Genomic DNA, 507,290 nt, shown 5'->3' with positions numbered 1-507,290 from the left:
CCTGGAGCTTCCATAAAGTGCTGAACGGGGACCTGCAGTTGTCATTTTGTCAGGAAATCTCATCACAACAACAAAAGAAGAAATCTTAAGAGTGACCGTCTCCTGGACATTTCACTCAAACAGACCCATTCCCTTTCACTTTGTTGTTGTTAATTCTGGAGAGTGAGTTTATCTCTAAATGACATTTTTATCCCACACAACTGTTGCCTTTGATTGTTGATGTTAATTAGTAATCTATGTTTGAAAATAACACCGATTTAATTTCTTTATTCCCTTCTGATCTCATCCTGCTGAAGAGATTTAAACTGTCTTGCCAAATCAATTTTTTTTTTCCTTTTTGGTTTTGGTTTTTGGAGACAGGGTTTCTCTGTGTAGCTCTGGCTGTCCTGGAACGCTCTCTGTAGACGAGGCTGGACTCGAACTCACAAAACACTACAGCTTGGATGGAAAGGTATCCTGGCACTCAGGAGCCAAGGAGTACCACAAAGCCATTGTAAGCTTAGCAGCAGCTTACAGGCCTGTTCTAGGGAAAGGTTTCCCCAGCATAACAACTCTACGCTACAGGAGAGTTCCCCAGTGCCGTTGTTACAGCTCTGCTCTGGAAGTGTTACGGGAAGGTTTCCCCAGCAAGGGTTAAGTCCGGCACTGCTTCATTCTGCTCTGCTCCAAAAGTTGTTGCAGCTTGGCTCCCCTCCTACAAAAGTGTCACACCACACAACAAACCTCACTCGTGAGATTTACTAGGAAGGAAAAATCCAGGAGGGCGGCTGCCTCTAGGATAAGAAGCAGCAAATTGAACAGGGTGCGAGAGCTTAGATGGGGTTTCTGTGGTGAGGGTGCTTCCCAGGGTGGTTTGGGATTGGTAGGTTTTTGTAGCCTGATTGTGGGCCAAGCTTAAGGCTCAGTGGGATTTCATGCCCTGTTCCTAGGGTCATGTCAGGGTGTTTTTCCTTGCCCCCCCCCTTTTTTTTTTTACCATACATAAAGACCTGACTACTTCTGCCTCTCAAGTGCTAAGATTAAAGTCTTGGGCCACCATGCCTGGCTTGATGGCTCAGTAATTAAAAGCATTTGCTGCTGTCCCAGAGGACCTGCTTCAGTTCCCAGTTCCCACACGGCAACTCACAACCATCTGTAACTCTAGTTCCACAGGATCAGATGCCCTCTTCTGACCGCCAAAGTCATCAATGCATGAAAATTGTGCACATGCACATTCAGGCAAGACAGTCCATAGACTCATAAAAATCTTAAAGTTTCCCCACAAAACCAATGATGTTTGAGTAAACAGTTAAGGCAAGAATTCCCTAATAGTTGTTAATTGCTTATGATGAGTTAGTCACATGCAGAAAAGCTGTTTTTACTGTAGACTTTTTCTCCCTATTTACTGAAACTATTTTTACACAAGACATCTTGTGTTGGGAGGCCCCACGTTATCTGTGGGCTTTTCCTTAGGGAGAATCCCAAGCTCAGAGGTGTTCCAGTTTCTCTGATGCATTTTTTGTTTTCATAGGTGCTTGTTATAGTGTGAGGGCAGAGATACTGTGTCAGTGTGTAGCACCCACCAGGACAACATGGCCTTCATGCCCTTTTCCACCCAACAGATAGCTCTCTTCCCTCTGTCACATATTGCACACATGGTATATATGAGAAAGCACAATAGACGGACATTAAGAGCACATATATCAGCTGGTGTGGTGGTGCACACCTTTAATCACGGCACTGGGGAGGCAGAGGCAGGTAGATCTCACTATGTAGAGCAATGATACATTTATCTAATTATTCCTTACAATAAAAAAAATCGGGCATTAGATATCAAGGTAAGACCCTGAATGATAGAGGAGTGGCAGAGAAGCGACCAGTGACCTCAAACAGACTGAGATCCTCTGTTGTGGGATGGTCTGTATGTCAAATTGCTCTGATTGGTCAATAAATAAAACACTGATTGGCCAGTGGCTAGGCAGGAAATATAGGCAGGATTAACAGAGAGGATAAAAGAAAACAGGAAGGCAGAAGGAGTCACTGCCAGCTGCCACCATGACAAGCAGTATGTGAAGACGCCAGTAAGCCACGAGCCACGCACGTGGCAAGGTATAGATTTATGGAAATGGATTAATTTAAGCTATAAGAACAGTTAGCAAGAAGCCTGCCACGGCCATACAGTTTGTAAGCAATATAAGTCTCTGTGTTTACTTGGTTGGGTCTGAGTGGCTGTGGGACTGGCGGGTGACAGAGATTTGTCCTGACTGTGGGCCAGGCAGGAAAACTCTAGCTACAAGCCTCTCTAAGCCCTGCCCTACTACTTCCAGTTTCTATCTGTCCTCAGTTCTCCAAAACCTCCCTCTGAGATTAATTTTGGTCAGCTAGTGGCTAGCTCCACCCTCTGATTCAAAACAAACTTTATTAATAATCAGAATGTGATCAAAATATCACTATATATACAATAAGAATAATTGCTGGGCGGTGGTGGCACACGCCTTTAATCCCAGCACTTGGGAGGCAGAGGCAGGCTGAACTCTGTGAGTTCTAGGCCAGCCTGAACTACAGAGAGAGTTCCAGGAAAGGTGCAGAACTACACAGAGAAACCCTGTCTCGAAAAAACAAAAAATAAAAAATAAAAAATAAATAAAAATAAAACTAAAGAATAATTATCAGGTAAGAATTACATTCACAATGCCCAGTCCATTTACATTTGGCAGACAAAATATTCCTTTATTTATCCTATCTTGGTGAGACCAACGTTTTGTACCTAATTTTCATTCTAACCTAACTTGTATTACCAACCCAAAACTATCCTTTTATGTATCTTTAAACCTTATATACTTTATACTTCTTTTGTGAGTTTCTTTTCTGAATTTGGTAACAAGGAAAACTATAACTGTCTAGTCTTCAACTCCATCAGAAACCCAAGAAGGAAATAATATTACCTGAATAAGAAGTGCAGAGCAAACAACTTCCAAAACTAAGAAATCACAGAAACAGCTGGCTGCCTGGACAGTCAACCAAGGTTCCTCTGTAACATTAGGGCATCGATCTTCAGCCTACAGGCTTAGAATATCTGACACATTTTTGTGAAGCAAAATGTGAAGGACTGTCCCACCTTGTCTTGGCAAAGTTCAGCAGTCACTTTTGGGTGCTGCTTGTCCAATTTGGACAGCATACTGTCAGCAGTTGAAGAAAGGGCAGTTTATTGCCCAGTGGCTAACTTTTGCCACAAAGAAAGCAAACTCCATATGGAATTTCTTCAATGCCCATCATATTCTCTGAAGTAGATTGGTGCTGCCAGGAGCAGACATGTCTCATTGTCATAAAAAGCCTTGTATTATTAAAACATCTTAAATGCCATTTTCTGTAGATCTCTGAAGTGTTTGAAGACCACTTATCTTTTTGACATTGAAAACATACCTAACATGACTAGAAGTTTGTAATAGGTGGCTAACTACTAATGTGCATTTTTTATTATCTTGAATAGTTCGTAATAATAACTTTCAAGGACTAGAAATTTTCATTGCATTGTTAAATGAGCTGCTTAGGTACAGTATCTTAAAGAAGAGTAGAAACATTCTAACAAAAATAACCAAGTTTGTATCAGTATACAGAAATACTTTAAGAATAGAAACATATACAGTATAACAAAAATAACCTTAAATTTGAATCAATATACAAAAATCCATACCAAAGTAAAATATTTAAGATTAGTAGTTGCTCTATAGTTTAAAAGTAGATTCAGTAATCTACCCTTTTATCTTACTATTTCTATATCCCCCTTTTTCTTTTCAGAAAGGATCCCTGAATCTAATCTTTGTTCAGCTTTTTTCCTAACAATGACCAATAACAACTTGTAATGGACCAACCCCCCCTAAACGATGACAAATATCCATAACCCACTGAACGACCAAAAACCACCCACACTACCTCTTGGGAATGTGGGCTTCGTGTTCTTAAAATTACTTCCTGCTGTCTTGGGGTGACGGCATCTTTAGAGGAGCCTGAGAAAATTGGGGTAATGGTCAAGTCCTGGGAGAGCTAGTACTTGAACTCACAGATCCAAGAAGCATACCAATCTTTTGAGACTTTTTTTTCTTTTTTCCCCACAAATGAGTATCATGGTATAGCTGCCTCTGTTAGGAAAAGTATGAGTATGCACACTTAGGAGACATGTAGATGTATAAAGTGCATCAAAGTGTTTAACTCCATGTTCAAACACACACACACACACACACACACACACACACTTTTTAATGTGTATGTGTGAGTGCCTACATGTATGAATGTGCACCATGTGCATTCTGGGTTCCAATGGTGGAGGCCAAAAGAGCGTTGGATCCTCTGGGAGTACAGTTATAGGCAGTTGTGAGCTGCCCGACTCAGGTGCTGGGAATTGAACTCATCCTCCGTAAGAGAGGCCAGTGCTGTTGACCACTGAGCCATTTCTCCAGTCCTCTATGTTCAATTTTACATATTTTAAAAATTCTTTTCTTTGTGTATAGGTGTTTTGCCTGCATGCGTCTGTGCACCCCTTGTGTGCCTGGTGCCTTTGGAGGCTAGAAGAGGAGCTGGAGTTACAGACAGTTGTGAACAGCCATGTGCATGCGAGACCAGCCAGTGCTTTTAACCACTGAGCCATTTCTCCGGCCCTGATTTCTTTTTAATGTTTATGTATGTGGATATGTGTTTATGGAGGCCACAGGTCAACCTCAAGCATCATTCCCCTAGGAGCCATCCACCTTGTTTTTAAAGACAGGGTCTCTTCTTGAGCTCACCAAGTAGACTAAATTGGCTGTCTGGCAAGCCCCAGGGATCCCTGTGTAGCTGCCTTCTCAACACAAAGATTGCATGCACCTGCCACTACACCCTGCTCTTCTGCATGGGTTCTGGGGATAGAGTTCAAGTTCTCATGCGAGTGCTTTACCAACTGAGCTACCTCCTAGAATTCATCTCGTAACATTTGGTGGCATTTTATGGTTAACCTTTAAGAGTAAAACTAGGAAAAAGATTGGGTAGAGCATTTGACTGGCATGCAGGAGGCCCTAGGTTCTACCCAGCCCTGGAAGAAAGGAGAGAAAAGACAATTCAAGCAACCATAAAAGTACCCTTGTAAGAAGTCTAAACTGGGCTGGAGCGATGGCTCGGTGGCTAAGAGCGCTGCTGCTGTCCCAGAGGACCCAGGTTTGATTCCCGGCACCCACCTGGCGGCCCACAACATCTGTAACTCTAGTCCCAAGGGATCCTCGGCCCTCTTCTGGGTTGCACAGGCACCATACACACAGGTCATGAACAAAGCACACGCAGATGAAACACTGGCTGTGATCAATCAATATCGCCAGCTTCCAGATAACCGCATGGACACTTAATTATGAATGATCAGCCTTAGCTTAGGCTTATTTTCTACTAGCTCCTATAATTTAAATTAACCCATTTATATTCATCTGTGTCTTGCCACATACTGCCCATCCTGCTTCCTCCTGGCATCTCTTCTGTGTGCCTAGATTCATCCCCAGTTCCTCTCTCTGCCTGGAAGTCCTGCCGATTTTCCCTGCCTAGCTATTGACCACTTAGCTTCTTTTTTTTTTTTTTTTTTTTTTTTTTTTTTTTAATTTGGTTTTTTTGAGACAGGGTTTCTCTGTGTAGCTTTGCGCCTTTCCTGGAGCTCACTTGGTAGCCCAGGCTGGCCTCGAACTCACAAAGATCCGCCTGGCTCTGCCTCCCGAGTGCTGGGATTAAAGGCGTGTGCCACCACGCCCGGCAACCACTTAGCTTCTTACTACAGCAGTCACCGCAGGACCTTCACGCAGAGTACAAATATCTCACAACTGACACACAAACTTTCTGTGCATGTCATTGAAAAGAGCACTGGTTGCTCTTGCAGAGGATCCAGGTTTGGTTTCCACCACCTACATTGTAGCTCACAACCTGCTAACTTCAATTCTAGCTGATGCCCTGTTTTGTTTTTTGAGGACACCAAGCACACACGGGTACACATATATACATACATGCCAGCAAAAACACTCATACATTTAAAAATATGTGTTTTTTAAGTCTAAATAATGGGAATAAGCAAGAGTTGGAAATCACAGCACTTACATCCGAACTGTCAAAAGCTGTAAGTTATAATGTGTATAATTACTTGTATTTTAAACCTGTAATAGCAGCACTTAGTAGGCAGAGGCAGAAGAATAGTGAGTTTGAGGCTAGCCTGGGCTGCATAGTGAGACATTGTCTCAAAAGGGAAGGAAGGGCTGGGGAGATGTCTTAGCAAGTAAGTGCTTACTGAGCAAACTGATTGTACAATCATCTGTAACCACAGAGCCAGGAGGTAGAGACAGGGAAACTGGGATTAGCAACATCGAGGAAGAGAGCTACAACAGCTTGCAGCTGGATATGAGACAGCCAAGCTGACTAGATAACCAGGAAAATCAGGAACTCTGGTGTAAGCATTGCAGCTCGGATGGAAAGGGATCCTGGCAGTTGGGAGCCAAGGAATACCACAAAGCCACCGGAAGCATAGCGGCTTACAGCCCTGCTCCAGGGAAAGGTTTCCCAGTACAAGTGTAACAGCTCCGCTCTTGCAGGGGAGGGTTTCCCCAGTGAAGATGTTACAGCTCTGCTCTGCTACAGTCAAGTTTCCCCAGTGACATTACAGCTCTGCTCTGGCAGGCGAGGGTTCCCCCAGTGAAGAGGTTACAGCTCTGCTCTGATCTGCTCAGGCGAAGTTGTTACTTCTGGGCTCTGCTCCCACAAAAATGTCACACCACACAACTTACTCAGAGTTACTGGGAAGGAAGAATCCAGGAGGGTGGCTGCCTTGGGTATTAAACAGCAGCAAACTAAACACCATACAGACCTTATATAGGATTTCTTGGGGTCAGCGCTTTCCAGGGTGGCTTGGGATTGGTGGAGTTTTGTAGCCTGATTCCGGGGCAAGCTCAGGGATTGGTGGGATTGTGTGCTCAGGAATTGGTGGGATTGGTGCTCAGGGATTGGTGGGATTGGTACTCAGGGATTGGTGGGATTGTGTGCTCAGGGACCTCAGGGATGGGGGGGATTGTGTGCTCAGAGATTGGTGAGATTGTGTGCTCAGGGATTAGTGGGATTGTGTGCTCAGGGATTGGGGGGATTGTGTGCTCAGGGACCTCAGAGATTTGGGGGATTGTGTGCTCAGGGATTGGTGAAATTCTGAAGCCTGACTCGGGCAAGCTCAGGGATTGGTAGTGTTTCAAACCCCGGTCCTGGGGTCAAGTCCAGGTCAGAGTGTTTTTCCTTGGCCTCTTTTACCCTGGGAAGCAAGTTGATGTTTGCAAGTTGGCTGGCCAGCTCCATGAAGCCCTGGAAGACACACACAAGGCACGGTGCTTTCAAACTTTTACTTTCTAATGTGGCTAAATGTAACAGACTGAACTTTAGATGAGGACAGCTTCTAACAATAAACCTCCAGAGGACACCACCCATAGACAAGGAGCTAGTGTGGGGTCACCAAAAAGGACTGCAGCTATCTATGTCTTGGTAACAGTGATAGGCATTATTCCCTACTATGCTAAACCACATGAGAGCCAAGAGAACTGGTGAGGGCTTACACACCCCACGCAGGTCAGATCGGCAATACCTGCAAGACTGGCAGAGCTGGCAACGCTGGGCCAGGCTGACAGCCAACGAACTAGCCAGGTTCAACAAAGCAAGTCAGAGATGAGCAGAGGGCTTCAGAGGGTGACCACTCTCCTGAGTGGGCCAGAAGAACATGCACAGGGTGTGTCAACCTCTAATTGGCCCAGTCCCTGATACGTGCAGAGAATCAACCAATCGCAAGAGGGTTCTTTGTTTCTTTGTTTCCTTTTGAGACAGGGTTCTCTGTAGCAGCTCTGGCTGTCCCTTGCTCTGTAGACCAGGCTGGCCTCGAACTCAAGAGATCCGTCTGCCTCTGCCTCTCAAGTGCTGGGATCAAAAAAGTGTGTGCTGCCAGGCCCGGATAGGATTCTCAGTCCTTGTCCAGTATCTGCTCTAAATCATATATATGTATGTATGTATGTATGTATGTATGTATGTATGTGTATGTGTGTATATATGTATATGTGTGTATATATGTATATATGTGTGTGTATATATATACATATATGTGTATGTATGTATATACACACATATATGTGTGTATGTGTGTATATATATATGTATATAATATTATTTTATATTATATATATATAGCCCTAGACAACCAACCAACTCGATGTTTATTCCTCTCTTGGGAACCCTTCCACTCACTCTTCCCTAGGATCTCACTTTTCTTTGATTTCTCCCAAGAAAGATTGCTTCCCTTTGCTTGTTTATTCTGTCACTGTGAGGGAATTCGAGCGCCTTGCGTTAACTTTCACTGTTGAGTTTCTGGAGCCCCAAGTTCCTGTATCACATCTACACATCTAACTAAGCAGAGAAAGGCCCCACTGATCTCAAAAATCACATCACACTGAAAATTAAGTATGGGTAAACCTCGCTCTCCTAAATTGCACACTGTGGGCTCTTACTAGAGATCATTTCTCCTTGATCCTTGTTTCTTGAATAATTCAGCTGTGACACAGACAGTTCAAATATAAATTTAGCACCCCAGAAAGAATGGGGTGCATGGGCTAAGCAGGGAGGGGTCAGCCCATCGGATTATGTGCTGGAGGTTTTTACAAGGTTCTATCAATATTTGTGGAATGGATTTCGTATTCATAGGGGTGACGTGGCCCACTTACCTCCAAAGTCAGGCACCTGATCTTTCCTTTTACTATACAATTTCCCTGTGATATTCTAGAAAAGTCTACAAGAGGAGTGCTGTCAAAACCACAATGAAAAGAAAGGACTGCATGAAGTCGGGATTGGGACAAGGTCTTGTTTGCAGGTCCTTTGTAACTGTACCAGAGTGACCATTTGAAAATGCCTGGCGCTTTAATTCCTGGTCTATCAGAAGGAACCAAAGGTGCAGCATCGAGGGTTTTAACTACACAGGAGCGTTCTCACTGACAGAGACAGCTACCAGACAGCGGGTTCTTTGTGACATCCCATTGAACTCCTTCCCTCCCAGCCTCACCGGGAGATGCTAAGTAGATTAATATAAATGTTCACACAAATCTGTTATCAGCCAGAGCTTAAAAATAATAGAGTCACCCCTGCTACTCAATTTTAGTCATAAATATATCAAAAGGACATAGACTACACTTTCATATTGTCAAAATATTTAAAGTACATGGAAGTAGATTTTGAAAATACTGCACAACTTTCAGTAACTAGAAAAAAAGAAAGAAATCTAAGAGCAGCAGATTAAAAGAAACCATCAAAAAGAGAAGGAAAAATTAAGAGGCAACCCTCTCTTCTTGTAACTTAGTGTGAGCCATATGAGGTGAGGGCATGCTGTGGGGCTGTGCCATGGTGTGCAGCTGAGGCATGGGTGTCCCATGCCAGGAAGTGGGCAGGTGAGTCTCATGAAATAAGGGGAGAGCGAAAATCAATCTGGAAAGGTTTGCAGTTGGGATTATGGGTGTGAATTCTGAGTCTCAGCACACACACACACACACACACACACACACACACACACACACACACACCACGGAGGGGCATCATTATGGATAGAATATTTCTTAGCTTTTGTGCGGGGGTGGGGTATGCTTTGGTATAATCTGTGTGTGGTGCAATGTGTGGCTTGTAATTAAAAAACCGAGAAGGGTCGCTCTCCAGCCCATGAATGTCTGTAGGCTGTGTGTGTGTCCCAGAGTCCAGCTCCCACAAGCTGTCACTCATACTTGGGTGGGTCTTTAGTGACACAGCCGGCTGAGTCGTATGTGCTTCTACGACCCTCGTCCACACTCGCTGAAAGTGACCCCAGGAAAGCTCATTGGTTCCCCAAGCTGGGTTTTGATGGTACCCTTACTTTGGCCTGTGTGCGATAGAGAAGCCAAGTGATTGGTCCTGAGGGCTTTTTGTCTGCTTTCCGCTGTTGCTCTGCTGCCTCAGTAGATCTGCTCAGGGAAGAGCAGGCCAGCAGCAGCAAGGGACCCAGCCACGAGCTTTCTCTAGTTAGAGGGAGGATGCCATCCTCTTCCCCAGTCTGAAGCACATGTCTGAGCTCAGAGAATCATGCGTGCCTGTGAGGTCATAGCTTGTCAGTCTTATAATAAGCCTGTGTGCCACAGGTCATGTGGCCATGTCCCACTGTGTCTCCTTCCTTCCCAAGAGGGAGTACTGGTGAGCGCACTGCAGTGTGCACTGGAATCAGAAAGGCCGTCTTCCTCCATAGAGTGAGAGATGTTCTGCTAGGGATCGTGGGAGCAGGGTTGCCACAGTGCCAACTAATCCCGGGGACGAACATCTGTGTGTGTGTGCTTGTGTGTGGCATACATGTACCTGAGCAGTGGAGGGAGAGCCCTGATGTGGACAGTTGGTTCTCAGAAAGTTGACCTTTCAAAAACACCTCAGACACACAAACGCCGGTCTCCCCTGACAACACACTGGAACCTTGGGGTGAACGCAGACAATTATGATGCAAGGAAAGGACCAAGGTGGCCCAGGCCTCAGTCAGATGAACTCAAGTCTGCAGCAACCACGAGGGGGAAGAGCATTCACATTGTTTAAAACCAAACAAACAGAAACAAAGCCAGGGAAACAGTCTTGGAGAAATGAAGTTTAAAGGATCAAACTTAGCTCCTGAGTAGAAGCGAACACCCACCGTCTCCCATTAAAATGACTTCGCAGCGGCCATTCCCGGCAGATGACTTCCGGGTCTACTGTGTCCTGTGAGCCTCTGTGTCCTGTGCCTTCGTAGATAGCATAGGAATGGGGGAGGAGCCTTACCCAGAGGAGTTGGGGCACAGGTTGCATTTGGGAGGGCTCTGCCGGCTTTGACCTGTGCAGGACCCCGAAAAGGTAACATACATGTACTTCCTAAGCAGTCAGTCCAGGGCCTCTGTGACGTCAGTGAGGGAAAGTGCAAAGGACCCTCCGTGGGTCAGGGAGCACTTTTCAGACGGGTGTGCCTGTGAACACAAGGACTCAGTGAGGCCTGCCGGATCATGGGATACCAGTTTTAGATTCAGGACATGGAACGAAAAATCATAAAGAACAAAGGTGTTGAGGGGCCCTGCTGGACTAGGTCACATACAAAGAGAAAGCTGCCTAGGGAAAGGAGGCCTCCTGGAGCCTGCTGCTCGGCTCTGCAAGTCAGGCAGATGTTCGAATCCCGCCTCTTACCTGAAGCGAGCCTAAATAAGTAAATAAGTCAGTGATATATTTTTTTTGAGGTTTATTTTTATTTTATGTGTGTGAATGTTTTGCCAGCATGTAAGTGCACCAAAGGTCAGAAGAGGGCATTAGATTCCCTGCAACTGGAGTGTTAGACATTTGTGACCTGCCATGTGGGTGCTGGGAAGGGAGCCAGGGACCTCCGAAAGAGCATTGAGTGCTCTTAACTGCTGAGCCATCTCTCCAGCACCCACTGCATTTTTTAAAGATATATTTATTTATTTATTTATTTAGTATGTATACAGTGCACTACCTGCATATATGCCTGCAGGCCAGAAGAGGGCGCCAGATCTCATTACAGATGGTTGTGAGCCACCATGTGGGTGCTGGGAATTGAACTCAGGACCTCTGGAAGAGTAGTCAGTGTTCTTAACCTCTGAGCCGTCTCTCCAGCCCCACTGCATTCTTTTAAAAGCTATCATTCACTATGTAATCTAGTACCTAGCGTGGCACCTGCATTATCCTTACGACCACCCTACAAGGGAGGTACAGCATTCCTTGTGTGGCAGACACTAGGTTAAAATCCTTCAGTCCTTGATAGAGAGTGGTGTAAGAGAAAATTCATTAAGAATCCTTCCCACCAGGGTGATGGTGGTGCATGCCTTTAATCCCAGCATTCAGAAGGCAGAGCCAGGCAAGTTCGAGTTCTGTGAGTTCGAGGCCAGCCTGGTCTACAGAGCGAGATCCAGGACAGGGACCAAAACTACACAGAGAAACTCTGTCTCAAAAACAAAAAACAAAAAGAATCCTCCACAGCAGTGTCATAGCCATGTACACACTTAATCCCAGCACTCAGGAGGCAGAGGCAGGGGGATCTCTGTGAGTTCGAGGCCAGTCTGGTCTTCATAGCCAATAGTGGGCCAGCCAGGGATACATAGGGAGACCCTATCTCAAAACAAAACGAGTAAAACCCCCTTCTTGCCAAGCTGGTGGCAGGTAACAGCTGACTTTGAGACGTGAAGCAAGAGAGCTGTCAGTTCGGAGGCTGCCTGGGTTCCAGGAGCTTGCCTCCCAGCCACACAAGCACTTACTTCCTAAGCCGAGGGGCCTCGCTGTCACCCCCACTCACTCTCTTCCCCGGAAACCCTTTCCTTCCATATGGCCACACAGCGCGGAGTGTGCAGATTATGACTCCCTGCCCGAGTCTGAGACCCAGCCACACTTCCAGGGTGTGACAGGACTGCGGAACCTGGGCAACACGTGCTACATGAACGCCATCCTGCAGTGTCTGTGCAGCATCTCCCCGCTCGTGGAGTACTTCCTCTCCGGAAAGTACATCACCGCTCTTCAGAAGTAAGAGGCTTCTTCACTGAGCTCTGCCCCACCCCAAGTCCCCGAGGAAGGACCTGCTGGAGTCCTTGTGAAGGGCGGTACCAGCCCAGGCACTGAAGGTCCCTCGATAGCACATCAGGGGTGAGCCCAGCAGGGAGGGCACACAGAACTGATGCAGGGGCATGGACTGACCCTGGGCTTCCATAACCAGGCCTTCGATTTTCATTAAACCAGCAGGGAATATTTGCCCTTTGACCCCCTCTTCTTCCCAGGGACTGCAGTGACGTCACCACCGCCTTTGCCTACCTGATGACAGATATGTGGCTTGGGGACTCAGAGTGTGTCTCACCAGAGATATTTCTGTCGGCTCTTGGCAGTCTTTACCCAGCTTTTCTGAAAAAGACACAGCAAGATGCACAGGAGTTCCTGATTTACGTCCTCAATGAGCTTCATGAAGCTTTGAAAAAGGTAAGAACTAACTGCCTGGAGCTAGGAGATGTGCACCTTTATCAGAAAATCTGTGTGTGTGTGTGTGTGTGTGTGTGTGTGTGTGTGTGTGTGTGTGTGTGTGTGTGTGTCTCCTGCCTTGCACTGAGTAGGGCAGGGCTCTGGGTGCTGAGGGTCCTGACAAAAATGTCCAGGTTAGGATATTTGTTGTTTATTGGTTGATTTGCTTTTTTTCACTTAAAAATATTTTTTTAATTTTTATTTTATGTGCATGTATGTCTGTGTACTACTTGCTTGCCAGGTTCTCATGGAGGCCAGAAGGGGCATCAGAGCCCCTGTAACTGGAGTTAACAGGCAGTTAAGAGCCGCCATGTGGGTGCTGGGAATTGAACCCAGATTCTCTGGAAGAGCAGCCAGTGCTCTTAACCATTGAACCATCTCTCCAGCTCCTGAAATTTTTTTTTAAATATCTATTTTCATTTTATTTTTTTCTGAGACAGTCTTAACTGTGTCGGGCAGGTATCTGACTCAACAATCTTCCTGCCTCAGCCCCCTTTTCCAAGTGCAGGTAATACGGGAGAGATCTGAAATACTCACATTCCAGCTTTCCTTGGAATATAACAGATGGCCAATAGCCCAACAGTACTCCAAATTTGCTTAGGCATTCAAGGGATATTAGCTCAAATGGTTCAGCAGAAATCAAGTAGCTCAAAAAAGCCTCCAACCCAACAAGAAGGCAAAGCCCTGGGCAAACTGACCAGGAGAGATTTACCTGAGTTCAAAACAATGTGTCTAACCAGTCGTCTCACTTTGCTGAATTCAGGTCCAAAGCAGCTCACACTGGCTGAAACCAAAAATCAGAAGTCTCCCAGAAAAGCATTCTAGGGGGACATATGGGGCCTGTTGAATCTTCCCTCTCCACTCAGGGCCAACTTGCTTGCAAGTGCCCGCCTAGCTTGCCAAATTGTTACCAACGCTCTTACAGGGTCAAAGCCTTAGCACGCTCGGTTCAGCCTCCACCTGCTTCAGTAGGACAGAGACAGTAACACTGGGAAGATCCAAGAGATCCATCCTGTGGGGCTAGACTGGGAAGAGAAACCAATAAAGAGGTTCGGTGGTCCCCATGTCAACTTTGGGGTATGACAGGGGGTTTACGTTTAAACAGGTGGCTAGAAGTATACATAACTAAGAGTCTGTTCAAAGCCAGTCCCGCCGGTCACCGACCCATCATTATTTCCGTGCCTATCTTTCTTACAAGTCGGTAAGATAAGTTGTTGCAAATGTGCTTAATCTCTTCCTGGGAGACCAGCTCTTCCTCCATCCACACCAGGCTTCATTCAGCCTTGAGAGCCACAATCCAGTATCTCAAGGACCATTGTTTTTAGTATTCTGATAGCCAAAGGGAGGACACAAATGCCTCTCCTTGAAGTATCTCCTCTCCTGCCAGGGCAATTCTTACCATCTTTTAGTTTCATCTAGAAAGGGAAATAGCAGAGCTATCAAATATCACACATGGCATATGCTGCCAAGGTCTAAGTGTTCTGGCTGAATCCAAACTGTTTTCTGGTCCAAATGTATCATTCTGATTGAAAAACCAGCCTTTCCATTTTGCGTGGTTCTTATAACCACTAGATGACCAAGAGGAATTTGTCCCTCTCCACAGCACTGCCAGAGAAGAGCACATGAGAAAAGATCTGCCCAACGATGCTGCAGGAAGGTGATGGCCAGCGAGACGTCCATCATCACCCGGCTGTTTGAAGGACAGCTCAGTTACAGCATCACATGTTTGAAGTGTGAGAACTGCACCTACAGGAATGAAGTCTTCACCGTCCTCTCCCTCCCCATCCCATCCGAGTGTGAATGCTCCCTTCAGGTAGGAGCCCCAGCTCCTGAATACATGTTCTGGTTTTTGAGACTGGGTTTTCTTGTGTCATCCAGGCTAGCCTGGGACATTGGACTCAGGTAACCCTGCCTGAGTCTCCCAGATAGTGCGATTACAGTCATGGCCGTGATTTCCTACAATTTTAGTAGGAGACGGCTGTTGTGTGCCTTAAAGATATAATAAAGTCCACGAATGAACAGCATTTTTTTTTTTTTTGGAAAAGCAACCTATGGTTAATAATTACTGTAAATTTAGTTGTATTTCTAGAGGTACTCAAGACAAAGCCTCACTTAAAATTATAAATATGGGTGAGGTTTATTCAGTCTTTTGAGATGGGGAGTTTGTGACCTTATGACTCACTCCCACCTCCATACTCTATACTTTAAGGCTAGGACTAGCTATAATGGACTCTTTTATAAAGATTTATTTTTATTACATAGTGTATGCATGTTTGCCTGAATGCATTTATGTGCACCATGTGCATGCTTGGTGCCCAAGAAGGCCAGAAGAGGGCATCACATCCCCTGGAACTGCAGTTAAAAACAGTTGTGAGCCACCCCATGGGTGCTGACCCTGGATCCTCTGCAGGAGCAGCCTGTGTCTTACCGTTCAGCCTCTCCCCAGCCCCCAAGACTTTCAGTCTTACACTTCGGATGGAAGCTGCGGGCTCTGTTGGGAAGAGGGAGGATTCTGGTGACTTGGTTTGCCTCTCTGATTCCTTCACCACAGCGCTCAGAACTAACCTCTAAGTGGGGAGGTGGGGTGATGTGGATACTGCAGAGGAAGGAAGTGGCTGGTTAGGAGCCGTCAGGAACCAGGGAACCAGGGAACGCTTTTCTTGCAGAGTTTCCCACAAATTTTTCTTTTGAGATTGAGAAAACATCTGCTGGCAGCAGGTTTCGTATGTATGGTTGGGGAACAGAACCCTATTACTTTTTATTTTGTTTTCCCTTAGATCAAAAGGCTCAAGATTACTGGAAAGAACTCCAGATTCTTGAAGGAAGCACTGGCGGGTCTAAGGAAACAGTCTGTACTGCCCCCCTCCCCTCTAAACCAAGAACTTGCAGAAACAGGGCCTGGCTAGAGAAGTCTTCTCTGGGGTGTGCGCTCTGACTCATCTACTGTAGATTTGTCATCCCAAACCATGAGATATGATCAATTTTCAAACGGCTCTCCCCTCTGTTGAGTCAGCAGATTTATAATAGAAAACAGATGTCCGACTTGTTATTAGGAATTTCAAAGTCTGTATTATTCTGAAATAAACCAGAAAATTAAAGTGATAATTCATAGATTATTAGTGGGAAAAGAACCTAAGCCCATCTCAGCAGCTCGGTGAAAAAGCATCACTTGTTGCTAGGTAGATTTTTATTTATTATTCTTAAGACAGGGTCTCACTGTGTAGCCCTGGCTGACCTGGAACTTGGTAAGCAGATCAAGCTAGCTTTGACTTGAAGGGCACCTCCTGTGTCTGGATTAAAGGTGTGAGCCACCAGCCCCAGCTCAAAAAACAAAACAAAAAAAAAGTGCTAGGTAGATTTTACAGGACTCTGGTGGTAGAGCGTCGTAACTCCTGGGTCTGTTCCTTAGAAAAACTCCCAGAAGCACATTTATACAGCTCTTCAAAGTTGTTGTTTGGGGTGAGGGAGGATTCTGGTTTTTTGTCTTTTTTCGAGACAGAGTTTCTCTGTGTAGCTTTGGTGCCTGTCCTGGATCTCCCTCTGTGGACCAGGCTGGCCTCGAACTCACAGAGATCCACCTGCCTCTGCCTCCTGAGTGCTGGGATTAAAGGTGTGTGCCACCACTGCCTGGCTCCAAAGTTTTATGGTTTTGTTTGTGTGTTTGTTTGAGAGATAAGGTCTCCTTGTATTAGGATCCTCCTGCCTCCACCTCCAATGGGCTGTGATTCTGGACGAACACAACCAACTCCTGCTTTCCTCTAATGTCAGCAGGGATCCCTGGTCATCAAATGCTCTTTCTCCCCCAACAGGACTGTCTCCAGTGTTTTTTCCAACAAGACACATTGACCTGGAACAACCAAATCCATTGTTCTTTTTGTGAAATCAAGCAAGAAACAGCTGTGAGGTCCACTATTTCCAAAGCACCAAAAATAATTGTTTTTCACTTAAAAAGGTATGTGGATTTTGACATCTTGTGGGCAGATGGTTTTCAACAATTTTACTGAGATGTCATTCACATACTAATAGTTTATCCATTTAATATGTAGCTTGTTCTAAAATCGGGGCAAAGTGGGTACTTAGCTGCAAAGTGTCCCAGGTTTAGTCCTCAGTGTCAGAGAAGTGAAGAGTGAAGAGTCCAATCCATGTGCTGGACTGGATTTCAGTTTAATATGAAATTTCTTTTAAAGTTTTGTAATACTATCATTTTGATCATTTCAAGTGTGTAATCCATTTGCGTTAATTACCCTTACAATGTTAAATGTCAACAGCCACAATTTCCAGAACTTTTTAATACCCCAGACAGAAGCCCTGTTCCCATTAAGCAATACCTCCACATTTCCCCTCTCCCTCCTCCTACTAGTGCATCTTCCATGTAGATTTACCTGCTCATTCACTAGAGTGATTGTGCCGGCTAGTGTTATGAGTCAGCTTGAAACAAGTTAGTCATCTGAGGAGGGAGCCTCAATTGAGAAAATGCCTCCATAAAATCAGGCTCTAGGCAAGCCTGTAGGACAGTTTTCTTAATTAGTGATTGATAGGGGAGGCCCAGCCCATGGTGGGTGGTGCTGCTTCTGAGCTGCTGGTCCTGGGTTCTGTATGAAAGCAGGCTGAGCAAGCCATGATGAGCAAGCCAGCAAGCAGCTCTCCTCCGTGGCCTCTGCATCAGTTCCTGCCTCCAGATTCCTGCCCTGACTTCCCTCAATGATGAACCGAGATGTAGAATGGTGAGCTAAGTCAACCCTTTCCTCCCCAAGTTTCTTTGGTCATGATGTTTCCTCAGAGCCATAGTAACCCTAAGACAGAGCTTGGTACCAGGGTAATGGGCTATTGCTGTGACAGACTTGATGGTGTTATGTTGGGGAGAATTGTAGGACTCTGGAACTTGGGGCTAGAAAAGCCAATGAGTGTGGAGAGCTCAGTGGGCTGTTTTGTAGGACCTTAGAAGATAAGGGTGTTGAGAGCGCTGGAGACCACAGAGGCCTGGCTTATGAAGGTCCAGAGGGAAGTTGAGAGCTATTTAAACTAAGCTGGGCAGTGGTGGCACACACCTTGATTTCCAGCACTCGGGAGGCAGAGCCAGGAGGATGTCCGTGAGTTTGAGGCCAGCCTGGGCTACAGAGAGAGATCCAGGACAGGCACCAAAACTATGCAGAGAAACCCTGTCTCGAAAAACCAAAAAAAAGATTGTCAGGGCTGCTGCCTATTTGCTATTTTGAATTAGCTCTGTGGTTCTGGTCAGCTGGGCCTGAAAACTGGAAACTCAGCTGTGATTATCAAGACCCAGGGCCACTGCTGTGAAACCTCTGCTTGCTGTGACTACTGATGATGGCTGGCCGTGAGAAGTTAACAGTGATTAAAGAGTCCAGTGTCCCTGGGGTGACACTGAGAAGTTTCCTCAGAGTCAGTCAGCCCGCGGAAGCCGTGTTCCATAGGAGGCCAAGGCTGTACCGTGTGCTACCATCTGAACTTGGTTATCTGTAAGAGTCACCCATGTGGTACTGGTTTTGAAGCCACGATGGGGTCATGGAGAGCAGCTGAGGCTTGGTGCGGCAAGAGGCCATTGGTGAAGGAACAGCCTCGGCAGCAACGGAAGCCCAAGGATTGAAGGGGTCAGGGTGAGAAGTCTGCTTCACATTGTACTTTTAATATGAGATATTGGAAACAACAAGAAAGGGAAGGTTATGTTTAACAAATGATGTGTTTGTGTGTCGGCAAGGGATCACTTGTGCTAGTTAGTTTTTATATCATCTTGCCACAAGCTAGAGTCATCTGAGAGGGGGGAACCTCTATTGAGAAAATACCTCTATAAGATCAGGCTGTAGGCAAACCTGTAGGGTGTTTTCTTAATCAGTGATTGACTGGGGAGGCCCCAGCCCACTGTGAGTGGGGTCACCCCTAGGCTGGTGGTCCTGGACTCTGTAAGAAAGCAGGCGGAGCAAGCCAGTCAGCAGCATCTTCCATGGCCTCTGTGTCAGCTCCTGCCTCCATGTCCCTGTCCTTGTTTGGGTTCCTGCCCTGACTTCTTTCCTTGATGAACTGTAATGTGGAAGGAGGAGCCAAGTTAAACCCTGTCCTCCCCAAGTCGCTTTGGTCATGGTGTTTCCTCACAGCAATAGTAACTCTATCCAAATCAGTGATGTTGGATAGCGGCGGCATTAAAGGCGTACGCCACTGCCACCAGGTCCTGTTGGTTTTTGATAATGAACTTAAACAGGGCAGGATCCTGGAGGCAGGAGCTGATGACACAGAGGCCATGGAGGGGTGCTGCTTACTGGCTTGCTCCTCATGGCTTGCTCAGCCTGCTTTCTTATAGAGCCCAGGACCACCAGCCCAGGGGTGGCCCCACCCACCATGGGCTGGATTCTTCCCCATCAACCACTAATACAAATGAGATAGCATTTAACTCCCTCATGCTATGGTAATTTGTTGGTAGAATATATTTCTTAGAAGTGAAGTTGAAGGCCAGACAGCTAGCTCAGGGGGTATCCTGCCCCCATGACCTAGGTTTGACCTTTGGGAGCCATGTGATGGGAGGAGAGAAGCAGCCTTCTCTAAGTTCCCTCCACATGTGCACTTGGTACACAATCCCTTCCCACCAAGTTCTATGGCCCACTAAGAGCTCTGGCTTTGAGTTTATTAATATTAAGATAGATTTACACACGGGCTGGAGAGATGGCCCAGGGCTAAGAGCACCTGCTGCTCTTGCAGAGGGCCAGGGTTTGGTTCCATCGTGGCCCACCACTTCGAACTCCAGGTCGAGGAGATCCAAAGCCCTATGCTGACCTCCACAAGCAACGCATGTGGTATACACGCACACACAAGGGCAAAACACTTATGTACATGAAACTTCAAAATAAGCGAATCTCTTAAAAATACATATTTACACATATAAAATGTATTTGGTGTATGAAATTGTATAAATGCACACAGTCAAATCTGTGGCAACCCATGTATCAACATCTGTCACTCCAGAAAATTCTGATGGTTCTTTACCACCATTGCCATAAACCCAGGGAATTACTTCAAGTATGTGGATGCCTCTGGGAGCTGTGTGTGTGTGCACGCCCATGTGGGCCGAAGGGTGGCATCTGGTGTCTTCCTCAGTCACTTTCAGGTATCAAGGCAGTGTCTCTGGCTTGAACCCAGGGCTCACCGATTTGGATAATCCAGTTAGCCAGCTTGTGCTAGGGTCTCTGCCTCCTGAGTGCCGAGGTTACAGGTGGGCCACATGCTCCCTGGCATTGACATAGGTGCCGGATATCTAAACTAGCTCCTTATGTTTGCATGGCAACCCCCCCCCATCCCCACAGCCCACCCCAGGGAATGACTAATCTGTTTTCTGTCCCCACGGTTTTGCCTCTTAGAACACCCACCATCATGATGCTGTGAAGGGTCACCATGACCACAGCAACTCTTATAAAGGACAACATGTAATTGGGCTGGCTTAGAGTTCAGAGGTTTAGTCCATCATCATCATGGCAGACATGGTGCTGGAGAGGTAGCTGAGAGTTCTACATCTGGATCCCCAGGCAGCGGAGGGACGGCGACACTGGGCCTGGCTTTAGCTGCTGAAACCTCGAAGCCCACCCCCAGTGACACACTTCCTCCAACAAGGCCACGCCTCCTAACAGTGCCCCTCCCTATGGGCCTATGGGGGGCGCATTTTCATTCAAACCACCACACAGGGCATCCCCCTAGTTTTGGAGAATAGGGTTTCCTGCTTTATGGTCAAGGCTACATAGTGAGACTGGGGGAGAGGAAGGATGGAGAGGTGGAGGGAGGTCCGGAGAGCAGAAAGAAATGGGAGGTGGTTTGACCTTTTTGGCACGCCAGGCAAGGTTTGCTGAGGTCTACACTGTCTCTCGTTGACTCATTTTGGTGAGGCCGATGGGTCTGCCATTTATAAATATATTTCAATAAGGAAGTAATTTATATACCAGATAATCATCTCAAAAGTTACTCTAACTGTACTTGGAATGTATCTACACATGTGGACCTCATTCATTAAGTAGCTTACAAACTTATTTTGAATGTCATGCATTTGTTATTTCTTCAGGTTTGACATCCAGGGTACAGTAAAGAGGAAGCTGAGGACAGACGTCCGTTACCCACTCACGAACTTGGACCTCACGCCTTACATCTGTCCAATTTTCCGGAAACATCCTAAGTACAACCTCTGTGCAGTGGTGGTGAGTTTAATACTAAAACTCCTAAAGGAGTAGAACATCCCGTCTTCTGCCTCCTCCCTCCTCCCACTTGGTGGCCACTGCAGAGCTATGAGCCTTGGCCACGTGCACCCCTAGAGGTCAGGTCCATGTTAATAGTGTGCCTTGTGTAATCATGAAGCACTCTGTAGCCAGCACCCACACACCAGGAACAGTCCCAGGACTCGGTGCTTGGCTGAAGCCTGGCCCAGGGGCTCCCTGTGGCTCTAAGTCGCTATGATTGGTGCTGGGTATGCTGTCCCCCACAGTCCAGAATCTCCCGCATGAAACAGCCTGAGCAGAGGCGTTCTCTGAGCTGTTGTGTCAGAGGGTGGGGGTCCTTCCAGAGTGCAAGCCTGTCACAGGACCCTCTGACATGCTGAAATTGAATCTGCCAGTCCATCTTATTGCTCAGTAGTATATTGAAAAATGAAGTCAGATGTGGTGTTGTACACCACCAGCATTCAGGAGGCAGAGCAGATCTCTTGAGTTCAAGGTCAGCCTGGTCTCCATAGTGTGTTCTAGGACAGCCAGGACTTGTGAGACCTTGTCTCAGAAATATTGAACAGATAAAGAGGGAGGGACTGTGGCTAGTCTTCCACATCCCAAGGTTCAGAGCCGCCCTCAGACTTGCACAACGCTCACTTCTTATTCTCCTGTAGGCCATCTGTCTCCTTTACAGCATTTACCCTTCCTCTCCACACAGCTATTTCCCCACACTCTGGGGTCTACAGTGGCTTCTTCCTCTCTCCCATCAGATGTAGATGCTAATTATTGTGAGTTCCAAAGGTGCTGTGTCCTGAGATCTGTTTCTGATTCAGGAAAACTGGTTTTTGTTTGTTTTGTTTTGTTTTTTTAAATGTTCTTTGGGGTTTCGCCTGCATGTTTGGCTGTGTGAGGATGCTACAGCCCCTAGAACTGGAGTTACAGACAGTTGTGAATTGCCACGATGGGTGTTTGAATCCTGGGCAAGCACTCTACCAACACCCCAGCCTCCCCCCCCCCTGCCACCCAGCTTTTTATTTGTACAAAAACAAGATTTTCTACAGGTGGTTTAACACCAGCATTCCCCTGTACCGCCACAAAGAGCCAAGCTTGTCCAGGACCCACAGAACGTTAGTTGATTTCAATGTACAACACCATAAACTGTCACTGGTGGTGCATACCTATAATCTAAGCACTCAGCAGGACCAGAAGGTCAAGGTTATCCTCACCTGTATAAGCTTGAGGCTAGACTGGGCCACATTAGACTCTGTCTTGAAAAACGGTTTTTTGAAGGAAAACACATAGAATCTGAGTATACAATTTGGCAAGTTGTCCAGTGAGCACATCCATGCAATAAGAACAGGGCTCATGCTGGGCAGTAAGTAACGCATGCCTTTAATCCCAGCACTTAGGAAGCAGAAGCAGGTGGATCTCTTGAGTATGAGGCCAGCTTGGTCTACAGTTAGTTCCAGGACAGCCAGGGCTACACAGAGAAACCCTTTCTGTGGGGGCAGGGGATGCTCAGCCATTACCATCAGTGTGTAATGGTCCTTATTCCTCTTCAGGTGTGGAAACCAGACCTCTAACACAGTAACTCTGCTTTCATGCTTTATGCAAATTCACCCTGCAGTAGGTCCTCATGGGATCTGGTCCTTTGCTCAAAATTCTGTTAATTTCAGTTATAGTTCTATAGTTATACTACAGTTCATTCTCACCACTGGATAGGCTTCCATTGCGTGAGTGTTACTGCGCTTGCTCTTGCACGTTTTGGTGAACAGATGTACATGGACTTTTGGAGTCTATTGTTGGGAGTCGGTACTGGCGGGTGAGTATGCATATGCCAGCATTAGTAAACAGACTAGTGGCATTCCAAAGCAGTTGCTCACGTTCACCTCAGTAGTAGCAATGGGAAGTGTGGTCGCCTTAAGTCCCTGTTGAACTTGGGAGCTTTCTGTTGGACCATCTAGCTGCTCGCACGTTGGGACAGCACTTGAACTTGCTTCCTGGGTGCTGGGATTTCAGGTGTGTCCTAGCCTGTCCTACTGAGCTGTGTTTTCTGTGTGTCTTTGCCTGTTTTTCTAACCTGTTGCCTGTGTTCTCTTACTGTGTCACAGGTCTGAGTACAGACTGCTTGCCTGGCTGTCTGCATCTCTAGGTTCACATCTGGGAAAAAACAGATCTTTCCAAACTGCAGCTCTTTATCACCTAACACGCCTCAGCAGGGGCATGTCAGGGCAGTGACTCACTGAGGGGGACACATGCCCACGGACCTAAGGCCCTCTCAGAAGTCCCCATCTATGAAGGTTCTACCATCTCACACTTTGGGGGCAAGGTCTGCATATGTGGATCTATGGGTGGCACCGTTCCAGACCACAGTGTGTGTGTGGTGTGTGTCTGTGCTCAACAAATACAGTCAGTATTTGCCTGGCTGTAAACTTTTTGTCTTTCAGACTTAAAAATACGTATTTGGATAACTGTGAACTTCTCTTAGTGTGTACAGTTCAGTGGGATTTGGTGTCTGTTTACACAGTTGTCTATTATCATCACAATTACATTCTAGAACAGTTTCAGCATTCCTAAGAGTCTTCTCTACTCATTTCTTCTCCCCACCAGCCCCTGGCGGTCAGCAGGGGCTTCCTGTTTCTCTTGGTGTGTCATCTTAGACACCTCACACAATGGAATCACACAACTGCCTCATCTTGGGTTTTTGTTTGAGACAGAATGTCGATATGTGGCCCTGGTTAGCCTGAAACTCATTCTGTAGACCAGGCTGGCCTTAAGTCCTTCTGCCTCTAAAGTAGGTTAAAGGCACGAGTGTTGTTTCTCAGCATACTTTTACGGTTTCCCTGTGTTGTAGCATGTACTTTTGTTTGTTTTTGTTACATTCTACTGTGTGAACATACCACATTTCATTTATTCATTGGGAATACTTGGGATGACTCCACTTTATAACTGGTACCATTAATGCCATACACAGGGTTTTGTGTGGACAGTTTCTCTTGAGGATATACCCGAGGGAATTGCTAGACATATGCTAACTGTACACTTAACCCTTGAAGAGTTATCAACTTGATTCCCCCCCCCCCCCAGCTGAGGACCGAACCCAGGGCCTGGCGCTTGCTAGGCAAGTGCTCTACCACTGAGCTAAATCCCCAACCCCTCAACTTGATTTCTAATGTGACAGTGCCATTTGCACCACTACATCATGTTCCAGCTCATTCGTTCTCCTTGCTTGTTATTACCCAGCTCTCAAAATAGTTAAGCAAAAGCCAGGTGGTGGTGGCACACACATGTAATCCCAGTACTTGGGAGGCTGAGGCAGGTGGATCTCTGAGTGCAAGGCCAGCCTGGTCTACAGAGTGAGTTCTAGATACAGTCATGGATACACCGAGAAGCTGTCTCGGGAAAAAAAATCTCTCTGTAATCTATCTACCTACCTACCCATCCATCCATCCATCCATCCATCCACCTACCTCTATCTACCTATCTGTCTGTCTTGTCTATCTATCTATCACCTACCTATCTCTACCTACCTACCTACCGAGGCTCTTGTAGCCCAGGCAGTTCTTGAACCACATCCCAAGTACTGGGATTACAAGACATTCACCATACTGGATAGCTTGTGGTTTTAAGTAGCATTTTCTTAATTACCTATGATGTTGAGCATCCTTCATATGCTTTGTCCCTGGTTGGTATTTTGTTTTTGGTTTTCTTTTTCAGGTAGTTTTCCCTGCTAGCTCAATCTGGCTTCCAACTCATGATCTCCTGCCTCAGCTTCCTATGCTAGGATTTCAGCCACCACGCCTAGTGTTAATGGTTTTACATTTAAAAGATTATTTATGCAAGGGTGGAGGCACATACATGGAGTGCGCATGTGGAGGTCAGAGAACAGCCTGTAAGGATCAGTCCTCCCACCACGTGGGTTCTACTCAGTTCAGATCATCAGGCTTGGTGGCAAGTGCCTTAGCCTGTCCTTCCATTGACGTGTGGAGACCTCAGTTCAGCTTCTTGTTTTCTGGAACCTAAGCCTTGCTCTCCAGGGCTCCTATGTGGCCTCACAGTTCGAGTGCTCTGGTTACCACCCACCTCCTTGTGCTTGGCAATCTGCTTCTTGCATTTTTATGATATGAAGAGACAAGACAGGGATTAAGGCAACATAAATGGGTATCTGCCTCCTTTGTGCTGGTTCTGTAGTGCACAAGGTATCTCCTAAAGGCTGAAAGGGGCTGGATCAATGGCTCAGTGGCTAAGAGCACTGGCTGCTCTTGCAGAGGACCTGGGTCTGGTTCCCAGCACCCACACTGTGGCTCACAACCATCTGTGACTCAAGTTCCAGGGGACCCAAAACTCTCCTCTGGCTTCTGCATGCACCAGCACACACATGGTGCTCAGACATACATGCAGGGAAACACATATATTAAGTAAAAAAAGCTAGACATTTTCTTTTTGAGACAGGATCTCACTACATGATTCAAGCTTTCAACTTCCGCAGTCATCCTGCCTCAACCTTCAAGGGCCTCAGCCTCCTGTGTTGGGATTTCAGCCACCATGCCTAGTGTTAATGGGTTTTATAGGATTTGAGGATTATAGGTATGAGCTACATCTGGCTTAGGATGTGTTAAGTCTTCCTTCATGCTGTTCAGATGCAGGGTTAGGGCTTGCAAGGCAGAAGCTTTTCTAAGGTTATCACTTGATGTTATTTTCTTTCCTTCATATGATAAGTGTTAAGCAAACTTTGTAAAAAGCCAGCTAGAATATATTTTAGGCCTCGACGGTGTTTTGTTTGTTTTGTTTTAGCCAGCTACTCAGTTTTACTGTTGCAGCGTTGAGTCACTGAGGCCAGGCTTCAGTTCCCAGCATACACAACCATTGGTATCTCCAGTTCTAGGGGATCCAATGCTCTCTTCAGGCCTCCATGGACACTGGGCGTTATGTGGTGCACATATGCAGACTGAACACTCATACACATAAATTACCTCAGAATTTTAAAAGCTTATACAGGTTGTCTGACTTCCTTTATAATTCTATTAAAGAGTTAATGAGTACAGGATATAAGCAGTTCAAAGTCAGACTTGGTCTCTTGTACTAGGGAAATAGTTTTGTCAAGTCTTAGACAATTTAAAAAGCTTTTTTGCCTTGTCATTTTTATTCTGTCAGAGCGTTTGTTTGCATGTGGAAACCTTGTCTTACACCCTTTCTTCCCTAGAACCACTTTGGTGATCTGGATGGTGGCCATTACACCGCCTTCTGCAAGAATGCAGTAACTCAGGCCTGGTACAGCTTTGATGATACCCGAGTCAGTGAGATTCCAGACACTTCAGTTCAAACGGCCACAGCCTATCTTCTGTTCTACAGCTGCCAGCCCTTTTCTATCCCGATACAGACTCGCAAGAGCTAGGACAGCGCTCCCGACCACTGCAAACAAGCCATCAGAAAATGCAGGGAATGTGCTTTGTCATTAAATCTTTACCACCTACTTCCACCGTTAAGGTCTGTAAGTCTCACAGACAGCCTCTACAAGACAAGTCTGCAGCATAAGGAGATAGGTCCCTGCTCGCTAAGGGCGGCATGCAAGCCATGCACTGCCATCACAGGGGCACATGCAAGCCATGCACTGCCATCACAGGGGCACATGCAAGCCATGCACTGCCATCACAGGGGCACATGCAAGCCATGCAAGCCATGCACTGCCATCACAGGGGCACATGCAAGCCATGCAAGCCATGCACTGCCATCACAGGGGCCCAGGAACTGCAGGTTTCAAAGGTCAATGTTTCATGCGGTGGGTTTCTATCATATTTCATAATTATAAGTACCAAGTTATTTTCCAAAAAAATTATACTTATTTTGTCCTGTGTGGATGTGGAAGTCAGAGGGTAACCTGTGGAAGTTCATTCTCTTTTCCACTGTGTGGGTCCTGGGGATTGAACTTGGGTCCTCACTGAGCCATCTAACCAGCCCAACACAAATAATTTTTGTTTACACAGGGGAGCTCAGGGGTAGGATGTTTTCTCAGCATCACTAGCACAGGGAAAAGTTAAGTGCAAAAGTGACCCGAAGGGTCGGAGATGGCCCAGTGGCTCCTAATAGCCCTTGCTGCTAGCAGAGGACCTGGGTTTGGTTGTTAGCACCCATAAGGTACACCCCCACACCCCCACACACCACTAATACATATAAATCTTAAGGACTTGAAACCCATGCTCTAACCTTCCCCCGTAAGGTAAATAACCACTCTCAGAATCTTTGTGTAGAAGAGACTCCGACAATATGGACTACTGCACTGCCCTTGGCTGCCTTCCAGAACTTGAAGGTTAAGATCCTATTCCACCACATACTTCAGATACAGGACTTGAAGGAATCAAGCTGGAACCGACCTGGAAGCCTGCCCTTGAGGACTAGCTCTCGTAGTATCCCGGCATGCTATGTATGCTGCCAAGGGAGGAAAGCAATCAGTAGTCAGAGTCAGCTAGGACACCCATAAACCACAATGGCCGAGGAGGCAAGAAACCCAGCAGCTGGATGGTGGCACCTGTGTCATGTGGACAGCCAACAGCTGTCTAATTGGACTAACCGGATCTAAACCGTTCAAGAGGAGGGATCCTTGCCTGGTAAACTGAGTCAACTATCCATAACTGGTGAAGTGATGGGCCCTAAGGAAGAACCTCCTCCTGCCAGCGTAACTGCCAACTTCATCCTGAGTCCTACTATCCGCAGGAAGTGCAGCTCCCAACTTCATCCTGAGTCCTACTATCCGCAGGAAGTGCAGCTCCCAACTTCATCCTGAGTCCTACTATCCGCAGGAAGTGCAGCTCCCAACTTCATCCTGAGTCCTACTATCTGCAGGAAGTGCAGCTCTCCACCCCCATCAAAGAAGCATTTTGCGGCAGATGGAGACCATCACAGAGGTCACTACTAATCACAATGAGAACAACTGACCAAGTGGTGCTTGGCCCCAGAAGACACACCTACCATACAACCTCTACATCTGCGACTCAGGGAACATCTGGGGGGGGGGGGCAGGACATCTGCTATGAGGCAGCACCTTTGTATACGACCCATAAAATCTCACAAGGAGACTTGCACAGAGACACTACCAGCTGACGTGCCAGCATAGACGGGGATAATCTTACAAGGTCCCGTCCCTAGATGAAGAGCTACAGGCAATTAAAGCTACTTAATGGAAAAATTGCCAGGCGGTGGTGGCGCATGCTTTTAATCCCAGCACTCGGGAGGCAGAGCCAGGCTGATCTCTGAGTTCGAGGCCAGCTTGGTCTACAGAGTGAGATCCAGGACAAGTGCCAAGACTACATGGAGAAACCCTGTCTTGAAAAAACATAAAAAAAAAAAAAAAAGTCAATCTTCTCCAGGATGAGAACCCTGACATTTTATACAATCTCAAGCCGTTAGCTCTAAAAACATATGAGCAACATTTCTGGACTGAGCAAGGTATGTGTGTGAGAGAGAAACATAAGAAGTAATGAATTTGAACGAGTTGGGGAACACAAGAGGAATTAAGGTGAGGTGGAAATGATGTAAACACAGTCCTGTATGAAATCCTCAACAAAACAAACACCCAAACGTGGTGTAGTGTCCACCGATGTCCTGAGGAAGGTCAGGACTCCTCCTCATCCGCTGCTCCGAAGGACGGCCTGCTTCTCACTGCAGTAGCTCACTTTACAAGCACACCGACTCCACACTCTAGCTCAACTCTTGAGAATTGGGACAGGAGTCTGGGGAGTATTTGAACTGACTTCCAGCTCTTAAACCTGAGTGCCACTTGTGGGGAGAGGGGAACTGAGTCCTCCCTCTACAGAAGAACTAAAGCAGACATCAGGGTGGTGACTGAAGTCTGTGTAAAAGCACTTAGGCTGGTTGGTGAGTTCTACACAGCAAGACCCTGCCTCAAAACTAGGCGGGAGGGGAGAGGAGGGGAGACAGAACACTTACAAGATTTCAAATGATTCTTTTTCATTAAGATTTTAATGTAGATGTAAATGAATTCTTTTTAAAAAATTAAAGTTTCCATTTTTTTTCTTTTTTAGAATAAAGATTTAGTGCACAAATACAGCCCGAAGCCAACAGAAAAATAGTTTTGCCTTGTCATTTCCCCAGGGAAGCCCTGCAGCTACCTAGAAAAGGCCAAAAGAAACCAACAAACACTCCTTTCTTGGCTTTTCACAGGAGGACATGTTCAACTATATACAGCGATCTGATGTGCAAGAGTGCAATAAATATGTACATATACATTCCTATCTGCGTTAGGTCATTCTAGAATATTCAGAGTGGATCAAGCTGGGACTAGAAATGAGAAAAGGCTATAGCAGTGAATAGGAAAATGAGGGTTACAATGGTTTGATACCAACAGAATAATAAATGTCTGGCTAATGAATTATTTTTAACTTTGGGGCAGACTAAAAAAGTTGTTTTGAAATGATACCTGTAAGGGATGCTTACTATGATACTTGTTAAATGTCAGTTTGTTTTTGTTGTTTGATAAACAGCACTGACCTGATTATATGGTGCTAGTAACACAGCCCCCAGTATTCTGGAATTCCTCTACATAGCCAGTTGCAGTGATCCGTTATCTCTGTAAGCATTAGAGATGTGCCTCTGTGGTTTGAAAACATCAACGCGCTCCTAACCTACACCTCTTTATGTGGCTACATCAGTTATGCGTGGTCCCAGTGAAGTATAAAAGAGGATATAGGCCGCTGAGGACTTCACAGAAGACACAGAGATGTCGGAAACTTCATGATCATCAAATTTAAACCAGCGCTGCCTGGCTGCGTTTTTACAGTAGGCAGTGTAGTGGCCTCCATCCAGCCCGCCGTAGTGGTTCTGTATAGCAAGACAAAACAGAAACTGAATCATTACTTAGCACGAGTCAGTCCGTTCCAAGTCTTGGCTGTTGTCACTCTCCTATGAGGTAAGAAAGTACTGGAGCCTCCTGTTTTGTTAGTTTGTTTTAAAAATGTCTTCAGTTCAACAAGATACTTACTGAAACAGAAAACAAGTTATATTTCTTCAAACTGTTCTTTGGACCAATAACATACTGTGACAAGTCAAGATTTTCTAGTGGGAAGTCCACGGATGTTTGCAGCTTCTGCTTCCACCTGCCATCATAGGAGAATCTGCAGAACAGACGCCACAGGAAAGACAAGAGTGGGTTGTCACTAGTAGGTGTGGATTTCAAGACAAGCTCCTAACTCTCCCATCAGCTGGGAAGTCTTGGGGCCAGTAAGCTGCTCAGTGGGGAAGGGTTTGCCATGCAAACCTCATGACAGCCTGGGCTCGATGCCCAGAACCCATGGAACGGGGGAAGGAGAGAAGTGACTCCACAAAGTTGTCCTCTGACCTCCATGTGTGGATGACAGGTATCTGCCTGCACTCACAATGCACAGAAAAAAAAAAATCACTTGAATAAGGCCTCTGTTTCAGTAATGGAAAGCTGATGCAGAGGCGGTTCATTTCTATTTTTCAAAGGAGATGGGGGCTGCAGATAGTAAATGATGTACCCAAGATGGAAAGCAAGAATGGCAGAGGCAGCTCCGCATTCGGGTCTCCTATTCCTGGACCAGCTGCAGCACTAACCACAAAGGTACAGAAGAGGAGCTGAGGGAGAGCAACTCTGGAATTATTCCTGTACTTGGGGAAACCAGAACTAAAATGAACTGCAGGGAGACCTGTGTTTGGCTCCTTTCAACATTCTGTGTAATGACCTCATAGTTGTTATTCACAATGTCAAGGGTCAAATCCACAGCCTCCTATATACAAAAAACAATGAACTGCTTCTCAACAACTCTATTCTACACAGTTGCTTTAGAACCTTTAATACTACAACTGTTTTTTGTTTTGTTTTTCGAAACAGGGTTTCTCTGTGTAGTTTTGGTGCCTGTGCTGGATCTCGCTCTGTAGACCAGGCTGGCCTCGAACTCAGAGATCCGCCTGCCTCCCGAGTGCTGGGATTAAAAATGTGTCACCACTGCCTGGCTCTAGTACTACAACTTTTAACAGAAACAATCTATGCTCACATTTCTATTGCCATAATGCTCCAAGTGACAGCTGACACCCTTGTCCAAACTAAGTATAAACTACAGAAAACCAAACAGTTCAGTGCTGAAACTGACAAACAACTGGCTATAAATTTCCTGTAACCCAATATAAATGCATGCTTCAAAACAAAATATACTTCACACAAAGATGAGACTTTGGGGTTTTTTTATAAAGCCAATTCAGGCTGGGTGCAGTGGTGTGCACATTAAGGGAAGAAGACAGTCATGGCTGGCCTGAGGGATGTGGGCAAGAGCCTGTCTCCGAAGAGAAAGCCTACCTTCCTCTGTGGACTGGAGCGGAAGGAGGGCATGGTGCTCAGCTCTCCTGCAATGCTCTCCGGGGTGTGGGGGTGTGGACCCTGTCCTTCCACATGTTTAGACTGGAGACGAGAGTGCTTGCACTTAGTGCCTTCGGGAGGCCAGCCTGGTCTACAGTGCAAGTTCCAGGACATACAGAGAAACTATGTCTCAGGGAAAACAAATCATGGCTTCCCCCCACTTAAAAACGTATTTTGGGCTGGTGAGATGGCTCAGCAAACTAAAGCAGTCATGTGCAGCCCTGATGAGCAGAGTTTGGTCTCTAGATCCCAGAATGCAGCCGGAGTAAGCTGACTTTTGATAGTTATCCTCTTACCTCCATACATGAGCTAAGGGACCCATGCCCTGCACTCATACACTTTTTTTTAAAGCATGATTTTACATTTTAATTTTATTTTTTGGACACAAGGTCTCGTGAAGCCCAGGCTGGCCTTGAACCCATGGTCATTGTGTTTCCATTTCTCAAATGCTGAAATTACAAGTATCTGCCACCACATTACACACGATTAAATTAATTTTGTTAGAGTTTATAATTTGAATGTTATTAAAAATATTTTATCATTTTATGTGTATGGATGCTTTGCTGCATGTGTATCTATACACCACACGTGTGCTTGGTGCTCATAGAGGCCAGAAGAGGGCATTTGATCCCCGGAACCAGAGTTTCAGGCAGTTGTGAGCTGCCATGTGGGTGTTGGGAATTGAATCCAGGTCCTCTGCAAGAGCACCCAATGACTGAACTACTGAACCATCCCTCCAGCACCTAAATGTTAATTTTCATCTGCTAATCTGTTTTGGAATTACACTGTGTAACATTTCACTTGACTTAAAATTTCGTTATCTGAAATGCAATTATTTAGTTCCATTAGTTTTTTTAAGAAACGAAATCCCGTAGTAAGTACTGTTACTCTGCTGACATGTCTGCCAATAACTGTCGCTACAGAACCTCCATTAGGTTTCCTTAAAAGATAATACAGAACTGCAAATTACATAGACATGACAGTTCCTCCATCAAGTGCTAGTGCACAGGCAGAGGCCTTACCGCTTTAGGTGTACCAGCAGCACAGGTGGCAATTTCCAGATCTCTATCTTCTTTAGAGAGTCCCGCCGAGCTCGGCAATGGCTGCAGTAAAATCTATTGTTATCCGTGAGCTTTTCTTCTTTGGAAAATAATCTAAGGCAGTCCTAGTGGGAAAAGACACACAGTGAATACTCAGTGACTCACTTCCTCATGGAGTGCCGGGATGCTCTCTTCAGTAAGAGTGCAGCAGACATAGGGACACCTCAATAATAGAGTTAAGTGTCTGTGAGGGATAAGGAGGGATGCAACCAGTGTAGAGTCAGCACAGCACACACAAGGACCTCTACCCTGGGCCTGGTGGATCATGGTGGACTTATTGGAGGAAGTGAAGGCTGGAAGTATCGACACAAGCTATTCTATTAGTTCCACTGCTATCGTGTAGAAACCAGTATGTCCGATCACCAAGTAAAGTACATGGAAAGAGTTAATGTCAAATACAACTTCCTAAGTTAGCTTTCTGGATGGGGTTTAGCTGAGTGATGAAGAGCCTCTCTACGTTCACTACTGCCAACCAACTTCTGGCTGCACCTGGAGACACTGCCTACATTCCCAGCACTGTAGAGTCAGAGACAGAACAGCTTGAGTTCAAGGCCAGTCTAAGCGACATAGCAAGACCCATTTCAAAAAGTCAAGGGCTATAGGCTGGAGAAATGGCTCAGCAGTTAAGGCAACTTGATCTTACTGAGGACCTGGGTTCGATTCCCAGCACCCACATGGCAGGTCATACCCGCCAACTCCAGGGAATCTAATGTCCTCTTCTGACCTCTGTAGGCAATGCATGCAGTTGGTGCCCAGACATGTATTGGCAAATCACTCAAACACATAAAACAGAGATAATCATAAACAAAATTCCCAAGGGCTAGGATGTAGCTCACCTATTCTCCTGTCAGGATGAGGCACACTTCTATGCACACACACAACATTTTTATCAACACATTTCCCTCCAACTTAAACTTACCTGTAATGTGCATTTACTTGTGGACGCTAGCGGCAGAGACAAATACATGAAGGCCTCAAATGTGCGCGACTTCTTGTGACAAGTGAGGCACTGCACCGTGGACTTGAACTGGCCCTGGAAAAGTGCGACGATAATGGACTCATTGAGCTGCTTGTGCTTCTGCCAAGCATGCTCGGCCGCTCTCAGGTCATCCAGGTGGTCGTTGTTCTCTTCCTTATGCCGCTTCCGGTTGTCAGCCTGGGAAGGAGAACAACTCAGTGCTGTAGCAGCTGTCGTTGACTGCTAAGTCCGAGAGTCAAGGAAGAACACTCAAAACATTTACACAGTTAGCGACACTAACCGAGGAGTTCTGACCTGAGTAACTACTACCAAAAAAGTAATTCTACCAACCAAAACCCACTCTACTGAAAGGATGTGACTTGAACTTCTTTTTGTTTTGTTTTGAGACAGGGTCTCACAATGTAGCTCTGGCTGTCCTAGAACTCTTATGTAGACCTGGCTGGCTTTGAACTCACAGATCTGCCTGCCTCTGCCTCCCAAGTGTTAGGATTAAAGGTGTGCTCCACCATGCCTGGCCTTTATCACACCTCTGGATGTAATTTTTTTGAAGTGTGTAAGAGGCCGGAACTGTAGACTACGCCCCGAGTTAAAGCTTCTCAACTCTGCTGCAAGCGCAGAAGCAAGCTACTCTTGCAGGGTCAGCGGGGACTGGTGATGTATTGAGAATAAACGACTACTAAATGCCCAGCCGTAATCAGATCACACACATCACCCACACTAAGGTTCATGGAGGAACAGTGGAAGGAAGGGACGGCAGAGAGGTGTGCATGACCCAACCGTTTACACTCTTTAAGTCACAGCAGCCGTGACTGCCCATATCAGAGCTGAGCAGGACTGGCCAGTACCAAGAAAGGGAAGGTGTTCATGTGTCCCCTCGACTCCCCTGAGGATTTATAGTCAATGGTTGATTGGTGGAGGAAGGAGAGATGTTTTCTTCAGTGATATATCACTGACAAGGTACACAAACAAACTTCCAGGAAACAAACTTTGTTTCTGCCTCTGTGATTCTCAGTAATGAAACTCACTGAGTTACAAGAAAACGTATGGGGACTGGAGAGATGGCTCAGCGGTTAAGAACACTGACTGCTCTTCTAGAGGTCATGAGTTCAATTCCCAGCACCCACATGGCAGATAACAACCGTCTGTAACTACAAGATCTGCATTCGGGCAGAACACCAATGCACATAAAGTAAAAATAAATAAATTAAAAAAAAAAAAAGAAAAAAAAAAACAGTATGAGAGGAGGAAGGGAATTAGAGCAGGAAGGGGGTAGAAATGCTTGAAAGACTTTCTGAACATGTATGAACACGTCATAACGAATCCCATTATTATCCATACTCTATACTGGTGACGGTTTAAGTCAACGCCATTTTAAAGCGATTTCACTGTTACTATTGAGGGTGTGTGTGTGTGGGGGGGTATGTGTGCAGGCACATGTGTCAAGGTACATGAGGGTCAGAGGGCATTCTGTGAAGCTGGTCTCTTGCCTCCTTTACTTTTGTCTCGAGGATCAAACTGAGGTCACCAGACTTGGCTTTACCAGTGCTGCTTTCTACACCAGGTGAGCCATCTTGCCAGCCCCACAAAAGCACGGTTTGAAGAGACGACACCTCATTAACCAGGCTTAGGGTTACAATTCAACAGATGCAGGTTCATGATGACAGGCTCAAGAATTTACATAGACCTGACCACTTGCGACAGTCTCCCTATGTAGCCCAGGCTGTCCCTGAGGCAACAATCTTCCTGCCTCAGTCTCCTGAGTACTGGACTTAGATGTGAGCCACCACAACAGTGAACTTTCATGTTTATGTTCAGTTGAGAACCATGACCGTCAAGGCTTTCTGAAGAAGCAGGTCACAGCTTGGTGCTAAGAGACGCTGTGAGCAGATGGTGTGACATTTCTTTAATAAAAGCTATTCCAGGCACCACCTGGTTTCATGGAGCAATTATTTAGGAAGAAAGTCTCAGAACATCAGAGTATCACAAACACAATACATAAATATGCAATAATATATAAAGAACAAAGATGTGCAGGCTACACTTGTCTAATATAACCAGGACTTTGCTTTCATAAGCATGAGGATCACAATAACACCTCCAACAGCTACTTTACCATTTGTAAATTGTTCAACATTTCCTATTAGTACTTGAGGAAATAACTATATACTACTTTTCAAATCCGGGTTGCACATTCCTAATTTAAGAATCCAAAACATGGCATGTTATCATAAGTGTTAAATTATACTCCATGAGAAAAAAAATCATTAAAAAAAATAATTATTCAAAAATATTGTAAAGGCAAGGAGATGGTAGCACTTGCCTTTAATTCCCAACACTCGGGAGGCAGAGGCAGAGGCAGGTGGGTCTCTGTGAGTTCGAGGCCAGCCTGGTCTACAGAGCAAGATCCAGGACAGGCACCAAAACTACACAGAGAAACCCTATCTTAAAAAAAATAGATGTTTAAAAAAAAAAAAAAAAAAAAAAATCACCTCAGGAAATGGGTATATGGAAAATAAAAATAAATTTTATGTTGAGACCAGGGATCCAGTCCTAACATGTTTCATTCTATAAGTGCAAACATTCTGGTTTGTTCTGGGGAGCTCAGCAGACGCACACTTAGTACAGTCATAGTCTCTGAAGAAGGACCGATGGTGAATGGGCTTTAAACTCCTACGAAGAGGAAGCAAGGGGAGCTTAGGAGAGGCCATTCTTACCTTATTTAGATCCTCGTGGAGGCCATCCATGAGGAACAGAAGCAGTTCCTGTGAATCTTGCTGGCTGGATCCTGCAAACTGGTCGTTTATCTTCCCAATGGTGACTTTAAAGTCTTTTGGACTGATGTATCTATACTGTCCTGTCCACAGCGCTTTCATGATTATACCAAATTCTTCTGCCACTTCACCTTTATGCCCCAACAATTTGACCTGTGCAAATAAAATTACCAAAAATAATAAAGGAAAAAGATTTTAAAGTTATAGTGGGTTCTTGGTATCAGCACAAAACTACACGCATAACACACAAAGGAATCACTCACCTGCAGGCCTGGGTCAAACATGTCTGAACCTGACTTTGCTGTGGTCATCCAACTTGTTTCCTTATCCTGGCTGCAAGCCCTGCTCCTCACACTCATCAACAGGCTGCAGTCAAAGATGGAAGGTGTAACCCTGACGGTGTCTGCCATCTTGTTCGTCCTTTATGACCAGAGCTGAGATAACTATCCGGTATTCTTGCAGATAAAGATAATTTTCTTTTACTAACTTGACTCTTCTGAAGCTGAGTGGCAAGTCTGAGTATGTCCCTCTAAAATTTAGGTATTGCACACAGACTAGGAACAGACCCTTATGGGGCCATAGAGATGGCTCAGTGTTAGCAAGAGGAATTGCTGTTCTCGCCTAAGACCCAGGTTTGATTCCTAGCACTCAGATGGTGGCTCAAAATTATCCATAACTCTAGTTCCAGGGGATCTGGAGTTCTCTTCTGGACTCCTTGGATACCTACACTCACATGTGCACTCTAAGACACATGCATAAATACACAATTAAAAAAAAAAAAAATGGCCCTGAGAGGAGACAGGCAAGGGTATGACCTGGTAACTGGGATTGGGTTTGCTGAAAAAGGGCATAATGAAGGGGCTCACCCTGTGCCCTTCCACCTCCCGCTACACTGGGACAGCACAGAGGAGAGATACTGACATGCTCACCTTGGACTCTCAATCTCTAAACTATGAGAAAATAAGCTCAGCAGGTAAAGGTTCCCACCACGTGAGCTGGCAACCTGACTTGATCCTGGAGCCTACACTAGAGGGAGCCAATTCCTGAAGTTGTCCTCTGACCTCCACATGGATGCCCTGGTTTGTACAAAAAACCAGGTATGGTTAGAATACCTTTGCACCAGTGTACTGCAGAAGCGAAATGTTCCTTTACCTGTTGATATCATCTTGGTAGCAGTTTCGGTTGAAATAATCAGCCAAGTGTGGAGCGTTACACAGGCACTGCAATATTGAGTTCATGTAACAAGTATTTCCCAAATTACGAAGTCCAGTAAGAGCTGGTCCAGATCCTCCAAACACAGGATTGAGGTTCCGAATCTGAGAAGCAGAAAGCCTCGAGATCTCAGCTTTGGGCCTAAGGAAGAAAGAACAAGATGCTTTATGCAGAGCATCTCCACTTGAGTCCACGCTGCAGATGGCAGACTGCTGGAGCAGCGGTGCCATGATAAGCTTGTTCACAATCCACACGCTAACCTCTGTGTTCTCTGAGACCTTTAGCAATTAGGTCACCTCTGTGTTCCAGGATCCTCCCGTGAAATGAAACATGCCTACAACCTCTGTCAATTCCTGGTTCTAGAGGTGGCCTGAGAGAGGTTCTCTAGCTTCCACGGACTGAGCTACTGCCCAATGGGAGAAAAATCTTTCAAACCTCTCCAAGTAGCCCAGAGAGGTTAGCGTTATGAAACACTCCCAACTCAACCAGAACATTAGAGAATAAAATAAAATCACGTGTACTTATAAACTATACATTAATTACAGAGGACATATATATAGTGTTAGTGTGTTCTCTTATATGTAGATCGCAGCTGCTAAACATTAAATAGTATATTTAAGTGGCCGTAAAAGTGAGTAGAAAGAAACCCACTAGATAAGAAAAAAGAAACTTTAAGGAAATGAGGTTGGGGAGAGCAACAGACGCATGAGATAGAAAAGGATGACTGGAGACAGAAGGAAGCAGTGAGGAGACGGGAGTTTGGGGTGGGGAGAGGAGGAGGGTAGTGTGGGGAGAGGAGGGTAGTGTCGGGAGAGGAGGGTAGTGTCGGGAGAAGAGGGTAGGGTCTGAATTGAGTGTGGCAGGCATTTTTCTTGTCACTATTTCCTCACTACTGTATTTGCACCACATTTAGACTGTAGTAGATATTATATGTTTAAGAATTAAAGCGGGAAGATGGCTGGCCTGCTGCTCTTCCAGCAGATCTGGGTTGGATTCCATGGTACATAGACATACATGACACAAAACACTCCCACACATAAAATAATAACTATTTAAAAAATAAAGAGGCAGATATTTACACTCTTGCAAATAAAATAAATTATACATAAATAAGATGAAAGTATATACTAATCATAAAACAGGCCTCAAATGAGACAGAGCTCATCGGGGTACTATTACCTAACTACGACTGCAGTCACTAAGTTACACATGGATGGTCACACTTCATTAAAAGTGAAGGCCATTCTGGACAGAAAGAGGCATCTGCTGGGCTCTGCTGGGTACTACTGGGCTGGAGGTGCCCCTGACTCCTGTGCATGTGTCCAGAGCGCTGCAGTGAAGGGGACCTGACTAGTGGATGGTTCCTTGTCTTGCTGAGTCCCACTTAGTATTCCCTACCCATGAGGGGAATAGGGAAAACATACCAAACTATCCCAATTTTCTCTACATGCTCTTTCTCTGTTCATGTGTCTTTTTATTATTTATATATATATATATGAACTGTATATAAGATAGCTTCAAAACACTGCCAAATTAATGAACTTTAATAACATTATGATGTGAAGATTTCTAACATCTGAATTGTACTAACTCTAAAAGCTCTTTCAAATAGGTCTCTTCCTAGCAGGGTGAGGTCTCAGGAACGTGACCAATTGCTTCCTTGGGATGTGTCAGAAAAATAGAAAATTCTTAATAATTAACAAATAGTATATAATACATGAAAAAAAAAAAAAAACCTGTCACTTATTTATACATACACCAAACAAGTATTCAAGACCTCTACAGTAACGGTATGCGAGGATATTCCATGCCTGAGACAAGTGTTGTGGTGTCTGCATTGACCTGTGCACACCTTCCTGTTTCCTTTAAACCACTTTTAACTATTCGTAATACCTGATACAACATAAATAGCTGGTATTCATACTTCTACAGCCCTCACCTCCAATTATTCTTGATCCCGTATTGGTTAAGTCCCTAGATGCAGAAACCACTCAATATGTTCTTGCCTTTGTTTTTTAAGGCATGTCTCATGCAGTCCAGGCTAGCCTCAAACTTGTTATATGGCTGAGGATGACCTTGAACTTCTACCCCTCCTGTCTCCATTTCCAGAGTGCTGTTCTTATAGGTATCCCTCACCATGGCTGGCTTATATGCAGTGCTGGGGATCAAACCCCAGGATTCGGGCACATTAAGCAGGCACACCCAGAAACTGTGGACATGAAAGCCAGCTGCATTTCCACCCCCCACCCCCAAGTGACCAGTCCCTATCAGTCATGGAGAGAAACACAAAAAATGTGCTACTTTGAGAAACTGAAACCTGCTGATAACCCTGTGAGCAGGGATGAGAACAGGAAAGGAGACATTATGGTACCTGCATTTTTATAGACAAGAGACTGTATTCCTCTGTGACTGTTGAGAGAAACAAAGGCTGGAAATTGAGTACTGCCAACTCAGCAATCCTATAAATTACCTTCTTGGGTGGTGAGAGAGCTCAGTGGATAAAGGCTCTTGCTTACCAAGCCTGATGACCTGACTTCAATCCTCAGGACCCACATGATGGATGAGAGAACTGAAATCTCTCTCTCTCACACATAGAAACACACACATACTTTTCTTTCATTAATAAAATTAAAAATTAATTATGATCTATGAAAGATGAGTGGATGCCTGGGGCATGACGCTGCCTAAATGCTGTAACAATACATGTAACTCTTTCATGTCTGCATCAATACAAAATTCATTAACCCTCTGACATACTAAGTTAGCACTTGAGGGGAAAGACAAGGACATCTCATTTGTTTCTTATTTTTCCTTCCACCATAACAACAGAATCCTCTGAGACTGTAACTCTTATGTGGTGACACTTAGACAGGTTTCAACCCTGACACCGTCTTAGCTCTAGAATGGGGAGAGCTTACTTGTTTTCCCGGTTGACTGTCGGGGTCACTGCTGGCCTCCTCTTTTCCTCCTCCTGCAGGGCCTGAGTGATGTCTGGGGAGGAGTAGGAGCGCTTCAGTTTAGATGGCTCCCTGTCGCGCTCGGCCGGGATCTGGGGCTTGACTTTGTGAGTGGGAGGGGTGGAAGGAGGTACAGACGAAGGAGCCATCTCAGGTGGGTACATATGAACCGTGTTGGTGGGTGAATGATAGTAACGGAAGGTCCCAGTGATTGGATCAAGAAACTTGGAAAAGAAAAACAAACAAAAGGTAAACCATCAGAGAAGCACTGAAGTCATTACGGCGCCACCCCCACTGCAACATTTACTTGTGGGTTAGAACACGTGTGTGCGCTCAGGGTTGAAGCTGGGGCCTTGAATTTGCTAAGCACAATCTCTGTATCAATTATTTGGTCCTTAAAATAATTTGAATGAAAGTAGTAATCACTTTGCAAACTTTCAAAAAAATTTAGGCTTGCTTTTACGGAATATTAAATTTCAAAATTCTACTGCCAGGGTGCTCATATGTGACAACCAGCACCTGAGGTTGGGTATTAGGAGATTTCTGCACTAATCAGGGGGAAGAGTTCATGTTCTCTATAACAAAGCAGAACTGACAACTAGAGAAGAGTACCTTTGAAAACAAAGTGTCTCGTACTTCAATTGAGAACTCTGACTTTACCTTAGCCCAGCCTGAAGGCAGTCCTGGTACAATTCTCCCCATTTCTTCACTTCGAGCTCTTGTCAAAGGTTCTCGCTGAGCCTAGTTTGAAAAACAATAATCTGAGACTAGCGAACAATCCAGTCAGGATGGCTAAAAGTGACCAAAGAAACCAAAGGGCAAGATGTCTGCTTATGCCTTCTTCATGCAGACATGCAGGGGAGAACATAAGAAGAAAAACCCAGAGGTCCCAGTCAATTTTGCAGAGTTTGCCAAGAAGTGCTCTGAGAGGTAGAAGACAATGTCCGGCAAAGAAAAATCAAAGTTTGATGAAATGGCAAAGGCGGATAAAGTATGCTATGATCGGGAAACAAAGATTATGGACCAGCTAAAGGAGGCAAGAAGAAGGACCCCAATGCCCCCAAAAGACCACCGTCTGGATTTTTCTTTCTTTTTTTTATAAATATATATTTTTTTAAGATTTATTTATTTATTGTCTCTCCAGCCTTGGATTTTTCTTATTCTGCTCTGAATTCCACCCCAAGATCAAATCTACAAATCCTGGCATCTCCACTGGGGATGTGGCAAAAAAGCTCGGTGAGATGTGGAATAACCTAAGTGACAGTGAAAAGCAGCCTTACATTACCAAGGCCGCAAAACTGAAGAAGTATGAGAAGGATGTTGCTGACTGCAAGTCTAAAGGGAAATTCGATGGCGCCAAGGGTCCTGCGAAAGTTGCCCAGAAAAAGGTGGAAGAGGAAGAGGAGAAAGATGAATAAAAACTCTTGTCTCTTTGTGAATACCTTAGAGTAGGAGAGCGCCGTGATTGACACATCTCTTATATGAGCTGTGTTTATTGCCCTTGTTAGGTTTAATTACAAAATTTGATTGTAGTTTCTCAAAGTGTCAGTGGTTTACACGAAGTGGCCGTGGGTGTCTGGAGCGCCCTGAAACTGTATCAATGTTGTACATAGCTCCAAACATTTTTAAAATGAAAAGGCACTCTGGTGTTCTCCTCACTCTGCACTTTGCTGTTGGTGTGACAAGGCATTTGAAGATGTTTCTGATAACTCGTAAGGTAGTGTTAACTATAGGGTTGGTTACTGGCTAGAAAGCCTGAGTTGTCACTGTACGTATCTATAGTTTGTAAAGAGAACACAACAACTCAGACAGACTCCTGATGCTCCTTGCTGGCGTGAAGGCTGTGAGTCCAGCTGCTAGCCAGGCGGGAGAAGAGTAATCACTCCATACACCGAGAGGCTGGAGAACATGGAAAAGCTACGGCCTCTTGGGAAAACTAGTGCACTGAGAACTGTGTGACTCTTCTCTGTCACACAGCAATTCCTAAAACTACCAGCACTGTTACTTTGCAGTGAGTGTGCACACAAGCCTGGTGGTGAGTGCATGAGTGTGGGGAGGTGGCTCTCTCCATGGTGGTTAGTGAGGAGAAAGAGCAATGGAGACAAGTAAGGAAACCTATCTCATGGGCTAGTCTAAACCATCTTGCCTCCTAACATAGCTCCTTCTATTTCCATTTTACAGAAATAACCAAGTATTCTATGTAAGTAATACAGGTCAGTGCTCTGGAGCATCAACCTCTATATTGACTACAGAGGCTGCTATCTTTAGAACCATTTGTTTGTAAGATTTCCTTAGTAAATGAAAGACAATCCTCAAAGTAGAGAAAATATTTACAAATCTTATTTCAGAATGCTATAAATTCATATAGCTCAGTAAAAACTGGCAATCTAATTTAAAAGTTGGCTATGATTTGAATATACATTTTGTCAAAGATAGATAACCTGGGTGTGATAGTGCATGCTTATAATCTCACCTCTTGGAATGTAGAGGCAATAAGGTCACCAGTTCAAGGTTGGCCTAGGCTCTATGAGACTGTCTCAGAAAACCCAAAGCAAAGATAAACATTAAGTCCTACACCACGGATATGGAAGAAAGTAATGAGATATCACTGTCATTAGGAAAATGTACATTAAAACCACAGTAAGCTACAACTTAGCATCTTTGTAATGTTTTGCTAGGATGCAAATATGTATTGACAGGTGGAAAATGAGCAGATGCATTGGAAAACATTTTGGCAAGCCTTTTTGTTGTTTTTTGTTTTTAAGTTTCTCGTTTTGTTTGTTTTGTTTGTTTTTCAAGACAGGGTTTCTCTGTGTAGCACTGGCTGTCCCGGAACTTGCTTTGTACACCAGGCTGGCCTCAACTCAGAGATCGGCCTGTCTCTGCCTCCTGAGTGCTGGTATTAAAGGTGCAAGCCATCGCCTGGCGTTGTCAAGTTTCTTAAAACACAAGCAGAAAAGAATTCCACTCCTAAGCATTCACTCAGAAGTAACAAATACAGTGACACAAATGTCCACAGGAGCATTATTCAAAACAACTCCAAAGAAACAATGCAAACATCTAGGTAATCCAAACTCATGAGCAGTATGTGCTGAGCCTGTAACACTCAACTACACGAAGGGACAAACTACCAATAGACGCTACACCATGAATTAATATAGAGAACTGTGCTAGGTGAGGGGTTGGAGACATGGCTTATGATTAAGAGCATGGCTGCTCTTCCAGAGGAAGATTCCCAGCACCCACAAGGTGGCTTAGAACTGTCTATGACTCCAGTCCCAAGAGATGCGCTCTTCCGCTCTCCTTAAGGGCAGTATGTATGTGGGGGGGCATAGATATACATGCAAAAGGCATGCAGGGAAAAGACACACACATTTTGTCTGTATATATGTCTAAGTGTTAGATTAGTAGTTCTTGACTTGTGAGTAACAATCCCTTTGGGGATTGCATATCAGATATCCTGCACATCAGATATTACATTATAATTCATAACAGTAGCAAAATTACAGTATAAAGTAGCAACAAAAAAATTTTATGGTGGGGGGTCCCCACAACATGAGGAACTGTATTAAAGGGTGACAGCATTAGAAAGATTGAGAACCACTGCTCTAGATGAATGAGGTCAGCTGCTAAAGACTATCTCAGAAAGGGCAGATCAATGGAGGCAGCAGATTCAGGTTATCTGGGGCTTTAGGGTAGTACAGGACATGGACACAGTCATCTTTTTGGTGTAGTGGAAATGTTCTAAGACTGGATAGTGTTAATAATTTCTTGTACTCTTATTTTTTTTCCTTGTGGTTTTTTTGAGACAGGGTCTCTGTGTGTAGTCCTTGCTGTTCTGGAGCTCTTTATATAGACTAGGCTGATCTTAAATTCAGAGATTGCCTGCCTCTGCCTCCTCATACTAGGATTAAAGGTGTTCCCAATCATACCAGCTAGTCTATAAATTCTTAAGTCACCAACTATGCTACGAACAGGTAAATTTGTAATATGCAAATTATACTTCAATTAAGATATTATCAAATCCATCAGACTGAAAATAAAAACAGAGAAAAAGAAAAACTTGAGGTCTCTCTGGAAATTGTATTCTGGGAGGAAGGGACTGGACCTGCCTGGACTGAGTCTACCAGGTTGATCGCAGTCCTCGGGGAAGGATTTGCCCTGGAGGAGGTGGGAATGGGGGTGGCTGGGGGTAAGGGGAGGGGGTAGGAGAGGGGAGAATAGGGGAACCCGTGGCTGATATGTAGAACTGAATGGTATTGTAAAATAAAATAAATAAAATTAAATTAAAAAAAAAAAGAAATGTTGGGGAATATTCGGCATACCTTGAGTGTTTTGAAGCATTTAAATTGTATCTTAAGTAAGAACTTCATTTCTTTAATTGTAGGTGTTTAGAAAATTTTCGCACAGGGGCTGTATTCTGGTTAGCTTTCCTCTCAGAGTGACTCATGGGTATTGTGGAAACGGACCAGGCAGCCAGCTGTTTCTGTCATTCCTTGCATGTTTCAGAACTTGCTAGCTTGTACTTCCTGCTTACTCAGGTAATATTACTTTCCTTCTCAGGTCTTTCATGGGATGGGGTTGAAGACTAGACAGTTACAGTTAACAATTCTCTCGTATCTTAGCTAGGAGCATATCAGGTACAAGATTTAGACTCCTCAGGATAGGACAGCTATTGGAGTACTCTCTGTAACTTGCCAATTAACTTTGGCCTGGACATTTAGGATGTGTTTCTTGATGCTGTTCTTGTTGGTTGTAGTTCCATTTTTGTTTATGTTATTACCTTTTCTTTCTTCTAGACAATACCTGATAATTGTTCTTATTGTGTATTAACTTTGTATTAGGTTTACAACCTTCTTATTTAGACAAAAAGGGAAGTACTGTGGGAACTCATTCCATTTAATCAATGGCTTTTGGGGTATCTGACTCTATGTGCATTGTCTTGCCTGCTATGTGATTGCTTAAGAGGAGAGAGAGAGAGGCTGGGCTCTTTCTTGGGGTGAGGAGACCAGGTCAGGTTGCGGAAAGTGGCTTGCAGTTGGTCCCCTTCGGCCTTGAGGAGAACAGAAGCTGGATCAGCAGAGGATCAGCAGCGTGTCTACCTTGCTTTTTATTAATGGTTCTGTTTCCCCACCACACTGTTGATATATATAAACCTCTGTGGGCTTAAGTGACACTATCTGAGTGAGCTGAGGCTACAAGGCATGCGCAGTACACTCAGCTAGTAGGATCTTCTGTTCCTCTATAGTGAGGTCCCCACATGTTCCCTAAGCACAGTATTAACATGGATGTTAATTTGGAAAATGTGCCTAGAGCACTGTTGGAATGGAATAAAATCTGACCTTCTGTAAGGTAGGACTTTGCTTCCACAGAAGTCGTTTCTGTACTAGCAAAACTGTTCTCTATTTACTTGTATGAGCTGTTAGTATTCCTGATCTTTGTTACACAGTGTTCCAAAGGAAAGGAACTGTTAACCGCACAGTGAAGACAAATTAAAAGTGTATCATTTCAGGAACATATCCTCCAAAATTAAGGCAATCACTTTTTGAATATGCAGTCAATGAAAGGAAAAAATGACATTGATTTAAAATGTACTACAAGAGACAAAATCACATAGACCTGACCAAAAATACGATTATATGCAAAGATAAATGTCAGGTATAGATGTTACTGACTACGCATTCTAAGTAGACAAAAACTAACTTAACCTATTGGTACCTTCTCTATCATGAAATTGTATTTTGTTCTAGTCTTTTGATGGTTACACACCAACACACAAATGAATATAGCTCTATCTAGCAATAACTAAATAGGTATGGCACTTTACAGACAAAAATTCTATCGCCAGCCAATCATGTAATGTACATGGTCACAGGCCCCAAAGGAGAGCAGGGAAGCAAATACCAATGGATCGGGACAATGGATCACCCTCCAGAGCACTGTGCAGAGGGCCTGCCCTGTTGTGTTGAACACATTTGCCATGGGTTTTACGCACCTTGCTTGCACTCAGCTCTCCCGACACAGACGCAGGGGACACATCCGCCGGCCTCTTCTGCACTCCTGACGTGGGGCACCTTTTACCCTCCACAGACATCTTGGCATCCGAAGCCTCGTGCTCACTCTTACTTTGTCTTTTCGTTCCCGTGGCTTCCTGGGCCCTGTCTGCTGAGGGCTCCTTTTCTTCTGTCTTGGTCTGTCTGCTGTCTCTCTTCTCCAGGCCGTCCTGTGGCTGATCCTCACTGACATCATGTTCTTCCGAGTCCTGTATCTTTCCAGCTGTGCACTCCTGTTCCTCCCTCCTCAGCTTCTCTTTCTGTTCCTTCTGCTGCTTTTCCCAAAGCTCCTTCTCCTGCTTGTTTTTCTCCAGGAGAAGGGCGGTTTCTTCATGAATACGGGCCTTTTCTTCATCTGTTAACATGGCAGTCGGGGGAAATACTGGCTTGGTGGAACGATCAGGAAGAACTTTTCCACTCTGATCTGTATTTTCAGATTTTATTCTATGATCTTCAGGCAACTTCATTACTGGTTTTTTCGTACGATCAACCTAGAGAAACACAAAAGGAACAAAACATGCTTTTTGTTTTGTTTTTGAGCCAAGGTCTTGCACGTAGGCCATAATCTTCCTGCCTCAGCAAAATGTGGGAGTATTACTTCAGTTTTAGTTTGTAATGAGGTGTTCTGTGCTCAGAAGAATTAACGTGTCTTAATGCTCACTCACAGCACCTAGACCTGGCAGGGGACTGAAGCTTCATTCCTACACACCCAAATACTCCCTGCCCATCTCCACATAGTCCATAATATGAATGTCTGACGCCCACAAACACGGCTCCCTTTCGCTCTCCAAGCAGCTGTAAAAGCAGCCAGCTGACAGTTTTAGGCCGTGGTCTTCCCACCAATGTCTACTGCCTGGCAAAATTGCACACAGCTTTACCTCCATCTCTGAGGCTACCAGGAAGCCTATACCTGATATCATTCTTTCTTCCAGAACGCCAGCAAAGCCTCCCACTGCCTGCTCACCTCTTTTGTTCCGTTTCTAGTTACTTCCTCACTGTGCTGAGAGTGAGCATTTAACATTTTCCTCATTTGTAAAAGTATGTGTGTGTATACCGTGAGGCATGTGGGCAGATCACATGCCTAGCACATGTGTGAGAGTTAAAGGAAACTTTGTGGGGTTGGTTCTTATGGAACCCTTTCCAGGGATCAAACTCAAGTTGCCAGGTATATTTGGCCAGTGCCTTTACCTGCCCAGCCATTCACCCACCCAAGTAACCATTTTTCAAACAGCTCTGACCATGTTTCTCCCGTTTAATAAAACCCTATTTTACATTATTACTCATTATGCTCAGGTTGTAGTGCACATACATACACTCACACAAACATCAACACACAAAATGAATAAATAAAAATAAACACTTTACCATGTCCTGCCTACTTTTCATTCTTTAATACGAAAACATTTTTATTTATTTAGTGTGTATGCATGCTGCACTTGACTGTGACTATGGAGTCAAGTGTGGAGGTCACAGGGCAACTCTGAGAAGCTGGGTCTCTTCTGCCATCTTGCAGGATCCAGAGACTGAACTCACAGCAGCAGGTCTGTGCATAATGCCTCCATCTCAGTAGCCCTCCTTCACCTTACTATTCTATTTTCTAAACGATATTATTTTATTTACTTCTATTGGGGGAGGGCTCAGAGGACGACCAGCAGGACTTGGTTCTCTCCTCCTGCCACAGGGTCCTAGGGATCAAACCCAGGCATCTTTAGTTGCTGAGCCATCTTGTTGGCCCTCCATCTTCCTTTTTGAGACAGGGCCTTTCACTGAACCTGGAGCTCACTGATCACGGTAGGCGGGCTGGCCAGCAAGCCCCCAGACTCCCTCTCTCTGGCCCCCGGAGTCCTGGGATCCCAGGTGCGTGGTGCTGCACATGGCTTTGTTTGGGTGCTGGGACTCTGAACTCAGTCTCATGCTTGCACAGGAGGAACTTGACCAACTGAGGTCTCCTTAGCCCCACCCCAACTGATTGGCTGCTCTACCAACCTTTAGGAGATTCTCATCAGCTGCCTTCCTTACCTAATGAGCCGACTGTTTACCACCTCCATTGAACAGCATATTAATGCTACAGTGGGAAGTAAGCATTTCTTGAAAACACAGAGTACAGAAACAGCAAGGAGAACCTAGCACCTGCCAGCAACGAACTATACAGCACGATTAGAAAACGAACTTTAGGCGCACACCTTTAATCCCAGCACTCGGGAGGCAGAGGCAGGTGGATCTCTGTGAGTTCGAGGCCAGCCTGGTCTACAGAGAGAGATCGAGGACAGGCTCCAAAGGTACACAGAGAAACCCTGTCTAGAAGAAAAAAACAAAACAAAACAAAACAAAAAACCCCGAACTTTATATTTCCATTAGTACAAAGTTAGTGAAGGAAAAAAAATCTGCTTTCGTTTCACTTTTATTTTTGTCTTTTCACTTTTTCAAATAAGCAAACAAATAAACATATTCCCTTATTCTTTCTACAACTGAGAATGAAGTAGGCAGAACCACCATGAGATGAAATCAACTAAAAGTAGAGCAATCTAAAGCCGAAGCCCAGAAAGTTGCTGCTTCCCCATGGCAGAGAAACTCGGGTCTCCTGCCCTGCTCTCCAGTGGCTAGCAGAGCAATGGATGGCTGGGCTCTACACTGGTCTTAGTCATCACAGGGAGTCCATCTTACTCATTTTTATGAACTTGCATTTCATACAGAAATTTCCTTTATCACTGCTTAGATTTCTAAGTGCAAAGGACCTCAAAATACATTGGAAAAACTGTACACTTCTCAGTCATCTTGGGATATAAAAGGTTTAGAATTCAATTTATGTAGATTAACTTGAAGATGTGTACTATAATACCTTCTCTTTATAATTCTTTTTTTTTTTTTTTTTCTTTTTGGTTTTTCGAGACAGGGTTTCTCCGTGTAGTTTTGGTGCCTGTCCTGGATCTCACTCTATAGACCAGGCTGGCCTCGAACTCACAGAGATCCACCTGCCTCTGCCTCCTGAGTGCTAGGATTAAAGGCGTGCACCACCACCACCCGGCTTTAAATAACTATTGTTAACATTTCAAACCCCAATGAAATGGAACTAAGATGATGTTTTAAAACCAAAATACTGACATTTCACATCTCTCATGTGCAAAAGCAGGCAAACCGCCCTCCACAATGACAGGTTGATACTCCAGAGTGACCCCGGGGTTCACACTGAAATGGTTTGTTTGTAAACATCTACTCCTGTCCTGAGCATGTACGAGAATTCTTCTCATCATGACTCTCAACAGTACCCACGGCAGCCATCAGCAGTAATGCAGAGATGACTTAAACTCTGAGTGCTGGTGGGTGATGTGTGGACCCCAGACATTGGAAGAGGGACCGACCATTTGCTAGCTTCCTCAGGACACTTGTGCCGGTCAAATCACAGCACAGTGTCACCAGCCGGGCTCTTCCAGTCACTTCAGAACACAAGCTTTTGCTACAGGCTGTGGGAAATGGCGACCAGCTAGGTCTGATGTCTTGTAAGTGATCTAATAAAACTGTGGCAGCAGGAGTGAATTATAAAATTTTTTTTGTAGAAATAAAGGTGACGAGATGTACAGATCCTTCCGATGTTTCCTAAGGTGTCACAGGTTACAGGTAACTCTGTATATTCTGTGTCAACATTGTATCAAAACAAAAGATAATAAAGTTAGTAAAAAAAATAAAAAAATTAAAAAAAAAAAAAAAGACAATACCTGTGGAACATTCTTTGTAGCAGGCACTGGCTGAATTATGGGTGAAGCTTCATCTCTGGGGACAGCACTCGGTCCTGCTAGAGCTGACAGGCTCAGTGGTCTTGGCTTTTCATCTTGACCAGTTACCAACTCTGCATTTTCATCTACTTCTGTAGGTGGAGTAGGCATCTGGGCAGGGAGTTTGGGAGGAACTGGTTCTTCCAGTGAGGGATAAGTAAAATCCACTAAAATCCCCAAAAGAACAATGCATGTTTTTTAAGAACAGCAAATGCCACATACAATTTTTATATGTTAAGCATGCTCTTTATGATAGCTAAATGGGAATGAAATGGCAATCACTACAGTCTTAAAGAAAACATGAACCCTTAGTCTGTAGTATTTTGCCTGAAAACAAACTGCACTGACTAGGACAAAGGCATATACAATCAAAGCTACCCTGAATATAGAAATGTTTTATTCTATACTGAAGCAAGTTTAAACAAATTTTTCACATACATACATGAGACAGACACCTCTTCAGTTTTGTTTCGAGGGGGTGGAGTGACCTTAGCATTTGTTGTATACTGCGGATAGCAAAGAAGCCAGTTTTCATAGCCTCCCTCCAATACCAAAGGCTCATGGCGCAGGATAGTTTTACTTTCCCACTACAAAATAAAGACAGGCTATTTTTAAGATGGAAGCAGTCTCTTGACAGCAAAAACCATAAAGCACAGTAAAAACCAAATGTAGAACTATTCACTGTCAAGTAAAATGAAAGCAAAGGAATTGAATTGAAAATCCAACTTTAAATGAAGTATTAGATATAAATCAATGTAAGTTTTAAGTCAAGAAACAATCCACGATCTTAGAAGGAAAGTTATAAAATAAATACTAGACAAAAACTAATGAAAACCTGACCACCCAAAGATATTCCTTAGTGTTTTGGAGCTAATTCTTAATGTCCCACATATATACACACTTTTCAAAATGTATTTTTATAAAACAATGAAACTCTTAATTTGCAGCTTTTTCTTTTACATGAATCTCATTAACAGTTGTATCATTTATAATGGCTACACTACTGTGTGTGTGTGTGTGTGTGTACACTGATAACCCCAATGCTGGAATAAATACCAAAGATAAGCACACATCCCATCCCCCTTAATAAAATTTCCAAAATCGGAGTAGCTGAGTCCAGGCTCAAAAACACCTTATGACTTTCAACAGCCAATGTTCACCTCTAAGGTGGTTACTGAATACAAATTCCTAGGCACACAAAGCTGGTTTAAAAGTCTAGCAGAGCCAGTCAAAACCAGTCTCCACAATTTCCCAACAATCAGACAGAACTTGTCCAAGTAGCAAGGGGAGCTGCCAACCTTGAAAAGGGCGTCTTTCAGACTCCGTAGAGTGGTCCCAAGCAGCAAGTCTTTCGCTGAACTGAACCAGTCGAGGAGCACCACATAGTCCACACTCCCCCTCTTTTTCCAAGTGTCTTTGGAGTCGTCTGAGAGTTTTGCTTCAATCCAACTAGCCGTGACTCTGAAATGAATGAGCATTTGAGACAAATATTAAGATGAAGTGGAGAAACGATCCTCGTACTCTGCCACACCAGAACAAGCTTTACTCTACCCCTTCATTGGTGCTTTTAATAATTATTAGGGAAGGAAAGAAACAGACTTAATTCTGACCCTTTTAAAAAAAGATGAGGGGGGGCACAAAACTGAAAACAGGAGATCTGGACAACTTCCTCAGCCAAATCTAAACTGGAGGAGACCTAATGACTAACTTCCTAACTAAACTAGTTCCTAACTAGAACTAGCTAACTTCCTAAGCAACATTACTCATATTTAAACTTACTTCTGTCTATACATATAATAACTAAACAGTAAGATTTAATTTAATTGGCAAGCACACACACAGCCCTAAGTGTGGCAGGTACTATTCTGTATGCTTTGGATCTTATTGAATCCTTACAACAGTACAATCAGGAGACATTACTCTCACCTTATAGCTGAGAAATCATGGCATACAGAGGTCTTGCAACCTGTCCAAGGTTACAGCATAGGTCTGCACTTACATCCTTTCTTCAACATGTTCTCAACTACGCAGGAGACACAGTGTTCAGCTCCTCTTTTGCTCACAGGGAAGCCCACACATCCTTACCTCGGCCTGTTACACACACCGTGATGCTCTTACCACTTCTTCCTCTTAACTGTCTGTTGCCTTTGCTCACTCACACCAGCCACTGACCTTTGACTCTTGATTTATTCAGATGTGCTCCTGCCTAAGGGCCTCTACTCTTGCTGTATTCTCTGTCTGCTCCCCATTCCTGACCACAGAACGTGCACCACCCATCTCCCCTACATATTCAACACTTGCTAAGAACTTTTCTGTGAGTCTTCTTGAACTAAACTTTAGGATCTACTCCAAGACAAACAGACATACCCACACATCCCAATACATACGCATCCACCCACCACACCTTACTTATTAACATAAAGAACATTATATTTTTAATTTTTATTTTCTTATCTGTCTTATCTATTTAATTAAATCTTTATAAAGGCAACAACTTTCTGTTCACTGGTTTAGCCTCATCACTTAGAACCCTAGTAACCCAGCCTACCTCTCAGTAAATATTTACTGAATGAAAGAATAAATAACAGATCCATCCCTTTGGTAAAGAGGTACCACTGCTTAGAAACCATTCAGCATTTAGTAGGCATTTCAGTATTTAACTGACAATACCAGCAAGCTGTGTGGAACTAGTGAAACTTTTCCCTACAAAGAAAACAAAAAGGCTCTGGATTAAAAATAAAACAATGTTTCTAAGTAATAACATTAGTTACTCTATCTACTAGGAAGTGAAGAGGAGTGAATATAAAATACTATCTCCTAGCTGTCCTTATAGAGACATAACAAGATGCACGACCTACAGAAAATGGAAGCAAATGGAATGTGAGGTTCTTAAGGGGCACTTATTTGCCCACACATTCCTTTACGGTTGGTAGTCTAGTGAACATATGTTGGGAAATAACAGAATCAAGAAGTGTCTCCTAAATTTAAGTTTCTCATGTATTATCTTCATAATCTGTTCTATAATTTAATTTAAAATGTAACTTAATAATTATTACAATTTAATTATACTGTTTATTTTAATAAATTTGTATGTCCCTGTATAAATGGAAAAAGCACCATCATATCCAAATAAACTATATTGTCGTCACACCGGGGAACACACAGAGCAACGGTGATGAACATAGGCACTTACACACAGTAATGGAGGTGACTATCAAGCCATAGGATGAATGGAAGAACACAGTCACTCACACACCAGGGAGGCCAAACGAGACAATCACAAATTCAAGGCCAGCCTGTTAGCACAGAACCCTGACTCTCTCCTTTATTTATTTAATTTTTTTTGTTTTTTTCTTTTTTTAAAAAAATTATTTATGTATGCATTTTTTCAGGTATAAGTGCTCTGTCTGCATGTATGCCTGCAGGCCAGAAGGGGGCATCAGACCCCATTATAGATGGCTGTGAGCCACCATGTGGTAGCTGGGAATTGAACTCAGGACCTTTGAAAAAGCAGCCAGTGCTCTTAACCACTGGGCCATCTCTCCAGCACCTCTTTTAGGCTTTTCCAGACAGGATATTTTTGTGTAGCCCTGGCTGTCCTGGAACTCCATCTGCAGACCAGGCTGTCCTTGAACTCAGAAATCCATCTGCCTCTGCCTCTGCCTGCTTCAAGTGCTGGAATTAAAGGTGTGCACCACCACTGCCCAGCCATATTTTTTTTTAAATCTATTGTTTTTTAAATTTATTTTTAATGATATATTACATCCCCACTGTAGTTCCCCCTCCCTCCTCTCCTCTCAGTCCTACCTCCCACATTCCCTCTCCCCCAGATCCACTCCTCCTCCATTTCTATCTAAACACACAGCGACCTACCCTGGACTGATAGCTTCTTCAGGAACACTGAGAGAATCTGAGATACAGGAATGCTGATAATCCTGTATTTTTCGAGCATCCATTATAATCAAGCTGATGTTTTTATCCATCATCATTGTATATAGTTCCTTTGCTGTGATCGCTCCTTGGAATTGAGAGACACAGGAGTAAACAACAAGAAACGCCCAGTTCTATGTATGTGCTGGCACGTCAGCAAACATGGAAGAGCAAAGTATAGTTGGCATCAGACTTGCCATCCCACTGCATCATTTTTATCTTTTATATGAACATTAGGTATACTTCATGTTAACATTTACTAAGAGACAAATTCATGTCTTATTTAGATATAGGCTGGGCACACAGCTTGATGGAATAGTGTCTGCCTAGCTGTGCTCGGCTCTGGGTTTGGTTCCATTTCACTTCCCATCACCCAATAAAAACTTCATATCAAGGTCACCACTGTATCTGGTGTTCGTTCTACTACTAATGTTAAAGAAAGAAAATTAAATATGCATTTTATTAATACAGAAAACAATTTCACATGCAAAATCCATGGTTAATAGAATCACAAGGGGTAGTGATGTGGCTCAGCTGGTACTATCCAGCACACTGAGGCCCTGGGTTCAGTCCCTAGCAACTGCACAAACTGGGCATGATAGAGTACTTGCATTAACATTCAAGGTCATCCCGTACTACATACAAAATTCAAGGCCAGTCTAGGGTAGATAAATTGCTGTTAAAACAAACAGTCTCAAAAGGTTCTAGCTTATCTTTTCTAATTCTTTTTCAAGTCTCTGGAGAGGTGCTATGAGGATATCTGAATGTTCAGATTTCCAATTATTTATTTAATTGGGATGGGGTGTGCAACTTGGCAAAAATAAACCAAAACAAAACTCTCTATGTTGCTATTTTTTGCCAGCTTTACCACCTGAACTGAAAAAGATCAAACACCATCACATGGAACTTTCGATCCAAAAGCTGTTTCTGCAGCTGTGAGAAACACAGGTAATCTTAGGCACAGCTGCTACAACCTCTCCAACGTCAGGGTCATTTCGACAATGAACAGACTAAACAAGCAGAGAACAGCAGCCACCCAGGACAATAACTAAGCATGATGAGCTACAAAGGAATAAATGATGAGAATCCATCTTAGGATAATCAACAACAGCTTCTAGGAAGGTACCTTACTCAGTGTATTTTTAAAATTACCATAGGATAATATGCTAGTACATGAGTGCTTTGGATTACATATAATTACGTTTAATTTAAATCTTGTCTGAAAGAGAAAAAATTTTCTCTACTAGATGAAGTCAACTTCCTAACTCTTGTTGGTAGGTCATGTATTTGTCTCTAGAACCATCACCTATGGATACATACAAATTACTAATTCAGACTTTTTTTTCCCCAGATGGTGAGGGTACCTGTTAAATTCTTACAACTTTACAGTCACAAATAATAATAGCTAATAACCCTTAAATTTACTACAGATTCTGAAAGTTCAATATGTATTAGCTGAAATTAACTATGAACTGCTTTCCTTATCAACTCCTTTGACAGTTAATATTAACTATGGGCGACACAGTTCCATGGTCTGAGGTCCTGTTTGGGTGGAAAGGAGAAAGGAGCTGAGAGCTAGCAGTCACCTCCCTCTGCTTCCTGACATGACCAGCTGCCTCAGCTCCCAACACCATGACTTTCCCACAGTGATCAACTGTACCCTGGAACCGTGAGCCACAAACCAACTTTCCTTCCATAAGTTGCTTTTGTCAGAGTATCTGCTTTTCTTTCCTTTCTTTCCCTCCCTCCCTTCCTTCCTTTCTTAGATTTACTTATTATACATACAGTGTTCTGTCTGCATGTATGTCTGCAGGCCAGAAGAGGGCACCAATCTCATTACAGATGGTTGTAAGCCACCATGTGGTTGCTGGGAATTGAGCTCAGGACCTCTGGAAGAGGAGTCAGTGCTCCTAACCTCTGAGCCATCTCTCCAGCCCCAGAGTATTTTATTTTTGAGACAGGGTTTCTCTGTGTAGCACTGGCTGTCCTGGAGCAACTCACTCTGTAGACCAGGCTGGCCTCAAACTCAGAGATCCACTTGCCTCTGCCTCCAGAGTGCTGGGATTAAAGGTGTGTGCCCCACCACCCAGATTGTCTGAGTATTTTATCATAGCAACAGGAAAAGAAAATAATAACCCCAACTTTACAGATGGCTAAACTGAGATAGAATGGTAAATATCATATTCAAGATATTGAGGAGCAGCTTCTAAGAGTCCATCCTCTTAAACACTATGCTACATTTAACCATTGCATCTAGATAGAAAAAACGATAAGTAAACTGCACATTACCACATCTTATGCCAGGCTAAAATAATCATAAAATATCCCAAGTAAATCCATGCAGAACTTACGGCATTTCCATCCACTTGTGGAGTGAGGAAAACACAAGTCTACACAGAGCTCAGACACAGCACTGAGACCCTCACTGTAACAGTGAGGGCTCCTGAGAACCAGAAAGGGCGTCCTTTCTCACATACCTCTCTCTGCGGCTCCGCCCTTCTCACTCTTCTCACCACTGATCTAGTTCACAGAGGAAAAGAGTTTCAATGTCACAGCAAAAAGGCTCAAGTTTAACACTTCATTGCAATTAGAACTAAGAAATGCAGTGTGCCAAGTACTTGCATTCTATGAAAATGCACATCAAAAGCTCAGGAGGGGAGCACGTGCCTCCAGGGCATGAAGCACCGGGTCCAATACCCAGTGATGCCCTCCACCCTCAAGTATTCCGATACATGACGGCTTTGCTGCGTTCTTCTAACAGGCAACAGCTAAAATAACCAGCAGCAGATAGAACCACTGTTCATTCTCAAATTTTCTTAAGCGTCACATATAATTTAAAATTAGTACTTAATTAGAAAGTGCTTCTTACAATGAAACAGCAATTCTAGCTACTCTAGTCAGTGTCTTCCACTATAAAATGAAAGGAAAATCAAGTAATACAACATACTACTTAGTTTACATCTTCTAACTGAGAACATGAGATAACACTCTAAGATGCTAGCTCATTTTACAGATGGGAAAACTGACGACCCACCTGGACCTACGGATCAAGCTAGTAGCACACATGTACATGCACATTTGCACAAGTTATGTGTATCAGCTGCCTCCTAGTGTGATACATTATGAAACACAGGGCACCATCTACAGAGAATTCTTATCATGAAACAAAACTTGCACATGCCAACAATGCAGGAAATAAAAAACCCTACAGGTTGGGGCAAACAACACAAAATGTGGTTCACTTTCTCTATTCAGTCAAGTACATGGTATGAAAATTCAGAGGAAGAGACTCTCAAATGGAGATTATTTAGAGCCTTAAGAGATATAACAAGGGAAAGACAGTTAATGGTTTTGTATCATGATTCGACAAATCAACTTTAACGATCACGTTAAGACAGATAGGAAAGTCTGCTGTATAGGCTGAGCACCAGGTATCACTAAGGAGTTACTGTTGAATTCAGGGTGGGATATAGGACTGTAGTATGTGAGGTGGATAGCAAAGTGTTCAGCATTAAAGCAGCAAAGCAGCTAGAGACTGCTGTCCAGTACTCAAGCAAAGGAAAGCTTGAGTAGGAGACAGAGAAAGCAGGGCAAATGGTGAAGTAAAGGACCAGTGATGTAGCTCAGCTGGTCATGTGCTTGCCCTGGCATCCCCGTAACTGGGTGTGATTACACAGGCCTATAATCCTAGAAATTGGAAGGTGGAGGCAGGAGGAGCAGGAATTCAAGGCCAGCCTTGTCTACATAGTGAGTCTGGGCTAGCCTGGGCTACAAGAGATCTGTCAACAACAACAACAACAAAGTGACTGACCACTTTGGAAATGGCAACAAAATGAAAAAGTTCCCTTCATATCATTCTTTTAAGTCCTGTTATTTGGTTATAATAACAGGACAAACATCTCCCAAGTTAGTGGTTTCGTCCTACATCATGAATTCCAAATGACAACAGTAACCCACACACAAGTGACAGAGTGCTACAAATGTTTACAAATGCACAGGCCATCACAGGAAGCAAAACAGAAGTTTCCACGGATTTCAACAATTGAGAAGAAATGTATACTTAGACTAATTTCTGAGAAAGGAAAGAGGCATGGTGACAGCTGGCAGAGACCGAGTCACTAGTGGATTTGATAAGGAGATCTTGTCCATGTGCTAGGAACACTGAATGAAATGCAGAGCGACAGACAGACAAAGGGAAAACAAAGAGAAAAAGGGAGGGAGGGAAGGAAGGAGGGAGGGAAGGACGGAGGGAGGGAAGGAGACTCCAGAAACAAAGACTGTCTGGGACCAAAGAAAGCAGCAAGCGAGGCCTTCTCTCTTTTTCAATTTATTTTTTGGTTTTTCAGGATATGGTTTCTCTGCATAGCCCTGGCTGTACTGGAACTCACTCTGTAGACCAGGCTACCTACCTCTGCCTCCCACATGCTGGGATTAAAGGCATGCGCCACCACGCCTGGCCTGCCCTTGGCCCAAGTCCTCTTAATGTAGATTTCATTATGAGGCAAAAGGTATCTCAGACCCTGTTTCAAGACCTTCGTTTGGCAAATAAGGAAACTGAGTCCAAGAGTTGCCTGCAGGACACAGCTGGACCGCATCACAATCAATCGCTTCCTCTCTTCCAGTTTACAGTCACTGCTCTAACGAGGCACAACAACGTTCCTGTGCAAGCTTACCGGAAAACCCAGAACCACCTGCAGCTGGGACACTGGATTCAATTTCTGATCCAACACATGAAATATTATCCCTGTTGCCTCAAAGAATTTCACAGTGGTCCCTCAACTCCTTACAGGCGGTCACCGGGCAAACAGAACCAGTGTTTCACAATAAAGTTGAAGTACCCTTTGAGTTTTGTTTTTGGAATCCGACACATTCTCCGAGGAGCGTGTGGCCACCACGCCACTGTCCTCTCTCCCGGCCTCCTGCTTTTTCTGCTGCTGCAGCTGCTCTTCCTCCCGTCTGTCCTTTTCTTCCAGTTTTTTCCGAACTTCAGCCTCTTCGTATCTAGTTGAAAGAAGAATTCTGTTATAAGATGACCAAGTACAGTTAAGGGAGTTCATGTTCCACTACTTAGCATCCTGCCTCAGGCACACTTTATGGCTTTTAACTCACCCCTTCCAAATGAAATTGAATTCTGGTAGACTTCCCATACAAACACACACACATCTGCTCTCAGAGGCTGGCTACATGTTTATTTTAAACTGCACAAAAGCCTTGAAAACAAATGTTATGTTCTTTATTAATGTTCCTTCTGCTTTTATACTAATTTCAAATTTTTAATGATCGAATCTGCTACAATTTCCTTTTTAAAATACAAAAATTCTTTATTTTGTATTTTCTCTGTAAGAGAAATTATCCCAATATCACAACTGTGTTGATTTAAATCAAAATGTTAAGTATTCAAGAACAATATTTCCCACACTGTGGGGGACCAGCTCCCACCTTTTGAAAGGGTTCCTAGGAGGAGCAGAGAGGAATAAGGAATTTTTAGATTTGAAAGATAGCGGAGATGAGACAGACAGAAACACAGGATAGCTTCAGGAGAACCTGGATCAATACCCAACAGCCTCTTCTGTCTCTTCAAAAGGGCTTTTTATAACAATGCCAAAGGGTGGGGCCAAAGACCTCCCCCTTGCTAGATCAAAGCACACTGCACAGCTAAGTGCAGACCCTTCCAAACACCTGGCAACCATGCATGTGGTAAAGTCATCCCTTATGCAGCCCTGCTGCGTAAAGTAAGCTCAGAACTCACCAGGAAACCTTTGTGGATTCCCACACCACACCAAGTGGAGAGTCATTATCAAAGTTAAGAACTGACTGTCTTAAAAAGGATGGCTTTACTGAAATGTCTAGTGAGCCCTGAAGTTAACCCAGCTATGGTGACTACAATTTGCAAAAATACAAGGTATTTGGCATATTCTCCACAGAATTAGAAGCAGTATTTTTGGGAATGTATGCTAACAAAGAGCTGTGACCTTGCTTACCCTGTCATTAGTAATGATGGCAATGCCTGCTAGTTCTGAATTTAAGAGGATGGGGGAAGGAGGAGACAGGTGCGGGGCAAGGAGAGGGCGAGAGAAGAATACAGAATGGAGGGAGAAAGGGGTAATAATTCCTCAGGTCGGTTAGTAAAGAACAAATCAAACTTTGACTTTATTATTCTGTCTCCTCCATACACGGCATAGTATATGGAGGGCAGATGCCCCACAGACAGACAGATACAGTCTGGACAGCCACAGAGACAAGGAGCAGGCAGGACAGTCAGTACCTAAGGAGCACTAGAAATTTCCGAATGTAAGAAGAGAGAGAATGAGAGAACAGTTTAGAAGGTAATGAGCACAACCTCAGATGGAGTTCCTGGACAAAACCAAAGGCCTGTCACATGTATAGCTGGAGTGCCAGCAAGAGAATGAAACAGAATAAGAATATTTGAAGAAATAATAGCCCAAACTCCCCAAATTTAATAAAAGACATAGATTTACAGATGCACAGAGCTCAGAAGCCCAAATAGGAAAAATACCAAGAAAAACAATTACATCATAGTCAGACTAAGACTAAAGAGAAAATCTCAAGTCAGAGACTGTCATACATGGCATCGATAGATTAGTGACAGGATCAACGGCTATGCACTTCTACATCAGAAACAATGAGGACAGCTGGACATGGTGGCACACACCTTCAATCCCAGCACTCCAAGGGCAGAGGCAGGTAGAGCTCTGTGTTCGAGGCTAGCCTGGGCTACCAAGGGGGACAAAAGACAAAAAACGAGTACAAGCACAGAACCCTGTCAACCTGGAATCCTAAATCTTATGAAAACATTCTTTAAAAATAAATCAGGTGATAAAGGAACTTGCCAGAAAGCCCTGATCCCCAGTCTTCTTCACATGGTGGATGGAGAGAATGACTACCACAAGCTGTCCTCTGACCACTCCACACACAAACTGTGGCATAAGGGCACCCGCTCAGAGCCAAAACAAACAAGCAAATGAAAAACAGGAGTAGAAATAAAGTATGTCTAGATGAAAGGAGAAAAGTTGTTCCTAACAGATGGGGACTACTAGAAAAGCTGGAGAAATTCTCAGAGCACAGGAAGGAGTCAGGCAGAAACGTGCATCTTGAAGCAATGGAGAGCGCCAGAAACGAAAGGAAAGGAAAGGCAGGTAGAGAAGAGTACTTTCCTCTCTTACTTCCTTTAAAGCTTACGTGCTACAATTAGACTAGGCATGAACAGAGGAAATGTACCACTGAGACAGAGATTGTCAGGATGAATGAAAAAGTAGGATCTAATTATACTGGATGGGCTAAAAGTAATGAAGGAGAGAAGCAAGATTAATCTCAAAGGACAGAGATTATTTCCAGATTAAAGAGACACATAATGATAAAATTCATCAGGAATTTATGATAATCATAAATGTGTAAATGCCTAAAAACAGAACTTCGAAATACACAAAAGCTCAATGAATTACAAAGAGAAATAAACAAATATTTTAGAGATTTTAGCACCTTGTTACAATTACAACTTCCAAAATCAACACCCTGAAACAAAACAAGAACCCAAAGCAAACCACCACTACCTGCACTAACAAGAAGCTCAGCTAAGCCAGGCCTGTAAACGCAGGTCTCCGCCTTGAGCTATTGGAGCAGCTGAAGCAGGAGGGCCACAAACAAGGCCAGCCTGGACGACTCGGTGAGACTATCTCAAAATAAAAAGGAAATAGCACAACCAATGACTATGTCCAAGTGTGTATGTGTTGGGATGTATACGTTAGAGCATTTGCCTAGCACAAGGTCCTATGTGCAAAATCCTTAAGGGGGGCCGGGGGGAGTGGGCATAGTTAAGTAAGATCTGAATAGCTTTCAACAATGCATGGGTCCCAGGCAGCCTGATTTCCACAGCAAATTCCAGGCCAGCTAGGGTTACAGAGAGACCTCTGTCTTTAACAACAACAACCACCTACAAAAGTAAGTGTATCCTCAAATCTCTGGGAGAACCATGCTTCCTGGTATATTCACTTCCATTATTTGTCAACCACACTGTTGGGAACTTGCTGATAGAAGAGCAAGCATCATCCCTATCTCATGTGCCAGCATCTATCTCTACTATCATCAAACAGAAATGAAAGGCTTGGAACTGTAACTGTTTTACCCAGCCGGTCCCTTCAATGTAAACCATCAGAGGACCATAAAGGAAGGCGTCACAGACCAAGACTGCTTCTATTGTTAATGACAACAGTGATAGGGAACACTTACTCAGAATCTACTGCAGGCACCAGTCTATCAGAACAAGTCTTACATTTGCTTACCACATTAAGAAGCCCTGTAAGGTAGTGTCTTGTTTTTTCTTCTATTGCTGTGCTCAAATACTCTGAACTACAGAGATTTAAGAGAGAAAGCGCTTGCTTACTCTGGCTCATAGCTCCATCAGTAAGGAGGTCAGAGTGGCAGGAGCCTGAAGCAGCTGATGACACTGCATTCACAATGAGCAGCAGAGAGATGAGGCAAACTGCTTTTCCACTTACACAGCCAGAATCCCAGCCAGAGAACCGTTCCACCTGCCCTACAGTGTCGAATCTTCTAACCTCAATTCAATCAAGATTCTCCCACAGATGTGCCCAGAGGCCTATAATCCAGGTAATTCTGGATTCTGTAAATTGAGAATGAACAGTAACCACCATAGGTGGTTATTCTTATCCCAATTATAGATGAGGAAAAAACAAGCTGACCAAGTAACTTGCCTAATAGCACACAACATGCCTAATAGCACACAACAGTGAGAGGAAGAACTGAGACTCAAACCCAGGGAGTCTGGCTCCGCAGGTACTCAAGCTACAGACCTCCTCTCTAGTACCAATCTACACTGTAACAGTAAGGGAACTGTCTGCCCTGAGAAGTACAGTCAAGGGCTGGGGTGCACCTGAGTGGTAGAGCGCTTGCCTGGTATGCACAGAGCCCTAGCTAGGTTCATTCCCCAGCACTGCCAAAACAAAAGGGAACAAAAAAAGACCGCCAGGCTGAATTTGATTTGAAGGTAGAAGTGAAGAAATTTCAAGATTCACTTCTTGACATCTCTGTCATCTGCACCTTACCTTATCTGCTATTTGTTCTTTAACTACAGTGACAGTGGAGCTCTGTAACATACTTACACAGATCTCATGCTCTTTCTACTCTGGATAACCTGAAATGAGATCAAAGTTTGCCCTCCATCTAGCACTGGCCTCTGGTTCCATTACCTGCCTGTCTAAGCCCTTCCTTTTGCTGGGATTCTAATACCTTCTGACTTGATCAAATTAAACCCAAGATCCCCCATAACATGGATAAAAAGGAAAGGTGTAGGGGAACATGTGTTTGACAAGTCTCACCTAACACAAGGTAACATTAAAACTTGTTTTCTAGGCACTAACTAGGTGTTTTTCTAGTATTTTATGGAATTGGGAACTTGGTCTGCCCTAGCAGCACTGGCTGCTCTTCCAAAGGACTTGGGTTCAATTCCCAGCACCCACATGGCAGTTCACACCTATCTGTAATTCCAGTTCCAGGGCTTCTGACACCCTCACACAGACATACATGCAGGCAAAACACCAAGGACCATAAAATAAAAATAAATTATATATTTAAAAAACAAACAAACAAACAAACAGAACTCTAGCCAGAACCCTTCTCAGACTGCTAGTCTGACAAGAGGGAAATCCTAACATCAGATTTCTGACTCTCAAAAGGGAAGAACTGACATGACTAGAGAATCGCTAAGGGCAGACTTAGAGCATGTTAATCAGAGCTGTTCTAAGCATCAATGAGAGAAACCAAACATGTGGGCAGCGGGAGAAGACAAACGGAAAAGCTTCTCCTCAGTCAGTTGCACAGTAACCTATACCATAAGAAAACCCCAAAACACACTCAAGGCCCCAGAGGGAAGTCCATACCAGGAACCCTATTTTACCACCGTGTAAAAGTAAACATTCTTATCAATGAATTGGTGGAGAGTTATTTCCTCAAAGAAAGGTGATAGATAAGAAAAAGAGATTGCCAGCAGTGGTGGTGATCGTCTTTAGTCCCAGCATTCAAGAGGCAGAGGCAGGATCTTTGAGTTCAAAGCTAGCCTGGTCTACAGAGGGAGTTCCGGGACAGCCAGGGCTACATAGAGAAAGCCTGTCTCAAAAAACAAAATAACAACAACAAAAATCTTCTTTCACCTGGATATCGTATATGTGAATCATCACATATTAATTTGCTTTCTGAAAAATTCAGCAACCACAAGATTTTCCTCTTTTTACTACAAAAGCAATAGGATATACAAAGTAAATAAATATTGGAAGTAGAAAATTTATCAATATTACAACAACCTGGGCTCTATTATTTTTTATTGTCTTTTAAAAATATGTTTCAGGGGCTGAGGGATGCAGCCCAGTGGTGAAGGACGAGCATGGCATACAGGAGACCCTGTGCCTGATCCCCAGGCCCAAACAACAACAAATGCACTCTTCAAGTCTTCCTTTAAAAAGAGATTTTGGGGTTGGGGATTTAGCTCAGTGGTAGAGGGCTTGCCTAGCAAGCGCAAGGCCCTGGGTTCGGTCCTCAGCTCTGGGGTGAAAAAAAAAAGAGAGATTTTTTTTTTTTTGGCTGGGTGGTGGTAGCACACACCTTTAATCCCAGCAGTGAGGCAGAGATGGGAGGATCCCTGTGAGTTTGAGGCCAACCTGGTCTACAAAGCAAGTTTCAAGACAGTCAGGATGGTTACACAGATAATCCCTGACTTGAGAAACAGAAACAAAACCCCCAAACAAACAAAAAAGTATTTTCAGCTGTGGGTAGTGGGTGACACATGCCTATGGTGCTTGCACTCATGAGCCTCAGGCAGGAGGATCACAAATTTGTGGCTAATGTGAAACTAACTCAGAGACAAACAAAAACCACTCTTTTAAAGCTCCTTGTAATGACATTCTCAGCGAAGAAGCCTTCACACCGTGCAGGAATAAATACATCAGCCTGCCAGTCTTCTATCTTCCTTCCTGTGCATCATGTGCCTCATAATCTGTCCTTTTCCACCACCAAGGTTTGGGTGGTCTCTGTCACTTCATAGAATTAGAATTGTTAGTCATTAACGACTTCTAAGCTCTACATATGGGCAAAAATGTTACTAGGATCTGTGTTACAGCAGCATATTGTTCACAGGGGCAAAAGCTACATTTAATGAATGACTAAAAAGTAAAGCAGTCTGTCTTTGTAAAAGATATTGGATGTGAAAGAGGAGGGGGAGAGAGAGGGAGAGGGGGAGGGAGAGAGGGAGAGGGGGAGGGGGAGAGGGAGAGGGGGAGAGAGAGACAGAGAGGGAGAGACAGAGAGGGAGAGAGGGAGAGAGGGAGAGAGGGAGAGCGAGAGCGAGAGGAGAGCGAGAGCGAGAGCGAGAGCGAGAGCGAGAGAGCGAGAGAGAGCGAGAGCTCAAGCGAGAGAGAGAGAGAGAGAGAGAGAGAGAGAGAGAGAGAGAGAGAGAGAGAGCGCGCACCAGCATGTTCGTGAGTGCACATATACGGGAATCAAAGCGAGGGACGGCTGGCTGCTCTTGTTTATGACCAGGTTCTGTTCCCAGCACCCATAGGGCAGCTTACAAAAGCTTTAACCCCAGTTCCTGGGGATCTGCCTTTGCAGGAATTGCAGGCACGTGGCACACAAATGCAGGTAAGACATTCACACACATAAAATAAAAAGAAAATACATCTTTTAAAAAGGGTGTGTGACCCTTCAGAGACGGAGTTTAGGCATTTGCAGGATGCTTGGCATGTTATGAGGATGCTGGAATCCTGATGCAGGTCCTCAAGACAGTGCGACAAGAACTCATACTGCTGAGTCATCTTTCCAGGTCAGCATACTGATTTTAATTCTAATTTAAAACTGTATTTCTGTATATGCATGTCTGTCACATGTATGCAAGTACCTGTGCAGGCCAAAGAGGACATCGGATCCCCTGGAGCTGGAGTTAACTTGCTGGTTGCAAGTTATCCGATGTGGGTACTGGAAACCAAACTCAAGTTCTCTAAAAGAGCAGAAAGTGCTCTAACTGCTGAGCTATCTCTATAGCCCTAATTCTTTTTAAGAATATTTTATTTGCATTGGTGTGAGGGTGTGAGATCCCCTGAAACTGGAGTTACAGACAGTTGTGAGCTGCCATGTGGGTGCTAAGAATTGAACCTGGGTCCTCTAGAAGAGCAGTCAGTGCTCTTAGCCCTACAGTCTTAATTTGTAATCATTTCATAAACTGGTAAGGCAGTCATGGTAAATACTGGAATTATATTGTTTTCAAGCATATGTAACATTTGCAACTATGGGGAGATTAAAACTAAGAGTAAATACTTCATTTCTATATGATTATATCTAATAACAGTTTCTAGTACATCATGTAGTATATGAAGAATTAAAATTCCCCTTTTATTGTCAAAAAATTTACAAATACCATAACATATGAAAAAATGGACATGATTTCTAATGTAAAACATCAGTGCTATCTTAATAACCTAAAATTTTCATGAAGAATATTAATAGTAGCACATCAATATGGACAATACAGCAAATGATTTTCAGTTCATATATTTCTAGGAAATTGGGTATTATAGGTATGGTTAGATATAAATGAACAAACCTAAATAGTATTATCTTCTAATATGCATTCTTTCACAGAATTTATAGTAATATCTGTACCTCAGTTTAAGGCTCTCGGAGAGTCTTTCAGCTTCTTCAACAGCTTTTTTGATGTTTGCAGGTCCAAGTATTGAATGATAGTAATCCTAAAAGTATATGAAAACCATCCCACACTGTTAGTACGGGGCATGGCTACAGCACTGTTATTATATAAAACACTAAAATCATGGTGCCATAGAAAAGGAAGTTTACATGAAAACGGAAGTATTTGTTTTAAACTTCTAACCTATTTAAATGTACAATTATTGACCAACTGTCTCAAAAGTATCCCTGTATATCATCAGTATGCAAAAAACCCACTATGTAATACATTTAAGTTATTTATAAGAAGCCATTAAGTGTAAACACTATTCTTATTGCTTATAAATAAATGCTGAGGAGTTTGTGAGGACAAAGCAGGCTTTCTTCTTACTGATCTGCAACACACTAAGTTCCTTTTCTCCAGTCTCAAAGGAGTAAAGCAGATTCTGCAAAGATGCAAAGAGTGGAATTTATTTATTTATTATTTGCCAGAACAGGGGCTCAGTATGTATTCTAGGCTGACTTAGAATTTAGGGTCCTCATCCTCAACTCCAAATAGATAAGAGTATGGGGGTGTTCCTCTCTGAGAGGCCATGTTTCCTTGTATTAAACAAAGATATTTTTGCTTCTATCTGTATTTGTAATAGTTACATGCAACTAGAATCAGGTTACTTGACACCTAAAACAAGTTTTATACTTGAGGGAATTATTAATTTCTAAAATCAAGTAATAGAAAATAATAGTATAATCTAACTCAAAAAAATAAAGGTTTGATGTGGAAGTTACTAACAAGCATAATGAAGTTTGTTTGTTTTTATAAATAACTACTTCAAAAGGTTACTCACTGTGGTCAGTGAAATTATCCAACCAAGGTTTTTTGGATCTAATTCACTACTGCCACGGTGACCTTGTAAACAGAACCTATTACAATAATAAAAACGTGGCGTGTGTGTGTGTGTGTGTGTGTGTGTGTGTGTGTGTGTGTGTGTGTGTATAAGGTAGTAAGAAGGACTATAAAGATAAAAGGACTCATCTTCAGCAATGAGAAGAGGTCAAGAGTGGCAATGGCAAAGAAAATCCATTGTAACAGTTATCACATATCTATGCATCTATTTAAAACAAAAGAAATCATACTTCGATTGTTTACTTTCTAATGCCTAACTATGTCAGAAAAGCCCTTTACCAAGTAATACCAATAAAAGTGTAGTTTATTCAAAATTGCACCAACTGAACTACAAGTACAATGTTTTTTTAAAAGTATAATGCAATCATCACTGCAAAGTTCTTACAAAAGTAAAACACAAAGTAAAAACAAAAATGGTCTCATTAGTTTTAATTTCATGAACTCAATTAGAAAGCTAGTCTGACAGCCTGCTTTATCTTACTTAAATGCTTTTTAAAAAATGCTGTGTTTAGGCATGTCTATCACAAACTATGAGGCAACAGTCCTCTACTATTAGTGGGGTTCCCAAGAGGCACAGTTATCAGCATAGATATTGTTGATAACATGACAAGTGGCAGTATGGGGAGCTAACACCTGATTTCTATCAACTAAAGACTCTTCACAGGTTCATCAGTACAACTTTCCTATTCCTCTCAGATTTCCTACATCAAAAGGTTAGCCAGTGGAGACCTGACAGTGCACACCTTTAACCCCAGCACTCCCGAGGCAGAAGCCAGTCAATCTGAGTTTGGGCTATATAGTGAGACCCTGTCAAAAAAAAGGGGGGAGGGGGAGGGTACAACCACTGTGGAAATCAGTATGGCGGTTTCTCAGAAAATTAGGAATCGAACTACCTCAAGACCCAGCTATCCCACTCTTGGGCATATACCCAAGGAATGCTGATTTATACCATAAATATACATGCTCAGCTATGTTCATAGCAGCACTATTTGTAATAGCCAGAACCTGGAAACAACCTAGATGCCCATCAACAGAAGAATGGATGAAAAAAATGTGGTACATATACACAATGGAGTACTACTCAGCAGAGAAAAACAATGAAAGCATGAAATTTGCAGGCAAATGGATGGAACTAGAAAAAATCATCCTGAGTGAGGTAACCCAAACCCAGAAAGACAGTTATGGTATGTACTCACTAATAGGTGGATTCTAGATAAAAAATAAAGAACAATCAGACCACAACCCATAGAACCATAGAGGCTATATATATAGCATGGAGGTCCCTAGGACGACTGTGGCATATAATAAATTTCAGTTTTACTCAATTGAAAAAAATAGCCAAATGAATGGAAACACATGAACTATGAACCAAAGGCTGAGGGGCCCCCAGCTGGATCAGGCCCTCTGAATAGGTGAGACAGTTGATTGGCTTGATCAGTTTGGGAGGCAACTAGGCAGTGGGACCAAGTCCTGTGCTCATTGCATGAGTTGGCTGTTTGAAACCTGGAACTTATGCAGGGACACTTGGCTCAGTCTGGGAGGAAGGGACTGGACCTCCCTGGACTGAGTCTACCAGGTTGATTGCAGTCCTCGGGGGAGGACTTGTCCTGGAGGAGGTGGGAATGGAGGGTAGGCTGGGGGTAAGGGGAGGGGGTGAGAGGGGGGAGAATAGGGGAACCCATGGCTGATATGTAGAACTGAATGTTATTGTAAAATAATATATATATATATATATGAAAAATTAAAAAAAAATAATAAAAAAAGCGGGGAGGGGGAGGGTAGTGTGGTGCTGACCAATAATTGTTAGAGGTTTATCAGCAACGCTGATAATTTTTAAATGTAACTGAAGATTTTTAAAACAACTCTAGTTTCTTGAGAATTTACTATGCCAGTATTTACTCCTCTTCCTTCTCAGATGACCCTGAAAGCAATGTCCAGAATTAAGCACATTTCAGTTATATCACTGTGCCCTCTCTACTACATTAACAACTTTTATTTACAACTTAAACACTTTGCAATATAAAATAAGAAGGAAAACACGTAATTCTGAAGGTTCAGTTACATATTCTGTCCCTACCCAATTTAAGTAATTGTAACTATAAAATATCTAGGTACTTCACATACTTGAAGTACACTAGGAAGGTTAGAGTCAGTGAACTAGAACAAAAACAGTTCTAAGACAGGGAAGACGAGCAAGCAAACAAGGAACCAAGCAACTGTAATATCCCAACTAACAGCCTGGGTTAGTCGACCCTTCACAGTAGCTTCCTAACCTGACCTTCACAAACTCAGTGACACTGGAAACAGAAAGAGCTCTTGTCAATCAAAATTACTTCAAACCTATTCAAAGAGGAGGAGCAGACAGTCAAAAAAGGTAATTGCAACCTTGCCAGAGGGAAAAGCACTACTAAGTTTTAAGAGTAAAACAAAAATCAAACATACACAAAATCAGTTCAAAAACAGACAAACATCAGACAGTGGCCCCCAAAGCTAAGCAATCCTCCAGCTTTCCAAGCATTTACTTTAGGAAGCAGATGGGAGGGTGGGAGCAGGGGTTTTACACATCACTGCAGACAGAAGTGGAAGGCAGAACAACTTGTGGGAATCAATTCTCTTCCACCCTGTGGGTCCAAGGAATTGAATCAGGTCCTGGGGCTTTTCAGCAAGCCATCTCACCAGCCAGCCCACTTTAAAGGCAATTTCACATGAACAATTTTAAGAGTGTTTGAATTCAGACATGCTTCTGGCTTCTTAATCTGCAGATAAGTAAGCCTATAAATATTAAAAGATGTTTTCTACCATGGCAGGACTAATTTGGCCATTTATGGACAGACAGATGAGTCCCTAAGTGCAAGGGGACACTGCTCTAAAAGCCAGTAACATTAGCATAACTTTGCTGATCGAGGACATGTCCTACTATCATTAGCTTAACCATTAAAGGCCTCCCTCTTTACTAAGAAAAGAAATGTTATCAGTCACAGTACTCTGGGGAGAAAGAAAGGACTTCAAATAAAATTTGTTCCTTTTGTAAGTCAACTTCTCCACTACAGAACAAAGTAAAATACTATAAAGTATCAAGTGCTAACAGAGTGTGCCACTGTAACCTCTAAAATAAAGTATTAATTTTGAAATGGTTGGACATGATGGTGCACCATTGAAATTGCAGTGCCTTGGAGATGAGGCAGGGGATTGTAAGCTCTAGGCCAGCATGGCTACGAGACCCTGTCTCAGGCAGAGGACGTTCCTCTGTGGGTGAGAATTCTCTAGGCAGGACTTTGCTATTTCTATGTGATAACAAGGTCGTTTCTATGGTGGGAGCACTACTACAACATTCTCCCTCCCCTGTAACACCACCTATCTATTATTTTGCCTGTTTCTAGGACAACTGAAATGCAACCATCTCTTCTCTGCACACAAATCCTAGTTGTCAGTTTCTCTGTCTGTACCATGACTGCCCTCCCTTTCTACTCATGACTTCAGCCAAGTGAAAGACTAGTACCTGCTAAACAGATAAAGAACTAAAAAAGAAAAGAAAGCACGAACATAAGGAGACACTGAAGTCTTGCTCTTAATTCTAAAGCCATATCTAATACGGCCCCAGTGTCAGTCAAATAAAAAGACTGGTATAAAATAAATAATTAAACATTTGACCTGAAAGCACTACTGAAAACATATTCTTACTTATTTTTATTTTCATTTATGTGTGTGTTATATGAGTGTATGCTATATATGTGCAGGTGCCCAAGAGGACAGAACAGGGCACTGGATATCCCAGAGCTCAAGTTAGCAGCATTTGGAAGTCATCTGAAATGCGGAACCAAACCAGTCTTCTGTACAACGCACTCTTTTTTTTTTTTGGCCTCGAACTCACAGAGATCCGCCTGTCTCTGCCTCCCGAGTGCTGGGATTAAAGACGTGCGCCACCACCGCCCGGCTTGTACAACACACTCTTAATCGCTGAGCCATGTCTCCAGTCCCCGTTTTATTTACTGATATAGGATCTCACTATGTTGTCCAAGCTGGCCTGGAACTCTTGGGCTCACATGAGACCACAGGCCTGAGCCACTGCACTCAGTTACTATTTTTCTTATTCAGTGCATGAATTAAACTCAATCCTTCCATTTGATCTAGCAATAATTTATTACAATAAAAAGCAGACAATCAGCTTATATACTGCTATGTACACATATTGATTCAAGCCAAATGTATGCATGCACATACTTGCAAATAATGAAACTATGTTTTTGCTTTGCTTTTCCCAGCCACACGGGGGTTTAAAATTGTCAAGGTATCATGTGATCTAAATCCACTGTTATGTTGGAGATAGAGCTGCTGCTTAGCATTGCCAGGCCCAGAGTTTGATTGCCAGCACCAGGAGAGAGGTGAGGGGGAACAAAAGTGGATTTCATAGTTAGTTAAAACTTTTAGAGGATATCAGTAGTTCTATAATGCAAAAATAACAAACAAAAATACAAAAAAAGGTACCTGCTGTTGCTTGAAGTCAGGTCTTTTTTTGATAAGATTATAAACGGCCACATATTTCATATAAAGCACATAGGCCCTTTCCTCATCACGATCTAGTCTGCACTCTTCTGCTGCCTTGAAGATCTTCTGAGCACTGTGTACATAACTTTAAAATTGAAAGAAAAGGTAAAATACTTGCTACTGGGGGGAAATACACATCATATACAAACTCTGCAGATGACCACAATAAGATCAATTTCACGATTTAGGTTGTATTACTTCATACAATTACAATGTATACCTTCGCTCTGGAATGAGGCTAGTCTTAAGAGATAAACCATAGACAGCTAGACAGGAATGACCAACTTAGGTCTAACCTTTATGACGTTCCTGCCCTTAGTAGTTGAAAAAGTTTAAAGGTGGATTGTAAAAAGAGTTAAACAAAACTACTTTCCTTATTACATTTACCAATTTAGCTCAAAAAGTAAGACAATCTTTCTCCATGTCCCTTCTAAAAGGTATTTTTTAAAAGCTATTCTGTTACTGGTAATATTAGGAAATAATGGTGTACTCTCGGATTTTCTCTTTACTTTTAATTACGTTTTCACCACTCAACTGTCAGCACTGATGTTTTGTTTTCCTCCCATTTTTCATTTATTTCCTTGATAAAATGACTCATTAAAATGCTTCTGTGCCCAGAGACCAGGGGCCTTGAACTAGACGAATGATTCTTTTCGATAAATGCCTGCATGTAAAGATATATGAATAAAGGGGTTTACTGTGTGACTCACTATGTCACACTGCAGCTTCCATAGATTTTCCCCTTCTTCCTTTTCTCCCCCTCTTTTTCTCTTAATTTTTACTTTGTCTTATTTTAGGGTGGGGCAGGAGATGGGTGGGATTAGGAGGCATGATGTGAAGGACACAAATAAATAAAATGCCCCTGTGCCTACACAGATCTTTTTAGCTTTGTTCATTTGGGATCATGTGTCCTATTTATTCCCAATCAGAGAATACCTATTGCTACCCCGTGATCTCTAAGATCTACTTTTCCTAAGTCTGGGGAATGTGGTAGCTACACCTACCTTTCTTTCTTTTTTTTATAATTTTTTTATTTTATTTGCATTAGTGCTTTTGCCTGCATGTATGTCTATGTGAAGGTGTCAGATTTTGGAGTTACAGACAGTTGTCAGCTGCCATTGCTGGGAATTGAACCCAGGTCCTCTGGAAGAGCAGTCAGTGCTCTTAACCATTGAGCCATCTCTCCAGCCCCCTACCTTTCTTTCTAAAACTTTATTTCCATCTAAATAATAATATAATTGCTTATTAATCTCTAAATCACTTTTGCTGGACAAAATAAATTTGAACAAAAAGTTCTCTTACTGTTCTCTGTTCCTTAACTACTAGGGTTAACAATTTTAAGGACAACCTATTTTTACCAAATTTATATTTTCAGCAAGTACCAGAATCAGTTGATCACTTGACCATGAAAGTTTGGACACTCTCTTGGAAAGGCACATTTTCTACCTGTGCCTTAGATGGCAAGTATACCCAGAGAAATAAAATCACATAAAATAAATCAAGTTAAAGATTGTATCAAATTGACACAAACTTACAGAATACTAATGTTTCTATCTTAGGAATTTTGTTATTGTGATGAAACACCATGACCAAACAATTCAAGAAGGAAAGAGTTTGTCTGGCTTACACATTCCTAGTCAGAGTCCATGGAGGGAAGCCAAGGCAGGAACTCAAACCCGTGGAGAACCTGGAGGAGGGGCTGGTGCAGGGACATGGAGGGGTGCTGCTCACAGACTTGGCTCGCTCAGCCTGCTTTCTTATAGAACCCAGGACACCAGCTCAGGGGTGTCCTACCTTCAGTACACTGGGCCTCTCCCATAAATTAGTAATTAAGAAAATGGCCTACAGGCATGCCTTCCTACAGCCTAATCTTGTGTAGGCTTTTTTTTCCCCCACTTAGGGCCCGTCCTCTTCAGATGACCTTAGCTTGTCTCAAGCTGCCACAAAACCAGCCAGGACAACTAGACAAAAAAGCAGTTACAGCCCCTCTTTTAATCAGAGAAAGACTATACCAGCATCTTAACTTACACGTGTCCTACACAAGAGTAAAGGTAATCTTTAATTAAAAGTTAGACTATTTTATGAGAAGAAAATGGTTTGTGGTAAAATGGCTTTAACAGAACTCTCATATACTTTAAACTTATCATCTAGTATCCATACTGGCCAGGAAGCAGGTAATTTACATTTGAGCAATCAGACATTTACTCTGCTAAGACAAAGTTAAGAACATCTCTGGGGCTATTTTACTCTTGTGATCACATTATGTTTCCAATCAGCTCTAAGTTGGTTATACATTAAATCCAAATAATAAAGAAATGAAGTAAAAGGAATGATTTAATCAAACTAGCAAAGAGCACACACTTCTTGGTGCTGGTTTTCTCAGGTTTAACTTCTGTCTTCTTATTGAGGTCTTTTAGTGAAGAACTGAGGTAGAGTTCTTTAGGAACTGAAGCTACAGCAGGCATGATGACTGATGCTTGATTTCGTACTTCAACAATGGATGGTCTGGTTCATGAAAAGTACTTCTTTCCTAAAACAAAACCAACAATTCCACTAATTATCCTCATTAGCAAAAAAAAAAAAAAAAAAGTGTTAAAAAATGAAACTCCTTGATGAGGGATGTAGTTCAGTGGCCAAGTGACTGCCTGGCATGCATAAACACACACACACACACACACACACACACACACACACACACACACACACGCGCCTTTAATCCCAGCTCTCAGGAGGCAGAGCCAGGCGGATCTCTGTGAGTTGAGGCCAGCCTGGCCTACAGAATGAGATCCAGGACAGGCACCAAAACAACACAGAGAAACCCTGTCTCAAAAAAAAGAAAGAAAGAAAAGTTGTAGGTAGAGCCAGGTTTATATGGAGCTGAGAATAAAAAATAACACATTTCTGCTAAAAAATACTCCTACACTTGGGTTTCCTCTGAAAGAGTTTTTGATGTTGTGTGACATTCTTTGATTCCTGGTATGCTCTGTCAAATTCTGACCAGAAGAAAAAAAAATTGAATGAAAGCATGAACAATGGCAGGGTATGTACAATTAAATTGTGTGCCTGACTATTCGCAGATACCTAGAGACGGAGCAGATCGAAGCACCCAGGCAGAGGGTCTCGGTAAGATCCCAAGTGTCACATGAAAACATTGGTGACCCAAATAACTTTCTATGTGGTCTTCTGTCATGCACAACTAACTACAATTTGAATTAAAAGCAACTTTAATTTTTTCCATCACTTCTCTCTGCTCTCTAAATGATTCTATCAATTCAATACATGAATGGGGGCAGGGCAGCAGCTAGAGAGCCGGCTCGGAAGCTAGGACCGCTCTTCTAGAAGACCAGCATTCAATTCCAGCACCCACATGGTGGCTCACAACCATCTGTAACTCCAATTCCAGGGTTTCCAACACCCAAGTGGTGTATGGCTATCCAAGCAGGCAAAATAGCCATACACATAAAATTTAAATTTTCTTTTTTTCTTTTTCTTCAAGACGGGACTTCTTTGTGTAACCTTGGCTATCCTGGAACTTTGTGGATTAGGCTGGCCTTGAACTCAGAGGTCTGCCTGCCTCTGCCTCCCGAGTGCTGGGATTAAAGGATTAAAGGTGTGCCCTACCACTGCCTGGCTAAAGAAAAAAAAAATTATAGGGTTAAGTTATAACTTAAGAGAATGGCCTTAGTTCACTTACATGAAACTCCAAGCATTCCAATTTTTCTTTGACTCTAGTCATTCCTGTATTCAACACTAATTCTTTAGGCTTACCCCTTCCAATTCTGTGTTAGTACTACATTCCTAGTCACCAAACCATTTCTCTAAAAAATCACCTTTTTACCATTTTCAGTTTTCTCTATCTATACTTGTCCATGCATCCATAAAGACATGTTGAACTAAACAGTAATCGGTAACTTGAGATGTATGCAATAGAAACAATGATCTTGCATTTAAACACTTTGTACATTTTACCTCCTATTTTGAAGCCTGCGTATAAAGATATAATAATGAGAAGTCTCTGGCCATGTCATCACTTCTAAATAGGTCAACTAACATTGGATGTGTCCTTCTACTGAGGTGTCAATTCATTAACAATTCACCATCAAACCAACTAAGAACATCCATTACATAAAGGATATGACAGGAATCTCTTGGATTTCCTCACTCTCCCAGACAGCATCACTATTCTAGTATCGACGTAAATCACAGGCAGATTTACCTTGCAAATGCAGGCTCTGTACTGAAAGATAAGTGTTAAAGGCGACATAAGACCTAGTAACTGCTCCCTAACGATAAACACTTTAGTTCAAAAACAGAAGGTGTCAGATCCCTTGGAAGTGGAGTTACAGATACTGTGACCTGCCATGTGGGTGCTGAGAATCAAACCTGGGTCATCTGGAAAAGCAGCCAGTACTCTTAATTACTGACCTGTCTCTTCAGCCCCTAAAACTTGGATCTTTAAAAGAATGTGCAAATCATATCAGATTATAGATAATTTAAAACAGTAAGTCACTGGCCATTTTAAAGTTAAATTTAAACACTCATAGATATCCTACTGTATAAATGTCATGCTTTTAGAAGCTGAAGGATTAAAATAGGATATTTCCACACAAGGCTTAAAAGACTAAATATGAAACAAAACTGTAAATAGTGGGAAAAAATAGTAGATGGAGTTACAAATAAAAAACTTTAAGGAGGAAAGGAAAGCTATCAGCACACCTCTAGGAATGAGCTGCCAGAGAGAACGTACAAGGAACCACGGGCCAGTGAAGTCACAAAAACAGTCTCACACTGATCACAAAAGGCCATGAAAGGCACATAAGTATTTACCTTGTTTTCTAAAGGTAATGACAGAGTCACAGCAGGGTTCTGAAGGAAGTTGTGTAGTCCCAACAAACAAGAGCACAAAGATGGGCTTTAAGACCCAAGAGAGAAGGATGACGTTAGAACTGGGGCAACAGAAATGGACTAGAAGTATACACAAGCAACATGGCAAAGACAATGACAAGACTTGACAAATGGTCAGACACAGCATGGGATGAGGTCACTAAAGTCCTCAGCAATGGCCTTGTGGACAAATGAGAATATACATACACTTATATGTTACCCCCTCCTCACTTGAGACAGATTCTTGCTATGAAGCCAAGGCTGGCAGTGAACATACAACCCAGTAAAATTATGCCATAATTAAAAAAAAAAAAAAAGGATTGTAAACAAAGTAGCCGATGTGGTGCTTACCTGAAATCCCAGCATCTCTGAAGCTGAGACAGGAAAACTGAGAATTCAAGCCAGCCTAAGCTAGAGAGCAAGGCAATGTCTCAAAACAAAACAAGAACTTGATGGCTCACATGACAGAAGTACTTCCCCAAATGCAGTTCAAAACCAGTACCGGTTGGGAACTACTTCTCTCTAGCCTGTAACAAAATAAGCTTGTGAAGAATGTAAACCAATTAATCATACTGACTTTTATAGTAATCAGACTTCCACTCTAAGGCAAGCTTTTACATCCTAAGGAAAACAGAAGACTAGGCAGGGCCACATAATGCAGCCATGTCTCACAACTGAAGATAAGGTGGAACCTTCAATGATTCAGACTCTGAACAGCACTGTTCTACAGGACATAGAGAACAGGGATCTAGTCTAACATCAATATGTCTAATAATGTGTCTAATATCAATTGTTCCACTATATAGAAAAGACTGGTCATTAGCAAGACTCAAGGAAAGGAAAATCCAGTTCAGCTAGAAAGAGAAAAAGCTTTGGCCAGCCCACAGTGTCTTTTTCAATGTTGGGCCCCTTCCTCTTTCAGGGGCCAACTTAAGTTTCCCTGATGGTTCCAGTTCTTAGAGTTTATTTCTTAGTCTGAGTCCTACAATGCTTGTTATTTATACTGCTCATTCAGTACAGTTTTTGGCCCAAATAACAATTTGGTTGAAATGATGAGAGCTGAGGTGAGAAAGGAAACATTCAGAAGAGAAGCACTATAGAGACATAAAGTGAGAAATTACCATGGGAAAACAATGAAAAATAGTAAGGCAAACTATAGAATCCCTAAACAACAATCTCTGGAACAAGAGTCCACTGATAATATGTTGTATCCTAATATCGACCTTAATAACCCTCAGTCAACACTTAATAGCTGCAAGTTAACGGTACGCTAGTTAAGGAAATATAGTTACAGAATGGAGGATCTGTGAAGCCATCCAGAAGTGTTTACATTTGACTTAGCAATCAGCAAAGTCAATATTACCCCAGAATGGCCAAAACTGGTATATACTAGATGGATTTGAAAGAGACAGGAATAAAGGAATAATATTATGGGAAAGAATGATTAGGAAGCGACCACAGGGAAGAACAAATTAGGCACACTGCTTCGGTGAGTCAATGATTAAAACTGAGTATTTTCACTTGTTTACATTACCTCATTTTCCTTCTGTAAAATGGGAAGAACACTAAGGTTATTAACTAAATAACAATAAAAAGCATTCAAAATGAACATTGCACTGTGGTGCATGCCTACTTAGGAGGCTTAAGCTAGAGGGTGGTTGAGTTCAAGGCTACGTCAGGCTCATAAAAAGATCACGTCTCAAAAACAACCCAACAAGCAAACCAACAACAAAAATGTAGGGAAAAAAACAAAAACCAAACAAACTGTAGTTTAAAAACTGATCATTATGAAAAGCACTTTTCAACCTTTGCATACTCACATTTTAGACCAGACTAAACTTTGTTGTGGGAGGCTGCTCTACACAGTGTAGGACAGACATTTGGCAGCATCTCTAGGCCCTGCCCACAAGTTGCTAATAACATTCATCTTTCTTTCTCTAGCCCTGCTAAACAAAATGCTCTAGACATTGCTCAGTGTTCTAGTAAGGAAACTGCTTCCAAATAAGAACTGCCAACTTTCAGGAAAGTGAGCAGCTCAGCAGGAACATTTTGAATATACAGTAAGTATCTAAACTATGGAGTCTAAACAGAAATAAGTTAATTTAAAAATCCCAATTTCATGGCTGGAGAGGTGGCTCACTGGTTAAGAGCACTGGCTGCTTTTGCTGAGAACCCAGGTTCAGTTCCCAGCAACTACATGACAGGTCACTCAAGTTCCAGGGAATCCAAAACTCTTCTGGCCTCCCTGGGCACCAGGCATACACACAGTGCAGACATACATGCAGGCAAAACACCCGTACAAATAAAAAATAAATCTTTCTATAAAACCCCTATTGTTGGGAAGATTACAACATATTGTCACTGAAAATGATACTGTATCACTTTTATTATGTGACAAAATACCTGAAATAACTCAAAGGTGTGTGTGTGTGTGTGTGTGTGTTAATTTGGTTCACTATTTCGGAAGAATTTCAGTCCATCACAGCAGGGAAAGTCATGACAGTGTTTACAGCAGCAGGAGTGTGCTGAGGTGGCTCCTTTAATCTGGCAGACTAGAAGCAGAGAGCTCTGGGGGAACCACGGGCCAGAACAACCTTCAACAGGCTACCCCCAGCAACAAACTTCCACCAGTCAGCCCACCTCCTAAAGGCTCCATACACTTCAAAACTGGGTTTGAAGCTGGGGTCTGGGGCCCAAGCACCCAAAATCTGAGCCTGGGAAAGGCATTTTACAATAATCCTATCTTCCTTGTTTTTATGTAGTGTTTTAAAACCTATATAATACTCCTTAATACACAGACATCAGCCTTTGCGGCATGCATCTGTAATTCCAGCTACCTAGAGAGGCTAAGGAAGGAGGATCTCTTAAGCTTAGGAGACACAGTAAGACACTTTCAAAAATATATATAAATAAATACACACAATAAAAATCCATAGACATTATATACTAATAATTAACATCAAGAAAATAAATCACCAAGGAATTGAACCCTTGTTTTTCTACAGCTGGTATTTTACTTAAGGTTCCAATCTGGGCATTCTAAAGGAAGAAAGATTCAGAAAAAGAACAGACATCACTTCAGTGAAGGAAAGTATAATGCTAAACAAGGAAAAGAAGAATTCTAAGGAACCTGAATAAGAATATTAGAATGCTAAGGAAAAAGAAAGAGAGAAGGAAGGAAATATCCCTAGTTTTTAATCTAAGAGAAATTACATATATTTAGATTATATTTGGTAAGTATTTAGAATATATATATATATATATATATATATATATATATATATATATATATATATTACAGTTTGGTGTGTTGTATATCTGCTTCTTGACTGCCGTGAGGTGAACAATTTCTATGACACACTCTTACCACCAAGACTCTGCTTCACCACTGACACAAAACAATGGAGCCAACCAACCTTGGGCAGAAGCCTCTGAAACTATGGGCCAAAATCAATCTTCTTCTCTTTAGAAAATTAGGATAAGCATTTTATGAATAAAATCTGATGTGTTGGCTTTATTTTACAACTGTCTTATTTACAAAGTTATCTGGATTCTGTCCCATTTATAGTATCAACAAAAGATCATGATTAATAAACTTCAAGTAAATAAATCAACAAGTTAAATAAAAAAAATCTTTAAATATTTTTGTTGGTTTCCTTATTCACTGTTATTTCAAAAAAATATGTCTACGAGCAATTATTCATTACTGACAGGTTTATATTACTACTGCAAGATCCTTGCAATTCAATTTTAAAGATGCACCTAATACACAGTCAAAAGAACAGGAATGCACATTTTAAGTATCTATAGTTATGGCATAATTAAGATATATCCTGATTATTAGTTATAACTAAGTGTAATTAAAGAAGCATGAATACAGGCAATATCACCACATTGGCACAGCACTCTACAAAGAGAAACCACCTAAATCCAACATGACACATTCCACAGGGAGTTTTACATAGAACGAGTTGAAATGGAGCAAAATCTGTTCACAAATCTAAGCGGAAGAGAGCTTGAAAAAATAACACAGGGATCCGAGCGAGGTGGCACACACCTTTAAGCCGGGCACTTGGGAGACAGAGGCAGGAGGGTCTCTGTGAGTTCGAGACCAGTCTGGTTTACAAAGTAAGCTCCTATCTAAAAAACAATAATAACAATAATTATGCTGGGTGGTGGTGGTACATGCCTTTAATGCCAACACTCTGGAGGTAGAGGCAGGTGGATCTCTATGAGTTCAAGGTCTACAAAGTGAGTTCAGGACAGCTAGGGCTGTTACACAGAGAAATCCTGCCTTGGGGGAAAAACAAACCAACAAATCAAAACAAACACCCCCAAAACTGACAAATAAGAATTACATCCACCAGTTAGGCAGGCATCGTTTCGAAAGCCTGGAGCTTTTTAATAAATATTAAACTCCTTGGACTCTGCAACACCTCTATGAGTCAAGTAAATACTTCTTGAGTGGCTGACTTGGTCAAGGTCACAGAGTAAACTGAAAGCAAGACCCAAAACACTGGCACGGGGTCTGCAGCTTGGCGAGTAGGTGAACATCACTGCAATGTGGAGTTCTGACAATGCCCTCGGTATATCCGAGTTGAAGTTAACTTGTCGGTGCCACACGTCTACAATCGAAGGCACATTTTTCGGGAGAGAAAACATCCTCTTTGTTTGAATAAGTTTTTTTTTTTTTTTTTTAAGTGTGAGGAGTTTGGTTAATTCACTTCTTGTACTTCACTAAAAACATAGGTGACTAGGGCAACCATGACAAATGGTTATAATAAGGCCTGGGGATGTGGGTAGCACACCAGAAAACAGAAGCCAAAGGAAGGAGATCAAAGTCGGGTCTAGTGTCTCAAGAGAAAGGGGAACTGGTCAAGGCCACCCTCTGGGACCGGCAAACCACAGCAAACTCTGGGCAACCGTAGGAGGGCAACGCGAGAGACCAGGAGTCCGGGCCCTTGCTGGACCAGCCAGTTGTCTGGGGTTGTCCCACCCCTCCGCGGACAGGGCTCGTCTCCCGGATGACCAGCAGCGGGCGGACGCCTTCCCGGGGAACCGGGGCCGGAGCCAGGCCGCACTCACCGCAGCGCCCGCACTCCGCTAACGCCAGCCTTCTCGCCTGACGCCCATCGCCCACCACCCGAGGGAGAACGAGCCTCCGCTCTCGGACGCAGGGCAGCGCAGCTCATCCCCTCTTCCCGATTTGCATTGCGTGGCGACGCGTCGCGTCTCCAGACGTCACGGAAGAGGAGGGGCTTCCAGTGAGCCCCGTAACTCCTCCCTCTGTCCCGCAGGGGAGGGACACCGGGAAGGTCTGCTCCGGAAGGGCGCGCGCCGAGGCGTCTGCGCATGCGCCAGGGAGGCGGTGTGCGCCGGTGCGTGACGGAAGCGCGCGTCTGGTACTTCCGGGGTCCTCGCGCTTCTCGTTTCCGGGTGGCAGCAAGTTCGACCTGTGTCTTGGACGTTTCCGGGGAGTAAGCGAGGGTGTTCTGACGCCTGTCGCCTGTATTTTTCTTCTCAGATCGGAAATTAGGGGGGGGAAAACGTGAAGGGGATTGATACCCTCTAAAACTTGGGAATAGGCATTCTCCAAAGCCAAGCCTCTGGTTAAAGAACAGACAAGTTAGGAAAACGGTACAGTCAACATCTCCTAAAGGCCCAGTCTTACAAAGCGGGGTCTGAACTTTTTGCAGAGTCTAGTTATGCACTCTTGTGGAGAAATGAGTTACTTCGATTATCTGTGTACATAAAAGCTGCTTAGGGTAGAGTTGTTGGCCCTAGTCACTAAATCCCTAGGGGCAGGCCAAATGTCTACTAAGTGTATAAAATGAAAGTGCTTACTAGATAGGCAACCATTAACCATAAAGAGTAGTAAGTGCCCAGTACACCAACGGTGCTTCACATACAGCCTTTAAAATAAACGTTAATTTCCTTTCCATTACAATTAGGTACATGCAAATAATAATAATAATAATAATCTTGTGGGGCTGGAGAGATGGCTCAGGGGTTAAGAGCACTGATTGCTATTCCAGAGGACCTGAGTTCAATTCCCAGCACCTACATGGCAGCTCACAGCTGTCTGTGAGTCCAGTTCCATAGCAAAACACCAATTCATGTAAAATAAAAAGTAAGTTTAAAAAAAATCTTGTATTTATACTTAAAAATCAACACTAACGTACTATTTGTTTTCCCAACTTGTAAAGACTGATATAGTAAGATACATTGTAATGCTTGGAACTATTGAGTAAAGAGTGTTAATAGCTTTTTCCATGGGGCTGGGGAGATGGCCCAGTGGTTAAAAGCACTAGCTGCTATTCTAGAGGACCCAGGCTCAATTCCCAGCACCTACCGGGCAGCTCACAACTGTCGATAATTTCAGTTTTAGGGGATCCAACACCCTCATACGGACATACATGCAGGCAAAACCACCAATGTACATGAAATAGAGATAAGTAGGTTTTTTGTACTTAAGAAATTGTTTTTTTGAACATAGATTTTAGGAAAATTTTTTCTCTGCTGAGCATCTGAGGATTGAGTAAGTAAAGAAAACTCTAGAGCTGAATTTGAGAGCATGGAGAAGAATTTGGGATGTTCTGACAGTTTAAAGGAGCTAGTAATGTAAATTGAAAGAGGAAGAGAGACATTATTGGAGTGAATCAATGAAAAATTTCTCTGGGCCCAACAAGATAAGTGAAAGCCTTACCAAGCATGTAAAGACCCACAGAGGTTTCCTAGTGAGAACTTACTCAGGGTTCGAGAATCTGAGCTTGCTTTACCAGCAGGGCTGCATAAGGGGATGACTGGACCATGGGTGTGGTTACCAGGTATTTGGAAGGGGCTGCACTTAGCTTTGCGGTGTGCTTTGATGGCAAAGGGGAAGGTTTTGCCCCACCCCTTGGCATTGCTATAAGAAGCCCTTTTGAAGAACTAGAAGGGGCCAGTGGATTGTGATCCAGGTCCTCCTGAAGCTATCCTGTGTTTCTATCTCCTCTTTGCTATCTTTATATCTGATACTAGAAAAAATAAATTCAAAAAACCAAAAAAGACTGTTAAAAATGTGATATATATATTTGTAATAAAGGCAGTTATTACATCTTTTTAAAAAAGTTTCTTATTCCTCTCTCCTCATCATAAGAACCTTTTAAAAGGCAGGAGCTGGCTTCCCACAGATGGTGCCCTGAACAGGGACTTAGGTTAAGGTGAAAGGATGACACATGGTGCTGGTTGGGGTGCATGGTGCTGGTTACCTCGTAGAAAGGTCACGGTCACAACAGAACCCAGTGTTAGTTCTCAGAGCTTTATTAGGAGAGAAAAGGGGGAGGAGGGGAAAGAGGAGAGCCAGGCTGGAGAGAGAGAAAGATGGTGGGTGGGGGAAGAGAGCAGAGCAGAGAGAGAGGGTGGGGTCTGCGTCCGTATTTTAAGGTGCGTATGTAGTCGCCAACACACACTGATGATGTAAGACGCAAGACCCAGAACTGTGCGTGTGCAGTTGTGTAGCTGGAGTGGCACAGAATCCTAACGTAAGGGACCCACACACAAGCAAATTTGACAATCTAAGTTTGATCCCTGAAAGCACACACACACACACACACACACACACACACACACACACCTGGTATTCCGAAAGTTGTCCTCTGATCTCCATGTGCTTCCCCTCCCGAAGAACCATAATTTTTTTTTAAATCTCTGAAGATGAGGTACCAGAAAGGTTTTTAACAAATACTGTTTTTAATATTTACCTATAGTTATTATTTTTATTTTTTATGTATGTATGCATATGGGTGCCTTCCGAGACCAAAAGAGGGTGTCCTACCCTCTAGAGCTAGAGTCACAGGTTGTTGTGAGCCACCCAATGAGTTCTGGGAACCAAAATCTCCTGGAAGAGCATCAAGAGCTCTTAACAATTGAGTCATCTCTCTAGCCCTCACCTACAGTTATTTTAGTTGCACTGATGAAACTCTGCTTCCATCTCCTTCCAGCAAACAGAATTCTTCTTACTTACTTTTTACCTGGAAACTTGCAGTGGCCACACCTATCAGGATCCCAGAAGAATTTCCTACCAGGCAAAACACAGCAACCATACTCTCCTAAGAACCAGAGAGAGGAACAGAAACCACAACAAATCACCCACTCAACAAAGGCAAGACCAGATATCAACACGTAGAATTACAATCTTTCCAAACCCAGATGCCTAGGCACCAGGTAAAAACAAAATAATAGCCAGGACAATATGTCTCCACCAGAGCCTAGCTACCCTACCATAGTAGGCCCAGAGAGTTGCAACTTAGCTGAAGCAAAGACAAAGACCCTAAAATAGCCTTTCTTTATAAATATGATAGAAGTCCTTAAAGAGGAAATTAATGAATCCCTTGAAGAAATCTATGAAAGCGCAAATGGTGGAAGGAAGTGAATAAAATAGTTCAGTACCTAAAAGTGAAAATAGAATCAATAAAGAAAACCCAAACTGAGGGAAATCTGAAAGTGAAATATTTAGGAAATCAAACAGGAACCTTATAAGCAAACCTCACCACCAGAATACAAGAAGAGATGGAAGAGAAAATCTCATGCACTGAAGAAATGGCACACACAACAGTAACAACAGAATAACAGGAATCAACAAGCACTGCTCATTGATGTCTCTCAACATCAGTGTTCTCAATGCCACAGTAAAAACAGTAAAAAACACAAACTAACAGAATGAATGCACACATAGGATCCATACTTCTGCATCCAAGAAACAGACCTTCACATCAAGGATAAACACAATCTTAGCTTAAGAGGATGGAAAAGGATTCCAAGCAAATGGATCTAAGAGGCAAGCTGGTATAGCCATTTAATATCTAACAAAATAGACTTCAAATCAAAACTAATCAGAAGAGATAGAGAAGGACACTACATACTCATCAGAGAAAAAATCCACAAAGAGGACATTCCAATTCTTTTTGTTTGTTTGTTTTTTGTTTATTTATTTTATTTTATTTTTTGAGTAAATCCAAAACTTATTCTAAGCCACAGTCATCCTAGGGTCCCCCCTGCCATATAGCCTCCCTGGTTCTGTGGATTACAGTCTGATTGTTCTTTGCTTTATATCTAGAATCCACTTATGAGTGAGTACATACCATGTTTGTCCTTCTGGGTTTGGGTTACCTCACTCAGGATGATATTTTCTAGTTCCATCCATTTGCCTGCAAATTTCATGTTGTCATTGTTTTTCTCTGCTGAGTAGTACTCCATTGTGTATATGTACCATATTTTTTAATCCATTCTTCGGTTGACGGGCATCTAGGTTGTTTCCAGGTTCTAGCTATTACAAAGAGTACTGCTATGAACATAGTTGAGCATGTTTCTTTGTGGTATGATTGAGCATTCCTTGGGTATATGCCCAAGAGTGGTATGGCTGGGTCTTGAGGTAGATCAATTCCCAATTTTCTGAGAAACCACCATACTGATTTCCACAGTGGTTGTACAAGTTTGCATTCCCACCAACAGTGGAGGAGTGTTCCCTTTGCTCCACATCCTCTCCAACATTGGTTGTCATTAGTGTTTTTGATCATTGCCATTCTGTCAGGTGTAAGGTGGTATCTCAGAGTTATTTTGATTTGCATTTCTCTGATGATTAAGGATGTTGAGCATTTCTTTAAATGTCTTTCAGCCATTTGTAATTCTTCTTTTGAGAATTCTCTGTTTAGCTCTTTAGCCCATTTTTTAAATTGGATTGTTCAGTATTTTGATGTCTAGTTTCTTGAGTTCTTTATATACTTTGAAGTTCAGGCCTCTGTCAGATGTGGGGTTGGTAAAGGTCTTTTCCCATTCTGTATGCTGTCTTTTGGACTTATTGACCATGTCTTTAACCCTACAAAAGTGTCTCAGTTTCAAGAGGTCCCATTTATTAATTGTTGTGCTCAGTGTTTGTGCTGCTGGTATTATATTTAGGAAGTGAAAAGTTCAAGTTCAAGTGTACTTCCTACTTTCTTTTCTATTAAGTTTAGTGTAACTGCATTTATGTTGAGGTCTTTGATCCACTTGGACTTGAGTTTTGTGCATGGTGACAGATATGAATCTATTTGTAATCTTTTACATATGACATCCAGTTATGCCAGCACCATTTGTTGAAGATATTTTCTTTTTTTCATTGTATAGTTTTGACTTCTTTGTCAAATATCAGGTGTTCATATGTGCGTAGATTAATGTCAGGGTCTTCAATTCAATTCCATTGGTCTGTATGTCAGTTTTTTTTTTTTTTTGGTTTTTCGAGACAGTTTCTCTGTGTGCTTTGCGCTTTCTGGATCACTTGTAGCCAGGTGGCTCGAACTCACAGAGATCGCTGGCTCTGCTCCGAGTGCTGGGATTAAAGGCGTGCGCCACCACCACCCGGCTGTATGTCAGTTTTTATACCAGTACCAAGCTGTTTTTATTACTATAGCTTTATAGTAGAGCTTTAGGTCAGTGATGGTGATGCCTCCGGAGGTTGCTTTATTATACAGGGAACTCCTACAGCTGATAAACTCCTTCAGTAAAGTGACAGGATACAAGATCAACTCAAAAAAATCAGTAGCCCTCTTATACATAAATGATAAAAGGGCTGAGAAAGGAGTCAGAGAAACATCACCCTTTACAATAGCCACAAATAATATAAAATACCTTGGGATAACACTAACAAGTGAAGGACCTTTTTGATAAGAACTTTAAATCTCTAAAGAAAGAAATTGAAGAAGATATCAGAAAATGGAAGGATATCCCATGCTCATGGATAGGTAGGATTAACATAGTAAAAATAGCAATCTTACCAAAAGCAATCTACAGATTCAATGCAATCCCCATCAATATCCCACAGACTTGGAAAGAAAAATACTCAACTTCATATGAAAAAACGAAAGACCCAGGATAGTTAAAAGACATTCCAATTCTTAACAAAGGACACCCAATGAAGAGTGATCCTTATTAGTCATAACAATTAAAACCATGAGTCAGATATCGAGGGTGAAAGCTGAAAGACCAGAGAAGCAGAGCAGCAGCCACTGGAAACTTCTTACCTCTATGAAACCTCAGCCCTAATTGGGCATCCTGTCTCTACAAAACCTCAGACTGAATGGGCCAGAGATCCTGTCTCCACTTGCCTTATATTCCTGTCTCCACCTCCCTAGTGCTGAGATTAAAGGTGTGTGCCACCACCGCCCAGCTCTGTTTCTCTTTTAAACTGGTTCAATGGTTGCCTTGAACTCCTGATCTTCATGCTTCCTCCTCCCAAGTGCTGGGATTAAAAGTGTGTGCCATCACTGCCTGGCCTCTATGGTTAACTAGTGGCTAGTTCTGCCCTCTGATCTCCAGGCAAGCTTTCTTTTTGTCAGAACACAAACAAAATATCATACAATAACCCAAGTTCATAAAAACTGCATAATTCATATATTGACCCTCACAAACTGACAGTGGGAGACGTCAATACCCAACTCTTGCCAATAGACAAGTCATCCAGACAAAAACTAAACAGAAATGCTGCAACTAACTGACATTATAAATCAAATGGACCTAATAGATATTTACAGAACATTTCACTCAAACACAAAGGAATGTACCTTCTTCTTATCAACTCATAGAAAGTTCTCCAAAATTGACCACATACTTGGACACAAAGCAAATCTCAATAGATACAAGAAAATTGAAACAACACCCCACATCCTATCTGACAACAACAGATTAAAACTGGATATCAACAACAGAAAGCTTACAAACTCTTAGAAACTGGACAACTCACTATGAATTTTAAAAAATGATCAAGACAGAAATTAAGAATGAAATTAAAGACTTTCTAGAATTGAATGAAAATGAATACACAACATACCCAAAGTTATGGGACACAATAAAGGGATTCCAAGAGGCAAATTCAAAACACTAAGTGCCTTCATAAAAGAAAATTAGAGAGATTCCCACACTAGCAACTTCACAGCTCACCTGAAATCTCTAGAACAAAAAGAAGTACAAAATAAACAAACTCTTATCCAAAATACCTAAAAGATGGAAAGAGACTCCAAATGAACCAAATCAAAAACAAACGGGGGCATTATAACAGACACTGAGGGTATCCAGAGAATCATAAAGACATACTTTAAAAACCTGTACGGCCGGGCAGTGGTGGTACATGCCTTTAATTCCAGCACTTGGGAAGCAGAGGCAGGTGGATCTCTGTGAGTTCAAGGTCAGCCTGATCTACAGAGCGAGTTCCAGGACAGCCAAGGCTACACAAAGAAGCCCTGTCCTCAAAAAACTAAACAAACAAACAACAACAACAACAAAAAAGCCGTACAATACCAAATTGGAAAATGGAAAAGAAATGGATGATTTTCTTGATACATACCACTTAGCAAAGTTAAGTCAAGATCAAATAAGCAATTTAAACAGAACTATAGCCCCTAGTAAAATAGAAGCAGTAATTAAAAGTCTCTCGAACAAAACACAACAAACAATAACAACACAAAACAAAAAAACAGGGCCGGATAGTTTTAGCACAGAATTCCACCAGACTTCTAATGAAGAGTTAGTGTCAGTAATCCTCAAATTATTCTACAAAATAGAAACAGAAGGGACATTGCCCAATTCATTTCATGAGGCTATAGTTACTGTGATACTCAAAGCATATAAAGATCCAACAAAGAAAGAGAATTGTAGACCAATTTCCCTAATGAACATAGATGCAAAAACATTCAATAAGGAGCTGAAGAGATGGCTCAGTGGTTAAGGGCACTGGCTGCTCTTCCAGAGGTCCTGAGTTCAATTCCCAGCAACCACATGGTGGCTCATAACCATCCATAATGAGATCTGGTGCCCTCTTCTGACATGCAGGCATACATGCAGGCAGAACATTGTATATATAATAAATAAATATTTATAAAAAAACATTCAATAAAATACTTGAAAGCCAATTCCAAGAACACATAAAAAAGAATCATGATCAAGTAGACTTCATCTCAGAGTTGCAGGGAAGGTTCAGCATACATAAATTAATAAATGTGGTCCACCACAAAACAAACTGAGAGTAACAAAAAACCACATGATCATCTCATTAGATGTAGAAAATGTTTTTGACAAAATCCAATACTCCTTCATGATAAAAGTACTAAAGAGATTAGGAATACAAGGGACATACCTCAACATAATAAAGGCAGTTGTACAGCAAGCCCATAGACAACATCGACTTAAATAGAGAGAGACTCAAAGCAATTCAACTAGGAAAAGGAAATACAAAAGATAGTATGGATGGTCAGGGGAGACTGGAATGGGAGCTTCAAGTTGGAGGGAGGGAAGAGGGAAGAAATATGGGGAGAGACAGCGAAAATTAAGGACCATTTGAGGGGTAGTATGAAAATCTAATACAGTAGAAGCTTCCTAAAATATATACATATACGACAGTGATCTAAAACGAAATTGCCGAATAATGGGAAGACAGAGCCCCAACTGGACATCTCTTGTCACCAAATGAAGCTTCTAGTGCTGGGACTGAGTTACATCTAATTGTGTTGTTGGCCAAAGTTGTTGGGAATCCCCAAACAACTCAAGCTGTTGCCAAGACTACAGGTTGCTCTCCGAAAACTGATGGCAAGGCCCCATTGCTGAAGACAACACCTATACAACTCATTGAACATGGAGAAGTCAATCTAGTGCCTACATAGAGCCATTACCCTCACATGCTAGTATCTTTGGTACAAGAAGTTACTCTGCATGCTATCTAGGGAGAAATGTAAACACCAACCTGGCCACAAACCCTTTGATCTACAATGGTATCCTGCCTGCAAGATATGGTAGGCTTGACTTAGGGCCCATTCCCATAAAATGGACCCTATACCCAACACTGCTCGAGTGACCAAGAACTCGAGACTAGATAGCACAGGGACCTAGGGTAAAACCAAATATTACTATTCTTTATGTTTTTAAAGGTAGCCATAACATGACTCCTAATGACATTCAGCTATACTCATAGATCGGTGCCCTGCTCAGATATCATCAGAGTAGCTTCCTCCTGTAGAAGATGCAAACAAATACAAAGACCCACAGCCAGACAATATGCAGAGAGTAATTTATCCATTTTAGGGCTCAGGGAACCCCATGGAAGAGGTGGAAAGAGTGTAAGAGGCAGAGGGCATGAAGGACACCAAGAAAACAGGCCCTCGAAATCACCAAGATCCATGCACCTGTGAACTCATAGAGAGTGAAGCCGCATACACAGGATCTGCAGGGGTCTGCACCAGATGGGGTCCCAGAGCTGAAAGGAGAAGTGGACACGTGCTCCCATCCCTAACCCAGAAGCTATATCCTATTGATAACCATTTGCAAATGAAAAGTTAGTTTTCGTAGAGTCTCATTGAGGAAACAAACTACTCTTAAGGGTAGGCTCCATGCCCAGCAGTAGATGGCCAACAGAAAATGAACTCAAGGGCATCTTTGGAGGTTCCATGTCTCATAATGTCCTGTCAGGGATTTTCTTTTTTAAAAATACTCCACCTAATTTAGAAAATTTTCTTCTTTTCTCTTTTTACCCTACATGTTATTTGTGTATATATTATGGCACCCAGTTTAGTGTTTTTATGGGATTCCTGAGTGTGCAAACGAGTGGGTTGCTGTTTCTTGTGCCTTCTCTTAGGCTCTTTTCTTTCTGTTCTGTTTTATCCTATTCCAAAGTGTTAGTTTTTGTTTTATCTTATCTTATTTTATTTTGTTATTATCCCTTAGAAGCTTTTTTTGTTTTCTAATGAGAGATAGAAAGGGGTGGGATGGATGGGAGGGGATGTGGGAGGAACTGGGAGAAGTAGAGAAAGAGGAAACCATAGTTAGGATATATTATGTGAGAAAAAAAAATCTACTTTAGGTGAAAGGAGGAAGAAAGGGAGTGGGTAGATAAATTGTAATTAGGCTCTGGACCTGCAACATTCCAAGCTGTCCACAGTCATTGAGGTTTTAATCATCAGTCAGCCCTTGCAGACACCACTTCTTTCCAGGAATTCTCGTTCACTGCAATCATTACTTTGGTCTGTTTGGGGATAAGTAGGTGTGTGTGTGTGTGTGTGTGTGTGTGTGTGTGTGTGTGTGTGTGTACACAAAACAGGTCCATATACACACAGAGAGAAAAATTAGAACATGAGTATATGTCCTCTCAGTGTGTCGCTTAACACAGCAACACAGTGTGCATCTTAACACAGCAACGCTTAGCTATTTCAGAATGTAATAGAGTGCTTCTGTTTGTGTGACCATGAAAAGATAAGATGACTGGATGGGTCTGCTTACACTTGCTTGTAGAAGTAGGATAGTGATTTAGGATATAAGAGAAATTCCTAAGTAGATTTGTTTACTGCTTTGTAATTGGACTATATGGAGAAGATCGAGTGATGTTTACTCTCTCGGCTGTGACTGCGTATGGCCTGCATGAGTCTGTCCTGCTTGTGTGTTGGAAGCTTGGTTCTCAGTGTGGCAGTGTTGAGCGGTGGTGTGGATCCTTTGTGAGGCAGGAGCTAATGAGAACACTACTCACAGAGGGGACTGACGTCTTACTGGTGGGACTATAGCCCTTGAGAGACCATTGTTAGCAAAGTGAGTGAGCCAGACCGATGACCCTTTCCTTCACTTCTTAAATTGCCACAAGACCCTCTTTTTCTGTTGTTAGGGGATAGGTGAGTCCTCTTTCGAGCTTTCCTACAGCCTTCTGATACCTGGCAGACTTAAACCTCAAGAGCAAAATAGTGGCAGAGAGTGGGCTGCGGACAGGGGGCAATGCATCTACTGCCAAACAAAAACAAAAACAAAAACCCAAAAAACAAAACAAACAAACAAAAACTACAAAAATTCCAACAGAATCAGCTGCCCCGGCAGAAGGAAGCAGGGAAGCAGCAGCCTGCAAAGGCCGCTGTAGCAACCAAAGCAGAAAGGAAAACTTTTACAGTTTTCCTCCCTCCTCAGAGAGAGAGAGACTTGATTATGAACTTTTAGTAACTTTCCGTGGGCTGGGGCTTCTTCTTCTCCTCTACAGGTTTGGCAGCTCTTCCCTGAGGGAGCCTAGCTCTTGACTTTGTTTGCATAGCTACATTCACCCCACCAGGGACAACTAGGCATAAGAGGGACCTGATACATGTGGACTCCAGCATGCAAAAGGTGGCGGAACTGCTACAGGAGGCAGAGGAAGAGGAGAAAGAAGACTTCTGAATCCATCTCCTGACTCTGACTGTGTGCGCAATCAACCCCGATGCTCCTGCTCAATTAGAGGAAGATGCCTGAATAGAGACTTTGGAGCTCAGCTCCCAGTTGACTCGTTCGCTGGAGAGGAAGATACCTTCATCACTCCCTGGAGAAACACTCACTGAGATCCCTGTGCCTGAGGCTTCTGCACTGGACAGGGAGCTCACTTGAAGCAGCCTCCAGGACTCCACAACTCCTGCCTCAGCCTCTGAGACTGCATGTCAGCTGCAGCTAGGAATTCATTCCCGCAGTTAACCTGAGTTCTCTGCAAGAGCAGCAAGTGCCCTTAACCACTGAGCAAGCCACCTCTCCAGCCCCCTGTCAGCTCTTACCTGAATTTCCAGCATGCTGGCTTATTCTATGTGATTTGAACTTGCCAGCTCTAATTATTGCATAGTCCAATTTAAAAAATCTCTTCCCTCTTCCAAATAGAAGTTTGTATATACTATACCCTTTATATTTACTATATGTATGGTATATAATTTGATATGTATTTTGTATATAAATGAAATTTATATTTAATATATCCAAAATTGGATATTATATATTTATGTGTTTGTACCACTGGGTAATCAAACCCAGGTCCTTGTGCATAGGGAATCAATCTGCCATTGAACTACATCCATCTCTGAAAGAGATTCTCTCTCTCCTTTGAACTCCATTTCTTATCCTTGTTGTCTTCTCTATGTCCCCTGAGTATTGTGTACTTAATCGTTTATTCACTGCAGAGTGTAAATCAATCTATCTCCCCCTCCTATTCCGAAGCTCTGGGCAACCCCACTTCTGCCAGTGGATTCTGAGTGTGTGAATGGAACTGGGGATATGAGGTCAGCAAGAGCGGAAGGAGGAATCACACTGGAAGGTTGTGCTGAAGATAAATCAGTTTGCCCAACTACAGCCTTGTGGGCCAGCACTCTACAGAGGAGAGGCGTGGCTTAAGAAGTGCTCAGAAAATGCTGTTTCCCAACAGCGCTAATTATCTCACAGTGATCCGGCAAGCTTCTGTAAGCCTCAGGATTGTGAAATCATTCTGTGCTGCAATCCAAGTAATAACAGATGGAAAGATCTTTAGAGTCCTGAGATGTAAGCAGGGCGTGGTGACACATGCCTTCAATCCCTTAAACTTGGAAACAGAAGCAGGCAGGTCTCTGTGAATTTGAAACCAGCCTGGTCTTCATAATGAGTTTCATGCCATCCAGGGTTATGTAGAGAGACCCTGCCTCAAAAATAAGTTGTCTTTAAGAAACTTGTGATTCCAAAGTTGAGCTTAGAAGTAATGAAGGAACTAAAGTTATCCCCTTTTAATTGTGTGTCCTTTCTGCAGTTCCCACCTCTCAACAAGCTTGTTTTCAGACCATCACCCTGTCATTCATGGCCGCCCAACTAGGGCACCAACCCCTACTTTCAAGACTGTGATACTTCCCCTTCAAAGACCTGTCTATCAGAATGATTTCTGTGTCTCTCTCTATTACCAGATAACCTGGCTAATACCAGTCTGCTAGCCAGGTTATCTCTGCTGATCATTTATAAATGGCCTTCCAAGAATCTTCATAAACATCACCCCTGAACCTGGGCCAGCTAGATGGCTCAGCTGGTATAGGTATGTGCCGCTAAGCCTGAAGACTTGATGTTGATCCTTGGGACCCACGGATTGGAAGTAGAGAAATGACTTCTCCAAATTATTTTCTGACCTCCACACATATGCTGTGTCATGTGTGTGCTCCCCTATACCCTAGAATAAAAACCACTGTCTTTCACCAGACTCTTCTGTTGCCAGTTTGCCTCTGTTGTTGGGACACAAAAATGAGGCAGATACTCAGCTGAAGTCTCACACTGACTGAACTTGTCTTCACAGTTTGCACATACTGCCACTAACCTCATACTTTTGGTGCTTCTTGCATTGTCTGTTTTTGAAAGCTTTTTTTGGATCTACATATTTGTTTTGTTTTATGTGTATGAATATGTTTATGAATATGAATATGTTTTGTTTGATCTATATATTTGTTTTGTTTTATGTGTATGAATATGCAAATGCACCACCCACGTGACTGGTGCCTGCAGTGTTGGACTCTGGACATAGAGCAACTGATGATTCTGAGTCACCACGTGGGTGCTGGGGACCAAACCCTGGGTCCTCTGCAAGAGCAATAAGTGCTCTTAACCTCTTGAGACCTCTGAGCCATCTCTTCATCCCCTTGTTTTGCCTGATTGAAAGGCCTATTAAGAAACAGTTTTCCTGTACAAATGATGTCAGAGTGAAGACCAATTATGAGACAACAAAGCCTCAAATTAAGATCAGGATTTGACACATACAGTCTGAGAATCCTTTTGACATTACTCTTTCTTCTTTTTTGTTTCTTCTATCTGCTTAACAAATACCTTTTGAGTTTGTAGTGCAGAGGAAATGGCGAGGCGGCAGAGTGTAATACTAAAGAGCACAAATGCAGGATTTTTTGCCCATGTACATGGTGTGTGTGTGTGTGTGTGTGTGTGTGTGTGTGTGTGTGTGTGTATGTGTGTGCAGTTGATATTGGGTGTCTTCCTCAATGACTCTCCACCTTACTTTTTGAGATAAGTTCTTCCATCTAACCCATAGCTCATTGTTTTGGCTAGGATGGCTAGCCACTGAATTCACGGAGTCCCCCACTGACTGGACCTGACTATAATATACCTGTGTGCTTTCTAATGGATTTTCGGTAGGTGCTGGGATTGGCTCGGGTCCTTACGCTTTGCTGCAAACATTTTACTAACTGATCCATCTCTCCAGCCATGGATGTGTGTGTGTGGCGTTAACAGCCATGTCATCCTAACCAAATGTTCTTGCACTTCAGTTTTGTCAAGTAGAGATGATAATAAGAGGATCTATTTTATAGGGTGGAGTGAGGATTAAAATATTTAGGACATAAGAAGTCTTGGCATATACTTGGTCCTCTACAATATTAGCTAATTTGAGGCTTAATTTTTTTGATGTCTAATGGGAGTTAAGTAGGAGGGAAGTGGGTTGTGGGAAGAAAGAACTTTCTAGATAAAGGAGCATCTTATTTGAAGTGCCCACAGCAAGAAAAAGGGGCATTAAGAGAAGCAGATGGAAACTGACTGTGACTAGTGAGATTGGCAGGGACCAAATTATTTGGGGCCTTATAGACCATATACTGTAGAGAGTTTTTATTTTAATTGTGAAAACTAGGAAAATCATGTGAAGGGTTTTAAACAAAGTTGGGGGCACAATCTAATTTTCTTTTCTAAAGAAAATCTCTGTTGCTATGGGCTAGAACAGCTTGAAGGTAGAGAACGGTTGGGAAAGCGAACGGGCCAGTAAGTGCACTTGACGGGGTGGGGGGGGTGGGGGGTGTAATTTACAGTCTTGGATCAGGCTGGCAGTAGAAGAAAGTGAAATGTACAAGGTCAAAGGCTCTGAGTGTTTGTTGGGAGGGAGTGTGAAATATAAGTGGAGGGAAAATGCCTGGCGGCGTTGGTTCTGCTCTAACCTTTGATCACTGGTGGGGTCATTCATTAGGCAGGACAGCAGAAGAGGAAGACATGGGTGAGAAAAAGAGAGGACTCGGTGCTGGGCTGTTCAGATGTGGGCTGTGGAGGTGGCCCTCAAACAGATCTCAGTGTGGGGAAACTGGATACTCAGGCCTTGAGTTGAAGGTAAACTCTGTCTCATCTGCTCTTCATTGCACAGTCAAGATGGAAAGGGAAGTCCCTTTCCAGTTAGCCAAGACAAATTTATCGCGTGATGGAAAGGGAATCACTATGTGTCTACATTTCCACATCTTCCTCTTAGGAATTTTTAGAGGTAAGTAGTGACTCAATTCAGGCTGTCCCTGTACTATTTTGAATTAAGAATATGTAGTTTACAGTCAGCTGGGGATAACGAGTCAGTTGTGATGAACAAGAGATCAGCAGCACTGAAGAGACCCTTGCTTTATTGGGACAGAAGATGTTTATTATCTAAGGCTGAAAAATCAACTGTGGTTAAGAAGAGTACCAGTACCACTTAGGTATTTCCTCCAGGGTCAGCACGAAGAAATTGTGGACCAGAGGGCCACCAGAGCTGCATCTCAAGATGGCAACCAAACTTGGAAACACGTGAGCCTTCCATATGGTGCTGGTTTTAAGGGCAAGAAGGGCTCAGAGAGAGCAGATGAAGCTTGGAGCTCTGTGGCAGGGTTTGAGTCCCTAAAGAGAGGACAGGAGAGGCCATTGACAAAGGTGCAGCCTCAGTTGCAGTGGAGACCTGGCACACTGGAAATGCCAGGACTGTGGGATGACAGACAAGAACAATGACAGGTGTAGAGTGACGCCATCCTGAGCTTATAAAACAAGCTGTGTGTGCTTCAAACCTCAGACCCAGAGAGGTGGGGCTACCAGCAGATCACGATTGAGTCCCACATGTTGACCGCTGGACTATTTATACTGCTGGAGTTTGGTTTTGCTTTGCTTTGGTTGTGACTGTGCCATGGATCTTTCCTGTTTGTCTTTCCAGATAGAGTTTCACTGTGTGGCCCTGGCTGTCCTGGAACTCACTCTGTAGACCAGGCTGGCCTCAAACTCACAGAGATCCACCTGCTTCTGCCTCCCGAGTGCTGGGATTAAAGGTGTAGTCACCTTGCCTGGCTGGGTCTTCCTTTTTGAAATAAAACGTATGTAGGTTTTTTTTTCTTTTCTTTTACAGGAGCCTCTAGTTGAGAGACTTTGAACTTTAAAAGAGATATTGGATATTTTAAAGAGATTGAACTTTTAAAGTTTGACTTTTTTAAAGACTGTGGAACCTTTAAAGTTGAACAGTATTTTATGTTATATTAACATGAGCTCTTGAGGAAAAAGGAAAGGTCATACTTTTTTTGTCTTATTTTTGTTGTTTTGATACAGTGTCTCACTATGCCTGTTCGGCTGGCCTGGAACTCACAGAGATCTCCTTGGCTGCCTTCCTGAGTCCCGGGATTAAAGGTGTGCACCACCAAGCCTGACTAAAAAGGTCATGGTTTAATAGTAATATATTTGTGTGTTAAGATAACAAGGAGTCAGCTGGGCGGTTGTGGCTCACGCCTTTAATCCCAGCACTCGGGAGGCAGAGGCAGGCGGATCTCTATGAGTTTGAGGCCAGCCTGGTCTACAGATCGAGATCCAGGACAGGCAATAAAACTACACAGAGAAACCCTGTCTCGAAAAAACAAAAATAAATAAACAAACAAATAAATAAATAACAAGGAGTCAACTGTGCTGGTTAGTTTTTTACCAACTTGACACAAACTAAAGTCATCTCTGAAGAGGGAACCTCAATTAAGATAATTTCTCTGTCATACTGGCCTGTAGGCAAGACTGTGGGGGACATTTTCTTGATTAATGATTGATGTGGGAGGGTCCAGCACACTCTGGGCAATGCCAACCCTGGGCAGATGGTCCTGGGGTATATAAGAAAGCAAGCTGATGACTAGGCTTGGTGGCATACACCTTTAGTCCCAGCACTTGGGAGGTAGAGGCAAGAGGATTTCTGGGAGTTTAAGGACAGACTTACATAGAAAGTTACAGGCCAGCTGTGACTACACAGTGAGACTCTGTGGTAAACAACAACAATAAGAAACAAGAAACAACAACAATAACGACAAGGAACCTCCACAACCCCCATCCCTCACCCCCAAAAGAAAGAAAGCTGAGCAAGGCTTGGAAAACAAGCCAGTAAGCAGTGTTCCTCCATGCTCTTTGCTTCGGTTCCTGCCTTGAATTCTTCTGCCTTGAATTTTTCAGGTAACTTCCTTTCATGATGGACTGTAGCTGTAAGATAAAATTAACCTTTTCCTCCCTAAGCTGCTTTTGGTCATAGTCTTAACCACAGAAGACAAGCTAGGATATTAGCTTCAAGGATAGAATCAATGGCTTCAGGAATAAAACTGGTGGTGTGTATAAGAATGGATTTCAGAGTGACTGGTTATCAGAGAAAGCATAGTCACAGAATGGCAGTCTGCTGGCTAGAGGACCTGTCAGAACCAGTAGCTCCTCAGTCCAAGAATCTAGGTGCCTCAAAAATAAAAGGGATGGATTACAAAGTCCTGGTCCAAGCGTGAAGCCCTAGAAAGTACAAGTCTGCATTCAAAGGCTGAAGAATGTGGCATCTAATATCCATGGACAACCGCAGCAACAAACAACGGACCTGCCCAAGTATCGTCAAGCGTGAGCACAGCTGTCAGCCTCTCCTAGTCTTCCATCGTATGCAAGTCTCAGCCTGCCAGGCATGCTGTTCACTTAGAGGATGACTTTCTTACTCACCTCATGGACCCACATACCAAACATTTATGGAAGAAATAGTCTCAGGGACACACCCAGAAATGTGCTTCCACCAATTTTATAGTCTCTCACCTCAGTCAAGTTGACAACCAAGTTCAACCATCACAACATATGATGTGGGACATCTTTTACATGTTTATTTGCTGGTCATATGTCTTCCTTAGAGGGTATCCCAGCTTACTTTTTATTGCTATGCTAGCTCGCTGACCAAAAACAACTTGGGGAGGATAGACTTACAAGTCCTGATCACAGTCCGTCACAGAGGGAAACCAGGGCAGGAACCCAAGACAGGAACCGAAGCAAGAGCCTCTGGGGAGTGCTGCTTATTGGCTTGATCTCCAGCTTGCTTTCTTATATGACCCATCACCTCCTGCCCAGGGTTGGCACTGCCCATAGTGGGCTGGGCTCTCCCATATCAATCATTAATCAAGACAATGCCCCACAGACTGCTTAGAGACCAATCAGCTAGAGGCATTTTCTCAACCGAGGCTCCCACTTTTCATATTACTTTAGTTTGTGTCAAGTTGACAAAATTCTAATCAGCACGATGAGTTATCTGTTAGGGTCTTTGGTTAACTATCTTTAATTTGTCCTACTTACAGTACTGAGGATTGAACCCAGGGCCTTGTGCATGTAAGGTGAGTCTTCTACCACTAAGCTATATCCCTAGCCTTCTTATGTTTTATCTGAGACCCTGACACTGCTGAGCTCATTCTATAACTCTGGCATGCAGGCAGGCAGGCCTTGAACTTGTGACCTTTCTGCCTGGGCTTCCTGAGTAGCTGGGACTATAGAGCTGTTCAACTAGGCCTCGCTAGGTTTTAAAATCAGGTTTTGGAAATTGGAAAGTTCTTTGTGTATTTTGGATACTGCCCTTTAATACACATGCCTTTTGTGTTTTTTCCTGGCCTGCGACCGCTTTCCTTCTTCTATTGTGTACTCTCAGTTTTGAAGAGTATAAGAGTCTTAAGTTGAGAAGTTTAAGCATCTTTGCTTTGAGTCATTTGAAGTGAGTTTTTTGTTTCAAGACAGATGAAGAGATGTGGAGCTAGAAGGACTTCCTGGGAGCTGAACGTACTTAATTATAGGAGTGGTTGTTTAAATTTTCACTAGGTCCTGAGTGTCAGAAGCACTCTTGTGTTAAGAATGTTATACACTAGGCATGCTGGTGCCTCAGCACTTGAAAGGGTGAGGCAGAAAAATTGTGAGTTCAAGGCCATTCTAGGTTATTTATGTAGTGAGACGCTTGTACCTACCCCCAGTATTTTAAGGCCAAGTAGGCACATGCTATATGGCCTAAGCTGCCTGGAACTCACTAGTGTAGCTCAAGCAGGCTTCAAACTCTTGCCTCAGTTTCCCTAGTGTTAGGATTATAGGATGAATGACCACACATTTAAAAGAGGTGTGTGTGTGTGTGTGTGTGTGTGTGTGTGTGTGTGTGTGTGTTATAACACAGGGCCCTCTACAGCATAGTATTTGGTGTGGAGACCTTCTTTCCCAGGCATTATGACAATACTATAGCAGACCAAAGCTAATGAGAAAATTAGCTGGTTATTCATATATATTAAGGTTTTTACTTTAAACTGAGTGGTGGGAGTACACACCTTTAATCCCAGCACTCAGGAGGCAGAGACAGGTGGATCTCTGTGAGTTTGTGGCCTCACTCTGTGAGGCCAGCCTGGTCTACAGAGTGAGTTCCAGGACAGGCACCAAAGCTACACAGAGAAACCCTGTCTCAAAAAACAAAACAAAACAGATTTTTTTACTGTAGTCAGAAAAGAGTGAAACTCAACCTTGTGATCCTCATCTTTTCTTTGCCCCATTTTAAAAAAAGTAATTTAGCTCAGCAGTGGTGGTGCACGCCTTTAATCCTAGCCCTTGGGAGGTAGAGGCAGGTGGATCTTTGTGAGTTTTCGGCCAGCCCGGTGTACAAAATGAGTTCCAGGACAGCCAGAAAAACCCTGCCTTGAAACACCAAAAAGAAAGAGGGAGAGAGAGAGAGAGAGAGAGAGAGAGAGAGAGAGAGAGAGAGAGAGAGAGAGAGAGAGAGAGAGAGAGAGATTGACTTGAGGTAGCAGGAATTGGAAGAGTTTGTTCTTGAGTTATTTTGGGAAATGCATACTTGAATTGTACTGGGAAATTCACACTTGAATTTTACTAGGAAGCGCATACTGAAAAAGGAAAAGGATCTATTTTCTTCCTGTTTGCGCTCCTTTAGGAGGGCTGAGTCCTAGGAAGGCCTGTAAATAATAGTGACGCCTAAAGGGAGACTCATCAAAACCTTATAGGAATGAGAGGGCAGCAGAGGACTCAGTGGTCAAGAGCACTGGCTGCCCTTCCAGAGGACCCAGATGCAGTTCCCAGACCCCACATGGCAGCTCACAACTGTCTCTAACTCCAGTTCTGGGGGAACTGTGTCCTCTTCTGAACTTTGTGGTCCCCTTCACACACAGGGTGCACACACATCCACTCAGGCACACACATACATATAAATATATCTTATTTAAAAAACAGGAATAGGAGGAAAGATACACTGTGTTCTTGGGTTAGAAGTGCAATGTTATTTGGAATGTCATTTTTCTCCAAATCTCATTTTCAGTGAAAGGGAATTCCCATCAAATTGTACATTCTCTGAGACAATAATACATTATTTTTAAAATCAAGAATGTAAAATACCCAGACATAGTGATTGCCCCTATTCCCAACAATTGGGTTCCTGAGGTATAAAGACCACAAGCTCAACGCCAGCCTGGGCTATATGATATGATGCTGTCTCAAAACAGATCAAACAAACAAAACAAAATGAATCTTTAATATGAAGCATACTTTTACTTTTTAAAAATGAGCTTATCAGGGCTTCCCCCATCTATCACTCCCATGTCTGTGTTAAAGTTGGTGGGGTTTTGTTGTTGTTGTTGTTGTTGTTTTGGTTTAACTATTTCTTCCAAATGGTGAGTGATTTATGAGTAAGGAGTTCACTTCTACTACCACACCCCGCCCAACACACACATAATTCTTGATCTTCACCCTTCTCCATCTCATCATTATTTTCTCTTAAGCTTCATGAAATACCTACAACAGCCTCAAGGAGACCAGAAAAGGCTCTCTTTATGTAACCTAGGCTGGTCTCTAATTCTCTATCTTCCTGGCTCACACTCTCCAGTACTGGGATTGCAGGAATAGGCCAGAATGCCTAACCAAGTGTGGTGGTAATCTAATTGTACTGAAATGTGATTTTGATTGTATGTTAATAAATAAAGTTGCCCGGGGGTCAGAGCTATTAGAGCCATAGCAAGAGTGTGGCGGTGGTGGCACACGCCTTTAATCCCATAGATCTCTATGTGTTCAGGGATACAGCCAGCATTGGAGACATATGCCTTTAAGACCTAGGGGGCTGTACATTCAGACAGTGACGAGGCAGTCACATGTTTGGGTTTACAACCAATGAGAAGGCAGAACAAAATACTATAAATAGACGAACAGACAGGAAATAGGCCTCTTTCGGGAAGCTGGGACACTGCAGGCGGAAGGGTGAGATTTTAGCTCTGAGCTCTGACCTCTCGGCTTTCTCCTTTCCATTGTTTCTGTGTTTCTTATTTCATAAGACGGTTAGTTACATCTATAACCAAGTTTTCTTTTTTTTTTTTTAATTTTTTTTAAAGTTCATTTATTTATTTTATGTATGAATGCTCTGTCTGCATGTACGCCTTTATTCCAGAAGAAGGCATCTGATTCCACTAGAGATGCTTGTGAGCCAGCACCATGTGGTTGCTGGGAATTGAACTCAGGACCTCCGAAGGAGCAGTCAGTGCTCTTAACTGCTGAGCCATCTCTCCAGCCCCCAAGCTTTCTTTTACTTAGTAACTTGTAGAAATACTTATTCTGGGCATGAGCCTTTTTTTTTTTTTAAATTTATATATTAACATATCTTTCATCCCATAGCTTGCCTTCTAATATTTTTATTGGTGCCTATTGTCGTTCCAATGGAAAACATCCCCACAAGGCTCAGGTATTTGAATGCCGCCAGATGGTGGTGCTGTCTGGGGAGGTCATGGAACTGTGAGGAGGTGAGACATTCCTGGAGGAAGTGTGCCAAATGAAGGTGGCCTTACAGCATGGTCCCACTCTGTTCTCTCTCTGCTTCTGTGAGGCTGCCTCCTGCTCCTGCTGCAGTGGCTTCCTCATCATGATGGACGCCATCACTCTGGAACTATGAGCCAAAAAAATAAAAACAAAACAAAAAACCAGTTTTCTTCCCCCAGTTGCTTTTATTGAGGCATTTTATCACAGCAACAGAAAAGTAACTAATACGGTGTCTCTAGATGATTGAAAAAAAATTTATGAACAAAAATTTAATTATTTAATAATTTTAACTGTCACATATCTTTTCCCCTTTTTATGTTTGTGCATGTGTCTCCTATTTAAGAAATCTTTGCCCATTTCAAGTCACGAAGAAATACCTTTACACTTTTTTCTAAGGACTTTATTGTTTTACTTGTGACTTTTCAAATGCCCAAGTTAGAAGTTGTAAAAGTCATTTTCTATCCAGATTAGAAACTTACCATTTTTTTTTTTAAGACAGGGTCTCTCTATGTGGTCTAGGCTGTCCTGAAACTTGCTCTGTAGACCAGGCTGGCCTCGAAGTCACAGAGATCCACCTGCCTGTGCCCTCCACACACCCCCCCCCACTTAATTGTTTAAGAAGGGGAATACTGTAATCTGTGATATGAATTCTGAACGAGTCAAACCAGCAGCTTTCTATGCAGGAATACCAGGGAAAGTGATTACACAGCTCTGCTTCCGTGAAGTGTTCCCTACTAAGAAGGCCATGTAGCAAGCTATTCGGCTCAATAACTAAGAAATCTTATAAAAGTAAAACGCAGGGCTAGGGATGTAGCTCAGGTGGCAGAGTGCCTGTCTAGCATGCCCAAAGCCTCGGGCTCATCCTCAACACTGCATAAAACAGATAATGCTTCACATCTGTAATCCTAGCACTTGGGAGGTTCATAGTGAGTTGGAGGCCAGCCTAGGATGCATGTGACTGTAAATAAATATCTTGCGGGGAAACACTGAGACCATCTGAATTAGAATGTGAGATTCATTCTCTCCTGTCACAGAAACATTTCGTCTTTCTGAGGCTAATCTCTTCTTGTGGTTTAGATGTGAAATGTCGCCTATGGGCCCCTGTGTTTGAACTAATCCTCAGCTGGCGACAGTGGTTTAGTATGTTGTAGAACCTTTAGGAGGTGGGGGGCCATGCTGGAGGAAGTGGGTCACTTGGGGCAGGGTGTGGAGTATTATAGCTGCCCCCACTTCCTGTCTGCTGCTTCCTGACTGAGATCTTGACGTGGCCATCCACCTTAGGCTACTGCAACCATGCTCTACCTGCCATAATGTATCCAGGACATAAGTGAAAACAAATCTTTGCTCTCTTAATTTGTTTCCTGTCAGGTACATGGTCACATCAACAAGGGAAATTCCTAACAACATTCCTACTGTTGTACCCAGAGTCCCCCAAAGACCACCAAGAGACCAAAGCTGATGCAAAAGCAGAGTCTTTTTACTATTACGAGTTAACTTGGGACTCCGTCTGATGCAGCAGCTGAGCAGGAGAGGCCCTGAGTAGCAATGGGGCAGGGTTTTTATAGCAAAGGTGCTTGGGGTCTACAGACTACACAGGAACAGACTCAGGACTGGTTTGTTTGAGTGGCAATCATGTTAGTAACTTTTAATTGGCTAGGGTTAGTTGGGGATTACAGTTACCATTTTTAGGCAGGCCTGGCAAGTCCCAGGCTCTGTCCTTGAGCTGCCATGGAGGCTGGCTGGCCTAGCAGGTACTGACTGTGGGGGCTGACTCCGTGGCCCAGGCTCTATCCTTGACTCTTGCACATAGCTCTAAGTTGGTAAGGGGTCTCAGACAGTAAACAACTGGCTGAACCTTGAGCAGTCAGAGGACATGCAGAAAAGGAGCTATTGTAAGAACTATGTCTTGCCGGGCGATGGTGGCGCACGCCTTTAATCCCAGCACTCGGGAGGCAGAGCCAGGTGGATCTCTGTGAGTTCGAGGCCAGCCTGGACTACCAAGTGAGTCCCAGGAAAGGCGCAAAGCTACACAGAGAAACCCTGTCTCGAAAAACCAAAAAAAAAAAAAAAAAAAAAAAAAAAAGAACTATGTCTTTTGTTTATGGCCCTTTCAGAAACTGCTTGCTCAAGTCTCAGGAAACTGAAATTTAGGCCTGATCTCTGAGAGAAGACTGAGCAGCCTGTTATGGCGTCTGCTTGGTCCTTTTACCTACCTTAATACTTCTGATACTGTGAGCTTTCCCTGCTGCTTATGTCCTCCTCTTCTTCTTCTTTTTTTTTTTTTTTTTTTTTTTTTTTTTTTTGGTGTTTTGGAGACAGGGTTTCTCTGTGTGGCTTTGTGCCTTTCCTGGAACTCATTTGGTAGCCCAGGCTGGCCTCAAACTCACAGAGATCTACCTGGCTCTGCCTCCCGAGTGCTGGGATTAAAGGCGTGCTCCACCACCGCCCGGCTTGTCCTCCTCTTCTCCTACAGCTCTTGAATCTACTCGACAGCTTCCCTTCCAACCCATAAGCAAGTCTCTCCAATTCATTCTACTACGGAAAGCCGAACTACTGTCCTCACGGACTCTTCCCTGACTGCCAAAGTCCATAAAAAACAATCACATCTGGTGCCTGTGCTTTCTCATTTTTTCTCATTTCTACTTAATTAGCTGGCCCGGTTCTTTATTGTACATTTGCTCTTAGAAAACTGGCCAAAAAGCCAACACGTGATCTTATTTGTCTCTTGTCTCTACCAGTGTATAAAAACTATGCTTTTAATGCTTCCCAGAACCAGAATGTCCAAACTGATTTTTCCCATTCCTCCTAAGACTTTTCTTTTATTTCTTATTTCTGTTGAGATACTCAGGTTGTACTGAATATATCATTATAACCCAATCATTCCCCATAATAAACAAACTGTCTTCCCTATTACATTTTTAGTCTCAAAAACAAGCATAAAATAATTTAAATTCTTGCAACTCTACCTTATCATAATACCTTGCACAGAGATAGCTGTAATCTGTTGAGTGCAGGTAGCCCCAGGCTAGCCCCCAAACCACTGTGAAGCAGAGAATGACCTGAATTCCTCTTGCTCTCACCTCCCAAATGCTGGAATTACAAGCATGTACCAACATGTACAGTTTAAAGAAATACTTTACATTGTTATTGGTCAGTGTATTCATCCATTTTCTTTCTTTCTTTTTTCTTTTCTTTTTCTTTTTTTTTTTTTTTTTTTTTTTTTTTTTTTTGGTTTTTCAAGACAGGGTTTCTCTGTGTAGTTTTGCGACGTTCCTGGAACTCGCTTTGGAGACCAGGCTGGTCCCGAACTCACAGAGATCCGCCTGGCTCTGCCTCCCGAGTGCTGGGACTAAAGGCGTGTGCCACCACCGCCCGGCTTATTCATCCATTTTCTATCGATAACAAAATATCTGAAGTTGAGTAGTTTATAAAGAAAAGATGTTTATTCATTTTGCAGTTTCGGAGCCTGAAAGCCCCAAATCAGGAAACCTAGGTCTGGCCTCCAGTGAGAGCTTTCTCGTGTGGCAACATGGCAGGGCAAGGGCAAGACAAGCAGCCTCATATAGGAAGGGGCACGTGTGACGGCAGCCTCAATCCCTAATTACCTTCTCTCTCGGGATCTACTCAGGGGCCTTGAAGAACTACATTATTTCCTTCTGCGGACAGCGCTCCTTACCTCGTCACCTTCTAATGGGCCCTACCTCTTCAAAGTACCTCTCAACATTGCTACACTGGCTTCTAAGGTCCAGATAGGAACTCTGGGAAGACACACTCAAATTGTAACAGATGGCAATCATTGAAAAGCTAGAGATATTGGCCTTGTCATCACCGGCCTTGTGTAGGCTAGTAGGAAGGTCCTTCCACGGGCTCCCTACATGACTGGCACACTCGACATGGCTTTTCATCAGGTCAAACTGCTACACCTCAAGAGCACAATGTTCCGAAGCTAGAGTGTTAGAGACAGGCCCAAGAAAACAGCTCTAATATCTTCTTTGCACCCGTCTTCAGAAACTGGTAGTTTAGGTTTCTGTTAATAAGTGCTGCTGCTTGGGAAAGCTGTTCACTTATTTCTTCACCGTTTTGTGAATCACTTTGTAGGAAAGGAGGATGTTAATTATTCAGTAACAGGGGTGGAACTGTAACAGAACCAAGGCTTGAAAGGAGTCTGTATGACTCTTAAGCACGCGCTCTTTCTGCTTCATCTTTAACACGCTCATGTTTCTGCAGAAACAGCCGAGAACGTCTTGAGACTTATAGAGAGCGTAACACTCCAGGACCAAACATCAAATTTACATAAAATACGTCTTTGAGGAAATCCTTGGGAAACTTCCAGAAACAAAGACCCTCGATTCATAATAAGAGCACTGGAGACACACAGCAGTGAAAGTGAGGCAGATTATTTTGCCACCTTGCAAAGCCAGGCATCAACCTCGAATGGTAGACATACTGATGTAGCCAGCCACCATGCCCGGCTACAAGGGGACAGTTTTTAAACCCTAAAGCAAGTCCCTTCCTCCTTTCCCCCACTTGCTGAGTAATCAGAAGGGAATGATCTTACATGTTATCTAGGTCTTACTGTTCCCTTTATTGCAATACTTGTCTTTTTCTCACCGAAAACTGGGAGTCATTTCTGCATTTTATATCCTGTTTATTTTCAAGCTTATCATGTACACGATCTTGTCACCATTCTGGCGGAAGGTTTAGCCCCGTTTTAGTTCGGGTTCTAGCGATGTGCTGGAACACGATGACCAAAAGCAAGTTGGAGAGGGAAGGGTTTATTTCACTCAGGCTTCAGTAGAATAGCTCCTCATCGAAAGCAGTCATGGCAGGAACTCCAGGAACCAAGAAAGCAGTCAGGGCAGGCATCTGGAAGCAGGAGCTGATGCAAAGGCCATGGGGGAGTGCTGCTTATTTTCTCTCCAAGTCTTGATCAATCAACTTTCTTATAGCACCTGAGACTGCCAGCCAGGGGTAGCACTACCCACGGTGGGCTGGATCTCTTCCCATCAATCATGAATTAAGAAAATGACCTACAGGCTTGCCTACAGCTGGATTTTTATGGAGGTATTTTCTCAGTTGATGTTCCCTTCTCTCAGGTGATTTTGGCTTGTGTCAAGTCGACATAAAAGTAGCCAGCACCCCCAACCCCAACCCCAGTTAATCTTTCCAGGAAATACCCTTATAGACTTACTCAAGCCTGTCTCTTAGTTGATTCCAATGCCAATGCAGCTGATACTGAAGATTAACCATCACAGTGATTTCATGATTAAATCAGTGCTTACTATTTTGAAAATCCTAGGTATGATGGTTTGAATGAAAATGTCCCCCATGGGCTCAGATAGTTGAATACTTAGTCCCCAGTTGGTGGCACTGTTTGGAGTAGGTTTAAGAGGTGTGGTCTTGCTGGAGGAGGTATCTCACTGGGGTTGAAGATTTGCTGCTCCAGTCACTGAGCCTGCCTGAAGCTATGCTTCCCACAGTGATGGTCATGGACCATTATCCCATTGCCCACAGTGATGGTCATGGACCATTATCCCATTGCCCACAGTGATGGTCATGGACCATTCATTATCCCTCTGGAACCTAAGCCTAAATAAACCCTTCTTTCTAGAAGTTGCCTTCATCATGGTGTTTTATTACAATAAGAAAGCAACTAATACAGTGAGCCTTGGAGAAATTTACTTGCTCCATGTTTTAAAAAATGAAACAATGATGAGCAGAATTAAAGGTACTTAAATAAAAAAACCAGATTATTGGTCAATGCTGTAAATCAAGAGACAGAACAGCACAGCTATCTCACCTACGGATCTCAGCTGTCTTGTTTCCTCAGACTGGAGCTTCTGGTCCTCATCCAATGGCTTTCAGCTGACTGCTGCTCAAAGCTTGAATGCTTAACCAGCCAAATCTTAACCAGCCAAAGCTTCTAGTTTCTGGTCTCACTTATTATCTTTCTGCTTTCTACACACTCCTGGATTAAAGGCTGCTTTCTGGATTAAGGTGTGTGTCACAGCTGGCTGTTTCAGTGTGCCTTGAATCACAGAGATCCAGAGATTTCTATTCTGGAATGCTAGGATTAAGTGTGAGTGCCACCATTTTCTAGCTTTGTATCTAGTGCTGTCTGTTCTCTGACAGATAAATTTATTGAGTACACAATATTTTGGGGAACACAATACCACCACAATGAAGTGTAAATAATAGCACATTTGTTTATAACATAGTTTACTAAAAAGTTTAAGCTGACAACTTTGGTTGGGACCACTTAAAACAAAAAGATTCATTTCAAAATAAAATATCAGTGCAGAGAACATGGCTGGGGCACTGCCACACCCACCCCCAGCAAAACAACAACAACAACAACAAAAGCCAAACACCCCTCCCAGAAAACAAAACAAACACAGATCTTGCCTCAAATAAACAGTTTATTCTGGAACCACATAGGCATGATCATGCCTGGGAACACTGACTCAAATTACCCAAAATTCCATATTTCAACATGGTATCAGTTTCATAAAGTTTTTATAGTAATAGAACAAAGACAGTCATAAATCCAAGCTCCCACCCCTTTTTTTTCTAGACAAGGTCTCATGGTGTGGTTCTGGCTGGCTTGTAACTCATAGAGATCTACCTGCTTCTGCCTCCTGAATGCTGGAATTAAAGGCTTGAGCCAGAATTCATTTCCCCGCCCCCCACAGCAGTCATAAACTGGGGGTGGTGGCAAATGTCTTTAAGCCCAGCACATAGGAGGCAGAGGCAGCAAGACCTTTGTGAGTTTGAGGTCAGCCAGGGCCACATTAGTGAGTTTTTTCGAGACAGTGTTGTTCTTTGTTGCCCTGTCTGTCCAGGACTCAGGCTGGGATCTGCCTCCTATGTGCTGTGATCACACCATGTGCACACACCACCAAAACTGGCTTACACACAGTAGTCTTTAATGTTATTTTATGTATGTTTTCCTAAGTGCATGTATGTGTATTACACGTGCTCAGGTAGCCACAGAAGCCAAATCTCCATAGAAATGGATTTACAGATGGTTGTGACATATCCAATATGGATTGTGAGAACCAAACACAGGTCCTCTACAAGAGGAGAAATGGTCATAACTGCTGAACCACCTTTCCAGTCACTCAAGGCATTTTTAAAATACACCGGGACAAACGTTTGCTTGCTGGATGGTGGTAATGAATATCTTTAATCTCGGTGCTTGGGAGGCAGAGGCTGGAGGATCTTTGTGAGTTTGAGACCAGCCTGGTCTATAGAGCAAGTTCCAGACAGACAGGACTACACAGAGAAATCCTGTCTCAAAAACCAACCCAACCCAGTCATCTGCTTCACAGCTTAAAGGAGAGCAGGTAAAGTCTGCTACGGGTCTCAGGGTTACCTGCGAAGTCCAGTCTGGAGCAGTAGAAGCTAAGGATCTGTTTGTACAGCTCCAAAGGATTTACATTAGGTTACACACAGTAATGAGATAGGCAATAAATTGTTGTGTAGGGGGTAAGATAGTAAGGACATTTGGCTCAGGGCCTGTTTATTTCTACTTTCCACAGTTGAAATTCTGGTCAGTCAGTCCATCTTATAGAATGTTTAATGCAGGTGTGGCTCTTTTTTTCTTCTTCTGGGGACTTCAGTTAACATTGTACAAGATCTCCAATGGAGATGGGTGATCAGATATTGCTTTTGCTGACCCAGTATTCATTCTGCAGTCCCCGATCAAGGAGTAATTTCCACTTGTGTTAGTTAATATTTTATTTATTATATAATATTGTGGTGCACACCTTTAATCCCAGCACTTGGGAGGCAGAGGCAGGAAGATCTCTGTATGAGGCCTGTGGTGGTATTCTAATTGTACTGAAATGTGATTTTGATTGTATGTTAATAAATAAAGTTGCCTGGGGGTCAGAGCTATTAGAGCCATAGCAAGAGTGTGGCGGTGGTGGCACACACCTTTAATCCTAGCACTTAGTAGAATTGCTAGGTAGATCACTGTGTGTTCAGCGATACAGCCAGCATTGGAGACATATGCCTTTAAGACCTGGGGGCTGTACATACAGACAGTGACGAGGCAGTCACGTGTTTGGGTTTACAACCAATGAGAAGGCAGAACAAAAAGACTATGAAAAGACATACACACAGGAAGTAGGTCTCTTTTCAGAAAGCTAGGACCACCGCAGGAGGAAGGGTGAGATTTTAGCTCTGAGCTCTGACCTCTTGGCTTTCTCTTTTACATTGCTTCTGTGTTTCTTATTTAATAAGACGGTTGGTTACATCTACAGAGGCCAGCTTCTGTGAGTTCAAGAAAACCTTGTCTTGAAGCTCCCTAAACCCCACTCCAATTTTTTTTTTTACTATTATTTTTATATGACTTAAGCTGATGTGGTGAGTCCTTTGATTGGTGTAGACAAAGTAACTGAAAATCTTCTGGAAGCAGTGCACCACTTTGTTGTGGAATATTACTTTAACTACATAAAGGAGTTATGTTTGCTTATGCTGCATTTGATTCTGTAAAGATGTGTTGCTGTTTCACTTGCTTGCCTAAGGTATCTGATTGGTCTAATAAAAACCTGAACGGCCAATAGCTAGGAAGGAGATGGATGGATAGTCGGGGCTAGCAGGCAGAAAGACTATATAGGAGGGAAATCTAGGCTCCAGAGAGAAGAGAATGAGGGAGAGAGGGGCACATCTGGGGCCAGAAGCCAGGCAGCTGCCAGCCAGCCATGGAATAGAACACACAGGAAGAAAGGTAAAAAAGGCCCCAAGACCAAATGTAGATGAAAAGAAACAGGACAGCCTAAGTTAAAAGAGCTAGTGAGCAAGCCTAAGATAAGGCCAAACATTCATAAGTAATATCAAGTCTCCTTGTTATGATTTGGGAGCTAGTTGGTGGACTAAAAGAAAGCCTGCTACACTACTTTAGATGCCATTAAGAAATTTTGGGATTCTTGGGAGGAGCTAAAACTATTATTATGAGAATTTGGAAGATTAAATCTAGTCTTCATGTGTCAAATTTGAGGGTTTCAAAATTTCAATGTAGTCAGTAAATGCTGATGTGGTCAAGTAGCAGGGGAGCTAGCAGTGGAGTCTGAGGATTGGACAGAATTTCTACTAATAGATTAGCAAAGAAAGGGATCTCTTTCTTTAAAATTAATTTATACTTATTGCCTCCCATAAGCGCATAGGGAGTGGCACTATTAGTAAGTGTGGCATTGTTGGAGGAAGTGTGCCACTGTCGGGGTGGACTTTGAGGTCTCATATATGTTCAAGATATGGCCAGTGTCTCAGACCACTTCCTGCTGCTTGTGGGACAAGATGGAGGAGACTCAGCTCCTTCTCCAGCACCATCTCTGCCTGCTCAGCCACCATGTTGCACCATGATGATAATGGACTAAACTTGAGAACGTAAGGCACCCCAATCGAATGTTTTTCCTTTGTAAGAGTTGTCATGGTGTCTCTTTACAACAATAGAAACCCTAACTAAGACATTATGATCATAAAGGTGGGTTTCTCAGGTCAAGGTTCATCCATTGTAGTCTGGATGTGCCGAACCCTACGATTTCTCCCAATGTGGAAAATTTGACTATATAAGTTGTGGCAGTGGGGACTGCATTTGTACTGTCCCTTACAAAAAATAAAATACTTTTAAAATTACATTTACGCATTTTTTTTGGGGGGGGGGACGGGCGCATCCACATGCCATGGCACACATGTGGCAGTCAGAGGACAACTCACAGGTATCCGTCCTCTTCTACATGGGGATCAAAGTCAGGCCATCAGGCTTGGTGGCATGAGCCTTTACCTGCTGAACCATCTCACTATATGTTGTTTAGCAGTTTCTTCCATGATTTGATTTCAAATGGGGCAGTTCATTCAGACACAGGATGTTTACAGGGAGCTGAAACAATAAGATGGAGGTGAAACTCCATCCTGCAGGGAAGTTTATTAATCTCAGGAAAGAAACAACTCAAATAGCCTCAGGAAGTCCCTGAAACCAGTAAGATTCACTAGGCTCCTCCCTTCCCAAATGTGTAGATAAGCAGTAGAGACTACTGAGAGACATTCTTAGACAAGACAAGCTGCCTAGAACAGTGGTTCTTAACTTGTGGGTTGAGACCATCTGAGACACCTCTCAGTAGCAAAATTAAGTTATAAAGTAGCAACAAAAATAAGTGATTGGTTTGGGATTCCTTCTTCCTTTTATTTTTTTAATTTTTAGCCTGGTGTGATTGGACACGGGACAGTCTGGGAATTGAATCCAGGTCCTCTGGAACATTAATCAGTGCTCTTAACCACTGAGCCATTTCTCTCCTCTCATGGTTGGGGATTTCTAAGACCATTATTGGAAATATGTATTTTCTGAGGGTCACAACCCACAGGTTGAGAACTGCTGGCCTAGAAGAATCCCAGACAAGGAACATTGCTTAGAAGAAGCAGAGACTGGCCAAGCTACCTGGAAGACATTTAGAACAACTGAACTACCTGGAAAGGACATTCTCCAAGCTGTTGAGTGGCCTACAGTCTCTGCAGTGTGCCCCAGGCTTCCAGCTTTTGTGAACTGTCTTCCATGCTGGGGTGGGATTTTGGTAATATAGCTGTCTTTGAGTTATTTCTGGTCCTGCAAATAACCCTAATTAAATTCTGGTGTTCACCAACTTGGACTTTGGTGGTATCTTTATTTTGTTCTGCCATGTTCCCCATCTGGTGAGTAGACATTTGTTCATGTCTCTCCCCAGGAATAGGCACACAACATCATTCCAGAAAGTAGTTTCTTAAAATGGAATCTGTTTCTGGTGAAGATGCTACAAACACTACCAAAATGACAATGAAGGATTCAGAATATTAGATAATCTGTTGTCATTGCTTTTCTTCGTTATTGTGATCAAATATAGGACAAGGCAAATTAATGGAGGTAAGGTTTATTTTGGGTACATCTTGGCACGCAAGGCATGGTAGTGGGAGCCACTCTTGGCTGCAGCAGAAATATGAGGCTACTGGCTCATGTCTAAGCAGATCAGGAAGCAGACAGGACAGGAAGCAGGGTTGGGCTATAAATATGAAGGCTTGCTCCACCCCCTCAACCAGCACTTCCTCTAGGTAAGCCCTGCCTTCTAAATGTTCCATAACATCTCAAAACAGCATACTAGCTGGGGACCAAGTGTTCAAACATCTGAACTTGTGGGGAGCATTTTACTTCCAAAACTCAACACTTGCTAAAGCAGCAGCAAGGTTCTACTGTGAGCAAAACGATATCAGAGAGCATGGCATGTTACAGGGTGGGGGAGGTGGCTCAGCAGGTAAAGTGCTGGCCGGGAAAACACGAGGACCTGGGTTTGGAAACCCACATAGAACACTGAGTCCAACCGGAATTCCAGGTAAGGACTTCCAGACCCATTCTGCCTACTCACCTGCCTAACAGCCACCCCAAGCACTGTGCTGCCCAGTGTGTATAGAGTTTAACACAGATCTCCATTCCACCCATGTGCCTAACCATGATGCTCCATTACTGTATGAAAGATGACCTGCTGCTCCAGGTGTAGATCCCCAGAGCCAGTTTGCTACCATACCTACATCAAGATACCTTGGGACCATGTGACATGCTGTGTGTCTGACCCAAGATAAAGACTCCAGTGTGGTCTCTACTCAACCCACCCCCGTTGGAGGAAGTTGTGGCATCTTATGCCTCACAACCAAAGAGCACTGTCCACTTCAAATGTGACCCCACCCCCTGCCACCCAAAGACCACCTGCAGAAGCCAGCAAGTCCTCTACAGACTTGATGATCAGCAGCAAGATCCTTATAAGCCTACAGAAGGGGGCTGGAGAGATGGCTCAGCAGTTAAGAGCATGGGCTGTTCTTCCAGAGGACCAAGGTTCAAGTTCCAGCACTCCCATAGTGGCTCACAACCATCTATAACTCCAGTTCCAGGGGATCTGACACCCTCTTCTGGCCTTCTCTGGTCTTTCCAGGCACTAGGCATGCACACAGACTTACATGCATTCAAAACACACACACACACACACACACACACACACACAAGAACATGAGATATTCTTTTACTAATAACAGTTCTCACTATAAAGTACAAAAAAAAATTAGATTTGGCATCTTCTGAAAACTTGATCCTTGACTCTCTTCATGCCTCTAGAGTAGCATTACAAAAATGATCTGAAAGGCTGGGATGTAGCTTGGCTAACAGAGACCCAGTCCTGGATTTGAACCACAGCACCACCACATGTAGTGGTGTACCTGTTATCTGCTTGGGAGGTGGGGACTAGAAGACCAGGAACTGAAGGCCATTCTTAGTTCCATAGAGGCCAGTCTTGGCTACACAATACCCTTCCTTAAAAAAACAAACAAATGCAGGGCAGTGGTGGCGCGTGCCTTTAATCTCATCACTCAGGAGGCAGAGGCAGGCGGATCTCTGAGTTTGAGGCCATCCGGGTCTACACAGTGAATTCCAGGAAAGCCAAGGTTGTTACTAGAGAAACCCTGTCTCAAATACAAAACAAAACAAAACAAAACAACAACAAAGAAAACAAAACCCCAAACCAAAACAAAAAACCAAACAAATAAAGAGATACATTTATAAAACAAAAATAACTGGAAAGGGGGAATTAAAAAACATCCAAGAGTCAGGCACGGTTGTGTACTCCTTTAATCCCAGCACTGGGGAGGCAGGTGGATCGCTGTTTGAGGCCAGCTCAGTCTACAGAGTCCAGGACAGCCAAAGAAACTGTCTAGGGAAACCAAAAAAAACCATGCAACAATACAGCTCTGAACGGTACATTTACAGATATTAATCTGCACTCCATGCTTCTAAATGCTTACTCTTTTAAATGTCTTGGCTGGTAACCAAGCGAAGGGTCTGCAGAGTGACACTGACTAATGGATTAGACTTTTGGTGGCATTGTTCTAGAATAATCAAAGCTAAACTGAACCTCATAAAGTCAAAACAATGGCAGGAAGCATTGGTTTTAGTCAGTAGTCACCAGATGGCCACCTAGTGGCCTCTTTCTAGCCTTAAACATAATGCTGGCCCCCAAACCACGCAGTGTTTCTAGGGTCAAATCCACAATCCTTTAGCTTAGCATTCAAGGCTTTCTGGCCTAGTCTCAAACTTTTTTTGGTACTCAGGGCTTTGCTAACAGCAGGCAGGCACTCTACTGCCGAGCTATACTCTCGGCCTTCAGAACAACTTTTCTTCCTTTTTTTTTTTTTTTTAAGATAGAGCCTATCTACATAGTCCTGGCTGTCCTGGAATTCACTATGTAGACTAGGCTGTCCTGAAACTTGAAGAGATTCGCCTGCCTCTGCCTCTCAAGTGCTAGGATTATCCAAGTGAATCTGCTTAACGGAGAAATTTATTTTTAAGACTTTTCTTCAGCGTACAGTTAAAAGAAGCATGGCTTAATGTCTAGACTAAGTGGATAGTTAAATCAACTTTTCAACAGTATATCTGATGAAATTAGGTATTGAGATACGCTTTAAATATAACTCACACACTAGATTTCAAATAGTGAGAAAAAGAATGTAAAACACTAAATTAGCTGAGTGTTGGTGGCCCACGCCTTTAATCATATTGCTCGGGAGGCAGAGGCAGGCGGATCTCTGTGAGTTCGAGGTCAGCCTGGTCTACAGAGCAGATCCAGGACAGGCACCAAAACTACACAGAGAAATTATCTCGAAAAACAAACAAAAAAAATAAACTCTATTTTATATCACATATATTATTGGCACATCTTTAAATAAGACATTAATTTCACATTTTTAATGCAACTACTACAAAATTATACGTAGCTTATATTTCTACCTGATGTTGGTAGCTTAGGCAACCATACTCAAAGCTTAGATACTGCTATTGATTCTTCTTCCCCTCACTCCACACTTAATGACTTAATGTCTATTAGCGGCTGTTTTTGGATCCATCTACTTTCTCCATCTCTACTGCCATGGCCACGCCACTCTTCAGCTATCAATGACCTCATCTTCCCAAAGCGGCAGTTATTTCCCACCACCATCCTTTGCTCCCGTCTACTTCAGCCACCTTGACCTCCTTTCTGACCTCCCATCCCACCCATTTCACAAACTGCCCTAACTTCTTCCCAGTCAGGGCCTAGCTCAGACCAAACCACAGGTGAGGCCACCTCTGACCAAGTGCCAGTATTTAGTCTGCTTTCTCACTTGGAGAACTACTTTATCCAGGTACTCCCCCCCCTTTTCTTTGTGAAACTATTATGGGACATTATCTCTCTTTGTTTTAAATCTTTAGTCTTTCTTCCCTTCATGCTCTTTGTTGCTACTTTTATCTTTTCTAGCACACAGAACAGTCTCAGGCAGAGTGGGCGCTCCAACAACTTGCCGAACGATTAGACAGGCTCAGCTTTACGTGGTCAGCACACAATCCTCTCTGCTTCTACTCCCAGTGAACACATTACCATCCTTCAGGCACTCCTCTGACACACTTGACAGTCACACAGACATCTCTTTCAGACAGTCTCTCTCTCATCCAGTCGAGCAAATTCTCCAAATCTCAACAAGCAGTTGTGATTTTCTTCATTTCTACTTGTGACTACCTCAACCCAAGTCATTATGGCCTTCCAAATTACTATTTCTCATGCCTTGGACTTTTTTTTGCTGAACAGTTACACAAGCAGTCAAAAACATCAATTCATTCATTCATTCATTCATTCATTCATTCATTCACAGGACACTTGAGGCTGTCACTAAACCTCTACAGGTCCATCTCTGGGAATGCTAGAATGATGTCCTTTTTACTTTGCTTGTCTCTTAAACCTTTGCATTATTGTCCCTTTGGCTGGAGGGCCTTTACCAAGTCCCTTACTAATGTGAATTTGATTCTTTCTTCCCACGTTAGTGTGTGTGAGTGATCTCCCTCCGAAAATCACACTAAATTCGGCAGCTTTTCTGCGATTGCAATCACTGATGATATATACTTGTTTATAACCTATAGCACAACGAAGGCAAGAATTCTGCGGCAATCATTAAATATTTACTCAAAATGTTACGGGAAGGTGTGACAATTTAAAAAACCATAACAGCTGGATATACTGGCCAAATCTTTAATCCCAGCAACTAGGAGGCAGAGGCAGGTGGATCTTTGTTGAGTTTGAGCTCAGCCAGGTCAACATTTTGAGTTCTAGGACAGCCAGAGCTTTTACATAGTGAGGCTTTATCTCAAAAGAAAAACTACAAAATACCCAAAACAATGAAGTATTAAATCAAAAGAAAAAAAAAACTATTGCCCCCCCCCATAGTGTTTACTTTGCTATGCTTTATTAGTTAAGTCACACTGACTACAAACTTTCACCATGTTAGTAAAAAGGGCAAGTGGAGACACAATGATTACGTATTTGAGGGCACGGACGGACACACACACGGACACACACACACACAGAACAATATGGATCTCATTTAAGCCTTTTTGCTCTTAGGATAAACTGACGGAAGTGTTTTAGATATTCCCATTCCTAGATGCCGGATGCCTAAAGTTCCATGGGTAGTGAACTTCCCTGTTGAACATACCAAAGCGTAACTTTGAAAATCTCGTGTAAGTTAAAATTTATGAGGCTTTTTCTTCACAAATCAACACCGCCCAATAAATTTTTGGTACATTCAAAATGAAACTCGCCGGGTGGTGGTGGCGCACGCCTTTAGTCCCAGCACTCGGGAGGCAGAGGCAGGCGGATCTCTGTGAGTTTGAGGACGGCCTGGTCTCCAAAGCGAGTTCCAGGAAAGGCGCAAAGCTACACAGAGAAACCCTATCTCGAAAAACAAAAAACAAAAACAAAAAACCCCCAAAAACAAAACAAAAAACCAAAAACAAAATGAAACTCAACGCCAGGCGAAGTAGCGCACGACTTTAATGTCAGCAATTCGGAGGCAGAGGCAGGGGGATCTCTGTTGAGTTCGAGGCCCGGCCTGGTCTACAAATTGAGTTCTAGGACAGCCAAGGCTGTTACAGAGAAACTCTGTCTCGAGGAAAAAAAATCTTGACATTGCAGGCACAGAGAAAAGTGTCACTATTACAGCATTAAAACAAAACAAAACAAAAAACAGCCGGGCGGTGGTGCACGCCTTTAATCCCAGCACTCGGGAGGCAGAGCCAGGCGGATCTCTGTGAGTTCGAAGCCAGCCTGGTCTACAGAGCGAGATCCAGGGACAGGCGCCAAATCTACACAGGAAAACCCTGTCTCGAAAAACCAAAAAAAAAAACCAACAAAAACCGCAGAAACATCCTCATCACACACGACCAGTTTACGCCAGGCGAATTGGACACATCTTTTGTTCCTGCACTGACATCTCACACAGTGTCCGGGTCTACCTTCCACTTAAAGGTAAATCCTAGGTTCCTAGTGGCCCTTCCGCCTGCCAGGAATCTGCTACAACACCCCTCGGGCAAGCGGAAGCTCCAACTGTCCCGCAGCCCCCGCGTTTCACGTGCCACGCCGGGGAGAGAGGACGCTTAGCACACGCACCCGGGTTCCCACACATCCCGCCCCACGGCGCGGCGCGGACACCCGGCCGCGCACATGGCCACCGCAGCGTTCACCCCGCTGCCGCGCAGGCGCCGGGCGAGCCGGGACTTGCGGTCGCCCAGTGGATCATTCCGCCGCAGCCTTTGTGTGGCCGAACGCTAGAAATGGCTTATTTCCTTTCTCCCCGTTTAAAGTCAAACCCAGACCCCTTCGTCCCTTTCTCCCGCCGGAACGGGGCCGGGGAGGGTAGCGGCAGGCCTGCTCCCGGGGGCAGTGGGGCGGAAACCGGCGCGGGCTGGCGAGGCCGCCGCAGGCATGCTGGGAGCTCGCCCGCCGTGTCCCTCCGCGCCGACGGGGACTTTTCGGTGGGGATTTTGGGCGCCGACCAGACGCGGCATTTTCGGAAAATAGCGCCCTGTGCAGCGAAGCGCTCTGTGTGTGGCGGGGCCGCGTCAGCCCTGCCGGCTCCGAGGCGCCGCGGTCCCCGCACCTCCTCCCGCTGCTCCCCCGCCGCCGCTCCCGAAGCTTTTCCAGGTCAGTGCGGGTCTGTGTAGGGCCCTGTTACCACCGGATGTGGAAGTTGATCTCTTCGCTGGTAAAAAATAATTCCACTTCCCCCGGAACCCAGATCATCCCCGCGATTTCCTGTTTATTGCATTAAGGCGCCGGGTTTCCGGGGCTCCCGGCCCCGCTCGTTTGGCGGGGGTCGGCGGGGTCGGCCTGGGTGTCCGCGCCGCCGCCGCCGCGCTTTGTCCGCCCGGCGCTTGGCTTCTGGGAGGGGCGGCAGACATGGTGGCGGCCGCCGCCCCCTCCTCGGTCAGGCGCCGCGGCCTCCTGCGCTCCCCACAGGCCGGGGCTGCGGTGGGGTCGCAATGGCCGTGGGGGTCCGGGCCCGTGGGGCGGGCGGCTGGAGGGGCGGCCCAGCCCCCGCCCGCTCCTTTGTCTCGGCGGCCTGAACGCCGGGTCGGGCCGGGCCGGGCGGACGACAAGCGGGAAGGCCGAGCCGGGCCGCGCCGCCGCGCTGGGGCCCACGGGGCCCGGAGCGCTCGGGTCTCGGCGGGAGCAGCCGGCCCGGGGCAGGGTAGACGGGAGAGCCCTGAAGGGACGGAGCCTGCCCGTCTCCGTGGTGGAGACTTTTGCCCCGGAGACTTCGCCTGCGGGACCCACGCGAGCGCGGGTGCGGGGAAAAGCAGCCGCGAGTTTCGTCGGGCCAGCTCTTGTCTGGGCACAGATCGGTGTTGAGGGTGCTGTTGTGAACCTCTCTCCCACCGGGTTGCAGCCGCGTGCCTCGATTGAAGTGTGCATCTCCAAAATGAAAGCTAAGGGAAGGAATGGCCCGGGCCTAATTGCTGTGTCTTCCCTTGAAGCTTTTGCTTTGGAGCCCGCTTGGACCGTGTCTGAGCAGATACATCTGTTTAAAGCAGGGGCAAGACCACAGAACTTCCGAAAGGGAGCTTCATAACGTGGAAATAATTTTAAGTTCCTTCTCCAGACACTGGTTTGCTGTTTATTCAGGCAAGTTACTTTCTGAAGTGTTAAAACGTTGGGGTACTTGGCCTTGTGAAATAGTTGCCATTCCAGATTTTAAAACGCACCGAATTTATTATGCGGAAGATAGTTTTAGCTCACAGAGATTCGTCCAAGTTAATTTGATCTAACTGATAGATTTTTAACTTAGGCCTTCAGACTCTGACTTTGAATTTTAAGGAAACCGATAACTATTATCCCTTTATTTTTCCTATTTTGTGAAAAGTCGAATTTATATGTAACTCATGATTTAGGCAAGAGTCACGTTCTTTTGCATTTTTGCAAATCGTTTTAGAGCCTAAACAGAAAACAGATTCTTGAATCTATTTTTTGCATGCAGTCTTGTGATATCACACCACATAACCACTGGAAAGCACTGTACACATTGTGCTTTTATTTTTACAAAATATGACATCCTACCCTGTTTCTCACCATGTAAGTACAATCAGGATATTGTACAAGACAAACTTGAAAAAATATATGAATGAGAAGAATGATTCCTGTATTTTGGGAAAGAGGGCTCTAACTTTTTAAAAGATGGGAATTTTAGATACCTAAGCATTACAGATTATAATTTGCCAATGGTCTTGAAGTCTCAGGAACATTTGGAATTAGGCAAAGTGTCAAGACATTTTAAAGTTCCAGTTCGTGTTTAATGGTGTACACAGATAATAAAGCAGATTTATGAACACAGTAGATATGCTTGTAAAGACCTGGGTATAAATGTCTTTTTCAAGAGGACACTTTGAAAGCACGGTAGAGTTCCATGCTTGAGTTGAAAGTTAGGCCTTTGCTTAAACAAAGCATAAGTAATATGCATTTATACTATACATATATAAGCTCTTAGCTCCCTCTGAGTCAGTCTGGGTTTCCTAGGTGTGGGTGATTAATGTGTAAAATTTCAAGATGAGTTTGGGCTTACTGGTTTTGAACGGAAGCTGAGTTTCCAGTGGTTTCTTGTGACCTCTAGTCTGAATCTGTCAGTTGGCCTTTCTCTGCTGTTCCATCAACAGGAAGCATCTGGCCATTCTTCATGTAATTGTCAGAAAGTGCCAGGTACATTTTTAATCTGTGCTATTCATATAAAAAAAAGATTGGATCTTAGTTAAGTTTATTTGATTTTGGTTGTTTTTCCCCCTCCTCCCTCTGGCATTTAAAAAACCTTTAAGTATCTCTTCAGGTAACAGTTAAGGCAAACATTACATACTCAAAATATATATGTCACATGAAATTTTAAGTCAGAAGTTCATTTTTGAGGGAGCTAGAGTTTCTTTTAAATTGCCTAGTGCCTGTAAATGCACTAATGGGGTCCAACCCTCATTTCACTGGGAGACATTAGAGACTCTCATCATGTTCTTGGACATCTAGGAACTTGTTTATAGATCAACAAATAAGACAGTTTGACACCTGTAAAGCTGGGCGGTGGTGGCGCACTCCTTTAATCCCAGCACTCGGCGGGGAGGCAGTGCTAGGCGGATCTCTGTGAGTTCGAGGCTAGCCTGGTCTACAGAGTGAGTTTGAGGACAGGCACCAAAACTACACAGAGAAACCCTGTCTCAAAAAACAAAAAAGATATTTTGACATCTGTATACGATATGTAATGATCTAGCATTTCTGTCTCCTAAACTTTGTGTGTGTGTGTGTGTGTGTGTGTGTGTGTGTGTGTGTATTGGGACCCTTTCAGTTCCTCTGCTTAGTTTATAAAATAATAATTGTAAACTCTCTTCACTTGAAGTCAGGTAGTGTTCCATTGACCCCAACCATGGCTTTACAACTAATAATTATGTTTCTATAGCATTAATGTCTCAACTTTGGGCCAGGGGTAATTAGCAGTTTACTTTTCTGAAGATACGTGTTCCTTTATCCCTATAAAAGATACATTTAGTGTCAGAAGAAATTAGAGTTAAGACCTGTTTCCTCAGAACTCAGCACTCTAGTGTTATTCAGAAAGGTTAGTGCATCTGTTTTTGCTTTGCTTATGTTTATGACATTGAAGTAGAGAAAGTAATTTCTCCAAAGATAAATCTTGATTTATCTTGATGTAATAAAGCTGTGAAGAGTTCCAGTTGAAGCATTGTTGATAACAAGAGATGTTCCTGACTTCCTGTGTGCCTTAGTTGTCTTCTTTGTACAGTGGGAATCATTCTAGCACCTGTCATGGTGATAGGAATGTTAAATGAGTTAGTACATATATAAAGTGGTGGAATGAGGCCTTAGGTCAGTGGTTCTCAACCTTTCTAACGCTCTGACCCTTTGATACAGTTCCTCATGTGGTGACCCCCAATCATAAGATTATTTTTATTATTACTTCAAAAACAGTAACTTTGTTACTGTAATTGTAATGTAAATATCTGTTTTCTGATGGTCTTAGGTGACCCTGCCAAAGGGTCAGTTGACCCCAAAGGGGTCGTGACCCCAGGTTGAGAACCATAGCCTTAGTTACTAGATCGGTAAGTTTTACTAGGTGTTTTTGTTTTTGTTTTTTTTACAGTCTCAGTTTAACCTCAGTTTGCCCCAAACTTACTATGTAGTCCAGCTGGCCTTCAACTTGGCGTAAGCACTTGCTTCATCCTCTCAGATGCTGGGATTACAGGGATGAGCCACCATGCCCAACCTAGTGTACATAGTTATCGTGGGGTCTCAGCCCCACTATTCAGAACCCTTGCAATCAATAATCTTGAAGAGTGTGTGGGTGTGGGTGTGGGTGTGGTAAGATTGCTTTGTATTTTATTCATTCATTCATTCATTCATTCATTCATTCATTCATTCACTTATTTGCTTTTGTATGGGTGCAAGAGGGCCATGGCACTTGGAGATTACATTTTGGGAGCCATTTCACTCCTTTTACCACATGGGGCCTCGGATTAAGTTTAGGACTAGCTTGGTGGCAGAGGTCTTTGCCCTGGGGCTGGAGAGATGTCTGCGAGCGCTCACTGCTCATTCAGAACATTCAGGTTCAGTTCCCAGCACCCTTGTCAGGGAGCTCACAACTGCTTGTAATTCCAGTTTTGGGGACCGGACCCCACTCTTCCAAACACCTGTGGGGTACAGAACATCTTGTTCCTGTGCATCACACACATTAGAAAAGACCCTTTAGCTACTGAGCCAACTCACTAGCCACTGTGATTCTTTTTTAAATTAGGCTAAACACACTGATACTAATTTTATTATACAATGCAGTATCTTTTTCTAGAAGAATCTCGACTGTTTATTAAAGTTAGTTGTTTCAATCTCATTACACTAGAGAGGTAGGCTACTGCTGATCTGGTAGTATATTACACTAGTGATTCTTTAAAAGAAGTGAGGGGGGGGCGTACCATGATACTGCTTCTAACATAGCCCCCACCCATTTGGTAGGTGTAGAGAAGTGGTTATCAAAACCATAAAATTACACTAGACTTCTTTCATGATGAAAAACTACCTGCTGGCACATGGTGGCACACGCCTTCAATCCTAAAAGGCAGAGATCTCTTGAGTTCAAGAACAGCCTGGTCTACAAAGTGAGTTCCAGGACAGTCAGGGCTACACAGAAAAACCTTATCTCAGTGTCCCTTTTCCTCAAAACAAAACAAGACTATTGGAACATAGCTACTTTGCTGTATCTCCCCTGTGTCTATAACACTTATATCCAAACAGAAGACATTGGTGTGTAAATGATATAAAAGTTTTCCTTTATATTCAAAATGGTTTATGTGAAATCTTTGACCTTTTCCCATGTGACTGATCACTCTCTATTTCATCCTTTTTGTTTTTTGTTTTCTTTCGAGACAGGGTTTCTCTGTGTAGCTTTGCACCTTTCCTGGATCTCGAGCTGTAGACAAGGCTGGCCTCGAACTCACAAAGATCCACCTGGCTCTGCCTCCCGAGTGCTGGGATTAAAGGTGTGCGCTACCACCGCCCGCCTTATTTCATACTTTCTATTCATAGGGACCCCCACCGTCTTTCCCTTAATATTGTGGTCTGAATGTGTCCTGAAATTCTTGTTGAGGATACTAGATGATGAATGTAAATCCCTTATGCATGAGATTAGTGCCCTTAAGAAGAGAACTGCAGGCAGCCAGTTTGCCCTTTCTGGGTGGTGGCGCACACCTTAAATCCTAGCGCTCAGGAGGCAGAGGCAGGTGAATCTCCGTGAGTTTGAGGCCAGCCTGGTCTACATAGAGAGTTCCAGGACAGCCAATGCTACGCAGAGAAATCCTGTCTGGAAAAACAAAAAAACAACAAAAGAATGCTGTTGACCCATACTACTGTCAACTTGGACTTTGTCCTCTGGTACTATGAGAGATAGAGTTCTCTTGTTTGCAAACCACCCAGTTGGGAGTAGTTTGTTTGTGTCACTCAGACTGAGACACCTTTGTCCAGTGCATTTTGACATTAGTCACTTTCATATTTACTGTGCTCCTTTTATCAGAACTTCCCAGCATTGATTGCTTTAGTTTGACCTCAAGTCTTAGCACATGTGAGGTCTAATGGTTAGGATCTTGACCACTTTAAATTGATGGTGAACAATTTCAGTAGTCACATGCTAACTACTTGGGAATAATTTTGTTAACCTCATGTTTTTTTTTTTGGTTTTTCGAGACAGGGTTTCTCTATGTAGCTTTGCGCCTTTCCTGGAACTCACTTGGTAGCCCAGGCTGGCCTCGAACTCACAGAGATCCGCCTGGCTCTGCCTCCCGAGTGCTGGGACTAAAGGCGTGCGCCACCACTGCCCGGCCAAACCTCATGTTTTTGTTTTCTTCTGATTTCTTCTATTCCTCTTTAACTCCCAGTTGATACAGTTGACTTCTACTTACTGGAAAAATACAGAGTTTAAGCTTGTACATTGTTTATTGTCACTATGGTGAATTTCAGTTCTGCCATTTTGTAGACTATATGAAAGAGGAATCTTGTATTTTCAGGAACTAGCTGCCATGTGTGACTTTATCTTTCTGGTTACACCATTATCTGTAAAGGTTTATTCCCCCTGCTTTCAAATATACAAACATAAAATGGGAGAAGAAAATAAATTTCAGAATTTATTCCAGTGTCTGCCTCATTCCTTTATTTCATTACTGTTAAGAGCCCAGGTACAATTTTTGCTCAAGGTTCTTTAATTTACTTCCCTAACTTACTGTAACACTGGATATCATATTCAGACTGCTTAAGTGAACTTCTTTTTGTCAGTAATAATGGACTTTATCTTGATTATATGGAGCTAATACAGATAAATTGCTTGACATTATTTAGGAACATTTTAGATTTATATTATGTGTATGAGTGTTTTGTTTTCATGTATGTATGTGCATCACTTGCATGCCTGGTTCCTGCAGAAATCAGAAGAGGGCTTCACATCCCTGGAATTGGAGTTATGGATGGCTGTGTACCATCATGAAGGTGCTAGTAATTGAACTCCTGCCTCCTGCAAGAGCAAGTGCTCGTGACTGCTGAGCCATTACTGCAGCTTCCTGTTGCTTGATTTCATAAAGGCACTTGTTTACTTCTCTTTATTTAATATTCTGTTCTTAAGCCCTTATGATTATTGTCTTTGTGTTTTGTGATTCTCTTACCAATGTCATCATTCCTGCCAATGTTAAGATCCTCTCCTCCCCCCCTTTTTTTCCCTTTTCAGATGGCTGTTTTATATGCTGCTGGTGTCTGAGAGTGCTCATGGTTTAGTGGAAAAGGAAAGAATTTTCATCACCTGTAGATTTATTACTTCCTAGCCTCCTATCAGTCCCCAGTTTTTCTCTTCCTATCTTGAAGTTGTCTATGATATGTGCTTTTCCTTTATTATATCCACCATGCAGTAGTTTTCTTAGATTCTCCTTCCTTGAATTCATCCTGTATAGAGGTGCCGGAATAATATCCTCGGAACTTCCAGATCCCATGCTCCTAATCTAAAAGCTTAAGGACAGAACCTGACTCCGTCCTTTGTCCTCTCCACTGTGCTGTTGACCTTTGCATTCACCACTGTGCCAAGCAGCATGACTTGAATCTGTGCTGAATAAATGTTTGAGTAGATCAATCCTTTGAATAACCCCCAAGTCTTAAGTAGTTTACAGGCTAAAGTCAACTTTCTGATGCTCAGACTTTTTCATACTACATACTGCTTCTTTGACCTTATTCATGAAACTTCTCTTTCTTTGTTGATAATGTTCTTCCCCTTTCTTCCCTTTTAAAACTTAGATGCTTATCCCATACCAGGCTCTCTTCAGCTCTCACAGTAATGAGTAAAACAAAACAAAACTAGCAGCTGCCTTTTGAGTGAAGGATGTAGTAAACAGTTGCTGGTGTTGGGTGGTAGGTAATGAGTGAAATAGAAAGGAATAAAGCTAGGCAAGGGGAGAGATGGTGTGCTGTGGCTGCCACTTGAAGTGGTCAGAGGAACTCAATACCTGGGTGTCAGAGTGAGGGAACGTTCTGGATTGAGCAACCCAAGATCCTAATGAGGGAGGGAGCATGCTTGGCTTGTTAGAAGATGCACTGAGACCTCTTTGAACCTATATCACAACAATCAAAGTAGTTTTTTAAAAACTTTGATGGGCCTCATATATCAAAGCAGGTACTATTGAGCTACATTTTCAGTCCCCAGATACCTTAATAGTAGCCCACAGTAGGAAGTATATATATTACACACAGTGGTCATATATACTTATTTGTTTTTGTGCACATGTGCACATGTAACTTAGATGCTCAGATTTTAAAAGAATAGTGGTTCTAACTCATAGAATGATGTGTCATGGATCATGTCTTGAAAGTAATTGAAATCTGGTAGTACCTACTTCTCTTAGTTATGGTTTCTGTTGCTGTGAAGAAACACCATGACCATAACAATTCTTATATGGGTCGGCTTACAGAGGTTTAGTCCATTATCGTCATGGCGGGAATCTTGGCAGCATGCTGGCAGACATGTTGGAGAGGTAGCTGAGAGTTCTGCATCTGGATCTGCAAGCAGCAGGAAGAGATGGTGAGCCACTGGGCCTAACTTGAGCTTCTGAAACCTCAAAGCCTACCCTAGTGACACATTTCCTCCCACAAGGCCACACCTCCAACAAAGTGACATGTCCTAATCCTTTCAGATAATGCTACTCCCTATGAGCCCGTGGGGACCATTTTCATACAGACCACCACACTAAAGTTTTTTTTTTAAGTCTGAACTATATAAGCTGTTTTTCATTATAATCCATATATTCTTTTCATTGCTAGCAACACATTTTTAAGATTAACACACTGCACATACAGAGTACAGAGGTATGACAGTCACTGCATTGACACATGACATTTTACATACATTTCTTTGTCTTGGGAATATCCAAGATCAGCCCTGCTAGCTGCTTTTAAATATTCATTTAATTGTTATAAATCAGTTCTGTGCTAGAGAACATGAGAATTCATTCCTTCTCTCCATTGGAACTTTACCCCCAACCATCCTCTCTATTGCTTCCTGCAACCTTCCCAGGCTTTTGTTACCACTATCTCATTCTTAGAGATCATACTGAACTTCACGTAAATAACAGTGTCTTTCTGTGCTTGAGGTCTTAACATAGGTAATCATGTTAATGCACATGACAGTTTCATTATTTTTCATGATGAAATACTCCATTTATAGACCACCTTTCTTTATTTATCCTTGGTGGGCATCTAAGTTGATTCCATATCTTGGCTGTCCTGAATAAATAATACAATAGACTGAGTGCAGGTATCTCTTTGGCATGCTGATAAGATTTCTTTTAGGATGTCAATCCAGTAGTTGGATTGATTGATCACATGACAGTTCTCTTTAGTTTTTGAGGAATTTCCCATTATTACTATTTATAATCCTGCCAGCAGGGAGTGTTTCTCTTTATTCTTGTTAGAACTTATTTATTTATTTACTGAAATAGCTTTTTTAATTAGGTTGAAATGGTCTTTCATTTTGATTCTGGTCTTTGGTTTTTGTTTTATTTTGAGACAAGGTCTCACTTTATCTCTGACTGGTCTGGAACTTGCTTCTTAGAATAGGCTATCCTTGAACTCTGAGATCCACCTGTCTGTGCCTTGTGAGTACTCAAATTAAAGGTGTATGCCACCATGCCCAGTCTTCATTGTTTTTGATTAGCAATTTCTTTAAAGGTTAGTGGTGCTGAAAAAAAATATATATATATATATATTTTTTTTTTGGGGTGTGTGTGGCAGAGTCATGCTGAATTTTATTTTATAACATAGATGTGTACATTGGTGAGGTGGGTTTGACTGAATGCTTTTCTAAGTGGTACTTTACTTAGTCTCGTACCAATGTCTACCCAGATCTGCCTGGCTCTGCCTCCCGAGTGCTGGGATTAAAGGTGTGCACCATCACCAACTGGCTTATTTTTTGTTTTTTTGAGACAGGATCTCTCTATAGAGCCCTGGCTGTCCTGGAACTCCCTGTGTAGACCAGACTGGTCTTGAACTCACAGAGATCCACCTGCCTCTGCCTCCCAAGTGCTGGGATTAAAGGCGTGCGCCACCATGTCTGCCTCTGAGCAGAAAATTCGTTAGGCCTTTTTTGCCAGAGTTGGAAGCTTAGTTGGGTGGGGTCTTGGCCTGAGGTCACCACTCCTTTTGTTCAGACCAGGCTCGTCTTAATCTCCTATTTTGGTCAGCACAAGCACCTTGAATTTTCTGATGCTCTTTGTCTTTTCAAACTGTACATTTTTGTGTTTCTTTTTGTTCTTATTGCTCCTTTTCATTGTGAACCTGAATAAGAGTGATTACCAATAACCATGCCACATAGCCAACAATAGGTTGTTTTGAAATCTCCACAACGGCTGAACAGTGGTGGCGCACACCTTTAATCCCAGTGTTTGAGAGGCAGAGGCAGGCAGATCTCTGAGTTTGTCAAGGCCAATTTGATCTACAGAGAGAGTTCCAGGACAACCAGGACTACATTGAGAAACCCTATCTTTAAAAACAAACAAACAAAAAAGGAAATCTCCACCAAAAGTATATTTTTAATAGCAGCCAAATTTACAGCATCATTCACATAGTCTGAGTTTAGAGTCATAAAGAATACATGAGGAAAGGGGTTGTGGAATCTACCTCTTGAGTCTCTGCATGGAGGCCCTCAGGCTATTTGTATGATACCTGGGTTGCGTTGCTGCGGTCCCCAAGATGCTAGAGGCATGAAATATCTGCTAAAGAGAACTGCATACACAGTGTGGAACCAGCCCAAGACAGAGAAGTGTTTTTTTTTTTTTTTTTTTTTTTTTTTTTTTTGTTTGTTTGTTTGTTTTTAAAGACCAGGTGAAGGGTTCACAACACGGTCACATTTACCAGGCGGACACTTCCGCCTAGCCAATTCCGGTCAGGCTGGACACCTCCGCCTAGCAAGTTCCGGCCAAGGCATCTCGCGTGACCGGAATCCATGACGCTACATGGCTATGTAGGCGCGCAACGTGACCATGTGGTCTACGCACACGCGTAGAGTAGTGATGTGACCTGGCCACGCCCCCAGCCGGTTTTAAAGTGGAGCGCCATGCTTCCCAGTTTCTCTTCTCCACGCATGTGTCTCTCCCACAGGCCTGCGCACTCTATCCCTTTATCTCTAATAAACTCTTATAAGCGGATTCTGTCGTGTTTCGTGACACTTCCTTGCAGGGTAAGAACACAACGCAGCTAAATAACTAACACCAGGCTGGCCTCGAACTCACAGAGATCTGCCTGGCTTTAATCCCCCGAGTGCTGGGATTAAAGGCGTGCGCCACTACTGCCCAGAGGGAAAGAAACTTCTTAGACTGTATAGATGTACTATATGATATTGTATGCATGTGTATACTGTAGCATCATGGAATGCTGGTAAGTATTGGTGGGCCAGGTAAAGTGCACGCTTTAGGCAGGGTTTGCAGGCTCTAGAGAAGAGAGGGTCACTGAGCAGGGACCTGCACTCTAGAGCACAAACGGTTTTGAGCAGGTTGGCATTGCTGAAGTGGGTAAAAGAATGCCACGGAAGAAGAGAGACGAACGTTCCCCAGGTTCTCAGGGACAAGGTGCACCCTTCTTAAAAAGCTTTAAGGAGTTAAGAAGGGGCACTGAAGCTGAAATTCCTGTAAGAGGGTTGGTTATCCTGAGAAAAAGTTTCTCTGCTTTGTTGTAGAATATTATTTTAAGGTGTGTTACCTTTGTTTATGTTGCATTTGTTTAACGCTGTGAAGCTGTGTTACTTTGCTTATTTAAAACACCTGATGGTCTAATAAAGAACTGAACAGCCAATAGCAAGGCAAGAGAAAGGATAGGTGGGGCTGGCAGGCAGGAGAAATAAATAGGAGGAGAAAACTGGGAGGAGAAGAGCAGCCAGAGAAGGAGGAGGATTCCAGAGGCCAGCCACCCAACTACACAGCAAGCCACAGAGTAAGAAACAATGAAAGGAGCCGGGCGGTGGTGGCGCACGCCTTTAATCCCAGCATTCGGGAGGCAGAGGCAGGCGGATCTCTGTGAGTTCGAGGCCAGCCTGGGCTACCAAGTGAGTTCCAGGAAAGGTGCAAAGTTACACAGAGAAACTCTGTCTCGAAAAACCAAAAAGAAAAAAGAAAGAAAGAAAGAAAGAAAAAAAAAGAAACAAAGGTATACAGAAGTAAGAAAAGGAAAAAGCCCAGAGGCAAAAGGTAGACAGGATAATTTAAAGTTAAGAAAAGTTGGCAAGAAACAAGCCAAGGTAAGGCCAGGCATTTGTAATTCAGAATAAGCCTCCATGTGTGACTTATTTAGGAGCTGGGTGGTGGGGCTCCCCAAAAGACAAAGAATAAGAAAACAGCTAACAACACTGCTTTCTATGATTTCACAGGATGTTTGGCATGGAGTTTTGAGTTCTGAGATCAAGATTATGGTTGTAGGGAGTGGGGACCTTGTGGATTAATATTCTTGTACATTGGTAGTATTGATATAGTAATACACTTTTTGCTATTTTCTTTGTCAAGACAGGGTTTCTCTATGTAGCCCTGGCTGTCCTGGAACTCACTCTGTAGTCCAGGCTGGCCTCAAACTTGCAGAGATTCTCCTGCCTCTGCTTGCTTCTGAGCCTGAGATTAAAGGCATGCTCCACCACCGCCCATCTTTTGATTTTTTTTTGGGGGGGGTTATTTTATTTTCTTTGAGATGGCCCTTTGGCTGGCTTTGAACTCCGTTATCTTGCTGCATTCTCTCCATTGCTGGGATTACAGAGGTCTGTCACTATGTTCAGCTATTTCTTGAATGGTGACCCTTTCAGTGTCTTTAAATTAATGTCAATTTCAACCTCTCCCTCTCTACCCCCCCTATACTCTTATGTTCCATCTCACCTCATCTGCCCCCCAACCCCACATGCACATACATATATATACACACCCAAACACCTCTGTCTACTGTCAATATCATATTTTTATCACCTACTTCTTAGCCCCTCCTTCCTCTTTTGCATTGGGCTCACCTGGGTAATCATCTACAAAATCTTTCATGTAAGTCAATACAAGTTCTTGGTATAGACATCTTTGGGGACTATTATTCAGCCTATATTCTGTAATATATGCATATATACAGTATGACTGAAAAACTTTTTTCTGAGAAACAGCCTCTTTTAATATTTTGCTTATCCTTTTTATATCCACCGTCACACTTCCCAGACTCTGACTGGAAGTTTCAGTCCCTTCTCAGGAGGCTTACTGGCCTGTGTTGGAGGACTCCTTCCTGGACCCTCTGCCTTATTGCTCCGTTCTGGATTTGCTTTCCTTGTCTGGCACAGCTATTTCCTTGAGGTCATCAACCTTTTGAATCATTTCCATTGCATTTATTTTGGGTCCTTATTTCCTAAGCCATCTATTCTTTTTGGTTTACTCTGCTTTGGTTAGAACAGATATTTTAATGAAAAAGGAAACCATTGGCCTTGCTTTTTGGATTTTTGAGACAAGGTCTTGCTGTGTAGCCCTGAATGACTTCAAGTTTGCTATGTAGTCCAGACAGGCTGTGAACTCTTGGTGATTTTTTTTTTACCCGTTCCTCAGCCCACTACTGTGTCTACCTCAAAATGGCTACCTGGGGTTGGGGGTAAAGATGGATGGTAAGAATGATACTGCACTCAGAGGTCTCTATCTCTGAGATCTATCTTGACTTCAAAATTGAAGTCAAAAGTTATGTTACTTTGGAAGAGGTTCTCCTTTTATTTCCACAGAAAATGAGAGGCTCTGGATTCATTCTGGGTTAAGAAAGTCAGGTTTGATCAAGGAAGACCCCCTGAAAGATCTCCAGTGGGAATGGTTGACCCAGATGATCCAATGTTTCAGAGCTCCTCTGTTGCAGTTTCCTCTGAGTTCTGCATCCAGAACAGGCTGCTGGCTGAGATGAGCCCCTCACAGAATACTCCAGTCAGGACATGACCATATCCTAAATTTTCTCAGGGTCCCCCAAAGATTACAAGCAACCCCAATTAGCAGGAAGTAGTCTAGAGAACTACACGTAAAATTCCCAAAATAAATTATGAATGTTTGTCCTTAAGGGGTTGGTTATAAGTTGTTATTGCTTATGTAAGGAAAAAAGCTAAACAAAGAAGTTAAATTCAAAGATCTCTTTCTAAAGGAAAAAGGGGATATAATATAGAAATGATGAGATGAAAGGATAGCTTATTGAATGTACTTGAATCCAAAAATATAAGCATTAATCTTAAATATTTTATATTAGTATGGATTTTGGGTTATTGATATAGATTTAAAGTTAATTTTGCTATACTGTATGTATATTTCAACTCTTTAGGGTATTATGTTTATACAGGTCATTTAAAATATAATACATAATTAAGAAATAGATTAATAGTCATCTGTAATAGCAAACTTATAGTCATGTTAGTTAGGATTTCAAGATCATGCAGAGTTATATTTCAGATAGATAGGCAATCTTCAAACACTTTAAAGACCTATAGAATATGGCATTTAAAATGTTTTAAGAACTTAGACTTTTCTTGACAGTGAGACATGTCTGCTCCTTACAGCACCAATTACTTCAAAGAGGATGATAAACATCAAAGAAACTACATATGGAGTTTGTTTTCTTTATGGCAAAAGCTAGTCTTGTGGGCAAAGAAACTGCCTTTGCCTCAGTTGCTGACAATTATTGTCCAATCTGGACCAGCAGGATATAAGAAAGATGACTGCCAAACTTTGCCAAGAAAAGATAGGACAGTCCTTCAAAATTCCCTGCTTCACAGGAAAGTCTGGCAGATATGCTAGGCTTCTTGGCCAAAGATGGATTCCCCAGTGTTGGAGAGGAACTTTGATTGACTGTCCAGACAGCCTGAGGTCCCTGTCATTAGGTAACATTTCATTCTTCTGGGGTCTTTGATGGAGTTGATCATCATAGTTTTCCTTAATTATGATAAAAAGGCAAATTAGATGTAAAACTTTAGAGTCACAAAGATAAAATAGAGAATAGATTTTTTTCTCTAATTTTGCCAAATACAAATAGACTAGATATTGTAACTATAATTCTTACTTGATAACTGTTTTATTGTATATAATCTTACTATGTTAAAGTTAAAAGCTTGCTTTTTTATTTAGACAAAAAGGAAGTGCTGTGGAATATTCCTTTACACTGTGTGAATGAATATATGTTGCTGTGATTGGTTTAATAAACAAGCTGCCTGGCCAATAGCTGAACAGCATAAAGTTAGGCAGGAAAGCCAAACATATTGATGGAATGAGGAAGGGGCGGAGTCATGGGGAATGCCAGCAAGCTGCCCAGGAAGCAAGACATGCTAGAGGACAAGTAAAGTGATGAGCCATGTGGCAATACATAGATGAATAGAAATGGGTTAATTTAAATGTAAGAGTTAGCTAGTCACAAGCCTGAGCTGTCGTCTGAGCAGCATTTATAATTCATATTCAGCTTCTGAGTTGGTTATTTGGGACTGGGTGGTCAGGACAGTAAACATCCCTTTACAGAAATTCCTTTCTATTTATTTATTTTTATTTTATATGTAGGAGTGTTTGCCTGCACCAAGTGTGTAGAGTACCCATTGAGGCCAGGGAAAGGTGCTAGGTCCTCCAGAATTGGAGTTACAGGTGGTTGTGAGTTCCTGTGTGAGTGCTGGGTACTGAACTCAAGTCTTCTGCAAGAGCAACAAGTGCTTTTAACTGTTCAACCAACTCTTCAGCCCCTGAGTTCCTTTCTCATGAGAGTATTGACAATTAGTGATTGCCAAGAATATTTCTTATATACTGATAATAGTTTTACATCTTTTTACTATATAAAAAACTTTTTAATATCTAATCTTATATATTAAAGATTTTTAAGCTTACATTTAACCTAGTTTTGATGTAAAGATTTTTAATGAAAGTTTGTTTTTAATTTCATGAGTAATATGTGTTCATTGTACAAAGCAACAAAATAAATGGGAAATAGCTTTATTGTTTTTAGTTCTTTTTGTGCGTTTTTTACACAGTTCAGTATGTTGTATATAAAGTTTAGGGTCTTGATTCTTAAAGCCGTTACATACTATTTGTAAATTTTTTTTTTTGTTTTTTTTTGTTTTCCGAGACAGGGTTTCTCTGTGTAGCTTTGCGCCTTTTCCTGGAACTCACTTGGTAGCCCAGGCTGGCCTCGAACTCACAGAGATCTGGAGATCCGCCTGGCTCTGCCTCTCGAGTGCTGGGATTAAAGGCATGCGCCACCACCGTCCGGCTATTTGTAAATATTTTTAAGTAAAAGTATTAGTGTTATTTTAGTATGTATGCTTGTATAAGCTGTTCTTGCAGCCACTAGGTGGCACTTAGCATGTATAATTCTTAGGAGCTGAAGTAGCAGATGTTGAAGTTTCTAGGTGGGTCTAATATGTTACAATTTAAGTAAAACAATGATTTATGTTAGACTGTGAGAAGCATTTCATAAACAGTAAATAAGTTCAATGTGAAACATTGTAATGAACATTTCTATATTCTCAAGGAGAAAGGAAGTATTAAATTAAGTGGTGTAATATGCCACATACAGTAGATTCTGGATATATTAGCAGTCATTACAATTTATTGAATAATTTTTTTGATCGGAGAAAATCAAATGATGAGCCATATATTTTAATTGATAACCCTCAATTTTCTTTTTTATATTAAGGTTTTTTTCCCCCCTGAGGATTTAACATGTAGATAATTAGTCTGAATGAACTGAGGATTTAACCCAGCATATGTGTGTGTGTGTGTGTGTGTGTGTGTGTGTGGTGTACATGTGTGTATGTGCATTTACATGTGTATGGGTGTGTGCACATTCATGCATTTATGTGAGGTTGAAATTGAGTGTCTTCAATTGCTCTCTACTGTATTTATTGGAGGCAGGGTCTCTCACTGGACTTGGAGCACTCTGAATTTGGCCAGCCTTATCTCCCAGGTGCTAGGTGCTGGGCTACCACAACCACCTGGTGTTCATGTGGGTTCCTGGAATCTGAACTCTGGTCTTCATGCTTCACAGCAATCCCATTACCCGCTGAACACCTCCCACCCCCCCAGCCTCTTGGTCGTTTTCATTGTCTGGATGTAACTGGGTTTCTTTAAGAGTCAGAACTATTGCATTGTGTTTTCAAGTGATCATAGCATTTTGGTATTTTTTATTATTTAAAGTTTTATTTTTTATTTTTATCTGGGCAAGAAAATGAGAGCATCCTTGATTTTGGTGTTGCTTGATCTCATACATTTTTTTCCCCATTAGATCCATTTCTAACTTTAAAAATAATTTAATTCCATCTGCTAAGTTGAAATGAAAATTATAGTTTTGGGGCTGGAGAGATGGCTCAGTGGTTAAGAGTGTATACTGTTCCAGCAGAGGACCCAGAACATGGGACAGTTCTTGTGAGACTTAGAGTATTCTTGAGAGGACCATGAAATGCTAGAACCTTCTCTGCCTTTAATCTCTCAAACGCTTCCCCTACATATACAAAGGGCCTCTAGGGGACAGTGTTGCTACTTTTGAGACCACTGATTCCTTAGTTTAGTGACATGAATCTGTTACATTGTTTATGGTTAAAAAAATCACAACAGCTTCAGTACCCAGGTTCTAAATATGGTAGGTTCTGAATAACTGAAACATGGGGAGGATATGGAAGGATGTTCATTCAAATGCTCAACTGTAGTGTAGTGTAGATCATCAACTCTGCTCTTCGATATCCTTCATTTTCCTCCAGCTGTTTAGTAAGGCAGGCACGTCAGACTTTCTTCAGTGTGACGTTTACTTAGTGGACAGCTGCACAATGTAATTCGTTCCTTTATAATTTTTGTTTTTAAATTAGGTAAGCAGAACTAGGAAGTAACATTATAGAAACTGTAAAATGGGAAATTTCCCCATAATCATACTATTGGATGACTTGCTAATATATACATATATGTACTTATAGATACTATATACTATATATTATGTATTATATATAGTACTAAAAGATATCAACAAGTGATCTAATGGTATGATACATATATATCCCAAGGCAGGTCTGGAATTTATGATTCTTTTATCTACTTCAGTCTCACAGTTGCTGAGATTACATCTGTGTGTCACCACACCTTATTATATTTTGTGCTTTTTGCACATGTTTTGATATTCAAACTTCATTGGCTTAGCATCACATAAATCTGTTATGTAGCTTCAAACTAATTAAACGGTTGCCTCCTGTGATTAGTTTCTCTAATTGAATTACTTTTCAGCCTTTAGATTGTTTCAAATATAACTTAACTGTATTTTTCCTTTAGAATAGGTTCATAGAGAGGTAATAATTTAATCAGTGGGTTTTTGACATTCTTAAAACTTTTAATAAATTTGCTAGATTAAGTTGAAGCTGATCCACTTTTACTGCTACTGGCATCCATTATAGAGCAGTATGTGAAAGTGTAAGTTTCAATCACCTTTGACTTCTGTAGGAATTACTTTAGAACTGTTTTAGTTCTGGCAGTGACAGTCAACAGTGCTTTCTTTTTTGCAGAATACGTGGTTGTCAGTTTTTTTTTTTTTTTTTTTTTTTTTTTACTACTATGTTGGATTCTTGTTTATGCTTCCTCCCCGTCTTTATTTTGAGTCATGCCTTTTTTTTCCCCATTGTGTAGCTCTCTATTGGCAACTGAAATAGAAGGTATCTGTTGTGCGACAGTGGTAGTAATTGAACTAACAACTGCAGATTTCTTATGTTCTAATACAGATCATTTATAAATGCAATTTCTTTTATTAAAAAGTTCCCACCCTTTTTTGTCTCTGTACAATTCACAAAAACTATTCTGAAAGTAGAATATATGTGCAAGCACCTGTAAAGACTACAGTTTCAGATATACTAAATGTTTTACAAGTCACTTTCAAACACTGTATGCCAATTCAGCCTTTACATTGCCATCTTTTTTGGTTTTTCGAGACAGGGTTTCTCTGTGTAGCTTTGTGCCTTTCCTGGAACTCGCTTTGGAGACTAGGCTGGCCTCGAACTCACAGAGATCCGCCTGCCTCTGCCTCCCGAGTGCTGGGACTAAAGGCGTGCGCCACCACCACCCGGCCACATTGCCATCTTTTTAAAATCAGAGGATTTGATTCTAGCCTTCCTTTCATTCCTCCAAACTAGAAAGCATTTAAAAATTTTTATTTTTTTATTTGGAGATGGAGTTTCGCTGTGGAGCTCTGGCTCCCCTGGAACTCCCTCTGTAGACCAGGTTGGCCTTGAACTCAGAGATCTGCCTGCCTCCTCTGCCCCGAGTGCTAGGATTTAAGGTGTGCGCCACCATCTCCTGGCTCTAAAACATTGTTTAAATGAGTTGAAATTAAGGACGGCTACACCTACTAGAAAAGAAGAGAATTCTGTTAGTCTGAGGTTTCAGAATCCTGACACCAGAATCAGCATCTTGGTAAAGGGTAGGCTGGACCTTGGACAGGGTACAAGTCTGCAGGTGGCATCCCTGAGGATCTGAGCTTCAGTGGACCATGAGTGCTCCAGCTGCATAACTCACTGAACTGTCTGCCAGCTTCTACCCTGGCTTGTCGAGTCAGACCTCTTAAATAATTAAAAGGTTAACATTTGCTAGTCATTTGTGGTGCTAAGCACACATCTTCTGTCCTTGATTTTATTTTCTTTGCTTGAGCGTTTTTGCTTGTTGAGGTCTTGCCATGTAACATATAAGCATATAAATAAATATCTTCAAACTCAAGAGTCTCCTGTCTCCACATCATTAAGGGCTAGGATATAGACAGGGATATGTGTCACCAAGACTGGCTTTTATTTTTGAATACATAGAAGTTTCACATTTTTTGTAAAACTTAAAGCTACCTATGCATAGAAGATAGTATCTGATATCAAAGAAAATGGGATAGAGAGTCAGATCAGAATTTGAAAAGGAGTTATTGATAATTTTGTATTTGACAAAGGACCTACTATCCAGAATGTATACAAATCAAGATGAGAAAGGCAAACAGACTAATTTCAGAATGAGAAAAATCCAGTCTGGCACTTTGTAGATCACTCCAGATGTCTTGTCTGGCACTGTGTATGCCAAATGGATTCACCTGGCTGTATAAACACTGTAAAGTGTTTACTTTGTCTATAACATTTAAAATGTTTATTTGAAAGATAAATTTCATTTTAGAGACAGATTTAAGTGAAATTGGCTCATCAACAGTGTAGATACTGTGTTAGATAGCTTGGATTTTGCTGTACTTCTATAGGAGAGGGACCAGCTTTTCCTTTCTTAAAGACTATGGTGTCTTTAATAGGAATTACTGCTTAAGATTCCAATGCCTTCTGAGTGTGATGGTGATGTTTACTGTGGAGCTTCAGCATGGTCTCTAGGAAAGACTTCATCAGAGATCAGAAGTTCAGTTTGTTTGCAGGATTAAAGACCTTGGGTTACAGAGAAAAGTGAAAGGGGGAAAAGAGAAAGAAAACTAGAAGGTCAAAGGTAAAAGAAATGTTGCAAGTGTCCCATGCAAACAAACTAAACACACACACAGGAAAACCCATATAAACTCTACAACTGCATATGTTAGTTTTCTCATTCTTCACTACAGGGTATAGTATGAATTCCTTTATTGTTGCACACAGAATAACTCCTAAGAAATCTCATCTGTGTACACCACCTAGTGTTTATGGCTTTCTGTGGTTATTCCTGTGTTTGCAATGGATGCTCTCATATTACAGAATCTACTAAAACATAAGATATTTTGGCATAGTTCTTTCCAGAAGTTAGATTTTCTTGTAGTTCTCTCTGGTGCCTCCTAACATTTCTTCTAAGTATGTAGTATCTTTTATCCCTTCCTGGAAGAAATAACCTTTCCAAGATCTGCCAGTTTCTTGAGTGCTCTTGAGTGACAGCTGTTCACATAAGTCACTCTTGCCCTGTGGTTCATTTCTTCTTTATGACTTTTTACCTTGTGTGTGTTCCTTTTTAGACATGTTTGAATCCCAGCCACATCTCTTTCTTATTACGTCTCAAAAGATTTCCCCACAGAACTGGTTGTCCCTGTTCTTTCTGTAGTATATTCTACAGTACCACAGAGGAAGCTTTTGGATTGGAAACATTCTCACTCCCCAGAATGACCAGCTCCTTTGACCAGTTCAAGTCCTTGTTCACCTGTGGATTCCTGTCTGTCTTCCCCGCCTCCCTCTGCCTCCTCCCTCCCTTGATGGCGACATTAGCCTTTAGAGAATTCTTGAATTCAAGATAAAATCTCTTTGTAGATTCTTAGTGAGACACATGTCCTGCTCATAAGACCATTCAACTCTTTTTTGTACTTCCATGGAGTGTGAATTGTGCCCCCTTCTGGAAGACTGAAGTGTACAGTATATGCACCAGACAGAGCACGAGACATTTGTTTAGAATTGAGCACACTTACTGGTCTGGAAGAGGTTGGGTAGATTAGTGGACATCAGGAACAGGGCACTCTCTTGTACTTTAGCTCATAATTTTATAAGAATGTCACCAGGCTCTAATACGAACAGATGCCACTTTTAATTCTTAGGCTCACTGTGCCTGCTGCTTTACATCTTCTGTCATTTACTGGCCGTATGTGAAGAATTTTAACCAGTTTTACTCAGATAAAAACTTAGAAAAGAAATATATTTCAAGAGTCGAAATATAAATTAGTTCGTGTGATCATTAGTTTTAGATTAACCATAGCACATTTGAAGGGATAATGAGAATGGACTTAGGAATGAGGGGGAAGTCATGTCACGGTATGTAATGGAGATTCTCATATCAGTTCATGTGTTTCATTCAGATGTCCCTGGTAGACTTGGGGAAGAAGCTTTTAGAAGCGGCACGAGCAGGTCAAGATGACGAAGTTCGTATTTTGATGGCAAATGGAGCTCCTTTTACTACAGACTGGGTAAAGAGTGATTTTAATGTTGTAGTTGTTATATTTCTTTCTCCTCTTCTGCTCTTCCTCCCTTCTTCCCAGGTGAAAATTTAGCTAGTATTTATGTTTACAAATGATATAATGTATACACACTCACTTTTGGGGGTTACTTGTTCAGAGTTTATAATTACAGCTGTCTTTTTTTTTTTTTTTTTTTTTTTTTTTGGTTTTTCGAGACAGGGTTTCTCTGTGTAGCTTTGCGCCTTTCCTGGAGCTCACTTGGTAGCCCAGGCTGGCCTCGAACTCACAGAGATCCGCCTGGCTCTGCCTCCCGAGTGCTGGGATTAAAGGCATGCGCCACCACCGCCCGGCCAATTACAGCTGTCTTTAAAAAAGATTTATTTTTATAATTTTTAATTTGTTTATGTGTATGGGAATGTTCATGTGTGCGCAGATGCCCGTGAAGTCAGAGGTGTTGGATCCCCTGGAGCTGAGTTACAGGCAGTTGTTAGTTAGCTGATGTGGGTGCTGGGAACTGAAGGTGGATCCTCTGCAAGAGAAGTCTATTCTCTTAATGGCTAAGCCGTTTTCTCCAGCTCATAATTAAACTGTCTTTTAAAGGAATGCATTGCTCATGTTATTTCCTTAACAATAGACAATCTTATCCAATCAACATCTATGAATAAAGTTGTGTGTTTTAAAGACTTTAGACTATACTAGTTTGGTATGACTAACTATATAAGTGCTTGGATTCAGTTTAAAGACACTATAATAGGGAGAGGATCGATAATTCACAAAGTAATGAAGACAGGAGTTTTAACTGTTCCTGAAAAGAAAAAAGTTTGCATTTCCATTGCTGCTTGTGAAATTGTAAGAAACATGACCAGGGAGGCAGAGGCACGAGGATCTGCGTAGTGAGTTCCAGGACAGCCAAAGCTTCCTAGTGAGACCCTGTCTTTAAAATAAAAAGGAAGGGAGGAAGGAAGGAAGGAAGGAAAGAGAGAAAGAAGGAAAGAGAGAAATGTGACCAAATGGGAAGAAAGGAAAGGAAGCAGTTCCTTGCAGTCTAGAAGGCAGTGTGGGGAAGGCAGCAGACATGCCTCTTCATTTCTGGGGTAAGGCAGAAGGGATGGTCTTAGGAGCATGGAGGGTTAGGAATCTGCAGTAACTTTATCACTGATAACAATACAAAATTCTGATTTTTAATTTTTTTGTCCTTATTCCTTGTTCTTTTTAAAATTTTCATGTAAAATAAATTTTTTTGTTTGCTTTGGAAAATTTTATACAAACATCAACTCCTGCATACCTCTCATCCAGCTTCAAAACCAGCAAACCATGGTAAATCTTGTTCCTCCATGAACTGTCTTTGTATTGTTTTAAAGCAAATCTCAGGAATTCGTCTATACGTATGTCAGCGTTTGTCTTTGTCAGTTAAGACTTTCTCACTAGATATTTTCAAGGAAATCTTGAGTGCTTTGCTAAGAATGAAGAGTGAATCCAAAACATTGAATGTAAGCTGGGATCCGGAGACTCCATTCTCTAGGAACCTTTGCTGCATTTAGATATCCTTATTGGTCTCCCCAGCTCACCAGCATGGGGTACTGAAGACAAAGATTGGGAGTGCTGCAGGGCTAACTCTGGTGGGACAGTTCCAGGAACTGCACTTGCAGCACTTAGCCTATCTCAGAGTACCCTCATCTCTCTCCGCCTCTTCTCCCTGCTCTTGTGGGGGGCACTGCAAATAAATGACCTGGTGTGAACCAGCACTGAGGGAGAGCAGGAAACATAGATGGAAAGAATTTGGATCACAAGCCATGCCTTGTACAAACACCCCTGTATCTGAGGAACTACAGGTCGCGGAGAGGATGTGAAGTTTCTCTGCACTAGGGTTCTTTTACCCGTGTCCCTGGCAGAAGCAATGCATATCCCCCAGAGAAACCTACCTTTTTAAGTCCCAGCTTTGTATCTACTAATGAAATTGCAAGGAAAGTGAGCAGTCGAGTTTTAACACCCAAAGACAAAGCAGCTCGAATGTCTTACTGAAACAGCCCGACAGCAGGAGCAGACCTGCTGAGGACAGTAGATGGAGTTCAGTCCCAAGTTAGAGACAACTGCAGACGACTTAGAACCAATGGCAGGAAACCTGGGTGTAACGTAGATGCACAGTAGAAAGTGTGACTTGTGAGAGGTACTATGACCCAAAAACGAGTGCGGGTGAACATTACTCATAGGAACAAAGCTGGAAACAGCCCAGTGCTCATAGTATTAGCAGACCCACAAAATGAGTATGGATCAGGGTGAAGTAGTTTGAAGTGCAGTTGCCTAGAATTTCCAGAATTGGTAAGTGCCCACAGATGCAAGTAGCCCAACAAATTTATAGCACAGTCAGCTTGTTGAGAATGCTTATGAGGCTGGAAGTTGTCTCTGGTTAAAAGCACTTGCCCTCGAGGAGGACCTGGGTTCATTGCTCAGCACTTAACATGGCAGCTCACAGCTGCCTGAAACTCCAGTTCTAGAGGATTCTTCTGGACTCCACAGGCATTGCATATATATGGTGCACAGACATACATGTAGATACTCACACATAAGATAAATACTTTTAAAGAAAATGCATACTAGGTATGTCACCATGATACTGTAGTACATCAAGACAGAAGGGTTATGAATTAGGATTAGTGTCCACAGTATGTATACAAGGAATCCCTGTGAGTCAGAATAGACAGATGACTCAGAGTAGTACTTCACCAAGAGAAAGTTAGAATGGCCAGTAAACATACAACAGTGTTCAACTCTACCACTGAATGAAAAGTAAAGCCAGAAGCTATTGGACACATCTACTTGGTTAGCAAAGTGATGTTTGTAGTGCCAGCCTTGGTGAGGAGATGGTACAAAGGTGAATTGTTGTAGCCATTTTGGAGGGCAGTTTGACAGTGCTTAGTAAATTTTAATATGTATATGCCATTTGTATCAGTTGAGCTAGAATATAGAAAAAAACTTGTTTATGTACTTGAGTTGCTAGAAGACCCCTGTAGCAGAATTGTTTATAATAACAAAGCTGGAAACAAAAGAGGGTTCATTAGTTGGTTAGTCAAATTAGTTACAGCTTTTTACGGAATGGAGTATTGTAGAGAAAGTTAATGTACTACATATGCCCATTAACATGAATGCATCTTGTAGACATAATATTAAGCAGTTCACAAATCAGAAGTAAATGTGGTAGGATTCTAGTAAAGTTCAAAACAGGAAGAACCAAACTATACCATTTAAGGATTTGTAATCGATAGAAATTAAAGTAATGCTTGTCAGAAAATCCTGAGTAGGGACTGGGGAGGTGGCTTAGTGAGTAAAGGCATGCCATGTAAGCTTGAGGACCTTTTTTTTGGGTGCCCAGAACTCAAACCACACACACACACACACACACACACACACACACACACACACACATACCAAAACCAATTCTTTTTTTGAGTAGCATTTACCTGAGGGACTAAGGGAAGGACTTGTGATCAGGGAACAACATGTAAGAGGACTTAAAGTTACTGGAAAGGTTTTCCTTCCAGACTGGTGTTGACTTTACAGACATTTACCTATTCTTGACACTACATGTAAGTATGCCGTGTTGCATGCATTTTTTTCCTTGCATGTGACCCTAAAAGGAAGTCTTAAGAATAACAACAGAAATACACAGTAGAGCTCAGTATGTCACTGAGGAAGTCTTAGTGGTTGTTCAGTGCACTGTTAAGAGTAAAGGCCAACTATATGAAAATACAACACAGCATGAAGCAAGGATTATCCAACAATCTCCCCTTTGATCTCTGAGGGTCTGTTAACACCTCAATAATGACTTTTGTTGTAATGAAATAATGACTTCTAAGGTTGCTTTGTTGTGTTGGGTCACTTGTGTGACGTTAGGCAGATTGGTGACCTCTCTGTACTTCCGCTTCTTTCCTGCCATACCAAGGTAGGAATCGTACTCGTGCTATGACGCCAACACATGGAGGTCTTAGAACAAGGCGGTCCATAGAAAGTGATTTAAAAACTAAGGGGATGGGCCGGAGAGATGGCTCAGTGGTGAAGTACACTTGTTGCTTCTGCAGAGGACCTGGGTTCAGTTCCTCGGACCCATTTGGTGGCTCATCTATAGCTTTAGTTCTAGGGGTTTTGACACATTTGTGCATTTAGGCAAAACATTCATACACATAAAGTAAAATTAATAAAACAAACTTAAAAAAAAACAGTTGCTGTCTAACAGTGGCAGCCTGGCAAATTCCATGTTCTGGTGAAATATCTTTTTTTTTTTTTTTTTTTTTTTTTTTTGTGATATATATTTTTTATTTTACAATACCATTCAGTTCTACATATCAGCCATGGGTTCCCCTATTCTCCCCCTCCCACGCCCTCCCTTACCCCCAGCCCACCCTCCATTCCCACCTCCTCCAGGACAAGTCCTCCCCCGAGGACTGTGATCAACTTGGTAGACTCAGTCCAGGCAGGTCCAGTCCCTTCCTCCCTGACTAAGCCAAGTGTCCCTGCATAAGTTCCTGGTTTCAAACAGCCAATTCATGCAATGAGCACAGGACTTGGTCCACTGCCTAGATGCCTCCCAAACTGATCAAGCCAATCAACTGTCTCACCTATTCAGAAGGCCTGATCCAGCTGGGAGCCCCTCAGCCTTTGGTTCATAGTTCATGTGTTTCCATTCATTTGGCTATTTTTTTTTCAATAATTGAGTAAAACTGAAATTTATTATATGCCACAGTCGTCCTAGGGACCTCCATGCTATATATGTATAGCCTTTATGGTTCTATGGGTTGTGGTCTGATTGTTCATTTTATATCTAGAATCCACCAATGAGTGAGTACATACCATAACTGTCTTTCTGGGTTTGGGTTACCTCACTCAGGATGATTTTTTCTAGTTCCATCCATTTGCCTGCAAATTTCATGCTTTCATTGTTTTTCTCTGCTGAGTAGAACTCCATTGTGTATATGTACCACATTTTTTTCATCCATTCTTCCGTTGATGGGCATCTAGGTTGTTTCCAGGTTCTGGCTATTACAAATAGTGCTGCTATGAACATAGCTGAGCATGTATCTTTATGGTATGTATCAGCATTCTTTGGGTATATGCCCAAGAGTGGTATGGCTGGGTCTTGAGGTAGTTCGATTCCTAATTTTCTGAGAAACCGCCATACTGATTTCCACAGTGGTTGTACAAGTTTACATTCCCACCAACAGTGGAGGAGTGTTCCCTTTGCTCCACATCCTCTCCAACATTGGTTGTCATTGGTGTTTTTGATCTTAGCCATTCTAACGGGTGTAAGGTGGTATCTCAGAGTCGTTTTGATTTGCATTTCTCTGATGATTAAGGATGTTGAGCATTTCTTTAAATGTCTTTCAGCCATTTGTAGTTCTTGTTTTGTGAATTCTCTGTTTAGCTCTTTAGCCCATTTTTTAATTGGATTGTTCAGTGCTTTGATGTCTAGTTTCTTGAGTTCTTTATATATTGTGGAGATCAATCCTCTGTCAGATGTGGGGTTGGTGAAGATCTTTTCCCAATCTGTTGGCTGTCTTTTTGTCTTATTGACTGTGTCTTTTGCCCTGCAAAAGCTTCTCAATTTTGAGAGGTCCCATTTATTAATGGTTGTGCTCAGGGTCTGTGCTGTTGGTGTTTTATTTAGGAAATGGTCTCCAGTGCCAATGCGTTCAAGAGTGCTTCCTATTTTCTTTTCTATTAAGTTTAGTGTAACTGGATTTATGTTTAGGTCTTTGATCCACTTGGACTTGAGTTTTGTGCATGGTGACAGATATGGATCTATTTGTAATCTTTTACATATTGACATCCAGTTATGCCAGCACCATTTGTTGAAGATACTTTCTTTGTTCCATTGTATAGTTTTGGCTCCTTTGTCAAAAACCAGGTGTTCATATGTGCATGGATTAATGTCAGGGTCTTCAATTCGATTCCATTGGTCCGTATGTCGGTTTTTGTACCAGTACCAAGCTGTTTTTATTACTATAGCTCTATAGTAGAGTTTGAGGTCCGGGATGGTGATGCCTCCAAGGGTTGCTTTATCGTATAGGATTCTTTAGCTATCCTGGGTCTTTTGTTTTTCCATATAAAGTTGAGTATTTTTCTTTCCAAGTCTGTGAAGAATTGTGTTGGGATTTTGATGGGGATTGCATTGAATCTGTAGATTGCTTTTGGTAAGATTGCCATTTTTACTATGTTAATCCTACCTACCCATGAGCATGGGAGATCCTTCCATTTTCTGATATCTTCTTCAATTTCTTTCTTTAGAGATTTAAAGTTCTTATCAAAAAGGTCTTTCACTTGTTTAGTTAGTGTTATCCCAAGGTATTTTATATTATTTGTGGCTATTGTAAAGGGTGATGTTTCTCTGACTTCTTTCTCAGCCCTTTTATCATTTGTGTATAGGAGGGCTACTGATTTTTTTGAGTTGATCTTGTATCCTGCCACTTTACTGAAGGAGTTTATCAGCTGTAGAAGTTCCCTGGTAGAGTTTTTGGGGTCACTTATGTATACTATCATATCATCTGCAAATAGTGAAAGTTTGACTTCTTCCTTGCCAATTTGTATCCCTTTGATCTCCTTTTGTTGTCTTATTGCTCTAGCTAGAACTTCTAGCACTATATTGAATAAATATGGGGAGAGTGGACAGCCTTGTCTTGTTCCTGAATTTAGTGGTATCGCTTTGAGTTTCTCTCCATTTAATTTGATGTTTGCTGTTGGCTTGCTATAAATTGCTTTTATTATGTTTAGAAATGTTCCTTGTATTCCTATTCTTTCTAAGACCTTTATCATGAAGGGGTGTTGGATTTTGTCAAAGGCTTTTTCAGCATCTAGGGAGATGATCATGTGGTTTTTTTTCTTTCAGTTTGTTTATATGGTGTATTACATTGACTGATTTCCGTATGTTGAACCATCCTTGCATCCCTGGGATGAATCCTACTTGGTCGTGATGGATGATTGTTTTGATGTATTCTTGGATTCGGTTTGCCAATATTTTGTTGAGTATTTTTGCATCAATGTTCATTAGGGAGATTGGTCTGTAGTTCTCTTTCTTTGTTGCATCTTTGTGTGGTTTGGGTATCAGGGTAATTGTAGCCTCATAAAAAGAGTTTGGTAGTGTTCCTTCTGTTTCTATTGTGTGGAACACTTTGAAGAGGATTGGTATTAGTTCTACTTTGAAAGTCTGGTAAAATTCTGCACTGAAACCATCTGGTCCTGGGCTTTTTTTAGTTGGGAGACTTTTGATGACTGTTTCTATTTCTTTAGGGGTTATTGGTCTATTTAAATGGTTTATCTGGTCTTGATTTAATTTTGGTATTTGGTATTTATCCAGAAAATTGTCCATTTCTTCCTGGTTTTCCATTTTTGTGGAGTACAGGTTTTTGAAGTATGATCTGATGATTCTCTGGATTTCCTCATTGTCTGTTGTTATGTCTCCCTTTTCATTTCTGATTTTGTGAATTTGGGTGCTCTCTCTTTGCCTTTTGGTTAATTTGGCTAGTGGTTTGTCTATCTTGTTGATTTTTTCAAAGAACCAACTCTTTGTTTCATTGATTTTTTGTATTGTTCTCTTGTTTTCTATTTCGTTGATTTCAGCCCTCAATTTGATTATTTCCTGGCGTCTATTTCTCCTGGGGAAATATCTTTTTTAACATCATTGACTGGCAATTGGAGTTAGTGGGCTTTTTGTGCTTCTTAATGCATGTAGTATAATGTAACCTAAACTTCACCTATTTGGATATACGGCTCTGCTACAATACTCTTCTTCATTCTCAGGTCATAATTACCTTTAATTTTTAGTAAAATTAATTCAGGTTGTTTTTCTGTTAGTAACAAAGAGCTAGGCATGATATAATCCCAGCATTTAGAAGGCTGAGGCAGGATCTCATGTTTGAGACCTTGTTTAAAAGTAGAGAAAGGGAGAGGAGGAACAAGAAGAGAGTTTTAATTAGAGGAATCACTGACTTTTCCACACCTATGCATGGACCTCTTGAGGGCTTCTGTGAAGATAAGCCTGAGTTGAGTAATTTGTTTTGATGTTTTGAATTACTATGTACACAATGTAATATGCATCATTGTTTAAAAATATATTTTGTAGTAGAAGTATATTAAAAGAACTGAAAACTGGAATTTCTTTTTGTGTGTGCATGTGTATGTGTGTGTTGCTGTGTTACAGCTGGGAACTTCTCCACTTCATCTGGCCGCACAGTATGGGCATTACTCTACCACAGAGGTACTTCTCCGAGCCGGCGTAAGTAGGGATGCCAGGACCAAAGTGGACCGGACGCCACTGCACATGGCGGCCTCTGAGGGCCATGCCAGCATAGTAGAGGTTTTGCTGAAGGTATGTCTTTTCTCTTTGGACTTAGATTTTGAATCCAAACCCCATACAAACTTTGTAAGATGAAAAAGGGGAAGGGTTTTATTAAGTGTGTACTTTTTATCTTTGATAGAGCATTTGTTATAGATGTGTATAAGCCTGTCAAATGAATATTGCCTTGAAGTTTTCTTTGGAGGGAAAAACCTTCCTGTAGGTGAATTCTCAGTTAATCGTCAACCATTGAAAGTCTGTCCTTTGGGTGAAGAACCTCTTACTACAGTCAGAATCCTATGTAGGGAAGATTAGTCTTGGATAGCAAGCAAGCAAATTAATAAGTAATTAAATTATCATCAGTCATCTAAATGTCAAAAGGTCACACAGAAGATTCTGAGGCAGAGTGACAGCCTTTATTCTTGACCCTTTTCATCCTAGCCTGTAGATGAACCCATCGGGAAGAATGCAAAGTCTAGAGTACAAATTACATGTAATCCTAGGTATTCTTTAAAGCCACATTAAAAAGCAAACACTCATTTTAATATTTAATTAGCTGCTTTTAAAACACTATCGTTTCAACATGAGAGCAGACTAGGAATCCTTGCAGAGATGGTTCATCCTCTGTTTGTTACTGAACTCCAGTGCTTATGTACACAGCACTTCTACACCTGACTAGTGGAAGTGTGCTGAATAGCCAGCCACACTTGCCTGGCATATCAGACATTGCCTTAGACAGCTTTCTTCCACTTCCTTAGCTTGTGCTTGTTTTGAAAGCAAAGGGTATATTTAATTTTGAGGGATGAGAGGATCACCCACCATAAACCATTTAAGAGCTCTGAAGAACTCAGCACTGCCCTTCACCTGTAAGGCCACTTACTCCAGCCCTTTGTGTCCCTAACCGAGTAACTAAAACCATAATTGTTTTATTTCAAGAAATTAGAAGGACAGTAGTTAGGAAAACCAGCAATGGTAGAAAATTGATTAAGTCACGGATAACTGATGATTACTAACATATATTTAACACTCCCCCCCCCCAAAAAAAAAAAAACAACAAAATTAATGGTGCTTTTTCTTGTGTAGAAGCATTATGGCTGATATTTTCATATCAGGGATTCTTGATACTTCATATCTTGAAATATTACTGATTTTGAAATATTTTTTAGCATGGTGCTGACGTCAATGCAAAGGATATGTTAAAGATGACAGCTCTGCATTGGGCAACAGAACACAATCATCAAGAGGTGGTGGAACTTTTAATCAAATATGGTGCTGATGTCCACACGCAGAGTAAATTTTGTAAAACTGCATTTGATATTTCAATAGACAATGGAAATGAAGATTTAGCAGAGATATTACAGGTAACTTGGCTTTGAGTTTAAGAAAACATGGAAGGCACTTGCAGACGGATGCTCGTTGTCTTGTAGCTTCTCCTGTTGGATTCAGTTCTTGTGAATGGCCTTGTTCTCTCCACTTCCTCTCTGTTCATTACTATTCCTACTCTAGAAGGTTAGATGAGGTGCTGTCTGTCTGTGCTTTCAGTTTCTGAATTCTCTTTCTAGACATTTACATTATTGTGTTGCACATTTGGATATCACATTTTATCAAAACAATTGTAAGCTACTTTATAAAGATTTAGTAGCTGATATCCCTTGGTTAAGTGATATAGCCTTTTCGTTTTTAAATCTTTTTTTGCTTGTCTAAAAAAGTTAAAACTTATTGTGTGTGTGTGTGTGTGTGATGTGTGGGGTGGGGGTGGGGGGGGCAGCTAGAGAATACTGTGGCTTCTCCATCTTCACGTGGGTTCTGGGGACTGAACTAAGGTCTTCAAGCTTCTGTTGCAAGCTCCCTTATCCACTGAACCACCCTGACTCCCTCCTTATTTTAAGTCTACTTTGTCTGACACTGATATGTCTAAATTTTTAAAAATGTAAATTGGGATCTAGCAAGAGGGTATGTTTCACTATGCAGGGTTTTCATTTGTTTGGGCTCAGATGCCCAGGAGTGCAAATGAAAAGGTTTACTTTAGTTTAAGGGCTGAGGTGATTGATAGTTTGATTTTGATTCCTGTCAAGATGACCCCTTTCTCTTTCATCCCTTTTCTAATGGTGCAGTTTTGGGGAATTTCCCTAGGCAGCCCCCTCCTCCTGAACCTGTCTCTTCCCTCAGTACCTCAAATATGGCTGAAGCCTTCAGTGGCAAAGCCAGTAGAAACCAAGGCAGACACGTCTGACTGAAAGTGACCAAACTTTGCCAAGGTTTTGTGATGTAGTCTATTATTCTGGTTTCTTTCTTTCTTTTTTTTCACCCTCTACAAAACAACTATTTGTAGACATAGTTATGTTTGGTTTTTCTGGTAACCAGAATTACTTCTCACTTGTCCTGTTCTCAGTAAAACTCTCTAAGATTACATGACTTCATTGAACTTCCACAATTTACTTAGAAGTTGTTTTGTGCTCTGGGAAATAATGAGTTTTACGTTGACTCTTCGTTTTTCATGTCTAGGAATACAATTTAAGGGTTGAGATTTAAAGATTGAGAACAATTCAATGGGAAGGTCATACTTGAATATGTCATGTTATATATTACCTAATGTGGTAGAAATAATTGAAATAATTCTGCAGAACAGTAAACTGTCTTTGCTTGACTATCTTTCCTGTGTTCTGTAAGCACCTGTCAGATACTAATTTCCCCTCCAATGAGGTTTGCTGTCACTCAACAGAAGGCTGTAGGATACACAGTCACACCTGCCCTTAGAGCTGTACCCTCAGTGCTTCATTAATCAAGTCTCCCATTGTAGTGTGTGGCTCTCCTGAGAGACTGTGTCTTCACATGTGTGTTTATATTCTGCATTGAGAGCCTACCAGATGTGCTGCCTGTAATTCTGAAAATGTTGTGATAATTTGTTCCCTAGATTGCTATGCAGAACCAAATCAACACCAACCCGGAGAGTCCTGACACTGTGACAATACACACTGCCACACCACAGTTCATCATTGGACCTGGAGGGGTGGTGAACCTAACAGGTCTGGTATCTTCAGAAAATTCATCCAAGGTAACAGGTATTGAGATGCATGTAGGACAGCTGTTAGGATGTTGAACATTAGTAGGTATGCATCAGTGTAAGGAAGGACGGCTGGAGAAGGAGGGTAAGAATAACATCCGCTCTCCCGGTCTCCTTTTTTCTGAGGTAAAGGAATCTAAAGAAAGGCAGTCTTACACAGTGCATGACAATACCACCTTTTCAAAACTGATGCTATCCAGTGTCAGTAAGACTGGAGTAAGAAGTAGAAGATGAGCAGGATGCATTGAGTTAGGCCACCTGAAATTTCAACTCTGTTCTTCTTTCCTAGATGAAACAGGAGTATCTGCTGTCCAGTTTGGGAACTCCTCGACATCAGTATTAGCTACATTAGCTGCCTTAGCTGAAGCATCTGCTCCATTGTCCAACTCTTCAGAAACTCCAGGTTAGAGAGCAAGTCAGCTCTTTACGTGGAGCGATTCTTTCATAGTTCACTTTGTCAGGGTTTTCCTCTGTGTTAGTATTGTGTGAATCCTGTTTAGAAACCCTTTCTCTTCCCCCTCCCCACCCCCAAAGAACCCTCTATAGTTTGTTTAGAATTGATTGGCTATATTTCTTGTTACTTGCTTATTTATTATTAATTAAAGTTGCTATTTCTGATTTTTATTTTTGTATCAGCCCCCAGTGTGACTCAGTATTCTGTTCCCATCTTTATAAAAATAAATAAATAAGGAAAGGTACAGGTCCAAGTGCTTGCAGAGGCTAAGAAGCTAACCTAGAGGACTAAGGTGGGATAAATTGATTTCAGCTAATGTGAAGTAGGATGAGAGCATCTACTGCTTGGCTCTCCCTAAGTGTAGTGTCCCATCTTGCCAGATCCTGTGTTTACATGGAAAACTGGGGGAAAAAAAAAATCTAGATTTTTTTAACCATTTTGCAATTTGTTTAAATAGAGTAGATCAGTATGCATTTGCATTCTTATAAATTTGATTTTTGATTTTGGCAGTCTTAGATAAGATTAGAAAAGTCTTAATGACTGAAATAATGTATAAAAACCCTGTTAAAAGGGTTAGCTGTGTCTTGTGTGCTGCAGGGTGGTACTGACTTGAGTCGGAGCACTGGGGAGGCAGAGGCAGGCGGGTTTCTGAGTTCCAGGCCATGCGGGGCTGCATGGGAGACCTGTCTAAAGGGTGGGCTGAGACATTGGTTTACCTGTGTTCGATGATGACACGCAGTATTGACATAGTTCCAACATGATTTGCTTTTATACTCGCCTCAGGTTGTCTTTTACTATAGTTATTGTATAAATAAATTATTTTTCTTTAGTTGGAAATTTTAGGAGAGTCTTGAAGTAGTCAGGTACCATGGTGCTTGCCAGTAATCTCAGTTACTCAAGAACTAAGACAGAATGGCTAGTTCAAAGCCAGCCTGGATGATTCAGTGTCTTTATAAAAAAACAAAACAAAACAAAAAACCATACACATTATCCTCCTCCCCAAAACCTTAAGAAATGTTATTTTAACTGTAGTTTAAGTGATCATATTTGCTTGTAAGAGTAAAGAATATTAAAAAAAGAGTAAAGAATAACCTTTAATTCATTTTTTTCCAATTTTTAATTAATAATAATAGTTCACTGACTATATTCTATGGGTAAGTTGCTGTGATAAATGTTTTTACTTAGGGTGTCATTGAGTCATAACCAAAAAGCTTTAAGGTAGACATAAATGAATTTCTTTTCTCTTGGAAAAGAGAAAAATCTTACCCTTTTTTTTGACTAATTAGTAGTGATAAACATATATGTGTTATCCTGCTTCTTAGTAGGTCCTGAGATTTTTTTTTTTTTTTTTTTAAGATTTGTTTATTATATATAGTGTTTTCTGTCTACATGTATCCCTGCTCACCAGAAGAGGGCACCAGATCTCATTACAGATGGTTGTGAGCCACATGTGGTTGCTGGGGATTGAACTCAGGACCTCTGGAAGAGCAGCCAATGCTCTTAACCTCTGAGCCATTTCTCCAGCCCTAGTCTTAAGATTTTTGTGAATTACTTTTGGCCATTGGCACCTACAAGCACCACCATTTTGATATGCTGCTCTTTTAGCTTGTGCTTAGATTTGCAGAAGCTATCAAAGACAACTGGTTTCAGGGCTATGGTAGCAGCTTAGTGGGAGAACATGTGTTCACTGTGCACGAGGCACTGGGTTTGATTTTCATCACCAATGAAAAGAAGGGGAGGAACTGGGCGGTGGTGGCGCACGCCTTTAATCCCAGCACTCGGGGAGGCAGAGCCAGGTGGATCTCTGTGAGTTTAAGGCCAGCCTGGTCTACAGAGCGAGATCCAGCACAGGCACCAAAACTACCAGAGAAACCCTGTCTCCAAAAACAAACAAACAAACAAACAAGCAAACAAAAAAACAAAAAAGAAGGGGAGGAAAAAACTAGAAAACTTTATTTGACTGGTGGTTTAAATTTGGATACTTCCTTTCAGTGCTATATCATCATAAAGATTTGGGAGAGTTGGGGGTAGGGAGATATTAAGAGTGTGAATGCAGCAAAAGTTCAGGTGGACATGTCACTGAGATGCATACCAATTAAAGAAATACAGTCTCATGATTCAGTTGGCACATGCTCAGTTTTTTGAGGTGGAGGGTTTAATGTAAAAATAGCTTTTCATGGTCTACCACCTTGGATAAGAGCGCTTGCTGGGCAAACATGAGGGGACCTGAGTTTGAAGCCTCAGCACCCAGATGAGAAGCCAGGTATAGTTGCATGCACCTGTAATCCCAGCATTGGTGGGACGGAGATGGGTAGATCCTAAGAGCTGGCTTGCCAGCCAAGCTAGTCAAAATTGTGAACTTCTGTTCAGTGGGACACCCTGTTTTTCGCCAATAAGGTGGACAGCTGTAGAAGAAGACATCTGACAACCTGCCTAGACTCTTCCTTGGGTTGCAGACCCATGGGTGTACCTGCACATGCACATGTACCACACATACCACCCCATTAGCTTTCCATAAAGCCTTTATTTGTAGCCCTGCCTGTAGTCCTACAACTTTTCTTTGCTTAGTTGCATTCTGCTCTGTGGCCCAATTATATAATACCTTGATTAAATAGAAATCTATGATTTCCCTTTTTGTATTTAAAAATTTGTAATTGCTAGCTGTATTTGAAAGATATAAAGTGTCTAGTGGCAATGGAAAATCCTTTCTCAAAGTGAAGTTTGTACCAGGAAACTTCTATACATTATGTTTTTGTCTGTTCCAAAGTAGGATAATGAAACTTATTTAGTCTTAGGGGATAAGTTACTGAATCATGTGAGTCTTTGTGGTTTTACTTTTCTTTGTTCTTAATTTCAGGCTAGATTATAGGATTCTACCTTCAAAATTCTATATTTTTCTGATGTAGTTTCTGTTTCATGTAAATATTTCTACATAAAAGTGTTCAGTCTTGGTTGTTTTCAAGAAACGTTTTCTTACCAACCTTAATTCAGCTTATGGCATGGGTAATTTAACCTCAAAGGCATGGGCATTGTTTGGCTCTCCTCATTACAGCCCGACTTTTATATTAGATCAATAAATATTTATGAGACTACAGTTACTTTTTATTAAGCCAATTAGTACACACGCACACACTTTTTCTACCTTCTTCTAAAGTTTTAAGGTTGTTTGTTTTTTTCTTACATGTTCCAACATTTGACTGTTAGATTGTTCTCTAGGTTTGGGATGTGTACTTTGTCTTCTATAATTGTTTTCCTTTTAATTTTTTCATAACTTTACCATCACAACTTGAAAGTGCTTTTTAGATGAAAGATAGGAACTATCATTTTGATGGCAGTCATTGCTAACAGTGCGAAGATGAAAGTTCTTGAGTGGAGGCCTGGCTGTGTGTGATCTTAGAAGTGCCTTACATATGCTGAAGCTTTTAAATAGTAGTAGTTAGTGGTCAACCAGTGAGCCTTTCTTTTTCATATGGATATTTAAAAAAACATCAAAAGCAATAGTTAGTGAATTGAAACTTGAATAGCTATTCTATTGAATATATTGCTATTGTGTGCTCTCTATTTTGTTTTGTGACTATTTTCCTGAAATTGTCATAAGTGCATGGAAAAAAGCATAATTATTGCTTAGGGCAAACAAAATAATGAGAACACTCAAAACAAAAGTTCATTTGCAATTTTGGGTATTCTGGGTTTGTTTTGTGACCCTTGGGCCAAGTAACACTGTCAAAGGCCTGAAGCCAGACCTTTTGTCAGGTCTGCCTTGAAAACTAGACATCTCTCACTTCATGCTAGTAGTCTTTGATGTGACACTGTGGGAACATTTCCATACCCAGTAACCAAAACATTTCATCAGTGCATTTGGTACCTACTAGAGATGCTTGCTTGAGTCAACTGTTACCAGAACGATTTCTCAGTCCTTCCTTTGTGTGTTCATTGTCGCTCTTCTGTCAAAAACTTTCCCTTTTCACTCCCTTTTAAAGTGTTATTACAGAGAAGTTCAGTCCAGTAAAATCATTGTTCAGTTCCTAAGAGAAAGAAAGGCAGATAGTACATGTGTTTTTTATTGCTTACAACTGTTTTTATTCATGTTTTACACGTAGTCATTTTAGTGACTCTGTTGTATTCCATTGTATGATGACCACAGTTTATTTACTGCCAACAAATATTTGATTATTTCTAGTTTTACTTTATAGTTACCACTGTAAAGCTGCTAGGAATGCCAGTGAGCATGCCTTTATGCACAATTTTTTGGGGGATTGGTGTAGGAATGCCTGTGGGAAAGGATTTTTGGCAGTTAGTTTTTTTTTTTTTTTTAAACCTAGACAAGGCCAAAGACAAAGTTTTTAACTGTCAGAACTCTCTGTGCACCTCTTATAAATTATTGAGAGCATATTTTGGGGCTTAGTTATGCAAAAGTTGAATTATACATTGCCATATAATCCCAGCTCTGTTTTTTGCAAGTGACCTTGCTCACTTGGTCCAACAGGGACTCCTGTTCATTCTGTGTATCCCTTGATACATATGATACATGTGTCTAGAGTAGAATCATAAAGTTCTCATTGGAATTGAGTCATTTTATTAAGTAGCTATAACCTCTGTTATTACTGTCAGTGATCTTATATTGTACTCCATGTAAAGAAGATACAGGGGAGTGAAGAAGATTATTAAAATGCAGCCATAAAAAGGTAGTTGGAATTCAATTATAAATTGTGAGACTTGTAGTCAACTACTTACATAGATGTCTATATCACCATTGGCAGTGATATTTAAAACTATGTAAACTTGTCTGAAAAACACAGACAAAAAATGAAATTCTATTCACATTCAATGACTTTTACTTTCTTTTTCCCCTCTAGTAGTGGCCACAGAGGAAGTGGTTACCGCAGAATCTGTGGATGGTGCAATTCAGCAAGTAGTTAGCTCAGGGGGTCAGCAAGTCATCACGATAGTTACAGATGGAATCCAGCTGGGAAACTTGCACTCCATTCCAACCAGTGGGATGGGCCAGCCCATCATTGTGACCATGCCTGACGGACAGCAAGGTTAGTACTGGATGTCTGTGTGAAGTCTGTCTGTATTCAGCATTCAGGACACTGCTTTATCTATGCACTGAAGTTTACTCATGTAGCCTTTTACAATGGATACAATTCCCTGATTTTATTTACTTAGGTTAGTGTCAAAATTGCCTTACTTTGAGCACTTAGTAGGTGGAATTAACCTCAAAACATTCTGTTTGGAAAATAAACTTAATATATTGCCACAAACAATACACAAATAATTCAGAATTAGCGTTGGACAATATTTTAGATCATTTTATGCAATTAAATGTCATGAGCACTTTTTAAAAATGCCACGTAAGAAAAAACTACTCAAAGTACAAATTGAGGGTGCGGCCCAGATCACACTGGTGGCTGTAGAGCTTGAGAAGTGTGGGCAGCTGGGAAGCAGAGCTCTGGAAGTGTGGAGACAAACGCAAGAGGATGTTCATGTTGGCAAGATGGCAGGGTCTTGTCTGTAAGACAGAAGCCTGTATTACACACATGTTCAAGCCACAGAATGTTGAGTAGAACTGGAGAGAATTGTGCTCAGTATGTGCATTTGAGCTATATTCTCTTTCCAGTGCTTCTTAAGATTAACCATACTTCTAGAAACAGCCTAAAAGATGGAACTGTTGTTTTAAAGAGTGTTTGGGTGCACAAATGTGCATCTTAGTCTGAGATGCTCACATAGAAACAGCCAAGATACGCTTGGTCACTGGTAGGTAAGCAGGAAACTTGTCTTTGATTTAAGTGAATTTCAAAAAAAAAAAAAAAAAAAAAAAACAGGAAGGAAATGCTGATTGTATCCCTAGTTGAGTTTGGAAGAGAAAACATATTAAAAATGAGCCTGAGGACTTGAGGCATTGGGCATTTGCAAGCTTGGAAAACACCAGGCTGCTGATAACAAGAGTGACTGTGGGACACTGTTGTCTTGGTACAGCAGCACACTGTACAGCCGTGGAACCATGACCCACTGTCTCCTACTCATCAGCACAGAACCCCAGGAAGAATGTTTCAAAGCCAGAGGCCACCAAAGCAATATGTACATGCTTCATGACAAAGTTAGTATGAACATGGACAGAGTGGTGCAAGTTGTCTCATTATACACATGAAGTAAATGCACCCCATCAGAGAAGGCTACAGGAGGGCAGACGAGACTCACAGCATCCTGTTCCTGTGTGTGTGCATGCTGTTCCTTTGTGTGTGTGTGCTTCTGAAGGGGCTTCCTGCCTTCGTGGCTCTAGAACAACTTCCCAGAGATTTCTTCTACCTTCTTCTAATTATCCTAGGACAGGGTGAGAATCTGCCATTGCATGTGAATCCTAGGGATGTGCCCAGAAGACATACCTGTATTGGCATCTTTTGGGTCTCATTGGGCCTTGGTAGTGTGTTCTCTCAAGCAGTAGTGGACTAATGGGGTGAATATTTGAAGGTTTGAATTAGATGCTGTGATCCAGCATAATAAGGTCATGAGGAAGGCTGAAATCAGAAGTATGACAGCACATTTTCTGCCCCCCCCCCCCCTAATCTCAAGGCAGTGTGTCGGTACTAGCTGTTACAGGGGGAGGAAGGGACATGTGGGCACCAGCTGTTTGATATGGTGGATGAACAGACATGACTTTGAGGTGTTCAGGAACAGGGGCAATATAGTTTTAAATGTGGCAAATTTATCACTTGATACTTCAGCTCTGTGGGAAGTTCTCCCCCAAATTAATTGACTTGACAATGATACGGAAAAAAATCAAATTATATCTCCTTTTAATAGCAAGAAGACTTCAAAGCTGTTTGCCTGCAAACTCTCCTAACATGGTGTGGTTGCACTGTGGTTAGACTGTCTATATGAGTAAGAGGATCACATGCCTGGACCCCAGCTACTTAATTCCTCAGCCAGACACTGAAGACCAGCATCTCAGAGAGCAGGCTGCACTTTGGAGTGTAGTGCCATCAGGAGCTTTCTCCTCAGGGACCCCCACTGAAGAGTTTTATAGCTTTTACCTCATTGCAAAAGAAAACACAAAACAACCTGCAGCCTCATGGCTGAACTGATTGCCCTTGCCTTTCAGTTCACACTCTTTGTAGGTAGTGTTGGTTTTAACTTGCTTGAGTTCTTGATTTCTACTCCTGGCATAGCTATTCCAGGCAGTGTGGAACCAATAATATCCATAGTCTAAACTCACTGCTTGTACTATCAGAGTTAAGTACTTTTAGATGTTTCCTAGCTTGACTCTGAACAGTGACAGCTTTCAGAGGTAGTTACTTGTTGGGAAGTCTAGGTGACCTTCATTAGTGTCCCAGTTGGCATCATGGTCACTGGCCATCTAAACAGAGAGGAGATGTAGAATGAGGACAGTGCTTGAACATGGTGTAAATGCTTCAGTTATAGGAAGCACCTGACTGTGAACAAGGCCATCCCAATCAGCTAGTGCAGAACTTCCTGAATACTGTATGGATGCTCTGCCAGCAGGTCCACTAGGCATCAAAAGAGTGTCGAAATGAGAAATGAGAGTGGTTACGGGTGTTCATTGAAAGAACTGTGACTAGTAAGCAACTATACCGTCTGTTCCACACTCCGAGACCCTTTGATCTAGTGTGCTGGGAGGTGAGCACTCGGTCTGCATTGAGCTAGGTTATGTGACCATGATCCACATCCTCATCCAGAAAGTTGGGATTCTCTTTGGAGAGGGATGGTTGATATCAGTACTATGCTGAAGTTACCCAAGGAAGCTGTGGCAGTCTGTCTGTTCACCGCCTTCCATGAGCCCAGGCAGCCTTTGCCACACACACTGCTGGACTCTTGTTACAGAGGACCCTTGCTACAGAGGCTTCCTATTTACCAAGGAGGAATCAGAGCATTACCTGCAAAACTTCCTCCAGAAGCTAGAATTCAAGTAGGGAATTGTAGTTGTAAGTTTTCCCTGGTCCCGCAGCCGCTTTTAAAATAATCACTCAGAGACTTACATTATTTTCAAATTATGTGGCCTAATGGCTCAGGCTTCTCGATAGCTAGCTCTTACATCTTAAATTAACCCATTTCTATAAATCTATACTTTGCCATGTGCTTGTGGCTTACCAGTACTTTACGTCTTGCCTCTTCTGGCAGTAGCTAGCAGCCTCTCCTCTGTCGTCTTTCTCTTTCCTCTCTCTCTAATTTGAATGTCCCACCTAACCTTATTCTGCCTCACCATTGGCTAAACAGCTTTATTTATCAACCAATCAGAGCAACACATATTCACAGCATACAGAATGATATCACCCATTGGGGGATAGGAATTATTTTCTACTAGATTAAAGAGAAGGTATGAACAGTTCTGTTCTGTAGGCTTTTTATTCAATTATATAAGAACCACAAAGCAAATCCTGCTAACATTGCTTTAAGTGAAACAAAATTGCCTTTGTGGCTGTTGGACAAAAATCTATAAATAAGAAAAAATGGAGACTGGACTGCATAAAGTGAGGTTTTAATTGTAGGTTCCAAAGTGTGTCAATGAGTAGAGAGAGTATTCTGGAATTTGAAAGCAAAACTGAACTTAGGTATCTATGGAGTGTTAATTATGTGGTTAATTGGTCATGAGAAAGTTCCCATTTCAGGTTTTACACGGTCAGTTAATTCAACAATATCTCAGCTCAGTACTGTGAGTGCTTTAAAATGCATGTCTGTGCATTACCCAGTGCCATGTTTGCAGCAGTCCGCTGGTGAGTCTCTGGTGGTCTGCGGAAGCTGTGCACCGCTGCCGCCTCCCTCCATTGATCAGATGGGCTGAGATAGATACTAAAGGAGATGGATTAGGGGTCTGTCGGTTGTTTGTGTGCGTTCTTCTTGTTGAGGCAGGGTCTCATATAGCTGAGTCTGCCCTCAAACTTAGTGTGTAGCTGAGGCTGACCTTGAATTCCTGATCTTCCTGCATCCATGTATCGTTGTTCAGTTTTATGCTAGGACTTCCACACCCAGCTGCATCCTCCCCCATGATAGGAAAGATTGAGCCAACATGGCTATTTTTGATCCCCAAAGACATCATCATGAAAAAGAAGTTGCCAGATTTCTTTTGCTTTAATTTTTAAAAAATGGTATTTCATTTTTTCATTTAAAATCAGTTAAATATTATGGATAGGTTAGATCTTTCATTTATCTATATAGCCTTGTAGAAAAGTTGTTGCTTTGGTAAAGTATGCTCAGTTTAAGATTCCAAGGACTATGTTTTAGTGTGTTTTTAAATTTACAGTAAGCTTGATTTCTAAAATTAACCTTTTTGGTTTTTTTTATTTTTTAAAAATTATTTATTTTTATTTTATTTTCATTGGTGCTTTTGCCTTCATGTATGTCTATGTCAGATCTTGGAGTTACATACAATTATGAGCTGCCATGTGGTTGCTGGGAATTGAACCCGTCCTCTGGAAGAGCAGTCAGTGCTCTTAACCGCTGAGCCATCTCTCCAGCCCCCCTTTTTTTTTTTTTTTTTAAAGCAAAATACCTAAATATTGAATTGGGTCTTATAGTGGGAATATGGTGGCAACATTTATGAGCTTCACTGTGACATTTCCTTCACCTATTTTTTTTTTCTTTCTCCATTTTTCCTTTTGGAAACCAAAGAGATTTACAAGGTAGGGAAGCAACAGCTACATTTTTAGTGAAACCAAAAGGCTGAAAACAAAAGTTCCACGTTTAAAATACTGACGGGTCAGGTGTGGTGGCACACGCCTTTAATAATCCCAGCACTCAGGCAGAGGTAGGCAGATCTCTGTGAGCTCAAGGCTAGCCTAGTCTACACAGCAAGTTTCAAGCTGGCTGGTACTACACAATGAAACCCTGTGTTGTCAACTCAAAAGGGCTTGGGGGGCTGGCCCTGGTGGCATGCATCTGTGACCCTAGTGTTGAGATGAGGGTGAGGAAACAGATGGGCAGATGATCCCTGAAGCTCGCTGAGCAGCCGTCTTAGCTGGGTCACTAAAGCTCTACAAAGTCTGGCCTTGACACACACGATAATTAATTAATTAATTATTTTTGAGACAGGGTCACTCTATGTAGCTCTGGCTGTCCTGGAACTCACTCTGTAGCCCAGACTGGCCTCATGGAGATCCACCTGCCTCTGCCTCCCAGGTGTTGGGACCAAAGGCACGTGGCACCACACCTGGCTGACACTAACAATTTTTCTTTGTAAGTTTAAGGTGGAGAATGAACAAAGAAGACAAATGGTGTCCGTCAGAAATTGAGTAACTTAAATACTAGACATTAGTTCCTCATGGTTCTGAAGTTGAGGCCCAACAGTATCAGCTGGTTTCCTTTTTTTCTCTTCATCCAAAGATGTGCTTTCACACAGGAGACTTCAGTCACAGAAATAGAGCAATTCGTGTGACTTCATTTTACCTTGATTCCATTTCAGGCCCTACTTCCTAATGTAATCCTAGTCTAAGTTACTGAAGGTTAGGATTTTTACATACAAGTTGGAGAGTAGGGGGACATAGTTTAGTTCATGACAAAGATCATTTTTTCTGTAACTATTTAAATGGATTCTAAAGTTCATGTTGATAGAGTAGAAAAGGAGGAAAGCTCTGAAAAAGAAAAATAGTAAACTTTTAAAAAGCCTCTATAATTTAAAATGTATAACATGTACTGTATTATGTCCAAAGAAATAGAATTTCTCTATTCTTGAGTTGTTATAAACATAATGTAATATGAATAAAATGAAATAACACTTTCTTGACATATCTAATGTTTCAAATACTTCCCTACATGTATTTATGTGCACTGCATACATGCAGTGCACATGGAGGCCAGAAGAAGGTGTTGGATCCCTTGGAACTGTGGTTACAGACAGTTATGAGCTGCCATGTGGGTGTTGGGAACTGAACCCTGGTCCCCTGGAAGAGCAGCCAGTGCTCTTAACTGTTGAGCCATCTCTCCAGCCCCATTTCTAATGTTATAAATTACTGTACTCTACTAAATTAATATTATCTACTGTATTCTACTAAATTAATATTAGTTTCACTACTTTTAAATTTTTTACCTTTCTTGCTGACAATTTTTAATGTTTTGACAAAATTTTAATAAGCATTTACCTTTATTTGTTGGGAGGAGAATGTGTACACGATAGCACATGTGTGGAAGTCAGCACAGCTTGAGGGAGTTCATTCTTTTCTTCTACCACGTGGATCCCAGCCATTGAATTCAGGTCATCAGGCTTGGTGTCAAGTACCCTTACCTGTGGAAACATAATGCTAGCCATGTTTTGAAAATAAATAAATAAATAAGTAAGTAAACAAACAAACAAACAAATAAATAAAGCTTATTTATTTATTTTTGAGGCAGGGTCTCACTATGTAGACCAGACTGGCTTTGAACTCACAGAGATCCATCAGCCTCTGTCTCCTGGGTATCCCATCATGCCCTACTTTGACAAAATGTTTTGGTAGTCTTAGAAAGCAATGGTAATTTTCCTCATGACCTAAAAACTAATTAATTTTTTTCTTCCTGGCTATCAAATATGTTAGCCAGGGTATGTACTCTCTGTATGCTCATGTTTATATGAAAACATCAAAAATATAAATAATGCCCACTAATCCAATAGGGAAGTAGTTATGACCAGTGTTCACAATTGTGTGCATTCAGGTAGAGTACTGGTAGGCGTTAGAGACCTCTGTGCTGAGAAAAGATACTCTCAGTGGAGTTGGTGAAGCATATGTAGAGTAATGTGTGTGTGTTTGAATGTATGTACTTTATGTGTGCTTCCCATGCATATTTGTTGTTTTTACATGAATAATACACAAGAAACTAGTAAAAATAATTATGTTAGCAGGTGCCTGAGACCTCTTAAAATATGCATCTTTAATACTATTTTGACCTTTCAGTTGTATGGATGAGTAAATTATATGTAAGATCACTATCCATAGCCACTTCAATAAGTGGGCTTCAGTGAGAGCATGAAGGTGACCAACAGGGACATCTTCATACGAGAGCAGTGTTTGGGAATGGCTGAGGCTGCTTGCTGCAGGCAAGTGGCCCCAACAGTACCGAAACTGCATCTCTTAGTTGTCTGGGGTGATGTAACATGTACATCTTTTTCATTTTAGTATTGACAGTACCAGCGACAGACATTGCTGAAGAAACTGTAATCAGTGAGGAACCACCAGCTAAGAGACAGTGTATGGAAATAATTGAGAACCGGGTGGAATCTGCAGAAATTGAAGTAAGGAGCCTTTTACCTGGTGTGCTTTGCTGCAGTCATCCAAAATAAGTTGTTTTTTTTTTATTATTATTACTATCATTATTTGTCATTTATATTTATTACTGGCCATGTTTTGATAAAGAATGAAAGTGAATAGTGTCATCATTTTGTTTTAACTTTTTGGCCTCATATGGCAAGCCATCAATAAATAAATATTGAATGAATGAATGAATGAATGATCGAAGAATTTGTTTGTAACAATGTTTGTTATGCTGGTAACATTTGGACTGTCTTTGGTTCTTGGACTCCATGCTTGTGTGTGTGTGTGTGTGTGTGTGTGTGTGTGTGTGTGTTAAACATGCCATTCTCACAAGTCACTGAAGGAAGATACTCCTTTATACTGAGAATTCTTTTCTTTCAAAAGTGCTTCTCCCTGATTGGCCTGGAAATCCTCTTACAGAAAGTTGATGTTTGCTAAACAGATTGTTTGTAAGTGCAAAAGATAACTGCTTATTTTACTAGGATGTCCTAAAAGTTGATGTTTGCTAAACAGATTATTTGTAAGTACAAAAGATAACTGCTTATTTTACTAGAATGTCCTTTGAGGAAATTGAATTAATTTATACTATTGATAACATCTAACCTTTTTCCTCTCCCAGACTCATTTGTTGGTGTAACAAATCACGATCTCTTAGTTTTTCTTACATGACTATAAATAAAATTCCATCTACAGAATGTGTAGTGTCTCATACAAAACATGATTCTTTAAATATCTTTGAAGAGCAAATGCAATAGAATCATCTTTGAACTGGAAACTGCTCAAGCTCTTGACCGCTCAGCTTTGAGTCTGGGTGTTGTTATTTTCTCCTGAATTGGAATTTAGATAAGCATTACTTCATTTTAGGGTTTTCATGAGAGTGGGTAAGGTCAGCACCCTCTACCTTCACTAAGGCATCTGATGTGTGTAAAGTTGATGACTGTTTAGTTGTTCTTGTCAGAGGCTCTGGTTATAGAAAGGGGTTTGTTTTGTTTGATTAAAGACCGAGTATATTCTTGTATGTATTTAAACAGCAGACAGGTACATTGTGGGCATAATCATAAGCATTGAACTAAACAGAGTCTAGTTATGAATAAATCCTGTCTTAAAATCCACACAAAAATGTTTGTGGCTAATGGTTTGACCAGGATGTCTAGTAAAATCTTAAGTTTTAACTACTGAGTGTGATGTTTTATTTCTCTAAATTGACACCTCTAAGACAGTTCTGATTCACAAACTAAAAGCTCCCTTCACTAAGCAGTGTCTTATTGCTGTCCTCACTTAATACCTTTCGTGTGTATGTGGGTCGTGTGTGTGTGTGTGTGTGTATGTGTTGGCGCATTCGTGTGGAGGCCAGAGGTTGATGTTGGGTGTCTCTATCTCTCTCTACCTTGTTTTTATTTTTTCTTTTAAAACATTAACGTTATTTTATGTGCATGAGTGTTTTGCTTGTATGTATATATGTGTGCCATGTGTGTTCCTAGTGTCATCAGAGACCAGGGTCATTGGATACCCTAAAACTGGAGCTAAACATGGTTGTGAGCCACCATGTGAGTGCTGGGGACAGAACCCGGGCTTGTGCAGTAGCAGCAAGTGCACTCGAGCCGTCTCCCCAGCCCCCACCTTGTCGCTCTCTGAGCCTGGAGCTCACCGGTTCAGCTAGACTGGGCTGGGTTGAGGGGAGCAGCATGCCTCTTGGGTCCTCCTGTCTGCCTCCACAGCACTTTGGATGACAAGTGTGAACCATGCCCAGCTTTTTACATGGGTCCTGGAGATCCAAACTCAGGTTCTCATGGTTGCACAGCACGCACATTACTGGTTGAACATCTCCTCAGCCCTAAGATTCTCTTTATTGTCCTTTTCTGATTGTTAGATGAATTTTTTTTAAAACCTTTTAGAGCTTTATTAGGAGAGAGAGAGAGAGAGAGAGAGAGAGGAGAGAGAAGAGAGAGAGAGAGAGAGAGAGAGGAGAGAGAGAGAGAGAGAGAGAGAGAGAGAGAGAGAGAGAGAGAGAGAGAGGCAGAGAGAGAAGGGGAGAGAGAGCCAGAGAGGCGTAGAGAGTTAGATGGTGTTTTAGGAGCATGGAAAGTAAGAAAAAATTATGGCTTTGTTTCCATTATATTTTAAATTTTTTGAATTTCATTAAACATAAGTTTATTTATCAATTTATTTATTTGGTTTTTTGAGACAGGGTCTCTCTACATAGCCCTGGCTGTCCTGGAACTCACTTTGTAGACCAGGCTGAACTCAGACTCACAGAGATCCACCTGCCTCTGCCTCCCAAGTGCTGGGATTAAAGGTGTGCGCCACCACCGCCTGTCCAATAGTTTATTTTTTTATTTTATTTTATTTTATTTTTTTTGTTTTTCGAGACAGGGTTTCTCTGTGTAGCTTTGCGCCTTTCCTGGAACTCTCTTTGGAGACCAGGCTGGCCTCGAACTCACAGAGATCCGCCTGCCTCTGCCTCCCGAGTGCTGGGATTAAAGGCGTGCATCACCACTGCCCGGCTAGTTTATTTTTTAAACAATAGTGATTTTAGCCTATCCCTTTATTTATTAGTAACTTGTGGGTCTGTTCTCTTCCAAGTCCGGCCTGAGCCCTTTTCTAGTTTGCCAGAGATGAGGAGAAGTAATTCCAGGTAAACAAGAGAGTAAGAATTAAGGTGAACTAGTTAAGTGGAACCAAGAAGGAAGCTTTAGGGAGGTTGTGTTTAATTTGGTATAAAGAACAGTAGAGTTTTATATTTGTTTTCTTTTGTTTTCAGTAGAACTTTCTGGTAATGGAAATCTTTCTATCACTGGAAATGCTTACGCTAAAGCGATGTGACCTCTTAGGGTTTTACAGAGACTTCCATACATAGAATAAGAAGAGATGGAGGCACCTGGAGTCACAGGATAAGGATGCAAAATCCAGTGTTCATGTCAGGCCGAATAACTGTTTCCTGCAACATGTGAAGTCACTCTTTTACATGTATATTCTTTGACGACAATAGAATTATCTTAGGAGCAAGCTTTTATGCAGTTTGCTTTAGATAACATCTTGGCCAAACTTTAACTCCAAAAGTTTTTATAAAACTTGATTCTCAAGTGGGGAGATTTTGACCTTAAGGCATATTTGGCAATGTTTAGAAACATTTTTGGTTGTTGCAACTGTGGGTAGAGTTTAGGTTGGTGTCCTGTGATACCTAGGACAGCATTAAGAATTTATGTCATTCAAGCATATTAATAGTGCTTAGATTAAAAAAAACTATAAAGAAATATAAAAGTTTAACTCATGAACAATTTGATGGGCTTTCTCTGTATTGTACTCACAGCTGACAGAGTGACTGTCTATAACAATTTTCCAGCAGTGCGGAAATTTCCCCAGTAATCTCTGGGAAAATTCATTAAACTGTTAAAAGTTGATTGTAGATGTTGTGGGTTCTCCATGTACATTGTGACACTGAGGGACATGAAATGGCTTTAACGTTGGAGGGGCAGATACAAGTAAAGACACCAGCCATGCTGCGCTAGTGCATACAACTCTGCCTGTGCTTCTTGACTCTCCGCCGAAGATGCTTTGAAGGGAAGTGTGTCTTTACAGATATTCCCCCAAATAGGCAACATTTACTGTTTAATAAATAAATCTGTGTACATTGGAGGGAGACAGTGTACCACGCACGTTAGGAGCCAGATTTCTCTGCTTCTTAGGTAGTTATATGAATTCCGGTTAGAGGTGACTTTTTGTTTTTATTTTATTTGCATTGGTGCTTTTGCCTGCATGTATGTGTGAGGGTATCCGATCTTGGAGTCACAGACAGTTAGCTTCCTTGTGGGTGCTAGGACTTGAACCTGGATCCTCTAGAGAGCAGTCAGTGCTCTTAACTGCTGAGCCATTTCTGCAGCCCTCTAGAGATGACTGTTTAATAGTCAGTTTTCTTGTTCATTTTGAGACTCATGTTTTTCAGTTGATTTTTTTGTGTTGTGGGGGATGGTAGGTGCTCAGGATCAAGCCTGATGCCTGCTAAGCAAGTGCTAGATCAACCACTGAGCTACCCGTCCACTCCTCTGCCTTGTTTTTCTTCCCTTTCCTCCTCCTTCTCCTCTCTCTCTCTCTCTCTCTCTCTCTCTCTCTCTCTCTCTCTCTCTCTATTTTGTTGAGATTTTTGAGGCAGGACCTTACTTACTATGTTGCTCTGGCTGGCCAGATCTCACTAGGTAGACCAGACCAGTCTGGCCTCAAACAGATGTGCCTGCCTCTGCCTCCCAAGTACTGAGGTGCCTTTCCTGGATCTCACCCTGTAGACCAGGCTGGCCTCAAACTCTGATCCGCCTGGCTCTGCCTCCCAAGTGCTGGGATTAAAGGCGTGCGCCACCACCGCCTGGCTGGATTGTTTATTTTGTAAATGAAATGTGTGTGTCTTTCAGCCAGGTGTGAATTAAGGGTCCTTCGTGTTAGTGTTCTTGTAAAAATTGATCTGTAAATTTTAGGTGGTATCTTACTTGACACCATTTTTTTTTAAATCATTTTTATTTATTTCACTTATTTTGTTTTCTTGGTTTCATTTTGTTTTGGGTAGGGTTCTGCTGTGTAGGCCTGGCTGGTCTGGGAGTAGCCTTGTAGCCCAGGCTAGTTTTGAACTTAGAACAGTCCTCCCTACCTCAGCCTGCAGGGTGCTGAAATCACAACTGAGTTTCCAGCCATGCTTGGGTTGTCTTCCTTCTGCCAGGATTGAAAGCTCTGTTAGTCACATGTCCTCTATCTCAGGTCTTTCTCCAGAGCTGTGGGACAAGGGGCTTTTATGGAGAAGGCCAGGGAGAGGTATGGCTTTATGAGCCACATGATTCCTGCAATGTCCAGGTCTCTGTGTTGAAGACAGCAGCCACACAGTTCAGAGAGTGGGTGTGGCTGTGTGTCAAGAACTGCGTTGATAAAAATCGGATCATTTGTCACATTTGGACAGTTGATTTTTAGGTGCAAACAAATAGCTCAGATAGATACCTGGCCTAGCTTTTCTCCTTAAAAAAAAAAGAGGGGGGGGGGCGTAGGCTAAAGGGGCAGTGCGGCAGCTGAGAGCACTGGCTGCTCTTCCGGGGACCTGGGTCACTGTCCAGCACCTGCAGAAAGCTCACAGCTGTTCCAGGGGATTGACACTCTCCTCCAGTCTTCACGGGCACCTGTCTCTACTCAAGTGCATATACCCACACAGACACACACATCCACAAAAGTAAAAATAATAATTAAAAAAATAAATCTTGAATACCTGCCAAGGGAGATACCATAATCATGAAGCTGGTTTTCCCAAGGCAAGACACGTCCATAACAGCGTGGATGTGCTGACTCCTGTGGTTTCTCCAAATGTGGGAAACTTGGTGTATTCGGGGTCATGAGGGCTGCATTTACACTCTCCCCTGTGTTTAAGAAAAGGAGCTGTAGCTTGAGCCGAGGAGAGGAGGCTCAGGGATTAAGAACACGCACTGCGATTGCAGGGAACCAGATTCCATTCGCGGCTCGCTGGTGTCGAGCAGCTCCAGGGGAACTACGGCTTCTGGCCTCTGTAGGCACCTGCACTCACATGCACATATTCCACACAGACGCAGAAGTACCACGTAATTAAAAATAAAACATTAAAAAGTGTATGGTGTGTGTGTGTGTGTGTGTGTGTGTGTGTGTGTGTGTGTGTGTGTGTTGGGCTGGCAAGGTGGCTCAGCAAGTGGGTCCTTGAAACCCATACACAGGTGACAAGAGAGACTCAGCTCGACAGAGTAGTCCTCTGACTTTCTCTCATGGCACACATACCCATACACACGTTGTACACACAGTAATAGATAGTAATAATAATACATGAAAATTTGAAAATAGACCTCATTTTTAGGGACATGGGTCTGGACTCAACTGTACGTTTGAATTTTCTGAGAGTTTGAGTGTGTGACCTTGGCTCTCTTGTTTGCCGTTTCAAGGCATAGCCTCTCCCTCAACAAGAGGGAAAATGAATAGCATCAACAATTGATTGTTTTAAAGACAAAGTGAAAGAAAAGCCTTGTGTGGTGGTGTATGCCTTTAATTCCCTCTTGTGAGTTTGAGGCTAGCCTGGTCTACATAGTAAATTCCAGGCCAGCCAGAGCTACATAGTGAGACTGTCTCAAAGAAGAGAAAAAGATGAAATGAGACAAATGCAGGATGAATACAATGGTGAGCACAGAGTAAATGCTCAGTAAGTGATTTAGCAGGAGTTCCCTAAAGTGTGTGTTGAGGGAGAAGATAAAGAGGAATCATCTTTGAAAACAAAGAGAGCTGAAATCACCTGTTGCCCCATGGTACTGTTCCCTGATACAAAACTTCAGGGTTATGCTGTATCTTGTTGCCGTCAATCTTGATTATTACTAGGGTTTTGTTTTCTTAGAGGTCTGTGATAGACTTCTTAGAGGTCAAGTGCTGGGAGTTGAATCCGAGCTTCCTGCATGATGAGCAGCTACAACCCAGCCCTAGAACAGTACCATAGTATCACATATTAACTAAGTTATTGCTACATGAAAATATCAAAATTGGAGGCTGAAGAGATGGCTCAGCAGTTAAGAGCCAGGCTCCTTTTTCAGAGGATCCAAGTTCAATTCCCAGCACTGACATGGCCGCTCACAATAGTCTGTAACTCCAGTTCCAGGAGATGTGACGCCCTCTTCTGGCCTCCTTAGGCACTGCATACTTACGGTGCACAGGCACGCATGAAGGCAGAACACCTGTACCATTTACATACATAACAATAATATATCAAAACTAGACCAACAGGATGGCTCAGCAGGTAGAGGTACTCACTATTCAAGCCTGGCATAATTGGGTTTGATCCCAAGTCCTTGTAAGGATAGAAGGAAAAAAACTGACCCCAGAAACTGACCCCTCTGACCATGCATGTGCAATAGCACATGAGCACACACAAACCCACAATATTAAAAGTATCAAAATCAGTGTGGTTAATCCATAGGATTAACATTTATATTTAAATAAAAATGTTGCCGGGCAGTGGTGGTGCACACCTTTAATCCCAGCACTCGGGAGGCAGAGGCAGGCTGATCTCTGTGAGTTCGAGGCCAGCCTGGTCTCCAAAGCGAGTTCCAGGAAAGGCGCAAAGCTACACAGAGAAACCCTGTCTCGAAAAACCAAAAAAAAAAAAAGTCAGCTGTCAGCCTGTTGCATTATTAATGTGTGAAACACTGCTATGTAAAGAAACTGTATTTCATGAAATATGTTTAGTAACTGTGACATCAGAAATAAAGGTCTCTGGTAAAATAAATAACATTTTCCATTTCTCAGACTTTTATTACTTTGAAAACTTGAGATGGCAAACAAGTTCTTATTCCATATTCCTGTATTTTGGAGAAGTCAAAGGCACAACACTAAAAGTCTATGTATTAATCATATATTCAACAAGTACTAAGGGTCTTTGTCTTTACAATCTACAGATTTAGACAAAAAAAAAAATGCAGCTGAAATGAGTCTTTTATTTGGCCTAGTAGGTGAAAGGGAGCTATTACTTTATTTGTATTAAAATGTATTTCATTTACTGCTCATTGGTTGAGTACTTGCCTAGAATGTATGAGATCCTGGGTTTGATCCCCACCTCTGTGTGTGTGTGTGTGTGTGTGTGCGTGCGTGCGTGCGTGCGTGCGTGCGTGCATATGTGTGTAGGAAGATAGGATTAAGCCATTTCGCTTTTACATTGTTTGGTTCACTCCATTTGCTTTCATCTTCTGCAGTAATGGTAAACTCCTTGCAAATGCCAGCTGTTAATAAATAGCTAATACTAGATGATCCCTTAGGGTCAGTTTGTTCTAATATTTCCTATGCATGTATATTCAAAACATGGACTACCAAAAGATCTTATTTCTTAACACATGTAAACTTAAAAAGATTTATTTTTATTGTTTTTTTAGTTATGTGTATGTGTGTACCTATAGAGCTGATTCCTGGTGAGGTCAGAGGCATCAGATCCCCCTGGAGCAGTAGGGAAATTATGGGATGCTTCTTGAGTTTGTATGTTGTCCTTGGGCAAAAGGGTCATGCTAATCTCTCTAGTGTTCCAATTTTAGTGTATGTGCTGTCAAAGTGAGCTAAGGCTGCTCCTCCCAGAAGTAGGTCTTGCTCCTGGGGAAACACAAGCAAGCCCCTACTCTTCACCTGTACCCTGATCATTGGCAAGCTCAGAGTCCTGCATAGACCACAGCCAGTTCTAGTGTTCCTTGCTTACCTGAGGCTTGATTCCCAGGTGCTACCAACTTCCATCTTTTCTAGCATTAGGGAAGGGTGTAAGAGAAGGAAGCAGCAATGGAAGGTATTAGGGTCGGGCCTGGGTATTGCTGAAACTGGAAATAAAGGACATTACTTTGTTGGGCTTCTCAGGCACTCTCATATCTGGTGAACCCATAGGAATCAGAAAAATATTAAATCTAACTTCATTCTCAGGATAGGACAGTGGGTGGGCTCATAGGGTGAGGGTCGGGGGGTGTGGAGAAGGGAGGGAGAGCTGCATGTTCTTCCCGGTAGGAGCAACTGAGCAGTAAAGCAGAGGCAGAGGCAGTCTTTGGGAGCTTAAAATGAGCCTGTCAGGAAGCACAGGATATAGATAGAGGGAGAGACCCTCAGACGGTCCTCAAGGACCTCCCTCACCTTTTCCCTCTGGGCATGTGTGCTGCTCAGTGTGAACCTGGCCTTTTCTGTAATTCATAGTTATGTTCTGGCTCCTACATCACTAGCAGATCATAGGTCTTTGTGATGAAGTTACTTCATTCCTAAGACAGGAAACATCCCTGAGCCTGGGCCTTTGTGGATTAGGTTTTCTCCATGTGCTTACTACAGGTATACAAAAGGGTTCTTTAAAGTGTTGGTCTCTTTTCCTTGATAGCAGAGGTGTGATGAAGAGAGGAAAGTAGACTCTTTTCAGTGAACTGGGTTTGTATATACTGGCTCTCAGTGACTGAGGATTTAAAATTTTTATACCTGTTTAACAGTGGAAGGTTGTTAGAGTAGCCTTTTATGGATTGCCCACTGTATGACTTTGCAAGTCTAGACCAGCACCCGTTATGATGGAGTTCAGGTATTTTCCTTGGTAGTGAAGGGGAGCATGGGTTGTTTTGGAATTACTGACATTTGAGTCCCATAAACCCAGTTCTCACGGTGTTCTTGAGAAGGCTACATCATTTCTGAGCACTACTTTTCTCCTTCATAGCCTGACTCATGAGAAGTGAGTCGTGGAATTGCCTTTGCTCAGCCATGTTGTAGGTGCTCAGCTGTGTGGTGGTTATCCGAGTAGAGATAAGGGATGGGTTTGTATAGTTTTCTTTTAAGTCTTCTATTTCTTCAGTACACAGAGAAGTACGGGTGCACATTTTATGTTTATTCTATTCTTAATTATAAGTTAGAAATAGTTTTCTTGAAATTAGAGAATTATTACCATCTTATAATACACAGAATAAAACTGGGTGTTTACTTGTGAATTGGTTGAAAAGGTAAAAACATCTTGAAGGTACCAATAGATAGCTGCTGTGGCCACTGCATAGTGTTTTGTCTGTCTGTCTTGTCTGTCTGTCTGGTTTTTTTTGTTGTTGTTGTTGTTTTGGAAGGACACATGATTATGTTAATATATTTGTGCAAAACTTGAAAACATAACTTTCTTTTCTAAATTAGGAGAGAGAAGCTCTTCAGAAACAGCTAGACGAGGCGAACCGGGAGGCGCAGAAGTACCGCCAGCAGCTGCTGAAGAAGGAGCAGGAGGCGGAGGCCTACAGGCAGAAGCTGGAGGCCATGACGCGCCTCCAGACCAACAAGGAAGCCGTCTAGCCACCGTGAACACCAGTTTGATTTTACCTTTTGTCCAGAAAGAATGCAGTCTTGAACTGTACACAGTAAGGACACAGCTATGGGAATACCGGATAAGAGAAAATACTACGCATTGATAATGGGACTTAAGCCATGAGCTCTGAATTCTTGTAATATAAAACTTTAGAACTTGTGAGATGTATTTAAAACTGAATTCTGTAAATAGTTTTTGGTTGTTTCTTTTTTTACAGTTACAAATGAGTTGATAAAGATTGTTGAGGAGATCCAAAAACCACAGTAAGGCACTGTTACAGGCAATTCTTCTTGATTTGGGTACAGACTTCAATTCTCAGAAACAGAAGTTTTAAGGGTGGTTGTTGTTGGTTAGACCAAATGTGTAATAATTATGGTGGACTGATGCTGGAAATAACTCTTTGAAGAGATTTCTCCCAGGAACTTTTGTACAGCTTTTAAGTTGTCTCAGGTTCTCTGAAAACATTTTTTAGGAAGCAGAAATTTTATATTTGTTCAATTTCAGCTACATGCAAGTAGATTTACATGTATATGAAGCAAATATTTTTAAAATTTTGTTTGTACATATTCTGCATGTTTTATGATTTTAAAAATGCATCACTTGCTTAGATATGTTTCCCACAAAGACGATGAAAGTTACCAAGAAATAAAAAAGGCACTACTGTTGTTCTGTTGGTCACTGAAAGTAAGTAAGCTAGCAACTGGTTTTACTGGCAACCATGACAACGTTCTTGGAAGGAGCAGCTTGCAAGAGAACTTGAATCTGCAAAATCTATGCTTTTTTGAAAATTCCATTGTGGGGACGTGAGACTGTATTCTGTGCCTTCCATCATGATTTCCACATGAGCACTTTGAGGCGCTGGATTTTAAGATAATGTTTTTGGCAAACTCAGTGCATTTGGGTTTCTGAAATATTTCATGGACTTAACCACTCCTCTCCCCACCCCCCACCCCCCGCCCAAGAAATTATTCTTATGGAAAATTGCTTTTGTATGTAGAACAGGAACTTTTTGTACTCAGTGATGCTATAGATACGTCTAATGTAACTTTCGCTATTCCCTGGGGAAGCTCCAGGTCTATGTTGCAGCTCGGTCTCATCACAATGTTGTCCATTCTACAGTGTGTGGACATTTGACAGACTTCCATTCTGTTTTGTAAAATGTAACTTCAGGCTCTTTGTTTTTTTGTTTTATTGCTTTACGAAAATGTTTAACCCCAAAACTACTCTAGATTATCTGTATAAAGAACCAATTACCTTCAAGACTGTACTCTGGCCTCTTTTTCTATTTTACAATTAAATAACTTTCCACATATGCTCAGTGCAGACTTGTGTTTTGATTGTATATTCTTCTTACATTAAAATGTGGGTAAGATAGCTCAGTGGTAGAGCAGGTCCTTGGCACTTTTAGACTCTGGTTCAAATCCCATCACACACATAATCTGAGCTACATTCTGCAATATGAAAACAATTAGATTCTTCATGCCTTAAAAACCCTCAGAGTGACTCCTTCAGAATGTGAAGGTTCTCTCACCCAGGTCATCCTTACAGGAGTTAATTAATAAAAGGTTCTGGAGCTTTAGCCTGATCTTGCTTTTCTGGAGAGCACAGGAAGTCTGTATGACAAATATAAAAAGACTGTAATGGAGAGAATGCCTTCTAGTGTTTCACTAAATTTGACATTAAATTTATTCATTTTGAAATGTAGCCTCACTTCCAGTCTAGTCTCCAACTCATGAATTCTGGTGACCTTCCCACCTCAGCTTACTTAGTTCTGGGGACATAAACACATGACATTGCACTTGTATAGGTGTGGTTTTCTTGTCCTGACCACCTACTCCCAATTAACTGCAGCTGCTTCCCAAATAACTGGCTCAGAGACATAATATAAATTATAAATGCTTGGCCGATAGCTCAGGCTTGTTACTAGCTACATTTGAATTAACCCATATTTCTTCTCTGTGCTTTGCCATGTGGTTCATGGCTTGTTACCTCATTTTCTATACACCTACCTGGCATCTCCTCTGTCTTTGCCTTTCTTCCCAGCATCCTCAGTTTGATCACCCCACTTATACTTCTTGCCTGACTACCAGCCAATCAGCATTTTATTAAAAACCAATTCAGGTGACAAATCTTTACTGGGTACAAAAGGATTCTTTCACAGCATACTCGGCTTTGACAAACATGGAGAGAGAGATCTCACTGTGTCAACCCAGCTAGTCTTGAACTTTTGAATTCAATTGATCCTCTTCTAGGTAGCTGAGATGACAGGTGTATCCCTCTGCCATCTTTACATAAATGTTAAATGATCTAACACTAGATTTTAGGGCTAGGGCCTATAGTTTAGGAGTGGAATGCTTTCCTAATACCCACGAGACCCTGGGCTCAATCTTCAGCATGACAAAAGCAAAATGTATAATGTTGAGTTTAAAAAGATTGTAAGCCACATTTCAGCATTATGAAGCTGCTTGCTCTTCCATCATAAGTCACTGGAGAATGTGCCGTTTGGGTTTGTGTAGTAATTAAGCAGAAAGTTGGTGCACATTTAATTCCATGGCAGGCAGTGTGGGAACAGAGGGGCCACTGTGTTCAGGACGTGGCCAGTGCAGTTTTGTTCCCAGATCGGATCAGCTCTGAAAAGCCTTAAGGTGGTGACAGAAAAAGCATCTGCAAGCTGAAGTGTGCTGCTTTCTCTCCCAGCCTTAGGTTCTGCTGGAGAGTGTGGTACAGGGTGTAGTTTTGATCTCCAGTAGTAACAGTGAGCCAGCTGGTGTGAGAGAGACAATTAGTTTGGTATATCAGATTCCGGTAGCTTTGAGATGTTCACTGTTTTAGAGTCTGAGTCTTCATCTGGCTGCTGAGAAAGCAAATCCTTAGATGAGACTCTAATGGAAGCGGGATGCCCCCTCCCCTATCCCACTCCTCTTTTTTTCTTCTAATTTTAACAGTTTTCAGGTAGGCTGGAAAAGCCTGTGTTGTTTTGTACTGAGGGCTAAAAGTAACCGACAAAATATGAAATAAACATTTTCAGAAACCTACAGTTGTTTTCCAGTTCACAATGGTGGGTTTGCATCTGGCAGTTGTCTGATTGCCATGGGCCGGGTCTCCCCATTGGTGTGTAAGCAAGTACCTGAGCTCAGCCTTTGTCTGCAGGAATCTGTGCAAGAATGAAGCCATTCACTGTAGGGTCTAATTAATTCTTTGTTTCATCTTCATCGTTTGCAGTGCATCCAGAATACTTTATTTTTTATATTCTCTAGATACTGAGCTCATAGGAATTCTCCAGCGTGTGTGTGTGTGTGTGTGTGTGTGTGTGTGTGTGTGTGTGTGTGTGTGTGTGTGTGTAGAGGGGAGGCCAAATGATGTGCAGCCTGAGCCTCCCACGCGCATCACCATACTTGACTTCACAGTGTGTCTGGTCGCTGACCCTCTAGGGTTAGTCTGTGCTCTCAAAAGTCTCATTTGATGGTTATCTGCAAGGACTGTGCTTCTCAACTGATTTTTATTTGTTGCTCTTCATTAACATCTAAAGACCTATGTTTTCTAAAGATCTATGATGCTGGTTGTCTTTGGCTCTTAGGCTTATGCTCTACCACTGAGCTAAATCCCCAACCCCACATCAGTCTTTCATGGTGTAAATGGCAGATTCATCAAACTCTTACTCTGTACTGGCTTGCTGTGTGTGTGTGTGTGTGTGTGTGTGTGCGCGCGCGTGCATGTTTGTGCAGGCATGTTTGCACATGTGTGGAGACCAGAGGACATTAACCCCCCCTCTCTCTCTCTCTCTCTCTCTCTCTCTCTCTCTCTCTCTCTCTCTCTCTCTCTCTCTCTCTCTCTCTCTCTCTCTCTGTCCCCTCTCTCTCCTCTCTCCCCTCTCTCTCCTCTCGCCACTTTTGGTAGCAAGTGCCCTTACTCCCTAAGCCATCTTGAAGGCCCACACTTGGCTTTTTCTTTTTTAAAGATTTTAATTTTATTTTTGTTTTATATGCCTGGGTGTTTTTTTTTTTTTTTTTTTTTTTTTTTTTTTTTTTTTTTTTGCCTGTTTGTAAGTGCATGCAGTGCCCACAGAGGCCAGCAGAGGGCATTGGATCACCTGGGAACTGGAGTTACAGGCCATTGTGAGCTGCCATGTGGGTGGTGAAAATTGAACTCAGGTCCTCTGGAAAAGCAGCAAATGCTGTTAACCGCTGAGCCATCTCTCCATCTCCCCCACACTTGGCTTTTTAGAGGTGGGTTCTGGATCCCATTCAGGTTCTCAGGCGTGCACGTTAAGTACTTTATTGACTGAGCTCCTCTGTCGCCCCGGGTTGCTCTGTTTCTTGATGGTGGTGGGAAGATGGGAGAGCTTTCTTGATAGTCAGTGGAACAAAATTCCTGAGAAGGGACTCAAGAGGACATAGGTGAACTAATTCCGGTCTGAAATAAAGATCTATATACCAATACTTGTTTGAAACATAGGCTTAATGGAAAGTCTGTGCCAGGATATCATCATTTATGGTGGCATTTATTGACAATAGGAAGAAATCCTTGGTCATAACAGACACTGATGCAGTGACAGAAATAGATACAGGTGTTTTATTCTGAGGAGACTTTTTTCTTTCTGTGTTACAGTTTGAATTTTACGTTGTGCTTTTGAATACTCGGAAGGCCTTGATGCTTGACTCCAAGTAAAACTACAACAAGAAGGAAAACGCTTTCAGATAAAACCACAAAGCAGTTCTAGGAGCCCCTGTGCCATATGGAGACGCTCCCAAGCATTAGTATTTGGGCTTATATAGCAAACAGGAAAAGCATTTTTTTCCTATTCACCTGGTTCCTCCTGAATAAATAACCGCTTCGTCTTGTCAAATCAACTTAGGAATGGACTCACTAATAGACTCGTCAGTTCATGAAGTGATATTTGCTGTCCTTGGATCTCATTATAGATAACTCATCTGTTGTGGTTTTAAACCGCGCTTGCTATTTGTTTTTTCCTGGGTTAAATGGGAACACCTGATGCACATAGATTTACTTTGACGAAAGCACTCCTGGTTCATTCTCAGATTGCTCTCCAGACTACCATGAAAAGCACAGTGTTATCACTAGAAATGTGCTAGTTCCAAATTAACATTTGAATACCAATATTTTTGTGACTTCTTAAAACAAATTTCTCATATGCACAGATAGTCAAAGTGGCCTTGTGTCTTCTGCTCATTTGATCCCTTAAATTTCTTTGAAAACATTTGACTTAAATGAAAATAAGTGATAACAAAATATGGAATACAATCTGGATACAGTTCCTAGGGCCCTTTACTTTTTAGCTAAATACCACTTTTAAAAAACAAACAAACAAACAAAAATCCCTTTTGTTTTCCTGGGGGGAAAGAGCTTTATTGTGTTGACTTTTGGGGGGAAACATGAACAAATGTCTGTTCACCCCAAAGAGGACACCAACAATAGGCTAAAGAGATGGTTCTACCAGAGTCTTGCTTTGTGAACCAGTGAGTATATTGGTGTTACTAACAAGGGTATGGGTGACTCAAAGGCTGCTGCATTACCACAAAGCCACCCAGCATGGCTGACATCCCCAAAGCTGCATGCTTGGAGCTGTGGGAACGGCTTGAAGGTAGCTCCACCTGAGGGTCTCTTCCCACCCAACAGCCTGTGACTGTCTGCTGTTTTCTAACTCTCTGTGGTGGGGTGGGGCTGGAGATTCTTGTAACTTTCTGAGCTTTGTAAGCCTGCGTCTCCTTAGTTTTCTTGAATCCAATGGAGAATGTTTCAATCAGGAGGAGATAGTCACACAATAACTCATTTTTTAAAAAGGGGCTCTCCACCATATTTTACTATTTGCTTACTTGATATTTTTCTGAATAGTTTTGATCTCATATGTATAGTTAATATATGATGTATTTGATTCCTTTAAAATATGCGCTACTACATAATACAGCTGCATCCGTACCACTGATTGTATGGATTACCATTTTGAATGTCATGGATTGTTTCAATACCTTGGCTGCTCTGTGAGAATGATTTTCTTAAGCACCTTAGCACACCAGTTAAATCATTTGTTTTTCTATTGCTATTTTTCATGATTGGTCAAGCCTTTCCATTTCAGTCAGAACACTAAAGAGTTAGATGTAAACTACAAATCTCTATAGGAGAATGCTGTATTTTTTTTTTTTATTCCACACCAAAACTTCCTTTTTAATTTCCTCTCTTCCAACCACATTCTGAATTTAGGTGATAGTTCATGTGGCCTTCTGAAAGCACATTTTCTCTCTAGAGCACCTTTCAGAGCTCATCAGGAAGCTTACTGCTCACAGTGACATGTTGTAAGAGTGCTGGATTGAGACTGCTGATGAGAGAGACCATTGTTGGATTGCATCTACTTCGTACATTTTCCCAGCATGCAATGTTGTCAGGCAACCTACAGGAGACAAGTCAGCCTACAGTCTATGTGGTTCTGCTTATCTGGTGTCTGCCCTACAATGCTTACAGTAGGGGGTGGGAGGTAGCCAACATCTGAAGACAGTTTCCGTGGACTAACTTTTTCCAGGGCAACCCACCTCTAAAAATACTGTATTTTAAGAAAGCCACATATGAGTGAAATTATAGTCTCTTTAAAAAAATCCTTAGTCTTCCCGGGAACTGCCTTTATTTCCAAACACTTCCAAACACCGCCTTTATTTCCAAACACTTCTTCCTAGTGTTTTAGTGTCAGAGTGAGGGAAGCTGTTGCCTCCTAGGCAAAGAGTGGACTCTTGTGGGTGGCAATGAGCCACATGTCATGAGTCCAGCTCAGAAAACTGGAGCTTTTACTTTTTCTCCTTTTCTGTCTTTTCTTCTTCTCTCTGTCTCTGTCTCTGTCTCTGTCTCTGTCTCTGTCTCTCTCTCTCTCCCCAGCCAGTGCCCTTCACTGCTGAGTTGGTTCTCCAGCCCTCTTTTTCAACTTCTTGTTGGAAAGCAGCTGCCCTTCCCCTTTGTTATGTGTGGCGTTTTCCCTGTATACCAGCAATCCCTAGCAGACACCAGCAGCGTGACCTCTAATTCAATCCACTTTCGACACTGAATGGAGTCAGGTCCCAGAATTGGAGGGCTCAGCCTTACAACTCTGCCCCGCCTTCAGACACAGGTTGCCAGTAAGGAGTTTTGCGATTTGTGTTTGTAACCTACGTGCGAAGACCAGATTCCCACATCCTTCTTGGGTTTGATTAATTGGCCGGGATGGCTTATAGAACTATAGTAGACACGCTTCCCATCCATCACAAGGATACCATGTAGGGTACACTCAACAGCCAGGTGAAGAGTGCCACATGGGGTGTGGAGCTGCCTTCTCGGGTGCTATCCTTCACCCTGTGTGGTCGGTGACTCCAAATTGTTTGAATCTCTTCTTCCAGAGGTACTTTTTTTTTTTTCCCTAAGGGGAAGGTGGGGACTGGGGATCAGACTCAGGGTCTTGGGGTATGCGAGGTAAGTGATCTGTACTGAGTCGCACCCATAACCTAAGCTCTAGTTCTTTTTATTCATCCCTCTGAGCACCCATGAATTCTGTTGTCATAGATACAGATGATGTTTTAGATGGAGACTGGCTCGGGTTGGGCTTGAAACTCTTGGGTTCAAACATCTTCAGGCTGGAGCCTCTGAGGAACAAAGGGTCCTCAGCACAAAACAAACAAACAAACAAACAAACAAAACCCTCTTGGTGTTTGGGAAACTAAGGATTTTTGATGTTTTGTGGCAGTGTTGGGGTTCAGGACAAACACGCCACCCCAGAATATGATTTCAGGAGAGGAGGATTCGCCACCCCTAATAGGCTCCCTTTGTTCTGTTCTGAGAAGCCCTGGGCACAGAAGTAGCTCTCAAAAGATGTCCCTACGTAGGAGACATTCAGGAAGAAACCTCTGTTAGGAAAACTGCTTGCCTCAGGAAGAGGAGGGCTCCAGATAACCGGCGTCACCAGAAAGATTTTCATCTGGCACAGGACAGTGTCTCTTCCCCCTTTGAGAACGTGTGCGTCCTGCACTCTCTGTTCTGTAGCTCTCCTTTCTGTGGAAGCCTCCGTCAGCTGAAGGACTTCCATACTTAGGTTTGCCTGTCTTATGTTGGTTTAAATTGTAGCCCAGGTAAAGAATCCAGAACAAGTACTATGTGGTAGTGGAAAACATAATCCTTTGTGCCCATTGCCAGCTCCTGCCTCTTGAACTCAGCCTGGCTAGCTGTTAGCTTCATGGAGCCTGCTCTTCCCTCACCTCAGAGAGAAGCCAGAGCAGGAGCAACCTAATTATCTGTGCGGCTTGTCATGAATGCCCTTGGCCTATCTTCTGGCCCCTGAGCTAGGACCTTTGCTGGAGTCTGGAACTCTAGTTTCTGAGTGCAGGGACAGAGATGTGGAAGGCTCTTTTTTTGTTTTGTTTTGTTTTGTTTTTCAAGACAGGGTTTCTCTGTGTAGTTTTGGTGCCTGTCCTGGATCTCACTCTGTAGACCAGGCTGGCCTCGAACTCACAGAGATCTGCCTGCTCTGCCTCCCCAAGTGCTGGGTTTAAAGGCCTGCGCCACCACCATCTGGCATGGAAGGCTCTTTTACCTTGTCTACCTGGAGCTGCTTGTGGGCTTGGGTTGGTAGGTGCCCTGATTGGTCTAAAAACACTTTCCTCTGGGTCTTTTGATCAAAGTCCTAGTCAAGGACTGGGAGAAAAGAGGCTGAAATTATGCCGGCAGGAAGGCACTTTATGGGGCGGGGCTAAAGCAGGGGAATGGAGAACTCTTTAAATAGGAGGTGCACTGGCTGCCAGAGAGTGCACAGCACAGAGCGAATAAGGAGCCAAGCTGATAGCTGCCTTCCACAGTCCCCTCCTCCGCCTGTCTGCCAGGAGCAAGCCAAGGGAGATGATGGAGCCCCAGGAATACCGAGCCAGAGGTGAGTGATGGGTACCCTGTGTGTCTTCCCTGATGGTAAGGCTGTGGGAACTGCCGCTGGGGCCAGGGGAGTGTTAGAACTGCTTTGGGAGAGCTGGCTTCAGCACTGTTTCTCCTGAATGGGACGGCGTAGGTCAGAGTTTCAAGCGGTCCCCGTTCTCTGACCCTCATGTGCCCACTCCCATTTTGTTTCCTCTCTATCTGCCCACAAAATAAACTATTTGTATTTGTGATCCACTCCATTATCTTATGAAATAGAAAAAAAAAAAATCCCAAATAGCCTCCAAGTGCCCCCTTTGTACAGGCTTTCACGTAAAAGCAAAACCCAACAGTTACCCTGTCTTCAGGCCTGTCCGCAGAGGGAAATGGGGAGTTGCCGAAAGGGAATTCTTAGAAGGACACATCCAGCAAAGCCATTTGTGACTATGACTTTGGTCCCGCATCTTCCATTTAGTACACATTAACTTAAAACAGACTCTTGTAAAAGCCTATGTGACAAAAGAGAATTTTGAGTGTCTTGATAATTTTGTAATGTTTGCGTCTTCACACTGGGGCAGACTGCCTAGAATTTCTTGGCTGTAAGGTAACATCCTGTCTTAATCTAACCTTTCCTCTCGGCTCCCCTAGCGATAAGTGGCTGTCAACCTTTGATGCAGTGGGTATCAGAGTACCACGCTGCCGTTCAGTGGTGCGCTTGGCTGAGAGCCAGCGAGGCTCCTCATCCTGCCGTGGAACACACACTCCTTTGAGACTCCCTGGATGAGTGGCAGCTCTGTTATGTCTGATGGGCACCACTGCTGGGTGCCCAAGGCCGTGGAGGGCTGAAGGAGTCCAGTCCCCTGACTCCTTAGTTTTGTCAAGGCCTGGTTCTGTGTGTAGGAACTTCGCATAAGCAGATGAAGAGAGAGTAAGTCGGGCTCCTTTTCTTCTCTGCTCGATTTCTCCTTTGCAGGGAGAAGACAAGGAGAGGGGCTTAGGGAGGGCTTCCTGTTCTTCACAAGAGGAGAGGGGACTTAGGGAGGACTTCCTGTTCTTCACAAGAGGAGGGGGACTTAGGGAGGACTTCCTGTTCTTCACAAGAGGAGGGGGACTTAGGGAGGACTTCCTGTTCTTTACAAGAGGAGAGGGGCTTAGGGAGGACTTCCTGTTCTTCACAAGAGGAGAGGGGACTTAGGGAGGACTTCCTGTTCTTCACAAGAGGAGAGGGGACTTAGGGAGGACTTCTTGTTCTTCACAAGAGGAGAGGGGCTTAGGGAGGACTTCCTGTTCTTCACAAGAGGAGAGGGGCTTAGGGAGGACTTCCTGTTCTTCACAAGAGAGAGGGGCTTAGGGAGGACTTCCTGTTCTTCAGAGCTGTTGCACAACACAAGGGTGGGGGGAGATGAGGGAGTGTGAGAGAGAGCCTGAAAACAGAGACCCCTGAAGAAGTGAAAGGGAAGAAAGAAGAGCTCCCCCTCAGAAATTCTCTTCCTTATGTAGTCTTCGATCATTCGGTACATTTATTTGAACATGAAAGGCATGTTACAAGCCCGGAGGAACAGCATCAAGGACCTGCGGGCCGCACATCTTGGGTCCAGGTTTGCTCTTGGTTTCACGAGCTCTTGTACTGGTGTGTGTGTGTGTGTGTGTGTGTTGTGTTTAGGGTGATGGTGTGTTTACATGATACACTCAGAAATGTACAAGTACAAAAAGAGATGAGAATGTTGATTCAATGAGTCTAACAAGATGTTTTTGCTTTCTTAGAGCTGGGCATGGAAGCTTTCTGTGCTGACAAAGAAACATAATGTAGTGTGTATGTGACATGTGTGTGTGTGTGTGTGTGTGTGTTGTGTGTGTGAATGTGCGGGTGTGTGAACTAGTTTTAGATTATATGTGAGTGTGTGCATGTGTGAGTGTATGTGTTTTTGTGTTGTTGTTATGTGTGTGAATGTGCGGGTGTGTGAACTAGTTTTAGATTATATGTGAGTGTGTGCATGTGTGAGTGTATGTGTGAATGTGTTAGTGTGTGTGTGTGTGATGTGTGTGCGTGTAAGCTACTGTGAGAGAGTGTGTGTGTGTGTGTGTGTGTGTGAGAATGGGGTTCAAAGAGCTATGGAGTCTCTGTGTGAGCCTTTAAGGTAATGAATTATAGTTATTCTGGTTCTGGGAAGAAAACAGTGGGAGAGTAGACCATCCCAGCAAGGAGGGGGAAGAAAAGAAATGTTTCACTTTGGTGCTAAAGTTTTCTGTTTTGCAGATTTTCCCTTTGGTTTATCTATTTTCTCACAGGTTCTTCCCATTACTCACTCATGCTCTCCCCCTCTTTGTCCTGTTGGGGACCAGGTCTACCTGGCCCACGAATCTCTCTCCTCTCACCAAGTCTTTGGATTGGGGTCCACGAGGGCCAGCCCTGAATAGGCTGAGGAAATATGACCTGTTCCTCTGCTTCTGTCCAGGGAAAGAGATGGTGGATTATATCTGCCAGTACCTGAGCACTGTTCGGGAGAGGCAGGTGACTCCAGATGTGCAGCCTGGGTACCTGCGAGCCCAGCTACCTGCGAGTGCTCCCGAGGACCCCGACAGCTGGGACAGCATCTTTGGGGACATTGAACGAATCATCATGCCTGGGGTGAGATACAGCAACTGCAAGGACGATCCCCGGTTTCAGGGTACAACAGGGATGGGCGGTATCCCAAGAAACCCTCACTCGAGTCAGTGTGGCAGGGACAACACGTCCCTCCTGTGCTTGTCACCCGACGTCACAGCTCATCTTCTAGGAAAGGGAGGGCTCTGACTGCCGGGAAGGAGGTTTCTCCTGCGGGTGCTGACCTGCTGTGCTGCTGGGGAGGAGCCGAGTGGCGCCACCCCCAGGAGTGTGGCTAGCTAATGAGATGGATGAGATGCGAAGACTGGTTTGAAGAAAAGGGGCAATGGTGGAGCGAGGAAGGAGAGCCGAGGCCAGGGACGGTGCCTGCATCCTTACGGACAGGGCCTACCCAGTCTCTGAAATCTTACCAAATGGTAGGAACAAGGAGAGAACACCAGGCCCCAGGAGCATCCCAGCTGCCAGGTGGGAAGGAGGCTGCGAGCCCCGTCAGCTGCTCCTTCTGTGTGATTGTCACCAGGGAGGCCTGCTCATGGAGCTGCTTCTTAGGGACAGGAAAGAGCTGTTCTGCAATTACTCACATGCCCCATGATGGAGGAGGGAGCAGCCTGTGGGCACAGTGGCGTGAGCAGGGACCAGGTGGAAGCTGGCTGATGCAGGAGACTTGAGCTGGGACTCACTGCCCTGGCCTCTGAGGGCACTCCTAGTCACCAGGAATGAGTAGATCTGCTGAGGTCCCTCTGCTGATATCACCCCAGTTCCTTCCTGCCCTACGCAGGCGATGCACGAGCCCGTGATGAGCTGTTTCATTTAATCCTCCTAGTGACCCATTTGACAGACAAGAAAACGGAGGCTCAGAGAAGTTTATTACTTCGCCTCAGGTGCTGTGTGGCAGATCCAGGATTTCAGCATGAGTTATCTAATGCTTTGTTTTCTCCCCATACTCGGACACCTCTGTGGCAAGTGATGAGGCCCCTCAAACTGGGCCTCGGTCTCGGGGAACACACATTTCATAAACCCACTGTCCCCCAAGTCTCTTTGCTTGAAACATTCCTTGCTGACCTGTGCCTGTCTAAAAGCTCCTCCCAATGTTCACTTGGGGTTTGCTCCCATCAGTCTCCCAAAAGCTTTGGTCTTAGATGTGACAGATGTATCTCAAAGCCAGGACGAGAAAATGCTCAAACTCCCTGCAAAGGGCAAGTTTGCCATGTAAGTCTGTTCCGCAAGCATCTTCGGAAAATGTCAGTGTGAGTGCAGCTTTCCTGAAAGGCCTAGTTCCTCGATAAGATTATCTCACCCGCTTCATTCTGGGACGCTGTCACCCCAGGGACTAACTGTCATTAGGCGTGAGCCCAAGAGCAACTGTTAGTGCCGCTGCTGAAGGAAGGAGGCACAACCGTTTCCGGGAGGCGTGGCAAGGAGAGGCTTATTTCTGGACTTGGAGGGCTGTCGGCTTTGATAAGGGCTCTTCTGGTTTATCTCATCTGATTATTTTACAAGAACTGATAACTGCATCTTGATAGCGCCAGGGGGTGGAACCCCCTTCCCTCGTTTCCATGTGCGGTCTCTAAGCACAGCCAGAGTGAGGGCCCAATCTTCCGTTTCATCTTCCAGGCCGTGCCAGCCCCTAAGAAGCCAGCCCGGAAGCAGCTGGCCCTTTGCACTTACGTTGAAAACGGTATGGCTGTTCCTTCCTGCCATTTCCTAGACGCTGAGAAGAAAAAGTTTCATTTTGTTTCAATTCCAATCTTGGCAAGAAAGTTACGGCAAAAGAGGAAGCAAGCAGGCAAGCAAGCACGTGCACACAAGCATACAAGCACGCACGTACGCACGTACGTACGTACACATGCACGCAAGCTTAGTGGGTAAAGGATCTTGCTGGCAAGCCTGAGGATCTTCAATCCCGGGGACCCACGTGGTGGGAGGAAAGAACTGACTCTTCCTGAGACCTCCACGGCCCCCTACTCCACACAAACATACACAGAAAACACACAGATACATACACACAAATACACATAGACGCGCGTGAGCGCGCGCGCGCGCGCACACACACACACAGACACACACACAAACATAATTAAAAATTAAAAAGAAAGAATACGAGAGACGACAGAAACCCAGTGAGACTACCGCTCCGCTGGGGTGTTTGGGTGGATTCTGGAGCAGGCAGCCTTGGGGCCCGGATGATGTTTGGACTGTGAGATGCTACAGAGCTCTCGCTGCCAGTTCCACCAACAAAACAGGGATGAGTCTAGGAGCTCATGGGGATGCTGTGAGAATTAAATAGGATAACTACGACAAAGCACGGAAGGTGGAGGACGCTGGAACCGCCTGTTAGTCTCCCGCTTGCTGAGCATTGAAGGAAGTAGTTTGCTGCCCGAGAGTCAGGGCGGTACTCCTGGGCTAGTCTGTCATTGCCTCTCCTTACCCACAGGGAAGCCAACGGGCAGTTTAGAACAAATCTGACTGTGTGGGAAGCCAAAGGGCAGTTTAGAACAAATCTGACTGACTCCCAGCAGGTGCTCTGCCCAGAGACCTCACCAATCCACAAAACAATAGCAGCTTTGGCAAGAACTGAGAGGAAACAGCTGTTTGCTCTCTGGACCTTACGGTTTCTGCTTCCTTTTATTTTCTAGCAGGGAATCCGTGTGGGGCTAATGTGAGTGCCACATCGGTGTTACTGTGGCAGTCTTCATGTCTCCTAGCTCCTTTCTGATGGGTATGAAGGTCCTCTACTGATGCGCTAGCTCAGTCCGGGATACGTGGAGAGGAGGAACAGTGATGAACACTTTATTCTTATGGACTGTGTTACTTATCTCTCTGAAAAGCATCCCCCCATTTTTCAGAGTTGTTTCTTCTTACCGGAGAGGTTCTCTAGAGGAAGAGAGAGCTTTCTGGACATGCCAGCTGGTGCCAACTGTGTGCATGGTGTGTGTGCTCTGTCTCTAGGTGGTACACTGGCAGAGTCCCCACATGCACGCCTACTATCCGGCCCTTACCTCTTGGCCATCCCTGCTAGGAGATATGCTGGCTGATGCCATTAACTGCTTAGGATTCACATGGGTGAGTAGAGACGGCTGTAAGTACTGACACCTGGGGACGTAGCAGGGAGTGCCACCTCTGGATAGATGGAGTCTGGTCTTTACCTCTGAAAGCGGTGGGTAGGTGTGTTTGACGACATATTAATAATGGATTATTAATTGAAAATAAAAAACATCAAATATTACAATGGCTGTTGTTTAAACTTAGCCTTTATATAAATTATCTCATCTAATCCTATAGAATCACGAGTTCTGGCCCCATTTTATACATGAGGAAATTGAGGTTTGAGTAATTTATCTTGCTAAATTCACAGAGCTCATTCGGACTCAGATGAGATTTGAACTGAGATCTGGTTACTTCTACAGTTTGTGACCTTAACAGGGCACTTCGACGCCTGTTAGGTCACAACTTCCCCTGGGCTCTTGTCTCTGAAGAGTTAGAGATATGCTCCGGGACTTCCCTTAAGCTCTCCTCAGCTCTGAGAGGTGCCAGAAAGCATTATGGAACATTTTTATCTCTTACGCTTGAACTTTTGTAGCGTACTGGAGGTTGGAGAGAGCCCAGCTAGGGCTGTTATCTTGGGAAAGAATATAGTAATTTCTTAGTAAAAACTTTCCCTTGGGTTTTAGATTATCAGTTGGGTGTTTTAGAGACTCAGAGTGTCAGATTCGAGGCAATCATTCCTGGATTGTTTCTTCACAGAGTCCCAGAGATCCAACCTCATTGAGAGCAGCATGGATCCAAAGCCCCCATTGCTTCCCTTTTTGACAAAGGAGTGTAGGATGGGTGGGGTGGAGGTGTGCAGCCCGGGCCTCCTGGCCTGGACCCCTCCTCTACAGAAGTTCCCATGGACAGTGAGGCAGAGACGCTGGTGTTTCTGGGGCTGGTGGGGGCATCTCGGTGGGTCAGTGAAAATGAAAGTCCTTTCCTTCTTTCAGGCTTCCAGTCCAGCGTGCACGGAGCTGGAGATGAGCGTCATGGACTGGCTGGCGAAGATGCTGGGACTCCCCGAGCACTTCCTGCACCACCATCCCAGCAGCCAGGGGGGAGGGGTCTTGCAGGTGCCTGTGATGCTAGCATTCCATGTCACACTGGGGCTGGGCCGGGAAGCAAAGGCAAACCCTTCCCCACAGTTCTGCCGTTCTCCGTGAGTGTCCCTTAAGTCACCCAAATCACCACCGTCATCACCATCCATGTAGCTTCCACCTCTCTTCACCACATCCCCTTATTTGAAATAGATGAATTCAGCATCTGATTATCACAGGACCCCCACAGTCATGCCTGGAGAGAAATCCCAGCCAACCTTGCCTATCTTAAGGGGCATTTCCTTTAATGTGCATGCTCCTCATTTGGTAGAAAGAAATGAGTTTCCAGAGGGACAGTGTTAGCCCATGCTGACAAGAACCATTGAAAACAAAGCCATGCCCAAATCACCAGCCCCTGCACAAACCAGGGCTCTCCGGGGAGTCCGTGTGGAATCAGACTCTATTTCCATTCTGGAAAAAACTCTCCCCTCCTCTCCCCGCATCTTTTCCTCTTTCTCTCATTCTGTTTGTGCTGGGGATCAAACACAGGGCAGAGTGTAGGCTAAATATGGCCTCTACTACTGAGATGTACTTCTGGCTCCAAGTGTGCCTTTCTTTTCAATAAATTTCACATGGTGAGCAAACCTGTCCACAAGAAATGGGACGTTCTCTTGCTTGTTTCTGGGACAATCTTTTTCTTGTTTCTGTAGTCACTTTGAAAGGCGTTGTTGACATTAGGTGCAAACTTAACTTTCTGAATGCAGAACAGGTATGTGAGTCAGGGAGAAAGGAGGCCCTCTGGGAAGGAGTGCCCCACTTCCTTACTAATGATGACCACACACACACACACACACACACACACACACACACACACACACACACTCACACTCCCTACATGGGAACAAACCTAGACAACAGGACATAGAGACTGACACATTTGCTAATTCCTCTCCACTACAGAGCACCGTCAGCGAATCCACTTTGATTGCCCTGCTGGCAGCCAGGAAGAACAAAATCCTAGAAATGAAAACGTTGGAGCCCGATGCTGATGAGTCCTCTCTGAATGCTCGGCTCGTCGCCTACGCCTCTGATCAGGTAAGCTACTTAGAACCTGTGAAATTTCCATCTGCACCTGTGAATTCTGGGTTCTGGGGTTGACTCCAGAAACCATAAGGAATGCCAATCTCAAACACGGGCATTCAATTCCTTCAGTCTTGGTCTTCCGCCATTCCTAGTCATGCTGATCTCACGACAGCCCTTTCATGGATTTTTTCCATGGCCCATGTAGGCTCACTCCTCAGTGGAGAAGGCTGGCTTGATTTCCCTTGTGAAGATGCGATTTCTGCCTGTGGACGACAACTTCTCACTCCGAGGAGAAGCTCTTCAGAGAGCCATCGAGGAAGACAAGCAACAGGGCTTGGTGCCTGTCTTTGTAAGTCAGAATGTATCTTTAGGATCAGTGTGCTAGAATGTGGATGTTAGTAAGCAAGGGATTTTGACAGAATCCTGGTAAGTAATGTGCCGCAAACAGAAGCAGAAACTCTTAAACTTAGTGTATTACAAATTATGAGATGTTCTTTCTTTCCTTCCTTCCTTCCTTCCTTCCTTCCTTCCTTCTTTCTTTCTTTCTCTCTCTCTCTTTCTTTCTTTCTCCTTCCTTCCTTCCTTTCTTCTTTCTTCCTTTTATTTCTTTCTTCATTTCTTTCTTTCATTCTTTTGTAACACAAATTTTAAATAGTCTTATTAATAAAAAAACAAACAAACAACCAGAGCCAGTCATTGGGGTGAAAGCTGAAAGAGCAGAGCAGCAGAGCAAGCCAGCCCCGAGTTCTTACCTCTATGAAATCCTCAGTCTTAAGACAGTGAGTTCCTGTTTCCTTACACCTTATATACCTTACTTCCTGGGGTTAAAGGCATGTATGCTTCCCAAGCAAAGGCATGAGATCTCAAGTGTTGGGATTAAAGGTGTGTGCCACCATGCCTGGCTGTTCTCAGTTCTTGAACTCACAGAGATCCGGATAGCAATAGGATTAAGGGAGTGTACCATCACTGTCTGGCCTCTGTGTCTAATCTAGTGGCTGGCTCTGTCCTCTGATCCCCAAATAAGTTTTACTGGGGTATACAATATATCACCACATTCTTTTTTTTTTTTTTTTTTCTTTTGAGACAGGGTTTCTCTGTGTAGCTCTGGCTATCCGAGAACTCACTTTGTAGACCAGGCTGGCCACTGTCTCCCAATGCTGGGACTAAAGGCATGCTTGAGGTGTTATTCCATGTTGTGTTATGAAATAAAAGTTATGGATTGTAGCCAGTGCTAAAAAGAAATGGAAAATATTCAAATGCATTTATACACCTGGAGTATGTATTGTTTTGTGAAATTTTCATTTTTTTTTTTTTTGAGACAGGGTCTTACTGTGTAGACCAAGCTGGCCTTGAACTAATAGACACCTATCTGCCTCTGCCTCTTAAATGCTGGGATTAAAGGTATATACCACCACACCTGGTGAAGATTTCATTTTAAATGTACACATTTGTGGAATAGATTGCTGTGCAAAGTAGATTTCTTACTGCAAGGTATGATAAAATAGAGTGTGAACTATACACATTCTGGGTGGAGGGGTGCAGATGGCAGGTGATGTCAGGGAGAAGATCTTTGTTCAGGATCAGTGTGTCATGTGACTCTTTATCTCTCTCTAGGTCTGTGCAACATTAGGGACCACTGGAGTCTGTGCGTTTGACAGGCTGTCAGAGCTGGGCCCCATCTGTAAGTATCTGTCCTCCTTGGCTAGGAAGGTAAGGGATAACGGTTGAAATATTTGCTGGAGCAAGAGCCTGAGACCAGCTCCACTGAATTATCCTCATGGTCAGTTTGGTGATGAAAGGAGGGAGGGAAATCATCAAAGGTCATGAGAGTCACTCCCCGGCAGGTCAAGGTCACTCGGCTTTTCCTATTGGTGAGACGAAAGCTGGAAATGCTGTACTTTGCGTTCTGTCCTAGGAAGGAAGCATCAGTCAGCTTCTCCACCGCTGTAACCAATAGTGAAATCATAAAGATATAATGGAATTTCAGATAATGAGATTATAAAGAGAAAGGGTTTATATTGGCGAACAGTTTTGGAGGCTTCCAGTCCACCATCAGCTGGCCCCGTCACCGTCACCGCTGGGCCCAGAGTGAGGCACCGAATGTGGTGTACGTTGGAGCAAAAGCAATCAACATCATCTGGGAAGGAGGGAGGGGAGGAGATCAGCATCCCGCCATCTCTTCAAACCACACCCAGTGACCTCCCAATAGGCTCTACCTCCTAAAGGCTTCCCTCCCGACATAGCCACCCTGTGGAACAAGCTTTTAACACAAGAGCCCTTAGGGGACATGGGATAGCCAGTCTGTGGCAGAGTCAAAGCAGGCTCTGTTTAAAACAGAAAATCTATATAGAGATAAGGAGGTGGCAATGGCTGCTTCAGCTCCACCTCCTCATACCAAGGCCCCCGTCATCTCATCTCAGCAACTCTTGCTGACTCCGTTAGCAGAATACACCATCCTTTTCCAGGGCTTCTCTTTGCAGCCTGCCATGGCGTGGGCTAGGTGAGCAATGCCTTCCTGTTGGCCTGTAGTAGCTCTTTCAGGCCCCTTCTTCTAGCCAATGACATTTGCTTTCTCAGGTGCCAGTGAGGGGCTGTGGCTCCACGTGGATGCTGCTTATGCTGGGACAGCCTTTCTGTGCCCTGAGCTCCGGGGATTCCTGAAGGGTATCGAGTATGCTGACTCCTTCACTTTTAATCCCTCCAAATGGATGATGGTACACTTTGACTGTACTGGGTTCTGGTGAGTCGGGCTCTGGGCATGGGGAAAGCCTTGCTTCCTTAGAGAGACCTCAGCCACCACTAACACCTGCTTGGCAACCCACAGGGTTAAGGACAAGTACAAGTTGCAGCAGACGTTCAGCGTGAACCCCGTCTACCTCAGACATGCCAACTCTGGGGCCACCACAGACTTCATGGTGAGTTTCCGGGAATGGGCAGCCTGTGGCCTCTCAGGTGGGGACTATGGACTGACCTCCGAGGTTGTGAATGGCTGCTCCCTTCAGAGGCAGCAAGCTATGAGTTCATCACATAGTTTGCCACTGGATACCCTTGCTTTCAAGTTGTGCACAAGCACACAGAATGAAATACAGAAAACGAGACAAACAAAACAAAACAAAACAAAAAAGAAACAACTCCCCCCAAACAAAACAAAACAAAAAACAAAAACCTCCCAAAAAACAAAACCCTAGAAATCAATTCCTAAATCTCTTTGGCTTGTTTTTCTCCCAGAAGTGTTCTCTCTACCACAGGTAGGTTAGCTCTTTTTACCATCTTTGGCTGGTGTTTGTTTGGTTTTTTGCTTGCAGGAGAGTGTGGACCATTTCCTCGGGTGGGAAAGAGGCTCCATGTTAAACGGCTTTCAGGCCTCTGTCTTTGACATAGACCCCACAGGAGCTCTGTGGGAGAGGGCCTCTGACCTCCCGTCTGCCTGCCCCTCCACTCTTTCAGGCTTAGGCCCTCGCACATACCGTGCCTTAGGAAAGCAAGTTCTTCAGATTTACTCTTCAGTTTGAAGATGAGCCCTTCGTTTTAGGTGGGATTAGGATGTAAATAAACATGTTGCATATCACATGGCTAGTGAAAGGTTTGAAAGGAGAAGATGATGTGCTTGGTTTGGCATTCTGTGCATCGGCACTCATTTGGGAAACGGTTGAAAATCCGCACCTCGGGAACATGACACTGACTTCATAGGGGTTTGTGAGGCTTTCATGGGAACATACATGTCAGAACAGTGTCTGAGCAGCAAATGCTTGATAATTACTATGCATGAAATTCCAGAAAGGTCTTCTCATAAGCTGCAGGGGTTTGCTGTTGCAACATGGCTAAACACACACGCGCCGAGGCTGGATTGCCTGTGCTTGAAGGCTGCTTCTCCTCTGAGTGGCTGAGGGGCTCTGGACAAATGGCTTGTACTCTGTCTAGGTTTCTGTCTCTGTCAATGGAGACAGGAGCGATTCTGCCTTCTAAGCTTGCTGTGAGAATGGAATGAATTAATACAGGGACACATGGACAGTGAAGCCTGGCGACCTTGGGGAAGGGCTGGCATATTTTTCTCCTTAGATAGTCGAAGTGCCTTTTCCTTTGATTTAGTTCTGTATCAGAGGCACCATCCTCACTTGGTCACACTGATGATTCTTCTGTGAAGACATTTCCTTAAGGTTTAGGAAGGCTTTGGGGTTGCAGGCAGTAAGCGTACAGTGTGGAGGGAAGACCTTCTAGAGGAGAATAAAAATAGATGGCCTCTTGCCTTTCTGGTCAAAAAATTTAAGTAAACAACAACAACAATTGAATGCTACAACTGTCAGTCAATCCTGCCTGTGAAATGATGCCTATGATTTCAGGAGTTTAGTTGGACTTGGAACTTCTCATCCTGGCTCCACACCCAAATGCTGGAATCACAGGATATGCCAGCTGGCATCACAGGGGAATGCCATCATGCCCAGTCTATGCAGCGCTGGGGATCAGATCAGGACCTCACGTACACTAAGCAAGTGGGCCCCTGCTGGGTTCTTGAAGGCCTGCAGTTATTTTTTTGTGATTTTTAGCAGCCTCAGTGTACCTTCAAGTACATGTACCTTAAGTCCCAATGTGGTCTGAGGACCACTAATAATGTTTTCTTAGAAAGAGCTGAATCTCTGAGAATGTCTTTCTCTTGGCTGGTTTGGGAAACTTCCATCACGGTATCACTGTGGGATCAAGTGGATTTATTTTTCAAGCATATGAAGAAAGCTTCTCCAGAGCAATGAGGCTGCTCTCTTGGTCTTGGTCCTCAGGCTCTTAGAGCTGCTCCAAGCTTCTTTGCACCCAAGGGGCTACAGTTTTGAGTAGAAGCCAAGTCCAGCTCTGAGAGGACCTAGACACATTACAGTGCTCCAGGTGTTTACTTTGGGGAGGGGGCCTCTGGAGCCATCTGGAATCAGGGCCTCTGTCTCTGCCATCCATGAAGTTCCCCTGAACTTCATTCTATACCTCTCCAAGGGCAGAGAGCACCAACAGCAGGGAGGCCCATAAAGCCTTGAGGAGACACAGAGGATGCTGGGAGACATCTCTAGTTAAGGAAGTTCCAGGCCAGTCTTTATGAACCCAAACTTCCCAACCCAGCAGAAACTGGCTAAGACAGTCTCTGGGTCATATGGTTTGATTTTAGCAGAGTGATAAGAACTGGAATGGACATCACAAGGAGACCACAGCTGGAACGCTCCCTACCTTTCCCTAGGTGGTTAGTTTACCATAATCTAAAAACTGGCATGTTTTAGAGGGAGAGTTCAGCACCCACTTGTTATCCTGTGAATGTCCTTAGGACAAGGCTGTGGCAAGGATTTTGTCCTTTCCTAAGGTTTTGATGCCCTCTGCTGGCTGACAAAGGTCCTTGAGCTGGCCTTCCACTGGACAAGTTTTTCTTGGAAATCAAAGGTTTCCTTCCTTCTTTCTTCCTTCCTTCCTTCCTTCCTTCCTTCCTTCCTTCCTTCCTTCCTTCCTCCCTCCCTCCCTCCTCCCTCCCTCCCTCCCTCCCTCCCTCCCTCTCTCTCTCTCTCTCTCTCTCTCTCTCTTTCTTTTGAAAGGGTCTCTCTGTGTAGCCCTGGTTGTCTGCAGCTTGATGTATAGACCAGGCTGATCTCAAACTCACAGAGATCCACCTGCCTCTGCCTCTCCAGTGCTGGGATTAAATGTGTGTGTCACCACGCCAGGGAATCTAGTGCTTTCTCGAAGGACACATAGCATATTTGATATGGGGTGATACCCCAGCTGTGTCTGGCCTGGGAAACTAGAGTGGAGCATGAAGATGAGTACATCAGTGAAGACCTGGCAAACTCCATGGAGAGTGGCAGATGAATATTCAACAGGATAGATATTTTTAGGGAGCAGAGATGTTGGTGGAGGCTTTCTGGCATTTGAGGGGGCACTTGGGAGAAGGCACGTTGCTCATTAGAACGACTGCAAATGTCCCCCCAACTGTGTGCGCTGTTTTCAGATCTGAGACATTGGATTGGAAATGTTCAGATCTATGGTAACTGCAACTTTGAACTTAAAGCTCTGTTGAATTTGGTACCAGGGAAATATCAACTTCAGCCTGAGGCAGAGGTTCATACGCTCATTTGCAATTTGAACACTTGAGTGGTGTGCATCTGGAGCTACAGGAATCTCCCAGGCAAAAGCCAGAAGGTGGCAGCGAGTTAAGTGAGGACCATCTTGGTGCCAGACAGAGACACAGATGTAATATTTAAATCACATGCCCATCATCTAAACAGCCCACACTGACTGGATGATTTCCTCTGAGTTTTTGCATTCATTGTTCCTAAACCATTTCCTGGGAAGTGCCTTTTTTTGTTTTATGCCATTGATGTGTCAGTGAGGGAGCCCTGCCAAAGTCACACAGTGTAAGGGGCAGGCAGAGCTGGAGGGAAACCCAGGTCTCTCAGGCCCCAGTGTCTGAGCTCTTAATCACTGTACTTTAAGCCACTATCCATGTTGAGAAGAACAGACCTAGAACTTTAATTTCTGCTAGTCAAGGAACTTGTCTCGAGTTTCTAGGCTGGAATGAAATACTTAAGCAGCAGTTGAAGTGAGGCGCCACCCTCGGTTCCAGGTCACAGGCTTGATTTCCATTTGTCCCGCTCTCTGTGGAGTGCCACCGTGATAACTTGTCTTGGTTTGTTCCTTAGCGACAGCTTTGGGAGTCATGGCGACACCATGGGTCCCAGGAGGGCTGGGCAGGCAGCGCATAAAGCTAAGAGTGCCCAAGGGACTGGGCACCTTGCTTCTAACCATGAGCCCTGTGTTATTTGTTCCCAGCACTGGCAGATCCCCCTGAGTCGGCGCTTTCGCTCCATTAAGCTCTGGTTCGTGATTCGGTCCTTCGGGGTGAAGAATCTTCAAGCACATGTCAGACACGTATGTTGTAGGGCCGTGGGACCCAGCCCGTGCTGCTTTGCATTTTCATGGGAAGGAAGACTTGTTTCGGTTTTACACATCGGCCCAGGGGATCCTTGGTGTCTGGCTCAGGTGGTAGGACCGGCAGAGGGGCTTCTGGGATTTGATGATTGGTTGTCTGGAGGAGCGCTGAGCATCACGCAATCCCAGCGGACTGTCTGTGATTTGTAGCTCGCATTGTTCATCGTCTAAACAGGCAACACTAAGCACAGCTTCCTTTGAGTTTTTTGCATCCCTTGTCGTATCGCTTCCCTGAGTGTTTCACCTTTCCTGTTGCTGTCTTTGAGAAATGAGTGGAGGCTCAAAAGCCTCGTTTGCAGAAAGAGAAAGTGAAAGCAGGCCAAAGGGCAGCATGTAGGGTCAAGCATGACCATGCCTTTTTTTTTTTCTTTTTTTTCCCCCGGTTAAGGGGTGGGGAAAATACCATGATTGTCACAGCTGGCTGAAAATTATGGTCACTGTTACGGTGATATCTGAAACCTAGCTTTTCCCACTTGCAGAGCGTCCTTACGACCCCACCCCTGCATTGTGTGTGACAGCAGAAATTTACTGAAGGCCTGGTGGTTGGTTTTTTTTTTCTCCAGTTCAATTTAATAACAACACAATTACTGTGTAGTAAAGAGACTCAGAGTTAAGTGACCTGGGCACTCATGTTCTTCGTGGAAAAGACACTCAGCTGAGAACTCGGGCTAGCAGTATTTCTCAACAACCGGGATAACTCAAAGACACAATTTTTCTTTCAACCACTCGGTGTGTCTTTGCCTTATCACCTTTTTCCTAGGGACATTTCTTATTTCTCCAATGAACAAGAACAAAGGGAAATGGCAAAGGTAGTACCTGGACTGGCCAGTGAGCGGTTGCCACCTAGCATTCATTCTCCTTCCTCTGTCTTCAGACTCACGAGTGGAGGGTAGGGGGTGGGAATGGAGGTGATGGAGGTGATAGGAATTTCTTTTGCCTGAAGCTTGGGATTGAATATTCAACTGGTCAACCTTCCCTACACTGCCTTTGGCTCGCCCTTGGATTCCTATCACTGCCCTACGATTTTACCACACCAGCCCACACCTTGGGTCTGCTTTATTTTCATTGTCAGCCTGCGCCTTAGCTTGGGCATTTCACGGACATATCCAAACTCCAAACCCAGCCTACAGCTGCGCCCGACCCTGCCCTTCTTTCCAAATGGTGTCAAATTGACTTCCCCAGAAGTCTCTCTGGGCGCTCCCCCTCTTCTGCCTCTGTGGCATCCCCAGGGACACCTGGTCAAGCACATTTAAAGGACCCGGAGCAAAAAGCCCTGGGATGATGAGCACTGAGTTAAAACGCAGCTGTTTGGCACGAGCTAATTTATCTCTTGAAGTTGCTTGTGATTAAATTGTCACTTGTATAGCACTTTAAAGAGCCCATACCACCCACTCTTTGTTGGAGTCTTGAGGTGGCTGGTCGCCCAGATCAAGTGAGACTCGCAGACAGGATTTACTTTGCTCAAGAGTGGAAGTCCCGGGGCTTGACTGCAACCTTCCCAGTTCCAAGCCCTTTTTTTCTTTATGGTTCTTGCTGCCCTTAACTGTGCCGAGCTCTTGAAGCCAGGTTCTATGAACCCACGTTTTGCATCTCTGTGCTGTAGAGTGGGGCTTTAGAGATGTGAATTTTAGTTTTACCCCTTCTTGAGCCTGGACAGATAGATCTTCCTGTATTTGCTTTATTGGACCTACAAAATGATGTGGTAGCACCATTCTCAAAGGTTCAAAGAGACAGTACACATGCAGGTTTTAGCATTAAAAATCAAGTATTCCTCCACTTCTAGGATTTCATTTTCTTTTTAAAGGTGTAGCCCAGGCTGGCCTCAAACTTGCCATCCTCTTTGGCACTTGCCCACTGGATCTGCCTGGGACTGGGTATTTTTCCTTCTAATGACAACGAGTTATTATTATCTATTTCCCATCACCTGTAGGTGACTGGAAAACCTTTGTAAAGAGCCAGATGGTCTTTTTTATTTTTATTTTTTTGTACTGTGGTCCTTACTGTCTCTGCTGTAGCTATGGAGCCCGTCGTTGTGACACAATGACAACATGTGAACACACAGGGCCATCCTCAGCTACATAGTGAGTTTGAGCCAGTCTGGGCTACGTGAGAACCTTTCTCAAGAAAAAGAAAAAAAAAGTTCATGGGGCGGTGGTGAGAGCTTGAGATAGACGGCAGAGAGAGAAAGTGGAGCAGATGGAGGTTGGTTTAAATGGCACTGTCTCCTCGGTCAACGAGGACAGCGGACACGATTGTCTTCTGAAACAACATCAGGTGAAGCCCGTAAAAATCACTTAGCAGAGACCCTGTGAAAGGAACGTAACCCCGGGCTGGTCTTTGACTGGGATCTCTGGCCACCTTCCCCACACCTCCCCTGAGACAGGTCTCACTACGTAGCCCAAACTGGCCTTGAGCACACACAGAGAGATCTGCCCACCTCTGCCTCCTGAGTGTTGGGATTAAAGACTTGTAACAGTATTTCTGGCAACCTTGAACTTCAGATCCTCCAGCCACAAACTCCCCCACACCTGGCTTTATCCAGTTGTTGATTGAACACAGAATTTTTTACACAATGGCCTAGCAGATTGCCAGCTGAGCCACAGCCCGGTCCTTCTTTATTCAAAAGCTCCATGTAAAAGTAAAATCAAGAAAACCACAGGAAAATTTAAAAGATCATGTAAACATTGTAAATGTCAATATGTTACATCTTTAATTTTGTGATGATAAATATGGACAACATATAAAACAACTGTGTTTTAGAGTACAATGTAATGTGATATTACCTATACTCAATATCAAGTGAGTATTGTTATTTCCAGAACATTTCACCATCCCAAGAAGAACCTCTGCACCTGTTAACTAGGTACAAGCTTTTTTCCCCCCATGGTATAGGTGGTATGCTATATAAAATATAAACTCCCTGTGACATGTCAGTAACAAGGGCCTTTGAGCTATGGCGTGTGAAGAGCATGGTGAGGTGAGGGAAGTCAGTTGATACTTTTTTGGGGGAGTGAGGGGGTTTTGAGACAGGGTTTCTCTGTGTAACAGTCCTGGCTGTCCTGGAGCTCACTTTGTAGACCAGGCTGGCCTCGAACTCACAGAGATCCATCTGCCTCTGCCTCCTGAGTGCTGGGATTAAAGGTGTGCACCACCATGCCCGGCCCAATTGAGCTGTTTGAGGCAGGGGGATGGCTCAGCCTACACAGCCTGCTGTGCTTTCCTTTGGGCATGGAGTTGGACCCTTTCTGGCTCCCACGGCCAGTGAAAAAGCTGAGAAGCTGGAAGAGGAGGCTGAGTGCTGAGTTAGAAAGCACACGACTCTTGAGTTCTGGGACTTAGTTGAAAGAGGACTTTGAGACGCAAGGTCTCTGGGTGGGTGTGACGGGACAGAAAATGAAACAGGAGGGGTTTCCAGCTTGAATATGAGTGAGATCCAACGGGGAGGACAGGCGGGCAGAGGCCACACAGGTCTCAGGGCTCATCTGTGTCCCTGGGTTTAAGTCGCTGAACAGTATCAAAGCAGATGCAGTTTGGTTTTTGCCTATTAACCACAGTTTTGTTTTGCTTTTGTTTGTGTGTGTTTTTACAATTCCAGGGTACAGAAATGGCTAAATACTTTGAATCTCTGGTCAGAAATGACCCTTTCTTTGAAATTCCTGCTAAGAGGCACCTTGGGTTGGTGGTTTTCCGTCTGAAGGTAATGCGCTCTCCCATGGCTCCCTGAGAAGGGTGCTTCCGTTTCAGGGTTGAATGGGAATGGAGCCTCATAGACCTGCAAATGCTGGGCTTCAGGGAGCACCCACCAGCGGCGTGTTGTTGACTCCAGCTCTCTTTCTTCTTCGTATAGGGTCCCAATTGTCTCACAGAAAGTGTGTTAAAGGAAATAGCCAAAGGTGGCCAGCTCTTCCTCATTCCAGCCACTATCCAGGACAAGCTGATCATCCGTTTCACGGTGACATCCCAGTTTACCACCAAGGAGGACATCCTGAGAGACTGGAACCTCATCCAAGAGGCCGCTACCCTCGTCCTGAACCAGCACTGCACTTCCCAGCCGAGCCCTCGGGCCAAGAACCTCATCCCAACCCGAGGCTCCAGGGACCTGACCAGTGGGCTATCCCTGGAGTCTGTCAACGAGGGAGGAGACGACCCAGCTCAGGCCCGGAAGATCATCAAGCAGCCCCAGCAGCTGGGGGCCGGTGTGATGAGAAGGGAGGTGGCTGTGATCTTGAGACCCTGCTGGATCCGCCCGATGAGTGCTTCTCAGAAGAAGAAGAAGCCCCAGATGCCACCAAGCACAAGCTGTCGTCCTTTCTGTTCAGTTACTTGTCCGTCCAGAGCAAGAAGAAGACGGTGCGTTCCCTCAGCTGCAACAGCGTGCCCGTGAGCGCTCAGAAGTCACTCCCCACAGATGGCTCAGTGAAGAACGGGGGCTCCTTCCGGGCCAGGATCTTTTCCAGGTTCCCGGAAGAAATGATGATGATAAAGAAAAGCGCCTTCAAGAAGCTGATCAAGTTCTACAGCGTGCCCAGCTTCCCGGAGTGCAGCTCCCAGTGTGCCCTACAGCTGCCCTGCTGCCCTCTGCAGGCCATGGTGTAGAGCCTCCGACCAGAACGCAAGGGTGTGCTTCAGGGAGTTTGCGAACCCCTCAACATCGTGTGCCGCTTGTGTGCTTCTCTGTGTGTGTGTGCGCCTTGAGGGGGAGCAAGTCCATAATTTTGATCGTAGCCTCACGGGGGGTTCATGACTCACAGTGGCCGGTAATTGGGGAGTTTAAGCCCGGATGCTCCCGAGCGGTGCAGCAGCCTGTCAGACCAAGGGGCGAGGAGGGAGGGGTCCTAACTGTTAAGCTTATGACGTGAAATGCAGCCTAGAAATAAATTGTGCTTGTATCTGAAATAAACCGTAGTCTGACTTAACTGACGCCCAAACTGCAGGGGACTAAGGAGATAATGTGCTAGAGATGCCAAGCCTGGGCCCCGGCCTGCTTTACAGAAGGCTGAAGATTTTAATTTAGTCACGAGAAAGTAGAATTGGAGGACCCCTTGGTATCAAGCAAGGAAGGTGGCTTGTTATTTGAGACAGGGGCTTATTATAGAGACCTGGCTGGCCTGGAACTCATTCTGTAGACCAGGCTGGCCTGGAACTCATTCTGTAGACCAGGCTGGCCTGGAACTCACAGAGATTCACCTGCCTCTGCCTCCTGAGTGCTGGAATTACAGGCGTGTATTTTTAAAGCATCAATTCTCAGTTAACACTGTGACTTCCACTTTGTTCATGTAAAGCTGTGTGTCCTCATTTATAAACTGCCTTGCAATTTCTGATGCAGGAGTCTTAAAAACAAAACAAAACAAACAAGAAAACCCACTGATTCCTGGGGCTGGACGCACATTTCAGTGGTTAACAGCATGCAGTCTCTTGTAGAGGACCCAAGTTCAGGTCCCAGTAACCTGTCAGGAGGTTTACAACTGCCTGTAACTCCAGCTCCAGGGGACCGGACACCTCTGCCTGGCTTCCTCAGGCATGGCACACACACACACACACACACACACACACACACACACACACACACACACAGAGACACAGAGAGAGAGAGAGAGAGAGAGAGAGAGAGAGAGACAGACAGACAGACAGACAGACAGACAGAGGTGTTTAAAAATGAAGTAAATCTTAAAAGAAGATTGATTCCTAGAAATATTGGGATAGTTGGCCATGGGGTGACTCTGGGCTTTGGGGTGTGTTGGATACCCCAGGTAATGCTAAGGTACAGCATTTGTTAAGCTCACTAGTTTCTGGAAGGGTCAGTGGTGTCCGCAGATGTTTCAAGGCACAGGCAAGTTTGGGAACATTGTGCTGATGCAGAGCTCCCCAGGTTTGAGCCTGTGTATGAATCAGCGGGAGAGCTTGTTAAAACCCACAGTGCGGAGCCCACTGCACGGCTTTCGACTCTGGGTCTAGGGTGGGGCCCGAGGCTTTGTGTTAAGAAGCTCCCAGGTGATGCTGGTGCTGTTCGCTGCGGAAATGCTGGCCTGCAGTGTTCCCTCCAGTTCTCTCAGTGGAGTCGAGTAATGTCAAGGCGTTGTGTGACTCCTCCCACCCCACCCCTGCAGTCCCCCCATCCCTCAGCCACTTTCCCTTCTCCCTGGACCCACTGCCCCTCCACTTCCCTTCAGAAAAGGGCAGGCCTCCCAGTGATATGAGCCGGCATAGCATAACAAGATGCAGTAAGATGAGGCATAAACCCTCACATCAAGGCTGGACGAGGCAACCCAGGAGGAGGAAAGGGTCCCAAGAGCAGGCAAAAGGGTCAGAGACATCCCCACTCCCATTGTTGGGCGTCTTAGAGGAAGAACACCAAACTCCACAACCGTAACCTATATGCAGAGACCCTAGCACAGACCCATGCAGGCTCCGTGATTGTCGCTTCCGTCTCTGTGAGCCCCTATGAACCCTGGTTAGTTGATTCTGTGGGATGTGTTCTCTTGGTGTTCTCCACCCCTCTGGCTCCTACAATCCTCCCTCCCCCTCTTCCTCAGGATTCCCTGAGCTCCCGGCTCGGCCTACTCTTTGATTGTGGGTCTCTGCATCTGCTCTCAGCTGCTGGAGGAAGCTTCTGCTATGATGACTGGGTTAGGCGATCTGGGTGACTTTTTAACAAAGAGGTTTGACAAGATACTTTTTGCCGGGCGGTGGTGGCGCACACCTTTAATCTCAGCACTCGGGAGGCAGAGCTAGGCGGATCTCTGTGAGTTCGAGGCCAGCCTGGACTACCAAGTGAGTTCCAGGAAAGGCGCAAAGCTACACAGAGAAACCCTGTTGAAAAAAACCAAAATCCAAAAACAAACAAACAAACAAACAAAGACAAGATACTTTAAAGGGTTGCATTTAGTTCTTCTATAGCGAACCACACATGCATATATCTTAGAGATAAACATAATTAGAGATAAACATAAACAAGGTATATGGGACTGGAGAGATGACTCAGAGGTTAAGAGCACTGGCTGCTCTTCCAGAGGTCCTGAGTTCAATTCCCAGCAACCACATGGTGGCTCACAACCATGTATAATGAGATCTGGGGCTTTCTTCTGGGATGCAGGCAGAACACTGTATACATAATAAATAAATGAATCTAAAAAAAAAAGAACAAGGTACATCCTGACACTGACTTTTCTTGGGTTTGCACTTTGAGCTCTTTATTTGTAAGAGTTGAGCCTCAGGATGAGAGAATTCCGCTCCGAGGATCTGAGTTACGCTAAGTGAGCAGCACAGATGGTACATCATTCAGGAGCCTCTTTCTCTATCCAAATTGTTGCCCATATAATGACTCCCGATCAACAAAACCAGCCTCACATTGGAATTTGTTAGAAATTGAGATTCTGATTCCAACTCTGGTGTGTGGGACCTGGAACTCAGGTGATTCTGTGTTCAGGTATGAGTTGTGGCTCATTTAATGAGCCTTTCTTCCTCAATGGAGCAGGCAACACATAATTACTGCCCTGCTATGTACCAGGCACTGATGAGTCGCTGGTGAGTGACATACACAGTCTCCTGTGTTCATGGAGCTTATAGCTTCATGGGCACACGAATTCGGAGCCAAAGGAAGCTAACAGTGCGAGTGGAACACAGCACCAACCACACATGCACCGCCATCTGATGTTTCGTGTGTCCTGAGAGCCTGGAGCCAAGCCTGCTACACCAGAACCCTGTTGACTATCAGCCTCCCTCCCTCAGAACAGCGTGGGATGCTGTGAAGGACGCTGCCTTTCCTGTTAGCTGTCTCATGATGGAGTCCACGCAGCCCACCAGCCATCATGATGATAATTGACAGAGAGTTGTAACATATGGCGAAGACTCCGGCCTTTGTCGGAAGGTCTTTCCAGCCACCTGTCCTTTGGGATCTGACCTGCCTTACCAGAGGCTTAGGTCACTCTTAGTTCATAGCAGCCCCCATTAAATGCTTTAATCTAGACATGGGACAAGAGACATGTTTATTAAATCATCTTATTAAATTTTATTAGATCATCTCCATCTCCATTTCTATAATGATCCTCATTTCAGAGTTGACACCTCCTGGTTTCATTCCCACATTATCTAGGTTCATGTGGCAGCCCATCTTGGTATGGAACCATCTCTCTGCACACTGTGAAGATCTGTTGCTCTCATTGGTTTAATAAAGAGCTAAATGGCCAATAGCAAGACAGGAAGAGGTTAGGTGGGGCTTGTGGACAGAGAGAGAGCTCTCTGTGGATGAAGAAGAGTGGAGTCTCCAGGAGATCCAGGGAGAAGCAAGATGAACATTCCATGTTAAAGATAGGTACTAAGCCATGTGGTGGAACTTAGATAAGAAGTTTGGGTTAATTTAAGTTATAAGAGCTAGTTAGAAATATTAGCTTAAGTTAAAAACACTCACTTGTGCTTTCAAGTGAAGCTAGTGCTGCTATTTCTTTTTTAAGAATATTTTATCTATTATTATGTATACAGTGTTCTGTCTGCAGGCCATAAGAGGTCACCAGACCTCATTATAAATGATTGTGAGCCACCATATGGTTGCTGGGAATTGAACTCAGGACCTCTGGAAGAGCAGCCAGTGCTCTTAACCCCTGAGACAACTCTCCAGCCCCAGTGCTGCTATTTCTATGGGCACATTAAAAAAAACCTCTTGTTAGTGTATATAAATTACATATAACAATGGGTTTCATCATGCCATTTTATACATACGTATATTTTGATCATGTTCATCTCATTATTCCTCGGTCTCCCTCTCATTCTGGCTGATACCTTTCTTCTCCTAAACTAGTGCCTTCTACTGCCCCCCATGTGTGTGTGTGAGAGAGAGAGAGAGAGAAGGAGAGAGAGGGAGAGATAGAGAGAGAGAGAGAGAGAGAGGCAGAGAGAGAGAGGGAGGAGGGAGGCCCACTGGGTTTAGCTAGGCTTGCTTACCGGAGCCTGGGTGATGTGTTTACAGCATGGACATTTGACAGATAGCTGCACTAATGGAGAAAATGATCCTTTTCTCCTCCAGCCATCACCAACTGCCTATAAATCTTCAGAGAGGGATCGGGCTTTGTGAGCCCTTCCCACCCACAACAGAATCGTGACAGGCTCCTTCTTGTGAGGTCTTTGCAGATAACTCTTATTTGAGTTCATTTCATGGGCTCAGTGGCCATGTCATGTCTGGAAGACATCTGTTCCATCCATCATGTTCCATCCCTTCCCGTGGCTCTTCAATTCCTTCTGCACTTCCTTCTACCACGTTCCCTGAGCCTTGAAGAAATTGAGGTAGATGTTACAGGTGTAAGAGGCACAGAGGTTCTTGTGCTCCCAGAGAAGCACTAGGGAAACCAGGAATGTTAACCATGCAGGGTTGTCTCTTCAAAGGGAGAGATATATAACCTGTTTTCAGCCCAGAAGGTTGGGAGCAGAGTGGTTAATAGCCTGGTGACCTTTGTGTTATCTGTATGGCTGAGACCACACCAGATCTTTAAGATGTCACATATAATCAGTCTATAGAACCCATCTTTATGGAAGATGTCACATGTACTTTTACAAAGAGTTTTAATGTAGTCATGCCTTAAGCTTTATTGTGTGCTCAGGATTATATTATATCAAGAATTTTTTTTTTTCAAATTGTGCCTAAAACAAACTGCTCAGTGTCAGACTCTGGAAGTTTGAACCAACACTGACTACCAAGTCGTATTGAACCGGACTTCCTTCTTGCCTCTCACAGACTGACACTCTGGGGCCAGGGTGGTTGCAGAGACTACCTCATACAGGCATAGTCCTGACCTTGTGAAAGAGGAAAGACCAGTCTTTAAAACTGGTTATCCCTCACAGGTGACAGCTTACCCATGCAAACCCAGAGACTGCGGTCATTGCCTGGTGCCTCTGTCCACACAGTGGAGCTGTAGTACTTGGCCTGAGTGGGGGACTCTGGGGGAAGTGGGGGGCTGAGGAGGCTCAGATGGCAGGGGTCTAAGGACATCAGCTCTTACTTTCTTTTTCTTTTTCTTTTTTTCCGAGACAGACAGGGTAATCTAAATCTAAAGCATGGGTCAGGGGAGGTCAGAGCCCAACAGGCTACAGTTGGAGGAATTCTAATGCACTGACAGTATAGATGGTATCCTATTACCTGAAAAGATACCCCTGGTGACAGAGGGTAACATCATCACTTTGACTTGCCTTTACTGACAATCTGGTTTACTTTGACAGGGTTCCATAACACAAAACTCTCAAAAATAGTCTTGGGTTAAAATTCTCACTCATGGATCAATCAAGCAAGGGCAGGATTTTGTAAAAATTTCCAGGTGCCGACAAATGGCAAGAATCATTCCAAATTATTGGGGAAATGCATCAAGATGTAGTATATTCGTTCTAGTTGGCAGTCCTGAAGTTCTTATGCATCTTAAGTGCTCAGGAAATGTGTAGTGCTCGACATAACAGAGGAGGTGATTTGCGTCAAAAGACTTCTTTAGCGGTCATCTGTAAGAATGGAGATGGGGCTGGAAGATGGCTTGGGCATTCAGAGTACTTGTTGCTCTTTCTGAGGACCTGGGTTCAGTTCCCAGAACCTACATGGTGGCTCACAACTATCGTAACTCCAGTTCCAAAGGATCAGACCCCCTCTTCTGACCTCGAGCAGCAGGCACCCACTTGGTGCACATACATTCAAGTAGGTAAAATATCCATACAAATCAAATAAGTAAATCTAAAAACAAGAGTGGAGACAGTCCTAGAGAAGTGCCTAGCATTATTTTTAGTAATGTATCAGAGTAAGGGTGGCCACTTTTTTTTTTTTGTTGTTTTAGGATTCCTGGGTACAGCTCCTGGTCATTTGAGGCTGTCCTCCAGAAAGAAATCTCTGCTTCCTCTAAGCAGGCTAGGTAACTTGGGTCTCACTATCTGGATGTAGAATCAGGGACTGTGATATCCTGAGTAAGGTTAAGGACACATCCTGAGTGCATCACCCAAGGACCTACTTCTGAGACTGTCACAGCTGAGACTTGTGGCAATAAAGGAGTTGACTCAGGAAGGAAGGCAGTCAACGTAGGAACAAAGAGCGCCTCACAAAGTCCCAAACCCTCCTGGGCCAATGACTTCATGTCCTTGGACAGACTCGTGCTCAGGAGACTGACTGGGGAGTGGAATGAGTTTTCCGCTGGGAGATGTAAGGCAGGGTCCCAGGTGTGTGTGAGCCTGAGATGGCCCTTGGACAGCCAGGCTCTTCTGCTCCATCATTACATTTTGTTTGAGATGTTTGGAAGTTTCAAAATATTGGGGGCGATCACATGAAAAGGATCTGGATTTCCAGCTGGGCACGGTGCTGCGTGCTTGTGATCCCAGCAGGAACAGGGCTAAGGCAGGAGGAGGATGAAATTAAGGATGACTTGGGCTACACAGTGAGACCCTGACTCAGAATCAGTCTGTATTTTGTTTTCTGAACAATTTAGGGGAGTTTGTCAGAATCTGACCCAAATTTCTCTATGACAAGCTGAATAGTGGCTGTTCCCATGCTTGCTACTTTCACACTGATGATATCTCTCTCTCTCTCTCTCTCTCTCTCTCTCTCTCTCTCTCTCTCTCTCTCTCTCTCTCTTTTGAGACAGGGTTTCTCTGTGTAGTTTTGCGCCTGTCCTGGATCTCATTCTGTAGCCCAGGCTGGCCTCGAACTCACAGAGATCTGCCTGCCTCTGCCTCCTGAGTGCTGGGATTAAAGGCGTGCGCCATCACTGCCCGGCAATGATCTGTTTCTTTACTATAGCTTCTACAGGAGTCCTGAGGGCAAATATTCTTGCAACCCTTGAAGTATCTAAAAAGATACTTACTGAACATCTTTTAAGTGTGGAGTGAGGACACACCAGGCTCAGGCACCTTGGTGGTTTATGAGAGAATGACAGAAGGCCCCTCCATTCCTAGTTAGTTCTCTCCTCATGCTTGTAGATCAGATGTGAGCTCTCAGCTGCTGCTCCAGCACCTGGCTGCCCGGCCCGCTGCCATGCTCCCACCACTGTGGTGGTATTGTGTTCCCTAAAATACTGTGCACCCTAATAAACTTATCTGGGGTCAGAGACAGAACAGCCACTAGGTACAAAGGCTAGAAAATGGTGGCACTCACACCTTTAATCCCTCTGGATCTCTGTGAGTTCAAGGCCACATTGGAAACAGCCAGGCATGTTGACTCACACTTTTAATCCCAGAAAGCCAGCCTTTAATCCCAGGCAGTGGTGGTAGAAAGCAGAAAGGTATATAAGGCGTGAGGACCAGAAACTGGAAGCATTTGGCCTGGTTAAGCATTCAGGCTTTTGAGCACAGTTCAGCTGAGACTCATTCTGGATGAGGACTCAGAGGCTTCCAGTCTGGGGAAACAAGACCAGCTGAGAAGTTGGCCAGGTGAGGTAGCTGTGGCTTGTTCTGGCTCTCTGATCTTCCAGTGTGCACCCCAATACTTGGCTCTGGGTTTGTTTTATTAATAAAGACTCTTTAAGATTCCTGCTACACACCACGGTGGTTATAGACTCTAGCACTCTGAAACCATGAGCCTCCAAATTTAACGCTTTCCTTTCTAAATTGTCTTGGCCATGGTGTTTTGTTACAGTAGTAGAGGAGGAGCTGAGACAGAGCATTTCAGGACTACGCTGACATTTCTGGCTTTGGTTACTGTCTGCAGAGTGGCTAGGATGATTATGGGAGGGGAAGGTGGGCCTCCTACTTTGGAGCCGGATTCCCATTGTGTTATTGCTGGCTCACCCTCCCTCTCCTTTGCCAATTCCTACCAAGATGAGCAGGACACCTGTGGCCAATGGCGCTCTCTGTTTGGAATAACAGATGCGGAATTTGCATAGAATAGAGAAAGAAGCACAAGAGACAGCAATGTTTCATATGTTAGTGTTAATATAGTTTATTATGTATTTAAAAAAATAAGGCCCTCTCTCCAAAAAGCTTCGTTTGCAAGGACAAATGGCAGGCGCACATTGAAAAATAATTATCTCTAAATCTTTTTACTTGCAAAGGTTCAGGTGTAATTAAAAAAAAAACTGTCCTTTTAATGAATAATTTCCTTAAAAAAATTGCACCTTATAATTGTCAATCAAATTAAAGTTGGATTATATCAAGTGGCTATGCTAGGTCTATTGAGTGTCTTTCTGGAAATGTTATGAGATAGTCACCTGGAAATATTCAGAGCTTTAGGGTTTTATCACTTATGGCATTATAAATGTCCTCAGTCATGGGCACATAGGTTTTTGCTGTGTCATCCATGAAATACAAGGCATCTTTGATGACGGTGGGATTGAAGCCCTCTTCCATCAGGGTCACTTTCCGGTGTTTAAAAGTCCCAGTGATCTCAATGGTATCCTGAAAAAGATAGACAATCTATGTGTTAGTGGTGCTTTACAGTGAGTTAGGATGCAGGGTTAGGGTGGAGATGGTGGGGATTGGCAGCATGCTGGCTTCCTTTGTTGTGAGAGCTGATGAGTATGTATCCACACTGCCATTTGCAGAAGCTCTACATGGGGGCCCTAAGTGAGGCATTTGTTTTACTTCCTTAGAGTAGTGGTTCTCAACTGGTGGGTTGTGATCCCAACAGGGATCGCATATCAGATATCCTGCATATCAGTTATATATATTACAGTTCATAACAGTAGCAAAATTACAGTTATGAAGTAGCAACAAGAATAATTTTATGGTTGGGGGTCACCACAACATGAGGAACTGTATTAAAGGGTCACAGCCTTAGGAAGGCTGAGAACCACTGGCTGAGAGCCTTAGAGGCTCCATGTGGAATGAAGAGCTGCCAACAGTGTGCAGACTATGAGTAGAGAGAGGGGTCTCTGGTAAGGTGGGCTATCCCGGCTGTGGGTGGAAGCAGGAGAGGGGTCATTTGTTCACAAGGGATTCTGTTTTCCCAGTCAGTCTATCTGGTAGGCTAAAGACTCCCTTCAATGTTATGAGACACATCTGAAGACAGTTCATGTTTCTGTCTTTACCAGCTGCATGCAAAACAAATGCCAGCCCTTTATGGGCATTGACAGAAGTACCCCTAATGCACTCAACACTACTCAGGACCCTAGACTTTGTCAAGTCTTCAGTTACATAACCACAGGACTCAAAGTACTTAACGAGGACTGAGCCAACTCCAGTGACTGCTTGACACTTCCAAGTTACGACGATGCTCAGTTATATGTCCCCTATAGGAAGGGGTAGGGCCTCAGCAGATTTTGTATTCTTTAGAATTGGAAACAACATGGCTGTGGATGTATCTCAGTGGCAGAGTGTTTGGCTAGCATAAGAAGGTTCTGCATGCTAGCTGAAGCACAGAAAACAGAAGAGTAAACCCGAAACGGCAGGGTTAGATAATTAATTTCTCCTTGAAGTGTCTTTGACACCTCATCAAACACTGACTCTGTTAGTTATTTGCCAAGGCTACAGGTGAATAAATTGGCCTATCGTTTTAGTGGGGAAGAGATTTGGATTGGGTTTCTGTGTGCTCTGTTTCTGGTATTTCCCTGTTCTTACTGAACTACAGAACTTCTTCCTGAACTCTGTCTAGTGAGCATGGTAGAAATTTGGCAAACGTGATCACCATGGGAGAAGGGGGAGGTTCCCTAAGAAAGAGCCTGGGAGAGAACTGAACTTGGAAAGTGTCCTCACTTGTATTCTCAGGAACCGAGGCCTCGCATAGCTCGGCAGGTACTCTGAGATGTGCTGAAAGAGCTTTTTTCCATTGAACTCATGGTTTTCTTTTATCTTGATTGAGGCCATCCCAATTCGACCCTCATGACCTGGAAATAGAATAAGAAAACATCAGCTGGTAATTCCACTCACAAGGCTCTGCCAGGTCAGAGAACTATGGACGGTGGCAACCACAAACATTAGGTTTCTTTTGAATAGTTCCAACTTCTGTTTCAAACACGTATGTCCACATTATTCTATGATGAATGCATAATTACTAGGAATGTTAACCAATAGTTAAGTAACAAGACTAACAATAGTTCTATGCTGACTCTTTAATAGTTGCCAGGGCCTATACTCAGTGTATTCTTATTTAACCACAGCAACAACCTTAAGAAGAGGAGCAGATGTTACCCCATCACTTCAAGGATGAAGAAACTGAGATTTAAAGGCATTCGGCAACTTGTCCAAGGTCATACAGCAAGGACCAGGCACCATCAGAGACTGATCCAGGCAGGTTGGCTTGTGGCCATCACCGTTGTTCTTAGTGAGCCGCACAGAGCTGACTAAGATACTGACTGAACTTGGGGCTAAAGGGAATTTTTTGTCTGTTTTATTTTTTGATTCCAGCAAAAGGTCTTGCTCCACCATCATGAATAACTGAGCTGGGTTTGCCATTTAGTTTGCAATGTTGGGTCCGATATGTGCCGTGGACACAAATACCGCCTCTGAGACATACTTATTCACTCAAAGGTCCCAGCAGCTTTCCTTCTCTGTATTTCAGAGAGGCTGCAGGGCAGAGGGGCAGAGACAGGCACAGGAGAGAGCTGTTGTGTGTCCTTCCATTCATGCCCAGTACTCTCAAGGGAACGTACACCACACAGAGAAAACCGATCCCGACAGCAGGGCTGTTAGTGGAGAGGTGATTAGAACAATTACCATTGTTTGCTTGTGAGGACAGTAGTAATTAGGTATTAATATATTTTCTACCTGATCCAGCAGACCCAGTGGGAGTCCAGGTCCACTTCCCTGAACTACTTAGCTGTAATCAGATAGGAAGGAGCCGTCCTCCGTCACCTGGGCCCCAGCGTTTGAAATCTCTCCCATGGTGATTATATGTTTACCTATTGCTCTAAAGAAGGCAAAAACAAAAGGATATTTTTTTAAAAAAGAGGTACTTCCTTATTCAGTTTCCCTCTGACCTGAAGGAGAGGGCAGGGAGCCAGATGGTGGTGGCAAACACCTTTAATTCCAGTACCCAGGAGGCAGAGGCAGGTGGATCTCTGAGTTCGAGGCCAGCCTGGTCTACAGAGTGAATTCCAGGACAGCCAGGGTAACCACAAGGAGAAACTCTGTCTCAAAAAAAAAAAAAAAAAAAAAAAAAAAAAAAAAAAAAAGGGGTGGGGGGAGGACGTCCCTCATACCTGACTCAGGAACTCAAATATCCCTAGTAAGTTGCTCTTGGAATTATGGGGGAGCTGGTGCAGCAGATATATTCTGCACTGACTGGCTCCGACTCCTTGCTGTGGTAGTGACAATGCCTGATCCAGAGGGAGGTGGGCCTGTTGGTCCCAGGCCTCTGCACTGACTCCTGGAGGTTGCCTTTGAGTAATTCAGCTCTAGGAAGAAGGTTTAGGTTAGGGCTTGAGAGCTGTATTGTCTAATACAGCACCCATTGCCCACATTACCGTTATTAAAACTAAAACTCAATTATGATTAAGTGAAAGGAAAAATTCATTTTTCCAGTTGTACTACCCATATTTTCCATACTCAGCAGTGACTGTTAGCTACTCCACTGGATACTTTCATCAACACAGAAAGTTTTTTCTGAGAACCGGAACTTCTAGAGAGTATGGGACTGTTCTTGTGTGATGCCTGCATTCTAGGTCCCAAAGAAGATGTTCTTCCCTGGTGCAAAGGTGGTAACAGGCTCGCAGCCATGGCCGGTGCATGCACACCTGACCACAGCCACAACTGGTGCATGCACACCTGACCACCCATGCCAGCTGCACCCTGCCCCCCCGCACCACCGCCCACCCCGTGCATGCACACCTGACCACAGCCACGACTGGTGCATGCACACCTGACCACAGCCATGGCCAGTGCATGCACACCTGACCACAGCCACAACTGGTGCATGCACACCTGACCACAGCCATGGCCAGGCATGCATGCACACCTGCCAGCAGCACACCTGACCACAGCCACCGCGGGTGCATGCACACCTGACTTGAGAAGGGCCTGCTGTATTCCCAGGCTTGGGTTAGCTGTCTACCACGGCTCGGATGCCAGATGGTAGTCAGAGTGACACCGAGAATACGGGGCTGGGGAGCGGGGACTTTAGAGTTCATTATTTTTATTTTTTGGTTTTTTTGAGACAGGGTTTTTCTGTATAATTTTGGTGCCTGTCTTGGATCTCACTCTGTACACCAGGCTGGCCTCGAACTCACAGAGATCCGCCTGCTCCTGCCTCCCGAGTGCTAAAGGCGTGCGCCACCACCGCCTGGCTAGAGTTCATTTTTAACCTTCCACTGCTGTAAGAATGCTTTCAGAATTCTCAGATGGAAGAGGGTCTAACATCTTTTTACATGCCCAGCTGGTGACCACCCAACTCTGGAAACAAGTCCATTTGACGGTTGGTCCCTCTGGTTACGGGGGTTTCCAGGATGATGTCCTCTTCCTGATCATTTCAAACTGTTTCAGGTGGGCTGCTGAACAGCACTGAACACAGCTGCTTCCTGTTCTGACTGCCCAGGAGGACCTCTTCCTTCTTCTACGCCCTGACTGCCAACCCTGACTGCCAGCTCACTCGGAAGATTCTAGATCCCAATTCTAGAAGTTCTGATGCATTAGCTCTGGGATTTACGAACTTCCCCAGGTGACTGTGAGATTGGCTATGTTTTGAGAAAGGCTCCAGTGCTTTTCATACTTCAGTGGGATTTTTGTTGTTGTACTTTTTTTTTTTTTTTTTTTAAATATTGGATCTCACTATGTAGCCCAGGCTAGTCTGGAATTCACTACCTAGCTCTGGCTGACCTTGAAGTGACTTATACTTCAGTCCACTGAGGGCTGAGATCACAATTGTACGCCATCATGTCTGTATTTTTTTTAATTGTATAAAATATGAAATTCATCATCTTCACCACTTCAGTGGTGTTTAGTACATTGTCCAATTACCATACATTTTAGGACATTTTTGTGGCGTCTAAATAAGATTTGAACGTTGTGTGTGTGTGTTGTGGGGGGAGAGCTAAGGATCCAACTCGGAGCCTTGAACGCCTGCTGGGCAAGCGCTCTGCCACGGAGCCACACCCCCTAGCCTAGTGTTTTTTTTAAGAGTCACTAGAGGGATTTTAAAACGTACTGCTTCCTGGACCCACCCCCTAAGCAAATCTGAGTGGACCCGACATAGGTCAGTTTTAGCAAGTTTTCGGGTGACGCTGCTTATCTGAGACTCCACTTTGAGAAATACTGGGCTTTCAATCCACATTCTAGATATTCCCCGGCTAGTTAAGAAAAGGTTTAAGGTTTAGCACTTTGAAACATACCCACCACTCTAAGAGGGGGTATAACAGCGGAGGGTGTCATGCTGGCTGACAACCGTGACTTGGACACTTGTGTTACCTCAGCTGAGGGTCTGCTGCATTTCCTTCCAGACCACTTGTCAAGCCTCTGTGACCTGAGATGTGGCTACGCTTTCCATCACATCATTGTCATGAGATCATAGGGAAACAGGTAAGAAAAACGCCCACCCTGCAGCTGAAGGGAATGTAAATCAGTCCAACCACTATGGAAATCAGCATGGTGGTTTCTTGAGCAGAACCAAGAGCAGAGCTAACATGTGACCCGGCTAGTCCACTGCTGGGGCGTAGCCAAAGGACTCCAGCTTACCACAGAGACACTTGCATGTCAGTGCGTGTACAGCACAGTCACAGCAGCTGAGGTATGGAAACAACCCAAGTGAATGAGAAAATGGGGCGTGTGTACACAATGGAATAATTTCCAGCCCTAAGGAAGACTGAGGATAGGTCATCTGCAGGGAGCTGGACAAAACTGGAGATAATTATACTAAGTGAATCAAGCCAGCTTCGAAAGGGCAAATATCATGTATTTTCTTTCATTTGTGGTTTTTTTGATTTTATAGATTTTATAAAATCATATGTACATATATAACATGGAAGTAGAAATCTTGGTGGTGGATGGATGAGAAAAGGGAGAATAGGATATAGGGAGAATATTTTTTTCAAGGATTTATTTATTTATTTATTTATTTATTTATTTATTTATTATGTATACAGTATTCTGTTTGTGTGTATGTCTGCAGGCCAGAAGAGAGAACCAGATCTCATTACAGATGGTTGTGAGCCACCATGTGGTTGTTGGGAATTGAACTCAGGACCTCTGGAAGAACAGCCAGTGCTCTTAACCTCTGAGCCATCTCTCCAGCCCGGGAGAATATGTTTTACGTATAATATATAATTGCATGGAAATAAAAAAAAAAACTCTCACAAAAAATAAATAAGATGATGTAGTAAAGTAAACAACTTAAAGTAGATTCAGGAACTCATGGCCCTACCAGAGTAAGCAATAAAACCGCAGAGAGTCACTCCCAGATAAGCCAACTACAAAGACTCTCAGACCAGACCAGCTGCCTGGAAGAAGCAGAAACCAGCTGGCCTGCCTGGAAGAGGTTTAGACCAACTGAGGCCCCTGGAAAGGACCCTCTCCAGCATGATGAGCAGCCTGCAGGTTGTGCGGTGTGCTCCAGGTTCCAGCTTGGTGTGCTGCCACCCATGCTGGGGTGGCCTTGGTGAGGCAATTGTCTTTGAGTCATTTCTGCTCCTGTAAGTCACCCCTCACCCAATAAAACTCATTGGTTCACCAAGTTGGACTTTGGTGGCGTCTGTTATGGGCTCTCTATCGGGGTGAGTCGATGTTCATGTCGCATTTCCCCAGGGAAACTTTTGTCACACAACATGTGACACTGTCAGCATGTAGGAAAGGGGGCCTTTTGATTTCTGCTTTGAATAAATGGTGAGAATCCCAAACACTCGGTTTTAGGAACAATAAGAGCCTGACACCTTATATTTGGGCATTGACTTGGAGAATTTAATCCTCTCTAATATCTTCAATTAAAATGACTGATACTTATGTCAACTCTAGTATACGTTTGAGAAATATATTTGGTATTTATGAAACTGAAATAAATTAGTTCTGACAATTTCAACGGCAAGGCCAGTGTTATCCCTAGTTTGAGGGGCTTGTGAAATAGCCCACAGATGTTGGAACCAGGCTTCTTCCCACCCTGCCGGCAGAGGCAGATCTGTGGACACCTCAGCGACTCCACTCTTGATGATTCTGAAATTCAGGGTCTGCTCTGCTCTTAGGAGCTTGCTCTACAAAAAGAGGCTGAGCAAAATTTGTCCTTTCCCAGTTTTCTTTCTAAAAACTATAATTTTTCCCACTTGCAATAGACCACTTTGCAGCCCTCAAGCTCTCAAGGTACGCCAAAACAGAGACTTGGGAAGTAGGAGACCTCCCCTGCCTAAGAACTAAATTAAGCAGCAGCTAAAACACAGCGGCAGGTTCACATCAGTCGCACTGAATTACTCTGACAGTGGTGCCTGGAGCAGAGAGACACGCCCTAACCCCTGCTGATTGACAGCAGCTTCACTCTCCAGGCAGCGGGAGAAAGCAAGACCAACTTTGGCCTGTCGTGATGATTCTGTTCAGTGCCTGTGTGGGTTCAGATGGATTTATCGTGTCTGCTTACATACCTGGCACAGGTACTCCATAAACATTCACTTCCTGAACGAAGTCAACCAATCCTACTATGTCGGCGACTTCTGTGGTAGCTACGTTCTCTCCTTTCCACCTGGGAGAAAAGCAAGGGTTAGCTGAGGTCACGCTTGCTCTCTGGCCAGTGTTTCTTTTAGACCTTGGCGAGGTGGCTGGTATTCCCATACTGGTCCCCTAAAATTCCCAGCTCACTTGTAGTGATATGTTGGAGGCAAAAGGGTCTAGACCTAGATAATAGAATGTGGAATTTCAATCTTGTCACACAAAGCATAATAGACATCACTGTGTTTGAATGTGAGATCCAGACTAGGCTAAGAAAGTTCACTGGATGTCAGAAATAAATCCCAACTTCTTTTAGCTTTGTTTCGATCTCTCACTTTTCCCCTATAATATCTTATTTAATTCAGTCAGCAGTTAGCAATCTAGTTAGGAGAATTTCATAGTTGTATTTCAAGTTCTCACATAACACAGTTTTTAGTTAAAAAGAAAAAAATCGTAATTTTATTACATAAAGATTGTAATGTTAAGGCCCAGCCAGGTGCTCTTTTAATTTAATTAAGAATTAGGGGTTTTATGAAAATACCCTTTAGGTCTCTCAAAAGTATCTTTGTGTGTGTGTGTGTGTGCCTTCATGAATACATGCGTGTGTATGTTTTGTGTAAGTGTGCATATGCATGTGTGCGTGTGTGTGTGTGTGTGTGTGCGCGCATGTGTGCGTGTGTGGAGGCCAGAGGACACTCTTGAGTGCTTGTCCTCAGGCATTGTCCACTCTTTTAAGGCAAGATCTCTCCCTAGCTCGGAGCTCAACAAGTTGGCTAGCGTGGCTGGCGGGCCAGCAGGCTCACGGATCTGCCTGTTTCTGCCTCCCCAGGGTTCGATTACAAACCCCTAGCATCAAGCCCAGCTTTTTAAATATGGGTTCTGGGGACTGAACTCCGGTCCTGGTGCTTGCCAGGCAAATACCGTATTAGCCATCTCCCCAGCTTTCCGGAGTAACTTCTTACTGAGGGTGGCAAAAAATTCCAACTCTCAAGAGATGGGTGAAGGAATGATTAACTTATGGCATGTTCCAAACAAAATCTGTTGCTTTTGTAAGCCAATAAAAAAAAGATGGTTATACCTGTGGCCAGGGCTGTGGTGAGTCTGATTCTCATCTAACTTTGATCTTTCTACTGTAGTCAGCTGAAGTTGATGCTTTCTTGAGTTACTCACTCCAGGGTAGTGACTGCATCAGACACTGTATTCTGTGCTGTATGGGGCATTCCTGTCTCAGGGAATCCACACAGGAAGGAAGCCTCTGCCCTGAGCTGGAGGACCCTATTGTTGGGGATTCACACCTGTGGTGGTAATCTAATTGTACTGAATTATTATTTTGATTGTATGTTAATAAATAAAGTTGTCTGGGGGTCAGAGCTATTAGAGCCATAGCAAGAGTGTGGCGGTGGTGGCACACGCCTTTAATCCCCTAAGATCTCTGTGTGTTCAGGGATATAGCCAGCATTGGAGACATATGCCTTTAAGACCTAGGGGGCTGTACATTCAGACAGTGACGAGGCAGTCATGTGTTTGGGTTTACAACCAATGAGAAGGCAGAACAACATACTATAAAAAAAAAAAACGAACCGACAGGAAGTAGCTCTCTTTTCGCGAAGCTGGGACAGCAGGAGGAAGGGTGAGATTTTAGCTCTGAGCTCTGACCTCTCGGCTTTCTCTTTTACATTGTTTCTGTGTTTCTTATTTAAAAAGACGGTTAGTTACATCAATACATGCCACCATTTACCAAACTGACTTCCAAACATCCTTACGCTAGCCTGGGGATTTTGTGGGAAACCATTTGGCTGGAGACAGAGGACAAAAGGGAAGGGAGGGAAACAGGCACTGAACTTCACACCTTTTCAACCAGGTCAGCTTCACGTCAATGTTTTCATCTGAAAGCTGAAAGCTGTCTGACTAGAAAAAAATCTGCGAAATGTGCAGGACATGCATGCAAGAGCAGCTGCGAAATGTGCAGGACATGCATGCAAGAGCAGCCGGGTGGACTTGGGGCTCCAGAAACACGGAAGGGATGTCCTGCCTTTATGCTTATTTGTGCTGTAGAGAGACACTTTATACTTTACTCCTTATTCTCTGGGAATGTAGGAGACAAAATGGCACACAAGAGGCAGGAAGAACTGAAGCATTGTGGGAGACAGGCGTCTGATTCCAGCTCAGGAATAGGCCAAAGTGTGCATGTATTTCTTTTGAACTCAACAATTCAGAGAAACCCACCGGAATGTATCTCCAACTCTGTCATGAAAATAGACGAAATCATCATGATCAATCATGAGGAGGTCTCCACTGTTGAAATAGAGGTCTCCTTTCTCAAAGACATCTTTGAGTTTTTTCTTTTCTGTCTGAGACTTTCCTCCAGCATAGCCGTTAAATGGTGTAAGTTGTGTGATTTTGCAAACCAAGAGTCCGACCTCACCTAAGACAGAAGAGAGTAAATTGCTATTTATTTTTGTGAAGAGATTAAGCACATTTTATCATCATCCTAAAACTGTTGGCACAAGTTGGTACAGACAAGAAACTGGCCGAAGGAAGTGTCATTTCTTATATCCATATCCATATCCATATCTACCATGCTGTGGTTTAAATGTGACATGTCCCCCATAGGCTCAAGTGTCTGAACTTCCCAAGAGGTAGTGATTATTTGGAAGGCTATGGACCTTATATGAAGCAGAGCCTCACTGTAGGGTTCCATTTCCTGTCTGTGCTCTGCTTTTTCACTGTATATGCAATATGGCCCCCTTATAGTCCTGCCATTCTGCCTTCAACAACATGATGGACTGTGTCTTTTCAACTGTGAGCCAGGACAAGCCCTTTCTCCCCTAAGATGCTTCCTGTAGGGTGTTTGACCACAGCAGTAAGAAAAGGAACATATACAGACCATGTGTGTGTGCATGTATGTCACGGACACATATACCAAACCTTATTCTGCATGATCACCTAGTTGTAATTATCTTATTGTTAATCTTTTACTCAGTAATGATTCCTACACATAACTAGACAAATGCATAGTGGGTAAAAGCATAAACATAAGGTCCACCTAAAGCTTTGCAGCCATAGCAGTCTGGACCTTTCCAAAAAGTACCTTACAAGCAAGGTTCTCAACTAGCTTAAAAGTATAATTATATGTTACAGTAAGCCAGTGCCTTCAATTTATATATATATATTTAGAGTATGTCAATAAAAATCTTTCCCCTACTAAATTTAATAAAATTTACCAGCTGGCAATACTATGTTAGTTCTTAAATGTTGCTTAGTCAAGATAATTTTGTGCACAGTTAATTGCACAAAAAGTCCACAGTACCTTTGGGGACTTTGATGCAATATCCATTTGCGTCACGGACAGGTTCATCCTTCTCCACATCATATTTAATCAGCTCATACCTTACAACTTTCTGCCAAAGTTAAAAAAATAGCATTTGAGTACATCAACTGAGCGTTGTAGATTTTTCTATGCTTACTTTATTACAAAAAGTGCAGAAAGGACACATACCACATATATTTTCATGGGTGGAATTTTGCATCTGTAATTACCACCCAGATACACATATAAAACATTTTCATTATACTGAAGAAGTTGCTCTCTGCCTCCTGTGTAGTCAATCACCATTCTGACTTTTATCACTACCTATTAATTTTAAACCTGATAAGTAAGTGTGGGCATGCATGTCTTATTTTAGTTTCTATGTCTGAGAACATCAGCCCACGTGGCTGCTCTTCTCAGTGGTGGCGCTGTGGATGATGATACCAGAGACAGAGCCCAGACCTAGCACAAGCTATACAAATGCCCCACCTCTGAGCTTCAACTCCAGACCTACTGGAGACCAAGAGCCCATTTTTATTGACATTCAGTTTTCTCTTGTATAAATATACTACACTTTATTCTGTTAATGGATATTTTTAATGGGTTCTTGAATTATTTCTAATTTTGGTCTATATAAATAAAACTTTTAGGATCTTTCTCTTGCATATCTTGTTTTTTTTTTTCTTCCCGAGACAGGGTTTCTCGGTGTAGCTTTGGCACCTTTCCTGGAACTTACTCTGTAGCCCAGGCTGGCCTCAAACTCACAGAGATCTGCGTGCCTCTGCCTCCCTCATGCTGGGACTAAAGGCGTGCGCCACCACCGCCTGATTGTCATGCATATCTTTTGGTGGACAGATTACAAATGGATTTAAAGTCATATCTGATAATGTATTAATATGTTACCATCAGATGGCTAGTATCCTCATCCCCAGGGACACATTATTCATTTTATTCATTATATTTAAGAATCAAAGAAAAAATTATTTCAGGCATGACTATAAAGTTATTAGAAGGCTATCATAGCCAGGAGTGGTGGAACATACCTGTAATCCCAGCTACACGGGGTGTGTGTGTGTGTGTGTGTGTGTGTGTGTGTGTGTGTGTGTTGAAGCAGGGGGATCACAAGTTGGAGCTAGTATGGGAAACTTAGTAAGAGTTTATCCTAAAATACAGGTGTTTTTTTTTTTTTTTTTTTTTTTTTTTTTTTGTTTTTTCGAGACAGGGTTTCTCTGTGTAGCTTTGCGCCTTTCCTGGAACTCACTTGGTAGCCCAGGCTGGCCTCGAACTCACAGAGATCCGCCTGGCTCTGCCTCCCAAGTGCTGGGATTAAAGGCGTGCGCCACCACCACCTGGCCTAAAATACAGGTTTTTAAAAGGTCTGGGTCGTGGCTTAGCAGTAAATGCTTGTTTAGCATGTGCAAGGCCTTGGGTTCAATCCCTGTACTACAAAACTGAAACCACATTTAGAGCACCAACAGCCCAACTCTACATTAACACACAGTTTGACAGTTAAGAATGTATACCATCATAATACTAAGCATATTATTTTCCCCACTCAAGGAAATCAGCAAGTACAACAGTGTCCAAATATAACTGCCCGCCATGTTTACTGTGCCAGCTCAAATTCAACTCCATTAAACCCAAGTGGTGCTGGGCGTGGTAGCACACGCCTTTAATCCCAGTACTCTGGAGGCAGAGGCTGGTTGGTCTCTGAGTTCAAGGCCAGACTGGGCTACAAAGAAACCCTGTCTCAAAAAAGCAAAACAAAACAAAACAACTCAAAATCCCCAAGTGGCATTTTTGGACAATAAATGTACACTGATTTAATTTATAAGAATGTCAAAAATTTTGTGGTTGTAATTAATGCTTCTTTCCACATTAGCTGCTGGGACACCTTAATACTTTTTAAAAGTTCTTTTTCTTTTTAAAGGTGTTTGTTTAGTACAGAAAAACTGACAATAAAAATCTGACAACCAACGGGTGAGAAAGTAAAGAACTAGTAGTGTATCTGCGCATATGTAAGTGGAAGTTTGTAGGAGACAAATTTCCATTAAAGTCCTCTCTCTGAGGTCAATAGGAGCAACACTGCCAGCTTGCTAGTGTTTAGCCTTGATCTCCACGGCTGGGCTAGTTCACGCTGGCCTGACACTAACGTCCCAGCCTGTAGAAGTGTGGCTCGGTAGGATTGTTCACGGTGGTGGAAATACCTGCTCTGCTCAGGATAGTGTCACTGACATGTGCCCCCTGAGCACCTGCAAGGCAGCGGTTACTGTGAATGATGGGCTGAATTCAAACTTTTGCTTTATTGACATTTAAATATTTACACTTGGCTAGAGGCTACCACACTGGACAGCACAGGTCTAGAGGTCAGGGAGTGAGCTGTCCAGTGTGGGCTTGGTGCCGTCACTGGAGAGGGTCCTTGGACTTGGGAATGCCTTGTGCTCCCACCAGAGTATAAGAAATGGAAGGCTTAATGCCCAAGGTTATTACACAACAGGGATTTTACATAAATAACTTGGCAAGTCTTTCCCCTTATTGACACCGAATTTGGGCTAGCCCGTGGGCTCAATCTTTTCTTTTTATCTCTGTTTTAAGATGTTGAAACTGAGGCCTAAGAAATGTAAGTAACTTCCTGGGGCTACTCAGCTAGCATGGGGTGGGAAACTGAGGTCTAAGGACTGTAAGTAACTTCCTGGGGCCCCTCAGCTAGGACACAGTGGGCACTGGAGTCTGCCCTTCAGAGCCACAGCACTGAGCATATGGACTATTCCCTTGGTCAATCCCTGGGGACAAAGGCTGTCTCAGAGCTCCTGGCTGTTTCCCTGATAGAGGCACGATGACGGCGATCACTGTACAGGTCACTGGAGCTCCGGTCAGTATCCATGGGTCATCCTTAGAATGACTGACTGGCCACCAAGAAAACAGACCTGCAGGGTCCCCAGGCAACAAAACACTGGAGAGAGGGAAGAGAAGACACGTCTTTCTGGTGGACCCACGAGGAGAACATACATGTCAATCAGAACATCCCACTTCTCTGGAAGGTCCTGGCTGCTGGTCTTAACCCTGCACAGCTTTTAAAAGCACCAAGGGCCTTATCTCAGAACAAATGACTCCAAAGCCAGGAGGTTGGGAACCTATACCCGTATACATAAAGAACTCCCCATGTGATTTTTATGCACCCCTCAATTAAAGGGAAACACTGCATTTCACGGAAATGTGACACTGCATTTACGGAAAGGTGACCCACAAGGTTTTTTTCCCCTCATGTACAAGTGTGAATGAAGGGAGGGTGATTTCATACAGGTTTCAAATGTTGAAAGTAATGAGTTGCTATGATTATGAGATGATCTCAAAAAGGTCATCATCATAGACAATGGGCAAGTTTCTCTTGGTAGTTCTGATGTTACTTTGTGGTACAGCTTTAAAGGTCTGTATTCTGAAAGTCAGCTATGCTGCGCTAATTTTTCAGTGTACTTAACTCTTTGGAGGTAGTTGGCTCTTCCGACAGCACCGATTTTTCTTGGGTAATTCATAAATCCAATATTGCCTTCAGTGGAAGCGTAGAACTCGTACACATGGATGTCCCCAAATCTCTTGATAAACTCTTTCCACACGTCTCCCCGTAAGCCATTTCCCAGTGCTATTTTCACTTTGTGGTCACGGTCATTTGGTTTCTGTGGTAACGGGAGAGGAAGTAGACAGAACATTAACATTTTGAGAGCTTGGATTTCTGCACTCACTGTATTCAGATTCTATGTATTCAATTTATGCCGGTAGTTGCCCTGATTTTATTTCACTTTTGTGTCATTACAAATTCATCCTAGTCTATCGCTCACAGACACACACCCCTCTTTCTGCAACACAATCTCCATAGTCCGACAGGTGGAATGCTGATTTAGTAATTAAAAAAAGGATATTTTCCCACTTTGATTTGAGGCAAGATGAAACAACCAGATGAACCAGGTAATGCCAACATCTAATTCGTATCCAGTGTAAAATGTCAATCGTTTTCTTATGGGGCTGGTGAGTGCCAGTGAATTTCCAGAAGGAACGTGCTCATGGGAAACTGTCAGAAATGAACACATCCTGGTACTGGGTGTTTCGGTTGGTAAAGCAATAGCTTTTATGTGGCAATGAGGAAAACTGGGAACCCAACTGAGATGGGGCAGGGTGGGGGGTATTTCCCATAAACCACTGAAGATCAACAATGTTAGAAACTAGAGAGGAGTCTGGACCACGTTTACCAGGTATGGCTAAGGTTACAAGACCTGTTGCCGTTAAACCAATGGAATGAACTGTCTGGAAAGGATGAGAAGTGTAAGAGAAGGAGTAAGCCAACTTCTAGCTGCTCAGGCGGCCCAAGAGGAAGAAGCTTTGTCATGAATGAAAATCAGAAAGGAAACTTTGCTCTGTGTAAGGACTCACTCTGCTGTTCAACCTGAAGCAATCCAACTACCTCAGCATCTTTCATTACCTCCTAGGCTGAGAAGGGACTTTGGAATATAGCCTGGGGGTGAGGGTGGGGAGGGGGAGGGAGGGAGGAAGAGGGAGGGAGGGAGGCAGGAGACTGCTGGTCTCCTCTCAGGGGGAAGGACTGCAGCAATTGGAAGCAGACTAAAATAAACTTTGAATCGGTTCCATGGAGAAGGAGCTAGAACCTCAGGAAGCTGCAAGTTTGGATTTGATTTTTAAGCAGCTTGATTGGTGAGGCCCACTGTGGTTTTCTAGCTAGAGAGGTAGACGGAGATTGTCACGGAAGGAAATGGTCCCTTGAGTGGACTTTCTGAGGACAATGTATGGAGAGTGGCCAGAGTCCTTAAGTCAAAGTTGGTTGAGGGGGTTTGAACCTGTGTAAGTCCTGGGTGTTCTGCCTGCTTAGGAATATGCTCTCTTCATCAGCTCCACAGGCCCCAGGGCACTGTGTTCTCTTTCACAATTACCCAGGACCTGCCAGGAGGTAGAGAGTGTGTCCGTTTGCCAGGGCCAGTTCTGGCTTATATTGGCTGCTGTCCTGGAATGCCAATTACTAATCCCTCTCTAGAGTTGCCATTAATGATAGGGTTTTCCTGCCCATACAGTGTTATTCTCCTCAGAAAGGATGGGCAGATTTCCAGAGTTCTCTTTCTGCTCCCTTTCATGGGAACTCTGAGACTAAACCATTCCATATTTGGAAAATACGTATTTTCACTTAAGAACCACCTGATCATGGTACTCACCAGTTCCCAAGCCGGTTAGACAGCAGAGAGGCCTTCCCATGTGAAAATTCAGGAACTCACACGTTCCACGTGCTGCCCATACTCCGTTCTCCACCCACACACTTTGTTCACTTCTGTTGTCAAATAGCCCATCTCTCTTTTGTTAGATGCTCCCTCCTTGGAGACCAAACATACCTCTGAATCCTCCACAGGGCTTGGGCCTGTGTTTTGCATACAGTATAATCTCTGTGGTTAAACAAGTAACCTGCACCCGGGAATGCTCAGCAGCTCCTGGCTGGGGCATCCGTACAAAGGCAGAGGGGTGAAGGGTGCAGGTGTCTGGGTATGTGGGCAGCTGGCCAGCCACACAGGTGCAGCAGGACACCTGTGGGTGGCAGGGAGCTGGATTTACAATCATAATACCATGGGCTCAGTTTTCACCGTACAGTCCAGGGATCTCGTTACACCAGGAGAAGGGACTGGACTTTGAAGGCTAGAAACGTTTCTGGTCACATATGAGGTCCGGGAACTTCTAAGAAGCCCCAAATTTTTTACGTTGTTGTTGTACTAGGTTGTGTGACTCACGCTCTTCCTCCCCACCGGGGACGTGGTACTTCTTTACTCACCTAAGCAACTTTCCTAAGGAATTGACTTGTGGGACATTTCTCTATTTTGTCTTCTACATGAGAGCTGAGCTGAGACAGGCAAACACACCTGGGGCCTAGGTTCCCACTGGGATTTAGTGACTAAAAAGGTTAAAGGTCAGGGTGTCCTGGGAGGAATACAGAGACCCAGAGAATTAAAGTACTCAGACGCTGGTCACTGAGGGCTTGTCTGTGTGTCAGCATTGGGCCTGTGTTGTCTTACTTCAGTTTCGAAAGCCCACCAGACAAGACAGATAGTGAGGTATTTGTCTCAGGTTTCAACCGAGGAAACAGAGCCTTGGAAAGCTTATAGTGAAGAGCCCAGGGTTACACAGACAGCAAAGGATTTTCTCCGAGAATCTAACACACATCTATTTGGCTCCAGACAGCACTTTTCAGAGGCAGGAGGATCAGAAGTTCGAGGTCATCCTCAGGCCGCTTAGAGAGTTTGAGGCCAGAAGCCAACCTGGGATACATGAGGCCCTGTCTTAAAAAAAAAAAAAAAAAAGGAAGGAAGAAAGCGAAGAATAAAGTGAGAAAAGAGAGAGAAGAGTGTACAGTATAAAAATCAATTTGTCCTGAAGGGGCTTTTGAATGAAGCATACTGTTCTCATTCTGTTTCTCCGTCCCAATCCTTTGTCCATAGCTTGCTGCTCCGAGACCGACACTCCTCTTAGTGTTTTTTCTTATCCCACCTTTCTAACTTTAATGTTTACATTTCTAACTCTTGATTCATCAAATTTTACTCCTAAGTAGTTTGGATTACAGGCCTGTGAAACAAGGCCCAGTTTGAAAATATTCTTCTTGTAAAACAGATCGACAATACAGCTGGGTATAGAATTCTAGGCGGACAGTAACCTTCGCTTGGAACTCCAAAGGCGTCACACTGTTGTCTTCTTGCAGTGCAGGGTGCTGTCGGAATCCAACTGTTCTTAGAGAATGAACCTCCCTCCACTTAAATTTCATCATGTTACCTGCTTCTTAGGTTTTACCTTTCTTGGGCCTACTACATTAGTCCCCTCCATCTTTCAAATTGATGTTCATGTAGTTCAAGGTTGTAATCTCTCTTAGCTCTAAAAAAATATCTAATTTATTTGATGTGTGTGAGTGTTTTGCCTGCATGTATGTCTGTGCACCTTGTGTGTGTCTGGTGGAGGAGGAGGCGGCCAGAAGATGACAGAACCCCTAGAACTAGAGTTATGGATGGTTGTGATCCACCATGTGGACACTGGGAATCAAACTCTGCTCCAAATGGTCTTAACTGCTGAACTCTGTCCAGCCTTCTCTTAGTTTTTTTTTTTAGATCATGCAGCTGTGTGCTTTCCCCCTCGGCTCCCTTGTTTTTGTGTGACTTCCAAAAGGTGAAAGGTCATCATTGTCTTCAAATATTCCCGAATCCATGTTCTTCACATCTACTGTGTAGTTGCACACAGGGAGGCTCTAACCTGCCTGCTTTGTGCAAGAGGCCTTTCTCCCTCCCATGAACTCTCCTTACGGCCGCTCCCAACCCATCTCCCACCTCAGCCTTCCGTGTGAGGATCTTTAGTCACGATCTGTCAGGTTCACATTTAAGACACAGCACAGTGAAGCCTCTGCCTCCTGGGTGACAGGCTCAGCTCACCTGCAGAGCTGTTTGCAGATTCTCCGTCCAGATAAGGAGGAGCCGCCTTTCTGGCAGAGCATCGGGAGAACCTCCGCACTCCCATCACCGCTCATTGCCTCTGGCAAACCTTCCTGATTCTCCTCTCTTCCTTCTTCCTCCTGCTTTGCCCCAGTTTACTCTGCTCCCTGTGCTGGCACACACCACTCTGGCCTGTTTCTGCCAGAATTCAGGGGATTCAGAAATGAAGAGACCTGAGAGGCCATCTCACGCTCAGAGCAAGGGAAGACATCTCTAGGGAGGTAAGCGAGTCGCTCCAGCTCCACCAGGGCTCCGCTTGTCTTACCTCCCCTTCCAAACATCGTGACTTTTACTTGTGCCTCCTGGAACTCTTCTGGATCCAGCCCTCCCTTCTCTCTCTCTCTCTCTCTCTCTCTCTCTCTCTCTCTCTCTCTCTCTCTCTCTCTCTCCTTGGTCACACCCCCAGCGGATACACAAAATCTCACTGAGAACCCTTTGCCATCACTTAGTTCCCAGCTATTGGACCGAAACGCTTTACCAACATCTTGCATTAATGTATACTTTCTCCTAAAGGAGGGGCTGGAGGGATAGGCTCTGCCTCAGGGAGCCATGGCTGTTCTTGCAGAGGACCTAGGTTTTGTTCCCAGCATCCATATGATGGCTCACAACCATCTGTAACTCCAGCTCCAGGGGATCCAACTTCCCCTTCTGACCTCTGCCAGCATCAGGTACACATGCGACACACAGACATACATGCAGGCAAAACACCCATACACATTAAATAAATAAACCTAAAAAGGGAAATTAAACATTTTTTTTTTTCCTTAAAAGACACTGCTTTTGCCAGGCGGTGGTGGCGCACGCCTTTAATCCCAGCACTCGGGAGGCAGAGGCAGGCGGATCTCTGTGAGTTCGAGGCCAGCCTGGGCTACCAAGTGAGTCCCAGGAAAGGCGCAAAGCTACACAGAGAAACCCTGTCTCGGGAAAAAAAAAAAAAAAAAAAAGACACTGCTTTTAGGCAACTACATGAACCACATAGGAGTGTGGACCGACCTCACACTGGACACGTGAAGCAGAGTGATCTTTCCTTATAAAGGAACGCTCTGCAGGGTGAGATCCAGCTGTTACAAGGGGAAACGGGCAGGACAGCTACAGAAGATTCAACGACACAACCTTAAAACCACTTCAGTCAATAGCTTTGCTATCCTGTGCCTCATTAAAACCCAGATGAGAGAGACTGAATAAAGTGATAAGAGAAGAAGGTCTCATTTCTTCCATGGACAAGGTTCAGACACCATGTCATTGATTCACTCAGAGACTGTGTAAGGATCAGCATGCAGATAGTAGCAGGCACAGAACGCAGGGACAACGGTAGCAATGGCTGTCACCTCTTACACACTTACTAGACACAGAGACTTAGCAATGCTTTGTGTCCACAAGCTCATTTTGTATTTAGACTCTACTTAAGGAAAAATAGCATCATGCCAGTGTTGGTTGCTGGGAAGCTGACATTTCGAAAGGTTGATTATGCTGCTCAAATGGCGGAGTCAGGGAACAGCCTGTAGACTCTGGGGTCCTTGCTCTGATCGGGTATTTTCCTGGGAGTCAAATCTGAGCCAGTGACCTGAAGAACTGTTCCTGGGGTCTTACTCTTCCATGTCCTCTGCTCTACCAGAAAAGCCACTGAACATGGCTAAGTTCACAGCCATAGCAGGCTCCACTCTCCAGTGCTGGCCCTAGGACAGCCATGCTTGATAAGCCATGCTGAGGGGAGCCATTTGGTTTGCCTGATTAGGTCTCGGGCTGTTGGTGGCATCAACCTCTCTAGGGACAGCCTATTCTTCTCAATGGCTCTGAGGGTGAGGCAGTCCTGGTTACACTGATCCTGAGTTCTTGTTTGAGGAGTTCTTTCAAGTCTATCTTTTAATTATTATTATTATTATTTTTTTTACTCAGGCCTCTTCTATATTTTGTTTTTTTATTTTATTTTATTTTATTTTATTTTATTTTATTTGAGACTATGTTTCTCAATGTGTAGAAATCACTCACTGTCAGAAAATTCTTTCTGAGTGCAAGGCCAAATTTCAATTCCTAATTATTTTTTTTTTGTATGTGTGGTGTATTCCCAAGTAAGCACAGGTGTCAAGACCCTTTAAAAACTTCTCCCTAGGTGTATAGAATCTGGGTCATCTAGAATGACCCATGATTCATAAAATTTCTTCACCAAAGGCTTTTTGAAGTAACTTGGTTCGTTCCTTAGACTTCTTACAAGGAGTCTGCAGACAGGGAACACTCAGGGGAAACCCACAGCATCCAGACCCAGTCCAAGAGAAGAGTCTATACACAGATTATACCTCACAGCACACAGTGTTTTGAAAGTGTAAAACCCATCACTGTTTCCCAGCATTTGTGGTAACATTAAGAAAAAAGAAGAAAGATCCAAGTGTGTATAAGTTTATCTCTGAAGAGCATAAACATGACACACAAGCATGTCTATTTTCCCTAGTTCAAAGGAGATCTTTTAAAATAAATAGAACACAGTCCCCTAGGAGACTTCTAATTGATAAGGCGAATGCCTTTACAGCAGAGAATTGCCAAGTAGAAAGACTCCGGACCTATTTCTGGGTTATAATAGATGGATCTGGGTTATAATAGATGGATATGTAATCATGAGGACCAGATGAAGTACTAATGTAGAAAATGCTGTTAGGGAAAAGGTCCTGATTTATCCCATAGATAATTATGACCTTTATGCATCTGCTGAACTTTCAAGAAATTACAAGTATGCTAAGCCTGAACATTTTGGAAGAAAAAAAAATTACTCCCTCAAGTAAACATTTTTTTTTTTTCCAGAACAAGAACTTAGGGGTTCAGTCAGCAAAATGTGTTGGTGCCTGGGATGCTGGTTTCTAATCTCGATGCCGCCGAGGACCAGTGAATGAGGCCTTCGCATGGAGTTCTACCAGTGGGGTAGGCAGACAGATAGCAACCTCAACCTGGAGGGTGCAATTTGGGATAAGTGCCAGGAGATGTCGAGACAGGACAGAGCATCAGGAAGGCAAGCTGGATTGTTGGTAGGAGAGACTCCCTGTGAACTGGCATCTGAGCAGAGGTTGAGTGATCTGAGGAGAGGAAGCCTGACTGGGGAGGGGGAGGGGAAAGGGGAGGGAGGAAGGGGGAGGGTCTTTTTCTTCTTTCTTTGCCACACAGCACCGGATATATAAGTTGAATGTAACAGATGCTTAACCAATAGTGATTAACCAACTCAGTGGTCGTTTGAGCTTGGCTTTTTGTTGATTGAATAGCTCAAAGGGATTAAAATCTGGTGGATGCTCCGTACTATTTAGTCAAGTGGTTCTCAACAAGGATCAAACTTGCCTGCTTGGGAGACATTTGGCAGTATCTACAGACATCGTAATTATCATGGACCAGCAGAAGGGGAGGCCACTACTGATATCTTGAGAATGAAGGCCGGAGAAGCCACTAAACGTCCTGTATGGCATAGAATAGGTTCACACAGCCAAAGCTTAGCAGGCCCCAAACAACAGCAGTGGTACTGTTGAGAAACCCTGATCAGGTCCCAAGGACCTACCAGGGACCACACAGGGGGAGTTCTTGTGAACAATCTTGTCAAAGTATCTGGATAGCTCCAAGCAGGGTGGACTTAAGACCCTTGGAGTTTCTGTGAAACAGATGTGATTTGCTTGTTTCAAAGCTGGGGGTAGATTTATTCATTAAACAGCATCAAGTAAATGTTTTTCTGAACAACTGGGGTGAAAGGGAGGGTAAGGGAGGCCAAGGAGACAAAACTATTACAAAGTTATAGAGCCCAGGGAAGGCAGGAGGCAAGACACACATGTACAACATAGAGGCAGAAACATAGATAGATCTATCCATCCACAGATGGATGACTTTTGCTGGAGTGACTCAAATAGGTTAACATATGACCTATTACTTAAGGTGGGGTTGACAGCGGCTTGTCACATGCAGAAAGAAAAGAGGAGGACCTGGGAAGGGGAAGGTGTGAAAACATGTAACAGGACAGAGAACAAAAACTGCAATAAGATTAACAGTCACTGTTCCCCCATCAAGGTCTTTCTAGATGGTAAGGGTGCTCGCAGCATGTGATTGTAACAGACAGACTGCCGTCTGAACTCAGAACTGAGACAGATGAGTCAGCAGAAGCCTGGCACAGTCCCAGGAAACTCTGAACGTCTTATTGATCGTGAAAAGACACGAAAACCACGGGGAGTGTTACCGAGGGTGTGTTGCACAGGTACCGGAGCAGTTCACCGATGTACTGGATGGCAGTGGCATTGTATTTCCTGCAGTCGTCCCAGAACTGGCTGGCCGAAAATTTGCTCCGCAGAGCAAGAGTAGCCCCTATTAAAAAAAGCACAGACAACATCAGGGAAGGAGCACAGAGAAATCTCTCCGATTAGAAAACTTAGAAAGGAATGAAACCGAACACGTGTGGAGTGCCTCTTACACTGAGTGCAAAGCATCACGGAGACCTGTTTTCACCGATGTGGGCCTCCGATCTGGGGAGAGGATACATGGGAAATCATCCTAATACTATCCAGGGGCCCAAATGAGGCTTATGAGACGGAGGAGAGGAAGAGGGATCCTAGGAGGGGAGGGGGGAAGGGAGAAAGAGAGGGAGAGAGAGAGAGAGACAGAGAGACAAAGACAGAGAGACAGAGAGTGAGCTACCACCAGAGCCCATGACCATATTACCTTGTGTGGCAAGGCATGTGATCATGTGACGAAGCTAAGGGTCTGGAGGTGGGAAGATTTTCCCAGACTATCTCTTTACCCAATTGTAAGGGTATCTAAAGAGGAGGAAAAGTAAAGGGGGGAGTTGGAGGGTAAGACTTGAAGATGAAAGAAGGGACCATGAGCCAAGGCATTCAGGCAGCCTCTAAAAGTGGAGAAGACCAGGACACAGATCTTCAGCATGCGGAGAGAGTGCAACCCAGCCGGAGACAGCTGGTTTTCGGGCTTCTGACTTCCAGAACAACGAGAAAACAAATCTGCATTGCTGGAAGCCATTGAGCTTCTGGCGATTTGTTACAGCAGCAACAGGAAGCCCATACCCACTTTTCATGTTACTCGCTTATTTTCTCTCCTAAACACACCGATGACTAGTGTCAAGAAGAGACTTTTAAAAATGTTTTTTTCTCCTTTTGCTTGTGTCTGTGGTGCTGAAAGTACTTGTTTGTCTATTCCGGTGCCCCCCAACCACTCTGCCCTTGAAGATCCAGTAGTATGCCCATGCCCAGCCATGCTTTGCTCCTGAGGGGCAAGGCTGACACCATGCAAAGCACCTCAGAGCTGATGAGTCAGTAGATGAAGGAAAGAAATAGATGCTTGGACCATGAGTTTTAGTTCAAGCTGCTATAAAAGGTAACCAAAGCCAGGCTAGCTTACACTAGAAGTAATAATTTCTCCCAGTTTTGGAGGCCGTGAGGTTCAAAAGCAAGGCATCAGCAAACCAGTGTTTGGCAAAGGTACTCTTTTTGGTCTGGGAATGGCCATCACCTCTTCATGTCCTCTTAAGGGGGAGGGCAGAGCCAGCGAGGAGACTCTCTACTCTACCTGCTTATCAGGGCACCAATCCAATGTTCAAAAGCTCCACATACACAACCTAACGCTTCCAAAGGCCTTGCCTTTAACACTATGCCACCAGGGCTCAGAATTTCAAACTTCTGGCCTATTATAGACACACGAATGTATATGTATATACATAATTATATGTACTATATATTTTATCTCAAATAAATGTGTCTATTTTTAAGGCTTATTTAAAATGTCACATGGGAGAAGAGGGGGATATGGGACCGAACCTTTATGGGTAAAAGCAACACAAATGCTCCTGAAGGGACACACGATGCCGACTCCTATTTGGACAGTGATGTTTGAGAGGGACAGAGGAGCTGATGGCAGGCCAGCTACTCTGCCTAAGGCCAGGAAGCTGTGGAAGTAAGGACGAATAAAGAATAAGGACAACGGACAGAGAAGTGTCGATACTGCCGGAGAGTGACGCACCTGTTTCTGAAGGTGGAGAATTATTTACAGACACTAAGAAAAGGAATTTCTCCCTAGATATATTGAACAGTTAAGGCACGGGAAAACCGAAATGATTGCAGATGTTTGCTCGTGAACCATAGGGCCTTGTAATCAATGCTGGAGTAAAGACTGTCTCTGGTAGACAAGAAAGTAGCCAGATGTGCTTTTCCTCATGAGCAGATGTGACTGGCTGTGTGTCAACTCCTGATGCCTGGTGAGAGAAACAGAGCTTACCAGTCACGATGCACCCGTGGAGGCCAATCATGAGTGCCGCACTGTGGTACAGGGGCATGGTGGTGTAGACAATATCGTGGGCCTTAATCCCACTCGCCAGCGCAAGGCCAGTTCCATACCACAGGCGATGGTGATTGATGGTTGCAGCTTTTGGGAGACCTTTGCAAACACATAAGAGAAGGCATCAGTGAGTCAGGTTGGCCTTTTATAGTGTGGGAGGGAGAGCTGGTGTATAAAGTTCCTTCTCGTCATGCTGGAAGAATTGCTTGAAGGTGGGGTGTGTGTGTGGGGGGGTGAGTAGTCAGACCATGGGTGTGTATGTTTTTTAATTCCTCAAAAACACCAGAGAGTAAATATTTTAGGTCTTGTGGGGTCATACGGTCATTGCTGTGCTGACTCATATCTGCTAGTGTGCTGAGAGCAGCTGTACACAGACATAAAGGCTTAATGGCGGCCCTGTTCTGAGAACGCGCGGAGGCTGTATGTGGTTCTCAAGGCATAGTTTGCTCAGTCCCAACTCAGGCAGATGATGTAGTAGTCCTTGGAAGAGAATGGATTCCTGCCTTGGGCTCACTATTTTGTAAGGCATTTTCAACAATTTCGGTTTAAGAGATAAATCGAACTATATTGCCCAACCTACAGATGAGGAAGTTAAGTTTTAGAGACACAATAGTGCAGACCACTAATCCCTTCCTTTGTAATGAATATATATATATATTTGCCAATTTCATTCCAAATACGAATATAGTGCAGTTTTACTTTCTTGGAAGATCTCCACACTTGTAGATTTCCCTCACGTTTCCAACCATTTATTTCTTCTCCCAGTTGCCTCGTGTCTCTTATATGAGAAAGCTATGACTTGTTTATATAATTTTGCTATTTCAAGTGATGCCACCATGAGTTACCTTGTTCACATGGCAATTGACACTATAAATGATGCCACAGGCCAGACCCACGTCTTTGTGATCTGAGTACACAAAGAGCACCCAGCCAGTTCTAAGGGGGATCCCCACTCACTCCCTGGCCTGTAAAACATGAGGCTGTTTCCTCACAGCCTTGCCAAGGGACTCTCAAACACTGGGCTTTTCGCCAATCTGAGAAGTGTCAACGGTTTCTAGTGGAGTGTTAGCATGTGTTAAACTGAGTGCACTTGCACTTTCTTCATAATAATTTGCACAGTTAAGGAAGGCTTTCTTTTCAGAGTTCATTGCTTCCCTGGAAGACTTAGTGGTGAGGAGGAGTCACTGCTCAGGGGCTGAGCTGGAGCTTAAGACCCAAGGAGACAACTCTGCTCCGTGGCCAGGCAGGCAGGTCCCTGAGGACTGAGTACTTAGCCAGGCATTGCCCAGGGAACAGTCTGTTCTATGGGCAGTAAGCCACCTGTCACTGAAAACACATCCAAATCCATCTCCTTTGTCAGCATCCCAGGGCACTGATAACGCCCCACTCTAAACTAACTTTGAGAAACAGAAGAAACTCCTGCAGCTTCCATGATGAGATTTTTAATTCATTCCCCCCTTTTTATTTTCTTCATTTTATTTTCTTCCTTTTTTCCTCTTGAATGTTTTTTTTTCTTTTTCTGGAGCTGAGGACCGAACCCAGGGCCTTGCGCTTGCTAGGCAAGCGCTCTACCACTGAGCTAAATCCCCAACGCAAATAAATATCAATTATTTGATATTCTTTTTTTTCTTTTTCTTTCTTTCTTTCTTTTTTCTTTTTTTTCTTTGGTTTTTCGAGATTTGCTCCTGTCCTGGAACTCTCTCTGTAGACCAGGCTGGCCTTGAACTCACAGAGATCCACCTGGCTCTGCCTCCTGAGTGATGGGATTAAAGGTGTGCGCCACCACCATCTGGCTTTCCTTCGAATGTTGTTTTATTGGGGGTGGGGTGGTTCAGGGGCAGAGGTCAGATGTGAAGGGTCAGGGAATGAATGGGATCAAGATACATGATGTGAAAACTACATAGAATAAATAAAAAAATAAATAAATAGAAGAAACCATCAACAAATCAATTGTATTTACCACAGAAAAGAATCATTTAAATAGCAAAATTCAGAGTTGCATTTAAAAAAAGACTCACCTTCTTGACTTTGAGTACTTTTGGAACTTCCCTAATTTAAGATTTTTATACTAATCAATCAAGAAGAATATTTTGTAACAATTACATAATTTTGTGCTACCGAGTTCCCTGGAGGAATAGGGAAAACCTTTGGTCTCTAAGTGCTTAAATGGACTCATTTAATTGCTTTACACAAGAGTAATATGCAGGTATTTCATCCTTAGGTAAAACAATAAAATAGACATCAGTCTTACTGTTTTCTCATTAGATATCAATGCTGATTTGTGGAATTAATTTTCAGAGTGTCAGAAAACACCCCTAAACAGGAGTTTTCCATTTCCCTGACAAAACACGTATTGTGAAGAAGTTCCATACTCCTCAGTGTTAGGACTGGATTTCCCCATCACTAGGCAGAAGCTCACCTCATCCCAGCTATATCAAGGTCTGTAATCTCGTCTACGCCTTCTATTACTCTTCTGAAATGAAGGTGGGAGTCCTGATGTGAAGGGTTACCTGCATTCCTGTTAAATTGGGGCCTAGCAACTGCAGTCTACAGATGGCTACCGAGGGCCCTGTTGGAGCAAAGGACAGAGATTCCGTGGGCTGGTGTTGAGATAACAGGCGCCACAGAACCTTCAACCTTAACCTTTGATTAATTACAAGGAGCATGTGTACGTGACTCGTAATTTAATTTCCTCACAATAACAACAGTGCTCATTACTGTCAACATGTGGGGCTGGCTTCCTGCCTTCTTTTCTCACATATCCTGGAGACGTCAGCTTACTACACCTTGGTAACACTTTCCCTGTCTTTTGGTAGGCAGCCGCTGAATGTTTATTACATTGTTAGGCCGGGGGTGTTACCATCGTAATTGTATGAGCCTGGAGTTAGCCCACAAGGTGAGTCTTGACACTTGACTTCTTGTCCTGGGAAGTCCTTAATGTCTTTATAAGTTTCTGAGTCTGTGAAATGGGCAGATGCAAGGGCAGGAGGGAGCTGAGTGAGTAATGTCTTCGAGTCCCCCGGAGAATGCTGGTTAGAGTGACATGGGACACTGCTTGTTCCAAGCAGGGGTTCCTGCAATGCTTCTTCAACAGTTCGTAACACGCCAGCGCACAGTGAAGGCTCCCAGTGACACACAGTGTTTTAGGACCTGTGCGAGGCTCACTCTACATCAGTACTGTATGGGAGAAATCAGTCCATCGTCTATGTAAATATCACCCCATAGCTGTCCTCTGGTATGTCCCATTTATATCAATTACATATTACAGACAGACTCTAGATATAAAAGGGTCAAAATACAATAAGCATTAAAAATTTCTAACAGCCCACACAGGATCAAATTGTATCCATCATCTCAACTACTTTTGGAGTTATTGATGAACTGTTTATATGTTTTATAGCAGCTGAGTAGGTGTGCGCAGAGCTGGGGAAAAGCAAATGAGACCATGTGTAATAACATAAGGTCAGTTTTCATGGGGAAAGATCTCAATACCCTGAAGCATTAGTTCTCTGATACGTTTTGCTAGGGAAACAGAATATTTAAAAGGCCAGGTGGGCGGTTAGCTCTTCCAGGACAGGCCTGTGTCTTGGAAATCCTCTCTTATTTACCTGTGGTACCCGAGGTGTAAATGTATACGGCAGGCGTGGCGAAAGTGACTTCGGACCTCCACGACTCCGGAGTAGCTTCTGCCGACACTCCGTCCACTTTGTCCAGTAGTGTGTCCACGCCATTTGTGTTAGAAGTTCTGCTTACGTAAAAGACGGACACTCCATCCTTTTTCAGGGTTGGCAGAACCTCCTCAACAGCTTCTTGTAGTTCTTAAGTTAGTGGGAAACAATCCAAGCAAACTACTTTAGTTGATTAAGCATGTATTGAGTGTCACAAACTTTATGATACTTTGCATCAACCTATGTTTTGCTAAAATGTATGGATACAAGTGATATTTAGTTATGATTTTTTTTTTTTTTTTTTTTTTTTTTTTTTTTTTGAGATTTCTCTGTTGCTTTGTGCTTTCTGAATCACTTGTCCAGCTGCTGACTCACAGAGATCGCCTGCTCTCCTCCGATGCTGATTAAAGTGCCCACACGCCGCTAGTTATGATTTTTTTAAAGACAGTGTCTCACTATGTGTGGTCATGGCTGTCCTGGAACTTGCTATGTAGACCAGGCTGGCCTCAAACTCACAGAGATCCTCCTGCCTCTGCCTTCTCAGTGGTGAGATTAAAGGCATGTGCTACCATGCCTCCCTACTAATGAATTTTAGCATGGAATTTGATGTGTTTGAACACCCCCCCCCCACACACACACTCACACACACACACACACACAAAGCCAATATTTGATAGAATGAAGGTTGAGTCTGTGGTTTCATAAGCCCAGCAAATGATTGGTGGAAGACATCACAAAAATGGGCATTGGAAAAACCAAATAGTAAGTGTGTATCACTAAAATGCCAATACAGTGAAATAGGCATTTCCAGAACATGCCACACATTAAAGGTCGTGATCGTTGTAAAGTCTGTATCAGCCATGCGAGTATACAGGCGCCACAAACAAATCGATCTTTTTCACGGGTCAGGTTAAAAAAAAAAAGTTCTGACTTGATGTGCAACCCTTATTTCACACCTGCTCTTTTGATTTTCTGCCCTTAATCTATGAAATGAAACCTCTTTTAAGCTTACCCATCTTGAGTTGTAAAATAGATTTACTTGCTATTATTTTATGCATATGGGTGTTTTGCTTCCACATAACGTACCGCATGCATACCTGCTGTCTGTAGAGGCTGCACGAGGGTGTTGGGTTCCCTGGACCTGGAGTTGTAAGCCATTGTCTACTGACCAGTCTCCTCGATGTCAAGCTCTCTCTGCCTCCAGTGGTAATTCCCTTCACCATTGCTCACCGTCCAGTGCCACCCACCCATAGCTCTTCACTGGCAGCACACCCCTTATGATGGAGTCAGTTCTCCTCATTGGCATGTCCAAAGTCCCATCCCTGCCAACCTTTCTGATGCCATCTCTGACTGTCTGCCACCTGCCCCTTTTCTCTACTCACACCGATTCCTGTGAAGCCCCTACTAAAAGTGCTCGCATTTAATAACCTTTGCTCAGGCCATTCCGCCTGTGCAGAATGACCTTTCACCCTTAGTCACCCAGAAAATCCCCCATCTTCCTTCAAGACAGCCTAGAGGTAAATCTTTCTGCCACCTCACTTCTCGACAGCTGGCCACTCTCTTCACTGGCTCCCACACCAGTCTGAGCATACTTATCCCAGGATGTTTAGTACACAGTGTGCCAAGATTCAAGTCTAGTCAACCATGAAATCCTCAAGATTAAGGGATCATAACTTATGGCAAAAGGACTGCATCATTGTGGAAGACTAAGGGCAAGCTGAAACTGCTTACTTAAAAGGATTGGCAACTTGGAATACTTTGGGTGGATATGCCTTTACTACAATGGAATGAAATGACTTCTAAATACTAGGGCTCCCTGCAGGTACCTCGTCCATGATACTTCTCTTTGATGGAAGGGGTTAGCTGTTGCCTCTGCCCACTACGATTTATATAGGTGCCACCTTGAGGTTTCAGGGTCTTGCTTTCCTCACTAGACAGAGACGTCTTCCCTCTGCTAAGTTAAGCTATTGATGTGAAGACTGAAATATAAAATTCTGGGTGTAATGTTATCTGTTAGCTATGTAGTTGCTATGACAACCAACTAGGACACATCAACTCAAGTAATTCTGCTTGTCACAATCTGAGTTCCTCTGCCCCGGGAAGCTGAAGTTTGTGTAGGAGTTGCTCTTGGGGGCTGGACCTGCGAGGTGACCAGGGGAAGTAGACTGGATAGAGGGAGAAGTTGAACCCATACAGTCACAGCAGTGGCTTCCCCAGCAGGTCGTCTGGGGAAGGCCTGGAATGGAATTTGGGATTATCTTCACTTAAGGGGTTGGCCCCTGCCTCTGAGCTTTCCAATCAGCCAGTCAGACCGGCTCCCTCACTGAATGCACTCAAACTAGGGGATGTGGTGGTTGACTCTCTTTAGCTGAGGAAGGTGCTCGCTAGGCCTGAAGTGGCCGACAGGTGGCATATCTCAATGTCGCCTATACCTGTCATCTTCAAACAGACAAGCTTTACATTTTTTCATTTGCTTAAAATGTTTTGTAAGGTATACAGTACATTGATTTCACAACAACCCTATGATGTAGGAATACACCAGTAATGCCATTTCTACTAATGAACAGAGACACACAAAATAAAAACAATTACAACCGGGTATCTGGAATTCCAATTTCTTTGCACTTGCCATTGTGGTTTGAGCTTTGACCAAGTGTCTTTGCCTTGTAGAAGAGGTTTTCCTTTTGACTTGCCCTGTGGTGTTAAAGGATGTGGACTTCTGATATGAGTAATAAGGTAATCACTGTGCATCTTGATGGAGAGCATAACTCAAGCTTTATTGAAAGCTTGGGAAGGCTGTGGAGTCGGTCCAGCAACTCCTCTTCAGGCTAGGTTTATATTGTAGAGGGAAACACGCTCACAGAGAGAGCAGTATACACTTGGGTGGTGGGAAATCAAGGGTGGGCGGGAGAGATGAGTGCTTGGTTAAGAGTGCTTGCTGTGTTAGTGTGAAGACTGGGGTGTGGATCTTAGCACCCACACAAAGCCGGGTACAGTCCCACTCATTACTAACCCCAGAGCTTCTGGGAAGGGGTTGGGAGTGGAGACAGGAGGATGCCTCTAGCTTGCTGGCTGCCAGCTAATGAGTTCCAAGTTTAAACTGCCTCAAAGGAGCAAGGCAGAGTGAGAGAGGTGAGCAGCTAACACCACACACCACATACACACACACCCTCCCTGGGAAGGGAGGAGGGACAGAGGGAAGAAGGGAGGGATGGAGGGAGGAAGAGAGAGAGAGAGAGAGAGAGAGAGAGAGAGAGAGAGAGAGAGAGAGAGAGAAAGAAGAAGAAGAAGAAGAAGAAGAAGAAGAAGAGAAGAAGAAGAAGAAGAAGAAGAAGAAGAAGAAGAAGAAGAAGGTCAGGTGATTTCAACATCTTAAGAGAAAAGTTTTAAAACCTCATGGAGGCAGAGGCAGGAGGATCTCTGTGAGTTTGAGGCCAGCCAGGGCTACATAGCAAGACCCCATCTCAAAAAACGAAAAACAACAACAACAAAAAAACCCCCAAAAATAACAAAATTAAGCTGTACTCTAGTTTCCTCCAACTCCCATTTCTTTTGAAGAAAGAAAGAGGAGAATTATCTGACTAAACCTGCCCGTTTCTGGAGAGCAGAAAGAAACGAGGGTGAAGAACCCAATCAGCTTTCCTCACTCTGCGTCAGAGCGCTACAACTAAATCTGAATCTTGACACTAGGAAACAGACATCCACTCGCGTAGCCTGATGCACCCCTAGCTTGGCTGACTTAAGAGGTGATTGATTAAGTTGGTAAAAACATCCCAGGAACGCTTAGAAATAAAGCCACTGAAAGGATGTGGGGACCATGATGTGCCGAAGAGTACGAGGTGGCTGGGCAGGCAGCTCAGGGTGATGACTGAGGCCTTTCGGAAAAACAACAGAAATGTTTCAAAGTGGTGCTAACATAGACCCAGAGGCAGTGTGGGAACAGCTCTTCAAATGCTGGCGGTGAGCCTAATCCTTGCAGCTCCATCAGCAGTGTGGAGTAGCAGCAATCACTGGCTGTCAGTTGTTCAAGATGCCGCGTATTAGAACTCTCTTCCAACAGAGACACCCTCTCCTTGCCTTCCTACACAAAGCAAATCACCCTAGGTTAAAAAAGTGTTTCCTTCCCGTTACAAATTCTAACAGGAGTAAATAAAACAGAAAACTATACTCCATCTCAGATTTGTGCAATTAAATAATTTTCTTGAGCTTATTTTCCATCCCTTCAATGAAAGCTAGTGTCTTCTAATCAGTCCCCAAATCAAGGATACTGCCCATGGTGAAGTCAATCAGATCCTACCAGGCCTTGCATAATTACTAGCATTTGATAGACATAAGCATGCATCTCACCTGTCTACCAAGCATCTACTTTCTTATTTATCAGAGTCTTCTGGGAGGGTCTTTCAAACACTGGCCGCTCACATTTCATTATCCAGAAAAATCCCAGCCCTTCTCCTCCGATTTGGTAACATTAACGACTGACTTAGAGATTGCCGCTTGAATCCCTCTCCTTCCTCTTGCCCCCCCAGGAACACCAACTGCCATCCCGTGCATGCTAGAAACACACCAGTTTGTTCTGGAATGAAGCTATACAACCCCTCCCCCCAGACTTTAGTTATGAGAGAAGAAATATGTCTGCGAACATCTTCAAGTTAGTTCTCCACTCAGACCCTGAGCTGCTGGGCTAGGAATCTCATTCCCTGAAGGTATTACTCACTGAGTGTCTGAGTTTAGGTCATTGGACAGGGTCCTCCATAATCCTATGCACAGATGCCAGTGTGGTCCCAGGCCACTCCGTGCTCATCACTCACTCCCTTTTTGCACTGAAACTCAGGGAGAGCACCTGGATTCCTGATGGAGGGGCTGGAGAGACTGTCAGCAGAACATTTTGGGGGGAGGCCTCTGAGGCTGAGCCTGGGGGTGATTGAGTTGAAATAGCTTTTCTCACATTAGGATGTATTTGATTGTGCTACAACACTTTTCATGCTTTCACGCTCAACTCAATGACTCGTAAGCCTCAGGAAAGAAAACCTGTTATAACCTCCCAGAATGGTGCCACTCTTCAAGTCAACAAAGGCCTGTCGAATGCCTGCTGTATGCTCCGTTTCTAGGGCCTTTTTAAAAGATGCGCAAGCAAATTTCATCCTTGAGACTAAGTGCAATGAAGCAATTTAAGATACTGCATGGGCTCTGAGCTCAAGTGCAGATTAGAAAATGACCTGTTCCTACAAAAGTGAGGTCACTGACACTGGCCGTGACCAGATTCTCCAAATCTATTTGCTCTACATTAAAAATTTGTCAATAACCAGTTTAAAATGATCATTATTCAAGTCTATTTCACCGTTGTTCTTTCACAGTACAACTACTGAGTGAAGCAGCTTGTGCTATGGACTGAATCAAAACTGCCTCGGGTCCTCCCCTTTCCCAGAATGCCCTTCCCACTGCACCTGTCCAGCTGCATTGTCTGTCCTCCTCAGACGCACTCTGTAGTTCTCTCAAAAGACTTACAAATCTCCCAAGTGCCACAGGCTTTGTGGGCATGGCTTAGTTCCTTCCCTGGATTCTAAGATTACTGACCTAGTTATCTTCTTACCCCCCCCCCCCTGCCCAGCCATGGCAGCAAAAGTTCACATGGCATGCCTTACCCTTAGCCCCAACACTAGTTTTATTTAGTTATTTCCCTTGTGTTTTGAAGCAGGGTCTCACTTTGTTATCCTCAAACTGACCTCAAACTCATGGCAATTCTTCCGCCTCAACCTCCATAGTGTTGGGATTACAGATGTGAGCCACCTTGTCCTGTCCAATACTACTTTCATTTCATACAAAATTCTTTTGTTTGAGAAGCTTCAGTGATGAAATATCTTTGAAAACTACTGGAAGTCACAGTTTGAAAGGAAGTTTAATTTTTTTAAACTTAAAAACAAACAAACACACTACCACCACCAAACAGGTGGAAGGTAACCCAGATCAGCCAACGGTCTCTCTGGACCTCAGCTTTATGACAGAGTTCCTTGAACTATTCCTACAACTTTGTACAAACAGTTCTTAACCAGCAGAACTGTTAAGGTGAGCACAGGTAGTGTAGACCTATCTGGTGAGCTGAGGATGTGCCAGCAGACAACTGTGTTATCCCCCCTACAGATAACTAGTGATGCTAATTTACCTGGGGGTCAGGGAGAGAGGGAGGCAGGGGGAGGGAGAAGGGGAGGGGAGGATGGAGAGAGGGAGGAGAGGGAGAGGGAAATTTCCTGTTCTATCTGGATTTTGTGTTTGAGTTGTGTGAAAACAATTGGCCCACAAAATTGTCTTCTGTCAACCACAACAGTGACAGAGGTTTATACAGTTGAAGATAATTTCCCATGTAGTTAATAAAGTTATACTCTGCCATGGGGAAGACTCCTGGCATGTACAACAGAGAGAAAAACCACATTTTCTGAGAGAAAATTCAGTCAAGGATTCATGAGCCTCAATTTTCTTTATACAGAGAGAATTTCTAAAGAGTAATTGGGATTTTTTTTTTTTTAAAGAATTGAGCCTGGATAGCTTTAAGAGTCTCCAAAAGTCAAGCCTGCTGGATTACTTCTCAAAACAAATGTTCCTTATCCACATGTCTTTGCATCAGCTCCTCCAGGACTGGAGTTGCAGATAGTTGTAAACTGCCATGTGGACACTGGGAATTGAACCTAGGTCTTCTAGAAGAGTAGCCAGTGCTCTTAATCACTGACCCATCTCTCCAGCCCATGTACTTGTTCTTTGAAATGAAGAATTCAAGAATTATCATCAGCTTAAAAGCTGAAATTTAAAATACAGAATTAAATTCACCTCTCCTAAACTAAAAATAGTTAAATCATTTGCAGAAAGAACGTTGCTGGAGGTATCACACGACACTTAACTTCAAATTATACCACAGAGCCATAGTGACAAAGGCAGCATGACCCTGGCACAAAGACAGACATGTGGACCAACAGAACAGAACAGAACACTCAACAATAAACCCACACAGTTATGGCCACCTAATTTTTTTTTTTAACAAAGATATAAAAAAAATACACTGGAAAAAATAGTCTGTTCAACAGATGGTACTGAAAAAGCTGGATTTCCATCTGTAGAAGAATGAAATGAGATCCACATCTCTAATCTTGCACAAAAATCAATTCAAAGTGGATCAAATGGCCTTAAGGTAAAGGCTGAAATACTGAAGCTGTTGCAGAGAACTGCTGTGTGAGGAACGAACTTCAAGACAAAGGCAAGAACTTTCTGAACAGGACTCTAATGGCGGAAATCACCAGCAGAGTGAACAGACGGCCGGCAGAACAGAAGAAAATCCTTGCCAGCGATACCTCGGACTGAAGGCTAACATCCAGAATGGACAGACAACTGCAAAAGTGACACTCCAAACCCTGCCAACCAACAAGGCGGGTTTCAAAAGAAGACACAAGTGGTCAACGAATATTCTAAAAAGTGTGTAACAACCTTACCCACCAGGGAAATGCAGATGAAAACTGTGAGATTCTGTCTCATCCCCAGTCAGGCTGACCTTCATCCAGAAGTCAACAGCAAAGAGAGATGAAAGAAATACTTCTAGCTGCCTCTTTCCTTACATCACCTCAAAAATGACCCTGTGCATTCAAGAAACCTCCCAATAATTAACATCGATCACCATGTTAATAAGTTTCTTTTGCAAAAGCTGGGAAAACAGGGTCGAAACTCTCACAGTTATGGAGTAGAGAAATTTTCTCTTTCAAGACGACCAGAAATTGTTGAGAGGGTCTTGGAAAGACCACGTTCTTTCTGGACAGATGTGGAGGAAGAGGGGCCCTTATTCACTGCTCCTGGGAATGTATGCCAGTAAAGGCATTCTGGAAACCAGGGTGGAGTTTATGGAACTACTACATGACCCAGATAGAACCCTCCTGGGCATCTACACACAGAATACCTAAACTTCCATGCTCATTATTCACAATAGCAAGGAAGGGAGTCAGCTGAGGTGCCCATCATTAGATGAGTAGATAATGAAAACTTATTCATGCACAATAGAATTTTATTCAGCGGTAAAGAAAACTGGAACCATGAAATCTGCAGGAGAATGCATAGAACCAGAAAGTATTAAGTTAGATAACTCAGACTCAGAGAGAGAAAAATGACATGTTCTCTTTCACATTTGGATCCTAGATTGTGTGTGTGTGTGTGTGTGTGTGTGTGTGTGTGTGTGTGTGTGTGTAACAGAAAGATCATGAGAGGAGGAAAAAGAGAGGAAGGTGGGGGAATAGGACACGGAAGCAGAAAGAAGGCTGTGGATGGGGGTGAAGGGGAGAAGGAGGTGTCAGAGAGGGATCAGAGAAGAGGGGAAGAGAATCAAGAATAATTTCTTCTTTTCTGAGACAGAGTCTCATGACATAGTCCTAGCTGTCCTGGAACTTGCTATGTAGACCAGGTTAGCTTTGGACTCACAGGGGCCTTTTGAGTGCTGGGATTAAAGGTGTGCACCGCCATGCCCAGCATTCAAAAGCAAATTTTGAACAAAAAGGTCAGAATTAAACCTATTATTATATGTGATAATTAAACATTAAAACAAAACTAATTCACCTTTCTGTACCAAGCTCATATTGTTGATAGAATGAACCAGTGCCCTATAAGTGAAACGGAACATCTGGGTGTGCCTCCAGCTCTTTGTTGCTGGCTGTCTTCATAAGCTCGGTAATGCGACGTCCTCCCATGGGCCAGGGTTTGCTTGGCTATAAAACAAGTGGAACTCTGAGTCTCAGAAACTCTTCTTAGATCATTTGGGACTGATGATCTTACTGAATCAGAAGTTTGAGGGTGAGATCCTGGAATCTGTCTTTTAAAATGATGATTCTTATGCTTACTAAAGTTTCTTTTATAAACTTTTTGTGGGCATAAACATATCAGAAGGATTACAGTATCTCTAAGGTCCTGCCTTCCCCAAACAACTCTAAGAGTCAGTCCAATCAACTTATTTCCACTCTACTCAGTACATGATTTTGGACTTTGGTACTCTCTCTGTAGAAACTGTTCCAGGCCAGAGTGTATGATGTACAAAGGTATCCCTGTTATTTGGAGAAAGACAATGTTTTTGAAATATGTGTCCTGTCTCAAAGGTTAGTTACACATTTCCACATGGCACAGCTACCAATCATGCAACTTTAGACTCTATTTTTCACTTTCTCAGGAATTATTTTAGGTCAGAGTATAACTCTGTGACACACAGAAAGAAATCTCAGGGATACAGAAGAAGGACATTTGGGTTTTAAATTGTGTCTCATCTTAAGGCTGACGTAGGACTTCCAGTATACTCTCCATGTAAACATGGTGTCCTGTGGCAGGCCACTACGGTCTGCCCCAGGCAGGAAGTGCTGGTTCAGCATCTCTAATTTGAAAACGGAAGTGCTCCAAAACTGTTTTCTTGAGCGTGGCCACAAACCCACAACACTGCGGCGTGTAGCTTTGCTTCCTGCACAGCATTATTAAGTGTACTGTATAAAGTTACCATCGTGCTAAAGCAAAATGGTATATACAAGACACAAGTACACTCTTCAGATCTGGACTCCATCCTTAAGGTGGCCCATGAGATGTATGTCAATATTCAAAAATCTGAAAAAAAAATGTGAAATCTGGAACACTTCTGGTTCAGGTCAGGTGTTTCAGGTCAGGGATAGCCAACCTCTAAGTGGCTATGTTTCTGACTCTATTACAAAACCAAACGCAATTAGTCATTTAAACTTCAGTCTCTTCAAATTCTAAGCTTGACGAAGTCCCCTGAATGGAGTGGTTGAGTCTGAGCAGGAGATGTTGAAGGTGCTCCCAGTGGAGCACAGGCCATTAATACCTTGGCTCTAAGAAAGCTGGCACACAACAGCTTTGCCAGAGCCTCCCAGTTATGGACCAGTGAAGTCTTTAGAGATTGTTGGGATGTATCTTAAAATGACCAGGCCCCTCCCATAATTTGGTGCCTTTAACATCATCTCTCTGCTTTTGAATTTTTTTGTATGAAACCTCAACTTTTTATATTACATACTTTACGTCACATGTGACAGGCTTAAAAACTTCCTGGTTTCTTAGAAGTAAATGGACATTTCGACTTTTGGGGGGCACTAGGCAAACTGCTTAGTTGGCCTCAGTTTCCCGAGCTAAGAAGTGAAGGGCAGAGTGGACAGATTCTTGACTCTGTGGAGCTCTAACGCATGCATCTGTGTAGAGGATGGCACTAGATAAGAAAGAACGTGGCTTTGAAGGTGGACTTAGGCTGGGAATTTTGCCTCACCTTGCTCAGTCTTACAATGGAGGCACGGGTTTTAATTTCCCAGAGTATTAGCGCCATCCACTGCAGTGTTTGGCACAGAGAGGCTTCCCAAAGAGTCGGGACTTCTGCATCCCTTCATCTTCTGTTTTGCCACTAATGTCTTTTTAGCCTAGCCCAGGTTAGGCCTCTCCTTACTGAGAGAAGCACCAGCTGGCACCAGCACAGAGACACAAGGACGGAGTTCAGAGACTAACTGTTGTAACTCAGCAGCTCTGCGGGTCGATAGCAGGTTCTGTTTCTTTCTGGCCTGGGTATCACTTCTGCATGAAGTTTTCATTTAGGTCAAAGGCAGCCACCCAAATGAAGGAGTCACCGTTGTTACAGATGCAGCGGGGCTTCACCAGAGCACAGCCACAGATCCCCAGTCTTCTCGCTGAGCGTCAGGTGGAGTCAGCCTCACTGTAGTGAGGAGCCAAGCGTGCTAACAGCACTTAAGATCTTGAAGTAGCCTTGAAGACAGCTAGCTTCAAGACAGGGAGGAAAGGAAAGGATGGAGCTGGGAAATGGATTTCCCGTGATCGAAAGTCTACCAAGTACCGATTAGGGGAATGAATGAGATCCCTCTGGTTAACCCCGAGTCTTCCTGACACTGTGGGCATGAAGCTTTGACTCTCTGGGTGGAACTGGTCTCATCTGTATGTCCCACAATAACCTCCATGTGTTGTGAGGATTAAAAGCAAGAGTGTGCATATACAGTGGTTCCCTGGGAAAATTTTGGGGTGGGGGAACTGCCTCGTGAGGAACGCGGACGCACATTTCTTCTTGTCGTCTCTATAAACAACACAGCATAGCGCTCAACATTGTGTTAGGTATTTTAAGGAAACTGGACCCCACACTGGAGGACGGAAGTGCTCCAGCACAGTGCCTCGATAGATAGGCCACTTCACCTCTGGCGAGTCTAAACATTATCAATGAGCGTCGCACATCTCGAACTGACCCCTTTTTCCCGCCTCCCTTGCCTCCCACCACACAGCAGCCCCCGCATCCAAGGCGCCGCGTTCCCCCAGGGCTACGGCCGGCGGCGGTTTGCAGCTCACCTGGGGAGGCCAGCAGCACCTTCGCCCCGCAGCACTGGAAGCAGTGCAGCAGAGACTTGGCACGGATGTTGTAGTTGAGGCAGGCCATGGGACAGCCCAGCTTGAGCAGTCCCAGCCAGATCCACACGTAGGCCGGCTCATTGCTCATGAAGAGGGCCACGCAGTCCCCCTGTCGCAGGCCCAGTTGGTCGTGCAGCGCCCGTGCCACTTGGTTGCTGCGCCGGTCCACCTGGGCGTAGGTGAGGGTCTCGTCGCGGAACAGCAGGAAGGGCTTGTGCGGGGTCTGGCGAACTCGCTCCAGGAAGACCCGCAGGATGGTGCGCACGGGCCGCCGCTGCCGGTAGCTGCGCACCTGCCGGGCCAGGTTGGCCACCCGCAGGAAGTACCGCAAGTCCTGGACGAGGTAGGGGCAGCAGCAGGTGAGCATCAGAGGCAGCAGCAGCAGCCCCGCCAGGACGGTGTAGAGCACCGGCAGCATGGCGGCGGCGGCTGCGGGGTCCCCGGTCCCCAGCGGGGCCGAGGGAGCGCTCGAGGCGTGCAGCGCGGCGGCGGGCGGGCGGCGATGAGCGGAGCAAGAGCCGGCAACCGGGCTGGGCGGCCGGACGCGCTGCGACTGCAGGTAGCCGCTGGGCTGCAGGTGCCCGAGGCGTGCGCGGCGCTGCGGGCTGGACGGAGATGGGTCCCGCCCCCTCGTGGGGGGCGCCTCGTGCGCTCACGGGTCCGCCCCTGCCAGCCTGGGTGGCCCAGGACTCCGCAGCACTTGGATTCAGCGCCCAGAGTCAGGTGAGATCCAGTTCTCCGCGCAAAGGATGCTAGGCGCAAATAGCCCACGTTGAAAAGATCGGGGGTGGCGACTCAGGTGTGGAGCTGTTGCTAGTTATTCTTATCACCGAGCGCCTTTGTTTAATCAAGGACCTTATAAACGCACCGCGACCTTATTAGTAACAGCGGGCACCAGGTGCCACCGCCAGCCCAGAGTCCCACCTCCCCTCCTTAGTCCCAAGGGCTTTCCGCCATCTCTCTTTGTTTCTCACATTGGCTTCTCTGCCCTGGCAGTCTCCTGTGGCGAAGATTTCAAGGTTGAACAAAAGCACCAGAGATAGTCAACATCCAGCTGTTTCCAGACCCTGCCACCGCTGCTGCCTCTGCCAGCCCCTTTAGACGTTGCGAGCCTAGCTGGAGGCTGGAAGCCAAGCAGTGGAAAGTGATCCGCTTTCCAGCATTCACAGTATTGTGGATCCAGTTCAACATAGAGTTACCAAGAAAGCACACAGAGCAAACTAAGTAAATAACGGCAGTTCTCACAAGTCATTGCTTTAAGAAGTGTGATCTTTGTATGAATGCCTCTTGGTACTAGGACTGTACAAAGCCTAGCATGTTTGCTGCCAAGTAGGACCAGGACCTAAGTAAAGAGGTGCTTCCTTGTCATGCTTTCTTGCCCTGTGCTCATGGGTCTTGCTGTTGTTGCAAGACAACCGCGGTTTTGGACCTTCAAAGTTAATCTCAGATAATGCTTGCAGGCTCACTCACTGATGAGAAGGGGAAGTTTAGAGAGATGGGGGTTCTTGGTCATGCCAGGATCACTGCGCAAACTCACAGCAGCCCCGGTTTCCTGCACAAACTCTGGAGGGCTCAGCAGCCCCTACCCCGAGCTGAGGAGCCACTGACAACTGATGGCTGGTAGAGGAGGGAGAGCCGGTTCTCCTTGGCTGTGTGGTCCCTAGTAGGTCGACCTGCCCCTACCTAATCCAGGATTTGCTGTACACACACACACACACACACACACACACACACACACACACACACACACACGTAGTACAAGTTGGACTGGGGAATATTGAAAAAAGAAGAGGGCATCAAGGTGAGGGGGTGGGTGGGGATTGGATCTGGGAGGGGTGAAAAACTACATGGTATGTGAGTATGAAGTTATCATGCATTAACAAAAACATTATGTTATAAAGATACGTAGTAATGCACGAGATTTGAAACAGGAACGTGTTTGGTTCCAGGTCATCAACAGCTCCCTCAGCATTGTGATCCACAGGGTCATTTTGTCCTCTTATCCTCTAGGTTTCCATCTTCTTTTTATTTTCACTATTGAAAAAAAAATGTCTTCCATAGCCTTCTGACCCCGTTTACATTCTTGGGACCAGCTCAACCAACCCTTTCCGGGGTCCTGACTGTCTCCCCACTGCTGGTCCAGCTATCATGCAGTGAATGGTAACACTGGTTCCCTGAGGAGCTGAGGGCCTTCATCATCCTGAAGAGAAAGCCTGTGGCGGAACCATTCTGCTGTGCACTTTTTTTTTTTCCTGTGAAGCTCAGGGTCAGCTCTTCTTTTCCATCCCCTCTTTAAAAAAAGTTACTTTGTGTGTGTGTGTGTGGGGGGGCATGTGTGTGGTGATCACAGACTACTTTTGTAGAGTTGGTTTTTCTCTTCCACCTTTCTGTAGGTTCGGGGATCCAAATCAGGTCACCAAGTTTTCACAGCAAGCATCCTTACCTGCTGAGCCATCCTGCCAGCCCTTCCATCCCTGTTGCAGTGAAGCCTTCTGACCATACTTCTCTTCCTTGAGCTCTCTACCCAGAAAGCTGGAGTATCACAGGTGCCCTCCCCTCCTCCCTCCCTCCCCCTTCCCCCTCCCCCTCCCTTCATGTCACCTTTGCACCAGACAGTCTTTCAGTGGCCAGTGAAAGCAAACAAGGCCCAAGTAGCTTAATTAGAAACAGGAATTAGGCAGGAACTGGGAAACCCAGCAATTATTTAGGTTTCAAGTGGCTTAAGCTTCTGAATCTGAATTTATTTCCCCTTTGTCTAGTTCTCTTGTTTACCGCCTCTCTTCATATCCAGGCTGTCCCTCATGACTGCAGGATGGGTGCCTGAACCCATGGGGTATGTGTTTTCTGGATCAATGTCAGAGAAGTACAATAATCTTTTTTTCCCTTAGAAGTCTGCATTTAAAAATTTAGTGATTAGCTTATATGCTTATCCCAGATCTAGTCCTCTGCAGGGACCGGAGAAGAAAATTGCTGGTTGGTTTAGCCCAACCAAGACTCACCCACAGAGCTGGGTGTATCTCAAGTCTATCTAGAGCAGTGGTTCTCAACCTTCCTGATGCTGTGATCCTTTAATACAGCTCCTCATGTTGTAGTGACCCCCAACCATAAAATGATATTTGTTGCTACTTCATAACTGTAATTTTGCTTCTGTTATGAATCGTAATGTACATATCTGATCTGTGACTCTCAAAGGGTCATGACCCACAGGTTGAGAAACTGCTGGTCTAGACATTTGTGGGAAACATCAGGGTACTATGAAAAAAGGAGACAGAGCTGGAGGTATGGCTCAGGGGTGAAAGCATGTGCAAACCTGAGTTTGATTCCCAGCACTCAAGGCAGGAAGCTCGCAGCTGCCTGTGACTCTGTTGCCATGGGGACCTGACGCCTCTGGTTTCTCAGGGCACCTGTACTCACAGGCAAGGACACAGACCCAGGCACATGCGCACACACAGACATACACACACGATTAAACTAGATCTGTGTGTGGGAGACAAAGGAAAACCTTTTTTTTCAAAGGAGAATCGAGGAGGAAGTTAACAATACACACTACAGAAAAGACAACATCTTCAACAAATATTGCTAATAAAACTGGATAGCTGGATGTAGAATAATGAAACTAGGTCCTTGTCCCTCATTTTACATAAAACTCAACTCCAAATGGACCTCAAGATAAGACATGATACTCTGAGTCGGACTGAGGAGAGAGTATGGAATATGCTTCAACTTGCAGACCCACAGAAGGACTTTTTGAACAGGACCCCAGTAGTATGGGCTTTAAGGCCAACAATTGACAAATGGGATCACATGAAACTCAACTCTTCTGTATAGAAAAGGACACCACCATTCATGGGAAGACTGAGCCAAAAGAACGGGGAAAACGTCAGTATCAGCTTATACATCCAACACAGGGTTAGTATCTCTATGTATGAGGAGCTAAAAAACATCAAGAAAACAAACAACCCAATTTAAAAATGGGTAAAGAACTAAACAGTTCTCAAAAGATGAAATACAAGCAGCTGAGAAACATTTCAAAGAATGTTCAGCATCCTTAGTTGTCAGAGAAATAAATGCAAATTAAAACTACTTTGAAATTTCTTCTTACCCCCATCAGAATGGCTAACGTCAAAGCAAAAATAACGGGAAATGCTGGGCTGCAGGCGGGGAAAGCGGAACACTTACTCATTCTGGTGGGAGCGCAAGTAGGTGCAGCCACTATGGGAACCAGTGTGGCTGTTTCCTTAAAAAGCTAGAAAGGAATCGACCATATGATCCAGCTATGCCACTCTTGGGCATATACCCAAAGGGCTGTATATCCTACTACAGAAACACTTGCTCATCAATGTTCTTTGGAACCTGTGGCTAGAGAGGTCATAGTGTCAAGAAGAAAACCTCCTGCCATGACTTTGCTAAACAGACATAGTGTTATACTGGCTTCTAATGACTTGTTGTTATACTGATAAATGAATATGTCTCTCAACTTGCATCAGAGAAACTTCTGTCTTCAGTAGACGATGATTGACATAGAGACCCACAACTGCCCAAAGTGGAGGGAACAAGAATCTTTGGAGTTCTCAGCCCTGAGGGGGGGGACAGTCAATATCACACTTCCTCTTCCCAAGGCTCAGGAATCTTTGTAGAAGAGGGGGTGGTGGTGGATAGATTGTTAAAGGCAGAGGTGGAGGACTGTAAATAAACAGTGTTTTCTGTACACAACAGGACAGTTGTACAGCTGAATTCACAGTAGTTGAGACATCAGGCACAAAAATTGTGCAAGCTCAAGTCACACAAAATCCCAGCATGGTGAGGGGAAGGTGGGCATGAAGCTCCACCCCGACTAGCTAAGGAGCTATTTGTAACCAATACCTGCTGGGAGAGTGAGCCTCAGTTTTCTCTAAGAGTGTGATCCTCTGTGGGTTGACCACACTCCAGTGAAAGGCCACACATCCGAGAGTGTATGAACAGCATAGATTAGACTTAATGGGTTTAAAAATTACAGAGAACACAAAGGTGAGAGGGTAAGGAAGGGGAATGGACCTGGGAAGAGTGTGGGATGGGGAGGGGTGAATATGATAAAAACACACTGTACAGAATTCTCAAAGAACTAATCCAAATAAGAAAAAGGCTCTCCCTCGGGACAGGAAAGGAAGGAATGCCACCAAAGATTTTACAGAGTTAGTTCTATTCTTATACCAAAACCAGACAAAGATGCAGGAAAAAAAATTATAGATCAATCTCCCTGATAAACACAGATGCAAAAATTCTCAACAAAATACTTGCCAATTAAATTCAAGAACACACCAAAAAGATTATATACTATGATCAAATTGACTTTATTCCAGAGATGGAGGGACAGTTCAGTATACGTAAGTCAACAAATATTATCTATTATGTAAATGGTCTCAAGAACAGAAATGATATGATCATCTCTATAGATGAAGAAAAAGTTTTTGATAAAATCCAATCTCCTTTCATGTTAAAAATTCTGAATAAACCTGGACTAAAAAGACACATATCCCAACATAATAACGGCTTTATATGACAAACTGATAGTCAACATTAAATTAAATGAAAACATCAAAGTATTGCCACTAAAATCAGGAACAAGATAAGGGTGTCCACTTTCTCCCCTCTTATTCAATATAATATTTGAAGTCTTAGCTAAAGCAATAAGCAAAGAGAAGAGAAACAAATAGGAAAGGAATCAAAATCTATACATAAGAGACCTCAAAAAGTTCTAGAAAACTCTTGGAACTAATAAACATTTTCAGCAAAGAGGTAGAATACACAATTAACTTACAAGGATCAATAGGCATTTATATACATTAGTGATAAACATACTGAGAAAGAAGTCAGAAAAATAACTCACAATGGCCTTTAAAGAAAATGACCCAAAACAAAACCCCAAGAAAGCAAAATAACAAAAAACCAAGGCAAAACAAACAAACAAAACCCAAACCAAACACCCTCAAATAACCCCAACGAAGGCCATGAAAAGTTCTTACGAGAACTTCAAGACACTGAAGTAAGAAATTGCGTCAGACGGTGGATGTGCTTGTGGACTGAAAGAATTAATATTGTGGCCATCCTGCCAAAAGCAGTCTTCAACTTCAATGTAATTCCTGTCAAAATTCCAGTGACATTCTTCACAAAACTGAACAAAGAATCTTTTCTAAACAAACCGTCTTAAAATCAATACGTTGGATACATTTTAGGTAATCAAGGTTATCAGGCTCCAGGAGGCTTTTTCAAACAACCTTCATGCTCTTTGTCCTTCCTCCCCCCTCCTTTGGTGACCTCTGTCCCCATTCCCTAGTTAGGCTCCCTCCCTGTTTTTCCGCTAATCCCTTCCTACCATCTGTATTCTGCTGTTCCCTTCTCCCCCCTCCCCTGCTGTCCCTTTATAGTTTCCTGGTTTCTGTGGTAAACTATATAGTCACAGCTGAGGATCTGGAGCTAGGGGCTGTGGACAAGCGAGAACATGCAATGTTTGTCTTTATGGGTGGGTTACCTCATACAATATAATTAATATTTTCTAAGTATGTCCATTTGCCTGCAAATTTCATTTTTCTTTAGAGCTGGATAATATTCCATTGTGTATATGAACATTTTCATTGTTTCTATTCATCTGTTGAAGGACAGTTAGGTTATTGCCATTTCTTAGCTATTGTGAATAGAGCAGCAATAAACCTGACTAAGTAAGTACCTGTGGAGTAGGATGCTGAGTTTTGGGCATATGCTAAGGACTTAGTCAGCTGGATCATATGGTAGATTTATTTTTAGTTTTTTTGAGGATTCTTCATATTGATTTTCACAATTCATACAAGCTTATGCATATACATGCATGTATACGATACATACACACAAATATGTTTGTGTGTGTATGTATGTATATATGTATGTATTTCTTAAAGGAAGTCGTGCTACTTGGGCTGACAATCCTCCCCCACAAGAACCATAGAACAACAAAAATCTCAGTACCAGGCATGAGAAATCTCCCTCAAATAGTTGGTCAGAGTCACGCAAAGGATTCCCCCAAGATGTAGACAATTGCTGTTGTCCTTGGTTGCTTCTCAGAGGTTGAAGGTGAGCCTCTAATGCTGAAGACACCTTAGGACGTGGGACTCAGATTATTGGAGCTGGACTTAACCTGAAAGACTTCTTTCTGTAGTCTGGCTTCCCCGGTATCAGCAAATACTATAAAGCTTCCAAGGATTGAAGCAATTAATTGTCCTTCTCAGCATTGGTGACACCTATAAACCACAATGGGCAGCATGACAAGATATCCATAAAGGTGTAATAAGTGGCACTCACATGTTGGTGGTTGCTGAGCTCTGCTTGGTCTTGGAAGCTTAACCGGGGTGACGAGGGACCAAAGAAAAGACAGACACAAGTACAGGAAAGCTGGGGTCAGGTGGACTGTGATCACTCGGATGGAATGATATCAACTACAAAACAACAGAACCTCAGTGCATGTACTATGCACAGCACAGGGGGAGGGGTTAGCTAGCCTCAGTAGGAGGCCTCTCCAGGTGAGCAGTCTCAGGCTGTAAATATCTGGGAGGAGGAAGTTGTAATCAATGCTTTCTGGACGCTCTGTCAACATTTGCACGTGGACCAGGAGAAGGCTTTGCCAGTTCCCATGAGCCTGAGGCATTGGTTCTTGCCAATAATAAACGTTTACTTAGGATTTCATCCACTCCTTATGAATTCACTCAAGACTTCCTCAGCTCTTCACACGTGGCCACCAACAGCTGTCTAATTGTACTTATGGTCCACTCAACAAGGAGGGAAGTCATTCCTATTACTAGACACCCAGCTAACTTCCCAGGGCTGCTGAGGCCATGGATCTTAGAGGATAATCTATTACCTCCACTTTATTAGACCAGAATAATTCTTCAGTACATTCTAAATTTTATCCTTATACCCACAGATAAGTGTTGCTCTCACCCCTCATCAAAGAAGCCTCTCTTTACAGCAAATGGAGACATCACAGAAAACCACAACTGGACATAGGTAGAGATCAGTGGTTTGTGGGGTGGGGGCAATGGATAGGTCTGCATGATGGGCCCCAGCATCTGTGGCTCAGGGGACATAGCAGAAGAGGTCTGAAAGATTGAAAGAGCCAGAATATCAGGAAGCCTGCTGTAAGAATATCTTTCCCATCATGGCTGCATAAACAAGACCTAAACCATGACAACATCAACAGACATGCTAACACAGAAGGGAGAAAACCTCCCGGGGTCTCATCCCTACGCAAAGAACTACAGTCAGCTTCTGACTGCTGAGAGAAGAACTATCCTTTTCCAGGGATGAGCCCCCCAACTGGTTACCTAATACAAAGTGACTCGAAAACGTACGCACACAAAACCCAAAAATGAGCCCGGCAGGTTATATTTACATATTTATACATATGCATACATGTATATGTGATGATAACAATAAAAAGAGGCTATAAATTTGAGAGCGAGGGAAGAACATGGAAGGACTTGGAGGGAGAGGACTTGGGAGAGGCTGAAGGGGGAAAAGGAAGCAGGAAAGTGATGTAATTATATTTTAATTAAAAATGTACAAAACATTAATATGGAAACAAAATTTCCAAATCAATCCTGAGCAAACAAAATACTGCTAAAGATACCAGCATACTTGATTTCAATTTAAGCCACAGAGTCACACATAGTCATGAAAACTGCATGGGCCTTGCACAAAAACAGGCATGTAGATCAGTGGAGCGGGAGAAAGGACTCAGATTCAAGAATCACACTGAAGAAAAGACAGGGTCTTTAACAAATGGTGCTGGTCAAACAGGTCAGTGACGTGTAGAAGAATGAGACTAGATCCTTACCTCTCACCCTGCACAAAAAAAAAAATCAACTCCAGATGAATCAAATGTCTTAAACCTGAAACCTCAAATTTGGAAACTGCTGTAGGAGACACCAAGGAAAAGGATTCAAGATCTAGGCACAGGTGAGAACTCTGAATAAGGTTTTGCACTCAACAAACAATTTCCCATGAAATGAGAAGGCGTGTGTTCAGCAAAGGAAACATAATCAAGGGCAGAAGCAGCCTTCAGGATGAGAGAATATTGACCAGTTATCCATCTACGAGGAGATTATTAATCAGAATATACACAAGAAGCCTAAACAACAAGAAAATAAGCCACCTTGCTGTGGGATGGTCTGTATGTCAAATTGCTCTGATTGGTCAATAAATAAAACACTGATTGGTCAGTGGCCAGGCAGGAAGTAGGTGGGAAAAGGAGAGAGGAGAATTCTGGGAAGCAGAAGGCTGAGGTAGAGAGACACTGCCAGTCGCCGCTATGACCAGCAGCATGTGAAGATGCCGGTAAGCCACCAGCCAAGTGGCAAGGTATAGATTTATGGAAATGGATTAATTTAAGATATAAGAACACTTAGCAAGAAGCCTGCCATGGCCATACAGTTTGAAAGCAATATAAGTCTCTGTGTTTACTTGGTCGGGTCTGAGCGGCTGTGGGACTGGCGGGTGACAAAGATTTGTCCTGACTGTGGGCAAGGCAGGAAAACTCTAGCTACACCACCTGGTTTAAGAAACAGGTTAAAGAACTAAAATTAAAATTCCTGGAGAAGAAATAACATCTTACAAATATTTGAAAAAAGTGTTCAGCATCCTTAACATCAGGGAAATGCAAGTTAAAAATACTTCGAGGTTCTGTCTCATCAAGATCACCAAGGAAACAACCAGAGTGCTGGTGTGGATGTAGGGAAATTGAAACCTTTATCCACTCTTAGCAGGAGTATAAATTGGTGCAGCCACTATGAAAATCTATATGGAGATTTTTTTCCCCCAAATGCTAAAAAGAGAACTTGTATGTGACTCAGGTATTCTACTCCCATGCTCATACCCAAAGAACTCCATACCCCACAGAGATATTTATTTATTCATGTTTATTGCTGCATTATTACAAATAACAAGAAAATGGAGCCAGCATAGGTGGCCATGAGCAGATGATGAATGGTTAGTGAAAATGTAGTACATATGCACAATGGAATTTTACTCAGCTGTAAAGGTAAGCACAATTATGAAAATAGCAATAAAATGGATGGAACTGGAAAATGGTTTAAGTGAGATGATTTCAGAGAGACAAAGTCCTCATGTTCTCTCTTACATATGTACCCAAGCTCCTATTTTTCACAATGTGCATTATATGCAAATGAGTGTGTGTTGAGACAAGAAACTAGAAAAGGCCCCGAGAGAGAGAGAGAGAGAGAGAGAGAGAGAGAGAGAGAGAGAGAGAGAGAGAGAGAAGGAGAGAGAAGAAAAAACCCCAGAAGGTTGTGGAACGTAAGTGTTGTGATGTACAAGTTGGTGAAGAAATATGGGGCTTGAAAATGTCTAAGTTGGGAGAGGGGCAAGTAAATGGAAGAGGGCAGTGATGGGGGAGGGTCAGTCACCACAACGTGTGAAAAAGCCATAAGGAAACCTGATATTTGATAAGCTAATTAAAAAGTTTGAAAGGTGGTGCCCTTTGGGTATGGATAAAACTGCTCCCAGAAGCCATAGGCTATGAAATGAAAATTCCAGTGCCAGACGTGGGCTACCTCTCTAAGAGCTGTTGGTCAGGGAGATTGTCTGCAGCTGTCAAAACAAGACAGGCAATGGGTGCTACTGTAGTTTGCCCACCAGAACAAGAGACTGTGACCCTCTTGCTGAAGACACCATTATTCTGGGGCCATAAGTTATGGAGACAGCAAACCGCAGCTGGCCAGAATGAGTGCCAAAAGATGCAACACAGGCTGCTGAGGGAGAATTGTCATCTCCAGATTCACTCTGTGGATCTCTTGTGCAGCAATACTGACTAGCCAGGGCAGAGGCACCTGCTGGTGTAATAGTGGCGACTCTGTTACGAGGTAACCAACTGCTTTCTCCTTAGATGGAGACCTGATGTGGTACTTTCAATCCTGGCAAAGCTCATGACTGTGGAGGTCATAGACTGCGAACCTTCTGCTGCTGTTTTAATCAATGAACAAGATGGAGCCCATCAAATTGCCTTCCTCACAACTATGCTTATGCCCACAGATAAGTGCTGCTGTCAGCTTTGTTGGAGAAGCTTCTTTAAAAAATATTAAAATTGTTTTCCACTTATTTATTTTGCCATGTATGTGTGTATGTGGGGGACGAGATGTGGCATGCTGTGAGTGTGAAGGTCAGAGGACAGCTTGTGAGAGTTGGTTCTTGCCTTCCACCAGGTGGGACCCAGGAATGGAACTTAGGTTGTCAGACTTGGCAGCAAATCCCTTTGCCCACTACGTCATCTCACCAGCCCGAGAAGGTTCTTTTTGCAGTAGGTAGTGGTGTAGAGTGATGTTGAAAGCTTAGCCATAAATAGAAAATCTGTATCACCTCCTTCAAGGCTCAGGGAATGTTGTAGAAGGGGCAGAAAGAATATAAGACCCCCAGGAGGTAAGGGATGGGGTATGGTGTGTGGACTCCCAGGCACGACATGAATGTTCCATTCTTAAGCTTCCAGAAGCTGTGATCACCTGCATGAGATGCATATCAGCATTTTGTCGTGGAGTCGAGAGAGTCTCATGGAGACCCACCTTTCCTCAAGGATTTATGTGTAGTTAACGGTTGATGTAAGAGGGAGACAGGTTTTCGTTGGTGCTGGAACAACTGGTAAGTTATCTGAGTTCTGTAAACAAACCTTTACCTATGGTCCTGTAAGTATCACTGAGAAACTCATTGGGCCATTAAAAAGAAGACATGAAAGTAGAAGAGAATTAGTTAGGAAGGGGATTAATGAGAATGGGAGGGACCAAAGGACGGCAAGGCAGTGAATATGCTTGACACATACCATGTACTTGTATGAAAATGTCATATTAAAACCTACTATCATGTATAATTAATATATGCCAATAACATTTAAAAATAGTCATGTTTTGGGTGGGTGTTTGATGGTCTCCTACAGCCAGTTTTTTTTGGGTGACATATTCTTAGTACTTCAGTACTTTCCCCTTATTAAATTAGTTTATGGTTACCTACTGTATTTAAAACAACTAGTATTTTAACCTGATCTATTTATATATATATATATAATATATATTAATATATTCATAAGATTTGTATCTATATTCTATCTATCTATCTATCTATCTATCTATCTATCTATCTATCTATCTATCTATCTATATTTACTTGAACTTTCTTCTATTTAAGTATTTTCAAGCTTGTTTTTGTTCCTGGTTACATAATTAACAGGGTCAATTATAAAAGAAGGTTTATTTTGGTTCACAGTTCTGATCAAAGTGTACGAAGTCATTCAGGGTGATGACCTTTTTGTTGACAGAGTTCCAAGGTGGAACTCGGGGCATCATGACGTCCCAGGAAACAGGAATTACACTTCTGTGTCTTCTTGTCTCTCACTCAACCTCATAAAACCATCAGGACTCAATCTGGGACCCCGCTCTGATGACTTTGTCTTACCCTGAAGGTTCCATCTCTTCATACCACTGCTGAGTTATTTCTACCTCTTTAATACCTCACATGTGGTAGTTGGAATGTAGTTGGCTCCCATAAGCTCTCAGGGAGTGGCTCTACTAGGAGGCCTTGATGGAGGAAGTGTGTCACTGTGGGGGTGGGCTTAGAGTTCTCCTATGCTCAAGCTACTCCGTGTTATAGTTGATTTCCAGTTGCCTTCTGATCAAGATGTAGCCAACACCATGTCTGCCTGCATTCCGCCATGCTCCCTGCCATGATGGTAATGGATTGAACTTTTGAAACTGTAAATGAGGCCCCCTAATGAAATGTTTTCCTTATAAGAGTTGCTGTGGTCATGCAATCTCTTCACAGCAATAGAAGCCATAACTAAGACACTCACATTGAGAACTAAACACTTTAGGGGAGACAAACCATATTAAAACCATAAGCGTGTAATATAGAGCTTGTTCCATATTTCCCATCTTTTTTTGGTTGAAAATTTTATTTTATTTATTTGTTTAGATTTGTGTTTGGAGTTATGAATTTCTCTTCTTATTGTATTATCACTTTAAATGTGTACCATGAATTCTAATATGCGGGACTTCAGCTATTTTTACAACTATTCTTTTAACTCAGTTCAATTTTTTTTAACAAGGTCTTTTATATTAAAATGGAATTTCCAGCAGGATATGGTGGTGCACATCCAGCACTTGAGAGTTATTATCTATGAGTTAATGCTAAACTTAGTCTATAAAGTGAGTCCATGCCTGATCTGGACTGCACAGTGAGACCCTGTCTCAAAAAAAAAAATCTCCAGTTTTCCCATCTCTATTTCTATCAAGTTTTCTTATTTTTTGTGACACATGCATATGAATATATGGTGCACATGACAGTGTGTGCACACAGAGGACAGCTCAAGGCATCATATGTCTTTTTCTATTGCTCTCTACCTCCACCTTGAGATAGGATGTGTTAGTCAGGGTTCTCTGGAGTAGCTGAACTTATAGAATGAATCTCTCTCTCTCTAATATATATATTACAGAAAGGGATTTATTAGAATGACTTACAGGCTGTGGTCCAACTAATCTAACAATGGCGAACTATGAATGGGAAGTCCAAGAATCCAGAAGTTGCTCAGTCCATGAGGCTGAATGTCTCGGCTGGTCTTCAGTAGACGCTGAAATCCTGAAGAAGTAAGCTGGAATGCCAGTGGAGGAATGGACTTGCTGTCAAGGTGAGAGCAATCAGGCAAAGAGCAAAAGCTTCCTTCTTCCATGTTCTTATACAGGTCTCCAGCAGAAGCTGTGGCCCAGATTAAAGGCATGTCTTCCCTCATCAAGATCAGGATCAAAGGCATGTGTCCTTCTGCCCCAAGATCTGGATCAAAGACGTGAGTCTTCCTACCTCAAAGGTTCAGACTAGAAGTGGATTCACCCACTTCAAACCAAGCAAAAAAGTCTCTCACAGTTGTGCCCTCCACTTCTGGATTGTAGTTCAATCCAGATGTAGTCAAGTTGACAAGAATAGCCATCACACAGGGTCACTTACTGAAACAGAAGTTCACTGTTCCAGGTAGACTGACCAGCCAGGGAACTCTTGGCATCCTCCTGTCTCCTCATCTCCCAATGCTAGGGTGACAGGGATGCACAGCTATGTCCATTACGTTTTTACATGAGTTCTGGGGATTCAAACTTGTGTCCTCATAATTGCAGACTAGAATTCTCACCTACTCAGCATCTTTACAGCCCCTTGGGTAGATTTTTAAGCATGTATTTCTTCATCATGCAGATTTTTTTTTTCTTCACGGACATCAGTAATATGAATGCTCAGTCAATCTCTTTGGCCTATTGTTCATTTCAAACACACTCTCTGTGACCCCCTTTTCTATTTCTTTACCCCATATCCACTTGTTTGAAACTGTGGTTTCAATACCTGTAATAGAATTTCCTTCTAATAAACTAGCTTTTCATTAAAATGATCTCCCTCTTGAACTCATTATTGTCAGTTACTATTATTGCTGAAACTAACAATCTCCTCTGTCTAGCTGTTTTCTACCACAGAGTGGTCTGACTCCTAGCCAGGACTTCTTCAAGGCTTAGGGCACATGGGTGTGCACCCCACCCTTGACTTTTGTGGTATTAGCATTGTACTGCTGTGGGATGTCTTTCTGTACGCTGTGAATATGTGTTACTCCCACTGGCTAATAGATAAAGCTGCATTGGCCTATGGCAGGGCAGGATGGAGCCAGGTGGGCAAATCCAAGGGAGAGAGTGGGAGGAGAAAGGCAGAGTGGGAGTGGCGAGCCAGCCGCCCAAGCAGCAACATGTAACGGGATGCAGGTAAAGCCACGGAACACGTGGCGATACATAGATTAATAGTTATGGGTTGAGTTAGGTTGTAAGAGCTAGCTAGTAAGAAGCCTGAACCATAGGCCATACAATTTACATTTAATATTAAGCCTCTGAGTAATTATTTTATAAGTAGCTCGGGACTGCGGGGCCAGGTGGAACCGGAGAAACTTCCAGCTATATTGTACTAGGGAAACAAGTCTAGTCCTGCTCTCAAGAGGCAGCGAAGTAAACCATTTAAGATCAGACTGGACTCCAGTAGTGTTACTGGGATCTCTTCTATCCTCTGGACCAGCGCTTACCTCCTCATCTGTTTTACATTGATGATATGACCTAGACAGTAAAAGGGACTAAATGGATACCAGGACAGACCTAACCAATCAACCACAGCATCCTCCCAGGCTGCCTCCAAGATATGTCAGAATTATGATTACAGTTCTCTGGATTGCACTAGACTTGACTTTTTTAAAATTATATTTTCTTTTTTTTTAAAAAAAATTATAATTAATTTAATTTTACATATGAGCAGACTTGACTTTTGATAGTGGTTCTGCCTGTCGTCTATATTGTACTGACCTGTGAAGCTTTGAAAACAGCAAGCTATTTGTTCTTTATTTCTCTTGACTGGGCTGTGCTCAAAACCATGGCCTTCTACATAGAAGGCAAGAACTCCCTCATGGAGCTATATTGACTGGCTCATCAAGGGAACTTCTCTTTCAACCAATGAAGACCATCACAGTAAACCACAACCAACCAAAAAGCACCTAAGAGCAGAAAGACAGTAAGAGCCAGAGGTTCAGGGAGTTTGCTGCCCTGAGACCGGGTCTCCTAGGAATGCCAGAAACTGCACCCATACAGTCTAACCAACATGGCTGTCCAGGCGTGAGCTGAACAAGGACATCAATGGACATGCTAAAGTTGTTGGGAGAGAAGACCCAATCTTAGGCAAAGAACTACAGACAACTGAGGAATGCTGAAAATGGGAAAAACAGTGTTCCCCAGGGAAGAGCACACCAATTGATTATTTAATCAAATGTTTAGCCTTGAAAATACACATACAAGTAACATTGTACAGATGGATCAGGTTGTATTTATGTATTTAGGAATATATATGCATATACATAAACTCATATTCATGTAACAGCAATTAATGAAAAAAGGGGCTATGGATTTGAAAGAGGGCAAGGAGAAATGCATAGGTGCTGTGGGATGTTCTGCATGTCAAATGTGTTGCTCTGATTGGTTAATAAATAAAACACTGATTGGCCAGTAGCCAGGCAGGAAGTATAGGTGGGACAAGCAGAGAAGAGAATTCTGGGAAGTGGAAGGCTGAGTCAGGAGAGACACTGCCAGCCGCCACCATGACAAGCAACATGTGAAGACGCCAGTAAGCCATGAGCCATGTGGCAAGGTATAGATTAATAGAAAGGGGTTAATTTAAGCTATAAGAACTAGATAACAAGAAGCCTGCCACGGCCATACAATTTGTAAGCAATATGTCTCTGTGTGTTTACTTGGTTGGGTCTGAGCGGCTGTGGGACTGGCGGGAGAGAGAGGTTTGTCCTGACCGTGGGCCAGGCAGGACCAGAAAAACTCTAGCTACACATAGAAGGGTTTGGAGGGAGAAAAAGAAAGAGGGAAATGATGTAATTATAACCTCAAAAAAAAAATAATTAAAGATGTAAGTTGCTGCAGAAAACATAGGCTAGGGATCTAAACGGAGAGTTCTCAAAAGAAAATATAGAAATGGCTAAGAAATATCTCAAAAAGCATTGGTCGCTCTTAGCAAATAGGGAATTTCAAAGTAAACAACTTTGAGATTTCATCTCACCCCGGCAGAACGGCTGCGCTCAACAGAACAACTGAGAGCAAATGCCGATGGGGCTGGGGGCACGGACGGGGACCCCCTCATCCACCACCGGTGGAGACACAACTGGGGTACCCACTCTGGAAATCAGTATGGAGAATCCTCAGAAAACTAAAATCAATCTATCGTCTGACCCAGCGCTACCACTCCTGGGCATGCCCAAAGGACTCAACACCCTCCCCTTAGACACTTGCTCAGCCATGTTCATTACTGCCCTGTGCACAATAGCCAGAGGATGGAAATAATCTATATGCCCCTCAGCAGGTGAACGGATAGTGAAAACGTGGCGCGCGCGCGCGCGCACACACACACACACACACACACACACACACACACACACACAATGGGATACTATTGAGCTCTAAGGAAAAATGGAATCATGACATTTTCAGGTAAATGGATGGACCTAGGAAAGATTATATTGACCCAGAAAGACAAACAGCACACGTTCCCTCCTATCTGTGGTGCCTAGCTCCAAGTCCTCAGATGTGAACGCAACATGGAGTAATCACAGAAACTGGGGAAGTATAAAGGGAGCGCAGGGAGTTATGAAGGGAATGACAGAATGTAGGTGATAAGGAGGAGGAGATGGCAAAACAGGTAAGGGCGCCAACTAGGGGCGGGAGGGAGGTCTACAGAGGAAAAGAAGGGAAGGGTGACAATTTTATGCCAAGGTTGTTTGATAAAGCCTCAAGGAACTTTTTTTTTTTTTGGTTTTTCGAGACAGGGTTTCTCTGTGAAACAGTTCTGGCTGTCCTGGAACTCACTCTGTAGACCAGGCTGGCCTCAAACTCAGAGAGATCCACCTGTCTCTGCTTCCTGAGTGCTAGGATTAAAGGTGTGTGCCACCACCGCCCAGCTAAGGAATCATATTTTATATTAACCTAAAATGATATATATTGAATGAAGTTATGCTACTTGGGCTGACAGTGCTCACCTCAAGAACCATAGACTAACAAAAGCCCCAGTACCTCCTTTAAGTGGTGGTCAGTAGCCCAAGTGACTCCCAAAACAATATAGATTATCAGTGAGGAGGCCTCTCAGGGCTTGAGAGTGGGTCCCTCATGCTGAAGACACTATGAGGTGATAGTTTGTCTATGATCTAACAAATAAATACTGCTTGAAGATCAGAAGGTGGCACTAGCCACTAGAGGCCAGGCAGTGATGGCACACACCTTTAATCCCAGCACTTGGGAGGAGGAAACAAGAAGTGATATGGCTGGGCAGAGAGAGAAGCAATAAGGCGGGGTGGAGACAGGAGCTCTTGGCCCTTTCAGACTAAAGACTCGGTAGAGGTAAGAAGTCTCTCTAGTGGCTGGTTCCTTTACTGATCTTTCAGCATTTATCCCGATATCTAGCTTCAGGTTTTTATTATTAAGACCAATTAGGATTTGTGCTATAACACACTTAGGACACATGACTAGTATGATTAGCACTGGATTTAACCGGAAAGCCTTCTTCCTGTGGTTTAGCTTTCAAAGTACCAGAAAGTATGAACCATGACGATAACCATGATGACAAGATAAGCAGGAAGTGGCGCTCACACGCTGGTGGCAACCAATGACTAATTGGATTTTAAGTCCCACTCAACTGGAGGGAAATCATGACTGGTACTGGAAATCTAGTCCGCTTCCTGGGGCTAGTGAGATCATGGACCGTAGAAGAGAATCTAGTACTACTAGGTTACGAGACCATCATAGTTCCTAACTATATTCTAAATCTTCTCCTTATACCACAGGTAAGGGTGGCTGCCATCCACCATCAAAAAAAGGTTCCCTTTACACCAAATGGAGATGTCACAGAAAACCACAACGGTACACAAGACAGAGATAACGGTTTGTGGGAACCCCAGTGCCAGTGGCAACATCTGCAGCATCTCCTGAATCTGTGTGTGGTTCAGGGACCGGGGAGGAAGAGAGGGTGGTAAGATTTTAAGAGCCAGAATACCAGAAAGTCTGCTGTGAGACTGTTTCTCCTAGAAATGGCTGCATAAACGAGACCAGAACCATGGCAATATCAGTAGACATGCTAACGTGGAAGGGAGAAAAGCTCACAGGGTTCCACCTCCAGGCAAAGAACCTCGGACAATAATTGCTAAGAGGGAGAATTTAGCTTCTCCCTGGGATGAGCCCCCTAAGTGGTTACCCAACACAAGACGGTCAGTCCTGAAATCACATCCACACAAGCAACAATCATGGACTTAGCAGGTGGTACTTCTATATTTTTGCATATATACGCATATGTATATACATACACACACACACACACACACACACACACACACACACACACATAGCCATAATAATCAAAGAAAAAGAGGCTATCTGTTTGAGACTGAGGGAAAGGACAAGGAAAGGGATAAAAAGGGGATATGGGAGGGGTTGGAGGGAAGCACGGGAGAGTGATGCAATTCTATTTTGGTGAAAAATGTATTAAAGCTAGTATATGTTAAATAATTCAATCCTGGCCGGGTGGTGGTGGTGCACGCCTTTAATCCCAGCACTCGGGAGGCAGAGCCAGGTGGATCTCTGTGAGTTTGAGGCCAGCCTGGGCTACCAAGTGAGTTCCAGGAAAAGGGGCAAAGCTACACAGAGAAACCCTGTCTTGAAAAACAAAAACAAACAAACAAAAAACCCAAAAAACAAAAAATTCAATCCTTTGTCTGTCATTGCACACAGTGAATACTCTCCCCCAAAAAACCACCAATCCCATTAGTTTCTGCATAAACTTCTTGTATTTTCTCTTTGCAAAAATAAGTACTTAAGCACATTTCATTATTTTTCTCATTTTCATTTTGCTGGGTAAAAATACTTTCATTCTGGATTTCTTTTACATGTGTTTGGGTTTTTTCAGGACAGGGTTTCTCTGTGTAGCCCTGGCAGTCTTGAACTTTCTCTGTAGACCAGGCTGGCCTAGAGCTCAGAGGTCCACCTGCTTCTGCCTTTTGAGTGCTGGGATTCAAGGTGTGCACCACCACGACCAGACCTCATTTGTGTTTCTAACAACCAGTTTTTGGCTAGAGAGAAATATTGTTTGTTAGTTTTTTGATGAAGGATCAAGGTTCCAAATTTCAAAGGAATCCCCCCACCCCGATGGCTGATAAAGAATTTTCCATTTTTTGTTTTACATGTGTTAGAGCAAAAAGGAGGGAAAGAATAAATAAAAGAGAAAAAGGGTAGCTACTACAATTCAAGTAGAGAGGATGAACAGCCTTATTCCTATTGTCCACTAGATGGCAGTAACACTCCGAGACTAGCATTCCTATGGGCGCTGGGGGAAAAAAGGACTGGTGGTCTACCTGAAAAGAAGAACGATGCAGCTTGCTTGGGACAGTGTTCCTCCCGCGCAGAAATCTTGTAAAAACACACACTCTTCAAATGGTAAAGATTTAACTGTAAATTCTTTTCATTCTTCGATAACCTGTTATTACAGTGGGGAAAAAAAAGACTGCTTGTGGACCAATTTATTATTGATTTATGATTTGCTAGCCTCTCACATCAGGTAAAATGCTACCAACAGAAGTTACCGAATTAGATCCATCAAGATGTCTTTTTTTATACTTAATATCTCAGTTAAAGTATTTTATACTCTTATTTTTACTTCAACTCTGATATTAAAAACTAGTGAAAAAACCAGAACCCCCAATTAAACAAAACATCAAGATTCATTCCAACTGAGACTACAATCTCACCACCCTTTCACGCATGATAGCAGAAACATCGCACTCCTGATCGACTCCACAGGCCCCCCTCTTGCTGCTGCCGTTTGTGGCTGTGCCAGATGCAGGCCCCAAGGGTCTTCCATCGGCAGGCAAGCTCACGTCAGCACCCAGCAGGACCCAGAATTCTCCTGCCTCATAAACAGGCTTTCTGGGCATCTGCGGAGCTGCCTGCCACTCACAAGCGGCGTGGCCTCCCGTGGTCCCCGGCTCTTCATCCTGTGATCTGCTTTGTGTCACCTGCTGATAAAGGTCATGCTTCGGTTCCCTGGGGTGTGATGGGGGCACTTAGAACCTCAATCTGAGGAAATGCCACCACAGTTTAAGACAAAGTACACTATTTACTAGTGTGATGTGACACGGAACCGGTTATTTCTCGATCTGATGCTATGAGCTATGAGCTCGGTCCAAGAAGGCTTCTAGGAGTGAGTAGGTTTTGAAAGTGTCACTGAAGGGAGTAACAGATGAGGTCGTGTTTGGGAAAGGCAGACACCATGAATAGGAAGAAAGATGTAAAACAGAATGGCTATGATAAAAAACACTAATGACAGTCTACGTTGGAGAGGATATGGAGCAAGGGAAACACTCCTCCACTGTTGGTGGGAGTGCAAACTTGTACAACCACTGTGGAAATCAGTATGGTGGTTTCTCAGAAAACTGGGAATCGATCTACCTCAAGACCCAGGCATACCACTCTTGGTCATATTCCCAAGGAATGCTCAATCATACCACAAAGATACATGCTCAACTATGTTCATAGCAGCATTGTTCATAATAGCCAGAACCTGGAAACAACCTAGATGCTCGTCAACTGAAGAATGGATTAAGAAAATGTGGTACATATACAAAATGTAGTACTACTCAGCAGATAAAAACAATGATATCATGAAATTTGCAGGAAAATGGATGGAACTAGAAAATATCATCCTGAGTGAGGTAACCCAGACTCAGAAGGACAAACATGGTATGTACTCACTCATAAGTGGATACTAGATATAAAGCAAAGGACAGTTAGACTGCAATCCACAGATCCAGGGAGGCTACCTAGCACGGGAGACCCTAGGATGACTGTGCTTATAATAAGTTTTGGTTTTGCCAAATCACTGGGCAAGCTTTAGTGAAACATTTCACTATTAGGATTAAGAATTTGTATTGTATCAAGCTGATGAAAGAAAATGTTGGCCATATTTTCAGGAGGGGAGGCTAAAATCATTTTAGATTATGGATTAGCCTATAGAAAAATGCCTGCTGTAAATCAAACAGTGAAGGGGAAGATGAATAGGAATCTCACACAACTTAATTAAAACATAGTTCTCTGAACAGATGAAGATAGGTTTCTTCTGTATCCCAGAATCTAATCAAGATTTATATGTATAATTCAGCTATCATTTGGCTTAAAAGGTATTATTGGGAAATGTTATCATTTTTACTCTTTTCTACAGTGAAAATATTTTACTGTTTAAAATAACCCTGCACTTTTGAATTATAACTTGTTTTTATGTTGAAGCTATCTGTGTATTATTTCTCCTGCAGTTGTACATACAATGTTTTTACATTCAAAAAAGGACAAATACTATAGAAGTGTATTACATGAAATATATAGAATATACAAATTTATATAGTCAGAAAGATTAGACGTTATCTCAAGACAGAGAAGAAAGGAATATAGAGCAATGATTTCCTAAGTACAGAATTTCTGTTTTGTGTGATGGAAAAGTCCCATAAATGGACAGTAGTATCAGGACATAATACCATGAATGTAATAAATCAATACAATTAATGCAAAAAGAATATATTTAAAAATAAAAAAGATGTAAAATGGCTCTTATAACTGCAAGTCATTACCATCGTTTATAAGCAAGCTATTCCTTCCCCACCAACTAAAAAATATGACTCAGTTATGAATGCAAAAGCCTATCCTGCTCATTGAGTTATTTGAGTATGTCAACATTTCTCCTCTTCTATATCAGTCTATTGGATTCCTATTCCTTGAAATGAATTCAAATGCCACATTGACATTCCCAGCTGTTTATTCCTTCTCTGACCTGGCTGCCACACCATTTCTGGTGCTGCCTTCCAAATACATGATGCTGACCACGTATGCTTCCTTCACGGGCTCACCCTGCAAAGGGTCCAGTTCCAGGACACAGCCATCTCTTAAGGAAAGGTTAGTCTTGAGAAGGTCTTCCATTGTGACATTTTATGATTTTCACTCGTCTATGTGTTGCTGAGGAAGCATGTGTAATTCCATTTATATCTATGTAAACTTTGTGCTCCTTTCTCAGATATGCAAGGTGGTCTACAATATCCATCTAGATTTTCCCGGCTTCCTCCCTCTACTCACTGAAGCCAAATTGACAAGACCGCTTACAGCACTATGGTTAAATCTGCTGTTGCATGGATCAGGAGTGCAGAAGGTCCCTCCTATTTCTGTTCACTCCCATCACTTTGCCAACCATATGGATGAGCACTCAGGAGGTGAGCCTTCTCATGTATCATGGGAAGTTCCCAGTCTTTGAGTGTTTCCAAGTCTCTCACTCTCTGCACATTGTCCAGTTGTGTGTCTCTGTGTTGATTGCCTTCTACTGCAAGAAGCTTCTCTGATGAGGGTTAAACAAGGCATGGATCTGTGGGTATAGCAACCTGTCATTAGGAGTCATTTTATTCCTATATTCCTCTAGTAGAAAAATAGTAGTAGGTTGTCCCCTAGGCCCATGACCTATCTAGTCTCAGATTCTTGGCTACTTTAGCTGTGTCAGGCAAGGATTTCATCTCACAGAGTGGGCCTTTGCTGAGTGGAAACTTGCTAGTTGGCATTACTGTTGCTCTGGTTACGTAGCTGCATGTGCCCAGTTTCAATGAGCCTCAGTGTGTTTGTCTGTCTTGCTCAGTGGCTCTCATTTGCACTGCATTCAAGCTCCCTATGACACAAGAGGATAAAGCCTTATTTGAATTTTCTTAGTCAGATATGTCTCATTTTCCTTTGAGGCTTTTAAAATTTGAATTTTACATGTATAGGTGTTTTGCCTGCATGCCTATCTGTGTACCACATGCGTACCTGATGTCTATAGAGGCCAGCAGAGGGTATGGATATTCTGGGACTGGAGTTACAGATGGTTGTGAGCTGCCATGTGGGTACTTGGAGTTGCACTCAGGTCTTCTGGAAGAGCAGTCAGTGCCCTTAACTGCTGAGCCATCTCTCCAGCTGCCCCCTAGAGGCTTTTACTAAATCATCTGTGGCAATTGCCTCCAGTACCATTTTCTCTCCTACTTTCTTTTCTTTTAGCTCTTTCCCTCTTTCTTTTTCTGACCACCCCCCTTTTTTAGAAAAGTTCTTGTGGGAGCCCACAAAAGCTTCCTAGTGAGAGCTGAACTTGCTTTACACAGTAGGGCTACATAGGGGATGGCTTGACCAAGTGCATGATCACCAGGTGTCTGGGATGGTCTGCACTTGACTGTGCTAGGGGGATCTTTTGCTTCACTCCTTGGCATTCCTTTAAAAGCCCTTTAGTAGAGACAGAAGGGGCTGGTGGATTTTGACCCAGGACCTCCCGAGGCTATCCTATGTTTCTAACTGTCTCTCTCCTCTATACTTCTATCTACACATTCCTCATTTTTTTCTTCTCAAGAGTACCCTGGGGGAAAAAGTGGTGCCAGAAACAGGAACCCAGGGACTTGGCAAAAGTTTGGGAGAAAGCTCCATGAGAAGCAGTTGAACTGTCAGTCTTGTAGTGAAAGTGAAGGTGGGGGTTTTTATTCTCAGGAGGAAGAATGAGGGGCTGAAAGATGCCCAGGTGAGGCTGAAGCATAGGTATATCTCTCTATCAAGGTTTCTTTCTTTCTTTCGCTCTCCTAACTTCTATCTATGAAAATTAAGGAAGGTAGAGTGTAGCAACATAATGTAGAAAAAATTTAGAGTAAGGTAGACTAGGAATATTGGGAAGAAAACTTAGAATAAGATAAGTAACAAGACAGAGGAACTATGCCCTTAATTTTCTAATTATGGGCCTATGAACACAAACTGGGAAAAATAAGAGGAGAAATGGGGAGAAAAAGATTCCTGTGAGAAGCTTTTGGTCCCAAGTGGCAGGGGAAAGAATTTTCCCTGAGGTGGATGTAAATGAAATAAAACTTTTCACTCTGCTGATGCTGCCACTGTATGGAAGCACCATACCATGAGAATTAGTTTCCTCTTGGCCATTGAAGCAAAGTTTGGAGAACAGAAGTCTTGGGAAAACTTTGTGGTCTTTCTCTCTCAAAAACAGAGAGCTTTCTTGGGAAAAACTTAATCTCTCTCTAAAAAACCAAAAGCCTTTCAGAACTTTCTTTCTCAGATTCTTTTTCTATAAGGGCAAAAATTTAACTCACCTGGAGACAACCTCTATCATTAAGGGAAATCACCTATGGTTTGCTCTAAGAAAAAACAAAGAGACTTTTTGGAACTAGACAAATTCTCTCTGCTAGCCCTGTCTCTTTCAAGCTAATATTAGAAAAACAGCAGCCAGAAATCCCCCTGCAGCTAGAACTCAGCAATGGATGCTAGCTCAGGAAAGTACATGAGCTTTGGAAAAAAAATCTCTCCGAAAAAGTTCTCTTTTCTATCAGGGAAAAGACCTTTCTGAAAAAGTTTTGAGTCCAAGTGCTTTAATTTTCTTTCACTGACACAGTAACATGGAAGAGCAAACCCCAAGGGAATTTTGCTTCAGGTACAAAAGGACATGCCCGGATATGTGAGAGAGGGCAGTTTGACTTAGTGCTGGGGACAGTATCAGGAAAGAAAAACACCTATCATTGCCAACTCGGGGAGAACAGAAATCTCTCGATCTCCCGTGGTAAAAAATTAAAAATCTTGACTCAAAGATCTCCCATTAAAAAAGGAAAAAACAGGAAACAAACCCTGTAAAGGAAACCTGAAGTTTGCTGGGACCTGAGAGGCATTTTGGGGAAGCTAGTTTGTAGTAGCATGCCAATAAACTATAGTGATGCTATAGAGAAAGGCATCCTGGGAAATGTTGTGTGCAGAAGCAAGACACCATAGGCAAGCTGGTATGGAGAAAAGGCAGACAATGGGACAAAAACTTTCAAATGCTCAGCTTAAAACATTGCTTTTTTCCAGGCGCTGCTAGAAAGCTTAGCTTTACTTCCCCAAACGGAGAACAGACAAACAGCCTGCAATGGGATTCCTTTGCAGGTCTAATGAGGGAATGGGGAGGAAAATTACTCTCTGTCTTGTTGGAAGATAATGTAAAATCTCTTCTAGATGAGTTAGTTCTGTTAAGAGATTCTTTCTAGATGTTTGCTAATAGTTTCCTCTTGAATATAAGTTTGGCAAATAGTTAAGAAATCTCTTCTAAATATTAAGAAATCTCTTCTAGATGTTAGTCAAGAAATCTTTCCCATAAGCTTGGTAAATAGTTAAGAAATCTCTTCTAGATATTTCCTAAAGTAGTCCTATAGAGTTTCCTTATGAAGATAAGCTTGTAAGAAGTATAAATAAGTATATGTTGAATGTGAGTTTGTGAAAAGTGTAAATGTTGCACATAAGTCTAAATGTTTAAGTTTGTAGAGTGTAAATATATATAGTGATACAAGTCTGTAAGAAGTGTAAATACATAGAACAAATAACCATGCTAGGTGTAAATACATATAGTAAATAGTCATGCTAGTTATAAATATGTATAGTAATGTTTATACTAGAATTATGTTGATGTTAATGAACCAGAGTTTGGTAAAAAGCTAAGGGAATCTTTAAGTTTGATGTAATTTATCTGATGTGGTTTACATCAAGAGTTTATTGGTTTAAAAAGGGCTTAGCACAGCTGAGGCTGTTATAGACATCTTAAGACCCATTCCAAAATATATGCCATCTTTATCATCCTCTACTCCTGTACTGGGAGGTGTAGTAGCTATGGAGATCACTGTGGATGGTTATAAGCTCAATAGGAACCTGGGCCAGAGCTAAGTTTAGCTCAGTACCCCTTCCTGCCAGATGTTGAGAGTCAGGAATGGGCAATGTTCTTCTTGCCAGTTTCCCAACCTAAGCCAGAGGGCATTGATGGAAAGTGCACTTCCAAGACAGGTAAGGGTTGTCTGGCTGAAGGGGATGACCTAGGACAGACCCAGCTTATCTGAGGGACCTGAGGGGCTTTTTAAAAATTAAAAGGAGGGACCTATGGGAGCCCACAAAAACTTCCTGGTGAGATCTGAGCTTGCTTACACAACAGGGCTGCATTAGGGGATGGCTTGACCACATGCTTGCATGTGTGGTTACTAGGTATCTGGGATGGTCTGCACTTGGCTGTGCTGGGGGGAGGTCTTTTGCTTCACCCCTTGGCACTCCTTTAAAAGCTGTTTAGTAGAGACAGAAGGGGCTGGTGGATTTTGACCCAGGCCTTCCCGAGGCTGTTCTATGTTTTTAACTGTCTCTCTCCTCTATATTTCTATCTACACATTCCTTATTTCTCCCTGCTCAAGAGTACCCTGGGGGAAAAAGTGGGGGCAGGCCCCCAACAGGTTCTCATGTAGCTTTTTTTTTTTTTTTTTTTTTTAACTCACTGTGTAGGTGAGGGTAGCTATGAATTTCTGTTCCTCCTGCCCTTACCTTCTATGTGCTAGCTTTAGAGGGATGCATTCCATGCCTGGTTTCTCTCTTGTCTTCATGGTTCATTTCCTCTCTTCTCTGCATCACCCAAATAAGTCCAGTTTAGACACACAACTTCCCTCCATGACAATGGAGCTGACACTTTGAAACTTAGGTTCTTTGCTTTTCTTTCTTCCCATTCCCTTTCTTTCTTTCTTTCTTTCTTTCTTTCTTTCTTTCTTTCTTTCTCTCTCTCTTTCTTTCTTTCTTTCTTTCTTTCTTTCTTTCTTTCTTTCTTTCTTTCTTTCTTTCTTCCTTCCTTCCTTCCTTCCTTCCTTCCTTCCTTTCTTTTTTTTTTTTGGTTTTTCGAGACAGAGTTTCTCTGTGTAGCTTTGCGCCTTTCCTGGAACTCCCTTTGTAGACCAGGCTGGTCTCAAACTCACAGAGATCCACCTGCCTCTGCCTCCCGAGTGCTGGGATTAAAGGCATGCGCCACCACCGCCCGGCTCTCCTTCCTTCCAAATCTCCTATCAGTACTCACTGTCCCCTTTTCCCTCCCCCTTCTTTTCCCTCCCATTCTTCCCATTGTTTCTCCTGTCATTCTTTACAAAAGGACCTGGTTGGCTCTCACTTTCTGCCGTCCTCATTTGATTTACCATAGCTCTCAGTGAAAAATTATTTCCAACTACTCACTGTCCAACTCAAAGACCAAGTAGGCTTTTCAATTAAAATTTTTTATTAATAATTTTATTATCTATCTGCTGTTGGTAGAAATAAACACAACATGTCCCCAGTAAGAAATTTGGAAAGCATTAATAGACAGCAAAAACCACTAACACCAGAGCTAGGTGGTACAAGGAAAGAGCCTCAAAGGAAAAACAAAACACAACAAAACTGTGGTGGTTTGAAAAAATAAAAGATGCCCATAGGAAGTGGCACTATTAGGAGGTATGGTCTGATTGGAGGAATTGTGTCACTGTGGGGGTGGGCTTTGTGGTCTCATATGTTTAAGCTATGCCCACCCAGTGTTACCGACTTCTTCTGCTGCCTACAGATCAAGATGTAGAACTCTCAGCTCATTCTCCAGCACCATGTCTGCCTGCACTCTGCCATTCTTCTCAGCATGATGATAATGGACTGAACCTCTGAAACTGTAAGCAAGCCACCAGAATTAAATGTTTTCCTTTATAAGAGTTGCCATGGTCATGGCATATAGAAACCCTAAGACAAAAGCAAAAAGCAACCCCAAAACACAAAACAAAGTGAATATTAAAAGAGAAAAATCTCACAAAGGAAAAAGAAGTGGTCAGACAGCCTAGTCCCTGTCAGGTCCCTGGGAATTTCAGGCCAGAAACAAAACAAAAAACATCAAAACTAAACAAATAAAACCCACAAATGGGGTGGGGGTATGCCTTTGTAATCTCATCACCCCAGGGGTTGAGATAGTATCAAAGCCTTTTTGGGGTCCAGCCCCTAAATAAACTTTTCCCAGGGTTCCAGAAGAGAAGTTACCAGTGGCAAAGAAATCAGTCTGCGGGATACTTGAATGAGTCTGAGTATACCAAGCTCTTTAGCCATTCACTTTATTCTTCTAAGTCAAAATCACTCTCCACGGCTTCAATTCCGTTCTCATACTTAGCTCCTCTCTGTCCTTCCTCTCCTGTCTCCTCATTGTTCTATCTATATTCCTTCCATTTTCATTCATCCCGTTTCTCTCTCCCTAGCTCAGTTTGAATACACATACCATCTGCAATTCTCTGGCTCCACTACTTTCTGGTTGGGCAGGGCAAGTCTGTTAGGTAGCTAGGAAGCCTGAGTCATAGCTTGATGCACCTGGTATGTGTAAAGCTTAATTTGCCCAAGATGAGAAGGTTTGTACCTAACATCCGCCTGATCTTGGCTGTTGCCTCCATATGGATATTTACCTTAATTCAGGAGACTAACAGGTGGTCTGGAATGCTTGTCTATCTGCATTTTGTCCTTGGATGTTGAGAGGTATCTCAGATAAAGTGCTTTTGTCTGGAGAAGGCCCTGGCCCTGGATACTTGCTAATGGAGATAATTACATCAGGCAGATATCTGAGTCTAATGCTAATAATGGGATACAAAAGCCTGGAAAAAGGAAGTCTTGCCTGTGTCACAGTTTGGGGAAGTATCCAAATACCTCAGTTGTATAGGGGAAATAGTGCCCAGTGAATGATCAAATACATTGTTCTAGGAATGGAAAAGCTACAATAGCACATGAGAAATTCATAGCAGGAAAACGACTAATATTCAAAAGCCAGTATCACCAAGACTCCTTGAGCCTTGGCTTTATCCTCTGGAAAGACCCTTGGCTTCTTCCAGGTATTAGCTTTTGCCATAGTCAGCTGAATTCCTACTTCATATCTCTGCATCCTGCAGCAAGACAGAGGGACTAGGTGTTTGAGGTCATCCTCAGCCCCACTGAGTTGAAGGCTAGCCTGGGCTACATGAAACTTCACAGAAAAGGAAAGCAGAAAACTGCAGTCATGCCCCAGCACACAGATTATGGAGTCAGACCTGTGGGGTCTACAGGGGCTCTTCCTGTAGATTCAGAGACCTTCTGTTATTAGGTGGTTGTCTGCCATGCCATCTCTGCCTCAGTCCAGACAGAGACTAGAGTCTCGGCAAGGCTCCTGGAGCCATGGGGAGCCGGGCAGTGGTGGGAGGACAGGGATTCCGGGAGGCCCCACCGGGCCCTGGGCTCAGGTAGCTGTAAGAGCAGCTGTGATCTGACTGGTGAGATCTCCTTGGGGTTGGTGGGAGGTGCGGGTCTCTCCAGTCTTGCCTCTGGTAGTGGTGGCAGTAAACTCCTGCTGCTGGTTGGGCACGAGGCTGAGCGGGTCAAGTAGGGCTGGCGGTCACCTGGGCGAGCTCCTGCTCCTGCTTGTGCCTGTGCCGGAGGCACCAAGTCTCATCTTGCTTCTCCTTCAGGGTGACTCTGGTGGCCAGCACCTTGAATGCCTTTGGGTTGGCGGAGGGCATCTTGACACATTTCTCTAATTCTGGGTGCTGCTCCCAGCTGGACTCATGGTCAGCGAGACCCAGGATTCAGGAGTCTGAGTTTGATCCCTGGGACCCCAGGATGGGAGAACACCCATTCCTGCAAACTGTCTTCCAGCGTCCACAAGCACCCTGAGATGGCTATTTTTATAGTCTCCAAACTCATGCCTTCTGGCTTCACAAGCAATTTCCTCTTTATAAGTAGAGAAACAAAGTTGACACTTTCTAGTGCTGAGTTCCTCCTGTGCATTTCATCCACTTTGTGAGAAAGTTCTTGGTCTGCCTTCTCACCAGGTGATGCTCTGGCACCAAAGCATAGACTTTGCTCTCAGACATTGGCTCAAATCATGGTGCAAACTCTTCTCAAGCCTTGATACGTCCGGTGAGCTATTTAACTTTTTTTTTTTCTCTTATCTTTAAAGGAGGATATCACTCCATTTACAAGGTTAGTGAGCATCTTCGGTATTTGAGATGAAGAACCCAGTGCAGTTTTGATGTAGTACTAAGTCTGGCTCTACAAGTGTACTGTTACTGCTGTGGCTGTGTCAGCTGGAGTGGTGTGCCAAGGAAGCAAGCAGGCTCTCTGCACAGATCCAGGATAAGACAGAGCATGTCTTGAAAAAAAAAATATGACCCAGAACAGGAGGCGTCTCCGAGTACTCTGATCAATTGCCACTTATCTGCTTTGTTGGAGTATCTCCTAAAACAGAATTTTAGACTTTTGACTGGTACATAGGAGCTCAGTGTATGAGGGAGGCTGCTGGATTCTTTCAGCTCATGAGGTTTATATCATATAGTTTTTAATGTCACGTAAAAAGGTAGTTAATTGCCTATTTTAAGGGTCTATGACACCCAAGGTAATTTGGCTCTGTATTGGTAACATTTCAATTCTCTAGAGTTGCCAAAGTGTGTTTAATCAATCTTGAATATTTAATATAGGAGTGTTTCCCCCCCCCCCATTGGAGATCTTCACAGTTCCCCCTGTTGGCCAAGTATTCTATTTTGTGTATGTGGCAAATTTTGTCTCATGTCCTCTGGCATTAGGAAGGCTATTCCTAGGTATAGGTGAGGCTGAGTAACTAGGAAATCAGAAATCAGAAGAGAGAAATGGTTGGTAAAACCGCTGAGGAGGAACTCTCTGGATTGTGTAAATTCTATTTGTCACCATGATCCAGATCTGAGTTTGCTTTTGTTCTCTGAATTTGACATACTATTTACATATGACAAAGTAGAAGTGTCATACCTGGGGCTGAAATAATCAAGAACACAGTATGGATGAAGCCTACTTGATCATGGTAAATGATCTTTTGATGTGTTCTTGGATTTGGTTTGCAAATACTTTATTAAGTTTTTTTTTCATTACTGTTTATAAGAGAATTTGGTTTGTAATACTCTTTCTTTGTTGAGTCTTTATGTGGTTTGGATATCAGGGTAACTGTGGCCTCATGAAATGAGTTAGGCAATGTTCCTTCTGTTTCTATTTATTGGAATAATTTAAGGAGTATTGGCATTAACTCTTCTTTGAAAGTCTGGTAGAATTCTTCACTAAAACCATCTGGCCCTGGGATTTTTTTTTTTTTTTTTTTTTTTTTTTTGGTTGGGAGACTTTTAATAGCTGCTTCTATTTCATTAGGGGGTTATAAGTCTATTTATTTATCTGATCTTGATTTAACTTTGGTCAGTGGTATCTATCAATAAAATTGTCCATTTCTTTTAGATTTTCCAATTTGAGTGGAATACAAGTTTTTAAATTACGTCTTTATGGCCCTCTGGATTTCCTTAGTGTCTGTTGTTATGCACCCCTTTTCATTTCTGATTTTGTTAATTTGGATAATCTTTGTGTCTTTTAGTTAGTTTGGATAAGGGTTTGTCTTTCTTGTTGATTTTCTCAAAGAATCAACTCTTCATTCATTGATTCTTTGTATTGCTCTTTTTGTTTCTATTTTATTGATTTCAGCCCCCAGTTTGATTATTTCCTGCCATCTACCCCTCTAGGGTATATCTGCTTCTTTTTGTTCTAGAGCTTTCAGGTGTGCTGTTAAATTGCTAGTATGAGATCAGTTTAATTTTTTTTTTAATGTGGGCACTTAGTGCTATGAACTTTCCTCTTAGCACTGTTTTCATTGTGTCCCATAAGTTTGAGTTTGCTGTGTATTCATTTTCACTGAATTCTAGAAAGTCTTTAATTTCTTTATTTCCATTTTCATTCAGTAGAGAGTTGTTCAGTTTCAGTGAGTTTGTAAGCTTTATGTTGTTTCTGTTGTTAATATCCAGCTTTAATCCATGATCATCTGATAGGATTCAGGAGTTATTTCAATTTTCTAGCATCTGCTGAGACTTGCTTTGTGCCTATGTATGTGGTTTATCTTGGAGAAAGGTCCACGAGGTGCTGAGAAGAAGGTATGTTCTTTTGTGTTTGGGTAAAATGTTCTGTAAATATCTGTTAGTTCCATTTGGTTTGCAATGTATGTTAACTCCTGTATTTCTTTGATTAGCTTTTGTCTAAATGACTTGTCTGTTGGTGAGAATGGGTATTGAAGTCTCCCACTATCAGTATGTGAATGTCAACATGTGATTTAAGCTGTAGTAGTGTTTCTTTTACAAAAATGGGTGCCCCTGTGTTTGGGGCATAGATATTAAGAACTGAAATGTCATCTTGGTGAATTTTTCCTTTGATGAGTATGTAGGGTCCTTCCCCATCTCTTTGGATTAGTTGTGGTTTGAAGTTTGTTTTGTTAGATATTAAAATGGCTACACCAGCTTGTATCTTAGGTCCACTTGCTTGGAATATCTTTTTCCAGTTTTTACTCCAAGGTAATATCCATCTATTTTTTTTTTTTTGATGTGGAGGTGTGTCTTTTGGATGCAGCAGAAGGTTGGATTCTGTTTTTGAATCCATTCTGTTAGTCTGTGTCTTTTTATTGGGGGAATTGAAACCATTGATATTGAGAGATATCCATGACCAGTGATTGTAATGGAATATTTTTGTTTTTTTCCATCTATGGTGATTGGAAGTTTTGCTGAGTATAGTAGTCTGGGCTGGCAGCTGTTTCTTTGAATCTGTGACACATCTTTCCGGACCTTCTGGCTTTTAGAGTTCCCATTGAGAAGTCATTGTAATTCTAATAGGTTTGCCTTTATATGTTCCTTATTCTTTTTTCTTGCAGCTTTTAATATTCTTTCTTTGCTCTGTGTGTTTAGTGTTTTGATTATTATGTGGTGAGGAGACTTTCTTTTCTGGTCCAATCTATTTGGTGTTCTGTAAGCTTCTTTTATCTTTATAAGTATCTCCTCCTTTAGGTTAGGAAAATTTTCTTCTGTGATTTTGTTGAAAATATTTTCTGGACCTTTGAGCTGGGTTTCTTTTCCTTCTCCGATTCTTTTTATTTATTTATTTATTTTACTTTATTTTATTTTACAATACCATTCAGTTCTACATATCAGCCATGGGTTCCCCTATTCTCCCCCCTCTCACCCCCTCCCCTTATCCTCAGCCTACCCCCCATTCCCACCTCCTCCAGGGCAAATCCTCCCCCAAGGACTGCGATCAACCTGGTAGACTCAGTCCAGGCAGGTCCAGTCCCTTCCTCCCAGACTGAGCCAAGTGTCCCTGCATACTCCTATTCTTACTATTCTCAGGTTTGGTCTTTTCCTAGTTTCCCAGATTTCCTGGATGTTTTGTGTCAGAAATTTTTTAGATTTCACATTTTCTTTGACTGAAATATCTGTTTCTCTTATCATATCTTCAATGCCTGAGATTCTCTCCTCCATCTTGTATATTCTGTTGGTGAAGCTTGCCTTTGTAGACCCTGTTCTAATTCCTAAATTTTTCATTTTCAGAATTCCCTCAGTTTGTGTTTTCTTTGTTGCTTCTATTTTTATTTTCAGATCTTGAACAGTTTTATTTGTTTCCTTTAACTGTTCTTTTCTTGGCTTTCTTTAAGGGATTTATTTACTTCCTCTTTAAGGACCTCTAGCATCTCCATATAGTTGGTTTTAGGGTATTTTTCTTGTGCTTCTGCTCTATTGGACTATTCAGGACCTGCTGAGGTAGGGTAGCTGGGCTCTAGTGGAGAGGTATTGTCCTGGCTGTTATTGATTGTGTTCTTATGCTAGCATCTAGGCATCTGGATTTGGGGTGACTACAAATCTAGGTTCTTATTTCTGGGTTTTTCTTTGTTGGGTAGGTATTTTGTTCCTTGGATTCTGTTTCCCCTCTCGATTTTCTGAGATTGGGATGGCTGTGTGTTGCCTGTCTTACTCCTCTGCTGCTGGGCTGGTGTGTTTACAGGGATGCCTGCTGGTGTTAGAGTCCAGGATGCAGGGATGAATGAGTAGGGGGGCGGGGGTGGTCAGGAGGGGATGGTTGATGGGATCCACAGGAGACATGAACGGGGGAAGGGAGGCTGTGGCTGGTGTTCTGTTGCAGCACTAGGGAGGAGTCTGAGGGATTAATTCTGGGGGAACTGAGAGCGTGGGGGAAGGTCTGTGGGCAGCCTACCTGGTCTTCTGAAAAGTATGGTCTGTGGTTGAGCAGGGGGTGTCCACCGGGGACGGCTGGGACACAGCAATGAGTTTGGGGGAGAGAGGCCAGGAGGGGATGGTCTATGGGATTCGCAGGATAGGGGGCTGGGAAACTTGGGTCCTGTTGCACTGCTAGAGAGGAGCCGGAGGGATTGGATCTTTGGGAACAGAGAGTTTAAACCTTTTAAATGAAGTCATAGAGGACTCAAATGCTAATATGAAAGAGCTTATGTGACAAATATCGAAACTGGATGCATCTGTTTCCTACATGAATCATGATCTCATGGAGTCATTCTGATACACCAGACAGACACGTCTATGTCACGGCTTGTGCATCTGTGGCTCAGGGAACACTGAGGAAGTGGGGGCAGAAAGCTCGTTAGAGCCAGTACACGAGGAAGTCTGCTCTGAAGCAGTCTTTCCTAGAAACGGCCACATAAACAAGATCAGAAGAACTGTAACATCAGTGGACATGCAATATGGAAGGGGTAAAATTTCATGGGGTCTTATTCCTAGGTAAAGGACACTGGCAATTGTTGACACCTGGGAAAAGCAGAATTTGCCTTTCCCGAGGGTGAGCCCCCTTATTGATTGTCCAATGCAGAGTCATATACATATAAACAGTGAAAACGGACACAGTGGAGTGTGTGTTTTCATAGACATACATATATAAATGAGAGACAGAAAGAGTGACTAAGAAAGTACTTGTGGGATGATTGATGTTAAGTCACTACTATAGGCTGTAAGATCAACGATCGACAAATGGGATTTCATGAAATTCAAAACTTTCTACACAGCAAAAGAAACTGTGAATAGAGTGAATCTGATGACAGAGGTCCAATGTCTAGAACTAAACAAAACAAAACTGAACAAGAAAACAAACCAATTAAAAATTAGTCGCTGGGCGTTGGTGGCGCACGCCTTTAATCCCAGCACTCGGGAGGCAGAGCCAGGCGGATCTCTGTGAGTTCGAGGCCAGCCTGGGCTACCAAGTGAGCTCCAGGAAAGGCGCAAAGCTACACAGAGAAACCCTGTCTCGAAAAACAAAACAAAACAAAACAAAACAAAAACAAAAAAAATTAGTCAATGGAGCTAAACCAAAAGTTCCCCAAAGAAGAAGACAAATGGCCAGGAAGCTCTTCAAAGTGTTCAATATCCTTAGCTCTTAGAGAAACACAGATCAAATTTATCCCAAGAACCCATCTTATCCCTGTCAGAATGGTTACCATCAAGAATGTTAATAACATGGTGCTGGAGAGATGGCTCAGTGGTTAATAGCACTGGCTGTTCTTCCAGAGGACCCAGGTTCAATCCCAGCAGCACGTGGTGGCTCACAAACATCTGTAAATCCAGTTCCCAGGGATCTGACATCCTCTTCTGGCCTCCTTGGGCACTAGCATGTGGGGCACATATGTACATGCAGAAAAAAACATCCGTACACATGACATAAAATAAGATAGATTAGAAAACCAACAACAACAAAGGTTGGCACAGATGTGGGGAAAGAGGAATCTTGTACTCTGTTGGTAGGAGTGTAAACTGGTGCAGCCAATTTGGAAATAAATATAGAGGTTTCTCAAAAAACTAAAAACTAAACTACCATATGACCTCGCTATATCACTCCTGGGCACACACCCAAAGGATTTTATACTCCATGACAGGGATACCTGTACTTTTATGTTTATTGCTGACCTGTTTAGGATAGCTAGGACAGTTTAGATACCCAACAACTGATGAGTGAATGATAAAGATTATTTATATGGCTAATGGAATACTATTCCATTGTAAAGAAAAATGAAATTATGAAATTTTCAGGGAAATAGATGGATGGAGTTGGAAAAAAATATCCTAAGTGAAAAAATGCAGCCCCTAAAGGACAAACATTTTTTTCTCTCTCATGTGTGGATTCTGCTGTGTCCTTTGTACATATCATAAAAGATGAGTCCTCCAGATGGGGCATTTGGTCACTTTAAGACATGAGAAGCTGGCCATAGTGGCTGAAGCCTTTAATCCAAGCACCTGGGAGACAGAGGCAGGCAGATCTCTGTGAGTTTGAGCCTAACCTGGTCTACAGGACAGCCAGGACTACATAGAGAGATCCTGTCTCAAAAACAAAACAAAACAAAATGAAACAAAAAATCAACAAAACAAAACAAAAACCCAGCAGCAAAACAAATAAACACAGAGAAGAGAGGGGGTGAATTCATTTTGACTCACCAGTTAATTAAGCACCATTCACTAATAAAGGAAGCAATAAGGGTACAATACCTTTGTTCTAGAAAAATCCAAGCTAATATGTAAGGTACATTTGCTCTGGTGGGGTTTGTTCCTCTCTGGGTGGTGGACTGACCGGCCTTTTCCTCTTGCTCCTTGGCATTTCTGTTTTGAAGGTGCCTAGAAAGCTCGTGACCAGCACTCAAAATCCGAGGTGTCTGCACATCGCTCCTCCGTTCAGTTCTCACTGTGATAGCAAGTTCATGGAGAGCCAGGAGCGTTGAAAGCTTCGAAAGATCTGAAAAATTACATAACGATATTGTACGTGTCTTAATTACTGTTCTATTGCTATGAAGAGACGATAAGGCCACAGAAATTCTTATAAAAGAAGGCACTTAATTGGGATCTTGCTTGCAGTTTTAGAGGGTTAGTCCATTATCATCGCGGGGAGCAAGGTGACAAGCAGGCAGGCCTGGTGCTGGAGAAGGAGCTGAGGGCTCATCTGATCCAAAAGTTACAGTCGAGAGGGGCCAGACTGGGAGCGGCATGGCTTTTGAAGCCTTAAAGTCTACCCCAGTGACACACCTACTCCAACCAGGCCACACCTCCTAATCATTTCCAAACAGGTCCACTACCTGGGGACCAAGCATTCAAACATATGAGCCTATGGGGGCCATTCTCCTTCAAACCACCACAGAATGTAATCACTATTCAGAGCAAGTGAACTCTACTGAAGCATCAGCATGGCTGTCAGACCTGAGATAAGTGCAGAGAGGGGTGGTCCTGTTTGCCTAAACTCCAGGATGGAGCGGGCATTGCCACAGTAATCACCAGGACCAGGGTGTCCAACAGCTGCTTCTTGAATGCACTGAAATGTCACCCTTGCATCCATAGTGAGGAAGAGGGAACTCCACATTGGAGGCTGGCTTAAATAAAAAGGACTCCACCTTGCACTGAAAATGAAGTCTGAGGATTAAGGAGTTTAATTTTGGAGTAATATGGCTTTATTAGTGAGAGTTTAGCACTCCCTTAGAGGCCCTTTGAAGCTACATCTGCATTCCTTTAACTGGCCCGAGAGCTTCCCAATCAGATAGGGGAATGCCTTTCTCTCTGGGGCTCCGCCCCAAGGGCATTGGGATTTAGTAACAGTTTTATGTATGTCAGGTTTCAATTATGAAAACCTAAGAAAATACATTCAGGAGACTGTAGACTTCAGTTCCTTGCTTAGTGGAAAACATCTGTTCATTGTGTTGCCAGGTAAAATGCCTGTTAGAATTCTTGCACTTGGATTTCCAGTTTGCCCCCACGCTGCTTTGAATCTTAAAGACTGTCTAGAGGGTTGCCTAATGTGCCCGTGAAAGGTCAGCTGAAGCAGGACTTCCCAAACTTTTCCCTCTCAGATCCCTTGATATCTGAGAAATTTTCTACAGCTCCAGGTATGTTGATATCTAAAATGGCTACACAAATCAAACATTCCCTGATAAAAATGATAAAGAAGCTTAATTTAAAACAATTCTTTTATGTACATAGAATTTTACCACTTATTAAATATGAAAGCAAGCTTACATATTGTGTGGGTTATTTTACTGTTGCTGTGCTGAAACACCAGGACCAAGGCAACTTATAGAAGAGTTTGAATTTACAGTTCCTGAGAACTGGAGTCCATAATAGTGGAGTGGAGACATAACCCACCTCCAATGACATGCTTCCTCCAACAAGGCCACACCTCGTAAACACCCCAAACAACACCATCAATTGGGGACCAAATACCCACATACATCCCCCCTCGAGAGTAGGAGGTATTTCTCTCACATATGGATTGATGTTTCCTTTTCTACAAAGAATCGAAGCTTGCCGGATTCATGGCTGGTTGAGTGCTAAGAACAAAAGATTGCTGAGTCCTCAGAACCAGGGTCCTCCCATCATCCCTTCGGGGATCTGGGAAGAGAGTGGGAAGAATGTAAGAGCCAAATGATGGGGGGGGGGGTAGCTTCACACTCACGCTCATGTGAGCAACCCCATTTAGACCCAATATTTGATTTTGGTCACAATACAAAACCAAAACCAGAACAAGGCACGAAAGTGGCATGGGAACTGGGTAGGCAGAAGGGGTGGTATGGGGAAGGGGGACGATTAGAGAAGGTGGCGTGATGATCGAGGCTCGAATGTTTTATATGCATGTATGAAATTGTCGGAGTAAATTAATAACAAGAGATTAAAGCTTGGCTGCAGTCTTGATATGTAGAACATTTTAGATACTTTAAGAGCTGATTAATATTTTTAGTTTTATAATTTTTATTGCCAAGAATACTGCCTCAAAGAAATATGTAATGACATACAAAATGGCAAAAATTATTTTTATGACCACTTTAGAAATTGCTGGACATTCTGCACCAATCATAAGTAAAAAATCCATTGATTTTTTTATGAAGCTCAACAACATTTTTTTAAAGCACTTACTGTTTATTGTGTGTGTATGTATGTGTGGATGAGTGTTCAAGAGCCGTGGCACACATGTGGAGGTCAGAGGACAGCTTGTAGGAGTTCATTTCTCTCTTTCCACCATGCAGGTTTTGGGGATTGGGCTCAGACTGCCAGGCATGGTAGCAAGCTCCCTTTCAGAGGGGTAAGTGTATGTAAATCACCATTGAGTCATAACATCACGCAGCAGGCGCCAAGCAGGAGCAGGAACTGAGAGGTCACATCTCCACTCACACACAGAAAGAAGAGGGAGCAAGCTGGAACTAGGGTGAGACTATAAATTCTCAACAGCTGTCCTTGTGATGACATAATTTCTACTCCTAAAGGCTCCACAACCTCCCCAAACGGTGCCACAGAATAGGGACCAAGTGATAAACAGTGAGTCCATAGTGGACATTCTCATTCAAACCATCCCAACCCCCTTGATCAACTCATGATGAAAACTTGTCAATAAATATTTAAGGTAGACAAACTTGAGAACATTTAGAAACGAATGGCATCTTCTGCCTACATCCCAAAATATGAATACAGGTTTCACATCTCAGCTAGCAAAGGATTAAAATATTGGTGCTATGATGCTTCTAAATCTGGCGCTTTCCAGAAGCTTGGCAATAGGCATAGATCATGTCTCCTCCAGAACCTCTACAGGAATTAGCTTGATTGATACCTGGCTTTGGACTTCCAGCTTCAAAACTGTGAAAGAATAAATCTCTGTTATTTAAAATCACCTAGTTTATCCCACCTGTGTGGGATGACATACATCTGTAATTTCAGTGCTCAGAAAGCCAAGGCAGGAGGATTTTGAGTCTGAGGCCAGCCTGGGCTACAAAGTGAGACACCATCTCAAAATCCACCTTGCTTATGGTACTTTGCCAAGGCATTTCTATAACATATGTTGGAATAAACTTGACTCCTCAAGGTAATGCCAACAACAATAACAAGAGACGATGTCTTAGTTAAAGTTTCTATTACAGTGACGAAATACCATGAGCAAAAAGCAAGTTGGGAAGGAAAGGGTGTATTTGGCTTACACTTCTAGATTCATCGTTGGAGGAAGTCAGAACAGGAACTCAAGCAGGGCTGGAACCTGGAGGCAAGAGCTGGTACAGAGGCCATGGAAGGGCGCTGCCTACTGGCTTGCTTCCCCTGGCTTGCTCAGCCTGCTTTCTTATAGAACCCAGGACCACCAGCCCAGCGGTGGCCCTACTCACCATGGGCTGGACCCTCTCTCAATGATCACTGAATGAGAAAATGCCTTACAGCTGGATCTCATGGAAGCATTTCTTCAACTGAGGCTCCTTCCTCTCTGATGACTCTAGCTTGTGTCCAGTTGACACACACCACCAGTCAGAACAGCCGGCTGTCAGTGGTGGAGGTGAGTATACCAGAGTGTATTTTACTCATGCTATTGCTTGTGTGCCTTTAAAAATGTAATGGCTTTACTCTGCACCAGATTGGCTTTTTTTTTTTTTTTTCTGGCTAGCCTGTATACCCTGAAGGGTGATTAGGGAGAGAAAGAATCCATGGCTAATTCTAAATGTCCAGTTTCCTTTTCATGGTTTTCGAGCCCAGAGTCCTCTGATCATTAGTCTTTCCCAGGCTGTTGGGTGAGCTTTCCTCCTCTGCTCTTCTCCAGGAAGGCACTCCACGGGTCTTGTATGCTCTGACAGTGGGAGAGAGCCAGCAGGAGCCCGGTCCCAGGGGTTCTTCTCCACAGGATCTCTCATCACCTTGACCCAGGCCTCACCATCATCAGCTGCCACCGTCCCATCAAGTGCTCCTAGCCCAGCCACCTGTGAGACTGAGGGACAAGGACACCCTCTAAAGCTGAAAGAGGTCACTGGCCAAAATTTCTCAGGTGCCTTTGCATGTTTCTGGATATTTCTACAGTGTCCCTTAGGTTCAAAGTTAGGAAAAAGCAGGACCGCAGTGCCCGTCTCCATGGTTCCCCTCTCTCTGGCATCTGGTGTGACTTTATTTTCTTCTCATTATTTCCAGGGTGCTATTCATGTTCCTTCTCCATAATAGGTTGGGATACAATGTGAAACACCAGCTTACCCATATGTGAAGATAGGAAGTAGCACCTTCCTTATCCAAGTATATACAGAATCACAGGAATGCACAGCAGAGTAACACTCCGTCATCCACACATCCATCAAGTCCCAGGTTAGAGAGGGGAGGATGCTCTACTGAGTGGTAGCTCAGCATCAGTGGGGCTGGGTGCAGAGCAGAACGATTGTTTGTCCTTGTTTGTCTGGGACAAACTTATTTCCAAAATCAGTCTTCCTGGAGTCTGTTCCTCTCCATTACAAGTGGGATACCTCCAAGGGCAGGATGATGCAGGAACTGCCTTGGACAGCATCACCTTCCCACTGCCATTCTATGCTTTGGCCTCCTGCCTCAGTACAATCTCTTAGTGTTGAGGGCTTGCTTTCCTTGCAAACAAAGATGAAGGATAAGCCATTGCAAGTTATCCAGGAAAGAAAGTACCCGGGATGTGCTTTACAAGGCAGCACTTTCAGCCTCTGAGACACTGTTGGTACATGATCCTTGCCTAGTCTCTGATCCAAAGCACTTAGTAATCACCTTTACTAAAATGCTGGTGTACAGACAAACACATGTCTGACCTCCACAGTCATGAACGGAACAGGGTGCCTTCTAGTCATTTGGAATGGAAGGCCAGGTGGCAGTTGAGGACCACTCTTTTCTGAGGTACATGGTGTGTAGCAGAGGAGTAAATAAGAACTCGCCATGGTTATTTTTTTATTGGACCATTAGCTTGTGAAACTAACAGGATCCTCCTTGTCCATAGTTTGAATAAAGTATCCCCCAAAGTCTCATCATATGCTGAAGGCATAGTCCCCAGGCGGTGGAGGATCCAATCACTGAGAAGTGATTGGCTCATGGGGGCTCTGCCTTTACTAATGGATCAATTCATTGAGAGATTCATGGTTTGATGACATTATGGAAGGTGGGGGAAGTGTCCAGATGCAAGGATAGGTTGGAGAAAGCAGGTGGCTGAAGCATGTCATTGGAGCTGTATCATATATTAGAGCCTTTCCTCTGCATCTCTGCTTCCTGGACACCACAAAGTTAACAGCTTTTTCTAGCACATGGTCCAACTAATATGGTATTCTGCTTTGCCACAGGTCCAGAAACAGTGCTAGCCACCTCGAGACCTCAGAAACTGTGAGCTAAAAGAAACTTTCCTTCTTTTAAGCTGTCCTGTCAGGCATTTTGCAACAACAACTCCAACATCCTCTCTAGTTGACTAGTCACCTTTCAGAATTTGGTTTCAAATGTTCTCCTGAGGTTTTCTCCACTGGCCTGCCACACTGCCATAGAAAGCTATTCTCCAATACCTTCGAAGTCTGCATGGGAATGTGCGTACTGCTATTAAGTTTTTTGCCACACAATGGCACAGTCTATAGACAGCTCTCTTGCCTTCTACTCTGAAGGACACAGACCAGATCATTGTTACCATGGGGTCTTCCATGCCCTGCAGAGAGGTTGATGCGTAGAATGTAGAATTAATGAAGGAAAAAGCTCTTTAATATAGCACATATCTGGCTCTGGCTGATGCCCAAAGAAGAGCTGGCCTGGAATAGAAATTTTTGCTAACTTATATGCACCTTAGGCTCACACATTTTACAAACACTGTCATCCTTAGATCTCCTTCAGGTCCCAGACTCAGGTCACATTTTGAACAATTTTAACAGAGACAGGAGACTGAAGTCTGGCCACTTAGGCAGATGGGAGATTTGCACAGCAAAGATACATTGCATAGTTTCAGAGTTATTTTTAACTATACCAGTGCTGTTCTTTTTCAAACAATTACTACCTGGGGTCATCTTACCCACCTTGCAGAATTATACTTTTCTCAAGAAGAGAACTGGGGGCTTTACGGCAGTTCATGACTTAACGTTGTGACCCTGTGATGCCCCCTGGAGCTGCATGTTAGAGGCATATTTTTTTGATATGCATGTACTGGCTGGTTTTGTGTGTCAACGTGACACAAGCTAGAGTCATTGGAGAGGAAGGAGCCTCAGCTGAGGAAATGCCTCTGTGAGATCCAGCCCTAAGGCAGTTTCTCAGTTAGTGATCAATGGGAGAGGGCCTATGGTGGGTGGAGACACCCCAGTCTGGTAGTCCTGGGTTCTATAAGAAAGCAGGCCGAACAAGCTATGAGATGCAAGCCTGTAAGCATCTCTCCTCCATGGCCTCCGCATCAGCTCCTGCCTCCAGGATCCTGCCCCTTTGAATTCCTGTGCTGACTTCCTTCAGCAATGAGCAGCAATGTAGAAGTGTAATCCAAATACACCCTTTCCTCTCCAACTTGCTTATTGGCCATGGTGTTTCAAAGCAGCATAGACAATGGGGATAGGCCCAATGGCTGGTTCTAAGTCAGGGCTGTCTCCTTTGTTATGGGAATGGAGCCTAAGGACTGGTGGATCCTAGTGAATAAACATTTACATCCTAGAATCCCATATTTCACTTATCTCTAACAGGCCTGATTAGCACACTACTTTTGGAGTATTTTGGAGGCAGCCCCCTTAGCTAAATTCTACTTTGTGTGACTTAATGTCTCCAAAGCGGATCTATTAATAAGTCCTTTATAACATCAATTCTATTACTTGGAGTTTCTTCTACATCAGATACAGAACATGGCTTGGAAAACGGTGAAGAATGCACAGTGTCTGGGAGACACGGTCTGATCAGCGATTTTTTTTTTTTGAACCTGAAGTTGACCTCGTTCTTTCCTAGTGCCATGTGATGGGGCAGGGATTCTTCACACCTAATTGGACAGGCCAAAAAGCCCTAGAGGTGAAGAGAAGAGCTCTGTTAAAGTTGTTTGACTCTGGTCCTCTTTCTGGGATGATAGTCTGCTAACGAGAAACTAGTGTGTGTGTGTGTGTGTGTGTGTGTGTGTGTGTGTGTGTGTGTGTATGTGTGTATGTGTGTGTGTATGTGTGTGTATGTGTGTGTGTGTTAAAAGGGCTGTCTGACTCCCCTGTCTTAATGGTCCTGAGATAGTAAGGAGTCTTGGAGCCCCAAACTGATCCTTCTTGGATCCATTTCTCCCATCTTATTTTCTGGCAAGCTTTGCTGTTCCAGGAAGGAAGTCTTATGATGTCAATTCATAAAAATAGAGGCTCAGGTTCTCTCCTGGGTGCTCACATGCAGAGAAGATGTTGTATACCCCGACAGGCTGATGCACCATATTGGGAAATGCTTCTCTTTCTGATATCATCCACCTGTTTCAGGATCCAGTTTTGGCTATGGAGTGGGTGACTTTACCAGTTGTCTGGCTTGGGGTTAGGCTGTCTGGTTCTGGCACACAGAATGCATCTAAAGGGGCAAGTTAAATGCACATCACCTGGTTCTAGTGAGTGACCTGCATAACAGAAGCCATGGCTTCATCTTCTGTTTGGTGTTCAGGTGCTGAAGAGTTGAGAGCTCCCTGCTGCCCCAGCCCAAGAAAGGACCAGACTGCTCTCATTGTTCCCTTGCGAGGGCTTTTCAATATCCTGGAATTGAGAATCCTTTAGTTATTTTAAATCATGCCATATTAATCTTCATGAAATGGCAGATTTATATTATCTTTGTTTCATTTTAATTCCTGGAATTTTAATAGTACAGAAGCACTTATGCTCCTATCCTTAGCTGTAAAAGAAATGTCTCGTGCTTGCATTCTCTTAATTCTTTTTTTCTGAATTGAGTAATAAATAAAATTCAGCTGTGCATCCTTTCATAATGGGTGGGAAATCCCACACAAGAAATCATACTGCTAGTGGTCAGCTTATATTGGCCAATGTAAGGAGACCTATGATGTTTCACAAAAGATTAACTCACCAGTAGGAGTTTATTGTAAGGGGAATTGGCTGATGTTGTGTTGTGTTGCCTTTTCTCTTGGTGAACGTGGTAGTTTGAATGTGAATGGCGCCCCCTAGGCTGAAATGTTTGAATACTTAGTCCTCAGTTGGTGGAACTGTTTGGGAAGGATTAGGAGGTGTGGCCTTGGAGGAGGTGTGTCACTGGGGGTGGGCTTGGCTGTTTCAAAAGGCCATGCCATTCCCAGTGTGCTTTCTCTGCTTCATGTCTGTGGATCAGATGTGAGCTCTCAGCTGCTGCTCCAGCACCATGCCTGCCTGTCCACTTCCATGCTCCCCACATGATGGTCATGGACTCATCCTCTGAAACTGTAATCCCTCAATAAACTCTTTCTTTTATGGGTTGCCTTGGTCATGGTGTCTCTTCACAGCAATAGAAAAGTAAGACTGAATTTTAGCTCAGAGCACCATACCAGATCATACACAGAACTGAAAAAGTTTAGATTTTAGATCTTAAAAAATTTAGAGTTTTAGATATTAAAAACCACATGGTTATCTGTAACTCCAAAGATTTGATGCCTCTATTTCTGAATGGGATAGTGAGTTGGTGTCAATTCAAGGGAAGTAGATATAGGAGGACAGGAAAATGAGTAGTGTGGAGGAATGGAGATGGGATGGAGGAGGAAATGGTGGGGGACGGTGGGCAGCAGTCTTCTGGGGTGCAGGAAGAAAAGATCAAAACTTCTGTTTATTCTTATTAACCGCACGTTCTCCTCCTCTTCCTCCCTCCATCCCCTTCCCCCTTGCCTCCTTTCTTCCCTTTCTCCTTCTTGCCCTCCCTCCTTCTCTTCCTCCACCTCCCTCCCCTCCTGTTCCTTCTTTCTTTCATTTCTTTTCCTCTCTAAGGTCTTGTTATAAAACCCCTGCTGGCCTCAAACTCACAGTACTCTCACTGCACTCCTGAGTGCTGGAATCACAGGGTGAACTCTCACTGTACTCCACTGAGTGCTGGGATCACAGTGTGAACTCTCACTGCAGTCTCCTGAGTGCTGGGATCACAGGGTGAACTGTCACTGCACTCCTGAGTGCTGGGATCACAGGGTGAACTGTCACTGCACCCCTGAGTGCTGGGATCACAGGGTGGACTCTCACTGCAGTCTCCTGAGTGCTGGGATCACAGGGTGAAACATCTCACTGCACTCCTGAGTGCTGGGATCACACGAGGGTGGAGACTCTCAAACTGCAGTCTCCTGAGTGCTGGGATCACAGGGTGAACTCTCACTGCACTCCTGAGTGCTGGGATCACAGGGTGAACTCTCACTGCACTCCTGAGTGCTGGGATCACAGGGTGAACTCTCACTCACTGTCTGCAGTCTGCACTGAGTGCTGGGATCACAGGGTGAACCTCTCACTGCACTCCTGAGTGCTGGGATCACTGGGTGAACTCTCACTGCACTCCTGAGTGGTGCTGGGATCACAGGGTGAACTCTCACTGCACTCCTGAGTGCTGGGATCACAGTGTGAACTCTCACTGCACTGCTAACTCCTGAGTGCTGGGATCACAGACATATACTTTCCCTCCTGTCTGATCTCATTCTGATGTTGGTGCTATTTTATATGGAAAAGATATGAAAAGACAGCCATGGGGACTTTGGTCTTAGAGGGCAAGGAACGTAGGTGATTGGTTCAAGATGTCAAAAAACCATACCTATGGAATAAGTTTTGGTATAGTCACCTTCCTTCTCTTCTAATAAGCCCATGTGGCAGCCACTGAGAAGGTTCTGGAGCCAGTGGACACTAATTTGCATTAAGAAGAAGTATGTGAGAGGTGCTGGGTAATGTGTGGCTTTTCCTTATTCAGTTCACTGCACATGAAATTTGCATACTAGCTCATTCTTTAATTTATTTGTTGCTCATTTAAGGTGCATTTAATATCAGCTTAATATTGATAAACAGCTTGAAAAAAAAAAAGGTCCCATCATTCCCAGTTTATCCAGTAAGACGCTGAGACTTAAGATTGTCCAGTAGTTTGCATGGTAGCATAGTGTACACCTTGGTTATTTTCCCCCTTGCATGCCCAGGTCTGCTGATGATTTCCTTGTCTCTTCTGGTAATTTTGATTACTGAACTTAAACTATCGGCCAGTATAATGGGTTTAAAAATGGTGCAGAGGCCATGCTCAATCTTCTTTTCACTGTAAAGTATCTCTCACTTTAACCCTTTCAAAGAGATTGCTTCTTCCCTTAAGTTGTTCCTGGTCCTTTGTGGCATACAAGGGACAAACATGGGTCTTATTTCCAGGAGTCTGTAGTTTTGGGATGTACAAGAGGGAGGGACCATAACTTCTGTCTGTCTGGCTTGCTGGGGAGCCTTAGGCTGATGATGTTACAGGATAGTGGCGTTGAAGCACAAGGGATCACAAGGGACTAGCTTGCTCTGGTTACATAGTCGTGGTTAATGACACTTGGTTCCAGTGCTTAACTGGCAAATCTGATGCGAGTTCTGGGAAGCTTCTGGAATGTCTTAAGGTATGTTGAGAAGGAACCACATTCCCCCCTTTAAAAATAGCCAGAGCAATCAGGTCTGAAGACATCACACATTTCACACACAGAACTTGGAGGAATCAAGCTGGAGCTGACTTGGAAGACTCCTCCCTGAGGACTAGGTCTCATAGTAGATGCAGATGCTGTGCAAGATGCTAAGGGAGAAAGCAGTGAATAGTTCTACCTAACTGTAAAGCCTAGGAACCATAAGAATGGACCAACATGGCAGACATACCCAATGGTGCAGCAGTGGCACTTACGTCTTGGACGTAAACAACAGCCATCTAATTGAACTTAAGGAGCACTCAGTAGGAAGGAGTTCATATCTGGTACCATAAACCTAGCTAACTACCCATGACTGGTGAGGTCATGGCCCCTAGAGGAGAGCCTACTGACGCCACATTCCAAAACCAGCATGATTCCAAACTGCATTCTAAAAATGTATCCTTACCTCCATGACAAATATAGCTCTCATCCCTCATCAAAAACCACTTTTTTTTTTGGTAGCAGATGGGCAGGCACCACCACAGAAATTCACAATTGGTCAAAATGCAGAGAGCTGAATGTGGGGTGCCTCACCCACCACTGAGACATCTGCAACACAATCGTTACACCTAAGGCCTAGGTAACATGGCAGAAAAGGGGTGGAAAGATCGCCAGAGCCAGAGGACCAGGGCTTCTGCCGCAAGATTGTATCCTCTATACATGACAGGGAAGCTGTGCCCATAAAATCTTGACAGTATGGCTGCCTAAATAAGACCCATGCAATGACAGCAGCAGTTGACTGTGGATGGGAAAATCTCACAACCCCCCACCCCTAGATAAAGACCTATCGACAATTAATGGCTGATGAGAGATGAAGATCCTGTCCTCTCCAGGGACAAGCTCCCTGATAGATTATCTAGTCCCAAGTGGTCAGTCCTAAAAACAAACACATGTGAACAACACTAAATAGACCCCGCAGCTTGTATTCACACACACACACACACAGCAACAACAACAACAATAATAATTAAGGAAGAAGAGATCATGGACTTGAGAAAGAGTGGGGGGCACAGGAGGAGCTGAAGGGGGGAGGGAGGGGGTGAAATGACGCAATGCAGTACTCACATATGCAATTTGCAAAATTATGTAACAAAAAAAGATAGTCACAAACTACCAGGTATGGCAGCACACACTTTTAATCCCAGCACTCAGGAAGTAGAGGTAGGTGGATGTCTGTGAGCTGCAGGGCTATATGATTGGGAATAAAAAAAAAAAAAACAACCACCCCCAAACCTGAAATATTGTGTTCATTTAATTCTACTTAATAAACCAGAATCCCTCAAAAATGATTCCAAACTGAAAAATTAAGATCTACGTCCTATGGAACAGATGAAAGGGTTAACACTGGCGTCCTCTGCATTGAGATGAAGGATGTTGGGAAAGAAGTATTGCGTTGCACCTCAGATGTTGCTTCTGCGTGCTTAGCTTTCATCCCTGAGAGAGCCCAACTCCCTTTGTGATGCGTTAACCCTCACTGCTGGTTCTTTAATCTCTGGGAAAGCAGGTGGGAACTCCAGAGATGCTTGCTCATCGTCCTCAGTCCAGGGTGGCTTGAAGTTTGGCGAGCAGACGGGTAGCTAGCTGGCATGTATTGATCACTCCCACCTTGAGTAGCTGATTTCCACAGAGGAAGCCATCCTCCAGTCACAGTCTCCTGGGAGTCCCCTTTTGTTTTAACCAGTTCTGCCTGGCTGTGGTAGCAGGCAACGGTAGGAGGAGATGCTCCTCAGAGCTCAGACTCTTTCCAAGGGGTGCTCTCGCCCCCCTCAACCTCCACCTCCCCCCGCAGCTGGGGAAGCTGCTGTCTTGAGGTGACAGCATCCTTTCCTGAAGACTGTTGATTCAGTTGCTACCCAGCAGCTTCCGGTTGTGGTGGTGGTAAGTGGTCAAGTGTTTTGTTTCTGTGAGTTGAGCTTTTCTAGGATGCCCCCAGAGAGTCAGTTGGTTTTCTGTAAGTCCTGGAGCTTTCAGTCCATCCCTGCCTTTGTGTTGGTGTGCTCACAGATCACCTAGCTGATCTGTCTGCATTGCTGGGAAAACCCTTTCTTAGGGGAGAAGGCTAGGTCCAGGCTGTGGTGAGTAGGTGGGGGACCATTACCGGGTTAAGTGATCAAGTTGAGTTTTGCTCTGGACTAGTTGAGACTTCCAAATTCCTGTTTGTTTTGCTGTTTTGGTCTGTGTGGTTGAGGTTTAAGAAACATTGTATGTTATTTGCCTTGTCTTAAAAATAATTTTTGGGGAAATGAGTTGTGGATAGGAGATAGGACATTCTCTTTTCTTTATGCTTGGAATTTCCGATTTTTCTTCTGTGAGCATCACATCTGAAGTGTCAGATGGGAGCAGCATAAAGAACATCTTGGTTTGGGAGTGCTGGGTAGCAGGTTTCTTCTGCACAGCTTGAGGTCCTGCTTCTTCTCTGATTAATTCATCCTTCAGATGTACAGTTCGCACTGGCCTGTGCTCCTGAGGCCCAAGGGATAGATTTTTCAGTGCTAGGATTTGTTTGAAGAAATAAGTTGATCCTTAAACTGTTCTGTTCATAGACAAGAGAGCATTTCAGGTCTCAGGTCAATAGGGAGCTGTGTGAAGAAGAAAGAAACCGGTGAGAAAAGTTAACTGGGGATTGAAGGATTTTAAGAAAAGGCTGAGGAAACAGAGGGGCTCGTGTGGGGTACAAATGCCTGTGCCCATGAACCTGCGCTTCTCTCAGATGTGGCTGCATCTCAGCCTCCACTGGAGACGGAAACTCAGAGATTTTGAGCAGCCTTTATTTACTATTTTATATTATTTGATATTGTATGAACAAATCTTTAAAAAAGGAGAGTGGTATTTTGTGATTTGGGAGACTGCGTGTGGGCGCGCGCTTGAGCACAGGGGTGCTTTGTTCATGAGCACAACCACGGAAAATTTCACTAGTAGATGAGTAATACTTGAAGTAAAACATTTTCTCCTTTCCCTCTCTTTCTCTCTTTCTCTCTTTCTCTCTCTCTCTCTCTTTCTTTCTTTCTTTCTTTCTCTTTCTTTCTCTCTCTTCCTTTCTTTCCTTTTCTTGAGACAGAGTCTTACTATGTAGCCTCAAGTAGTCTGGAAGTTGCTATGTGGACTAAACTGGCCTTGAACTTACAGAAATCCAGCCTTCCCTGTGCTGGGATTCAAGGTGTAGATCAACCTTCCTTCCCCTTCTTTCCCTATCCTCCCCTCCCTCCCTCCCTCCTTCCCTCTCTCTTTCTCTCTTCTTCCCTCCTTCCCTCCCTCCCTTCCTCCCTCTCTCCCTCCCTTCCTTCTTTACTTCCTTCCTTCCTCCCTCTTTCCTCCTCTAGTCTCAGCTTCAGAATCAACAGAATCAACCACATGTTCCAGATACTCATGTGTGACATTGGAATTCAAAGGTGGTGCTGTTTAAGGGTTTCTCCTGGAAGACTGCCAGAGAAAATAACGTCTGAGTTATCTTAAGTACTTTAAACATTAATAAATACATTTATAGGTGAATATCAGCTATTCTGAGCATGCTGTTCTTCCTGAAACACGTTTCTTCCTTACTCTGAGGCCCCTTCCCTTTCCTTTCTGCTTTTACTCACCTGACTGCAGTTTGCTGAGTGCCTCTCCCATGCTGGTCGAGAGGGGTCGAGAGGAGAAGGATGTAGTGGGAGATCACTTGTTCATTTCAGTGGCCCTTCCTAGACCATCTGCGCAGGCTGAATCCTCTCTTCACTTTATCCTTGCTCTTTGATTGGCTCATTCTCAGCTGCTGACCTTTCCTTGTTCCTCTTCCTCTGGCTCTTCCTCAGTGGGACCATTCATCCCCACAGCTTCAGCACTTGCCCATATGCTGACCCCCTCGGTCTATACATTTGTCCCTTCTGTTGGGCTTTGAAGACGCTCAAGTGGCTGATGCAATCAGATTGGATTTATAATTTATAATTGTCCTTTTCTAATTCTGCTTCTGCTGTTCCATGTCCTCCTCCTCCCTTGACTTCCGTCAACATAGTCAACGGCATTTCTATCCCCTCGGTGCTCAAATGCTAAAGCCTGGAAGTCACCCTGGCCCCTCTTTGTTCTGCGCCCCCAGGTAAGATCACCTACAGATGGTGGCAGTTTAGCTGCAGAGACACTAACTCGTGCATCGAGTTCTGCTCTCTTCTTGTCATTGCCTCCCAGCTCTTTCCATGTGGCCTGTGCTGTGAGCGCAATCCTGCAAGCACTTGGACTTGGGCTAGAGAGAGGGATCCACAGTTAAACACTCCTGATGTTCTTGAAGAGGACGCAGGTTCAGTTCCCAGAACCCACAGGACAGCTTGCAACCGTCTGTACTCCAGTTTGAGGGAATCTGTCTGACTGTCTCTTCTGGCCTCTATAGGTACCGGACACACAAGTGGTACACGTACATAAATGCAGGGGAATACTCATACATAAAATTTAAAAGATTCTTAAAAATCAGTGAAAAAAATGTATATAGTGGGCTGGCACAAGGAGACATGGAGAACAGCGACAATGGCCAGTGGGCCGGAGTTTAATCATCCCATTTTTACAGATCTCCCCTGACTCTTCCTGGCAGGGTCAACCACAGGTTCTTGAACCCAGCAATATTGTGTCAGTTCATCTATAAAATGGGATAATGATGGCTCCTGTCTATAGAGTTCTGGGGAGCATTGAATGAGATAATACAAGTCAAGGGCTTAGCCTCAGACCAAGTGCCCAGTGAATTTTTTTTTTTTTTTTGTATAATGTATATCAGGTCAACGTGAAGTCTGTTTATATTGTATTAAGCATACAGCCAGTATCAGTCCATCAACTATGAAATCTTTTTTTCCTCTGTTGTTCACTCTCTGCCGCCTCCTCTCCTCTTTCCCTCCTCTCTCAGCCCGTCTTGTCCCCCCTGCCCTTTCTCTCCATGCTTGTTCTTGCCTTCCTGCTCTTCCTCTGGCCCCTTTTCCTCCAGACATGCCTCCCTGGCTTAGTCATCATCATCCTTCCCCATTTCCCTCTCTCTCCACCAGTGCTGGAGTCCAGCTCCTCACATTTGATCCTGCTCACCCCTAACCTCCAGTGCTTCTCCTTCCTTCATCTGTGAACATGACCCGAAGCTTAGCTTGGGCCGGTCATGAGAGGAGCAGAGAACTTTCTTCAGAAGCTCACAGTCCCGGGGGAGGAGAAAAACAGGTGGACACACAGAAGGATCTTGGGAATAGTGAATGCAGAGCTAAGGAAGATGAAAATTGAGATGTACGTTCTATAAGAAATAAAATAATTTACTGTTAGGTCATGGTAATTAGATATAGTTGCTAATTAATTTAAAAGTTTGGCTCTGTTAGCCATCACTTCACATACACAGATATGCACACACACACACACACACACACACACGCACACACACACACACACACACACAAGTAGGCTTACTTGTTTTCACTTCTGTGTTATTATACTATGTGAAACCTATAAGCGTAACTGTCACGGACACCGAATGTGACGTATGCATCCCCCATACCTTCCACCCTCTTGCTCACACTCAGCTGAACTCATGCAGACCAGAAGCCTGGTGCTCCCCTTTCTCTGGCCTCACCTCCCATGGCTAAGGTTCATTAGGATTTCTCTTGGTAGGAGTCTTAGAGTGCATCTGTCCCTCAAAGGTCTGGCAGTGGGGGTCCTAGGGCCTGCCCTTGAGTTGGCAAGCAAGGTTGACTAGAGCTTGATGGCCAGGTCTCCTTTCTATGGGAGAGACGGTCTATGGGACTTTTGCTTCTCAGCTCTGAGAACCTGGGGCCCGTGGGGAGACAAGGGACAGCGAGTGAGGACGAGGGAGACAGAAGAAAGGGCTTGTTCCTTACCCATCCTCCTAGTTTTCCCACTTCAGGCCTTACTGCTTCTGCAGGTAGAATTTCAAGGTTCACCTAAGCGCACACCCGGGACATAAACCACCTAAGGAGAAGAAAACCTAGGGAAACAAGTAGAGGGAATTGGGAGCTTGGAAAGAAGAGAGGAGAGGACAGGAGGAAAGGAGTGGGGTGGAGAGGGGCAAGTGGGAGGGGCACACATCTGGGGCCATGGATACAACAGCTGGAGGAAGCCATTATGGTATCCATGTTCCGGACTCAGAGGTTGAATCTCAGGAATGTGCCTGATCAAAGCAACCCACACCTTTAGTCAGTCTAGGTCAGTCAGACCAGGGCTTACAGAGATTCACGCTAGGCTTGGTAGTCACACAACAGGAAAAGCAGGAGTCCCAGATGTCAGAGGACAAGCTTCTAACCACCCTGCCTCCTGGCCTCAAACAGCCCAGCAGCCTATGGCCAGAAAAGACCTTTTGTCTTGTGGACTTTGGACAACACTTTAATAGGACACCAGAAACAGACAAACACTAGTTCAGGGCATGGAAGACACACAGCAAGAATGGCAATTTATTAGTTTAAAACATGTAATGCAACCTTCGAGAGGACCAGATGTTCACTTTAACATGACTGGTGTGTTCTTTCCCTGTAGGCAGGCTTCTGTGGGAAAGCAATTTATTACTAGCAGGTTGCTTGGTGAGTGTGGAATTGGAGCAGGGGGAATTGTCTGTAATAACCTAATTGCTGAGTGGACGCCCATCATTAAAAGGAATTTCCAGTTTAATTCTTATCTTAGAGCACCGAGTCACCTGTACCCAGGTGTGCCCATTTTCACCTTGAGGGGGGACCTCCTCATTGAATAGCAATATGAACAAGGCACCCTCCTTCCATGTGGATGCTCTCCTAGGTGTCTTGTTTAGTCATCATTTCAGTCAAGAAGTCCTTATTTCCTCTGTATCAGTTGGCATCTCCCTCGGACTTTGCTGTTTGCTTCTTTAAAGCAATTATTTCTGTGACCAAGATTCAAAACCTGAGCTTGAACTGGAAAGAAAAGAAAAGGGCTAGAAGTGCAGCTCAGGGTACAAAGAGCATGTGTGTTTAAGACAGAAAATCTTTTTGGAAGTGAAACTTTGAGGTTTTCTTAATACACTTATTTAATTTTTAGATGAATATATATGCATATAGATGTTACCTTTCTTCTCTATTTTCCTACTTATCTTTCTTTCACTCATATATGTATATATAATATTTACCTACTGATATAAATCTTCTATCTACTATTTCTCTATCTCCTATTTATCTATTTGAATTGCTGTCTATATCTACATTCTATCTAGCTACCTATCTCTATCAATCATCTATCTATCAATCATATACTTATCTACTGATATCTATTGGGGTTTTATCTATATCAATCTTCTATCTATTGTCTATTTTTCTATAAATCATTTCTATATTACTAGAACTTCTGTAGGAGGGAACCACTATATTGATCCTTTGTATGAGATGAAGCCATCCCACAGTAAAATATATTTTTACTATTTTCTATGATATAGGGTAGTTTAAAAAAGGGGGAACATTTTTATGTGACTCTCATTTACTTAAGTACTTTATAAGTAGCTGGATTTCAGAATCCCAAGCTCCTACTTCTAGAGCTAGCATTTATTTCTCACAAACTTCTGTCCCTGATGTGTTTACTGTATCCTCCAGACTGCCAGTGATCCAAAGTTCAACAAAACATGACCTTTTCTTTATTCTGACACCTATTGAGGTGGAACAAGTGCCATGCAAGACATTTTGGAGAGTTGATGATGACCGTGCAAGAATGAAAAAGCTTAGGGCTGGCTTCATGGCTCAGTGGATAAAGCACTTGCTGTGTAGGCAAGGGGACATGAGTTTGGATCCTCAGAACTCAGGGAAAGCCTGGCTGGTAGCATGTCCCTGTAATTGCAGTGTTTCTATTGGAGGGCAGGACGTGAGGGCAGAAGACTCTCTGGAAATCTGCAGGCTAACTATCATGGTTGATGCAGTGATGAGTAAGAGACCCTGCATCAATCAAAGTGCAAGGCCAGGGCCAATATCAGAGGTTGCCTTCTGATATCCACATGTGTACTGTGCAGCATTCACATTCATGTGCATGAATACACACACACACACACACACACACACACACACACACACATACACACACACCATACACACATTCTAAAAAGAGAATGAGGGTATTTCATATCTCTTGCTGGTCTCTACCCTTCAGTACACCACTATCTCCTAAAGACCCTTAACCCAGATGAGGAAGAACATCTAAGGATGAGCACGTTTTGGTGAGGAATAGGAAGAGGTTAGGAATAAGAAGAGGATTATAAGAATTATAAAACAGTATTGAGGGAAATCTTATTTCTTTTAAGTTTGACAGAAATCTGAGCCACTGGACTCAATCTTCCATAAAATACACCCACATGACCATTGTTACAAGGAAAAGATTGGATTGGTGGAAATGGGGGCTTTAAAGTGAATTCTTTCTTTTCTCATTTTAATGTTGTAGAGATTAAAAAGCCTTTGAGTAAGATTACTATTAAGGAAAAAGTTTCTAGAAATCATACAGAAGTTTTTAATCCACACAGCAATGATGATGTTATACTCTGAGTTATGGAGTGGAGAATATTTCTATAAAAGTAAAAATGTTTAAAATTAAAAATGGATTTATTTGGCATCTTCAAAATAAATGGTTTCAAAGACACTTTGGGAGGTGGTAGTGAGAAGTTGAAAGTAAAAACATAAGAGTGGTACCAAATAAAGAAACTCTAGGAGGGATATGGCAGTCTTTTAAGCCTCAACACCCGGGAGTTTTGGAAAGGAGGAGAACTTGTAGAAAGATGTAAAATAAGAGAAGAGTTGCATGGCTCTTTTACTGTTGTCTCCTTCCCAGCCCACAACTGCATTTAGCTTCATCTTTAGCACTCGTTATCAGTTAATGCTATTCTCCCAGCCCCGTCTAACAAACCAATAAGGGATTTTGGTCCCGTGAAAACAGAACACACTGATTTAGTCCCCAGAGAGAATTTTCATGTCTTAACAAGTTGGCTTAGACTTGTTGATTAGTCTCTCTCCTCTGGCCAGATGGGGCCACCAGAAGCAGCAGATGTCAGCCTCTAGGCTTTGTGTGTGCTCCCCGCTAATGCCATATCTCTGCTCTGACTCCTTTTTTGGTGCCTACCTTGTGAAGCAAAGAACTGACAATGAAAAAGCTGTATATGGTGGAAATACCTGTAATCCCAGCAATCGGGAGGCTGAGGCAGGAGGACAGCTGTGAGTTTGAGGCTAGTCTGGGATATACAGCAAGTAACAGGTCTTCAGGCCCTGTATCAAAATAGATAGATAAATAAATAAATAAGGGAACAAGAAGAAAGTCCTTCATGGGTGAGGACTGCTTTGGTCTGTTATTTTTCCACAGGAAAGACTTACATCAAAAAAATCCTTTGTATCTTATTGGAAACGGATTGGTTCTGGGGTGGAGATAGCCATTGTCTTCAGTTGTGTGCCCAACAGTGAGGCCACCAGGTTGCAACAGATAGTGCCAAGCTGTGGCTACACAGATGCCCCTGGTTAAAATCAGAAAGTCACAAAACAAAAAAGAGGCGTGACTGTGGGAAAGAGGGGGGGAAGGTGAGGGGTGGGAGGATGGCAGAGGTGAGGAGATAGGGGAAGGTTGTGGGTGAAAGTCACTACACGCATTTATGCAGATGTCAAAGAACAAATAAGAACACTCATTCTGCGAATCTTCTTTTGACTGCAGTTCTCCATTTCCTCCTCTAAGATCTGACCACTTCTTCCTTCTTTCTCTGCTCTTCAATTTTCTATGACACCAAATGCTCGTTCTTAGATGTTCTTCCTCATCTGCTCTACGGGTGTTTAGGAGATGGTGATGTATGGAAAGACAGAGGTCAACAAGAGAGCTGAAATACCCCCAAGTCCCCAAAACCCCCAAACAGGGATGACAGCTTGAAGATGCTCTGGGGCTTGAGTCTTAGAAGGGATAGTCACTAAAAGAGGAGGGTCTTTTATCACCTGTGCGTCCATTTCTTAGGGAAACAGAAGTCATCATTCACTCATAATCAATAAACACATGGAGTAGCACTGTGGGCCAGACATGTCAGATGTCAGGGACACAACTATGGACCAGAGGAGGAGGCTCCTGTCCCACTGGAGTTAGTGGTGAGGAGAAGACTAATATAGTAGACAAATACAGTCTAGGGTGCCATGGACTCTGAGATGGCCATACCAGGTTTTGTGGAACACAGCCCCATCTCTGATTTCAGAGGGCACTGAAGGCCTCTTGAAGGAAGTGCCATATGAGTTGATGTATGAGTTGACGGGGCTGTGGTCACATGGCTATAAATATAGGTAAGAGGGTTAGTAAAGGTCCCCCAGTGGAAAAAGACTAAACTGAGTAGTTCTGAAGTGCAGACATGAGAAGTGAAAAGAGGCAGAGGGGCAGTGAAGGCGGGAAGAAAACTGAGTAAGAAACATGCACAGAGACCAGGAGGTAGGTCTCAGCTAGCATGTTAAAATGTTTTCCCTAAAGCTAATGTGAGGTGTTCTGGGTTTCCTAGCAGGGTCATGACGTGACATGATGCCATTCCCTTTCATGAAGATGTCTGTAGTTTTGATGTAGACTCTGGCCTATAGCTTCCCAAGGCTGGACCAAGACAGATTTGTGAGGATAAGCACAGAGGAAGAATGTTCTGTGGTCAGGGACAATGTCCAAGATGTCCCCACTGCCTAAACAGAGATGTGGGTAGTGAGTGGGCTTTGGAGGGATGGTCTGGGCAGCCTTGTAGCTGATGGCATGGAAGGTGTACAGGAGGGAGCAGGGGAACTTCTACTGGGTTGTATCTGAGAATTACGCCTCCTTCAGTAGCACATGGCAGCAATGACCAACCTTCCCTCAGAGACTCATCAGTTTTGTGGTCTGGGCTCCAGGAAAGTCTAGACTCCTACTGCCAGTGCCTCTTTTTGCAGGCACACCCAAGGGTGATAACAGGAAGACAAATTGATGGTTTCCGGTGTTTTGGACACCAAGGGATCCATATTAGAACAGTGGGTGTTGATGGACTTCCTCTTAAATGTCTTTTCTTGTAACTGCTAAGCCAAATGCACCAGTTCTTCCCTTGTTTGGTGTCTGGGTGACTGACCACACAATACTTCTTTAAGTACTCTTAGTACCTTCTGCATGTCACTTCTCTGAGCAGAAAGCAGACACACCATTTTTCTTTCTAACCCAAAGAATGCCACCAATTCCATATGTCTGCTTGCTCTGCCATGTGTTTGCAAAGTTGCCTGTGTTCTTTTCCACGGGTTATGAATATTGTGTGTAATCTGTGCACATTTGCTCGTGGCGAAAAGATAATAATGGCATTATTTTAGTTTTGGGTAACAGCCAGGAGAAGGCCATATGTACGAATAAGTGAGTGGAAAATTTTGGGTTGTGTGTTGTTGCAGCATGGTCAACAATTCCCTGTTATATGTAGCTCCCATATTCAGGAGCAGTTACCAGCTCAGGCTGTAGGGAGGAATTCTCAAGCACCTTCCAGTGAAAGGCAGATGCTTGCACAGCCCAAGAGATTCCAAGTGCTAGTGTTTGGGATGAATTAGAAGAGTTGATTTAAACTGAACATCAAATCCAGTGCATATATGGGCTTATCTGGGGTTGCCCTATAAAGTCTCTACTAGGAAGTTCCAAGTTTCCTTATGATGTAACATATTCGAGTTTGCCGAGAAAAATTAACAATAAGGCAAATTAACAGGAGTGAGAAAATGCTATGAACTTTGGTGGTGTCACAAACAACACTGGATCCTTCAGGATGAGGATCCAAAGAAAGATCCAGGGTGAACCATCCATTTTAATGGGCAGCTTCAGAGAAGCAGAGAGAGCCATGTGGCCCTGTGACTGGACAGAAAAGGTCTGAGCCAACAAAAGATGATAAAGGGGAGGATGCTCACAGATCTTTCCAGATTCTTTCTGGCTTTCATTTGTGACTTTTTTCCCCCACTGGGGTGTGGGGTGGGTCCCTTTAGGGAATAGGGGATGAGGATCTTATGACCTTTAGTTAAAAAATACATTGGAGGATTCCTTCACAGACAGTTCTATACGGAAACATGACTGGTGGAAGTTAGGGACAGTAATTTGGCTTTTATGGCTAGATTTGAGGGAAAGGGTTGTTGGGTTCTGTGACTTGCCCTTGGGAGGAGGAATTCTAACTTCTGAGTTTTCTTTGGATTGTGGACAGAGATGAGGGATGAGAGCTTAGAGGCAGGAGGAGGGCAAGGAGAAAGAAGCATTGCTCCCAAAGCCTTGACTCTGATGTATGCTTTTTCTGAACCCCAATACATTTATAATACAAACACATATTTTTTTTAATGGCACAAAATTATTATTATCTGGTTAGATTTAAACATGTTACACTAAACTTATGGTTCTTTATTATATCAGCAACTTGTCTAAATTTGTGTAGGAAGACAGTTGAAGAGGGTGAATATAAAGCTATTGAACATCTTTCAAATACTAAGGTGTGTTTTTCTTTTTTTTAAAAAAAATGTAGGCCAGTGCTTGTGACGTGGTGAAACTCAGGGGATGATGTTCTGCAGTCAGAAGAAGCTGCCAGGTAAGGCTTGAGTTTTTCAGATTACACAAAACAATAGGAACTGTAATCTTATTTTATATTGGAGGCTTGATTTATTCAGAAAACACATACATTGGTTTAAGTTAAAAAAAATTTGGACAGGGCTGGAGAGATGGCTCAGCCATTAAAGGCTAGGCTCACAACCAAAAAATTGGACAATTGTGTATACTCATGCAACTCCTGAAGGTGCGTGAAACAAAATGCAGAAGTTTCTATCATCTCACCAAGTCCCTTGTGTTGCTGTGGTCACGCTCTGGGAATCCCAGCCATCTTCTGATCTCTGTCAGTTTATTATTGCCTACTTTAAGGTAATATAAATGAAATAATACTACACGTATTCTTTCATCATGAGTCTTTCGCTTAATGTGAAGGTTTCACTGCGTATCTGTGTTCATGTGTGGTTGCTGTCTATCTGTGGTTTGTTCCTCATTTTTTCATTTCAAAGCAGTGTTTTATTGCATGAATACACACGTACTTAAAACTGAGTCCATACAAAATGGGTTTGGTCAAGGTAGCAGGAAACACACTTTTTTGTTTGTACATTTGTTTTAGTAATCAGTTTCCTGAAAGTAGGTTAAGTATAGCTTTTCTGATATATTTGGGGCCAGAAGTACTTCTGGGGTTTAGGTTTTGTACTGGCTTTTAGTTTTTAGAGTTTAGAATATTTTCAGAGACTTTTCTAGTCGAGTCCTCCTAGCCTGAAATTGCAAAATCTGAAATTCTCCCCAAAATCTGAAACTTTTAAATATCATGTCAGTGTTCAGAAACTTTGGGACTTTTAGAGCCTTTTGTGCTTCAGGATTCCAGGCTTGGGTGCTCAACTTGAAGTAGTAATGGCATTCCAGTCAGAGAGGATCCTGGTCACAGTTCTATGGCTGTGAAGAGACACCATGACCACAGCACCTTTTCTAAAGGAAGACATTTAAGTGGGCTGGCTTCAGAGTCTGAGTCCAGGGAACATGGTGGTACACAGGCAGACATGTGAGAAGGGATGAAGGAGCTGAAAGTTCTGTATCCAGATCTGCAGGCATCAGGAAGAGAGAGCCACTGGGCTTGACTTAGGCTTTTGAAGCCTCAAAGTCCATTCTCAGTGATACACTTCCTCCAACAAGGCCACACCTCCTAATCCTTCTCAAGTAGTGTTACTCCCTGATGACTAAGCATTCAAATATATGGGCCTATGTGGGCCATCCTTATTTAAAGTAACACAGAGTATTGATTTTTCATTTCATCTCTAGTCAGTAAATGGCAACTACTATGTAGTTTTTATTTCAGTGGATATATCTTCTTACTAAGATTTTCTTCATATTTGACCATAGTTTTTGAAGGTAAAAGGTTGAATTTGAGTTTATTCAATGCCCCATCTCTCTTTCTGACAACATCTCTGGCAGGTGGTTGGCTCCTGCATCTGTAGTTATCTCATGATGCACCAGTTCCCTTGTAGGACACATGGCAATGTTCAGCCTCATAATAGCTGAATTCTGTCCCAGTGCAGTGTCTACCTGAAGGCTTTATTTGTGCCCTCAGTAGAGGGTCTGTCATATTCCCAATGCCAATAAAAGACTCTAGAATTCCTCCTGTCCTTTGTCGCTGTCATATGAAAGCCTTCACACAAATCATTGGTACAATCTTTGTAGTGTAAACACAAGGTCAAACAGCCCAAATATGGCTGCTTGTCTTATGTTAAGACCATGGTCCAAGATCCAGGCCTGAGTCTATTAATATTTGAAACAGTTTCTATGTACACATAAATATAGACATGAAAAAAATGGGCAAAATTTTATAAATTAAAGTGAAGAGGGAGAGGCAGAAAAAGAAGGCAATGGATGGGGTATAGGCATTCTGAGCAGGGGTTTCCTGTTGAGAAGCAGCTGAATCTGATGAAAGCGGCCTGTGCCTGCTCTGTCTGTTCTTGAACCTGGCATAAATCAATTTGTGGTTTCCTAGTCATCTTTGTAAAGTACCACTTGCCATCTCCTTATTCTCAGACTCACTGCCAAACCTTTGGCATTAGGGAATTAGGCAGTTCTGTGCTTCAAATCTGACCCTAATGCATCATCTTTCTCTGGCTTTGCTTCCTTATTTGTAAAATGGGGCTGGGAATAGCATATACTTTTGAGGGTTATAGCATATTGTTTTGAGAATTCCTGAAATAGTGTCTGTGAAATACTTTAGGTTGAATCTAGCTTTTTAACAAATAATCAATAAATATCAGCTTTTGTCACTATTGTTATAGTAGGCTTTAAGTCTCTAGTCATGAATCTATTTGAATAGAAAACAAAATGCCAGGGGCTTAATCTAAAAATTTTATTTGTAATTTATATAATACAGTCTAGGTATACCAGAAGGATGAATTTGCTATGAAGCTATAGTAGCTGTAGAGTAAATAAAGCTTCCAGTAAATTGAATTTTCCAACTCCTTGGACCTGATGAACATATTTATATTGACTTATAAAAGAGGAAAACAAACCCCAAACCCTTTAGCATTTGTTTGAATCCTCTAACTTCATTTCCAAGCTCTTTTGTCAAGACACACACACACACACACACACACACACACACACACACACACACACACACACACTATTGTGGGAAGATTTTTTTCTCTTCAGTTTTCTGTTTAAATGTCCATAAACCCCAGAAGCTGCAGGTCAGCAGGAATTCCTGCTCAGGGTGCATTTCTCAGTTGTATCAGGATGTGCTCTTGGAGTCCGATCAGAAAGTCTGGAGGCTGGACCCATAGCTTTAAAGCTTTCCAATCATCGTCCTTCTCTGTCTTTAGTGAATTGCTCTGGCTTCCAACTGACCAGATTTTGATGAATTAAAGAAAGAAAAGTAAGGAAGGGAAAGGCCTACACTATTGATTTAGCTTCAAGGAGCATTCTGAAAAATTTGACTCCCCCTGCAGAAAAATTAATAACAATCTCATACCCCAAATGATACTTGTTTGGAGACTTTCTTTGGTATTTGAATGCATTCCAAGCTTACTTAAGAATCTCAGCCTATGCCATCAAGGTTTCACACAAGGGACCCCAAGTTCTCTGTGGTATGTCATTGTTTAATGACTTTGGGAGCATACAGCTAAGTGTCTGAATGTTGTCTTCAAAACCACATTGGCCAAAGGAAAAATATGCAGTGTAGGTAATTGAGGGACAGTTGTGTTTATTAATTCTGCACTCACTCATGGGTCCTAGGAGGACCTCCTACTGCCCCCTCTTGCTATTGGTCTGGACACAATGATCTCATTAAGTAGTGATCAACACTAAGTGATTAAGATCCTCTCACAGACAAACTGATTAAACAAAGAGACGTAAGTGACTTGCACTCTTTTCCTGACCAGAAGTGAGAGAGAGCGAATTTGTAATTTATTGTGCATTATGATGGAAAAGAGCCCAGATTAGGAAGACATAAGCATTGCCTTCCAGGACCTGGAGGAGAGTCGATGATCACTTGCCAATTTTCACTGGCGAATTTCAATTTTCAGTCGTTTCAGAGAACGACTTCAAGACTCTCTCGGGAAGTAATGCAAGCATTTGGAAGATTCTCCCCCTTCACCTATTTAGTTTTTTATTTTTAAAAGACTTTTTTGTATGCATTTTTTATTGTTTGAAAATTTCATACATGCATATAAATTTCATGACACTTTTCTGTTTAAAAAGTGCTTCCAGCACATTTTCTAGTTAAATGATCACCACACAAAGTGTTGATACTTTCCTGAGAAGTCACAGTTAAGGAGACAGGCTCTCAACTGAAGTGCTCCTGGGCAGCTGTGGGACTTAGCCCTTGCCTCAGCATCTCACCTCTTCCCATCTGGGGGCTTTTTTTTTTCTTTTTTTTTCTTTTTTTTTTTGGTTTTTTCGAGACAGGGTTTCTCTGTGTAGCTTTGCGCCTTTCCTGGAACTCGCTTTGGAGACCAGGCTGGCCTCGAACTCACAGAGATCCGCCTGGCTCTGCCTCCCGTTTTTTTTTTCTTTTTAAACCTAACTCATTTTATGGGACCTAAAATATTGTGTATAAGAAATAGTATCTTGATTATAGTAAAATACTCTCAGCAGATAGTGCTTTAGAAGTCCCTCTCCCCTTCTACATTTGTGTCTTAAGTGATTTGACCATGCTTTCGGATGTATTGAATGTGTGTTGTCCCACTTCCAAGCATAGTGAAATAGTTTCTTTCTTTTTCTTTTCTTTTTTCTTTCTTTCTTTCTTTTTTTTTTTTTTTGCTTTTCAAGACAGGGTTTCTCTGTGTAGCCCTAGCTGTCCTGGAACTAGCTCTGTAGACCAGGCTGTCCTTGAACTCACAAAGATCCTCCTGCCTCTGCCTTCCAAGTGCTGGGATTAAATGTGTGTTCCATCATCACCTGACAGTTTTTTTTTTTAAAAGTTTTAAACTAAAAGTGGATTTAGTAAATCATTAGCCCCACCATATAATTACTTTTTTTGGGGTAGGGTAGGATTGGGGACTATAGGCTAATCATCCTTAGACAAGGTTAAACACAACCACAATTCTCACTGTTCTAAGTGACTGTTTCCTATCCTTATTTGGTCACCGTAGAGAAGGTAGCAAGCACTGGGCAGAGACAAGTGTTTTTCCAGCACTTCATTGATGATCTACTTGTTTGAGGAAAACATCAAATATTATTGGCCCTTGCAAATGGGGGAGTGAAGGTTGTTTTTTCTTTCTTTTTCTTATTTTAAAGATTTATTTAATTTTATTATACATACACACATATGGTTTTTTTGTGTGCATGTATGTCTGTGTACCACATGCATGGTCCCTGTAGAGACCAGAAGAGGGAATTAGATCCCCTGTAACTGGAGTTAAGACAGTTGCGAGCCACCACCTGGGTTCTGGGAATCAAAGTCTGGTCATCTGCAAGAGCAGTCAGTGCTCCTAACTGGGGAGACAACTTTCCTGCCCCAGAGTGGAGGCTGTTTCTGTCTTCTACATGGAGTAGGATGTTGAAGGCATCCCCTAATTTTATATTCTGAAGTGGGCTCAGAACCAGGTCTAAGAGAATTCTTCCTTTTTTGTGGTGCTTCCTGGAATCACCAAGGTACTTAAAGTTGATGTCCTGTCCAGTCACATGTCTCTGCTGGTCTCCTAAGATGCCACAAAACATGTGAACCCAATTACCAATTTGACTTGTGTCTTGCGAGTCTTACATTCAACCAGGAACATGGCAGAGTGACTCACTAGCTGTTTTCTAGGTCAGTTCCAAGCTCGTGGTCACATAGCATTTAGCACAAATGAGGTTGAGAAAAAAATAATTAGGGTGATTGTTTGAAGGAGACTCAGCTCATTTGTTCGTCTGAGTACCTTAAATCACATTTCTGGATTTAGTTGGAAGAGCAGAAAATGGGGACAAAAGCCCTCTGGGTTGTGTTTGGGATGATATCCTCTGAGGTGTGAGAAACACATCTCCAGAAGCTTTACCCTCATGTATTTATGTCAAACAATGAATTCTTTATAAGGCCTTCTTAGAAAATTAATGTCTGAGCCAAGAGCTATTGATATTTTGCTTTTCACGAGAAGTGTGTTTTTTGGCTGTTGTTATTTAGCAGATGGTAAGATAAAAATCAATAGTGGGGCCGAGGAGACGGCGCAGTGGGTAGAGGTGTTTGCAGCGCAGGCCTGGTGACCTGAGTTTGATCCCTGGAACCCACATAAGCCTATACAGAGAGAACTGACTCCACAAAGTTGTCCTGTGGCTCCTCACACACACTGTGGCATGTACACACACACACACACACACACACACACACACACACACACACCACACACACACACACACCACATACACAATAATCAACAAAAACTTAAAAGGCAGTAGACCCTCAGCTTTTCTGCAGCACTCAGGGCTCACCCTGCGCAGGTGCGTGGGCCATGGCCTTGGTTGGTCGTTGTCTTTCTTTTGTATCTTCTATACTCCACCTCGATGTTGAAATTTAAGCTATTATTATTATTATTATTTTTGTTATACATTCTTAAGTGATTATCTTGGAGATGGTCTTTTATGGAGACCATTTTACTGAATTCTGATTGGAATCTGGTGGGCCTTTCCCTTTGAAGACTGACTTTTTTTTTTTTTTCCCCAAGAGAGAGTTTCTCTGTGTAGCTTTGTAGCTTTGGATGCGGTCCTGGAACTCGTTCTGTAGATTAGGCTGGCCTCATACTCACAGAAATCCACTTGCTTCTGCCTCTCGAATGCTGGGATTAAAGGTGTGCGCCACCACTGCCTGGTGAAGACTGACATCTTACACTGTAGTAGAGAGAGTCCTTCTGTGCATTTGATCGTTTCTTCCTGTTTATTGTCTATATTCCCTTCTTGGTTTTCTTTTTTTATAATTTCCTTCACCTTGCAATTTTGATATACACTTAAATCAAGTTTTTTTCAGTTTTATTTGTTCTAGTTCATCCAGGGGGCTGGAGAGATGGCTTAACAGTTAAGAGCCTTGGCTGCTCTTGTAGAGGACCTGAATTTGATTCCCAGCACCCATATGGTGGCTTACAACTGTAACTCCAGTTATAGATGACTCTTCTGGCCTCTGCAAACTTCTGCTTGCAGGTGGTACTTGTAAACTCACACAAGTGCATGTGTGCGCACACCCACCCACACAAACAAAACAAAACAAAACAAAACAAAAAAAAAAAACCCAAAAAATTTTCTTCCAGAAACTTTATCTTATTCTCTTTTTCCTTGTTCATATAATTTTTCTCTTGTTTCACTGATATCACGTATTCTTGCATATATTTAAGGCACTAATTAGAATTAATAAAAAAAACCCAGCCCATTCTGCCTCAGCATTGTCTCTTGCCCTTGGATCATACTTTTGAAGTGATAATATAATTTATAATTTAAACCTAGTTCCTTTCACAGCTCCAAACAGAGATATAGGTTTTTTTTTTAAACTCTTTGTTTTTTGTTGGGCCTGCCACCCAGCTCCCAAATAATTACACAGAGACTTATTATTACTTATAAATGATCAGCCTTAGCTTGGCTTGTTTCTAGCCAGCTTTTCTTAAATTATCCCACCTACCTTTTACCTCTGGGCTTTTCCCTTCCCCTATTTGTATACCCTTTCTTACTTCCTACTCTGTGGCTTGCTGTGTAGCTGGGTGGCTGGCCCCTGGTGTCCTCTTTCCTTCTTTCTTTCTTGCTCCTCTTTTCTTCTCCCTTCTTCTCCTATTTATTCTCTCCTGGCAGCCCTGCCTATTTCTCTCTCCTGCCAATAGGCTGTTCAGCTCTTTATTAGACTGATCAGGTGTTTTAAACAGGTTAAGTAACAGCTGCACAGAGTCAAACAAATGCAGCATGAAATAATGCAACACATCTTTGCACCATAAATATCAAGCATAAAAAATACACTAGAATCAAGAAGACACTCTGTTCATGCATCCGATTCAATTCAAAATATTCTCACAGCATCTTAATTTGAAGTGCGTACACATACTTACAATAAATCTTCAACTAATATTCCACAACAAAGAGACACTTTTGAGAATGAAAAGGGACCCTGACAATTACTTTGCAAAGATAATGTTTATGAATGGCACCATTCCTCTGTTTATAAGACACTCTCAATCTTTGTGCTTCCGACTCTGAGAGTTGCCCTGGGCCTCCATGGGATTGACCACTCTTCATTTGATTTGGCTGGAGTTTCCCCCATCTTTTTTTTTCTAGTCATACTGACTCCTTTGGCTTTCTGCTTTGCTCTCTAAGCTTTCTTCAAAATCAATGGCCCTCTCCTAGCCATATTTTTCTTCTTTTGCACATGTTTTCTGTAACTTCATTGAGACATGAGAAGCCAGCCTGGCAGAAGGCACTTGTTTGCCATCTTAAGTTGGGAGCTCCTTTACATCTTTTATTAACATGTGATGACTTACTCCTTTTGGAGCCAGAAAAACTCAGCGACTAGTTATAGAGGTGTGGGATGCTTCTGTAGATCCTATACCCTATGGTGACCACACCCCTTTCATTACTGAAATCATACCTGAAAAGAGCTCAGGAAACAGGAAATATTTAGGTTTCTAAATATTTAAACTTAGGAAAGATTTAGATGTAAATCATTGCATCTCAGAGAAGACATTCCTAATGGGAATTCTTACAGGGAATTTGTCTCTGGCTTCCTCTCCCAGGATGTGATTTTCCTGTCGTACACTGTAGTAATAGGTGGAAGAAAGCTAATTTTTGCAAAAAATAATTCAGGCCTAGTGTAGCCAAGCTAAGAGTAGAGAACTGTAAAGATTTAGAGTCCAAGCCAGGATGTTTTAGAGTTTTATGAAAGATACCAAGATCTTCTGCCAGAATTAATTAACAAAAAGTTAATTCATAAAGACAGTAATCACTAAAGATGCAGACATGAAGATTAAGACTTAATCCCAAGGATTTAGAACCAAAAAGAGGGCTTCCTGGATCTAATCAGTTCTTATGAGGCAAGAGCAACATTTGATCATTTAGGGAGAGCTGGTGGCAATCTATTAGAATACGATTATGGAGGTCAGCGAGATGGCCCAGCCAGTAAAGGTGCTTGTCACACAAACCCGGTGGTCTGAATTTGCTCCCTGGGACCCATGTAAAGGTGAGAGGAGAGGTTAGATTTCACAGAGTTCTCTTCCGACCTCCACACTAGTGCTATGGTGATACAGCTGTCTCCCCACACCATGTATGCACACACAGAGTGATAATAAAATTTCAAACAATTTAGAATGTGGCTATCTGTAGTTCTAGGTGGATAATTCCTTCTTGGTTTGTAGGGTTAAGGTTGTGGTGTTGGAATAAGTACAATTTGGTGCAGAACTACAAATCTGTGCTCCTGGATGTGAACCACACAAATGTGCAATTTGAAAATGACAGTCCTCTGAATGTGCATAATCTAAGCCCAGGCCAATTAACATTTCAATCAGTATATCTGATTTTTTTAATTAGAGGTGAAGCTAATTGATGAGTCTACTGCAGCTTGTTGATGGGCCAGGTTAAATCCTGCCATTTGGAAAGAGTCCTTTGCGTACCCTTGCAGTAATACCCACTACTTTTTTCTTTTTCTTTTTTTTTTTTTATTTTTTATTTTTGGTTTTTCGAGACAGGGTTTCTCTGTGTAGCTTTGCGCCTTTCCTGGAACTCACTTGGTAGCTCAGGCTGGCCTCGAACTCACAGAGATCCACCTGGCTCTGCCTCCCGAGTGCTGGGATTAAAGGCGTGCGCCACCACCGCCCGGCTCCCACTACTTTTTTCTACAGAATTTTTTTTATTAGTTTTGAGTTAAGCTAGTGTTACACAAATTACCTTGTTATTTTAAGTCTCACTGTCCAAGTACCATTTTGAGTTTTGACTCTTTTGTTTGTTGTAGGACAATCATGAAGAAGAAATAGTCAGGCTTTTAGAGTCAGGATTGAAGAGTTTCTTCCAAGTGATTGGTTGGTTGGAAGGCTGCTTCCTGGTAGTATCCACAACAGGAAGGCACACTCCGTGCTTGTGAACTGATGCCACCAGTTTAGCATTGTTTTTATCAGCAGCTAGATGACTCAGGCTGGACTGCAGGAACAACCACAGAGAATCGACTTCCCAGGCAAGAGAGCCATGCAGGTGGATGTTAGGCAAACAATATGTCCCAGGAATGGTAGGAATGGAAATGTAACCCAAAGCACAGTTGTCTTAATTATCAGCAATCTTCAGAGTGACCTTCAGACTGAGGAGCAGTGTCTTGGTGTTTTAGTCAGTGTTCTATTGCTGTGAAGAGACATCATGACCATGGCAACTCTTATGAAAGAATGCATTTAATTGAGACTTGTTACAGTTTCAGAGGTTTAGTCCATTACCATCATGGAGGGGAGCTGCGTGGGGAGGCAGACATGGTGCTGAGAGTAGTGGAGAGTTCTACATCCGGATCTGAAGGCAGAGAGACACTGGGCTTGACTTGAGCATTTGAAACCCCAAAACCCACTCTCAGTGACACACTTCCTCCAACAAGGTCACACTTCCTAACCCCTGTCAAGTAGCATCACCCCTGATAATTAAGCATTTAAATATAGGAGCCTATAGGGGCCATTCTTATTCAAATCACCACAAGTTGGGTGAGCTGTAGGAGAGTTTTTGGGGAAAAGTTTTTACAATCTTTACAGGTGATGTCTGACATGGGTGATGTTAAAGTATGCTTTTCTTCCTCTCTAGCACTCTCACCTTGTTTCGTTTCTCGAAATCACTTCTCTTTTCTGTCCTGTTGCTTAAGAACACGTCTCGTACTGCACACCTACTCACTTTACAACTCTGTCCTTTTTTTGGGAGAACTGTGAGTCAGTTCTTGAGAAATCAAAGGACCCTCAAGTCAGATGGGTAAGTCACTTACCATGCAAGCCCGCTATTGATCTCTGGCAATTACTTTGCAGAATATCCTCATAGCTTTTATTATTTGATCTCAAACCTTTACTATTATTGCAACAGCTTTGTAGTAAACACAAGACAGAGGCATGTCACCTTACTGCAGAAGATGCATGGCCAGTGTTACTGGGCACTGTCTTCTCTTTGACAATTTTAATTTTGGTATTGTCACAAAATCTGGGCCTGTCTATTTATTAATTGTGTACACTGGTGTATACATTCCCTTTCAGAAGAGATCAACCCACTGGCTATGTCTATTGAAGGCTCTTAATCATGTGATGTGGATTTTAGAAATGCTGCCTTTTGGTCTGTGGCCATAAAGCATAGAGTCAGTGGCTTAAATGACCAATTCTATATAATTTTTATTTGCCTGTGTTGTGTTTTGTGGTTTTTTTGTGAAAAGAAAAATCATTTTCAAGGTAAGTTTGGCTTTTAGTGGGTCTTTTTCCTTTAGAAATTACATGAAGTTAAGAGAAAGGTCTTTGTGGAATGAACAGATGAACAAACTAGAGAAATACAGTGTTTTGTTTTATGTATTTCATTAAAGAGATAATGAAAAACATAGCTTTTCATTTTGAGACTGTCTTAACTTTTTAAAATGTGTGTGTGTGTGTGTGTGTGTGTGTGTGCAAGCACATGAATTGTTGTATGTGTGTGCATTCTTGAGTGTAAATGTGGGCACACAATGCCACAGTGCCCATGCAGAGGCCACAGAACAATTACGTGTTGCTCTTCCTTTCACCTGTCTGAGGCAGGGTCTCTGCTGATTTTCATCTGCACACACCAGCCAGTCTGAGAGCCTCCAGGGATTCCGTTTCCACCTCCATCTCCCTGGAGGAGTTTTGGGATTATAGATGCCTATGCTGTGTGTCCATCTTTCACGTGTGTTTGGGGATTCAAATTCAGGTCCTCCTGGTTTTGAAGGTCCTTTTACCTGGCAAATTATTTCCCCAGTCCACTTCCCCAGCCCCACTTAGAACTTTCCAACTGTTGTTCCAACGTTCAGGTTGGATGGAAACTAACACTCTTCAATTTCAAAGTAAAGAACTTAAAATCAAAGTAGTCTCAGTGATGTTTCTTTAACAAGTTATGTTTCTGTGGGTTTAATGTTGAATTTCATATCTGATTTCTCTGTCCTTTAGAAGTCGAGCGGGTGGTGAAAGCCAATGACCGTGACTACAATGAGAAGTTCCAGTATGCGGTGAGTGAACACACAGCACAGTGTGTTGGGGGAGGGTCTTTACTCAGGGCTAGAAGAGGGATCCATGTCTTATAGAACCTCATTATGATGAAAATCTTTCCGTGTTGGCCCACCTTAAAAACGTGGTTCCATGTGCTTTCACACATAGTCCTCTTCTGCTCTAACAGTTTGGTGGGCATGGAAGAATGATAAAATCCATTCTCAAGAATTTATGCTTACATCATTCTGGTGTCCATTTAGATAGTGTAATACGCTGGAAAATATGAAAATGGGCTAGTAAAGTATTGTATTGATTGATGAGAAAGTGAGGGTAGTGGCTGATGATTGATGGGTTGAATTTGGGGTTTTTCTCTAGGTAATTTCTGGGAAATGTGGAAAAGCGTATGCAGGATGAGGTTTCTAAGTGCTGAATGACTCTGTTTACAAAGTGAACAATGAGAACCATCAGTTCAAATGGTTCACACAGGCATTGCCTGAGGAGGGAGAGTTTTGGTCAATGAACACTTTGGTATTTTCTTCCTATTGGTGGGTCACTGGCAGAGAATATAAATGCATGCACGAACATTGCAACTCAATGCCACTGGCCACGTACTGGGGCACCAACAGCTCTTCTTTTATTCTGTGTTACAATCATAATCTGACTTTCTGTGTAGGTTTCGTTTCCCACACAAGGAGTCTGGATTTTGTTTCTGTAACTGCTTTCTCATTGTGAAACAATATATTGAAACTTTAACTTTATTCACCTGTCTTGTAAGAATGATTAAAGCAACTTTGTCTTTGAGGGAAGGGATCCCTCTTTCAAGGTGTTGTGCATAGTTCTTAGAACGGAAGGGAAGGTTTACCTCAGGTAATGAATGCCACTCTGTGTGGTGTGACATATGGTCACCAGCAGACTTGACCTTCACATCCTATATCTGTAGAGGATGGCTCTTTAAAACCTTGACCATAAGATCCCAGTCTGTCTGTCTGTCTCTCTGTGTAGTCCAGAGGACAATTTGTGAGAGCTGGCTGTCTCCCACCTTGAGTGACTCTGGGTAGAACTCAGGATGTCAGGCTTGGGGGTAGGTACCTTTACCTACTGAGCCATCTGGCTAACCCATATGTGTATATTTTAAGACCTTGGGAGAAATTTTGTTATATCTAACTTATTGGGGAGATAATTATTTATTTAAGTACCTAGCTGCATTTATTTGTTTCCCAATGTATAACAAGTACTTTCATTCTGTGAGTATAAGGAAAGCCATGTTTTATAAGATTATACAGCCTTTTCTCTGGTGTCTTTTATGTAGCCTATGAGATATTTCAGTCTTACAAAGATACAGAAGGTAACATGACCCCCATGAGCCCACCACCCAGGCTGATAATGGGCATTAACAGTTTGTCACACAAACTAATAGCATATTGATGATGTAGAGATGGTGTGAACAAAAGCACACAAATGTGTGGCTGTGTTTTCTGTTGGCTTTCCTACGAGCACCAAGGTATTATAACAGGACCCCATGGCAGAGCAGAGTCTATATGACTACCCTGTCTTGGACTGAACCTGCATCAAGGAGAAGCAAAGATCCATCAAGCCTGCGGAGCTAAGAAGTACAACAGAAGTAGACAGTGAAAAGCTGCAAGTGAAGGGGCCCAGGGATTCATCTCTACAGGGCAGCAATATGACTCAGAAGGACCTGGCAAGCTCCTGGCCTTTACTGGGTAGTTCTAGCAGAATGTGAGCCGCAGCTCTCTCAGTCTCATCGAGGTTAATTAAAAGCATCAACTTCATAGAGCCATTGTGAGGACTAAGGCATGACAAAACACAGGGACTATGAATGTAGTATATCTGCACATGTAGGATTTGAACCTATGACTTACCAAATGGAATATCCATTTAAGGTAGGCAACTCCCTATTGTATTTGCTTAGTCTTGCCCGGCTTTAATGGAAGTAGATTTGGAGAGATCAAAACAGATCCCAGGGAAAATGCCATATTCATTGGAGGAGTGATATTCCCACCGAAAGTCTGGAGAGAAAATGGGAATGAACTCAGGACTTTAACGGAACGATGAAAGGAGAAATAGTGAGGAACTCTTGAGTGTGGTAGGAAGAGTGCGGGGGGCTGAACCACGGTTTGAACCCTTTCTCTCAGGACTAGCTTGTGATCTGATTGGTTTATTCCTCCAAGAACCGTGTATTTCATCTACAAATTGTGAGAAACTTTCTAGTAGGGTTGCTTATGGAAGGATTAGATCAGATTATTTTAGCAAAATATTTGATAACAGTAACAACAGCAGGTGCTTCACGTGTGCCGGCCTTAATTATGGATTTTCTCTTAAACCTAACAGAGCTGTGGGCAGGCTCCACAATGGGTGTGGGGTTCCTACGAGGCATGGGTGGGGTATGCTATTTGCTACAGCGGTGTAAGAGGATGCGGAGAAACTCATTAGCCTTGTGAGCTGTGTACAGAAGATACCATGTTCACAATGAACAATGCGAGACCCTGAAAGCACAGAAGTCATTGATAAACTGCAGGTGATGCAGTTGTGGGGGAGGGGCGGGTGTCCCATGACCAGAGCACCGTGCAGCTGTGGAGTGGAGTTTCCTTCCCAGATGAGCCAGTCTGAAAGAACGCCAACTCATGGAGGTACTTAGCAGCTTCCTGTTCTGTGCAAGGCACCACCAGAGGCAGGGCGTTTTCCTTCAGCCTCCCTGTGGATTGTGATAGACACACGGTTAATAGTGAGAGCAAGAAAGGCAACAACGGTAATAATGACAGTTCAAACTCATGGTGCTTCCCAAACGCAAGTTACTGTTCTAGGCATATTACTAAACTACCCGTACTGACACATGTGATCTTCCAGCAACAAGCACTTTTATTATCCCGTTTTCTGTAAGAAGACATTGAAGCATGGAATAGTCCATTTCAGTGACTTTTGCAAACTTCCACAGTTAGATAAAATCCGCCAGTCCTGCTGCATGTTGGGCGATTGGTATTGTACCTCAGTCTTCTAGACCCCCCTCCCCCCACAACGCGCTTCCCCAATTCCACGTCTATAATTCTGTCCATGATAACTAGTCAGTCTTCTGAACGGTCCCAGAAAACAGAAAAACAAGTGCAATAAACTAAAACCAACCCCTCTTCTTACACAATTGAACATTTTTAACATTCACATATTTTAAATATTTATTATGTTGTATTCATTTATTTATTTATTTGTGGGGAGAAGGGCACATGCACATGCGGAAGTCAGAAGATAATTTGCAGAAATCATTTCTCTTCTTCCAGCACGTGGCTCCCCTGGGTGACACTCAGGCTGTCAGGCATAGTCCCTTAAGTTGTTTTTATTTTATTTTATTAAAAAGTAGGGTTGACTTTTTTTTTTTGAGACAGAGTCTCATAATGTCAACATGGGCATGTTAAAAAAATATTTTTGGAAGGTTCTGGGCATTGAAGTTGGATCCATGATTAAACTCACTAGTAGAGGCAGTACTCTACTTACTGAGAGCTATGTCCACAATCCGATTAGCCAAATTTTTATGCTTTAAAGACAAAGGAAGATAGAGGGCTATACATTTTACAAAACAAGGCGTGGCCACATTTTAGATCTGTACGTGTGACTGGGGGAGAAAAAATCATCTAAAACTCAGAAAGATGCAAAGCCATGAGCATTAAGCCTGCCTAGGCAAGCTTTACTCACTGAAGGTTGAAGGATAATATTTCAACAGAGCAGGAGCCTTTGTTCATCAACAAACTGTAAACTACAAAGCTCATACCAAGACACAGCCCAGGCCTAGAAAGCAATTACAAGTACCTTTGAGAGTCAGCGGTCTAGAATATGAACAAAATGACAAGGTTAATGATTCCAACTTTGATTCACTGGTAAATCAGATGTGACGTCGTGAGAATGGAAAGGTGGGAAATGTAAAAATCACTTGAGAAGTTTCAGATAACCAAGAAACCCAGAACAAAGTAGGATTGGAGGGTGGAGGGGGAGAGTGCCAAGGGTGAGAATTTTTATTCTCATTGGAAGAGAGTACAAAGTGTTCTTGATTAATAGCAGGAATGAATAATAGAAAGGGTGAAAACAGTTCTATTAAAATTGGTTGGTTGTCCAGATGGCTCAGTGGGTAAAGGTGCTTGCTGCTGAGCCTGACAGCCTGAAGTGTCACCCTGGGGAGCCACGTGCTAGAAGAAGAGAAATGATTTCTGCAAATTATCTTCTGACTTCCGCATGGGCATGTGCCCTTCTCCCCACAAATAATAAATAAATAAATGAATACAACATAATAAATATTTAAAATATGTGAATGTTAAAAATGTTCAATTGTGTAAGTTTTCCAAACAGTCAGAAACTTAAAGTGGATGGTAGAAATAAAGAAAACACTTGTAGTTGTATTAAAATGTGATGTTGGGGCCTGGAGAGGTGACTCCGTGGTTAGGAGCATTTGCTGCTATTCCAGAGGACACAAGTTTAGGTCCCAGCACCCACACGTAGCTCACTAGAGCCTATAGCTCCTGCTCTAGGATATCTGCCACCAGAACTATCTGCACACAAGGCAGACATTCACACACACACACACACACACACACACACACACACACACACAAATAATAAAAAATAAGGTGATGTGGTGTTTTATGTATCTCTTAAAATGTTATTTTTATTAAAATATAACAATTACACATATTAATTGCATGCAATATGATGTTCTCATTGTGTCAATACTATATAATGATCTAATCAGTATAGTTAGCATATCTGCCACCTTAAAATTTTATCCTTTCTCTATGGGTCCACTGTCCTTCTCTGTGTGTGACTCAGTGCACCTCTGCAAGCCCACATGCCATGCCTGTGTTTCTCTGGGACCAACTCTGAACAGATACATGAGCCACTGTACTCTTTTGACAGAGATAAAAATGATGTTCCAAGTTCAGTGTTCCTGGCATGCCTGCTCTCTCCCTAGCAACGTGTATGCTTGTTGTTTTACCTACTCTTCAAAGAATGTGTGAGACAGTGTCCAAACAGAACACAAAGCCCAAAGGGAGTAAGAATATGTGAGGGAACTATTATTGGTGGGGTATTTTGAAGTGACCACGAAACACAAATGGAAGGTGCCTGTCTGCTTACACGAGCAGTGTCTTCCAGGCCGCTGGGATTATCCAACAAGGGGATACAGATTCTGCTTCCCACCTTCCAAGAGCACATGCATTCTGTGCAGGAAGAGAAGACCAGCACATCAGCACAAGCTTGATAGTGAGAATGAAAAGGAGATGCTAAGTTTTAGTTGTGGTGCATGGCTTACAATGTCAGGGAGAGGAGAACTCAAGGTTAGTGAAAATTTTGGAGGAAGTTTTGATAGAGGAGAAGGGAAACAGTCCCAGGCTTGTGTGCTTATTTGGACTGCCAGTGTTGGGAAGGACCATGCTGAGCAAGGGTCAAGTGTGCCACGTGAAGTCACTGTGGTTCAGGTAGGTGCCATGTCATTGCTTGAAGCAGAGTGGGATGCTGGGCATGGTGATGCATGTCTATTGTCCCAGCCCCTGAGGGCTGAGGCAGGATTGCTGCAAATGCAAGGGCAGCCCCTGTGCTTTGCATATGAGTGACAGGCTCCTAGGAGCCGGGCAGACACAAAATAAAACAGGATTGTAGTTGGCCTACTTATTAGATAGACTGGAGGAATACCCACATGGAAATGCCTGCTTAGTACTGAACAGAACCTGGGTGTGGTGAGAGTTGTAGATTTAGGAACGTCTGCATAGGAGGAGGTATGCGGTGTTGAAAGAAGAGTGGACGCTGTTGGGAGGGATGGCTGACTCTGCAGTGAGGGGCAGACGAGACAGCAGAAGGAGGCAGCCTGAGAAGGGAAGGGGAGCGATGACTGAGGAGGACAGAGGACAGAGGGAGTGAGATGGACGCTCGGGGAAGGGAACGTCTCAGGAAATGGGTGGCTAATTGGTTCGAAAGGTGGGTGCAGGGGATTGAGAACCATGAAAAAACACTGTTGATCCTAAGTAGCTTGAGACCTTGAGAAAGTGGTTTTAATCCCACCGCCACGCACTTTTACAGTGTTAGGCTATACATGATGCACAAAATATTGTTTTCAAATTCCGATACCTTACTTTCAAACTCATCACTGATGTTAGGGTTTACTTTATATTGCTCAGACATAGGTTATTACCCTGAAGGTATAGCAACTTCCCCTACATATCATTTGTATGAATAATTGGCCAGAAAGTAAACATTGAGATGCAACTTTACAGGACCAAATGCTCAGATTAGTATATAAACCCAGCATGTGCAGTGTTAACAAATATCAGCAACATTAAAATTAATATAAAATCATACCTAGTTCTATATACACAGGAAATGTCACAGACCTGAATCATGGTATGATAAGATCCAAGAGATCCTGATGGCCAACACAACACGCCAAGCATGTAGTTGCAGTACTAAACACAAACTTGGTTGCATTGGCAGAGATCTTGAAGGCATACATACAAAATTCACATTATTCCAACTGATTGGCAGATCTCTCAAAGCACACACAATCACTCAGAGCCGTGGTTCTCAACCTTCCTAATGCTGCAACTTTTTAATACAGTTCCTCATGTTGCCGTGACCCCCAACCATAAAATTTTTTGTTGCTACTTCATAACTGTAATTTTTCTACTGTTGTGAAACATATTGTAAATGTCTGTGTTTTCCGATGGTCTTAGGTGACCCTGTGAAAGTGTCATTAACCCCCGACAGGGGTCTTGACGCACAGGTTGCCACCGACACAGGGGCTCATGGTCTGATTGAACCTTATGACCTGGGTCAAGACTGACTGATAGAGCCTGACTAGCATAGTTTGGTCATCTACAGGAAATGCTACTCTTATGATTAGCAATTATATTCGGATTCTACTTGCCAAGACTGTCTCAGTCCCCGTGATGTGTCATGTATAAAGAGACCATCTGGCCCCTCCCACTGACAGCCACTGGGCAGTTGTGCTGAGGATCTGTAGTGAATTGAAACCATGTAGCATAACCTGCTCTGCCTGGCCCCTTGTGGTGTGGAGAGGCAGACTTCAGGCTGTGTTAGCCATGAATCACCTGTTCCGTAAAGTAATATTTTTGACTGAAGTTACTTACTTTTTATATGTAAGTGCTGATATAGAGTGGCTATTGTCACTGCTGTGACTAAATAAATATCTAAAAGATGACCTAAGAGAGAAAAGCTTTATTTTGGCTCATTGTTTTAGAAACCCTAAATGTGAAATGTTGTACAATTGGGATTAGAAGAATTAAGATCGGGGATCCCTGATGATAGAATTTTGGAGCCCTGTTACAATTTGACTGTTTCGAATTGTGTTTCTGCTAAGACTTAACCAATGAACAGATGCAAGAGGAAGAAAATTGACTGCTCAGTGAAGAGAACCACAATCCAGTTTCCTTTGTCGTCAGTATCTGATTAAACAGGACCATAAATTACCATATGGACCAAGTGGGGCAATTTCAGTAACAACTTCGAAGCTAACAGAAAACCACTATTTCCAACCGTCACCAAGTGGTTTTTAATCTCATTTTTGAAGTTTTACTTATTAGCCCAAATAGTATGGTTCTATGATAAGATTGCTAAAATCACAGTAACCATCATATCTTACATTTTGTAGGTTGAAGACTAATCAAATTATCCATGCAAAAAATATAGAATCCAATTCATGTCCACTATTATAAAACCAATACTTAGATTTTTGTTGTATTTTTCATGTGACTATATTTCTTCTTTTTTGAAATATAAAAGTTGTAAATATTTATGGCAAAAATATTTTGAAATATGTTTAAATTGTGGAATGGTTAAGTCAAGTTAATTAACATATATATATATATACCTGGCTTAATATACTTACTGTTTTGTGGTAAGAACACTGAAAAATCTACTTTAAAAAGTTATTATTGTTGCTTTTCTTTTTTGAGACAATGTCTTCTTCTATAGCTCAGGCTAGCCTGGAACTCACTGTGCAGACCAGGTTGGCCTGAAACTCACAGCCATTCTCTTGCCTCAGCTTTCCAGTACTGAGCTTATAGAAGTGAGCTAATTCCCGACACCCACCCCAGTATAATCTATGTTCATGGACAAAAAAAAGCTATTTAGGAATTAAAGTTCAGTTTTAATTCTTTACAAATGGGCTTGTTTGGAGCTATTCATGTGTGTATGTGTCTTTGTGTGACATGACTGTTATATGACACAGTCGTTGAGAGTGTGGAGCACCCCAAGAATGTTCTGGCTTGACTACTGGGAAGTTCTTTGAGGAAATAAGTTCAGTACAGCAAATGACTGGCACATCTGTGTTGGTGATGGTACCCTAGACCAGTTGTCTCCAGTGGCCCTGACTGCTCTGGCTTCATCTATGCCTTCCTGGTTGGAAACTTGTTGTGAGTCCAGCTGTAGACTGTGTGTAGACAGGTGTGGTAGAGATATGTAGAAGAGGTGACATCATTCCATGCCAATTATCTGAAAGTACTGGGGACTGAGACTTTGTTTTTAGTCATGAGCATTTGTATGTGGGTCCGTGCACATGGATGCATGTGCCTGCAGAATCTAGCAGACGTTATTGGATCATCTGGGGCTGGAGTTATAGGTGTTGTGAACTGCCCTGCACAGGTCCTGGGAACCAAGCTCAGGCCCTCTGCAAGAACAGTACACCATCATAACTGCTGAGCTATCGCTCCAGTTCAGAAGATTGTTTATATAAAATGGAAAAACTGACTGGATTATCCAGTAATGTCAAGTAGAAGCTTAGTGTGGAATTATTTTTTAAAATGTTCCCAGCTAACTCTCCATACAGAATTCTAACTATATGTCTAGTTGTGTTCCTAACCTTTAGAAGAGAGGAAGTCACTACCTCCCCAAACACTTCACTGTCTTTGGATAAGGTATTTAACTGATGTGCACATCCACTGTGCTCAATGCCAGGCTTTATAAGGACGTTTTCATACAAGTATATAGCATATGTTGGCTGTGTTTCCTGCCAGGCTTCTTCCTCTTCTCTCTCTCATAATCCCTCTTGTTAGTCTCCTTCCCTCCCTGGACAGTCACTTCTACTTTCATGACACATATGTGGATGGTTTTGTATGTCTATATAAACTGTTGGATTCACAAATGATGGAGAATATAGCATATAATGTTTGTCTGAGTCTGTCTTAATTCATGTAATGTGGTAATGCCCAATTCCATTCATTTTCCTGGAAACAACTTCAGTTCTTTTGAGACAAGGTCTCACCAGGTAGCCTTGGCTGGCCTGGAACTCACTGTTTTAGATTAGGCTGTTTTAGGCTACCTTGGATTAGCCTGGCCTAGAAGTTACTATGTAGACCAGGTTGACTTAGAACTCATTATATAGACTAGGCTGGTCTTGAACTTGTACCATTCATGCTGTCTCCAATGACATGTGTGTGCCACCACACTCAGCAGGATAGATTCATTACTTTCTATTAGTTGAGACAAATCGGAGGCCAAAGCAGAACAAATATTGCTCTTATTTCACCCAGCAACCCTTCTGATACTTGTGAATAAATGGTCAAACCTGAGCTCTAGAATCATCGCCTGGAATTCCATTTCTTTTGCTTTTCTGTAACTGTTTGTGGTGAAGTGTTTCAGAGTTAAGCACAATATTCTAGATGCTATTTGACTAGCTTGATGCAGAAGAGAAAGTGTTACTGTAGTGGAAGTATTAATGAATGAGAGACAGTACCACCTTTTAGGAGATTGTCAACAATGACTCCCACTTCTATTGCTAGTGACAAGGACTGACTCTCTTTGTCATTAAGTCTCTTTTACTATTGTGTCATACTGAGCATAACTTCTGTGTCTCCATCAGTATCTAAACTAATGACCCAATTGAATCAGCAACTTTGTGGGTGGAGTCTAGGCATTTTTAAAAGCTCCCCAGGATTCCAATTGTCAATCACGGTTAGGGATCACTGGTCTAGAACTCAGGAGATGGTTTAATGGGTAAGGTGCTTGACACACACACACACACACACACACACACACACACACACACACACACACACACGGAATGTAGTTTAGATCTAAGGACTCACATAAATGATGGGCACACATGGCTTACCTATAAGCCCAGTGTTTGAGAGTTAGGGACAGGGTATCCATGAAACATGCTGGCTAGCTAGACTAGCCAAACTGGTGAACTCTGGGTTCAAGTGAGAGATATATAAGTTGGGGAGCAATGGAGGAAGATACCCAATGTCACCCTCCAGTCTCTACACCACAGACACACTTGTATGCATGTTTGTTCACACACAGTCACCCACATACATGTGAACAGGCATACATATATGCATGCTTACCACACATATATGCATAAACAGGAATCACCGATCTAAGTTAGGATTAACAATATTGAGCACAACACTGTTAGACAGCTATGTGCTTCTCACCAGTAGATATCTCCTTACAGAATGCTCATGATCCATTAATCAGTTCATCTTGTTTACTTACAAATTTTAATTTCTATAGTTTACTGACTGTCAACATTCTGGCATTTGTGTAATTAGATTGTAATATTATTGCTTTTTTGTCATAGTAAGATATATTTTTTAGAAAATAAACATTATTGAGGTGGACCTGGTTGCATAGGTTTATAATCACTCAGGAGAGTGACACAGAGTCACCAGTCAAGACTGAGAACTTTGCTCAGAGGCACAGTGCTTGCACTGGCCACCACTCCAGACAGACGGAGAAAACTTTTTCAAAAGCAGAACTGAGTTCAGAGATCTCTGTTTCACTCCTTCACCCACTGCAGGGCCACTGGTGAGCCTTAGTGGGAGCGACACAGAGTACGTAATCTACTGTGCCCACAAATGCCTCCAGGGGCTGTTCTCCTAAACATAGCAGCCTCTCTGGATTCTTCCTCTTGAGAAACAATAAACGTGTGTGTGTGTGTGTGTGTGTGTGTGTGTGTGTGTGTGTGTGTGTGTATGAACTTTCTAATTCTTACCACAGTTAGAGTAAGTTGGGCAAAGACAGAGAAGGGAATACACCAGAGGAGATGATATGAAGGACATAAGATGAGGTGGGAAAGGTTTGGCAATGGCAGCCGATAGTCCTTTGTTTGTTCATTCATTCAGGAGCCAGTGAGGCAGATTTAGTTGGTTTTGTCCTAAAGCAGTTTTGTGCACTGGTTGTTATTCTTAGCTGGGCTCCCAGTGAGGCTTAGCTGGATGGTCAGCTTTTTATTTTTTGAGACAGTTTTTCTGTGCAGCCCTAGCTAGGCTGTCTTGGAACTTGCTCTGTAGATCAGGCTGACCTTGAACTCACAAAGTTCTGCCTGCCTCTGCTTCCCTAGCACTGGGATTAAAAGCAGATCCCACCATACCCAGCTTGGATAGTAAGCTATTAAATAAACCAACTCCTATGGTTCCTTGCTCTGGAGCCTGGCATGTGGACTTGCTCTTATGGATGCTACCCTTCTGCAAATTGGTTCAGTGTCTTACAGTGTTTGATCACACCGGATTCCATACAGACTCTAGGAATGCTGCTGGTCTGCTTCAGCACTTACCCCAGGTTCCTGCTCATCTCTCCTTGGATCTCTCTGTTAGCTCCTGCAGAAGATAACGGGCTGTTTTCATGCATGTCCTTAGGGAGTCTTATTGTCGGTCCTGAAGCAAGGTTGGGGCAGTGTTTATTTAACTCAGACCATCTTGTCTAGCCTCAACATTTGGTGAAAATTCATTAAACCTTTTGTACATGTTGTGATCACAAAATGTTGAAGAATGACATCTTATTATAAATTGTTGTTATATTATTATTTTAATGGCACAAAGATACCTTGAAGTCTTCTGAACCCCCGACCCATCACCAACCTAGAGACCTCTCTGCTCTTGTTGCTGACCCTGTCCTCTGTTCCTTCCCTCTCAGCACCTCGTTCCCAGACAAAATCCACCCAACAAAGACACAAAGGCAGGTGTTGTGAATTTGTGTGGATTTGGATTTATTGCCTAATTCTGCCTGTGAAGGGAATGTAGATCGGAAAGATTGGGACTGTTGCAGGAGCCGGGAGAGCGGGGGTGGAACCTCAGTGTAGCAGGGACTTCCTTCAGGTCCCCAATTGCAACCTTTGAGCGTGCCACTTGAGGCTGCATTATTAATGTAGAACCCTGATGTAAGAAGAGTCCTGGGAAGGATTACTATTCTGGAATATTCTTTATGTGTGCCCCTCCTTGTTAACCAGGCTCTTCCACTGTGCCTTTGTTATTGTCATAGACTCTGAGATCCTGAAGTTTGGCTCAGTTCCCAGACTGCACAGTCGTGTGAGTGTGACCTGTTTAGTTCTAATAAACATTCTATGGACTTTGTGCGCTAAGGCCTCCCTGTAGTTAAGGAAATGAGCTTGACCAACTAGCTTTAATGTCAGCTCAAAGCGATGCCCTCTTTGCTCCTAGAGGGCTCTGAAGCTCTGAGATGGGTTGTCTCTAGCAGGCTGGATGTGTAAGGAGCGGGCACAGAAGGTGACAGAGTATTAGCGGTGCTCCCAGACAGCCCCGCCCAAGTACTGTCCTGCTTTGTTTTCTATTCTCTTGAACCTCGCCCCTTTATAACTTAGGAGGAATGTTTAAGTCCCCTTTCAAATATCACAAAAGAGAAGTTAACATTACATTTGTCCTAAGTGTCTAAACATCCCAGACAAACAAACAAACCAAAAAAGGTAGTGTTATTAAATTAACCTCAGAGGAGAGTTTAATTTGTTCCCCTGGTAATTGTCCAAATTAGTCCTTTGTAGATACACCATCATTCGTAGGATGTTTGCTAGTTCTAGAACAGTCTTTCAGATGCTGAGACACTAAACCAAGGCCTGAGGGTGGAGAAGAGAAGATGGCTGGGACAGCTGCCTGGCAGATTTGCTTTGGAAGAGACTGAGGCCCGGGGGCTCTTCTTGCCCTTGCTTCTGAGGTTAGATGGGAAATGGGCTCCGAGAGCAGCTTGGTGACACACTCCGATTCAGGCTGAAAGTGACTGCTCAGGCTGATTGAATTAATCTGAACCTCTCACTGTACCACAAGGATCAGAGGACGCTTTCCCAGGAGGCAGCCTAGGGATTCCACTTCTGATTCACCTGCACAAACACAGCGTTTTTAACACAGGACTCTCTGAAACGTTGCTTTTGGCGGCAGTCCTCAGAATTGCCCTTAGCCTCCAGTTTCCTTATTATAAGATGGTATGGAGAAATTCATGGCTCCTGGAGGTTCCGAGGACTGTGGACTGTGCCAGGCATGTGGAAGGTGACAGCACCTATTGGCTGTAGAGGAACTATCACCCCGAAAACTGCATGCTCTCCCATCCCGGCCATGCTCAATCCTTTTCATCATAACAGTGATTGTTCAGCCATCCTCAAAGTGAGCATAATCTCTACTTGTGAAAAGAAAGTGTAATTGTGAGTATATCCACACACGTATGTATAAGTGTTTTCACTGTAGATACAGTATATGTGTATGCACACGCACACACACACAGAAGTATACATGTGTATGTATCACATTCATACATATATGCACATTTGTATATACACATATAAATACTTGTATACATATATACATATATGTATAATTTTCACCATAGACCCAAATCTGTAGTGAACATAAACATACACCTATAATAAAGAAAATCTGCATTAAGTATTAGTTATCACAACTTTAAGTTTTTAGTTAAAATAGACCTAAAAGTTTTTTTATTTTTATTTTTAGCTAACACAAGGGATTCTTTTGGGCACCTCTGTGGGAGATGGGTACCCCTGGCATCAGGTGCTCCACAGTCTCATCAGGATAGTCTTTCAAAATACATAATTTTTATTAATTTGGGCATTTTATACTGTGGGTTTTGATCGATTTTACCTTCCACTCCTAGCTCCTCCCAGATCTGGTCCTACCTCCCCAGCCTTCCCAACCTCATGGCCTCTCTCCTGCCCCACAGGGTCATTTCGAGGTTGTGTTAACTGGGAAAGTCATACATGAAGGCCTGCTAAGGGGAAGCCCGGTACTTCTGCTCCGTCACGTACCGTTTGCACTTAGTGTTTGCCACCTTCTTAAATGATGTCACCAGTTTACAAGCTTGTTTTCTGTGTATTCCCGCCTTTCTCCCCCACAGTTAAAGTGCAGGCTTACTCGTGTGCGTGTACAGACTTTTTCCATCCATATCTGCAGTCCTGGCTCAATGACATGATGCGGACACATAGGAGGCCCTTTGCAAGCACGAGCTGAATGAATGAGTGACTGTGAGGGGTAACATGCCCTCTGCTCCTTCTCTCTACAAAAACATGTTTTGCGCATAGCTGGGATCCTGGCTGAGGAGGATGCTGAGATGTTGCTGGTAGATGTCATGTTTAGCCACCTCTGTATACAGCCTCTTCTGCAGCGTTCACTGGTGCGTGCTCATCGCTATTTCTCCCAATTCAGAGCCCCATGGAATCGCACCAGGCAGCATTTAGCTAATATGGAGGAGCCTGGTATCAGAGAGGCAGGTGCCAGGCCTGACTGCGCTGCCCATGTGTCCCACACACGCATTCTTTGGGGGAAGCTTTGCATGAACATCGGTGTTGCACACATTTCCTGAGTGGTGCAAACGCCTTCTGGCCACTTCCTCTTTTACGCAAGCAGTCTGTGGGCACGGCTTCTCTTTGGTTTTAATTAGATGGTTTAGAGATGTTCTTTCCCTTAGCAGGATTGTTTGTTTCCCTGGATTCTAGATTGTATCGTAACAACATGACACATGAGCATTGCTGTAGCAAGAGAAGGTAGACATTCATGCAATTGTCACGACATAAGGGTCTCGTCAGATGAGGAAAGAAGCCTTGCCAGTGGAAACCATGGGACTCTTGCAAAAGTTCCTGGGGTGTGATCTGTGGGATTCACAGAAGCAGGAAGTGCCCCGACAACTCTAAGCTCATAGAGACTTACCTTCTGTGATGCAGTGTGGTAGGCAAGAGGAGAGAAAAGGCCACTCTGTTACATGGAAGAGAATGGACCTCGAACGTGTGATTAATGCTTGTGCCTGGTGTTTGGTTGGGAGTGAAAAAAGAAAAAAATCCTCAAACTGACTTAGGCAAAGACAGATGTGAACAGAACACATAGTTAAAAAGTAAGTGAGAGACAGTGGGGACTGAGGAAAGGCCTGTCCTATTAGATTTCATTCAGCTATTTTTTTTTTCTGTGAGGTCTTAATACAAGGCTTCAAACTCAGAATATATCGCAGGCTGACCTGGAACTTTCCACCGTCCTGCTCCCATCCCCTGAGTGCTGAGAATGTAGCGTGTCTGTCACACTCACTGCTGAGAATGTAGTGTCTATCACACTCACCGCTGAGAATGTAACATGTCTGTCACACTCACTGCTGAGAATGTAGCATGTCTGTCACACTCACCGCTGAGAATGTAGCGTGTCTATCACACTCACTGCTGATACTGTAACATGTCTGTCACACTCACTGCTGAGAATGTAGCGTGTCTGTCACACTCACTGCTGAGAATGTAGCGTGTCTGTCACACTCACTGCTGAGAATGTAGCATGTCTATCACACTCACCGCTGAGAATGTAGTATGTCTGTCACACTCACTGCTGAGAATGTAGTGTGTCTGTCACACTCACCGCTGAGAATGTAGCATGTCTGTCACACTCACTGCTGAGAATGTAGTGTGTCTGTCACACTCACCGCTGAGAATGTAGCATGTCTGTCACACTCACTGCTGAGACTGTAGCATGTGCCACCACACTGACATCCAATTTTTTGTTTTTTGTTTTTATTGTACACACCCAGGCCTTCCATCTTAAGTGTTTAGTCAGAATTCAAAGAGTGATCTCCAGGGCTGCCTTCTTCCACGTTGGAATGCAATAGGTAAGAGAAAGTCTCTTCAGAGTCCAGATTTGACATAGGTCATTTTCTCATCTCAGAAATGTAGTTGGGAAGATAGGCTGTGGGACTGGTTTAAGTGAACCTGAGCTTGACCCTGGCATTGTAGATGGGAGTTGAACCCATTGTGACAGAGCGCTGTTAGTGGAGGTGGTTGAGAAAATAGTCAAATGCACCTGCTGTTTACAGGATTGGATTTGGAACATAGAAAGCAGATGTGTGCGTGTATTTACATATGTGAAATATACACATTTATGTATATATATGAGATATATATGTATATAAGTTAATGAGACACATATATACAACATATGTATATAGTAACAATATTGTACAATATCATACAATATATACATACACAATATATAATATATTATACTATACTGTATATATATATTGTTATATTGTAGCTGAAACATCTCATATTAGTTTTCATTTCTGGCTGAAGTGGCGTTTCCATTGTCTATTAGCAATGTGCTGTGGGCATTGGGCTGAAGTCTTAAGGTATAGGTGTGGCCATCCAGGTACGTCCCTTCCCCTTTGGTTCTGTATTGGAAGTGTTTGAGATCATCTTGGTCCATCATAAGCAATGAAGAGGAGCAGAGACTCAGGTTAGATGAGTAACAGGAACAAGAAATAAATTCGTGGTGAAGTCAGGGACAGTGGAGTCATTCCTTGTTGTGACAGAGTTTGTCCTGCCTAGTACATTGCAGTCAGAAATTATTTCAGGACTCGCTCATGAAATCTTATATTTGTATAAATCTTTGACTTAGCAAAATAATTTTAATTTGAGACCTCATCTCCATGATAGTCCTGTGTGAGAAATGTTTCCTGGGAAAGCCCAAGGAAAGTCCCCAAACGCTCTGACGTCGATGTAACCATGCTTGCTCTTCTTTATTGGCTTTGTGTGTGTTCAGCAATATAGTTATGCCGCATGTGAGACTCTCGCTATCAAAACAAATGCTTCCAGTTTACTGGCATTTTATTTGGTGGCCTCAGAAGAACTTTCCCCTTCACTTTATACCTCTCCTAGAGTAAGTAGCCAGCACTGAACATGTCCAGGCTTTTGGCCATGGCTGCTCCTTTTTGGAAAGCTGAAATGGGGATCTGGTTATCCACTCTGTCTTCATTGCTTCTTGTTCAGGGCCAGTGGAATTGCCCTCAGAGGGAATTGCAAGGGAATACAAGGAAGCTGTCGTTGCACACCAAGCCAACAATAGCCAGGACTGTAACTGAGGCACGGATGAGGAGGACAGAGGGAGACCTACGGTTTCCCTTGGGTGAGAAGGTAGCAGAAGGCTGGGGATGGGGAGTGGAGGCGAATGAAGGCTGTGGAATGAGGGGCAGCTGCGTGCACTGGGCTGTAGCAGCAGCAGAGGGGTGACAGGGTGTGCTCCAGGTGTCAAGTCCCCATCTGGCACGGCCACCCAGCAGCTGTGGAACCTTGTGTACGTTACTCTCTCTGAACCTTGGGCTTTCCTCTGATAAACTGGGAATAATAGTACCCATTTCACAAGAATGTTCTGAGGATAGATGGAGTTACCAAATGTCAAGTTCTTAGAACAGTATTTACCATAAGGGCTTGGTAATATTAGCCGCCACCATCCACCTTATTCACTGTTATTCTCTCTACCACCGGCTTGCTCAAGCTCCCATCTTCTCTTAGTCAGATAGCTCAAAGTCCTCTGCAAGAACTCCTTTCAGAGGTATTTCTGTGTCATCTTCAATCTCTTCCCCATCCAGTGATCTTTTAAAGTCTCGTCAAATTAACTTCTCCACTTAGCACCTCTCAGTAACTCCTCCTTTGTTTCCCTGGCGTTGCCTTCCAAGGGGAAGGCTCCCTATTGGTGCACTACTTACCTGTCCACCTCCTTCCTCATTCTGCCAAGTCAGAAATGGAGTCGTTTACCTAAGCTTGGAAGTATCACTGGCCTCAGTACCCTGCCCTCCCCCAGCTTGAGAGCAAGTTTCCTACAGAGAGATAGTTTTTAGCTCATCCATGGGCAGGCTCTGTCCTACTGTGTGGAAGGCCTAGCAAGGCTCAGCTTCACCTGTGATGGTATGTTCCATCATTAGGGCAATTAACTAGTTTACTAATATAGCAGGCTTTCTTTTGGGCCACCAACCAGCTCCCAAATATTATTAGTTATGAATGCTCTGCTTTAGCTTAGGCTTGTTTCTTGCTAGCTCTTATAACTTGTATTAACCTGTTTCTCTTCATCTATGTTTTGCCTTGGGCCTTTTTACCTTTCTTTCATTCTGTGTGTCCTACTTTCACTGTCCTCTGTGCCTAGCTGGCTGGTCCCCTGGTGGGCTTCCTCTTCTCCCGAGCCTACATCTCTCCTCCTACTTATTCTCTTTGCCTGCCAGCCTTGCCTATCCCTCTCCTGCCTAGCTATTGGCCATCCAGCTTTTTATTAGACCAATCAGGTGCCTTAGGCAGGCAAAACAACACATCTTTATATAATTAAACAAATGCAGCATAAGCAAATGTAACACATCTTTACATCGTTAAACAAATGCAACACATCTTTGCCTAGTTAAAGTAATAGTCCACAACAGACTAATGAGCTCACGCCATGGCCTCTAGCTTTGCTTTTACGGGCATCAGAGATGTCACATTGATTCCCAGGTAGCTCTTCCCTCTTCCTTTGTGTTTCTAGTGGTCCACGGTAGAAAAGTAGCTGTAAGAGGAAAGCGGTGAAGACTGTCTGTGCTGTGTTAGGAAGTGAGCTGCATTGGAACTTGTGCCCTAGTAGGCTGGCTCAACAATATGACTAAATAGCAATATGTCTGATTGAAGGTCTTCTGAATAGCTTTTTGGTTAGGACAATAGGAATGGAAGCATGTTTCCCCTTTGAATGAAAAACAACAGTAAAGAAGAAGTATTCAGAGCATATCCATGAAGGGTAACCTCATTCCTTGACCCCGCCCAAGCTGTGCAGCTTTTACCATCTGTGATTACATTATAGCAGTGTCCATGGAAAGGTACAACCCTTACTGCATGTAAAGGTTGCACAGAAGCTGGTCTGACTACAGTCCACAACTGGCTCTTCACTTGTACAGAACCCAGGCTTGTAGGCGTTTCTTAAAAACTCTGGCTGTGCTTTTGACTGTCTTTCAGCATTATGCAAATTTAACCTCTGCATTAGTAGCTTAGATGAAAACCACAAAAAAATTAAGAATGAGTATAACACAAATCTTAAATGGTCTTAATAATAAAAAACTGGAGAGCCAGATATTTGACTGAAAGCTGGAAGATCAGAGAGACAGTTCAAGCCACAGCCACCTCACCTTGATAACTTCTCAGTTGATTCTGTTTCCTCAAACTGGAAGCCTCTGAGTTCTCATCCAAATGGATCTCAGCTGAACTGCTGCTAAAAGCCTAAAAGCTTAAGAAGCTAAAGTTTCTGGTCCTCACAGCCTTATATACCTTTCTGCTTCCTGCCATTACTTCCTGGGATTAAAGGCCTGTGTCACCATGCCTGGCTATTTCCAGTGTGGCCTTGAACTCACAGAGATCCAGATGGATCTCTGCCTCCAGAATGCTAGGATTAAAGGCATGTGCTACCACTGACCTAACCTTTATGTTTAATATAGTGGCTGTTCTGTTCTCTGACCCCCAGATAAGTTTATTGGGGTGCATAATATATCAACCACAAATGAGACTTTTTTTTTTTTTTTTTTTTTTTTTTTTTTTTTTTTTTTCCTCTTCTATTGCATTTTTTTTTCTTTTTTTTTATATTGTTAATTATTTTCTATAAATGCAACCTGCTGAGTCTGTCTAGTGTGGCTTATATACTTTTAAGGGCTGACTACTTGGGATTGAATAACCATTTAGCTCATGGATCTTTGAGGAAGACTAATTCTCCCTCTCTTGAGTTGCCTTTGGTCTTCTTCCGGGGTTGGGGCCTTGTGTGATTTCTGTCATCCACACTGTCACCTCTCAGGTCCTGTTTAGGCAGCCACAGTGCTGAGATTCCATGGCGCAGCTTCCCTGTGGTGTCTGGAAGACACAGTCTTGCAGTAGACTTCCTGCTCCTCTGCTTCTTATAGTGTCCCCAGCATGTTTCCCTGCTGCTCCCTGAGCCTTAGGTGCAGGGACTGTGTGTTGTCGATATGCACTGGGGCTGGGCACCCACAGGGAGTTCTTCTCTGCAATTTGACTGGTTGTGCTTTTCCATAATGCTTTTCCATCTGCTATGAAAAGAAGTCTCTTTGATGAGGCTGAGAGCTACACTCCTCTGTGGATGTAAGGATACGCATTTAGAACGCAGTTAGAAATTATTCTGGTTTAGGAAAGAGGCCGTTATATGCTCCCCTCTGAGATCTATGAACTCACTAGCCAGGTGTGGTTGTCTAGGTTTACATTACCAGGCCTAATTTCCCTCCTGCTCAGTCAGCCTTAAGTCCAATTAAACAGCTCTTGGTTACTGCCAAGATATCAGTGCCACAATCACACTTTTAGAGATATCTTGCCATATGGATCATTATTGTGATTTATAGGCATAATAACTTATGTGGGACTATTGAATGCTCCCCCTCCCCCTTGGCAGCTTGCACAGCACCGTCCAGTACTATGAAAGCTGGTTCTCAGGGAGGAGGCTTTCTGGTGAGATCACTCCTGAGTCCTCCAAGTCTTGTGTCCAAAGCACATGATTTATTCAGCAGTAGGGACTTATCTTCAACTTCTGGGAGGCAACCAAGGCAGCAGCAATAGCATCTATTGTTTTAGAAATCTCTTGGACTCCTCTGACCGACAACTTGAAAGGAGATTTCTTGTGTGTGTTGCTGGGGATTTGGTTGGATAGTCTATGGATCTTGGGGAAGGCATTATCATCCCAACTGGTATAACTTCATTTAAACTATATACATATGTATACACTTGTTTGTATTATATATAGTCAGATGAATATAAAATAATGATTCTTTATGGCATTTTCAACCATCCTTAGTGTAATTTATATACATACACAATGATTGCTATTCAGCTATAAAGGAAAATTAAATCACAAAATTTGCTGGCAAATTGATGAAACTTGAAAATAATATATTGAGCGAGGTAACCCAGATCCAGAAAGATAAGTTCTGCATATTCTCTCTCCCCTGCGTTTCCTGGCTCCAAATCTTTAGATGTGAGTATAACCTGCTGTAACCACAGAAATGGGGAAAGTAAAGAGGCCGTGGGAGGAAGGGGGAGGGGCACTAGAGAGGAGACTAGCAGGATAGAGATTATATGAAGGGGAGAAAGCAGGGGGGCTTTGATTGGGGAGTGGGGAGGGGGTCAATAAAAGCACCCCTTATCCTTGATATATTAATTCTATATTTCATCATGTCTTATTATTTCAATTTTATTATGCTATCTTTGTGGGCAAGATAGAGTCAAGCTTCATGGGAATATAGATAAATGGATTTATAAGTGCTTAAATAAAATTTTAATGTATTTTCAAAGACTCATACAAAGATGACTAAAACATATTTAATGTATAGTGTATATAGTACATGTGTCCATGTGAACATGTGTGCTATCCACCTTCAGTCAGTTGTTTTTTGAGACAGGGACTCTCATTGTCCTGTAACTTGACAAGTAGGCTTAGGTTGACTGTCCCGTGGGCCCCAGGCTCCTGCCTGTCTCTGCCTCCCCAATGCTGAGATTAAGGTGACACCCCCGCCCCCATTTTTGGACCTGTGTTCTGAGGATGGAAGTCAGACCCTTGTGTGGCAAGGCAAACACTTTACTAATTGAGTTTCTCCCCAGACCCCTGCATTTCATATAATGACTGAACAAAGCTCTATTAATCTGTAGAAAGCTCATTGGTTATGTCCCAGGCTTCATTGTTTCAGTGATAATTTTGTTTCCTGTAGGCTTGCCCCCCTTTATTTTATTTTATCTATTTTATTTTACAATACTATTCAGTTCTACATAACAGTCACAGATTTCCTTGTTCTCCCCCTTCCTGCCCCCCTCCCCTTCCCCCCAGCCCACCGCCCTTTCCCACCACCTCCAGATCAAGGCCACCCCTGAGGACTGAGATCGACCTGATAGACTCAGTCCAGGCAGGTCCAGTCCCCTCCTCCCAGATTGAGCCAAGTGTCCCTGTATAAGTCCCAGGTTTCAAACAGCTATCTCATGCAGCGAGCCCAGGACCTGGTACCACTGCCTAGATGCCTCCCAAACAGATCAAGCCAATCAACTGTCTCACCTATTCAGAGGGCCTGATCCAGTTGGGGCCCCTCAGCCTTTGGTTCATAGTTCATGTGTTTCCATTCGTTTGGCTATTTGTCCCTGTGCTTTATCCAACCTTGGTTTCAACAATTCTCGCTCATATAAACCCTCCTCTTTCTCGCTAATTAGACTCCCAGCGCTCCACCCGGGGCCTAGCCATGGATGTCTGCATCCAGATTCCTCAGTACTTGGATGGGGTTTCTGGCACAACTATTAGGGTGTTTGGCCATTCCATCACCAGAGTAGGTCAGTCCCGCTGTCTCTCGACCATTGCCAGCAGTCTTTTGTGGGGGTATCTTTGTGGATTTCTGTGGGCCTCTCTAGCACTTTGTTTCTTTCTTTTCTCATGTGGTCTTCATTTACCATGGTCTCCTATTCCTTGTTCTCCTCTCTGTTCTTGATCCAGCTGGGATCTCCTGCTCTCTTTCCCTCGCCCTCGCCGTTCATTGCTCCCACTCATGTCCAGGCTGTTCATGTAGATCTCATCCATTTCTCTGCCATTGGGTGATCCCCGTGTCTTTCTTGGGGTCCTGTTTTCCAGGCAGCCTCACTGGTGATGTGAGTAGCAGTCCAGTCATCCTTGTTCCACATCTAGTATCCTCCTATGAGTGAGTACATACCATATTTGTCTTTCTGAGTCTGGGTTACCTCACTCAGGATGATTTTTTCTAGATCCATTCATTTGACAAAGAAGCCAAAAGTGTACAATGGAAAAAAGAAAGCATCTTCAACAAATGGTGCTGGCATAAATGGATATCAACATGTAGAAGGCTGCAAATAGATCCATATCTGTCACCATGCACAAAACTTAAGTCCAAGTGGATCAAGGACCTCAACATAAATCCAGCTACTCTGAACCTGCTAGAAGAGAAAGTGGGAAGTAGTCTTGAATGCATTGGCATAGGAGATCACTTCCTAAATATAACACCAGTAGCACAGGCACTGAGAGAAACAATCAATCAATGGGACCTCTTGAAACTGAGAAGCTTTTGTAGAGCAAAGGATATAGTCAACAAGGCAAAGCGACAGCCTAGAGAATGGGAAAAGATCTTCACCAACCCCACATCTGACAGAGGACTGATATCCAGAATATATAAGGAACTCAAGAAATTAGACATCAAAACGACCAACAGTCCAATTAAGAAATGGGCTATAGAACTAAACAGAGAATTCTCAACAGAGGAAACTCAAATGGCTGAAAGACATTTAAGGAATTGCTCAACATCCCTAATCATCAGGGAAATGCAAATCAAGACGGCTAAGATAAAAAACACTGAGGACACTTTATGCTGGAGAGGATGTGGAACTTGGGGAACTCTTCTCCACTGCTGGTGGGAATGCAAGCTTGTACAACCACTTTGGAAATCAATATGGCGCTTTCTTAGAAAATTGGGAATCAATCTCCCCCAAGATCCAGCTATACCACTCTTGGGCATATACCCAAGAAATGCTCAATCATACCACAAGAGCACTTGCTCAGCTATGTTTATATCAGCATTGTTTGTAATAGCCAAAACCTGGAAACAACCTAGATGCCCTTCAACTGAAGAATGGATAAATAAATTGTGGCACATATACACAATGGAATACTACTCAGCAGAGAAAAACAATGACATCATGAGACTTGCCCCTTTTTTTAATGTATTTGTCTTTAGCTTTATAAGAATACATAATACACATGTATTTGAAACTTCCTGATGGCACAAGTTGGAAGGAATTTTTAATGATTTTGGTAATGCATGTAAGTTAAAGTAATAGTTTAGGGACACAGGAAAGCTTTTTCATATTTATATTAAAAGTAAATGCTTAGGAAAGACAACTGATTTAATAGTAGTTTCTGTAGTTTCTTTCCCCATTTCTATGGTTACTGTGGGCTATATGCACATCTAAAGATTTGGAGTCAGGAAATGTAGATTAGAGAGAATATGTAACACTCACCTTTAATAGAAGTTTCTAATGACCATTAGGTGATTAAAACTCAATATGGAAACACATTGAGATGCAGTTTCCAAAACGCTAATGGAGTGTTGGGGCACGTTAATATATGAATGTAGAACATGGGATAAACAAAGGCCTATTAATGAGCCGTGTCCATATTTTGTATTTGGATAGATTCTGAGGAGGATGCCCAGGAAGGAATAGCTATAAAAAGTCATAGAGAAGCTGTAGGATTTGGGAATGGGAATCAGGGACAGAAGGTGTGGTGTGTTCTATGAGAAGCATTCAAATATTGGAATACTACCACCAGGGAAGGCCTTAGACTTAGTGTTAGTGACAGAGGCCCATGCCTTAACATAGAGCAAGAGATTACAGTGAGACAAATTTACATTTTTTTTGTAATAAAGATTGTTTCCAGTAATTCTATTCTGAAATAAGGACAGGCTACCTTGTAAGCATCTCAGAAGATCTCCAGACAAAGAATCCCTTGTCTTCCCCCACGCCCTGGCACCTGTGAGGGGTGAGGGAGCTAACCTTCTCCCTTACCAGCTGCAGCACTCAGGAAAGCGGGCCCTGTACTTCGCCTGGGCAGCACATTAGAGCTGACCCTGTTGACAGGGACATGGGTGAGCTGGCCCTGAGAACACAAGTGTAGGAGATCTGGCCCCACCCCTCATCTGTCATATGGCGACATGGGCAAGGGAGAGAGGCACCTGCAAGCCCTCACTGCCTGTGGCGGCTGGGAGAGCTGGCCCTGACCCTCATCAGCTGCAGCGCTCCGGAGAGTGGCCCCTGCACTTTGCCAGGGCAGCATCATAGAGCTGGCCTGGTGGTGTAGGTGTGGGTGAGCCGGCCCTGAGGGCTTGTGGCTATATGGGTGAACTGGCAGGGACAATGCTGGAGCGCTCCCCCTAGTGGTGAGAATGGGGGAGAGCTGGTGGGCTGACCAATCTGCAACGACCCAGTCCCAGAAACAGAGCATCCATCCCATCTATGATCTGCTGGAGCACTTGAAGGGGCAGGTCCTGCAGATGCAAAGCTGCAGGATGTCCACAACACAAAGCAACAATAGGGTATCCAAGAGGAGTCCTAGTGAGGGCCCAGTGTCAATGGTGTAGCAGAACCCCGAGGCCTCAAAGCAGACCAATGACTCTTTGCAAGGAATGCTTGCAAGTAAAGATATATGGATAAAGGGTCTACTGTGTGACTCACTGTGTCACACTACAGCTTCCATGACGAGATTTTTCTTTTTTCTCTTAATTTTTATTTTATTTTATTTTATTTTATTTTATTTTATTTTATTTTATTTTATTTCGGGAGGCAGATTGCAAGAGCAGAGGGTGGATATGAAGGGATGGGGAGGTAAATGGGATGGAGATGCATAATGTGAAAGACACAATAAATTTTTAAAAAGTTAAAAAAAAAGAAATCTCTTGTCAATTTCCAAAAGGGGTCGTACTTTGGGGAGACAGACTGATCATCATCCAAATGCCTTAAGTCTGTGTATCTCAGCATGAGCTCAGGGATACTCAAGCAAGACAGTGGGTGCTCCTGCAATATCTACCAAAGAGTGCATAGGAGGACAAAAAACTCAGAAGCCAACTTGTGTGTGATGACCCATGACTACATGGGTGATATGACACTCAGTCATTTGCCTAGAATTAGGACAATGTTATCTTGGGATGTGTGAAGGTCTTGGCTACATGGAGCTTAGGACTTCTTAGATAGCTAACTGCTCACTTTGCTATGGTATAACCTATGCTAGGGTTTGTATGTTTAAGAGTTATAACGGGCAGTGCCTTGATCCAAACTAACATGATGCTATCTCTTTTTCAGGACAATCGTATCCACACGTCCAAATACAACATTCTCACATTCTTGCCAATTAATTTATTTGAGCAGTTCCAAAGAGTGGCAAATGCCTATTTCCTTTTCCTCCTGATACTACAGGTAATCTTTAAGCTGTATTCCTTCATTATCTATTTGTTGAAAGTACTCATATAATTTTAAAACGTAAGTTAATTTACTTAGTAAACATTCATGATTACATAGGACCACTCTTATTAGATTTTTAATGTTATTACTGCTTTTTGTCTTAAAAATGAGAGGGCCAAGAATAGATAAAACAAAACCAGTACATTTATCTTAAACACCTAAGTCATTGTAATATGTACTTTTATTTGAACTGTATAAAAGTCTCACCTTTATTTGAACCATATAGAAGTCTAATAATTGCTGCTCATGGCCTCTTCCTTTCCTTATCATTTTCCTACATTGACAGCGTGGGGGTTCCTAATACTATAAAGGTTGTGGAACTTGGCAAATTTCCCTTTAATCCAAGAACAATGGCATATTGTGTGCATTCATTAAATACATGATGTCAATATAAATTATTTCACTGTATTTATATTTTTGAGTGGTTAATTAGTCATTAATAATCTTCCCCCTTTTAACTAAAATTGGACTTAAATGAAATGTCAACTTGTATTGGTGTTTTGGGAAGGAAAAAAAGGCATATATTAAGAAAGATTCATACACACATCAATAATTCATATCAGCCAGTGACTTATTTAGTTTTAGTTTTGGATAGTTTAATTAGATCAGATTGGTAGTTCCATGTGAGATTGTGAACTATTTAAAAGAGCTATAAGGATGGCCCGGCTACAGGAGATCTAGATGAAGAGTGTTGAGTACGATATTGAGTTGAAAAACTATGTGTGTTAATCTTTTGATTATAAGTGCCAGATATCTGTGTTAGCTTCAGCAGATGATGAATATATTCCAAGATGTATCTCCTTTCATGTGTGACTGGATTCACAGACAGTAACCACTGCAGTAGGACAAGGCTTCGATTTCTCTGTTTTCTTCCATATTGTCAGGTCCCGACAGCTTCACCACTTATCTCCCAAGCTGTCCAACTCCTGTGAAGGAAGAAGGGAGAGAGAGGAGAGAGAGAGAGAGAGAGAGAGAGAGAGAGAGAGAGAGAGAGAACATCACTTTTCTCATTTTTTCCTGTTGGTATTAGCTCTGATTGCATCTGTCTCCTAAGCCAATCATTGTTGCTCAAGAATTTGTACAGTTATTATCTTGAGCATGTGTCAAAACCTGTTTCAGAATGGAGTCAGTTTACTAAAAGTAAAAGAACTTAAATTAGAAGTTTGAAAGTTCCCTAAGGAAAAAAAAAAAGATATAGTTGGGAGTAACTGGATACTGATTGTGCAAAATAAAAAAAAACCAACAAAACACAAAACAAAACAAAAAAACAAAAACAAACAAAAACCTCAAAACAAAACCAAAGCCAAAAAAAAAAAAAAAAAAAAAGCAAAAAAACCAGACCAGATAAACCAACCGACCAGAAGAGCCTGATGAACAAACTGCCTTTCATGAAAGGAAGTGTAGACCCAAGGTCTCGCCTCCCCCAGTGTCATGGACTTGCTTTCGGATTCTTGATGTGACCTTTTACACCATTCCAGAATTTTGAATTTATTTCTCTAATGGCATTCACACAATTTTATATTTGGGACATTTGAGATGCCTTAGTTCAATATTATTTCTTGGTGAACATCTGGGGGCTATGGAGGTGAGATGATGTGCGAAGCCCAGAGTTAACAAGAGAGAGAAACAGTAGGATTTTCTGCTACCCACCCAATGTTTCTCCTGCATCTTCAGGGACCTATTGCTTTTGTTTTCTTATTGTGTTTCTTAAAGTTATTTTTATTTGAACTAACATGTAATAATATACATGTCTATGAGGTATAGCATGAAAATTCGGATTATGCACACAATGTGCAATGATCAAGTTAGGGTAATTAGCTTTTATATCCCCAGGCATTGACCAGTTCTTTTTATTGGGAAGCTTTGACCTCCTATCTTTTTTTTTTTAAAGTTAAATAATTATTTTATGTGCATTGGTGTTTTGCCTGCATGTATGTTTGTGTGAGGGTGTTGGAACCTCTGGAACTGGAGTTACAGACAGTTGTGGTTGCTGGAAATTGAACTCAGGACCTTTGGAAGAGCAGCCAGTACTCTTAACCACCGAGCCACCTCTCCAGCACCTTAAATTCCTATCTTCTGGTTGCTTATGTGTCCTACAGCCACTTAATGTGTTGTAGGACATTGGAGCTTGTGTCTATTACTTAATGCTCAGGGATTTTTTTATTTTTTTTTATTTATTTTTTGATATATATTTTTTATTTTACAATACCATTCAGTTCTACATATCAGCCATGGTCCCCTATTCTCCCCCCCCACGCCCTCCCCTTCCCCCCCCCCTCCTCCCCCCTCCAGACAAGTCCTCCCCGAGGTTGTGGTCATCTGTTAGACTCAGTCCAGGGAGGTCCAGTCCCTTCCTCCCAGACTAAGCCAAGTGTCGCTCAGGGATTTTTTGAGGTTTAAAAATTGTACAGAATCTATAATGTAAAATTGGTTTAGTTTTGAGTTATTTATGGGACTTGATCTCCAACCCCTGACAGTCTCTGCTGGACCCCACCTTGCTTGATGGTTCTGGAGCAGATCCCAAGTGAAGGTGACTTGATCTGAAAACACAAAAAGCACTTGTCTAAGAGAGTCACATGCTTGTTACTACGTTTGTTGTGGATAGTAGCACAGGCACAAAGGAATAGAGTGGGAGCCAAAGGAACCTAGGCACATACTTTAGCAGTGTGTGTTTCTGCTAGCATTTTCAATGCCTTAGATACTTCAGATGTAGAACTGGAATAGGAAAACAAGGACATGATATCAGCTCTGCAGGCTTTTCTGATACAGGATCACCATTCACAATGTAGTCTGGTGTGCACAGTAGGGGGAGTGTTATTCATGCGGACATGGAACCCATGGGTTCATACAAAACATTCTAGCATAGAAACTAACTCAGTTTTCAGAGCATCCAATTATTAAGATGGAAATACGTGGTTAGCCTTTGCAAGACTGAGGAGCAAAGGCTCTCTGACAGGTGCTGTTAAGAGGGGTTGGTAACTTATTGACTCAGAAGAGAGGCTGAGGGATCCATGACATGTGACAACCTACTGAAAGATGTGTGAAGGGACTCAAGGAGCCCACTTCCCAGTTTGCTTTAAGTTTTTATTTTATTTTTGTCAGGTAGTCTGAAAATTGACAGAAAGATATTTCTCTGTATGTTTTGTAGTTGAATGCATGTAATTAAACCGTTTTAGCAAGTTTACTTTTGTACAAATAGTTGAACACAACCTAATTTATTTCTGCAAGTGTTATACAGTTAATTGACGAAGATTGAGAGATGTTTTTCTTAATTGAAAAAGTCTTAAACTACTGGAAATGCTTGTTTCAGCTCATTCCAGAAATCTCTTCCCTGACGTGGTTCACCACCATTGTGCCTCTGGTCCTGGTGATCTCCATGACAGCTGTCAAGGATGCTACTGATGACTATGTGGGTATTCACTCCCAAGAATGCTTGATGTCTCAATTTCAAACAGGAAGTGGGGATGTAGCCAGTGCTGCTGAAGGGTGGTCAAGCATGAGGCAGAGGGGAAGATCTTTAATTACCAAGTTGATGCATGTGATGTTTCTTCACAATTGCATGTAGAATTTAAAATAAATCCATAATTTGATATGAGTAACTTACAATTGCCCACACATACATGGATAACACACTTGTCTTCATGTGGTATGTTTCTGTCTCCTAATGAAGTGTCTAGCATATTTCAATGTACACATTGATACTATAACATCTGAGGTTGAAAAAGAGAAGGCCTGACAGCAGTATAATGTGTGTGTATGTGTGTATATGTGTATGTACACACATACCATTTTGAAATACAAAAGGAAAAGCTCTCACTGTTATTATAGTTTATGAAATAAAAGCTTCATGTCCCTGAAAGCACTCCTGTTCATCTGTGGGTGTGCACTAATATGCTGAGGGTACTGTGAGCATGTGAGAGAAATGGAAACTGGTTCTGGGTTGACGTTCTCAAAACCTGTGTATGGTTGTCTCTGGACTATGAGGTAAACGGCATGCTGCCTGCTTAGAAGCAACTAGAAATGTGTAAGGATTAAGAGTTGTGTCTAGCTGCCTGGACTGAGTCTACCAGGTTGATCGCAGTCCTCGGGGGAGGATTTGCCCTGGAGGAGGTGGGAATGGGGGGTGGACTGGGGTAAAGGGAGGGGGTGGGAGGGGGGAGAATAGGGGAACCCATGGCTGATATGTAGAACTGAATGGTATTGTAAAATAAAATAAATAAAATTAAAAGAAAAGAGTGTCTAGCATACAGCATGTACATATGAGCGCACACACACACACACACACACAACACACACACACACACACACACAGAGGATTTCCATGGTGATATGTCTGCCAGGATGAGATGAGTGTTGATTAGCTGTGCATAAACTCTACTCAAAGTAAGTGCAAGCTGTGTTCACATCGGATGGACAGCCACATGGTCCACACAGACGAACTCAGAGTGTGCTCCGTGTTGCTGTTAAGATCAATGATGACTTAAGATGTTCTTTCCTAATTTTTTTTTTTTTAGTTTCGTCATAAGAGTGATAACCAAGTGAATAACCGACAGTCTGAAGTGCTCATTGATAGCAGGTAAGACGTGCGTTCATTCTTTGGGCTTTTATTAAGATTTCTGGGGGCTCCCAGACAGGTCTTAATGTTTCTATTTAATTAAGTGTGTATTTCTGTCCTTCTTTAATTGATTAGAAATTGATTCTTTGGGAGTATATTTTGTGGAACACAGACATATCTTTAATTTTGTATTTCCAAGTAGGCAGAGGTCGCAGGACTTTATACACCCCCCACAGAAGAATTTAGAACACATTATCTACAATGACATGAATTTTCCTTGTATTTAATTTCATGTGTTAATGAACACCATCTGTAGAAACAGTACTAATATAAGTAGTGATTTCAAACATGAGTATATATACCCATACAACAGTGAAAACACTAAAAAGTTTAGAGGGAAATCTTCAAGCTCCCTTCCAATGTTTCTTTTTATTTTACTTATTTTTGTATGGACCACTTTTCATATCTTTTAAATTTTAATGAATTTTAAAAATTCATTAGCTTATTAGCTTATACGGTAGTAGGTTTCTTTTTCCCAGACATGTTTCATTTGTTTGAGTCTCCATCGTCCCTGCCCTCCTTTCCCGCTGCACACTTCCACCCCCAGCATTTTCCCACTCCAGCTCTCCCATTGTCTTCCCACCTCCTCCTTTAAAACTTCTGTTTTTCCAGTCTCATGGGTTCCTTTCTAGGGTTGTGGGCTCTATCAGAATTTATTCCCATTTGGATACTCATACTTAACAGTTAGAGGCTAGGATCAACCTATGAGAGAGAATATACAGATTTGTCTTAACCATTGAGCCTGGGTCACTTGGCTTAATAGAATGTCCCACCGAGAGATGGCTCAGTGGGTAAGAACATTTGCTGTTCTTCCAGAAGACAAGAGTTTGATTCCCAGAACTTGCAACCGGCAGCTCACAATTGCCCATGACTTTAGCTCTAGGGGGATCAAATATATCTGACTTCCGACCTCCGAGGACACCTGCACTCATGTGCACACCCACATAATTAAGAATAATAAAATAATTTTGAAAAAAGGCTAATTTCAGGGCCAGAGAAATGGCTCAGTAGTTAAGAGCCCCTGTTGTTACAGAAGATTTGGTTCAATTCCCAGCACCCATATGATGTCTCACAACTGTCTGTAACTCCAGTTCCGAGGGATCCAATGCCCTTTGCATGTACTAGTTACACACATATGTGTACAGACTATGTGGGTAAAACATCAACACACAGAATAAAATAAATTAAAAAAAACTAGTTTCAACATTTCCCTGCAAATTACACAATTCTGTTTTTTCTCCTGGGTTAAATGGAATTCTATTGTGTGTGTATACTTACCACACTGTCAAGATTCATTGATCTGTTGATGGACATCTAGGCTGATTCCATTTCCTAGCTATTGTGAAAATAGCAACAATAAGCATGGATGTGCAGGTATTTCTGTGGTAGCACATAGAGACCTTGGGTATATGCCTGAATGTGACAATTACATTCTGTTGGAGCTCCATCTTAAGTCTTTGCAAAGCCACCACATGATTTCCACAGTGACTGTACTAGTTTACTCTCCTACCAACTGTGAGTAAGGGGTCTCTAAACCTGCGTTCTCACCAGCATTTGTTGTCATTTATTTTCTTGATGATGGCCTTTCAGACTAGTGTGAGATATAATCTCAAAGTGGTTTTAATTTGCTTTATTTCGATGGCTAGAGAGTTTCCTAGCTGCTTGCATTCTTCTTTAAAATGCGTTTCCTTAGATCATTGGCCCATTGATTGATTGGCAGGTTTTTTTTTTTAGGCATTTAATTTATGCAATTATTTATATATATTCTAAATATTAATCCTTTGTCTGAGGCATAGCTCACAAAGATTTTCCCCTATTGTGCAGGCTTTCTGTTTCTTCTGTTGGCAGTTCCTTTTGTTTTACAGATGCTTTTTAATTTCATGTATTACTATTTACCAGTTCTTGGTCCTGTTTCTTGTGCTACTAGGATCCTATTCAGAAATTTGTTGTTTACACCTATGTTCTGAAATGTTTCCTCTGTGTTTTATTTTAGCAGTTTTAGTGTTCTAGGTTTTAAATTAAAGTCTTTGATGCAATTTGAAAAGATCGTTTTTGTGCATGATGAAAAATTTGGATCTGTTTTCATTCTTCAGGTGGATATCCAGTTTTGCTAACATTGTTTGTTGAAAGGCTGTCTTTTTTTTCCAGTAAATGTTTTTGACTCCTTTGTCAAAAATTAAGTGGCCACAGCTGTGTGCGTTATCTATGGGTATTTTATCATGTTCCATTAGTTTATAGAACTGTCTTCATGCTGCTAACACCACGCTGTCTTTATCACTATGGATCTGTAGAACAGTTTGAGGTCGGGTAATATGGTGCCTCTGACTGTGTTCTTTCTGCTTAGAATTGCTTTGGCTATATGTGATATTCTGTCTTTCTGTATGGAATTTAGACTTTTCCCTACATCTCTGAAAAATGTCATTGGGATATTGGTAGAGATTGCATTGAATCAGTAGATTACTTTTGGTGGGATAGTCATGTTCTCAATATGAATTCTGAACATCCAGGAGCACGGGAGTCTTTCCATTATCTGGTGCCTTTTTCAGCTTCATTTTTCAGAGTCTTAAAGTTTACCTTCTTGCTTAGGTTTATCCCTGCATATTTTTGAAGTTTTTGTGAATGAATATTTTTCCTGATTTCTTTTTCAGGAAGTTTGTTGTTAGTGCATATAAAAACTGTTGATTATTACATATTGATCTTGTATCTTGCTATTGTTACTTTACTGAAACTCTTTATCAGCTTCAAGAGTTTTTTTTTTTTCTTGATGGAGTTCACTTGAGTCTTTTAAGTATAGAATTATGCTGTCTTCAAATAGGGTAGTTTAATTGATCCTTTTTCAATTTTTACTCCATTTATATTTTCTCTTGACTTACTGTGCTTCCCCACTAAGAGCACTGCATTGAGTAAGACTGGAGGGAATGAGCACCCTTGTCTTGTACTAGATTTTAAAGGAATTGGTATAATGCTGGTCATAGGCTTTTCATATGTAGCCTTTATTACACTGAGCTGTCTTCTGCCTACTCCTGGTTTCACCAGAACTTGTTTTTTTCCCCTTTGGTTTTTTGAGACAGAGTTTCTCCGTGTAGCCCTGGCTGTCCTGGCACTCACCCTGTAGACCCGGCTGGTCTCAGACTCACAGAGATCTGCCTGCCTCTGCCTCCCGAGTGCTGGAATTAAATAAGTCTGTTAATGTGGTATATTGTGTTTATTGATTTGGTATATTGAACCTATCTTGTATCTTTGGGGTGAAATCATTTTGCTTATGATAAACAATCCTCTTAATGTGACTTTGAATTCAATTAGAAAGCGTTTTGTTGAAGATCATGTCCATCAGGGAGATTGGTTTATAGTTTTCTTTCTTTGTCTGGGTTTGGCATCAGAGTTATAATGGCATTCTAGGATGAGTTTGATAGTGTTCCCTCCCTGAGTTATAATGATGTCATGGGATGGGTTTGGTAGTATTCCCTCACTGAGTTATAATGATGTCATAGGATGGGTTTGGTAGTATTCCCTCCTTGAGTTATAGTGGCATCATAAGATGATTTTGGTAGTGTTCCCTCCCTATTCTATAGAAAAATTTGTAGAATTCAGCAGTAAAACCATCTACCCCTATGTATGGTGACAATTTGGGGGCCCAATTTTGTGCAAGTATTGTGCAGATAAAGATAGCTCATGAGTGCAATGGTTGTGCTACCTCCAGAAGGTATCTTTTTGCTTCACAGCTTCCCTATCTCCTTACCCTGACATTCTTTGGGCCCTCCCCTTCTATAATGTTTCCTGATAGGCTCTTATACTTTCTGGTTGAGAACCTGCAACAACAACAAACTCAAACACCATTGGATTTAGCATGTCTGCTGCGGATAGACATTGGGTATGTCTCTGTGTGTCTTCTAAATGGAAGAGTGGGAATCTTGATCCCGAGGGAGAACTGACATGCCCTACACTGAGTTATGCCATCTTACTTTGATTGAAATGGAGACTTTCAGTTTACACAAGGGAGAAGACAATCTGAGTATTTTACCTCCAGCTGCCTAGATTGCTTGTACATTGTGGTCACACCATTGGGATCACATATGATCACATTATGGTCATACCATTGTGATCACATAACACGTGAAAAGAGCTTGCAGATTTGAAAGGAAAACTTGAGAAGAATTATTATATTTTATAAGAACAATGTCAATGAGACCTGCTTTCATGGATTTAACAATGAATTCAAAAGTAGTCATGAGAATAGTTTAAAATGCTGTTTGGATGCAGTGAAAGTACAGAAATGAAATTCATCTTTACCTCATATTGCTAATTCACAATGAAAGTGTTTCAAAAAGAGTTTCACTTTCACAAATTAATTGCATTTTTAGAACGTCTTAATCATTTCTTAGGCAGTTTCTGTTTTTCAGCTTTGCAGACAGAAGGAGCTGCTTGCTAAACGGCTGACTTCTGTGTGCAAGCTGCAAAGCTGTTACATTTATTATAACAATTTTCCATCCTATCTAATGACTATGCTGCATAGATAGGATTTTTAAGGGTTGAATTTCTAAAGGGCAACTATTTCCCCAAATGAGGTGCATCCTGAAGGGAGTTGTAACCCTTTCAAAACTCTGCACCTGGAGTTTTCTGTAGCAGTCCTGTTTTCTTTAACATTTATATAACACAGAGAAGTGTTAAAGCTCCTTCGAAGAGACACTCACACATTAGCCTCAGAGAGTAAGCTAGAGTTGACCCCATCTTTTGTGGAGGAGGCTCACATCACATATCCCTCAGCAAACAATGTGAGATCCCAGCTTTTTCCCCCTCAAAAATGTCCTCTGGTCTTTTACTCTCCTCCCCCTTCCATGTTGGGGTTCAGTGTGGCTGGCCCATTGTCTTTTCTCTGGGGCTCACATGTGCCTCCCACAATGTCACTCAGTATGGCTTGAGTCTTTCTTGGCTCCAATAGGATCCTGTTGCTGTTGTAACCAGTGTTCTTACTATCAGTGACAATGGGAATTAAACATGCAGCAGATCCCATGCAATCTTTAAAATTTGGTTCATTTTCTTCCTTACAAAAAGTGTTAGATTGAGGTTCAGAGTTCCCTTTGAAAACCAAACCCCAAATTCCAAAGACCTTGGGGATGTAAGAATATTAACTTTAGAAATGTACTTTGGTTTCAATCTGAGCTCAAAGGCTGTCTACACCAAAGCAATATATTGATAGTATTTGATAGACTACTTACCCCCATCAGGGTTTCCTCTCTAAAGTTTTCTTTTCTTTTTTTTTATTAATTTTTTTCATTAATTTTATACACCAATCAAAGATCCCCCTCTTCCCTCCTCCCCCTCCCAGCCTGTCCCCCAACCCACCCCCACTTCCCCCACAAGAAGCTAAGGCCTCCTATGGGGAGGCACATCCAGTAGAAGCAAGTCCAAGCCCTTTCCCCTGCCTCAAGGCTGCATGAGGTGTCCCATTATAGGTAGTTGGCTCCAAAAATCCCCCTCATGCACTAGGGATGGATTCCTATTCTACCACCAGTGGATTCCCCAAGCAAATCAAGCTACACACACAATCGTCTTGCCATGCAGAGGGCCTAGTCCAGTCCCATGCAGGCTCCACAGCCATTGATCCAACTTTCATGAGTCCCCACTAGTCTGGTTTGGTTGTCTCTGCAGGTTTCCCCATCATGATCCTGATGCACTTGCTCATAGAATCCCTCCTCTCTCTCCCAACTTGACTGCTGGAACTCTGCCTGGTATTTGGCTGTGGATCTCTGCATCTGCTTCCATCAGTCATTAGAGAAAAGCTCTGTGATGACAGTTAGGGTATTCACCGATCTGATCACTGGGGCAATCCAGTTCAGTTCAGGCACCCTCTCTACTATTTCTATTATTCCAAGCTGGGGTCATCCTTGGGATTCCTGGCAACTTCCCTAGCACTGGGTTTCCCTCTATCCCCATGATACCCCCTTCTATCATGGTATCTCTCTCATTGCTTTCCCACTCCATCCCTGTTCCTGCTCAACCATCCCATAAACAGAAAACACAGGATAGCTAAAAGAATCTTGTACAACAAGGCCACCTCTGGAGGCATCACCATCCCTGACATAAAGCTTTACTAAAGAGCCATAGTAATAAAAAACAGCCTGGCATTGGCATAAAAACTGACATGTGGACCAATGCAATTGAATTGAAGACTCTGACATTAACCCACACACCTATGAACAACTGATTTTTGACAAAGAAGCCAAAACTGTACAATGGAAAAAAGAAAGCATCTTCAAAAAATGGTGCTGGCATAACTGGATGTCAACATGTAGAAGATAGCAAATAGATCCATATCTATCGCCATGCACAAAACTCAAGTCCAAGTGGATCAAAGACCTCAATATAAAATTTTCTACTATTGGATCATTCTGCCTTCAGGTCCCTGAGATACTCATAATGGGTTCATTTCCTCCATGAATTTTAAATTAGCATATGGCCAATCTATTATGGTTAGAAACTTTAGAAAATTAACAGTATAAATAAAATATAGAAGTTATCCTTGATGTTGCTTCCCAGATTCATGTGAACTACAGTTTATTCATAGTTCATGCATTCTGGTGTTCTTTTGGTCTCCTTTGTCTGTGCTGCTTCTGCTCTATTCCACTGTGCAATGTTCTTTTCAGATACAGCTGTGATTATACTATATTCTAACATCCTGGTAGCCTATCTACCTCCCGGCAATAGATCCCATGGGTGTGGTCTTATGTGGAATAAAATAGTTTTTTGCGGCTATAATTTAGATGTTGAGATATGGTGATCCTGGATCAGGGTATATCCTAGGCTCAACCACAAGTGTCTTGGAATAGAGAAAAGAGCACAATGTGCAGATGGAGGCAGATATTCAAGCTACCTAGCCCCATAGGAAGGAACTCATGGGCCACTAGAAACTATCAGGGAAAGCAGACAGATCCCTTGTTCTCCCTTCCCCCTCCCCCCTCCTGAGAGATTCTATTCTTGTTACACCTTGCTTTTGGATTTTAAGTTTCTGGAATAGAGAGAAGAATATTCTTCTCTTCTAAGCCATGGATTCAGGGTGATTTGTTACCACAGTCCAGAGAATGCATAAAGTAGGCTAGTGATGCCTTAGATTTAAAGACAAAAAAAGCTTGGAAATGTCCTGGCTGAGAAAATGACTGGCAGGTGTGACTGACCTACTAAAGAAAGGAAGCATGGGAAGGGCAGAGGAGAGAGGAGCTGGATGTCGCTGGCAGGAAGAAACAGACTCTAAACAGTGGAGGACCAATGGTGCAGCAGGGCAGGCAGGCAGACAGACAGACAGACAGACAGAAATGCCAGGCTGGGTTGGCTCTAGATGCTGGCGTGGAGGGCAGAGATGCCCACAGTGCCCGTACAGTCCTTGCCTTCCTAGCAAGGTTTTCTCAATTGTCAGGCTGACAGTTTGACCCATCTGGTGTCCTTGTTCCTCCCAGGCATGTGTGTTCAGATCGGCTTCCCCTTCACATTGCTAAATTCAAGGCTTCATTTCAAATCAAATGCTTGTCTGGCTGGCTGCCTGAGGAGTCACATGTGGAGCGTTGAGAAAGGCCAGGGGATGAGGCCCTTGCTTCTGGAGAGGGGGTCTGGAAACCATATGAACTGTAAATAGTTTTAGAATATAAAAAAATAGGGTTTTTTTTTTTCTGCCAAAAGGAAAGAACTGTTTTTTTTCTTCTTTCTAGACTTAGTTATTAAGTATCTGTTGGAAATTACTGGCCCTGATCGGATCGCACGATCTGTTTACTGTCTATCAGCGTCAGTTGAGGGGCACTGGCTCTGCAAACATTAGCTCATTAGAATGACGGTCTGGGATCTCAGAGCCAGGACTTCTTGCTAGGTGACTGATTTCGGAAGGAAATTTACTTTCTTCCTTATAACATTTCCTGCTGAAATTTTAATGAATCAAATAGTATAAAATGTGTTTAAATATATAAGAACAAGACAAATTAAAAATGGGGAAAGGGACATTTACCCTCCTCCGTATGCCACAGACACTCAGGGTCTGCGCTGTTTCTCGCCCCAAGGACAGCTCAGCAAGCATCTTATTTTCTTGGTTGGCCTTTCTGCTTTTGCCCTCAACCCTTCATTACAGAAGAAACTTTCAGAAGACTTGTTTTTTTTTTTTTTTGTGCATTAGTTCATGTGGCTAAGAGACCACCACTCTTTCTGCACCCAGACTGGTAGGGACACTCTTTCCTAATGTTTTGGGGAACACACTGCTGGCTCTTCATCCTCCTCTTCCTTCTCTCTCTGCACTTGCAGTGTGTCCCATGTTGCTGAGTTCATTTCCAGGAAGTTTATGCCAATTCATTCTCCCATCTGAACGAGTGAATGTAGTTTTCCAACAGCATCATCGTGACTTTGAATATTGGCTTTTAAAAAGTTGCATCAGTCTGTTAAGTGTGGAGATCTGTCTTACACACCTGATTTCTAGTGATATGTTTTTCAACTTTCATTAGCTTTTTAAAAATTTCTTTCTTTCTGCGACTTGCCTATTTATACTCATTATTTAATATTGGCCTGCATTTCTTTGTATTCTGTCAGGGATTATTTTAATTATTGTCTTCTAAAAACATCCCTCCAGTAGGAAACAACAATATTGTATTCTAGGGTATTACCTAAAGGTTCTTGTTGGCTTGAGTGGTGTTTCTCCAAGTAGGATTAGGCATTGCTGAACCGTCCACATTCCTCCCTGTTTTCTTCTCACAAAATAGCACAGATCAAATGCATTCCTATTTTAAAACTTTCCCAGCCACTCCTTCCATAGTGGCCTCTGGCTGGTCTAGTCCTTCTAGCACCCCCTCCAGCCACACCAGAACACTGGCCTTTCAAAACTCCAATGCATTCTTTCCTTCTAGCTCTTCTACCCACTTTTGTGTCGTCATGGCAACAGCGAATGCTGCCATAGGCACATCATTCTAGCAGTTAGCCCTCTTCAGCACCCTTTCTTGTCAGCTTCTTCAGAACTGATTGACACCGCACTGGGTTTCTCCCTTGCTTAGTTCAAGCTTGGCTAGCAGTAGGTGCTCCATGTTTGTGGAATTCAGTAGAATGCATTCACTTTTTCAGCTAGCAGGGTGCATTCAAGACACAGATTATTATGGAGACACTGGAGACTGAGAAGAATGAAGGACATGGGCTATAGGAGATGCAGCTTGACTCTTTGCACATGTGAAATGTAAATCTGAAGTCTGTTCTTTATAAAAAAAAATGAACAATGCTTTTCTTCTCCCACCTGGTGTGTTTTACATTGTAATTATACAATCGTGCCCCTCACTTCTTGCTATTCTTTGTGTTCTCTCCCTTACACTGTCTTAGGGTCTGGCCAGTAAGAATAGTCATATGAAATTGTTTCTTACTTTTATTCCAGAGCTAGCTGTGTAAATAAGTACGTAGTGTGAGTGACTACATGCATAGTACTCCACTCAAATCTCTACTCAGCAAATATCTCCCAAACTCACAGCATACCAAGTGCATTTCTACATGTCAAAGATACAGGAACAAACAGCCAGACACAGCCTTAGCCTGCTTTCCAATGGGAAAGATAGTCATTTAAATACACAATGTAATTTCAGGTTCCCCATGTCCGAGTGGATGGCTCTACACCCATGCACATGTGGCCAGCACCAACTGAACTCAGGTGGTTAGTTATTGGAGTTGGATGCTCTGGGTGGGGGCTGGAGGCAGGTAGTTAGTAGAAGTGGATATGATGGCCTCTTGATAGATGTAAGATTTTGTTTCAGAGGGAGATAGCTATGGCAAGATCATGGGTAAAAGTCATAACAAGTGTAAAAGCTTAGGACTGGAAATGAGCTGGGTGATGATAAGGTCCCATCAATACTGGGGTACTGTGATAAAGCAGAGTTCTGAGGAGCTAACAGAAACCAGCTACTATTTTTATATTTTAGACAGGGTCTCATTCTATGCCCAGGCTGTTCTTGAGCTATGTACCTAGGATGGGCTCAAACTTGTGGTTAGCCCCCTGCTTCAGAATTCCAAGTTTACAGGCACGGGCAACTGTGCTCAGTCAAGAGCCAATTCTTAGTAATTGTGAAGAATGCTAACTTCAGTTTTATGTTACGTGTCATGAGAAACCACAGAGGATTTTAACAGGAAAACTGTAGGGATAACATGAAAATTTCTCTGGTTGCTGCATAGATACTGGACAAGTTATGTCCAGGTGAGATGGCAATGTCACAAACTTTGGTTGTATCAGTGAAGGTCATAAGCATAAGTAGGATTATCTAGCTATCATCTATCATCTACCTATCACCTATTTATCTTTCTATATATCTATCGATCATCTATCTACATATCTTTAAAAATCTATCAATCAATAAATCTATCAATAATCTATTTATTTATGTATATATATATATATAAATTTACCTACCAATCAATCAACCAATCAACCTACCAGTCAATCAATCAATCAATCAGTTATTTATCATCTATCTATCTATCTATCTATCTATCTATCTATCTATCATTATCATCATCATATATTTTTCTTTGTTGAATTTTTAAACATACAGGCATACAAATAGAACAGTGCAATGAATCTTTGTCTATATATAATACTTCCTGATAGTTGTCAACAACTTCTTGATATTTTTGTGTTCATCCTCACATTTTGTGTTCTTTCATGATTTAATTATATATGCATTTGTGTGTCTGTATGAGTGTGTGTGTGTGTGTGTGTGTGTGTGTGTGTGTGTGTGTGTTTGTGTGCATATGGGGCTCAGAAGAGCACATTGGATCCCTTGGTACTGTAGTTACAGACATTTACAGGGCATACATCCTGTTATATGCATATTGGGATTCAAACTCAGTCCTCATGATTTAAAAGACAGAAAGGCTTATTGTAGCTCATGGTCAGGTGACTCCATTGTTTTGGGGACAGTAGTGAGGCTTAGAAAACCAGGACAGGAGCATGTGCAGGGTGAGATTGCTCCTTCATCTTTGTTAGGAAGCAAAATGGGGATGAGGGTTTTGGGTCTGGATCCTAATCGCCTCCTTAAGATTCCCCTTCAATGACCTAACTTACTCTTACTAGACCCCATGTATTAAAAGTTTCCTCCCTCTCTGTAGCAACACAGGCTGTGACCAGCTCTTCAACAAATGGGTCTGTGGTGGGTATTTCTAAACCTCAGCAGAATGACTAGTAAGTAAAACAAAGCCACTTGAATCTCTTGTTCTGGATATAAAGCAAAGAGATTAAAGACAGAAGGGCAGTCAACTGTGATGAGTAAAATAAAACATGAGGACGGACTGGTCATAGAACACAACTGTCACTAGCGAGTCTGTGACTGGACCGGTGGAGACAAATTTCTGATGGGAGAAAACACAGGTAGCTCTTATGCACAAACACTGAGCACAAACGGCTCCTCCAACGACTTACAATAAAAATCTATTTGCTATCCTTCTGATCAGTGCCTAGAAATAATAAAAATAGTCACAGCACTTTAGATACATGTATTATTACTTTATGGTTTAGAAATGCTTTTTGTGGCTGCATCTCATTTGAGGGTCACAAATGTCATGGCAGATGGATGTTGAAGTGTTTATGCGACTTTGAAGACCTCAATCTAACAGATGCCGTGAAAGGCTGACAGGAGCAGTTGGATGGAAATTCCAGTTTTAGTCAAACTCTTGAGCAAAGTCACGTGGTTGATTGGTGGCAAAGTGCATGTTTTGTGATCCTATAACATTCATTCTTTTTAGTATTTTACTTCATTTCTGTTATAAGTAGGAAGCCAATATTTTATCTTTGGGGCATAAAAAAAATCAACTCCCGCTTCTAATCTCTTCTAGTCAGAATTTTGTATTTTTAGGTATCAAGATTGTCTATTATCTTTGGAAGACACAGTCCTTTAGTAAAATTTTCTAGTTTTTGTTTAAACAACCCACTACGACTGTTGTCTATACATGGAAACATGAGCTTAAACTCTGTTTCTCCTCATAACAGAGGTGCCGAGGATACAAAACGAATAATCCAATGGACGGATGTATTATCTAGTGATCATGAACGATGTGATTTATCCTGGTGCTGAGAGAAATGTGAATGACGTAATGGTTGAAGCCTCAGGGGGAGAGATATTTCACTTATGACCATAAGTAAATCCTGATTGAAGTCATGGTTCTGAGAAGATGAGTCTAGAGGGATCATCATAATAAAGTCCAGGCATATAGTTTTCTGATGAGCTCACTGTACATGGGGGAAAGCTTGGAATATCTTGAGGACTGAAAGTTAATATATCCTTTATTAGACAAGCCCTTGGCTCTATCAATTTTCTCCCTGGACCACTGATGACAAAGGCATGGCAAGTACTCTACAGTGAAGTCATTTTTCTAAAGTGCAGGTGCTCTTCATTGGGGATTGGAAATATTCACGTGTTCCAAGTACTGGAGGACAAAGATGATTTACGTGTATCTGTTTAAGAGCCAGACTTATATTTTCCACTATTTTCTAGATTACTTGATGAATATAGTTTGTATCTAATGCCCCTTGTAGTCCTGACACGCAGTGTGGTAGTCTAGCTTACAGTGATGATTCTGGCCATATTAGGGTGGTCTTGAACTCATTGATGGAGGATGACATCACATGTCCGTGGGTGGTCAACTGCTCAAGAATTTTACCTGTATGTTATCCTGTTTCTGAGGAACTCAAGATGATAAACATCACAATTTATTTTAAAGTGAATTAAAACTGTTTTCTTAGAAACTGTTTAGCACTAAATCTGGCTGCAGATCTAATAAGTGACAAGGCTCATAATCTCTTGGGGTTACTTTTGGTTAGACTTTGTGTTAAGAAGTTAGGGGTGTTACTTCCAGAAAGAGTGGGTGCTCAGAGTAGAGCAAACCATATCAAGCCACTGAAAAGTGCTTTCTATCATCACTGCGGGCATGTCCCATTTCTACACTTTAATATAACGTATTAAAATTCCATACAGTCTGCCTCAGTAGACATTTACTTGTCTGATAGCTTTCAAAAAAAATATGAGAAAATGTAACACACGTCCTTCATCCTGGAATTACAACATTCGGAGTTCTTTCCTGAGAGATGTATCCATCAAATCTTGCCTACTGATCCTGTGGACATGCTGTCAAAGGTTCTGACTGAACAGCTCTGCTTTCTCTGTGGTCAGTCTAGAGCCTTTTCCTCACTGTTAATGCAGGCAAGCAAATACAATAATCTTCCTTTGAAATGATTTTTGCATTCTTTCTGGCTTCATTTTGGATTAACCGTCTATTATCCAAATCCTAAGAATTTATAGAAGTTAGAGGGGCTCTGGAGAGAGTGATTCAGAGAAGTTCCTTTTGTACAACATTTGGCAGGTGTATTCAGGTAAAAACTGGTAAGTGAAGGGATCATTTTGATTCCGAAAGGGAAGGCTCAATATTGTCTGTACGTTTCTGCTTCTGAGTAACACGGTTTAAACTCATATGAATAATCAGGCAGACAGCACGTGGCTGGTTGCTCTTCTCAGCAAATTGTTAAACTATCTGTGCTGGAGCACCACAGCTTTGTTATCTCTGCTTCTCCTTCCCTCTGTCCTTGGTAAAATCAGCGAGAAGACCCCTTCAGCTGCCGACCACAGCCCTCCCCATGCAATCTTTGCCACTGTGGGGGCATTTTACTAAGAAGAAGGGACAAAAAGGAGGGAGAGACCTGAATTCTTCAACAGAAGTAGATTCCAAATATATGAGCATTATTATCAGTGTAACGAGATCCCACTCATCAGTGTAATCATTAGCCTCATGGGGGCTAAATGGTCCTCTTTACTCCAGTGCAACTTGGACAGTGCTGGGGTAGAAAAGAAGCAGAACTGTCTGCTGTCTACTGAGCATCTCTGTCAGGGGACCATGACTACACACTAACTAACTTTGGATCAGTTGGTGTTGAATACTGGGACTGAGCACCATCACCCTGCTCAGATTGCTTCGGCTCCTTAGGGCTCATTCTCTTTTTAGGCAGGTAGGTTGTACTTAATATGAAAAGTAAAGTAAGATGAGCAATAAGTGCAGATTTATTAATGCTATGAATTTCATAGCCAGACAAAGTTGGGTTCTAGTTGAAGCCTAGATGTAACCTGAAGAAAGCTTTCATGGGGCTGGAGAGATGGCCCAGGGGTTAAGAGCATTGACTGCTCTTCTAGAGCACCCAGGTTCAATTTGCTGCACATACATGGTGGTTCACAACGGTCTGTAGCTCTAGTTCAAGGGGATTCAACACCCTTCTCAGGCTTCCTTGGACATTGTATACACGTGGTTCACAGATATACATGCAGCCAGAATACCTATACACATAAACAAATAAAGAGGAAGCTTTCACGACTCTTTTTTTGCACCAAATTGACCTATAAAGGTCAACTTATGTAATACTGACAACTGAGCACACAATGGAAATGAAACCTCCCATTCCTTCTGGTTTCTTGGGTTTCCTTTCACCAGTGGTGATTACTCAAACATTCCTGGAATGCCTTCATGGAGGCTTTAAAGGCATGAAGGCTGGCTAGTTTTTTTTTTTTTTTTTAATTAACTTGATATAAACTAGTGAGTGTCACCTGGGAAGAGGGAACTTCAGCTGAAGAATTGCTTTCATCAGATTGGCATGTGGGCAAATCTGTGAGGGCCTTTTCTTGATTAATGATTGATAAAGGAGGGCCCAGGCGCTGTGGGCAGCGCCATCTCTAGACAGGTAGTCCTAGGTTGTCTAAGAAAGCAGGCTGAGCAAGCCATGGGGGCGGGGCAAGCCAGTAGCAGCATCCCTCCATGGTCTCTGCTTTAGTTCCTACCCTGACTTCTCTCAGTGACGGGCTGTGACCCGGCAGTGGAAGATGAAATAAATCCTTTCTTTCTCAAGGTGCTTTTGGTCATTGTGTTTATTAAAGCAACAGAATCGAACTAGGACAGCTTGTTAAAATATATATGTAAACAACGATCAGCATGGCAGATAACCCTAAGGGTACAGAAGTGACATGCATAACTTGGCAGTAACCAACAGCTCTCTAGTTGGAATTAAGGCCCATTCAACCAGAGGGAAATCATGCTTGGTACTGGGAACCTAGCCGACTACCCAGGGCCAGTGAAGTTATGAATCTTAGAGGAGAACCTACAACCACCACTTCACTAAACCATCATAACCCTTAACTACACTCTAAATATTTGTCCTTATACCCACAGATAGGTGTAGTCCCCACCCATCATCAAGGAAACTTAACTTTGCAACAAATGGAGACCAGTACAGAAAACCACAACTAATCAAAATGCACAGTTGTGGAGCCCAGTGCCTATGAACATCTACAACCCGAGACTCACACCTAAGGCTCAGGGAACACTAAAGAAGGGGGTGGGAGGAGTGGGAAGCCTGCAAGAGCCAGAGGATCAGGAGTTTGCTGTGAGACTGTGTCTGCTAAGAACGCCAGAAGCTACCCCCATAAAGTCTCACCAAGATGACTCCCGAAGCAGGAGCTCAGCAGGGATAACACCAGTAGACTCGCTGACAATGACAGGGGAAGCTCACGAGGCCTCAACCCTACATGAAGAACTACAGGCTACTAAGGAAGGTTGGTACTGGGAGAGTAGTCTTCCCCAGGGAAGAGCACACTAGCTGGTTATCCCAAACCAAGTGGTCAGTTCTGAAAACAGACATACAAGTAACATACAGACTGAGCAGATTGTATTTAGAAATATGTATGTATATACATAAACATATATTCATGTAGCAACAATTAGTGAAAAAAAAGATCATGAATTTTAAAGAGAGCAAGGAAGGTACATGTGAGGACTGGGAGAGAAGAAAAGGAAGGGGGAAATGGTGTAATTATATTACAATCTCAAAAAATAGAAGAAAATGTTAAAAAAAAAAAACTTGTGTAAGAACACCCTTGTCTCAAAACATGGATCTTGCCATGCACATACAGGCTTCTGAACAGTCCTCCTTTAACAGCAATGGAACTTAGACCTGTTTCATGCCAGCACACTGGACCTATCATTTTCCTTTGGTTATACTATCCTGCTGAATATGAGTGTAACAACATTTAATTCTGCTGAACATGTATAATGTATGATTAAGTAATTATACCATGGTACATTAGTAGTTTCCAACTGAGTTCTGTAAATAATGCTGCACTGATCATCTTTATATACTCATGTTTAAGCTCTCTTATAATCAATCGGCTCTTTAAAGTGGGATGCCTATATCAAAGTGTGTGGGCATCTGAATTTTAAATAGATACTTCAAATAGAGTGAATACCCCAACTTCTCTGAACCCCAGGTTCTCGTAAAATCCAAGCTGAAGCGGGACCTAGCTCATGACTTGTCATGAGGATTAATTGAGATAACTGTTAATAGTGTTGCTACATTGTGGGAGCCCGTTCTCGGGTTCCTCGTGGCTTTACCCTGCAGGTCCGAATAGAGGATGATCAGGACCACGGGCCTGAGTGCAGGTGTGAGATGGTCTGTACTTGGCTGTGCTGGGGGAGGAGGTCTTTTGCTCCACCCCTTGGCGTCTCTATAAAAACCCTGGGCCAGAGATAGTCGGGGCCCGTTGGAATAGGTTCCAGGCCCTCTCGAGGCTATCCTTTATTTTCTATCTGTTTATCTCCACAAGATTCTCCGCTATAAATCCTTCTATCTAATATTTCCTGCTGATTGCACTCAAGAAAACTCTGGGGAACTGTGGGGGTGGTGGGTAAACGCCCCACACTACATGAAACAAGTCTAAATGTAAAATGATTTACATTCAGATTTTAGACGAATGGCAATAACGTTTAGTGTCCAACACCCCAAGCATCACAAAGGGCGTGCTTATGTGTGAAATAATAAAACCCCGAGGGAGGGTGGAACATGGAAGTAGGTGCAGAACCTCAAAACGAAGCCACACTAGTCCTAGCTTCTCCTCAAAACAGACACTTGCAACAGAGACTGCCGGGCATTTCAGTAGCAGCCCAGCTTCCACAAAGCCACACAAGATGTCCTTCTCTGCTCCGTCACGTCATGTCTCCAGTAGACAGTCCCCTGAGAAATGTCATGGATGCTGCAAGGGAGGAGTCCCCACGAGAAATAAACAGCAACACTCGGTACCTTTGAGAGAGAGACCAGTGAGGCTTACAAGGCTTCCTCCATTCCCCCGGTGTCACTGGGCTAGAGAGTCCAGCAAAGCGTGGTACTGAAAAAAAAAAAAATGATCCAGTTTTGGCTAGAGACAAAAATGCTACAGCTGAGAGACTTCCAGAACAACATGTACTTGGATCCATATTAAAGAATAATCCTTTGAGCTCTCAAGCCAAATGACCCAGCAGGGTTGGTAGTGTGAGGCACATTTCACAGTTGTATAAATATTTAAATCTATTTTCCAGCCTATAAAGCAAGTAAACTGGGCTAGTTTTGAAAAGCTGCACGGCAGAATTCACCTGACTTACTGGGGGTACCTACCCTGTTCCAACAGTCTTGGCTTCTAGGAAGGGATTTCTAAGAAGCAGGATGAGAATGATCAGCTGGAAAGCAAAGCTGCTTTACGTTTCAAGGAGTTTGTTTCGGAAGGCAGGATCAGGGCACTGTATCCCGCTTCAGGTGGTCTGTTCTTCAAGGCCTGTCTGGCTTTGGGCAACTCTGACTCACTTGTCACCCAAGGCTAGATCCGATGAACACAATTGCTTTTCCTCACAAGCCCTTTGTGAACTTGGTGCAGACTGGGCATGGGACTCCCTTACATACATACACATGCTTCAAAGGAAGCTAGCGGTCTGTTGATCTCTGTTCTGAGTCGATAGTCTTAAGCTATTAGAATGCCACCAAAGCCACCCTTCCACAGCATGAGGATACTGTGGAGGCTTCTTCATCTGTTCTTTCAGGCACTTTTTTTTTCCTTTAAATCACCCATCCTTCTTGTCCTTTCCAAAATTGTAACTTTTCCTTTTATTTGCATTTGACCCATTGCCCTGGACTGTTCTCTTTTGCTGTTATCTTATTGTCTTTTTGTTTCCTGTTAATTGACGTCTGAGACAATGGCAGTTCTGTTTCTGTACTTACTAGCTGAGAGCTTGAGAAGAATGTAAGTAGTTGGATCTTCTGAGAGACCACAGAGGTTGTATAAAAAGGGCATCAAGCTGGCATCAAGGCTTGGTTGCACAGACCCTCAGCCAAGAGTTCAGCATTTTGAGCTTTTTCTAGGTATTTCACTACTCACCAGACATCCACAGACAAAGTATTTAACCTCTCTGACACCCACATTGCTCATTGGTTGTGAATGAGTCCCTTGACTTCCCATTTTAGCAAAGTCTTGTCTGGTTCTTCTACTCCATTATGTGCATATGGATATAACTTTTGGTTATACTTTTTATTTTTCTCCGTTGTTGAACAAAATATTTCTGTTCTTTTTCTCAGACTGCAGAATGAAAAATGGATGAATGTTAAAGTTGGAGACATCATTAAATTAGAAAATAACCAGTTTGTTGCTGTGAGTATTCATTATTGTATGACTTGATCTCAGATTAGAATAATCCACACTGAAGTATTTGTATTTGCAAATTTAGTAAATCTGCGATAATCTGGAGTCACCAAGGAAGGAATACCATTATACATTAGAACAAGTTTCAATTATAAATACTTTAAAAGACACGACTTTCAGTGACATGGTGACTTGGATAATGCTGAGATTAACACTAATTTTCTCCCTGTTTGTTCCCTTAAGGAAACTTAAACAAATGCAGAACAATTTAAATCAATATGTAAATAAGAGTTTTAAAAAATGCTCCTGAGTACCCTAAATAGTTTATCTTCATACATTTTGAATGCTATTTCTTAATATTGCAATTAGTGTTCTTAAATGGCAACACATTTGAAGGAAACACACTAAAGATAAAATTCATGTTATGATTCTAAATTGATAAAAGGTGAACTAGTAAGGATTTTGCAATCAAATGCATCATAATTTATATTTGCAAGCAACCAGTGTTGCAATTTCTTAAGTAAAAGCCAGTTCAGTCACTAAAATGTAGACAGATAACTGCAGTTAAAGTCAGATTTAAGATGATAAAAATGGTGCAGATCAGAAACTGAAAATTCAAATTATTATATTGATTGTACCAAATGTATATAAGATCACATAAAATTTTTTATGTTGTATGCAGTTTTCTGAATCTAACTGTGTTCTTTATTAAAGTTTTGATATTTTATGAAGGAAAAATATGGCTCTATAATCTCTTAAAAAAAAAGCCACCTAAGTGGAGCATGCTGGACACTCCCTCTCAGAATCTGCCTTGTACCACTGCACCATCTGTGCCTGGAGAGTGCGGAGGAACATGTGTAAAGGGGCTTCTGGGTGGACCAGCCATTTGCCCACGAGTTCATACTTCAAGTGGCTTATTCTCCGGTTTTGGAAAATAGCTGGGAACCCACACAAAAATAAGCAAGATGTTGTCAGTACAGCCAAAACAGAGGTCTCAAAGTCTGTGCCCTGTGTCTTGGATCCCTCAAACATGGGTAGTCTGCCAGGTTCTCATTCATAATTGATTTACTTTTATTTCATGTGACTTAAATGACACCTCTGGCACCAGTAAAAACAGGGGACATAAAACTAGGAGGTGACACCTGTTTGCAGAACACCGTCTGTGGGTGGGGTTGAGGTAGATGATTAAAGGAACTGGCTGGGAGCCAAGTCTCTGTGTACTGCTGCAATGCCTCCCATGAAATGAATCCCAGGGGGGCAAGCATAAGAATGTGTTTTGAATTTTAATTGCTCTGTATTCAAATGCCTATCTATGACCTGTGGTTCTCACATTGGACACAGCAGATGTTAGGGAGAGAATGCTTATGATCCTCTCATTTTCACCAGGGAGGGATGGCACCAAACCCATACTCTTAATAGCTTGCATCCCCTCACCCTTGCCCCTGGCAAAGTATGAGCAAGACTCTTTGGCCCACGGTCCCAAAGTCCAGGCTCTAACTGTGTTAACACTTTTAAAACTCTCCATTCTTCTCTGTTTGACTCTTCGATTAAAAGAGAAGAAGAGGATCTCCCAAGTCCTCCAAACACCACAGCACCTATTAACCAAGTCATTTCACTCAAGGTTTGACCATGTGTAGTTATTGCACACCTATGAATAGTTTCAGAAGTGAGCAAAGCTTTTACAGATGATGCACTTTAATCACCAGGGACATCTAGTGTTCCCCCCAGCTGCCTGGAGGCAGGGCCTGCCGGGGGGGGGGAGTTTATGTCTGGGGAGTGATATTCACAGATATCTAGGAAGATCTACTTAGGGCTTTTTATTCTGCAGTATACCTTAGGAAGTCTGCGCATGAAGATAATGATCACAATGGCTAAGACTATGTCACATAGTCTTATATGACTCAATTAGCTTACTGCTCGTCTTGACCCAGGGAGGGCAGTTTATGTACTGTTTCATTATTTACACTTTGTAGAAGGTAAGACAAAGGCATGGGATCCACAAATAATTTTCTAATGGAGAGCCAAGAGTTAAATCTGGTACTCTAACTCTGACCCCCCAACTCCTCAAGTACTACAATCTATTTTTTTTTCTCAGAACAATTGCTTTGAGTCTAGGTTTTCAGAATTGGGGGCTCCAGACCTGGCTGCTGGAAATCATATGATCTGCCATGTACTCAGATTTAGTACACATCTATCTGTTCCAAGTTAAAACTTTCAACCTGATTTATATCTCTTTATCAATAAATTCTGGACAAGAAAAGGAGTTCACCTGAAATTGCCAATTTGTAGACATGCTGAGAATTAGGTACCTTTGTTTCCCCAATCTCCTCTTTCCTAGTTTGGTTTCTCTAGCTCTGACAAAGATCATGTCCAAAAACACCTAGTGGAGGGGAGTGTTTACTAACTTTTACAGCTCATGAAGGGGTCAAGGCAGGAACTCAAGCTGAGCAGAGACCTGGAGGCAGGAGCTGAAGTAGAGGCCATGGAGGAATGGTACTACTGACTTGCTCTTCACGGCTTGTTCAGTCTGCTTTCTTATACAACCCAGGACCTCATGCTCAAGGACAGCACCTCCCACAGTGGACTGGGCCTTCCCACATCAATCACTAAATCAAGAAAGTGCCCCACACACTTGCCTAGAGGCCATTTGATGGAGGCATTTTCTCAATTAGGGTCTGTCTTCCTAGGCAACAAGGACTACACACCTCTTTGTTCCACACTTTCTCCTTCCCTTCCATCTTTCTCTTCTGCCTCCTCCCCTCTCTTTTTTGTTAATGCAAGAGCCCCAAATCTGGGACTGAATTCTAGACTTCCACATTTTGTTTGGGGATTGGGAAAAATGCATAATGTAATTCATATGTCACAGTGAGGTCAACTTGCGTTAGGAGAACCACATAAGTTGCTGGACACACATTAGCAAGTTCTTGATGGCACTAAACTTTGAACCTGGAGCTGGGCGTCCCATTCACACTGGGCCCACATTCAGCACTAGTGCTCTCGGTCTGCTGGCTTTCCTGGTGGTGGGGACAAACCAGGTACCGAGCCTGACCATGCTGAACACTGAGAGTTTGGCTGTGTAGAGAGGTCTTCCCTAGAGAGGGGTGCTTCCTGCGTCTGCAGTAGTTAAATTCTCTGTTGTGAGATTTAAGTTGAGAATCTCTAAGAAAATAGTAAATATTAAAAAAACCCCAGATTCTTGTGAAAGTATAAAAGGCCAAAACACAATTTTCTCCTCAAAATGAAAATAGAAGTAAGTGGTCAATTCTCCATTTCTAAGTCACCAGTTCAGAAGGAAAAAATAATTCCTTCTGCCCAGAGAAAGAACTTGTATGTGAAGAAGTGCCCCCCCCCACACCGTTATTCTTCTAGCTTTCTTTTTTGTTACTAACCATCGTCTATAAAGAATTTGTTTGTATGTGTGGATGCTGTAACAGGCTCTCTTTTGGGCCACTAACCAGCTCCCAAATTATGACACACAGACTTATTATTAGTTACAAGTGCTCGCCTCATGCTCTTTTCTTGCTAGCTCTTATAACTTATATTAACCTGTTTCTCTTCATCTACTTTTTGCCTTGGGGCCTTTTACCTTTCTTTCATTATGTATGTCTTACTCTGTGTCTGTCTGTCTGTCTGTCTGGCCCCAGATGTCTCCTTCTCTTTCTCACTCATTCTCCCTTCTCTTTTCTCTTCCTACTTGTTCTCTCTGCCCACCAGCCCCGCCTAGCCCTCTGTTGTCTAGCTATTGGCCATTCAGCTTTTTATTAGACCAATCAAGTGCCTTAGGCAAGGTAAACCAGTAACGTATCTCTATAGAATTAAACAAATGCAGCATAAACAAAGCAACACACCTTTACATAATTAAAAAAAACACAGCATAAACAAATGTAACACATGTTTGCTTAGCTAAACAGATACTCCACAACAGGCTGTGTATGTGCACACATGTGGCTGTGTGACCTGTGTTTTGACCAGAGGAGACACCGAATGCCTGCTTGTGTTTTCTGTTTTATTCCTTTGAGACACGGTCTTTCACTGGACCCAGAGCTTGCCATCTTTCAGCTGGGCTGGGGTGGGCAAGTCTCACTGATCCATAGCTCCGGGGGTACAGGTACACCTCCGGGGGAGGTGGCCATACCTGAATTCATGAAGGTTAGAGATCTGAACTCAGGTTGCCAGGCTTGCAAATCACGTGTGTGTAGGCACTGGGCCATCTCTTCAGACCCCTTCCTTATTTCCAGTTAGTTTTTTTTTTTAAATTGAAAAATGTGGCTGCTAAAGCAAAGCAAAACAAAATGATATATCCAGTACATAATTTTCAATGTGTACTAACTGGATCTGAAATTTCAAGTTTGAATTAAAATGTTACCAATAGTCACACACAGCATCACTTCCTGCTTTAATTGAGTTTTTACTCATGATGTAGTAATTTTAAAAATTTGTATTTTGTACTGAAAGTAGAGATAAAATGGATGACGGTAAAGATAATGTGTGCATTGGTAAAGATGAAGAACCCAGTTTAGAAAATCCTGGAAGCTCCCAAAGTAGTGCATGCTGGCATTGGTTCAGTGAATACATCTTTAGTATCTCAACACTTGATCAGCAGGATGTTCTGAATGCCAACAAGCAAAGCAGACACCCCAAGCAAAGTGAGACATTTCTGTTTCTTGTAGACGTCATCCCAGTGCCACCAGAGCTGAGTATTTCTCTTGTGATCAGGGGATCTGAACTCTGTTTCTAGTTCCCTAACTTGAGCCTGGAGCATTTTCAAGGATGGTGCCAAGACTCTAGCCTCTGGCTCTTCAGTAGGTATTGGTTCTGATGGTCACTGGCTGCACACGAGTTAGTTAATTTAGTTCACTGCTGGATATAGGGGATGCCCTTCCTCCTTCACTGCGGGGTGAGATATGACTTACACAGGCTCCTTGTCCAGACATCAAGAGCAGAATTGTTCCGTCACAGAGTTTTAGAGGGAATGAAGTGATTCAGTCATGAGAGTGTTTCATAGGTTCTTAAAGAAGTTCATGGCTGTAGGTTGATATTCCTTGATATTTTCTTCTTTTATTCTCTAACTCAACAAACTTTTAACTCAAACAAACAACTCAACAAACCCTGGAGACAATGTCTTTGGCTCTGAGGGCTCAAAGATAACCAGCAGGATATCCTCAAGTTTCCTTTGGTGGGAATACTGCCTTTTGGCTTCTGCTAGGTATCTGCTTGGGTTTTTCTCTTGCCCAGGGAAGCTGGGGCAAGGTGTTTGTGTTGGAAAATGCTGCTTCATTAGTGGGAGTTATTGCTGAGTTCGTGCATCAATAACTGGCGAAAGAAAAGACTAGGGCTTAATGGACGAGTGGCCTTGTCCACCTAGGCTTTTGGACAGTTACACTTCCCCTTCCTGCTCTGTTTCTGCTGTGCCCTTACCACATGTTGCACACACTAGCAGTCCACCACCTCTGACAGAAGGATGGCCAGGGATTAGCAAGGCCATTGCTACAATTCTCTTGCTCTTTCCTTTTCAAGATTATTACTGAGCGCCCTAGAAAGACTGACTGGGTGGCTATGACTTCCGCAGTGTCCTCTGCTGGACACTGTTAACCCTGTCCCTCCACCACCCTCCTTAAGGATAACGGAAGAAACCTCTAAGGGAGTTGTCAGCGGTAGGGAAGAGGAGAGGGAGGGAGCAAGGAGAGGAAGAGCAGAGATAGCACAGGCACAGGGTGACAATAGAGGACACAGGAAGAGGCAGGAGGCTTGGTGTCCAGGGAACAGTCAGGCAGGAGGGCTTAAGATCAGGTAGGTGTGTTTCAGTCTCTGGGAAGTAGGGTGATGCTGGTTGAGGAACTTGGCCACTAGGTGGCGGTGGTACCTTGGTTGCATGCTCTGAGAGCTGCCCCTTGTTTACCACAGAAGTGTTAACACAGCTGAATTCAATATTGAACAGACACATTGCGTCATTATCTACACAGGGTTTTGAAGCAAAGCGACGCCAGGTACCAAAGGCATCTTTGGCTATGCACTGAAAAGATGTCTAGTTGTACATGATCACAATTAGGGAATTCTAGATTTTGTTTAAAATTATTTTTTATCCTGAAGATAGAGAGTCATAGCCTCGAAGAGTATTTTCTTTTTTGCTGTCATGCCTCTGCTAGAATATACTGAAACTTCACCATGTGACTCAGGATCAAGATGAATCTGCCCCTCAGCCCAAAAAAGCCCAGATGTTTCCTTTTTGGGGGTCAGGATTAGGTAAGCTTTGTTTCAAGATTGGCATACAATTGGACACACTCTGTGTGTGTTTTCATAGAACACCCTGAGGGGCTCATAAAGCAATTTCTGCCTTGACTGACTGCTTCTGGGGCGATTCCTTCAGAGCTGGGGAAGAGCCACCATGATTCAAACACATTTTTTCCTCTGGGAGCTGTCACAGAGTCTTAATTTAGACAAAACTACACTCGTCATTTCCCCTACCCTATTTCTAGTTGATGGTTTAAATAATCGAGACAATTAAATGAGTAGATTGATCTTGAACTTAACACCTAGACTTGAAAATAAAGCAATTAGAATGTTTTTCAAAAATAAAAGAAGATTTCTAGAGACTTGGACTACTAATCATTCAGACATGGGTAGAAAATTGCTAGGCTAAAGTTTCATACTAAGTTGTTGAAACTTAGGTCAGTCAGTTCTTTTAAGATGAATCTTTCAGAATTATATTTATTCTAAAATAAAAATTTAAATTTGAGGAGAAAACACTTTCCCAGCCTGCCAGAATTCTAATACTGAACTGTGATGTCTTTTCTAAAGCACAGTGGATTGTGGAGTACAGAAATCCTGTCCGCCATTTTCTCGCCCACCCTCTGTGCTCCGGGCTTGGGCCCACTTTCTCCCCTCTTTCCGGTGTTCCACTGCTTCCCATCATTTCCTGATCTCTCCCGTTTACTTCCACGCTGCTCTCGTCTGCCTTCATTTCTTCTTTTCTCCGGTTTTCCTTCTGTTTTCTCTCTCCCCCTCACCTCTGCTGCTTCTTCCTTGCTTTGAACTGCGCACATACCAGCGCACTGAGGAGTGTTAACTAGCTTATTTATCGGAAAGAGATTTCTGCTTTTCATTAGAAATTATTAAATCCAGAAAAATAGGATTTATATATGGCTTTCAAAAACAGCAATGTAAATCACTAGTAATTTCCATGTTGCCTGGAACCCAGCTCCCACCATGATGATCCAGGGGCGTGAAAGCAGGGGCAAAGGGGTGGGAGGGCCTGCCTCCCTCCTCACAGGTGCCAAGGTGCTCTGTGGCTGCCGAGGGGTGACGCAGGAGACAGAGGTTTCAACAGCCCTGGTTCTTAAGTGTCTTTCTGTCATGGTTTCTCAACCAGGCCGATCTGCTGCTTCTGTCAAGTAGTGAGCCGCACGGTCTCTGCTATGTTGAAACGGCCGAGCTCGATGGGTGAGTACTTAATCCGAGAAGCTGGTAGGCTACTGTGTAACTTGCATGTCTTCTTCAGCTGTCAGACAAATCTTATTCTTTATTTCCTTGTGAAACATAGAAATCTAAATTGTCAAGTCCATCGTCATCTATGTGGCAGTCATTTTGAAACAGTTTTTCTCTTGAATTTGTTTGGAAAACGTTGACTCTTTAGCATAGTTTCTTTCAGAAATACTATGCTAAATATGCGAACATGAGTAATTTTACACTAGGATTATTCAGCGAGGTTCCTTTTGGGGTTTTTGTTTGTTTGAATTTCATTTTCTAAGGAAAATGAGAGGGTGGGAATCAAGGTTCCCAAGAAGAAAGATTGAGATGGCTTTAAGAGGTGAATGAAGACACAGAGAGACAAGAAAGATGGATATGATGCAGTTTTGATGCTGGCTTTGGAGTCCAGCTACAGACCACTTAGTTCTATGGCAGAGGATTCCATTGTCTGGCTGACACCACTGACCACTCGCTTTGTATAGGTACTATATTTCTCTGTATGTGCGTGACTCAGGTGATCTGTAATCCTGATGGTGGTATTGTATGAGACCTACTGCAGAACACGAAGCCTAGGTTCAGACAGCCAGGTAGCTTGCTGGAGCTGACAAAGAGCGAAGGTAGGACTCAACCAGACAGCATGAGGCACACCGTTTCAGCCAGAGCCTTTCAAGTCATTGCCTTGATGAGAGACTGGAACAGTTCAGCCTGTGTAACCTAGCGGTCAGGTTCAGGCTCAGCTAAAGCGGTCTTAAGAGGAGAATGGGTAACATTGATGCACCAAAAAGAGAATGGGTCTCAAATCAATTGTCCATTCCATCTCAAGAACCTAGAAAATAGCAAAATAAACTCCAAATTCAGAGCAAAACGCAAAACTCGATACAAAACAGGACAAAATGAAAACAATGGGACACGGTTGGTTCTCTGAAAACATCAGTTCATCCAGAAACCTCAAGCAAGGCTGACAAAGAGCAAGGAGAGAAGAGACAGCTTCAGAATGCCATTAGCAAACGGGGAATTGACAAAACATCCTGAAGATGGCGGCTGCATCGTGAAGCCATACTACAAACAGCTGTACACACATACATTTGACAACTTAGATGAAGTAGACCCGTCCTCCAAAAGCACACAGACCATGCACTCACTATGAAACATAAAACTCAAATAGCCTTATAGCTAATAAGGAAATTGAATTCAAATGTAAGGAATAAAACTATAAGAAATTTAGGCAAAAACATAGGAGAAAGACTTTGAGATTTGGGCTAGTCAAAGGATTGTTAGATTGGACATAAGAGTTTCTATAAGAATGGGGACTTAGCTCAGTGGTAGAACATTCTCCTAGCAATCCTAGCAAGCTCAAGGCCCTGGGCTGGTTTCTCCAGGGAGGAAGTGGGTGGAGATAGAGAGCAACACACACACACACACACACACACACACACACACACACACACACACACAGAGAGAGAGAGAGAGAGAGAGAGAGAACTTCACCTGAATTACCTTTACTACATACAAATGCTTAAAGAGAAAAAAAAAAAAGCAACCCTATTTGGACAAAGGAGACACACAGGGGGCGAACAAGCACACAAAAAGGTACTCAGCATCATCAGTGACATGAACATTAATGCCACAATGCTTGTTACACAGGTCCGTAAGAATGGCTGTCACCAGCACAGTGACAGCTCCAAAGCTGGCAAGGATTTGGAGAAGCAGAATCTCCCTCATGTTCCTGGAGGGAAAGTGCGATATTCATTTTGGGAAAACAATTTGTCAGTTTCTTAAAAACTAAACATGAAATTACCACATAGCTCAGCAATTTCAAACTGGACTTTGATTCAGAGGAATGAAAACTTACGTTTACATAAGCTCTATAGTGATTGCCTAGGGCACATGCATTTCTTACATCAGGAAAGAAATAACTTGAATATCTTCCAATGAATGGTTGAGCAACCTGGGGCATCGTGGAATACTGTTCAGCAACAAAAAGGAACAACTCATTAATAGATACAAGGACTGGGCTGATTCTTCAGAGAACTGTGCTAAGTAAAGCCAGCTCGTCCTAAAGGTCTCATGGTTTCATAGAAAACACACTAGCGTTTGCTGAAGAGAAAGTGAGGCAAGAATCCCCAGGCAGAAGCTGGCGTGGCACTCCCTTTAACACAGTATGGGAGTGACAGCCATGTGGTCACCGCTGGCCATCACAGCAGAGCCTGCTGCCTAACATGTGTGGTTCTGTTCATGAGAAGAGCAGTTGTCTGTGATCTGTCCAGCATGTTGGCTGTGCCATTCAACACCAAGAGTTTCTTGGGTTGACACTCTAAAGAGGAAGGCTGCATTCTTTTCCTCATTAGAATTTCAGCTACTGTAAAAGTAGCCACGGGTGTCTTGCAAACAAAACTCCACAGATAGCAGACGTCGGAGTGATACTGGACTCCTTTTGGCAACGGTGTTCTAGTTCCAGTGTGTTTTATAACTCATATAGGATGTGTGAGTAGGTTTGGATGAGACCATATTTCTTCTGTTCTGTGTTCTTTTGAACACAAATGCAAAACAGATCTCTGCGTTGCTACACAGATGTGCTGTGGGTGGAATGCCAGCTCCAGAATTTGGAGACGCCCACGTGCTTTGCTGAGATAGTATGGGGGTGTGTGAGTGACACTCAGAGCCAGGTTCTGTGGGTCTCCTCATTTATGTTTTGTGGGCTGCCTCCCCTGTTGGATTGTTCTGTACAAAAGTTCATGTCATGTCTTTCATTTAATAGGGAAACAAATCTAAAAGTTCGTCAAGCGCTACCTGTTACCTCAGAACTTGGAGCAGATATTAGCAGCCTTGCAAAGTTTGATGGTAAGTGCTTTAAATAGACAAAAAAAAAAATAAAATAAAAAAAAAAAAAATCTAAAAGCCAGAAGGCAGTGTAACAGCAAATTATCTGGGATTTCTTTCTTTTTTTCTTTCTCTTTTCCTTCCTTCCTTCCTTCCTTCCTTCTTTCCTTCTTCCTTCCTTCTTTCCTTCTTCCTTTCTTCCAGGCACTAATGGCTGTCACTTGTGCTCATGCTAAAGGCAAGCATGGCTTTATTAAGCCACCACCTAGCTTATCCTCATGTCTCCTTTTATGAATCTCATTCCCTGATGCCCATAGTGACCTTCTTTCAGTAGCTCTTTGCTTCCTGGAGCTTGGTGTAGACTCACTGAGGGTGAACAGGTTGGCATTTTAGTTCCAGCCCTAGGTCTGGCTTTTCATCCAATAGCTCTGCAACAAAACCAGTGCTTAGATGATGACTCATGAAGACAGGCCTTCTGCCACACATGCTTCTGTAGTTTGCATAGTGGCATACTGTTTTGAAACCAGTAGGTGTTCAATGAGAATCTCCAAGTTACAGTCAGGCATCGGTTGCCTTAAGTTTTTGACCATGGCTTCATCATCATCTTCATCACTGTCATCGTCGTCGTCATCATCCTCATCATCTCATTCAACACAGACTCACTTCCTCAGCAGGTCTTTGCTTCTACATGTTTCTGGCTATATCTTGTGCTAACATTATTTTCTTCTCTCTCTCTCTCTTTTTATTTAGATAACATTTTTTTCCATTTATTTTACATACCAATCACAGTCTCCCCCTCCTCCTCCCCCCCCACTTCTCATCTACTCCACTCCCCATCCACTCAGGGGCAGGCCTCCCATGGGCTTGAACAAAGCACGGCACATCAAGTTAAAGCAAGACAAAGTTCCCCCCATTGTGTCAAGGCTGAGCAAGGTAATCCAGCATGGGGAACATGTTTGCAAAAGCCAGCTAAGTGCCAGAGACAGGTCCTGATCCCACTGCCAGGAGCCTTACAAACAGACCAAGCTACACAACTGTCACACATATGCAGAGGGCCTATGTCAGTCCTATGCAGGCTCCCTAAAGTTGGTCCAGAGACCTTGAGCTCCCATGAACTCAGGTTAGCTGCTAACATTATTTTCTTAAGTCCCATGGAAGGCCTCTAGATACCACCCACCCTAGATGGCTACATTTTATGGCCCATGACCACAAAGGAATTCCTTTAAAAGTAAAGGAAAAGAGACACTAATTGTAGAATTTTATGCATCATGCCAGGGAGTCTGGGCCTTTCCTGTCACTCCTCAATAGTCTTATGCATTACTCACTTGCAAGGTTGGTTTTGAATATCATTATTTCCATACAGGTTGGTCTGATTTATTGAAGAGTCTTACTAACTTAAGTCTATCCTTCCGAAATGTTTTCTTTGGAGTTTACTGAGAGATAATGAAGATAAAGGGTCTTGGCAATGCCCCTTGAGTTAAAGGCCAGACAAGTTTATAATGTGACTCTTCTCCAACACACATTTCAGAATATATATGGTCCGTGCTTGGCATTTGCTTGTAAATTCTGCCTGTATTATGTTAATATTTTAATCTCTCTTAAATGACTGTTGTTGTAATAAATGTTTATAGAAAAATATTCTTCCAAATTAAGATTTAATTTAGAAGGGTAGCCAGGAAACTTTGAATAGCCCAAGAAATATTTTGATTAGATTAAAACAAATGACAAATTTTGTAACCAAGTAATTTTTTTCAATGAAATGTTACTGTTATGTGAATCCAAGAAAAGTAAATTGTATTCATGATTCAAAATACTCCTTAAAATACCATATTGACTATTTATGGAGCCCTAAAAGGGCAACCTAAATATAATTTATCATTATTCACTTTTTCCCTGGCAGCAATGTACCTTTATATGTCTGTCACCATATAATTAGGTATAAATCAAAGAGTTTTAGTTTTCTTAATGATCAGAAAGCATAAAATGGCTGTTTTAACTATTTCTTCCTTTACGTAGATTTTGGCACAGGTAACCTAGACTACAATGCCATTACAAGCAACCCTGAAATCTCAGTGGTGTGAACACAGTAAAAACCATTTCCTGCTCATGTCAGTTCTGATGTGGGCAGGGCAGATGACTCCATTTTGTAGCCATGGAACTTGGACTGAGGTGAGGTGAGGAAGGAGACACAGTGCCTTTTGTCTACTTTTTTCCTCTTATATTTCATGAGCCCTGATGCTACTGTAAGGAATATTAGGAAGTGACAGATGTGGCTATTTGTTGAGTGGTGCCCGACATGACCACCTTGACTGCCATGCCTGCCACGTCTAACCCTGGCATCTTAGGATCTTCACAGAGAAAATGACATACCCCCAAATTAGAGGCCACACCTCTACAGCCCTCTGGGATTTCAATCTCTGGTGTCGCAGGACCCACATGGAGCTCCTGCCTCCTCAGGTCAGAGGCCACACCTCCTCTTTCCACTGGCATCCTAATCCTATCTCAGGATCCATGTGAGTTACTGCCAACCAACTATTCAGGTCGGAGATGACATCCCTGCTGTCTCCTGTATCCTAACCCTACTATCTTCAGGCCTACCCCTCCACCCGGGCACCCCCTCTCTGCTAGCTCAAAGCAAGTGCCTGCTGACGAGGTCAGAAGTCACAGTATAACCTAGCCTGGCTAGAATCACCTTAGCTACCTCACATTCAAATCAGGACTGAGTAACCCCAGTTGAATGTAAAACCTCAACTAGCTGATCTAAAACCAGCCAAGCCCCAGGAACAGCAAACAGAGACCTAAACATCCACTCAGCATAGTTGCATCAGAAACCCGCACCAAAAACTACAGCGGATGAAAGATGTGTAAGCCAATCTAAAAAACCAAGATTGGAATGGGGAGATGGCTCAGTGGGAAAAGTGCCTGGTGCACAGACATGATGGGGGGAGGGGTTAGATCTCCAGAACCTACATAGCATCTGGATGGGAGTGGTGGCCCACTGCAGTCTCAGTGTGTGGGAGGCAGAGACAAGGAATTCTGGGAGCAAGCTGGCCAGCCAGTCTAACTGAAATGGTGAGCTCTGGGTTCAGCAAGGGACTCTGCCTCAACAGTATACAAGTTGGAGCAATCTCTGACCTTCACATTCATGCACACAAACCTGCACCTGCATACATGTGAGCACACATACACTCATATACAGCATACACACATGGTCCCAAATGAAAGCTGTTTAGACAAAACTCCAGAAAAATAATTGAAAAAAAATATATTCTAAGAATTCACAGAGGGCATGGATAAACTCTTGTAAGAATTTAAAGAAGACTGTAATAAAGTATTGAATGAATTCCAGAAGCATACACACAGACAGATGCTGAAATTAGGAAGTCAATTCAGGATATGAGAATAAAATTCAATGAAGAGATAGACTTACTGAAAAAAAAAAAAAAAAAAACAACACAAAATGAAATTAAGCTGGAAATGAACGATTCCACAAGTGAAAGAGAGAGTGTAGTGTGAAGCCTCACTAAGGTGTCTGGAGGACAGAAGAACATCAGAAGAATTGGATTATCCAAACAAAGAAAATGAATTCTTAGTCAGGGAGCACCCAGAAGCCTCCCAAACAACACAGACTATTCCATCACTCTTGGTTGCCAACCAGAACCAGACAGTAAAACCCTAGTGCTGAAGGTACCTCATAGATTTGTTTATAGAACATAGAAAAATGAAGTTGGAATTGAGGAGGAGCTCCCTCTGACTTGTGTTCATAGTACTAGAAAATGCTGGAAGGTGTTGGAAGGTGATGTGCAGAATGTTGGGGGAGAGAAATTATCAATGATCTTACCCAGCTGTAGATTATGTTTGAAACAACACTTACCTGCCCAGAAACACATGCCCACTGATACTAGAGTATTCTGGGGGTTACCAATCACTTTTTGGCTGAATTTGAGATCTGCTCCATTGGAAGGAATCCATGCTTGATGCTGCAAACCTGGCTAAAAGTTAGGGAGGTCACTGGCTCTAGAGTGAATCTGCTGCTGAAGCTCTAGTGAATTGGACATGTACTTAAGCTGCCTTCTGAATATTTGCTTAAACCGTAGACTGGTGCAGGACTCAGCCTCTTGTAGCAGTGGGTAACTGTCAAAGCTGGAACTCAACTGACCAAAGTGCTGAAGATAAGTGACTATTGAGTGTTCAGCCCCAAACAGGACATCTGTGCCACCACCTTCCAATCCCAGGAGCTCTGCCAAGGAGAAGGTGGAGCCTGGGAGAGCCAGAAAGTGGGGAGGAGTGCTGTGAAATGACCTGGCTGCTGCAAACGTGAACAGGATACCCGCACAAGACCCGTGGGCATGCAGAAAAAGCAAACATCAGTGTGGAGGGGTCACTGGGAAGAAGGGGTCAGGAGGAGTACTAGAGGAATAAGAGAGGCCAATGGGGTGTGAGTATAATCAAGGTCCTTGCACACAGGTCTAAAATGGCTGAAAACCAAATGTTAATATAAAAGAGAAATCAGTAAATTTCAGGGTTTCTTCTGGTGATTAGAAAGGCTTCCTCATATGCCATGGGAATCAAAACCCAACGTTCCATCTTTCACTTTACATTAATGATGTTAGTATTATCTACTTTTGGAAATGTCCTGACCATATTTGGGAAGTTGAAACAGACAAGACCCATGTATGAGGCACGTTGTTGCTTATGCTGTGCTACATACAACACACATATACACATACATACACACATACATACATACTACAACATACATACATACATACATACATACATACATATTGCTTGTAACTTCTGGGCACATCTGGATATCACACTATTTTTTTTATTTCTAGTTACTCTATGGCTTTTCTTCTAATATTTTCTAAACTATGCTGGCATCAAGCCACCACTTTCTATTCCTATACTCTAAGTGCACATTTATCTTCCAAAGTGTCAGGAAACCCAGATCCCCACTCCTGTTCTGAGGACAGCAAGTCCAGAACTTCAGACCAACCTGCGTCAAAGCTGAGATGTGTCGGGCATGCTTCTGTTATTTCCTGTCTACACTCTTACATCTATACTCAGGAACAGAGGCCTTAAACACAATATGAGTTGATGCTCATTCATTCATTCTTTTGTGTGTTTATTCATTTGGACAATGTGTATTTCACACAATGCTGAAGAGTTTGTGTGTGGAGACAGTGGTTAATATGACCAGGCCTTGCATTCACAAAGCTTAAGGCACAGAGGGGAAGGTGGACTTACACTAGGGCTCTTCTGAAAGAAGACTTTGCCTGGGTGATTGCTAACATTCTCAGGCCCTAAACATGATGTTGATATAGCAACAAGCACTCACTGTATACTGTATGTTATCATATAAAATGCATACAGCATTTTATGCATTTGTGAGCCTGGCGTATGTGTATGTGTGCAAGTGTGTATTTATGTGTTTGTGTGTGTGTTGAATGTCTTTCTCTATTGCTTTCATTTTTTTCTTTGAGACAGAGCTTTTACTGAACCTAGAGCTTGCCAATTAGGCAGGCTGGCAGGCCAATGAACCCAGGATTTGGTCTCTCCTTCCCAGTACTGGGATTATACATCACATAATGCCATGCTTGGTTTTTTTTTTTTTCACTTGGGTGCCAGAATTCCTAACCTAGATCCACATTCTTGTGCAGCAAATACTTTAATCCTTGAGCCATCTCCCTAGCTCTGTCCTTATAGCCTCTTCAGATTAGCTACCTTGATTATGTCTACATTAAATTATTGAGATTGTATCATTTCCAACTAAGATGACCATGGGAGAAATGATTCTATTTTCCCTAAATGATTTTCTTATCCTTTCCAGCTATTTACCACTGGAATATTTATCATATCTTCCTCTAGTAGAATTAGAAAGAAGAAAGCAGGGTCCCAAAACAAGCATCTTTTGTTTTTTATACTTTGTGGGTGGCAAATATTTTTGCTTATTTCTGATGTGTTTTAAGGTGCCTGCCTGTTTTCATCATTCTCTCTGACTTCTACTACAATTAGGTCATTCTAAGATATTTGATATTCAAATCTCCATTTTTTTTTATGATTCCTGTCAAAATATACCTACCTTTTCATTTATCATAGATTTGTAGGTGGAAGTTTCTGTCCCACCTGCCACTCTCAAATAAACACACAGAGGCTTAATATTAATTATAAGTGCTCAGCCTATAGCTTAGGCTTATTACTAACTAGCTCTTACAACTTAAATTTATCCATTTCTATTAATCTATATTCTGCTATGTTGCTTGTGGCCTTACCTGTCCTCCAGCATGTCCTGTTCCCTCTGCAGTTCTTAGCTACTTCTCTGACTCTTCCCTTTTTCCCACAATTCTCCTAGTCCGGCTCTCCTACCCGGTCTCTTCCTGCCCAGCTATAGGCCAGTCAGCTCTTTATTAACCAGTGAGAGTAATGCATATTTGAAGTGTACGAAAATTGTTCCACAGCATTTCCTTTTTTTTGTCTAATTAAAAAAGAAGGTTTTAACTTTAACATAGTAAAATTAAATACAACAAAACCAGTTATCAAGTAAGAATTACAGTTAGAATATCCAATCTATTTGTATCTGGCAATATTAGAGAATATACTTTATTATCTATCTTATCTTGGTGAGTCTAAAGTTTTATACCTTTTATTATAAGTAAGGAAAACTATAATTGTCAACTCCATCAAAGAACTCAGAAGGGCGAAATGTTACCTAATGACAGGGACATCTGGCTTCCTGGACAGTCACCCCAAGTTCTTCTGTAATGTTGGGGCATCTAACTCTGCCTTACAGGCCTAGCATATCTGACAGACTTTCCTGTGAAGCAGGGAATTCTGAAGGACTGTCCTACTTTGTCTTGGAAAGTTTGACAGTCACTTTCTTTTGCATCTTGCTGGTCCAGTTTGGACAGTATACTGTCAGCAATCGGGGCAAGGGCAGTTTCTTTGCCCACATGGCTAGCTTTTGCCATGAAGAAAACAAACTGCATATGGAGTTTTTTTCAATCCCCATTATCTTCTCTGAAGTAAATTGGTGCTGCCAGGAGCAGATGTGTCTCACTGTCATGAAAAGCCTTAGGTTATTAAATATATTAAATGATATATTCTGTAAGTCTTTGAAGTGATTGAAGACCATCTATCTGAATATATCTGTGTATGACCTTGAAAACATACCTAGCATGAGTATAAGTTTGACTATTATAGATGACTATTAATCAGTATTTCTTAATTATACATCACATTTTTAAATGAATTACATAAATATAATACCTTAACCAAGAGTAGAAATACACATACAGTATAACAAAATTAACTTTAAATTTGTATCAATAAACCAGAATTCATACCAGTGTAAAAATATCTAAGACTAGGAGTTGCTTTTTTTAGCTTAAAAGTAGACTCAATAATTTACCCTTTTATCCTATCATTTCTTTATCCCCCTTTTCTTTTTAGAATGAAATCCCCAAATCTAATATTGTTTGTTCAGCTTTTTTTTTGACCATTACCAGTAACAAGTTGTAACTAACCCCCTTAAATGATAATAAACATCCATAACCCATTTTTTTGGAATGTGAGCATAGTTCTCTAGACTACTTCCTGTTGATTAGGGGTACGGGTAATCATTGGGGGACTCTGAGAAAATTCAGGATTATGGTCAAGTCCTGACTGGAGTATTCTGTGAGGCTGAATCATCTCAGCCAGCAGCCTTGAAGCTGTTCTGGATGCAGAATTCTGAGGAGACTGAAACATTTTGAAAATACTGGATCACATGGACCATCTGCTTTCCTTGGTGTTTGGTCTCCTTGCTCAGAAAATACATAAACTTTTAAAGGCAACATACATATCGGCATTAATGCAAGTATAGACTGCCTTGTACACAAGTCAGCCAAAGATGATTTTTTTTGTTACGTGTTTTAGCAGGTAAAAAATACATCACGTCTTGTAGTTCTTTTAGATTTATTTTTTTATGTCTGTAGTCAGGGTTTCAGGGGGTCTTCCTTGATCAAACCTGATTTTCTTTAACCAGAATGATCCAGCCTCTCATTTCCTGTAGAAATAAAAGCATAACCTCTCCCTCAAAGTAACTTATCTTTTGACTTAAATTCTGAAGTCAAGACATTTTCAAAATATATATGTTATTTTAATCTAGCAGCCTGAATAACCCAGTGTGTCTTAGCAGCTATGTCCTTCCTCAGCAGTCAAAAAATTAAAAGACAACACAATAACACACAGTATCCAGACATCTCTGTGTATTTTTCATCTTCACAGTTTCTTCTGTCATGTGGCAGCTTTATTATTAACAATACATATTTACTCTATTCCTTTTGAATAGAGCAATACATATTTACTCTATTCCTTTTATATTTTACTCTATTCCTTTTGAAGGACTTTATTCTAAAACTATATTTTAAAATTTAAGACTGTATATATTCTTTCTCTTTTCTCTCCCAACCCTATGCACATTTTTTAAGCACACCGTGAGCAGTTTAGAAGCTCTTTTTATCTGAATTTATCTTTTTTCTGATGATATGAGCCTTTAAACTGGGAGATGCCTATCTGTACTGCAGCTGGCATGAGAGACTGTAGGAACCTGTCATACAGAGCTGGCAGCTCAAGCCCACTGGCTGCAGCCAGGGGACACATCCCTGTACCATAGCTGGCCTGAGAGACACAAGCTAGGAAGCTGCTCTTGGCTCCATTTCTATGTGTCTAGAATCCTTTCCCAAATTTTCTCAGGTTTTATGTGGATAGAGTTGTCGAATGTTGGGTGCCATACATAGGCAGATGTTTCTTTCCTGCCTGCCAGTTCCCAAATAACTGACTCAGAGGCTGAATATGAATTATAAATACTTGGCCAAAAGCTCAGGCTTATTACTAACTAGCTCTTACATTTTAAGTTGACCCATGTTCCTTATTTACACTCTGCATGTGGCAGTACCTTTATCAGCATGGCCTGTTCATCTCCTGCTTTCTCTCTCTGGCTGGTGACCCCTGACTCTGCCCTTCTTCTTCCCATAATTCTCCTAGTCTGGCTCTCCCACCCAGTTTCTTCCTGTCCAGCCGTAGGCCAGACAGTTCTTTATTAACCAATGAGAGCAATACATATTTACAGTGTACAAAGATTGTTCCACAGCATAGATTTACTGTAATACCTATGTTATCTCTCAACCTCTTTCCTTTTGAAAGAAAATGATGTGTTTGAGTGTTTTACCTGCATGTATATAGGAGCGCCATGTATGTACCTGGTGCCCTTAGATGCAGAAGAAGCCCTCAGATATCCTGAAACTGGAGTTATAGCTACCATGAGAGTGTGGGGAACTGAACAGGGGTCCTCTGCAAGGGCAGCAAGGGCCCTTAGCCACTGATTCATCTGTCCAGCCCCACATCCCTTTCTTGAAACCACTTTCCTCAACTATTTCTCCAGCAAATATTTTTATGATTTTATGTTGTAGAGAGTGTGGTAAGTTGTGGGAATACATAGAGATGAGTGCAGTGCTTTATGCAAAGGAAGCTGATAGTCCCTTTGGAAAGAGTGGAAGAGAGATGGGGACACTCATGCTTTGTGCCAACGGAGCTAGGAAAGGGGAAACAACACTCTTTATCAGGTAATTGTTTTGTTGTGATGAAACCCTGTGTTTAGTACTCAGAGCACTGGGGCCACACTCTTTAGGAAGCTGTGCTGGGGCTTGGCCTCCAGGAGCTCATAGAGAACTCGGCCCTGTGGTCCCTGACAGAAAGCACCCTCAGCATGAGGCCAGATGTGGGCACATCTTCTTGCGGAGCATAGTGAGCCAAAATGTTCAAGGTTGAATTTACCTCCTTGTCAGCCTTTGTTCACAACAATGAACATGATCAAACAAACCTGCTTTTTATATTGTTATTGGCAAGGAACCATGTATCATGTTGTTTTTGCCCAAACCACATTTTTTTTTTTGAATAGTGGCCAAATTTGAAGTTTGGGAAATTGAGTCTTGGGTGAAGAAATTGGAATAAATTTTAAGGGCTTCTGTCAGCCTGTTATTTGTGCAGGTTTTGCTGGTGAGACCCACTCAACTCAAGGTTACATGAAACTCAGAAATGAAAATTATTGCTCAAAGAAAAGATGATCACAAAATCTGAGGATTCAGAAAAAGCTCTGGGTCTATAACGTTAGTTTTCCAAAGAAATTGAGCCAGTTGAAACTCATTTTAATTTACTTTTTAATAAATAAGCTATAAGGAGAGCTAACCACAATTTAGCTACTTGGTCTAGGAAACAACCTTATGCAGGTTGTTTGTCTCAGTGAAACCCAGGTGAGCAGGCTCTCACTTAGCACTGGCTGTTTGGGAAGGCCCACAGAACGACCAAATAGAGGTCAGTTTTTTTTTTTCTTCTAATTAGGAAATGGTAAGGAGAGGCTAGACAGGGTTTCATTTTTGATTTTGAAATATGACCAGCCTGACTGGTCAGGAGTGGTCAGGCTACTTGACTCACAGCTTCAGTTACATCTATAGTTGGAAAGGGAAGCCAGCATTCCAGGAAAGGAAGAAACCCTGCAAGAAATCTCTTCATTATCAGAAGGTGGCTTAGAGAGAGAATGGGACCGTTCTCTCTACTGTGGCTGAGATCTTAAGTCTTAGATGAAGTCACAGTGCCCAAGATAGCACTGTGTAGAGCCCCCGGTTTAGCTGGTCGGCTTAACCAGTGCTGAAGGTGGGCCCTCCCTTCCCCTTTCATTTATCCAAACCTCCTTGTTGGCTTCTGGTTTTAAAATGTCCTTTTGTTGCTTCTAAGACAGCAAGCCTGGACGCTGCTAGCTGATCTTACTTTTGACTCTGACCTGGGCCCAGGTGTTTCTACCCCACTTCGCCTTTTTGTCTTTTTCCTGTCTCTCCTGCTCCTTCCCTCCTTTCTTTCCTCAGCACTCCGTTTTCTCATGTCTCATTACTTCTAAAATTGTAGCACGTTTGTCCGTAGTGCAAATGTGTGTGAACCTAATAGTTACATCTTGTGAAGTGTCCATAAAAATTATTCCTGTTTTCTCTTGCTATCTAGGAAGCTCCCATCCTGAATTTGCGTGTTCTGTTTGAAATAACAGAATGAATCGATTTCATTGACTTGGAATAAGCATGTCCTTGCTTGGAATTAAAAACAAACCAAAACACCAAAACCAGAAACATTTTCTGGCTAGTTTGAGCAAGTTATGTGCTGCCTTTTAGAGTCCACAGAACTCTTAGTCAAATCAAGATAAGAGACACAGGGCACCTGGAAGGAATCTTAGCACACAGGGCAAACAAGGCTCAGGTTTCTCTGGGGTGTGGTATACTAGAACCTCAAATCCTTAGCACGAATATAGAAAACCGATTAATTTTTGTTGTGAAACCAAAACTGTGGCGTCTTAACTCATGTGGCAGTTTACAGTAAGTAAAAATAACAATGTGGACATTTATCATTTTATACTTCTGAAAAAATCATTTTAATACATCCCAAGATAGCCAGGCGGTGGTGGTACATGCTTTAATCCCAGCACTTGGGAAGTAGAAGCAGGTGGATCTCTGTGAGTTCAAGGCCAGCCTGGGGTACAGAGTGAGTCCCAGGAAAAGATGCAAAGCTACACAGAGAAACCCTGTCTCGAAAAACCATATATATATCCTAAGAGTAAAAATAGGTACTTAGAAATATTTTTAATGGAAAAAGAAATCTCATGTCTCTCATGTTCTTATTGGTCAGTGTACACAATCCTGCTTAGAAATATTTGATGGATTTCCATTTTTGCATGTTGTAGCTTATTTTTCCCCCCAGCACAAATCTTGCAAGTGTAACAGCGTGCTTTCTAGAAGGGAGGCGCAATGCCTTGCACGTCAGCAGTTGGGCGCTGAAGTGTTACTATGGGCTTCTGAAGTGAGTTGTCAGTGAGTCTAAAGAGACTTGCTTCTTTTCCAGGGATTGTTGTCTGTGAGGCACCTAACAACAAATTAGACAAGTTCTCTGGAGTCCTCTCTTGGAAGGACAGCAAACACACCCTCAGCAACCAGAAGATAATCCTGAGAGGCTGCGTCCTGAGGAACACCAGCTGGTGCTTTGGGATGGTTCTTTTTGCAGGTACAGTGTACAAACCAGGGCCATCTCTATGATATCCCTTCCTGTGGTAACTTCAGTGTAGTTCATGGTTCTCTATGGATGTGGACATGCACAGAGTTTTTAATTGAATGCCAAGGGCTGACTCCTGAGTTCACCCCAGAGTGTGGTACCCCTAGAGGAGACAGCAGTGCTCTGAGTATAATCCATGTGGTTCCAGAGTATGGGAAGCACTGATACCTTGAACTCATTTTAAGGATGCTGAAGCCTTCAGTATCCATCAGTATCTACACATCTACTACTCAGTTTCTTTCTCTTTAGCCCCGTTGTATGCATCTGTTAGCCTATGCAATAACCTGCCATTAAAAACCAAAGATTGAGGGGCTGGGCAGATGGCTTAGTGGTTAAGAGCGTTAGCAGCTCTTTCAGAGGTCCTGAGTTCAATTCCCATCAACCACATGGTGGCTCACAGCTATCTATAATGGGATCTAATGCCCTCTTCTGGCATGCAGGTGTATATGTAGATAGAGCATCACATACATAAAACAAAAGAATTAAAAAGAAAACAAACCAAAAATTGATATGAAAGAAGGCCCCTCCCTCACACTGCATCTCACATTGGTTTCATTGGAAAAGGTCAGGAGGCTCTTTTGAGAAAGGCTTCCTAGAGAGCAATCATTTCTGTTTGTCACCAGGGCAGATGGGTCTGAGGGCTGTGCTTGATGGGACTAGGATGGATAGATGGATAGATGGATGGATGGATGGATGGATAGATGGAGGGAGGGATGTAAAAAGGTGACATTTTTCTTTTTTGTTTATTCCTCTCATACAATACATCTGGTCCTCAGTCTCCCCTCCCTCCATGCCTTCCAGTCCCCCTCCTCCCCACTGTAGATCTACTGCTCAACCATTTCCCTTCTGAACAGAGCAGGCATTTCAGGGATATCAGCTGAACATGACATAACAAAATGCCATAAGATTAGGCACAAACTCTCATATCAAAGCTGGGCCAGGTAATCCAGTAGGAGAAAAAGGGTCCCAAGAGCAGGCAAAAGAGCAGAGACACTCCCAACACCCACTTTTAGGGGCCCCACAAAACCCCAAGCTAAACAACCAAAGCATGTATGCAGAGAATCTAGTGTAGACCCATGCAGGCTCTACGATTTCTGATTCACATCTCTGTGAGCCCCCATGACCCCTGCTTAGTTGATTCCATGGGCTGTGTTCTCTGGGTGTCCTCAACCTCTCTGGCTACTTTTATCCCTCCTCTTCTGTGGGGTTCCCTGATCTCAGTCTGATGTTTGTCTGTGGGTCTCTGTATCTCATGTCATCTCTGCATCCCATCAGCTCCAGAGGAAGCCTCTCTGATGACAATTGGATTAGGCCCTGACCTATAAGTATAGCAGAATATCATTAGGAATCATTTCATTGATTTTTCCCCCACCAGTTGTGTTTGGTTCTACCCTAGGTCTCTGGACCATCCAGCTTCTGGTTCTGGGCCATATAGGCAGTGTCCAGCATTGGCTCCCTCTTATAGCATGGGTATCAAGTCAGAGCAGTCTTTGGTTGGTCATTCCCACAAGCTCTGAGCCACCATTGCCCCAATGCAATTTGCAGGAAATGCAAGTTGTGGGTCAGAGGTTTTGAGGCTAGGTTGATGTCCCAGTCCCACCACTGGGAGCATAACCCAAGAAGATGGCTAGTTCAAGGTCCATATCTCCATTACTAGGAGTACTCACTAGGGTCACCCTCATAGGTTCCAGGAAGTTTCCAATGCACTAGGTTTCCACATCACACGCTAAGTGCCCACCTACTCCCCTTACTTTCTCCTTCCCTCCCTCCTTCCCAATCAGATTCCTCCTTTCCCCATCTCCAACCATCCCCATCCCATTCACAAAATCTACTCTATTTCTGCTTCCCAGGTAGATCCATGCGTCCCACTAGAGCCCTCCTTGTTACTTAACCTCTCTGGGTTTGTGTATTGTAGTATGATTATCCTTTACTTAACAGCTAATAACCACTTATGAGTGAGAACATATCACGTCTGTCTTTCTGGATCTGGGTTACTTCACTCAGGATGATTTTTTTTCTAGTTACATCCATTTGTCTGCAAATTTCATGATGTCAATTTTTTTTTAAATAGCCAAGTGATAAATACTCCATTGTGTAAATGTACCACATTTCTTTATCCATTCTTCAGTTGAGGGGCATCTAGGTTGTTTCCAGTTTCTGGCTATTATGAAAAAAGCCTTTATGAGCATAGTTGAGCAAGTGTCCTTGTGGTAGGATGGGGGTCTTTTTGCCTACCATTTTTGTTTTCTTTATTTCTGTGAGTCTGAAGTAGCATTCTCCTTCTCAGGAACAGCAGCACAAGTTGGCAAAGCCACTCAAATTATACTTATAGCTTCATTTATTAGTCATTGATTAAAAAATCCTATTTATTGTGACACCAAATTAAGATGTGTTTTGTGTTTGCTGATTACATGTGCAATTGAAATTGGATTATTTTTCTTAACCCATTTTCCTTAACAACAACAACAACAACAACAAAAATGCTCATTAAAGAGCCAATGTGTTCCAAAGCTAGAAAAAGTCCTTCTAAATACCCTCAGCTGTGGGTGTGAGCATAGCTTTTTCTCTCAGGGCATTGTCATGTGTAAAGACCCAGCAAGTCTCTAGAAATCAAGCAGAATCAGGCCTTTGTCTGAGGCTGAACCTAATTCCATGATTCTTTCACCAGATTTTTTTAAAATTAGTGAGGTAAGTAAGTTTATGGTTATTTATGTCACATTTCCATCTTTCTTTCAGAGAAAAACTCAAGCTTACCTGTATATTTCTTTTACTTTCTGCTTAGAAGTATGGAGATTTCAAAAAAGTCTCCCTATCTGAGGGTCTCTTGGTAAATATTCTCTTGGTTTGATCCCTGTTATCACTGAAGTGGAGATGCCTTATCTAAGGGATGGGCTGTCATTCAAAAGTTCATTACATTTGTATAGTCTTGTTTGGAATGACTAGTCTGAAGCTCTAGTTCAACGGAGTCATAGTATATGTGCCAGGACAACTGTTGAGAGCCACTCCTGAGAGCTGTTGAGGGGCCAAGGTCTCCTTCACAAGAATGTTTCTCTGGGAAAATCCTCTTATATGACTGGAAGGAGGCAAGTTGAACAGAAATCCATGGATTAGGGATCAGGCAGATGTGGGGCAGAGATCAGACAGAATCCTTGCTCTAAGACTTTCTAGGCTCTTCTGTCTGTGGAGCACAGGATAATAATGAGTGCACTAGGATCCATTGCTTAGGCATGCAATGGATGATGTGTATGGAAGAGGATACTTGTTGATGGTTTCCATGCCTACTTCTCAATGCTTTTGCCAGCAATTCAGAACACACTGACACCTCCATGGGTTGAGCTGGGAAAACAGAACTATTCTCTGTGTTTTGGTGGAGGAGAAAAGGAGCTTCTGTTCTTTTGTGATGTGTCCCGGATGTTCACTTTTAGATGGTATTTGTCAGGGTGAATGTCATGGACATTTGTAAAGCAGACAATGTTTGCACTGACTTTAGTTAAGAGAGAACTTAACTAGAATACTGGCAAGCAGGGGAATTCAGGGTTGTTTTTGTCCATGTCAGAGTTGAATAGATGGGTACCCTGAGTCCCTAAGTCTTGAGACATTCAATGAGGAAACAAGTTCCAGGCAGTACTTAGATCTTGTGAAAATTGAATCCATAATGAACTACTAACTCTTCTTTTTATATTTAAATGCCACTTATACATCCTGTTTAGGATGACTTTGAGGAAGGCTTTCCTGAATTGCCATTTATAGACTAATATAAACAAAAATGAAGAGTTAGAAAAGTGGAAGGAAGCAGAGAGTATAAGGAAGGCGAAGAGCTGGCTACCATGAAGGCAAGCCATGGGCCAAGGTATTGTGGTATAATGAGGTCAGAAACTTCCAGAGTTCTGATGGAGAGCAGAAAGCACATGAGATGCTCATGGGAATGTGACTGGAGGTGTGGGGAGCAGCTGGACTGTGCAGACCTTGCAGATTATGTGTAAAAGTTTGGTTTTTATCCGAAGAGCTTGGGGGAAACCAGCAAGAGTGTTTAAGAGGCAGAATATATTAAACATTTAAAATAAATATATGGGAAGGATGGACCCTTACCTATAGTATATATAATGTTTGTAAATAGACAGTAGGTCCAGAAATGAGTAGACAATTGGGGTTTGAGCCTAGCCTTTAACGGCTGAGCCATCTTTCCAGCCCTATTTATATTTTGTCAGGATGGCCTGTCAGTTGGTATGAGTGGGGAATTAAGCTCACCTATTACTATTGGGCAGAGCTTAATCTGTGATTCCATATCTAGTGGGTTTTTGTTTAATGAAATTGGATGTTTTGTGTTCAGGACATGTGTGTTTAGATTGAAATATTCTTTTTATGGGTTTTCCCCTTAATCAATATAAAATGCCTTTCTTTATCTTTCTCACTAGTTTTGGTTTGAAGTTTATTTTTTCAGACATTAGAACAATAATACCTGGTTGTTTTGTAGGTTACTTTTGACTGGAATACATTGCCCATTTTTTAACCCTAAAGTAGTTTTGATTGGGGGAATTTATAACATTCAGACTTATAATTGAAAGATATGTATTGATTCCTGCCATTAGATTGTGTTTCAGAATTGTTACTTTTTTTACAGGTCCTGACACTAAACTAATGCAGAACAGTGGCAAGACAAAGTTTAAAAGAACAAGCATTGACAGACTGATGAATACCCTAGTCCTATGGGTAAGTTTCTGACAGGTTGATGAGTACTCTTGTGCTGTAGATGAGTCATTAAGAGTTTGATAAGTATTCTAGTAGTCTGGGTGAGTCAACAACAGGTAGAGACATATTCTAGTACTCTGGGTAAGTAACTGGCAGGTTGAGTAGTAATCTAGTACTCTAGGCAAGTCACTGACAAGTTGATGAGTACTCTAGTACTATTGGTGAGTCACTGACAGGTTGATGTGCATATTCTGGTGCTATGGGTGAGTCACTGACAGGTTGATGAGTACTCTAGTAGCCAGGATGAGTCAACAACAGGTTGAGACATGTTCTAATAGTCTGCATGAGTCAATGTCAGGTTAAGGTATATTCTAGTACTCTAGATGAGTAACTGACAGGTTGAGTAGTACTCTAGTGTTCTGGGTGAGTAGCTGGTAGGTTGAGTAGTACTCTAGTGCTCTGGGTGAGTAGCTGGTAGGTTGAATACTACTCTAGTGCACTGGGTGAGTAGCTGGCAGGTTGAGTAGTACTCTAGTGCTCTGGGCGATTAGCTGGCAGGTTGAGTAGTACTCTAGTACTCTGGGTGAGTCACTGACATGTTGATGCATGCTCTGGTACTGAGGGTGAGTCACTGGCAAGTTGATGAGTACTCTGGTGGTACGGTTGCATTGCTGTGATTGAATTAGGCAATTCCACTAGTCACTGCTATATTAATATATTTAATTTGCTTTTCTGAGAATTCATTTAGAAGTCCTCTCCTCTCCTTCCCTCCCCTCCTCTCCTCTCCCCTCCCCTCCCCTCCTCTCCTCTCGGCTTTCTCTTAAAAAAAAAAGATGTAGATGTAACCAACCGTCTTATTAAATAAGAAAAACAGAACCAATGTAAAAGAGAAAGCTGAGAGGTCAGAGCTCAGAGCTAAAATCTCACCCTTCCTCATGCGGTGGTCCTGGCTTCCCGAAAGAGAGCTATTTCCCTGTGTGTAAGTCGTTTCATAGCCATTCTGCCTTCTCATTGGTTGTAAACCCAAACACGTGACTGCCTCGTCACTGTCTGTATGTACAGCCTCCCAGGTCTTAAGGCATATGTCTCCAATGCTGGCTGTATCCCTGAACACACAGAGATCTATGGGATTAAAGGCGTGTGCCACCACCGCCACACTCTGTCTATGGCTCTAATAGCTCTGACCCCCGAGCAACTTTATTTATCAACATACAATCAAAATCACATTTCAGCACAATTAGAATACCACCACATTTCCCCTTTTCTATTTTAATAAAAGAAAAAAAGCAAAAGGTTATAACTAACAAAAGAAAAACTATATACAAAAGTACAATAACTATATACAATATATACAAGTAATAAATACCTAAACAGATATTTGACAAATCAGAGAAAATAATTCCATTATCTATCCTATTTTGGTAAATCCAAGATGTATCTAATGCACTTTCTATCCTAATTAATTTTCAACTATAACTAACTAATCTTCAACCATAGCTAACTAATCTTCAACTCCCTCAGAGACCCAAGAAGGAAATAATATTAGCTAACAAAAATAAAAACAGGAAGTACATGCAAGCAACTTCCAAAAAATTTGTGAGTTGACAGAAACAGCCAGCTGCCTGGGCAGTCACCTGAGGTGTCCGCAGTGTTGGGGCATCATCTTCAACCTATAGGCTTAGCGTATCTGACAGACTCATTTGTGAAGTAGGATGTACACAAGGTCAACAGTTCAACCTCACATTGGGTGAGAGCAGTCCATGTACCAGAAACACCTGAATTCCACTAGTGTCCTGTCATGATTCAGGATTTTAAATTCTGGAAATTGTTGACAGTTTTTGAATTCAGCTGTCCATTCTTCTTGGCTGTGTATATATGGCTTCATCTCAGCATCCCCTTCTTCTCCACATCCCTCTATTAAATGCCAGTCTACTATAGAGAGGCATGAGCTTTCAGCTGCTGTTCCATTGCACAACAGAAGCCATCAGCCCACTGCCTGCTAAGCTGCCTTCGAAGAAAAGGGCACTGTATCTTTTCCGGATTGCAAAGGCCACTTCAGGGATGGTGCCATATTGTCCTGGCCTCAGAAGATGCCTTTTGATAAAGCCATACCCACACTTGTTTTGGCAAGAATCAGTAGTCCTTTGTTTCGTGTTCTGTCTGTCCATTTTGTCCTGTTGATTCGAGGATACTTTTTTGTCCAGTGGCTAACTTTTGCCACAATGAAAGTTGACTCCATATGCAGTTTCTTCAATGCCCATATTTTCTCTGAAGTAGATTGGTACTGCCAGGAGCCAACATGTCTCAAAAAAGAAAAATTTTCTAAGTTATTAAAACATTTTAAATGCCATATTCTGTAGATCTCTGAAGGGTTTGAAGATGACCTATCTAAAACATCTCTGCTCAATTTTTAAAACATATCTAATATGACTACAAGTTCTATTGTAATGTCTAACTACTAACTTTCATTTCTTTATATCCTAATAGTTGGTAATAATAACATTCAAGGATCAGAAAATTGCATTACATTGTTAAATGAATGGTATAAATACAATTAGAAATATACATGTAGCATTTTCTAACAATATCAGTTTCAAATTTGTATACAATATAAAACAATCCAATCCCATGTAAAGTATTTAAAACTAGTAATTGTCTTTTTCTTTTCTTTTCTTTCTTTCTTTCTTTTTCTTTTTTTTAAATAAGTACCTTAAATCTAATCTCCTTTGCTTAGCCTTTTTCCTAACCCTAGACAACAACTTGTAACCAACTCCCCTAAACATTGAAAATTATCCCAGACCCAAAACCCATTAAAAAGACCAAAAAAACCACCCGCCCCATACCACCTCTTTGGGAATGTGGGCGTCGTATTCTTAAAATTGCTTCCTGCTGGGTATGGGCGAAGTTTTCTTTATCATGAAAGAAAAAATTTAGGTTAATTGTCAAATACTAGGAAAGGTAATTATATCCTTCATTATCCAGTCTGTGTATAATGCCAAAGTTCAGGGTTTATCTCAAGTCCTTATTCAAGCAGTCTTTGAGACTGGATCATCTCAGCTAGTCATCTCAAAATTGCTCTGAGCACCTTGTAGTTCAAAGTTGATCTTTAGGTGACATTTGTCAGCTTAGTGATATTATTATTGTCCACGTGGAATTGTTGCTGTTGTCGGGCCCCATCTTCTTTCTGGAGACTTCAGTTGATGTTAGGCCTGGCCGTGATTTCCTGCAGAAAACTGATAAGAGACTGGAACACAAAGACATATATATATGCAGTTAATTGAAGCTTTTTTTTTTTTTTTAGAATTAGTTAGTACTCTATATGACCATTCATATCTTAACAAAGTTTAAAATGTATATATATCTATATAGCTATATATGTTAATCTTGTAAATTTTGATATAAAATTCATACTTTAAGAAAAGTTTAAAGAATCAGAATAGAATCAAAGAGGTGAGATTAGTAATAGAATAGTCCCTTAATTAATTTGGCTTTTGTCCTGTCCCATAGCAGAAGATGGCTCTTTTCTTCTGGCATGATACAGGGAGTTTGCATTTTCCTTTTAACAACATGCTTGAGTTTAAAGAAGGAGAGAGCCATTCTCCAACTCCAAAGTCAGCTTTAAATTTTAATTGAACTGGGACTATTAGAAGACCAATAGTGTTAAATCTTTAGAGAAAAGCAGAAACAAACATTTAGGAAGACATAAAATATTTTAGATAATATATACCCATACGCCGTTTCACTCTGTTTCTTGGGATAGATGATTTGTCCCTTTTCTTCAGTTGTCTCATTTGTCCAGTGTTCTTCAGATTCCTTAACCTTCATTCTCCTAAAAGACAAAAACAAAAACCTTTCCCCAAGACTAATTTTGGGGATGTTCCTTTTTTGGCAAGTTATTATCTGATTAAATGAAAAGGCATGTGTTATTGATACAAGTTACTTTAAATTGGATGCTCATGTTGGTTGATGAACTATCACCTCCTCTAAATAAGAGGTCTCTCTTGTTCAAATCGAACCTTTATCAATTTTGATGGTACCCACAGCTTATCTTCTCCTGTAGAAACAAAAGCAAAACCTCGTCCCCAATGTAATACATACCCTAGTTTCCATTCTGAGGTCAGCACATCCTTAAAGTATATAGGCTGATTTAATTCTGTAGTTTTTTCTATTATCCAATGTCTCTCTACAGCTGTTGTTCCTTTCTCATTGGCATTCAGAAAATTCAAAGTTAGAAGAGCATTATGCAGTCTATTTCTGGGGGTTTTTGTTACCCCTTCCTGTTTATTTAGCATATCCTTTAGAGTTCTGTTTGATATTTCTATAACTGGTTGACCTGTAGGATTATGTGGTATGCCTGTAATATGCTTTATATTGTAATAAGCAAAAAACTGTTTCATTTTAACAGAGACATATGATGGAGCATTGTCAGTTTTGATTTGTGCAGGTATACCCATGATGGCCATAACTTCTAGCAAATGAGTGATTACAGAATCAGCTTTTTCAGAACTCAAAGCAGTTGCCCATTGAAATCCTGAATAAGTATCGATAGTGTGGTGTACATATTTCAGTTTTCCAAATTCTGCAATGTGAAACACGTCCATCTGCCAGATTTCATTCCTCTGAGTACCCTTCGGGTTACATCCTGCTGGTAATGGTGTTTGATTATAGAAGGAACAAGTAGGACATTTCTTTACTATTTCTTTGGCTTGTTGCCAGGTTATGGAAAAATCCTTTTTAAGCCTTTACTATTGACATGATGCTTTTTTATGAAATTCTGAGGCCTCAAGCACATTTCCTATCAATAATTTATCAGTCTCATCATTGCCTTGGCTAGAGGGCCTGGCAGACCAGTATGGGATCGAATGTGAGTAATATATAAAGGATGATTCCTTTTCCTGATTGTATCTTGTAATTGAATAAATAGTGAAATTAATTCTGAAGCATCAGGGATAAATTCTGCAGTCTCAATATGTAATACCACTCTTTCAGCATACTGAGAGTCAGTTACTATGTTGAGAGGTTCTGAAAAATCCATTAATACCAACAGAATAGCATACAGTTATGATTTTTGAACTGAATTATATGGACTTTGAACCACTTTACTTAAATTTTCCGATTTGTAGCCTGCCTTTCCTTCTTTGTTGGCATCTGTATAAAATGTATGAACTCCAGATATGGGTTTTTGCCGTACAATTCGAGGCAAGATCCAATCAGCTCTCTTTATAAGATCAATTCTATTGCTTTTGGGATATTTGCTGTTAATTTCTCCCAAAAAAATTACTGCAAGCTCTTTGCCAAGGTTCACTTTCTGTCCATAATTTTTCAATGTCCTCCTTAGTTAATGGTACGACAATTTCTGCTGGGTCTATTCCTGCTAATTGACGAAGTCTCAATTTTCCTTTGCAAATCAAGTCAGAGATTTTTTCCACATAAGTTTTTAATTTTTTATTTGGTTTATTTGGTAAAAATATCCATTCCAATATAATATCTTTCAAATATATATATGTAAAATAACCAAAATGCAATCCAGCTTTGGATCAATACGATCCACGAGCCCTTCATGTACTTTCTTTTCTACCAAGGCCAATTCCTTCTCAGCTTCAGGTGATAATTCTCTTGGACTATTTAAGTCCTTGTCACCTTCTAAGGTTTTAAACAAATTAGTCTCCTCCTCTCCTCTCTCTCCTCTCCTCTCCTCTCTCTCCTCTCTTCTCCTCTCCTCTCCTCTCCTCTCCTCTCCCTCCCCTCCCCTCCCCTCCCTCCCCTCCCCTTCCTCTCCTCCCCAGATGTCTCCTATTTATTCTCTCTGCCTGCCAGACACACCCATCCTTTCTCTGCCTATCTATTGGCCGTTCAGCTCTTAACCGATCAGGTGCTTAGGCAGGCAGAGCGAAACAGATGCAGCACATCTTTACATAATTAAACACACATCCTTGCATCATTAAGCAAATGCAGCATGAACAAAGGTAACATACTTTTACACAGTTAAAAGTAACATTCTACAGCGTAAACAAATGTAAATACATCTTTGCCTAGTTAAAACAATATTCTTCAACAGTCATTTTGTGATGTGATTTGCAAATATACATGCATAGACACATAAAATAGGATTTCAAACTATGTAAAACCAAAGTCATAGTTTAAGACGCTCCGTTGCAAGATAAGTGCAAACCATGTACCAAAATGTTAGCAGAGGTCATGTGGGGGAGGGAATTATGAGTGATTTTCTTTCTTTTTCCCCCCTCACATTTTCCACTTTGTCTATACAGAAGCTTATTAATAGTTCACAGCTCTGGGGGTGCAGTCAATTGTGATGGTGAAGCCACGGCAGCAGGGGCAGGGGGTAGCTGGTCACGTGGCACCTGCAGTTAGGGAGCAGAGAGAGATGGATGCTGGTGCTCAGCTTCCTTTCTTTTTTACACAGTCTGGGAACATCTGCTGGTGGAGTGTTGCTGCCCACATGTAGGTGGGTCTTCCGTCTTCAGTTAATAGAGTCTAGATTATCCCTTCCCGACTTGCCCAAGGGCTTTTTTTCATGGCAAGTCTAAGGTCATCAAGCTGTCAACTGAGCTGGACAATATATGTAAACTGGGGCTCTCTAGGGCACTGAGGACACACTACAGTCTTCTGGACATCAAGATTCATTGAAGCATGTGATTTGTCACAGAGTAAGGGTGTGTAGCTGCCTATGTGACAGTGGTCAATCCACAGAATAATAGTCTTTTCTGTGTTTGCTCTTTTGTTTTTTATCTGTGGATAATTGTATCTGCCTCAGAGAGAGTTAGTGGGTGAATTAAGTGAGAAACTGTATGTCAGATATTTAGCCATATGAGTTTTATTCATAGGCTTTATTGTAAGTAAGAAAAGGTTTATATAACTTGGTTTTCAAATGACAGTTTCTTTTGGAAAATTGACTTGTAGTTAGATAGTGTTGATTTGACTAATTTAGGGTTCACATTAACCTTAACCAGACTTCTATACTTCTATTCTTCCTTTAGATTTTTGGATTTCTGGTATGCCTGGGAATTATTCTTGGAATAGGAAATTCAATCTGGGAGAGTGAATCTGGGGACCAGCTCAGAACTTTCCTCTTCTGGAGAGAAGGCGAGAAGAGTTCCCTGTTCTCAGGATTCCTAACGTTCTGGTCGTACATTATCATCCTCAACACGCTTGTGCCCATTTCGTTATATGTGAGGTAAGCTAAGAGTTTACACTGCAATGAAATAGTTTCATCACTCATGATGATCTGTGTGTGATCTGCTCCACATGTTAGGAATGAGGTGACTTAGTTCTTTAATTCTGTTTAAACTGTAGTTTTTTTTTTTTTTAAATCACAACAAATACATTTTATTTTCTCCTTGATTAGTAAGGTTTCTTAGGAATGCATTTCTTTGGAACATGTATATATAAGCTCATGCAATCTGATCAATAAAATTGAGCTGGTCTAAGGTAAGAAAAAGAAGACCTGGGATATTTTGAGATGTGGCCTCCCTGTCATTGGCCTGCCTCAGGTACCAGGATGCAGGTGCTGGTCTACCATTCATTAGCCCTGTAACATTGGGGAAATTACCTTATTATTGGCAGCCACTATAAATACAGGAAGGACTCAAAGTAAGGTAGGTAGTAGTACCCGGCCATTTTTAGTAAGTATGGTTCATCCTTCCCACTATCCTGATCTGCAGTTTCTCAATTTCACACCACAGAGCGATATTAAAATGGTCTATCATTGTATCTGCCTTTGTCTCTCTCAGGTGTGTGTTCTCTCTCACCCTGTGAGTGTATGTCTGCTCTCTCTGTGTGTGTTCTCTTTCTCCAAACATATGTATGTTTTCATCCTTTCTTCCTCTCCCATTTCTTCATACATGTATGTATGTGAATGAGTGTGTTTGATGAGACTTTGATAAGTCTACCTGAGACATTCTCTATCCCAATTCTTCCAAGACTGAGTCAGGTAGGCCCAGAGATCCTGGAGCCAACATAGGATTATTTTCTTTGTCACTTCTTGCCATCAGTACTTTAGCAGCATACATAGCCACAAGCTTGCACACTACACAAATGCACTGAAATGTCCTGACTATGAATCTGGAAAAAATCTTCGATGCTGAGACCTCTTATGCTTGAACCCCATTATCTATAGTAAATGCTGCTCTTTGCCAGAAAAGCTATGATCAGCTCTTTCCTTTTATGTCCTAAAATCTGTACATTGCAATCTGAAGCAAGGAGAGTAAATGAACAAAAGTGTGGATAACACACACTCTTTGTATCTCCTTTCTTTGTACCGCTCTGATATTTCTCATTTAATGCTTTGAAAGATTTTTTTTAAAAATAAAGCCACAGCTAGATTACCAGGTTAGCATTCCTTTTGCTTTTAGTATGTAGTTGTTAACAAAAAACCACATTTCTAATATTAGAAGCCCAGGCTTTGGTCTCGGCATTGCCAATAACACCTCTGGCCTTCCCAAAAGCACTTGTCTTCTTTTTGTCTTGTGTTTGTCAAATATGTGCTTCTCTATGAAATCAAGGACATTAAGAATGATTGATTTCTGAATTCCTTTCTATTGAAACCATAGCATCTACCGTTAGATACCATTCTATACGTGTGTATTCACGTGTATTTGATGTTGGCACAGCACTTCTTATTTTCACTTCCTTCTGCATTGCCTTTTATGGTTTCACAAACCTCCTCCTGCTGCTCTGTAATGTAATGTGAACAGGAGGCCTTGCCACAGTCCATAGATGGCTTTGTTTTGCTGTTAATGTTTTACGTAAGGAGATTCACATACTTTATCTCATGTATGTGTCCCCCAAATCTTTTCAAATGGCTCTGCTGAAATGGGGAATTGATAATTATAATTATAATCTAATTATAGAGTCAGAGTGAAGATCTAAGTCCGTGTGGCTGATGATTACCCTTGGTTTTTCCCTCTCTCCCTAAGCTGTGTGGGATTGGGGACGGGTGAAGAGGAAAAGCTGAGCTTTTTCTCTCACTGAATAACTGTGATCTCAACCGGAGGTGAAAAATGTTCCAAGAAATTTCAGGCTGTTTGGTCCTAAATGCTTAAACACTATGATCCAGGAACAGAGAACTGCCAGGTGTCTCTGTGATGAGGGCTGAAGGCCTTCCACAAAATCCCCCATTAGGCTTTTGGATAGGTACAATACATAAACTAATGCCATATGGCGAGAGCTCATGATTCACTTTGAACAGTTAACAATTCCAGGTGAACAAAGACATTTATTTTGATAAGATATTTCCATGCTGGCAGTGTGTTTATGCATTAAGAAAGGCCCAGCTCTTTTTGTGTGTGTGTGTGTGTGTGTGTGTGTGTGTGTGTGTGTGTGTGATGGAAAGGGATGCACGTTGTACTGTCACCCTCCTAAATCCTCTTTTCCCTAGCAAAAAGGAGACCCATCTTCTCTACAGGTTATTTTAAGGCCCCAGAATTTGAGTGAATTTTGTAGATTTCCACTGGCTTGTACTGCAGCATGGGAGAATTAAAGGCCACTATGTTCCTTTTGCTTTGAGTTTACAGGGAACTGCCAGATTTGCAGACAATTGAAAACTTGGAGTGGTTTTTGCAGAGTGACCCTCCTTTCAGGGTCACTTATATATATCTTCCAGGACCCTCAAGGGATGTTGAGGACTGCTAATTGTACTGAATCTTACATGTACATTTCCTCCTGTTTTATACAATATATATATGTATGTATATATATAAAATGCTGTGGGATGGTCTGTATGTCAAATTGCTCTGATTGGTCAATAAATAAAACACTGATTGGCCAGTGGCCAGGCAGGAAGTAGGTAGGATAAGGAGAGAGGAGAATTCTGGGAAGCGGAAGGCTGAGGCAGAGAGACACTGCCAGCCGCCGCCATGACCAGCAGCATGTGAAGACGCCGGTAAGCCACCAGCCACGTGGCAAGGTATAGATTTATGGAAATGGATTAATTTAAGCTATAAGAACAGTTAGCAAGAAGCCTGCCACGGCCATACAGTTTGTAAGCAATATAAGTCTCTGTGTTTACTTGGTTGGGTCTGAGCAGCTGTGGGACTGGTGGGTGACAAAGATTTGTCCTGACTGTGGGCCAGGCAGGAAAACTCTAGCTACAATATAATGAAATTTTGGTTACAAATTTGGCACAGTAAGAGATTGGCAAGAATAGTGAATAAATATAAAAATTATAATCACATAGTATAATAAAAGTTATATTAGCTGGGTGGTAGTGGCACATACCTTTAATCCCAGCACCTGGGAGGCAGAGGTAGGTGGATTTCTGAGTTCAAGGACAGCTTGGTCTATAGAGTGAGTTCTAGGACAGCCAGGGCTACACAGAGAAACCCTGTCTCAAAAAACCAAAAACCAAAAAAAAAAAAAAAAAAAAAAAAAAAGTTATGCTAATATGGTTTTCCTATTTCAAAGTTTTACATTTTTTTCTTTTTTGTTTTTGTTTGTTTAATAGAGACTTACTGTTGGCTTCTTTTGCAAAGTAAGACCATATCAATGTCTTAGAATGCATTTTTTTCCAACTAGATATCTGCCAAATATCTTCAATAAGGATTTGTTTACTCTGAGATACTGATGGAGTTTCAAATTAACATGCCATACAAAACTCCCCATTGGCTTATTTAATATAGAGAACCATAGGCCATTGCCCGAAGCTTCCTGATGAGGCAGCCATTTTGCCTTATGATGCTTGTAAGGAAATCACTTGGACACTAAGGTTTATGAGCAGATTCTCAGCTGAGGCATTTCTGAAGGTCACTAGGATCTAGGGAAGGAGCACTTACATTTTTTTTTCAACCTCTTGAGGACTTTGGCAAATCTTTGTGTGTTCAGATGTTGATGGAATCTTTTCTTTCTCTCCCTCCTCCTCCCTCCCTCCCTCCTCCTCCCTCCCTCCCTCCTCTTCTCTCTCTCTCTCTCTCTCTCTCTCTCTCTCTCTCTCTCTCTCTTTCTCTCTCTCTCTCATCTTAATGGACCACAGTGTGGAAGTAATCCGTTGGGACACAGTTACTTTATAAACTGGGACCGGAAGATGTATTATGCTGCCAAAGCAGTGCCTGCTGAAGCCCGGACAACCACACTCAACGAGGAGCTGGGCCAGATTGAATATATTTTCTCCGACAAAACAGGAACTCTCACTCAAAACATCATGACTTTTAAAAAATGTTCCATTAATGGGAGAGTCTATGGTAAGGGAGAAGTTCCTTCCTCTTGATGATACTGAATAAATAAATAAACAATATCATTAAAAAATAATAACCTGTTACCCAAATCATCATGACTTTCTTATTAAGCATTGCCGTGATGCTTGACAGGTAATGAACACCCATGAACTAGTTACTGTACACATTTGGAACAATCTGATAAAACTTAGGATCTGTTGCCATTCATGGGTAGAGACAGTTCCCTTTGATACTCTGCTATGTGGTTTTGTGCTGTAGTGCTGCAGAGGCCAAATTCCCTGGAAGGATGAGTTCTAGGCAGCATGATTTATCTTGTTAAGCCAATGTCTTATGCTTCTTCCTATGTTCGATGTGGGACCAATGTCAATATATGTGTTTGTGAGGAAATTTAGTATTTATTTTCTGAAGTGCACACCTTCTAGGGAACCTTCACTGCTGCCAAGTTCCTCTATGCACTCTTCTATGTGGATAAATAATCTGCATTTGGGTTTTCAAACATCCTTTTTATACCTGGCTCTTCTCAACTTGATATTGGCTAGTTAGCAGACAACTCCTTCTGTAGAGAACATGGGGGCCCGACGGGACCTTCCACAGTATTCTTCTGGGTCTCTTACCTTAATTCATGGAAGTCAGACATTTTGGGAAGTCAAGGAGTTCCAAGAGAGGATAACTTTTCTTTGTCTCCTCATGGGAAGGAAACCTCACACATTGCCTAATAATTTAAAGCAGGATTTGATTCTGAAGGAAAACATGAGGTTGAAAAAGTTGAGGTTCTATACTTTCCTGCCTTTTGGCACCTCTCTCTTTGTACCTCACCACCATCAACCCCACAGTAATGGTATCCTCAGCTCTCCTGTACCATTTGCTCCATAGCCTGCCTTATTTGGTAGTGGACATGATGACTTCCAGCCTGAGATTTCTTTCTTCTTATATTCACATCATGCCTAGTAAATAGCATAGAACCATTACTTAAAATAGATGGACATTTTCAGAGATATTCTAAAAATACTGCCTTGATCTAAATAGTGTAAGTAAGAATATTTTAGAGTATTTGAGGATATTATGAAATTTAGGGATCCTTTGCTTCATATTAACTCAGTAGTATCATTTCTGAGAAGCAGTCTGAAAGTGTTAGACATGTGGATCAACAGCCATTTGTAGAAATGTTTATTGCAGGCTACTTTTAGAAATAACTTCTTGACATTTTCAAATAGAGATCTCAAGATCTTTGTAAACGCCTATATTTTAAAAATCCTATGAAAGCTTGCAATTTCCCTCATAGTATACAGGAAAGGAATGGAAAGAGTTAAGTATTCTCTTTTGGCCCTGATTTATATGCATTATAATTTATAATGTATTTACGCCCTTAAAGCATATTCTTCCTTGCACACTCCCAAACTGTTCAGAATTGCTTTTTTGGGCACAGCTTAATCATAGATCTGGGTTTTGGGAAATTTTAGCTTTTCACTCTGACCCATTGTCTTGGCTTACTATTGCTGTGATGAAACATCATGACCAACACAACTTGGGGAGAAAAGGGATTATTTGGCTTACTTTCCCATATCACTTTTCCCATCAAAGGAAGTCAGGACAGGAACTCAAACAGGGCAGGAGCCTGGAGGCAGGAGCTGATGTAGGGACATGGAGGGGTGCAGCTTACAGGCTTGCTCCACATGGCTTGCTCATCCTGTTTTCTTATAGAACCCAGGACCACCAGCCCAGGGATGGCACCACTTACCATGGGTTGGGCCTTCCCACATCAATCACTGACTTTAAAAATGCCCAACCCCTGCCCCCCAGCCTGATCTTATGGAGGCATTTTCTCAATTAAGGCTCTCTCTTCTCTGATGACTCTAGCATGTATCAAGTTGACATAAAACTAGCCAGCACACCTATCTACATCTTGTCTTTGTACTCTGAACTCTTTCTGTTTTAGACTTTTAATTTTTCTTCTGTTTTATCACAGTCCTGCAATGGGATCTCTTTGAGGGACCGTTTAGTACAAAGACACAGTTGCTTGTCTTCTTTTCATCATTTCACTAGAAAAATAAAATGTAATTGTTCACTTACAGCATGCAACAGTGTAGAATAAACATTTTTTTCTCCCTTTGGTAGCTCACATAGCATCTTCATATATTAAAAGTAGTTCTCAGGAGGAGGCTTCCAGGTCAGTTCTAGCTTGATTCCTCCCAGTCCTGTGTCTGAAGTTTCTTGAGCAAGTTCTGGGAGGTAACCAAGAGCAATAACAATCTGTATTGTTTCACAAGTCTGGGACTCACCCTGGCCACTAGATCAAAAGGAGGTTTCCCATGGCAGGCACTGGGGGTTTTGTTAGTCTATGGCTCTTCTGAGGAGCACTATCATCCAGTGTTCCCCATCTTATTATTGTTTGCTCAATTGTTATTAGTTCCTGGAGAATTTTTTTGCAATGCAATGATCACATTCACCCTCCCCGAAGACTCCTCCTAGTTTCATGCCACATTCCCTACCACCCAACTTGGTGTCTTCTTTTGCATTAACCCATCAAGCACAGCTTATGCTGCCCATCTGCTCTTGGAGGTGTGGCCTTTGCTGGAGGATACTCTACCACCGGAGGCTGCATCCATAAAGAAAACTGACTTTCCCTTTCCTAGTAGCTATCAAATGACAATAGCTTCTTAGCTGAGAGTGTGACTTTGTGCTCACATTCCCTTTCCACACTGGCATTTCATATGGCCTGGGACTATGCAGGTGTTATGCCTGGTGTCTCAACTGCTGTGAGTTGATGTGGGCCCTATTATGTCCAGAATACAGTTTTCTTGTAGTCATCCACTTCTTATGGCTCTTGCAGTCTTTCTGCCCCCTCATTTAACATGATCCCTGAGCCTTGGGTGGATGGAATGGGATACAGATGCTCTGTTTAGGGCTGAGCATTCCCACCGTCTCTCAGTTGTGGGTCTCTGTGTTAATTACCATCTGCTGCAAAAGAAAGCTGTCCTAATGAGGGCTGAGTGATGCTGGAGCCACATGTCTCATCATTTTATTTTTAATATCTACTTATTTTAGCTTTATCTTAAGCATAAGCATCTCACTACATTAATTGTCATGTATAGGGCTATAAATATTCTACCAATATTTGCAATTCCATTCCATCTAGTAGTAGTGCTTCAGGGAAGAGCATATCGACTTGGTTATCCAATACAAATGACCATCCCAGAAAACATACATACAAGTGACATTATACAGACTGAGCAGGCTGTGTTTAGGGATATATATATATATATATATATATATATATATATATATATAATGCATACAATAGCAGTTAATGGAAAAAGAGACCATTAATTTAAAGAGAGAAAGAAGGGGTATGTAAGAGTGTTTGGAGAGAGGAAAGGGAAGGGGGTAAATGATATAATTGTATTATACTCCCCCCAAAATGTAAAAAAACAAAAAATCAAAACCCAAATGAAACAAAATACTGAGTTTATTGCTAAAGTTAAATATCTAAAATTACTTTCCATTTTACTTACTGTTGACTTTTAATGTTTGTTTTAGCAGGTGAAGTACCAGATGATCTGGGCCAGAAGAAAGAAATAACTAAGGTATAGAAATATGCATTTCATCTTATGTTTTAATTTTAAACTGTATATGCTTTCAAAGTATGATACATTCCTAAAGGCCTGATTTATATTATCCACCACGAGACATATAAAGTATAATATAAAAAGAAATAGATTCACATGGCTCAAAATTTCTTTTAATTCAGGTAACTTGGTCACAGTTTCCTAATCTTTAGAGCTAGTTCTGCATATGCAAACAATGTGTTTCAGTGCTCATAAACTGTGGTGGTAGAATATGCACACTCTTTTTTAACTTTCTCAGCCTCAGAAACCTTAATAGATCAATTTTTTTTTTCGAGACAGAGTTTCTCTGTGTAGTTTTGGTGCCTGTCCCTGGGTCTTGCTCTGTAGATCAGGCTGGCCTCGAACTCACAAGAGAGCTGCCTGGCTCTACTTCCCTAGTGTGGGATTAAAAGCATACACCACCACAGCCTGGCCATTTTCAACTTTAAGTGCTTATTAATTTCAATTGTTAAATTATATCCTGCTCTAGTTATGTTCTACAATATATGTAATGAAACACTAGTGGGAATTTAAAATGTTTCTCATGGTTTGATAGTAAGGAAAACTGAGTAAGTATGCTATTTCATAATATTGGAATGTCCTGTGGAATGCATTTCAAGAAATGAAATTACTCCATAAAAATGTGTAGGTATCTGTAGGTTGATATATACTGCAAACAGTTACATTTTCAGATAAAAAAGAGACACCAAATCCCTTTTAAGGACACATTGTCAATGATCAAAGTCATTCCCACCAAGATTACCTCCTCTTAAAAGTTCATAGCACTGCCTAGCATGACCCCTCTGGACAGCAACCTTTCATGCATGGACTTTTCATGGACATTCAACATACATGGACTTTTTAAGGACTTTAAACAGACATTTATTACATTCAGGATGTAACAAATGCTCACATAAAAAAAGGTGGTATAACACAAATACTTGATAAATGGTAGTGATTATTAAATTGTGTTTGGGTGAGGAAATAATTAAGAGCTAGACTAGGGAGCTATAATTTAAAATATTTAAAGCAGCACATTTTGCCTAGTTCTGACTTTGCCACTTCCTATATGGCTGGCCTTGACAATTCAGATTCTCATCTGTAAAATGGGGAAAATAGTGTTTGAAAATAGATGCTTGTTAGGATCTGCATGTGCCATAATTCATAAAGCTGTTAGCCTATTTCCTGGTCCATTTTTAATAATATTTATTTCAGTCAGTGTTATGCATTTTAGAATAAAGCTGGTTTGAGGAAGAAAGAGCCTACACCTGGCTGCAATTTTACCTCAGGTGTTGACAAACTGTATCTTGGAATGGATAACTTCTCTCCACATTGTTTCTCTTTTAGAAAGTAGTCAGAATAGCATCTGTTCTTTTAACTTCAGAATCAAATGCCAGTCTGTAATACAAATGTCAGTAATACATTTAGGGCAGAATGGTTAGAAATTCACAAGTTTTGGGTTATAGAAAAATAGTATGTTGCCTCCATCACTTTCTTTTGAAATGTTTAGTGAGATTTATAGATTTATAGAACACATTACTATGTTTGCTATAGCAAATGTTAATTCACAAGTATAGTAGTTCGAAAGGGTTATAACAAGACACATACTATTTCAGGTCAGATATTGCTTTTAAAATTTAGTCAGGTCAGGATTTCCCACAAATTTTGATGTCAAAGGGTACAAATGGAGTTCTGTGACCTTGAGAGAAAAATGCCAGGGATATGGATTCATTTTCCTGTTCTAATGGATGGAAAAATGCAGGTCCCATGGCAAGGCAAGGTCTCCACACTGGTGGGCAATACGACTGAAGATGACACCGTGAATGCCACGACTTTTCATGATTTTCACCTCTTCTAACACTCATGCTTAGCCTAGTATGCTACTGAACTGCAGAAATATGGATGTGGATCCTACCCTGAGTCGTGTGAAAGATGTCACTAAAGGCTTTGGTCCTGGGAGCCAAGGCTATGCAATTGGCAATGCCTCCAAGCAAGCCAAGACACATAATTGCCATGCCAGGTCAGAAGCACATCACTTCTCCAGGAAGCAGTACAGGTCACATTGTCATCCATGTGCCTATCATTGAGCTGGTTGGGACGAAAAGCCACCCTACTGGTTACGAGCCCTGGGTTGGGGGTGAGGGAGGGTGTGGTGGTATTGTGTTCCCTAAAATATTGTGCACCCTAATAAACTTATCTGGGGTCAGAGACAGAACAGCTACTAGATACAAAGGCTAGAAAATGGTGGCACTCACACCTTTAATCCTAGCACTCCAGAGGTAGAAATCCCTCTGGATCTCTGTGAGTTCAAGGCCACATTGGAAATGGCCAGGCATGGTGACACACGCCTTTAATCCCAAAAAGTGAGCCTTTAATCTCAGGGAGTGGTGGTAGAAAGCAGAAAGGTATATAAGGTATGAGGACCAGAAACTAGAAGCATTTGGCTGGTTAAGCATTCAGGCTTTTGAGCAGCAGTTCAGCTGAGATTCATTCTGGATGAGTACTCAGAGGCCTCCAGTCTGAGGAAACAAGACCAACTGAAGATCTGGCGAGGTGAGGTAGCTGTGGCTTGTTCTGGTTCTCTGATCTTCTAGTTCACCCCAACACTTGGCTCAGGTTTGATTTTGTTAATAAGAACTGTTAAGATTCCTGCTGCAGGAGGGAGTGGACAGATGAAGCCTGATGGGTCATCATGAAGCATATGGCCTTGCTTCTGCAAGTGGCGCCCAGCCACGGGTTAGGTACGGCACTAGGCTATCTGTACTGAAGGTGAACGGACACAGCCATGGAGACTGTGCAGTGATTAGAGAGACACAGCTGATTCAGACTGACTAGTGTCACGAGTCACAGTTCCTTGGGGACACCAAGCCACTCAGAGGCAAGACCCCCTGGTACTGGAGGCAGGCAGGGCTCTAATTCTGAGAGCACCCACACACAAGTGGTACAGAGGAGGTGGCTGGTTCATGCTCACAAGTTCAAATGTAGCTTGAGAGCTTCTCTCCAGGTTCCCCAAGCCCCGCAGTCCCACAATCCACTTATAAAATAATCACTCAGACGCTTATATCACTTATAACTGTATGCCGTGCAGGCTTCTCGCTACTGTTCTTTTATCTTAATTAACCCATTTTTATAATCTATAGCTTGCACGGTGGTGGCTTACGGCGTCTCTACATGCTTTCTTCTGGCGGTCGCTGCAGTCTCTCTCCAGCCTTCCCCAGAATCTCCTCTCTCCTGTCCACCTACTCCTGCCTGGTCATTGGCCATCAGTTTTTATTTACATAGAGTGATATCCACAGCATTCAAACCATAGTTCTCCCAGGAAACTCAATCTCTCTCGTGAAGCCGCGCCGGGAAGGAGCCTCAGCGGAGTCCCGCTGACTTCTATGCCCGGTGCCTGGCCGCTGCCAGCCTCTCTAGGCGATCACAGCAACGTCCAGGACCCTATGCCGCAGGGAGGGGCTGCAGTCAAGCTGTGGTGTGCCCACCTCAGCAGCACTCCCATGGCCAGGACAGCCCGGAGAGTGACACCCAGAACTCAGTTCTGCCGTTAGCGACAAGTGGAGAAGGCAGGGGAGCTGAGCTCAGTGGGTAGTTCTGCAGACAGGCAGCCGTCAGTGACGCAGCCCGGCATCATCAACATCTGGGCTGAGAAGCGTCAAGTATCTCAGGAAGGTCTGTCGATTCTGTTGACCAGGACTAGCTGTGGGGCTGGAGTCCAGGGTGTGATCGTGCCTACACACCGACTGCCCTCCCCACCTCTACCAATGAGAGCGCAGATACAGCTGCTGGGATTGGCAGGGCTCTCAACCCACCATCCCTGCGTGCAGAGCCTCTCTGCCAGGCCAACACAGTCCTCTGGACCTGTCATCGCCCACATCGCCAAGGTGCTTTTTAGAGACCCAGTTGACTGGGTGTTGATGTCAGCGACCTGGGTCATCAGCACAGGCCTGCCTGCTTGCTCATCTTGTTGAGGGTGGTGAACCGAGTGCCCTGACACTCTCAGATGGTGGGAAGGGTTCCTCGTTTTCTATCCGACTAAGCCAAGGTCACAGGGTCCAGCAGCCCTGAGGAGGAGGAGGAGGAGGAGGTAGAAGAAGACAGTGGAGAGAAGACTTGTCTGAGAAGGCCTTAGTGAGCCCGTGAGTGGGGGGAGGGGAGGACTAGCTAACCATGCTGACGTGTGTGTGGAAGCCAAGACTGTAAACTGTGAGGTTTGTCTCAGGGGGAACATGGAGAAAAGGACGCTCAAGACTGATGAGCCGAGGAAGACCCGTAACTGGCAGTTAATCTGCACCTTTATCTCCATGTTGCCTCAGGAAGGCATGCTCACTGACCTGGTGGACCGGACAACTAGATTCGGTGTCAAGTGGTCAGCACCGGTTGGCAAAAGCAGCACAAGTCGGATCGACAGAAACACTCTCAGCCCTACATGGCCAAGTGCCAGTGAGGGCTGACTCTGCAGTCCCTCACCAGGGCCCCTCCCTGTCCCATGTCTCTTTTCCCATTTTACTAAACAGTTCAGCCTGAGCCCAGGCCATGGGAGTGGGAATAAGCTGCAGGTCTCATCCTGGGGGAAGGGGGCGGGCTGGGTCTCTGTGTCACACCAGGGTCCCAGCCCAGAAATTCAGAAGGCATTGGGCTCTGGGACTCTAGCCGCAGTCACCAGCCTGCCCCTGCTGTGAAGAACCCCAGCCTATTCTTCATTCCTCTTGGGCAGTGCTAAACTTGGGGATCTGGCTGCCCTGCTGGACTGGGAACAGGATACCTCAGTGAGAGTATGATGGCAGGTTACCAGGGCACTACAGACAGAGTGGAAAGGTGTTTGAATTGTGCCACCGCCGGCATGCAGACTGTCCTAGTCTACATGCTTATTGACTGTGGTTGACACAGGCTCTGGGGCTCTTCGTCGTCGGTGCTGCGCACCTGGCTATGATGGACCCCTAATCTCTGTTTCTGAGGTTCAGAGGAACCTTTATCAAGTCCCTCGGTGTTATCAAGTCTCACTACTTTTAGGGATAGCAGGGACAGGGCTGCTTGTAGAAAGCTAGAACACCTCAGTTCTCCCGGCTACTCCATCTTCCTTGGCTTCTTACAAGGTATTCAATGTGGGGGGTAGGGTCAAGACAACTAGTTAGGGGTCCTGTGACCCCATAGGGTCTGAGGCTGAGGAGTAGTGAGTGAACTCAATGCTGCTTCAAGCTCCAGCCCCGGACACCATGGTTTTGCTCTCTGTTAAATGGCTTTGTAGGTGATCCCAGCTCTACAGTGTTGGAGGGGCTGAAAGTGTGACAGCTGCCTCTGGGCAGAGCATAACCCTGAAGCCCTGTATCCCTGTATCCCTGTAGTCCTGTATCCCTGTATCCCTGTATCCCTGTATCCCTGTATCCCTGTATCCCTGTATCCCTGTATCCCTGTATCCCTGTATCCCTGTATCCCTGTAGTCCTGTAGCCCTGTAGCCCTGTAGCCCTGTAGCCCTGTGCTCCTGGATTAGGGAGTGAACAGAACCATGGTAAGGGAGAAAGGATGCAGTGAAATTTTGTAAAATAAGAATACATGAAAATTAGCATTCCCTCAAAACTAAGGATGATTCTGGACATGGAGGGGATGTGTCCAGGTAGTTGTACTTCAACATTCCTGTGAGGTGCATATGGATTCAGACTTTGGAGCCAAAGAAAAGGAAGTCTAGCCACAGTGTGAAGCTTCACTGTTAACTGGATAACATTAAATAATGCAATATGATTTTGTCTTTGGAGAGGACACTTAATTTTGGTTACAAAGTAGAAGGCATGTGTTATCAGCCTGGATATGGGAATACAGTGGAAAAGTGGGGGGCCAAAGTAATTGAATGGTTGTAGTGTCCCTCTAAAGTGAGAAGTTGAGAGATACCATCTCTTAAGGAAGGGAAATGGACATTTTATTACTTATAAGACTGTCATAAAGCTCCCAAAATCACAATATAATTGTCCTAAAGGTAGGGGAATGACCACATGAAATCAACAAAAGGACAAAACATGGAGATCAGGTTGGAGTTCTCAAATGGACAGAAGTATGTGGTGACAGTGTTACGTGACACTATTCTAAGAATATGAGAACAAACTCCTACTCACCTCAGAGAGGGAACTGAAGACAGACCAAAGTAACCATACCACCAAGGTCCGTCTTAGTGAGCCAATGAGCTTTATTGGACTATGAGTATTAATAGGAAAATGGATGAGGGGTTACTTACAGGAGCAGAATGTCTCAGAAGCTGCATCACCAGAGCCCACCTTAGTGTGGTGACAGCTCATGAAAGCTGGAAACCTGCACAACCTACAGGCAACTCAACAGATTGGAGAGTGTCCTTCCAGGTAGCTCAGTTGGTCTGAGTCTCTTCGAGGCAGCCTGGCTGGTCTCTGCCCCTTCCAGGCAGTGTTTCTGGCCTGAGGGTGTCCTTTACAGCTTATTAAATGGCTTTACTGCTTATATACTTGTGGAAGGAGGTGGTGGTGGTGGTGGGGTGTCTGTTGAATCTGTTTGGTTTCAGGGACTTCCTGAAGCTATTCTGAGTTGTTTACTTGCTGAGTTTAAAGATCTTCACTGCAGGATGGAATGTTTTACCCCTCTTTAACATTCTGTGTCTTAATGAACTCCCCTCCAAGACAGCAGTATGTGAATGTATACTAGACATTTTCTATTTTTCAAATAATCTGGGATGAATTAGTGGTTGCAGATTTTTTTTTTAAGGTAAGGTAATTACAACCCCATGTAAAGTACAAAGGTCAAAAATGAAAAGACAGCAATGGATTATTGGTAGAAAAGGTTTGACTTGGTGGTGGTGTTCTCTTACAGAAAAAGGAGGCTGTGGACTTCTCAGGCAAATCTCAATCAGAAAGAAGACTTCATTTCTTTGACCACAGTCTGATGGAATCCATTGAGCGGGGGGACCCCAAAGTACATGAATTTCTTCGCTTACTTGCTCTCTGCCATACTGTAATGTCAGAGGAGGACAGTGCAGGTAAGTGAAATGTGTTTGAGTCTTGAGCCTTTCAAAAAATATAATAAAGATAAGCACTGATACTAAAATTGAAGGATTTCTGAACTAAATATTCCAAACAAGATTTTCTTGTCACTAGCTTTTTGTTTGTTTATATCTTGAATGCATCTCATAAACAAGGAAATATTTTTATTTTTTCTTGATTTTATTTACATGTATGGGTGTCTTGCCTGCTTGTGTGTCTGTGTACCACTTGTGTGTAGTGCCCATGGAGGCCAGAAGAGGGTGTCTGATCACTTGGGACTGGAGTTACAGACAAGCATGAGCTGCTATGTGGGTACTGGGAATTGAACCGAGGTTGTTGGAAAGCCAGTGTTCTTAACTGCTGAGCCATCACTCCAGTGCCTGTAAATACTTTAAAGAAAAAATTACAGTACCAATGGAAAGCTAAAGATCCAAATATGTCTTTCAACTGGGATGAAATGCTTCTTATGATTGAGCACTGCATTTGACTGTAAAACTTCTAGTACCCAGAACAAATAGGGAGATACAGCTGAGTCATAGCACATGAACTTCTAATGGATAAAGATGACCATAGAATGGGGATAAATCAACATCAAAACACTGTGGTCATCATGCTGGTCAAGGCCTTTTACATGCTACATGGTTGTTTGGAGCTCAGGGTTTATAAAATGCAACAAAACCAGCTGGCTTACTTTGCATTTTGATGCTGGGAGGCAATCAATGTTGCTAAAGAATGAGCTTCTTCCTTCAAAGTCTAACAGACCCACCTGTAAGTTTTGTTTCTTTTTCACTACCAAATATTAAGTTAAAATTACTACCCAAGGAAGTAATAAGTGCTGGATTAACCCATTCTTTAGATTTTAATTGCTTTGAAGATTCACATAATTATATTTATGACTTTAATTGATCTTTATAATATTAACACCACAAGGAATTATTATATTCCCTTCTGGGAATTGCCTTAAGGAAGTCTCTTTTATTTCTGCCTTTTGAGTTTATTTAATTTCCCAAACCCTATTTCATTTTAATAGCAATCTGTTTTCCATTAATGTTATGATATTCTTTAGATCTCATTGAGGATATTAATTATACTTAATTTGAAATTTGCTTTTGTTTCATCCAGTGTGCTGTATTTTATTGAGTGTTCTCTCTCTCTCTCTCTCTCTCTCTCTCTCTCTTTCTCTTTCTCTCTCTCTCCCTCCCTCTCCCTCTCTCCCTCCCTCCCTCTCTCCTTCCTCCCCTCCTTCCCTCTCCTTCTTTTCTCCCTCCCTCCCCACCTTCTGCATCTAACTTTCATGCTCAAATGTTTGGTGATTTCTGGTTGTCTGTTCCTTTTTGTGTGAGAGAATCTCTGCTTGGTGAATGCCATTTATTACTGCAGTCTGTTGCTCAAGATTGTATGGATGAGGCAGATCATGAACTGACCTTCTGGATGTGTGTTGCTAGAATTTTCTTGCCTTGCCCACAGTCAGGACAAATCTTTGTCACCCGCCAGTCCCACAGCCGCTCAGACCCAACTAAGTAAACACAGAGACTTATATTGCTTACAAACTGTATGGCCGTGGCAGGCTTCTTGCTAACTGTTCTTATAGCTTAAATTAATCCATTTACATAAATCTATACCTTGCCATGTGGCTGGTGGCTTACCGGTGTCTTCACATACTGCTGGTCATGGCGGCAGCTGGCAGTGTCTCTCTGCCTCAGCCTTCCGCTTCCCAGAATTCTCCTCTCTCCTTGTCCCACCTACGTCCTGCCTGACCACTGGCCAATCAGTGTTTTATTTATTGACCAATCAGAGCAATTTGACATACAGACCATCCCACAGCACTTCCCCTTTTCTTTTTTTTAAAAAGGAAGGTTTTAACTTTTACACATCTCCAAAGCCAGCTTGGTATATGGGAATTTGGGCATAGCTTCTCTTACTACTTCCTGCTGGAGGGGGGCGCTGTATCTTATGGGGACACAAAGAAAATTTTAGGATCATGGAGTAGTCCGTGAGACTGTATCATCTGAGCCAGTTGCCTTGAAATGATTCTGGATGTTGGATCATCTGGGCCATGGTGTCATCGGAGACCTTTCAGGTGGTCTTGGCTGGTCAAATCTGATGTATCTTAATCTGGAACAAATCCATAGCCTCTGGCTTTCTGTAGAAACAAAATCAGAGCCTCTTTTCCAAAGCAACATATCCTTATAGCCAAATTTTGAAGTCAAGGTACCTTTAAAATATACATTTTGGCTTAACTCAACAGCTTTTGCAATCAAATGTTTTTCTTCAGTTACGAATATCAAAGAGAACATAATCCAGATTCTCTGTGTGGTAGCCATCTTTACAGATGTGGGGTCCTCTGTTCTGGGCATCACATCACCTATGTTGCTGTCTTGATTTTCCAGGGCAGGCACAAGGAATCTGCCAGGGTTCTTACTAGAGACAGAATTGTATACACATCCCCTTTCTCTTTGCCCTCCTGGTCTGTGGTAGTCTGTTGTGCTCACTTAGCTCTGGTCTCAGGTCCCAGACTCAGATCTTGACCCTTTTTTGAGGTGGCCTGAGCACAGTGTAGAAAAATATTTTTAAGGATGCATGCAGGGAAGAAGTAATTGCTTCAGCCTGTCATTCAGAGTGAGCTGGTTGGAGAAGGAGCACAGTGGTCCAGCAGTGCTGATGGAGTTCTTTAAGTAGTTTTACTAATGAGGCCTCCAAGACTCTGTTTCCATTTGTTGACTGGGTTTGCTTTCTCTTACCTCTGCCTTCATTTTCTTCTGCTAATGTTTTGAACTATGAGTTTCCCTCCTCTATCTTCATTTCTTTATTGATCAGTTTGGCATTTTATCTTTCAGACAGTTCTCATATTTGTAGATTCATTTTCAATTCTAGCATTATTCAAAATTGATGTTGTGCTACAACTCAATGTAATGAAGTGCTCAGATCTTCAAAGTACATGCATGCACAAGCATAAACAATGAAGTTTGATGAGATTGACAGTTACAAATATCCCTAGAAGCACTGCTTGGATCAAGGCTCAAATCTCTTCCATTAATGCGGCGAGGTTACTCCTGACCTTCCCATTCAGTTTCTACAAACTCTAGCCCACCCAAGCCCTGCTATGATGTCTATTACTAATGATGAATTTGCCATTTTTATCCTCCATAGAAACAGAACTGTACAGTATCCACTCTATGTGTCATGTTCTATCATCAGTGTTGGTATCTCAGTTATGAATTTCTTTTTTATTAAAGTCACATTCCTCTGTACGAACATGCCACAACCTTTTCCAGTTCTCTCTTAATACATGGTTAGATTATTCCAGCTTTTGTGAGTAAAGTTGCCACAAAGACTTTTTATGTCTTTTAAAAATCATTTGTTTAAAAAAATTGGAAGGAGGATGTCTAAATACTTAGGAATGGAAATTTCCAGCTCATCATATAAGGATATGTTTAAACTTCTAAGAAACGGTTCAACTGTTTCTTAAAAACATTAATGTATCTCTTTATATCCCCACTGTGCATGAATGAGCGTTCCAGCCATCCGCACTCCCCACTCAGCATTTCCTGTGATTACTCTTACCTTTCAGCCATTCTTATGGCTGGTTAATGTCTTTACCACTTAAAAGGATTTCCGAAGAGATCAGAGTTAGAAATGCGCATGACTCCAAATTCCACTGACAGGGTTATGTCTTGAGGAAATGTGAACTTGCTTTCGTTTCAAAGCTTTCATTGTGGAATGTGTAGCTCAGGCTCAAACAAATCTATACATGTTAAAGAACATTCAAAACTGAACTTTTCTGTATAAATGTCACTTACAGAGAAGAAGAGAGTTCAAATTTAACACTTAGTTTTAATACTTAAAATTCAGCTTGTGGTTGAGGATATTGCTATAAGTGTAGGGCATTGGTTTCATGGGGGAGGTTATTTGGAGAGGCTGTGGTTTTCAGTCTCTACCAGTGAGAAGTTTCAAAACAAGAGAGTGGGAAATCCAAGTACTTTAGGAAGATTTTTATTTTTATTTATTTATTTTTTTGAGATAGGGTTTCTCTGTGTAACAGCTCTGGCTGTACTGGAACTCACTTTGTAGACCAGGATGGCCTCAAATTTACAGAGATCCTCCTGCCTCTGCCTCCTGAGTGCTGGGATTAAAGGTGTGTACCACCACTGCCTGGTAGGAAGATTTTTCTTTTCTTTTTTGTTTTAGTAAATGATAATAAAATAAATTTAAAAATTAAGACTTATTTTACTGCCTTATTATACTAATTTTAAAATTTGTTAAAGCTTGACAATGGCTTTGTATATGCTTGATTTTCATAAACATTTAATAAATGCTTGAGATGAATGCATGTTCTATAATTTGGGGGTACTGTGTTCTAAACACATATGTCCAACAATATTTCAATTATATTAGTAAAGCTTCTCATTCTTTTGTTTGTTTTTTTATTTGCTGTCAGAATGCTCTTCTATAGCCCAGCTTGCCATCAAACTCATGGAAATCCTTCTGCCTCAGCCTTCTAAGTGCTAGAATTAAAGATATGAGCAATCGTCTGTGTTTTGTCAATGGATTGTTTTGACAACTCCATTTCTCAGCTCATCAAAATATGCCAAGAGCACTGAATAGAGCAGCACACTTGTATGATGTTTGTATTCTGCCAATGTTTGCTTTATAAGGTCATGTTAGATAATAGTTCAGACTTTTATCTTCATTAAATCACAGCCTGTCTCAGTATATTCCAATCTCATTTGTCTCCAGTCGTCATTTGTGCCTTAGAGGTTACCATAGTTGACTGTTCTTCCTTCATAGACATTTGTACACTTGGCTTCTGTTCATCTTTATTTGTCTCTTCCCTTACATTTTGAATACATCTCTTATGAATGATATATTTTAACATTAAAGAATCAGAGCAGAGAAAGCTAAGGATAAAGAAAACACACAGTCCATTTGCCTTCATCTGGTATCACTACACTTAGTTTGAAATACTTAAAGCTCAAGTGTTGAGAACGTTTAGAGTTCTTTTCAACCATCTTATTTTGTCTTTTTCCTGCCTTTTCTTTCTTAGACTCCTTTTTTTTTTTTGTCTTTTCATAGATTTAGTCCTTTTGAATCCTGCTACTTTGGAAACAATGTGCCTCTATTATTTTAGTGGTTAACACCAGGATTTTAACATAATAAACTCATGAAAGCATGGGGCATCTTTTGAGCAAAACAAAGATCCTTCATTGGTTATCAGCCCTGTCCTGGCACATGGAATATCCTCATGATAATCTCCATTCCTTTAAAAACCCACAGGTGCTATTTTTGTAACTGTAGTCAGTATTGTGTGATTCATTCATATATTTATCTATTTTATATTCTGTAACATTTATTTCTTCTTTAATCTATAGACAATGTTTATTTATTTATTTTATAAATTTCTACCTACTAGTGGTAAAATTGTGGCTTACTTATTGCTGGTAAACTATGAGAGATTCTGAAGTAATTGTTTTGTTATTTCTATTTCTCTTTTGATTTTTTGAGACAGAGTCTTGCTATGTATCCATGACTAGGTTAGTATTCCCTATGTAGCTCAGACTGACCTCAAACTTAAGGAAATCTTCCTGCCTTAGACTCTTAACTGATACACTCTTGGACTTGCAGAGAAATAGGATTTTATTTTTCACAAGGAATCATAGAATACCCACTAATAGAAAACCCAATTATTTAACAATTTATCTTGAGCATTATAAGCAGTAAACATGGATCTGCCCACACTTGCATCTTCTAATTCATTTTTTAAACATGGTATAATTTTTTGGAAATGAAATTACTGTTATTTTTAATGTATTTTTGGTCATTCTGCATGTTTCATTCTTTCTTTCCCCTTTTAGCTCTCCTTCAGCACACACTCTATTGATCAACCAGTCTTTAACGTCTTGATTTGATCCTTTGTATTTTGGTGGACTTTTATACGTTTGCCCTCATGAAATGGTCATTAGTACTTAGCGAGGGAAAGGCCAGAATATCTGCTTTCTCACTTCTTGTTTGATTTCTCTAATGACCATATCATCTCTTTCAGCCATAGGTCCCATCAGTATAAAAAATGAAAATAACTATTTAAATAATCTTTATTCCAAAAGCTTACCTTGAGTATTATATGAGTTAGTGTATTGCGATGTTTCAGTTAGAATCTCTAGTCACTGAAAGTGAAGAGCTTATCATCAATGAACCAAGAAACTTTTATCACAGTGGAGAGACAGACTTGCAGTTGGACACTTTGCTACAGGAGGGGAAGGGCTGCATGGTGGTGTGTGTGGAGACTTGGGGTATCCCAGGGCTTCTTATGGTTGGTGAGTGGTCATTATCTAAGGATAGGAAAGTGTCTAGAGTTGATGCCAGAGCTGGGTAGTAAAGAATACATTGGGGTTAGCATTGGAATTATAAACACAAGTTACTACTCTCAGCATTGAATGTCTCTTTTCATTCTAGGACAACTGGTTTACCAAGTTCAATCACCCGATGAAGGAGCTCTAGTTACTGCTGCTAGAAATTTTGGGTTCATTTTCAAGTCTCGGACCCCAGAGACAATAACAGTAGAAGAATTGGGAACACCTGTTACTTATCAGTTACTTGCCTTTTTGGATTTCAGCAACATCAGGAAAAGGATGTCTGTTATAGGTATGTTTGTTAGCTGAGATTATCATCAATCTTTTTATGCTTCTGTAATTGTGTTGGTGCTTTTCGAGGATAATTTAACTCTTGGCTATGTGCTACATTTTTATAACTTCATAAACTTTCATGATCCTCCACTTAACCTCAAAAGTGTAATAATATATGAATAAAATTCAACAAGAGCTTATTCCTTGCCCAACATTATTCTGAATTCTCTACCTGAAGTAACTGCTTTACCACAAAAACCTGAATAAAGTATATGCTATTTATTTTTATGTCCATTTTATAGATAATCAAGTTGATATACAGAAAAGTTGAGCAACTTTCCTGACTAAGTCCACAAAGCTGGTAACATAGTGGAGAAACATCCAGAAGCCTGGCTGGAGAGCTGCTCAACTCTGGTTCAGGAGAATGTCTGAATTGTGTAGCTTGTGCTGGTTGTTGTGGGTATCATGGATCATTCTCATATCCACTCATCATTTCTGCTCAGCATCATCAACTGTTCTCGCATCATTCACTATTTCTGTTTATTCCACTGCTGGAGATGATGCTTTACTACTGTATTTAGTACCACGTCACATCCAAGCTTTTATAACTCAGCACTAACCCTCAGCACCACTTCAGTATCCTCAGACTAGTTACATACTCCTTTTCTCATCCCTCTTACATGCCCAAGCAAGTATTCTTTTAATCTTTAAAAATTATCCTTTTTTCTTAGTTCTTTGAGAATGTCATATAACATGTTTTGGTCATCTCTACTCCCTCTCCCTTCTCCTCCCAAATCAACCTCTTCCTTCGTTACCCACCCAACTCCATCCTCTTTTTTTCCCTTCTCTTTAACCTATCAAGTTCAATTTGTGCTCCCCATATATTCTTGGATGTGTGGCCTTCCACCGGAGTGTGGTCAACTTTCCAGGGTCTACACTCTTAAAGAAAACTGACTCTCCCCCTCCCAGAAGCTATCAATTTCAAATAGTTCCTTGGCTAGGGGACTTCATGTCCACCCTCTCCCCACTCCATGCTGGGATTTTGTCTGCCTTGAGCTTGCACAGGTCTTCTGCATGCTGACACAACCGCTATGGGTTCATATGCTGCTGCCCAGTTGTGTTTGGAAGATATTGTTTCTTTGTCGTCATCCACTGTCTTTGAGCCAGACTCCTTCTGCTCCCTCTTCTGTAATGATCCCTGAGCTTTGGGATGAGGGGTGTGATATAGATGTCTCATTTAGGGCTGAACATCCCAAAGTCTCTCATTCTCTGTGCGTTGACCGCTTACGGGTCTCTAATCATTTATCAAAGATAGAAGCTTCTCTGGTGAGGGTTATTGTAGTGGGTAGCTGTTCCAGCTTTGACCTCAAAACACTGCCCCTAGTGTGGCAGCAAGTAACTGCCACACCTGCCTATGACCTGCCCCTGGGGTGTGGCCAAGAGGGACCCCTTAAGACCGGAGATGCATATGTGTTCGCTCTCTTAATTCCTCATGGTCCTGGAGGCTGGATTTGCAGACCAAGTCAGAGTTCCCCAGAGAACTATGCTAGACTGTACCTCATCTCTCCCGGATCCTGTAATCGACCCCTTATTGGTTATAAGTTACCCCTGAAATAAGCCTCTTTTAATTACCAGATAAGCTACATGAAATTGCCTCATTAATTATAGCAATTGGTTATTGCAACAATATATCACCCTCATGCAGGACACAAGAAGCTAAACTAAAAAAATTTAAGTTATTTGTCTGAGAGTATCACATAGCACACAGTGTGTTATACAGCCAGTCAGATGCAGGGAAATTAATTAAATCTGGGGTTGTCTTTTCTAAAGTTTGGCTATGGGACATAGCTCAGTGGTAAAGTGCTTATCTAGGACACACAAGGCTCTGGGTTCAATCCGTGCACTGAAAAAGCTACTCCTTAAAAAAAGCATGAAAAGGCATGAAAAGGCTACTCCTCAAATGAAACTGGCCTCTTCTTGGTAGTTCACTTGCTTTTGACACTTGGGTATCTTTTAAGTACTAGGATAATGGTTCCCAGCCTTTTGCTCCCATTAGAGTAAATTGAAAAGTTAGGCACTTGGCTTTGGCCACTGGTGTGTGACTTAGTTCACTGGAGGCAGAGTCCCTAGGTTTGCGTTTCTGACTAGTTCCTAGGTGATGCTGATGGTATACCCCAGGGGACTGCAGACGGAGAAACATGGCCCTAGACTAGCATTTCCTCATTGTTAGTCATTATTTTTCATGGGAATATTTGAGATGTTTCTCAAACCTGTATCTCTTTTTGTTACTCTCTAAATTCAGAGTTTCTCTAGAACCCTGTCAACATATTCCTAAATCCTTCCTTTCCAAATGCATCCTGGAATTATTTGCAAACCTAGTGTCTACTAAACCACATTTTCCCCATAAAATTCCATTGTCCTTTCCTCTTAGTTGCCAGTAACATTGCCTCATTTAGGGGTCTTGTTACTGCTTACTTTATTGCAGTGACTTCAAAATTATCCCCCCCCCCCCGAAATAATACTCTCTGTTGGCAATCTGCTGCTCTTTCTAAACCATAGACTGATTATGTCACCACTTGAACAGGGTTGGCTTCCCTGTATTCACAGGGCAATGCTCCTAGTGTGACTTGCAAGGTCACATGCAATGTGAACCAGCCTCCTTTTCTCTACTTTCTAAACTTTGTGCTCAAGTGTCATCAGACCTCACTCTTCCTGGGATGCATTGTATACTTTTATACTGTGTGTGTGTGTGTGTGTGTGTGTGTGTGTGTGTGTGTATACACACATATACATACACACACATACATATATATATATACATACATATACACATATATTTAATGTATATATAGAACAACTCTTTTCCCTAATTCCTTTTTGCTGAAAACTCCTTCTCATCTGATAATGTCCAATTTAAATGTCATTTGTTTTTCTTATTTTCCAAGTAACTATTTCTTTTTTTGTATTTTTTAATACATATTTTTATTTTATAATTAATTTAATTTTACATATCTGCCACGAATTCCCCTGTCTTCCCTCCTCCCACCCCCAGCTTTCCCTCCCCAACCCCCCCCTATTCCCACTTCCTCCAAGGCAAGGTTTCCCCTGGGGAGTTAGCCCAGCCTGGTAGATTCAGTTGAGGCAGGTCCAGTCCCTTCCTCCCTGCACCAAGGCTGAGCAAAGTGTCTCAGCATAGGCCCAAGGTTCCAAAAAGCCAGCTCATGCACCAAGGACAGGACCCGGGCCCACTGCCTGGGGGCTTCCTAAACAGTTCAAGCTCCTTCAACTAACTATTTCTTATGGTATTCCCCAGAATGCTTTGTTTGATACAGCAGTGAGATTCCATCTCCTGGGACTTATGGTTATAGCAACAGCATATAGGCTGGGTACTATCTGAGGTCAGGTAGCCTTATCTTCATACTGCCCAGGGCCAAGCACCAAACTGGCACACAGTCTCTACAAATATTCACTGAATGAAACTCTATCTAATACTTTGTAACTTACAAACATCTTGGTCATTGTATTAAATGAATTCCTACTATGGAAAATGTATATATCCATAATGGTAGGATTTGGAGTCTTTACTGGAACATAGTATGAGAGAGATTGTTCTGAGGCCTGCTCATTTTAATTTTTTTTTTTTTTGATAATAGGCCACAGGCAGTTTCCACCCACTAAGAAGCACACAGGTTGTTCTAGGCTTTGGCTTAGCATTGTGCCAGCAGGCGCTATCCTCTATTTACAACCTAGGGGAGATGTCAATGGTCCTCAGTTGGCTCAGCATGGATTTCATTTTGCTTGGAGGGTGTTGACAAAAACCTAAGATTGTTATATGGGGAGAAGTTTGGCTTTTGCTCAGCATTGGTCACCATTACAGGCTGTGGGGAATTCTCAGCCTAACCGCAGACATCAGATGTCTGCCTTAATGGACCCCATATGGGGAAGGGCAATGCTCAGTGCAGAGCAGGGCTGGCAGACTTCATTCTGGCTGCTTGGTTTTCAATCAGGGAGGAATTCAAGGGGACTCTGCTAGAGCAGAAACGTCTGTTTGATTCTAGGCAGGAAGCAATGCCAGCCTCCTGATTGTCACGTGGCTTGTTCTATGGGGACAATACCCTTGTGAGGGCTCAGACACTGCTGCTATGACCTCTCCCTCAGTGTCCCATTACCATTTCTTCCCTTTCTTCCCCTTCTGATTCCTCCTTCATTTTCTGCCTTACTGTTTGTTTGCTTTTGGGTCTGGCATTCATCAACTTATTAATGTATAGTTTCAATACCATCATGCTGGTATTGAAGACAAGAGAGCCCCTACTGAAGTTAGTGCTATTTAAGTAAAAGTTGTTTTCTATAGTATTTTTTCAAGGATTATAGACTTTATTAACAAACATATGAATCTCATTATGCTGTTAAGGAGGAACCCATTGCATCTGTTCAGTACATTAAGGTCTAGAGTTAAGAACAAGCAAGCAAGCAAACAACATTAACAACAACAACAACAACAACAACGAAAACCCATTGAAGTGAGGCAGGTGGCAGATCACCACTAAAGAATAAATTACATTAGCTCTCAAAATCTGATGTGAGTTGAAGAATTCTCAACTGTAAACTTTTAAAAGATGATGAGTCTAATAGCCAGATATGGTGCTTCCCATGATTCCAGCACACAGGAAGTATAAGGGCAGCCTGGGCTATACAGTGAGACCCTATCTCCACCCCACCCCTCAGATCATCAAACTGTTATCAAAAGACTGTAACTGCTGAAGAAGAGCAAATGCTTAAATAGCCGTGATCAGCACAGGCAGACAGACAGGCAGGGAGTCAGGCAGACAGGCAGGGAGTCAGGCAGACAGGCAGGCAGGGAGTCAGGCAGACAGGCAGGCAGGGAGTCAGGCAGACAGGCAGGCAGGGAGTCAGGCAGACAGGCAGGCAGGGAGTCAGGCAGACAGGCAGGCAGGGAGTCAGAGCAGGCAGAGTCAGGCAGACAGCAGGCAGGAGTCAGGCAGACAGACAGGCGGGAGTCAGGCAGACAGGCAGCAGGAGGCAGACAGGCAGAAGTGGCAGGCAGGGAAGTCAGGCAGACAGGCAGGGAGTCAGGCAGACAGGCAGACTAGATAGGCAGACAGGCAGACAGGCAGGCAGGGAGTCAGGCAGACAGGCAGGGAGTCAGGCAGACAGGCAGACTAGATAGGCAGACAGGCAGGGAGTCAGGCAGACAGGCAGACAGGCAGACAGGCAGACCAGACAGGCAGACAGGCAGACAGGCAGACAGGCAGACAGGGAGTCAGGCAGACAGGCAGACAGGCAGACAGGCAGGCAGGGAGTCAGGCAGACAGGCAGACAGGCAGGCAGGGAGTCAGGCAGACAGGCAGGGAGAGGGCCATGACTAAGTTCAAGGCAGCAGCTTTCCCCTCACCCTCCAGACCTGAGACAAAAGTCTGGCAGTTTAAAACAAAGGCCTGGTAGGCTTTCTGCTTTCACCAATAAGGCTTCCTTTCTGTTGGACCACAAAGGAAGGATTAGGACAGGTTCACCAAGTGGGGTCCTATTAGCCACCCTGTCTTTGTCCAGACTGGCCAGCCCTAAAGTAGGGGAGGGAGAACTCCCAAAGATACTTAAAACCTCCAGCCCTGGAGGACAGACTGAATTTTGGGCTCTGGAGTATCCCTCTGATTTGAAGGTCCTCTCCCCCGCCGCCGCTGTGTGTGTGTTTGTGTGTGTGTGTGTGTGTGTGTGTGTGTGTGTGTGTGTGTGTTCTTACTTCTAATAAAAGTCTTTCTTCACTGCTAGATTCTGTTGACTCTTTCGGTGATCTTTGCTGCCTTTTAATTCTTCAAATGGCAGAGAAAATGAACTCTATCAAGACCCCTAGATGGTAACAACTTGAGTGGCTAGAATTCCATGTGGAAATGAGTTGGTATGATAGTGATATTTATTTAAACAGAGGATCTTGAATTCCACACCAAGAACTTGCAAACAAAGCTCTTAATTCTCTTTAATACACATGGCTTAATTTAAGTCTTTCAGCCATTTTGTAATAGGGAGCTTGGTAGGTCATGTATAAAAGCATAAAAATACTGTTTCTAAGTTTGGGAAATCAAAAACTTCCAGTAGAAGGAATATTTTTAAATTAATTGAACAGGAATAAAGCCTACTGACTTAGGTAGTGATTGTCTAGCCAAAGGCCCTGAATACTTTCTTTGTTCCTGGCTGAAACCTTATGTCCATTTCCAGATGGGCTAGCTGGAGCCCTGGGAGAGTCTAGTTTTCACAGATTTCAATTATATAACCTGCTTTTCCGAACTCTTCTTTTTTTTTTTTCAGTTCGAAACCCAGATGGACAGATAAAACTTTATTCCAAAGGAGCAGATACTATTTTGTTTGAGAAACTCCATCCTTCCAACAAAGACCTGCTGTCCTTGACATCTGACCATCTCAATGTAAGTGCTCCACGTTGAGGTCAGCACAGGAATCCTTTTACTGTCCACTATGATACTCGTTAATGAAGATCAGCAAACGAGCTGACTTCGGAAATAGGAGGCAGCTGGGGAGCCATGTCACAGAGGGCAGTGCCAGTGAGTGTCTGGAGAGTGGCTGCCACTCCGTTTCGCCACAGGTGGACTAGCACAGAACAGCTGGGAGAGCCACACAGTGGGGTGAGCTCAGGGTCCTGCAGGGTCACCACTTTGTGGCTGTGTTCAGATGGTGAGGGGACAATAATCTCTGGAGATAATCGACTTTCTCTTAAAGTTCCTTTCATTCTGGCTACAGATTGAGTCTTTTTTGTGCTCTGGGTGTCAACCCACACATTCCAAGACTAGTGTAATTGTTTTCAGAAACTTTCTCAGGGCCATAGAGGTGATCTTTGTACCTTTGTTCCCCTCTCAAGGGCAAGGGTCTAGGAAATAATAGAGGCACTGTGGATTTAAACCTGGTGTCCACGTGTCATACTAATTATTTGTTTGAGGTTCTGGTTGAGCCCTGTGAAATTTTGCAGGAAATGGTTCAAAATTTTCATTTTATTAGTTTTTATTCTTCCATTAAAATTATTGAAGATTCATGTTCCTTTGTCAGATGTTGTTTTGATTATAAAACATCCCCTCGATTCTTCTAAAAACAAATAAAATGTAAATATTCTGCCTGACTTTAAGTTTAAAGTGATGGTTTAGTAATAATTGTTACAAACATAGTTTTTTTCCCCTTTTTAATAGAGCATTCTTGATTGCCTCTTAATATTTTCCAGAGATTGACATGGTATTTTAGTTTTCTTAATTAATACAATATTGGAGTAATAACTATATGATTCTTGTCATTACTCAAACACCAAGGCTCTAGACATTTTCCTTTCATATTAAAGTTTAATTTGGTCTTTTCGTTTTCCTTTTCAGTCTAATTATTTTTAGGGCAGATGAATTGGACCTGGCATTACCTTCATTCACGTTTGTCATTTTCCGTCTGCATTCTAGGCTTTTAAATTTATTCATGTATTTAATCATTGATTTTGGATAGTTTAACGATAGGAAAAGGCCTGGCTCAAATGACCATTTTGGATTAAGTGTGTGTTGCATGACTAATTAGATGACTTCAGGCATCTTTCCCCTCTTCTCATGTCCTCTTAGAGTTGATTCACTGTTGTGCAGAACGGAGTGGGAGGCAGTGGTAATGCCCAGTGGGGTTGCGGGTTAAGGGCAAAGACGCATCTGTGTGAACTGAGAAAACAAAAGACGGTTTTAAGGCTGTAACTAGATTTTCTGATCAGAAGGGAATGCGGTGATGTTCTTGGAAGATAGGGCTTGTAAATGTGAATGCAGTGTCTCAGCTACTACCAACTGCCTGGGTGATGAATTCAGTTAATGTTTCTTGTGGTCTTTCTGGGCTAAAATGCATCTTTGCACCATGCACTGGCTTTTCTTTTTTCTAATTAGGATGCATCATGATTTACCACATGTCTGATCACAAAACTCTATCTGCACTATACATCAAAATGATAGAGAAGCATGTTTAATGACTGGCAATGCCCAAAGGGGCAGAAATGGCTATTAAAATGCTTTGCTCACAGTTTGGAGGCCCATAAAATGACCACTGGAGGCAGAAGTAACATGGGAGGTTTTCAACATTGCTCCCAAATTCAATCTACTTATATTTCTAGCTAATGTGGCTGTGTGAGACACATAGCAGCCATCCATCTCCTACCCCTCATCCCTGTTAGAAGGATAAAGTACCAGAAGAATCATATGAGATTGTCAGTTTACCAAGTGTTCTAGTTTAATTGGCTTATATGTCTGGATCATAGTCCATCATTGGGGGTGACAGGGCAAGAATTCAAGGCAAGACCCTCAACCAGACACCATGGAGGAACACTGCTTACTGGCTCACTCTCTGGCTCATTCACTCACTCACTCACTCACTCACTCACTCACTCACTCACAGGCTCATGCTTTATAGCTTTCTTACATAGCCCAGAACTACCTGCCTAGGGATGGTCCTGCCCATAGTAGACTGGGCCTTCCTGTATCTGTTAATCAAGACAATCCCCCCATAGACATATCAAAAGGCCAATCTGATCTAGGCAATTCCTCAGCTGAGTCTTTCCTCTTAGATGACTGTAGGCTGTGTCAGGTTGACAATTAACACTAACAGGAAAAGTATGACTTCCCAATATTTGATTACTTATTAAAAGTTAACTCCATAAAATATAATTTCTAACAAATAATATTTGAGCTGGTCTGATTTGATGATGGTATCTTCAAGATTTCAAAGAAGTTTTGTTCTTAAAAATGAAACTTTAAGGTAGTTAAGAAGAGAATTATTTCACAGAAGAGTCTAGAATGAAAGACCAAAGACATCCCTCAGAGCTTATACTTGTAGTATCTTTCATTCCTTTCTCTTCCTTTTCCTCCAAAGGTTATTCTCATAACCATAGGTAGCATACCAGACTTCTCTTACTCAACTGTTTAGCATCTACTTATTCATTAGTGATTGCTTTTAGTTTCTATTATGGAAACTTTCAAGTAGATACAAAAGTAGGAATCATTGAATTTTCATCAAGGATGTTTTACTAGGGGTGTGTGTGGAAAGACTTTGTGAGAGAGCCTGATACAGTCCACAAAAGGGCTTCCTCTCTTTGCCTGAGAGCTGTGACTCCTCCGAGTGCCTCTCCTCATCACTGGGAGTTAAAGCTGTGACTTAAGGACAGGAATCCTTCCTATAAGGCAAAGTAGGCTAGACACTGATGCAGTTGCTTCCAACAGACCTCTCTTCCACGCCATTCCTTTATTCCCATTTAGAACACTTCAACACACCTTTTCAGCAGCTTTGAGGGAGAAAGCTAGTAGCCCTGAAAACCTCATAGATGTAAACATAAAATACAACTATACTCTTCCATGTCTGAGGAGATATGGAGTTAGGTCAGAATGGTCATGCAGTGCTCTTGGTACAAAATGAATGAGAATGAACCCCTCCCCACATTGTGGGGGACTTTTGCTGTGTTTATTGTGGTCTACCTGTTCCTAAGATTACATCCTCTCTTACAGGAATTTGCAGGTGAAGGCCTTCGCACCTTGGCAATTGCTTACAGGGAACTTGATGACAAGTACTTTGAAGTGTGGCAGGAGATGCTTGAAGATGCAAACGCTGCCACCACTGACAGGGATGAAAGGATATCTGGGCTGTATGAAGATATTGAAAGAGATTTGATGGTATACGTTTGGAAGTGTGTTGGCCTATGCTCAAGCCTTTGGCTAAGTCATCTTGCAATAGCAGATGGTTATTTTTCAATGTCGAGTCTCACTTTATCTCTTCTCTCTCTTTTTTTTTTTTTTTCTGAGACAGGGTTTCTCTGTGTAGCTTTGCGCTTTTCCTGGATCTCACGCTATAGACCAGGCTGGTCTCGAACTCACAAAGATCCTCCTGGCTCTGCCTCTCGAGTGCTGGGATTAAAGGCGTGTGCCACCACCGCCCAACGAGTCTCACTTTATATGTTGGCTTTGAGCTTACTCTGTGTGGCCCCAGTGACTCTGGAGGACTGGCTTTGTTAGTAATAGTTCACACAAGGGAAGTCCTCCAAAAGTGAAGGATAGTGAACACCCTATTTATCAACCCCAGGTTTATCTTTGATACAACATATTCGTTTCCTCGCTCTCTTTTGTGATCCACACGTTTTAGTGCAGAGATAGTTGATGTGGAGAACAGGACTGTCTCTCTGGAGTACTCCCGGCCCAGGAGGCCATGAGGACTACTCAGAGTGTGGTCTGTCTTAGAAGTCACTCTTCTCAGAGACCCCAGTGACCAAGGAGGTTGGTTGCTGGGAGTCATAGGAAGCAGGTCTCATCCTTGGGGTGAAAACTGAACCATCTTTACTTTTTATTAGATCACCTGCTGACCTCTTAATTCATGGAATGACACTACCTTTTGCCCCCTCAGTTTTTTGACTAGGGTCTGAGGGCTTTTTGTTGGACCTCTCCTTTGCTACTGAAAGTGGAGAAGAGCAAGGAACTTCTTAAACCAGTAGAGGTGGAGTAGTCTCTGCCCACTGATGCAAGCATCATTCCATCTCCCTCATGTAAATTCTACCTCCCTGGGCCTCTGTTATTAAGTAAGCTTCACTTACGTACTTCCTTTTGGGTTTCTACCCAACTGATTGATTTATATACACAATAGCATGCTTGCTATATCCACATTTTATAAGCTGTCTTCATTTCCTTTATCTTTAAACTCCAACTGAAAGCTACAGATGTTACATGTGTTCTTTGCGTGTATTAACATGTTATTCTTTTTTCTCCAACAAAGCTATTAGGTGCCACTGCTGTAGAAGATAAGTTACAAGAAGGTGTAATTGAAACAGTTACAAGCCTATTGCTAGCCAATATTAAGATCTGGATCCTAACAGGAGACAAACAAGGTAATTTGGAAATGGGTGACAATATTTGAAAAGGGGAATTAATTCTTTGAAAAAAAAAACAAAACCTTTTAATCAGCAACTTTAAGTTCCTCCACATTTCCCTAGTTTCTCCACATAGAAAAAAAAAAATTGAAATGCAAAAAAGCTTTTTTTTTTTTTAAAATATGAACTTATTCTTTAAAAACTAACAAAAATACCTTCCATAGTACACTCTCTGGTCTGCAGAGTTTCTGTATAGTTGTCACCCTTATAGAGAGACATACTAAACATGATTTTCATCTGAGCATGGTTCTGTCAGAACCAAAGGGAGATACTGGAGACCTTACACTGTCCTTTAGTTTCCTGATGGCAGGGAGGTGTAGGAGATCTTCTAGAAGATCTCAGAGTGTTGAGTAATCTCCTGAGAGGCTAAGGGCAACAGCTGTTTCTCAGCTGTTTATGGTCATGTTACTGTATCTTAACAACCACTGCAACTGTCCCAGTGTGCCTGGCTGAATTCCAGGATCGTCTGTGAAAACTGAACCACTTTTAGGAATGAGTAGACACTGAGTGAGTGTTGTTTTCTTTCAAATTTTTTTTGTTTATTTACCTTTTCATTTTTACATCCCAACCAAAGTCATCCCCACCCCACCCCCATCCAGAGCCCCATCCACTCTTCCTCCACTGTTTCTCTTCAGATACAGGTGGGCCTCCCATGGGTATCAGCCAGCCATGGTATAGCAGGTTACAGTGAGACTAGGCATCTCCTCTCCCATTAAGGCTGGATGAGGCAATCATTAGGAGGAAAGAGTTCCAAAAGCAGGTAACAGTCAGAGACAGCCCCTGCTGTCACTGTTAGGAGTCTCACAAGAAGACCAAGATACACAACTGTAACATACACGCAGAGGGCCTAGGTCAGTCCTGTGCAGGCTCCCTGCCTGTTAGTTCAGTGTCTGTGAGACCAGGTTAGTTGGTTCTGTGGGTTTTGTTATGGTGCCCTTGACCCCACTGTGTCCTACAATCCTTTCTCCTCCTCTTTCACAGGATTTCCCAAGCTCTGCCTAATGTTTGGCTGTGAGTCTCTGCATCTGTTTCCATCTGTCGCTGCGTAAAGCCTCTCTGATGAAAGTCAGGATAGGCACCAATCTATGAGTATAGCAGAATATCAATAGGAATCTTTCATTGACTTTTTATTTTGCCATTCATGTTTGGTTCTATCCTAGGTCTTTGGGGTATCCTGCATGTGGGTCCTGGCCCTCAGGGGATGAGCTCCCTCTCAGGGTATAGGTCTTTAGCTGGGCCAGTCATTATTTGGTCACTCCCACAATTTCTGTGCTACCTTTACCCAGCACATCTTGCAGGCAGGACAAATTGTAGGTCAAAGGGTTTGTGGCTGGGTTGGTGTCCCGGTCCCTCCACTGGAAGTCTTGCCTGGTTAGAGGAGATGGCTGGTTCAGGTTCCATATTCCCCATTGCTAGGAGTCTTAGCTGGGGTCACCCTCATAGATTCCTGGGAGTTTCCGTTGTACTAGGTTTCTAATTCTTTTCAGAAATGCCCCCATATTCCAGTTGTTTTTACCAGTACTCTCTCCCTCCATCCTCCCCCATCCTAATTCCTCCTGTTCCCATCCCTATCCCTTCTTCCATGCCCCTCTGAGAGGCAATATTCATTCTATTTCCCTTTCACAGTGATATTCATGTATAACTCCATACCCTTTGAGCTCTCCTTGTACCTAAGTTTCTCTGGGTTTGTGGATTGTAGCATGGTTCTCCTTTACTTTATGGTTAATATTCATTTATGAGTGAGTACATGCCATGTTTGTCTTTCTGGGTCTGGGTTACCTCTCTCAGGACGATCTTTTCTAGTTCTATTCACTTGCAAGCAAATTTCCTAATGTTATTGTTTTTAACAGCAGAATAATACTCCATTGTGTAAATGTACCACATTTCCTTTATCCATTCTTCAGTTGAGGGACATCTAAGTTGTTTCCAGTTTCTATTATGGATAAAGCTGCTATGAACATATCTGAGCAAGTATCTTTGTGGTATGGTGAAGCATCTTTTGGGTATATGCCCAGGAGTGGTATAGCTGGGTGTTAAGGTAGATTGATTCCCAGTTTTCTGAGAAACCACCATATTGATTTCCAAAGTGACTATACAAGTTTGCACTCCCACCCACAGTGGAGGAGAGTTCCCCTTGCTCCACATCCTCTCCAGCATGAGCTGTCATCAGTTGTTTTTATCTTAGCCATTCTGACAGGTGTAAGATGAAATCTCAGAGTTGTTTTCAGTAGCATTTCTGTGATGGCTAAGGATGTTGAACATTTCAAGTGCTTCTTGGACATTTGAGATTCCTCTGTTGAGAATTCTCTGTTTAGATATGTGCCCCATATTTTGGTTGGCTTATTTGGTTTGTTGACATGTAGTTTCTTGAGATCTTAATATATTTTGTATATTAGCCCTCTGTCAGATGTGGGGTCAGTGAAGATCTTTTCCCATTCTGTAGGCTGCTGTTTTATCCTTTTGACAGTGCCCTTTGTCTTACAGAAGCTTCTTAATTTCATGAGGTTCCATTTGTTAATTGTTGATCTTAGTGCCTGTGCAATTGGTGTTCTGTTTAGGAAGTTGTCTCTTGTGCCAACGTGTTCAAGACTATTCCCCACTGTCTCTTTTATCAGGTTCAGTGTATCTGGATTTATGTTGAGGCTTTTGATCCACTTGGATTTGAGTTTTGTACATGGTGATAGATATGGATCTATTTGCATTCTTCTACATGCTGACATTCAGTTATAACAACATCATTTTTTGAAGATGCTTTCTTTTTTTCATTGTATAAGTTTGACTTCTTTATCAAAAATCAAGTGTCCATAGGTATGTGGATTTATGTCTGGGTTCAATTTGATTCCATTGATCCACCTTTTCTGTTTTTAATGCTAATACCATTCTGGTTTTTATTACTGTTGCTCTGTAGTACAGCATGAAATCAGAGATGGTGATGCTTTCAGAAGTTCTTTTATTGTACAGGAGTTTTAGCAATCCTGGGTGTTGTGTTTTCCCATACGAAGTTGAGTATTGTTTTCAAGGTCTGTAAGGAATTGTGATGGAATTTTGATGGGTATATCATTGAATCTGAAGATTGCTTTCAGTAAGATAGCCATTTTTACTATGTTAATCCTGCTGATCCATGAACATGGGAGATCTTTCCATCTTCTGATGTCTTCTTTAGTTGCTTTCTTCAAAGACTTGAATTTCTTGCCATACAGGTCTTTCATTTGCTTTGTTAGAGTTACCCCAAGATATTTTATATTATTTGTGGCTATTGTGAAGGGTGTTGTTTCCTGGTTTCTTTTTCAGCCCATTTATTGTTTGTATATAGGAGGGCTAATGATTTTCTTCGAGTTAATTTTGTATCTAGCCACTTCACTGAAGGTATTTATCAGCCCTAGGAGTTCCCTTGCAGAATTTTTGGGGTCACTTATGTATACTATCATATCATCTGCAAATAATAATACTTTGACTTCTTCCTTGCCAATTTGTATTCCCTTTATCTCCTTCAGTTGTCTTATTGCTCTATCTAAAACTTCAAGTAAAAAGTACTATATTGAACAGATATGAGAGAGTAGACAGCTTTGTCTTGTCCCTGATTTTAGTGGAATTGCTTTAAGTTTTTCCCCATTTAATTTGATGTTGTCTATTGGCTTGCTATCTATTACCTCTATAATGTTTATGTATGTCCTTTTTATTCCCGTTCTTTCCCAAGATGTTGGATTTTGTCAAAGGCTTTTTCAGCATCTAATGAGATAATAATGCATTTTTTCTTTCAGTTTGTTTATATGCTATATTACATTGACAGATTTTCATATGTTGAACCATCCCTGCATCTCTGGGATAAAACCTACTTGATCATGGTAGATGATCTTTTTGATGTGTTCTTGGATTCAGTTTGCAAGTATTTTATTCAGTATTTTTGCATCTATGTTCATGGGGGACATTGGTCTGTAATTCTCTTTCTTTGTTGAGTCTTTATGTGGTTTGGGTATCAAGGTGACTTTGGCCTCATAAAAACAATTTGGCATTGTTTCTTCTCTATTTTGTGGAATAATTTGAGGAGAATTGGTATTAGCTCTTCTTTGAAAGTCTGGTAGAATTTTGCACTAAAACCATCTGGTTATGGGCTTTTTTGATTGGGAGACTTTTAATGACTGATTCTATTTCCTTGGGGTTTACAGGTCTATTTAAATTGTTTATATGCTCTTGATTTAATTTTGGTAAATGGTATCTATCAAGAAAACTCCATTTTTTTTTAGGTTTTCAAATTTTGTGGAGTATAGGTTTTTGAAGTTTGATATAATGATTCTTTGAATTTCCTCAGTGTCTGTTGCTATGTCTCCCTTTCATTTCTGATTTTGTTAATTTGCATGTTTTCTCTCTGCCTTTTAGTTAGTTTGGTTAAGGGTTTGTCTATTTTGTTGCTTTTCTCAAAGAACCAACTCTTTGTTTTATTGATTCTTTGTATTATTCTCTTTGTTTCTATTTTTATTGATTTCAGCCCTGAGTTTATTTCCTGCCATCTACTCCTTGAGTGTGTCTGCTTCTTTTTGTTCTAGAGCTTTCAGGTGTGCTGTTAAGTCTCTGGTATGAGAATTCTCTAACTTTTTAATAGCAGACACTGAGTCCTATGAACCTTCCTCTTATCACTGCTTTCATTGTGTCCCATAAGTTTGGGTATGTTATGCATTCATTTTCATTAAATTCTAGGAAATATTTATTTTTTTCGGTATTTATTCCTTGACCCAGTGCTAATTCAGTAGAGAGTTGTTCAGGTTCTGTGAGTTTGTAGGCTTTCTGTCGTTTCTGTTGTTGTTGAAATTCCACTTTAATTCATGGTGGTCTGATAAGATACAGGGGTTATTTCAATCTTCTTGTATCTGTTGAGACTTGCTTTGTGACCAAGTATATGGTCAGTTTTGGAGAAGGTTCCATGAGATGCTGAGAGAAGGTATATTCTTTTGTGTTTGGGTGAAATGTTCTGTAGATATATGTTAGTCCATTTGAGTCATAACGTCTGTTAGTTCCATTATTTCTCTCTTTAGTTTCTGTCTGGACGACCTGTCCATTGGTGAGAATATGGTGTTGAAGTTTCCCATTATTCATGTGCGGGGTTTGATGTATGATCTAAGCTTTAATAATGTTTCTTTTACATATGTGGGTGCCCTTGCATTTGGGGCATAGATGTTCAGAATTGAGAGGTCATCCTGGTGGGTTTTTCCTTTAATGAGTATGAAATGTCCTTCTCCATCTCTTTTGATTAATTTTTGTTTGAAATCTATTTTGCTATATATTAGAATAGCTACACCAGCTTGCTTGTTAGATTCATGTGACTGGAAAATCTTTTTCCAACCCTTTACTTTGGGACAATGTCTATCCTTGATTTTGAGGTGTGGTTTTTTTTTGTATACAGCAGAAGGATGGATCCTGTTTTCATATCCATTCTGTTAGCCTGTGTCTTTTTATTGACGAATTGAGTTCATTGATACTGAGAGATATTAATGACCAGTGATTGTTAATTCCTGTTGTTTTGTTGTTCTTCTTGTTGTTGGTTGTGTGTGTGTGTGTGTGTGTGTGTGTGTGTCTGTGTCTGTGTCTGTGTCTGTGTCTGTGTCTGTGTCTGTGTGTGTTTCCCTTCTTTGGATTTTGCTGGTGTGAGATTATCTATTGCCCATGTTTTTGTGGGTATAGTTAATTTCCTTGGGTTGGAGTTCTCCTTCCTAATACCTTCTAAGGGCTGGATTTGTGGATAGATATTATTTACATTTTACTTTGTCATGAAATATCTCCATCTATGGAGATTGAAAGTTTTGCTGGGTATAGTAGCCTAGGCTGGTATCTGTGGTCTCTTAGAGTCTTCAAGACATCTGTCCAGGTATTTTTGGCTTTTAGAGTCTCTGTTGAGAAGCTGGGTGTAATTCTTATAGATCTGCCTTTATATGTTACTTGGCTTTTTCCTTTGCAGCTTTTAATATTTTTCTTTGTTCTATATGTTTAGTGTTTTGATTATTATGTGATGTCAGGATTTTCTTTTCTGATCCAATCTATTTAATATTCTGTAAGCTTCTTGTACCTTTATAGGCATGTCCTTTTTTAGGTTAGGGAAACTTCCTTCTATTATTTTGATAAATATATTTTCTGCTGAGATTTTTCTCCTTCATTTATTCCTATTATTCTTAGATTTGGTCTTTTCATGGTGTTTCAGATTTCCTAGATGTTTCATACTAGGCATTTTTAGATTTAACATTTTCTTTGACCAATGAATCTATTTCTTCTATTGTGTCTTCAATGCCTGAGATTCTCTCTTCCATCTCCTGTATTATGTTGGTGATGCTTGCATCTGTAGTTCTGTTCCCTTACCCAGATTTTCCATTTCCTGAATTCCCTCAGGTTGTGTTTTCTTTATTGCCACTATTTCAGTTTTCACTTCATGAATAGCTTTCTTTACCTGCTTGTTTTTTCATGTCCAGTCAGTTGTGTTGTATAATGCAGTGCGTGTTTGCTAATATTAGTGGGTCTGATAGGCTCTGGGGAACACAGCCACAGCTTCAAAACTTTATGGAAAATGTAACAGAGGTGATCTTTCTTTATACCAGAAACTGCCATCAATATTGGTTATGCCTGCAATGTGCTGACTGATGCCATGGATGCCGTGTTTGTGATAACGGGGAACACAGCTGGAGAAGTGCGAGAAGAACTCAGGTGTGTGTTGAAGGAAAGGGAGAAAGTCGGTCTGGGAAGGGAGAAGGACTATCAGGCATCTGGGAAAGCAGAGGTCTGTGTGCTGCAGTCCCCAGTGAGTTCTCTTTGTGTAGGTGTTCCTGCAAGCTTCCTTAAGTCTCATTCACGTTAGTCACAAAAGCTAGGATAAAGTTGACATTGGCAATGAATCGTCTTTGAGACTCCAACATTTCCTATGTGTTTTAAGAAAAGAATCTCAAGTCATATATGCTGTTTCTTAAAATTACTTGTTTGCAAAAACCTGGAAGATATTAAGTGATGATGAATAGCAATGTCACTGAAGGTGCGTTTAAAAAACACCAGTCCCCTGGCTTCCTTCCATCTTTGAGTCCGGTCTCTGAGGTATGGAGTATTGGAATTAGCACTTAGTAGGCACCTGCAGTTTGTGATAAGATAACTTTGGAAAACACAGGAGGAGGTGCCGTATGGTCAGAAGAGTGAGTACTCAGCCCAGACTGCTGAGCACTTCGTATGAGAAGTGGAATGCTCTGCTGTTCGTACAGCTGCCCCCTAGTGCTGGAAAATACAAGAGTGCTGGCTGGCATTGGATGTACGAGCACATAAATATTAATTTTGGAGGACTAGTATTTCTTAACATCTATCTGTTTTTATATTTATTTTCTGTTACTTCATTTGGAAAAAAAACATTAAAAATCGACATAATTATTTCCCTCTAAATTTGAAAAGTGCTGGCTTGTAACAGCTTTGCTTGCTGCTCCTACGGCTTCTCTGACCAAAGCTTGCTGGGTAGGGAAGGAAATCTTAGATTTCACCAACTGAGAGCTGTAGATTGAATCTGCTGTTGTTTCTGTGGGACCCTGAGTAGAAAAGGGTTCTCAAGTGCTGGTATGAAGTTCTGACAGAAGGCCACATGTGTCTTTGTTAAATTAAAAATTGGGAAATTTTATTAATTATTAGTAATGTATTCTAATTATTTATATAGGTTTAAAATGTCTTATTTATTTATTGACAGCATACTGGCCATGTTTTTTTATTGGAGTTAATGATTTTTGATAATTTTTAATGTCATTTTTATGACAGAATTCATGGAGCCTGTGGGAGAAATTGTAATACTTGGATGGTTAATAAAAATATTAATTTTCAAGGCAAATTGTCACTTATGTTCATAGACATATGTGTATATAATTCTGGCACAATAATTTTATACAGATTGTAAAACCAATAAATCAGCAGTTTCCTCCCCATTTATTTCCTGTTATAGTTAGTTGGTTTGCATTTTAATTACTAAAAATTTTAAACCACTTTGCAACTAACCTGCACAAGTAAACCTAAAATTTCAAAAGTAATGTCAGGATTTATTTGCAAGGCATACAATTTTAAAATGCATGCACTTATTTGAGAGAAAATGAACTCATGAAGTCCCTTTTAAAACAACAACAAAACTTAAGGCATGTGCATTGAATTTGCACAGAGGCTAAGAGAAAAAAATCCAAAGCAGTAGTTAATGATAATTTTCCCAGTTCTTTTGGAAGTCTAAAAATAACAAACTACCAACAAAACCTCCAAAACAAAACATTAGCATAGGTGTGAATCTCCAGGAACGGAAGGCAGTGGGCAGCATTGGCTGCTTCTCAACACAGGAGACTGTTCATTTGATGTTAGACTATGTTTGAAGCAATAAATAAAGCCCCTAAAGAAGTCACATTTTATTGAATGTGGATCTCTCCAAAAACAACTTGGGAAGGAAAGGGTTTATTTTAGATTGCACTTCCAAGAATCAGTTCATCAGTGGGGGAAACCAGGGCAGGAACTCAAGGGAGAAATCTGAAGGCAGGGGCCTGGAAGAGGAAACTGTGGAGGAATGCTGCTTCTTGGCTTGCTCCTTGGCTAACCTCAGCTAGCTTTCACATAGCCCAGACCCACCATGAGCTGGGCCTTCCCATATCGATCATCCATCAAGACATTTTCTTACAGACATGGCAAAGCCTGCATTTAGTCACTCATCATTATGGGAGCTTTGCTTTCTACTCTGATCTTCAGGACAGGTCTAACTCATCTTTTGAGACTTGAAGAAACCTTACTTTTTTCCTCTCAAAATACTCAATTAGCAATGTTCCAGGTAGTCAGGTTTAGAGTGATATTGATGCTATGCTTTTCAAGAGTCTGTTTTGGAGCTCAAAAACCAAGCAATTGACTCCTTTCTGTTTGTGTTTCCCTTCCCAAGCAAGACATGTCCCTGAGTATAGAGAAGGTCTTTGAGTTCATAGAAATAGTTGGAGAGGTAGTCAAGTTAGTACCTCAAGATTTTATCCACAGCTACAACTAGTTGATTACATAGATGTTGTAGCTGTCATCTCATAGAATAAATGTGGAGAAATGTGTGTTATTTATGTACCATTGTTGGAACCTTCAAATGATAGAATTCTCTATAAGAGGAAACTAGCACTGTATTTCAAAAATATAAACAGGCATGCTTTTGACTTAGTGATTCCTCCTGTCCTAGGAATTTCTTCTAAGGAAGCAGTAAACAAATGTATGAATATGTAGCTGAGGAAATATTTATTGCTGCATTGGCATGATAATAGATAATTAAAATAGCTCACATGCCTAGTTGTGAAGAATTTTGTTAAATATTATGATATTTACAAGCAATAGAATACAATTAGTTAATAAAATAATTTTGCTTTTATTGACTTTGGAAGATGAGTGATATGTTGAAGTGAAAAATGAGATTATAAAAATGTGTATAGAATGACATATTTTGGAAACACACACACACACACACACACACACACACACACACACATCTATTCATCTACCCACCTAACTACCTATCAAGTTCTAGAAAATATATGCCATGGTTCTTTCTAAGTAATAGAATTAGGCATCAAGCTTATTTTCTTAATTTTGGTTATCAGAAGTAGTAGTATTTGTGTAAAGTTTTATAATTGATAAAAAACTAAAAATGTGTTTATTTTTTAATGAGAAGAAAAATAGTCAAAGGAAAATATTTACGGGTAGGTGTAACCTCACATCCCACGAGGCTACATTGTTCAGCTGACAGGGTTGGCCATGCTAATTTTAACCCAGACTTGGAGGTACCTTCATGCTTTGAGGCTAACATGGAGGCAATGCATGATAGAAAATTCTCTGGCAGAAGGAATACATTTCCAGAACGCGTTTGCTTTCTATGGACACCGAGGGAAAAGAGTACCTAAGGAGAGCTATTGTGTGGAGATCTCCACTATATTTGTAATCTTGGTGATTTATATATCTAAGTCCATAGCTTTGGGGATGAAATATTAAAATCATAAATTTGTACCATTCCATATTCTTGTGTTATGTTTTTAAGTTCAGTGAAAGTTCATGCAAAAAAAAATGTGTCAGAAGAGCAGGGTCTGAGTGATAGTAGTCACTGGAGGGAAACTTCTTAAATGCTTGTAGTTAAACCTGTCATGTATGTTTGGATTTTGTCAATTCAGGCGTGTAATTTTCAAGCTACACAGCATACATATAGCTTGTGTAGTGTCATTAGTGCCATTTTGGACACACAGAATCCTGATTGATTTTGCTCCCATTGATGTTTTATTGGTGGCACTATGCCACAGATCTACAGGTAAGCCCTGCCAGTGTTTCTGAGGTTATTTCATGGATTGCATTTTAACAGTGCATGTATCTTCTGCTCAGAATAAAACAGAGAATGCAATGCTGTTCGGTCAGACAAGAAAACTCATTCAGTGTTTCATTTCTGTGGCACTGATTGCCTGTTTTGTTCTCAGAGAAGTTCATTAACTTGTAACTCCACTGCCTCAGAGTATGCCACCGGTGCACCAGGATGCGGTACTCCCTCTTTAATCAGTAGAATTTTTAATCTTTAGTGCTTTTTGCAAGTGCAAATGGCTCCTGGAGCAGGTAGATAAGGTTAATTGTGTGATATAGGCTGTTTATATTAGTGCTTTCATGGAGAAGAACATGACAATGGCCATAGCATCATTCAGACCAAACAAGGAATCTTGGTTTGAATGCCCAGGTCCTAGTCTCCTGGGTAAAGTGTTTTAGTAGGTCAAGTTTCTTTTCATAAACTGTAAAATTCCAGAATGGTACACTTTGAGTTCTGCACAAATGGGTACTGTTGCCCACGGTTTCCAAAGTGCTGCCTGTGTTCAGGAGTTCATGGCCCCATCTAGGCCGATTCTCAGTTTCTGATAAGGGATCAGCATCTTTAAAGGTCCTTGGGGCAGTGAGGGATGGTAAACACGAAGCCTGCACTAAAAACTTCATTCACTCTCTCCCTTCCTCCACGGTTGGTAGAGGTAGGCTTGGGCTGTCTCTAATTGCCCTCTGCCAATGTATCTTACGCCATCCTAGAGAAAGCCTGTGGCTGACTGTATGTGTCAAGCCATTTGTTGTGGTAACCAAGAGCTAGGAATTTGAAGTCCTGGGCCTGCCACGGACTAATCAAGTGGCCAAAAGTCAGATAGCTAATCTGTTAGAGGCAGACCCAAGTTCCCAGGGAATGAGCAAGCACAGAGTACTGGCCTTTGTAACGAAATCCAAATTCTTTTCCTTTAAACATAATGTCATAATTTAAACCTATTTCCTAACAGATCCTTTTAGTTCTTGGATCTAGAGTGCCAGAAAAGGACTGACAAAATGGCTTGTTTCCCCACCTCTTTTCTTCTTTGTAGGTTGAGTGCCTACAAAGGCCTTACCCTGCTTTACTGTGCCTCTGATGATACGGGCTGTGGATACTTTAGTCAACTCAATTCCTAATGTATTTCTGCATTCCAACATTGTACTAAGCTGCCCCTCATTACAAAGCCTAGGAGGCACAGGCATTCTCTTTTCTTTCTTTCTTTCTTTCTTTCTTTCTTTCTTTCTTTCTTTCTTTCTTTCTTTCTTTCTTTCTTCTTCCTTCCTTCCTTCCTTCCTTCCTTCCTTCCTTCCTTCCTTCCTTCCTTCCTTTCTTTCTTTCTTTCTTTCTTTCTTTCTTTCTTTCTTTCTTTCTTTCTTTCTTTCTTTCTTAGCATCTGTTTGTATCCTGAGGCTACACAGTACATGTGATGCCTATACAATGTGCAGTTCATCTTCATTGAGAGGTGGTATGTACAGCTTCCTTCCCTCCTAAGGAATTGCTTTTGTGAGAACCCAATTGTATTTGGAGAACTGAGTTCCAGGCAGTAAAAGAAATGACAGCTATGCACACCCACCCAGGTCTGACAGTGTGAGCATCCAGTCTGGCAGGGAGCGAAGGCCTGGGAGCAGGCAGCATTAGGAATTTTAGTAGAACATAAAAATTGTCCCTCTTCTGCCCAGAAAAAGGTTTGTGTCACATGCTAGGAAGACATCGTTGGGGAAGACTCCTAAGTAAATAGAATTTCAGCCAGTGTGTTCATGAACTTCACCCTCCTTTGGAATGTTTTCATTCTCCAAGGGGGAAACAGGTTGAGTCATTTACACAGCAAATGGGAACTTCACTAAACAGGAAACCCTGGAAGACTTTTTTGTGTTTGTTTTTTTTCTTCAGTGCCTTTTCAAAACCCAGTTTATGGGATCTGTGGCACTGTCATAGAAATGCTCATGTCCGATTGATTTCATTTCTCCTGTTCATCATGTGGTGCTGTCAATTTTCATGGCCACGATAAGTGTTGCTTGGATTGCTTTTCTACTGTGGAAGCCTGAACCTTCTGTTTGCAACAGTAATCCTTCCCCCCAGTGCATTTCCCACACAACCCTCTAACTTTGCACATCCTTTTGTTTGTTCCTGAAAACTGTTTGCTAACTGTCTGATAGCACCCTTGGAACCAAGGGAGAGTGACAGGACTTGGAAGTGAAGGTGTGATTTTGGTCCTGGACAGCAGAAGGCAATGTTGAGCTTGGAAACAAGGTAGCTTGAGGGCTTCTGGGTTTCCTTTGTATGCAAATTCTTAGTGATGCATTTTTAAATAACTCAAAAGCTGAGGGAAAAAATGTTTGTTTTAATATGATCATTCTCTCCTGTCAGAGAAACTTTAATATGGACCTATTTTAAGAAATGTTTTCTACACTGGGTAGGACTTTAGGGAGACAGTTCATTTTGCCATAAGTCAAAACACCTACTAATTTATTCCTTACTTCCTGCTTTCTTCTGGCATTCATCTATACATGTAGTTGTATATTCGCTTGCAGCAGTGGTTGGCTTGAGCACTCTTCTGCCGGGGACGTCGGCTGGTGTTCCTACCATGGAAGCTCCTGTGGTTCTTCCGATAGAACTGTTATTTGTAGCCATGTCACCACAGGTCTTTGGGGAGGGAATTTCCTTCCTTTCAAGACATCATCCCATTTTTGAAAAGAACAGTAAAATGCCACTTCTAAGGATGTTATGTCATCAAATAAGCTTTCTCTTAAATGGGAGACACGGATGAGATGTGTGCAGGACTCCTGTGTATCTATTACCGATTAGGTCTAGAGCATGGCAACGAATTTCCATTCACAACAGCCCTCAGGCTTTGGTGTTTGTAGTTTCTTGTAACATTGTATGTCAAATTGATGATCATGCACACCACACACACACATACACACACACACTCATACACACACTCACACCCCACATACACTATACACACACAGACAGACACACACACATATACACACACATACACACACTCACACACCACATACACTATACATACACACAGACACACACACACACACACACATACACACACACAGACACACATGGGGGAGGAGAGGAAGTGAGAAAAGTGGAGAAAAGGAGAGAGAGAGAAGAGAGAGAAGGAGGGGAAATATTCTTCAATGACAAGGTGTCATTCATTGTCTTTAGTTTTTTGTTTAGCATTTAAAATCATTGTATGCCAGGGAGTAGTTCTTCAGCCTTCACATACCATAGCTATCGAGTTCCCTTAGTTAAAACTAGATCTTAGGTAGTTTAAAATGTCTGCGATGATTCTCTTTTCACCATTCTTACCTGTCTGTTTCCTGTGCCTCACCCCCATACCATGCAGTTTTTTGACATGTGCTGCTGTCTGTCCGTTGGCTTGCTTGCTGGAGCTAATTCTTGGGCCTTTTTCTGTCTGAGTAGTGATGAAATGAATTAACTTCTAGGCCAGCCTTTTGGTGCAGTTATATAGATTAGCTCTGTGTACTTTGTTATATATATATATTTTTAAAATTCTGCTATTCTTTAAGGAAAGCAAAGGAAATTTTGTTTGGACAAACCCCGAGTTTTTCCAATGGACATGTAGTTTACGAAAGTAAGCGCCAGTTGGAGTTGGAGCCGGGTGCAGAAGAAGCTGTAACAGGAGACTGTGCCTTAGTCATAAACGGCCACAGTTTGGTGAGTTGGCCCGAGGCTACTGTCCTTTCTTTTTCTTTTCCCCCATAATCATCTCTTTTGTGCTGTCATAATGAGAACCCCTTTTGTGTTTTTCAAACAAATGACACTACAAGGAATAGGGCGTGCACAGGATATCCTGTTTACAAATGGGAAGACTTCTAGGGTGCATTTCATACATTGTTTGGATGATCACACTGGTTGTGAGGCTCTGGGGAAGCAATTCACAGGGAACCTATGAATTTTGCCTTAACAGTCACTTAGGAGAATTGTTTAAGTGCTTTTGTAAGGGAGGATGTCACAGCTCAGTGTCACTTAATTGAAATAATGCGACTGGATGGATGGGCTTCAGTTACTGCTCTTGTTAATGTTTGTGATTTGCGAGTCATAACCTGACCTTCATAGAATTACCACGCCAAATCATCGTCATTAAGATACCTCTGGTGGTTTTTCTAAATAGCAACATTCTACAGCAAAGCCAAACAATTTGATTTGATTAGGAAATCTGGTTCTTGTCATAATAGAATAAACTTGCATTGTACTTTTTATGCAGTTCAGGTTCCAAGCTCTGAATGAAACTCAAACGGCTCCTCTGAGTCTCTAATTAGAATACAAAAGCCCCGACTGCAGTCTAGTGAAATTATCATTTATATGTACAAAGAACTTAATCGCACATCTTTCTTTGGCTTTGATGCTCATTTTTCACTTTGGAGTTTGGAAAATGAATGTTTGTTCTTGAAGACAGTTTCTTAGTGGACAAAAGAAGTTGGATGTGAGTATATTAGATCCCCCCTCATGACCATTCGCCTGTCAGCTCCCAGTGCTCTCTGCTCTATCCAGCTGGATTGCAGACACAACTATGTGTTGCCTTCCACACCATGGAAAGTTACAGAGCGCAGCTGCGGGCCAAGCTCAGTCGAAAGCTGGTCCAGATGACATGAACTTTTCCCTTGCACAGATGAACACCACTGAAAGCTATGTCTGTCTGCTGAGATCTGGAGCTGAAGGGCCCAGCCAGCGCAGTAGGACAGGTTCCCTAATTGGTTATAGTTTGACTGTCCTTTGGGCTCAAGGAAGCCAGAGAGGGGGCGTGGGCTCCCAGGTGATAATCACCTACCCAGTCTTTCTCTCTGTTGAAAGAAAGGGCTAAGAGAGATGCTCCTCAGGAGCCCTGTTTGCTAAGGATTCACTGAGGGTTCTTTAATATCTGTTACTTAAATATAGATTCTTGTTTCCTTTAAACATGTCTGTTATAAAGTGCAAAGTGAGAGATGTTTCTAGAAAAGTAATTTTCCAGTTACTTGTGCTCTCTTTCTCAGTAATTTCTTAGAGTATAGAAAGGCTCTCAGTATGTGGAGCAGGGATAGAAATGGTTGGGGAACCTTGGTTGAGGCACAGGTTGCCTGCCACCCTATTGTTCAGGCTTCTGATTCCAACCACAGTGCTTTTTTAGGGCCAACCTCCCCTTATGACCTTTTCGTCTTGCCTGCACATTGGCATTCACAAACAGTAACTGTACAAAATAGCACAAAGGGGACTAGCAGCCCCAAATGTAGAAATCACCATAGTTTACAGTTCATTTAAAGCTATCTCAACATGAGTGGGCTCTATCTGTTGCTTCCACTGATTTTAGTGGTTCCTAGAACTTTCCCAACATCTGTTATAGCCATATCTTGCCAAGACAGCATGGTGACATGCCAAAGAGACACACTAAGGGCATGTCTTTTATTTTTATGTTAAATTTCCTTGAAACTTACTTATGGCTCTGTATCCATGCCTTTCTTTCTGTTACTGATTCTGTGATTCTGAATTGACAAGGTAATGAAATGGTTCTGAAGTTAAGTCAGTGAAGAACCAAGACGTTTGCTTTGACAACTGTCATGCATTCTGTTGCTGTTCATTTCTGTTTGTTTTGCTGATACAGGCCCATGCCCTAGAAAGTGATGTCGAGAAGGATCTTTTGGAACTTGCCTGCATGTGTAAGACTGTGGTTTGCTGCAGAGTCACCCCACTCCAGAAAGCTCAAGTCGTAGAGCTGGTCAAAAAGCACAGAAATGCTGTAACCTTGGCCATTGGCGATGGGGCCAACGATGTCAGCATGATTAAAAGTAAGAGGGTGTTTTTCTAAGCGAGGCACACTACATGCAGGAAGTCCTATTTCAGCATGTGATGATATGTCGTAGAACTGTGCACTAACTTAACTTTACCATTGTTCTTCCATAAATGACACTTTCTGGGCCCAGCACTTACACAATTATTAGCATCCCTAAGATACTTTCTTTTTAGTTAAATCACTTGCATATTTCTTGCCATCTCCTAAGTAGTTTGTGGATGAGGGAAAAACCAGTCAGAGCAAGTGAAAGTAGCCAGGGCTGCATTCCTAGTGGCTGGGTTGATCCCATCTTGGTTATTTACCAGTGAAAAGTGCACATTTCCAAACTGTTCCTAGCCCAGATACTTAACTATGTGACTAATTCATGATGGATGCAAAAAACTATAATAATTATTGTAGATGTACAATTACAATAAATGACAAAAAAGAAGAGTAAGTTCCTTAAAGATACTGTGATTTTGTTTGGTGATGGATGTTGCTCTTCTTCTCCCTCCTAGGCGCTCACATCGGCATTGGCATCAGCGGCCAGGAAGGCCTGCAGGCAGTCTTAGCCAGTGACTACGCTTTGGCTCAGTTCAGATATCTCCAACGGCTGCTTCTTGTTCATGGAAGGTGGTCCTATTACAGAATGTGCAAGTTTTTATGCTATTTCTTCTACAAGAACTTTGCGTTCACTCTTGTGCATTTCTGGTTTGCCTTCTTCTGTGGTTTCTCAGCACAGGTGAGTAAAACCCCAATTCTTCTTCCACAATGACACCCACTCTTCTTCACACTATTTTACTAATAAAGAAAAGACACTTTTATACATCTGGCCCAGGACAGTATATTGAGTGTTGATGAGCTTTGAATCCAACCCACATTAAAAAAAAAAAAAAAAAAAACAAAAAACAAAAACAAAAAACCACGTGTAGCTGGAATTTTTTTTTTTATTTGTAGAATAACTCACTACCAGTTCTCACGTAACTTTTAGCTTTTATTGAAATGTTTTGGTATGATAACAGGTAAGCCCAATGAAGAGTTTTTAAAATGTATTTTTATTCTTTAAATTTTTCATACATGCCTATAATATGTTTGATCATACTACACCCACCTCACCCCAACTCCTTCCAGATCCATTCAAATCCAACCCCCCAATTTTATGTCTTAAAAAATTACAACCTGCCAAGTTCAGTTTGTGCATCCCATAAGGCCATGGGCACAGGGACGTTCACTGGCACATAGTCAACCTACCGGGGACTCCAACCTTAAAGAAAACGGGTTTCCCTCCACTATCAGCCACCCGTGATGAAAGGCTCCGCAGCCAGGTTGGTGTATCGCCAACACCTCTCCCGTGCAGGCTGGCATGGTGACTGGCCTGATCTTTGCAGGTCTCAAGCAAGCAATCATAGTCACTGTGTGCTCATGAGTGCAGGGCCTGTCATGTCCAGAGGGGACTGGTTTCTTATCTCCCTGGCACCTTCCTCCCCTGTCCTGACCTCTGGCTCTTATAAATCTTTCTACCACTTCTCCCTCAGTGGTGCATTGGGGAAATGGGGTACAATAGAGATGCCCAGTATATGGCCTGGCATTCCACATACACTCTGTACTTGGCTCAGTTGTGAGTTTCTGTTTTAACCACCACCCACTGCATAAAGAAACTTCTTTGATGTGGTCTAAAAGCTGTACTAATTGATGGGTACAGAGATATGGATTCAGAGGGCAATGTGATATTTTACATCAAGAAGTAGTTGATGCTCTGACATTGGAGATGTTTTGATATCATCCCACCAGCTAAAGTTCATCTACAGATAATGTTGATTATCATGTAAGTAGTTAGCAAATTCATATACAGTGTTCTATTTTATATCTACATGTAGATAATATTTAAACTTTAAAAATAATTTATTTCAAAATTCTTGGCTATTTCATTGTGTATATGATGTATTTTATTCATTTATATTTCCCATCACTCTTCCTTGGCCCTCTTCTTACTTCCACTGATCCCTTTCTTCTTCTCAACAAGTTGTTGTCCTATTTCCACGGAGAATGGATGAGTCTGGAAAGTATAAAGTGAGGTGATCCAAACTCAGAAAGACAAATCCTTTTAGAATTTTGATATTTTTAATTAACTTACAAAGTGGTAGATTTTCCTTATTGATTTTTCATGCATCCTTGATTGTGATTATGCCCACCCTGTTTCCCTCCCTGCCCTGTCCCTCCATTCCTGCATGAGCTTTTCTCTCCCGGTACTCGTGTTCCACTCTTCTGTCACACACGTGTGCTATGCTGTCCTATCCATCCTTGAAGTCCCTTTTCCTCCTGATTATAGCCCTAAGAACATGTACATAAAAATGAGAAGCTGGGATCCGCATATGAGAAGACGCATGAAGTGTTTGTCTTTCTGAGCAAGGGTTACTGCTTCACTCAGTATAATACTGTCTACTTCATTCATTTTCTGCTAGTTCATGATTTCGTTTTTCTTTACAGCTGAGTAAAATTCCATTATGTGTATGTCCCACAATTTCATTACCTGTTTATTAGTTGGTGGACATCTAAGATGGTTCAATTTCTTTGCTGTCATGACTAGAGCAGCAATGACCATGGAGGCACAAACCTTTCTGTAGTAGCATCTGGAGTCCTTTGGGTATATGCACAGGAGCGTTCTAGATGGGCCACATGGCAGTTCCCTTTTAGCTTGTTGAGAAGTCTCCACACTGATTTCCGTAGTGGCTGCACCAATTTACACTCTCCCAACAGTGTAGAAGAGTTCCCCTCCTTAACATTTTCTGTCCCTTGTTTTCTTGTTGATAGTTATTTTAACTGGGGCGTTGACTTGCATTTCCATGATGGCTAGGAATACTGAACACTTACAAATATATTTACTAGCTCTTTGCATTTGAGACTCCTCTGTTCAGTTCTGCAGCCCTTCTTAGAACTGGGTTGTTGGTTTTCTTAATGTTGGTTCTTGTATTCTATGTATAGCCCAGATAGATAGTAATCTTCTGTCATCTACATAGCTGGTGAAGTTCCTCCCATTCTGTAGGCGCCCTCACCAACATGATTGACAATTTCTCTTCCTGTACAGAACCTTTTAATTTCATGGGGTCCCATTTATCAACTGTTGGCTTCATTTCTGGAGACCGCAGAGTCCTATTCAGAGTCTTACCTGTGCCAATACCTTGAAGGGTTTCCCTACGTTTTCTGTTAGCAATTTTAGAATTTCAGGTCTTATGTTAAAGACATTGATAAATATCTGATTTTGTTCTTCAGCATGGGTACATCAAGCTCTCACTGCATCATTTGTTGAAGATGCTGTTTTTTTTCTTCAGTTTTGTCATCTCTGTCAAAATCAGGTGTCTATAGCTGTGTGGTTTCTATCCACATCTTCTGTTATGTTCTATTACCTACACATCTATTTTTGTGAAACTATAACTCGATAGCAGTTACGGTGATATCCACAGCTCTGTTTGTTTCCCTCAGGCCTGCCTTTGGCTGTCTGAGGTCTTCTGTGCTTCCATGTGAATTTGAAGATTCTGAAGGTTCTTTTTCCTATTTATGTAAAAAAATAGTGTTTGAATTTTGATGTGGTTTGTTTTGAATTTGTAGATAGTTTGTTGTAGATGTAACCATCTTTTTAAATAAGAAACACAGAGCCGATTCAGAGATGAAAGCCAAGAAGTCAGAGCAATAGCGAAGAGTGATAAAACATGCGCTGTCATCCAGAGCTACTTTTTTTTTTTTTTTTTTTATTCTTTCTTTTAAACACACATACTCGATCTTCTTACATCATTCTATGGTATTTGAATAAATGTGTTCTGTCTATTTGAATCACAGAATCCGCTAGTTCAGAGCTGGATAAGCGCCCACCACGTCATTCTGCTATGTTTATGATCTACTCCAGGCACTTTATTTTTAACATAAAAAAAAAATCAAAAAAAATACATTGTAGCATAGTTTTTTTTTTATACAATGAATTTTTTTTTTTTTTTTTTTTTTTTTTTTTTTTTTTTTTTTTTTTTTTTTTTTTTTTTTTTTTTTTTTTTTTTTTTTTTTTTTTTTTTTTTTTTTTTTTTTTTTTTTTTTTTCTTGTCATCATGACCAAAACATAAAAATGTTTTTCACTTACACTTCATACAGTGATCAAGAAAAAAAAAAAAAAAAAAAAAAAAAAAAAGAAAGTGCTATTTTTTTTCAGATTTTAGTCTTTCATGTAGTTAGAACCTCATCTTGTCCAGTTGACCTCCTCCACCGCCAGAATGTAGCTTGATCTTGGAGATTTTTTTTTTTTTTTTCTTTTATTTCTAATATTTTTTTTTTTTTTTTTTTTTTTTTTTTTTTTTTTTTTTTTTTTTTTTTTTTTTTTTTTTTTTTTTTTTTTTTTTTTTTTTTTTTTTTTTTTTTTTTTTTTTTTTTTTTTTTTTTTTTTTTTTTTTTTTTTTTTTTTTTTTTTTTTTTATTTTGTGTGTCTTATTATCAAGATACATTTCTTTTCAAGAAAGTTTTTTAATTCAGATTAGAAACTCCAGTGACTCCCAGTTTGTGGTTCAGGTTTTCTGGAGAGATTTTTTTTTTTTTTGTTGTTCCTCCTTTTAACTATTGAAAGTTTCCTTGAATTCTCTTTCTGCATGAAAATGAGTTCTCCTTTAACTTCTGCTGAACCTTTGCTTTGTTATTGCCTTAGCTTTACGGAGATGCTTGATTCTGTTTTGGTCTAATGTTGACCTTGGTGATGGTGTCTCTTACAGTCAAGGATGTTCAGGGCTAATGGAGTTCAGTCTTATTACTTCATCACATATCCATGGCACCTAATTTCCCCCTAGCAATATGCATAGTGTCATATAAAACAGATGTCATCACAGAACCCTCTTTGGGATGTTCTGGAATATCTCTGAAGCAACATTTTAAAAACCTGATATTGTATCGCTATTAATCCTAGGTCTGGTGATTTGAAATAAAGTGGGCAGAGCAAAATATGATGCTGAGAATGTTTCTTCCATGGAAAGCATTTGTTTATTCCTTTCTTCATTAACACTATCTCAAAGAATAGCCCCACTTTATTCAGCAACATTGTGATTTACATTTCAGTGCCTTTCCCCGTGCTTTTTAATGTGTTCTTTAGATTACAAAAATATTTGTACCTGAATGTGTCTTGACTCGTATATGACTGTGATTATAGTCTTTTGTATTTTTCTTGTTAAAATATAATTTATTTTGAGAGACCCCTCTGATTTATGTTCTTAAAGAATTTTATTTTTCTTCATAATATTCTGAACTATTGTTTTATTATAAATTATTTAACCATCCTGATTCTATAGACATTTAGATGTCATCATTTTCCTCTCCTTCAAGTCACTGAATATCACAAACTGCTAGAAGAATACTTGCTTACCATCTTGGGTAGAAAAAATAAAATAATGTAGACTATGTTCCTATCCAGTTAGAACTTTTCTCATTGGGGTTTAGATATCCATGTAAGTCTAAACAGAAAGATTATAATTGAAGTTAATACTAGTTCATAGGGAAGAAGAAATTTATGAGAAGCTAAGATCACCCCAGAGCTCTTTTAGTTTGCAAGGGAGGACATTTTAAGCACCAAGTAGAAATCTGAGTGCCTAATAGTCTGGTCACTTCAGGAATGTGTGGTCTGGTTCATATAAAGGTGTGAAACTGTCACATAAAAGGAAGAAATTCCTCCTGTCCTATGCTTTCCAAGTGGCCGCTGAATTCTCCTTCTAATTATTTTCAAACCTTTGAGAAAATTTAGTACAGTGGTTTCAGAATTTCTATGTTAAATTTAAATTAACCATTTGTGATAATCTTTTTTTATAGTTATGTACTTTTATTCTTGTTTTTGATTTAAAATTTATTTGAGAATTTCATGTATAAGTACTGAATTTACATAATTTCCAACCCTTCCCCTCTCCAAAACAACTTCCACTCCCCTCCAACTCTCTCTCAAATTCATGGTTTCTTCTTTGCTTATTGTTACACATGCACGCATGCACGCACGCACGCACGCACGCACGCACGCACAATCTTTTGAGTTCATTTAGTGTTGCTCCTATGTGTATTTGTTTATAGCTGACTACTTGGGACTGAATAACCAATTGGGGCCTCATCCCTGGAAAAGACTGGTTTTCTATCTCTCTGCAGTCATTACTTGTAACTCTTCATCTAAGGTGTGACCTTATGAGCTTTCTGCTATCCATGTTGGCATGACAGCTGGTGTTGTCATTGTGCTGGTCTTATTAAGATGTTGAGATTTCATATTGTTGAGATTTCGTGGGTGCAGCTCCCTGTCATATATACAGGACTGTGTGTCTCATAGCAGATGTCCTGGTCCTGTGGCTCTAACAATTTTCCACCCCCTTCTTCTATGTTTCCTGAGCCTTAGGTGTAGTGGTTTTGTTGTATATGTATCAGTTGGGATTGGGAACCCCATGATCAGTTGTTATCTGCATATTAAGCAGCTGTGGGTTTCTGGAATGGTCTCCACTGCTGCGAAAAGAAGATTCCTCAGTGAGAAGGGAGAGCTATACTTATCTGTGGGTAGAAGGCTATGTATTTAAAATGCAGTTAGGAATTATGCTGATTCAGTAAAGTGGGGCTAATGAGTTCTCCTCAAGGGTCTATGGCCTCTTCAGGCATGGAGAGTTGGTTAGCTTTACAATATCAGGCCTGCATGCATGAATTTCCTCCTACTGGGCAGACCTTAGGTCTGATTATATGGTTATTGGTTACTCCCAACATTTAAGTGCCACTGTTGTGTCCTTTGGTGTATCTCACCATCTGGCTATTGTTGTGGCTCATTGGCTCCACAGCTGCGTAGGACTGTTGATTGATTCCTTGACAGCTCCTGCAGAACCTTCAGATACTATGAGAGCTAGAACTCAGGGAGGAGACCTGAGGTCAGCTCCAGTTCAATTCCCTTGAGCCCTGTGTCTGAAGTGTGTCTCTACAATAGGGCCTTGTCTTCAAGTTCTGGAAGGCAACCCAGGGTAATGGCAATTGACTATATTGTTTTGGGAGTCTCTTTGACTCCCTTGACCCACAATTCTATGTGAGGTGCCCCATTCCTGGCACTTGTGCTTTTTGTTGGATTCCATTTAATATAAATTCATACAGAAATATTTTCTAAAACTGGCAGAATACAGAAAGGGATTTTTTCCTCACTGCTGCTGTGAGGAGCAGGCACCCTGTTCTACAGCTTGCATTTAACCACTGTAAAGATGTCCCCTACCCCCACACGCTGTGTGTGTTCTGTGTTTCAGGGGTACTGAGAACCGGCTGTGAGGGCCACTGGGAGGTAGGGCTGGAAAGGGCTTGATTAGTACCAGGCTTGTAACATGTTTTGGCTTCCTCTCTGAGTCCTGTTCTTCTAAGAACATTATGTTATAATGAGGCAATTCAAAGAAAACATGTTTGCAAGAGACATTAACCAGTCTACAGAGCCTGAGAATTTATGAATGGGGACAGTCTTGCCTCCCTTGAAACCATCTAGGTGGCTTTGGCCTCCAAAGCCATGTGCTGGTTGTGGAGCTTTCCTCAGCTCCTAAAACCCATCTGTCCTTTGAAGAGAGCTGGCTATTTGAGATCCTCTTACTTCCTGCCAGTGTTCTCTTAAGTGGCCCAACCTTCAAGGCTCCTTTTCTGTTCAGTCCTGGCAAGAGAAGACTTATAACATCATTCTCTTTTTTTTTTTTTTTTTTGTTCTACGTCCTCTTTGCTGCTTCTGATGTCCTTGTTTTTCCTCTGCTGCGTGTTTCCCTTGTGTTATGTGCCATTATTTATCCTTCTTTCAGTTGAAAAGGCATCTGGTTGTTTCCAGGTTTGGGCTCTTCACAACTGCGATATGAACATAGCTGGGGCAAGTGTCTTGTGGTATGCTTGGCAATTTCTTGGGTTATGCCCAGAAGTGGTATGTGGATTTGGGGAGAGGGCCCCAACTGGTAGGCTCTGAAGTTGAGACTTCGATTTTGGCTTGATCTGTTGGGAGGCTTAGGCGTGTAAAGGTCTGGGTCGTTGCATGAAGTTGGTGTTTGAAACGTGGGACTTTGCAGGGGCTTGGCTCAATCTGGAGAGGGGCTGGACCCTGCCTGTACTGAAGTCTATCAGGTCGTCAGACCTCGGGGGAGACTTGTCTGGAGGGGTGGGAATGGGGGTGGGCTGGGGGAAGGGGAGGGGGGCAGGAAGGGAAGAACAAGGAATCTTGTGGCTATTTGTGAATGAATAGTATTAAATAAATATTAAAATAAAGAGGCTTTGCAATTTTCAGCTTATTACTGATAACACATGGGATATGAAGTTCTGTTATGTTGTAACTGGCGACTCTCCTTTCCGTTTGTTTGTGAAGGCACTTCACTGGTTTGATTCGTTCTAGAACAGCGTGATTCCTATCGGTCATCTCATGGACTCTATTTAGTCGCTTTGTTATATTTTGTTTTTTATGGGGTTGAAGAGTAGACTTGATAGTTGATGGTATGTACCTCAATATGATGGAATATACTTAAGTGACGGATGGTGGTGGTGCGTGCTCATAATTACAGAGACGTAAATGTCTGGCTAGGATGGATTTTTAGTTTGTATAAATGTGAGACAGACTCGTGTATATTAGTAATCAGCTAAACTATTTGTAACACTCTTACTCTTATATTTATCTCAGACAGACTTCAAGGCCTTTATGTTGGAACTTCTAGGATATTATTGTTTTTCATAAAACTGGATAGTATATTTTTGGAGTACCATTGCGCTCTTTCGCATCTGACTCTTGCACGGAGCACTCGCTCCTTTCACTAATTATACCTCATGTGCTAGGTAACTGTTGCACATCTTATACTTACTATTGCTCTCTAAGAGTATATTCTAAATAGGATTTACATTCTTGTTTGAGAGAAGAGGTAAAATCGCAAATAATACTAGTTAGTTATAGAAGGCTTACAAACTAGTTGCTCACCCTAAATCGCGCCGGAGCCGCCAGAATGTGATAGGATACATTGAGCAGAGCAAATTAGAAGCGCGCAAACACGCCGATGTCTGGCGCTATAAAGCTGCTCCGTCGGGCATTCCCAGCTGACAGCCAGCTTTGCAAAAAGGAGCCATCGCTTGCCTCTTGGAAAATTGTGCGTTTGATAATGGTAATCCAACCCAGAGTGCACATCTAAGCAGATGGTGCTACTATTGAGAACATGCTTAACAGTAAGATCTGCTATCTCTTTACAGCCTTAGGTTTGCATATTTTAAGTAATCCAGCTTCTTGGTAGGTTTGCTGGGATGCATTCTTCTCTGCTTGCGTGTCCCATGTTCGTCAATGTACATATGATGATACCAGGACCCCCATGCATGCTGCCACAGTCTTCTTTTCCGTTCATATGTATATCAGTTGCGCTGGTTCTTTGCACGTCATTCACCGCTTTGACTCTTACAGTCTTTCTATCTCTGCATCTACAACAGACCCTTGAGGGAGCAGTTGGGCATGTAAAACATTTTCCATTTAAGGTGTCGAGCTGGCGGCTGAATAGTTCTACGGCTCGCGCTGATTCCTCCTGCTCCGTGCGCTAAGTGTGTGCTATATGATTGTGAATTGGTCCACTCTATGGGCTATGTGTAGTCCGCCATGTGCACTGCATAAAGGGTGTTGTGAGAGCTTGTTATGCACTACTTTCTATGACTTATTTAAATTATTAAGGTCTCACGATCTGTCACGCAGGTAGATCATTTTTGTTGCTCTGTTCCTTTAGCAGAATAAGAATACAGGTTTCCGATCCTATGGTCTGAATAGGTGCTAATTTTCTGTGTGATAGGCTCTTGGTTTGCCTGAGACGTTACGGTGTACGGGCGTCTTCATCTCTATTAAAATGGGCCGTAAATACACTTTTAAAAAGTAGTTGTAGTTTTATAATTCCTCCGTCGGGGATGCGTTAATGAGTTCGTCGGCCAAGAGCAATAATCCATGTCGCGATTATAGCAGTTGCAGGTTGTTAGAGAGCTTATGGTCGATGTTATGAGTACTTTGCTGCGTGCTTAGTAGGCGCATGCTGAGTACCTTCAACGACACTTGATCGCAGATCGCTCTTTGGTCAGTGGGCGAAGACGACAAGCTATGGCTGTAGGGGGAGCGGCAACCAGCGTTATGGAGCTGCGTTGTATCAAAGTTATAATGTTGAGTGCTTGTGTTTTTCTAGAATGGGACATTACAAATACAGAGTTAGTTGTGCAGAAGCGTGTAAACTAATTGTGTTCTCTTTGCAGATCTTAGAGGTTGGCGTGTATGTTTGTTTGGCGGGTTGGGTTGTCGCATTGGATACTCCTTTTGAACATGACTCAACAGAAATGTACCCGTGCTTTTTCTAGAGCTAACGCTGAGTGTTTGTGTTTGGAGCTCGACTTGCATATGGGCAGTAGTAAGGTGGGAAAAGATTTTTTTTTTATAACTACCTTGTCTCAGTATTATCGCGTACAGAAAATTGAGTGTACATTTTTTGTTATGCATATAACAGAATCTATAGATCTCATCATCGATAGCTAGTATGGATAGATGTTTTACTGAGCTCTGTCTTAGTCAGGTTGATGAGTCTCTTAGTCCTATAAGGACATAAGATGGAGGAGATACCTGGCACAGAAGAAATTGGGTTGTGGGTCCAACAGGTGCGACAGACTTGTCTCTTGTGTTGGATAAAGGGGAAAGTTCATTTTATTGGCCGAGCGATATTGAGATGAGAAGCTACGCAGTGATCTTCTTGAAATCAGTAGCAGAGAAGAATGGGTGGAGCGGAGGTCAGAAAGAAGAACAGGAAGTATGGAGGAAGCCTAGAGAGAAGAGAGATTGAGGAGTTAGAAAGCATAGAGGGAAAGAGGAGGAGAGAAGAAGATAGAGAGCTAGCCCAATGGGCGAGATAGGGCTAGGATTGCTGCTGTTAACATATGATAATATCAAACAGCTCTACAAAGATGAGGTTGTCATCATAACCTGCTGTTTAACTTTCGTATCCTTCTCACAATATTAAAGGTTATTAGGTTATTTAGATTTGATCTTCACGTAGTGATACAGATAATGAACTAGAGTGTTTAGATCTGAGACTGCAATACGACTATTTAAATTAGCTGATATGACTCAGAGGGTAAGCATGCCCGATTTACGCTTATATTTGGCACAGCTTTAGCTTATGAATCATCGCCACCACACAAAATAGGTTTCATATGGTTGTTCATCAGGCCTTTAGTATTAGTTTGTTCCTTCCCAGACTCCCCTCATTTACTCTTCTCTTTCCCATTTCCCCCCCATTCTAGTTTCCTCTTTAATTTCTTCAACAACACTATAGTTCTATTTCCCCTCTTTGGAAGATCGTCTCCTCCACTTGCTCCGTTACTAGAACATAACCTCTGTGTCATTCAGATTTCAGCAAACACATCAAATGTTTAAATACTGACATCCCATTAAAGAAAAGCACAATAATATCTAAAGAATTTATCCCTTGGCATGTTGTGTCTGGGAGGAGGGGCCAATGCTCACCAACGGAGTAATCATAGTCACAGGGAAAGGATGACATAAATGTAGTATCGGTGGACGCCGCTGGTTATATTTTCCGGTCCTGAATCCAGTGGTTAGTGGTATTTTTTCAGTTTTTTCTTTCTTCATGTTTTCTCGTGTGCTGTTCAGCTTTGGCCTTTTGGAGTTGAGTCTCTTTGTTATTTTTTCTCTATCTAAAATTTCTCTAACTGATTCTTACATTGGCACATGGGGCTTTCTTTGAAGTAGGGTTACAGTGAGTACACAAGTGAGACTAGTAACTAAGATGATTTTTTTGACATAAGCTGTATATTAGTTAGCGAGTTAATTTCTCAACATGCGGTTCAATGAATAACTCGAGTATACTTGAGAATTAGTCATATTCACTTTGTTTGAGGATCAGCTCTGCAGATTGATGGAATTCTGTTGTGACAATACAGCAAAGCCACATGACTGTTACATACGAGGGCTTATTGGCTGCAGTGCATAATTTGCACAGATGCCCGTCTGATTATTGTCTAGTATGATGACAGTTTTGTTGGTATATATTATGTCGTAAAAGATGCTTTGTATATGCATATCTTCGTCGATCTCTCCAAGTTACCTCTGGCGTTTCGGTGATCAAGTTGAGCATCAGCAATTTGTAATGCCTTATGTTTATAAATAACAAACTTCAAAGTGATTAAATTCATCACGGTAGTACTAGGTTTGCTTGCACGGATTTCACATCTCCTACAAAGAAGTGCTAATAGGTGAACGATATTTAGCCTTAATCGTCATCTTCATTTAGGCTTCTTTACGCGAGATGAGATGGCATCATAAGTTACAATCGTGAAAAATGTTCTTCTGATAAGTGTATTGTGGTTCTTTTCACTACCTGGGTGGTGCTCATAGAATAATTGCTTTTCCACTTGTCTCGTGGGTTGACTTACTCGATCTACGGTAACACAAATATATCAGGGGTGATCCATTACATTAATTGCTATACACCATAATAAGTCTTACGGACCCATACATTACTGACCTCATATAGCCCCGCTATAATGTATTACGATCAACGCTAGCAATTATAGATGGTACATTGTAGACCGAGCTTCTTGTAGAGCTCTACGAATTCTTACGAGTTTCGTATTCATGTCAATAAACAACTGAAGCCACGAAACGGGCCCCCGTATTGGGGTTAACATGGAAGATCAGAGAAGCAAACAAGGCCCACAGCCACCTCAGCCTTGCCAAGTTCGCTAAGCTGTTGCTCCCTGTTTTCTCCTCGAGAACTTTTGCGAGGCTCTGAATGTGTCATCTCTGAAATGATCCACTCTCAAGTTCTAGAGAGAATTCCGAGCTGACCTCTTGGTCTCTAAACCACAGCTAAAAGCTTTACTCGGCTTTGTAGCTAGGTCCCCATTTCGTCATGATGCACTATATAATACCTTTCTGCTTTCTTGCCATCAATTCTTTGGGATTAAAGGCTCTGTTACCACCTGACTGTTTCCAGTGGTGGCTTTGAGATACGAGATGAATAAGTCCAGTAGAAGGATGTGCTTCTGCGGCTTCTAGGTAGATTGCTAGATTTATGTGTGAGTGGCACCATGTTATACTTGGTGGTACTGTCTGAGGTGATTAGTGTGCGCGTATAGTGCGTGATATAATACGCGACCAGCGACTAGATCTTGTAGGTTTTGATTGCGTGACCACTGAATATTTTTTGGGGAATGCGACTATATCATAGCACGATAAGCACGGGTGACACTTATCTGAGAGTGTTAAGGCAAAAGGCCTTGACTCACGACAAGGGCAGACAGACGTATTAATTTATGTTTCGAGGGGCCAGATTAACGCGCATCACATAGAAGAGTAGCTGGTGGTGATGGAGAGTGGTAGTGTGGAATTAATAAGCTACAAACTTGAGAGAATTGTTGAGTCTGCAGCAGGGATAGACAGTGCCTCCTAATATTTCTAAATTGAATATACCCAAATCAATATATGTAGAGACGTATTTTTTCTTATCTTACTTTTCTATCGCTCTCTCATTTTTTTTATTCTTTCTCTCATTTTAATTTTGGTTCTTTCTATTCGTGAAGAAGAGGGATTTCTTGGTTTTAAAGAACTAACGGAAAATTATCATCATAATCGCAATTGAAGTCTGGCACTTTGGCACAGCTTAGGATGGTATTGAAGCTCTATCTCCTACTTAGGACCCTTGACCCCTTTCGCCTGTTTTTGTGGGTTCGGACGGGTTGTTGGTGGTTATTTACCGCTCTTCGGGCGCGGTCGCATTGTTTTTGGCGGTTAGATGTTATGGGAGAGTTCCTTATTTTGTTTGCCAATGTGCTTTGATACATTTTTAATAATAAAATGTCTCTGGCCCGCCACTTCTTAGGGGTGATAAAAATTTTCTCTCCGCCTAGTTTTATGTATTTTTCTGTACAATTTTTCCTGAATTGTCATATCACTTGGTTTTCATTGCTCTGGTATAATATTACGCACGAGATTCTTCCAATTATGTGTATTGACTTTTGATAATTTTTAATCTTAATGAAATTAATCTATTTTTCTGACTACTCACTAGAGATTCTGATTATTTGAACATTTCGATTATGGCCTTATCCGCTTGTATAATCCTGATAACCGAAGAATATATGAGTCTATCGGTTTTAAATTTTCTTTATAGTAAGATTTTTTATAACTTAAGTTATAAACATGCTACTAAAGTGTGGCTTCCTTGCATCGCTCATAGGATTCTTTTAATATGAGAGACAAAGGCACTACCTGCACAGACCTTTATTGCCTAATGTTTATATCCTAGTCAACGCGCTGAAGTTTACGTATAAAATTTGGGTTTTAAGATACTTGTTTTAGAATGTTTGCTCATAAGAAATGAGTGTGAATTTTTTATCTCTATTTTATGGTATATCCAGAGTCAAAATTCTTTAGTAGGCAACCATCGACTTTTTGTATACATTATTCATGCTTTGTACTTCAGTCCATACACATGTGTTTGGATATTGTCAGTATGCTTAGTGGATTAGAGTTTAGCACTTGTATAACAGCTGCGTAATACTATGGGAGGCCTGATATGTTGTTGTTTACGACGTGTTTTATGTCTTTGATCTAATGTCCATAACCTCAATTGTAAGATGCTTTCATGTGCGTAGACTGCTGTCTCGCGGATCACGGAAATCTCGATTGGACTCGCGAAAATCTAGTCATGGAGGAGTGCTATCTTCTTTTCCATGGCTTGATCAGCCTGTTTGCTTCTCATGTCATTCAGGACCACTTGCACAGATGTGGTAGTGCCCACTGTGAGGTGGGCCCTCCCCTATAAATCATACATTAATAAAATACCTCAAACAGTTATCTAGAGGCCACATGGTAGGAGCAGTTTCTCATTTGAGGTTCCCTTTTCCAAAGTGACTCCATTATTTGTCAAGTTGATGTAATACTAGCCAGCACAATTGACTCTCTCTAGATTTGACACACAAACACATGAATTTTCAACTAGAACTTTTAATTTTTCATTTATCATCAAGATGGCATGTTAATATCACAAAATAAGTATTCTAAGTTTTAAAAGTCCTATAGTCTTTAAAAATTCAAACATTTTAGAAGTTCTGTTCCATTAAATATCCAAAATCTCTAAAATAATCTGAATTCTCTTAAACTTCAAAGTCACTGTAGAAGTTCTAAATGTCTTTAAAATTAAGTCTTTCAACTATGGGTTCCTGTAACATGAAAAATAAGTTAAATGTTTTCTTTCTCCAAGAAGGAAGAACCAGGACACCAAGTAAGTCAGTGTGGGGTTAGGGAGAAACCTGGAGCTAGGGAAATCCTGAGGATGTTACTGGATCCTAGCGGGTGAGAAGGCATGGTGTCAATGACACAGAAACTGGGAGTCAGTTGAAGGCAAACAATAAATGTATTTATTTAATAACAGGGAAGGCCTTATATACCCTCGTCCCAGCACCCAGTCTGTGTCATCCTTCATTGGCTGGTCATGATCAGGAACTCTGACGTCTATCAGGAACTCTGACAGTGACTAGGAACTCTGACAGTGCCTGTTGCTGGGCCTGCAGGCAGACTCCAGGTTGGCTCATAAGGAGTAAGTTATGTGAATGCCTTAGCAACTAGTCTGAGCCAATTTCCTCAACCCTATGGGCCTGTCCTACTATAGGAACCCACAAGGGTGTGCCCGGTTAAGACTCCTAGCAATGGTGGAGAGGACTGTGTTGGTCTTGGAAACAAACTCAGGTCACCAGGTTGAAGGGCAAGCATCTTCACCTGCAGAGACATCTTGACGGCTCCCAATGTGCATGTCTTGTGGAAGGAAGACCCTTTGCTCTGGCAGGGAGTTTAGGGTAAGGAGTGTAAACCTTTATTTTACAAAGGAAAAACCTGAGTCCTTCAAGAGCTGGGAGTTAGTGGTGAGTGTGGTCAGGAGTGTGACTCTTGACCCTTTAGTTCTCTGTCTACTCTGCTCATACAAGCTTCCCCAGGGGAACTGCCTTCCTTCTAGAATCATCTGGAAGCTTGAGCCTGCCTTCTGTCAACAGATACTCCAACTGAGCTGCCACTGAGGGACAAATAAACATAACCTGTCCTGATGAGATCTCAAGCTGGATTTCTAGTCTAGCAAGGTTTGGATAAAGGTTAGATCATGGCTCTTTCTGCAGGGCATGCCTTACCCTGACATACTGTTGTAGCATACATGGTTTTCCTTGAGGTTTTTTTTTTTTTTTTTTTTTTTTTTTTTGTGTGTGTGTGTGTGTGTGTGTGTATGTGCATGCATGCTCATGTGTATTGTTAATATCTGTAACTAATTTAAAAAGCACCCAGTCCTTTAGGGGCTTTAATAAAGATGAGTTGTTCCCTCCAAAAATTGCTGAGGCCCAGTTTAGGAGATTCACATTTGAAAAACTGTGTAAATGTTGGCACAGGGCACTTGAGATGATATTATCTGATGACAATTTATCATTGTCAGGGAGATACAGAGATGTGTATCTTAAAAAAAATTCCATGTAATATGGAAGCAATTATCTTGTCAAGGCTGGAAAAGTTTTGTCAAATAATACAAGAAAATATACAGTGAAATTTTGGAAAGTCATGTGAAAGAGTGAGACTAACCTCGAGGCCAATGGCGTCATGGGTTTTGATACTTGAAGCCTGTTTCTACAAGGCAGGGGAGTTCCTCTGCCTTTGCCTTCCAGATGTGCCCTATGGAAACCTGGGCCAGGCTGATGTTCAGGGTTGGCCCTTCTACTGGATTTTACTAGCGAGTCCCTGCTAATTATGCAGACCAACAACCAAAGAACTAAAGCACGACACCTCCTATTTTTTTCCCAGTGTGTTTTCTTTAAGAGGCGAATGTTTTTGAGGGCTGAAAGAAATTATACTGTTTTTCTCTGCAATACACAGCAAGCACATTTCCAAAGAGGTATCTTAGGCTGTTGTTTTCTTTCTTTCTTTCTTTCTTTCTTTCTTTCTTTCTTTCTTTCTTTCTTTCTTTCTTTCTTTCTTTCTTTCTTTCTTCCTTCCTTCCTTCCTTCCTTCCTTTCTTTCTTCCTTTCTTTCTTTTTTCTTTCTTTTTTCTTTCTTTCCTTCCCTCCCTCCCTCCCTCCCTCCCTCCCTCCCTCCCTCCCTCCCTCCCTTCTCTCTTTCTTTCTTTCTTTCTTTCTTTCTTTCTTTCTTTCTTTCTTTCTTTCTTTCTTTCTTTCTTTCTTTTCAATGCTGGTGGTGCCTGCTCCTCAAACCCAGGACCTTGTTCATTTCATGCTAGGCAAGCACTGTGTTCCCAAACCAACCCCTTTTATGACATTGTTTGTACTCACCACATGCTAGACTTTGAGTTAGGCTCTTGGGCTCCTGGATGAGTAAGTCTCCAGGAGCTGACAGGTTGATAGGATAGGGCTTGGAAGCAGCATGTAAGTAATTACAGGTCAGTGTCATGAAGCACTGAGATGTGGTGAGTCATGGTACTAACAAGTGGCCTGGAATCCATCCCTGGAATGAGCACGTTGGAGAAAGGCTGCTGTGGCTTTTCTGCTTTTGAACGCCCTTGGCTTCCAAATTGCTTCAAGCTGGTGCCCATTACCTGGGAAAGTGGGTCCCGAGGTGAATGGTATAATAATTCACTACAAGGAATGGGAGTGGACTAGCTCAGAAAGGCATCCTAAAAGACCTGCCACCTACACCACATTGATTCCTCAGGATCAATCAAAGCTAAGCAGGCTGGAGTCAGAGGACAGGTACCCCAGCTGTGGGGCTGTAGGAAGAGGGACAGATGAGGAGTGAGTACTGGCTGGGTAGAGGTACAGCCATTGAACAAGATGATAGCATGAATTTGATGAACAATTTGGTCATGAGAACTGCTGGATAGAGGGAGGACTCTCCAATTTCCTCTTCCCAAATGACTCTGGCTTGTGTCAAGCCGATGTAAAACTAACCAGCACAGATAGACAGAGACTAAAAAAAAATCTCCTTCCTGTTGTGTGAGACACAGCACAGGTGTTCACTCTCCCAAGATATGGAACTCATAATGGATCGAAGTAACAACTGCAGTAATGTCCACCTTGGTAAACCAATGAGTTTTCACTGGGGTTACCAGCGGGAGTGTGGGTGAGGAGTTACAGGATCAGAGATGACAGAAAGACATGACCACAAAGCCACATGGTGGCCCTCATGAAAGCAGTGACCCCGGAGCACTCTGAACAGCTTGAAGGCAGCGTGAATGGTTTAAGTCTCTCTGCTCTGCTCAGATAGTCAGTCTCCTCTTACTTCTGTAGCTTTTTCCTCCTTTTATAAAGCTGGAGCAGGCAGAGGGGGTCTTCCAGAATCTTCCAAGTTTATGCCTTTTCAGACGTGGTAACCTTTTGTTTATCTTTTGAGTTTCACGTGGCCCCTCCTGGAGAGGATGTTTCCATCGGTAGGAAACGGCCTCACACACTTCCTCACTCATTTACCAGCCCTTCCCCCTCCCCGTTCACCCTTCAGATCTAGTTGAAGACACTAATGCTCTGGTGCCTTTCTCTGACCACAGAATCTAATCATGCTCAACATGTCTCCAAGTCAAATAACACTGCCAGTGTCTGTGTTAGTCAAGTTAAATAGAGCTCTCCAGAGCACTGTTGGTTGGGATTTGGCCTTGGACGAACGGCTTCCATTTTTTCTTTAACAAATCTATCCTCATTTCCAAAGTAAATGATACTGCTAAGACACACCACACTTCAAATTCAGATTTAACATCTGAAGAAACCAGAACATTTTCTCTTCAAGATGCTTTACATCTGCAGGACATAATTGGAAGGATCATCTTGCTCATGTAACCAATACAACCCACTTTACTGCCTCTGACTCATTTGAGTCTAAAGTTCTCTAATGCTTTAGCACTTCCTCACAAAGAAATTGGGTTTCTGGATATATGTAAAATCTGAGAGGTTGACCCAGGGCCCTTTGTCTTTGGTTGAAAGCACCGTTGGAGATTCCTCAGTTACTACCACAGCATCATGGCCCTTCAGTTTGTTCTCAGCTTAGTATCAACCTCCAATGCTTACCGCTGGTTACCACACAATAACCTTGTCTTTAGGGCCTTATTGATGTACTTACTATTTATTTATTGAGACAGTGTTTTACTATGTTCCCTCAGTTGATCTCAAACTTGGTCTCCCTCTCACCCCTACCTCGGCCCTCCAAGTGCTGGTACTGTAAAGGATCATCACTGTGCCTGGCTGCTCCACCTTAGCTCTTGTCATCTATCATCTCCCTTATTGGTAACTCTGAGTTATTCAGTGGCAGGTGTGCTGTTTGCTGGGCATAGGGATGCTTTTTTGCCTAAGGTATGCTTCACCAGATCTTCCTGGATCATGAGAGTGTGCCTGTGCTAGGGATCTGCTCATTCAGTTCCCTCCCTCCTTTCTTCCCTCCCCTCCCTTCCCCTCCCCTCCCTCCTTCCTTCCCTTCCCTCCCCTCCCCTTCCTCCCTCCCTTCCTTCCTCCCTTCCTTCATTCCTTTTCCCAATGTCACTTCTCAGTGAGGTCATCTTCAATCACATTGTTACAGTGATAACCCTCTCACATCCCTGTCTCCGTTCCTCCCTGGTAATTATTGTATTCTAATTTACTCACTCACTCACTCACTCACTCACTCACTCACTTCCTCACTCACTTCCTCTTTCAAAACTTGACCTTTTATTGTGTCTTCCCTTTGCCATTACAATGTAAATTTTTTGATCAATTCCCATGTGAGTGACCATGTTGAATTATTACTGCGCAGGATCTAGAATTTGATGTGTATTGATTTCTCAATACATATTGAATTACAAATGAGTGAATGCTATGAAGGTGGTAGGATAGTCATTGGTTAGGAGCCAGATATCCATATTTTAATGTTTACATAGTCCTATAATAAGAAACTCTTGAAGATTTCCTTTCTGCCTCTCTGTGCCATCAACAAAATGGGCATACAATTCCTAGTCTACTGGTAGGACTTGTGCAAAGATTTTGTTTGCTGGGCTTTTGAAAACAGGGTCTTTTCTAGGCCAGGCTGACCTCCAACTCACTATGTAGTTAAGTATGACTTAGAATTGTCAGGCCCTGCTTCCACCTCCTGGGTGCTGTGATCGCAGGTTTGTATCTCTACTCTGGCTTATATAGTGCTGAATATCAAATCCAAGGCACCATGAATGTTATGCAAGCACCCCACAGACTGAGCTGCATTGCCAACCCCCTATGCAAGTCTGTCTTAGGCACCCTCTTCTGTGCATGTGAGGGGATGCTTTTATTGTTTTGTTAAATCCAGTGCAGTGAGTCCTGGGATTTGTGCTCACTTTGCTATAAGCCACTCCCAAGAAAAGATTTGAATATAGTGTAGGTAGGGGTAATATAGTGTAGGCTCATTTCTGTGTTTCTTTGGGAATACTTTAGTGTATTCTTTGAATATCACTTAGATCATGCATTTGAACTTGTAATAAGCTATTAAAAACTTGGAGAGCACAATAGTAACCCACTACAAGGGTCTGGTGTCTCACATTTGTCTGGTGGTGAGTGTTGATTTGGTATGCTGCATGCATTAGTTCATCTCACCCCCCGCTGACACACGGTGAGGAGGGTATGATGTCCCTTCAGAGATGAAATAGAGTTGAGCATAGTGATGCATGCCTGCAATCCCAACATGTGGAGGAGAGCTTCACGTCTGAGGCCAGCATGGGCTACCTAGTGACCAATGCCCATCCTTAAAAGCACTGAGAAACAAATCAAGCAAAAAACAAAACAAACAAACAAAAAACACCTAGAGAAGCTGGCACCCCAAAAATCCAACAGCCCCTCAAAGAGGACCTGGGGAGGGCTCATGTCTTTGCCTTGAATCTGAGTTCCTTAGCTCTGACAAACATGATTTTCACTCTGTGGATGGTGTTTCTCATGAACGTGTTACTTTTTTTTTTTCAGACTGTTTATGACCAGTGGTTCATCACTCTTTTTAACATCGTTTACACATCACTACCTGTTTTAGCCATGGGGATTTTTGACCAGGTATGTGTTTTTTTTTTCTTTCTATATTTGTTGCTTACTCTGTCTGTTGAATCTTTCAGCTATTGCCAGCTAGCTTTTAAGTAGAAGGCTGATTCATGGGAAGATCCCTAGGAATGCAGTTTTTAAAAGAAGTGTTACATGGGTCACAAGTCCTTCTGGGTCCCTTCCCTGCCTGCTGCTTCTCCAAAAAGATTCTCCACCCAAGTTTGCTTTGTCTGTTCTTAGGGATTCACATCTCACAGTATTGATGTAAAATTCTGAGAAGTCGTGTGTGAAGTATTTTCTTTCATTTAAGTCCAGCATTTCTCAAATGTCTGTGATTATATCTTTTAAAAATATAATATTTTAAATTAAATTTTTGAGTGTAGTTGGCTGTCTTTACTCTTTGGGCTCTTTGGCTTTTATTCTTTTGTCTCAGTTCTTCAGCTGAGTTGGGGGCCCACCACCCAGTTCCCAAATAAAACACACAGAGTCTTATTATTACTTATAAATGCAGGCCTTACTTAGCTTGGCTTGTTTCTAGCCAGCTTTTTTTTTGTTTTGTTTTATTTATTCAAGACAGGGTTTTTCTGTGTAGCTTTGCGTCTTTCGTGGAACTTACTCTGTAGCCCAGGCTGGCCTTGAACTCACAGAGATCTGCCTGCCTCTGCCTCCTGAGTGCTGGGATTAAAGGTGTGAGCCACCACCACCCGGCCTAGCCAGCTTTTCTTAACTAATTATCTTGTCTATCTTTCGCCTCTGGGCTTTTATCTTTCTCTATTTCTGTATAACTTTTCTTTCTTTCTTACTCCATTGCTGGTTGTATGGCTGGGTGGCTGGCTCCTTCTTTTCTTGCTCCTTAATCTTTCTTCCCTCCTTATCCCTCTTTTTCTCTCGTCTATTTATTCTCTCTGCCTGCTAGACCCTCCTATCATTTCTCTGGCCATTCAGCTCTTTACTAGCCCATCAGGTGTTTTAGACAGGCACAGTAACACAGCTTCACAGAGCTAAACAAATGCAGCATAAGAGAATGCAACACATCTTTGCATCATTAAAACAAATGTTCCACAGCATAAACAAATGTGACACATCTTAAAATAATATTCTACAACATTTGAGACTTTTAGAAACACATACAATGTATTATGATCACACTCACTGTTTCCAACTCCTATTCCTAAGTCTTCTCAGGTCTAGCCCAATACCCCCACTGCCCCTCTTAACTTCACATCCTCTCTCTCTCTCTCTCTCTCTCTCTCTCTCTCTCTCTCTCTCTCTCTCTCTCTCTCTCTCTCAATGACCCACAAAGTCCAATTTATGCCACCTGTGTGCACACAGATGCAAGGCCACCCACTGGAGCACAGTTTACCTTCCAGAGGCCATATTCTTAAAAATGACTCTCCCTTCCCTATAGCTGTCAACTGCCATCATGAGGCCCTCTCCTATCCAGGCTAGAAAGGCGATTGGATTGATCTTGTACAGGAAACCACAGCCACTGTGAGTTCATGGGCACAGTGGCAGTGTCATGTCCAGAAGAAGCTGTTTTTTCCACCATCTTCCACCCAGCCCTGACCTCTGGCTCTTGTGTTATTTCTACCCACTCTTTTGTGATGTTCCCTGAGCTCTAGAATGAGGGCATGTGATAGAGATATCCCATTTATGGCTGAGCGACATTACAGACATTATGCTTTGTGCTTTGACCAGTTGTGAGTTTCTGTAGCAAGCACCATCCACTTCACAAAGAAGCCTCTCTCATGAGGATTGGGAGCTGTATTAATCCATAGGTCTAGAAATGCATATTTAGAGGTCAATTTGATACTGTGTCCATTTATCAAAATAAAAGTAGTAGGTTCACCCTCAGGGCTTGTGAGCTCACCAGCCGTGGGTTCTTAGACAGATTTACTGTAGCAAGCATGATTTGCTTCCTGTGGGAACAGGGCTTATCCTATCAGGAAGCGTTTGGTTACTTTTATAACATATGTGCCCCTGTTACACCCATGGATGTATCTTGCCAGGTTGATTGTCATTGTAGCTTTAGGGTTTCACAGCTGGATAAAATTTTTGATGACTTTTCTCCTGCGGTGCCCTGCATAGCACCTTCTGGAGATGTGAGAGCTAGCCTGCAGAGGGAGGTTGTCCTGGGAACCAACTTGATTTCTCCATGTCCTGTGACCAAACTGTGTGGTGTCTTCAGCAATAGAATCTCACCACCAACGTCTGGTGGGCAACCAAGGGCAAAGACAATGTTTTATTATTATTGTGATCTTCTCCAGGAGAACCCTGGCCAATAATTCAATGGGAGGTATCCCACACCTACTACTTGGATTTGTATTTGACAATGTATGGCTTCTGGGAGAAGTATTATTCCCTAAGAAGGGTCTCTCTCTATCTCTGTCTCTCTGTCTGTCTCTCTGTCTGTCTCTCTGTCTGTCTCTCTCTCTCTGTCTCTCTGTCTCTCTCTCTCTCTCTCTGTGTGTGTGTAGAGAGAGCTTGTAAAATAGTAGGTGTCTATATGGCTTTTAAAAACATCCTTAATGTCAGTCATTCCTCTTATCCCTCTTCCCACCCTCTTCTTTGTCCTCCCTCCCTCCCCCCACACTTAGATCTTCCTTTCCGTTATTCTGTGATTCCCCTTAACATTGTTGTATTTCATTATCCTCCTTCCTTAAGATCTTTCCTTTTCTACCAATGGCCCCTCTCCAGTTTCCTGGCTTCAATAGGTATTCCAAGTTAAACACACAAATCAAAAGAGTCAATGCTAGGCTCCACGTATGAGTGAGAATATGTTGCTTTTGTCTTTCTGGGTCTGGGTTACTTCACTCCATATAATTCTTTTTCCAGTTCCATCCATTCACCTGTACATTTCATAACTTCAATTTTATTTACAGCTGGATAAAATTTTATTGAGTACATGTATCCCATTTTAATTATTGTTTCATCAGCTGGTGGACATCTAGGCTATTTGTATTTCCTAGTTCCTGTGAACAGAGCAGTGATGAACATGGATAAACATGTGTCTCTGTGGTAGGATATAGAGTCCTTTGGGTATCTACCCAGATTCACATGGCATAACTATTTGAGGCACCTCTCCACTGATTTCCATAGTGGTTGCACACGTTTGCACTCCCACCAACAGTGAATGAGGGTTTCTGTTCCCCACATCCTCACCAGCATTTGTTATCACATGTTTCCTCAATGATAGCCAGTCTAGTTGAGGTGATATGGATATGATAAAACTACTCAAAGTAGTATTAATTTGCATTTCTCTGCTAGCTAAGGATATTGAAAACTTTAAATATGTTTATTATCCATCTACATTTTTCTATTGAGAATTCTCTGTTCACATCCGTAGCTCATTTTAAAACCGTTATTCCTTTTCTTGAGATGTGTGTATATTCTAGACCAGGAAGTCTCAACCTGTGAGTCATAATCTCTTTGGGGGGTGGCCAAACAACTCTTCCACAGAGGTTGCCCAAGACCATTGAAAAACACAGATATTCACATTATAATTCATAACTAGCAAAACTATAGTTATGAAGTAGCAACAAAAATAATTTTATGGTTGGGGGTCACCATAGCATGAGGAATTGTATTAAAGTATCACAGCAGGGAGGGGCAGTGGTGGTACACGCCTTTAATCCCAGCACTTGGGAGGCAGATCCAGGTGGATATCTGTGAGTTCAAGACCAGCCTGGTCTACAGAGTGAGATCCAGGATAGGCACCAAAACTACACAGAAAAACCCTGTCTTGAAAAACAAAACAAACTAACAAAAAGAAGTGTCACAGCATTAGGAAGATTGAGAGACTCTGTTCTAGACCCCAACCCTCTGTCCTGTGTGTAGCTGGTGAATTTTCTCCCATTCTGTAGCTTCTCTTTTTACTTGATTAGTAGCTTTCCTTTGGTGAACAAAAACATTTTCATTTAATGAAATCCTACTCATTGGTTGTTGATCCTATTTCCTGAGTGACCAGGGTCAGATTCAGAAGATCCTTAACGGAGCCTATATCCTGACATGTACCCCTTACTCTTTCCTGTAGAAGTTTTGGAGTCCATGATTTATTTGGAGTTGATTTTTTTTTTTGCATAGTGAGATATACATTTTGAGTTTCATCCTTCTCCATGTAGCTGTCAAATTCCCCAAATACTATTTGTTTAAGATGCTGTGTTTTCTTTTCTTTTTTTATTTTTTGCAGGATGGGGCTTTATTGAGCACTTACTATGTGCAGGCCCCATGCTAAGCCCCAGGGTTGTGACATGAGCAGCCCTCTCAGTCCTCGTAGATGCTGTGTTTTCTATAGTGTGTATTTTTGTCATCTTTAGTGAACAAATCAGGTGGATCTAGCTATGTGGACTTATATCTTGGGCTTCTATTTTATTCCACTAATTAATGTGATTGGGTTTTGTGCCAATACCATGTTGTTTTAACACCACAGCTCTAAGTTAAAATGAGGAATGGTAATACTTCCAGCAGTGTCTTCATTGTTCCAGACGACCCTAGCTATCTTGAATCTTTTGTGCTTCCATATCAATTCTTATGTTCTTCAGTTTCTGTGAAGAATTGCGTTAGAATTTTGATGAGATTGCCTTGAATCTGTAGGTTGATTTTGGTAGGATGGCCATTTTCACAATGTTAAGTCTACCGGTTCATGAATGTGGGAGGTCTGTTCGTCTTCTGTGTCTTCTTCAGTTTCTTTCTTTGGTGCTTTAAAGTTTTTCATTATACAGGTCTTTCACTTTGTTGTGTAATTATATCTTTCATTTTTTTTCCATTAAATGTTAGAGCACAGATTCTCTAGCTTTCTCCACCCCTAATCAGGTCACAACAACCCTACAGTCTGTCAAAGAGTTGACAAGACACTTCTGTGACTCTTAAGAGCACACACAGTTGGCAGGAAAAAAGGCCAGCTTTCCTCCTTTGCTGGCCAGGACAAAGGAAACTTTAAATGTCTGCCTTCCAAATAATGATGGTATGGAAATTCCTACCATCTCTTGAGAGTCCATAGTAGTGAAAAAAAAAAAATCTCAGGAGACTTGAAGGCTTCTCTTTCAGCTTCCCGTCATGATAGACATGGTGGTTGAATGAGAATGAGCACATGACTACTCCAAGGCATGGTTGAGAAGGATTTCATTGTAGATATAAGGGAGAGAACAATCAGAGGTGTATGAAAGAATCCAGACTGAACTGGGCCCTAAGAGTGGAGGTGGAGGGGGTGAGAGAGGAAGAGAGAGAGAGAGAGAGAGAGAGAGAGAGAGAGAGAGAGAGAGAGGGGGAGGGGGGAGAGGAGAGAGAGAGGAGAGAGGAGAGAGAGAGAGAGAGAGAGAGGAGAGAGGGCAAGTAGAACAAGAGAGGACACCAAGAGAGTGCATGGCTGAAGTGGCAGGTTTATACAGGAATAGGAAGTTGTGGGAAAGGAAGCAAAGCCCTTGGGATGGAGAATTTCAAGGTAGGGGACAAGGTAAGAAGTTCTGGGAGGAGCCACAGGTACTGAGTGAGCCTTGTCCTGGGTTTCTTTGGGACCTGAACGTGGCTATACGTCCTAATGCTCCCCTACTTCAAGCCCTGTCATTTTCTCCTCCCTTCACAGTTAACAAGGCTCTTTCTTCTAACAAACCTTATTCTGGAGGGTTCTTCCCTTCGAGTCCTTTTGTGAACCTGTTATTCTGGCTTCAAACATTAAAATGTCTCAGAATTAGTGCTTCTGAGATCATGTGCAGGGAAATGCTGTGTTGGCTTCTGGGGCTTGCAGAGAACTTTGCAGGGCTAAGGAAAAATGAAGGGATGGGGTGGTGCATAAAATATCAGCATATACGGTGGACCCTCCTTGGCCAGCACAGAGCAGAAAGAGCTCCAGGGCACTGAATGGCCCATCTAAGAGAGGTGAGCACACCCAACCTCTCAGTCATGGGGAGACGGAACACAGACTTTTATTTAGTGTTTATGTGTGTGAGACAGGAGAATGGGGAAGAATCCATTCTAAGAATGGTGCTTCACGGCCTACTCTGGTTTGGAACATACTTCCTGGCAAGAAAGGAAGTCTGGCTGCCTGTGGGGAAGTAGAAGCCTAGCCAGTAGAGTTTCCACGGCACAATTAAAATGTATTACTTTTAAAATGTTTTTTTTTAAAGTATTTTTGAGACCAGATTTTCTCCAATCTGTTATTAGACCTGTTTACTAGGCTTCATTTTCTGGCTCAAAGCTATCTATTGCACAACGCAAGTCTTCATACTGTGAGGTCACTCCCTTCTCCCATTCTGTCTGCTTTGGAGTTGGTTCTGAGTCTCCTGTCCATATGTAAAAAGGGCATCTGCACAAAGTACTGAACTTCAAAAGACCTTAGATGTAAAGGATTAAGCACAAGCTCTTCCAAGTGCTGATGTTTACAACTGTTTCTTTTCTTGGTGCTTTGTAGCTGCCCACAATGTGGAATCAAATAGTAAAAATAAAGCAGTTCTGGGAATAAAAAAACCAAAAACAGTTATTGTGCAATTTGAAAAAAGCAAAGCAAAACAAAACGAAACACAATAAGCCTCCTTATTGTCATCAAGTTGAATGTCTGTTTCTTTCCTTTCTTCCTTGGCCCTTAAGCTGATGGCAGAGTCATGGATGCTGGCCACAAAAGGCCACAGGGATCATCCCTGGTGTCACTTATTATGTGAAAGGAAGCCAGCCCTGGGGGTTCTAGTCACTGAGCGATCAGTCAATAAGTGGCAGAATTAAGACCACCCCAAGCTTACTTGAGTCTGGGCAGCTACATTTTACTATCCTTGTTATTTATCATCACCATCGTTTTATTAATGTTTTGTGTGAGCATAGGTTTTTTTTTCTATTTTTTACTTTTAAAGATTTATTATATATAGTGTTCTGCCTGCATGTATGCCTGCAGGCCAGAAGAGGGTGCCAGATCTCATTACAGATGGTTGTGAGCCACCATGTGGTTGCTGGGAATTGAACTCAAGACCTCCGGAAGAACAGCCAGTGCTCTTAACTGCTGAATCATCTCTCCAATCTGAGCATAGGTTATTGACTACTTAATATGGGGCAAGGACCCTACAGAAACATCTCTTAGTCATGGCAGTGGTTTTCTGTGTGGGAGGTATTACTGCTTGCATTTCTGCAGATGAAGAAACCAAGACTTGGTTTAAGTACAAGACTACACACTGCCAAAACCTGTTACCAGGCCTTCAGTTCATCACTGTGTGGTTTCAAAGCCTGTGACTATAACTATACGAGTCACCTCACTAGAAGAAAGTACACTCGTATCTGACAGCTTCTCCAGGGAGGACTTCTCAAAGAGAACGTGTCAGGATTCATGGAACCCTGATCCTGGCAGTCTGGGCCATTCTACAAGGATGAAGGGGATTAGAGTCTCCTAGAATTTTCCATCTGGTAGGTAGGTTCTTCTGGGAATAAAAACAAGATAATGTCTTGTTCTAGCCCAGTGAGTAGTAGGTAATAGGGCATGCTTACAATGACCTTGTCTATTTCTAGGGATAAGGAATACAGGGCCTCCCTGACTCTCCTCTGGGATTATACTCTGTTTACAGGATGTGAGTGACCAGATCAGCATGGACTGTCCCCAGCTCTACGAACCTGGACAACTGAATCTACTTTTTAACAAGCGTAGATTTTTCATCTGTGTGGCACATGGAATCTATACTTCCTTAGCGCTTTTCTTCATTCCCTATGGGTCCTTTTACAACGTGGCTGGAGAAGATGGGCAACACATCGCTGACTATCAGTCCTTTGCAGTTACCATGGCCACATCGTTGGTCATTGTGGTCAGTGTACAGGTAACCCTGTTTCTTATTGGCATTTCATTTGTTTGTTTGTTTGAGAGAGGGTCTCACTGTCTGTCCTGGAACTCACAATATAGACCAGTATAGCTCCTAATTCACAGAGACCCACCTGCCTCTGCCTCCCAAGTTCTGGGATTAAAGGTATATGCCACCATGCTCAGCCAGACTCTATTCTTAAAAGGGGAATTCTGGGTCCAAGGATATATGGAAGTTTGATGTTTCCTCTTTTTAAAAAACTCATTGCAAAACATCTTCCCAAATAGATTATTTTCAGCAGGTGAGTATAAAATACCCTTCCCAGCCAGGCCTATATGGATAAGAGATCATTACTCTGATCACAATGTTAAGTCCACAGCCTCTGGCTACCTGGGAAATAAGTGATGTGCATTGAAAAGTCTTTATTAAGTTTGTGATTTAAACAAGAATAATTAAAAAAATTTCTTTTTGCTTTTGAAATAATTATAGATTTGCAAACGAGTTGACACTGTAGTGCCTGTATCTGCTCAACCTGCCTTGTTAGGACCACACAAAACCATGATGGCACTTATGAAAATCAGGGGAAATTAGCATGGATACCGTTTCGTTATCTAAACTATAGGCATGCTCAGACTTCCCTAGCTTTTCTATCAGTAACTTTTCTGTATTCCAGTGACCAGCACAGGGCACTTTGCTGTTGCCACAGTCTTTGACTTCTGTTGGCTCTGTGGTCTTTCTTCATCTGTAAAAAACTTTGAAGAACAGTGGTCAGATAGTTTGTAAAATGTTCTGATGATGTCTGAGCAAGACTCTGATCTACGAGTATAGCTGAAATGTCATCAGGAGTCATGTTATTGGTAATTTTTTTTTTGTATAACACTAGTATTTGGTTTTACCCTAGGTCCCTGCGCTGTCTGGTCTCAGGTTCTTGGTCACCCAAGCAGTGTCAGGTATAGGTTCCGTCTCCCGGAGTGGGCCTTGAGTCAAACCAGTCATTGGTTAGTTATTCCCACAAGCTTTGGGCCACCATTTCACCAGCATGTCTTACAGGCAGGACACCACTTTATTTCAAAGGGTTTGTGACTGGGTTGTAGTTTAGGTAGGACTGTTTCAATTTTCCTTTTCTCCCTCTGCTCTTACTCTTATCTTCAATTTTGGTACATAAATGATGGCGTGTTGTTATTTCAGAATGTTACTGAATACTCCTTTCACATAAGTTTTGAAGGTTCCAAATTCTTTTCAAATTAACACTGTAGCTTACACTCATTTTATTATTTATTTAGAACTAATTATAAATTCACTAGAATCATTGCATGCCACCCTTTTAAAATTCTCTATTACAATTGTTTTGAGGTTTTTGTTTTAATTTATTTGGCTACAATAATATCTTTCAGAAATTAATAGAGAAAGAGTATCTGGATGTTAAAATTTTGAGCCTAAACATTCTTTATCTTTGTATTTAAACACTACATTGGGTGAGAATAAGACTCTGGCTATAGCTCTTTCCACCCCAGCCTGAAGCCCTGTCAACTTTACTGCTATATTTCTATATCCCAGTTCCTCCGTGGTAGATGGAAGTCAGCTGACCCCTTCCCTCTCAGATAGCACCCCTTTGGTCTAAAAGCTTATGCTCTTTATTTGATTTCTTCAGTGATACCAGAATATGACCCCCCCACACACATACACACAGTAATTTGCCTAGGATTTGAAGAGTCCTCTCAGTCTGAAAATCTAGGCTATTGTGGCTGAGAGCACGTTTCTTTTATCACATCTTTGACTGGCACTTCTTTATTTATTCCTTATTTTGTTCAAAGATCTTATGAATTATATATTGGGCTTGTGAATCTGATACCTACAGATTTGCAAATCGTTTCCATTTCTTAGTTTGTGTTCCCTGTTGTTTTCATTTGTTCGCTCCAGGATAAAAAGTTAGCTCTCATCAGTGGTGATTCTTGTTTGGGTTTTCGGTTCAAGTTTTAAAATCAGAAGCGGTGCTTTTCCCCCTCAGGTTTGTTTTGTATCCTCTTAAGAGATCTCTCGATGCTTAACTGTTACTGTAATGCTTGTCTATCACATTTATTAGTTGCATTCAAATGGGAGATACCTGTTCTTTTAGCTAGGTCTTTTTATATGAGTTATAATTTCCTTTCCTTCTTGTAACACGGACTGGGCCTTTTTTTTTTTTTTTTTTTTTTTTTTTTTTTTTTTTTTTTGCTGGTGATGAACTGACAGGTGGTGGAAGAAAGAATTGGAGGTTCTGGCTTAGTGTCCTGGTAGCCAACTATACTAGATAATTAGCAGGTCTTGACCAAGATGGACAGCAGGGCTGTCTGCCTTCAGTTGTAACAGTCCTGTAATTCAAATCTTTTCCTTCCAGGGTCCTAATGCTACCAGTACTTCAGAGGGCAGCAAACTGAAGTGGGAGGGGAACATGTTTCCATGTCTAGAGAGGGATATATCCATGTTGCAGCTAGGGTCCCTTCAGGCAGAGGAATCTACGGTCTTTTTCCTGCACTTCTCCTGAGACCTCTGCCATGTAAATAACATTGCTGCTCCCACACAATATACTAGAAGGAAAGAAGGGATTGGGAACACACTCCCAGGTCACCACAAATTTTTATGACAAAAAAGTCAAACCTTTTTCTTTTGTGATTTGAGGAATCTAAGACAGGGGTTGCTTGTGGAATGTTCTGTATGGCAAATGTGTTACTCTGATTGGTCAATAAATAAAATACTGATTGCCAGTGGCTAGGCAGGAAGTATAGGTGGGACTAACAGAGAGGAGAAAAGAAAGAACAGGAAGGCAGAAGGAGTCACTGACAGCTGCCGCCAGGACAAGCAGAATATGAAGATGCCGGTAAGCCAGGAGCCATGTGGCAAGGTATAGATTTATAGAAATGGATTAATTTAAGCTGTAAGAACAGTTAGCAAGAAGCCTGCCACGGCCATACGGTTTGTAAGCAATATAAGTCTCTGTGTTTACTTGGTTGGGTCTGAGCGGCTGTGGGACTGGCGGGTGACAGAGATTTGTCCTGACTGTGGGCAAGGCAGGAAAACTCTAGCTACAAGGGGTCATCAAAATGAGTTGGAATGTTCACACAAAAATATCCCATGTGTAAAAAAATATCTTATTCCCAGCACTTGGGAGGCAGAGCAAGGCGGATCTCTGTGAGTTTGAGGCCAGCCTGGGCTACCAAGTGAGCTCCAGGAAAGGCGCAAAGCTACACAGAGAAACCCTGTCTCGAAAAACCAAAAAAAAAAAAAAATATCTTATGAAATTTTACACACAGCTCATAAAATGTTGTACTAGCCCACTACAAGATTTTCCCCCCATAGAAATATTTTGATAAAAATTTAGAAAATCATTCTATTGTCTTATTTCTCATTAAAAAATAAAACCCTTAGCCAGGCGGTGGTGGCGCACACCTTTAATCCCAGCACTTGGGAGGCAGAGCCAGGCGGATCTCTGTGAGTTCGAGGCCAGCCTGGGCTACCAAGTGAGTCCCAGGAAAGGCGCAAAGCTACAGAGAAACCCTGTCTCAAAAACCAAAATAAATAAATAAATAAATAAATAAATAAATAAATAAATAAAAATAAAACCCTTAACATTCCACTTCCCAAGGCTGTTTTGACCTTGGCAGATACAGTTGCCTGTTTACCTACACTCTAACCACGAGCCTAACACATGTCAGTCTCCTGTGTGTGTGTAGAAGTGGAGGTGTGCAAGGTTGGTTGGTGATCTGGGAGCAGGCCTAGGGGCAAGCTTCTGTTTATAGTGACTCCTCTTTTGCATTTGACTCTGTTTGCAGATAGCCTTGGACACCAGTTACTGGACTGTGGTTAATCACGTCTTCATCTGGGGCAGTGTTGCTACGTATTTCTCCATTTTACTGGCCATGCACAGTAATGGCGTCTTCAGACTCTTCCCACACCAGTTCCCCTTTGTTGGTAAGTGTCCCTTACTTTCGTGAGGCCCTGTGTCGTGCTGAAAGTTTTTTGTCTTTATAATGTTCTTGTTGTTCTTGTTGTGTAGGGCTAGAAATGGCAGATCTTTTTTCTAGGAATTGACTCATGCACCTGAAGCCTTCCAGATTTGAAAGGGGTTCCAAAAGACTGCTGTTTTCCTTGCCAGATGCAATTTATAGGCTCCAACAGCCCAGATGCAATAGGCTGTGTCCTAGAGAACAGGGACATAGCACGTGCATTGGGACAGCTGCACAGCCTGTGAAACGTTCATTTGTTTGTACAGAGACAAGAGGAAGAAATACCCAGTTCTCCTTAGACCAGGTTACCACTGGCAGATCTGTCAAAGTTCCCCCATAGACATTATCTGCATTTAGATAAAAGGGAAATGTTGCAGACGTTATAGTCCTCTTTAGATTTCTGAACATCTTTCCAGAAATGACCAGAGGAGATGGCTGACCTAGATAGTCAGACTTCAAACACCGTCTCCACCACTTAATGAATTGTGTGATGTTAAACGCATTTTCTTTTCTTTTCATGATTTAAGAAAGAATTGAAGATCAAATGAGTCTCTACATATAAAGTGTGAGGATGTATTCTGGTTAAATAAATATTAACTCTGATGGTAGTGTTTGCCTTAGGTAGGATTTCTATTGCTGTGATAAAATGCCATGACAAAAAACAACTTGGGAAGGAAAGGGTGTATTTCATCTTACATGTTCTGATTGCAGTGCATTGTGAAGGGAGGGCAGGGCAGGAGCTCAAGGCAGGAGCCTGGACACAGGAGGAGCTGATGCAGAGGCCATGGAGGAACACGATTTATTGGCTTTCTCTCCATGGCTTACTCAATCTGATTTTTTCTTCTTTCTTTTTTTCTTTTCTTATTCTAAAAGTATATTTAGTTTTTGTTGATTGTTGTTTCTTTCTCTCTCTTTCTCTCTCTCTCTCATCTTTTTTTTAAGACAGGGTTTCTCTGTGTAACAGCCCTGGCTGTCCTGGAACTCTTTGTGGACAGGCTGGCCTTGAACTCACAGAGATTCACCTGCTTCTGCCTCCCAAGTGCTAGGATTAAAGGTATGTGCCACCATGCCTGGCTCAATTTGACTTTTTTATAGCACCCAGAATGACTAGCCCAGAGTGGCACCACTTACAATGGACTGGACCCTCCCACATCAATCATTAATTAAGAAAATGGTAGAGTCTTGCCTATAGGCCAGTCTTATGGAGGCATTTTTCTCAACTGAGAGTCCTTCTTCCCAAATGACTCTAGCTTGTGCCAAGTTGCCATAAAACTAGTCAGGACAATATTATTATTCAAGAAATTGTGACTTGATGATTATGTTTGGGAGCATTGTGGGAGAATTTGAATGTCTGATGGGGTAGCAAGGAACCCCTAAAATTCCTTAAAGTCCTGAGGTTGCATTATTCAATAAAGAGAGCATATCCAGTGTTCCCATGTTAAAGTTCACACTTCAAAATGCTTCTGGAAAGATCACTTTCTTTTACACAAAAACTATTAATATACTTTCTAAGAAGTTTGGAGTTCTCTAGTACAGGTGAGTAAGTAAATAACTGATTTTTTGGGTTCACCTAAACAAACTAGAAAGGAATGATGCACAGAGACAAGTCTTGTGAGCTCAAACAGGCAGCACAGTGCTTCAAATCCAGTCTAAGATTATCCCAGCCTAGAAAACAATTCTCACGAGACTGATCTATGTAGGAAACGTTGCAGGATCAATTCTGAAGTGGGCATCCTCACCGATGCCAGGTTTCTATTTCCATCCAGCTGTGTGCGTACACACTGTTCTTCAACTTTGTCCCTTCTTACACGTACAGTAACCTCTTCAAATCCTAACAGTCTTGCTCAATACGCCACGTTAATACTTTGTTTACCAAAAGATTCCAATCATGTAGAGACATGTTGGTTAGTCTTGAGAACAAGCCAGTGAGAAAGAAAGACTGGAGAACTGTTTTTAAGTTTCATTTTATTTGCTTTTGTGTTACCAAATCTGAAGGTTTAGTGCATTTCCAATCCGAAAGACCACTCTAATGTGCAAAATGGGACTGCTTCCCCTGGAGAATGTAGTTTGTGTGTGGACTAATCCTTTTTAGTCAAGCACATGCCACCCATGAATTAATTACTGAGATCCAATGAAAGTTTACAAAAGTTAGATCAACATTGGGGGTTTCTAAAAAATTTTTTTTTCCTTAGTAACTAGCGGCAAGGGGGCGTGGCTTTAAAGCAAAGCTTGTTTTTTTTCAGTGTTGCCTGTGGGTAATAAGCATCAAGGAGCTCCAAAAGACATCTAATTGATTGGATCAAGTTTGTTTCTGCCCTTGGCTTATAGAAAGTGCAGTTGGCTGCTCTCTGGTAGACAGATTTACTTTCTGAAGCCAGAAAAAGCAGACATACCAACTAGTAGCCAAGCTCTCATACCCAAAGCCCATTTGAATGGTGTTACCATGGGTGCATTGGGGTGAAGACCCGGCTGATTGACGGTATCATGATAAATCCCTAAAAAATGAGCTGGGGCAGGGATGGTGTCTTCTCATGAAGTCTGCCTTGCTGCCTCGCTTAGACAAGCAATAAATGTGTGAAGAACGAGTATAAAGTCTGGAAGTCAGCTTCGGGCTTGGCAGTGAGTTTCTCTGGCCCGCCATCTCTCATGTTGGGTGGCTGTGTCAGTAGTGGTCATGGGGAACTCTTCTCATCAACCCAGGAGCCTCCAGGATTTCCTTAGATCTTTAGCTCACAAGCAAGCGAGCATCAAAGGAATAGCAAGTTCCTTTTGAGGCAGCTATTCTGGGCTGTTGCCTAGAATTTCAAAGGTTAGCCTTGTGCTAGACATAGCACATCCCTGTGACACAGGCAGTCAGTGAAGCCATTGTTTGAGAATGGGCCTGAATTCAAATCATTAATCAGAAGTTCTAATCTGATCATGGATCGCGAGGTTGAAAGAGGAATTGAGTCAAGCTGAACGGAGCCTGGAAGAGAGGACGCCTGGCCATGCCAGCAGTTCCCCAAGGGTTCGTAATAGTTTTAAAGATTTTTTTTTTTAAAAAAAAGTTACATAATTATCAATTTAATTCATAATCACCAACTAGAATTGTAAATTAATTTATATAATTATAAAGATTTTATAACAAGTCAGTGTTTTATAGCTGGGATGTCTATGTCTCTCTGTTGGTAGGAAATGCAGTGCACTCCCTGAGTCAGAAGTTCGTCTGGCTTGTTGTTCTCCTGATAGCTGTGGCTTCCGTCATGCCGGTGGTGACATTCAGATTCCTGAAGATGTGTTTTTACCCAAGCCTAAGTGATCAGGTATGTTACTATACTCTGAGTACTTGAAAGCTGGTTGGTGGCTCTCGTGAATTTTGTCCTTCTCTGTCTGAACAGAGGCACAGGGACTGACTATTGACATTCCCATAGGTCTGCAGCACCATGCCACAGTAGATAGTGCTCTCTCCACACGCTAGTGTACTAGTCCTGAATGTCAGTGGAGAGAAGTGTATTAGGCTAACTGTGGGTATGGAGTGATGAACTCTAAGTATTTTCACCCCTGACTCTGGGAAAAGAAGTTCACTGAGATAATTTTGGAGTATTTCTTTAAGAGAAGGGCAAGCTATAGGGAAAGCTAAGGGTACCATGCAAGGAATCCGAACAAGTCACGTCAAGGGGTCTCATCGTTTGGGTGGAAATAGAATATTGCCTTGGGAAAAGTGAGAGATGTTCCCTGTTGAGCAGATTTGAAAAGGGAACAGCAGCTTTGAGTGGACTGGGAATACAAAGCTCGAAGAGAAACAGAAAGAACATGGTATGGAAAGTAGCCTAGACCGGAGATTAGGACAGTTCTCTGTGGCTCCTGGGTAAAACAGTACAAATGAAGTGATCCTGGGCTGGGCTGAGACTCAGGACAGAAGAGGAGGAGGAGGGGAGACATAATGGTACCATCCCACGAGGAAAGATAACCTGTTTCTGGAGGGAGTCGGGCCGGAGCAGCGATGCCGAGGTGGCCTTTTCTTACTGTGATGTCCCTTACATTCTGGGGGCAAAGCATAAGATGATTGACAGAGACGTGTGTGTCTGTTCTTTTGTGTTGGTTCTGAGCTGAATCCAACCCAGAAAATGACGGACAATCTGAAGATGCTCAGTTTTCCTGTGTTAAAGATGATTGTCGTGATTTGCATAATGAGTGTCTTCAGATCTGAAAGTTAGAATGGAGCACTTGTGCAAATCTCTGGTCATTTTCTCTGTGCACCTTTACAGGGAGATAGGAGCTCTGTTGGCAACCCACCCAAATGTTTAGTTCTTAAAAATTCTTTTTTGAAACTTCAGATGAGCACTGCATCTAGATCATTCTTCACCTCCCCCCCTCTTCCAATTCCTTGTGCTCCCCATCCTGAGCTCATAATTTCTTCTTCCGTTATTGTGTCGAGTCTGTTGTCTGTCCATACGTGTGCAGATACTGTACACACATGTCTAGGGATGACCACTTGAGACTGGGCGACCTATATGGGAGCTTGTCCTCAGAGAAAACAGATTCTTCCTTTCCCAGCAGCCACTGGCCAGCTGTAGCTCTTCATCTGGGATATGACTTTGTGAAATTTGCAGATAGGTATAGTTCCTGCCCCTCATTAAAGAAATTTCTTTGCAGTAGGTGGAGACTATTTCAGAGAGCGACACTTGTCAAAACCCAGAGAAGAAGTTTCTGTGGGGTGCCCAACTCCAAATGATACAACATCTTTAACACAGTCCTCCACCTGAGGCCCAGGAAATATTGCTGAGGAGGGGTCAGAAAGAGCCAGAGAAACAAAATCCCTCCTGTTAGATAGGGTCCTTGGAACATAGGAGAGTAAATTCACCCATCAACTCGCAATAATATGTTTAGTTCTTTAAAAGTCCTCACATCCACACATTCATATTCATGTATCACACACACACACACACACACACACACACACACACACATACACACACACCAAAACAGAATAAATAAAAACCCTGAAAGTCTCATGGTAAGTTGACCTTCTATAAGAGAGGAAAATTCTGATTCCAATATCCCAAATTTTCTCCTAATCCAGTTATTAGTAACTACAGGACCCAGACAGACTCTAATAGGGGAAAATAGAGAGAGACTATGAATATTGGAACTATAGATATAATATTTCTTTTCAGAAGTATGCTCCAGACCCTGGACCCTGTTCCCAGCATTGCTAGTAAAGCAAGCAAACACCTCACTGAAATTCACCATAAGGCCAATGAAATGGAGACAGTATGAAATTTATTGGCACATTTCTTGTTTCCATGAGAATTTCTTGATAGGAATAAAAAAAAAAAAAAAAAAAAAAAAAAAAAAAAAAAAAAAAAAAAAAAAAAAAAAAAAAAAACCTGGTTAGTGCTTAGTGTGATCTTTGGGGGTTGGAATGTCATGGCTTTTGGCTTAAAGTTTCCTTTTGCAGTGAAGGTGGATATTTTTTTGTAGCAGATACTCAGTCTAATGTGTGGGTTCATCATTTTCCCATGGCTCTCTTCCTCCCCAGATCCGCAGGTGGCAGAAAGCTCAGAGAAAGGAAAGGCCCATACGAAGCCGAAGGCCTCAGGTCCGCAGGTCCAGCTCCAGAAGATCCGGGTACGCGTTTGCTCACCAAGAGGGCTATGGAGAGCTCATCACATCTGGAAAAAATATGCGAGCTAAAAGTCCAGCCCCAACATCAGGGCTGGAAAAGACGGTTTATAATAACACGAGCTGGATTGAAAATTTATGTAAGAAAACCACAGACGTGGTGAGCGGCTTTAGTCACGATAAGACAGTGAAGCTGTGAGTCAAGACGGACTTGAACCACAAGATTTTCTTTTCACCTCATCTGGGGCTGAGCTTCGGCTGCTCAGGGGCCAAGAGCAGGGCAGATTGCCTCGCTTAACTTAAATCCATGGCCTCCTGTTTCCAATGCCTGTCACATACTGGTGTGTTCTGCAGGAAACCGGGCCAGATGGGCACCATCCAGTCTGTGATTCTGTGGACCAAGCCCTCCCTCGTGGGACAAGCACAGATTTTTATTAACTTAAACACCAATTGATCTGAACTTTGAATCTTATTTATGAAAAAAAAAAAAGTTTGTAAATTAGCACCTACACTGGATGGGTCCTGGGTATGTAAAAGGTACATTCCAACAGTGTGTCTGAACCAGAAAACACATGTCTACAGGTACACCGTGTATGTGAAGAGCCGCCTTTCCCAAATGTAAATGCAGAATTTAAAGTATGCAGTACGGTGCTCTCAGACTGAGAGTCAGTCTCTCTCTCTTCTAGTTATGACCTCTACTTGCCAGTCCACCTTGGACAACAAACCATGACATGCCTGAAGAATACGTTAAAAAGCCTGTGGGATTCCCTGTTTTACAAACCGGTCCAGGGACAAAAGAGAGTGAATATCTTTGCAGAGGGGCTGCTAATGGGGTCAGATGTATTCAGAAAGTGTTCAGTCTGTTCTAGGTAGGGACGGAATACCAGAGTGACTCCCCAGGAAGTCTCCTAACATTTCAGTGACTTGTCGTGGAATGCCACACTTTTTTGATAGTGTTCCATACAGTTCATGGGCAAAGGCAGCTGACAGATCCCATTTTAAAAACTTGAGAATTAAAAGGAAGTGAGTGAATAAGCCATCTCTACTGTTATTTACTCAGGTTTAGGTCATGGAGACTCATTTCCTTTTAGTATCTTGTTGTTGTGTTTATAACTCAAACATCTAAATGTATGGATGTATAAGCTAATTTTTAAAATAGACATTACAGCCCAATTTTGGGATCTCTGGGTGAGCCACTATTTTATAAAGCTCTGTGTTCAAACTGCTGCTCTGCTGCCTCTTACCTCTGTGATGGGCAGGTGATGTGCCTTTCTTGAGACTCAGTTTCCTCCTCTACCTACCTACCTCATGTGGTTGATGACCATCAAGCACAAATTCTCAAACCATTAGAAACACAATTCTCATATGAATGTATGAATTAGGCTCCAGCTAGTTCATCATCAGAACAGCAGAGCAACGGGAAGAGACTGTCAGTCATGAGTAGGAGGACCTCAAGGAAATGTGGTTGCTAAATATGATAGAAAGCAAGTAAAACCTAGCACAGGGAGTATATTTATGTGAACGGAAGTAAAATAAAGCATTTGGTCTTACTAGTTTTCCAAAATCAGTCTTTGGCTTTCCAGGCTCCTTCCTGTGGTCCCTACTCAATTGCTGATCAAACAAAACTACTTTCCACAAAGAGCTTGTTAATCCTTATGTGGCCTTGATAGATGATGGCTTAGGATGATATTAATAGGTCAATGTCCCCTGTCCAATTGGTCTTGGTTTCTCAGGGTGATTTTTTTCTGACTGGTACTCAATGAGATAATGTGTACACAGGAGCCTAATACTTAGAGCCTACACCAATAGCAAATGCTGGTAGCTATTTCTTTTCCCTGTACATATCTACCTAGACAAAAGTAAGACTTTTGTGTCTAATGATCAGCCCTAGTGTGCTTGCTTATGTTTTATAACAATTGCAAAAACTTTGGAAACTTTCAGTAAATGTTTTGCCACTCCTAATGCTGGATGTTTTGCTTCATTATCGGGAACTCACCAGGGAAACTTTTTGTTAAATTGTTCTAGCGCTCTCTCTCTCTCTCTCTCTCTCTCTCTCTCTCTCTCTCTCTCTCTCTCTCTCTCTCTCCTCTCTTCTCACTCCTCACCCTCTGTCTCTCCTTTATATGCTTGGGGAAAATATACATCCTTTTTAGCATTAGAGTCAAGAGTTAGATGGACCAATTGGATTCACGTATAATACTAGAAATGGTCAATTTTGACACGTTCAGTTCAAATTTTACACTTGATCTCAGCCAAAAGGCTGAGAAGTGATCAGTTCAAATTTAAAAGGCCATTTATAAACAGATAGTGTAGAGGATTGTGGGAGAAACATTTTACTAGTTTACTTTGGTCCTATGAGAACCAAATAAACTTATGCAGCCCACTGTAAGATACTGAACTGTATAGGATAATTTTGAACCTGAAGATGAAAGTTGGTGGGGTGGTGGTGATATAAATAAAATAAATGCAATTTTACTTTTACATAACGGTATCCAATTATTTGGGGAGTCTCCCTTTTCTAAATGTACTTAGAACTTAAGTTGTGCCGATCTTGACTTTCACAACCTCAGGCCAAGTTTGAACTACTATAAACAAGAGCAAATTCTATGTCCCTGGGGCAGGTGTGCAGTCTTTGCTGCTGAGAAAGGAAAGGGGAGAGAAAAGGCGAAGCAAAAGGAGAGAAGACAGAAAGGAGAAGCCAGAGGTGGGAGGAACGTTCTTAATTATGTCTCCTGAGATAGTATGATTCTGCAAAGCAAATATGATCGATTGATCTCTTGAAGGAAAAGAACCCATGGGGTTAGAGACTTGAATAACAAAACTTCTTTGCATCCTATGTGTGCTCATGGAAAGATCTTTTGGAACAAAGCCAGGAATTCTGGTTTCTCATATCAGTAATGCCTTGATTTGTGTGGCCAAGGCTTGCGGCTGACTGCTGCGGGACTTTGTATCTTCATCCACCACTCGGGAAGCTGGAAAGATTGGTCTCCAAGGTCCTTTCTCATTTGCCCATTCTGTGAACTGTTCTGGTCCTCTGCACTGCTATGTGCAATTGGCTTTGATTGTTGCTATGTGCAATTGGCTTTGATTGTTGCGAGTGTGAGGAGGAATGGAGAAAAGGGGCAGGCTCAGGGAATCAGACTGGATGCTCTCTTGAGGGGAGGGCCTATCTGTTGTACTGTTTATGCTCATCTAGAACAGTCCCTGTCTTGGGGCTTCTGACAGAGGCGCTTCTCCCAGGTTTTGCTGGAGATAGACCTCTCTTACATTCTTTTCCTTGCTACCATTTTAATATCAAACACGTGCAGACCAGAAGGTCAGATCTTCCTGCCAAGTGAGAGAAAGGCCATTTAAAAGTATCTCTGCTTTGTCTGGAGTCAGATTGAAAAGCAGCGTCTGAGTGACATTCTTCATGGTCATGGAGCATTGGGCAGGCAGTGTGTGCATGACTTCAGACTGTACTTTCTGGGCCTTACAGCCTATAGTGTTCAGCACATCGAAACTCAGCCTGTTTTTAGCAAACTGAAGCATGGTGAGATGAAGTGCTGACTTCTTTGCTATTTACAGAAAGGCCCACTCCCAAGTCAATCACAAGATCACACACACAAGAAAAACAAACATGTCTCAGAGAATTATTTTAAAAATCATTAGAAAAGATACAGCAAAAAGCCTTACTTACCATTTTATCACAGTAAGTTGCCTCATTCTGTACGTACCTGATCAAAATCCCTAAGACTGGTTCAACTGGTAATACTGTTAATGAAGTAATTGTGTATCAATGCATACGGATTCAGGGAGGATCCAGAAGTGGTGACTTGCAGATTTTAATGGGATTTTGCAGGACCTGGGTAAGACAACCACGAGGAACTGTGATTTCCAGTTTTGTTCTAACATCTGTTGTTAAAGGTCTGTAGTTCACTCTACTGCGTCATATCCTGATTCCTCATCAGGAAATCACAGACTTTTGCAATTCTCTAAGCTAAGCCTTCTGCAGCACTGTCGGGAAGCCAGAAGTTCACTGCCCTTGTATTTCAAAGTGCTCCTTGTGACAGACTTGGAGGCTTGCTGGGAGAATCTCTGGGTTTACAGTTACAACTTAACCAAGAAAGGGACCTATCTGCCCTGCAATTTCAAAACTCCCTGGAAGATCTATCCTAAAACTGATGCAGAATGTAAACCAGGTTTGGAATGCATGCATAAATGTCCAGAGTGAAAAAAAAAACACTAACAAAAAATGATGAGTTGGCTAGAAGGCTCTGGATATAAAGCTCAAAGACCAGTTCAAATTTGTAATGAATTACAGCTCTGGAGACATATATCAGAATCAACTGAAGCAACATGTAGGGTGAAAAGGGCCGAGGAAAAACACCTTGCCCTTATTTAGGAACAGGGATTGAAGTCCCACCAATCACTGAAGTCCCTGAGTACAAGACCCCATCAGTCCCACGACACCCTGGAAAGCTCTGTCCACCCCACCCCACCCCCTGCCACGGAACTCTATACCTCTGTACCCCGTTCAGTTTGCCGCTGCCTCACCCTAGAGGTGGCTGCTTTCCTGGATTCTTTCCTCCCAATAAATCTCTTGAATGAGGTTTGGGCGACAACCTTTCCCAGGAGTGGAGCAGAACTGTAACCTTTTTGCTGGGGAAACTTCTGCTAGCTGAGCAGAGAACTGTTACACTCTGGAGGACCTGAGCAGAGCTGTAACACTTTTGCCGGGGAAACCCTCCCTCGCTGGGGCAGAGTTGTTATTTTGGGGAAACCTTTCCCTGGGGGCAGGGCTGTGAGCTGCTTTGCTTACAGTGACTTTGTGATATTCCTTGGCTTCATTCTGGCTCCTGTTCTGCTCATCTCTGTGTGGGTAGGCAGCGTTGCAGAGATATTTAAACACAAGACATAACAGAAAACACGGACAGAATTTAAATTTACACGATGAGAACTAATAAAAGATGAAAGGCATCAAGATCAAAATGAAAGTCAAACTCAATGGGAATAGTTAAACGTACAGAAATGTGCAAAAGCCAAAATTCTACGACATTTTCATCATTACTGATTAGTAGAGGAAATACTGTTATGGAGATACAACTAGTGATGACTACTCAGATACAGTTTAGAGACAATGAACATCTCTATTCCAGCCAGCTGATACTACACTCAGGTCTTCAGATCCTAAGTGTAGCCCTGAGTGTCCAGAGTGTGGAGTTTTTGAAGGCAAAAACCACATCCTGGGATCTTGCTTGGCAGCTACAGGGGAGCTTCACACAAGCAAGCCGTTTAACAGAAGCTAAGGTAGGGGCTTAGCTGGAGGGGTTCTGCACAAGTGAGCAGTTCTACAGAGGCTAAGATGAATCATCTGGGCCATCCTGACCTTGGGTTCCTAGAACAGAGCTGGGTAATTTTCCATGGGACTCCCCATCAAGGAGATCAGCTTCTAGTTGAACCTGAAATGGCCTCAGACAGAATACAAATGGAGGAACCTCTGCACTGGCTTGCCCTGTCACAATACAATAGGAAGTACATTTGAGCAGCAATTCTTTTTTTTTCTTTTATTTATTTTATTTTACAATACTATTCAGTTCTACATAACAGCCACAGATTCCCTTGTTCTCCCCTTTCCTGCCCCCCTCCCCTTCCCCCCAGCCCACCCCCCATTCCCACCACCTCCAGATCAAGGCCACCCCCGAGGACTGAGATCGACCTGATAGACTCAGTCCAAGCAGGTCCAGTCCCCTCCTCCCAGATTGAACCAAGCGTCCCTGCATAAGTCCCAGGTTTCAAACAGCTATCTCATGCAGCGAGCCCAGGACCCGGTACCACTGCCTAGATGCCTCCCAAACAGATCAAGCCAATCAACTGTCTCACCTATTCAGAGGGCCTGATCCAGTTGGGGGCCCCTCAGCCTTTGGTTCATAGTTCATGTGTTTCCATTCATTTGGCTCTTTGTCCCTGTGCTTTACCCAACCTTGGTTTCAACAATTCTCGTTCATATAAACCCTCCTCTTTCTCACTAATTAGACTCCCAGCGCTCCACCCGGGGCCTAGCTGTGGATGTCTGCATCCCTCCTTGGATGGGGTTTCTGGCACAACTATTAGGGTGTTTGGCCATCCCATCACCAGAGTAGGTCAGTCCCGGCTGTCTCTCGGCCATTGCTGGCAGTCTTTTGTGGGGGTATCTTTGTGGATTTCTGTGGGCCTCTCTAGCACTTTGTTTCTTCCTTTTCTCATGTGGTCTTCATTTACCATGGTCTCCTATTCCTTGTTCTCCCTCTCTGTTCTTGATCCAGGTGGGATCTCCCGCTCTCTTTCCCTCAACCCTCGCCGTTCATTGCTCCCACTCATGTCCAGGCTGTTCATGTAGATCTCATCCATTTCTCCGACATTGGGTGATCCCTGTGTCTTTCTTGGGGTCCTGTTTTCCAGGTAGCCTCACTGGTGATGTGAGTAGCAGTCCAGTCATCCTTGTTCCACATCTAGTATCCTCTGCAAGGGTGGTTCAACATACAAAAGTCCGTCAATGTAATACACCATATAAACAAACTCAAAGAAAAAAAACTAGATGCGGAAAAGGCATTTGACAAAATCCAACACCCCTTCATGATAAAAGTCTTGGAGCGATCAGGAATACAGGGAACATACCTAAACATAATAAAGGCAATTTACAGCAAGCCAACAGCCAACATCAAATTAAATGGAGAGAAACTCAAAGCAATTCCACTAAAATCAGGAATGAGGCAAGGCTGTCCGCTCTCCCCATATTTATTCAATATAGTACTTGAAGTTCTAGCCAGAGCAATAAGACAACAAAAGGAGATCAGGGGGATACAAATTTGAAAGGAAGAAGTCAAGCTTTCCCTATTTGCAGATGACATGATAGTATACTTGAGTGACCCCAAAGATTCCACCCAGGAACTGATAAAGCTTATAAACACCTTCAGCAACATAGAAGGATACAAGATCAACTCAAAAAAAATCAGTAGCCCTCCTATATACAATGGACAAAGAAGCTGAGAAGGAAATCAGAGATACATCACCCTTTACAATAGCCACAAATGACATAAAATACCTTGGGGTAACACTAACCAAGCAAGTGAAGGACCTATATGACAAGAACTTTAAGTTCCGGAAAAAAGAAATTGAAGATGTCAGAAAATGGAAAGATCTCCCACGCTCATGGATAGGCAGGACCAACATAGTAAAAATGGCAATTTTACCAAAAGCAATCTGCAGATTCAATGCAATCCCCATCAAAATACCAACACAATTCTTCACAGACCTGGAAAGAATAATACTCAACTTCATATGGAAAAACAAAAAACCCAGGATAGCCAAAAGAATCCTGTACAATAAAACAACCTCTGGAGGCATCACAATCCCTGACTTCAAGCTCTATAATAGAGCTACAGTAATAAAAACAGCTTGGTATTGGCATAAAAACTGACATGTGGACCAATGGAATCGAATTGAAGACCCTGACACTAACCCACACACCTATGAACATATAATTTTTGACAAAGAAGCCAAAAGTGTACAATGGAAAAAAGAAAGCACCTTCAACAAATGGTGATGGCATAACTGGATATCAACATGTAGAAGGCTGCAAATAGATCCATATCTGTCACCATGCACAAAACTTAAGTCCAAGTGGATCAAGGACCTCAACATAAATCCAGCTACTCTGAACCTGCTAGAAGAGAAAGTAGGAAGTAGTCTTGAACGCATTGGCATAGGAGATCACTTCCTAAATATAACACCAGTAGCACAGGCACTGGGAGAAACAATCAATCAATGGGACCTCTTGAAACTGAGAAGCTTTTGTAGAGCAAAGGATACAGTCAACAAGGCAAAGCGACAGCCTACAGAATGGGAAAAGATCTTCACCAACCCCACATCTGACAGAGGACTGATATCCAGAATATATAAGGAACTCAAGAAATTAGACATCAAAACGACCAACAGTCCAATTAAGAAATGGGCTATAGAACTAAACAGAGAATTCTCAACAGAGGAAACTCAAATGGCTGAAAGACATTTAAGGAAATGCTCAACATCCCTAATCATCTGGGAAATGCAAATCAAAACAACTCTGAGATACCACCTTACGCCTGTCAGAATGGCTAAGATCAAAAACACTGAGGACACTTTATGCTGGAGAGGATGTGGAACTCGGGGAACTCTCCTCCACTGTTGGTGGGAATGCAAGCTTGTACAACCACTTTGGAAATCAATATGGCACTTTCTCAGAAAATTGGGAATCAATCTCCCCCAAGATCCAGCTATACCACTCTTGGGCATATACCCAAGAAATGCTCAATCATACCACAAGAGCACTTGCTCAGCTATGTTTATATCAGCATTGTTTGTAATAGCCAAAACCTGGAAACAACCTAGATGCCCTTCAACTGAAGAATGGATAAATAAATTGTGGCACATATACACAATGGAATACTACTCAGCAGAGAAAAACAATGACATCATGAGGTGTGCAGGCAAATGGATGGATCTAGAAAAAAATCATCCTGAGTGAGGTAACCCAGACTCAGATTGAGCAGCAATTCTTAACAACATAATTGGGGATTTAAAATATCTCACACACAATCATATGCTAATATCATCAATCACAGCCTTTTAGATTACACATGCAGGATAGAAAACATTAAATGAGATTAATTACAGAGTAATTCTCTGTTATTGAAAGTAATCTTTTCCCTCACATAGGTCACTGCCTGATTTCCTGAAGTCTGCCCTCCCTCACTCCCACATAGATACACATACATCAAAGATTAGAAGCTCAGATCCCTATATGAGAGAGAAAATATGCTATTTGACTTTCTGAGCCTGGGTGACATCATTTAATAGAATACTTTCCAGCTCCATCCATTTTCTTGCAAACTACATAATTTTATTTTTCTTTATGGCAAAATAAAATTCCATTGTACATAGGTACCACATTCCATAGGTACCACATTTCATTCTCCACTAATCTGTAGATGGATGCCTTGCTGTTGTGCACAGAGCAGCAATAGACATGAATGAGCAAGTATCTCTTTTTGCTCTGATGAATTGAGGTCTTTTGTACTCCCAAGTGAATTTTAAAACCATTTATTCTGTGCCTATCAAGTTGAAGGTCATATTTTGATGGAGACTACTTTAAATCTGTAGGTTGCTTTTGTTAAGATGGACATATCCACAGTATTGATTCTTCCAGTACAAGAGGATGTGAGCTCTTTCCATCTTCTAGAGACTTCTTTAATTTCTTTCTCCAAATTTTTAAAATTTTCATTGTAGAAGTTTTTCAGTTTGGGAGATGGATCTAATTCTAGGGTGAATTTCTTTAAGGCTGTTGTGAATGGGATTGTTTCTTGGATTTCTTTCTCAGTATATTTGTCATTGGTTTATAAGAAGACTGATTTTGTGTCCTACCACTTTACTGAGAACATTTATCAAGTCTGGGGTTTTTTTTTAGTGGATTCTTTAGGATATAAGTTATTATCTCACTTTGGTTTAACTTTTGTAGTTCATATTTATCTAGAAATTAATTTATCCCTTTTATATTTTCCAATTGATTAGAACATAGCTTTTTAAGATATGACCTGGTGGTTTTCTGAGCTTCATTGTTATTTGTTGTATTGTAATGGGTTTCCATTTCCATTTCTTTCTCTAATTTTATTAATTTGGATTTAATTTTATTAATTTCTCTCTGTTTTTGGTTAAGTTGGCAGAGAACTTACCAAGTTCGTTTACATATTTTCCAAAGAACCAACTTTAGTTTCATTGATTTTAATTTTTTATTTAATTTCTGCTCTGATTATCATTATTTTTTCCAGTCTACTGCTTTGGGGCTTGTTTGTTGCCATTTCCCTGTCTTAGGGTTTCTACTACTGTGATGAAAGTACTGTGACCAAGAGAACCTGTGTGGGGAGGGCTTTATTCAGCTCTCAGGCCATACTCCATCACACAGGGAAGTCAGGACAGGAACTCAAGACAGCAACCTGGAGGCAGGAACTGATGCAGACTGTGGAGGAGTGTTGCCTCCTGACTTGCTCACAGGTCAGTCTGGTGGAAGCATTTTCTTAATTGAGGTTCCTTTTCCAAATGACTCTAGCCTGTGTCAAACTGACACACCAACTAGTTAATACATTTTTGCAATGTCCTAAGGTGTATAATTTGGCTGTTTGTTTGAGATCTCTCTAATTATTAAATGTCTCTACTTAGAGCTATTAAACTTTTGCCTTAAGACTGCCTTCATTTTATCTTGTTGATTTTCATGTATTCATTTGTTTAACATATTTTTGTTTTTCTCTTTGATCTCTTCAATGGACCATTAATTATTCAACAGTGTGTAGTTTAATCTCCATGACTTTGCATATTTTCCATAGTTTCTCTTACTGTTGATTTCTAGCTTTATCACATTATAGTCAGATAAAATACAAGGAGTTGTTTAAATTTTCCTGTATTTGCTGAGACATGTGCTCTGTGTTTCAATATGTGATCTGCCTCAAGTTCTACTGGCTCCTGAGAAATATGTGTAGTTTTAGTGTTTGAGTGGCATGTTCTATAAATGTCTGTTTGATATATGATGTTACAAGTTCTAGTGTTTCTCTATGGTTTTTTCGTCTGGATGATCTGTCTAATGGTGAGAGTAGGATATTGAAGTTGCACACCGGTACTGTGCTGAAGTTACTCTGTAACTTTATGTTTACTAATATTTTAATTTTGTGTGTGTGTGTGTGTTTGTGTGTGTGCCTGAGTGCATATATGCACACTGCATGGTGTGCAGAAACCTGAGGTAGTCAGAAGAGGCGTTGGATCTCCTGGAACTGGAGTAAAGGTGGTTGTGAGCTGCCATGTGGGTTCCAATGGACAAATATATAGGCCTTCTTGTTCACTGAATCATCTCTCCAGTCATGGGTCTGCCTGTGTTCAGTGCATATATGTTTAGAATTATAATGTCCACTTCTGAGACGATTGAGACAGGGTTATGACGTGGATGGCTTGTCCTCTTTCATACCAACCCATAGTCTTCTGATCACCTACATCCCCTTCCTCTTTTGAGCTGGCCTCAGTTACCATCTGTGACTCCACTTTAACATGGTTTCAGGTGATGCTCCTGCCCTGTGATAGGGGATTGTGTACTTTCTACTTGATGCAATTATCACCTTAGGATAAATGGACACGTGCACTCATCCTCTGCTTGGTTCTCCCAGTGATGCTGTGCTGCTAAAACTCAGGGTAGCAGGCAGTGAGGCTGGATAGCCCCAGTGCTGAGGGACATCCCCCCACCCTTGGCCTGCAGCTTCCTGATAGTACAATGCACTCCCTACTTCTGCCTATAAGAAAAGACACTAAGTCTTGCTTTTATTGGCTTCCTGTAATCTTTAAGGCAGTCTGTGTTAAGTTGGACTAGTTCCCAACCTCAAAAATGTTCTAATCTTTCTTAGAAATCCCAGCACAATCTGGGAGGGAATTCCTTAAGGCTAACAAACTATGGAAATAGAGAAACCAAGGAAAAGATGGTGGTTGAAGAATAGTTTCCACCCCCCCCCCAAAAAAAACCCTGAAATTCAAATAGGAAGGGAGTATAGTGTACAATCCCCAGTGTTCTTGGCATGGGAGAGTTCATGAACAAGTGCCATCAACAAAAAAACACCTTTTGGCATGTTTGGGCAAGAGGAAGGGCTTGAGAATCATGGGAACTTTTTGGTTTTGTTTGATCATGAGAAGTTTTTAAAACAGGGCATCATTGTGAGAGAGTCATGAAGAAAACTGAATTGTAGGAAAGAAATGGAAGGAAATCCACACTGTACTCTGGTAAAAGGAGGAGAGAAGGCAGGCTGTGGCTGTCACTTGGAAGGTCCTTAACTCACCTGAAAGACTGTATAGCAAAGATACCTTTTCCAAGCCTGTTTACCCATCTGGGAAAGCAGGGACTGATGGACAGTTCTTGATAGAGTAAGTATTGTTACATTCAATCCAAACAGCCCAGCCAGGTTAGCACTTGTATTTCCCCCATTTTCATGTGAGACAAACTCTTAGCAGGTTAAATAATCTTCTCAGAGACTCATGATGGAGGTGCTGGGCTTCAAGTCTTGGCATGTGATTCTCTTGTATCATGTACTCTCAAACTAATACCATTTCTCATAGACCTTTAGTGCATGGATTTAGTCGTTTTAGTTCCCAGTGGATTAGTTTGGGGACACAATATGTCTTTTGAAGGGCTCCTTTTTAAGCTGATTTCCTGATAATAAAACATTCTACAGCTTTCTTTAGCTTTTTCACTTCCTCCCACCCCAACTTTTCAACGTTGCAGGTCTTTCTTGTTGGACTTTCTTTAGGGACCACCAGCTCCCCAATAATGACATGGAGAGCTAATGTTAACTATGAAAGCTTGGCCTTAGCTTAGAGCTTGTTCCACCAGCTCTTATTACTTAAATTAATCCATTTCTATTAATCTACATTCTGTCCTGTGGCTCTTTACCGCTCCTTCATTCTGTATATCCGACTCCCTCCATGTCTCGCTGGCTAATCTTACTCTCTTCATCCTAGAGTTCCTATCTCTGCCTGGAAGTCCCACCTATTTTCTCCTGTCTAGCTATTGACCATTCAGCTATTTATTAAACCAATCAAGTGCCTTAGGCAGGCAATGTAAAACAGGGACACATCTTTACATAGTGCTATCAAATATCACACAACATTTCAACCAATGATCCAGCATAAGGAAGAAAATAATTATTTTCTTCAAACATTATCATATTTGCTTTCATTTCTGCAGCAGAAATACAGCTCTTGCCTTAGGACATTAGCAAGTTGTCATTGTCCATGAAGCCCTTTGCTTTGGGGTTCCTTCAGACACAGAAAGGAAGCCTGGCAAATTAACTGAACTCTGTAGGTTGCCTTTTCCTATATCACTTTGCAGATTCTTTAGCTTTCACACCATTGTAGTTATGTAACATTAACCCTAATCCATTCTTTGTAA

General features: G+C 42.5%; 6 protein-coding genes and 3 non-coding genes across 14 annotated transcripts; 6 read left to right on the top strand and 3 right to left on the bottom strand.

The window, feature by feature from the left end:
• Positions 1-10,407: 10,407 nt before the first annotated feature.
• On the top strand, positions 10,408-26,707 carry Usp50 (ubiquitin specific peptidase 50). Of its 2 annotated transcripts, none has more exons than XM_037205196.1 (7): positions 10,408-10,757; positions 12,373-12,555; positions 12,807-13,002; positions 14,645-14,854; positions 16,851-16,993; positions 21,098-21,230; positions 26,437-26,707. In XM_037205196.1, exons 1-7 carry the CDS (start codon positions 10,705-10,707, stop codon positions 26,626-26,628), a joined length of 1,110 nt encoding a protein of 369 aa, XP_037061091.1. In that variant the 5' UTR covers positions 10,408-10,704; the 3' UTR covers positions 26,629-26,707. The 2 variants fall into 2 exon arrangements, with proteins under 2 accessions (XP_037061091.1, XP_037061092.1); XM_037205197.1 differs by having other exon boundaries at positions 10,412-10,757; positions 12,431-12,555.
• Positions 26,708-29,191: 2,484 nt separating this feature from the next.
• Usp8 (ubiquitin specific peptidase 8) lies at positions 29,192-82,680 on the bottom strand. Its single transcript, XM_028892682.2, has 20 exons — positions 82,519-82,680; positions 74,911-75,079; positions 72,490-72,634; positions 67,080-67,165; positions 59,231-59,393; positions 56,870-56,912; positions 54,336-54,480; positions 51,761-51,923; positions 50,905-51,049; positions 50,406-50,629; positions 46,635-47,183; positions 41,300-41,380; positions 40,601-40,863; positions 37,623-37,823; position 37,407; positions 36,414-36,623; positions 33,640-33,876; positions 32,643-32,785; positions 30,229-30,361; positions 29,192-30,068 (listed from the first exon to the last, which is right to left on the bottom strand). Exons 2-20 carry the CDS (start codon positions 75,012-75,014, stop codon positions 29,883-29,885), a joined length of 3,222 nt encoding a protein of 1,073 aa, XP_028748515.1. The 5' UTR covers positions 75,015-75,079; positions 82,519-82,680; the 3' UTR covers positions 29,192-29,882.
• A 30,800-nt stretch (positions 82,681-113,480) lies between these two features.
• LOC114709095 lies at positions 113,481-113,640 on the top strand. The gene has a single exon (XR_003736882.1). It is a non-coding gene; the product is annotated as a U1 spliceosomal RNA (small nuclear RNA).
• Positions 113,641-120,311: 6,671 nt separating this feature from the next.
• Gabpb1 (GA binding protein transcription factor subunit beta 1) lies at positions 120,312-177,540 on the top strand. Of its 5 annotated transcripts, none has more exons than XM_037205195.1 (9): positions 120,312-120,371; positions 142,224-142,331; positions 150,511-150,678; positions 151,812-152,006; positions 153,560-153,671; positions 153,999-154,112; positions 159,020-159,205; positions 166,268-166,383; positions 176,057-177,540. In XM_037205195.1, the coding sequence occupies exons 2-9, from the start codon at positions 142,224-142,226 to the stop codon at positions 176,207-176,209; spliced, it is 1,152 nt and encodes a 383-aa protein (XP_037061090.1). In that variant the 5' UTR covers positions 120,312-120,371; the 3' UTR covers positions 176,210-177,540. The 5 variants fall into 5 exon arrangements, with proteins under 5 accessions (XP_037061090.1, XP_028748525.1, XP_028748523.1 ...); XM_028892692.2 differs by lacking the exon at positions 120,312-120,371 and adding an exon at positions 120,815-121,046 and having other exon boundaries at positions 159,023-159,205; positions 176,057-177,534; XM_028892690.2 differs by lacking the exon at positions 120,312-120,371 and adding an exon at positions 120,815-121,046 and having other exon boundaries at positions 176,057-177,534.
• On the top strand, positions 171,634-171,792 carry LOC114709096. The gene has a single exon (XR_003736883.1). It is a non-coding gene; the product is annotated as a U1 spliceosomal RNA (small nuclear RNA).
• On the bottom strand, positions 174,381-174,484 carry LOC114709097. Its single transcript, XR_003736884.1, has one exon. It is a non-coding gene; the product is annotated as a U6 spliceosomal RNA (small nuclear RNA).
• Positions 177,541-184,967: 7,427 nt separating the features above from the next.
• On the top strand, positions 184,968-204,680 carry Hdc (histidine decarboxylase). Its single transcript, XM_028892726.2, is given in 13 exon segments — positions 184,968-185,118; positions 187,553-187,725; positions 190,651-190,764; positions 191,682-191,804; positions 192,729-192,863; positions 193,057-193,200; positions 194,466-194,532; positions 195,429-195,591; positions 195,676-195,766; positions 199,644-199,742; positions 203,398-203,499; positions 203,650-204,013; positions 204,016-204,680. Coding segments are annotated over 13 exon segments (1,989 nt in total). The 5' UTR covers positions 184,968-185,087; the 3' UTR covers positions 204,399-204,680.
• A 7,989-nt stretch (positions 204,681-212,669) lies between these two features.
• Positions 212,670-253,060, bottom strand: Slc27a2 (solute carrier family 27 member 2). Its single transcript, XM_028892723.2, has 10 exons — positions 252,464-253,060; positions 241,049-241,258; positions 237,381-237,539; positions 235,336-235,460; positions 227,097-227,291; positions 223,618-223,708; positions 222,534-222,732; positions 220,244-220,341; positions 214,446-214,576; positions 212,670-213,149 (listed from the first exon to the last, which is right to left on the bottom strand). The coding sequence occupies exons 1-10, from the start codon at positions 252,939-252,941 to the stop codon at positions 212,973-212,975; spliced, it is 1,863 nt and encodes a 620-aa protein (XP_028748556.1). The 5' UTR covers positions 252,942-253,060; the 3' UTR covers positions 212,670-212,972.
• A 39,937-nt stretch (positions 253,061-292,997) lies between these two features.
• Positions 292,998-496,798, top strand: Atp8b4 (ATPase phospholipid transporting 8B4 (putative)). The gene is given in 29 exon segments (XM_028892728.2): positions 292,998-293,109; positions 312,584-312,646; positions 324,183-324,241; positions 350,131-350,244; positions 353,600-353,698; positions 354,804-354,865; positions 373,314-373,386; positions 380,747-380,817; positions 383,603-383,685; positions 395,590-395,748; positions 400,418-400,506; positions 407,484-407,680; positions 411,473-411,486; positions 411,489-411,680; positions 415,212-415,258; positions 422,109-422,274; positions 428,729-428,917; positions 435,220-435,335; positions 438,429-438,593; positions 439,684-439,795; positions 446,419-446,524; positions 453,713-453,860; positions 455,782-455,965; positions 456,468-456,691; positions 476,893-476,976; positions 484,503-484,748; positions 488,540-488,678; positions 491,885-492,015; positions 494,235-496,798. Coding segments are annotated over 28 exon segments (3,582 nt in total). The 5' UTR covers positions 292,998-293,109; positions 312,584-312,615; the 3' UTR covers positions 494,517-496,798.
• The last annotated feature ends 10,492 nt before the right edge of the window (positions 496,799-507,290 follow it).

This window comes from Peromyscus leucopus, chromosome 4 (genome assembly GCF_004664715.2).
Source record: "Peromyscus leucopus breed LL Stock chromosome 4, UCI_PerLeu_2.1, whole genome shotgun sequence".
NCBI lineage: Eukaryota > Metazoa > Chordata > Mammalia > Rodentia > Cricetidae > Peromyscus > Peromyscus leucopus.
Note: the sequence above shows the minus strand (reverse complement) of the source record. Positions and strands in the feature narration are given on the sequence as shown.

Bases quoted from the DNA above. Each gene is read 5' to 3' on its own strand.
- Usp50 (XM_037205196.1), top strand. From the start codon at position 10,705: ATGACTTCGCAGCGGCCATTCCCGGCAGATGACTTCCGGGTCTACTGT. The intron at 10,758-12,372 runs GTGAGCCTCTGT...ATGGCCACACAG, and splicing joins TTCCGGGTCTACTGTGTCCT to CGCGGAGTGTGCAGATTATG. The intron at 13,003-14,644 runs GTAAGAACTAAC...CCCTCTCCACAG, and splicing joins TTCATGAAGCTTTGAAAAAG to CACTGCCAGAGAAGAGCACA.
- Usp8 (XM_028892682.2), bottom strand. From the start codon at position 75,014: ATGCCTGCTGTAGCTTCAGTTCCTAAAGAACTCTACCTCAGTTCTTCA. The intron at 54,481-56,869 runs GTATGTGAGAAA...CTCAATTCCAAG, and splicing joins GGGCGGAGCCGCAGAGAGAG to GAGCGATCACAGCAAAGGAA. The intron at 47,184-50,405 runs GTATTGTCTTTT...GTGTTTCTCTAG, and splicing joins CTACAAAGAATGTTCCACAG to GTTGATCGTACGAAAAAACC.
- Gabpb1 (XM_037205195.1), top strand. From the start codon at position 142,224: ATGTCCCTGGTAGACTTGGGGAAGAAGCTTTTAGAAGCGGCACGAGCA. The intron at 159,206-166,267 runs GTTAGTACTGGA...TTTTCATTTTAG, and splicing joins CATGCCTGACGGACAGCAAG to TATTGACAGTACCAGCGACA. The intron at 166,384-176,056 runs GTAAGGAGCCTT...TTTCTAAATTAG, and splicing joins TGGAATCTGCAGAAATTGAA to GAGAGAGAAGCTCTTCAGAA.
- Slc27a2 (XM_028892723.2), bottom strand. From the start codon at position 252,941: ATGCTGCCGGTGCTCTACACCGTCCTGGCGGGGCTGCTGCTGCTGCCT. The intron at 237,540-241,048 runs GTAAATAAGAGA...GTGTTTGCAAAG, and splicing joins TTACACCTCGGGTACCACAG to GTCTCCCAAAAGCTGCAACC. The intron at 213,150-214,445 runs GTGAGGACACTT...TATCTTTTTCAG, and splicing joins CTCGGTTCCTGAGAATACAA to GATACCATTGAGATCACTGG.